Source organism: Triturus cristatus, chromosome 9 (genome assembly GCF_964204655.1).
Source record: "Triturus cristatus chromosome 9, aTriCri1.1, whole genome shotgun sequence".
NCBI classification, from domain to species: domain Eukaryota; kingdom Metazoa; phylum Chordata; class Amphibia; order Caudata; family Salamandridae; genus Triturus; species Triturus cristatus.
Window position 1 is genome coordinate 1044013313 of NC_140592.1, and position 576716 is coordinate 1044590028.

Sequence of the window (576716 nt, forward strand, 5' to 3'; positions counted from 1 at the left end):
CTCCTGGTAACTGAGGTGACAAAGAGGGAGTAAAAGCACTGTATTGAGAGCTCAATGGCTGAACTCTCATGCCAGGGAGTGAAGATGGGCAACAAAGAGATTTGCTGAAGGTGGTATCCTAAATGTACCTTGATGAGACTTATTTTGAAGTCCAACCCGTAGACCTGGTATACACATAGGATTGTGAGGAGGTTTACAGTTCCCAGCAGCCAAAAACTGGTCTTTCAATGGGTCTATGACTCTCGTGTGAGCTCTCCAAGGCTGTAGATAAAAGTGCAGTGACTGCAGAATCCTGAATGGAACCTAGTCAGACATGGAGCCCGTGTCTGGCCAGGTTTAACGTTGCCAGTAGCAGAAACCTTTTTTTGCAAGCAGTAGACTCATCACTTCTGCATTTGAGTGCTGAATAACACTATGCATGATAGATTGGTGAATCCCTGGATTGTCTTTATTATGGTCCATTGTAGGTTTGGATATTCCTGGAACAGTACGTATGTGCCGCCCTGCTCATGATCTCATACTTCTAACTGATTAAGTACAACTTGCTAGTCAGGTAACCTTGTATCACAAGTCTCCTGTGAGAAGCTCCACATGTTTTTTATGTTGTTGCTACCCAGCACAGTGCTATGCTTTTCTGGAGACGGTATTACAGACCCAGTGATGGTTTGGAAAAAATATTGATTTAAAAATATCCAGAGACAGAAATATCGGTATTTAAATATTGTGACACACAAATTTCTTGATGTGCAAATATCAGAGACAAGAATATTGTTTTTGAGGTAAGTAATATTGTTGTAAATATTAACAAAGTTTTTAATATCATTTTCACTAATATATTGATTAAAAATATAGGCGTATATTCACAAGAACGTGTGATAACTACCGAAAGAGTAGCTTAACGCAACTCTCAACATCGCAGCCCATCATGGGAAAAGTATGCCGTGCCAACCAAGTATTCACAACGCAGCAATAGCATACGATAGTTACCAGATAGCGTGTCAAATGTAAGCATGAAAATCAACGCCACGCAGCAAAAATGCGAAACGCGAATGCAAAAAATGATGCGATGAGGCCATTTGCGGTACAAAAATCAGCAAAAACCAGCCACAGGCCTGCAAAAAGGAGCTGGATGAGCTGGAGGAAATGGTGGCCACAGGCAGCAGAGGGGAGACGGTGGCAGGATTTGGGGGCCTGGACACAGCTCGATACGACCTGAACCAACAGAAACAGGGTGAGTAATGACCAGGGACGGGGGGACCGAGGGGACGGGGGGAGATGGGCACAATGGCACACATGCACAATTATGTGTAGCACACTGCAGACCCACAATGATCATGGAACATGTCCCTGATAGCCTTGGCACACTGCAGCAGACATAGAAACACCAAGTAGGCCCCCGTCCACAATGTGCACAAAGGGGCCCCCTCCATATCACCAATATCACAACCGACCCATGCACATGTGGTGAATCCAGCAAAGCAGCGGCTCTGTGACCCACACTGACTATGCAAGTAACACTGCATGCACAATAGCATGTCAGCAGTCAAAAAACATGACATGGCCCACGAATCGACATGGAGGTAGCCCAGTGCGGATCACATCTGTAAAGGAGCCGGTCACACTCTGACATGTCCACGTGCACCCACAACCCATGCCGTACAATACATGCAGCAGACGAACAATGCACCAGGCCACAAAATCTGTCCAAGAGCACATGTGACCCAAGTCAAAAACAATTCATCCCCCGAAAAGCACACAATTGAAAGGCACCCCGCCTCAAAGGGAGAAGGCTACACGAAATCAGAGCTGCAGGTGCAACTCCCCCACAATGCAGCACACACACATAGCAATCACAGAACATCAGCAATGACGACAATGTGGTACAAAGTGCAACACCAACACCAAAGGACAGGGCTCACAACAGGTTCTGCACGTGCATAGTAACTGTCCACTCACATCTGGCATGTAGATGAAAAACACACTGACTGCCATCAAATAGCCAGCTCTACCAAAAGAGTCACATGTACATTGGCATGCAGTCTGAATGTAAACATCTGCAGAGGGACAAGCAACACCTCCTGCAGAGCACACCACACTTCCCATCATTGATGATGAAGAGGACAACCTGCACATATGTCAAGACACCCTCCAACGGATAATGGACAGCCTCCGCACCCCATCCCCAGGAGCAGGACAGGCCAGCTGCCCCGAGGTGAGCCCACCACCTGCACCGACCACATAGCAGGAAACACACACCACCACAACTGTCTCCCCGGACCCCCCGATCAATACATGGAGTTCCAACATTGTGTGTGGGGTTGCCAGGTGGAGTTGGCTGAACAGCTGCGGGTGGGTTTCGAGCTCGTGGCAGCCAAACTCGATGCCATACGTGGGTGTCTGAGTCCCATCAGGGATCACTTACTGTCCCTATTGGACACCCCCTGTACGCACCATGCTCCACCACAGACCTTGGCTGACCTCCCTGGGGACATTAATCAAATACAAGAACTGTCTGGTCAGACAGGCACCAGCGATGACAGCACAGAGTTGGCACAGATGCGGAGGTCAATGGAGACCATGGAGCAGATGCAGGCTGGAAGTATGGCTGCCACGGCTGGACACCAGTGAGTAGTAGCTGGGAACTTCAATGCACTGCAGTTCATCATCTTGCCATTGCTGCCACTGAGCCTGTCCCAGATGACTGCAGCTGGAACATCGACACACACAGCTCCGACCCCTGATGTGTCAGTGGCACACAGTGATGCTGGCCCATTACCTTCGCAGTCTGAGGTGTCAGTGGCACACAGTGATGCAGCCATCACCCCGCCACACACACTGGACACACCGGACACAGAACCTGTATCAGGGGAGTAAGATGGGGATGGTAATTACTGTGTGAGGAAGGAGGCAGTAGCACCCATCACCGCCATATGGCCTGTCCCTGCCTGGTTCTGACCTATGCATCATGCCTTGGGACAATACCTCCCACTAACACCCGGAACACTCTGCAACATTCACCCGGACCCCGACACGGACTGCCATTTCTTCACTGCTGGACAATTACACAGCAATCCTGCTGCAGACTGTCCTCCCCCTCTTCCTAATCACTTTTCAATCCCCAAAGGACTCTGGTTGGCCCACCACTGGGCTTCCATGTGATGTGGGCTTGGATGGCCATGTACAGCTCCAACTTCGTCAATCACCTGAATGTGAATAAAACATTCTAGATCACACAGATGTGTCATGACTATGTTCACTCACGTATGGAAGTATGGCTGGATGTAGGGACAATGATTGCACATGAAGGTACAGCCTGGTAACTGACATCTATGCACATGTGTATCCCTGAGCACATGGCCAATTGGATGACTGTGAAGGTGAGTACTAGCTGTGACCCCATGGCACATCAACAACAATCTCACAACCCCCCAACGTAAGCACATGTCCATGTGTTGAATAGGGCTGTGTGTAGGAATGACCAAATCAGTAGCAGGCCAGGAGTGGTGTCCTACATCACATGTGACAAAAGAACCTCACGTCGCATACCTACTTACACACATCTGTGTGGACACATGATATATGACATTGCTCCACATGGTCAGAGGTTGGACACCATACTCACATTGCTGAAGTCACGTAAGTGCACATGTCGGCCAGCACCTATCCCAAAACATTGTCTGGCTCAAAGAGGTGGAGCTTGCAAAAGGGACCCAGTCCCCATTGCACATGCGTCAGTCAGTTCCTCCCTGTGTAGGGACGATGCTCATTGTGGCACAAGAGTGGACAATCTAATCAACACACCTCACAGTTAGACACCAGTGGAGTGGCATAGACGTTATTGGCATGTGCGTGTCAGTACGGACGAGGCAACGGCCAGAATAGGCAGTAACATGCTTAAGACATCTACACGCAGCATGGGTACATGTCAAGGTTCAGAAAATGGTGAGGCAAAAATGGACAACAATCATCACGGATGGCAACGGTCTCAGCCCACCTTGCCTTGCAGGATGAGTCATGTGTTGTTTGGCGTCTGCCCAATGCCCCATGTGAGGGGGCATGACTCATTGTCCGTGGGGTCTGCATAGTGCTCTGCCACCGGAGTGCGCCGATTGTCTGCTCTGCTGACAGTGATCAGGTGAAAGGGTCCGACAGGTTCACATGTCGTGCTACATTGCCATGTGTGTGCTGTCCCCCCAGCAGTGTGTCCGAATTGGCAATGTTGCCAAACGACGCTGTGTTGCTCCGACCATGGACCTGCATCACCTTGCACAGGTGTGTGCACACACGCGTAGTTCCACGCACATTCATCCAGAGTCCTGATGAAGCCAGACGTGTCCTCTGTTGTGGTGGGATATGTGAGCAATCCCCAAGTTGTTGGGACCTGTGCTGTGGGTAACAATTGGTTGTGGCTGCAGGAACGTAGTTACTCGTCCATGAATGCCCGTGCAGCTTCATGTGCAATGTGTTCCAATAGTACGTCGTTGTCGTGTTCAAGGAACACCAGGGTGAGCCAATCCATTAACTGGTCTGGGCAGGTGTGCTCAGCCCACGCTGTTTCACCAATCCGCAACACAGGCCCAGTAGGGGAGTGCCTCAATGTGGTCACTGCACACGAGGAATTGTGCAATCTCCTATGCACAACTGCCAATACATACGCAGTATGTCAAGGCATCCCATGCATGGCTGTCTCGGTTACACTCCTGTTCGTGATCCAACAGGGGGCGCAGACACAAGTCATAGTCCAATTCATCTACGGTTGTGTTGGATAGGCAGACATCCATGGGACACTTGAATGTGCATGTTCAGCAGTGGAACCAGGGCTGGATGCAGGTGACGTAGGCAATGCGGAAGCTCAGCTGGTAACTGATTCGCAGCACTGCCAGTGGCAGAGCGCCCAGTAAATGCAGCATACGTGCACGCTACTGTTCCACGTGACTGGGGTTGTGCATGTACCCGGTATGGCCTGCCATTGCGTTGGTGCGTCTAGAGGAACCGGCACTCTTCTGAACTGCGGCAGTTGTGTGGAGGATATGCCACAGCTCTGAGCAATGATTCGAATGTGTGTGCAACGTTGGGGAGAATGGGTTGCTGTTTCCGTGAGTGTCAAGGGCATCCCATGCAGGGGTACCTCAGGCAGGGGCTTCTGTGTGTGGGGTGTGGACAAGTCGGATAGTTCATTTGCACAATGCATGGTGTGGGAGTCGTCCCCATCTGTTGTTTACCACAAAGAGCTGCTCCTAGTGTGATGACCCAAATGCGGTTAGAAAAGCATTGTGAGTATAGGCATCTCACAAAAAGTGACGGACTGGTCTCACACATCACCTGGTGTCATGCTTTATCATCGGCCAGTCCTCGCCCTCTAAAACCTTCGTTTGATAGAGGGCGGGCATACACCTGACGACAGGGATGCACTTCTAAATTACTAAGTGGGGGCCCGTGATAATGTGAGTGACATTAAAAATCATTATAGTTATCAGGAGTTCTGTTTTAATGTGACTAATAACTGTATGATATTAAAAGCATTGGACGGTGAATGGGGTAGTTAGTGTCCCCTAGCCGTCTCGTGAGTGGTCGTCCCCATCTGCCATGGCATCTCTCGCAGGGTGTTTCAGCCGCGTTCTGGACCAAGGTCGGAGGCGCAGGTGTCCTCCCGCCTTCCGCATTGGAACAATGGAGCTTTCATCCCTGATGTTTGTCTGACTACTACTTGCTTTTTCGGAATGTGGTGTGGCTTTGGCGCTGAGATTAGGACAAGGCCTTGGGCTCATGGTGCATGGATGGCGATACACACACACATGTTGGCATGTGGAGCCAGGTGCCTGAGAGGCCTTGCGCTGCTTGTGCAATCTCATTCCTTCTCTCTTCCTCTCTCTCTCCCTCTCTTTCATTTGTTGGGCGCATGTCACACCTTCTTATCTTGGATTTTGTCTTCCAGGCTGTGTCCTACGGATTGTCCAGTGAGGACCCGCTAGGACTCATCCAAATGGTTGTTTTGTTTTTTGCTTGAATGGTGTTTTGTGTTGGTGTTTGCATTGCTGTATGACTGATTCTCCATTTTCTGGCCACGCATGCATGTTGATTTTCCTGCTTGTGCGACATCAGGCAAAATATTTGTTTTGGGATTCGTGGTGTTGGTGTGGGTGGGCCCGGAGGGTGGGTGTTGTGGGCCTGGGTGTGGTGTCGGTGGGTGTTGTGGCCCTTTTGGGTGTCCGCGCTGCATGTTCAGTTGCTTTGGAGCCTCTGTTGTTCTTCATGTGTGGCTATGGGATGTGCTCCCTTGTCCGGTGCAGGTTGTGGCCCAAGTTTGCACCAGGTCTGAGCAGGTGTTAATTTCCTGCTGCTAACGCACCTTATCGCCTGTTTTGTGTTCTTATCGCAGATCTGGCTGGTCGTTGAGAATGTTGCAGAGTGATGTTGTTGCTGCTTTTTGCTCGGGAACGCCTACTCTGCATCTCATTAGCGATAGTTGCCGGGGTCATCCGTGGTGATGTTTGTTGTGGATGCTAATGCAGGAAAAGGGGTGCTGTGGGCTGTTTGCACCGGCTTGTGAATGGTAAGGTACATTTATCACGACTTTGGCTGCGCTAAAGTGCCGTTAAATCGGAGATAGCTCCTTGAGAATATGGCCATATAGTTTCTTAAGTATTTTAATGTGTTTTTGTTGATATGTTAATTTTATTTGCTACTGTTGGTTATATAAAAGTTATTAATTGTTTTTAAAACATAGCTTGTAATTTTATGTGATTTAGAATTTTTTATACATTTTGAATAGTAATTTATAGGGTCATAGTGGGTTTAGGTTTGTAGGGGGATAGGGTAGGAAGTTAATTAGGAAAAATTATTTAATGAATGTTATTTCATTATGTAATTTGTGTTATAATGATTATTTTGTTATATGTTATTAGTGGGCTGTTTGATTTTTTATTAAGTAATAATTCATTAACAATTCTTAATGGATAACTACGTAATTGCTTTTTAATTATTTAATGGATAGAATGCTTCTTTATTTTACTTATCTCTTAATAGCAGGCTACTAGATTTGTAGGGGTGAAGAGTGGGAAGTTAATTAAGTGATAATTAATTAACAATTTATTATTAATTTTGCATTAATTATTTAATCAATTATTTTCTTTTATGTAAATATGGATTACTGATTTATTTTACTTATATTTTAGTTGTGAGGTGTAAGGTTTGTAGAGGTATATGGTTGGATATTCGGTAATAATTAATTAATTATTAAATATTATAAGTAACTTTGTTATTTAATCGCAGTTTCAAAATTTACATTGGGAAATATTTATTTTAATTTTATTTTAATTGCAGGAGGCAAGGTTTGTAGGGTATAGGGTGGGAAGTTATTTAATTAATAATTAATTGTTAAATAATTATTTTGTTTATTTTAAATATGTAAGTTATGGGATAGTTATTTCTTTAGTTATATTTTCGGTGCAGGCTTCTAGGTTTGTAGGGACAAGCGGTGTGAAGTTAATTTATACTTGAATATTTATTATTTATGAATTGATAATTCATTTTTTAATGATTGTGAATATTTAAAGTTATCAATAGTTTTAGTTTTTAATTCCCATATATATTTTTCAAGTAAATTTCTTTTTTTTTTTTAGTTTAATATTTTTTCTAAATTCATGGAGTTACTCATATATGTAATGTGATTGAAGTGAAGTATTTTCCCTACTTGCTTAGACTGCAGTAGGAATAGTAAAATTAACCACTTAGTAGTTCAACACTTTCCCTACTGTTGCACTGTTTTGAGTGGGAATAGTAAATTTAAACCATCCAAAGGTTATTGCTTTCCCTACTGTTGCAGAGACTGGAGTCAAAATAGTCAATTTCATGCCATCGAAGTCCACTCTTTCCAAACTATTGATTAGACTGGAGAGGGAATAGTACATTTTACTCCTCCAAAGTCCAATGCTTTTGCTACTGTTGCACTGACTGGAGTAGTAATAGTAAATCTAACTCTTCCAAAATCCCCCGAAGTCCAACACTTTCCCTATTATTGCTGTGACTGAAGTCCAACACTTTCCCTACTGTTGCATGAACTACAGTGGGTATAGTATACTTAATATTATTAGACTCCAATAGTTATCATAATATTGGTTAAATAGACTTTATAGCAATAATTGTTTTTTAAAATATGTTTATTTTTGAATGTATATTAATGGTCATAGTATTTTTTGTAAATGTGTTTTGGGGTATTTTTTAATTATTAATAATGCATTTATCAATATATATTTTCTTATTTAATTGTTTATAATTTTAAGGGTTTTTATTGTGTTTGTATGTGATGTATATATATATTATATAGCCAAAACATGCAGTGGTATGATGGAAATGTTGATAAGGTATGCCAAGATTGATTTGGAAGAAAAAAGAAAAGAATTAACCAAGGTGTGTGAAGCAATTGAACCACATAAGGAAGAAATATTTGTGGTGAAATTTTTAAAAACTCTAGAAGAAAAACTGAATAAATATGAAGACGAGATAAAAGCAAAGAAACAGTTTACATTTCTAAGGGACCAAAAAAAATGACACCGAGAGCAGGATCCTTACATTCGCGAGAGGTTTTGATTCCCTACAAAGAGACCTCAGAGTGATGCAGCAACAGAGTCAACAGGAACTGCTATTGACAGGCTCAAGTTCCGATGTCAGCACTGATGTGGAGGACCCATTACGTAGTACCCATTTAGGAGTCCAGCCCCTAACTTTTTCCAGGAGTTTCAACTGTTAAAACAAAAAACAGGACATCCCTCTGCCGTACAAATAGAGGGGAAGGGGTGAAGGTCACGTGGAAAAAGAGGAAGAGGCCAACACAGAGGGGCCGCAGGAGCAAGCAAGCAAAACTAAGTAATTCCTCATTCATCAATCCTGCTGGAGCCTCTCGTAGTGATGAAAGATCAGTGGTGAATCACTCCAAGAGACCTTTCTTCTCAGGAACTAAATGTACTGAGATTTAGACTTTCTGATTGACTGATTTCTGTTTGTTAGGAAACCAAAGTTACACATATTGTTAAATATGAATGTAGACACCAGATCCTTGAGACCTCACACCACACAAGGTTCTGTGATATTGAACTTTGAAATACAGGATGTTGAATCTATTCTAGCCATACACAGCCTAGACTATAGTAAAGATGCTTTATCCATGACTGTGTGGAGGGAAACCCTTGTGAGGTTGGGTTTTGAATCAGACACTGCTTGTAGCAGTGGCTTGTACTGAAGTCCAGATACCACCCGAATGTGGCATATGATAATTTAGATCCCTTCCACAATGTCATGACCTATGAATAATTGAAACCTCAAATTGGTAATGAGAACATGTATACCAATGAAACATAATGAAATAGCAGAAACAGGAATTACAGAATTTGAAGGATGATTCATCAATCATTGTCAACCCCTCTGATAAAGATGGTAACATAGTGGTTATGGATGTTACCAACTATACAGCTGAAGCCCAATGTCATCTTAGGGATAGACACTGTTATATACCTATATCTTGGGACACATATAGAACATCTATTCATACGTACCACAATATGTTACTTAAATGGCACAAGAACAAACTTTTGGATTTTGATGAAAATAAATTTCTAAAGGAAGAACTTTCCAAAATTAGGTCTGGGCGGTGAACTTCGCTCCGTTCACGGAGTTTGCGGAGTTTTCTGCACTCGCGGAGTACAGAAAACTCCGCTTCGCGATCTGCAGCAGAGTGTTTTCCCGCTCGTGATCATGAATGGTAAGTTCGCGATCGTGAACAGTAAGTTCTGGGGTGCGAGCTGCCGCTCAGGTAGAATTTCTACCTGAGCGGCATGAATACCAGCACAAACTGCAGTTTGCACTGCACTCCGCCACTCGTGGAACTTCGCTGAGTTTTTTTGTAACTTCGCAGCGTTCGCACCTTGCAAATATTTTTAACCCAGAATCTATAAAAACTCAATTAATCCTCCTGGGAGGCCAATAGTATCCTCTATTGGGAGCCTATTGGAAAATACAGTAATTTTCTTGGATCACTTCCTCTCTCTATGCCCAGGGACTATGTTCATATTGTAGGGACAGTACAGACTTCCTACTTAGGATACAATACATCTCAAGGGAGAATAGTTACACCATGATTACTTTATATGTATGTTCCTTATACACCTGTATAGAACAAACAGTGGGGGTAGAAGCCTGTATTACTTTTTTCACAGCCACCCCATTTCTCTTCTAAAACATACTGCCATTATAAAACAGATGATGTTGTACTGCATTGAAAATAATATTTTCCTATTTGAGAATGCAGTATGCAGACAGTGTTCAGGGACCGCGATGGGCACCTGCTTCACCCCCAGCTTTGCAAATGTATTCCTTGGCTGGTGGGAGGAGCAGGTGATCTGGGTAGAAGATCACGAAAGGTACACCTATCACATTCCAATTTGGATCAGGTACATTGATGATCTCTTCCTCATAAGGGATGGTGATGCCCTTTAGCTTTAGAATTTATTGAATTACTAGGGCAAATAATCTCAATCTGAAATTCACATACAAAATAAGCAAAACCTACTTTGAATACTTGGATATTGCCATAAAAGTAGAGAATCAGACAATGATCACATCATTACCCAGAAAAGCAAAGGCAGGGAACACTGTCCTACATGCGAAGAGCTGTAATCCTGACTCCCTAAAATGAAGCATCCCTTATGGGGAGCTCCTAAAGCATCTCAATAAGTGTAGCAGCAACAATGACTTTGCCAAAGAAAAAGATAACATCATAGGGAAATTCTAATCAAGAGGATATCTCCAATGAATTCTGACTCAAGCACTAGCTAAAATTAGCAATGTGAAACAATAACAAGTGCTTTTAGACACCACTAAAACTAAGAACAATACCTAACAGAGAAAGGAATCCATTCATATCACCTCGATTCATAACCACTTATACCAGCAGATCACACAAAAGGTGAGGAAATTCATGAAGCGACATTGAAACCTCTTAACTGCTGATCCAATAATAGGCAAGGAAGTTGAACAATATCCAGCCATTACATATAGAAAACCTAGATCTATTAGGGACAGTGTCGTACACAGCCACTTGAGGCCTGCCACTATGTCATCAACTTGGTTAGATTTGTTAGTAGGATTCCACAAATCTGGTTTCTGCAAGGCCTGTAACTCCAGTGCTAATTGTGATCAATATGCTTTACCCACTGGCAAAACTAGGAAGATCTCTAAATTTATTACATCTCTGATCATGTGATATACATTATGGGATGTCCGTGCAATCTTAATTACATAGGCAGTACAAAATTACCTGTGAAGAAGAGAATTTTGGAGAACTTGCGTGCCATTAAGAATAATGACCCAATGAATTCAGTTGCCAGGTATTTCCATCTTAAACACAATGGCAAAAACAACTTACTGAAATACTATGGCAATGACAGAGTGGTAAAAAATATCAGGGGGGGTGATCGTGAAAAACAACTGCGCCTCTTGGAGTCCTGTTACATTATTCAACTCAATTCCAAATGTCCTTATAGAATTGACATTGAATTAACCATTCATATCGGTGTATGACATTCACCATAACCCGTGTAGTCTAGTCTGTCTATAACTAGAGTATCTTGTACCATGTTATGTCTCAGACTATAGGTACTTACATATATGTGTGTCCTTTTGATTGCCTATTTCTCAGTTGCTCTGTGTTACTTTTTAATAATACTATCACTAATTTTCACGTAAGCTCATTACATTATATTTGGGATTAATAGGTCACCCTCCCTTTGGGATGCCTCCCGTCTGGTAGCATTTTTTCTTACATATTTAATTATCTATTACTTTTTTAACCTGTTTTTGAACTGAAAGCCTTTATTTTGATGCATTTTGGACTTGCTAATTAATTTGACAAAGGCTACATGATCGCTGAAATGCGTTGTGGTTTTTGAGTAAATGAACCGGAGCACAAAGAAGCTATATATATATATATATATATATATATATATATATATTCACTGAAAGACCAAAGGTTACAGGGACTTTATAGTTAGGCTCAGATTTCACTCGTACCTAACCATTGAAATTCAGCCGTTATAGCTACCTGAGCTAATTATAAGTTACGCCCCTGCAATGTACTGCTTATGACTTCACATATTACATCACTCATGACATGGTCAGTGAATTCACTGATGACATCTCAAATGAAATCACACATGACATAATCTGGTGAGTGTAAGTGTTTTTAAGAGTTTCTGTGTGCTAAACATATTTACTAACCGACTAGTTTAAAAGTTAGATTAGTATACTAATTGTACTACTTATGAATGGAACTATCTCTAACATGTGTGATCTGAGTGGGTGTGTGATGGCCTGTATCGGTGTGTGAGTGGCTCTATGGGCATGTGAGTGCATGCAGGATTGACTCTATGGGCGAGTGAGTGGATTTCTGCCTAGGTCTGTAGGCGTGTGAGTAGTTGTGTAAATGGTTGTATGGGTGTGTGAGTGGGTATCTGAGTGATTGTTTCTGTGTGTGAGGGAGTGTGTCAGTGGTTTTTGTGGGTGTGCGAGTGACTGAGTGTCTGAGTGGCTGTATGGGTGTATAAGTAGGTAAAAACTGAGATGTGGGGGTGAGTGAGTGGGTGTGTAAGTGCCTATGTTGGTGAGTGAGCATGTGTTAGTGGCTGTATGGGTGAGTGAGTGGCTGTATGAGTGAGTGAGTGGGGACCTGAATGACTGTATGAGTGAGTGACTGGGCATGTAAGTGCCTGTATGTGTGAGTGAGTGTTTGAGCGAGTGTTTGGTTAAGTGAGCTGGTGTGTGAAGGATTTTATTGGAAAGTGAGCATCTGTGTGAATGACAATGCGTAAGTGAGCAAATATGGGAGTGCTTGTATGGATGTGTGAATGGGTATGTAAGTGGTTGTGCGGTGTGTGAATGATTGTGTGGGTGTTTGTATGGCTGAGGGAGTGGCTGGGGGAACAACCTTTACAACGCAACTTTTACAACGCACTACCATTACAACGCATTTTTTACAACGCATAATCCATTACAACGCATGACATTACAACGCATGACACTACAACGCATTTTTAAAAACTACCTTTACAACGCATTCCATTACAACGCATACTACCATTACAACGCATACCATTACAACGCATAATATTACACTATACTATCCAACACTTACCCTACTGATGCACCCCCTGGAGTTAGAATAGTAATTTTTACCCCTATACTATCCAACACTTACCCTACTGATGCACCCCCTGGAGTTAGAATAGTAATTTTTACCCCTATACTATCCAACACTTACCCTACTGATGCACCCCCTGGAGTTAGAATAGTAATTTTTACCCCTATACTATCCAACACTTACCCTACTGATGCACCCCCTGGAGTTAGAATAGTAATTTTTACCCCTATACTATCCAACACTTACCCTACTGATGCACCCCCTGGAGTTAGAATAGTAATTTTTACCCCTATACTATCCAACACTTACCCTACTGATGCACCCCCTGGAGTTAGAATAGTAATTTGTACCCCTATACTATCCAACACTTACCCTACTGATGCACCCCCTGGAGTTAGAATAGTAATTTTTACCCCTATACTATCCAACACTTACCCTACTGATGCACCCCCTGGAGTTAGAATAGTAATTTTTACCCCTATAATATCCAACACTTACCCTACTGATGCACCCCCTGGAGTTAGAATAGTAATTTTTACCCCTATACTATCCAACACTTACCCTACTGTTGCACCCCCTGGAGTTAGAATAGTAATTTTTACCCCTACACTATCCAACACTTACCCTACTGTTGCACCCCCTGGAGTTAGAATAGTAATTTTTACCCCTACACTATCCAACACTTACCCTACTGTTGCACCCCCTGGAGTTAGAATAGTAATTTTTACCCCTATACTATCTAATACTTACCTTAAATGTAATTTAATATTATGCGTTGTAATGGTATGCGTTGTAAAGGTAGTATGCGTTGTAATGGTAATGCGTTGTAAAGGTATTTTTTTAAAATGCGTTGTAGTGTCATGCGTTGTAATGTCATGCGTTGTAATGGATTATGCGTTGTAAAAAATGCGTTGTAAGTGCATGCGTTGTAAAAGTGTGCGTTGTAACGTCATACATCCGAGTGGCTGTGTTGAGAGGCTGTATGGGTGGGTGAGTGGCTGAATAGGTGAAAAGGTTTGTGTGTGAGTAGCTGTATGGGCGAGTATATGGCTGTGTGAGTGGCTGTGTGGATGAGTGACTTGTTGTATGAGAGGCTGTTTGGGTGAGTGTATGGTTTTGTGAGTGGCTGTATGAGTGACTGAGTGGGTGTGTGTGGCTCTATGGAGGAGTGAGTAGGTGTGTGAGTACCAGTATGAGTCTGTGAATGGGTATGTGGGTATGTGAGTGGTTCTGTGGGTACATGAGTAGGCATACAAGAGGTTGTATGGGGAGGGAGTGGGTGTGTGAGTATTCCTGTAGATGATGCAATTAATGATGTCATCAGTGATGTCATTTGAGATTTCGTCAGTGATGTTATCAGTGATGTTACCTACCATGTCATGAGTAATGTAATATGTGAGGTCATAAGCAGTGCATTGAACGGGTGTACATTATAGTTAGCTCAGGTCATTATAACTGCTGGATTTCAATGGTTCTGTATAAGTGAAATCTGAGCCTAACTATAACGTCCCTGTAGCTTTTGGTATTTTTAGGTGAATTTCTAAATTTTTTAATATTGTATTTCCTAGCTATACCGTCCTAACTATGAGGCGCATCTGCAGAGTGATGGAGAAAGGGGACAGGGCTTATTTTATTTTATTTTTTAACATTTTTTTTAAGGCTTCCAACCAGCTCTCAGAAATCCCACTGCGTGGGACTTACTGCTGGTAATAGGAGGGCACCTTGGCCCCCAAGGACCCTCAGCATCCAAAGGGACTTCATACCTCAACAGTAGTACACCAGGAGGTACTTTTGCAGAATGGTGGAGAAAGGAGGCAGAGCCTCAGACGATTTCTCAGCAATCTTACTGTGTGGGACCTACTGGAGGTAACAGGAGGGCTCGTTGGCCCACAAGAACCCTCAACAGCCAATGAGACTTCATCCCCAACAAGTAGTGCACCAGGAGGTGCATTTTCAGAGTGATGAAGCAAGGGGGCATGGCCTCCCATGAGCTCTCAGCAATCCTGCTGTGTGGGACTTACTGGAGGTAATAGGAGGGTTTGTTGGCCCTAAAGGCAGGATGCTGTTTTGCTGATTTCAGTACTCTGTTCCTCCTAGTGTAAAACACAATTCATCTGATTGAGGTGCTGTTCCTCTATTTATAGGTCGCTTGCTTGCAGTTGTGTGACACTGTTCATCTGACTGTGAGACACTATTCTTTTGATTATGTGTTGTGTGACACCATTCATCTGATTGTGAGAAACTGCTCCTCTAATTTTGAGACAATCTTCCTCTGATTGTGAGACACTGTTCCTCTGAAAGTGAGGCACTCTTTCTCTGATCGTATGACACTGTTTCTCTGACTGTGAGATACTGAGCCTCTTACTGTGAAACACTGTTCCCCTAATTGTGAGACACTGTTCCCCTGACTGTGATATCCTGTGCCTCTAATTGTGAGACACTGCACCTCTAATTGTGAGACACTGTGTCTTTAATCATGTGACTGTGCACCTCTAATTATGAGACACTGTGTCACTCTAGTTGTAATACACCACACATCTAAGTGCTGCACACTATTCCTGTAATTGCTGTACACTGTTGCTCTGTCTGTTGGACAACACTTCTCCAATTTGATTAGCTGTGGATCTGTGAATTAGGGCCTCTTGGTGCTTTGAATGGATATCTTGATTATGTCTTTGGGACTAGATTGTGGCTGTTTTACATCCCTCTGAATGCAGGCACACATGGGGGTGTGCCACCCGGAACATGTGTGAGAAGGTCACGTTGATGCCCAGTTTTGAATGTTAGTCCTCTTACCCTGCAAGTGTTTGTCCCTTTCCCCTCAAATCTCACAGAAGAGGGTTTATAGGCGCCTGCAATGGGATTGTGCTGACACTTGCTGGGGATCACACAGTGACTGCTAGCCTGGAGTGGTTCGTCAGCACAAAATCAACCAGTGCTACTTGGGTTGTGAAGAGGTGTCAATAGTTGTACGCAAGGTTCGACAGAGTTCAAAGCATTTTATGCTCTCATTTTATTCCACTAAGGGTGTCTGCTTGTGCGTGTGTATAAACATACAACAGGCACACACAGACATAAACACACTCAGCACACACACACATACAGAAACAAATGCACACACACACACACACACACAAAGATACAGATGCAAATACCTCATAGACGCACACATGCATACATGACTATAGAACTCTGGTGGGCACACGTAGAGCTCAGGACGTTAAGGTTTCTTTCACTCCACTGCTTGCTTCAAGTTGCAACAGTATAACTAACAGTGCAGCTCTGTGAATGACAAAGAAGCAATTCCACTCCAGTCTTTTATATATATATACATATATATATATATATATATATATATATATATATATATATATGTATATATATATATATGAATTATGTGATGTCCTGGGTTTGGGGGACGGCGCTCTTAGGTCTGGGGGGTGCGTGATGCAGCCGGTAGGACAACCGGTATAGATAAGAAGCAGGAGACCTCTGAGCCCAGAGGTCAGGAGTACACGCACTCAGACGAAATCCAATAGTATAATTTGCAGTTCGTTTTTAATCCAAAAGAAAGATCATCAGCACAGCCAGCCAACAACAACACTGGCCCAACGCGTTTCTGTTCTCACTCGAACCTTGATCACGGGTTACCTAACACAATGGCCAGACATTATTTATGTCAATTATTGCTGTTACTTCCTGTTTAAGCATTTGCAAAGCATGCTGGTCATTGTAGTCCGTGTATTTACGGATTGTGCTGGTGAATTTACAAAAGCAAAGTTTACCAAAATTAAACTCAGGTAACTAGGGGAGAGAAGGCGAATGAAATGAGTTGGTCATAATTACAATCCTTTAGTGGACCGCTTTAAACAACGCGGTAGCAAGTAAAGTAATGCATTAAGTAATCAGGTTAGCACAAACATAGTGTTAAACGTACTTGATGTGTGAAGACTGATATATGTTATTTACCCTCTAGTGGGTTTAATGGTAAATTAGACAGTGTATGAAGGAATCAATTGCCATGTAAGACTGAAAGCACACATCAAGAGGTCCCATCCCTCTGGTGGGGAAACACATGTTAACACAAGATTGAAAATCAAATTGAAATAAAGAGATGGCCAAATCTCCTCCCTCTAGTGGGTGTTTGGCTAATATTCATTCAAATATGTCAAATTCGGCAGATAAGACTCTTGTATAGGAGATTACTAAAAAATGTATTTGACCAACACTATTGTCTGTACGATAACACAGGGGTATGATACCCAGTCATCACAAAAGGGTTCACAGATGTACAAAGAGTTCCTCATCCTGATTGAGGCCATGAGGAGTCAAAGTTCTAAATGAAACAATATGCTTGGATTCTTTTTGGCGGAGGAGTTTTTCTCGGTTTCCTCCTCGTTCCAAAAATGGCACTTGTTCAATAGCGTAGTAGCGAAGCAGTTCCCATTTGCTGTCATGTGAATTTTCCATGTGCTTGGCAATGGCATTGGAGCGATCTGTGTTGACAGTGGCTCTGATGTGCTCAAGAATACGTTTCTTAATTTCACAAATTGTACTGCCTATATACTTTAGATTACAGGGGCATTCGACAACATACACCACATATTTGCTTTTGCAAGAAATGTGTTGCTGAATTTTCCAGTTTCCGCCACTTCTACCCTCCACCTCTTTTTTGGGGATGCCAATTTTGCAGGCTTTGCAGTTCCTACATGGCCAGAAACCCTCAATGTTAGTCCACGGTTTCTGTGGCTTGATTTTGAAGTGGCTGCGTGTAAGTTTGTCACCCAAATTCGGTGCTCTTCTATAGGTGACATCTGGATGATCTCCAATGAGGTCCGCAATGGTGGTGTCAAGTTTCAGGATGCCCCAATGTTTTTTCAAGATGTGGATTAGATCACTAGTTTCAGTTGAATAAGTTGTAATGAGGCGTATTTTTGTGAAATCATTCTGGGTCGCCTTTGGTTTGTTTTTCAAAATCTCCGTACGATTTCTTTCCTTTGCTTTTTTGAGGCTTGTTTGAATTATCCTGTCAGGATATTTTCTTCTTTGGAATCTTACTGCCATTGCTTTGCTGTGGTTTTCAAAATTATTATCTGCGGAGCAGTTTCTACGCAGACGTAAGAATTCCCCATAAGGTATGTTCCATTTTTGATTAGTGGGGTGGAAGCTGTCCGCGTGAAGAACTGAGTTGGTAGCTGTTTGTTTTTTGAAGAGGGTGGTTTGTATAGTGTTGTTCTGCACATATATTTCGATGTTAAGAAAGAGATTTTGTTTGGACTGATTTCATAGGTGAATTGTAGATTGGTCTCATTTTTGTTCAAGATTTGGTAATATGTTGCAAATTCTTCATTGGTACCATCCCATATTATGAATAAGTCATCGATGAAGCGCCACCATGCAATGATTTTTTGTACATGGTGGTCATTTTCGCTGTTCCACGCAATTTTCTGTTCGAACCACCCCATGACAAGATTTGCAAAATTCGGAGAAAAGGAAAAGCCCATGGCTGTACCCTTCATTTGCTGGTAATGTTTTTTGTTGAAAGTAAAGATGTTATTTTGCAAGCATAGAGTAATCATTTGTAACAACATGGAGTTGTGTTGTTTGTATTGAATGTTGCGTTTGCCTAAAAAGAAGCTGCAAGCTTTTAGGCCTATTTCATGTTCTATGTTTGTGTACAAAGAAAACTACGTCCATTGACACTAGTTTATATCGATGGTTCCAGGGTATGCCCTCAAGTTTCTGTAGCAGGTCTGTTGTATCTCTAAGATAGCTGGTTAAATCTTTTACAATGGGAGCTAAAAAATGGTCAATGTAGTTGGAAATGGGTTCCATGATTGAACCGTTGGCGGAAATAATGGGTCTGCCAGGTGGTTTGTTTAATCGTTTGTGTACTTTGAGCAGAAAATACATAGTAGCTTCAATAGGTTTTGTCACTGTAAGATATTTTTTCTCTTCTTCGTCAATTAGACCCTCATTGTGCCAGACATTGAGGTATTGATTGATGACTGCTTCAATTTCCTTAGTTGGATTGGTGCTGAGTTCTTTGTAGCACGATGTATCCTGCAACTGATGGTTAGCTTCCCATATATAATCTGCTTTATTGAGAATTACAATGTTTCCGCCTTTATCAGCAGGTTTGATCTCAATTGTTGAATCCTGCTGTAAATCTTTAAGCGCTTGTCTTTCCGAGGGTGAAAGATTATCCTTTACTTTGCGTTGGTTCAGATGGTATAACTCATGTATGATGGCTTCATGAAACAAGTCAATCTTGTTGCCAGGTAGTAAGGTGGGATAGAAATAAGATTTGGTTTTTTTTCCCCTTGTTCCAGCTCCCAGAGGTGGAAGTATTTCACCCAGATTGTCACAGGGATCTGTTTGTTCTACATCACCCATTGTTATAAGGGTGATCAGAGCTTGTTCGTCTTCAACTAGTAATTCACTGGTGTGAGTCGTGGCGATTTTCTCCTTTGTGGGTTTAGTTTTTTCCGCAAAGATTTTAACCAGTTTGAGTTTGCGGATGTATTTGTAGAGGTCAATCTGTGTTTGGGTGATGACTGGGTATCATACCCCTGTGTTATCGTACAGACAATAGTGTTGGTCAAATACATTTTTTAGTAATCTCCTATACAAGAGTCTTATCTGCCGAATTTGACATATTTGAATGAATATTAGCCAAACACCCACTAGAGGGAGGAGATTTGGCCATCTCTTTATTTCAATTTGATTTTCAATCTTGTGTTAACATGTGTTTCCCCACCAGAGGGATGGGACCTCTTGATGTGTGCTTTCAGTCTTACATGGCAATTGATTCCTTCATACACTGTCTAATTTACCATTAAACCCACTAGAGGGTAAATAACATATATCAGTCTTCACACATCAAGTACGTTTAACACTATATTTGTGCTAACCTGATTACTTAATGCATTACTTTACTTGCTACCGCGTTGTTTAAAGCGGTCCACTAAAGGATTGTAATTATGACCAACTCATTTCATTCGCCTTCTCTCCCCTAGTTACCTGAGTTTAATTTTGGTAAACTTTGCTTTTGTAAATTCACCAGCACAATCCGTAAATACACGGACTACAATGACCAGCATGCTTTGCAAATGCTTAAACAGGAAGTAACAGCAATAATTGACATAAATAATGTCTGGCCATTGTGTTAGGTAACCCGTGATCAAGGTTCGAGTGAGAACCGAAACGCGTTGGGCCAGTGTTGTTGTTGGCTGGCTGTGCTGATGAACTTTCTTTTGGATTAAAAACGAACTGCAAATTATACTATTGGATTTCGTCTGAGTGCGTGTACTCCTGACCTCTGGGCTCAGAGGTCTCCTGCTTCTTATATATATATATATATATATATATATATATATATATATATATATATATATATATATATAAAAAATCGTTACCACGTTTTCACAAGAACGATGCCATGGCCTCATACTTCATCTCAGCGTGATTTTATTTCAATGGTCTTGTCACTCTACGCATTTCGGAGGAACACTCCTCCTTGTTCACGAGTAAGAGCGTTGTATAAGACAACTTCATTTAACATAATCATGTGACACCCAAATAATAAACAGTGAAGACAGATTTTCCGTGTGCAAAGGTTCTCAGAGCTAGGAAAACAGACTTTACAAAACATTCTTTCGCAACATTTTTTTGTGTGTAAATATATGGGGGGGACTTGTCCAAGTGCTCAATTTGCTCGTATAATTTTTTAAACATAAACTTAGATATGTCTCTATTATTCTCCGTGTACTCTTAATATAAGCTTATAAATAAAATGCTTGGCAGAGCACATCAAATTGAGATAATGTCTCTCACGTTAGCGATTGGAAGACTCAGTATAAATATGTATTAACATGAGCAGTCAAACTCTTAACACTCGTATTGCCCTAATAGGCAAATGGAAATCTTAAACTGATTTGGACATAAATTTATCGATCAGAAGCACACCAAGGTTCTACACTTTAAACCAAATCTCATATAACATATCACGCCCCAGTGGGCCTTGAAATCAATATTGTCTTATGTAAGGTGCATACAAGCTTCAAAAAGTACGTGCTAAAATAGTCCAAAACTGTGACTTCCTCACTCGGTAAATTTCTTTACTTCCACATTCGTATCCCCACTCTATGCACTTAGCCAAAATCAATCAAGTCGTATCCCACTCTCTGTTTGAACCACATCGGAAACCTGTGAAACATAATCAAAATAAGGTGCAATTATTCATCAAATAAAAAAAAATTTACTTTTTTTTCAAGTTGTTCACATTCGCTATGCTTCAGATATAAAGGAATGAGGATTAAAAACAATTAAAAACAATTATTCATCTATTCTATTGACAGTGGGATTTGCAGTACAAAAACATAAAAGCTAGCCCAAATGGACTGATAACCCTTCATCTCCATTATGGCCTGTTGGTTGCATCGTATGATATTTAATAATCATTCTGGACTCAAGTCGTCTCAGTTCCTGAATTCTATCGCCCCCTCTTTCTCTTACGGGAATATTATCAAGTACACAGAAGGCCAGTTTGGAATTGTTCTGATTATGGCAGGCCGCAAAGTGTCTAGCAATGGGATATTGCTTGTCGTTGTTTTTTATAGCCCTCAGATGTTCCAAAAAACGTTTCTTTGCCTTGTGTATAGTGCTACCTATATAGTATTTGTCACAGGGACATCTGAGGGCATAAACAACATACTCAGTATTGCACGTGTAGTGTCTCAGGATTTTGAAGGGTTTCATTTGGTGCGACAGTCTGACTTCTTTGCAATTGGTATTATATTTACAGGCTTTACATTTCCCACAAGTGTAAAACCCTTGTATTGTACTAGTTTTTGCATTAGTAGTCGTCAGGGTTCTACAAACACTATCATTAAGGGACTTTGATTTACGATAAGTGATTTGAGGATACTCTTCGATACATTTAACTAGATCTTTGTCAAGTTTCAAGATTTCCCAGTATTTTTTAAGTGCAATTTTGACTTCATTTGATCTAGTATGGAACGTCGTGATGAATCGCACATTAGTTGTTGATTCATTGACTTGTATTTTCTGTTCTGGTTTGTTTTTGAGTAGCTCAATTCTGTCTCGTTTGTCAACTTCTTTACATGCCTCCTTAATGCATGTCGTGCTATAGCCTCGTATTTTGAATCGTTCACACATAATCAGTTTTTCTTTCTCATACTCATTCACTGTACTGCAGTTGCGCTTTGCTCTAAGGCTCTCCAAAAGGAATACTTTTAATCAAGCTTCCCGGATGGCAACTGTCCGCATGTAGCAGACTATTTCCTGCAGTCACTTTTCTAAAAAGTGCAGTCGTGAGTCTGTTGTTATTGACTTTAACAGTCAGATCCAAAAATTCATATATATAGATATATATATATATATATACATATATAAGATGAAATAAACGTTATTGACTGACCTTGCTGTGCTGTGGACTTCCTTGGTGCCGTGGATATCTTGGTGGGGGATGCTACCGAGTTTCTTTCTTAAATACATATATATATATGTATATATATTACCTACTGGCGGTCGCCAGTAGGTAGTTATAGTTAGGACCTATTATCTATAGGAAATCTGCAACATTCTATTAGGAATAACTTTGGCGCCGGTTGACGAATCTTCGCGAAATTTTTAAAATTGGTGGGGCGCTCCGGTCCGCTCCTACCCTGAAAGTCTCGGGGTGATTCGTCAAGCGGAGGCTATGAAAAAAGGGGGGGTCCCAAAACATGTTTTCCCTATGCAATTTCCCATAGGAACCTTTAATCGCAGCTACAGCCCGAACTGCTGAACGGAATTACACCAAATTTGGCAAAGAGGTAGCCCTTGGTTCACACTTGTGCCTTTTTGTTAAATGGTGAAAATCCGTTCAGTAGTTCCTGAGAAAACCAAAATCAAAATCACATATATATCTATGGCAGCGGTGGATCCGCGCACCCTGCCGAGCACGAGCTGTATGCTATTTGGCTGTTAACACTCCAAACCAGGAAGTGTTGGCAGCCAGCTTGTGAATAGGTAGAACCGAGGCACAAGAAAGCAGAAAAAAAGCCTCGCAAAATGCAAAACGAGGGCAGGGTAGAAACACCCTGACCCACTAGGCCTGCCCAGGGGGTCCCACAAGGACCCCCAGGGCCAAAAAATGCATTTTTGTTTTTCAAATCATTGAGATTCATGCACCCAGCGCTTCGTTGTTAATTAGCCCTGTGGGGGGGCCATACTTATTATGTAAAGGGGGCCCAAAGGGGCCCCCCAGCCCCGGGGACCGCCACCCCCCTGGAATTCTTTACATTAGGTGGGGTTCTCTCAGGCCTCCCCAGCCCCGGGGACCACCACCCCCGGGGCTTCTTTACATTGGGTGGGGGGCTCTCAGGCCCCCCCAGCCCGGGGACCGCCACCCCCCAGGAATTCTTTACATTAGGTGGGGTTCTCTCAGGCCTCTCCAGCCCCGGGGACCACCACCCCCGGGGCTTCTTTACATTAGGTGGGGGAGCTCTCAGGCCCCCCCAGCCCCGGGGACCGCCACCCCCGGGGCTTCTTTAAATTAGTTGCGGGAGGGCTCTCAGGTCCCCCCAGCCCCGGGGACCGCCACCCCCCGGGGCTTTCAGAAAAGAATGGCGGGGGGTTCATGGCCCCCCCGCAGCCCTAGGGACCGCCACCCCCAGGGCTCGATTTAATTTTGATTGCGAGGGGGCACACTGCCCCGCCGCAGCCCCGGAGACCGCCAACCCCGGGGCTTTTTAAAAATGAAATACCCTGTGTGGGGGGCTCAAGCCCCCCACACACCCCAGGTACCGCCACCTCCCCGGGGCTCTAAATATTTAGATTGTCGGTCCGTGACGGACCCCCCAGCCCCAGGGACCACCACCCCCCGGGGCTTTGAAAATGTGAGGAGGGGGCGCCATTGATGGCCCTGGGGACCGCCACCCCCCAGGGCCGGCTCCTGCAGTGTCCCAGGGTGCCCACCCCGGGACACTGTAGTTTGCTATGGCAGGTAGGAAGCCTCGGGGCTCCCGCCCTGCCATAGCAAACTTGGTTTGAATTTTCAAAGAGAAAGCAGGAAAGCTGCTCTCTCTTTCAAAATTCAAACCTAATTGCTTTTCCACACGGGGAGCTGCATCTTAGCAGCTCCCCATGTGGAAAAGCAATGCCGGCTCCCGAAGGACGCGGGGAGCCGGCTGGGACCATGGGGGGATTGGGGACCCTCCCACGGTCCCCAACAGAGCGGGCCAGCCCCGGGGGATGGAGTCCCCGGGGCTACAAGTGGCCCGGGAGGGGGGCCACGTGGCCCCCCCTCCCCAAAATTTAAATACAAAAAATGAAAAATAAAAAAAACAAAGGCCGGCCCCGGGGGATGGGGTCCCAAGGGCCTTAAGTGGCCTAAGGAGGGGGGCAACGCAGCCCCCCTCCAAAAGAATTTTATTTTTTTAAAAAGCCATGCCCCGGGGGATGGGGTCCCCAGGGCCGATTAAGGCCTCGGGAGGGGGGCCACGCGGCCCCCTTCCCAATTTTTTATTTAAAAAAAAAAAAAAATTGGGGGCAGGCCCTGGGGGATGGGGTCCCCAGGGCCAAAATGTTAAGAAAAGAATGGGGGACACACAGCCCAACTTCTTAAAACAAAAAAAAGAAAAAGACCGACATTGCGCCGGTGGCCATGCCCCCTTCTTGCAGCACTCTGCAAACGCGCCCCCTGGCGCGTTTGTAGAGGGAGAACAAATTCCCCTTGAATACTGGGGGTTCCTGGGGGCCAACTAGCCCACCAGGAACCTCCAGTATGCGCCATGGGGCTGCATTGCTGAGAGGTGTTCTGAGGCCACGCCCCTTTTTACACCTCTCTGCAACGCAGCTCTGTGGCGCTTACTGGAGGGAGCTGGTGGGCTAGTTGCACCCCAGGGACCCTCAGTATTCAAGGGGGGTTAATCCCCAACTTAAAATGCGCCACGGGGTGCGATTGTACAATGGTGAAGGGAGGGGTCGTGGCCTGAGTTCACATGTGTGCAAACACACCCTGTGGTGCGGTTTAAGTTGGGGACAACTAGCCCACCAGGTACCTCCAGTAAGTGCCACAGAGCTGCGTTGCAGAGTGTTGTAAAAAGGGGCGTGGCCTCTGAACACCTCTCTGCAACGCAGCCCCCTGGCGCATACTGGAGGTACCTGGTGAGCTAGTTGGCCCCCAGGGACCCACAGGAATGAGGAGGAATTATTCTCTAACTTAACATGCGCCACAGGGCGTGTTTGCACACATGTCACATCAGGCCATGCCCCCTTCCTTCACCACTGTGCAAACGCGCCCCGTGGCGCGTTTTAAGTTGGGGAATTAATTCCCTTTCAATACTGAGGGTCCCTGAGGGCCAAATAGCCCAACAGGTATCTCCCGTATGTGCCAGGGAGCTGCGTTGCAGACAGGTGTTCAGAGGCCACGCCCCTTTTTACACCTCTCTGCAACGCAGCTCTGTGGCGCTTATTGGAGGTACTTAGTGGGCTAGTTTGACCCTAGGGACCCTCAGGATTCAAGGTGACTTAATCTCCCAACTTAGAATGGCTACAGGGCGCGTTTACACAGTGGTGAAGGGAGGGGACGGGGCCGGAGGTGACATGTGCAAACAGGCCCTGTGTCACGTTTTAAGTTGGGGAAAAAATTCCCCTTCAATCCTGAGGGACCCTGGGGGCCAACTAGTCCACTAGGTGCTTCTAGTAAGCGCCACTGCGCTGCGTTGCAGAGAGGTGGTGCAGGCCGTGCTCCTTTTTACACCTCTCTGCAATGGCGCTTACTGGAGATACCTAGCGAGCTAATTTGTCCCTCAGGACCCTCAGGATTCAAGGGGACTTAATCTCCCAACTTAAAACGGCCACAGGGCGTGTTTACACAGTGGGGAAGGGAGGGGACGGGGCCTGAGGTGACATGTGCAAACACACCCAATGGCGCGTTTTAAGTTGGGGAAATCATTCCCCTTCAATCCTGAGGGCCCCTGGGGGCTAACTAGCCCACCAGGTGCTTCCAGTAAGCGCCACTGTGCTGCGTTGCATAGAGGTGGTCCAGGCCGTGCCACTTTTTACACCTCTCTGCAACGCAGCTCTGTGGCGCTTACTGGAGGTACCTAGTGGGCTAGCTGGACCCCAGGGACCCTCAGGATTCAAATGAACTTAATCTCCCAAATTAAAACGGCCACAGGGCGTGTTTACACAGTGGTGAAGGGAGGGGACGGGGCTGAGGTGACGTGTGCAAACACGCCCTGTGGCACGTTTTAAGTTGGGGAAAAAATTCCCCTTCAATCATGAGGGCTCTGGGGGGCCAACTAGCCCACCAGGTGCTTCCAGTAAGCACCACTGCGCTGCGTTGCAGAGAGGTGGTCTAGGCCGTGCCCCTTTTTACACATCTCTGCAACGCAGCTATGTGGCGCTTACTGGAGGTACCTAGTGGGCTAGTTGGACCCTAGGGACCCCCAGGATTGAAGGGGAATTATTTCCCCAACTTAAAACACGCCACAGGGCGTGGTTGCACAGTGGTGAAGGGAGGGTATGGTGTAGGAAAGTGGCTCTATATATACTGGACCAAAGTACAATCAGCCGAACTACGAATTCCGATTTATTCACCTGCTATCAGGAGAGACCTCAGTGCTTCATCTTTGAGCCCAGTACTGATCCTGAAAAGTAATTCTAACCGTACTTACCAGTAACTTGAATTTCCTTTCATAGGATATCATTGTCTGCTTTGTGCTGAAAAAGTTTCTGTCGATTTTTGGAACTTTAAAATATTCCTCTAAAATCAGCCGAACTACGAATTCCGAGTTACTCACCTCTTATCAGGAGAGACCTCAGTGCTGCATCTTTGAGCCCAGTACTGATCCTGAAAAGTAATTCTAACCGTACTTACCAGTAACTTGAATTTCCTTCCATAGGCTAACATTAACTGGTTTCACTTGGAAATTCTTTTAAGTGTGGAGTTTTGGAACTTTAAAATATTCCTCTAAAATCAGCCGAACTACGAATTCCGATTTACTCACCTATTATCAGGAGAGACCTCAGTGCTGCATCTTTGAGCCCAGTACTGATCCTGAAAAGTAATTCTATCCGTACTTACCAGCAACTTGAATTTCCTTCCATAGGATATAATTGCCTGCTTTTTGCTGAAAAAGTTTCTAAGTGTCGATTTTTGAAACTTACAAATATTCTCTAAAAATCGTGCCAACGATAAAAACATAATTACTTGCCAGTTTTAGATAGAGGTCCCAGTGCTGAACCTAGGAGTCCAGCACTGGATTAAAAAAAGTAACATGAACATACTTTACCTGCAAATTGAATTTCCTTCCATAGGATAACATTGGTAATCCCAACTGAAAAAGTTTCTAAGTGTCATCTTTTAAAATACAATAATATTTCTTAAAAATCACTACTGTAACCAAAACGCTTTTACTTAACTGTTTACAGCTAATGTCCCGGGACTGAATCTAGGATTCAGTCCTGTGGTTAGAAAAGTAAGCTACAAAGTAACTAATTGCATTTAACCAGAAATTCCCATTGAGCTCAATGTTGCATTGTGTTTGAAATTGTGTTGCCTATTGCAACAAACTGTAACTATTGCATTCAAAAAGTCTATTGCCTATTTGAAAAGTATTTAACTAAAGTAACTCATCCTGAGAAAGGATATTTTGATACCTTGTTGGTTCTAAAATAAAACAACTATATCTTTTGATACAAAACAATTGGCCTAGAGTTCAGTTCTTGAGTGTACAACAAATGCTTTACACACTGTCCTCTGATACTGCCTTACTGCTCGACCAAGCTACCACTTTAGAGAGTAAGGTTATATCTAACTTTAATCTCTGCCAAACCTCCGGGGACTGGGGACTCTATACACACTTTACCTTACTTTGGTCCAGTATATATAGAGCCACTTTCCTACACCATCCCCTCCCTTCACCACTGTGTAAACGCGCCCTGTGTCCATTTTAATTTAGGAGATTAAGTCCCCTTGAATCCTGAGTGTCCCTAGGGTCCAAGTAGCCCACTAGGTACTTCCAGTAAGCGCCACAGAGCTGCGTTGCAGAGAGGTGTAAAAAGGGGCACGGCCTGGGCCACCGGTCTGAAACACAGTGCAGTGGCGCTTACTGGAAGCACCTGGTGGGCTAGTTAGCCCCCTGGGGCTCTTATTTCCCCAACTTAAAACGCGCCACAGGACATGTTTTCACACGTCACCTCAGACCCCATCCCCTCCCTTCACCACTGTGTAAGTATTCATGCAGTGAGCCAGGCCTTAGCACATGGACTGCTTCAAACGCCTATCCACTATGCATGCAGTCCTCTAAGCACCTACACACTTGTCTTTCACACCTTCAATTCCCCAGTCAGTATCCATACACTTCCAGGAAACACCAAGTCACTCCCCTTGCACTCCTCTAGTGACCCATTCAGCACCATGTAGTAATCTATTCACTGCGCCAAAACCGAACCACTTATAAATTCACCCAGACACTCTTCTTGCAGTACTCTAATCATTCAGTCAGTACCCAAGTACTCATGCACTGAGCCAGGCCTTAGCACATGGACTGCTTCAAACCCCTACCCACTATGCATGCAGTCCCCTAACTAACCAACACACTTATAGTGTTTCACTTATACATTCAACAACAAAAACAATATTTCAGTTTCAATATTTTAAAAAACATTTTTATTTCCATTCATATTAAAAATATATAATATCATTTAAAAAATAAAATATGTAAAAATAAACAGTTAAAAAACTGTAGAAAATCAGTATTAAAATAAATACATATAACTATTATTACATTTAAAAATTATCATTTAAAAAACCTTCGAAATTCACTGAAAAAATCATAAGTTTCAGACATGTTATAGTTAGGAATTGCAAAAACAACAATTGATGGACAGAATGCAGAACAATGTCATACATTCACCCCAGTGTCATACATTCAACCGGTCCTAGGAAGCTTGTTTCCGGTCCAGGGAAGGCATGGGTTGGCAGTTCGGGCTGGACTGTTCCCATGAGGCACAGGGTCAGACTGATTTGCATATGGCCATGTCTGAACTGGGGTGGCAGAGTGGCTAAAGAACGGTGATGGATAAAACCCAGATCTGTTGACTGGGTGTGAGTGTTTGATTGGTTCTGATGCTCCGTCCATCACCACCCCCTTTTGTACCGCTTTGTTCGCCATAAGTTGGCAGGGTATGCTCAGACGTGAGTCCCTTGCTCACTTTGCCACTGGATTCAAGCAAGCCTGGCTGAAGACGGCTGAAATGCCAGAAACCGGTCCTAGGAAGCTTGTTTCCGGTCCTGGGAAGGCATGGCTTGGCAGTTCGGGCTGGACTGTTCCCATGAGGCACAGGGTCAGACTGATTTGCATATGGCCATGTCTGAACTGGGGTGGCAGAGTGGGCTAAAGAACGGTGATGGATCAAACCCAGATCTGTTTACTGGGTGTGAGTGTTTGATTGGTTCTGATGCTCCGTCCATCACCACCCCCTTTTGTACCGCATAGTTAGGAATTAGCATTTAAAAAACCTTAGAAATTCACTGAAAAAACCATAGGTTTCAGGGCTGTTATAGTTAGCTGGACATTTCACTCGTACAAAACCATTGAAATTCCTCTGTTATATTTAGTTCTGCTAACTATAACTCATGCGCCCGCAATCCACTGCTGATGATGTCACCTATTACATCATTCATGACATGGTCAGTGACATCACTGATGACATCTCAAATGACATCACTGATGACATCAGCCACATGACAATCAGATACACCTCATCATACATTAGTATAACCTTTCATCACTCACTGTAAAATACAGAGTACCATATTTGAATCCATTGACACACCAATACAAGTTTCTACACACACATCTAATCACTTACCTATAGATTTACTCATACATGCTGTCAGTGATCAATAGAACACTATCAAATATACTTTTACACCTATATCGACATTACACACCAGCACACATCCAATTCACTTATGCAGTCATCTTACTCACTTATGCAAACAATGGATCATCCTTACATTTATTCAGCTACACACTTATACAAACACCACTTCATTTATTCATATAGATAGTAACTCATACTTAGTGTGTTATAAAATCACTATTACAAGTATACAGTTATCCATACAGTCACTCATACAATCACTGAGTCTTATGTATACTTATTTATGTACAACAACTGTCACATACACTGCCTTTTATTTTTCTAGTTTGTTGGACATGTACCATTGAGAGATATATTTGCTCATCACCACACCCATAAAGATATTCACTCACCCAAACAACTGTTATAACATGTAGTCTTAACCTCATATACCTACTGAATCAACAATTCACACATCTTTGGGCAGTCACACACATCCCACCGAACCACACACACATTCAGTCTCCCATACAAATACTCAGTTAACTAATCAATAACTAATATAGACTTTCACATAGCTAGTAACCAACTGGTGCAGCAGTTTACACAACAACTGACAAAATGATACAGATATTCACACAGTGTAGTCACTATCCAATATATTTAGTGAGACACTATAAATTAGTCAAGTAAACAGTCAATCACACTGCTACTAAATCCTCCATCCTGATATTTATATTTATATACCCACTCATTTTTCAATGCAGATTGCTATATATATAATACATATTTCAATAACGAACCAAACCACATTCACTGGATGATGTCATCAGTGATGTCATTTGAGATGTCATCAGTGATGTCACTGGCCATGTCATGAATGATGTAATATGTGACATCATCAGCAGTGGATTGCGGGCGCGCGAGTTATAGTTAGCAGAACTAACTATAACGGAGGAATTTCAATGGTTTTGTACGAGTGAAATGTCCAGCTAACTATAACAGCCCTGAAACCTTTGGTTTTTTCAGTGAATATATATATATATATGTATATATAAAAACAACAATCCGAGTGCAAGTTGTGCAAAAAGCAAATACGGACTCTGATTTTGCTGGTGCTGATAAGTAAAGTTTATTGCAAGCTTGTGCTGCCCATGACGCATTTCGGCCGCTCTGTGGCCTTGATCACATGACCACGCTACGTTAATACAAAATATTTAAAGGAAACTTACACCTCATGTGACTAGTGACAGCATCAATAGTCATAAAAGAAACACTGTGGCACCTACGGAAGAGTAACATATCGTACCTCCCCATAGTCGATATTTCATGAAGTGCAGAAAATATACATGAAAATGCTGGATGTCGATACCAATATCATTAAAATGGTAACATGAGTAAAATATACATTGTACGATCTATTGATATATCCATACTCATATTGATGTGCAAAGTTATAATTAACATGGGTAGAGATGACTACGAGGCTGTATATATCTAAATAGAATAAATACAGATCATTAATAAAATGTACAAATACATATTATAATTAGCAAATGCCATTATGTGGATATTTCATGTGCATATTCGCAATAACCTACAAACGTTATAGTGCCCTTAATCTCAACTACAGTACAATGATAATGTTCCACATTAAAGTGCTATTGGTCCTAATGTGCATATTCGCATTAGCCAGCATACATGTTATATTGCACTCGATCTCGTATGCAGGATAATGGCAACGTTCCACGTTAAAGTGCTATTGGTGCTGAAGTGCAAATGTGCATAATACAGTGCAAAAAAGTGCTTATAGGGTGTAATGATAGGATATCACGAATGTGAGATCCATTAAATTAAAAACAACTAATACGATAAAACTAGGAGACTTAAGCAGCTAGGGAGCCTAATATATAGACATATATTTAACCAATGTGGGGGGTTCCTTTTATTATCATGTAGCAAAACCATATGATGTAAGTATGAATAGATAGAAAGTGATCTGGTTAAAAATATATAAATGTACTTATACTTTTTTGGATATATATATATATAAAGATGCATATATATATATATATATATATATATATATATATATATATATATATATATATATATATATATATATATATTCACTGAAAAAACCATAGGTTTCACACATGTTATAGTTAGCTGTACATTTTACTGATAAAAAACCAATGAAATTCCCCCGTTATAGTTACTGTAGGCAACTATAACTCATGCGACCGTAATCCTCTGCTGATGCTAATACTGTATTTAGACACTTATTTGCCCATGTCTTCTTCCATTAAATTTTAGCTATACATATATTACAAATATTTTTTTTTCATAAAGACAAATATGTCATCAGCAGAGGATTACGGTCGCGTGAGTTATAGTTGCCTACAGTAACTATAACGGGGGAATTTCATTGGTTTTTTATCAGTAAAATGTACAGCTAACTATAACATGTGTGAAACCTATGGTTTTTTCAGTGAATTTGCAAGGTTTTTTAAATGCTAATTCCTAACTATAACGTGTGTGAAACCTATGGTTTTTTCAGTGAATTTGTACGGTTTTTTAAATGCTAACTTACTTTACGCCATTCGTGGCGTGCGCGCCCAGTTAACGCAGTTCGTTCCGTGCGCGCACGGTGCGCTTCACGCACCGTGCGCGCACAGTGAGCACGCGGTGAGCTTCGCGCACCGCGCGCCCACTTTACGCAGTTAGTGCCATGCACGCACGGTGGTCACGCGGTGCGCTGCGCGCACCGCGTGCCCACATTATGCGAGATGGGCCACGTACGCACGATGGGCTTCGCGCACCGTGCGCACATGGGGGACATATTATGCGCATCGTTGTGAAATGTTTTGTTTATTGTTTTCTTTTGATTTATAAGCCATGCACAAATGGTGCCCTTCGGGCACCATTTGCAGATGGGGTGGGGAGAGTGTGGATAGTTTTTTGTTTTTTTTATTTTTTTTACCGTACGCGTACGGTAAGCGTAATCGGCGATTTTTAAAAAAAAAAAAAAAATTTTTTTTTGGGCCTTGTGGGTTGTTTGGGGGCCCGTATATCATTGCTGGGTGATTATTATCTCAATATACTGCCCCTTTACACATTTTTGGGCTTCATTTATGCTGCCCCACTCAGAGTGCGAGAGAGAAAATGGCGGCCGCCGCTTCCTGGTTTCGGCCGATTCGAATGTTTACTAAGATCTAAGAGCCAATCAGAATCGCGCTCGCGCACGTCACCGTACGCGTACGGTAAGCGCACCGTAAGCGCACCGTAAGCTGGCTCAGATATATATATTGATTTAAAGGCTATTTTCTCAGAATCTACTGAACAGATTTACACCAAACCTACAAAAGGCACTTCCTTGACCTGAGGACTACCTCTCTGCCAAATTTCAAGTAATTCTGTTCAGCCGTTCGGGCTGTAGCTGTGTCTAAAGGTCCTATGGAAAAATGCATGGGAAAAACGCGTTTTGGGACCCCCCTTTTATCTCAGCCCCCGCTTGACAAATCCCCCCGAGACTTTCAGGGTAGGAGCGGAGCGTAGCGCCCCACCTATTTTGAAAAATTCGCGAGGATTCGTCGACCGGCGCAAAAGTTATTCAAAATAGAATGTTGCGGATTTCCTATGGAAACGTGGTCCTAACTATAACTACCTACTGGCGACCGCCAGTAGGTAATATATATATATATATATATATATATATTATCTACTGGCGGTCGCCAGTAGATAGTTATAGTTAGGACCGTGTTTCCATATGAAATCCGCAACATTCTATTTGGAATAACTTTGGCGCCGGTTGACGAATCCTCGCGAAATTTTCAAAACTAATCGGGCGCTATGCTCTGCTCCTACCCTGAAAGTCTCGGGGGGATTCGTCAAGCGGGGGCTGAGAAATAAGGGGGGTCCCAAAACGCGTTTTCCCCATGCATTTTTCCATAGGACCTTTAGACACAGCTACAGGCCGAACGGCTGAACAGAATTACTTGAAATTTGGCAGAGAGGTAGTCCTCAGGTCAAGGATGTGCCTTTTGTAGGTCTGGTGTAAATCTGTTCAGTAGGTCCTGAGAAAATAGCATTTAAATCAATATATATATCTGTAAGCGCGCTCAGTGCGCTTACCGTAAGCTTACCGTACACGTACGGTGCCGTGCGCGAGCTCAATTCTGATTGGTGGTTACATGACTGTAAACATTCGAATCGGTCGAAATCAGGAAGTGTCGGCCGCCATTTTCTGTCTCTCGCACCGAGAAACAAAGGTGGGGAACGTGAAACGGGGGCAACGAAGAGAGTTGCAGACCCCCTAGTGTTTGTCAGGGGGTCCAAGAAGGACCCAAAAGTACGAAAAATAAATTTAATAATTTAAAAAAAAAATTGCGGAGTACGCGTACGGTAAGCTTACCGTACGCGCATGGCAAAAACAATAAAAAAAAAATAAAGAAGTAACAATCACATTTATTAAATAAATTAAAGGACCCACAAGGGAGAAAAAAAAAAATGTTACTGCGTAAAAAAAGGCGAGGAGCGCACGGCATGGACTGCGCAACATGGGCGCTCGGTGCACGAAGCGCATCGTGCGTGCAGGGTGTGCGCATAGTGAACAACCAGAAAAAATAAATAAAATAAATACATAACTTAGCATTTAAAAAACCGTACAAATTCACTGAAAAAACCATAGGTTTCACACACGTTATAGTTAGGAATTATCATTTACAAAACCTTGCAAATTCACTTAAAAAACCATAGGTTTCACACATGTTATAGTTAGCTGTACAATTCACTCATAAAAAACCAATGAAATTCCACGTTATAGTTAGATCAGGTAACTATAACTTGCGCGACCGCAATCCACAATGTGTAATTTCAGATGTCATCATTGATGTCATGAGTGATGTCACTGACCATGTCATGAGTGATGTACTATGTGACGTCATCAGCAGTTTATTGTGGGCGCGCAAGTTATAGTTACCTGATCTAACTATAACGTGGAATTTCATTGGTTTTTTACGAGTGAAATGTACAGCTAACTATAACATGTGTGAAACCTATGGTTTTTTAAGTGAATTTGCAAGGTTTTGTAAATGATAATTCCTAACTATAGCGTGTGTGAAACCTATGGTTTTTTCAGTGAATATATATATATATATATATGTAGATAATTATCTACTGGCGTTCGCCAGTAGATAGTTATAGTTAGGACCGTGTTTCCATAGGAAATCTCAAAATTCGATTTTGAATAACTTTGGCGCCGGTTGACGAATCCTCGCGAAATGTTCAAAACTAATGGGGCGCTCCGCTCAGCTCCTACCCTGAAAGTCTAGGGGGGATTCGTCAAGCGGGGGCCGAGAAAAAAGGGGGGCCCCAAAACGCGTTTTCCCCATGCCTTTTCCCATACTACCTTTATTTGAAGGTACAGCCCGAACGGCTGAACAGAATTACTTGAAATTTGGCAAAGAGGTAGTCCTCAGGTCCGGGAAGTGCGTTTTGCATATATGGAGTCAATCTGTTCAGTAGTTCCTGAGAAAATTGCAGTTAAAGTACATAAATATCTATAGCCGCGCACCGTGCGCACAACCTAACGTGCGCGAGCGTAATTCTGATTGGTGGTTACATGTCAGTCAATGTTCGAATCGGTCGAAATCAGGAAGTGTCGGCCGCCATTTTGTTTGTTTTGAGTGCGAGAGTGAAAAAGGAAGGTGGCGAACGTGAAAAGGGGGCAGGGTAGAGAGTTCCAGACCCCCTAGCCTTTGTCAGGGGGTCCCTGAAGGACCCCGAAGGCAGAAAAAAACATTTTAATTTTTTTTTTAAATCGCGGGGTGCACGCACGGTGAAAAACCATAAAAAAAATATATTTTTAATACGTAGTTTATTGTAAAATAAATATATAAAAAATATAATAATAAATACATAACTTAGCATTAAAAAATGCGTACAAATTCACTGAAAAAACCATAGGTTTCACAGACGTTATAGTTAGGAATTAGCATTTAAAAAACCTTGCAAATTCACTTAAAAAACCATAGGTTTGACACATGTTATAGTTAGGTGGACATTTCACTCGTAAAAAACCAATGAAATTCCCCCATTATAGTTAGATCAGATAACTATAACTTGCGCGACCGCTACTCTATCAAAAGGATGATGTCATCAGTGATGTCATGAGTGTTGCCACTGACCATGTCATGAGTGATGTAATATGTGACGTCATGAGCAGTGGATTGCGGGCGCGCGAGTTATAGTTATCTGAACTAACTATAACGGGGGAATTTCATTGTTTTTTTACGAGTGAAATGTCCACCTAACTATTACATGTGTGAAACCTATGGTTTTTTAAGTGAATTTGCAAGGTTTTTTAAATGCTAATTCCTAACTATAACATGTGTGAAACCTATGGTTTTTTCAGTGAATATATATATATGTAGTACATATATTTATCACCTACTGGCGGTCATCAGTAAGTAGTTATAGTTAGAACCATGTTTCCATTAGAAAAAGGTTTTTTGACTTTTGACCCTCACACGGGCCCTCACAGAACCACTCACAGACACACACAAGTACTCACACACACACTCAGACATTCACAAAGGTACTCATACACCCACTCATAGACCCACACAGGCACTCACAGACCTGCTCACAGGCCCACACAGGAACTCATGCACCCACTCAGACACTCACAGCTGTTGTGCAACAGTTATCACCCAACAACTCTGAAAAACAACCTTCCTTTCAGCCAATTTTTAAGTATCAGAAGGAATTGTAGTTCAATAGATGACTACAAGTCTGAAGCAGAGATACTGTCAAACAATCTGCTGAAAAGGCAATATCCTAAAAAACAGATCCATGCCTGTATGAAACGAGCAAGAAACAATCACGTGAAAGCCTTCTGGAGGTACATGATAAGGAACCCTCGAAAACTTTGTCATGTGTAACTACATACACACCAAGATCCAACTTGATAAAAAAAAGCAGTGAACAAACATTGGGAGATCTTGAACACAGGTACACTGACAATACCTAAACCCAGGTTTGCATTCTAGCGTACTAACAATTTGAAAGAAATGTTAATACATACAAGACCCAAGAACAAGAATAATTCTAACCAGAGACAACTGTGGGACCTCCCCCCAGTCATGGGACACTACCCCTGCGGCTCATGTACTGTGTGTCCTCAGACTAAACACACTAAACAACTGGTTCTTTCAGACACATTTACATGGACGCTGACCAAACACACCAATTGTAACACATCACGTCGTGTGTACATGCTGACATGCCCCTGTGAGAAGAGATACGTTGGCATGACCATGAGGCCCATTAAGACCAGAATCACTGAACATAAGAGCAGTATTCGCTGTCAGAAAACAAACACCAAACTATATACCCATTTTTCAGAACTAACACATGCCCCAGAGATTTTGCGCTGGGTTATCCTTGAGTCTCACCAACAAATAACACACACAGCACTGTTCAGTATTGAACAGAGGTGGGTGTTTCGACTTGACTTAGCCAATAACGGATTGAACAATGACATCACATGGAGCACCATCAACTAACAGTTTATTTACATGCATATAGCTATTGTGCCCAACACAAACCACTATACATCAGCACTACCTGTATAGGAATCTCCTCTCTGTCAATTTTGTATTGACATACAACCTCTTTCCCATATCTATCACTACAGAGAAATAGTAGCGTAATAAGAATACAGATACACACTGACAACATAGCATTAAACTACATTCCAAGATGGCCGCCGCAATAGCTCCTTTAGTGACATCAATCACAAACACCTGAAGTTGCCGTTATCAAAGGCTACCGATTATACTCAAATGGCAGACACACACTGAGATAACCAAGCGCCAATAATTTACAGGCCGACATGGCAGACACGTTATCATCCTTTATGACTTGGGGTTTTTAGAAGTCCGAACAACAGTATTTTTTAATAATGAAACAAGACATTTTTTGAAGGTTTTCAATTTTAGCACTTCATAACAGTAGGCATTAGCTTTACTTATAAAAAACTAATAAGGGGTGCGCCTACAGAATACTGACATAGCTTTGATTAATTTAAACCACACTCTAAGATGGCCACCATGATTCCGTCAAAAATGACGTCATTCGATACCACCAGGCTAATTCCTTTCAGCTGCTGCCAATTTACCCTGCTCGGCGGCTTCAGAGGCAGGTATTTAAAACAGGTCCCGTCTGTTACACAGCACCTTCCTGATGCAGCGGAGCGGGTAGGTGAGCCACAAAGCTCCGAACGGGAGCAGGTGAGTAAGCACTACCATTTGGATTTTGGAGGCCAACTCTGACACCGGCAACTAACGAAGGTAAGAGGTATTGGGGAGTGGTGTTAGCAGCCTTAAGTCTTAAATGGCATACTGACACCTTTGTTTGCTTATTATTGAATACCTGCCCTAGTCGCGGCCGGGTTACTGGAGGCGCAAAACACTGTGCCTCATTATTATTTTAATTGAGGGGCATAGAAAGCGGTGAGACTACCAGACACCCGGCCTGACTTGAGCACCCTAATATTGAATAACCGTGTCATATGTTTAGATTTACAACTACGGGCCTAGTCCACCCTGATCCATACCTCCTGCACATCGTAATATGGTTAACCAGAGCCAAGAAGTGAGCGCTTATCTGAAGTGCTTGCAGCCTACTTCTAGCTGATACTCTTTGTCTCTTTATACAACAGAGATACTACACTGTGTGTCCAAATTACTCTGCTGTGATCTGATGAGGCAGCACATGAAAACCAAAGAGGTGAGCATATGTTCACTCACCCACCATGGTCTGAACCATGACCTTTCTGAATACGTTTACACAGGGGATATATGTATATATGAAGGCACACACAGAGCTCGATGGGTTTGCATTACAGCACTGTGTGTTTTTAAAGTTTTTACATGTTTAACTTTGAGAATGTATATAGTGAGACACATACAATGCATTTAACCAGGATCATTTGCCATTATCTTGACATGGTTTTTGACCTTTCTTGTACTCTAGGTTTGCTGCCCTTCTCCGGGGCATTAACCCTCAGATAGAAAGAGTGGTAGGTAGCGTTGCACCACACCACCCACTGTAGATAGTTTTTTAGTCACCTGGTACTGAGGAATCACCAACTGATCACTTCGTGACATTCTGAGGTGAGAAACATGTTGTCCATATGGGGGTAGAGCGAATTTTTGTCACATTAAAACAAAATAGTTGCCCCCCTCTCTTCCCTTTTTAGTCAGGTTGGGACCTTTCCAGAATAAAAATAATCACAAAGGATTCCCTTACCTGTTTTAATCCACACACCACTACACGCCTCTAGGCCCCTCACACCCATGGCACCTATACAGCAAGGAACTAAAGATCTCCGAAAAAGAGCCCCTTTATGGGTGCCCGTCGAGCATTGCAGCGCCGGCTCGACGAGGAGCAGACCCATATGATGAACCATGACACCTAGCTTGCTGGGTTTGTGAGGGTCCTAGTTCCAACAGGCGGTATCCCCCACCTCCTCACTACCTTGAGTACACACCAGGTGGCCAGCTTGCCACCGAGGAACTCTGTACCTTTCATTGTCTTCTAGCTTAACTCAGGGCATGTATGTTGGATCTCTATTAAGCCCTAGCTGTCCCTCTCTTTGTTGATTCACTCACAGACACACTCAGACCCACACAGTCACTCACAGACCCACTCACAAACACACTCAGGCACTCATGCACCCACTAACACACACAGACATTCACACACTCACTCACAGATCCACACAGATACTCACACACCCACTCACAGACACACAGGCACTCACAGACCCACACAGCCACTCACACACACACTCTCAAAGGTGACTGGTGACAGGATTAAAAAAAATTTAAAACGTGGACATTCACTGAAAAGCGGTTAGAGGGATGCTCTGGTTAGGAAATAGAATTTAAAAAACATAGAAATATACTGAAACAAATCAAAGGTTACAAGGATGTTATAGTTAGGAAATAGAATTTAAAAAGCCCTTCGAAATTCACAGAAAAAGACAAAGGTTACAGGGACGTTATAGTTAGGCTCAGATTTCACTCGTAAATAAACTGTGAAATTCAGCAGTTATAGTTACCTGAGCTAACTATAACTAACGCCCCTGCGATGCACTGCTTATGACCTCACATATGACATCACTCATGACATCGTTAGTGACATAACTGATGATATCACTTATGACATCTCAAATGACATCACCCAAAATTAATGGAAATGAAACAGACATGCCGAAGGCGAGAACAAGTTTGGAGATCTAATTATTGTGAAAGTGGGAAAAAAAAAAGCTGTATTCAGGAGTATAAGAAACTTAGCATTTGGGAAAAAAATACATTTTATACTGGAAAAATCACCCTAGCTGCTAACTTATCTAACAAACTTTTTAAAACAATTGCCCATAACCCTTCATTCCCTACGTGGGCCTCCTCCAAGACAGTTCCTCTGTGACTAACTGGCTAAATATTTTAGGTGGAACCTGTGTACAGTAATTTTCATATTACCAGACTCTCACAGGACAGTGAGGACTAGCTCATCACTTGGTTAATAATGTGGAGCTCTGTAATTTCCCCCTTTCAACAGTCAATCAGGTGATTGATTTAATCAATTCCACTAAATGAAGATCCCTGCCCGCTCAAAGTTATGCATGAAGCAGTCAATAAAATAGCTTCAGCTCTTGCAACCCTGTGTAACACCATTATTAAGGGGGGACTAGTTCTTGAGGAATGGAAAAAAAACCCTGTCCTTCCATTTGTTAAAAATGCCCTCTTTAGATCCCATGCTAGAGAATAACTATAAAACCATCTCCCGGTTACCTTTCACTGCAAAGGGTATTGAAAATAAATCTCAATAAAACGTTGGTAGATTATCTGTCAAATAATAAAATACTGAATGAAGCACAGTTTGGTGTCAGGCCAAATCATAGTACTGAGACTGTATGGGTAGCAGTCTCAGAAGAAATAAACTCTATCATTGATGAGGGGCGGAAGGCCGCGGTGATCCTTTTGGACCTCTCTGCGGTCCTTCAAAACAGTGAGCCATGAGGTCTTGATTAAACGGCTGGCAGACATCTGGATTACTGGGTCAGCCTTCAATCTTCTTGCTTCCTTTCTGGAAGGTTGCGTACAAAGGGTGGTCCTTGGGGAATTTAATACAAAATCATTTACCCTGCCTTGCGGAGGTCCCCAGGGGTCATCTCTCAGTGCAATACTGTTTAATATCTATGTAGCTCCTTTAGCCAAGCTCATCCATTCTTTTGGCTTCACCACAGTAGCATATGCTGATGATAGGCAAATTGTGGTATCAATCTCAGGCAATGCGATGGAGGTGGCTGATCAATTCAGTAGCTGCATGTGAGCAATAGATGGCTGGACGAGCAAAAACTGTCTAAAAATGAATTGACAAAAGAACTGAAGTTCTCATTTTTGAGAAGGAGGTCAATTTTTGGGGTCATGCATGGAGGGTTTGAGTGTGTTGGCTGCCTTCCAGTGCCAGTTACCAAAGTTAGGAATTTAGGCATAATTTTTGCTGCAGAGCTGTCATTTGAGATTTAGATAAATAAGTAATCCTCATCTTGCTTTTTTATCTTAAAAATGTTGAAGAAAGTGGTGCCTTTCATTTTTCCAGATTTGAAAAAAAATGGTGGCAATTTCTTTCGTTTTGTCCAGGCTTGAATATTGTAATGCCCTTTATATGGGCATTAAACAGAGATCACTAAATACGTTTCAGATGATACAAAATGCTGTTTGCCACCTTTTAAAAAACATTGCAAAGTTTAAGTCTGTAGCTGGCGCTTTGGTGGAGCTTCATTGGCTCTCAGTGAGGAAGAGGATTGCTTTAAAGGCCTTGTGTTTGGCACATAAAGTGATACACAGGTCAGGGCCAGTATATAGGTGCGGCTCTGAGCATCGCCCCACGGCTTTTAAGCAGTTTGTAGAAGAGAAACATAAAATGATACCTTTAAGTTATTATCATTTTATGCTTTGTGATGTGTCCTGCTGCTTTGCCGGCAGGTGGGTGGGCTGGGCTGTGGTTTGCCCACTCCTAAGTGCACAATGACTGTTTGGTCGCCCCTCTCGGGCCGCCAAAACCAGCTATGCACACGTTTCCACTTCTCCATGCAGGCTGCATTACAGCCTGCATGGAGAACATGTTCACCCCTCCAGCCCCTGGCTGAGTGCCGTGTCATGGCGCTCAGACCAACCACAATGCTGCATTGCAGCTTTGAGATTGGCTATGGGGAGGAAGCCTGGCTGCCTGCTTCCTGTTCCTGTAGTCGGAGCCAGGAGAGCAGGAGCAGCGACTTGGGACTGACCTCAAAGTAAGTTTCTGTTTTTATTTTTATTCCTCCCCTGTGCGACACCACCCACCACCACGCTCATGACCCCTACACCCGCCCGCCCTCCCACCCGCGAGGCATGCTGGCCGCTTCTGCCAGTAAATTTTAGAAGCAGGTTCAGTTGGTACTCTCCAAGAGACCCCTACAGTCTGCCAGGCCAGGTCAGTAATAGTTTCTAGGATTAATAAAATGTGGTCTGGGGCAGCCGTAGTTTTGTTTATACCACCACGTGTTCTTTGGAGCAGCTTGCCTCAGCACGTAAAAAGTCAGAATAGTATGCTTTGTTTCTACAAGCATGTAAAAAGTGACTATTCTCTTCTCCTTTACAGCACAGTTGGTCTCTGTGCATGCTTTCAGTGATTCTGTGACTGGATGTTAACTTTGCTAGTACTAAGATGCCCTTGGGCAATTGCGTGCTCTAAACGTTTGCAAATCAAATCAAATAATAAAAGCTCCATCGCCTAGGAGACAAACTCTGCCATCGTAGGGAACTAGTAGGGCTCATGATTTACTTCCCCAAGTAACTGTTGTATGTAAATGATGCTCTGCAGCAGCATACACCTATGGTCTATGACACTGATGACCTGCTTCTGTGACTTCTGATTTCTGCTCATTGTGTCTGGGAAAATGGATAGAACATGCCATGAGTGACCCCTGTCATGTCACTCATTGATTAATGTAAAAAAAAATCTGTTGTGTCTTTTATTCTTCTCCGCTCTTTTACACTTCTAGGCGCAGCAACCTTTGGTAAGATAAGAACACTACTAGGGCAACTCATAGGCCAGACGGCAGTCCAACACTCTTCGCACCAAGCACCCGCCCACAATACAGCATGTTATCCTTCTTCTTATGCATTCCAACACCTCGTCCGGGGGGTAGAATGTTGTATTAATGCTGCCTCAATTTGACAGGACATTTATAATGCACCCTGGGGAACCTAAATGTTTATTTCTTGCCTTTTGTGATTTATTTATCTATTTATTTGTGAACTTTATAGCGTGCATGATTACCATAGAAGTCGTCACAGTGAACAGCCAAGTCTTTAAAGCATTATGGGATTGGAGATGGCTGGCTGCTCAGTGGATGAATGTATATGGGAAGTGATTTCCAGGCCTTTCAAGTCTGATAGGAGAAAGATTTTCCAGCCTATTGGGCATTCCTGATTCTGAGAGTGAAACATTTCGGATTGAAACTACCAAGGGGCATATTCTCAAGAACATGTGATAACCATAGCAAAAGTAACTTAACGCAACCTTCAACATCGCAGTCCATCGCTGGAAATGTACGCCGTGTTAAGCAAGTATTCACAACACGGCGGTACCACGCGATAGTCTCCAGATAACGCATCAACTGACCGCGTTACAATCGACACAACGCTGCAAAAATGCAAAACCCGAACGCAAAAAAAGCTGCGATGAGGCCAATAGCGATACAAAATCAGCTAAACCCAGCTACAGGCCTGCAATTCACACGCGTCAGGTGGGAACAATCACCATAAAAGTAGAAAAAAACAGACAAACAAATGCCAAACAACAGCGAAGCACAATGGACGTTGCCGGAGCAAGTACGGAGGAGAACCAGAACCCCACAAGCCCCCCGTAGGACCAGCCTAGGACCTCGGGGTCAGGTCAGGGCAAGGAGAAGGAGAGTAGGAAGAAAAGGTTCAGTCCGTAGGAAAACAGGATCCTGATAATGGAGGTGGTAGAACACCATCAACAACTATTCGCCACCTCCACTGTGCCATTGGCAACTAAAATGGACTATGGCAGTCCATCGTGGACAAGGTGAATCCAGTCGGAGTGCTGAAGAGGACAATGGAAGAGGTCAAAAGGCGCTGAAATGATGTCAATCGCAAAACCAAGCTGAAACTCGCCAACAACCGGAAGGCAGCAATGCAGACTGGAGGTGGGAGCCCAGCGCCACAGGAGGAGCTGGACGAGATGGAGGAAATGGTGTCTACAGTCATCAGTGGGGAGACGGTGGCAGGAGTTGGGGGCCCGGACACTGCTCAACAGGACCGGACACAACAGCAACAGGGTGAGTAAGAACCAGGGCCTGGGGGGACGGGGGAGATGGGCACAATGGTACACATGCACAATTAAGTAGAGCACATCTGTGGACGAACTATGCCCCAGACCACCAACTCCCACCAAGGGACCAATGTACCCAAGTATGCAACATGTCAGCACTGTACAAGCACAGAAGTCAAAGGCACACCGCATGAAAGGGATAAGGGGAAGCACACCACACCCATCCAGCACACACGTCACAGGACATGTGACCCTGACAATAAAAAGGGCCAGGCGCACATGCTCGATGCCATTTCCACTCTCTATCTGGGTGCATCCGTGTGGTATTAATGTAGGCATGAGGGCCTCGGGCCCCGCAACATCACATTCCCCAGGACCGGAGGTGACATGATGGCGTCTACAACACGATACCCAATCATACAGCGGCACAGACTTGGTGGCACCGGATACATTGCGGCCGGCACAGGCACACCGCCACGGGACGGTGACTTTGGGTGCACTGAGGTAGGGGCACCTTAAGTGCTGAGCGGGTGTGCAGCCTGCTATGATGCCCCGTCCCGGCGGTCCGGACTGATCAGGATTTGTGTGCTGGACCGCAGTGTAGGCCAGAGTCAGTGGGCAGCGTGGGCCTATCGCCACGTGGTGTTGCATCCCAGATGACAGAGTTAGTGGCACCTCAAGGGCTGAGCGGGTGTACAGCCTGCGATGATGCCGGGTGCACTGGTATGTCCTCTGCCATGGTGAAATCAAGACCCAGAATCAAATGTGAGACCTGGTGGCCTGCGGAGCGGGGCTGCATGATGTGGAGGGTGCCATGTCCACGGGCCCCGGGCATGTGGCTTGCAGCGGCACATGGTGGGCCCTCATTAATACACGCCAAGGGCAGAAGGTGAGCAGTGAGGCCTGGATGCACAGGGTTGGGCATGCACCGCTGGGCGGTGGGAGAGGCTGGGGTGCATTTGCCTGGGTGCGCAGGGGCAAGCATGCACGCTGCGTGGCGGGAGGGGCTGGGGTGCATCTGCCTGGGTGCGCAGGAGCGGACAGGTGATGATTTCTTGTGCAATTGTATGTACTTTGCCATTCATGTATCTGGACTCTGTTTCAGATGACGGATCTGTTTCAGATGTGTGACCTGGTGAACTGCACTACATACTGGCACGTGGTTGGAGACACACCGGTGGCAGCAGGTGAGCTGTGTGGCCTGGGTGCGCATTGTCGGCACTCTCTCTCCCTGTCCATCTCTCCTGTTATCTGTGTCTCTCTCCCCCTCTCTGTCGTCTATCTCTCTCCCCCCTCTCTGTCTGTCTTTCTCTAGCTCCCCCTCTCTGTCCGTCTTTTTCTTACTCCCCCTCTCTGTCCGTCTTTCTCTCGCTCCCCCTCTCTGTCCGTCTTTCTCTCTCTCCCTATCTTTCTCTCTCTCTCTCCTTCACTCTCTCTCTGTCCTTTGATGTGTGCAAGACACACCTTCTCGTCATGAATTTAGTCTTGCAGGCTGTGAACTACGGATTGTCCTGAGGGGAGCCGCCATGTGTCTTCATTTCTGTTCTGTGTTTCTTTGAATACATTTTTATTGGTTACATCGAAGGTGAATGTGTGATGCTCATTTTTGTGATGACACAAGCATATCACCTAATGTGATTGTGCGACATCAGGCGGATTATTTGGTACATGATTCCGTGTAGTTGATGTGGCTCCATGGCATCTGTTGCCCTTCAGGTGTGGCTCTGGGCTGGGCTCCATTTCGTGGTGCAGGCTGTGGTCCGACTTTGCACCAGGTTAGAGCAGGTGTTAATTTCCTGCAGCTAACGCGCCTTATCGCCTGTTTTGTGATCTTATCGCTGATCTGGCTGGTCGTTGAGAATGTTACGGAGTGGTGTTTTCGTAGCTTTTTGCACAGGAACGCCTACTCTGCATCTCATTAGCAATAGTTGCGGCGGTCATCTGTGGCGATGGTTTTTGCAACTGCTATCGTGGGTAAACTGGTGTTATGGGCTGTTAACACCAGCTTGTGAATGGGGTGATAAATTTATTGCAACTTTGGCTGCGATAAAGTGCCGTTAACTCGACGATAGCTCCTTGAGAATATGCCCCCAAGAAGGTTGATTGAACTGAAAAAGGTCAGCTAGGCATCCTAGGCCAGAACCATGTCGTGTTTTATGGACAACGCATAAATATTTGAGTACCACTTCTTTCAATAGACATGCAATGTAGAGTATTTAAGTGAAGCGATAAATGAGACTGATGTGGTACATGATATTGTAAGGTAACAGTAGTTCATGTAAGGCCAAAAGATCCTAAAAAAGCAAGACCTATTGACATAAGAAAAGTGTTAATCACTTAGCCTATGGCATAGGGCATATTATTGAATAAATGCCAGAAGAAGCAAAAGTAGACAATTTCAATTGTAGGAAGGGACAAAGGTGGGCATTGACATAATAAATCATTTATTCATAAAATTTATATTAAAACAGTTGGAATATAGTTCCGGTGCTTACAAAAAAGTGAAAATGAACGACGAGTGAAGGTGACATGTAAAAACATACATCGCATTGACAACATAAGCAAAAACTCCTGACGATAACTTTTAAACAGTAAACGAGTTTTTTGTTGTACAAAGGGTCGACAGCGTTTCGATCTCAATGACTTGAGATCTTCATCAGGACAAGGTTTGTGAGCATGAGGAATTGGGGATTCAAATGTACAAGTACAGGGGCCTCCAGGAACCAGGTTACTGGCGAAATTAGGAAAGTGAGGAAGCTCAAGGATCTGAGCTTACCCAACCGCGACAGCGGTCTCAGTGATCACCGCGTAGTAGGCAAAATCCAAACCGCGTAATCGGTGTTGCCGTATTAAATTGAGTATGACCGCTTGCATCGGTCAGTACGAGGAGACGGGCAGCCGCTCCATCTCATGCCGGTTAAGTATGATCTCTACTGTGAGTTGGTGGAGACTGGAAGTCTCGCTGCACTGTTTTTGAGGAGCTGCAGTCGATGGTTGAGGCAATTTCATAAACCAAGATATAGACAATTACAATAAACAAGCCTGGACCTGACTGTGGCTTGAATAGCACTGAAATGTGTGATATTTGGCAGAAAATGCAACATTTCCTGAGTGTTTTTTGAAGTAAAAAGCATCAGCAGGCAGTTTTCCAGGTATGAGCTGCAAAAGAAAGTGAATCGCCGAGGATGACACAGGTAGCAGAGTAGATCTGGGCGGGTCAATTTCCCAACTCACGAGGCCACCAGTTATGTGACCAGCCTGACAGAGTCAGTCTCAGAAACAGAATCTCTGTCTTTACCAGAGTTGCAGTTAAGATGTAACCATATTAATAGTTCTTCCATTTATTGACAGCAAACATGCAGTTGTGAGAGTCAGACTTGAGATGTACCAGATTCTCATCAACTCGTGGCACAATCTGCATGTCACACACATGGCATCGAAAGGAAAATCCGAAGGAATGAATAAGCCTTGTCATAGGTGCTAGGCAGGGCTGGCTTTAGCGCAGTGCGACTGGTGCGGCCGCACTGGGCGCTGACCTGTGGAGGGGATGCCAAACTCAGAGGTGCTCTGTGTTTAGCAATTACTTAGGATAGGAGAGATGAGGGGCACTTATGCCCGGTGCTAGTGAGAGAATCCGAGGAGGTGGTCATGGGGTTTGTGGGCGCCAAAAAATGATTCTCGCACCAGGCGCCACCAGTGCTAAAGCCGGCCCTGGTGCTACGTGTATGCTAAATAGGGTGGGACCCTAGCAGGAGCCCTGAGGTGCCCCGCAGATAACAGCTCGGTATGGAGAACTGACGTGAGGAAGTCTAACAGCCTGAATACGTCCTGAAAAATATCTATGTTCTAATCTTTCCCTCGGCTTTCGCAGGTTTTTGCACCTACTTCCTGCATTGCAGGATATTAACCCTGCCCCTCCATTTCCTTCAAAAGACTGGGGAACCGCATCTCAAGGGACCAGAGGAGGGAGAAGTTAAACCCTTTTCTGAAGGCCGTTGGTAGCAGAAAGGAAAGCTGTCTTGATCCATTGTCAGGGGTTTGAAGGGCACAATATTTGTAAAGATCTCACTCAGTTTTGGATGAGGCAGCGGAAGTGTGACCTGCTATGATGATGAAGTTGCAAAAAGCCCTGTGAGACATTTTTAAAAAAAAACAAATCTGCCTTGCGCATTTCGCATTTTATGTGTGCTACCTGTGCAAAGGGAAACCAGCACATGAATATATGCTTTCCCTACACCCATTGGCAGCGACTTGTCAATGTGCACGATTTTTCCTTTAATTAGTTGCCAAAATGACCAAAAGTAACATGGAAGTGGTTTTGCGATCTTGCAGTATTTGCACTGTTCCACAGTCTGTCACCATTGCACTTGCTAGAGAACACCTCGTGAGTCTGCGCAGTTGTTTATTGGCAGAAACAAGAGTGTGAGGCTGGTGTGCCTGCTATGCATGGAAATGCAAGCACATCTGGAGTGAATTGCAAAGGGCTAGAGTTTACACAGTGGTGGCCAAACACGTGAAACCCCAAGAGGCTAAAATGGAATGGGGTGGTAGCACAGGTCACCTTCCATGGTGCAGTGCCTTGCCAGAAGAGGAGCTCCAAATGTTTGGCAGAAAAAGACAACACGGGCCTAATTCACAAAGTTAACTTGCACTTTTGTAGTAACCATACGTTTGCAGTTGGAAAGGCGATAATAACCCAGGTGGTCCTGTGAACGGGTTGATGTTGTTTGTCCTCTCTATTGATATTGACAAGGCCACCGGATGTGATTGCTTTCAGTTCAGGGAAAAGTCTAAGCATATTTTGGTGATTGAGGATATCGTGTGGCACTTGAGAGTGGTAGGGTGGGTAAAAATGAATACCCGTAGACTTTAAAGTAGTTGAACCAGAGTTTATGGAGGCGCCTGGGGCCGGGGGAGAATTGCCCCTCAGTAGATGAGGGCAGATTTGAGAGATGTGCCCGCACAGGGTGCTGATAGTTGAGGCTGGGTTGCAACAGGGGCCGGAAGGTTGAGCATTATAACCTCGGAGGATAATGGTTGGCGCGCTTGATGAACAATTCTGATTGTTATTCCTGATGGAAGGATAAGGCTGATCTGACTGAATTGTGCCCTCAAGTTGGCATGTGCTAGCTGGAAAGACAGCCTGAAGATTATTGCAGGAATTTGATTCAGATTTGAAGAGCAGCATCAGACCATCAGCAATGGTTTTGTCTGGATCTATTATCGAGCTGGTTGGCGTCTGGTTGTTGGTGTCAGTGTCAAGCCACACGATTGAAGCATTGGAGATAATGTACTTGCCATGGCTAGGGCCACGGCATGCAGGAGAAGGCTCGGTTGGATGGTGTAGGTTGTTAGTCTGATCAGTGTTGTTTGGTGGTACAGTGAGGCAGCTGGAAACAATTTGGATACAGCTTAAATTGGCAGTGACTGAGCATGACCTAGGGGGCAAATTTTCTTCTGGTACAATTTTGGCATGCTCAAGGTTGAACAAGATCCACCCCGAGATACATATTGGAAATGTCTCTACCCTGCTGCCTCATGCACAGTCGAGGGGAGGCTTTCACTGGTGTTCTAGGTATGTTTTGTTTTCAATTTTCGTAACTTTTTAGGATGGCGCTTACTCATGTATGGTTGGAAAGAATCAAATTCTTGCCCTTCATCACTGTTCTCACTAGGGTCCTCCATGATCACTGCCAGTGGTGTAGCTGTAACTTTGTGATTCCCATATTTGTAAAGATAGGGGTACCCCTAATTGATATTCCTAAATCAGGGCGAGTAATCAGTTGTACAGAAAAACAGATTTACCATCATGATGGTTTTTTAATGTGATGTATATAAAGAGTCACAATCCTCTTCTTTCTTTAGTCTAAACGGTCAGGTGTTATTATATCTTGTGACTAGTGATTTAAATAGTTACGTGTATCTACTTTTTCAAGTATTGTAGATGACCCCTTTCTATTTATAGGGGCACAATTATGTAAATAGGACCGGTGTACAACATTGATTTATGTGTTGGTTATTTGTACCCTATTTAGGTTTTGGTGAATCATACACATGGCTTCCTGATGAAGGCATATAGCCGAAACGCGCGTAGGATCTCAAAAAAGTCTCAAGCCGTGTTACTATTGAATATTTTGTTATCTTTTAGATTTTTAATAATTATGTTTAACTAATGAATCATGAACATTAATGTTATAGAAATGAAGCAATGTTAATGATTTACATTTTTGTATATGTATAGACAATTTGTGGTCTATTTGAATAAACTAAACTAAAAACAAATAAAGATCAATCATACAAATAATAATTTTGACCACACTACACTTTATTAGTCATATTTACTTTGTTCATGCATGTTGTCTAGGTCCAAAAATGACAATTTATCTTCCTAAATCTATTTTTCTTTACAACTTTGTTATTCCCAACCTGCCCTCATTACCATCCGAGGTGGAGCTTTCCAGTAAGTGCCTGTTGCTGGTGAATAAATCTTACTTGTTGTTATTGTGAAAAAACTGTGACAGAGTCAGGGCTTATAGTACTTGTGATAGTTTGCTGCCCGCCCTTAGCAGAGAACAACTGTTGCTTCCCAAGTGAAGTATATGAGTTGGTCCTAATGCAGCAGAAATGTGTAGGAAGCAGTTGTATTAAGTCAAAGACGTTGTCCAAACAAGCAAGGTTGGAGAAACAAGGGTCATAGGACTGTATTGTTCTATCTGTGCTCTCCACTGCTTTATTCATTTGTTGTAGTAGAGTTAAGTCTGAGCTAATGTTTTTTAGGTGGTGAAACTGCTTCTCTAGTGATGCTGACTGATTCACTAATACAGTCTCTATTTTCACTAGGGTTGAAGTGAGGTCCCCATGGTGCTCAAAACTAGGTAAGTAAGAGGAGTCAAATCTTTCTTGTCACTTTTATAAGGAGGGAGTTGATGCTTAAAAGGAGATAGTGTTGCTGTATCGTGAGTGTGAGCTGATTTTGATGAAGGTTGCATTGTCATGACCCAGCTTGGTTAAAAGCTCCGAACTGTGAAATGAACTAGCCATTAAATCAGAACCACAAGGTTGTTTGTTATTTGGTGTTTGGCTTTGACGTGCAAAACGGTCTGCCTCTGTATTTTTGTGACCATACATGGAATCAGAGTTGGAATTTGTGTTTGAGAAGGAACGCTGATCCTCCAGCCTGGAGCTCAGAGGGTTAATTAATTTCAGTTCTGATTATGGTTTTTGTTAAGATTGAAGTGGGTGCAATTGTTGAAGTGATAGCATATGAGGGGTGATGGAAATGGCCCTTTTTAGGGTGCTTTACCTCAACTTTTTGTCTTTCTCCGTCCCGGTTTTCCGCTGATCTAAATGCTAGCCTTAGGACTTTGAGCGCGTTTGACACTGCCATTCAGTGCCAAAGCACTGTACTTGTCATATAAATACTGGTGATTAGTGTATACATGAATGGCTGATTCGAGTTAGCTGTAGTCCCTTGTCTAGGGATAAGATATACCCAGGGCAAGTACCTCGAATGCTCCTCCGTGGGCCGGTAGCACTAGTTGTGCCATCCATGGAGGTAGCTCATCGATCGTGCCACAGGTTTACCCTGGTTGGGCCTGTGTGTGCGGGTCACTGTTACTCGGCTTGGCATTTAAAAAGCTCTGAGCCAAGTTTCAGCATGGCTCTTGCTGTATTTGAGCTCTCCCTCGGGACAGGGTGCAGTGTTGGGAAGAGTTAGGGCATGTGCGGTATTATGGGGCCTGCTTCTCGCATTGGATTGGCATGGGGAAAGGTAGGGGAAGGCTATTGAGTAGCATAGTGTTTGATATCAATGAGTTTGTAATGGCAAATCATCTCTGTTAGTGCAAGTGAACTTAACATTACATGTGTGGAAATGTCACTTGAGGAAAGGGGGCATTTTGATGCTCGTGGCTCTGTGTGCTTATGGCCTTTCTCCAATTAATATCTGGGTGCTGAGGGAACAGCTACATCTGTGCATTCCAGATGGAAGGCCTGCTGGCGGACCAGCTACATCTGTGCATTCCAGATAGAAGGCCTTAAACTAAGGGCTCAAGGGAAATTGCAGACCTCTGACTCTGCAGGCCTTTCTGGGATGGTTACATAGGAGTGGAATTGGGACCTGCATTCCAAGGGGCAGAGTCTTGGCCCAAATAAAAATAGTGATCAAACCTTCTGGGGTAGGATGGCAGACAGGACAAAATTTAGAGAGAGGCTGTGCATTTCAAAGGTGCCCTTTTGAACTGCGTGCATCTTCAAAGGCCATTGAGGGTATAACTACTAGGGCTCTGGTCTCAGAAGTTAGAGAATCTTTTGGATTTGGAACCATACTACACTGGTGCGATTCTGGGACATTGACAAGAGGAATCATTAGGGCAGGAGGGACTGCAACTGGATTATCCGCAGGCTTGGGTGACCAGAAGGGGACTATCACTTGGTGGATTTTTCCTAGACGTTCCTGGCCTACTGTTGAGTGGCAACTGTCGTGGCCCGGGTCCCTAAGCACTCTCCAGTTGGCTGGCCTCCTGTCTACGAGATCCCAGGGACACAAAGGATCTCTCCATTTCCACAAGATCATAAGGACTGCACAGGGTGCAGCAGAAATGGGTGGAAGTGATCGTTGGTTGGGACAAGGACCGTCCTGAGGTACACAGTCATCACGCTGTGCAGAGGAGCATGCTCGTAAAGATCAGCTGCCCAACTGAGATGGCGGGGTGTGAGGAGTTCGAGGAGTGCGGGGGAAGCTTGCAGAGTCCCAGGGACACATGCTTGCAAGTAAGGGACATGTGCTAGCTTGCACTCCGGAGTGTGTGGTTTTGAAAGGGTGTTGGGGGACCAGAGCTGAGGCTGTCTTTGACCTCCAGATTGGGAGGATGACAGTGCCTGAGATTGCGGCCTCCGTTCGAGGTAGCTGGCTCCCTCTGCCTGGACCCTCATCACAAGGTATTTTGTTGTGGAGAAGATCTTGCCGGGCAGAGGGGTTTCGTTGTGCTTTCTGGGCACCTACAGTTGGCTGTCAGGATCTACAGCAGCTCACAACTCCACTTGAGGGGAAACATTTCTCCAGTTTTGGAAGTGCACCATCTTCCGGGGTAGCAACATTTTGTCTACAAGGGGGATAGCGATCCAGCACTCATGCAGGTACCGCTGGGTGTCTGGAGGTCTAATCCGGATGAATGAAACAAAGTATCATTTTGTTTCCGTTTTAGGTGGTTCCGACAATCTAATCAACAGGGTACCAGCAGGGGCAACGTTGATCGTTGGCTGGTGTAGTGGAGTGACTGAGGGGCTGGGTCTTGTGGCGTAGTCAAAGAACTCTGACTGCTTGACTGCTGCAACTGTTGGGGTATGTGATATTGGGGAATGTTGTGTTAAATGAATACCTCTGATTAGAGCATATATGTTCATGCTGATTTGTTGCTAATGGGAAAGTTCGGCAATTGCATATATATGTAAAGTGTATATACAATGTGAATTTTGTTTTGATTTAAATGTGTGCGCAATACAAAGACCAATGTTTATACATATGGTGTGGAGTCTTTTTGTGGCGTATGCAGTGTGTTTCAAGCAGCTGCGGCCCGTGCAGGTAAGAGCGGTGGGGTGGTGGGGCTGGGTGGGGGGGATTTTGACGGACGATGACGAGGGCAAATTTATTTATTTAATTTTCGCTCGTCATTGTCTGTCGAAATCCCCCCCCCCCACCCGGCCCCACCACCCCACCGCTATTACCTGCATGGGCCGCGGCTGGTTTCAAGGGTGGTGTTGTGCCAATAGTTTACACTTGGGTTCTGAGAATAAACCTGACTGCTCCGTGCCAAGTTGCCCATGGGTGAGCATAGGTTATCCGACACGTGTATTGTACTCATCCTATCTAGAACGGTGGATTGTGACTTGCTTTGATCCGTCCCAGCCAATTGGAATACGCTGGGTCAAACAAAGGGCATGCCTGTTCTCCTGCCTTCTGGTTGGGAGCGGTCAGTGTCATTGGTGGGTTTGAACTCACTGTGTGGACGTTCAGTCCAGATATTAGGCAGTCCGTTAACAACTGCTATTTAAGTGTCTTGCAAGTGATTTGTTGGTGCATGTTGGGCCTGGTACGCCTCCGAGACGCCTAGGAGCTGACAGTGGGTGAGGGGACCTTATTGAGCTTGTTGGTCACACAGATGTCTGAGACTGTTGATTCTGTTCTTAGTGTAGGGGATATGAGAGAAATGGAGGATGTGAAGGAGCACTGTAGAAAACAATCTCCCAAAGTTGCAAGAATTGCTCCCACCAGACCCACAGGGCTTGCTGATTGCACTATGCTAGTTTGCGGCTTCAGGGTGCTGGCAGTGTTGGATATCGACAAATTACTTGAAGCTCGTTGTTTAAGATTAAGTTTGATCTGGCACTGTTGATGGTGCGTTTTCATGGTGGACACTGGAAGCTGGCACAGCTAGGGGTTTTGTGCTTAATTTCCCTCTGCACATGTTTGATGTCACTCCAGCAGAATACAGACTAATTTTCTAGCTTGGTTTTAGGCCAAGTTTAGCTTAATTTGAGACTCGCTGTTGGTTCTGGTACAGAAGAGGGAAGATGGAAGCTCTGCCAGGGGTGTGCTGCTGGACCCTTTATTCCTTAGTCTGTGAGTCAAATTGAGCCACCAGTCCCGGTGGCACCATCGGCCTTAAGTGTCCTTACAATGAAGAGCTTTGAACCCTCAGTGGATAGCCGCAAGTTGCCTAAGGTCACATTCAAGGAAATGGTGATGCAGTGTGCACTCAGAGAGGCTCAATTGGAGGTATATGCGTTCAGTCAACTCAATCAACTCAATGACTCGCTCTTCGCTCTTGGGCTGAGTGGTCGCTCCCCAGTGTCCCTGGTGACATTTGGTATCGTTGTGCTTCGCTTGTATTCTAAACTGCCTCATTATTTTGCCTGCAGTCTGCCTAGGTTGCCGCTTTGCTTTGTATGCACTTTTAAATTGCCATTGTAACTTTCCCTCTGATTGCGCGTTTTCCTCAAGCGCTCTGCTGTGCTCACCCCTCCGCTGCCATTTTGTTTGTTGTTGTCGTCCCCTGTTGCCCGCCCCGCCTCCCAGCTGAGCCGCCCTCCCACAAACTACAAACAGCGCTCCCTTACCTAGAAGCGCTGTGACTCGCTCTTCGCTCTTAGGCTGAGTGGTCGCTCCCCAGTGTCCCTGGCGACATTTGGTATCGTTGTGCTTCGCTTGTATTCTAAACTGCCTCATTATTTTGCCTGCAGTCTGCCTAGGTTGACGCTTTGCTTTGTATGCACTTTTAAATTGCCATTGTAACTTTCCCTCTGATTGCGCGTTTTCCTCAAGCGCTCTGCTGTGCTCACCCCTCCGCTGCCATTTTGTTTGTTGTTGTCGTCCCCTGTTGCCCGCCCCGCCTCCTAGCTGAGCCGCCCTCGCCCCTCCCCCTCCACTATCCATATATGACAGTTGCTTCCGCGTGCAGCGTTCACGCGCAGCGACCGCGCCCAATCCGCGCCGAAGGTGCGCCAAAGGTAAGCCCGTCTACGCCCGTCCGCGCCTGGACCGCGCCCAGCGCCAGACCCCCTGGTCCCCGTATTGCCCACCCCTCCCGCATTACTTACGATGCCACCACCCTCCTAGCCCTTAACCCCGGCCGCTCCCCCAACTGTGTCCAAGCCGCTCCTGGACACACCCATGGACCCTTTTCCTGCTACTCCTGCAAGTTCGACGGCACCAAGAACAACTCCGCATCCACGAACACACAACAGATATCCGATCCCAACCACCTACAATGCTTCCTGCTCAACACCCGCTCGGTCCACAGACACGCCACTGACCTCTGGAATCTACTCGACACCATCTCTCCGGACGTCGCCTTCCTAACAGAAACATGGATGAATGCCTCTTCAGCCCCAGACATCACCATCGCCATCCCGGAAGGCTATAAGATCATTCGCAAGGACCGTACCGGCCACACAGGAGGAGGCATCGCTATCGTCCATAAGAATTCCATCCGTATCTCAACCAACTCAGACGTCAACCTCGCCAACTCTGAACACCTTCACTTCCAGATCCACATCGACCCCAAGACCACACTCAGAGGCACCCTCCTTTACAGGCCACCAGGTCCCCGCGCACAATTCAGTGAGGACATCACGGACTTCATCACTCCACACGCGCTCCCCTCCGAGGACTACATCCTTTTGGGAGACCTCAACTTTCACCTTGAAAAGAACAACGACCGCAACACCACCACCCTTTTGGACAACCTCGCAAACCTTGGACTTAAACAACTTGTCACTACCCCCACCCACATCGCAGGTCACACACTCGACCCTATCTTCACCTCCAGCAAGCATGTTTCCTTCAGCCACACCACTGCTCTCCTTTGGACTGACCACAGCTGCGTTCACTTCACCTACAACAAGCCCAAATCCAACAACCACCCCCAACCCACTCTGCAAAGAAACTGGAACAAAATCACCATCAACCAGATCTCCTCATCGCTTCTTCAAAAGCCCCCCGCCCACTCCTCAAACCCAGACCAAGCAGCCACCAACCTCACCCAATGGTTATCCAACAGCGCCGACATCCTAGCACCACTGAAAAAACGACAAATCAAACTAGGCAGCAAGAAGGCCTCCTGGTTCAACGATGATCTTAAGAAATCCAAGAAACTCTGTCGCTCCCTCGAGAAGGCCTGGAAAAAAGACCCAACCACCAGCACCAAGGACGCCTTCAAAAACGCCACCCGCATTCACCACCAACTAATCCGAATTGCCAAGAAAGCAGCCTTCAAGGACCGTCTAGATAACAACGCCCACAACAGGAAGGAACTATTCAACATCGTCAAGGAATTTACCAACCCCTCGGCCAACTCCAACGACATCACCCCCTCTCAAGCCCTCTGCAACTCCCTAGCCTCATTCTTCCACAACAAAATTGCAGACATCCACAACAGCTTCGACAACCAACCAGAAGTCCAAGCCTCCCAATCCCCTGCAGGTCCCCCACCCCCCCCGAACATCCTCAACGACTGGAAGCCAATTTCCACTGAGGACACCATCCATCTGATGAACTCTATCCACTCAGGATCCCCCACAGACCCCTGCCCTCACCACATCTTTAACAAAGCAGACTCCATTATTGCACCGCACCTCCGAGACGTCATCAACTGCTCCCTCAACTCCGCAACCTTCCCGGAAAGCTGGAAACATGCCGAACTCAGCGCCCTCCTGAAGAAACCCACAGCTGACCCCACCGAACTCAAAAACTATCGCCCTATCTCACTCCTTCCATTCCCGGCCAAAGTCATCGAGAAAGCTGTCAACAACCAGCTCGCCGCATTCCTCGAAACCAACAAATCCCTCGACTCCTCACAGTCCGGCTTCCGAGCCAAGCACAGCACCGAAACCGCCCTCATCGCAGCAACAGACGACATTCGAACTCTACTGGACAATGGAGACACAGTCGCCCTCATCCTCCTCGACCTCTCCGCAGCCTTCGACACAGTCTGCCATAGCACCCTTCTACAGCGCCTCAAAAACATCGGAATCCAAGGAAAAGCACTGGAATGGATCACCTCGTTCCTCTCCGGAAGAACCCAGAGAGTCCGCCTCCCACCATTCAAGTCAGAGGCCACTGAAGTCATCTGCGGCGTACCTCAAGGGTCCTCACTCAGTCCCACCCTCTTCAACGTTTACATGAGCCCCCTCGCGGCCATTGTACGTCAACACAACCTCAACATCATCTCCTACGCCGACGACACTCAACTGATCCTATCACTCACCAGCGACCCTAACACGGCCAAAACCAACCTACACGAAGGAATGAAAGAAGTAGCCGAATGGATGAAGCACAGCCGTCTGAAACTGAACTCAGACAAAACAGAAGTCCTCATCTTAGGTACCTCCCCCTCCACCTGGGACGACTCTTGGTGGCCAGAGGCCCTTGGAATAGCACCCATCCCGACGGACCACGCACGGAATCTGGGCGTCATCCTGGATTCCTCACTCTCGATGAACAGACAAGTCAACGCCGTTTCTTCATCTTGCTTCAACATTCTTCGCATGCTCAAAAAAACATTTCGCTGGATCCCTACCGAAACTAGAAAAACAGTCATCCACGCTCTGGTCACGAGCCGACTGGACTACGGAAACACCCTCTACGCCGGCACCACCGCAAAACTCCAGAAAAAACTACAACGCATCCAGAACGCCTCAGCCAGGCTCATACTAGACATCCAGCGTAAAGAACACATCTCTGATCACCTGAAAAACCTCCACTGGCTCCCCGTCAATAAGAGGATCACTTTCCGGCTCCTAACCCACGCACACAAAGCACTCTACGAAATCGGACCCGAATGCCTCAACACACGACTATCCTTCTACACCCCCTCCCGCCAGCTACGATCCTCCAACCAAGCCCTTGCTAATGTACCTCGCATCAACAAGACCACCATGGGAGGCAGATCCTTCTCCTACCTAGCAGCTAAAACTTGGAACTCACTTCCCACTCACCTTCGCCTTACTCAGAACCACCTAGCATTCAGAAAGCAACTCAAAACGTGGATATTCGACAAGTAACTCCCCACCCTTCTACAAGCGCCTTGAGACCCTCTGTGTATGTAGCGCGCTATACAAATCTTTTGACTTGACTTGACTTGACTTGAATCAAGAAGAGCGGCTGGTGGCATCTAACCTAATAAACAATAATCTCAGGGTCTCTTGCTCACAAATTGGTCCCTCATTTGACTATTTGTTAACAATCTTAGTGGAGGCTCTTGATAAAAAAAGACTGATAAATTTCAATTCATATATCCACAGAGCAAGCTCAGGGGCCGGAAAAATATCCTTGCAGTTTTCCATAACATTGAAGTCATTACAGAGTCCTATTGCAATGCTATCATCATACAGATGGGATTTCAATAAGTACCTGTTAGAATCAGGGCTGCCCGTCATTCCGAGTGAGGAATCACCTGACGCTGCCTGTAGCACACCACTCGTAAGGTGCCTCACTACTAAGCAGAAAAGTTCCGAAAATGTGAGGTAAATTCTTAAACTAATAGATGAGCTGGGCTTCAGGGGACTAAATGGTTGCTTTAGCCGTGGCCAATCGGGAAAATTTACTTTTAAGATCAAGGCTACCAAATCAACACCCAATCACTTTTTCCTCCACCACTCAAAATGTTCTTTTTGCAGGAAATTCAAAATAATTGCTAGAAAGGAGAGGGACCATAACCCACAGCAATTTTGGCTAGATTTCCAGCTCACAAAGTGTGGTCAGCTGCTACAACATCTTCCAGGAAAAACCATCTCTAACCAGACTAAAAAGCTGAGTTAGGGCAGGGGTCTACATCTGAAATTATAGGAACTAGAACTACAGCCATTCATCACGTCCAGCTTACATAAAATGATCTTACCTGACTGGAAGAAGCACAACTGGCTACTCAACAGGAGACTGCTAATTGAAGCAATTCATCTTTATTCATCCAGCAAGCATCCTTCTCTGTCTCATTTCAAAAGTCAGCCCTTGGAAATGACAAAAACTCAATGCCTCTGTAGTAACGCAAAACGACACCACAGGAAAATCTAAGTAAAGCATTACTTGCACCATGCTCAACTGAACAAGACAAGTGTATCAAACAGCTAAGCTACCAGTACAAAGCCACCATCGAAAGGCTTAAAGCCACTCATTGTGACCAATAACAACAGGGGAACCCTACTCACAAGGAACCAGGGTATTGCGTAATGTAAAAAGACAACGGTTCCAGTGGATAATAAGGAATCAAATAAATGATAATATTGCACAATCGCAATAGCACTGTATGGACTATGGTGTCAGAGGGCAAAATAAGTTCTCACAGTATATTCAATTAGTTATTTATGAAAAACAGTAATCAGTATATACACTTCATTATATACACTTCATTAAATCAAAAACTTGTGCATAGTGTCCCCCAGTGAAACATGGAACCAAAAAAAGGGTGACTATACATTGTGAAACGAATTTATAATACAAGGTTTCCATAAAATTATGTAGCACTGCCAATTTGATACAGTTTGTGGACAATCCACATATCCAATGATGCAGACTGAACAATGGTCCGTCCTGTACAATAGTCGACGGCGTTTCGACCCTTCTGCAATTGTAGGGTCTCTTCAGGACTGTCAATACAGGGACATCTAGAATGAATTGAGTAAGAATTAGCAAAAGGCCCATATACCGGCACTGATGCGAGAATCTCTGAAAAGGGTTTGAATGTGCACTGATTACCTGAGTTACGAATTTATTCTTAGTGACGTTGTGTTGCCTTGTGTACACGTGAAAAGGAGAAAGAAAATGAACTCACGCGAGTACCAAGCCGGGTTCTTGGTTCATATAATAAGGAAAAGAAAAGATAATCATACTTCATGAACATAATGACACTGATTACATTGTAGGGCACAGGGGACATAGTGCTACGTATGGGTAACAAACATACCTCACGAGAAGGACCTTGAATTTCCTTCGATGTCTAGGGTCTAAGTGACGCTGCGATGTGCAGACTTCCTTCAGTGTTGCCTCATGGGCACCGTATGTGAAATCATGATAAAGTCGCTATTGAATGGAGAAATAACGTGGCGTGAGAGACTGCTTGTAACAAGCGCAAAAGGGTAGGAGAGTTAGAGTCTAAAGTATGAAGCCCGTTGCCACTTACTTCAGTATATGATATCCGAGGCTGGCGGACGAATCTCCGCGGATAACACTGCTTCCTCCCTGGGTATGGGTCCGTTACTGGTGCAGTAGCTCTGAACGGCTGCGCTGTTACGTAAATACGTAAGACGTGACCCCTCGTGTGCTAAGGGTAAAGCAACAGATCCCCGTGGTTACGAGCACTCTATTGCTCTTTGTGTCATGTGAATGAAAATGAAGAAAGGACTAGTGCGTCGATGTCAATGATGTTGCCAATGTTATGCCTGCAGTTGCTACGCTAAGGAAAGAGCAACAGAGCCCTGTAGTTACGAGCACTCTGTTGCTCTGTGTGTCATGGAGATGGAAGTGAAGAACGGACTAGTGCGTCGATGTCGATGTACCTGCAGTTGCTAGGAGACAGTGCAATACTTGTGTGGCTCTTGACACCCGTTTTAGGGAAGGAGAGGAACAGTGTAAGACGTGTAGTAGATCTGTATTTTCTGACAATTCATTCCGGTAAGACAAAAATTGCAGCGCCGACCTGACGAGGGGCAGGCTCAAATGATGAAGCATGACACCTAGCTTGCTGGGTGTGTGAGGGCCCTAGTTCCAACTAAAGGGTCTCCCCCTTTCCATGACATACGACACTTTTTTGCTGAAATCACAACTTCTTCTTCAATGACCTGAGGAACTTTGTACCCTTTTTGTCTTACCGGTCGCTTGGGTATGTACACTGGACCTCGTTAAACTTACCCACCTATCCCTCCTTTTGTTGACAGGTTATTGAGGTTGCCAACTTACCAGTCAGAGGAGGAGACATTGCAAACGTACTACAGGGCATTGAATGTAGATGGATAGATAGGATTAACTCAATTGAGTTCGGCCTCAATTCTGCAGAGGAATGGAGAGGCTATGTGACCACCCTAAACTGAGAATTTGAAGGGAATGAAAGGAACAACATTGGTCCCTCAATTTATATCAATTGATATTGGTTGTCATCAGTTATGCGTCACCATCGTGTGCCAAGTTTGAACACAAGTGTCTAGAAGTCATTTTACATGACTGTGTTAATTTACTATTCTGTGCACTGTAGTAACAATGTTCTTACTATATGTATATCTTGATTGGAATGGCCAATTAGCAATGTCACATCCGTGAGGGTGAAAATATGATGTAGCCAATACAATTGTACTGTTTAATGAATTGTCAGAAAATACAGATCTACTACACGTCTTACACTGTTCCTCTCCTTCCCTAAAACGGGTGTCAAGAGCCACACAAGTATTGCACTGTCTCCTAGCAACTGCAGGTACATCGACATCGACACACTAGTCCGTTCTTCACTTCCATCTCCATGACACACAGAGCAACAGAGTGCTCGTAACTACAGGGCTCTGTTGCTCTTTCCTTAGCGTAGCAACTGCAGGCATAACATTGGCAACATCATTGACATCGACGCACTAGTCCTTTCTTCATTTTCATTCACATGACACAAAGAGCAATAGAGTGCTCGTAACCACGGGGATCTGTTGCTTTACCCTTAGCACACGAGGGGTCACGTCTTACGTATTTACGTAACAGCGCAGCCGTTCAGAGCTACTGCACCAGTAACGGACCCATACCCAGGGAGGAAGCAGTGTTATCCGCGGAGATTCGTCCGCCAGCCTCGGATATCATATACTGAAGTAAGTGGCAACGGGCTCCATACTTTAGACTCTAACTCTCCTACCCTTTTGCGCTTGTTACAAGCAGTCTCTCACGCCACGTTATTTCTCCATTCAATAGCGACTTTATCATGATTTCACATACGGTGCCCATGAGGCAACACTGAAGGAAGTCTGCACATCGCAGCGTCACTTAGACCCTAGACATCGAAGGAAATTCAAGGTCCTTCTCGTGAGGTATGTTTGTTACCCATACGTAGCACTATGTCCCCTGTGCCCTACAATGTAATCAGTGTCATTATGTTCATGAAGTATGATTATCTTTTCTTTTCCTTATTATATGAACCAAGAACCCGGCTAGGTACTCGCGTGAGTTCATTTTCTTTCTCCTTTTCACCTGTACACAAGGCACCACAACGTCACTAAGAATAAATTCGTAACTCAGGTAATCAGTGCACATTCAAACCCTTTTCAGAGTTTCTCGCATCAGTGCCGGTATATGGGCCTTTTGCTAATTCTTACTCAATTCATTCTAGATGTCCCTGTATTGACAGTCCTGAAGAGACCCTACAATTGCAGAAGGGTCGAAACGCTGTCTACTATTGTATAGGACGGACCATTGTTCAGTCTGCATCATTGGATATGTGGATTGTCCACAAACTGTATCAAATTGGCCGTTCTACATAATTTTATGGAAACCTTGTATTATAAATTCGTTTCACAATGTACAGTCACCCTTTTTTTGGTTCCATGTTTCACTGGGGGACACTATGCACAAGTTTTTGATTTAATGAAGTGTATATAATGAAGTGTATATACTGATTACTGTTTTTCATAAATAACTAATTGAATATACTGTGTAGAGAACTTATTTTGCCCTCTGACACCATAGTCCATTCAGTGCTATTGCGATTGTGCAATATTATCATTTATTTGATTCCTTATTATCCACTGGAACCGTTGTCTTTTTACATTACTCATTGTGACCAGGCCTGGATAAAACTTAGAGAATCTATAAGACCACAGGATTCAAAAGATTTTTGGTCACTGGTAATATCACTCAAAACTGCTAATGATTATTTTATCCTGTAGAACTCTTGGGAGTCACACTTCAGCAAGCTGTATAGCTGCAAAATCCTCATGTACTCCAGGCCTCAATGGCCTCCCAATTGCACCTATCAAACTAAATCCACAGCTGTGAGCTGCACTACTTTTCGGCTTAGTAAATCAAATTCTACTAACAGGCCAGATATGTGCATCATGGAAGGGGTCGCCAATGCACCCTATTCATACAAAGGGTTCAGTGTGCAACTCAACATTGTTTTAGGCCATTGCTCTGCCGATGCCAAAGTCAAATTGGCTAAAGTATGTAAGAAAAGGCCTCCCTAGTCTGGGAAGGGTGGATCTATTTGATAACCTAGAAGGCACATGTAAGAGGGTTTTTTTTTAGAAGGCGTTGTTGTGATAGAGAGGAAGCAGAGCTGAGTAAGCCCAGTGTGCATTAAAAAAAACGTACCAACTATTAAATCATCGCTTCTAGGGATCAAAAGCAACCATGATCATTTCCTACTGACTGGATTTAGGCTTGACCTTCTTCACTACCTCCTGGCCCAACCATGTGGTGTTTATAGAGGGTAGTGCCTCATACCCTGTGGCTGCGATGGCTGGTCTCCTCAGGACATGATGCACTTTTTAATGTTTTGTAGTTTTTATGAGGTTCTTAGAAAGTCTTTTATCATCCCCATTCTTAAAAAGGCTTGTTTTAGGAGGGTGAGACCTGCCTTTATTTTTCTACAATTTCTCTCAAATGATACTGCACTGTATATGCTCAGCTTTTTAATGGCCGCTATCAGGGTTAGGTCAAGCTGTGATTAACTTTGATAGTGGGACTCATTTTTATCCTGTAATTACATTACAATGGCTGTACTGTATTGCTATTTTGTACATATGTGGACTTTTATTGATGTTTGTATGACTTTTATGGTTTTGTTTGAAAAAAAAGAATAACGTTTGATGATTGACTGCATGTGTTTGTGCATATTGCACAATTGTATCTTGTCTAGGCCATAGTTCTTTAGTGAGAAAGTTCTTGTTCCTCTGAAATAGGAAACTGATAGTACAGGACTTCTTTGACCATGTGTCTATCATTTGTGCATGGAAGTGTATCTTAAAAACTAATTTGCCAAGTGAATTAAGATGTGAATATGCATTCTGCAAATGTATATCTGATCTAAAAACTTCACTCTTTAAGCCTTTGGTCTGATGTAGTTGCAAGCATCTAATATAAATGTACGCTACATAAATGCTACCCATTGTCATTTTCATCATTGCTTGTCATGACTCAAGAAGAAGCTTTGCTTTGCAGCATCAACTGATGAGAGGTGTTATATCAGGATTTAATGTTGCTGTTCTTCCCAGGGATGGGATGAACCCTATCTATTGCTTGTTGGAAGAAAAAGAGCTGTACAACCCATAGGAGAGAGGAGCATTCACTACCATTACTGACTAGACAATGTCTCAGCTATCTGAGACCTGAAGGGAAGACAATTGTTTATGAAAGGCTGTCCAGGAGCAAGAATGATCTATTACCGTGGAACAAGACCAAACCTAAACCATCTCTAAAACCTCTGTTTCATGAAAACTTTCAATATGTGCCAGAGATATTGAATGATTGCACCTGCTCTTGAGCCTACACTACCACCTCGATCTGCTGTTGGGACACTTGACTGATTGGCTGTTAGTGAGCACATGTACAATTGACCTAATGGTGAACATGAGTGTGACCTGAAGGTGGTCTCTCAAAACCCTCTTGAGTTTCTCAGAGCAAGTATCACCCATTTCTTTATTCAAAAGAAGCTCTAGGAATGTTGTCCTTTCATCTTAGATACATAGGGGTTTACTGTTGGTGCACCAGCCTACTGGGTAGAAATATTTTAGCATTGAAGTTAGATTGTATCTGTTTATCGACTATATTGTGTGAATGATTTTTATAAGTGTTGGGGTTACCTGAGGACTAAGGACTGAACTACTATCTGGAAACAATGGAAATAGCATTACAGTTTCACCATATATATGTTTGGCCTCTCTCACTATACTTTTCCGAACCCAAAATTAATATCTGGGCCCATAAAGTACCCAAAGGTGCTAGAACATTTGTTCTCTATTGTGCCATATTTTATTTACTATTCTATTCCAATATTAATTTCAGAGCTCTCCTTTGTTAGAATTGATAGGACTGGACATTGATTGATTAAATGTATGCCAGTAATTACTGTGTCATATTATGTGTGAAATCCAAATATACTACCACCTATTTGAGTAACTCTTGACAACTCCCTTAATTAAATGTGCATAATTGAAATACCGCTGTGTTGAGCAACTCTTGACAACTCCCTTAATTAAATGTGCATAGTTAAAATACTACTGTGTTGAGGGGAGGGAGTGTGCTTGGTACCCCAGCACCTGCATGAAGCTCCCCTGGTCTAAATTGCTACATCTGCTACAGTGTGATGTAGTTCCTGGTTTAAACTCATGTCCTGTAGTACCATGATTCTTCCAGAGCTCTATTCAGATACAAATCTATCATGGTTTGTGGCATCCTTGAGAAACTCTTCTGCTATCCAGATCCACCTGCTACTAACCAGTTCAGCTGAGGCTACTTTAAAGGCATTTCAGCTTGTGCTGGCCTTTCCACATGATGCCTCACAGAGCAAAGGAGATAGAGTCTGGAATGAATCTCTTCTTGAAAAGATGATGGCACAGGTATTTACTAGCATATTTGATAACAGTAAGACTTTTAATCCCTTCCTCTTGGGAATTATGAGTGTTCCTCATCAAATCCCAGGTTTCTAGACAGTGTAGGCAATGATGCTAAGAGGTCTCAAATCTCAATAGGTGGGAAGTCTTCCAGTGACAAGTGTGCACACATAAACCATACATATCAATATTTTCAAACTTGGAAGTGGGAGATTTTGGAAAAAAAGTGGGAGAATATATTTTATATAATAGGTTACTATTGAAACAAAAGACAAATACACCTAAAATAAAGCCATTTTTGGCTTAAAAAATCGGAAGTCTCCCACCTACATCAGGTCTTTTTGCACGGATGTCTAAATATTCTTCTAAACTGTCTCAGATGCACAACAGTACCAAAACAAAGACGGGCAGCTAATGACTGATTGCAGATTTGATCTTTCTGACCAAAATGAGATTCTAATTCAGAATACATTTATTGTAACCCTTATAACCCTTATAAAGTTCTGTAGCACAACTGTCAGGGGTCAACAAAGCTCTCTAGAAACATGATGTGCATTATAAATTGTGGAAAAAATAACCCGCTCCAAAATTTTTAAGTGTCCCAAATGGAAGAGGCAGGATGGCATGTGTATGTACTGTTGCCCACAATAATCTATTGTTATCTTACTATTTTCCAGGGGAAATATTAGGCCGTGAGGAGCAGCTAAAACAATATTACAATTGCCACAGCTGCAATCCAAGAATAAGGCATTCAGGGCCTGATCAATAGTTCAAAGTATGGTAATTACTCCATCAGGGCAAAGGAGTAAAACATTCCATCGCCCTTGCAGAACAATCGTGCCCCAAATTTAAAGATATCTGCTGGCCCCGTGGACATCTTTTAACGTTGGCAGGAACTGCCCTTATAATGTATTAAAGGTTTGATGGCGGCTTCGTCAATATGACAGTCCAAACTTTTAACACGTTTTTGTATTTTTAAAATCAAAATCCCAATGTGGGAATTTGTTTTTGAAAATACAGACACTAATGACCCACACACCATGGGAACATTCTGCCAAAGTGTGGGGGTAATTTTTCAGTTTTCACCGTCTCATACCACCAGCTCTTTCCCAACTTTGACAATCAGTGAAAACTGGGCATTCGATCGCTCACTGTAAATCGGGCGGGTGGTCTAATGGCCACTGCGACAGAGTACCCTCTCTGCTAAACTCTAAATCAGCCCCTCAGTTTTAGCACAGAATATATGTTTGGGAATTGTTTATCAGTAGAATTCAATAATCCAGGTGTCAAAAACAAATAAATATAGCGAGACATGCAGTAGGCAAATGGATGTCTTACACCTCTCTCTCTTCTTTCCTGTCTCTTCAACTTCCCCCCTTTTTTGACCTTTTCTTGTTATTTCAGCACCTTTCCTTACATCTACCAATTGCATACAGCTACTTTCTTCCTGTCTCATTGCCAATCTTCTCTATATTACATCACACAATGGAAGCTTGGATGTAGAAATTAATGCAGTTACCTAAGGACACCCAAGCCTGCGTGACCTTTGCATTTGAGAGTATACCTAAATTCTATGATGGGACAGAGGAAGTGGCACAATTACATTCCTCTCAAATTCAGATCACTGCCTTCCCAACAGCTCAGACTCAACCACAGTGTAGATTGAAATCACCAGTGTAGGTATGGTTTAGATGAGGCATAGTTCACTAGACTATTAAAAAGGAGTTAAGCACATTTCTCTAATGTTAAAGAAGAGTGGTTTGCCAACTTATTAAAAACTTCGTTTTGCATTGAATGCACTGGACAAGTGTGAATTGATTTATGCATTTATTTTAAAGTATACACTGAAACTGCATCCATTCTAACAACGTCAAACCTTAATATCAAGATAGAACTTGTGCAGTTTTAAGGCTGTTTAACTGAAGATAAATATGTTGAATACAGATGTGGTAAAACATGCATAAATAGATGTAGGCTTTTTGACGGATTCCTTGTCATTTCGCCTTCCTAGAAACTTGAGTTACTTTCCCTCCTTTTGTCCCTTGTCTTTAGCGTGGCACTTTCCTTCATGCCCCTGTCCTTGGCTGTCTTCATGACCTTTCTTTTCCTTTCCATGTTCTTGGCTCTTTCCCTTGTCCTCTGCTTGGCCCTTTCCTAGTTTTTCTGCATAGCCTTGCCCCTGGTCTTGTCCCTTGCCGCCTGCAAGGTGTTTTTCTTCAGCTTTTCCCTTACCATGTTCTTGGCCATGCCCCTGGTCCTTTCCTTGTTCTTTTCCCTGGTCTTTTTCTTTTCCCTGGCCACATCCACAGCCTTTTCCCTGGTCCTTTCCCTGGTCTTTTGCCTGGTCTTTTGCCTGGTCTTTTACCTGGTCTTTTGCCTGGTCTTTTGCTTGGTCTTTTACCTGGTCTTTTGCCTGGTCTTTTGCCTGGTCTTTTACATGGTCTTTTCCTTGGCCTTTTCCCTGGTCTTTTACATGGCCTTTTCCATCATCATGTCCCTGGTCTTTCCCCTGGTCTTTTGCCTGATCTTTTCCCTGTACTTTTCCCTGGTCTTTTGCCTGGTCTTTTGCCTGGTCTTTTACGTGGTCTTTTCCCTGGTCTTTTCCATGGCCTTTTCCATCATCATGTCCCTGGTCTTTTGCCTGATCTTTTGCCTGATCTTTTGCCTGATCTTTTCCCTGTACCTTTCCATGGTCTTTTCCATAGTCTTTTCCATGGTCTTTTTTCTTGTCATGCTCTTCACCTTTTCCCTGTGCTGCTGCGAAGCATGTCCCTTGAGCTCCTTGTTTCCCATGCTCCTGGCCATGACCTTGGCCTGCTCCATAATCTTTTTCCTTGCCAGGGCTGATTCCTTGTCCTGACTGCTTTCCATCGCCCTTGTCCTGTGCTTTGTCTTGAGCTTGGTCTTGCTTTTTTCCAGGGAGGTCTTTTTGAACTCCGCACGTTCCTTCACTTTCTTTTCCCTGGTGAGAAAAGAACGAAAAATATATGAAGAGATGATTAGCTTATGGTTCACTAAAACAAATCAAAAATCAGTTTAGTGCAAGCAGTTCTTTAACACATAGAAGCATCCACAAAGATAAAGAATGCTCATTTACAATGCACACTTATCACGTGATCAGTGAAGCAATGACGTGCACAATACAGAACCTATAAAGAAGAAGCATATGTGCTGTTCAATTAGGCAAATCCAGAGCAAGGATTCGCAGAGCCGAAGGCAAATTCATATTTTTCCACTTTTGGGCTTTCTCTCCTGTAGAAAAAAAGGCCTTTTTGTGGCACCTGGAATCTGCCACTGAGGACCTCATGTGGCACCTCCCTGAGTTGGGCAGGAAAGGCAGAATCTGTCTATTTGGTGCAGTATTAAATGTGAGAATTTGATGAGAAAAATAAGCTGATTATTTAGACCAAGTTAGTGAATTTGAATAAAATGTAGGACTGGTATGTGGTGACAATGAGGATATTGTGAGATATCATCAAGCCTTTGTTTGGGTGAAAGAATGGTTATTGGGTTGAACTATACGAGAAGTTTCTAACTGATGGCAAGACCAGTGTATGTTCAGAAAATAGTGGATGTTTGATGAAAAATGTGTTTAATTACTAAAAATGGCAAGTTGATATATGAACGTCAAATGCCTTATTTTCAGAAAATTGTAAACTGATGGACTAGATTGTATGTATTTACCAAAGAAATAAAAACCTGGTATTTGAGGGTAATATCTGTTTGAAAAAATCTTGTCTGTATATTAAGAAAATGACATACTGATGTTTGAGGAAAACTTGGTATATTTCCCAAAAACTGAATAACTGATATTTGACTGCAAAATGAGTCTATGTCAAAAAACGTACAAATGGATGTTAGGGAATTAAATAAGTGAATTTACAAAATACATTTTTGTCAGATATTTCAGAGATTATTCATTCTAAATTGGTGACACCACCTAATCAACTTAATTTGACTTTTCATGACATTATGGATAGCTCTGTGGAGTTATCCTGCGAACTGGATACTCGGAAGGGAAATGCTTTATACGCCGGCTGGCCCACAACACATTTCCAAGTGCAAGAGAGGGGGGCTCCACTGGTGCTTTATTAGTTTGCAGCCACGCTAAATTGAATATATGAATTTTGCATTTGTTTTATGGGCTTTGGCTAGATATGACCAATATAATTGATAATTGACAAAATAAATGAAAATGTGTTGATGTTTGTTTCTTAAGATATAAAATAAAGATTTGATGGATTTGGTTCTTATATCCTTGGCAGTATCGAATATCGCATCTATTCTGCTTCATTATCTTTAACAGCAACCATTGTGACAAACACTTTTTCAACATTTTACTGAATATTTTTGAAGACTTCACTTCTGATAGATGCTACAAGACTAATGAACATTTCTGCTGATATAAGTGTAAAGGATGATTTGATAAGTCTGCCAAGTAAGCTTCAGCAGGAAGTTAATTAGGGGTAGCATCTTATTTGACTAATTAACTGTTTCGCAGTAAAGATTGCACCAACTGAAGTTATCATGATTAGAGCTCTATGAGGTCTGAACCTTTAAGAATATTGTAACCTAAAGGGGATGTTCTCTCCGAACCAAAAAAACAAAGGAAAAGAAAAGCCAAGTAGATGGAAGAATCCCAGAAGTCCCTCACAAATCTGTGGTACTATCCTTTAATATGAAGGAATAAGATTTCAGAGGGAAACTGTAAGATCTTCGTTAGTCACTGAAAAGTGCTGAAAGGTTGAGTCTCTCCTCTTGGTGTGAGGATCTTTCAGTGTCTCATATATGGTGGCCACTTCCCTCCAGGTCATTGCAGACACAAGGGTCTATTCACAATCTTCATTTTGTAGCACATAAGATAGTACTACAGTGGTACTATTCATGTACTACAAAATGCTATTCACTTACCTACTGTCCAAGACCATCGCCTCTGCCTCTCCCTCTACTATCTTTTTGATGTGCAGATCCTTGCCAATGTGGTGGAGAGCTCTGAAAACATATGTGTATGGCATAGGGGAAAATGTGGTAGGGACAAGGGGAGTGGTTGTAAAATGGGGAATATTTGCTCATCAATGGGAGTGGTTTAGGGAAACCTAACGGGACATTTAGGATGAGACATACTAATACAAAAAGTCACCTACAAGAGTAATTGCTATTCACAAATTTCATTTCTAAATTTACTTAACCAGCACCACAAATGTTAAATCACTGGTATTGCAACACAATCACTTGTGAAACTAATGGAGGCAGTCAGCTAAAATTGCAATCCATGAGAAATAATGTTAAAATCATTCAATTATTTCAACTTTTAAATTACACATATATATATATATCATTATTTAGAGTTTAAATGTATACAAAATGTATAATTAAATATTGTATTATTTACAATTTAATAGTTTACCTTTTTAAGAAAAAACTCCAATATTATTTTTAAACTTTTATTGAAAGCAAAAATATTCATTTTTATTTATTAAACATATATATTTAAAATTAAATGTTCTAAATATTAAATACAAATAAATCTGCTAATGGGTGCAATTCATTATTTTGTTAAATAACAAATATTACTTGTAAAATAAATAAAGTTATTTACGTTAATAATCATTCAATGAATACTTATTTTGATGCGTTAATACGTGGTACCATTTTATTTTATTTAGTCACAAATAATTGTTCTTAAATATTGTACGTAGTTTGCATTAAAATATTTTACTCTTTTTTAAATCATTAAACTTTATTACTTTTTTCTATCCTTTCCATAGAGAGATCCCTGCCCAGGTGGCAGAGTACCCCACTTAAGTGTTGAAAGTTACTAGTAGGAACTTAATATTTGTACATTCAGTATTAAAGTTCTCTCTCCTTTCCATAGGGAGATCTCTGCCCTGGTGGCGGAGTTCCTCAACTAGTAATGGCCTGATTTAGATCTTTGTGGATGGGATACTCCATCACAAATGCGACGGATATCCCATCTGCCGTATTGCAAGTGTCATAGGATATAATGCACTTGTAATATGGCGGACGTGATATCCGTCACATTGCGACAGAGTATCCCATCCGCCAAGATCTAAATCAGTCCCTAAGTATAGAAAGTTACTTGTGGGAACTTCACACTTCTACATACATTATATATTTGATGCCTCCACCCCCTGCTTGCAAGGGGTAAAGGTTTGCAAGTCTACATGTAGGTGTAAATCTGTAGTTGGAAATGGTGACTAGCACAAAAGTGTAGATTTACACCTTATGCAGGAATAGATGTACACATGAGTAAATTATACATATACATTTACCTTTGTGAATAGCCCCCACCCTTTCCTGTCCTAGACTTTTGAGTGATCACATAATGAATTCTGGTTGTTGTACTCTTGTTTTGCTTCCATTGAACTGCTTAGACTAACACACCTCAAATCAATGATTTATAGGTGAAATGTTCAGGAATTGATGCAGTGTTTATATTGACCTGGAGTGAGATGGTGACCCTAGTTTTATTGAAGAAGCAGTGGAATATTGCAGGTTCAATAAGACTAGTATAAATCAAACACTTGAGAAAAGGAGAACCCGTAAAAGTACAAATAAAAGGAATAATTAATATGATAAATACTCTGAAATTTATAACAGATGATAACTAGTCATGAGATGATCTTGCAAGTGTTTGATAACTTTATCTAGTGGTGGACCTTACTCTGTAGTATTTGTACACCTTATCAATCAGCACTTATATAGAGCAGCACTGTCACCCCTACTAGTATCTGGGTGCTGCGGGTGCAACATCAGAATAAAGGTCAGAAATGAGCAGAAAGAGGCAAAATAAAGGTCAGAAATGAGCAGAAAGAGGAAAAATAAAGGTCAGAGTGGAGCAGAAATAGGCAAAGTACATGTCCTAAAAATGAGCAGAAAGAGGCAAAATTAAGCTCAGAAACAAGCAGAAAGAGGCAAAATAAAGGTCAGAAATGAGCAGTAAGAAGCAGAACAATGAGCAGAGGAGGAAAAAAAAAAACAAAGGCAGCAAGGGTAGCGGACTGCGCACAAGCTGCCCAGCTTGCATCGCAGGGGGAGCTGGACCAAGGACCTGCTCAAATGGGGTCACGCTGTGGTCTCCATTATGCAGGTCCTGGGTTTAGGGGGAGCGCTGGGTGGTGGGAGAATGGAAACGGCGTGAGGAGGGAAACGGTGGTAAGAGGGGGAATCTGGGCAGAAAGAGGCAAACTTAAGGTCTGAAATGAGCAGAACGAGGAAGAATAACGGGAAGAATGAGCAGAAAGAGGTGAATAGAGAGCAGGAGTAAGCAGAGAAGAGGCAGACAAACTAGCAGAAAACAAGCAGAGGAGGCACAAAACCGAAGGTAGCAGAGGGTAGCGGACTCAGGGAAGGCTGGACAGGAGGACCGTAGCAGGGAAGCAGGCACGAGGACCTGCTCCTCATGCCAGCACCCTATACACCTAATAACGTGACTATACAGTAAATGATGTCCCAATAAGTCTCAAAATCCAAGCAGACTTCTTCAAAGAAAGCAAGATTCTTGTGTGATGTAGATACTGTTGGTGATTGTCAGTGATGCAGGACTGGATAAAGAGAGCAGTTTTTCTTCTCTAATTGGTGGTCTATTTAATTTATACTACATTATCATGGTAGATTTTATTCACAATCGCTTATACCAAATCACCCGTGGTGTCAAAATCTACTGTCATTTTAGATTATTTTACACACTATATCAGTAAAGAAAATGACACTCTTCTGTTTGAATTTTCATATTGGATAATTGATTTCTGCCACCAAATATGCACCCTATTAGGAAGCATGCAGTACAATGCCTTACCTGCTTCTGCTTTTGTGCTGTAAATTAAAAAGACAATGTTGGATTGAATTAATATTTGAAATTATGTAAGGTTTTAACAATAATCGAAATTTTGCAACATGTGTTCATAATGCAGGTTTTCTTCAGTTATAGGACAGTGGTACAGCTGCTGGGTGATACTGGATCGTTTCTATTAATCTATTTATTTTTTATCGAAGGAAGGAAATATATCTTGGGAGTGGGGATTTGCCACACCATGTAAAATCAACGGGCCCGATTCACAAAGGTAAACTGAGAGGAAAGTCTGACTTTATGACTTTCAGTATTCACACAGGGCATTTACGAGTAGTAAAGTTAGACTTTTGTCTCAGTTTTGGTCTCAGTTAAACTTAAAACCAAAACTTAAGTTTAACTGAGACAAAAGTGTAACTTTACAACTCATAAATGCCCTGTGTGAATACCGAAAGTGGTAAAGTTAGACTTTCGTCTCAGTTTACCTTTGTGAATTGGGCACAATATGCATAGAGTTTACCAAGTAGTTTTTTATACACCTGTGTAATGCTTTGCCACACGAATACATCCTTTCCCTCACACCACCCTGAAACATGGCTTGGTGGAGTTCTCTGTACATTGCACACTTGCATATGAAGCTGGTCCATGTAATTGGACATATGGATAGCTGGGTATGTAAAAACCCTGAAAGTTATGACTTTCTGAATGTTGGCCTTACTTGCATGGCCATCTCCCCTTACACTCCCCTGGGGATACACACACAACACCCACCCCTAGTCATCAACATCTGCAGAAACATTTTCTGAAGTGGCAGAACAGGGTCATTATAAGTGACATCTCCACATGCAAAGCTGCCAGAGTGCATTTTCCCTACAGTTTCCATTTCCATATAAATGTGACTTACAAGTGAATTCGTTTTTTTAAATCAGTGCATTTGAATTAATTTCTCTTTTCTGCTGTTAGAACAACTTTTTTTTACTTTTTGTTTCCTTCTGCAATACTAAGAAATAAATACAGACACCAGGAACACCTAGGGAGTAGGTGGGATGGGTGGGCAGGCACAGAAAAATACTTTGATGGTATGGAACATCTCCCCACCACATAATAAAACCCCGGGAGCTAGAGATTTCACCTGTCTCCTTTCTTTATCAGTACAAGTATTTCAATAGGTAAACTGAAGCTATACGAATTTTTCAACAATTTGCATTACATCTTAATACATATTTAATTGTACAAGTTTGGTATTGGATGAAGTGATTCTGTGAAAAACATTTGTTTAGACCAGGGACTTCCAACATAAAGCCTGTTCCATGATAGGCGTTTGGCTTTCCTCCGACTATGTCAACGAGCAAATGTATGTTAATATTATTTTATGTAAATGTATCATATTGGTTAACGCTGTACATCATACACGGATGCTCCACACTGCTGGCTTACACTTCGGTCAATTAACCACGTTTTCACAAGCTGTCTTGCTGCGGTCTCTTTTATGAAGACTTGATGAGTTTATTCTTGGTCAACAAAAACAACTATCTCTAGTCTTCCCTCCACTGTGGATTGTAAACACCTGGTGAAGCCTTTTTCTAAATGAAGAAGTTTCTGTGTGCTCTGTTCATGTCACGATATTAACTGTCTGTCACATGTAAAGGGGAAACACCCTTCATTCTATCAAAATTATCAACAAGTGTTTGCTAAATGCAAATCTATTTTTCACAGGAATTCCTAGTATTTACACTTTCTGAATACGTGAAGTTCTCATAGATGTTTTTCATAGAGCAGAAGCTGGGTGAAAGGGGCCCCTTATGAACATATAGTTCCTTTCTCTGATATATTTGTTTCTTGTGATACATTTGCTTCAGCTGACAGATTGCCTTCGCTTATAGGAAATGTATGAAGATGTCACTGGATTGGGACAATATTCACCCATCTGCTTGTTACTGGGTGTATAACTAACCTGAGACTTCTGTGACATCACAATGAACTTCCCCTCCCTCCCTTGTCACTGAACCCATCAGCTAGTATGCTACAATCACACATCCTATAGGTCACAGGTAGGTTATTAGGAGGGCAGTAGAGTGATACCTGGAAATATTGTATGGGGTGCCTGGTGAACCGCCAGTCAGAATCATTTCTCGTGATGCTCCATAAGCAGTTAGAGGGATGGTCATTGGAGGCTGATGCTTTGTCATTGGATAGGCATTCATAGGATATGCCTATAATGAAGGGTGCAGCAGCTCTGACCGCTGCGTAATTTGCAAAAAATAAGTGCCCAGGCTCTGGTCAGGAGGCCACTGCACCTTGTGCCACACATTGCCCCTGTCAGCGCCGCCAATGATAGTAACAACACTAGTACTAACAATCACACTCCTACAAGTGTGACAGTTCGGACTATTTCAGGCCCCCAAAGCTATTGCTTGAGTGGCAGGTAATATTCATTTTTTATGTATATTGAATTAGTAATTAACTGTTGTTGTGATCATCCCTAAATTAGCCAGACAGCGCCACCTTGTGGCAGATTGTCACGGCCCCAGTTCTAACAATTCATGCTGGAGCCGAGCACCGGAAACCACCGGCTCAAATTAAGCACAGGCTACACCTACTTGATAGAAAAAGTGTCGCCGTTAGAGCCACTCCACTTTCCTGTGCATTTGTGGATATTTCACAGACATTGTCAATCGTGGTTTCAAAATTGGGAAGACTGGTGATACTGAGTGAATTACATCCTAGTATATGAGTCCAGAAACACATAATACATGATGTACTGAGTTCAGGAGTGCGACAAAGGCATTAGGCACGAATGCATTTTTGTACCCGTTTTCCATTTACGCATCTGCAACTTGATTACTAAATTGTCTAAAGAACCACCAAACTTTATGTCTGTATTGCTTATGGAGGTGACATACTACTTTTGTACTGAATGCGCATTAATCTGTAGCGAACCTTTGCTAGGGTCTCACTACGTGCACATCACACCTCACTAGTCTTTAATCTATCTCAGATTCAGATCACATGCTTGGAAAGTCAGCTAATAGCTCCTCCAGGGCACACACCTGTAGAGATTTTCAGATTACAGATATCTTGGTTTTGCAGTCAAATGTAAACTCGTGCTGCCGCCCAGATTTTGAGATAAGAAGGACAAATGCTATGAATGTAGCTAATGCTTTCTGTAGGCTTTAAACGAGGTACAGAGGTTATTAATGGGACGAATCCTGACGCCTTGCTTATATGACGAAACAAGTCCCAACCATATCTATGAAGTTGTGGCATGGCTATCTAAAAAGATACATTGAAAGCTGGCATTCCATTCTCCTAATACTGCCTGATTGAAAAAAAAGAATAGAACTCAATCTTTATCCAAAATCGTACCTTGCTCTTTCTTGCCCAAGTGCTAACCTTTATGCGTCTAGTAGGGTCTCTGTTAAAACACTAACAGACCTGATTTTTACCAAATCAATTGCACAGTTTGGCACAAAAAATAAACGATTAATTGTACTTAGGTCTGCAAACCTGATGTTAAAGTCTTTGATGGTTCAGAAACTTTTTTATGGACTGAGTATAAAAATGCAACTATTGAAGAGTAAAATTAAAGTTCAGTTAACTCACTTCACGAGAGCAGCAGGGCATCGGGCTATTGCAGTGAAGTGCACATAGGTCAAAGGCATTTCAGCCTAAAGGAACGTTGATGTCGACCTGAAAGTGTCCTTACATTCACTTGCAAGTTTGTTTGGATCCTATAAACACCTCTGACTGTGCATGGGCTGATCTTTTATGCCAGGAACAATGTGTGCAGTATTGCCGCCACACTAGGGTGTAAACACACTTGCACCTCACACTGCGCTACTCACACTTGCAGCCCTGTCTCGATACGTTTGGTATGCTTCTATTGCAGATGAATTAAGTAAGAGTAGTTAAATTCCTACTGGATTCTGATTCTATAAATATTATGAAATCAGATAGTGATTATTTTGAACACTGTTATATTTTTTTAACTTTATCTGTTCTGAATTGTTTTCTTCGGAATTGTATCTGATCACACTTGACAATAAACTTTTAATAACTTCAAAGAACACAAAGGTTGAGATTGTCATAACAAGCAGAAATTAGGAGCTGGAATCACTTACAGTGGTCCATGGCTTGGGAGGGTGTGGTCTGATGTCCCCAAAGAAGAAACAAAGGTCTGTGAAGGAGAAAAAGTCCATCAGAGAAAATAAACAAAGGAACAGGAAACTCGATCTTTGCACTAAGACGATCTAGTAATCAATAATGACGTAACGTGCATTACCTGAGTGTACTTATTGACATTTGTATGAGGGTGCAGAGGAAATACAGTTTCGTGGTCATATTATCGACTCAGAAATCAGAAAACCTGAATTCTCATTCCAGAAAGTCATCTTATCTGGTCGTGTGAACCTGGACAGTCACTGTACAAGTACAAGAGTCTAACTACTTCTACTAAGCGCTATACAACAGACCAGCCTGTAGCGCATCAAGATAAAAAGAGGGCCTGGAACTAGGTCCCAGAGCGCATGGAGAAGATCAGAGGGTCAGAGGCTTCTAGAAGGTGATGCTACTAGGATCCCACTCTTAAACCATCTGCCCGCTACATGGGGCCAAAGGTAAGAAGATAATGTCCTTCATGGTACAAAGGGTATGAGCTCTCCTGAGTATGGAGAAGTTAGCTAATGAGATGGAGGAAAGAAAAACATTTTCGGAAATTGTGGGGACCAGTACCTGGGTTTTTGTCAAAGGGCTGCAGTGGTAGAGCATGTCAGAGGAGGTGACAAGCCCTTTGGTTGATAGAGGACAAGATGCAACAACAGTGGACCGAGCACTCCAGACTCTAGTGTTAAGGTGTAAATATTAAGTTAATGGAATTACAATATTTTTATAATTAATTACTGTGGCAGCAACGTGACTGCATCTGTTTTCAAATCTATCTAATTATAAAAATGCCAATAAAATGAATTGAAACTTAAAGTGGGCCTTGAAAGGGTTAATCTTGCAGTGTTGAGCTGGAAGTTACATTAGCCGTTTTTCAAATTCAGTTTACACAGATAAACATATCCAAAACATGCTAACATGTACTATTGACGCTTAAATTATGCATCTACCTATATACATGGAAAAGCATCCAGAAATTGAAACGCGCAGCATGCTTCAGGCATTTACCCACATCACAGAGTTTCCACCGACACAAACCACATTCCCAAAGCTCATCTCTTACCTGAATGGATAGTCAGTCAAGAATCTAAAAACGTTGCAGAGAGTTTGGTATTTATATGCAGTGCTGGCAGCGCGCTGTGCGCCCATTGGGCAAGGCCCTACCCTATCAAAGGCGTGTTAGGTGACGATCAGTTTGAATCACATAGTAATTTATTGCAGTTAGGTGGTGGCTCAGCACATCAGTATGAGCTAGATATTAATGTTTAAATTAGTCAAACGGAGTATACTTGTAATTAATTTTAATTATAATAATTATGTTCATTTTTCTGGATCTGGGCCTTGGCCATGCATAGAGAGGCCAAGTGGAAGAGTAATGAACACGAAACAGGAATAACCAGCTGCAGACATTCAAGGTTGTGACCCTATGGGTCTGTGCAAGTGCTCCTTTCATGAAAGATGATGTGTGAATTGTCAATGCACTCCACAGTATTATTAAATGAGCAAATTAATGCCTCTCCCTCAATGGTATTTTTTGAAAAGGAACTGTGCAATTATTAAAAGAGCAGAATGTGCCGCCTAATCGCCTCCTCTTGCCAAATTTCTGCATTTAGTCATCTACATATTCCTATTCAGTGACTCAAAATACCCATTAAAGACAATAGCATATAAATATATATACACACACATATATATGTAGACACACGCACATTATATATCATATATATTATTATAATATATATGTATTTCTTTTTCATAAATGATAATGGATATATAATTATAGATAGGCAAATGTTAGACCTGTCAGCCTTAGGGTGGTCTTGCCCCCAAAATGTTGCCTACCCACCTTGATTTGTGAGTTGGAATTAGTTTTTGCTGGCCTTAGGTCTCTGTGCACTTTACTACTGCTAACCAGTGCTAAGGTGCTTGTGCTCACTCCCCTAAACATGGGTTGACTGGCTTACACCTGATTGGCATATTTCATTTATTTATAAGTCCCATGTAGAGTGGTATACCATATACCCTGGGCCTGTAAATTAAATGCTACCAGTGGGCCTGCAGTACTTATTGTGACACACACTTAAGTAGCCCTTTAAAACATGATCCAGGCCTGCCATTGAAGCCTCAATGCAGTTATAAACTGCCAATTCAACTTGGCAATATAATCGACTTGCCAAGCCTTAGACTCCCCTTTTATGGCATAATTATCACCCCTAAGGCAGGCCCTAGGTTGTCCACAGGGCAGGGTGTTGTGTAATTACAAATGTGGACATATAGATTTAAGCTTTGCATGTCCTGGTAGTGAAACACTTATAAATGTGTTTTTCTCTACTGTGGGGCCTAACCTCCCTCAGGATATTATTGGGGATTCCTTATTATATTTAATAAGCTGTAATTTCCAATTGGGAGCAAGTCACTATATCATGTTTGGTTTTGTTGAAATTGTATGAAAAAACCCTATTTAATAGGTAAAATTGGGTTTTGGATTACATTTTTGAAAATGCCACTTTTACTAAGTTGGTATATGCCATAGCCGTTTTGTTTCTGCAGCCTGACCTGGGTACCACGAGTGGACTAAGCTGACGGAGTTTGTGAAATCCTCCCAGACAGTCACACTATAGAGGGTAGTTGTGCCTCAATGGGTCATTTGCAGACAGGATGGGGGAGCAGAGCTGAGCATAGCCCCACTTGTAACTGATTAGATCGTGCTCTGCCTTCACACTGTCACTTCAGCCAGATTGGAGCCAGGGCAGATGAGGCAGGAATGTCCATGCACTTCAAAGAACCTTTCTAGAAGCTTCTCCCACCTTCCAGAAGAGGCGCACCATGGTATAAAAATAGGAATTTAAGTCACAATCTTCAGTTCACTCTTTGACCTGCAGAAGGACTCTCAGAGGATTGTCTGCTGCTGTGACCTGCTGTGAACTCTGCAAGACTGCTTTGTTTTACCTGGAAGGACTGTTTTGCTGCCTGAAGCCTGCCTTGAGCCGTCAGAGGCCAGCCCTGCTGTTGAACTCTGCATCTTAACCTGCACCCAGGTCTACCAGAGTGACTCCAAGAGCCAGTTTTATGGCTCCTGTTCACAGCCACAGGGAAACAAAAGGTTCTCACCATCTTGAACCCGCACTTGGACCCAATCTGAGTGAGTCCTGAACCCCCCAAGAGGTGTCCAACCAGTCATAGACCCTTGGTTGTGGTGGTAAAGATGCCCAGATGGCCAAATCCCCCAAACTGAGGACTCAGAGAACATTTTTGGCCAAAAACTGCTCTGAGAACCAGGAGGAATTCGGAACCAACCTGCTAACCTATCCACACGAGGTGCATCACCGGTCGGATTGACTTGGTGGCCTCTCCCGCTATGTTCTTCTCTGCAGCAGCAAATCATTTTCATATGTCCTTCACAACAGGGGTATCCGGCCTTGTGGAACTGTCTTTGGCTACAGCCCTCTGCCTCGTCCCACTGGCGAATTACAACTTCCATTTCAGAGACGGAGTCTAAACGTAGAAACCTTCACCACACCTTCCACCCAAGGCTAGCCGATGATGCCGCTCCCTCCTCTCACACCTCCTACAGCCTTGCCCCTCAGAACTTTACCTTCTCAGAATTTTTTCAGAAATTGTTCTAAGTCCATAGGTAAGCACTGACCGGGCCCAACCCACTTCTTGTATTTGAACCGTGCTCCAGCACAGTCAGCCTTATTATTCTACTTTGACCTGGTGTTGCTCAACTAGATGTCTGCGGTTGGCACTTTGATCTTTTAAGCGCTAGTTTATACAATAAAAAAATCATAACTCCGGTTCTACTTATTGGATTTTTCTTGTTTTGTTGTCAAATAATGTATTAAAATGTACTCTGATTTTTTTAAGTCAATGTGTCTTTTTTGTGCTGTGTTTCACTTTATTACTGTTTGTGTGCTGCATAAATTCTTGACATATTGCCTCTAAGTTAAGACTGACTGCTTTATGTGCCAAGATACCCAGGGTTAAGCATAGGTTAATTTAGTGACTTTTAGTGGTTCACCCTGCAAGGAAGTGTGGTTGTTGCTTGACCAGGGTTCACACCCCAGTCAACAAAGCATCCAATGTCTCACAGTAACAATGAATTATGGGGATGTTTTTCATTGAGGGGTTTTCTCAGTGAAATCAAATAGACAATGCGAGTGAAGGTTGAGTTCTCTATGATGACACTCAGAACCCTAAGGTGAAAATGTTATGTATGGTCCCCCAAAATAATGTGTCCCTGCTTTCCACTGCAAAGTGGTGGAGCCAAACATAACATGACCTTTCCTTTCTGTCCCAAATGAAATAATACATGGCCATCTGACATCCCCCTCCCCACTGCTCTCTGTTCCTTTCTTTCCTTACCCTCCAGGCAGTGTGCTCCCTACTTACCAGCGCTGCTCTGATGGGTTCTTTGAGAGCCCAGCCTGAGCAGCGTGGAATTCCTTTACGATGTAGGAACAGTGGGTAACAAGTTCCATTGCCCGCCATTGCTGCGTCACAGCAGTGAATTACTGGATTTAGAATCCAGTCATTCATGCTAATCGATCTCCATGAGAAGCATGCCTAACATATAGAATTATAGATGGGTAACAGTGAATTATTGGGATGTTTTTCACTGAGGGCTTCAGTGACATCAAATAGTCAATGAGAGCAAAGCTTGAGTCGTCTATGATGTCTCCTGGAACCCCGAGGTGAAAAACATCCCTGTAATCCTCTTTTTACCCATCTATAATTTGTTGTTATGTACGGCCCCTATAAACAATTGTCCCTGCTTTCAGCTGCTACTCAGGGGTAGAGGTGTAATGGGGAAGCCATAGATAACATGGTCTCCTTTGCCTGTCTCAAATGTAAGACAAACACCTGGCCTCCTGCCATCCACACCCACCACTCTGTGTGTCTTCCTTTCCTTCTAGCACAGAAGCTGAGCTGTGCTCCCTGCTTTCCAGCGCTGCTCTAACTGGCTCTGCCAGAGCCCTGCCAGAGCAGCCTGAAATTCTTGTATGACAGATCGACAGTGCGTGATAGCTTTTGATTAACAGTGTGTATATGTCATAGCAGTAAATTACCAGAATTAGGGCTTGATTGAGAGTTTGTAGTATGGGTGTGTATTTAATCCGCACTCCAGGTTGATGGTAATACGGCCTGTAGCATTTAGAGTGTGGACTTATTGCCTGCCAACTGTCATGAAGAAGTTGCTTATGTCATTTGAACTTAGTGACTCTGTCTTGGCTACGACTCCGTGGATGCTGCTATCACAGATATACGTCCACTATTTTCAGAGCTGCACGCCATAACAGCTCAATGGATGGACCATCATGAAAGAGTAATTCCAGCTCTAGCCAGTGCACATTTGGCGCATGCTTTCATCAAAATGGCGGACACATCCATAAAACATCCGTATCTGGACGTCAATATGACCGGTGCCTTCTTCAGACAGCACCCACTCCTGAATCTCAGCACCTTATACAGATCACCTGCTCCTAACAATATAAATGACAAGACTCTGCCCGGACTGCTCTTTACTTTCTATACTTTCACACAACGATTTTGTGTAGCAAAATCGTTTGTGCCTATGCTGGATTTTTATTTAGCACTCTATATATATATATATGTCACTTAAAAAACCATAGGTTTCACACATGTTATAGTTAGCTGGACATTTCACTCGTAAAAAAACATTGAAATTCCCCCGTTATAGTTAGTTCAGATAACTATAACTCGCGCGCCCGCAATCCACTGCTCATGACGTCACATATTACATCACTCATGACATGGTCAGTGGCATCACTCATGACATCACTGATGACATCATCCTTGTGATAGAGTGGCGGTCGCGCGAGTTATAGTTATCTGAACTAACTATAACGGGGGAATTTCAATGGTTTTTTACGAGTGAAATGTCCAGCTAACTATAATGTGTGAAACCTATGGTTTTTTAAGTGAATTTGTAAGGTTTTTTAAATGCTAAGTTATGTATGTTTTATCATATTTTTTATATATTTATTTTACAATAAGCTACCTATGTATATATTTATAGATTGACTGTATCCTGTAATATTGAATGGGTCGTTTAAAATGTATTATTATTTTTTTAAGGTTTTTCACCGTGCGCGCACCTCGCGATTTTTTGAAAAAAAAAATATGTTTTTTTCACCCTTCGGGGTCCTTCAGGGACCCCCTGACAAAGGCTAGGGGGTCAGGAACTCTCTACCCTGCCCCCTTTTCACGTTCTCCACCTTTCTTTTTCACTGTCACACACAAAACACACAAAATGGCGGCCGACACTTCCTGATTTCGACCGATTCAAATGTTGACTGACATGTAACCACCAATCAGAATTACGCTCGCGCACATTATGGTGCGCGCACGGTGCGCGCACCGTGCGCGCTTATAGATGTTTATGTACTTCTAACTGCAATTTTCTCAGGAACTACTGAACAGATTGACACCATATATGCAAAAGGCACATGCCTGACCTGAGGACTACCTCTTTGCCAAATTTCAAGTAATTCTGTTCAGCTGTTCGGGCTGTACCTTCGACTAAAGGTCCTATGGGAAAATGCATGGGGAAAACGTGTTTTGGGACCCCCCTTTTTTCTCAGCCCCCGCTTGACGAATCACCCGAGACTTTCTGGGTAGGAGCTGAGCGGAGCGCCCCATTAGTTTTGAAAATTTTGCGAGGATTCGTCAACCGGCGCCAAAGTTATTCAAAATAGAATTTTCAGATTTCCTATGGAAACTCGGTCCTAACTATAACTATCTACTGGCGACCGCCAGTAGATAATATATATATCCAACACAAGTCCCCCGTAACAAAGAGCAAAAGCAGGCACTCCTGGTGAGTAGTTAATTTTATTTTCAAGTCGTTACACGGTGACCATCTTGTCCTGACGCCTTTCGACAGTAAACTGCCTTTGTCAAAATATATATATATATATTTTAAAATTAGAAATGGCTGGGAGAAAAGCCCCTACTAGAGTTTCAGAAAATGAATTGACTTGTGATCAATTACACAGTGAGGCGCGAGCCGCAATTATGAGGAGCCGTGCAATTAAGCAATAACTCTGAGTCAGAGAAGGCAAATGTGGGACAGAATAGCGGATAAGGTCGCGGCAGTGGCTAGCTGCTGGTGCCCACAGGAGGCATTGGCCGGCGCTGGACTGACTTATGAGGGAGTGAACATTCCCTTGTTTCCAGGGACCATGGCGAAGCCCTGGCAACTAGTGGCGGTTTTCCCATTTTTTTTCCAGTTTCCCATTTCATGTCCTGGAAAGAAAAGATGTTGTCCATACTCTGTACTGAAGCATTCCACGGATTCCAGGCAGAGTGCAGACAAAACAGTTTTGCTAAAGTTCAAGTCAAATTGTGTAACTAAATGGAGCTATTTTACACGTGTGTTCTCTTCATACCATTTTCTATATTTTTTGCTTTACACATTTCTTAAATATATTCTGCGAACAATCAAACGTTGAAGCATATGATTAAGTATGTGTAATGTACAGCTCATGCTTTAACTATGTGTGGATATAAACTCTCTCTCATGATGCTTCTTGGCATTTACATTTACATTTATTATTAGGTATATTAAGACTACAATTATTTTAGCTCTTTAATCTGCCATCATAAGGAATTAATTCTACCTTTGTCTGAGTAAATTGTACACGTACTCAATTACAGTTACCTCTATGACCTGTAAGGTCTGACACATATAACTCAGGCATAACGTACAATAATGTGATTTTTATTTTATCGGTTCAAAATTGGGGTGGGAAAGCTGCACATAAAAAGATAGGACAGGCCTATCTTTTTATGTGCAGAGTCTCCGCCACAAGTGCTGCGTATCAGCAGTGGTGAAATTACATTTAGCAACATTTAACTCGCAGTTTGTGAACAACAAAATATAGTAAACTTACATAAAAGTATAAGTTTACCTTTGTGAATCAGGCCCATAAAGGTGATCACTATTTCAGTAGAAGACATTACAAACTCATGGGGTGTCAGCCATAAGACAACACCAAGCTCCAATACATGTGAAGTTGGCAATAGTCATCTTTTCCTTTCATATAAATTACTCTTGTATGATGTTTATTTCATGTATTTGGTACATATCTTTTAGTTTAGGACCCTTGTACTGCACTTGTTTGTCCTATGTACAAAAGTGGCAATGTTATAACATTCATGGCTTCTCTCTCATCATAGACAGCCCAGTAAGCCCTCTTCTGAACTTATACATGTCCATAAATTCTTTAGATGAGTATATTGTGAGTGCCACATATATGCATGGCATCAGCTTGTGGGTGGGGTAACCTTCTGGTCACTCCGTAGCCATGTAGTACTGCAACAAGCAGGGTGGGGTGGGGTCATGGACCCTTTGTCGAGAGGCCCTGCCTCTCTGGACATAGCTAGAACAGCAGGGCATAACCCTGGTGCTTCAACACCTGGCAGGTTCTCTGAACGCCAGGGTGGATGAACTCAGCCGTTGATGCCTAGCGGATCATAAATGGTATCTTCAGTCAGAGGTGGCGCAAGGTCTCTATCAGCATTGATGAGAACCTTGGTAGATTTGTTCGCCTCTGAAGAGAATGTGCAGTGTCAGCAATACTGCGCGCTGGAGTTTCCAAGGCGGCTATCGCTCGGCGACACTTTACGTCGCAAGTGGAGCTCAGGCCTGCTGTACGCCTTTCTGCTTATACCACTCCAGCCGAGGGTTCTGAAGAAGATCAGGAGTAACTGGGCCCAAGTCATCCTTGTGGCTCTGGACTGGGCGAGGAGAGTGTGGTATCCAGAGTTTCTGAAGATGACACCGATCCTTCGATCAGGTTGCCCCTTCAGGAGGATCTTCTGACCCAGCAGCAGGGGAGGGTCCTCCAACCAAACCTGTCAACTCTGCGCCTCCATGTGTGGAGATTGAGCGGCGCTAGTTGATGGCTTTTGACCTTTCTCCTGAAATATGTAATGTTGTTTTGGCGGCCAGGCGGCCCTCCACTAAGATAGTATACGCCTGCCGTTGGCAGAAACATGTATTATACTGTACAGAAAGGTCTATTGACTCTCTTTCTACTTCTCTCCCCACTGTTCTTTTATTAAATCTAACCCTTGCTCAAAAGGTCTCTGCTTTGGGAACTCTCAAGAGTTATCTTTCTGCTCTGTCTGTTTTTTTGCGACTGCCAGACCAGCCCTTTCTCTTTAGGTCTCCAATTTACATAGGTTTCTAATGGGGCTGGCTCACTTGTTTCCACCCACGCCCTTTGTTATGCCTCAGTGGGACCTTAATTTGGCCCTCACTTATCTAATGTGTGCTCCCTTCGAGCCATTGCACAACTGTCCCTTTTAGATGCTTACCACCAAGCCAGTTTTTGTAGTTGCAATTACATCTGCCTGGAGGATGAGTGAGTTGCAGGCATTATCTTGAACTCTTCCCTACATGATGTCTTTTCCGGACAGAGTGGTGCATCGCACACATGTTTAATTCTTGCCAAACTTTGTGACCTCATTCCATCCGGGTTAATCCATCATGTTGCACACCTTCTTTGCTTCCTTGCATCCCTCTAAGTAAGAGGAGCGTCTCCACCATCTGGACCTGAAAAGAGCATTGTCGTTCTACCTTAACCGCACAAAAGAGTTTCGGGTGGACAACCAACTCTTTGAGGGGTAAGTGGGAGCTAAAAAGAGTAGGACAGTGCAGAAAAGGACAATCTCTCGCTGGGTTATTCTCTGCATTAAGATCTGCTATGCCCTGGCTAAGAAACAGCCATCTGAGGGATGAAGGGCCCATTCCACCAGGGGAAAGGCTGTGACTACGGCCTTGGCTTCGGGTGTCCCAGTACTGGATATCTGTCAACGTGGACATCTTTGCACACGTTTACCAATCACTACTGCCTGGACAGTCAGGTCCACAGGGACGGACTTTTGCCCGTTCGGTCCTCAGGACTTCCTAGTTTGAGGTATTGGTCCGCACCCACCGCCAGGGTGGTATGACTTTTGTATCTAATTCAAAGGTAAGGAATCTGCAGCTAGAAGTCTTTAGCAGATAAAAGAGTTACTTACATTTGGTAACGCATTATCTGGTAGAGACTCTATCTAGCTGCAAATTCCCTACTGCCCCACCCATGCCTCCCCCCTGTGCAGACTAATTTTGTAGGGGTAGGGCTACAACACTTTTCAGGGCCCTAGTTTTGCACACAACTATGTCAGTTATTTCATGGCTCTGCACTTCTGGCGTGAAAAAAACAAAAAATACTGGTGTCCACGCGCCTGGGTGGCGCCTATATAGGTACCAGGGTGTCATAACTGACGCTACCGATGCCGACATCACGTGGAGCCAAATAGAGCATCCTGACGGCACGTGCAGGGGTATTGTTCAGCAAACATTTCCAGATCCAGTCTGATGACTGGGAAATTCAAAGGTGAAGAATCTGCAGCTAGATAGAATCTTTACCAGATACTGTGTTACCGAAGGTAAGTAACTTGTCCCTTAGGTCCACTACCAAGACATCAAACAGTAACTCATCAAGTGCCCACTATGCTGTAGCTGCCAACTTTGAATGCTTTCAGTGCAAGTTATTCTCCCTGCCATGGTAAAGACCTGGATGAACAGCAGGGCCTATTGAGTTTATCAAGACCTACTGCTTTGTCAACCCGCCCCCAACCTTCTTACAACTGTGGAACCAGCAACCCAAGTCCAGTCTCTATCAGACACTTCTGTGACACACATCCTGTCCTGTGTCCCCACTACAACATCAACTGTGGCTACCCCTGTACTGGCACTAGTCTGTACAATGCTGTTTTTTATTGTTGTTCAGGCAGAGCAGACAACATCTGTAGCCACACATGGAAGGGCATAGGGGCCCTGAGAGCCTATGGAGGCAGGACTTGCTTCTGGGAAAAAGACTGATGAAATCCCAACCTCAGCTCATGTAATGAGACAAAATTTGATGAGTGCCGCTATCCAAAGGAGGAGCAATCGAGCCAGATAATTTAACTATTGAGAGCCAAAATTAACAGTTGGGAGACCACAATGACATCAGTAGGGCCCAAAATGACTTACTTCAGCAACATCTATGCTTATAGACATTACATATTGGGGTGGTGCAGGATGTTTTTTTAGTTTCTAGACAAAGTAGTGTCAAATGTCTTAGATTGTGTCCATAGGGTGAAAGAACTGATACTTCAAAGCCACCTACTTCTCCAGCAGGCACCTTAATGGAAAAAGGAACACTGCTATGGAATCACCTTCCACCATCTTCCATTCAGCAAGCTAGGTTGCTCCAGTGGCTCTTAGATGGGGTAGCTCATATAGCCCAGTTGTGGACACCAAACCAACCAATACCAAGAGAGACAAAAAATATGGGACTCCTGTGAATGGCATCGAAAGTCCTTTAGCCATGTTTTGTGTCACATTTGCTAATAGACTCATGGTTATAAGTTTGATACATGGGCATCTTATTAATATTGGCTAAACCTTCATTATTCTTTGAAAATATTGTTCACTTATTGTTCTGAAAATCAATTTTCAGTTTTAGTTTATGAATTATACAATGTAAATAAAATACTTTAACTTTTATTGTATGTGTGACTGTCAAGGTGACCTATTTTTTAACATGGTATATATTTAAAAATATAAATAAAGTTTTAGGCATATCTGTTTAAAGGAATAATTAACATCCAAGCACGCAGTTAAGACTTCAGAAAAGAAAAGAAAATAACTGGACATCAAAACAGCTATATTATGTTTATCTTAATTACATTGCATTTGGTAAAATATATATATATATATATATATATATATATATATATATATATATATATATATATATATATATATATCCTTGTAAGAATTTATTTAGTAGCACATCCTCCTTTGCACAAACACAAAAAAGAAGGGAAACAAGACATTCAAAGAAACATCTAAAGACTTGCCAAACTGGATACCATGCTCAGAAGCAACACATAAACAAACAACATTAAATCATTAAGCCACAGTGAACAAGATGTCATCCTATTGTGAAAATTACATGACAGGCCAACATTCTTGACAAACGTTTATTCCAAACACTATAATAAACTCTAATCATCAATCATACTTCTACACTTTGGTTGTATTTGTTTTTGAGATGCATGCAGAACAATTTGAACATCTACATACCTTAAAACAAACAATGATCAATATCTGAATTTATTAATTTAGAATAGCAAACATATGTGCCAGAATTCATACTTCATTCCGTTAACATCAATACATGACCTAAAGCAAATGCATGGATGACCTTAGTTCACAGAATCCATCAATGTTTTAGTAGTTTACTTACTACATGTCTGCATGCTCAAGTTTTGTCAGTCTTCCTATTATTCACCTATGACTTGCTAGTGCTTCAGCAGATGACACGATGACATGAACTATCAAATCTAAATTTTTATGCAAAACAATTATCAACATTCTTAAATTAATATGTATTTATGTTTAGGAGCACAAGTTTTTCAAAACATAGTGACATGAAATGTGTAACAGTAGAAGACTACTTTCAAATGTAACATGTAGCCTTGCTACAGAGTTAATACCTTTTGAGTTATTAAACATGTAAGAACATGTGTGCCATTAGAGTGTTACATGTCAGACACATTAATTGCCTTAACTTTGCCTAACCTTATAGAGAATAAAGGGTAATTATGTATACATTTGGTAAAATTGTACGTAAACTACTAACCAGCAATACCTTTGAATTTTCACAATTAAATTGGCCGTTTTATCATAAATATATGCTAGCAAGAAATGTGTGAATTTTACTGTTTCATTCAATATGAAATTATTGCATGGCAGGGTGGGTGATAAAGTGCAAAAGGTTCACTTTTTGGACAAGGTGTACTCTTCTAAAGTTAGTATAGTATGCAATCATATTGTTAAGAAATATGTTCTACAAGTGTATAAAATATCATTATAGAGAAAGCTGATCTATATTTTTGAACAAAAAGCTTACAATTTGAAAACTGAAAAAATATACAGAACGATGACATATCTTTTTAATGTATTAAGAAGCCAATATTCACATGCAAGCACTTTAATCATGAACCAGAAAAAATGATTACAATGTTTTCTTTATCTCAGAAAAAGAATTGCATGTTTCGCATGTTTCTGTCATAAAAAAGCAAAAATGTATTTAAAAAACAAACTTAAATATATATGTTGTCCTTCAGCAACTTCAGGAGCTAGCAAGTGAGATAGAAGCCATCCAGCTTGGTACAAACAGGAAAACAGCTGGGAATCTAATCAGAATATCACAGACACAAAAGGGCCCAGTGGAACAAGAAGGCCAGTACATCATCTGAATCTGAGGCCTCCAACAAAGAACATCCCCTTGTGATGGTAGAGCAAGGCAATAGTGAACAAATATCTATTCCAGTCTCTGCCACCACCACCAGTACCATTTCCACCCACAGTTCGATATCCCCTGTACCTGCCACACCATGTACGTAGATGGTCTAGGGTTTTCTTTGTCCCAGGCTCCTCTGCCTCTGCCCTTATGCCAGCAGCACTGGTCTAACAAGAGGCACTTGTGATATTAAGAAGCCTCCTCCGTTGGACACAGTGCATTGCTGAATGTCATACAGAGGGTTGGACAACACCTTACTCAAGTAACCAACATTCTGGGTGACATTCATTCAGCCATGTCTACCCCACAGAGAGAATTATGTCCCCAAAGTGTCTGTTCTGACACCAGTACCTCACCCGTACCTCCACCCATTTCTACTTTCATCTTCTGACCTCACCTGCATCCATTCCCAGTCCTTGTGCTGACCAACACCCTGACCTCATTTCTCACACCTCGCACCCACAACAACCAACAGACATAACACAAAGAACAACACATACACATTCAGCACCAAAATCCAAAACAAAAATGCATGCAGCCAAAAAAAAATACATACAAGACCCAAATTCACAAACATCCACCCAAACAACATCTACGACATCACAGGAACCAACCATTGATGGAATTACACCTTCCCTATCCCCAAACCCTCCCCTGTTCCTATAACTACCCTTACCCCAACAACCACTACCCACTCTACTTCCTCCTATACCACTAAAGCCTCCATTTTTAAAAAAACAATACCCTTATCGTAAAAGCCACTACCAAGCCTGCTTCCTCCTATACCTTTAAACCATTCCATGTTCCTAAACCTACCCTTACCCCAAAGCCCACTACCATACCTGCTTCTTCCAAGTCCCCTAAACCCTCCAATGCCTTAAAAATTACCCTTACCCTAAACCAATATCCATCCTTCTTCCTCCTATACCCATAACCCCTCCCCTGTTCCTAAAGCTATACTAAACTCCTAAACCCACCCCTGACACAACCATATTGTATAACCCTACGGTAAGAAATTGATTTCCTAATTTTGAAGGATGTGAGGCCTTTGCAAGCAGTAGGTCCACAATTGTCTCCTTACTGGGAACTAACTACCCCATTGTAGCAACAACAAAACTCAATACATTATTGTATAATCAGTGTTTGTTCTTTGAAAAAGGAAAGGTACATTTATCACACACAAACTACTAAATACTATGCACCAATTTACAAATCTACTTCAGGTCGATAAAAATATATTTGGTGACTTTATCAAAACACATGTGACTCTAGTAGGTCATGAACCCCGTAATCACAGTATTCCCCACCTAAACCAGATAAAACACAGTATGAGGGGGTGTCATTTTAGATCAGGCAGCTCTATTGACTTTGTCAAGGGGGTCATCACATCACATCACATAAGGCAATCGTATTGGCTTTGTCACTGGGCCATCACCTTGTTATATATAGAAAGCCCATTGGTTTTGTTGGGGGTCGCCACATTTAAATATAAGTAAGCCGTATTGGGTTTACCAAGGATTTACCACATAATTAAAACAATAAGCAAATATTCTGATTAATAGTTAAAACCAATGCAGTGAGAAACCATGTTTGAATACATTCATTAATAGTCATGGCGATGTTCATCAATAAAATTATTAATAAACCATTTTAAATAAATCATTTTTTAAAACAATCACAACCATGTGTCAGAGTCTTCCTTTGACAGACTTAGGCCATATAATGCAGCCCTGGGGCCAACCGGCAGGCGTCCCTGCACTCCAGAGCCTCAGAACAAAAGTGCAACTCTGGGAGTGCTTTTGAAAGAAATGTAACCTGGCCTGGGGCCCCCACAGCACATAGCAAAATAACAGTGATGCCCTGCCTACCTTGGGGCAAACATAAGCACCAAGACATATATAAAACATGTTACCCGGCCCGTAAAATTAATTTGTAATCAGGGCTTTGCCGCAGTTTTTTTCCAGGTGGCCTCACATTATTCGTTTTTAGGTCGAGCGTGAGCCAGCGTGTAAGCGCTGCTCTGCGAAGAGTTGTGGTAGTTCAGTACGGAGAGAAGCTTCGCCCACTCCCCCGCCCTTATTTTTCATTGGCTTGTGTGTTTGTCCTTTGTAAATGCTGTCTTCTGATTCATTATGAGTCTTGTTAGTCACAGACATGTCATCATTTGTATCCTCCCATGGCTACTGGCCCCTTTACTTGGTTATTACACGGGTGTGTACTATTTCCTTTTGGAGCCACAACCCGTCAAGTAGACGGGCCTGGTAAATGTGTGTTTTGGTGCCATCTACCCCTCTCCCATTGTCATGCCTTCTCCCCCCCTCCACCGTCCCTCCCATTATCTGTGCTTTCTTTTCCCCTCCCCACCCTCCCTCCCGCTGTCCGTGCCTTCTCCTCTCTTCCCCCTGCCCGCGCTCCAGTTGTCTGTGCCTTCTTTCCCCTGCCCTTCCTCCCTCCCTACCAATGTCCGTGCCTTCTCCCCCCTCCACTCCCCTCCCGTTGTCCGTGATGCCAAGTTGCCAAGCAATTGACATGGAAAGGGTCCGTGTAAATTGGAGACCTATTGCATTGCAAATGCTTGTTATAGATATACAATGAATTGTATTTTTGGATTCTACCCACAAAATTGGCACTTTGTACAGTAACTTCGTCTGTTATACTTAACCATAAGATTAAAACATGACTACAGCGTAGGCCGTTGAGGACGGCGGCCGCGGCGGTTGGTGGCTACGAAAGACGTTTTTGAAAAGAAGCATTCAACGTCTTCTGCTCGCGTTACGCAGCAGGAAGGAGCCATTCGCCCTCACCAGCGGGTTTTGAAGGTTACAAAATGAGGTGTGCAGACAAAGACACGACATCTGAAACAACGAATAATCAAAATACCATTATTCAGGATGAAAAACAGCCCCACGTGAAGCATAATATGCCCCGGCATCCTTCTCTTCATTTTTGTAACCAGTTTGGTGGGAGGTAGCATTGTAAAAACATGTTCTTACTGGCTCAATGAGAAATGATCTAATTATTTTGAATACTGGAATTCATTCTCTAATCAACTCACCTGCTGAGCCTCCGGCTAGTGTGTAGATTGGTAAAATCAACAGTGGGAGTAAAGGTATGGTTGCCGCTTTTACCAGATAAAAACACCTGCCATCTGTTCACTTTTAACTTTCTTCAAAGGCCAGGACGTGATTCTTTGGTAGTATTCATTTTTTGTTTAACACAGCCTTTCTCTCTCTATTTTCCTTTTCAGTCAGCGGTAATAAGGGAAGCATAGAACACATTTAAAAATATTTTCTGTTTACATTTACTTTTTAAAGTATGTACTGATATAGGGAAAAATACCAGCTTTAGGGGATTTTTCTAATTTTTGCTCCGACCATTCTGTTATAAAAGCGGCATGGGGGCAGCCCTAGTAAGGTTGTAGTTGCCATCATTCTGTAGCGAAAAGGATTTTTCCGGTTTGAAAACAGTGATGGTTATTTAGCTTGCAGTTGGTTAAATAGTACACTTTCTCCATCATTTATCCGACTGCTGGGTAGGTAGCAGTAGTTATGTACTGTTTGCCAGTTTTTATTTTCACGGAGTTTTATATATAATGTGAACTTGACCCGAATCGGGTATCAGAGCGCTTTACATGGCACCAGTTGCATTACAAGAGGACACATTCATTTTTTGTTAGGCACAGGGAGATTAAGTGATTTGCCCAAAATCACAGTATGTTCATCGTCATTGCCGAGACTCGAACCCAATTCCCCAGATTGGAGGTCGACCACCCTACCCGTTAGACCAACTCCACTCCCATTTGGCCATGCATCGACACTACTATTTACACTACAGCTTGCTAAAAGGTCGGTATTTTTTACTATATGGTCAGTTGCCTTGCTAATAGCAAAGCAACTTCACAATTTGTCTGGCTGCTGCCTTACCAGCAGAGCTTGTTAAATATTTGGTTGTGGGACTTGAAGACAGGAAAATAACTTTACTATTTACTTGGCTATTGGCTAAGTAGTAGAAATTATGTACTATTTGCCTGGAAGCCATGCAATCTGCAAAGAAACTTCAGTTTAGCTGATGGCTGGCTAAATAGAAAAGTACTGTGGGGCCTGTGGCTGTGCAAATAACAAAGACACTTCCCTGCTTACTGGACCACTTGATAAACAGCAGAGATAATGCAATAGTTCATCATTGGTCATGCAAATTGTACAAATACTTGGCTATTTACAGATCAGCTGGCTAAATGGTAGAGACTGTGTACCATTTAGCCAGTGGCAGTCCAAACAGCAATAGAATGTTCCTATTTACCCAAGGTCTGGCTATTTTTGGTTTGCATCCACAGTGCACACAAAGGTCATGCATGTAGGTTGGAGGCCTAATGTGATACGAAATGCTGTGCTCTGTAATTTGGTGGTGCACACCAATTTGCACCCCCTCTTTACTGAGAACTGATAGTGGTAAAAGCAACTGATTGTACTTTCAGCAGAGTCCTGCACGAGCACAGAGAGTGGCCTACTGCATCATCTTTTCTAAATTGTCTGTTAGTCCTCTACAGTCTGCTCCTTTGCTCCAACATTGCACAACATTGACATTGTATGTATGTTTACATTGTGCATGTGTAGTATTTTGACCATGAAACCTATACGCTGCACTTGATTGTTGCAGTTTGAATCTCCTGTGTAACAGCGGTACTTAAGATTAAGCCTAGGTGACATTTAAAATACTCCAGCGTAAATTGTTCAGTATCATGAATTTCACGTTACACGGTGTGCAAAATTCCAGAAATTCCACCACTTCACATAATTATGTGCCATTCGTGGGTAAAATGCAGGCAAACAACAGAATACAAGTGGCTATTGTTAGTGGTGTTATGTTTAAATGCACCCTTGTGCCACAAATTGAAACAAGAATGTATTTTGCGGGGCGTGGCTTGGACGCCGAGTAAGATGGCTGCCTGAGCTTGGAGCTCCGCTGCGCCGAGGCGGACTTTTCTTCTTATCTCGGTATTTTGCTGCCGTTTCACCAGACTTCCTTCGGTTCCAGCGAGCGGAACATGCCGTGCTGCTGATGTGACCACCAGGCTCTTCGCCCATGCAGTTCTGCCCTGTTTTCGTCGCACCATGTAAGTGCCTCAGCGCGACCGCCATTTTAAGATCGGCGCGTCGTTCGCGTGAGGCTGAAATGGGCGCATTTCTCCTCAGAATGCGGAATATTGATAACGCTTGATGGCTTCTTCCTCATATCTCCAATGCTCCTGGTTTACCACACCTTCAGCTTTTCTTCATTTCAACACCAATACGACCTTGTCTCCTTGTCCATATAGTGGAGTAGCAGTTACCTCATGTTGGCTATATTAGTGGAATACTTCCCTTCTGCCCATTACTGCTGCCCCATGAGAAATCACTATTTTCATGTATCCCACAAAAGACATTGCTCCTAATGTGTTCTTTTTGAGGAATTCTTCAGTTTTTTATTTTCTTTTTCCTTCCTAAGGACTTTGCACTTTTTGGCTTGTCCTGCAGAGCGTAGTTCATTCCATGCCTACTACGACTATTATGATTATGCTTCCTCTGTGGTCGTGTCAAAGGGATATATCTTTATACAGCAGTCATTGAATTACCCTTTACAAGCTTTTTTGAACAATAGTGTCTGGATTTCGTTAGCAATATATAACTAAGATTTGGCGCATAAGAGCTCCGCGCTGACCTATGGTCTCCCTGCCACTATTAGAGGAAGATTTTAATGATTGGTTGGAACTACCTTTGATACCTGGATTCCCACTGTTCTACAGTTGTCTTTTACTGTTCCTGCTGGCCTCTTCGTTTCCTTATTAAGCATCTTGGAATCTTTGTATTCTGAACACGACGTACACCGGTGATTTAGTTATTGTTCATTCTATCATTTGCACGTTCAGGTCTCTATGGGCAAGTTACGTAACCCAAAGTTCGTCTTTGTGCCCTCGAAGAGCTCTCCTACGACCACCTCTTCCTCAGCGGCAGACTGCTCTTCTCCCACAGATCAAATGGCGGCAGCGGCTTCCAGCCGTTCCTCTCCATCACAGTCAGCCTTAAACAAAACTTCTCCCTCTACTTCCTCGTCTAAGCGCTTGAAACAGGACTCCCTCCACCTCCACCTGAGAAGCCACCATCCCCTATATCTATGGAAATGTTGCTGGAGGAGATACGCGCTTTACGTCCGTTCGTGGAAGAGACCAATACGAAGATGCAGCTTCTTGAGGCAAAATGGTCGACTATGGAAACTCGTGTATCCTCCGTGGAACAGCAGGTTACAGAAATTCACACTAACTCTCAACATATTTCCTCACTGGAAAAGTCTCTTCTCACCCTCCAACAGCATACTGAGGACTTGGAAAATAGAAATAGGAGGAATAACTTGCGTATTTATGGCCTGCCGGAATCTTTGGAGGGAGATGACCCTGTTGCGTTCTTCTCCTCTTTTCTTCTGAAACTTTTGGACATCCCTGCTACTACTTCTCTAAGTATCCAAAGAGCTCATAGACTTGGCCCTCGTTCCTCATCTTCAACTAAACCACGAGGTGTCATCATCCTCTTTCTGAAATTTACTGATCTCCTTCTGGTCCTTTCCGCAGCTCGATCCAAACGCCATGTTTCCTGGATGGGCCAGAGGGTATTTCTCTCTCAGGATGTCTCTAATGCTACTGCTGCCAGAAGGAAGGAGTTGTTGTCTCTTCGGGTTCCTCTACGCTCTCTTGTTGCTAGATATGGTTTATTTCACCCTTGTACCTTCAAAGTGACTCACCAAAATAACACCTGGACTTTTCAAGACCCTGCCGAACTCAAAAACTTTATTCATATCCAAACTAATGCTGGCATGGACACTTCCAACTCTGCTAATGGTTGATTATTTAATTTCCCCTTTTTCTTACAGGTTTTACTGATAATGTTCTCGTATTGGCATCTGTTTCCTTGTTGTGGTTCTTCTTAATTAGTTGCTGGATTTTATTCCCTTTTTCACGTATCTTTTGCCTTTGTGTTGATACGTTTAACATAATTTTTTGTATCATCTTTTTTTTTTTCCTCACCTAGATTGATTGGTGTATTCCTCTCCATCCCATACGGTTCGTCTTATTCATCTTCCGTCCTGGTGCAGTTTGTTCTCCTGGCTTGGGAGGTCATTCTTGTCGAATCCTTCCATAACCCCACTATCTTCTTTTCCCCCCCCTCAGGTATGTTTCTTTCAGTCATCCATTTTGTATATGTACTGTCTCTTCTTGTACTTCTTTTCTCTCGCCCTTTCCCCTCTTTCCTTTCTCTTTCTTTTAATGTACCTTTTGACTCTCTTTTTTCTTGTTCTTTCTTCTCATGTATCAATTGGCATTCTTTTCTTATTTCTTGCTTTCATGGCTTTTCTTTTTTACTTACAATTTTACTGTTTTTACCTTCAAAGTTATTTCATGGAATGTGAAAGGTTTTGTTAACCCGATTAAGTGACAGAGAATCCTTTCCCACCTAGCTTCCTATAATCCTGATTTAGTCCTTTTACAAGAAACGCATCTTTCTGATGCTGAATCGCTTGAGCTGAAAAGAGGCTGGGTGGGAACGGTCTTATTCTCCCCTTCATCTAATAAAAAGAATGGTGTTGCTATTTTATGTCACAAGAAACTAAAATGTAAAGTTCTTTCCCAAGATACCGATACTGAAGGCAGATGGGCACTAGTTAAGTTATTAATCAACTCTGTATCTCTAACTGTATTCAATGTCTATGGCCCTACCCACCCTGATTGCAATTTTTGGCCTTTAATTACCTCGAAATGTTTTCAGCACAGTGATACCATGTTTATCTTAGGAGGTGATTGTAATCAGATTGTTGATCCGTTTCTTGACCGCAAATCTGCTCGCTTTACACCTCACAAATCACATACACAATTTCTCGACACTATTTTTAAGTCACACCTCATTGACTCATGGAGACTTTCCCATCCTGACACTCTAGACTACTCCTTCTTTTCACCCCCTCATGCCTCTCTTTCTCGGATTGATTACATCTTCCTTTCTCAATCTCTTTCTCAAAATCTCCTATCTTCTTCTATTGAGCCCATAGTTATCTCAGACCATGCTCCTATTGTCACAACCCTTGATCTTCTTCCTCCACAGCCCACATCTTCTCGCTGGCGATTTAATAACTCCCTTCTCATGGATCCTCTTTTCTCTTCTTCTTTTCTCTCCTTTCCTAAAGAATTCTTTTTACTCAATTCTGACCCCTCTTTAGCTCCTCATGTTATCTGGGATTCTTTTAAGGCAACCGCACGTGGTTTTGTAATGGACTTTGTTTCCAAAAAAAAGAAGCACTTCTTTAATAAACAGAAAGACTTGTTGGCTCATATTAAATCCTTAGAGCACAAATTCTATACTTCCTCTAACAATTCGGTTTTGCCAGACCTTATACGTGCCAAACTTGATTTCAATAAAACTACTACCGATAAGGCCTCTTCAATCTTACTTCGGAGCAGCGCTCGTTACTATGGGGGTCGCAATAAATCGGGTAAACTTTTAGCTAGTTACCTCAAATCTCGTAAGGAGCGTAACTTTATAGATTCTATTTACTCTACAGATAATCTTCTCTTACACAAAGAACAGGATATACTTACCCAATTCCAGCTTTTCTATCAGTCTCTTTATACTCCTGAATCTCCTCCCTCCGTCTCTCTTATCCACTCCTATTTCGATAGACTCCCTACCCCCTCCACCTCTCATCTCAATTTTCTTGGTCTTGAGCACGATCTCTCCATTACTGAACTTGACAGCGCTTTAAAGACTCTTACTAAAGGTAAATCCCCGGGTCCTGATGGCTTCTCTGTGGAATTTTATATGCATTTTTCTGATCTCCTACTTCCTAAATTTCTCACACTCTTCCAATCCTTCTTTATCTCCGGCACTGCGGCTGGTACTTTCCACGAGGCTACGATCTGTCTTATACCCAAGGAAGGTCGTGACCCTCAATTCTGTAAGAATTACCGACCAATATCTTTAGTTAATGTGGACTATAAATTATTTGCTAAACTACTCGCTTTACGTTTAGATCCTCTTCTGCCCCATCTCATTGGCAAGGAACAGTGTGGTTTTGTTAAGGGCAGACTTACTTCGGATAACTCTCGCCTTTTCCTTAATGTCCTAAATAAGGTCCCATCTCTCTCCATCCCTCTAGCTGCTATCTCTGTCGATGCTGAGAAAGCGTTTGACAGAGTGGACTGGTCCTTTTTGTTCGCCGCTTTGCGGTGGCATGGCTTTGGCCCTAATTTAATCTCTCTCATTTCTTTACTGTACTCAGCCCCCAAAGCGTCTGTTTTAGTCAATGGTCATCTATCCCCTTATTTCCCCCTCCAACGTGGGGTTCGCCAAGGATGTCCTTTGTCTCCACTACTTTTTGTTCTCGCCATTGAGCCATTTCTTACGTCTATTCGGAATATTGTATCTATTTCTGGTTTTCCTTATGGCAAGACTCATTTGAAACTCTCTGCATATGCAGATGATATTCTCTTATTTATTTCCGATCCTGAAAAATCCATTCCCGCCCTGTTACTTGAATTTAATTCCTTTTCGCAAGTCTCTGGTTATAAGATCAATTCTGATAAAACGGAGATTCTCCCTCTTACCAAATTTTGTCTCCCTCATCAGTTCTCTTCTACTGGTTTCGCATGGAATTCCTCCAAAATCAAATATCTCGGAATATGGTTCTCTAACTCTATTTCCTCATCCATTCAGTTGAATATGTCTATTGTTTTATCCCGTATTGATAAATTATTATCCTCTTGGAATCCTCTTTTTCTTTCGTGGTGGGGTCGGCTTGATTCGATTAAAATGATGATATCCCCCATTCTTATATATATTTTTTCCATGCTCCCCATAAATATTCCTGATATTTACTTTAAACGCATTGATTCCTGTCTTTCTAAGTTTCTATGGAATCATAAAAAATCCAGGGTTGCCTTAGTTGCCTCTAATTGGCTTATTCCAGAACCTTCTCCTCTTGCCCCTCTTTGGCTCTCTATTGAACGTTCATTGCTCTCTCCGTTTTCTCTCCTTGAGGTCATACATTTCTCTGCTAAGAACTTATCCACCTCTCTCCCCTTATTCAGATACACTTCTTCTCTTCTACACTCTTTGGTCCGTCCTGTTCCAATTACTTGTGAATCCTTTTTAGCCTCCCCTATTTGGTACAACTCGCTTATTCTCCTAAACAATCGACCTATCTGTTGGACTTCTTGGAGATCAAAAGGTCTTGTATGGGTTAAGCCCCTTTTTGATGGCCTTCTCCCGTGCTCATTTCCCCGATTCCGACTCTTGTTTCATTGTCCTCAATCCTTTTTATACAAATTCACTGTTCTCATGGCCCTTATCCTTGATGTTTATTATTCCCTTCCTTCGTCACCATCTCCGATATCCCAATCTCCTCTACTTCAGATTTTGTTTACTCTTCCCAAGGCTTCTCTTATTTATACGTTTTTCTCTTCCCCTAATCCGAACCGTCCGAAATCTAAATTGGATTGTGCTTGGGAGTCAGATCTGGTCTGTGATTGGTCTGTTGCACTTTGGGATAAAATTTGGTCCAGATCTTTAAAAATTTCTCGCTCTGCTTCCCTGACCCAGTCTATGTTCTTTCTATATCACAGATTGTATCTTTCTCCAGTTTCTATTTCTCGCTTTTCTCTTGTTAAAGATTCTAATTGTTGGACTTGTAGCTCCCCTAATGCTGATCTTCTTCACCTTCTCTTTCTTTGTCCTCCTGTTGTTACACTGTGGGGCCAGGTTTGGTCCTATGTCTCTCGCCTATTTTCTATATATATTCCCTACTCTATCCCTCTTCTCTTTTTAGGTAGTCTTTCTGATACTTTGGATATTCCTCCACACTCCTCTGGCCTATTAGATCTTATGCTTGCTCTGGCTTTCCAACACATATCTTTTAACTGGAAAGATCTTAACAAACTTTCTATACAATGCTGGTGGAACTCTCTCTGTCATTACCATAGGCTTGATGTGCACTTTGCCGCTGCCTCCACTCCTACTCTTAACAGAGATTTATTTTGGTTGCCCCTCACAACATATCTCGACCGCATGGCTCTGAAACGTACCTCTCATTTATCCTCTGAGAACTTGAAGCCTCCATGAGCGACTTTTGCTCTGTCCTCCTTCTCATATTTTTCCATTTACATCTATTTTCTCCTACATTCAAATGTTATCTATTCCAGACTTTCTACTCTACCTATTCTATTTGCCTTAGTTTCTCCCTATTCTCTCTATAATGCCTTCTGTCTATCCTTTTTGCTTTTCCTCCCCTTCTCTCATCTTTTCTTTCTCTCTTTTTTCCCTTTTCTGTCTATACAAAATTTTTATAAAATGCTTTTTATTAGGCCTGGGCCAAAATTCCGTTCCGTTCGCGGAAATTGCGATATTTTGGCATTTTCGCGTTCCGCGGAAAGCGCGAAAATGTCAAAATTTCCACATTCCGCAGCTTAGCGATAATTTGTTTCTTGCTTGCGCTGTAAAAAAATACATTCTCGCGTGCGCGCGATCGCCTTACCTGAATCCCCTCATTCGCCGACAAGTTTTCCCGACCCGGTCGCGTTCTCCACGAGATGTTGGATGTTGGTAGCCATTTTGCGCTGTCTCGCGACAGTTCGCGGCCGCATTAACGTCATTTGTCGCGCGATCACGTCATTTGTCGCGCGATCACGTCTTTCTTCTCGCGATCATGCACCGCGCGAGTATGAGAAGATTGAGATCTTGAACACGTCATTCTACATCGCAAGCGAGAGGGTGAGGACGCGGGCACGTCTAATCGAACGCGAACAGGAGAAAGAGACCCCGAAAACGTCATATCCAACGCGACAGGGACAAAGAGAACGCGATCATGTCATTTTCGACACGCCGGCGGAAGTAATGTGAAGCTCGATAACTCGAACATGTAAAATTTTCAATTTGGAGAGGAATATCATCTCTAACAGCATGAAACCTTCTGCAAATGCTGATTTTGGATGAAAACAACTCCTTACATTGACATTTGGCTGTCCTTTTTTGTGCAAGGAGTCCTTTTTTTAAAAGGTGGAGAGAGGGAGGAAGTGACACAGAATCTCCAACTTTCTGTTCCTGTCCAGCAGGCTCCTCCCAGTGCTTTGTCCATCTCCTGCTCATTCTGCCTTTGGATTTGGAGCTGGAAAGATCACTCTTTTTGTCTGCTGCATCATTGCAATTGGATTTGAGGATTTTTGGAATAGGATATTTTACAAGTAAGTGGTTGTTGTGTCTGTTTGATTGTGGGCATTGCAGTTGTTGTAAGTAACTACAATTTATTTTTGATAATTAATTATCATCATTCCTTTTTTTATTTTTTTATTTTGTGGGTAATAGTAGTAGGCCCGAGCTAGCCATGGGCATGGCCTCATAGGTGTGTGAATGATGAAGCAACTGTTCCTTTTGTTGTTTTTTGAATGTATTTCATTTTCAAGCACATTTAGGGCATGGATGGCATTGGATTGAGTTGGGGAAGTGTGCTTTTTGGGGGTGGCCTTTGTGATGTTGTTCGGCCTGGCCATGTGGCTGGTGGCCATTTTGAAGCCTAGGCCTGCAAGCTTGCCTGGCCGTGTCTGCCAACAGGCCTGCTTTTTCATCCACTAGGATCAGAGCAGGTAGCCACAGCTTTATTGATCAGGTGTTTTCTATGTGATCTGTTGAATTTAGACATCATTTAGGGCATGGATGGCATTGGATTGAGTTGGGGAAGTGTGTTTTTTGGGGGTGGCCTTTGTGATGTTGTTCGGCCTGGCCATGTGGCTGGTGGCCATTTTGAAGCCTAGGCCTGCAAGCTTGCCTGGCCTTGTCTGCCAACAGGCCTGCTTTTTCATCCACTAGGATCAGAGCAGGTAGCCACAGCTTTATTGATCAAGTGTTTTCTATGTGATCTGTTGAATTTAGACATCATTTAGGGCATGGATAGCATTGGATTGAGTTGGGGAAGTGTGTTTTTTGGGGGTGGCCTTTGTGATGTTGTTGGGCCTGGCCATGTGGCTGGTGGCCATTTTGAAGCCTAGGCCTGCAAGCTTGCCTGGCCTTGTCTGCCAACAGGCCTGCTTTTTCATCCACTAGGATCAGAGCAGGTAGCCACAGCTTTATTGATCAAGTGTTTTCTTTGTGATCTGTTGAATTTAGACATCATTTAGGGCATGGATGGCATTGGATTGAGTTGGGGAAGTGTGTTTTTTTTGGGGTGGCCTTTCTGATGTTGTTGGGCCTGGCCATGTGGCTGGTGGCCATTTTGAAGCCTAGGCCTGCAAGCTTGCCTGGCCTTGTCTGCCAACAGACCTGCTTTTTCACCCACTAGGATCAGAGCAGGTAGCCACAGCTTTATTGATCAAGTGTTTTCTATGTGATCTGTTGAATTTAGACATCATTTATGGCATGGATGGCATTAGATTGAGTTGGGGAAGTGTGTTTTTTGGGGGTGGCCTTTGTGATGTTGTTGGGCCTGGCCATGTGGCTGGTGGCCATTTTGAAGCCTAGGCCTGCAAGCTTGCCTGGCCTTGTCTGCCAACAGGCCTGCTTTTTCATCCACTAGGATCAGAGCAGGTAGCCACAGCTTTATTGATCAAGTGTTTTCTATGTGATCTGTTGAATTTAGACATCATTTAGGGCATGGATGGCATTGGATTGAGTTGGGGAAGTGTGTTTTTTTTGGGGTGGCCTTTCTGATGTTGTTGGGCCTGGCCATGTGGCTGGTGGCCATTTTGAAGCCTAGGCCTGCAAGCTTGCCTTGCCTTGTCTGCCAACAGGCCTGCTTTTTTATCCACTAGGATCAGAGCAGGTAGCCACAGCTTTATTAATCAAGTGTTTTCTGTGTGGTCTGTTTAATTTTTAGACATCATTTAGGGCATGGATGGCATTGGATTGAGTTGGGGAAGTGTGTTTTTTGGGGTGGCCTTTCTGATGTTGGTTGTCTTAAAGACATGCTTTTGTTGTATGTGTCTGGTGTGTTGGTGTGCAATGCATGCACCCTGCAGACCTTTTTGGGGCCTGTGAATGTTCGTATTTCCATTTTGTTGCATTAAAAAGGCAGAGCAGTGTGCTTTAGCATGCATCCTTTACCTGGCTTTTATAGGCCTTTTGTCAGCTCCTGGTGTTTCCCAGGCCCCCGGCTTGTTTGTGATTTGTGAGTGTCCATGTGGGTGGTGGCCTTTTTTGGTGTTTGGAGTGTGAGTTATTAGTGTCCTGCTTTAGCCATAGGCCTGCATGGTTTTCCTATCGGCTATTTGGCTTACTGCTTCCATCCATCCACCCCCTTTGCCAGCAGCAGCTCCATGGATGCTGAGATGCTCAAATAATTTAATGGTCCACCCCACTTTCATTACATTTTTATTTTGGGGGTTATTATTAACTTTCCTATCCTTCCTGAGAGTGTAGTGTGTGGCTGTACACAGTAGTATAACATAGCTCTAGTTAAAAAAAAAAAGTCATAAATGGCTAGACTATCTTTTGTTTGCACTAGTTCAGTACTAAGTAACTGAACCACAACAACAAATGCAACATTTCACTGATGTTCTTCTCCTGTCTTATTTGCTTTTAGGTGCACAAAAGACAGAGTAGGAGGTGTCATCAGCATCACCCGGCTACCCGTTGTACTGCCAGCCAGACAGAAGTCCAGCTGCGCATCACGTCCACGTGTGACCAGAACTTGTTGTGCATCTGCATCCTGCCTGACATCTGAAGAAGATGGCCCCAAAGAAAGGTACCAGGTCCAGTACCAAGAAAGTTGCCGGTGAGAAGAAGGAACAGAAAAAGGAAGTGCCATTAACCACGACTGGTGGTGTGCCGGCCAATGTTTTTTTTGGCACCAAAAAAGTTATGCCTGCAGCAGCGTTGTCCGGGAACCAAGCTGGGAGCAGCACAGCGGTCCAACCACACCAACCTAGGCCTAAGGGCTTTAGTGTCGCAGAGGTAGCCAGGCTACTAACGAGCAGCGATGTTGAAGAAATGTCATTACCGCAAAGTAGTACACAATCAAGTTCAACGCAGGCGCAAACTCAGCAGATCAGTGTGCAGCCGCCGCAACAAGACAGCAGCAGCTGCCGCAACAAGAACAGCAGCAGCCGCCGCAACAAGAACAGCAGCAGCCGCCGTAACAAGAACAGCAGCAGCCGCCGCAACAAGAACAGAAGCAGCCGCCGCAACAAGAACAGCAGCAGCCGCCGCAACAAGAACAGCAGCAGCTGCCGCAACAGCCCACCATAGTAGTTGTTGCTCCTGACGTACGGGCATTTCAGGAAATCGAGCTTCCTGCAGACAAAGTGGAGCAAAGTCAAACTACTGTTTCAGAAGATCTATTGTCTTCCAGACCACCATCTAGGAAAAGGAGTCTTAGTCCATCATCTTCTTCTTCAAGCCCCGCTTCTGATGATCGTGATGACACTTGGGTCCCACCAGCTCGGTCTGAGAGTGATATACGCCACAAGACAATGCTTCTGAAAAGGAAGGTCCCAGAAAAACTTAGAGTTATGGAGGTAGATGTAGAAGAGGGGGGTGATGATGTTGATGAAGACGAGCCAGTCATCACGCACATTACTCCCGCCCCAAAGGGATTGGAGACCAACATTCTCACCCTATCCAGAAAGGCTGCTACTGAGCGGGATGTAGCACGGATCTCACCAACACAAGTTACACCACCACTACCTCCAGCTGCCATATTTTCCAAGGCCCGGCAGGGACCTACATCCAGCTCAACCATCTCAGTAGGTAGTGGTAGTAAAAGTCACAGTGTAGGTGCACAGGGTCACACATTTTCAAACTCCCCCTCAAGTTCATTTGGTGTTGAAAGTGGCACATCCAGCAGTGCCAGAAAGTTCTCCTCCCCAGTTTGGGACTTCTTTTCTGTTAGCGCCAAGGAGGAGAACGTTGCTATATACTCAATTTGTCGGCAAGGTGTTCGGCATGGTAAGCTTGGTACAAATTATGGTACCGGAGGACAGCAAGTCATCTCAGAATACACCACACTATCGTGTGGGAGGATCACCTACTTAAGTTAAAAGAAAGTAGAAAAAGTCAACCCATTGAAGTTGGTCAGGATGAATCAGAGAGCGATATTATTGCGGTGGCAGGTGAAGAAGAGGGAGGCATTTCTAGCCCTGTCCCCAGTAGTGCAGTGGTGGTAACGCCCACATCCTCCTCAGTAACATCAGAGTGGCACCGCAGTAAGAGCCATACTCAGAGTCTGTGTGAGACACCAAGGCGACCGGCGAGTACCTCAATGAGACAATCTGTGTCGTTGAGCCATAGTGGGTTAATGAAAACAGCACCACTAAGGAAAGTAAGCCAGCCTACCATTGAGAGCATGTTTAGGTTGGAGGGGCAGTTCCAACGCAACCACCCAACGGCACGATTGTACAATGCGAAGCTGGCTAAAATGTTAGCGCTGGACCTTCTTCCTTTTTCATTTGTGGAAGGGGTGGGTTTCCTTGAATTTGTGTCTGCCATCTGCCCGAAATGGAAAGTTCCCAGCCGGTCCTATTTCGCAAGAATTGCTGTTCCGGCACTACATCATGATGTGCTGGAATTGGTTGGACAAGCTTTGCAGAAGAGTGCTGTGCACAATATCCACCTGACAACAGACATGTGGAGCAGTTGCCAAGCCACAGATTACATGTGCATCACTGCACACTGGATCTCTTTTGTGGGGGTTAAAGATAAACTATCTGCACGAGGTGTTGTTGACACAGCTGCGATTTTTGAAGGTACTCGGAAACATGCAACTGTAGCCATGTTCGCCACGGAGAAATCTCATACGGCTGAAAACATTTTACACGAGTTTCGCACCAAGGTTTTGGAATGGCTGCGGCCCAGAGGGCTTCGTATTGGTTTTTTTGCCACAGACAATGGCAGTAATGTACTTAAGGCCATGGAACTTGGTACCTATTTCAGGGTTCCGTGTTTGGCGCACTGCATAAACATTATAGTTCAAGACTTTATGAAAAAAGAACCCATAGTCAGCAATTTACTGTCCATCTGCCGAAGAATATGCACTCATTTCACCCATTCTTTTAAAGCTCGGAAGCAGCTGAGGATCATCCAACGTGAATTTAGGATGCCAGTCAAGGCACTCATCCAGGAGGTGGCAACACGTTGGAACTCAACGTATTACATGCTTGATCGTCTGTACGAACAGCACATGTCACTCCATGAATATGTCTGGAAAAGAAGAGGGGATGCTAGTGCTACTGTTAAAGGCATGACCCTTGACATGGAGCAATGGAGCCTAATTAAATGCCTGACTGAGATGCTTTCTCCTTTTGAGGTCTTCACACGTGAAGTCAGCAAGGAGGACTGTACAATGGGCCAAGCTATCCCATTATTGCTAGAGTATGAGCTGAATAATGTGTCTGAATCATACAAAGGTGTAGAGGACAGAAGGCAAGCCCATGACTTGGTGGAGAGCTTATCCCGGCGCTTAACTGAAAATGTAAGGTTACAAAATAAAATTTTGTCACAAGAACATTACATTTGTGCCACAATTCTGGATCCACGTGCAAAATTGGGACTACTGATGACATTCCTTGCTTTTTCCGACAATGATGTTGCCCGCTACAAAAGTTGTACAGCTGAAGCAGCCAGTAAGTTGGAAAACGAATGGCTGCTAATTAAAAGCCCGCAAGATCAACCCACAACAAGTACGGATACTGAAGCAGGCCATGCAGAATCAAGTGCAACTTCGTCGGCTGAGGGCAGTGCGGTTGGCTCACAATCACAACACTCACCATCACTATCGACTACAGAAACAATAACTGGATCATTAGGCCGAGTACAATCATTATCATTACAGGATTGGTATGTAAAGATGGGCTATTGTAAGCACAGTGCTGATGCACAGAAAAAACAGCACAAAAGCTTACCAGCAGCAACCCTGAACATTGAGCGGATGGTCCAGGCCTATCTGGACGACCCAACAGAGGTGTACGTTGATCAAAACCCATTGCAGTATTGGTATAGGAAAAGGTCTGAATGGCCACAGCTCAGCAGGCTGGCGATAAGCTATCTGGCTTGCCCTGTCGCAAGTGTCTCTTCCGAACGTGTTTTCAGTGCTGCTGGTTCCATTGTAACATTGAGAAGGACCAGTCTATCTCCAAAAAACGTGGCGAGGTTAACAATGATCAAAATGAATCAGCACTTCATACCACCGAATTACACAATACATGAATAAACGGAGGAAGATGAGGACAGCGGCTCAGGTGACGGAAGTATTGTGTCAGATGATTACCTACTACTGGCTGAAACCCCAGAGTTTGAGGACGAGCTATACTTCCCTGACAATTAGGCTCGCACTTACTGTCTTCCTCCCTTTTTTCCCCCTTTGTTTATGTGTCTGTCGTTGCGGTTATAAACTTGTGAATCACAACAAATCCATTACCACCGTCTTCTAATTTAATATACAAGTTTCAGGTGTCTGCTATTTGACAGTACAGTCCTCCGAATCCAGCTCCTCCGCTCCATCATACTGAATCTCCTGCTCAATTCCATTTCCCTCATGAATGATGATTGGATGATGGTAACAACAAATTCAAACTTTCCTAGTCCTTCCAAAAGAAGTGGACCATGAATCAGATGACTACTATAGCTATCCTCCTTTCAGAGCCGAGAGAGACTGGACATTAACTGAAAATAAGATGGAACAGGTAATGATTGATGCCATGCATTGGACGCAGAGTCGCAGACTGAATGATTTAGATTTTGTTGTGTTTGTTGTTCCTGAATTTATGTAATTGTGCACTGTCACTAATCAACTTTATACAGCGCACGCTAATTTCCCCCTTCTTGCAAATAAGAAATTGGTACTTCTTCAGCAGCTTGGTGACCCATTGCTTTTAATTCAATACAGGAAGGGGACTCACTCAATATGCGCAATGAGTATGATTGACACAACAGCACCGTCCATCATGATGATGGTGAAATAGACGGCCCGTTAACTTAAGATGAGAAGGAACAGGTAATGATGACAATTAATGGCATGCATTGGACACCTGACTCTAAGCTATTGGTGTTTGTGTTTGCGTTGTTTGTTTGTTGTGCACAAAGTGATATCAAAGTGTACTAGTAATCTATATTTCTGTACACAATAAAGAATGACTCAAGTCAGTAATATTTATATTTCTACTCTTGTTGTGTCATAAAAATTTTACTTATACTGCAGGCCGATCTTCACAGTCAGTCAGTAAAAGTATCAGAGATGATGATGATTAAGTCAGGACTCAGGAGGACGTTTCATCATGAGTGTCATAAAATCGAAAAGCCAAAAGGTAAACACTTCAACAACAACAACCACAGCAGACCCAAATGTCTGTGTAGAAGTTGAATAGAGTCTAGCGGTGGGATGACTGCAGTGCATTGATTTTACTAACTTAAACTGTAAAATGCTATGTTTGGAATGGATAATGTGCTTTGCGTTTGTCCAACTCTTTGAGAGAAAAAAAAAGAATTTTAAGTGTTAACATAGGATGTGCTAATGCTAAGCACTGTGGGCCTGCTCTCTCCTGTTACTGTTGAAGGTCAATGCTGGAAACAGACTAAAGTAGAGATGATGCATAGATGCCACCTCGGAAAGTGTTCTTGTTGCACTACACCATCACTTGTGCATTTGTTTTAACTTTCTTTCTCAATATCCCCTTTGGTTTTCAATCTACAATTACAGGCCGGGCCTTGCCCGAAACTTTGTAAAACATTACAATGCATATTAATTACCTTACCAATCAGTCCACATTTTTGACCAGGATAAGACAGTAACAGTATCCACTTTTATCTTCTTTTAAATAATTTGATTAATATCTTGTATACAATCTTTACAACAGTGTGTTCTTGGAGTTGTTATTATCAATCATCATTAGGTTTGCTCTGTGTTTACGATTCTTCCCTACAAATATTTAAAATTTCTATTTGCTATCTGTTAAAGTATTAAGGCCGGAACAACAGAACAAGAACTAGAAGTTTATGTAATACGGGTCTCTCATCATCATGCATGCATTGCCTTTTTCTCCCTTAACATATGGATATGGTAGTCTTCAATGATTGTTGTTTGTTTGTCTATGTATGCATACTGTTTTTCTATGTCAAACCTTTCCCAAAAACCCCCTTCCCATCCATTCAACAAACCCTAACCCTCCTTCCCCGGGCTGTGTGACTTATTGTCGAGGTGTAACTAAATTAAATGTTCACCAATACTTAATCACACACTTGCTGGGGCGGATGTGGTGAAAGCAACACTACTTCAATTTCAAGGCAGAGCGATGATCTTCTTCTGCTTGGCCACCCATGAGTAGGATATTTCAGAGGTTATTTTTTTTAACAAAGGAACATATACCTCAGCATTAATTGCCGGCATTGATTGGATTTGTTTCTTGTCATTCCTCATATACAGCACTAACTGTTAGGCTGTAGGCCTAGTCAAGTGACTCGACACAACTGTAGTTTGTAACTCTGTCTAGTAGGCTATCCTCCTAACCACCATTCTGTTTTTTTGTCAAATATTTGAGCATATTATTGTTGCTCGGTAAGTTCTGTACTGTACTTCATTCAACTACTCCTAACAGTCTCTCAAAGGCGATTGACTGTCTCCTTCTCTTTTTTTGCTAATGCTGCCGCCCTGCCAGTGTCTACTACTACTACTATGCTGCTACCACCACCACCACCCCAATCATGGCATGTATGAAAAAGGAAACCATCTTCACCATGCAGCCAGTGCTGTGCCACAGTTGGACATAAACATCAAGCACCGGTAAGAGACAAGTTTGGGGGAGGCAGAATTAATAATGGACATGTTGTCAATGATTTCATTTTCACACACCAGTACAAAGAATGCATAGACTAGAGGACAGACTGAAAGTACTAGAAGGACCAGTCAATGAGTGAGGTGTGTCGCATCTATCTGTGTCTTATACAGTCAGCCAATTATTGAAATCAAACACAGGCTATGGGCGGCCATGAACCAGCAAGGAAACAGTGTGATGTAAAACAGTTACCCCACCTACAAAACATTAACAACATTGCATGTAACATAGAAAAATATATTTAATTTACCCTAACAAATAAACTAAACCCACAAAAGCTGACCCACCCCCCTCCCTAACCCCAACCAATGTCCATAGAAGTCCGTAACGCCCAAACAAGTTGCCACCCACCCACCCAAACAAGAATTAAAAAAGGGGCAGAACAGGATGACAGGGACTAAGTGGTGGGGCGGGACTCCAGGAGGACACGCATCTGGCGCATCTCGCCCTCTAAACGGGCAACGCGGCATCTAAGGGTGCGGCAGTTGCAGCCACAGTGGGGGGGGGGGCACCGGAGATAGAACGGTGGTGGCGGGCAGCCACCAGACGGTGGCGCCGTACCGCTGGAGGGCGGTGGCTGGGGCCCGGGCCACGGGAGGAGGCTTCAACAATTGCAGCCGCAGTCTCCTCCTCCTCCTCGGCTAAGACCACCAGCCGCCGGTATTCTCGCTGGATTGCCTCCAGCTTCCGGCACCGTGCCTTGGCGGCCAACTCCTTGCGGTTTAAGTTAGGAGTAGCTGTGTATCAAAAAGAAAAAAACAAGACAATTGTAAAATATACTCTTAGAAAAACAGTAAGACAAGTTAATTATTTATACACAGAGTGGCATGGTAGAGTAGCACTATAAAGCACAGTAGTACATAACATTTTAAATCTCGCCCGTCCTTCTTCCTTCCACCCGTCTTTCACTTTTTAGTTGAACAGTGCACCAGGTGCTCTTCTCCATAAAACTTTCAAAGCGGAGTTGAAATCAGATAGATGAGGCCATTGGTTACTCAATACTCCCGCTCCTATGCAAATTAAAGGGATTCTAGTCTTCTAGTTCACTCTTCAAACATCCCCAACAACTCATACTTACTTACGACATCGGATGGCGGGCGGACTTTATCTGCCCGCCATCCTCACGCTAAAAAGGGTGGGGGTCCCATGGGGACAATTAATTAGGATGATGTGCCCGTCACAGTGGCGGACGCATCCTGTTTTTTTTACATTCTGGTTGGCGGTGCCGAAAGCAATGCTAAAAATACATGTTGTGCTGCTTTTCCAAGCACAACATGATGGGCCCCGCACGGAGCCTGTCACGTTTTGCTTTGAAAGGCAGGGGGGTACCATAGCATAGGTAGGTACCCTCCATGGGGGCCCCCAAGCATACTCTGCAATGTCTGCATGCCTTTCCGTGGCGGACGGCAATGCCGCCACACAAAGGCATTCCAAAATGCAGATTATATGGCTGGCGGTGTGTTCAGAGAGACACCCCCACCATATTGAACCCATTTCCGCCTGGTCGACATATGGGGGGTCTGACTCTTTTCTACAGGGATGGCGGGAGGTTTGCCCCTGTGGTGTCGGCGGTGAATACCGCTGGCCCAGCGGGGGCAATACGCCCGCCATCCTAATGGGGCCCTAAGTCTCAACAGTACAGTATACATATACATACAGTACACCCTTGCAGTGAGTGTACTGTCAAGTTCAACAATAGTTAAGGATTATGAATCTAACTTACCACCGCCTGCCACTGGTGCTGCCACTCCCCCTACCGCTCCGTTGCTATCTGCAGCAACTGCCGCATCCTCGCCCTCCACGTCGCCTTCGCTGGCCCCGGCAATGGTGGTCGGTAGTGCGCCTAGAAAACATTACACATTTATTAGGCGTCATATACACCTCCCCCCTATTGATCAGTAGCAAGGTTGAAAAATGTGTTAATACTAACATACATCACTAGTACAAATCAGGTAGTAGTAGAGTAGACACTAATAGTTATATATGATTATTGTAGCCTTTGCTTAATTAGCCCTAGCCATGCTACCATTTTACCTTTGTGTCTTTTATTTTTGCACATGTGACGTTACCTTTACCTTGCAGCTTAAGACACCTTTGAGCCCACATGACCTGCCTCACACTGCTACTGTCTAGTCTACGCGCTGCGTACAAGCGGTCAACAAACATTAACAAGCCACTTTTTTAGGAAGTACTGGTGTACTACTGTTACTGTTAGTCCATATTGCTTATCCATAAATGCTACACTTTTTGGCACGGCTGAGAAATGCTTGCAAGTTGCAATATACTAATGCACACCATTTCATTTTTCGCATTACAGACGCGAGATTCCCTTCTACGAACCAGAGCTTCTGAAGGATGCAACAACTACCAGTACTAGGTTCTTCTAAGGTGAGGGGTCCCTTCACTCACATCTTCATTTATGAATTTATATAAACTAAATTGCTATGGGATGGTGGTGCTGCCTTCCACCACTGTTCAGTTATCATGATTTAATTCCCAACTGTATAAGTGTAACAATGTATATTGTTTTAATGTTATTGATTTTCCGGTTGGTGCTGCATTTATAAGAAAACAGTGTACAGACCGTCTCAAATTGAAATAAACATTTTGAACTTACATAGACTTGGTGGTATTTGGTGTGGACTAACTTACACGAGAGAGCAAATTAAAGTAAGGGTGTGCATGTGAATTGCTTCCACGACTGAGAGGTTGGGTGTGTTATGTTCTGGGTTGTCTACTTGTTGGGTATCTTAGGGGGAGAGTTCCGAGACCTAATAGTTATGACAAGACAGTACTATAGTCAAGCAGTGGAATTGTGGTGGGTGCGGAATTTCTGATTGAGGTGTGCAAGGAAGGTCCAACATACCATCACCAACATCCTATTTTCTGGTGCAAATGTCTGTGTATGTGCAAGATCCCTACAACAGTAGTATGTCCTATAGGGTATCATATCAAAATAGTAATAAATCTGGTAGGGCTGTTGCTGTGAATTTTCAAAGCCTCAAGATCTATAAGAGTAAAAGTAGTACAAGACAACGACCCAACGGATTGGACTCAATGGCTCGAGCTACTGGTGAATATGAGTTTGATATTACAACCTTTCACAAAGAGTGGCACTGGCCAACTGGGCAAGACTAGCTACTACAGTACAGGCAGACTGATAGTATGTAGTAGTAGTAGTACTCAGAGTCATCATAGCGGAGGCAGGGATAAGATTTTTGAAACCGTACAGATCGAAGGATAATTGGTGGTAAAAAAATAGCATTTGGAAACAAACAATAGTTCGGGAAAAATATGGGGCAGTACAAGTTATGGAATAAGAAATATTATTAAAAACAAGAAGACTTACTGGGGCCAGCAGAGGAGCCCTCAGCGGTGTCTTCCTGGTGGTGTTCTGTGTGTCCCGCCGACTGCCCAGTCCCTGTCGGTCTGCCCCTGGGTGCTGATGAACAGGAAAGATATAATAAAGAGACAAACATTGATGGATGGTGTCAAACAAATACAATATTTTTCAACAACAAAAATCACTTATGTAAACAACAATTGCAATAACTAAATTGACCAATCTCATCTGGTCAACAAGTAATATCGGGGGATTCGCAGTTCGACTACATAAGTTACTATTTATCAACAGTAATCCAGTCTTCCATTCTGATTCCAGAATACCAAGTTACAACTAAGCCTAAGTACAGCGTACCACCCAACCTAGCCCACCTATTCCAGGCATGCCAATTGTACATTAAGTATGCATTTCCACTGTATTCCTCAACAATGCATATGGTCAAATCATGGAGGACACATGAACATGACTACATGTTTTGTATACACCAAATTTGGGTTTGATTGATTGATGCTGATCTGCTAGTGCTAAGTAACTGCTAAGCCTACCACCACTCATTGAACAAACTAGAAAAGGTTCTAATAAAGACAGCCGTACTACCAGCACGTCACGTAACTGAGTGAGGGGGCATCACGCATACCACTAACAAATTAGAAGCTCATACAAAGTACCTAAACCGAAGTATCAATCCGCCCCTATCTATTAGTGACAGGACAAAGTCAGGAGTGGACTAGAGTCACTGTAGCAATACGTAACTTAATTTCTCTAAAATAAACTCGTAAAGAATCACGCTAAGCAAGCGCAAACGCAAAGCTGCAAACAAGTAAGATTAGTAGTAGCGCAGAAGAGCACCTGTGTCAAAAAAATCACAGACTTTTAAACGTAATTAACCTGGAATGTAAGCAGCAACATTCTAGCTGGTTGGAAGAAAAAAAGATATTCGCAATATATAACACAGAGCAGAAGAACAGACACAAAGTAGTAATAATTAAATAGGTACTCACCAAGCCCCGGGACCTCCACTCTCAGCAGGTCAAGCAGGTCCTGCTCACGGTTCAAGATGTCGGACCACCGGTGCGTCAGCTGCGCCTGGGTGCGCCGAACACCAGAGAAGCGTGACACTGCCCGGCGCACCTTCCCCCACCGCTGCCGACGCTCCCGGAGGCCGTACCCGGACCCAGGCCAGCCACCTGCTGCCAGGGTTGAGGGGAGGTGGCGCTGCACAAAGAAAATTAGTGCAGCCAACTCCACCTCCCCAAATAAGGCCCGTGCCTGCACCCCTTGTGGGCGCCGCCTTCCGCAAGGTAGGCGGTCACAGCTCTGGCTGCGCCGGCGAACAGCCCTACCCTTGGACATGGTTCCGGGGATGGGGCGGGAAAGAAAAGGTAAAATAAATAAAGGAGTAAAGGAAATAAATAGCAGGCAATAGAAAGAGAAAAAGTAGCTAAAAAACAAAAAAAAAGTAGACAAAAATCAAAAATATAGAGGCAGGAAAATAGTTAGAGAAATAATAAGTAATAAAGATCCAAAAAAAGGATTGAAAAGATGTTGGGAGGATTCAAAATCAGGCCCCAGAACCATGCAATAGAGTGAAAAACAAGATGGCCGCGCCCATTGCGACCACGTGCGCAAGTTCGCGCGATATTTTCTCCCGAGCAAGCAAAAAGCAACGCGATCAAGTAAAAGCGGTCGCAAACAGGAAATATCGACCGCGAATGGGCGCGAACATGCATTGCGCGACCCGGAACAGGAAGTAAGCATCGCGAGAGGGCGGGACAAGTGAAAACAAGATGGCCGCGTCCGTGAGCAACCGCATGGGTAAGTTGCCGACCAGCGATCACGCAAAAAAATACGGCGAACAAGCGGGAATAAAACTTCCGCGTCTTCGCGATATTTCCGGCGTGTTTGCGGAGATTTTTAGCATTTTCGCGATCGTTTGCGAAAGTTAATTTCGCAAATTCCGGCCACCCCTACTTTTTATGCTTCTTTTGTTAGCGGGTATTGACCTACTGTTCTTTAATTCAATATGGACAATGTTATTTGTATTGATCGGTATCTCTTTGCTTTTTCCTAATTTTCTCAAATAAAGCATTTCAAACTAAAAAAAAAGAATGTATTTTGCACTAAAATATAGCGCAGAATGACAGATTTGAATTTCATGTATTTTTTCAGAATTTTCTCTTAAGAATGCAAAAGCAAATTCTGCTAACCCCTATTTAAGATTGAGTTTGGAGTGAACCTGCCAAACAGCAATTTAAGTTCCAGTGCTCTTCCTGAGCATCACTGAGATCCTTTGATTCTGGCTTCAATTAAGCATGTGGAGAGAGACAGGAGGACCCTTTTAAGGTCAAGCCTAAGCCAGCGCTGCTCTGGGGATGATCTGTGGTAGTTCAGTACAGGCGAGAAGCCCTGTCCACTCCCCCGCCCATATTTTTCATAGGCTTGTGTCTTTTTCCTTCCTAAATACTGTCTTCTGATTTATAAATAGGCTTGTTAGTTCCTCCTTAGTACGGCCGTGTAGTCATTTGATTCCTCCCATGGCTACTGGCCCCTTTACTTGGTTGTTACACAGGACCTGTTCTATTTTCTTTATTGAGTTTCACCTATTTCAAGCATGACGACGTGCTTTATTTACATTCAGCGGGCCATGTGCCAAAAATGATGGTGTCAAATTTATGTTTTTTTTCTTCTGAAAGACCCCAAATGTATATTGCTTCTTTCCTGTGCACGCCCTCCACAAATACACCTCTTCATTTATTTTTAAGCAGTTACATAGAAAAAAACATATTTCTCCACATTTTGACAAGCTGTGCCCTGTATTTCGGCACGCACACTAATGCACACAAAGCCACAGCTGTCTTAGCTTCAAAACATTACACGGTGGCTGTGCAGGCTCTAAGCCGCACCTGGGGTAATGCCAACAGCAGGCTGGTCCTCCACAATGCCCCCTCCCTGGGCATGGCGGCTCCTGCCAGGCTAGGGATCTTCCACAAGATACGTGTTGATTCCGAGAGCGAGAACTCCAGATTGCGTTCTCTCTTTTTAGGCCCGCAGGTGATAACCACCCTCCTCCTCCTCTCCTTGCAAAAAAGGAAGGCACTGCTGCTGCCAGTAAATACAACCCCCAGCCGGGGCTGCATTCTTAGGCTATTTGGCCAATGAACCACTCATTACAAGCCTTCATATTCTCTTCCCTCAAATTTTCCAGGTGCCATTTTGTTACCCTATTTAGAATCACCCGGGTAGGTCAGACTGCGGGGTAATGCACACATAATTACCCTCCCGTGGCAGGTACTATGGAGCGGGGCTACGGCTTTCTGAGCTGTGCTTCACATCAGTGAGTTTTATGCTTCTGGCTTACTTTTGCCCACTGATTGTTTTTACAATGCTTGCCAAAGTTATTTTTCTTTAAGCTTAGAGTGAACCTGCCACATTCTCGCTTACTGTATTTGCGGTTTTGTTACCCAAGGCTATGCTGCTGGTTTTTTTAAAGTTATTTTTTTTAAAGCACCATTCTCTTTGTTGTTGGTGGTTTTAAGACAGTCCCAGACAAAAGGTGGAACCAAAGTTTCACTTCAAACATCCGGTGTGATAGCTCTGTTGAGTTTTTTTGGCTGAGGAAATCTGTTTGGAGACTGCAGACAACCAGTTCTGCCCTGAATGAAAAGGGAACAATAGAGTATGTTAATTATAGCTCAATGAAGGTGCAAGAGCATGGCACCAGACGCTACATGACACAGGCTGATAGCACCTCTGGAAGGCCATGCTGATAGCAGGAACATGCATGCGCTTGAGCTACGCAGAGCATTAATGTTATGTTAGTGTGTTCTTGGATAGTGCATCGGCCACCATCAGTCGTTAGTCGTGTAAGTGTTGAGTGTAGTGGGCTCTCTGCTTTGTGGTGGTTCACAGTAAGGGGTTGTGGTTTGAGGCCCTCCGCCCATCTCTTGGTATCCATCATTCACTGGATGCAGATGTGGTTCATGTGGACGGCCTTAGGGGATGGGGTGTGGGCAGTTCCCTTTTATCATCCTTATGTGGCGAGAGCAATCAACTATATTGTGGGGGCCTACTAGTTTTTCTAGTATGGCAAGCTATTTTTTGAGATCCTGAGTGCCCGGTGGTTACCCTCCCTGCCCAAACCAGGTATTTTCACTTGTCCCGATTGCAGTGTTTACCCTACTCTAGCCAGGCGCTGTCCTATGCCCCGGTGTCAGTGTTTACCCTACTCTGGTCAGGTGTTACCCATGCCCCGATTTCAGTGTATACCCCTCTCTAGCCAGGTGTGGGCCCTTTTCCCCTCCATGTTTGCCCTACTCTAGCCAGGTGCTATCCCATGCCCCTGTTCCAGTGTTTACCCTACTCTGACCAGGTGCTGTCCCTTGCCCCCTCCATTGTTTACCCTACTCTGGTCTGTTTTAAAAATCTAAACAGGCATTGTCATTTACAATGCCAATAACTCAAACCCACGTAAATGCGAGACCTATTGCATTGCAAATGCTTGTGCTTGTGCTTGGTTTTTATTCTCTTCTTTATGGTGGGACCAGGGCACTTACAAGTGTGCTCATTGTTGAGTGCCACAGGGGGGAACCCCAAAACCCATGCGATCCCAAGTTGAATTCCCAGATGCCTTCTGTTTAAGGCACGGGAGCTGGCAGCCTTGTCTTGGGCGTCCACTGCGCATCTCTGTTTCCCCCTGCCCGCATTCCTCCTGGACAGGGCAGCTTTGGGCCGGGGCAGCCCATGGCAGTTTTTGGCTTCTCTGTCAAAAGAGGTTATTTGAACAGAAAACATGCAGTATTTAAACTGCCAGTCAGACAAACATGGTAGGGCTGAAGTCCTGTTTTACTCTGGAGCTGTACTAGATGCCCTATTATTTGCTGCTTTACAAACACAACAGCTCTTTGTGTACACTGGATACCATTTCCTATCTGTTCATAGTAAAATGATTTTATTTATTCAGGGTTATAAAAATTGCACTATATTGAAAGGTTGAGCACTAGGACTTTCATACAGATTAGCAGAAGTGAAGTCGACAGAGATGTACATAAAAGTAAATTATGGATAATGCAAAATTAAACATAACCTTAATAGCCATGCAGAAAGTCATAATTTTCTAGTTAATACAATACAAATCGAAAATATTTCTGTATTTCCATAATAGAAATCACTTGCAATATATATGTGTTAAACATATATATGAATGTGACTTACATTAAAGAATTTAACTGAATGGAAAAATGTGATAATAATTATAATGAACAATAACATGATCTGTCATTCCAGAAGTAAATCTTAAGTAAAATCTTTATGAGAAAAGAAACAAAATTATTAAAAAATATATTTAATTTAGTTTCTTATAAATGATGATTTTGATGTTCATGAATAATGATCAATAATAGCTTTTGGCTTACAACAATTAAAAATAAAACAAATAAAAAACAAAATACTAAACTTGGGCATATTGAATAATCTCCGGACGACCCCTAATAACCCGGCTGGTCTATCATACCTGCACTACATTGAGGATGGAATCTTTAGTACCTAAAAGAAAACAAAGATAATATACCTTTAATTTTGTGGCTGAGTCGCTTGCTCCTCCTCCACCATACTGAGGTATACTCTGACAGCTTGTAGAAACAGAGACATGCTTCCAGAATCATAATGAGGTTCATTTTCTTATTTATTTGTCTTTTTATACTTCATTTCTGCCAACTCAGAAGTGAAAGTGGGTCCGACATAGTTCTATCGATGGAAAGGAAAATCTAAATACTTTATGGCTGATGTAACTCCGTCCAACAAACTTGCTTGATTACTCTGTCGACAGAGTAATGCTAAACCGATGGTGTCAGCTAAATGAACCTCTATGCTGAGGGATGGTTTTACAGACAATATCTTACTGAACTACCACGTCCGGCAAACTCTAAATTAGCCCTTTAGAATCTGGCATTCACACTTGTGGCTTTAGAGTGAACCATACAGAGCAATGAGATGTATGCAGTAGTTGCAGTTGTGGATTTGAAAGCAATTTTTGATCAAGAAATCCTTATTAAAAGTAACCTTTGAAGATATCTTTGATGCAGAAAAAGTATCCTACCCTCTGTGAGGTGGAACCCCAGGACTAGGCAATGAACAGCTTTTGACCTTGACTTCCCACAATAACAAATCACCCACACAGGTTAGTCAGTTCTATGTGAATTTGATGGTAATCAAACTTGATGAAACCAGTTTTGTCAATGAACTGGTTTTGTACATTTTCCAACTTGAATAGCATCCATCAGTTTGATTGAAACGCCTTATATGTTCCCCTTAACTAACACCAATCCAATACTCAATTCTCAGCCCGTCTTACCCTCTGCAATTTGTTGTTATTTTTAGAGGAAGGTTAACTCCCGCTAACCCTTTAACCTCCCTTCACTTTGTTGGTATAATATGCTTTCCCCCATCCCTAGATCGTAACTCACCCTACAACACTCGCAATGCCAGTGTGGGTATTACCCTTCCTCTCCCCCTGCTTTTGTTAGCGCCTGACAGATCATAACTACAATATTTTCCCAGCCTTTTGTTTGGGGCTTACCATGTCTTCAGAAGCCTCCACTGTTCCCCCCACCCTGCATGGCTCCCTCCCTGGTGGACTTCAGGAAGATACTCAAGACCTGGCTTTTCGATGAAGACACTGCACCCTCAGCACCATGATACCCTTAGGGGTGACAGTGCTGTGCTTTACAAATGACTGATTAACTGATTGGTTGAAAACCTGAATAATATAGTTTTGTAGTATATTGACATGTAGCATTTCTAAAGGGCTTTGATGCTTCTTGATGAGAAATGTTTTGCCCCCACATCATTTTTCTCCTAGATTTTGAGAAGACAGGTGACTCAATTGAATGGATTTTCCTGTTCCGTTGACCTACGGCACATGAAGTCGGCCCAAGATTCTTGTCCAATGCAGAGACTCTGTGCTCGAGGCCATGGACAAGGTTTGGGGTTACCAGGTTCTTCTCTGATAGATTCCCAACTAAACAGGGAACCAGACGGGTGCCCCCTTTCCTCCTCCTATATGACTGCCATTGAACCATTGCTGGAATGGATACATAGAGATTCATTGGTATGGGCCTTGGAGTGCAACAACCTGAGAAAGGACCGAGTTTCTCTTAATTCAGATGATATGCTTCTCTTAATCCACCCCCTTACCAGTAGGCCCCAGAGTGGTGCAGATACTGACACTGTATGAGTATGCATCCAGCTTGAAAGTAAACTGAAATAAATCAGCCCTAGTGCCCACTAGTACTATAAACAAATTAACATAGCAACCTCAGCTCTGAATGCAGGCAACTAGATTCATATACTTAGGAATCCCCATGGCACTCCATCTGCAGTTATCCTGGGCTCTTAATATTCCCCCACTTATGATCCATATTACAGACTACCTCTGTAAATGGAAGAATCTCCCACTCTCAATCATGGGGAAAACTACACTGTGCTGCCGAAATTCATATACATATTATAAAATTTCCCTCTGACCATTGTGAAATCCTTCTTAGACACCTTACAAGCCCATTTCCAAGGGTTTCTATGTGCTGGAAAACAATCAAAGGTATTGTTGATCAAATGCAGGCAATCATCATATGACAGTGGACACGGTATTCCCAACACAAAGCTCTACTGCTGGGCAGCACATCTAGCCGTCATCAATGACTGGATATTCGGGAGAGGAAACCCGATCTAAGGTTCCCACACATTTTTTTGAAGTCATTGCTTTTAAATTTACTACATGGCTCAGAGCCTAGAAGGAGATTGGCTAGCATTGGAGGTTTATGCAATAGACCCCCTTCTGGCTTGGGGACTAGCTCCAATCAGACGACAGAGCACCCTACTTTAAGGACTATCCAAACTAAGAGACATATGGAAGGTGAAATCTTTTACAGAGTTACAAAAAGAATACCAAATGCATAAATCCTAGTTCTTTCACTTCCTCCAGCTTAGATACACACTAGATTCCCTCTGAGATCAGTTAATATTCCTCCCCGAGTTACGCCCACTGTAGGCCAGGTTGACAATAGACCCACTGGGCAAAGGATATATATCGTAGATTTAAGACACACTCATTTCCAATGTACTCAACCCTCTGCTCCCCCTGTGGGAGGGGTGGGAGACATACTTGGACCCACTCCATACTGATGAGTGGAGGGAGGAAAAACTGGCAGCCAGAATGCTTACTATATCAGCCCGACTCAGAATCATTCAGTTCCATTACATACATAGGGTCTACTATACCCCAGACCAACTGCTCAATATTAATGCCTCCTTCTACTGATCTGCACTAGATGCCAGTCCTTGAGGGGCAGCTTGCTGTACATGGTCTGGGACTGTCCTGACATTACTTTATTAGAAGCAGATCCAGCATGAGCTGACTGCTGTAATAGGACATCCTGATGACTTAACATCTAAGTTAGACATACTAGTAAACATGGAAGAAATGGGAGATACAATGGCACATCACTCATTCATTAGACTTGTATATTTGATTTCCAAGTGAGGGATCCAAAACATTTAGGGTAAGGAGCCCTCCACGTTCGATGTATGGTGACTTGGTATGGATTACTGTTGTAATTTTGAAAGAGTTGTGTACAAAACCTGGGGATGCCCTTAAAGCATGATAGAGTTTGGGAACCCTGGATAGATGCATTTGTCATGGCTTAGACGTTTCAATGTAATGCTAATAGAGCTGTGTTAGGTCATTATTAGAACTGTGCCTAGGTTAGGTCATCATTAGACTTGTGACTATGTCATGTTTGACAACACAATGCTAACAGTTGTAATCTAGTCAGTTTGACCTGGTTGCTTGAACGGACTGGTGGTCTATTTTTTTTTTTAATTATTTTTATTGGCATTTCTTGTAAAAAGACAAACAATAACACAACAGCACAGCAGTACATGGCTTGCAGACCGTACGGTGAGCTAGTCAAGGATATCAGCATATATAACATAGTATTAGTATTCCTACACAACACTTTAAGCATGACACAGTCAGACAGTTTACTCCACAATCTGTGTACTTATATAAACACTGTGATAGGAAGCCCCCTCTCATACCCAGTACAGTCCAGGATGCTCAATATAACGATACCCTTCTCAGGAATTGTCAGGACGCGCAGAACCCAGCCAGCTCACAAACGGACCCCACATATCTCGGGGTGAGATTTTGTTGGCATTAGCTCCTAGAAACCTGCCAATTGGGTCTTGCAATGGGTAACACTCCAGACCCTTTCCTTTGTTGTCAGTGAGGATATAGAACCCCAATGAAGGGCCACCTGTCGCGTGGCCATCAGCAATAGCATAGTCGGTAGTTTCTTCAATTTCGGTGGTATGTAAGGAATAACACCCAACAGCGCCACCAACGGCGTGCAAGGTAGCTCCTGTCCTGTAATGTTTTTAATGTGGTGCAGTCTTCTGAGCCAGAAGTTGGCAATAGGTCTACATTGCCGTGCCAGGTGTATGAATGATGCTTGGGGAGCCCCACATCACCAGCAGTTGTCGTCAGAACCAAGTCCCATTCGATGGAGTTGGACCACGGTGCGGTAAAGTCGATGGACATATTTGAAATGAAGAAGTCTGAGGCGATAATTAGGGGATAGCTGCCTTATCTGACTGCAACTAAAATCCCTCTGCTTGTCTTTAATAGTCACCCCTAGATCTGCCTCCAACGTCGGTTCAGTGATCGGATAGTCCCTCTGTGTGATGGTGTAAATCCGAATGATCAATTTGCGGCCCGACTCCACAGTTAGTGCATTTTCAAGTGCATGTAATGTCGGGGCGGGTCTGGCGGGTCTGGAAATGTGCCAAATTTGCTTCTACAGGATGTCTGCAGTTGGTAATATAGCTGCGTGTCTAGCGCCGAGGGAGGCTCAGGGCCGCACATCTGTTGTAGTGTTAGGAAAGTATCCCCTGGGTATAGGTCCTTCCCCACCTGTATATGATGTAAGTGAGCACGCTCCTGCCTCTTGCTGTCCCTGAGTGGAGGAATCAATGGGTTGTTAGCCAACTGCATAGACGGGGCATAAAGTACGTCAGCGTTTGTGCGTTTACATAGTCCCCCCATACCCAACGCAGTGCCTCTACAGTGTCCACTTCATTGCGTGGCCGTTTGTGCAATTGATAAATGGTGGTGGTTAGGGGAAGGGGTGCTATCCTATCTAATTCAATGGCTACATGGGTCTGGAACGGTGTGGGGTGTATCCAGTAATGTAAAAAAGTGTGCCTGGGCACTATAAGTGTAGAGAGCAAAATCCGGAGCCGCTAGCCTACCCTGAGCCTGTGGCACCGTGAGCACTTCCCAGGAGGTCCTAGGCTGCCCCCCGCCCATACCAATTCAATCATTAGGGTTCGCAGTCGTTTGAAAAATTGCATCTTTAGAGGGACAGGATCGTTTACAAATAAGTACAGTAGTTTGGGCAGGATCATCATTTTGGCCACCGCTATGCGACCAATAAGGGAAAGAAGAAGTGTTTTCCATCTTCGCACTCTATCCTCAATCCAGTCTACCACCCTGCCATAATTGGTCGTCCAGATTTCCTGCAGGTCATTGCTTATCCAGATGCCCAGATATCGCATCAGCCCTGTGGCCCAGACAATGGGGTAATCAATGTAAAAGGCCTGGGTTCCAGATGTCAGGGGAATAATGATTTACTCCAATTGACCACCACTCCAGATAGCCCACCATATCGCACTAACTCTTGTGTCATAGGTGCAAAGTTATCTTTGGGGTTCGTCATGTTTAGGGTGATATCATCTGCGTACATGGACACAGTGAGGCCCTTGTGGTGCCTCGATTTGTATGTTTTTGCCTAATTCTGGCCGCCAGAGGTTCTGTCGCTATTGCGAATAATAAGGGCGACAAGGGGCAAACCTGTCTGGTGCCCCTTGTAAGGGATATCAGGTCTGAAATCAGGCCGTTGACCCTCAGGTGCGCTGTGGGAAGAGTATAAAGCAACTTTATCTGTTGACTAAAAAGGGGACTCAGGTCTATCCGGTATAGAAGCGGAAACAGGAACCCCCATTACAAGGAGTCTAACGCCCTGGTGGCGTCCAAGAGTGCTGCGATCGCAAGGACATGAGGGGCAAGGTAGTGTATGAGTGCAAACAACGTCCTGAGGTTATGAGAAGTGGACCTCCCCAGTATAAAACCAGACTGGTCCGGTTGGACAATCAGGGGGAGCAGCGGTTGAAGTCAGGCAGCCAGAAGCTTGGCAAAAATGTTGGCGTCCAGATTCATCAATGAAAGTGGACGGTACGAGTCACACTTCGAGGGGTCCTTGTCAGGTTTGAGAATGGTAATAATGATGGCCTTGCGCATAGAGCTGGGCAAGATGCCAGATTGTGCAGCCTCCTGGTAGACGGCCAGGAGCTAGCTGTGGCACCAGTAGTTCTGAGTATTCTTTATAAAATGTAGCTGTAAGGCCATCCGCTCCAGGGGCTTTATCCGCAGACAGACTGCCAATGACACGTCACACGTCTTCCACCGTTAATGGAACTTCTAAGTAGTCCTGGTGGGCCCTACTGAGCCATAATAGCTCCACTGGGTCGAAATATTCCTGCAATACAGTGTCAGGTGGGCTGGACCGAGAGGTGTAGAGCTGTGCGTAAAAGTCTTTCATGGTAGAATGGTGGGTGGAGAGCGTGCCATGGCGCGATCAGTGGTGGCAAATGTGGACCATCGAGGTGCACGCAGAAGGTTTGCAAGCGTCCTGTCTGGCCTATCTCTCTCCCTGTAACGGCGCACCATTTCATATTTATGTACAAAGTTAGTCTCATGCTCCGCCTCCTCCTGAAATTCTGTCAGTTTATTACGCATGTTCCCTAAAGTCGCAGGAGATGGCAAACAGAAGTATTGTGTCTCTAAGGCGTGTATTTCTTTTTCCAGTCTGCCCCAATTGCCTTGGATGTCACGAAGCACCCCCGACTGCCCGGCTACACAGTACCCCCATATCACCACCTTAAACATCTCCCACAACGTTCCCGCTGTATCCACGACCCCGTGTTTTACTCAAAGTAGTCTGTGATTTGTGTCCTGATACTTTTATGAAAGGCCGCATCTCGGAGTGCGTTAGGGGAAAGGTGCCACATGAATGGTTGTTGATAGGGTTTTGGCACCGAAAGGACTAAAGCAACTGGAGCGTGATCCGAAAGTGAACGGAGATGGCGTGTTGTCTCTATAATCCAGATATGCAAATCCTTAGTCATTAACCAAAAATCAATTCTGGACCATGCGTTGTGTTGCTGTGTGATACACGTGCCCTCACGGGCAGTAGGATGGAGCATACGCCATGAGTCGGTCAGGCAATGGTCTAGCATTATACTATTCAGGACCGCAGCAGGCTGCGGGTGGTGTGTGTGCGACATGCCTGCTCTGTCCATCGAGAGCGACTGTACAATGTTAAAGTCTCTGCCCCAGAGTATTGCAGCGTCCACATTTGGGCCATATGTGTTGACAATGATATCCTGCTGATTAAACAGTAGCCCCCTTAAGATTATGTTGCAGCCGTCTGGGTCACTCAGCGTCGTTTGTGTCTGCCAGGGTGCTCCCCTCCTAATCAGTGTTGCTACCCCGCGGTAGTAATTGGAATAACTGGAAGTGTGTACCTCACTCCACCTGTTGCTGGTTAATCTAGAACGGGCTGCTTCTCTTAGGTGGGTCTCCTGCAGGAGACAGAAGTCTACCGTATGCCTAGTCAAGTATGACTGTACCAGGCATGCTTTCCGATGGTCATTGAGACCACGGACGTTCCAGGTAAGGCAAGTTATCTTTGACATTTAGATGCGAGTCATGCCAGTGCAGTGGACAGGGGGCGATCCCCATTCCCGGAATCTCCCATAATTTAATCCAGGTCTCAGTGTAACTCATAGGGAGCTAACACAGTGTGTGGCTTTTGTACATCTAAGGTGTGTTATGCTTTCCATCAACAGCACTGGGTCTGGTACGTACTGCATTAAACAGCAGAGAACAATACCAACCCCTTCCCACCCTCCACCCACACCAACCCCCCAATCAGGTTGTGCATCCCAAAATGAACATCCCGCTACAAACGTAGGCTCTCGGAACATAGGGCTAAAGGGAATCATCCCAGAGGGGCGTCAATTCGCCTGCATACTGCCCAGTCACGTAGCAATAGGGTGGCCGAGCATTTTGTTTTATTAACTACCAAGTTGCATTATTTGAGGAAAAAACCCAATACACAAGCAAAAGAGAAAATATATACTACTAGGCATACGGCTGCAGGCTATGTACCGCACATACAAGGAACAACTAAACATGCACTAAACATTAATCATTGACACTTAGCTGACTACTCGTGGAAGCCTCATATGCCGCATCTTGGCAGTGTTGCTGTCTTGCAGTCTGTTTGCAACATTTCAGAGCAGCACTGGCTTCAGTAAAGATCATAGGCTTGCCTCCCGTTTTCACTCTGAGCTTTGCGGTGGATAGCATTGCATAGTTCTTGCCAGTTTTCTTAAATTATTTTTTGGTTGGGATAAACTCTCGTCGTGCAGCTTGAACAGCTTGAGTGAAGTCCGGGTAAAATGCAATGTTATTGCCCTGATGTTGTATGTCCCCTTTCCCCCGGGCCATCCTTAAAACAGTGTCTCTGTCCCTGTAGTTTAGTAAATGGGCCAGGATCGGGAGCGGTTCAGCACCAGTGGGGGTCTGGGCCCCAGAGTGCGGTATGCACATTCCACCAAAAACATCGCAGACAGATCAGAGCCAAACAAACCCCTCAAAAGTCCTTCCACATAATGTTCCATATTGGTGATGCTCGTGGACTATAGAATGCCAGTTATGCAGACATTGTTTCTTCTCGACCTCGCTTCGAGGTCCTCATTGCACGCCTTAATCACTTCCAGCACTTTGTCCATGCGAAGTAGACGTTCTTGTGTCTCCACTTGGCAGTCGTCCGAATGCTAGACTCTGGTCTCTAAGGTGTCAATCCGCATTTCATGCTTGTACACTTTTTGCGAGACGTGGTCCATCCTCAGTGCTAGGGAGTCTAGTTTAGAATGTATTGCCCGCAAGCTAACTTTGAACTCACGCAGCATGGTTTTAATATTGTCTTCTTGCTCTGGTTCCAGCTGCGTTTCGGGCACCACTGTTAGGGGCGTCGCATTGATGTCTTGCAATCTTGTGGTATGTTTCTCGAAGGTGATTTTGACTTGTTTATTGTCCGTTTTCCCCATGGTGGCTCTCCACCTGTGGTGCTTCACCACAGTATTTGAAGGTGCTAATCCAGGCCCCACAAAGCCGCCCTGGTACGACGAAGGGGAAGGCGCAAATGCGGTGTGTTAAACAGGAGCCAGCGCTACTCCTGCCTTTTGCACTACCAAGTAACCGGACAGCAGTACCTATCACAGCCAAAGAGGAGGTCCATACCCTATTGCACCTGTGCACTTCAAGTTTGTTGATCTGCTGCCAGCAGGCTAATACCCAAATTACGGTAGTCCCCCAGTTGCTCCGGCTGGTGGCAGCGCTGCAAGGAGACGTGCAGGTACCCCGTGAATTGTAAGTCCCAAAGTATTGTCTTGGTCTCCCAAGTTGCCCAGTGCATGAAGCGCACAGCCCAGTACTGATGTATATATAGCTCCTGCAAGGTGAAACTGCGCTTATTGGTGTGTCACAGTCTAGTCGCACTCCGTTCCCACTGTTTCTTGTGCCACTGGCCGCCCAATCATGTCTACGCCGATGGGGATTGCAAGCTGTCTGGCACACTGGTATTTGCTGCCTTTACACAGCAGCGGATGCGATGTACACTGCCAGATCTGTAGCCCTTTATTGATTGTGACAATTGAGATTCATTACACTCTGCCCGTACTTGGTTGAAATAATGGAGGCACGCTGGTTCTTTCATGGCATCTTTGCGTAGCCCGCTGACCAACCCACAAAGACATGGTGCGCAATATGTGGCCTTCGCGCTCCCGCCGCTCAGCCACACACACGCAGATATAACTTTACTGCTCCAGAGAGCGGGGAGAGTATGTGCATTTGTTGCAGTTCACCCGCTTTTGCCCGATTACAAAATGCGTCATATGGCCTTGCGAGACCCACGGCTAGCGGTCTACTGTACTAACAGAGGCCCGGCTCCCACCACATGGGGCCTCCACGCATGCGGGGGCTCCGTACTTGGATCCAATGGGCCGCTGGCCCTCCGCAGTACTGTTTCCCTTACTGTACCTCTGCGAAGACCCCTTTGCCGATGTTGGGCTGCCACAGCCAATCTCAAGGTGTTTTTCAGGCCTAGTGCACCTCTGGCGCCAGGCCCGCCCAAGCAGTTTCTGTTCCACGGATCTCAGGGAAAGCCACTGGGGTCTCCCAATCAGCCTGCTACATCGGCCGCTGTTGTATGCTGCAGCGGTAACCTCCGATGACTCCGTAAAGCGGGGCCCGCCGCTGCCGCAGACTCGCCACTCTCCCCTCGGCTACCCGGCAGGCCTCTCAGTCAATTCCGGCCCTCCCCGCTCAGTGCCTCCAGGTCCCTCGCTGATATCTGCTGCCTCACTGCCGCTCGTCTGCAGCCTCAGTAAGCGACCAGCCAGCGTCAGAGTCGGTGTTGCTCACACATGGTGAGTCCGCACAGCCAGTGCTCCACCACTCTGGTTCTGCGGTGCGTGACCAGTCCAGGCCGCAAATTCGCGATGGTTATTTTTGCGCCAATGGGCTGCGCACCATGGGTCAAAATGCAGCAATATCTACCGTGTTGCCTTCTGTACGCAATCCTTGGTGTTAAATGCAAGGATTGGTAGTCTAGTGCCGGATAACTGCCGGGTAATGAGCTCGGCCGGCAGAGCCACTTCACCAAGCGGCCATCTTGCTGCTCGGCTCGGCCACGCCCCCGAGTAGTGGTCTATTCCTTGTATTCACTTGAGAAGTTGTGGACTCAGCTTATTGTGAGATACGTTCCCGGGCCCTTATCAGGAGGCAGCTTGCACCAGCCCATTTCTTCTGTTAGTGCTGTCTAAAACTGAACCACTACCATCCATGAAAGGGGGGGGATGTGGCGTAATGGTCAGAGCTGCTGACTTCCGAGCTGGGAAACCTGGTTTATTAACTAGTGTAGCAGCTCCCTGGGATTAGTGGTGACGCCACTATAATGTACTGACATTTATCCTTTGTGAGGAATGTTGTGAGGAGCATTCGCTTGTGCGTCATGAGTGGAGTTCTCAAGTGGATACTGATGACGGTGAGACCATCATCATCCTACATGTTGGGAGGCCATATTAGATCAGGCAATCAATTGTGCATCGGGACACAATGCACGCAGTGGCCATTTTGAATGCTGCCAAGGAGCGATTAATCCTACAGATGTCTAACTGGAGAAATCGGATGTGCTGTTACACCTCATCAGAAGCATTGGATGCGCTGTGAGGGACATGTGTTTGAAGTTCTGCGCTAACTCCACACGATATGCTGCACAAGTGCAGGTGATGCACACTGAGCCCACACAAAACGCTGACAAGAGCAGTAGGTGGAATTGGATCAATATTAAATTGAACAAGTTGTAATGCTACTGTGGTGAACTGGGGTACTGTGCAGTGTTAATAGAAAAATTAATGAAGTCTGCTGGTAATTTGAAAACGTAACAGATGCTTACAGCAATTAAGAGCAGTTGGGACAAAGTGAAATGGTTTACCTCATTTTACCTTTGCATTTTTACAACACTGCATTGATCATTTATGACAGCATGATATGATTGTTTTGTTTTTGCACTTTCCTAATTGCAGGTTAGGAGATAATAACTATTATAATAACCTGTATTTCTCTTGCAAGAAGTTTATTGAATTATTATGGCTGTGGCAAATATGTCTCAGCCACCACAGTTTTCTATCTGATAAGGAGAATCCTATACTGCCTTGGAAAAGATGGAAGCAACTATTTGATTCCTATATAATCGCTATTGGGGGTGAGAAGTTTACACCTATGAGGAAGCAAACTATATAGTTGCACAATTTGGGCATTGACGGCAGGAATGTCTATGAGAGTTTGGATGAAATTGGTGTGGGGGCATGGGGAAGGTGAACGCAATAATGTTGATATGTTAGTACTAATGTTAGGGAATCATTTTGGGTCTCAAATCAACATTGTTCTTGGGAGGCAAAAGTTCTTCACACATGTACAAGGGAAGCAGGAGAAAATTGGGAGTTATGTGGCATTGCTGAAAACATTGGCACGTATCTGTGATTTTGGAGACCTGACTGATTCCTTGGTTAGGGATCAAATTGTAAGGTGTACCAACAGCATAAAAGTACAGGAGAAGCTTTTAACGAAGAATCAAGATTTGAAGATGCTGCCGCCATTGTAGAAGGGATGAAAAACACTAGTGTGTGGGTATGTTAGATGAGAGATGACAAGAGTAAAGATAAACATGTGGAAGAGTGCTCAGTCCATGAGGTGAGGAAAGAGGTGGAGAAGAGTGTTACTATAAACAAAGTGGTTGATTGAGATAATCAAAATAAAGTGGCACAGCAATGAAATTGGCAACCCCCAAAAAGCTGGTGGTGCTGTGAAATGTTTTAGGTGTGGGAGTGAAGGACATCTCCCTAATAGTCCTGGGTGTTTTGCAAGGCTTGCCACATGCAAGAAATGAGGGAAGAAGGGGCATTATGCTTATGTGGGCAGGGGAACTAAAACACAAGAGCACACTGTAAAGAAGAGGAACAGAGGTATGCGATGAGTGTGAGTTTTGATGGTGTTGTGGATGGAGACCCTTTGGAGATGCTCGAATATTATCGTAGAAGGGAAAAATGTGTCAATATTAGCTGATTCAGGGTCTCTATGTACCCAGCTTGGTGACAAAAACTGGGATGTGGTGTTTGGTATGGATAATGGATGATGCAGAGATGTTTAAAAAAAGAGAGAGATGACCCAAACTAGTTCCAGGGAACCGGGTTCTTTAAACAAATAAGCAAGGAGGTAGATCCCTGGAAAACGCACTCATACCATACTATATCACGTCCCACTGACTCAAGCAATCATCTTTCAAGCCACAAGTTTGCAATACAAATTGAAATGAAATGCATACACTTATAATCAAATAAAAATCAATTTTACTATCCTTAAAATTTCGAAAAAAGTTCGAAAGAGTACATACTTTTTAATACATAAAAACTTCCACATTTAATACATGGCAATGTCCTTAAATGAAAATTCCTAGACAATCATAGATGCAAAACCTATTGTGACCCTACTAACTACAGGTAGTCTGTATATCCTGTTTTAAACTATATTCGATCCTACAGCTAAATAAAAACTATCTGGCACTTTTTAGTGAGGAAACTTTTCCTTATTATTTATAAGTCCTTTGCTTTTTAGGGATTCAAGAAATACGGGGGCGTCGATGCGTTTCGGTGGTCTATAAGCTAAAAGCTTTACCACCTTCCTCAGGACAGATTGCGATACCAGGTCACAAATCTTCTTATGGTACAGGTTGTATCGTGAATAACATCCGTCAAGTATCAGTTTTGAGGTTAAAAAATTGTCCTATCCTGGATCTTCATACAGCTTTTGTTTCTGTTCTTATAGAATTTTCTTTGATTTATGGATCCAAGCTTATTCCTTTCTTCTTTATATTATGGCGTGTTGACTTTTTACCCGTTCGTTAATCTAATCAGTGTCTTTGCTTCGGCCAGGCATTTCTATCAGTTATATATACGGCCAAATATGCTCAACACGATTTATTTTCTTATCATGGATGAGGATGAAGTAACCCGCACTGCTTTCCTTCCCTTGCAGATATTTGATGAGTCTGTCTGGGTTTTAATTAGCAGTCTATTTGTTTAAAAAGCGAAGTTTTTCCTCGCCGCAATTTCGATGAAAAGTAAACGGATAGTAAAATTGATTTTTAATTGATTATAAGTGTATGCATTGCATTTCAATTTGTATTGCAAACTTGTGGCTTGAAAGATGATTGCTTGAGTCAGTGGGAAGTGATATAGTATGGTATGAGTGCGTTTTCCAGGGATCTACCTCCTTGCTTATTCGTTTAATGATGCAGAGATGTTGCCATAAGACATTAATCCTCTATCTAGTCTATGGTAATGATTTGAAGAATTTTGAGCATAAGATTGTCCTGAAGGAAGGTACAGTCCCATTTTTGAGCACAGTGAGGAAGGTTCTACATCTGATGATGGATTCACTGGAAAGGGAATTGAAAAGACTGTTAGACTAGGCGTGATTGAAGAGATAGAGTGCTCAGAACAGCTAGCACCAGTGGTTTGGCTCCAAAAGAGGGTGGGAGCAATATCAGGAAGTGTGGCTTTGCGAGGTTTGAACATACATTTATGGGTGGACAGCTGCCTTTGACTAACATCTCAGAAACACTGGGACTGAGAAAAGATGCAAAGTATTATAGGCTAGTCCTCTGCTTATCACCAGGTTTTGCTTCATCAAGAGTCCAGGCATTTAACTTAATTTGAATCCCCTTTGGGTGCATATTGGTTTGCCCGCATGCCTTTTGGTTTGGCATTTGCAGCAATGTGTTTTCAGAGAGTGATGAGAAAAGTGATGAGAAAAGTGATGTAGGGATTGCAAAAATTATTGTTTTTCCAGGATGGTATTCTTATCTATGGAAATTATCAGCAGGCACATTATGTTCAGTTATGGTAAGTGTTAGAGCGATTGCAGGAGGCTGGACTTGTAATAAAAAAGGAGAAGTGCAAGTTTCATGTGACCTCTGTAAACTATTTAGGCCATATGATTTTGGAGGAAGATATGAGTCCTAAACTTGATTTGGCTAATAGTATTGTGACGGCACCAATTCCTGAAAACAAAGACCAGGTGTGATCATTTATTGGGTTGGCAGGGTCTTTTCTAAATCTATTCCCAATTTCTCAGTTTATCTCAGCTGTTGAGATTGCTATAGATAAAGAATTCCAAATTTTAGTGGACTGTTGAATGTGGATTGGCGTTCACTGAACTTAAGAAAACAATTGGGTGGTGGCCTACACTTGGACATTTTGATGCTTGCATGGAAACTATTGTATTCACTGATACTAGCATCAAAGATTGGATGTGGTGCTGACACAGAAGGTGAATTGTGAGTTGAAAGTGGTGGCATTTGGTTCTCGGAAATTGAAATGTACTGAGGACTGATACTCAGCGATGGAACAGGAAGTGTTGGCTGTATACTGTGCCATTCTCCATTTTAAGTTTTACTCGTGGGGAATACCCTTTGTGATTAGGTCTGATCATCACCCACTTTTTCAGATTTTCACATGCAAGGATGTGGAGAATCTGTCTCTTAGAATAAAATGATGGCTGGGTGGATTATCACAGTTCAATTATTGTGTGGATTATGTTCAAGTATCTAAAAATAGTCTGGCAGAATGTTTATCCAGGTTGCTGATTAGTCAGGGTGAACCTAGAAGTGACAATTCATTAGTTGGTTGGGTGTGTGAATCTGCAGTTGATGATAAGGAGTGGTCTGATGCTGATTCTAAAGACAAGGACTTTTTTTTAGCTCTAATAGACTACATAGTCAAGGGGTGGCCTGACAGGAAAGATATACTAGGTGCCTTAAAACGTTCAGCAAATGTTAATGAGGAGTTGTGCATGGTGGATTGGAAGATTCTGAGAGGTAGTTGTGTGGTTCCACCAAGTGAGTTGAAAAACAAGCTAATTCATTTGGCACATGAAGGAAATTCGGGGAGGAATTTAAACAAATCCAGACTACAGGATTGGTATTCGTGGCCTGGTAAAGATCACCAGGTGGAGGGGGTTGTTCAGAAATTGTTAGCAGTTTGCCAACAATTATAAGAGCAGAAAGACTAGGACACCTCCATTGTCTCCAGTGGAGAATCCTGAAGAACCTTGGACCAATCTTGGGTTACATATATTTGGGCCATTTGAACTTCTGACTGGTAATGAACGATATGTTCTGTTTCTGGTGGACTACACGTCAAAATGGTAGTTACATTTATCAAGACATTCATTGATTTATCTGATAAATATCAGTGTAACAGAATTGATACAAGAAGTTGCAAGGAAATAGACACTTCAGTCTAGATAACACAGTCAAAATCTATACAAAGATGGAGATAGTGATCCAGTCCTTGTTGCAAAGAACATGAAACAGCCAACACGCGTTTCGTCACCACCGTGACTGTCTCAAGGTTGTGGGAACAATAATAAAAACGCGTATATACATTTAGTATATCCTTACTATGTATAATACATCCTATCCACATTAAACTGGACAATGTATAGGCAGGATATAGTAAAATAGGAAGATCTGAAACCATGCAGAAAGGTGCAAAAATGAAACAACTGGTGTAATGAATGAAAATATATGTGACACGAAGCAAAAAAATGGACCCAATTCCAAGATTGTGTAAGATGAAAAAGCATATTAGGATGCAGTACGAACCATTTAGTACATAAAACAAGAAGACATGTGAACGTGAAGAAAGATTGACCTTGGAACCACTGATATAATGCAAGACAATCATGTATCCAAAGAATATAGTTAAGAATCTGACCTTAGGGATATACGAATATTTAGAAGAAGTTTGACTGCTCATTGGTAGTAGTAGACAGACATAATGGGAGTGATCTGTACAAATCAATATTTAAGGCTGAAACATCAGAGTTGCAAAAGATCAGAGAAACAAGTCTAAGGGCCATATGTAGGTAAATTACATTTACCGATTCTTAAATACCGAATTTTACCGAATCGGTATTTATGAATCGGTAAATGTAATGTAGGTAAATTATTACCGATTCGGTAAATGTCGGTATTTTGGAATCGGTATTTACCAAATCGGTAATGGCAACTGGCTTCGCATTCATTCCTATGGGCCTGGAGGCCCATAGGAATGAATGGGAAGCCAGTTGCCATTACCGATTCGGTAAATACCGAATCGGTAATGGGGGAGGCATCATCATGGGTGGCAGGGTGTCACATTGACACCCTGTTGCACCCCTGATTCGTCCATGTGTGCACATGTGGCGCACATACATGCCCTAAGGGCATGTATGTCTGCCACATTGCACACTTCAAATTGCACAAAAATGCTTTTTTACAGGTATTCGTCATTTACTATCAACTTTTAGTTGGTGGTAAATAACGAATCCCCACACCAACGAGACACTCCCCCTACATATCATTTCAGGATTCGGTATTTACCGAATCGGTAAAATTACCGATTCGGTAAATTACCGAATCCTGAAATATGCCCCCTACATAGCAAAAGCCAAAATACCGGTCGGTAACGGGATATTTACCGAAAATCGGCCGTTACCGACCGGTATTTGGCTTCCTACATATGGCCCTAAGGGCCTCATGTAGGTAAATTACATTTACCACTTCATAAATACCGAATCATACCGATTCGGTATTTATGAAGTGGTAAATGCAATGTAGGTAAAAAGTCGGTAAATATTACCGATTCGGAAAAATTCGGTAATTACCGAATCGGTATTTACCGATTCGGTAATGAGGCATACCTTCCCATTGATGGGAAGGTATGCCTCATTACCGAATCGGTAAATACCGATTCGGTAATGGGGGAGCACATGCAAGGGTGGCAGGGTGTCACATTGACACCCTGTTACACCCCTGATTCGGCCATGTGTGCACATGTGGCGCACATACATGCCCTAAGGGCATGTATGTCAGCCACATTGCACACTTCTAAGCGCTATAAAATGCTTTTACACATCCATTCTTTATTTACCACTAACTATTAGTTGGTGGTAAATACTGACTCCAGACAACACCCACACACTCCCCCTACATCTCATTTCTGTATTCGGAATTTACCGAATCGGTAAAATTACCGATTCGGTAATTTTACCGATTCGGTAAATTACCGAATACAGAAATGAGCCCCCTACATGTCAAAAGCCTAAATACCGGTCGGTAACGGTATAATTACCGAAAATCGGCCGTTACCGACCGGTATTCGGCTACGTACATGAGGCCCTTAGTGTTTAAATTGACATTGTAATGTATAGTCTGTCTGTATGCTTACTCTGAACTTGTATCTAAGCCATTTTTCATCTCAGTTGCCATAGCTAAATATTTTGAGTGCATCTTGACAGACTCGTATTTGAAATTTAGCTGTAACAGTAAAATGGTTTATTATATAATTTAAAATTAAAATTTGTCGGGTATGTTGACTATTGACCAACATTATATATATGATATTCAGAATATTACGTCCGAGTTTGAAACTATGTAAATACTTGATGCACGCGGTGACTTACATGTCAATACATTTTGTGGAAAGTATAGACGAAGACGATTTAACACCGCATCTAAGGGGCTATGATAGGTCCCTGTGAACAAAACAAATTGTTATTCAGAGAACAAAAAACTGACGTATATGATTTTTCAAGTAACTTTCCCAATAGTTCACACGAATGCACTCTTTACACAGAGTGCTGACTACTAGTAAACACGCAGCACTCTCAGAAACAAACCAAAAGTTATTCAGAGCAAAGAAACCAACGTATAGAATATCTCTCAAGTAGCTTTCCCAATAGTTAATACAAATGTGCTCATAAAATAGAGTGCAGAATGTTAGTAAACACGCAGCATGTTCAGAAACAAAGGCAACTGTGCTCTTAATGTGGATTATTGTCTATTTGTAAATACACAGCATGTTGAGAAAAAGGGACACAGCGTGTTATTCTTGCTCCTAAATTTCTTTAAGAATAATTGACACAAATGTGCTCATATCATAAAGTGCTAGATGCTAGTAAACACACAGCATGCTCAGAAACACGGGCAACCATGTTCTTAATACAATTAGTTGCCTGTTTGGAAATGAACACATTTTTATAGAACAAGGGAACCCAAAAAGGTAATTGAGGACCTTGGGTAATCGTATAATACAAGCAACAATGATCCTCAAATGGATAGAATGATGTACAGATAAATATAGTTCACAATCGATACTATATTCTGGAAGTCCAGCCGGACAACCGATTTAATTATTCAAATTGAAAATACATATACAATTTACAATACGTGTGGGACACAGTCCTGTGTCCAGAGTAAACATTGACATTAACAAAACAAACAAGGCATTTCAGGCAAGACAGAAAATGGAGCTTTTTTAGATTATTCAGTGCGAAAAGCTTTTTCAAAACAGCGAATGCACTTTCTTAACACAATGGGATAACGTGCATACTATTTAAAGGGGGTCGACGACGTTTCGATCCTTTTAAAGGAATAACAGGATCATCATCAGGACTTAGATGTGTACATGCCTGATTGTGAACGAAATTGCCTGTACTCTTTGGAGAACGAGAACCGTACAATGACAGGGGCAGCTGCGGAGGCTCGAGAGTCTGAGCCGGGCAGAATTAAATCAGGTTGAAGTCACGCGAAGTGAATCCTTTCGGTGAGCGACCACTGGATGATGCCAGTACGAATGACCTTCCAAGTGAAAACTGTCGATAATCGAGGTGGCGTGACAATGCACGTGATCCAGCCTACTCCTTCGGGTTACAGTGAACCGAGTGATGTTTGGAAATGAACAGCATTTAAAAAGAGGGGCACAGCACGTTATCCTTACTCACAAAATTCCTTTAAGAATTAACCTTGTTGCTTAGCCGACCTCTCGTAAAAGCAGTCTCCTCCCGTCTGTACCGTAGCAAGAATTATAGCTCCACTGTGGCATTTTTAAATGCATGAACATACCCGGAACCAGAAATGATGCGAGGTGTCACGTAGAACAAAAGTTTTTAAGAGCAATAAAGAACTGACTTAACTTAACACTCGGTAATAATACCAACTAAGTTATACAACAGAAGTAATGTTGTGGCCATCTTGGAAGAGCTCCCAAAGTAAATAATAGAGCAGCAAACAAAAGACCCATACGGTGTGATAGTGTGGGCAGGTTAAAGATAAAAGCACTAAACGTAAATGCAATTCGACTGAGAAGGATTGCAGTAGAATATGGTATTTACAGTTTATACAAAAGCATGCTGTTAATGCATTAGCATACATTCAGAGTTCAAAGGCACCATACATCGATGGACATTGACTAGAAAATGTATACACTGAAGTGAAATAGTTTGAAATAAAGACATGTTGTTCTTATATTACATGTAATTTAACTTATGTTAAAAATTCTTATAAATCTCTAATTAACAATGAAACTTGTGCCGTGCACTGACTCTATGATAGTCATAGAGTTCTACTTATGACAATGACATATGTTGAATATGTTCCCTGAGGAGTATGTGTTGTTAAAATGTACGGCAAAAGGGTAGTCAAGGTTGTTATTTCGAATAGCCCTCATGTGTTCTTGGATTCTTTCTTTTAAAGGGCGTAGGGTACTTCCTATGTAGATTAGTCCACAGTGACATATAATGCAGTAAACTACAAACCTGGTGTTGCAGTTAATGAAGTGTCGTATGCAGTATTTGATAGGAGTATTATCCTGGAACTCCATTAGTTTGTTAAGTGCATACAGACAAACATTATATTGTGCACATTTGTAGATGTCATGTGGTCGGTGGGTAACCAGGTGATATTTTCTCTAATTGGGGACGGGTAACTCGGGCAAAGAATCTCCCGCAGTGTGGTTCCACTTCTATGTGCCACCAGGGGTTTCTTGGGAATGTATTTCTCCAATGATTTATCTAGTTGGAGTAAATACCAATGTTTAAGTAGAATCTTGTAAACTGAGTGGCTGTGTGTATTATACCCAGTAACAAAAGCCAATTTGTTTCCCTACCTTTCCTGGAAGTCTTTTTCGTATTATATAAAAGAGACAGCCTTGGTGTATTGAGGATTTTCTTTTTAGAGATGTCAAGAACTTCTTGTGAGTAGCCCATGTGGATGAAACGTTCCTCTAATTTGCTCAGTTCTGTAAGGAAGACCGTGTCTTTGCTACAGTTCCTCCTAATCCGTGTCATTTCTCCCAATGGGATAGCATTTATTTGTGAACTAGGGTGCGCACTAGAGGCATGTAGCACTGAGTTGCATGCTGTTCATTTTCTAAAAAGTCTAGACATGATTCTATTTTATCTGACATATAACACGAAGTCTAAAAAGTCAATCTCTAGTTTATTTGTTTTAAAAGTAAAACGCAGGTTGTAGGAGTTATTGTTAAGATTTTCTATTAACTCTGACAGACATGTCTCACTACCCGACCAGACAAGAAAAATATCATCGATATACCATCTTCTTCTGAGATACAGTCGCTACTCCGCACTAATTTCCCACACCATTTTGAGGAGCTTGTGAACACCACATTTCTAAAATGTCTAATACTACGAGAGTAGCAAACTTTTTAAGTCAATTTGCTGCAGGTTGGTTAGCACCTTCCAGACAGTCTTCGGAGTTATTCCATCATTCATACACTCCGTGCTTGGAAGCGTTTTTGGAAGCTTACCACTTCTTGGGGCTATGCTTTTATTTTTCCTGCTCCACAATGGATGTACCATCACAAGGTCAAATGGGGATAGCACTATCATGAATCCATGATATAGTCCTTTGGCACACCACTACTTCAGGAATTAAATAAACATTGGTTCTTGTCCTACCGACCTGTCTGGCTACACTGCATGAAGCCCATATTTCACCGTTTGCTGTGCACCTTTGAGTGTCCCCTTGACGTTTGCTTGGGAATGCAGCTGGTTCAAGCTCTGGACATTGACCTGCTGGCCGGCCCATGAATTACTCACTTATATTGTTGTCCTTCACGCTTGCTGTTGCTTCTGAATGTGTACTATGAGCCTTCTCAGGATGCTTCGGCTCCTGGTGAATTGGATCTTGGCTCGTCTTCTGTGGACTCAGCAATGGCTGTTGCACCCTTGGCGGATGCTGAGGGGGATGAACTGAAACATATTTACTCTATAGTCCTGCTGCATTGGGTGCCACTGGGAACATCGTCTGCGGCTCCTGGGAACAGCAATGTTTATCTATTACTGAGAATACATGAACAGTCTGGCAGCTTCGGGTTGTGGGAACTTTTTAATTGGACCATGTGTTTAACATCCTAAATTCTTTTTAAATTGTTCTACCTTTTAAGTCACTTTTATTCTTCTTTTTTAAATTTACCATTTTATTATTGGCTTTATGTATGGTTTTGTTTTCAACATAGCACAATGTGTTTTCTGATTTTAGGGGTTCTATGCCTTTTACCTATATTGTTAGCATTGTTTCAGGAAGCCTGTTCAGTTATCTCATGTCTAAGTAGTGGGTTTCACGTGGGTAGAAGAGGCCCGGTTAGAAACACCACCATTTTACATGCTCACATTTCTAAGTTGCCTTTTTGTCCTAAACATGATGACATTTGACATACATTTGCTTGCGTGTCTGTGCAGGATAATATTCTCAGAAACTGCATTGCTTACATTTTAACTTCCTGAGAAAAGCATAGAATTCTCTCAATGTGCCTACCACTACGGATGGTTCACACAGTAGACGAATGTGCCACCTGAGGAACAGTTTGTGCTGAAATATATAACATACCACATGGTACACCATCCATAGCTGTTTTGCCTGAAGTGCTAACACAGATTAAAAAATAATATGGGATTCCTCTGCCTTGGATTTGGGGATGAAACCTATTGGCAATTATGTTACAGTAGCCTCATTAATTTTAAATAACTTTAAAGGGGAAGCAGCAGCCTTGACAGCACACCAACGCTCACACAGGTTTTGATAGCAGATCAGGACTGTGAAATACCAAAAATTATTGCTGAAACCTATACATCTACAAGTCAAGATAATTTGGGAGTCAGAACTAATAGACCACAACCAAAGAGTAACTCTAAAAAGGATAACTTGAGACAGGCCCCACATTCTTCTAAACAAATGGTGGAATAAACAAAAAAGTCAAGAAATAGCAAATTCACTGTCACATGGGTAGAGGAGGCTCGGTTAGAAACATCACCATTTTACATGCTCGCGTTACTAAGGTGCTTTCTTATCCCAAACATGATGACAATTGACAAACATTGGCTTGCATGTCTGTGCATAATAATATTCTCTGAAACTGCATTGATTAGATTTCCACTTCATAGGCACACCATCACAATACATTGAACATTTAGTACAAGGGATAAAGTTCACTGCGCAAATTTTGTTGTCCTGTTATTGTCCATTAGGTGAGAGAGCTATCACAATAGAATAAACAGTAGCGGCCCAAATGGGGCTTGGACATGGCAACATGGGGGTTGTTTATTATATAAACAATATCACCGACTTGTTTAGTTAGAGGATCATTTTTCTGACACAGTGAGGTCACTGCATGCCAAAATTCCCGCCTAGCTGATTCTTGATTGCCTCTGCGGGGATGCCCAGCTTTCCACCACGACATGCAGCCTGTTGACACTTACCCACAGGTAATGGGAGGTAGATCACCCTACAGAGATTTGACAGCTTGACCCATCCTAGACAAAATAGTAACTAACAGTGCTAGGTAGGAGCACAATATAACACATTACTTATATACCAGCAGATATTCACTGCTATAGCACTATAGTTGAATTGTTTGAATTGTGTATCTTTTTCACCATTCTCATAATGCTAATTATGCTATTCTGTTTCCTTTTATTGATTATTGCAGCACATGTCTTTTATGCAAGAATAACAATGGCTCAATAATTATCAAATGCCTTGCTGAGTATTTCTAGTGTATGCCGCAGAGTAGGCCCTTGCACAAGTCCGGGCAATATACCACAACCATGTTGGCTGGGACCAAGATTCACCTTATCATGCCATACCAATTAGATCCAGCCCACATGTGCTACCACAATACTCTATTAAACATTAAGCTAAACATCCAGTTAGCGAAATTCTAACATAACTAGACTATCAAGGCATAATAGTGCCTTGTATCAAACCAATGAACAGTCCTTGTTTCCAGTTTTGAAACCAGATCATTCACATCACTTAGTCTTAGACTATGGACATTTAAACAGTCAGTCAGTACAAACAGCACACAGCGCAGCACTAATGAACAACATTTTGCACCAAATAAAAAAAAACACCAGACATTTAAAATATCTTTCTCTGCCAAAACATAGCACCTGAAAGCAGAGATGTAACCACATTCACCAGGCTGGGGTCACACAAAAGATTTTGTCGACTGCTGCTTTTTCTTTGCTCATCAAACATTAATTCTACAAGAAATTGACACAAAAGCATTGTCCTGTTTCGATGACATATATCTTAAGGAGGATGACTTATACACACATCTAGCCAAAGTAGAATGCATTGTCGTGGAATTGCTGAAAATGGCTACTTCAACTTCTAAAAATCAAAATTTCCTATCTCAGTGTCTTGTTCCTGGGATACAAGTTATAAAATTAAGGCAATAGCTTAGCACTACATTTCTTTGAGAAATGTGCACTCGTACAACCACCAAACACAATATAAAAGCTAAAATCAATTTGGGGCTTTCTAATTTTTCTGTAGAACATACATACGAGACTATGTACAACTGGTGGAACCGTTTTATGAATTATAGGTCCAGACTTCTCAAGCGCACATTGGACAACAGAACATACACAGATTCTGAGAACATTGCAAACTGACATGCCTGCTTAAAAACATTTACGTGTTAACATCACGGATTTGGGAACCACTTGCTTCACTTTCAATGAAGGTGATACAGTACCAATTGTATAGAAAACCCATTTATATTCCAATGGAGAAATGCATTATACAGCGACTGAAAAAAGTACTGACTGCAGTTCAGACGGCTGTTACAAAGGAAGGATCATTGCCTCAGGGAAAAACCATAATTGTGGTTACTTGCATTCCAGCCTTAGAGTCTGTCACAGAGGCCGGCATTCCTAACCCAACAGCCTTACATCAAGATGGATATAGTCGGCCACCTACTTCACAGCTACTGACATAGACTATGTCTTTGACGCTACATTACAAACACCAGAATTCCTACAATATAAATAAGAATACCCTGTGCCCAATGGCAAATTGCCTCTTTCGTCTTTTTTTTACCTCCTCCTCTGATTTACCTTTTTTAACAAAGCTGACTACTACAGCTTGCATAAAAGAGACCGGGACCATTTCGCCTTTCAAGATTTCATTAAATAATAATTTTTAAAAAGAGCTAAGCTGTGGTAGGAAAAGCTTGTAAAACTCTATGGGGATCCCAACACCCACATGCTTTAGTGGAGGGTGAAGACATCACGCATTGAATAATTTCTTCTGCTGTGATCTCTCCTGATTAAGATCTTTTTTTCTCCTGTTGTAATGAGGGACAATAAATTCCATCAAGCCAGGCAGCCGCTTCCTCTGTTGAGGTGTGATGAGGATCAGAATAAAGCTCCCTATAATGTTCCAGACAGACGGCAGAAATTTCCTGGGGGTGAGATATAGATCTTCCATTAGCTGGGTCTTTTATATTTTTGATAGTACTTTTATTAGCCCTACGTTTTACAGATCATGCAAGATATTTGCCTATGTGTTCATTCTCTTCATACATTTTCTGCAAGACCGCTTCATGCACTAGGATATCCTTGGAGACAAAGAAATCTTGTAAATTATATTTTATTTGATGTAGATTAATTTTATTTTCCCTAGAGGGTACTGCTAGATATTTAGCCATGAGAATCGAAAATAGTTTTTCTAGTTGAAACCTTTCTTCATTCTCTTTTCTCCTTTTTTATGCTTTATAATTAATTACTTCCCCTCGAAAAAATGCCTTGAGCACCCCAGACTGCAAAACTCGAAGCTTTATCCTTATTGTGCTTAAACAAATCCTCTAATAGCAAGTGTATGCTGGCCACCCATTGCTTATCCACTAGGAGAGACATGTCCAATGACCATCTAAACTCAATTCAAGCTTGAGCTTGGATTTGAAATTGGAACGAAATTAATGCATAGTCAGAAAAAGGATTTTCATTAATCTCAGATTTTGTACTTAAAAAACCATGTGAGATGAGAAAAAAGTCAATTTGTGAAGATTAATAACATCTCTTCGAATGGCAAGTGAAATTCTTCTCTCGGGGGAATTTAACATACCAACAACAACCAACCTAAAGTCCAGTATCAACTCCTGGCAAATCCTGATGGATTTTGGTTTTGTCTGGGTTTTCTGGAGTCTTGAAGAATTAATAGTTGGATCAATTAACAGGTTTAAGTCCCCTCAGTAAACAAATACCCTGCTTGAGCAGTGGCAAAATCATATAGACTGAAGCATCTCTGACGAGTCTTCTATTGGGATATATAAGCTAATAAAATTGAATAGTTGGTTACAGATCTTCATCTGTAGCCAAAGCCATCTAGCGCTATCATCCCTTTGGGCTATTATAATATCCCCCTGTACCTTTTTACTAACTAATATGGCTAATCCCCTAATGGCCGCACTTGCAGAGGCATAAAATTCATGTTGAACAAAGGCTGGGGTTCTATCCCTTGGTGTGCCCTTCTTGTAATGAGTCTCCTGTATGAAAATTATATCGGCTTGGAAGGCCTTAAACCAAGCCAACATTGAGCAGCGATTCAATCTAATATTAAAGCCATTTACATTAAAGGAAATAATCCTTAATGGTCTAGAAGTCATTTAAGTATAAGAAAAAAGATTATCTTGATCCCTTGCATTTCTATCAAAAATCCGCTACATTTTATTTTTTCACCCCGTGAGCCCAACCCCCTCACTTTCCCTACCCTTCGCAAATCCTTCCTCCCCACACCCATGGATCCCCTCAATATCGGAGCCTCCCCTCTCTGGGGCTGCCCGAGGTGTCTCTCTCCCCCAAGTGACCCTGACACCCTCCCATCTACCCAATGTGGCCTCACCCTCCTCCTTGCATTCGGGTGCTGTGACATGGCACTCAAGGTGGTGAGCCAGTAGCTGGCAGTCCGCAGGAGCCTTCACTTGTTGGAAACAGTTTATCATGTCTCTAAATTTCTTTCTCCTCCTAGCAGACATATATGAGAAAATCTTAAACAAAAAATTGTCATTTGTCTTTTACCCTTTATTAACGATTGCACAGGCTAGAATGTTTTCCTTTATTCTAAAGTCCCCGAAGTTCACAATAATCGTTCTCAGATATTTAGCATCTGGGTACTGAACTGCCGGAATTCGGTGTGCACAAATGATCTGTTGTCTGAGCAGTGGCTTCAGGGCAAACATACTTGGTGACCAGGTCCGTGATAACTTTGTCCAGTGCTTGCCCCTTCTCGTAGCCTTCCGAAATCCCTGTAATGCGTAAGTTACATCTTCGAGCATGGTTTTCCGCATCATCTACCTGAAGATGAAGACTTGCTTGCTCAGTTCATAGTTCATAGTTTAATTACCTTATTGGGTTGTTGGGGGTTATATCTTCAAGATCAGATATACGTTTTTCAGCTTCCGAGACTCGAAATCAATCAATCAATCATAGCATTTGTATAGCGCGCTACTCACCCGGAAGGGTCTCAAGGCGCTTGGGGGAAGGGGTCCGCTACTGCTCGAACAGCCAGGTCTTGAGTTGTCTCCTGAAGGCGAGGTGGTCCTGGGTCAGCCGGAGGTGGATGGGGAGGAAGTTCCATGTCTTGGCCGCCAGGTAGGAGAAGGATCTGCCTCCCGCGGTGGCTCTTCGGATGCGTGGTACGGTTGCGAAGGCGAGGCTGGTAGACCGTAGCTGGCGGGTGGGCGTGTAGAAGGTGAGTCGGTCATTGAGGTACTTGGGGCCCAGGTCGTGGAGAGACTTGTGTGCGTGGGTGAGGAGCCTGAACGTGATCCTCTTGTCAACGGGGAGCCAGTGCAGGTCCCTCAGGTGGCCGGAGATGTGGCTGCGTCGGGGGATGTCCAGAATGAGTCGGGCGGAGGCGTTCTGGATGCGTTGGAGTCTTTTCTGTAGCTTGGCTGGGGTTCCGGCATAGAGGGTGTTTCCGTAGTCCAGTCGGCTGGTGACGAGGGCCTGGGTGACCGTCTTTCTGGTTTCGGTCGGGATCCATCGGAAGATCTTGCGAAGCATGCGAAGGGTGTGAAAGCATGATGAGGATACGGCATTGACTAGTCTGGTCATCGAGAGGGAGGAGTCCAGGATGAAGCCCAGGTTGCGTGCGTGGTCTGTTGGCTTGGGGGCGGTGCCCAGAGCTGGGGGCCACCAGGAGTCGTTCCAGGCGGAGGGTGATGGTCCCAGGATGAGGACTTCCGTCTTGTCTGAGTTCAGTTTCAGGCGGCTGTTCTTCATCCACTCGGCGACGTCTTTCATCCCTTCGTGTAGGCTGGTTCTGGCGGTGTCAGGGTCTCTGGTGAGGGAGAGGATCAGCTGGGTGTCGTCGGCGTAGGAGATGATGTTGAGGTTGTGTTGGCGTGCGATGGCGGCTAGAGGTCTCATGTAGACGTTGAAGAGGGTGCGGCTGAGTGATGATCCTTGCGGGACTCCACAGATGACTTCGGTTGCCTCAGATCGAAACGGGGGGAGGTGGACTCTCTGTGTTCTTCCGGCGAGGAATGAGATGATCCACTTCAGTGCCTTCTCTTGGATGCCGGTGTTGTCGAGGCGTTGGACTAGGGTGCGGTGGAAGGCAGTGTCGAATGCTGCGGAGAGGTCCAGGAGGATGAGTGCCGCTGTTTCCCCGTTGTCGAAATGTAAGCTTCTGAACATGAGATTGTATTGAGTTCAGTTGTGATTCTGTCCTTTTCTGAGCTTCTTCTTGGGAGAGTTTCATATTTCATAAAATCTGGAGAAGAAGGGTTTTTGTAGAATCTTCTGTAGAAGACACATTTCTTGAGTCTAATGGCGTTGCGACTGATAGCTGGGTAATTGGGTCCTGGGTTAACGTCTTGTCTGATGTTGCAGTTGCGGCTGCCGTTGCTGTAGTAAATAGGGAAGCGTCCAAGAGCCTGGGACTCCCCACATCCTGAATCGCGGGGCTTGCATTGGGTTTAGATAAAATTAAACTTTTTAAATTAGTCTGTGTCTGAGCCTTCAAATTTGGTCCCAGAGAGAGTAGGCAAGGAACATACTGTTTATCTGCTGGGAGACCCTCGGTTGTTGATACCACAGGTGTTGCTAGTGAAGGTTTATCATTGCATTGGAGAGAGGCTGAGTTAGCTGGGCAAAGGGAAGGCTTATCGATATTATTCGGGTCTCCTGATCACTTCGTTGTTAATGAGGGCCACATTGCTAATTGATCTTCATATCCCTGGAGGGCATTCATACAGGTTTCTGGGGAGATCTTTAAAATCGTATTTTTTAGACTAACATTGCGGAAACTGAATTGAAAATTGTATTGTTCTCATTTATTGTACTGTATGTTTGTTTCAACTGACTATTGCGACTTTGCACACTTATTTAACAAGCCTTGTGCCTTCTTCTGGGGGTTCATTGAACGGCAGCCATCTTGAAGGTGCCACGTGCTTGCCCTTGTCAGCGCTCTGGTTTTTGCACGCCGGACTGACTGCCTCATTCATTATTTAATGAACAGCAAGCGGTCGCGCACAGAGGGCGCGCCGAAGGCGCATCAAAGGCAAGCCCGTCTGCGCCCGTCCGCACCCTTTCGGGACCAGGGGCCATGCCCTCTGGTCAATTTCCTTCTAAGAAGTCTGGTCTTTTGGGGTATTCATCTGAACAACTATTGAAATACCGCCCTCTCTCAGACCTGAACTGCAATGTTTGTCTTGATTTTAATATGGCCTTTCGTTGCCCTGGCTGTAGCTTCTCATTCGACAAGCCACTCTTGGTTGACATGCGTGATGAAAATCCATCCAGTTCTTCCTCTTTAGGGTCAAAAAGGTCTATTTTGCCATCGGGTAATGACACTGGCATAAAGGTTTTTACTTTTTGGAATGTGAATTGCCAGTCATTGCCTAAACATTAACTGGACATTTTTGACTTTCTTGAAAATGAGCGACCTGACGCGATCTTCCTTACTGAAACCTGGCAGCATTCCAGTTCAGGCCCTGACGTAGCGGTGGCGCTACCAGCCAACTATGCTATAGCCAGAAGAGACAGGGTTAACGGAAGGGGAGGTGGAATCGCTATAATTTATGATAAGTCTTACCAATGTAAATTGGAGGACTTAGCTATTTTAAATTCGGAAGCAGCATTATTTAAAATTATGCTGTCTCACCAAATCACCTTTTCAGGTATTCTTGTTTATCACCCACCAGGTCCCCCCAACTCCTGGGCTCGGCTTCTCCCTGAACTAACTGCACCTTATCTTAGCAAAGCATCGAATTTTACTATACTTGATGATTTTAATTTACACCTTGAAAACCTGAACTGCACGACTAGTGGTACTTTAATTACGGATTTAGCTGCCTTAAATCTTTTACTTAGCAATAGTGGCCCCACGCATGTAGCAGGACACCTGCTGGACCCTATTTTTTCAAATCTACCTAATATTCATTGTGACCCTGCCCTCCCCCTGTGTTGGTCCGATGATTTTGCTCTTAAATTTCAGTGCACTTTTTCAAAGTCCTCTTTTGTAGCCCCTATGAGTGAGCCTTACAGAACTCGGAACTGGAGTAAACTGGACCTTGAACTTTTTAATAGGACTATTAATGAGAATGCTCCTGCCATCTCACATGTTTCAACTCAGTCTCCTAATATGATACATGAATGTATTTCAGATACAGTTGAACATTGTCTTCCGCTAACCATAAAAAAGATATTTAATCACCGTTCACCTGCCCCCTGATTCACAGAGCGATTGAGAATAGGGAAAACAAAATGTAAGGCTTTGGAAAGGAAATGGAGGAGGAATTATTCGCAGGATTCCAAGTTAAACTATAAATTAGCCTTAAAACAATATCATGCCCATTGTAACTTGGCTAGGAAGGACTATGTATCTCAGACCATTTCTCATACTGAAAACTGCTCACGCACATTGTTTAGCACAGTAAAAAAACTTGCGGGCTCTGAAACGCAGTCACTTCCACCTACCCTTAACGAACAACAGTGTGATAATCTTGCCAGCTATTTTGTGGACAAAGTCGAACAAATCTACTCTGCTATACAAAATACGCAGACAGTAGCACCTAGTTCAACTCCTCACCGGTTTGGACCTGATCATAAAGTATGCAGTCCTATGAATTTGGAAGCCTGGTCACTTCTTGATATTACCTCTTTTAAAAAAATTCTAAATGGTATCAAATCGGGTTCTCCCCGTGATTTGATGCCGGCCTCTGTGTTACAGCAGCTGGATTTCTCTTCTCTGTTTCTTATCATGCAACTGCTGAACGCTTCAATTCAGGAGGCTGTTGTGCCTTCTGATTGGAAGCATGCGATGGTGCTTCCTCTTTTAAAAAAGGGCAATGCTGATCCTTCTCAGTTGTCTAATTTTAGGCCTATCTCCCTGCTTCCCATTTATTCCAAAGTTCTGGAAATACACATTAATCAACAACTCACGCACTTTGTAGACTCATTTAATCTTCTATACCCTTCTCAATCGGGCTTTCGAACAGGTTTCTCTACAGAATCTACTCTGCTCGGAGTCTCAGAGCTGTTGCGGCAGCATTTGGATGTTGGGGACACCGTAGCTCTCATCTTGCTCGATCTGAGCGCTGCGTTTGATACGGTGTCCCACACTGTGCTCCTAAAAATCTTACAGGCCTCTGGTATCTCCGGCACAGCCCTTGATTGGCTCGCATCTTTTCTTACCAAGCGGACCTTTCAAGTTTTTTCTTCTAAAGCTACTTCTAAAATTTACCCCTCTCCTTATGGAGTGCCTCAGGGCTCTATTTTGAGTCCCATTCTCTTCAATCTGTATATTAAACCTCTGGCAACTATAGCAGAGGAAGCAGGACTTAGCCTGTTTTCCTACGCCGATGATACTCCGATCAACTTCTGCCTGTCTTCAGGACAGCGTTGCAGACCATCTGTGCTCCAGACAGGCTTAAGGAATATTGCATCGTGGATGCAGAGTAATCTCCTTAAGCTCAATGGCGATAAGACCGAGCTCCTCATTTTAGGGAAGAACAAAGATCTTTGGGGCACTCAACATTGGCCATGTGAGATGGGAGCCCCTCCTCAGCCCTCTGACTGTGTCCGTAACTTGGGAGTTTTGATCGATGTTGATTTATCCATGAAACAACAGGTTGTAAAAGTAGCCGCAACTTGTTTTTTCATCCTAAAATGGTTAAAAAAAATAATTTGGATGCTCCCTATGCCCACCCAAAAAACCGTAGTCCAAACTCTTGTGACTTAGAGACTGGACTATTGTAATATTCTGTATCTGGGTGTTAACAAGGAGATCACACGGAAATTACAAGTGGTGCAAAACTCGGCTGCCAGGCTGCTTTGCCTGCTTTCTAAACACTCCCCTACTTCAAGCACTTTGTATAATCTGCACTGGCTTAAGATTAGAAATTGAGTGAAGTTTAAAGCCATGTGCTATATGCACAAAATTAAATCGGGTTCTTCTCCTAAGTAGCTGCAAACTTTGGTGCACCCCTATTTACCCTCTCGTATGCTTCACTCAGCTACCCAAGGTAAATATATGGTGCCTATCATCAAACTTAAAAGAATGGGCGGCCGCTCTTTTGCCTATCTCGGACCAGTGCTTTGGAATTCCCTCCCAATAGCACTCCGCATTGAGTCGTCTTTTCTGGTCTTCAGAAAACTCCTAAAGACTTGGTTATTTGACCAATAGTCAGTTTCCGTAACTCCATTCATTGTCTGACTGCTCTAGTTTTCTGTCAGTCTTAGCGCTGGGAAACCCTTGTTGGGTAGCTGTGCGCTCTACAAAATTACTATAACATAACATGACATACCTTGCTGAATATCAAGCTTCTGTTGGATACTCGCACCTCCCAGACCTGGTAGGCTTGCGGACTTATTGGATGAATCTTTTTGTAAACTTCCACTGAACAGCCTGAACTCAATGTCTTTAAGAGGTAGGAGGTGGTCTCTTGCTCTTATGACTTGTTCTCGTGCCCCTTGCAGAGTTTGCCATCAAAGAAGGTTTCACAGTAGGATCTCAAGAGGATCTTTTCATATTAATTATCCCGTCAATCTTATTGTGTTTCCTTATGAGCCGTTTAAGAGGAAGGCGCAAGTTGCACCCAATCCAATTAGACCCCTTCCACACCCTATACCCTGTGCGGCTATCTCTAATGCCTCTTCTTGCTTAGTCCATATAACCCCCACATAGGCCTTAATGAGTGATGTTGAAGTTCTAATATGAAAATGACACAGTCTTTTAATACAAAAACCACAACCTTGAATAAGGTATAGTCCCAGCTCCTATTCTATATTTCTTTAATTCTTTGCACCCTACAAATCAATCTCACTCAAGTTCCTTACAACCAACTGCAAATTGTTCCTTGCCTGACCTCTTAAAGGGCTGCAGCATCAATTAGAAAAGGGCCCAGGAGCTGCATCATGTTCTTCCTCTGAAGTCATTCAAGTGGAAAGCATTCCCGGTCGCCAAAGTCCTGCTGTCAATGTTGTAAATGTGGCCACTCAGAGTGTCTTCTCCCAGGGCATCCGAGCTGCTGCCTCTGCCTCAGCCTCCCATACACAGCGCTGACTTCCCACTGCAAGGGAGAAGTCCCATCAAGGGAGGTGATGCAGGAAAGGCGAGGGTCGCGTCCTCACGGATATCGCACTGCGGGCATCCTGGTCTCCAAAAAGGCCAGAAAAATACATGGGGGTTTGCGAGCCGCAGTCGCCGCCTCCTCTCCCAACCAAACTAGCCCGCCAGCTGCTTAGCCATGCCCACCTTCAGTCACGGAGCTTGATGGGAGCTCCCGTGACCCCTGTCCCAACGATTGAAAAGGCATATTGACCAGTATAACTTCATTGCCTATACCGATGGTCTAGCCCAGCCTGTGGTTGGAACTAACCAATGATACTCCGCTGCTTGCGCAGCAGTACAGGGAAAAATGAGGGATGGAGTCTTCCCGCCTCAAAAAACCTTACAAAATCACCAGGTGATTAGTACTGCACAGCTGGCTGAACTCAAAGCTCTAATTTTGGTGCTAGAAAATACAGATCCTGAATTCCCCACACTCATAGTGTATGATTCATATTAGTTTGTCCAGTCTTTCAATGAGCCCTTACACTATTGGCTCCTGAATGTATTCAGAGACTCAAAAGGGAAAACTATCAAGCACAAGTTGCTCTGGGGAAAAGTGACGCATTGAAATGAAAGTCAGCCACGGACTACTATAATTCATACATTGAGTCACCAACGTGTTGGAATACACGTTGCTAGGAGTTCACTGGCTGATGAAGCAGCAAAGGCAATATGTTTCTAAATGCCAGTGCACCCCTTCCTTATTGTGGATAATCCAATGAACTCAAAATTAAGTTTGAAGTGGAATATCACCTTCTGACCATAGGTGTAACCATAAAAAATAATCTGGACTGTTCCTTATCTGGGGCAGTGTCTCCCCCCTGCACTACAATCTTTCCCAGTGAGACTCCTCTTTATATAAATTCTCTGTCTGCAGAATTATAATTCAAATTCTTGAAAACTTTAACATTCACCCTTATTAGGGAATATGTGTACCCTAGATACATTTTTCCAATGATTTCTTGATTATTATTCAGTTATTTTGACTTATCATAAATGAAGAACAGAAATATCTCAGGTCACATATTTTCCCTTGGCCCTAATGCATTTCATACCCTGTTAGGTCCTTCCTCAGGGGAGTTATTTCTGAAAAGAGATTGAATGAATATATTCAACCATCCGTAATACAAACAAGTAGACTGGTAGAAAGAATACATTGTACACAATTCAAATTAATACAATTAAACAATAATTTCCGAAGCAAATAAACTTCTATTATAATGTCATGATTGGAGAGTCTTAATTAGAGAAAACGCAAAGTCAATAATGTGAAATGATATCTCATATAGTTCACCTTATTCCAATGGGATACATATGCATATATACATACTCCTAGAAGCATTACGATGATGGATTAATCATGAGGATGTTGAAACTGTATGGGATATTCCACACCAATAAGCTATTTCAAATCCTAGCTTAAAAATGTCTGTTGTTCTAGTAATACACCTTTACCTACAAAAATATGCATAAAGAGAATATCCTTAAAAACCATAAGTGACTGGGATCGGTAAAACTACAGTCAAAAGATTTGAAGAATGTATCTCAGATGCAATACCATATAGGTGACCTTGCCCAGCCCCTCAAGATTAGTGAGTGACTTTGCTTGACTTCCCTGTACAAAATCAATGTATATTTAAGCCACGGCTAACAAGGCGTTTGAAAGAGAGTACCTACTTCTCCATTATATTTTCCAACATGAAATGTCTTGAACTGTTATTTAAGACGACATGGACCAAACTTGTCTTACTCTGGAGTTAAAAACAGCGTATACAAGGCACTGATGTCAAGCTTCCCCCGAGATCGATCTGCACTGCCGCTGGAAGATGTTTGGTGTTCATGATTATTCCTCTATATGTACCTCTTGGGTAGTAAACATCAAAAGATGAATGCGGGTATATGCACAAAAAGATTGCACCGCTAATGAAGTGTAGCGGCAAGTATTCTATACTTGTGAGATAAGTGTCATATTATTGTTTAGAAAAACATATCAAGTCTGAATATGATTTGAAACCATCATAACCATCGTAATACATGGCACTCTTAAACAGACAATGTGTGATGTCTGAATGCTCAAAACGGTCGCCATCTTTAGATGGACTTACGAAGTGAAAGGAGTGCAAGAGTTCTAGTCACAGGTAAAGGAATCAAAAAATACATGTGCTTATGAGGCAAGAGAATGCCTTTGGGTTTGACCCATTCTGTGATGCTTTTCACCTTTCCTAAACTTATTTGAACAAGGCTTATGTGATATTGATTAAAAATGTGATATGAACTGTGTGAGGAAAAAAATATAAACCTTGTGAGGAGCATGGACTCTGGGTATTTAAACGATCTCCATCTTTAGGTGCTCATGCAGGATTGGTACATGACAAGTGCATCGGACAATATTAGAGGAATCTGATGATAGGTAGATTCCAGGATATCCACCTCAGTTTATAATGTGGTACAGCTTTATTAAACATTTAAAAAAAATGTTATACAACATCACCGACAGATTTGAAAACAAAAAATCTACATATAAATAAAAGGAAGCCCTGGGATACTCAAGATATTCAGGACATTGATATCTTGCCACACCGCGTATTGCCCTGCCCTCCGCCAGCCTATTTTGGTTTATTTACAAACAAAACCTCCACGTAATACTTACCTGGAATGGAGAACTCTGGGACTTGAAGTTCTTATGAGCAGCAAGTAGTGTACGGTCACATGATCTTGGAGGGGGCTGTTTCCCACGAATGGGAAGGCTGCAGGACACTCTTAAATGTGGGTGGGACAGCATTTCAGCATATTGAGGCATCTGATGAAGGCCGTGAAGGCCGAAATGCATTATGCAGATTTCATCAATAAAACAGCTTCCACTGGATTTCCTGTGTGGTCTCTGCTCCTTCGTTGCGGAGGAGTTTGTTGTAGATAAATAAAAGTTATGCAATATCTCTCAGAACTGTAAAAACAATGTGTGAAGAAAAGTTCCAATACTAGTCATTATGCTAATCGGAATATGATTGACAATGTTATATTGATTATCACAAAGATGGAAAGAAATATGCTTCTGGGGTAATCTGTAGAAAACAACGGTACTCCATTTGATCATTCATCCCTTTAGGTGTTAGTGTGTTGAGCTTTTTGATCCAATCAATTTTCTTGTGCAACAATATCATCTTGAGTCCTTACTATTTCTATTATCGTGAAAAAAGCTTGCTGATATTATGTGCATACATATTTAAATGGACCACCAATATGTACAAATGTTGCTCTTATGTTCTGGGATTCTGATTTTTCATTGAGTTTTGCTCACGTATACCAATCGGTATGGACATTTTAAAAGATAAATTACATTCTTAGGCTCACAGGTTGTGGTAGTTCTTAGTTTGATTTTGGTGCCAGTGGAAGGACAAGTTATTTCAGTGCCCTAAATAATGTTATTGCAATTGCTGCAATTCATACAGGGATAAGTGCCTTTATATTTGGCTTTGGTGACTTTTTTAAGTTCTGCTGTAACTTTAGAATCTAAACTGATTTCACATTTTCTGACATTTCATAAGCAATCAATGGCGGTTGTTCAAATAGTCCTCTAAAATCTGGTTCTATTTGTAGCATTGACTAGTGGTTTGAGATTTATTTTTTTATCATAACCCTTCTGGTAGATTATTTGGATACGAAAACGGCTCTCAATGAATTTTCTTTCTTTGTTTTCTGTTAATTGGTGTAAGCGTTTTTTCATATTAACCCTTATAACTGCTCCTCCAATAATATTTTCAGGATATTTTCCTGCTCTAAATGTGTCACACATCATTTTATTACCCTGTTCATAATTCTCTGCATTTGAAGTAATTATTTTTATTCACAACAACTGTGAGCAAGGCAGATGTCTTTTCAAAGCATTTTGGTGGAAGCTGTCGAAGTGTAACAAGTTATTGCAATCAGTGAGTTTCACATAAATGTTAGTGCTGGGTCTGCTTCAAGGTGATTTCTACATCCAGGAATGCTATTCAACTCTGACTAGTCTCATGAGTGAAACCTATTTGACCATTCATGGAGTTAAAAGTGATGATTGCTGCTGTTAACTCTTACTCAGTACCTTTCCATAGTACAAATATATTATCAATATACCTCCAGTAACACGCCAGGTTGTTTTGCCAATGTTCAATGGATAGGATGTGGTCTTGCTCAAATTTGGTCTTGAGCAGGTTGGCGTAGCCTAGAGCTGCACAATTGCTCATTTAGGTTCCAGTGAGTTGGAGGTAATATTCATTATCCAATTGGAAATAGCTGTGAAATAAAGTAAATTGCATGAGTTCTAGTAGACATAATTTGAGCTCTTCTTCTATGTCAGTTGTAAGTAACGTATACTCAAGTGCACTGATTCCCAGGTCATGAGGGATAGACGTATGTAATGATTTGACATCAATACTGCAAACGATGATCTTTTTGTGTGAATTAATTTTGTCTTTTGATAATTTGATACGGAAATCAGTTGTATCTTTAAGATAGGAGCACATTTATACTCTCTAAATTATATGCACAATCCATAACTACCAATGTACCACCTTTGTCTGAGATACATAGAGTGGTATTAGGATTCTTTGCCATGTGCTCTATTATACCTTTCTCTTTTATGCTTAAGTTGGAGTGACGTTGATTTCTGAATTTGAATAGGGTTTTCACCTCTTTTTTGATGACCATTTCAAAGCGATACAATACTTTATGACCGATAGGAGCCATACATGTGCTTGAGTCTTAGATTTTTTAAAGCCCTCTTTTCTTTTCGGTATTCAACTATGTTATAAAAAAAAGTCTTCGTCTCAGAGTGTGTGTAAATTTAAACAAGCTAATCTCTGTTTCCAACTTGTTAGAATGGTAGGTGGGTACAAATGACGTTCCTTTTTGTAGTATATTTATTTTCTAAAATATGTTGTGAAATGTTGCTCAGTAAGGTCTCCATATTTAGTTCTTCCTCTGACTTCTGGTTTATACTGCCAAATATTTTGGAGCCATATCCTCTTCTGGTCATTCGTTTGTGGCTGGGCTGACCTGTAAAAAAGACAGACACCCAGGGTTTATCTGTTGGTGTTGTCCAGGAAGTTGAGGCTTTATGTCTATTGTTAGTGCCTGTGGGTCTGTCACTACCCTGTTTTGTTCTGTTGTCTTTGTCCTCAACTGAGGTTGATGTTTCTCCAGCCAAGAATGGTGGTGAAGGTCTGCTTTGCTTTTTCTTGCATATACTTTGGCCCAGTTGTAGACTTCTCCTAAGTTATAGTCTATGGTATCCCATTTAAACTTCCTGATCTTTCAGCCATTGTTGTCATATGTGTATCTGTCTAATTATATATTGACGTCTTTTAGGATTTTCTCCCAATCCTCCTTCTGGGCTTTGTTGGTGATCTCATATTTCAACTGAAGCATTTCCCCAGATAATTCTTCTAACATTTTAGACAATTCTTCCACTATCAACAATATCAGATCCAATGGATATTTGTTTAAAATGGCGCACCTTCCCTCCATGAATCATTTGATTGTTCCTTCATAATGTTCAGCACCCCGAGACCCTCACGGGTGAAGCAGTTGCACTTTACAAATCCTGATCGATTGATTTAATGATTGATTGAAGGTTGGTTTTAAAGAAATCCTTAAACGTATGAGAATTCTTTTTACCTTTTGATATTTGAGAGTTGATGCATGTAATCGTTGATTTATTTTGCTTTTCCTGAGATACAACAATTGTTTAGTGTTGCTTTCTATTGTCCATGAGCTTGAAGGGATGGTTTCTGATTCTCCAATTAATGAGCAAATACATTGCACTTCATCTGTAGTAAAACTAAAAGTGTTGGCTCTGTTGTTTGTGATATTCAATACCTCTTCATCTTGTCATGGATGCCACTGGTATTGATCAGTTGGAATAAATGAAAAATGTTTCTAAATGCCACTTCTTTCTTATGGTGCATAATCAAATTAACTCAAAATTAAGTGTGCAACGGGATATCACCTACTGACAAAAGTCAAAATTAATTCACATGAAACGACCATCCTTTGCACTATTGATGTCAAATCATTATATACGCCATGACCTGGGAATCAGCGTTATTGAAGGTACGTTACTGACAACTAACATGGAATAAGATCTGAAAGTATTTCTACTCATGCAAATTACATTATATAGCAGTTATTTCCAATGGGATAATGAATATTACCTCACTGGAACCTCTGTGGGCGATTGTGCAGCTCCGTTCAACACCTACTAATTCATGAAGAAATTCGATTAAGACAGCATTCTATCCATTGAACATTAGCAAAAGAATCTCAGAGATTACTGGGGGTATTTTGATGATATTGTAGTATTGTAGAAATCTACTGAGGAAGAGTTGACAGATGCAATCATCACTCTTAACTCTGTGACTGATCACATAGGTTTCACTCATGAGAATAGTGAGATTCGAATAGGATTGCTAGATGTGAAAATTACTTAGAAGGAAAACAACATCAGCACTAACATTTATGTGAAACCCACTGATAGTAATACTTTGTTATAGTTCAACAGCTTCCACCAAAATGATTTGAAAAGACATCTGCCTTGCTCACAGTTGTGGGCACTTTTAAAGAATGATTTCAAATGCAGAGAATTATGAACAGGGTAAGAATATGAGACATTACATATTCAGAGCAAGGACATATCCTGAGAATATTTTTGAATGAGCAGTCAGTTATAAGGGTGAATAAGAAAAACAGAATACACCTATTAACAGAGAACAAAGGAAGAAAAGATTCATTGAGAGCAGTTTTTGTATCCAAATACTCAGACTGTTAAGATCACAAAAATCATCTTAAACCGCTGATTGATGCAACTAACAGAACCAGATTTTAGAGGAGTATTCGAACAACCTCTATTGTTTGCTTTTGAAAAGTCTAATAATTTGAAAAAGCTGTTGGAATCTAAAGTTACAACAGAAATTAAACAAGTCACTTGAGTCAAATATAAAAGCACTTATCCCTGTCTGAGTTGCAGAAATTGAAATAACCTTATTAATAGTACTGAAATAACTCATCCTTCCAAAGGCATCAAAATCAAACGAAGAACTACGAGGACCTGCAAGACTATGAATACTATTAGTCTGCTAAAATGTCCATGCAGACTAACAAATGTTGGCAAAACTGAATGAAAAATCAAGATCAGAAACATGGATTATAAGAGCAACATTCGTACGGAGAATGCTAAATCCATAGTTGTGGTCTATTTCAATATGTATGGACATAATATCAGCCGTCTACGTTTCCTGATACTAGAAATAGTAAAGACTCAAGACAATATTGATTGGAAGAAAGAACTGTTGCACAAGAAACCTATTGGATAATAAAACTAGACACACTAGCACCTAAAGGGATGAACGATCAAATGGAGTATAGTTGTTTTCTACAAATTACCAAAAAAGCATATTTATTATCATCCTTGCAAAAATCAGTATAACATAGTCGAGCATATTCTGATTAACGTAATCATTCGTATTGTAGTTTTTTCTTCACACATTGTTTATTCAGCTCCAAGGGATACTGCATATCGTTTTATTTATATGTTCTTTATTTCTTATTTTCACATCTCTAAGTGATGTTGTATAAACTTTACAAAAAAAATATTTAAGAAAGTTGAAACACATTATAAAAGGAGGTGGATATCCTGGAATCTACCCATCACCAGATTCCTCTAATATTGGCCAGTGCACTTTTCATGTACCAATACTGCATGATCATCCAAAGATAGAGATCGTTTAAATACCCAGAATAATCCATGATCCTCACATGGTTTATATTTCTTTTCCTCACACAGTTCATATTTGATTTCACATTTTTAAGCGATCTCGCATAAGCCTTGTTCAAATAAATGTAGGAAAGTTGAACTGCATCACAGAATAGGCAGAACACAATGGTATTCTCTTACCACATTACCACATATATATTTTAGATTCCTTTACCTGTGAATAGAACTCTTATATTCTATTCACTTCGTATGACCATCTAAAAATTATAGTATCAAAATGAGGAACCGTCGCACTCCTGGGTAATTCGTAGGCTAATTTGTCTGCCAGAAGGTTAAAGTTTTAGGTGCTAAAGATGCTCGCCTCCTGTTCAACAGGTGAGGAACTGAAAATGAATAGAGACGCCCTTCCTCAGGAAGGGTTGAATCTGAAGCACTCTGAAGCGATGAAAATCGTTTTCGTAAGTTCAATGTGAAAAGGTGGAGCTTTCAAAAATGTTATTCCTCGATAATATTATCATATTATGTCATATGCTATAGTCATGTTGATTGTTTAATCTCAATTGAAACAGTCCACTAATAATAGAGATCATTTGAAAAACGTGAAAGAGATATGATGGATCGATCTTTAGTAAAAGAATCCCCGATGCATTTCGAGCAGAGCTCTTCGTCAGGGGGGATTAGTCTATGAGAAAAAAGAAAAAAGAAATGCATGTTGGAATCCAAGAACCTCAGTAGAATACATGAGAGACAATTAGAGGAGCAAGACTGGTGCGCAAAGAAAGAAAACTGTGGAAGTTAGCAGCAAATGTGAAGTCTTGCTAGACAGAATTCATAGAGAAACACAGGTAGATTATAACCGTAGTAGTAATAAAAGTGAAAAATGGGGAATACATGCAAAAATGACCGCAGGAAGTAGGGGGACACTGTGGGTGGCAGATCAATACATATACAAAGTCTTGAACATTGTAAAACAGTGAGGACGCCTGGTCAACCGCATGCTGAAGAGTACATGCGATGATGTGAAAGCCCGGCTAGAACGTAAAAAAAACAATACGGATAAGTGAATCAGGAGAGTGAGGTGGGGTGACTTATAAAGATAGCATACCTTAATGGGGAAAATTCGAATTAATCATAAGTGCATGATGGTGTAGAAAAACGCCGTCAGGAACAGGGTAACCAAGTGTGTGGGCTGTAAAGAAGATTAATGGTGAACGTGGACCCGGAAGTACTGCAGGGGTGTGTCAGGTGATCAGTAAACAGGAAAAACAGACTTAAGCTCGGAAGATTTCGAGTTATTGAGTAGTGGCTGGAAAAAATGGGCGAAAACCCATGTGAAAAAATGTTGAATAACGAGAAGAAATAAAATAATGAGGAAATGAAAAACAAGAGTTGAAAGAATAATAGAGATACAAAAACGGAGAATGCTAACGGTGAAGGTAATCAGAGGTTGCACGAAAGACGTGCACCGGATTGTGAAGAAACTGGAGTAAGTGATAAAGTTACGGATGGGACATATAAGTTGAAAGTGACATGACGTGAGAAAAGAGTGAAAAAATAAGGAAAATAAGAAATATATGTGTGAGTATAGTGTACAAGGACAGAAAAGGCTATGGTTTGAAAAAATGAGAGTGGAAAATAGATGAGGATAAAGTGAGAAAAAGTTAAATAGAAGCTGAATGAAAAAATGGGTTGGACGAAAAAATGAGTGAGGCGTGTACAAGTAAAACGAGAATAAAAGTCTGGCTGCTTGACAATAAAACTAGTTACAATCAAAGAGAGAAGGAACAAAACAGTTCATTACAGCATATGGATACAGTTATAAGTGGCAGCTAAATGCCAGTCTTTCATTGAGCCCTTTAGGATGCAGGGTATTCAGTCTGTGTATTCAATAAAATTCTCGTTATAATAAGAATTTCTTATTATCTCTGCCTTCAATGTTTGTGACGGTTTCGAGTACCATGAAGCGAATTTGGCTGACATTGTGATTCATTTTGAGTCAGCAGCTCCAAAAGATTTCATGTATTTGGTATGTATGTTACTTCGGTGTTCAGTTAATCTGGTTTGAATCCTTCTTTCCGTTTTACCCACATATGGTAGTCCGCATGGGCATTTCAATAAGTGGACAACGTTGGTTGAATCACACGTGGCATTTACTTTCAGTCTAATGGAGGTGCCTTGAGTAGGATGAGTTACAGTGTTACATTTGATGATACTGTTACAATTTCCACAATTGTGACACGGAAGTGTGCCCTTGTAGATGTGTGAGAAGCTTGCGTTTTTTTGTTAAGTAATTGTTTGAGATTCTTAGTGCGTTGATATGCAAATGTAGGATAATCTTGAAAAATATTATTGAAATCATGTTCTGTTTGAAGAAGTTGCCAGTGTTTACAAATAGTGTGTTTAATTTTAGTAATTTGGGTAGAGTATTTGGACATGAACACCGTACGTTTGTCTTTGGTATTCGATGAAGGTTTAGCAATTAGTAGTTGAGATCTGTCCTTGGTTTTCACACGATTGTCTGCAGATTGTATGATATGATGCGGATAACCTCTTTCTTTGAATTTGGTTTTAATTTTCTCACTGTCTTCTTCATATCCCGTGTTGGTAGATGCAATGCGTTTAGCTCTTAGTAGCTGAGAATAAGGCAGGTGTTTTTTTAAACTCATTTGATGAAAGCTGTGAAAGTGCAAGTCATTGTTGTGATCTGTCGGTTTGGTGTAAACCAAGGTCACTAAGACATTGTTTGCAATTCTTATATTGACATCCAAAAATGCTATTTGGGTCTTACTTATGTTGTGAGTAAATTGGATTATTTCATTAACCTGATTCAAGGCCGTTATCGCCGAGATTAATTGAGTTTCCATTCCTTTCCAAATTAAAAAGATGTCATCTATATATCTGTAATATACAATCAGGTTGTCTTGCCATTGTGGATTGGATAAGATGTGATCCCGTTCTAATTTGTGCACGAACAAGTTCGCATAAGCTGGGGCAGCACAGTTGCCCATGGCTACTCCAGACAGTTTAATGTAAAATTTCTCTTGGCAAGTGAAATAATTGTGATGTAGGGTGAATTGCATGAGTTCCATCAAGAATACTTCCAAACTTTTCCCGCTGTCAACCAAGAACGACTCCATGGCTAGTAACCCAAGGTTATGGGGAATTGAAGTATAGAGCGAGTTTACGTCGATGGTACAGCGGAGACATTGTTGGTCTTTATCAAAATTGATATTAATGATTTTTCTCAAGAAGTCGGTGGTATCTTGAATGTAGGTAGTAATTTTTTGAACACTTGGTTGAAGATGTTTGTCTATATATTTCCCGATGGGTTCGTGTAAGGATTTCTGTGTACTCACAATAGGTCTGAACGGGGGCCTAGTTGAATGTTTATGAATTTTAGGTACCATATGCAAATATGGAGGATCATTAATCAAGAATTTTTTGTCTCGTTCAGTAATGACTCCCATTTGGAAAGCTTTATCTAGGATGGTATGTAACACTTTATTAAATTCCATAGTAGGATTAAAGGGTATTTCCATGTATAGTAAATCATCACTGATATGCGTTGTCTCCGGAACTGAGCCTGGCTATTGTAGGGGGGAGTAGCCCGCAACCAATGACACGGCAGTTTAAAAGAGCGAATCATCCTTATACCTTGTATTATGGCACACTGACATGGGGGGGGGGAGGGTGTTTATGCATATAAGAGCGCTGATCGGTACAGATTATCTGGATGACAGCGAATAGGATTGTATACCGCATTGATTTCTGGCAATTGGATATGTTCATCAGCACAAGAGTAATTACTGCAAGGTGTTTGTATTTGAAAATATGCAATAAAAATGTTTTTGCAAAAAAAATAAAAAAATAAAAAATTACTGATATGCGTTGTCAAGCTTTCATTGTAGAAAATTGTGTCTAAAATTACTAGAGCTCCTCCTTTGTCTGCCTTACAAAGTGTAATTTCTTCTTTAGCAGCAAGTTGTGCAATAGCATATCTTTCTTGTGTGGTCAAGTTGGATTTTCTGTGAGTATGATTCTGAAATATAGTGTGCAGGTCTTTTTGTACCATGGTCTCAAAGGTGTCAAGTGTTTTATGACTCACAGGTGCTAGAAAAGTACTTTTAGGTTTTAATCCTAGGAGGGTATCTGATTCTTCTCTGGATTGTGGTTCCAAGATATTTCAAAAAAAATGTTTAAGTCTCAGCGTTCTCATGAATTTAAAGAAACAGATTTGAGCTTTGAGTTCATTAGATTTGTATGTGGGAACAAATGACAAACCTTTTTGTAGTATCTTGGTTTGTATGGGTGTTATTTCTGTTGTCGAGATGTTTATGACTAAATTCTCTGACTCCTGGTCGATTTCGCTACTGGTATATGTTTTTCTTTTGTGCTTTGACCTCCTCGTTCGGTTGGTGGATCGGGGCCTGTTCCTAAAAACGGGCCCGGTGTAATGTGTTCTGCTGTAGAGGTGGAAGGTTGACTCTCTTTTTCCACAGTAGTATTGCGTGGAGGACCACGTTGGTAACCTTTTCTTATGGAGTCTTCTGATGAAGACGTGTCACCTTCAGTTGATCTATTATTAAAGGCGCGTTGTTGTCTTCTTGTCGTGAAAATTTCTGCCCAATTATAGACCTCTCCTAGTTTGTAATCGACCGTGTCGCGTTTGAACTTTCTAAGTTTCCGTTCATTAATATCCTTAGTGTATCGATCTAGTTGTGCATTAATGTCTTCTAATGTTTTGGTCCATTCTTCGCTAGATAATTTACCACTGAGTTCAACTTTCAGTTGTGTAACCTCATTTTCCAGTTCTTCCAGCAATGTAGAAAGTTCTTCAACTATTAGGAGTATCAAATCCAATGAACATTTATTAAGGATGCCGTACCATCGCTCCGTAAACCGAGCGTTGTTTTTGCATAAAGTTGATTTGTGGGGTATGCGTAAACCCCTGGGTATTCTCTGGACTTTATAATATCTGATAAGGGTGCTAGCGTGCAATCGTTGATTTATTTCTCTCTGTGCCGTAAAAAGTAATTGTCGGATGTTTGATTGAACAGATCCAGTGCTAGATGTAACGTATTCAGTTCTTGGATGAGCGTGTAGATCCTATTGGTATCATCAGTGGAAAAGCCAAAAGTATGTGCTTTGTTGCCTGTAAGGTTCGTTATATCTTCGTAAGACATTTTCAATAAGTGGGTGCGTGACGGGGTGAACAGAGGGCAAAATATAGTATCAAAATGAGGAACCGTCGCACTCCTGGGTAATTCAAAGGCTAATTTTTCTACCAGAAAGTTAACGTTTTAGGTGCTGAAGATGCTCTCCTCCTGTTCATAGAGGTGAGGAACTGAAAATGAATAGAGACGCCCTTCCTCGGGAAGGGTTGATTCTGAAGCACTCTGAAGCAACGAGAATGATTTTCGTAAGTTCAAGGTAAAAAGGTGGAGCTTTTTTTTTTTAACAGTTTGAAACATAATTTGACACTTATTACACAAGTATAGAATATGCACTGTTACACTTCAATGGCAGGAAGATTTTTTGTGCAAACACCCACATTCATCTAGAAAGGAAAGTCCTCTTTTGATGTTTACTAACCAAGAGGTATATATAGGAGCATAATCGTGCACACTAATCAATCTGTCACCGACAGTGGAGATTCTTTTTGAGGATAAACTTAACATCGGCACCTTGTTTATGCTGCTATGAATGCCAGACTAAGGAATGTTTTGTCTATGCCGTCTTAAATGATAGTTCAAGACATTTCACCAGTGCGAAATATAATTGGGGAGTACGTTCACAGTTTCCACACAGCTTGTTAGTCATGGCTTAAATCTACATCAATAGTGTACCGGGAGGTTGAGACAAGTTACTCACTATCTTCAGGGGCTGGGCAGGGTCACCAATATGGTTTTGCATCTGAGATACGTTGTTCAAAACTTATGATTGCAGTTTTACAGATCCCAGGCACTTACAGTTTTTAAGGATATTCTTTCTAAGCAGATTTTTATAGGTATAATGGTATTACCAAAACAACAGACATTGTTAAGCTAGGATTCGAATTAGCTTCTAGGTGTGGAAAGTACCATACAATTTCAATATGCTCATGATGACTTGATTATCTTAATGCTTCAAGGAGTGTATATGTAGATATCTATCCCATTTGAATAAGTTGAACTAGATGGCAATATAATTTCACATTATTGACCTTGCCTTTTTGCTAATTAAGACTCTCCAATTCAAAACATTCTGAAAGATGTTTATTTGCTCCACAAATTACTGTTAAATTGTATTAATTTTAATTTCGCACAATGTATGCTTTCTACCAGTCTCTTTGTTTGTATTACAGATGGTTAAATATATATATATATATATATATATATATATATATTCACCAAACTTGTTCAAGAAAAGCAATCGACGCCGTGTCTGTGCAAATTCGTCTAATGCCAGCTGAAAATGCTAGACGCGTTTCGCCTGACCTGCAGGCTTGTTCACTAGCAGTTTGGTAAAGTTTTCATGGCTTTTTTAAAACTGTGAATGTGATCAAGTCACATGGTGAACTACAATGATAAAACTGGACAACAGACTCGTAGTTTAACATAATGTGCCATACAGAATTAAATAATTAAGGATAAATGCCAAGTTAAAAAAACACAATTAATCGGAGTTGTTGCAAAATACAGCAGCATTAATTCCCTTTGTTATTCTTCAATTCAACATTTAAATATTAGCAAACAGTATGTTGCTCTCGAGGACTAACGAAGGTTTTTAACCATAGTGGTGTCGTCATCAACTTTTGCCAGTTGCTTTCAACCAGAATGATATTAGGTTGACCTAAATAACACAGGTATTGTGTTGAATTGATCCAGTGATCAAGCACACAGTATAATTTTAGCCAAAATAGACTAAAATGAACTTCTTCCATCATTTATTTTAGATACGAGTGACTTCTTACGCAAAGTATATGATGTTCCTTGGGAAACGGACTTTCTGTTGATGACTATAGATGCAACAACCTTGTACACCAGCATCCGTCACAAGGATGGCATTAATGCATGCAAATATGTTTTGGGTACCCGTCCGGCTAAATTTTGGCACCATACACAAATGTTACTCAAAATGATTACCATCTGTCTTGAGAATAATTTCTTTTTGTTTAATGGGGAGCTATACCATCAAATATGCGGGACGGCGATGGGCACCTGCTTCGCCCCCAGCTATGCTAATTTGCATATGGGCTGGTGGGAGGAGCAGGTGGTCCAAACGCTTTGGCATGTAGAGTGGCAAAATAATGTAATGCACAGGAGTCGTTACATTGACAACCTTTTCATTATTTGGAAAGGTACTATGAAAAGTGCTCAGGATTTTGTTAAAGAATTGCAAACAAATGATTTGAACTTGAAATTAACTAGTACAATCAGTGCTTCTGAAATCAACTTTCTAGATCTTACAGTATATGTAAGTGATGGTAAATCGCAGACCAAACTGTATCGCAAGCCTACGGATGGGAACACGTTACTACATGCCACGAGTTTCCATCCGGCCAAACTAGTCTAGAGCATCCCCTATGGGGAGTGTCTCAGGGCTATGCATAACTGCAGCAGCGAGCAGGATTTTGACAAAGAATTACTATGCCTTAAATCCCGCTTTCGAGCTAGAGGTTATTCTGAAATATGCCTAAACCAAGAGAACAAATACTCTTTAATAAAGAAAAAAATTAGCTAAAGTCTCACAAGCAGGCACCAATCAATGCAGGTTTATCACCACCTACAATAAACAACAGAATGAATTAAGAACCATTATTTACAAACATTGGCACATCATTCGCAATGATCCTGTGCTAGGCAAACTTGGACAAAGGAGACCTCAATTTACCTTTAGAAAAGCAAGATCTTTGCAACAAGCGTCCGGCTCGTGGCTGAGCAGAAGGGATGAGTTTATTAAATGTCTTTAATGTAAGGCGTGTGTATTTGGAAAAAATACCACCTGTTTTCCTGCAAGCTTCTCTCATAAGTCTACACAACAAATCAAGGGCCATTACACGTGTAAGACAGACTACGCAGTCTATGTGCTACAGTGCCCATGTGGCCTAAAGTACGTAGGTTCCACCATCCTCCCTGTACACAAGAGAGTGCTGCAGCACTTAGGTGACATTAAAAATTGAGACAAATCCTACCCCGTGGCGCGACATTTTGATAAACACCATAATAAAATTGCTGAGGGTCTTGTTTATTTTGTTATCGATGCTATCCCAATTAATAGCCGAGGTGGCAATCGGGAAAAGAAACTGCGTAAATTGGAATCCTGCTATATTATCAGATTAAACACTAAAATCCTGCATGGTCTAAATATGGAAGAAGACTTACATAACCATTTGTAGGTTCCTCCTGCTCTTCTTTTACTTAATTTTCTTTTAGGTTTTGTCTTAAGTTTTATTTTATATAATTTTGTTTTGATTTTGTCACTTATTTGGACAATGAGTATTTACAGACGGAACATCGTGCATACAGGTTTTAGTTCAATTCATGTTATGCATTTTGCCCACTGGGGCAGCATGTGTTTGTGTGTTTGCCGTTCATTTTAGTCTATTTTGGCTAAAATTATACTGTGTGCTTGATCACTGGATCAATTCAACACAATGCCTGTGTTATTTAGGTCAACCTAATATCATTCTGGTTGAAAGCAACTGGCAAAATTTGATGACGACACCACTATGGTTAAAAACCTTTGTTAGTCCTCGAGAGCAACATACTGTTTGCTAATATTTAAATGTTGAATTGAAGAATAACAAAGGGAATTAATGCTGCTGTATTTTGCAACAACTCCGATTAATTGTGTTTGTTTAACTTGGCATTTATCCTTAATTATTTAATTCTGTATGGCACATTATGTTAAACTACGAGTCTGTTGTCCAGTTTTATCATTGTAGTTCACCATGTGACTTGATCACATTCACAGTTTTAAAAAAGCCATGAAAACTTTACCAAACTGCTAGTGAACAAGCCTGCCGGTCAGGCGAAACGCGTCTAGCATTTTCAGCTGGCATTAAACGAATTTACACAGACACGGCGTCGATTGCTTTTCTTGAAGAAGTTTGGTGAATTATTGTGACCGCGTTTGGGAGGTCTCTTACTTCGACGCGCCCTTTGTTCTGGAGGCAACGAGGTGTTCCCATCCACCTGTGGAGTGTATATATATATATATATATTAGATTTCTCTTCAGAAATAATTCCCCTGAAGAAGCACCTAAAAGATTCTGAAATGCATTGGGCCCTAAGGGAACAGATGTGACCCAAGATATTTATGTTCTTCATATATGATGAGTCAAAATAACTGAACAATAATGAAGAAATCATTGGAAGATTTTAATTGGAGTACACATATTCACTCATTAGTGTGAACGTTAAAGTTTTCAAGAAATTGAATTATTATTCTGCAGACTGAGGATTTATTCACGGTGGAGTCCAACAGAGAACAATTATAGTACAGGAGACACTGTCCAGCTAAGGAACACAGTATGAAGCCGCAAAGGAAGCAATTCAGACTGCTGTTTTAGATGCAATTTCTCATTCTCATACTAGAGTGGGTGGAGACATCATGGTGTCTGTCACCACTTCGCGCTGTGGTTTGCCATTACCTAAGTCCAGCAAAATACTCCTACCTACTGAGTTCACAAAACATACCTTTTGCTTGTATTCCCAGAGTGAGAGATCGAGTGATACCAAATTCAGACTGCAGGCTAGAGTTATTCATGGCTGCTTATGAGGGGATAGCTTCTGCCCATCCAGGTGTGGCGGCTACGCTACTACAGCAATACTATTGGTGGCATGGTATTTACAAACAGACTAAACAATACATCCTTAGCTACAACATTTGTCAACAAATAAAAGCTTCCATGGCAGCACGCCCACTGCAGTGTGACCTTGGGTGACCTCTCGTAGTCTCGAACAATCCCTTGCCTTGTGTGAACCTCAACCATTATGGACCATTAAACTGAGATGGTTCCTTTCAATGCATAGTATTAGCAGTGGGTTTGTGTTCTACATTCCTATTGGTAAGCCACAGAGATCGAATGAAGTTCAAACTGTTATAAAAGATCTGCAAGTCTTCACTCAGACCAGGGACCAGCGTTTGCCTCTAGGACTTACCGGAATACCACGGGCCCCTTGTGTGTGGCTGCACATTATTTCTCCCCATATCATCCTGAGGGAAATTCGATAGTGGAGAGAAAAATAACACGATTTACAACAGCCTTTAACAGTTAGAGTATTACGTTCAGGTTGCAGGTCTGTATGGCGTCCAGAGAGCTTTAATTAATCGGCCTAGAAGATTTTTGGGTGGCTGGATTCCCTATGAGATCCTATTCAGAGTCAACATCTGTGTTCCAGACCTTAATATTCCTGGTGCATTGGCAGTGGATACGCCTTTTGACATCAATGACCATTGGTAGTCTTACAGGTCTGAAAGACTTCCAAAGACTTGCGAGATGACCATTTGAATGAACACCTGAAATGTTCTGCCACTGATGAAGTGAAGGGTCAACCAGCGGCTCCTGGCTGGATTCAAAAGATAGGGGATCTAGTTCAAGAAAAGATTGTCGATGAGAAAGAGATTGGACAATCTTATAAAGCCCCCCTCCCAGTCCTGCCAGTTCAAGGTACCAGAACAGTACTATGCTGCCCCTTCCAGGTTGTCAAAACTAAATACTTGTCTCAATTTAACTTATAAAACTGTTCCATGTGGCCAGTCTTACACAGTAGGCCACGAAGACCCTGAGTAGTTGCCTGTCATCCTCTCACTACAATGCAGGAAATCACCTTACACGCATTAAATAATACAGACATTTCTACTCTCTGGCATGAGATATCAGAAACTGAAGTTTTACTACTTCCTATTACTACTCCTAACACAGCACACTCACCATATGTGAGCTCACAGTCTTTGACTACCATTCCGAACAACAAAATCGTTTCTTTAATGATCCACCTTTGGAGGTATCTATTGGTTCTGTACTGCCCCATGACGCCCCTGTTTTTGCACAGACTGCCTCTTGATATTTTGCCAACATTTATGGCTTTTCCTCAGTTTCCTCAGGTACACTATTGCATGGGATTCTGCTTTTATTTTTTGCCTAAAACAGCCTACCCTAATTCTACCTTGAATTTATATCTGGATTGCCATTTCATTCTTTTTCCTTTTCCTTTGGATTGGATTTGTGACAGTTTTCTTTTTGCTTCTAAATGGACATTGCCTCCCAGAACGCTCTGCTGTTGAACTGGTAATTGAGGTATTGAATCCTCATTCTTCAACACAGAAAGTTCGAATAGACCTGTCCCTTGTGAACATTTTTGCATTTCCCGTCCCGGATTTGGAACAAGGTTCCATTTGATATTTTTGGTCCCACAGAGAATTTACAAATTTCTTATGTTTTCAAAATTTCAGTGAGTGATGTAATTTCTCCCGGAAGCTTGTCTGATGATTGGGGTGTAAGTGTTGTAATTTCTATGCTTTATAAACTAGAATATTATACTCCTTATTGGAACGTAAAGATATGGTATAGTGGAACAACTAATTTTGGTGAAATGTTCTGTTATCCTCATCATGCACATCATTTTTTACACAGAGCAAATACTTGACGTGCAGTTTTTAATGATACACAATAGGAACAGAAAGTCAGGCAGATCAAGCAAATTAAACTGAAGATGCAAGCTTGATCCAAGCTGAATGGCTTGGAAGTGTGAGATAAAGAAGTAAAGCTTTGCAAAAACAAAGAGTGCCTGAAAGAATGTGATGGACATTCAGCTGAAGCAGTAATCAGATCCTCTAGGAAAAGGGTGGCAAACAAGAAATACACATCTTCTCAATAGGTACATTTGACAAAAAGTTTGCCATAAGAAAGAACCATTGACCTAAAATGTTTTAACTTTTGCTTTAAGAACCTCAATGAAGTGACACATGAACTGAGAAATAAAACACCTGATACTAAATAATTCCCTTGTGAAACTGTGAACTCTGAATCTTGACGTTTTAATTTTTTTCATTTTGAAACAACTGAAATGATTTTGAGAATAATGATTATGCCAGCATTGCTTTTCAGAGTTTGGATTTCAATTTCTCTCTCTTTTTAATTGCTCACTGTTATTGTCTAATATCTTCCCGCATTCAACATTTTTAGAAGTCTATTTTTGAAGTTTTCTCTATATGCCCCACAAAATGTCTCTTAGATGCCTGAAGAATTTAAAATTTTGTACCTGGCTTTTGATATTGGAGATTTACTGAGAGACTATTTATTTAAAGGCACAGATGGCTTCAACTAAAGAAAAAGTTTTCTTGGCTGTCCCAATTATTTTTATGGTTTTTATTTCAGTACCTCTAGTTGATGTTTTGGTGTATTTGTATTTTCCTGCTGGATAAATTTCAATCTATAATATTGCTAAATAGTTCAAGGTCATGTAATGGATTGGATGATATAGTCATAATAAAACTTGTATAGAAAAGTATTCTATAGACATACTGAAATCGTATAACAATGAATTCATCTGACTGTCAAATATGTATTCAGCTGACCAATCTGATTCTGAAGGTGTGAGTAATGTTCAATTACTTTTTACATATGGTTTGTTTTCTTCTGGTTTATATTCTGTCATTAATCACCTAGATTATTTAGAAGAAATCAATATATATTCTGATTGCAATATTGTAAAAATTTTAAGCAACGGATCCTTTTTACCGGCATCATATCAATTTATAGTCCTAGTATTTATGCTACTAATGCAAAAAATGTATGTAAATTGTGTGAAGTTCAGCTTGTATTTATTAGACAATATAAAAAAAGAGATCAAAGGAAAGATTGGAAAGAGCTGAGGAAAAGAAATCTAATTTGAAAGAAGAAATAGTTATTAAAAATTCACAGATACATCCTAGTTATAAAATTTGGAAAGAGATAGAATGAAAAGTGTGTAATATGAATAAACCAAAATGAGTATGAACATGGAAAGTATTAGTAAATATATTGACAACATAGCTAACATTACGACTGGGATTCATCCTAAGGCAGAACCTAGTGTGTGAGAAAAGATTAATGCATGGTTTGGTGATGTGGTAAAATGATTAAGAATGAAAATACTAATAGTGTTAATAATAATAATAATCACATAGGAGTGGCATACTCGTTTTTAAGGTTTTAAAAGCCTTTTGCATTTGAAACTTAGGTCATAATTGCAGAAAGAAGAATAAGCCAACTATACAAATGAGGAAGGAGGAAATTGTGCTTGATGAGATGAAAGCCAGAGCCTATGACGATCTAAAGGCCGCACAGAAGAAGCTGACAAAATCAAGAGTGATGGAGAAAATGTTATAGTAGTGTAGTGTGATACATATTTTGATAAAACTATCACAGGGGGTATTGTAGGAAAGTTTTAATCAAAGAGAAAATATTGCTTCATCTAAATGTGTTTTAGTAACATGATAAGGCTATAGTCAGCTGAATTTACAGTTCTTCATATTAACAGAATAACAGTGGACCTTTGTTTTATATGAGCAAGTCTTTTTCTTTCAATGTATGTTTGTGTGTTTTTCCATTTCAGGAAAATCATTTAAAATTAAGTGTCAACAGTGATGTCTCTAATGTAACAATTGTGTTCTTTCGAAAAAGAAATGTGCAAGATCTTCCTCTTTTTTTTTAACATTTAAATGTTGCCTGCTGATGTTCTGTGTATGTCATTCATCAGCTGAACAAGCCTTTGTATTGCTGTCTGTTATATCAAATTTCTATTTGTTTCCCTAATTAGTTATGATAGACCTAACCAATGCATTAGGACGTAGTTCTCTCTATAAGTGTCTTGCATACCACAATATTGATTGATTTACATGTTTGCGACATTGGAAGTCCAACGACCTATGTCTTATCATACCATGGAATGTGAGTGGCTGTTGTACCATGAAATCTTATAAAAGCTTCTTTATTTTAGGGAAGAGCAAGTTTTTTGTTTTTGTTTTCTTGAAGGCAGATTTTGTCCTAGTGTGTTTATTGATTTCCTGACAAGTGAAAACAAGATGGCCGCGCCCGCGAGCAACCGCATGGGTAAGGTGGCGAGCCGAGACCACGCAGAAAATACCGCGAACGGGCGGGAAAAAAACTTCTGCATCTTCGCGATATTTCCGCGTGTTTGCGGAGATTTTTAACATTTTCGCGATAATTTGCAAAAGTGAATTTCGCAAATTCCGCCCACCCCTAGTCTTCACACAACACATAGACACAACTTAATACACATCCCACTAACTGCCACACACCCTCAAGCTATAGAGCACACCTTTCAACTTTTGCTCCTTAATGCTTGCTCTGGAGTGTTATATTCCATATAGGTATCATAACATAGACCGAGGTAATCTCATTACCCGCCCCCTATATTCTCTCCCTACATTACACTTATCACGGTTTACAAGGACTGACCTTTTACCTAGATATTACACTGCATTCAGAACACGGGTTTTCCCTAGTTCGAAATCTCATACATTATGCATGAGGGTTCCTGGAAGCACAGCAGGACTGCCATCTCCTGTATAAAATCTATGTACAATGTTCATGCCCAATGTCATCCTTAGCCCGACATAGTAATAGAGCAAGGTAGGACCCCTGGGGAGACCTATGGGTATGTATACATCACATCTTGCCAAGATAGACAGAGGAGACCAAGACTTCCCAGCCGACACACTGACCAGAGACGCTGAGGATCCTGCATGCAGACACTCCAGCTCACAGTGGTCTAACACATCCCTTGCGGGGTGTGCAACTCGAGACCAAGCCGGGGTCCCACAGTCTCTCACTTCAGGTAATGGGGTTGACTAAACCTAGAGGGATTCTTGGCTTAACACGTACGTACATGCTAGGTACACTTAGATACATATAGTTAGGGAGGCATTGTAGAAGTATGAATCTTTTATCGTTTGTTTTATATACTCATATGTATTCATGACTGTAGCAAGATGGCAGCGCTATACCATCCATTTTCCTTTATCGTACAACTAATCATTTATATCTTATACGGTTGTTGCAGCTCATCTATTCTACACCAGAATAACAACTGTTCAATAAATTCTTTTTTTTTTAAACTGTTTTTATTAAAGAAAAAAAGGTTTGGTCATCGCTTACAGTTAATCATTGGTCGCAGCAGTATCACACATTTTGAAGTCGAGCAGTTACATAGCATATGAAGGTACATAAGGCAGGACAAGAGGCTCACTGATCATACATATCAAGGTGATAACGGTGCATCTAAGGTGGGGACAAGAGGGGGTTCACAAATATTGCCACGATAAACATTCCAATTAGTCCAGACTGCTATCCATTTTTGGGGGCAGCCACGTGCTACATATAAAGTCTTCTCCCTTACCATACACCAGTCCATATCTGCCTTCCAGGCACTCAGCGTTGGTGGTGCCGCCGCTCACCACAGACGGGTAATGTTCCATTTGGCCACCATCTGGCCAAGAGTTTCCCAGAGTTTGCCCTTGGTGTTAAGGTCCGTGGGCTCCTAGACATTTAGGAGGCATATCTTGGCTTCAGGCCAAATTACCTCTCCCCAGACTGCACTCATACATTCATGTACTTTTCCCCAGTAGTCTTGAATTAGTGCACACTCCCAAATAATATTCATAAAGGTGCCTTCTAAGCCACATTGTCTCTTACACAACCCTTCTTCCACCCTACCTATCAACCGCAGCCTAGGGCCGGACATATAGATTTGGTGTAACATTTTTAACTAGACAAGCCTCCGTTTCGATGAGATAGCGACAACCCTGGGAGAGAACAGTGCTTTCTGCCATTCTTTGTCATCCATCTTGAGGCCGTCCCACCCCCATTTCTCCCTCAGTGATATTAACCCCTTGTGTGCCACGCCCTTTCCCCGCCCTGTGCCGGGCGTTGCATTAGCGGGCGGGGTTCATGACGAGCTGGACTCGTCATGGGCACAGCGCAACCGCGGCCCATGACGAGTCCAGCTCGTCATGGGCACACTAGGGGTTAAGGGATCCGGAGTGTTATGAATGAGCTTTTTGTATGTGAGGGAGATGGCTTTGTCCGGCAAGTACCCATCCAGCAATCTATCCTCAAGAGGCGAGGACTCTGGGGGGGAGGACCCGGAGGGGATGTTAGCCTGGAGGGAGTGTTTGATTTGTATATATCTAACTTGTGTGTCTGTTGGAGTGAGGCGAATGAGACCACCCCGTTCGCTCCCCATAGATCCCCGATGTGGGAGAGCCCAATAAGGTCCCATATATCAAAGCCCTTCATCTGCCCAAGTGTACCCAGGCACTCGGAATCCCACAGTGGAGTGACGAGCATGAGCCTTTTGGCCCAGCCTAAGCTACGGTTGACCATGTGCCAGAGCTGGACTGAGTGGTGTTAGCAAGTATTTGTTGGGCCTGGAGTAGAGCGCCCTGGTGAAGCCGCAACCTGGGAGTACCCATTTGTCCCTTCTATAACCGGGGTCGTCCCCACCGCGGTAAGTGCAATGGGTTACGGCTGCAAGATGTGCCGCCCAGTAATACTTTTTAATGTCAGGGAGGCCTATGCCACCGTCATACCAACCGAGCGTGAGTTTGTGAAGCGCTATGGGCGGTTTACCATCCCACAGTATATCTCTTTCGGTGCTTTCGATATCTTTGAAGAACCTGGGTGGAACTAGGTCTGGGAAGTTCTGGAGCGCATAGAGGAAACGCGGCAATGTCATAATTTTAAAAAGCGCTGGTCGTCCCAATAGAGACAGTGGTTGCGTCTTCCAGGTCATGGTGTCTCGTTTGAACCTCTGTAGAAAGGGGAGGAGATTACGCTCATAGCAGAGTTTAACGTCGGTAGTGATGAAAATACCCAGGTATTTAAATCTGTCTGTGGCTGTCAGGATGGGGCAGTCCCTTGACAGGGTAGGGGGGATCTCCGTGCAGAACATATAACAGCGACTTGCTCCAATTGATCCTATAGCAAGAGTGGATATCCCTGTTGCGTTCCTCTGCCAAGGGTAAACACCTCCGAGACTATTATTTACTACAACTTGGGCAAATGGTTCTGCGTAGAGGAGCCCTACCCACCCAATAAAATTGGGGTCAAAGCCCAACTTCTTGAGGACCGCCATTAGATACGCCCATTCGAGTGTATCGAACGCCATAGTGGCGTCTAGCGAGACCACTATTGCGTCTTCCTGAACGGTGGCCTGACGCCCCAGTACTCCGTGTGATCTTCGCAAATTGAGCGCGGTATTACGGTGTGGCATGAAGCCCGACTGGTCAGGGTGGACCAGTTTGTCTATTACCTGTCTTAGCCGGTTCGCCAATAGTTTGGCCAGAATTTTGGGCTCTGCGTTTAGCAGGGAGATAGGTCTATAGGAGGAGCATTCATCCTTTGGCTTCCCTTCCTTGTGTATGGTAACCAACGTGGCGATACGTTGGTCACGTGGGAGTAGGCCAAGTTCCTACTCAAACATTTTCCTGAGGTACGGGGCTAGCTTGTCGGGGGTTAAGTTTGTAAAGTTCAATAGGCAGTCCGTTGGGGCCCAGGGCTTTCCCAGGCCGAAGACCTCTTATTGCTGTAGCAAGTTCATCATTTGTCAACGCACTATCTAATGGTTCCCTATCAGAGTCAGTGGGCATGAGCAGTTGGAGGTCTACAAGGATTGTGGAGGAGTCCTCCTCCGGTAGTTCCGAACTGCTTTGATACACTTGTCTGAAATGATTAGCAAACTCAAGCACTATGTTGTGGGGTTCCGTCAAAACAGTACCAGCGCTAATCTTGAGTTCTGGCACCAGCCTTTTTGCCCTCTCTTTCTTGTCCAGCCAAGCGATTAGCTTGCCTGCTTTGTCTCCTTGGTCGTATAAGTGTCCATCTCTGTCCCTCGCAAGGGTTTTGGCAGCATCAGTCGCAACTGCTTTGTATTCTGCCGCCTTAAGTTGCAAGTTATGAAGGGCGGCCAGATCCTCCCCGTCTTTCGCCGCCTCCTCGAGGCGCAGGAGGTCATGCTCAATACAAGTCATCTCTTTATCTTTTTCCTTACGTAACCCGGCTATGGCTGAGAGGGTATGTCCCCTAATGACTGTTTTAAATGCCTCCCAGAGGGTGGTGGGGCAATCGACTGTGCCTTCGTTGTTCTGGAAGTAATGGTCAAGAGTTCAGATGAGCGTAGTTTTGACTTTGGTGTTGTGGAGTTACCACGGGTTAATGGGCGCTACACAACCGACCCTTTTGTCTCCAACTGTTAGATGGATCCACAAAGGGGAGTGATCAGAAATTACCCTTGCCAGATGTCTAATTTATTGTATAGTCGTGTTTTGTTGCACAGGCATAAGGATATAGTCAATTCTGGAGATGGTGCGATGCGACCCCGAAAAGAAAGTGTATTGTTGGAGACCAGGATGGTGCATCCGCCAGAGGTCCGTGAGACCAAAGGCCTAAAAGAAATTTGGGAGTCAGTTGCTTCCTGCACTGATATCTCGTGGTGGACATCAGTCAAGTAGGCCTGATACAACTGTGTTGAAGTCCCCACCCAGTACAAGTTGCCCTTCTGGAAGGGAGAGCATGAAGGCCCCTAGATCCTTGTAGGACTGGGTCTGGAGACCCAGTGGAATATAGACTGCTAGTATTGTGAGAGTACACCCCTCCCATTGCCCCGAGACCGCCGCATAATGCCCCAGTGGGTCGGTCCAGGTATGCTTTATGCTGAGCGGAAAGGTGTGCTTAAGTAGGATGCCCACCCCTCGTGAGCCAGAGGTGAAGCCGGCATGTGCCACTATTCTGTATTCCCATCTATTTAAGCCTTACAGGTGCTACCCAATTAGGTGTGTCTCTTGGAGTAAAGCAACATCTGGAGTTTGATGTTTTATGTATTGGAGTACAATACTTCGTTTCACCTTGTCCCCCAACCCGTTAACGTTCCAACTTAGGAGCTTTAGACTCTTATCCCACTGCACACTAATTTTTACAAACGGGATTCGTGCCGTACTTTCTGAACATGCAATACAACCAAAATAGAGAAGTTTTGTTCGTGCGTGACCAGGTATGTCCCCTCTCCCCCTGCATCTGTGCAGTATCATGTGTCTCCCCACCTAAGCTAGCATAAATTTCGGTAATGAGGTGAAACAAATAATCCTTGGAGGCTAAGTGATGATTCTGAAGCTTGCCTAATCTAGCAACCAAGAAAAGAGAAACAAACAATCCCAACCACAACATCCCCCACCCTGCAACCCTGCATTGTAGGTTTAGAACTACCCACATCCCCAATAGCAGAGCGCCTGTCGCCCTAATAGCTAACTTTCTAATGCAGGGCTGCCTGGCACTACCACCGAAGTGCGCTCACCCCACGGGCCCGCAACTCCACCCTGGCACCTGCGAGGACTCCAGAGGCCCATGAGGGCGTTGTCCATTCGTGTGTATTCCAAACTTTTGCATCAGCATTCCAAGGGTGCCAATCCCCATCAACAAAGGAAGATCTATACCTTAGAGTCGCCAACAGACCCGTAGCAGGTCTTTTGTCAAAGTCACTCCCTCACTCCCTAGACTGTCTTGTGTCCCGTACGGGACTTGCCGACCGGGAACTTCTGGACCTGGATGCAGATTTCGTCCTGTCTCCGCGGCGGTCAGAGGGCACAGGAGAATGGTGTCTGTGTTCCCGCCAGTTGGGCTCCTCTCGCTGCCTGTGTGTGTGGGGAGGACCCCCGTCCAGCCACTGTTGTACCTCCGCCGGGGTAGTGAAGAACCAGGATTTGTCGCCGTCCACGATCTTGAGTTTGGCCAGGAAGAACATCATGTGTTTGAGTCCTCGATCTCTGAGGGTCTGTTTCACTCCTTCGAATGAGCGTTGGTCTCGTTGGACCTTCAGAGTGAAGTCTGGGTAAAACCTTATCGTTGCATTCTCGTAGTGGAGGTCACCGTGGGTTCTGGCCACCTGCAGGATTGCGTCGCGGTCCCGAAAGTTCAGGATCCGGGAAATAATGGTTCGGGGAGAGGCCCCCAGTTTTGGCTTAGGGATCGGAGCTCTGTGCGCCCTCTCCACAGAGAATAGCGGGGACAGTCTCTTGGGCTTGAGGTGGTTCAGCACGAGGTCTTCAATGAAGAGGTCCATGCTCAGGCCTTCTGCCCCTTCCTGCGCCCCCACCACCGGTAGGTTGTTTCGACAGGCCCTCCCTCCTTGGTCATCCAGCTGTAGGGCCAGTAGCTTATGTTGGTGCATCAACCTTTGCACACGTTCTTCCATCTTACGTGCTGCTGTCTGTAACTCTCCGATATGTTCTTCGGTCACCGTGACCATGAGGTTCATCTCAATTGTTATTTTATCAATTTTTGTCTCCAGATTGGTCCTAACTGCTTGAATCGCTGCCATGATTGCGCTCGGGAAAGGCTCTTCTCCAGCCGCCTGTTCACCCTGCTCCCCTTCTTCAGCATGCAGCAGTCGCGGGACAGCATACTTGTCCATTTTGTTGGCCTGGATGGCGGCATCGCTCCCCTTTGGTTTTGTCATAGCGAGGGGTGCCCTAATGTGTACGGTTCCCAGCCGTACAGCTCAGCTCCAGGCACCTGGGTCCCGGCACTAGATTCGTTCTGCGGTGAACAATGGCAGTCCGTCGCTCTACGCTCCCAGGCAGACAAGATGAGGAACCCCAAGGAAATACACTCTCCTGTCTTTGTTTTTGCTGTTAACACAGCGTGGGTTCTTATATTGCAAGTATCCACCCAGTGAAGATGGAAAAGTATTGGAGGCAGTCAGCCCCAGAAAGCCCAGGTTCCCTGAAGCCCCTTCCGTTCGCCACAGCTGTCCGAGCGTGCAAAATGCCACCTACTAGGGCCAGGATTCACTGCCTCTCCGTCGGTTCCAGTATAGCATGCAGATCGCGCGCTGGCTTGCCTTGTCATCTATTAAGCGAGCACTCCAAGGTCTAGGTATCAGCCTGACTCCCGGCACCTGACACGTTCCCCCACGGGCAAAGGCAACCCAGCGCTCACCACTCACAGACAGGCAAGTCGGGGCTTCAGCTGAGTGCTCATCCAATGCTGAAATCCTGCAACCAGCGCTGTGCGGATTTCTACTCCAAGCGCATCCCCGCAGTGGAGCGACAGCGTGGTCGAGGCATCCAGCCCCAGACAGTTTAAAGTCCCAGGAGGGCAGCCTTTGTTTGAGGGGAGCGCCAGGAAACTCTGCTACCCGCGTGCCCAGGCCTGCCATGCCCCCAGCAGCTCCAATGCGGTTCACTGGCTGTGCGCTGGATCGTCCTGTTATCTAGGCAGCGACTTCCCCAGGCTCCAGGCAGCACGTCGTTGACAGTCCCTGGCCGATTTTGCTTACTTGGTGTGGAAGCGCAGGATCACCATCGAAGGAACTATGTATGTGTCTTAGTGTTCCGAAACGCACATCGGCGTTTTGTCTTTATGGGTTTCCCCTTTTTTTTAAATTGATATTATTGTTTCACTGTATTGTACATTGTTAATGTGTTTGATTTAGTGTTGTCATGTGAGAATTTGGTTGTTTTCACTGTTTTTAATTGTTGCTTATTTAGTTGTATTATCCTCATGGGCCTATGTATGTTGTTTGTACAATGAATTTAACTGCTCATTAATGGTTGTGTACAAAAAAAGGAAAAAATAAGTCGACAAATTTATTATATCTCTCGTTATATGTATGTTGGATGAATCACCAATAGTTGCTTAAAACTAGGGTGAAGATTTTGTAATTTCCCTGAGGCTCGACTCCGCCCCATGGCACTCCCGCTCACGGCTCCGATCAGAGAGCAGGCCCCTCTCCGTAACTCCGGCTTGTGATGCACCAGCAGAATATTGTCCATATGAGGACATTGAAGTTCTGCTCACGTACCAGGAACATTTATACTGGTTTAAAGGCGCCATACCCTATACAAGAAGAAGAGTGAGACTCAGCCCGCTCGGAAGAGAAGGGGCAACATGGCCAATATTAGCAGCCGGATATACAGTAAAGGGGGGGATTCAATAAGGTTTTCAGAGGCCAAAATCTGTAATGTGACTTTTAGAAATGCAAGTACCTCTGACACCATAAATCACAGTTTCAACTGTTCTCAGCAAGCCTATTTATTGACTGCGAGTTATATTTGATTTATAACAATTTGTATTATTTTGAAACAGGGAGAACACTTCCTTAGTATGACAAACACATGTCTTATACATTTAACATATATTTCTGTTTTTACAATAACTTGGTGACAACTCAACAAACATGGAAAAAATCTTCAAATTGACAATCCTTAAACAAACAATAATAATATTACGCTACAGTACTAAGATATCCTATTTTTGGGGGGATGGGGGCATTCTGACCCATTGTTGCCTCCACATTGAATGATTATTATGGTCCTGTGCAGAGTCAGAGAAAAGAATATTTTTTGAAATTGTCGTGGAGAGCGTTTACTGGGTGTATTGTTTTGGCCCTTCTAGGGACGTTATTGTATAATTTTTATCCCAAGTATTTCTCGTTCTCGATAAGCCGACGCGTTTTGACCTTTGCTGGAGTGGACCTATATTATATTCATATGGTCTTCATCAGGGCTCGTGTATTGTGCCAAAGGGACATCTTTTTCCTGAAAAAATAATGATGTATCTGATCATAAAGATTGTGATTGTTTTTTAAATAATGGATGTTTTTTCTAAAAACCTGAACACATGAGGCACTTACGTGCTGGCGGATGGGGGATGCTGGCGTCTTCTTTTACCTATGATATACAAAGGGGTACACATCTATGAGATAAATGGTACTCTCATGGTTTCTTGTCTCTTGTTTGCACATGTCAGAAAAAAAAGAGGAGGGGTTTAATTTAGGAGGACTTGACATACCTTTCTGATTCGCCCGTGAGGAAATGGGACTGGTATGTCGTTCGTTCGCTAATTTTCGGTAGAAAAAATCTGTAAATACAAGGAGAGCATACCGCTGTAATAAGGAAAATGAATGCCCACTAAGTGTCTTCATGTGTGGCTAGTGCTCCCAAGTGAGTTTAAATGAGCTTGGTATGGACCAACTCCGGCTCATGCATGTATTGCATTTATTGCGTGGCGGACTATCATGTTGCAATGCCCGAAGGGTCTAGGTGAATGGGCTGGGGCTTCCTCTAGTGTTCCGTGTGATCATACGGAGGGTAAACATGCAAGCAAGGTGATTTTAAAGAACCTATGGCGTTACTCGAATACTCGTTTCGCGTGGCGGCGGTTCTCAATACCAAGTGCTCATGCCATCTCGTTGTCGCGTGGAGGTGGTTTGCATACCTTAATCGTTAGTAGGAAGTCGGAACTGCCTCTTCTCTTGTGCCGCGTTGTCTTCGTCTTCGTCCTCAGCTATGTGAAAACACCCCGTTTCAGAGGAGTATGTTGATTGGCCGGATTTATATTTCCGGCGTCACTACGTTCAATGTTGTTGCATTGTTATGGCAACGTGTTTGCTACTGGTGACTGCCTTTGTTGCTTTGAGGTGGGTTCTCGTGTATCGAGTGTGTTTACTACTCATTACTTCCGTTATCACTTCAGGTAAGATTCTCGTGTAGCGAGTATGTCCTTCAGCTGGTGTGCTTGTTAGTTGATTTTCCATGCTATTCACTTTTTTCTCTATTGCATTGCCGCAAAATTGTGGAACCTCGGTTTCCTCCGGAGAACTCATTACATTTGTTTTGCAAACCTGTTGTGTGTAGTTGTGGTTATCAATAAAGTTTCTAAATGTTCAAATAGTCACTTTATGCCGTGTTGCCAAGCAAGTTGATCTTCATGTTGGAAACGGTGAGTGTGACCTCTTATGAACCTCCAACTTAGTGTATCATGAGGAGAGGATAGTTGGAACCCTTCTTTTATGCAATGTGTGTCAATTCCGTCATTTCATTCAGCCCATTTGCGATAGTTCCAAGTAGCATTATGATTTTCGCTTCACTTTTTGATAGTAGCGCATCAATATTTTTGCCTCGAATGTGGCGTAGAACAGTCCATTTGAGGTCGTTTGGGCCGTGGTTTTTTTCAATACAGTGGGAAACCATTGGGGCATTCAGTGTTTTGCATTTAATCCTCGAGCGGTGTTGGGAAATGCGTTTTTTTATGGGCTGAGTAGTTTTCCCAATATAAGCCAATAGGCAGGGGCAGAGGACGCAGTATATTACGTTGTGGGTATTACAATTTGTGAAGTCTTCATGGTTTATGTATTTTTGACCGTACGTGAATCTGGTTCCTTCGATAGTGCTGTCGCATGATACGCAGGTGCCACATTTTCTGTGACCTTTGATAGGTGGTAATGACAGCAGCGACCTCAAAGTTGTTTTTGGTTGTATGATAGTCATATTCGCCCATACAAGTTTCTCTCTGATGCTTGTGTTTTTTTTCAAAGCGAATATTGGAGTTTGTGTGAAAGATGGTATGCTTCTTATTGTGTTCCAGTTTTTGCGGATGATTTTTTGCATCTCTGTTGCCCGTCCTGAAAAGGTAGTAACGCATACCAATGGAGTACTTTTTTTCTCTGTCTTGGGGGTGAGAAGAGAGTCACGTGGGGTATACCACGCTCGTTTCAGAGCTTTCTTGAGTAGTTTTTTTGGGTAGTTTCTCATTACCAGTTTCTCTAGCAGTATTGTCGCGTTCTCGAAGCAATCTTCTTTCTTTGTGCAGTTCCGCCTTATCCTTAGGAATTGGCTGAGTGGTAGATTCTCACGTAGATTTCTTTGGTGGAAACTTGAGAAATGCAGGAATGTATTCCTGTCAGTATTTTTGGTATATAGTGTTGTGTAAATGTGGCCTTCTTCGTGTTTGATTAGAAGGTCTAAGAAGTTCATTTCTGAATTACTGTAGTTGACTGTAAATTGAATATTCGGGTTCCTGTTGTTGAGCCAAATTACGAAAGTTTCAAGCTGTTGTGCATTGCCTCTCCACAGGAGGAACACATCGTCGATGTATCGACGCCAGATTTTAATGTGTCCATCATATGGGTTGTTGTTGTATATCCATTTTTCCTCATAGAGGGCCATAAACATTATGGCCATCTCTGGGGCAAATGGACAACCCATCGCTGTACCCATGATTTGCAGGAATTGCGTGTCATTAAAAGTAAAGAAGTTGTACTTCAGGCATATTTCTGCTAGCTGTATTAAGTGGATTGTTGGTACATTATGTGGCCTGATGCGTTTGTCCAGGAAAACTTGAAGGGCTTCCAGTCCTTCTTCCTGGGGGATGTTGGAGTACAGACTGACGATGTCAAGAGTTACTAAAAATTCGTTTTCTTCATCAAAGGGGTGATTTTCCTATATGGTGATTGCTTGCATCGTATCTTTAATGAAACTTGGTGTATTGCAGACTAATGGTTTCAAAAACGTGTCCACGTATTTTGCTGGTCTTTCTAAAATCGAGTTGACTCCCGAAATTATAGGTCTGCCTGGTGGGTTGTTTGGGTCCTTGTGCGCCTTGGGGAGAACGTACATTATTGGTGTCCGTGGGTTGTCATTGATCAAGTATTCTGCCTCTTTTTTGGTTAACCATCCTTTTTCCTTTCCTATATGTATAATGGGTAGTAGTTTATCCTTGATTTTTTTATTCCAGTCTTCGTTGTTTTTCCTGTAGTATTTGTGGTCTGCTAGTTGTCGTTGTACCTCCAGCTCGTATTTCTCTCTGGGCCAGATTACAATTCCGCCCCCTTTGTCGGCTGGCTTTATGATAAGGCTTCTGTTAAATGTTAGTTGTTCCAGAGCCTTTTTCTCATTTTTTGTGAGGTTCCATTTGGTAAATATCTTCTTTTTTTCAAGGTCATCCAGATCTCTTAATACATTTTTTTCGAATGTTAGGAGTTCTATGGGCATGTTATTAGTGCTTGGAAAGAATGTTGATGGATTTTTCAAGCCTGAAAAATTTCTGGGTGTCATTACTTCGCTTTCATGGAAGAATATTTTTAATCGCATTTTGCGGAATAATTGTATTATTTCCATTTTGGTTTGGTTAAGGTCTGGTTTCACATCCATTATTCCTTTAAAAAAAACTCCAACTGCACAAAGGCAGTATCCAATAAAGCAGAAAAGCTCAAAAACAGGTCAGGGAGATCTTAGATCAACTTGAATACCAAAGAGTGATTGAAACATACCCCTCTCAAATGAATAACCCTTTGTTTCCTGTATCAAAACTAACTCTGGGTGCGACACTACGCCTCGCCCACGTAGTGTCCGTAGCGCTGCCTGCTTCGCAGTTTTCAAAGTAGGCGAAGCAGGCAGTGCCTACGCACACGTGAGGGCGAAGCGTAGCTGCCTGCCGCCCACCACCCGCCTCTTGCCCGCACTACTTTTAAAAGATAACATAAATTTATAATAAAGCAAATTAAAAGGCACTTACCTGAAGCGCGGCAAGAAATGTGCATGCGCGGGCGTCCGCGCATGCGCATTTGTCAGAAAAGTTGAAAACCAGGAAGAGGGAGCCCCGGAGACGCCGGGCTTCAGGTAAGTGCCTTTTAATTTGCTTTATTTTAAATTTATGTTATCTTTTAAAGGAGGGTGGGCGGGAGGCGGGTGGCGCGTAGTGGGGCTACGCGAAGCGCGTAGTGTGCGTAGATTCGAGCACACTACGTGCTGCTTCACGTAGCCCCACTACGCCCACTACGCCCACCCTTAATCAAAACTGGGCCACACATATCGTCTAGTGTTGGATTACAGACATTTAAACACTTGCACTAAAACATTTTCAGTACAGAATGCACACAGTGCCACATTAATGAATAACATTGTGCTGAAGAAATTCAAAACAACGCTAGATATGTCAAATGGATTTTTTTGCAATAATATAGTGCCTGAGAGCAGATATTTGACAGTATTCTCAGCGCCAGCGTCCTAGCAGCACTTTTGTCAACTCCCGCATGGGTATAAGAACAGCCCGGGCAGTAATTGAATTACTTCAAAATCTCGATGAGGAGGCATTTTCCTATGTGGATGATATTTATCTAACGGACAATGACCTGGAGGAACACTTGAACAGAGGGAATATCATAATTTTGGGATTTGCCTCTGAAGGTTACAAATGTAACTTTAAAAAATCGAAGATAGACCATCTTAACGTCCTTTTTTTGGATATGAGCTTTCAAGTGAAGAGAAAAGCCTGGCACCTAACTTTTTTTGAAAAGTATGCGCTGCTCCAAAATCATTAAAAAATGTACAATCAATCTTAGGATTCTTGAATTTTGGCAGAACATACATTTTGGATTACGCAGAAACAGTGAAACCTTTCTACGATTTGATAAAACCTGACTTTTCAGATAGACAGAGGACACAGGAACACACAGTTACTCTTCATTCCTTACAAGCTGACATGATAGCTTCAAAACACTTACAGACATGCGTAAATGTACGCAACCTGGTGATCCGTATAGTTACAGGTCAATATGGGTACACCTATCTAACATATAATGAAGGTGAGACAGTACCAATAGCGTATAAATCTAATTTGTACACAAATGGTGAGATGCGCTTCACATCTACTGAAAACATTCTTACAGCAGTACAGACTGCTGTAGTCAGAGAAAGAGCCCTGGCTCAAGGGAAACGTATAATAGTCGTTCTAGCCTTAGAGGCTGCAACAAAGGCAAGCGTCCCCAATGCTAAAGCATTACATCCAAGATGGATACAATGGGCTAATTCTCTCACTGCAACAGATGTAGAATGCAGGTACGACCCAATTTTGAAAACACAAGCATTTCTGCAATACGAAGACCAAACAAAATAATGCCTCTAGATCAGTATGAATATATTATTTATACTGACGGTTCGGCGCAACTGGCCATAGGGAGCAAACAGCAATACAGTGCCGCATGTGCTATCGTTAAAGGATGCATGCAAGATGGAAAGTTTAATCCGAAATGCACAAAAACACAGTCTCTAGGAGACTGCACGGCACAGCTGGCAGAACTAAAAGCACTAATTCTGGCACTGGTAAATACAGATCGAGAATTCCCCACACTAATCGTGTGCGATTCCTTTTACTGTGTTCAGTCACACAATGAATATTTACATCGCTCGGGACAGAATGGGTTTAAAGATGCAAAAGGTGGCACAATTAAGCATCAAATGCTATGGGAACAGGTAGTGGAGTTGAAAAACGAACTACCAAGGGCTCAAGTGATACACACATTGAGTCATCAACGTGATGGCATTCACGTTGAACGGAATTTATTGGCTGACAAAGCCGCAAAGGTGGCTGTATGAACGGCTTCCGTAGCTACAATCACTCGTTCAAAAACGAGGATAGACGGTGAGATAATGGTTACAATTATTGCCACACGCAATAACACAGCAGTACTGAAAAGATTCCCACTCAAGTACTTCTACAATTTAGATGCAAACAATGTTCCATTTGCTCAAATTCCTGGAGTGTGGGATAGAGTAATACCAAATATGGATCCCCGGTTAGGATTAATTCTAGCAGCACACAAGGTTATAGGTTCTGCACATGCAGGAGTTTCTGCTACGGTTTCTCTATTGAAACAACACTACTGATGGCCAGGACTAAGAAGGCAGACTAAGGACTATGTTTAAATGCGATATCTGTCAGCAGATGAAAGGCTCCACTGAAACACATCCAGTGCAGACACCATTATTAATATCAGACAAACCACTTGCGTGTGTTTAATTGGACCACTGCAGCCCCTTACAATCGGCTGGGGCTTACAAGTATATAATGGCTGCAGTCGATCGCTGCTCTGGGTTCCTATAGGTGTGGCCCCAGCGCTTGGCTGATGCTCGAACTGTTATAAAAGCTTTTCAAATCTTTATAAGGACATATTCAATTGGCACATTACATTCTGACCGTGGCCCCACGTTTAGCAATAGGGCGTATAAGGAAGCTATGGGAAGTTTGGGTGTAGCACTGCGGTACTCCTCTCCATACCATCCCGAGGGAAATTTGGTTGGGGAGAGAAAAAACTGGGGCTTAAAGCAATCTTTAACAACTAGAGTATTAGGCTCGGGTGGAAATTGGGTAAAACATCTGTATGGAGTCCAGAGGGCATTAAACAATCAGCCAAGAAGCTGTCTAGATGGTCACTCCTTATGAGGTCCTATTTGGGACAAGAATGTGGGTACCTGATCTTGATTGTGAAGGCGCAGAGGCGGATGAAAAACCTTTTGACATCTATACACTTTTGGCTGTTTTACATGGACCTGAATGAAAGCAGGGCACTACAGAGTAATGTCCAGACACCACGGACCGCCACTGGGGAAGTAAAAAGTGTCACTGCAAGACCTGTCTGGATCCCTAAAGTCAGGGATCTGGTCAGAGAAAAAATAGCAGACAAAAAAGAATTTGGGCCATCATACAGAAAGCCTGTAACTGTCCTGGCAGTTGAAGGAACAAGAACAGTACTTCTGCCACCTCTTGCCGGAAAAAAGGAGAAAATATTTGTCTCAATTGACCTAATCAAACCACATTATGTGGCTGATACTGAATAGTAGGCCGCGTGGACTCCGAAGTAACAGGCACCCTCCTCTCGCAACTAACCAAGAAGTTCAAACAGAAAGACTCATCACGTTTGAAGGGTCACCTGCACGGAATAAAGGACTAAGCAACAATGCAATGGAACTTGTTCCTCTTGAAACTGAAGTTCAAAATGAGAACTCCACTGAAAGACAAATTTCAATTCGACCAAACACGAATATCTACGTCAACATGCCCCAACAAGAGCAGGCTACAGTTTCCACAAAACTGCGGAACTACCAAAAATTGATCGAACTGCATCTGCCTCTTTTATTGACTTTGACACCTTTTCATTAGATCCAAGTGAACCAGAAACGACACCAGCCCAAAAGACTCGTCTCCAGGGATTTAAAGATTTTCTGAACTTTCTTCAAAAGACTTACCTGGTGTCACCTTGGGTGGAACTCTGGGTATCTACAGGAATACTTTTCTTTCTCTTCTGGATAGGCCTAGTAATTATTTTAGTATGCTTATTAATGGAACTTATCTTCAATAAAGCTCTGCGGCACAAAAAGTGAATGTGATCCTGAAACCGTACCTATCATCATATTGTGAAAGAAGAGACCTGTTATCAGTGAACATTACAGCAGTTCTTATACCTGATGGTATAGTATGGGGCAAGGTTGATTATGATATATTAGGCCTGACTGAACTTTTAAAAATACCACATTTATTCAAGATTTCATTAAGTGGTATCATTACCTCCAGTACATTTTATGATGATTGGGTTTATGAAACTGTAAATAACATGTTGTCTGAGTTAGTTAAATCTGCTGATTTATTTTATAATGAAATGTTAGAGGACACATCAGACTTTGAGAAACGTATTGCTATCAACACTATGGTCATCACTTTCTGCATAAATCTGCTGACCCTAGAAATGTTTTCACATATCACCAATGGGAACATTGTCCGACACCGCCAAAAAGCTGTTCAAAAACATTTGCACAAAACTTTCCGTATTTTTCAGGGTTTAACACATCAGACCCAGCTCCATATTACTATAAGATTGAGCCTACACAGGCACAGACAAATATGTTGACAAACACTAAACAGATTTATTCTGCTTCCTTTATTGCCCAGTTGTCTGAACAAGGGTTCAACCTATGGGAAGACACCATAGACTTAAAATCAGTCTGGGGTTCTAGAGACTGGCAGGTCCATGCAACAGATGCACTTTTTAGAGCCTGTCTTATTCCTCAACAAATAATGTTCTTGAATGAAACAGTGCAGCAAACAACCTGTCTTGGATTAGCCAGGAATAAAGATTTGAATACACCTCGGGTGTCAGCACCATCACACACCGAGGATAACATAACATCACAGAAACAGGTTACAATAGATGACATTTTGCAAAGCAATAGATCAGAACCCGGCTGGAGGGAATGGTTGGTTTGACACCAATTACTGTCAAGAGAGATTATTGGGTTAAACTAAAGGATTTAGTATTAATAGGCCAGATCCACGTTATGTGCAAAGACAACACCCAGGAGTAGTGACATCATACAGTGTTGGGAAGTTATGGCTTGATTGGCTAAAAACCTCAACACTCACACAGGTGAAACAACACATATCCTTACTTTCACAGGATATGGACCTACGGGATTTTTTATTAGGTCCTAGGAAGCCACGTCACAAACGTTTCTATTATGCTGTCTACAATGAGATTTGGAAAATATCACAATAAGAGGCTGCGGAAAGAATACGAGAAATAGATCGTATTCATCTAGAGAAAGCTCTAGCAGTGGCCGATTATTGGTTAACAACATTAATATCCAGGATATATTCATTAGGCAACATTGTATCTTCTGCTATCGATGTACTAGAACAAGTTTTGTCTATATTACAATACATCTCAAGTAACAACAAAAGAGGAAGGGTAATAACACGACTGATCCCCTCAAGGGAAAATGTATAAACCAACGAAGTCAGTGTAATCTCAAGAATGCACTCACCATCCAAGGAAGCACCGGTCTCCAAGGTCAGAACCTGCCCGAACAATTACAGGGAGGAAAACAGACCTACGGAGGTAATACAAATTATGTATGAAAAGCCCTCACTCACCAACCTGGTTGGTGACATGCTTCATCATCGGGCTCCACCGGGCATGGCCGAATGCCATCCCAGTGTGCTGCAACGCCAGGTTACTGCGGAGCGGGGTTGTGTGTGGTGACAGTGAATTTAAAATTCCCAATTAAGTCAAAAAAGTATTTTATTCGTTTTGCTAATTGGAAAATTAAAACATAATAAAAAGGAGTGATGGTCAAAAAATAACAGACCGGGTTCACTCCATGGCGGTCAACATGTTTCTGCCTTTATGTGTGATCTACAGGCTTTCATCAGGACCAGAGTGGAAGTGTGGGTGCCCCGGTGGTGTGTGCTGTACCCTATTACGCGATCAGCATTTACCGACTACCAGGGGCACATGACATGCAGTGTCCCCTTAACACACCGCTTCCCAGTTTACCACTGGCACTCTCCTCTGAATGAGCCTGTGGACGTGCGTTCCACAAACCGTCCCCCCAATCTGCATCTAGTGCTCAACACAGACACACGTTTCTGATGTGTCCAGCGTGCTCATGCTTATTCGCTTTGCACCGCATAAAGTTTCCATTGTCGAGTTGTCATTTAATACAGCGGACGAGCCTCCCCTCATTCACGCGTCCTATTGGCTGTGTCTCAACCTATCACTGCACAGCACGGGATGTCTCGTCCCTTCACTGACTAGCTGTCAATGGTAATAATCGGACGAGCCTTTTGCCTCCACGCGTCCTATTGGCTGGGGCTCATCCAATCACAACACAGCATGTGATGTGCTGCCCTATCACCGACGGGCTTCCTTTCTGCACTCTTGCTTTTAGGTACCTCGCCCCAGGTCGACCCGGTGGCTCGAGGCGGTGTAGCTTCCTAACGGGTGCCGAGCAGCGAGGGCGTAAGTGTACCTTCTGGCTCCTGTATCCTTTTGGTAAGGCTTGCAGTACTGTTCGGCTTGTGTTTTCACTATTCAGCCGCTCGTGGCCGCTCTTTCTTTCTTTTTCTTTCCAGGGTGTGCCATATTTGCTCGCACCTCCACCCCGGGATCCCTGAGGCGACGAACGGTCTAGCCTCACAGTAAGAACCCCTCTACTCCCCTCGGCATTTCTACCCACCAGGAATGCTTCACGGGCCGCGTTCATTTGTCCCCTGGCCCTTGTTAGTTTTAGTCTCTCACGTAGCATTGAGACTCCACGTCGATTCCGTGATACATCGCTAGTCACGCTATTCAGGTGAAGTCTTGTTTTACTTCCCTGACACCAGTATCTGGCTAATTCTAGGTGCACTGACAGCACATCTTTTATGCACCTGAGGTACTGATTATTGGCACAGTCCCCATCCATGCACTATGTTTGAGCCTTTAAATGTGGCGCTTTATAATGTCATGACGACGCACATTTACGATTCTTTTGTGTTTTGTCTTGTGTATGTGCGTCCCTTTTTTCATTATAGAGTAAACTCGTTTCTCTCCACCATCATATTTTTTTGGCGGATTTTTCCTGTGTTTATATATTATTTTTCACACAGCAGCCCACGGGAGGGTGAACCTTAGCGCGTTCACACCACCGAGGCACCCACACTTCCACTCTGGTCCTGATGAAAGCCTGTAGATCACACATAAAGGCAGAAACATGTTGACCGCCATGGAGTGAACCCGGTCTGTTATTTTTTGACCATCACTCCTTTTTATTATGTTTTAATTTTCCAATTAGCAAAACGAATAAAATACTTTTTTGACTTAATTGGGAATTTTAAATTCACTGTCACCACACACAACCCCGCTCCGCAGTAACCTGGCGTTGCAGCACACTGGGATGGCATTCGGCTATGCCCGGTGGAGCCCGATGATGAAGCATGTCACCAACCAGGTTGGTGAGTGAGGGCTTTTCATACATAATTTGTATTACCTCCGTAGGTCTGTTTTCCTCCCTGTAATTGTTCGGGCAGGTTCTGACCTTGGAGACCGGTGCTTCCTTGGATGGTGAGTGCATTCTTGAGATTACACTGACTTCGTTGGTTTATATATTACAATACAGCCAATCGCAATTACGTTCTATTATGTTACTGAGCTGGACGCTGCAATCTTTGTGCGCAGGCTATGTGCCTTGGTGTTTCATAAACAGCACCTCTCTGTTTTCCTCTTACAATCTGACGGAAAAACAGATAGAAATGGCACAAAGGGGAGCGAAGTATACAATGCTGGGCATTGAAAACTGGACAGATTAGCCTTCACAGTGGCAGGATCACTGTCCACAGAATGGTTAATCCATGGCCAAATAACTCTTTCGGTCACTACTTTTCAATTTCAATATTGCCTTAAACAAATGCAGGCAGGCAGATATGAAGAAATGGGTAGGGAATTCATCAAGGAATCTTGGAAATTACAGTACAGGTTCCGATGCCGGAATGGGGAAAAGAAGTGTTTTTAAGCGGTACAAACTGCGAGAATACTTTAAATTGACCACTTACATGCCAGGATATAATGCTTCATAGGGCCTGTAATGGTTCAGTAGCAAACTTGTCCTGTCACTTAAAGGGTACCCCAGCTGCCGTGATCACTCCAGTGTTCGGGCTACTTTCAAATGGGAGTTACTTGATGCTGAACAATCAAAGGTTGCTGTGATATGCTTCCGGGCATCACATATCTAGTAACTGTGAGTTCCAGGATTACCTGCTGCATGCAAGTATTGATTCCACAGACACATACAGTCAAGGAGGCGCCGTTATGGCCTTCGCTAAATGTTTCATTAATACGGTTTGACACTTTGAGCAGAATAAAAGCCATTCTCATACAAAAACCTGTGCCCTTAACCTCCGCTTGAGTGACATATGATCTTCAAGTAGCAAGGTCTTCGGCAGAGATACAGGCACTTATACATGCAAATTGCCCTTTCCATTCTGCATAAATTGTAAACCGTATCTTTAACATGTCTGATACGACAGGCATTGTCCTCCTATTTAAGACCATAGGTTAGGGACTACTAAGCACCTTTCAGACTGTCCTCGTAGTTGTACCAAACTTTACACACTCTGTATTTGGAGGCATCTGTGGAGGGCTGCCACTGATTCTGGTTCTAATAGCAGGTATCCTGATAGTCGTTTTTCTGCTACGCAATGGACGTCCCAGTCACCAAGGAGATGGAAACAGTACTCCTTGAGAGAAAGTACCATGATCACATGGTACAACTTCTAGGCACACCTCGCCCAAGAGAACTTAGCGCTTCTTGGTTCTTGTCATTTAGACCAGTATGGATGGACTGCATCTTACCTGTGTTCCGATGCCTGTTTTGGGGAGAAGAATGCGTGTTGGATCTCTGTCTGACACTCCCATCCTGTGCGCACCCGGGCGTTGATGCTTTACTGGACCCGATAACGGCCCATGTTCTGCAGTGTCCCCAGTGTATTCCCATGTTGATGGCGGCATTTCTAGAGCCACCACAGGTAGCATCTGCTCCTGTTGGTATGGACACTGGCTCCTCCTCTGACACCCAGGCCTTGAATGGCACACAGGCTGCCCCAGCACCGGCTGTGGACAGCACGGAAGGTCATCTGTGCACAATTGACATAATATGCGAGGTGTTACAGGGACCGCCAGCTGTGGAAGCGAGCAACAAGAATGTTGCTTCTACCATCCAGGAAACATAAACTTTTGACTGATTCGGCCCGTCGTGTGCTGGGAAAAAATTCAACCTTTTGGACAGCAAACAGTAAATTGGAACTAAATATCGAAATTTACATTCTTTTTAGCATGCGTGGCTTTCAGATGCTTGTAGTCATTCAAACTATACCTACAGACATATTAGAGCTATAGCTTAAGTGTCAATTTCCACTTCTTTACCTCTTTTTAGAATTTCTTTTTTTTAGAACCATTTTTTTACGTTTTAAACATTGTTTTTAAGCATTAAAAAAAACTAATGTTTTTATCGTTTGCGTACCAGTATCTAGTCAGCATAGTAGTACGTTTAGAATGTAACTATGTTGTCCATTCGGAAGAAGAGTGGGTGCTATATTCTATATAGGCCCAGGTAATCTTATTACCCACCACCTATATTCTCTCCCTACATTACACTTATCACAGTGTTAAAATGAAGATTGTCTCATAGACAGGTCACGTAGAAACAAGTTGTAGGTTTATTCATTAAGTAACAGTTTCAGATAAAGGTAACTGTAAGGTGGTAAAGTCCATGTAATGCCCCACCAGGTGCAGCCTCCTTGTTGCTCAGCCCATCTCTTCCAACTGACGTCTCCTGAAGTCCCACACACTCAACATTCCAAATGACATCATTATAGACTGAGCAGCAAGGGACAGAACGAGAATAAGGAAGATGCACCAACCCATTACAATTAGGTTATAGCACATCTCCCTTCCTTAGGTAAACTAAAAACAAATAATGCCAGAAAATATCAAAAAGATATAAATGCATTAAGGCACAAAAGAACAAAATAAATTGCTTACATAAACAAGAATAAACATCTTGAAAGAATAAGTAAGGAAGTACATTAACTATTGAATGCACGTAAGACAATAAGAAAATACTAAAATCCAGAAAATACATTGAATAAATGAATGCATGAAAATACCATAAGCAAATGCATGAAAATAGAGTAAGCAAATGAATGAATGAATGTCCCATCCCCCTCCCTTAGGGAAACTCATTAGCTGGGTACTTACCACCCATGAACTCACTCCCAATGACACACTGAGCATTGTAATGGGGGAAACACACCTCCCTATAGGGGAATATACCTCCCAATGCAACTGAGCATTGTAATAGGGAAACACACCTCCCTATGAAAATCTGAAACTCAAAACACTGTAATAGGGGAAAACACCTCCCTATAGAGGAATACACCTCCCTTAGAAACAGAACATCAACATCCATCCACACAGTAATAGGGGAAAACACCTCCCTATAGGGGAATACACCTCCCAATGGCACACAGAATATTGTAATAGGGGAACATACTTTCCTATGAAACTCAAAACACTGTAATAGGGGAAAAACACCTTCCTATAGGGGAATACACCTCCCAATGACACACTGAATATTGTAATAGGGGAACACACCTCCCTATAGGGGAATGCAACTCCCTGCGGAACAGCACTGGGACACTCACCGCCCCACAAACTCACTGTAAAACACCACCCTGTGGAACAGACTGGGGCACCACCGCCCCTCAACTGCGACGTATTAAGGTACTAACCACTCTAGAAACCAGAACTGGGGCATTCACTGACCAACCACTTCAACACAAACTTGTACTCACTACCCTTGAAAATAGAACAGCATTACACAAATGCATGTCCACAAGCACACACACCAATGCATGAGACGTAAAACATAAACAATAGAGAAAGTCATTAAACACCGGTGAGCGATCTCTCACCCGACGGCTTGACATGAAGAGAAAACCATTTCAAGAGCTGCATGTAACTGTTGCCTTCTGATTTGCTGTTGCGCAGTAACTTCATCCTAGTTAGTGTCTTTGCATCGCGTCCAAAAAATACATCTCCATGGATGGCTTCCCAACAACTGTGCCGAAAGTAGAGTCAAAAGCATTTGGTCTATAAAGTTCTCCCTAACTAACGATTTTTACAGAGGACTTCCACATACTGCAACCCACACTTCTCAGCGTAACTCAGTGCTGCTGATGTTGCAGACCATGCAGACAGTGCAGACTATGTCTGCTTCCACTGGTGTCTCAATTGCCAACTGCCGCCTACATCTCCGTCTGCCAACTGCTGCCCACATCTCCGTTTTACCAAATACCAAAAAGAGTACCTGAATTTGCTGTTTCCACACGACGAAATGTCCACAGCTTTATTGGCGCAGGAAAACGATGCGTGGTTTGTGAAACAGGAAACCAAGTAGGTCTGCAACGCCAATCCCAAAATGGCACGGAGCGTACGCTGCACCGGGTGACTCTCGGCACGTTAGTGCTGTGATCGCCATAGAGTGAGTAATCACAATAGGGCAACCCACTATTCCCCAAGGAATTGGGTAGATCAATTAAATACAATAGGTACCTTGAGGATTTATTTAGTAACAATTAATTAGTTGATTGGGAAGTCACAAAGTGATCTTAATTTCCTTAAACTCAAGCAAAAAAAGAAGGGGAAAACTCATACAGTGCAATAATACAAAAAATGACCCAAGTTCATTCAAAGTTTTTTTACCAAAAATAAATTTGTATTTTCAATTTCTGAAGTAGTGAAACAATACACTTTACATTTCATGTACGGCAACATAAAACTACTGTCTTCTTTACAATCTTACTAGCAGTAGTTCATGACATTTCTTACATACAAAACAGAGCCCACCACATGTTTGGCCAGGCAATGAACTTAATTCATACAAACTTAAAGAATTCTTAGGCCACCAATGCCTCTTAGTTATGTAAGAAAATGTCGCAGCGTCGACGTTTCGGTCTCACTCTTGAAGAACAATCACAGAGACCATCCTCAGGACCGAAGTTGCACCATGAATCTATTAAAATATATACATACATTCTATTAATATACTTGAGTTCACAAGTTTGTAGTGAATATACACAAAATGAAAACAGGTGTGATCTGTTCCAACCACCTATAGTGTGGTTATTATTGTAAATTGGAAGTGGTAACAGGACAGAGCCCAACACCTATGCACCACAACAAACTAGTCTCAAATGAAAGGTGCAAACCATAACCACCAAAAGTCCGATAGTGACAAACTCAAAAACTCAAAAACTCACTGCAATGTGAAATTCAGCCTGTTCTAGAACTTTTGAACAGCGTGTGTACAGCGTTCCTTGAGAAACAATCCTGATATCAAACAGTCAAGAGAGAACATCGTTACAAATCATGTCCTCAAAACAAGGTGAAAATCAACCTGTTCTAGAAGTTAATATACAGCATTACTTGCACAAACTCCTAATATCAAACAGTCAAGAAAGAACATAGTTACAAAACACACCCTCACAACACGGTGTCTGTAACATGCAGTGGAGAGAGAACATGCTATTGAAACATACCGGCACTTAATAGCCGACAAGACGGCAATACTCGTCTCCTCCGTAAATTTCTATGGAAGCAACAATTAAAACCAGTCAGTAACAGATTACAGTTTCCCCATCACAAAATATAGATGAATTAGAGTCCCAAACTAAGGCAGAATTCACTTACAATTCACCTTCTGATTCGGGCAGCTCCGCGTTCTGCCTCTCACTCCCCAGGTCAGTCGAGCACCGGATGCACGCTGGTTACGAGATTTAAGCTCCAGCGGCATCCTGGTCTCAACGTAGGAAAACACACATAGGTCGGCCATCTTTGAGTGGTAATACTTATAATAGATCGAAATCCTCTCAGACAGGATCCAATCAGAAATAAAGTTAAATCGACAATACAAAAACATGGGAAGTACCCAATTTAAATGGCAGCACGTGTCGTACTGATCCAATCGTTCCGTAATATATTAGCGGCAAGTGGATATAAATACACAAACTGAATCGACCTTCTTGGAATAATGTTATAGGTCGACAGAAGCTCTCTCAATCACAATCGAGTCACAACCAAGGCTGGACTCTTGAGAAAGACTACTCAACTTACAATATAAAGTATATGAGGTCCCAAAAAACTGATCATCATACACAAATGTGTCGGCCATATTGGAACAGGATACAATGCCCACACAGGATGAAGGGCTCATAAATGAAAGGCAAGAACAAAAGTCAAATTAAAGGGTTGCCAAAGATTGCCATTCCACAAGGGAATTAAGTCCCCTTTCTACAGTTTTGGCTGACCAAATCCACCTGTTTTCCTTTAGTGTGAGCAAACGATCTACATTTTGCCTACGTTTGTTCATTTTTACAGTTTCCAGTACAAACCATTTCATTTCAGAGGGTAAATGTTCCTTTGTTAAATAATGTTGGACCATTGGTGCTGTTTCTATCCTACATCTAAGTCTGGATTGATGTTGGGTGATTCGTTTTTTTACCTCTTGTGTAGTTTTGCCAATATAGAATAGCCCACAGGGGCACTCTATACAGTAGATGACATTTCTAGTAAGGCAATTTGAATGTTGTCGTATTGTCCATTCTTTTCCATTCAATACACATGATTTGACTACTGATGTGGTAGGGCAGGCAGAACAATGACCACAAGGATAGTGGCCAATGATCGGTGGTAGACCCCAAAGATTTGTCAAAGTACTCGGGGTTGATTCTTTATATGTTTTTACGAGATAATCTCTTAGATTTCTCGCCCTTTTGTAAGCAAAACGAGGTAGTGACATTTGTGGTTCTGCTTTCTGAATCAGGTGCCAATTTTTTGTCACAATCTTTTTAATAGAGTTCGATTCACTTCCAAATGTCATGACACAGGTGATCAACTCTCGTTCTTGTGTTTGCTTATCTTTAGTCTGTAATAATGCCTCACGGTCGTAGTACCAGGCTCTTTTCAAGGAGCGTTTGACCAACCTGTATGGGTAGCCCCTCATTACTAATTTAGTCTGTAAGATCTTGGCTTCTTTGAAATAATCCTCCCGTCTGGTACAGTTACGTTTGATGCGTAAAAACTGACCAAACGGGAGATTATCACGCAAGTTACGTGGATGATGGCTCGTGTACTTGAGTAACGTATTCCTTGCGGTTGGTTTAGTAAAGAGACTTAATGAAAGCTTGCCCCCATCGTTCCAGATCCGAAGGTCTAGAAAATTAATTGATTGGACATCATGCTCCATGGTGAATTGTAAATGACTATTTCTTTGGTTTAACCAAAAATGGAATTCTTGTAAGCTTGCGATAGATCCCTCCCAGACAAGAAATACATCGTCTATATACCTCAGATACTTCTTTATCTGATCTTGGAAGGGATTGTTGTTATATATCACCTCTTCCACGAATGCTGCTACATAAAGGTTCGCTATATCCGGGGCAAAAATTGCCCCCATTGCGACTCCTTTCGTTTGTCCATAGAAATCATCATTAAAAAGAAAATAGTTCTGTTCAAGTGCAATTCTCGCGCACTTTGTGATAAAATCAGATGGTACCTGATGGGGGCGTGACCTTTGCTCTAGTGTATCGTTGATCACAGTTAAAGCCTCCCCTTGGGGTATGCTTGTATACAAGCTCTCTATATCCATTGTAACAAGGATATTATGTTCTTTGTTAAATGGCTGTCCCTCCAATTCAGTTATCACATGGGTACTATCTCTGGTATACGATTTAGTCAAAGGCACAAAAGGTTTTATAAAAAAGTCCACATATTCTGCTAATGGCTGTAGAATGGATTGGCACCCTGCCACAATTGGTCTACCTGGTGGTTTTTTATCATCCTTATGAATTTTTGGTAGCGTATAAAACGCTGGTATCGAATAGTTGCTTTTGTTCAGGTATTCAAATTCTTTTTTATTTAGCCACAAACCTTCGTATCCACAACTAGTGAGATCTAAGATCTCTTTTCTGATCCTATCAGTGGGATCTCTTATTAGTTTCACATAGTGAGTGGTATTATTCAGCTGTCTTAGGGCTTCAGTATCATAATCAGTCTTGTTTTGTATAATGATACTTCCGCCCTTGTCCGCAGGTTTGATAACAATATCATCCCTGTTGGCAAGGGTTTTGAGAGTGGAATGCTCCTCTTTTGAAAAATTATATCTTACATAACGTTTATTGTTAAACATCTGTTCAATTTCCATAAGTACCACATTTTCAAACGTGACCAGTTCCTTTGGGATCTGGTTGGTTGTCGGGTAGAACGTAGATGGACAACGTAAACCTGTAGCACTATGGTTTGTGGAGAAGGGAGTTTTGCTGAACAAATATTTCAAGCGGATAGTTCTAAAAAACCTGTGTAGTTCAATCTGTGTCTCAAAAATGTCATTTCTGTTGGTAGGGACAAAAGATAAGCCATGGCTTAGTAGTTCAATCTCCTTCGTGCTCAATTCATGGTCCGAGAGGTTGAAAATCGGAACTATCTCCAAATTTTGGTTGGTGTGATTCATTATTATTGGAGGGTTCAAAGTGGGGGTAGACTCTACCACTCGTAATAAGTGTTGCGGGTTTGACGGAATCCCGGAGTGTACTGGTTCCTGAACCAGCCTCTCCTGGTATTCCGAGTACTTCCTCTTTGTGGTTGTTGATCGCCATAGAAGCAGGTAAGCTGGGAAAGATGTCAGAATGGCCACGGAATTGCTTCTCGCGACCATTGAAACAAGCAGGTAAGCATTAATCGCATTACCCGGCTCGTGCACTGTTTTAAAAAAAAAAAAAACATGACAGTTGAACTGTCCACTGTAGCAAGGCTTAAAAAAGAAAATGTGGAAAACGCCAAAATTCAAGATTGAATACACAGTACCTGCGCAATGGTGACACACGAAATCCACTTGAAATCACCCAATACCTGAATCTTAAGACACTTTCAACTTCACACGGGCCGCAGGTTCAGAGACATCACCTGCCTAATGGCTCCATAAGGGTGACAGTTATCCTCAGAGCACAATTCGCTGTCGCCCATTCCCAGCACGCATCGCTGCTCCCTCTGGAGAGTTGAGGAACAAACAATTCATCAACTTCAGCATTCTGTTCAAATCGGCTCACTAGGGGTGTCTGTCGCTCTTCCCAGAACAGTTAGCTGCTGCCAATGCTTGCGCACCAGTGACTACTTCCAAGCCAAATCAACAACATGTCCCAGAACTGTAGCAAAGGCAGCTGGACCAATGCAACACCTCCAAAGTAGTTAGATGGCAGTAATCTCCACAGTAATTGTTAGCTGACTAGTAGTAGAAGGTGAAACTCCCAGGCTGCAGGCTGTCCTTTTGATGAAGGACACTGGTGGGCTGAGGGCATTTTCGTTGCGTTTCCTTTACTTTGAAGTTTCAATTCATATGTTCCAGTCTCTTTAGTAGATTTCCTTAGTTCCAATATCTTCTTAGCTTCTTTAAACACAGTTTTTTCCCTCAATGCGTAGGTTCTCACTTCAAATCATCACCAGTGTTAAAATGAAGATTGTCTCGTAGACAGGTCACGTAGAAACAAGTTGTAGGTTTATTCATTAAGTAACAGTTTCAGATAAAGGTAACTGGAAGGTGGTAAAGTCCATGTAATGCCCCACCAGGAGCAGCCTCCTTGCTGCTCAGCCCATCTCTTGCAACTGACGTCTCCTGAAGTCCCTCAAACTCAGCATTCCAAATGACATTATTACAGACTGAGCAGCAAGGGACAGAACAAGAATAAGGAAGATGCACCAACCCATTGCAATTAGGTTATAGCACACGGTTTACAGGGACTGACCTTTTACCTAGATATTACACTGCAGTCAGAACAAGGTTTTTTCCTAGTTTCATACATTATGCATGAGGGTTCTTGGAAGCACAGCAGGACTGCCATCTCCTGTATAAAATCTATGTACAAAGTTCATGCCCGGTGTCTTCCTTAGGCCGACACAGTAATACAGCAAGGTAGGACCCCTGGGGAGACCTATGGGTATATGTACTTCACATCTTGCTAAGATAGACAGAGAAGACCGATACTTCCCGGCCGACACATTGACCAGAGATGCTGAGGTTCCTGCATGCAGACCCCCAGCTCAAGGTGGTCTAACACATCTCTTGCGGGGTGTCCAACTCGAGATCAGGACGGGGTCCCACAGTCTCTCACTTCAAGTAATGAGGTTGACTAAATCCTAGAGGGATTCTTGGCTTAACACCTACTGTTAGACCTGGCACCTTCACGTGGGTATCCCTTCCACTTTTTGATTTTGCCTCATGTATTTTTGCTGGTGTTAGATGCTTTGGGCACTGTGCCACTGCTGTCCAGTGCCACAGTGCAAGTGCTCCCTATTTTAAATTGATGTATGAATTAGTGATTCCATGATTGGTTGGTTTGGTTTACCTGTCAGACCCTAGTACAGTGCACCAGGAGTGACCAGGGCTGGTAATCCAGATGCTACTGGTGGGCATGCAGCACTGGTTGTGCCACCCACAGAAGCATCCTGTAAAAGTGTGTCTAAGGCCTGCCATTGCAGGGCCTGCGTGCAGTCTGGTACTGTCATGCTGACTGGGCAAGTGCACCCACTTGCCTGTCCTTAAACCTTCCCTTTTCTTCATATCATTCACCCCTATGGTAGGCCCAAGGGCAGGGTGCATTGTAAGTATAAGGTAGGACATGCCCTGGTGTGTGTGCCATGTTTTAATAGGGAATTACAGCCATTTTCGTTTTTCACTATTGCAAGGCTACCTGTTCTCCATAGGCCAGAATGGGCAGTTTGATTATTACATCTCATATTCCTAACTGACTCAGGGGACATGGTAGAAATTCGAATTTTGTATGCCTGAACTCAGAATGATAAAATACATCTTTTAGTGGAGATGGTTTTAAGATTCTGTGTTTGAAAATACCACTTTTAGAAAGTAGGTATTTTCTTGTCTAACCATTCAAACCTGCCTCTGCTAGGCTGTGTATTCCTTGTCTGGAGTTTGAGTGACAGGGCTGGGGAATTCCGGGAGACAGGGTGAGGCAGCCCAGTCGTGAATAGAGAGATCTGCATCTAGATGGGAGGGAGGAGTGGCACCTGGGACTTGAATAGGGCTGTGCCTTCCCTCCGCAATGCTGGCTCCACCTCCTGTGGAGCGTCTGATTTCTCTGCCCTGCACTCTGAAAGGAAAGAAGGAGTCATGTACACAAAGTGCTCCAGGACTGACCAGATGGTTTGGACTAGGCAAAGGCCTCTCTGCCTTCAGAGAACAAAGGACAACTTAAGTATAAATATTGGGACCCCAACCCAAGAACTTTAGATTGTTATTGTTATTGTTATTGTTATAGTGGGTTTGTATAGCGCCTGGGTCACCTGCAGGTCTCAGGGCGCTTTGACCACAGAACATAACATCCGGGATATCGAAAAGGGGGAGTACTTAGGCTGAGCTGAGTGCTGTTCTGAACAAATTTGTCTTCAAGGCTTTCCTGAAACGGAGTAGATTTCCCTCCTTTCGGAGTGTCTCAGGCAGGGCGTTCCAGAGGTTCGGTAGTAAAACCGAAAAGGATCTCCCTCCCATTGTGGACAGTTTAAAACGAGGACATACAAGGAGATTGGCATCAGCGGACCTGAGATTTCTTTCCGGCCTATATATCTCGATCCGCTCCTTGATATAGGTCGGGGCCTTCCCATAGATGGCTTTGTGGGCTATACAAAGGCTTTTAAAAACGGACCTCTGTCCAATTGGCAGCCAATGTAGACTTTTTAGTAGTGGAGAGGCGTGCGTTCTCCGCGGAAGGTTAAAAATAAGTCTTGCGGCGTCATTTAGGACTACCTGAAGTCTGTTTGTCAGCATTTTTGGCAGGCCTAAGTAGAGCGCATTGCCATAGTCAAGTCTAGATACTATGGTAGCTGAGACCACAGTGCGTAGCATCGACTGGGAGAGGAGAGGGACTAATTTGCGCAACTGTCTTAGAAGACCTGTACAGGTGCCAACCACGGTAGAAACCTGGTTGGTCATTGAGAGGGCACTGTCCAATTTAATACCCAGACTTTTTACCGTGGCTGCTGGCTGTGGAGTTGGGCCCAGCTCCTGGGGCCAGTACACATCACTCCAGGAGGAGCACTTGGATGGTACTACCAGCACCTCTGTCTTTTCGGGGTTAATTTTAAGCTGGTTGGTGGACATCCAGTTGACCGTGTATCTAAGAATGTCCTGAGCGTGGGACTGGGCTTGTGCTGTGTCACCTATGCCCAGCAGCAACTGTGTGTCGTCGGCATAGTTGAACACCCGGCAGCCCATCCCCGCTAGTGTATGAATCAGGGGCTGTAGATATATGTTGAACAGGAGTGGGGATAGAGCTGAACCCTGGGGGACGCCGCAAGTCAGACTTCCCACTCCTGATACATTATCTCCCATCTGGATTCTCTGGGTTCTCCCAGATAGAAATGATTCCAGCCACCGGAGGGCTAAGTCCTGAATTCCAAACCCAGCTAGCCTATTCAACAGAATGGAATGGCTGACAGTATCGAACGCCGCTGATAGGTCTAACAAAATCAGGGCGCTCGGTCTTTTACTGTCAGCCATCCTTCTGAGATCGTCCAGCACCGAGAGCATGACCAACTCGGTGCTGTGATGTGCACGGAAGCCTGCCTGCCTCTCATGGAGTAGATGGTTAGACTCCAGATAGCTTGACATATATTTTAGTACATGTTGCTCAAGTACTTTAGACAGGAAGGGCAGCTGGGATATGGGTCGATAGTTTTTTAAGACATTGGGGTCTGCCCCCACCTTTTTCAGCAACGGTCTTACACGAGCTTCCTTGAAGCTAGTGGGGAGCCTGCCAGTGCTCAGCGATTTATTCAATGTAGTTAGGATATGGTCCTCTAGGATTGGACCTGCCAGGCAGAAAATACTTGGAGGGCATGGATCTGCTGGGGAGCCGGATTTTGTCTTTCTCATCAATGATTCGAGGGTTAGTGAATCTATGGGGGGAAATGATGATAGGCAGCTGGCAGTTGGATTTAGAGCGATATGCTGCTCAATTGGGCTGCACCCCATGCTTTTTATTTCGCACATGATAGTATCGACCTTATCCAGAAAATATTTCTGGAAAGTATCGCAGTCTATGCTACTTTCTGCATCCTGGGCTCTTTTTGTTAGTTCCTTCAGGATTTTAAATGTTTCCTTTTGAACATTGTTCGCCCTATTTATACGGACCTCATAGAATGCAGCTTTAGTTGTCCGAATAGATTTTTTGTAGCTACGAAACGCCGTCTTGTATTGTTCACAAGTAACTGTATCCTTATTCCTCCTCCAGTTTCTCTCTATATTACGCAGGGCCTTCCTTTGGTCCCTCAAGGCAGATGTGAACCAAGGGGCTCCCTTTTTCCCACTATTTTTTGTTTGAAGTTTCTCAGGGGCTATCTGATCAATGGCCTTTACCAGATAGTCCATCATGTTTTTACAATCCTGATCTACATCTTTATTAAGTATTATTGGCTGGACAGTACCTCTAAGTGATGTAGTCAGTGTATGTTGGTCTACATTTTTCCACTGCCGGGTCATTCTGGTTTTCGGTTCTGGGCGTGGGAGTATGGTACCTAGAGGGATATCACAGTAGATCAGGTGGTGATCTGACCACATACACGGGAGGATTCCAGCAAGTACCACCCTAGGATCTGTTGTCCATATTAGATCTAGGGTGTGGCCTTTTATATGGGTGGGAGCGTTTACAAGCTGCTTGAAACCTAGAGAGGACATGGTTGTCTCTAGGGTACTGGCCGCTGGCTGTTTCCTATCTTTGTCCCAGTGAAAGTTGAAATCTCCTGTAGCTATGACGTTTCTATATCTGGAACACATGTCAGAGACATAGGTCATTAAGGAGTCATTGAACCCTGAGGTGGCGTTGGGAGGGCGATAGACTGTGAGAACTATAACACACATGTTATCAAACATGATTTTTATCGCCAGTAAGTCGGCCAAATCCGCCGACTCCGCCAGTATTTTAGTCACAGCTAGATGTTTTTTAAAAATTATAGCCACCCCTCCCCCTCGGGTGTTCCCTGTGCGATTCTGCCAGTGGATATCGTAATTTTCAGGGACAGCAGCAATAATGTCTGGTATGGAGTTATCCCCAATCCAGGTCTCGGACAAGGTCAGGATGTCAATGTCTTCACCCTGCAGTAGAGTGTAGATCTCGAGACTATGACAGCAAAGCGACCTGGTATTTAGGCTGACGAGCTTTGAAATATGCGGGGGGGCTCGGGACCTACCCATCTGCGGTGTCTGGATGGACAGTTCCTCGATGCGCGTGAGTGTAACCAGGTCTAGGGGTGTCGTGTCCCCGTTTAGATGACGGATTTCCTCACCAGAGTATACAATTCGTTTGGTGGGGGGCCCTGCCCCTGCGCCCCTCCATGCGCGGACGGGCGCAGACGGGCAGGACTCTGGCACGACTCCGGCACAGGTCCGGCGCGTCCGCTGACCGCGTCCGCTGCGCGGAGACATGGCCGACCGTTTTTGTACTGGCAACTACAGCCCAACCAAAGATGGCCGCCACGTAATCCGGGACCCGGGGCTTCACCAGCCCTACCGAGCACCTTGGAATCGTGGGACGAGGGAAGTAGCAGTCCTCGCGCTATAGCGCCAGTTCCCCAATTAAAATTATGCCTTCAGTAAAACGGATGGTCCAAAGTGCAAATGTGCAAAGCAGCGAGGGGATATTTTAAAAAGGGGTCGGACACAAGGGATAATACAATTTAAAAGATTGGCACTGGTAGAACAAGCGATCCGCCCGAATCGGTCTCGGGGGTGTAATGCAATGAAAGTCTCTCGCGTTTTAGCTCCCGCCTCCCCTTTTATACTGGCAACTACAGCCCAACCAAAGATGGCCGCCACGTAATCCGGGACCCGGGGCTTCACCAGCCCTACCGAGCACCTTGGGATCGTGGGACGAGGGAAGTAGCAGTCCTCGCGCTATAGCGCCAGTTCCCCAATTAAAATTATGCCTTCAGTAAAACGGATGGTCCAAAGTGCAAATGTGCAAAGCAGCGAGGGGATATTTTAAAAAGGGGTCGGACACAAGGGATAATACAATTTAAAAGATTGGCACTGGTAGAACAAGCGATCCGCCCGAATCGGTCTCGGGGGTGTAATGCAATGAAAGTCTCTCGCGTTTTAGCTCCCGCCTCCCCTTTTATACTGGCAACTACAGCCCAACCAAAGATGGCCGCCACGTAATCCGGGACCCGGGGCTTCACCAGCCCTACCGAGCACCTTGGGATCGTGGGACGAGGGAAGTAGCAGTCCTCGCGCTATAGCGCCAGTTCCCCAATTAAAATTATGCCTTCAGTAAAACGGATGGTCCAAAGTGCAAATGTGCAAAGCAGCGAGGGGATATTTTAAAAAGGGGTCGGACACAAGGGATAATACAATTTAAAAGATTGGCACTGGTAGAACAAGCGATCCGCCCGAATCGGTCTCGGGGGTGTAATGCAATGAAAGTCTTCCCAAAGATCACTTTGGGAAACAAGAAGAAACCTTTGCTCAGGAGTGGAACCAGAAGTAACTGAGGCGAGACTATCCCTGAGCTGAAGTGCTGCTTGGGGGATTGGCCTGACTGCCAAAGAAAGGAGAAAGGACTTTGTGTGCATCTTCATTCAACTTGTGTAAGGATCTCCAAGGGCTTGGAAAAGAGCTTGCCTCCTGCTGAAGTCTCAGGGACAAGAGACTTCAACCCCCAACTCCCCAGAGTTCTTTGGAAGTGCCTGCTGCTGTTTTGGGCATTCTGAGGGACTTCGTGTCGCAAGGAGCTGGAAGCGCGACTCACGGAGAAGAAGCGTGTCACCGTCGCAGCCGCTGCCATCGCATCCCTGAACAAGGGTGTCGCCGCTGTAGCTGATGCATTGCACCGCATCATGAGAAGCGTCCCGCAACACCGAAGAAGCGTGTCGCCGTCGCAGCCGCTGCCGTCGCATCTCTGAACAAGGGTGTCGCCGCTGGAGCTGACACATTGCACCGCAATATGAGAAGAGTCTCACAACGAAGAAGAAGCATGTCGCCGTCGTAGCCGCTGCATCTCTGAACAAGGATGTCACCGCTGTAGCTGTCGCATTGCACCGCATCAAGAAAAGCACCTTGCATCCACGGAGAAGCGTGCTGTCATCGGAGCAGCTGTCGTCGCATCACTGAACAAGGGTGTCGCCGCTGCAACTGTCGCATCGAGCGGAAGCGTCTCGCATCGTTGGAGAAGAGTGTCACCGCCAAATCCACTGTTGTCGCATCACTGGACAAGGGTGTCGCCGCTGCAGCTGATGCATCGAGCCGAGACATCTCGCAACATTGGAGAAGCGTGCCACATCAGGAAGATCTTCACGTCTTTATTTCTTTACACCAAAATCTTCAACGCATCACCGTCCTTGCAACACTTTCGTTGCCCTGCGTGTCGCATCTAAAGGTACATTGAACTAAGAGTGTCACATTTTAAGAACTAAGCTAAAACTACCATTTTTAAAGTAACAGTATTGTGGATTTTTTCTTTACTTTCTGCAACAAAAAGTATAGACACCAGTCTAGAATAGATTATTTTTTGGTGGACTGTAAAGTCAAAGATGAGGTACAACTGGTGAGCATATAGGAGCCCATTTGTCAGACCACTCAGCGGTAATGCTTACATTAGAGGTCAGGGGAGCCATGGTTCAGTCCAGATGGACTCTAGACCGCACAATTCTATTGGAGGAGGAGGTGGTACAAGCCCTTAAAAAAGATACAGAAGAGTTTTTTTTAGATCAATTGGGGATCAGTGGCCCCTGGGGTTGCTTGGGATGCCTATAAGGCATTTCCGAGGGGCAGGCTTGGGGCTCTAGCGGCTGAGAAAAGGAGGAACTACTATAAAGAAGTAACAATACAGGAGGAAAAGATCCGTTCCAATTAATGGATCCTAGCATAGATGAGCAGGTGAGGATAAGAATGCTTCAAGAACTGCTACAAGAGAAGGTTATTTTGGCCATGGTAATGCAAGAGAGGGTGAGAAAGAGATGGGAAGCCAGTCAAATGGCACATTTTGAATACAGTGAAGGGTGTGGCAAACTTCTAGCGTGGAAGGCAAAGAAAGAACTACTGAGAAATAGGGTTGAGGAAATTATTTGTGAACAAACAGGCAGCCTAGTTGAGGATAGCGAAGGGATTGAGAAAGCTTTCCAAATTCACTTTAGCAGAGTATACTAGAAAGATCTTATGCCATCTAAAGATACTCTTAGTAAATGGGTAAGACCAGGTATGGGAAACTCTTTGTCAAGGGAAAAAGCAGATCTTCTCAATGGAAAAATAAAGGTTCTGGAAGTGGGTAATATAATGGCGCATTTAAAAAAGGGGAAGACCCCAGGGCCAGATGGCATTCCACAAGAGGTTTATAAAATCTTGGCTGACACGTTAGCTCCCATCTTAGCTAAAATGTTTAATGAGCTATACATTGAGCATAAGGTCATGCCAGCCTCCTGGAAGGAAGCAACAATAGCATTGATATTGAAACTAGGGAAATACTCAAAAAAATGTGACTCATATCGTCCCATTTCCTTGCTGAACAGTGACTATAAGATCTAGACGGATATTCTGGCGGATAGGTTAAATGGGCTGATGGTTGATTTAACTCACGATGACCAAAAAGGCTTTACTCAGGGAAGGTTTTTGAAAGATCTGACCCACTGATTGCCACGATCGACCTAGCGTCCACTTACCATCTTCCTTTTGCCTTGGTAGCCCTGGATGCTACCAAGGTCTTTGACCGAGTAAATTGGGTATACCTGAAGGAAGTCACTATGGGCCATATGTAGGTACCTAAATACCGGTCGGTAACGGACAAAAATCGGTAAATATCCCGTTACCGGCCGGTATTTAGGCAATTGAGATGCAGGTGGCTGGATTTCAGGATTCGGTAATTTACCGAATCGGAATTTTAAGAAATCGGTAAAATACCGATTCGGTAAATTACCGAATCCTGAAATCCTATGTAGGGACCACTCAAGTGAGTGCATTTTTGGTTTCTGGCTTCGTTATTTACCACCAACTACAAGTTGATGGTAAATAACGAATACCTTTTAAAAAGCAATTTTGTGCTTTTTGAAAAGTGCCATGTGGCAGACATACATGCCCTTAGGGCATTTATGTGCGTCACATGTGCACACATGCACGATTCAGGGGTGCAACAGGGTGTCAATGTGACACCCTGCCACCCATGAATATGCTTCCCCTATTACCGATTCGGTATTTACCGAATCGGTAATAGTGAATGGCTTCCCATTCATTCCTATGGGCCTCCAAGCCCATAGGAATGAATTGGAAGGGATGCATTATTACCGATTCGGTAAATACCGAATCAGTAATACCGAATATTACCGATTCGGTAATAATTACCGAATGTTTACCTACATTCTATTTACCGATTCATAAATACCGAATCGGTAAAATTTGGTATTTATGAATCGGTAAATAGAAATTACCTACATATGGCCCTATGTCCCTGAACCTAGGTACAAATTTTTGTAATGCTTTGGCCGGTCACTATCAAGCTCCCCAGGCTAGAATTTTAATGAATGGCTCCTTGTCTCAACCAGTAGCAATATCAAGGGGAACGAGGCAGGGGTGCCCTCTATCGCCTCTGCTCTTCAATTTATATATAGAGCCACTGGCAAGGAAGATCAGAGAAGATCCAAAAATTCAGCCTTCTAAGTTTGCTGGCTGGTAGAAAAAAATGGAGCTCTACGCCGACGATATTGTGATCTTCTCCACAAATACAATGATAACTTGGCCTCATCTAATGGCCTTAACGACTGACTTTGGGATGGCCTCAGGTTATGAGGTTAATGAAGATAAGTCCGAAGTTATGACTTGGAATATCGAGGGGGCATCTGGAAAGGACGAGATTAGGTATCTGGGAGTTATGATATCTCATGACACCGGCAAAATAGCTAAACTTAATTTCGACAAAGTTCGGAAGGAGATTACTAAACTTTTGAAATCCTGGTCTCACCTCCAGTTATCAATTTTTGGAAGAAGTAACTTGATCAAAATGGTAATTCTTCCAAAGTTGACTTTTCTTTTTGATGCAATACCCCTACCTTTTAAAACGATTGGGCTTAAGAAACTACAAGGGGAGTTGGGTTCGTTTATAAGGGCAAGTAAAGGGCCAAGAATAGCTTGGAAGAAGCTACGGAGAAGGGTTGAGAAAGGAGGAATTGCCTTACCAATCTTCTCTTTTATTCATAGGCTTTTCTTTTAAAGAATGGAAAGTATCTTTTTAACTCGCCAAATCCCTCAACTGCAGAAGGCTTGTGGTCCACAATAGCGAATTTAGAGCCAGGAGGCAAGGAGGGGTTCATCTTTAAGTATTCCGACCCCAAATTCTTTAAAAAGGTTAGGTTGAAGATCCTGAGGGGGTTTGCAGAGACTTGCTACAATATGAGAAGAACTTTGAAAATTCCTTACCACAGTCTTTTAGCCCACATCTGGGATAGCCCCGGCTCTCCAGAGTGGACAAAAGACAGCTTGGCTAAACCCCTACTAGAGGGAGGCCTCAGACAATGGGACCAGCTAATACACGATAGCAGACTTATTTCCTGGGAGAGCTGTAGCCAGCTTACAAACTTCCGACTCTCCAGTTTTAAATATATGCAAATTCAGAGCTGGTTTGCTGATCCACTAACAAAAATAGGAGAACAAAATGAGGTAGAATTTAGAATGAAGCAGCAACTGCGTCAAAGAAAGGAGGTGGAAATGATCTATTGGTTATTGGTGGAAACCGAGGACGGAGATTTTACACTTCCAGCGGAGTTGTGGGGAAAATACTTGCCAGAATCATCACTGGAAAAGTATTGGCAAGTATCTATGGCTATGCTATTAAAATCAGTTAAGCCTGCACATCTGAGAAGAAACCATCTCTTTTTCATCCATAGAGCATATTGGTCACCTTGGAAGCTGTCACGGTTTGGGAGGAGAGGTGAAGTCCCTTGCCCGAAATGTGGTAAATTGAAGGCGGATGATGTCCACATGTTTTTAGAATGTGTAGAATTGCAAACATATTGGTATGAAGTGACTGGGGCGTTTTCCCAAATGCTTATGCTGCAAGTTAAGGTAAGCGTTCTATTCGTCATCTTTGGGCAGATGGAGCCTGAAGTAAAATCTACTAAAGATCAGGCGAGACTTATCTTTTACATTGCATTGCTTGCACGGAGAGAAATCTGTAAATTATGGGTGTCTCTTCTCTCCCCAAATTTAGATGATCTGTTAAACTCAGTCAATTATATAGTCACCTTAAATTGGAAGAGTACTAGAGATGTAAATGTTTGGCTCCCTTTCATTGAATGGTGTAATAATCTAAATGATAATAGGTAGTTTCTTATTGGTCCTATGATTATGCCTTACTAGCCTCGCTCGGCATCCGGGTTTTGGTATTTGTGATTTGGTTCTGCCTGGTGGAAAGTGTGAGAAAAGAAGCAGACAAATTCACATGATCCCTCTTTCCCTGTTTTCTATTCCTATCCATACCTACCCGTATTGCCAAAAGCATAAGAGGGCAGAGGCGTCAGGTGCCCATCAGGATGTGCAAAGGAGAAGAACGGTCTGTTTTTTCTTCCTAATAAAGAGGCTTATGAGGACTAAAAAAAAAAATGTAAAAAAAGCTTGACACCCTCTTCATCACAGACACATGGCCACATATCTTTTAAACAATTTTTTAGGGGAAATTATTTGAATATCCACACCCCATTTAACACACAAGTGCAAGCCATAGCCTTTAGCACCGTATTGTTCTAAATAACTTGCTCACAATAAATGATCCATCTGTTGACAGGTAGAAAATAGAAGAAAAACTTAACTCCAGAGAACCTCCTGATAGCAAAGGCCCTTGGTGCAACACTCAGGCAGTTCATCATAGCAGCCAAAGCACAGTGCTATGCCATCACCATCAATTAAGCCACCAACTGAAGCAGAACACTGTTAAAAAAAAATCAAGCTCTGCATATAACTACTGCTGGACCCACCTTTTCTCAATGCCATCAATCTCTTCTTCAGTGAAAAAATACAGGAGATTTGATGGCGAACCGACAATATCAAGACTTTTTAATCTCTTACACCCACTCCCTACCATTTAATCCTGCAATGGTCAGCCTTCAAAGCCCTACCTGACCCAGAGCAACAGACATACTCAACTTCTTATTGAGAAAAAGCCTTACCATTGTCCTTCATTAAAGCTCTCTCTGGGAATGCTCTCCTACCCCTACTTCACATTCTCAATGCCTCTCTCATTCAAGGCATCTTCTCAGAAGATCTTAAGACTGGTCAGAACCTCCCACTCCTGAAGAAACCTACACTAGACCCTGATGACCTCATCATCTACCCTCCATCACTAACCTACCATTCATTAGCAGCATTACTGAGAAAGCAGTCTGTGTTCAGCTCCAAGATCCCATCACTGCTAAGCATCTCCTGCACGACTACCAGTCTGGCTTCAGATCATGCTGCAGCACAGAGACCTTCAGCTTTTTCATCATAGACAATTTTTTCTTGACCACAGATGAAGATGACTGCTGACTCCTGACATTTCTGGACCTCTCAGTTGCTTCTGATACAGTTGACCATCTCACCCTCAATTCACTTACACCCTTAAGTAGTAAATGGAATTATTTGGGAATATCCTTCGCTGGTTCTCCTTCCAACTTTCCAATTGACACAATTTCTTTCACATTGGCACCCCCAGTTCAAAAAAGATACCTATCACATGTGGAGAAACCAAGGAATCCATACCGTCTCCAATAAACTTCAATGCTTACATGGAGCCATTTGGTGATCTATTCACAGATAAGAGCATCAGGATTCACCAAAATGCTGATGATGCACAACTCTACTTGAAAGTCTCTGCTGCTTCAGACATCCAACTCCACAAACACTGCTTCCACCTCATCCAGATATGGATGCCCAATGCCTACATGAAGCTCAAGCCAACCACGACAGAATTCCTATTATTTGTAGCACCCTCAATCTCCACCCTAGTTCTTGTTCACCCCCATAGTTAGCTGTTACATTTCACGTCAGCAATTACAATCCAGATGACAGTTAGATGGGAACGCAGTTTTGATAAGATTGGACACAATGACACTGGCACAGAAACCATAAAAATGAAGCCTTAAGTCATACCCATCGGAAACAAACCCAATCAGAACATCAGCAACCCTCACGGAATAGCACAAACCAGTGCGAGATTTCTTATCAGATACAAGTTTTTCAATGTATAGAATTTATAATGACCATGAGGCATTAAAAGTATGTATGTCATTATTTCCAAGCATCCAGCTTACAAGTACAGTAATGAGCTCGTCAGCCCAGTGGCTCAAGGGAGCCTTTTTGAAACAGAAGGGGGATGGAAGCACACTGCTACCTCCCAGCACAGTTCGCCCCTTTGCATCCTGGTACATGCAGTTCAATTTAAATGCTTACTTGAAATTTTGCAGAGTGTATCACCAAAGTTGGTGCAGGTTAGTGCTGTTAATCTCTAGACACATGTGTTTCTGGATTTTATCCTTCTTCAGTAGAGATAAAACGAAATTCTTCTGGGGTTTGCTGAGAAAGCTGCCACAATCCTCTCAGGTCTCTATACCTCTCCCTGGTGCACAGGTGCCTCCCATGAAACACATGAAGGGGGATGGGAGCAGTGTGCAGTGTGCTCCCATCCCCCTTCTGTTTCAAAAAGGCTCCGTTGAGCCACTGGGCTGACGAGCTCATGGGAGGCACCTGTGCGCCACGGAGAGGTACAGAGACCTGAGAGGATTGTGGCAGCTTTCTCAGCAAACCCCAGCAGACTTTCGTTTTATCTCTACTGAAGAAGGATGAAATCCAGAAACACATGTGTCTAGAGATTAACAGCACTAACCTGCACCAACTTTGGTGAGACACTCTGCAAAATTTCAAGTAAGCATTTAAATTGAACTGCATGTACCAGGATGCAAAGGGGCGAACTGTGCTGGGAGGTAGCAGTGTGCTCCCATCCCCCTTATATTTTTGATCCTATCCATCTGCAATGTTGTGTCTGCATATGTCTCTGATTAATTGAGTCTTTAGAATTGTAATGTCTCGTTTGATTTAAACTGAATATAAAGACTCACACTACTAGGCCATGGATATAAAGTGAAAATGATGTGATATTCTATGGACCATGATATCATGATACATCAATTTCAGATACATGAATTTAGAAGTGTGAGTGATTATTTAGGTGTATTTACACAATAATTGATCAATGGAGACATATTTGTTGTTTCATGAATGTTGGTTCATGTATTTCATCAAATACACTGTAAACTGTTTTTCTACATGAATTTATATTTCTGATACCACTAAATAATTTTTGTCATAGACTCTGATCCGGGTTTTCTATTTATTAAGTTAATTGTTTGCCCGTAATTATAACAGTTTCCTAAGTATTTGTACATACATTCCTTGATGGCTTTGAATCACAACTCTAACTGAATGCCAAATCCCTTGGAGTCATCCTGGACACCATCCTCTCCTTCAAGAAACACAAAGATGGCCTGGTACCATCACTCTCTTCTAAACAAAATCAAACTATTTCTTTCAGAAAACTACTTCAAAACTGCAGATCAAGGCCTTGTACCCTTGCATCTGGATTATGGTAATGCCATATTCCATGGCCTTCCACACTCCACACTGGCACCCATTAGGAGAATCCTTTGCACTGCAGCATGTCTCATCCAGGGCCTGAAGAAATATGATCACATCATCCCCATCATGATGGATTTCTATGGCTCCCCTTGGCAGCCCCCATCATTTCACAGCCAGCAGTATCCTTTACAAAGCCATTACAAAGTCAATACAACCATTAAGCCATTATAACCAACACCCCCATTTATCTTGCAGACACGCTCACCATATCTGGTGGTTCTTGGTGCACCTGCAGGCAGGACACCATCAGACTAAGAAGTGTAAAAAATGAAAAACTAGACAACAAGCCTTTTCCATCGATGCACTCATGAGCTGGAACAACAAAACAGTGCCCATCAGGCCCACCTCAACACTGCTCCAATTTGGGAAAGAGTTGAAGACCCACCTCTGTAAAGAACACTAAATAACAATGCATTAACTGTCCACAACTCAGCATCTTCTCTCACTACTAGCTGACTTGAAGCTTGCGTTTGACAATGTACAGCGCTCCACTGTTTTTTGGCTTGGTTAGCACTATATAAATACTATATACACACATACATTCTGTTGCAGAGAAGGAGCAATAGTGACAAGCTGTTCTTGGTTCCTGCATACTGCTGACATTTTGTAGAGATTTTGCTTTTTTCACTGATGCCAATAAAGGGTCACCAGGGGTATCACCCAAGATCCCAGGACCCAGGCATGTTTGAGCTAGTTTCCTGTCTCCGTGGTCAGGAAGTGTGCAGGAGGAGTTAATGTTAAGTAGATCCTGTAGAGCCTGGCTTACATTTGTTTCCACACCATGTTGTTCCAAATGCCTCAGAACCAAATTGTAGGTTGTTGATGACTATTTTATCCTCTTTTAATATTCAGTCCTATTTATTGATTGTACCTGGTGGCTATGACAGATTTTTCTTTACCCTCTTTAGATGTAACATTTTCCACAGGCTAGTAAGATTCCCAGGAATGAACAATTGGTCGCGAACTTTAGGACTGTGTCCGTGTGACAACCGTTCGGACCAATCGACAATCCATGTCCTGTTATTTTGTAGGTTGTATAGTAACCTGAGGAAACTGTGGATTGTCCCGATTCTGAAGGAGCTGGGCCTGAGACAATGTCACCCTGCACTGCTGGTGCTGCAGCTCCTGGACGACGTACATAGAGTTTGGCGGATTGGCACATTCTTAAAAAAGTCCTTAGCCACAGGAAATGTATTACTTTGTAACTTCGGAGACCATTAAGATTGTCTATGTGTTGATTTTATCAATGTAAATCACGTATAGTTTTTTCTATCTCACAATTTTAATGAATGAATTATTTATATGTACTTTTATGGTTGTCTCAAAAAGCAATCGAATACAGTCTCTTTTGATTTGATTTGATTTGATTTGAGTGACTGAGGTAGTGCAAGGTATCAACCCTGTCATATCAAAGGGTGTGTGATGTCAAGTCTGCTACCCCTTTCATTTTAGTGAATTGATGTCCATGGCTTTACCATCTTCTGTGTCTTTGCAAGATCACAAATGCATGCTAGGTCTGTTTCTATGCTCTTTTACATTTCTTACCTCCTTCCTGTACCTGATTAAGGGAAGTGGTATTAGCCAGAGCTCATTCAATCTCAGGGTCTGTTGATGAGCTATGCGGTAGCTGTGTGGCATTGGTGGAAGAGTACAGTCAATGTGATCCTGTTGCTACCAAGATTAAATGCATGTATATGGGGAGGCAACATCACTGTGCTGCACTGTTGCCTGTTGGGTGTATGGGCAGTCTGTTAAGAAAAGAACCAATAGCACATATTCAAGATCACCACACAGAATCATTGACATATTTAATATTAAAGGACTGTGCACAAATGCATACTCAAGCACAGTGCCTGACGAAAGAACTGCTGAGCATGCCAACGAAGAAGACGCACTTCGGAGCATCAGCAAGCACAGCATGAGAAGATGACATGTGTACATGTGCAAAGTATGTAGGATGCCAATGTAGACCTCAAACCTCCCTCTGTAAATTATGATTTCTGGGAGTTGTTCCTGGTGAACTGGGTCGAGTACGAAACAAGTGAACCTGTTATGGGGACTCATTGATAAATGTAAAATAATGTGTTGTATCTTTTATTCCTGCCCGCTCTTTTACATGTGTAGGTGAAGCAACCTAAGGTAAACCACGTTGCAAACCGACACTGAACCAACCAAGCACTCACCCACAGTGCAGCGCTACCCTTCTGCTCAGGCAATTCAGCACCTTATCCGGTGGACAAAATGCTATATGAATGCAACCACAACATGATGGTACACCATATTTATTCTGAAACTCAAGGAACTTTCCTGTTTATTTCCTGTCTGTGTCTGATCTCTTTATTTATTTATGTATTTGTTTATGTATTTATTTATGAACTTTATAGAGTGCATGATTAACTAATGAGGCGTCACAGTAAAGGGCTAAGTCTTTAAGGCCTTCATGATCTTATAAATTGTAGAAGTGAAATAATTGGTAGAACGAAGCAATTAAGAAGATTGATCGAATTGAAAAAGGCCGGCTGGGGATTCTGGGCAAGAACTATGAGAAGGCTTATGACCAATGCATAAACATTTAGATACTTACTTTTTTCAATAGACAGCCAATGCAGAGTATTTAAGAGAAGATCTGTTAGAGAGCCAGGTGGTACATTAAGCAGAAGTCTTGCGACCTAGTTTTTGATGAGCTGCAGTCTGTGGCTGAGGCATTTTCAGAAACCAAGATATAAACAGTTACAATAAACAAGTCTGCATCTGACTGCTGCTTGAATAGCACTATAATGTGCGTCATTTAGTAGCAATGGCAAATCCTTGCTCAATGTTTTTAATAGTGTGAATAGTGTTTTTAATAGCGAAAAGCATCAGGGCAGAGTTTTTGAGCTATAAGCTGCAGAAGAAAGTGAATCATTGAAAATGACACCCAGAGCACGAGCAGATCGAGCTGGTGAGGGGTCAGTTGTCCAGTTCACGAGGCATCCAGTTATTTGACCACCATGACAGAGCCAGTCTAAAAAACAGAACCTCTGTCTTATTGGAATTGCTCTCAAGATGGAATGCGTTATACTTAGCGAGAACAAGTATGCACTTCTGAAATTAGGCTTCACACGATTCTGATTTACATAATTTCATAGCACAATCTGCATGCCATATGCATGGCATCAGAAGAAAAATTTGAAGGAATGACCATGTTTTGTTATAGGTGCTACCCATGTTTTCAATAGGGTGGGACTCTACGAGGAGCCCTGAGGAGCCCAGCAGGTAACAGCCACGTATGGTGAAGTGAAGAAAGTCAAACAGCCTGCATACAATCTGACACACATCTAGGATCTAATCTCTCCCTCAGGGTTGCAACTACCCCTGCATTGCAGGTCATGAATCCTTGCCCACTATTCCTTTCAAAAGACAGAGGAACTACTTGCCAAGGAAACAGTGGTTGGAGAAGTAAAGCCTTATCTAAAGCCCTTGGCAGCCGAATGACAAGCTGTATTGATGCATTGCCAGGGATCTGAAGGGCATACTATTAGTAGGCATAGCACTCGGTTGTGAATAAGGAAGGAGAACTTGTGATTATCTATGATGCTGAAGCTGCAAAAAGCCCAGTATCCCAATTTTAAACATCCTCACTGTGTCACTGGAACCTAATTGTGCCCAAAGTGGTGCGCCCATAACTAGGGCGAAACCGGTCCTGGGTTGATTATGTCCTGGTTCAGGGAGGACCTGGCTTGGCAGTTCGGGCTGAACTGTTTCCACGAGGAACAGGGTCAAGGCTGATTTGCATAAAGCTGTGTCCAAACTGAGGTGGCATGGTGAGCAAAAGAACGATGGGTTGCAGGGCTACCCCAAACTATTGCCAATGGTTAGACTTTATTGCAAGAGGCTTCTCATCACCTTTTGTGTATTACATGTTTAAGCAAAAGCAGCCTTGTGCATGTTTATTACACGTTTTATGTTTGCTACCAGTGCAAGGGGAAAATAACCTATACATATATTCTTGCCCTAAGCCCATTGGCAATGACTTGTCAACAAGGGAAACTTCTTCTTCTTCAATTAAAGGTCAAGTTGGCCAACAAAAACATGCAAGGGCTTTTGTGATTTACCAGCATTCCCACTTAACTATAGGCATGCTTTATTACACCCTTGCATATGCTAGAGAGCACTTCTTGGATATATAAAGATTATTATGGGCAAAAACAACAGAGTGCAGACTGGCGAATCCCTTACACATACAATTGTAAGCAAATTTGGGGTGAGTTGAGAAGATTTAGAGTCTACTCAGCAGTGATGGTGGACCTGGGCCTCTCTGTAAGGTCATCCCAAACTTTTTGCCTTCACTTCCTTCCTTTGCGGAACCTATTTTTGATGGCTTTTAAGACTCTGTGCACTTTACCATTGCTAACCTGTGCTAAAGTACTTATGCTCTCTCCCTAAAACCTGATGAGATTGGCTTACACGTGATTGTTTATTATGGTATATTAATTTTACTTGTAGGTCCCTAGTAAATGGTACTTCCTATTCCCAGTGCCTGTAAATTAAAAGTTACTAGTGGTTAGGAGCACTCATTGTGCCACCAACTAAAGTAACCTTTTAAAACATATCTCAGGCCTGACTTTGCAGCATGTGGTGCAATTTTCAACTCCATGTCGACCTGACAAAATACACCTTTTGCCTGGCCTAAACCTTTCTTTGTAATACCTATAAGTCACCCTTAAGATAGGCCCTAAAGGGTCATGGAGCAGAGTGCATGGTATTTAAAAAGTAGGACATGTGTACTTAAGTTGCACATGTCCTGGTAGCGAAAAACTCCAATAGTCGTTTTAAACTACAGTAAGGCCTATATCTCCCATTGGCTATCACTGGGTTACCCTATTACATTTAATAAGTGCTACCTTTGGATCGGGAGATGTTAGAGATATGCTGCTTAGACTCAAATAAATTGTCATTTTAAATCTTCTTTAAAGGTAAAGATGTATTTTAAGTCAAAATTCTGAAAATGCTACTTTTATAAAACTGGCATTTTCTTGTCCTAACCATTTGCGCCTTCTACTAGTAACCTGGGTCACATGACTGTAAATGACTCTGCTTTTGGGGTTTCTGTATTCCTGCCAGAGAGTGACACAAAGAAGGCTTAGGTATGGATAGAATGGGCTGTCCTGCAACAATGGCTGGGTGTGGAGCGGCACACTGTCCCATTTGCACTTCAAATGGCTTGCCTCTATGTTACAGAAAGGAACCTGATACAAGCTTTTTGTCACCCTAGACGTCTTGGAGCATTGACTGGGGAAGGGAAGAACATTCCAGAACTAGATGTGGGATAGGACAAGACATCCCTCCTCTAACATACGCTGCCACTAGGTATAAATATTGGGGCCATAAGCAATTCTTGAGTACACTCCTGAACATGTGAACATTACAGAAAAAGGACTGCCCTAACACCTGAGGACTGCCCTGCTGCCACCAGAGCCCTGCCCCGCTGCCTGATGACTGCCTTGCTCTCTGAGAAGGAAGACTGGACCTGTTCCTTTCATCCTAGGACTTTCTGAGTGACTCCAGGGGTCAGGTGGTTCATCTCCCCTATGATATATTGGGACACATCAAGCTCCAGAGCACCCCCATGCAATTGCCCTGTTGACCTGGTGCACTGGACCTGCCTTGACCTGCAAGTGGACCTGTCTGAACCTGCTAGTCGCAGATGGGTTGAGTTCCTGCTCTCTTAGAGCTGCCTCCCAAAGTCCGGGACCCTTAGATGACTTCAGTCAAACTCCTGAAAAGAAATTAAATCCTGAAGTTTTGGGCACTTCACGATGGGGAACGGGCCTGTTACTCTGCCATCTGCAACAACCGCCAACGCATGAACAGATGACCATGAGTGGCACTTTTTGCTTTTAGGTGCTATACTTACCTAAAACTTTGAAATTGCAAATCTCCGGTACTACTGATTAGATTTTGGTCTCATTTTATTGATTCAAATGTACTCTATTTGTCTAAATTGGTTTGGGATTTTTATTTTGCTGTGTTTTCACTTTATTACTCTTTGTATGCTGCATAAATACTTCACACATTGCCTTTAACTTAAGCCTGACTGCTTTGTGCCAAGCTACCAGCGGGCTAAGCACAGGTTAGTTTGGTAAGTTATGTGGTTCACTATGACAAGGATTGTGGTTGCTGCTTGAGTGGGCCTTCCATTCCCCTCAACCAATATCCCTAATAAGGCTAAAAGGCAATGGTTTAGCTGTACAGGTTACCTTCCATGGGAATCATATGTCCAAACACTAACAAAGAGTGTGAAATGTGTGTTAGAATGGGATTCTTCATTTGTGTTCAATTTAATAGCCTGGATTTTAATAGCCTGGGAAGAAGGAGAGAAGGCACAATAGAATCATCATGGAAGATGATGTATTTCTTGTTGCAAAGGTATCATAGGCATGTTTCTGATGGAAGGCAAAGTCACAGTGACTTGGACTAAATTTCTATAAAGTGAGTTCAATTGGGCTTTCTCCATCACATCCAGTTGGAAGTGAGTATGGACCTCATCAAGCACAGTTAGACAGGTCACAATATTGCTTAACACATTATATGATAGTTGAAATCAAGAAAAAGGTTATCATTGGCATAATGAAGTTCGAGGATAGGAATTTTGAGTTTTCCAGTATGTGAATAAACCTCCCAAGTGTCATGTCAGTATAAAAGAGGGTGGTCCCTTTTGCCAAACATGCAGAATCAATAAGTACCTTGACAGGGCCACCATCTTTACCATATTCGGCCTGAGATTTACCTACAATCAAGTTTTGCTAAATCTACTCTCAAGGTCACTTGCTCCTAAAGAGGAGACAGATGGGCTTAGCTTCATGTCTTTCAGCTTATTTTTTTTAGCATTATTTTTAAAGAGTTATGAACTATTTATTCTGCAATGAGCAGTGTTGTTTTCAGAATTACATGCTTGTATTAGCATAGGACCAGTATTGATAAATGTAGAATGGTATTGACTGTGCTGTAGTTCGCAGGTTTGGTCTATAAAGCAGGAATAGTGTTTTTGCCAGAGTGAGGTAGAATACAGAAGAAACACTATTTATAGAGACGGATTGCAGCAAAATAAAAAGAGAATAATACTTAATCTACTCCCCGTTATTCACTTAAGACCTGATTTATATCTTGGCGGGACTTGTTCCGCTGTCGCTTTTTCAATGGTCTCCCACCCGCCACCTTGGCAATCTGCCCACTCAATTTAGATGTTGGCGGGTGACTGGAGCGAAGACCGTTGCAGTTCCGCCGCCTCCGCCAAAATCTTTCTCCCATGTCAATGGCATCAGAGGCACAAGTGGCTGTCGGAGAGAGTGCCCCCAAGATTCCCGCCATCTCCATTCGATTTGCCTTTCCATCAAGGCATCTGTTGCGGGGAAACCTCCAAGCTCGTGTTGGTGAAATCGGAGAAAAAAGAGGTGAAAATTCATCTTTTTTTGGGGTCTAACCACCGATTACGTCTTGACCGCCACTGTCGAGATCTTCCTGCGCTGCTGCTACTTGACCATGGGGCTCAGCCACCCCGTTGTCGCCACAATTTAAGGTAGCTTTTGTGGTGGGTGTGGGTGAACATTCAATAGTGTGTGTATGTTGGTGTGCCATGCTATAGGTAAGAAATGGGCATTACACATTGCCTACATATACATTATGACACATTCCCAACTATATATGTGTAGTGAGAGAAGGATAAGTAGTACTTACCTTTCTCCTCACTAGCAGAGCCTCACTTTGTCAGGACTCCGCAGCCAGGAAACCACAAGCACAACAGGAACATCTAAATTGGCTCAGCGCAAGTCCACCGGCCTTACGCTGATGGAGGACTGTTGCCCAGCACAAAAGACCACCACAGGAATCTGTCTATTACCGCAACATCTAAATATGGCAGGTCAACCGCTGTCAGCTCGATGAGACGGTCATACTGCCAAGATCTAAATCAGGCCTTAGGTCTGCAAGCTATTGAGTTAGGGAGCCATAGTCAACTTCAGGAAGATTTTGGGAAGGTTAGGAATCATCTTCATAAGCTCCTGGATGTACAGAACAACACGAGACAGTGGTTAGAGGGAGGCGAAAAGGAACCAGGCCTGTCATGTCTGGAGATGAAGCAAAGTACTTACTGCATGAGTTTCTACATAACGCATAAATATATCTCACATCATGGTTATAGTTCTTAAACTAGAAAATTATCTTTCCTCCGAAACAGGAGAATGATAGGTCCTCTAATACAGGACTTCGTTGACCATTTATCTGTCATTGGTGAATGGGAGTTCATCTTACATACCCATTTGCCAGACAAAAAGATGTGAATATTTATTCTCAAAATGTATGACTAATCTCAGAAAACTTCACTGTCTACTTAGCCTTTGGTCTAATCTAGTTACAAGCATTTTACTTAAATGTACATCATTTGAATGCCACCCTTTATCATTATCATAATTGTCTGTCATGACCGAAGAAGCTTTGCATTACCAACTGATAAGCAGAGTTATGTCATAAATTTAAATTTGCTCTTCTACCAAGGATGGGAAGAAGGCTAAATCCTCGGCAATGTCCTGCTTGGAAAAAAGGAGCTTTATGCCCTACATTAGAGAGGACCATTTACTGATCTTGCAGACCAGACATAGGCCCAGCTGACTTTGACCTGAATGGATAGCAATTCCATGTGAAAGGCTGTCCAGGAACCACAAGGACCTGCAGCCCAGTGGACAACAACCAAATCTGAGGAGTCATGAAAACATGTGCATCATAAGAACTTTTAGTGTGTGCCCAAGATACTGAATGATTGCACCTACTGGTGAGCCTACACCACCAACTAAATCTGTTGTTTGGACACCTGACCCACTGGGTATTAGTGTGCACTTGTACAAGTGACCTAATGGTGCACAGGAATGTAGCCAGAGGAAGGTCAATCAACCCGATCTTGATTTTGTAAAAGCCAGTATCACCCATTCCTGTTTCCAAAAGGAGATCCAAGAGTTTCCCCCTTTCACCTTAGATACCTGGGTGTTTACTGTTGGCTGAAGCTTGTCAGGCTGAGCTCGGTAACACTGGAATCATACCCCTGTGGTTTATGATATCCTAACTATTGCTGTTGGAAGCATCATTTGTACCCTAATCCTAAAGGTGTTACCTTCACTTCACCCTGTGTTGGTAATGAGCCCAATAGGATTGGCTGGCCCAATGGCTTCAACGTCGACAGCAAACTCATCGTTGTAACCAGTTCATACCAAAAGACAGATGAGCCTCATAGGGTGCAAGCTATGAGGGATCACTCTGTCTTCTGGTACTCAGAACCTTCATGGGAAAAGTCTGGACAGGGTACTGATTTCCTGAGCTTTGTCCATGATCCCATGCACTTTTACAGAACTTGGATCATCAGTTTTGGTGTGATTTTGCAAACTTTATTTTTTCAAACCATTAGCAGCCTCATTTTGTGGTTTGGATTACCATTTCACTTTTTGGGTAGCATTCCGCTGATTTAAGGGTAAACATATTTTAGCATTGAAGGTAAACAGTAGCAGTTCATGACTGGATTAGGATTGATACGTATGAGAATAGCACCCGAGGTACTTGAGAATATAAGAAATGAACTGTTATGTGCAAACAATGCAAATAGTGTTACAGCGTCACCATGTACATTTGGCTTCCGTTACTTTCATTTTTCAGAGTCATTAAAATAACATTTGGTTCCATAATGTCCTCAAAACACGTTTAAACGTTTTATTTTACTCTATTGTGCATTTTTTATTTACTCTACTTTTCCAATAATAACCACAGACCCCTTCAATTGATTTCATTTTGTGAATAACTTTGTTGTATTTTGTGTGAATTCCAAATCTACCATCACCTATATGAGTCACTCATGACAACTCCCTCAATGAACTGTACATAAGTGAAATACTACTGTGCTGAAGGGAGGAAGCATGGATTGGTCACCGATGTGCACAAGCACAATTTGACGTAGCTTGTGTCCGCCCCTGGCCCCCAATATAGCAGTGCATATCCTAGTGAACGTAAAAGTCAACACATAGTTTAATTAACAATAGAAAATGTCTTACATTACTTACCTACATTTCCGTGGAGGTCCAAATCCTGTTTCAACAAGTTGAAAGAGGCTCGCCAAAACTGAGGCACAATTTTCTATGTGGTCTCTAGGTAAATGTGATTATCTGAACTGGCAGATGCCTCTTCTGATTTTGGAGTTCCTGGACTTGGGACACTCGAAGGCCAAGCACTTCCTGCAAAAAAACAGGTTTGGTCCTTTTTTCTCTGTGGACGACGTTAAGACTCTGATTCTCTCTATTTTGGAATCACATTTCTGAATATGAGTAATTCAGACAGAGGTTGGGCTAGGTCCTTACAGTGTTCGTCTGACAGGCAGGGTTGCTTCCAGCTGACAGATGTCAAAGCCTTCATCCCTCTTCTTACTGACTGGTTATGAAGTTCTGTTTGGCCTGACAGCATGAATTTGTTAAAGGAAGGACTTACATATTGTTCTTAGGTTATCTGAGTTAACTCACTAAACAGTTCCTTTGGTCTAAATTCCTCCACTTATCTACAGCGTGCTGTAGTTCTTGTTTTAATAGCAGCTCCAGTGCTACTTAGATTATCCCAGAACTCTTTTCAAATAAAAATCCTGCATGGCTTCAGGCATCCTTTGGAAACTCTTCTGCCATCCAATTCCACCTACCGCTAAACAGTTCAGCTGAGCCTACTTTAAAGGCATTTCAGCTTCTTCTGGCATTTCCACATGATGTTCCACAGAGCAGAGGAGGTAGAGTCTGAAATAAATCCATTCTTGAAAAGATGATGGCACAGATATTCACTAGCACATTTGAGGACAGCAAGTGTTTTCACCTCTGCCCTTCCTCCTGGGCATTGTGAGTGTTCCCCATCAAATGTCAGGATTTTAACAGTGTAGGTAGTGTTGCTAAGAGTCCTAAACAGATGGAAAGTCATTAGGTCAAACGTGTGAATGCCCATATCTCTAAAACGGTTCTCGAACACAAGCAGTTGATTGGGATCTTCGGTAGAGAACATCGCTTATCCCACACTAAGCCGATAGGGCTGGACTTGCAAGTATATGGCGCCAAAGTGGATCCTGCTAGTTATCCTGGGAAGTGGGCAGTTCCGACCCAAATAGCGCTGGTCGGGCGCAGGACGACGGCGGGGACAACTCCTGAAGTCTGGGAGCTGCGAGGCGATCGCCCCTGACCGCAATCCGCGAGGCAGCCTACGAGGCGAAGCTGCTCGCTAGCGGCGGTCGCCGGCTTGAGGGCGTGCCCGGCGAGCGGAGGACGGAGAGCTCAGGGAGGCCCGGAGTGAATGCGGCGGAGGCCTCCCGTCGGAGCCTGCGGGGTGCCTGGTGCGCCGAGGCGCGGAGGAGTGGAGGCGCGACCCGCGAAGACACCGAGGACGACAGCAGGCGGAGTTGTGCCCCGGGGGAGCTAGCCTGGGCGGCCCGTGAGCGGTGCGGCCTGCGGAGGGCACGAAACAAGGTGCCATGGGTCGCTGCGGGCCCTGAGGAGGCGGCGATTGCTGAAACGCCCGACGAACAGTGAGTGGCTGGGGGCTGCGGGGCCCGCGAGACGGTCTGCGCCCTTGCTGTGGGGAGAGCGGCGGCCTGTGCTCGCGCCTGGGCAGGTGCACCCTGAGAGAGGTGGAGCGGAGTGACAGGCTCACGGCTGCGGGGGCAGAGTGCTACGGCGATCGGACGGCCTGGCGGACCCGGCGGTTGGAGGACGCCTACTGCCGGGGGCCAGTGGATGGATGCGGGCAGCTGCGGGCGCCACGTTGCGAGGGCCGCCATCTTAGGTGGGCCGGCAGCGCACCCCTGGGAGAAGGTTCTCGCTGAGGAGGACAGTAGTGCGGCCCTGGCGCCAGGGTGGTAGGGGCGCCCCTGAGCGGCTGAGCGAGGCGTGCTGGAAGCGGGAGGACCCCCGGCCGCCCCTGGTGGCTGAAACGTCGGACCGGAGCCACTCTACGCACATAGCGGACTGCCGGCGGGCACTGATCGGGTGTACCCGGCGACGTCAGACGGAGCGCCTGCCTCCGCGCAGCCGGAGCCGCAGCGGGGGGCTGAGGGCGCCGGTCGGGCGCGCCTGGAGCGGTTGGAGGGTGTAGGTCGGAGGCCTGGCTGGCCGTGGACGGCACCGGTGAGGGGAGCCACGGAGTGCCCTGTCGGCTGGCACACCCCGGTAAGGAGGGCAGTGGAGCGCTGACCAGGGGAGAGGGGCACGACACACTGGCCCAGGAGCCCTGAGGACTTCGGAGTCTGCCGCTTGCCCGTACCGGCGCCCGCACGGAGGGACGCGCAGTGCAGGAGTGGAGCAGCAGCCACCGAGCTGCGCCTGTGACACCGAGATCCGGCCTGCGGATGCCGACGGCCCAACAATACGCGATGGGCCGGCTCCGGGACAAATCACAGCAGGGACAGTCCCGCGCAGGGAGCGTGGACACGCAATCCCGTCCAGGGGGAGACGCGGAGCCACAATCTGCAGCCCTGTCGGCCAAGATGGACGCTATGCTCGCGGCGGTGGAGAAACTCGGCGCCAGTCTGGAGCAGACGAGGGAGTCCTTAGAAGTCAGGATCGACAAGGTCACCTCCGACTTCACGCTGCTTCATGCAGATCACCGCAAGCTGGCGGAGAAGGTCACGGTCCAGGGCCAGACGCTTCGGGAGCTCCAGCCAATCACCCACAGCCATGGGGCTGCGCTGCAGGATGTGTTGGACAGGGTTAATGCATTGGAAGACCGGGTTGACGAAGCAGAAGGGCGCTCCCGTCGCAATAATGTACGTGTCGTGGGCCTTCCAGAGGGCGTCGAAGGCAGGAACCCGGAGCAGTATATCGAGCGCTGGCTGACGGACCTCTTGCCGCAGGGGGCACTATCCCAGCACTTTGTGGTGGAGCGCGCACACAGGGTGCCAGCACAGCAACCCAAGCCGGGAGCCCGGCCCCGCCCGTTCCTCTTCAAGCTCCTGAACTATCGCGACCGCGATGCGGTCCTGAGGGAGACGCGCAAGTCTGGTGACCCGACGGTTGGCAGTAGCCGTGTCATGTTCTTTCCCGACTACACGGCGGCGGTGCAACGGCGCAGGAGCAACTACCTGGCAGTAAAGAGGCAGCTTCGGGAGCTGGCGCTGCCCTACTCCCTGCTGTTCCCGGCCCGCCTGCGTGTGGTGGCACAGGAGGGGACCCGCTTCTTCGACTCCCCGGAGGATGTCTGGAACTGGCTGGAGGAGACGGGGCAATGGAAGGGGGAGAGACCCGTGGGCACGGCGCCTGATGGCCGCCCGGAGAGAGGGCCCCGGAAGCGCAGGAGGCGGGGGGCTCGACAGCAGTTGAGGATGGGGCTGACAGCGCCTAGTCCGGAGAGGATCAGAGTGGAGCGGCAGGAGGTCCTTGACGCGGTGGCGACTCTGGGGACGCCGCCTGGTGGAGACTGCATGGAGATTGGCGCGAGCAGCGTCCCGGGGACTAGTGGTGCCTCGTCCCCATCCACGATGATATCGGAGGACCTGGCCTTACCGGTGGTGACCCCACAGACTGCTGACTTGAATACGTGATGGAACACTGCTGCACCGCGCTGAGGTGGGCGCCATGCGGGGGAGGGTATGCCCACGCGATTGGCCTGCAACTGGGCACCTGGAGGGAGGACGGGGCCTTGAGGGTGGGGGGGTCCTCCCGTGGGGGGCGCGGGCTTAGCGTGGGGGGCGCCTGGTAGTACAGGAAGGCCCGACCGTGGCGCGCACCGCTGAACGGTCTAGTGGGGGGTCCCTACTACCGCGTACTAGAGCCCGGACAGCGCGACAGTTTCCTGATACGATATGCTGCTGCTTTTCCCTTCCCTTAGCGGTGATAGGGGAGGGGGGACATTGCGCCAGCTAGTCGACACTCTTGCGCGTACCCCATCAGGCACTGTACTGACACATTGCATAGTTAATTGGTTCCTTTGACGTTTGGACGGATGCCCCGTTGGGAATACGCCCCTCTTTGTTCCTTTGTTCTATTGTTCACGGCAGTTACACTGTTCATATGGCAGCGCAACTATATGCTCCCCTGGGTTGGGTGGCTGGCCCCTCGTCCCCCTCCCCAGGTACGGATGTCCTACCTCCAGCCCGGCTGGTTTTCCTACCTTCACGATGGCGCACACTAATGTGATGACTTGGAACATACGGGGCATGCACACACCGTCCAAGCGCTACTCCATCTTCGCCTACTTACAGCGTCACTCTGTCGGGATCGCTCTCCTGCAGGAGACGCATATGTCAGGGCCAGAACTGGACAGGCTTGCCAAGCGGTGGAGGGGGCACACATTTGGGACCGTTTATTCGGCGCACGCGCGCGGCACATTGATATGGGTGCGAGCGGGGGTCCCCTTCCGATGCGAGGAGGCGGTGGTAGACGGCGAGGGCAGGTACACGCTGGTGCGGGGCAAATTGAACGGGCAGGAGATCTTGCTGGGGTCGATATACGCGCCCAACGTAGATCAGCCGTCCTTCCTGGAACGCCTGACACAAGCCCTGCACCCCTACGTGGGGCTCCCCTGGCTACTGGGAGGGGACTTCAACATGGTGCTAGATGTTCAACTGGACAGATCCTTCCCTCCTCTGCGCGCTGCGGTGGTGGAGTCTAACGCTAGGGCGCTGGGGGACTGGCTTGCGCATTGGGCGCTGCAGGACTTATGGCGCACCCTCCATCCGAGAGACAAGATATACTCTTATTATTCGGCGGTGCACGATCTCCACGTCCGGCTGGACAGGTTGGTGGGCTCGCAGTCGCTACTCCCACTCATAGCCCGCTCTGAATATCTGGGCCGCACGCACTCCGACCATAATCCCCTGTGGCTCCAGCTTAGCTGGGTGGTGGAGCGGCAGCCGGTGCCCACCTGGCGGCTCCAGCCGAACGCGCTCGAGGACCCGGAATTTAGATCTTCCCTGGGCACGGCCATTCTGGCATACTTTGAAGCGAATGAAGGAACTGCGAGCGATGCGCTGGTGGAGTGGGAAGCCCATAAGGCGACCATCCACGGCCACTGTCTGGGGGCTACCTGGAACATACGAAGGGGCCTCGCGGACTCTCTGACGCGCTTGGAGAATGACCTCCTGCGGCATGAGAGGGAGGGAGAGGGAGGGGGTCGTCACTCACACACCCTGGCAGACCTTCGGGAAAGGCACGCGGACCTTCTGGAGCGGCTCCGGTGCCACAACTACGCTGCGCACACGGCCAGGACGCATGCTGGAGCGGATAGGGCGGGCCGCCTTCTGGCCTGGCTCATACGACAGGAGGACCGGCGTGCCCCCATCGGATCGATCCGCAGAGCGGATGGCACACTAGTCCACACACAGCATGAAATACACCGGGCCTTCACTGACCACTACAGGCAGTTGTACGCAGCGAGGGGGACTGGCCCCCCGCAGCTTCTTGGGGACTTTCTGGCCTCTATCCAGCTCCCTGCGGTCACGGCGGCACACAATGAGGATCTTGCCGGACCCCCCTCTTTGGAGGAAATAGGGGAGGCGATCCGATCGATAGCCTCTGGGAAGACGCCGGGGCCGGATGGCCTGCCCGCGGAATATTATAAAGCGTACCGCGAGTCCCTAGCGCCAGTGCTGAGAGAGCTCTATAACACGGCGCTGGAGGTAGGGTCGCTCCCGCCTTCTATGCGGGAGGCGTTCCTGGTCTCCCTGCCCAAACCTGACAGGGACCACACGGAGCTAGGCTCCTACCGACCCTTAGCGATGCTGAATGTGGATTATAAAATCCTCGCCAAAGTACTGGCGGAGCGGCTGGCGCCGGTGGTCCCCCACCTGGTGCACACCGACCAAAATGGCTTTGTCCCGGCACGGTCAACGTCCCTGAACCTCCGGCGATACTTCAGGGTGGCGACTGAGGCAGTGCACAGGTGGCCCAGGGCAGGGTGCCTTATCCTGGACTTAGAGAAGGCATTCGACAGCCTAGAGTGGGGTTACTTAGCCGAGGTGCTGCTACGATACGGGTTGGACCGGGAATTTCTGCAGATGGTCGACCTGTTGTACAGGCGACCCACGGTCCGCGTCCGTCTGGGCCCTCACGTCTCGGAGGCGATACCGGTGGGCCGGGGCACACGACAGGGGTGCCCGCTCTCCCCGCTCTTGTTCGCCCTGGCGATTGAGCCCTTGGCTGTGGCTCTGAGGGCGACACTGGGAGATGGCTTACAGTTGGGGGACGCAGTCCACCACGTGTCGCTCTATGCCGATGACCTGCTGGTCTATGTACAAGATGTGGGGCGCGTCCCGGAGGAGCTGCCGCGGCTGCTGCGGACGTTCGCCGCCATTTCGGGGTTACGTGTGAACGCCGCCAAGTCATGCCTGTATGCCTTTAACGCCGGCATTGGCGACCCGCGATACTGCCTGGATGGCACACTGGTCCAATGGAAGGCAGACACCTTCCGCTACCTGGGGATCCAAATCTACCGCTGCCCAGCCGACCTCTTTGATGGGAACCTGGGGAGGGCGGTCACGGCGCTCAGGTCGCGGATACGATTCTGGAGCGCGCTCCCATTGACGATAACGGGCAGAGTGGCGCTGGCCAAAATGGTCATGCTCCCCCGCCTCCTGTATTACTTCGCCAACCTCCCGATGTACATCTCCCCCGCATTTTTTGGCAAGCTTAGTCAGGTGCTGCGGGACTTTGTCTGGGGTAGTGCCCGGCACAGGCTGGCGCTCGCAAAATTGTACTTACCAACAGACAGAGGTGGTCTAGCCGCCCCTTGCTTCGAGCACTACTATCTGGCCGCTCAACTACAATGGGTGGCCCGCTGGCTCGCTGATAAAGGCAGGGATGACACGGCCTCGGGGTTGGCACCCTGCACACTGGAACACTTAACGAGGACCTTCCATCCCCTTCACAGGGTCGCGCGCCCGCTGCCGCTCCTCCTGGAGGTGGCGCACAGGTGTTTTCGGAGGGCCTTGTTCCTCACGCGTGCTGTTATCCCGTATGCGCCGGCGATACCACTTGAGGGCTCCCCTGGTGGAGGAGGGGTGCTCACGGCTCACATGCTGGCGGACTGGTGGGGGGCCGATGTGCGCACGTTGGGAGACCTCTACCGGGAGGGTGAGCTGGTACCATACGAGACCCTGGTATCGGAGGACGGGCTCCCGCCCGGGGGGTTCCTGCAACACCGCTCGCTGATGGCGGGCATGACTGCCCAGTGGGGAGATATGACCTCGGAACCCGCCCTGCATCTGACCATGCAATACCTGCATGTCATGGGGAGAGGAGGGCACTTGATACGCTGGTTCGCAGCCTCACTGAGGGAGCTGACGTCCGTCAGCCTGGACCGCCTCCGCGCTAAGTGGGATCTGGACCTGGGTAGACCGCTAGAGAACAAGGAGTGGGAAAGGATACTCAAGGGCCCAGTGCGTATACCCCGAAACTTGCGATTCCGCCAAATCCAGTTATTTATCGTGCACAGAGCTTACCTCACGCCGGAGTTAATCAATCGGTACTTTCACCGCACAGATGCGGTGTGCCCTAGGTGTGGAGAGCCGGGGGCGGGTTTCCTGCACATGCTGTGGAGCTGCACACGGTTGGGTGTCTACTGGAGATCGGTCAATGGGCTGCTACTAGAGAGTGTGGGTCGTAGCATTCCATTTGACTGGCCCGAACACATATTGCACCACTTTAAGCGACCGCGCAAAGATAAGGTGGCGTCGCGGTTCATTGACCTGGGGCTGGTGGTGGCGGCGCGACTCATCACGAAACGGTGGAAAGCGCATGACCCGCCGCGCGTGCAGGCTTGGATCGCCTCGTTTCAGGCATGGGCCGGGGCTGAGGGGACCGCCATCCAGAGGGAGGAAACATTAGGCCTGCGGAGGGAACCCATGGCGGACCGCTGGAAGCAGCTGCTGGGGAAGCTCAGGCATCTGGGTGCGGAGGGCGATGCGGAGTCGCAGGGGGCGGCGGACGGCGCTGGCGCGGGTGGGGGTGGAACCGGGGATACCCCCCTGCAGTGCTGACATGCCCCGGCTACTTCCTGCCTCTCTTGGCGCCACGACACCCACATTTGCATAACGCCGATCGCAACCGGGGCGCACACACACACACACACGGGGGTTCCCAGGGGGGGGTGTGGAGGGGCGGGGGGACTAGACGACAACCGGGAGGGTACTGGGCCTGTCTGTACAGTTTATGCTGCCATTGTTGAGGTTTTGTTTTGTATAATCTTTGGGCCTGGCGGGTATTTTGCCTGTTCTTCACTGTCTGAATGAGGCGGGTAGCGCCCACGCATAGTCACGGAACACAGTTGAGGTACGGTTAATGCTGTTACTCCTATTGTGACCAATACGAGACTGTCAACGAGACTGTGGTTGGCTCCGCTGAGGGCGGCGCTTGCACGCAAGACTGATTGCAAGTCCTGGCGCAGGGGTTGGGGGTTCTATTGCGGGGCGCTCCCTTGCCTATGCTATCAACTCTCTGCTTGCCTATTGTGTCACATACCAAAGAATGTTTTTTGTTTACTTTAAAACAATAAAAACAGATTTCAAAAAAAAAAAAAAAAAAATATGGCGCCAAAGTGGGGAGTTTTGTGATGTATGGGGCAGAACTATGGGGCCTGGACAGTGTACATGACCTTAGCAGATCAGACTCTAAATTCCTTAGAAGCTTAAGAATGTTACCCCAGCGTACTCCTCTGCATCTCCTTATGTTAGACATGGGCAAACATTCCTTCGGATCCAAAGCAAGATTGCACCCCTTGCTGTTCTGGTTAAGGATTAAGTTGACCCCCGAATTATTGCTGTATGCCCGTGCTTTTGTGGATGTAAAATACAGGAATACTGCTAATAAAATCAGCTGTCTAAGAGACATTAAGAACTTGCATATAGCCATTGGGTTGGGAGATATCTGGGAAGTTAATGACCCCTCTTGGCTCCCCCAGAATTGTGAAGTAAAGAACACCTACTGGGAGTGGGTAATTCAGAGGGAACTGAGCAGTAAGGTATGGGGGAAGATGACCCTAGATTTTATGGCCCATAAACTGGATCGTTCCCTGGAAGGTTACCTAGACTTCATAGAACACCCATGGGACAGGAAATTATGTATCCAGTTTAGGTTTGGTACCCTGCCGCTGTATGACTTTACTAGAAAACGGAACAGTGGTACTGAGCCCACACGTAGCTGCCCTGGCTGCATAAACCAACAAGAAACTTTAGCCCATGTGATGTTTACATGTCCATTGTATGTTCCAACGAGGAAAAACTGGCTTACCTCAATTTACAAACAGTTGGGAACAGCCAACTACAGAACTGCACTGAGGATTTTGAAATCAGACGCTAGGCAACTGTTTGCGTGAGCAGTGGCAAAATTCCTGGGCTAAATGTGGGGCATCAGAAGTAGGGTTCAGAGGGTGAATGGCAACTGATTTTATATAATGGTTTTAACGGGTCATAGGACCCTCAGCATCTAAGGGAGGTGGCACACATGGCCATATTGGATTCATTTTGCCGTAGCATTTTCATTGCTATACTGTACACAATAATTCTGACCACCATCATGCAACACTGCTGAGCGGTATTGGAGAGTTGAAGTTAATAAGGGTAAAACCCGATATATTTATTGTAAATATTTTACTGTATGAATGTATATTTTATGTATGCCCACCACCTCAAATAATATTGATGCTTACCTTTTATCGATTTTACCAGGTTTTTGACTAACGTATGTAATTTATAGAATTATTTAATGTCGTAATGCGCACATTGTAACACAACTTTTATGACAACATGTTGAAATAAAGTATTGTAGAATGCCCACATCTTCTTCAAATCTGGATCAGTTACACAACATTCCATATCTCATAAGTACCAAACCAACAACTGTTATCTAAAGACTTACTGCATTTCTTTATCTTTAAATCTTTTTAGGCCAATATGAGATTATAATTTATTTATTTTTATCTTTAAGAAACAGGAGTACTGCAACACAACTGTTAGCGGTCGAGAAAGCGCTCTAAGATGCATGACATATATTATGAAGTGTGGAAAATATATCATGCTCTACAATTTCAAACTTACCCACATGGACACGTAGGGCGGCCTGTTTGTATAATGTTGCCTTACAATAAGCTATTGATATCTTACCATATTCTAGTGGAAGTGTGATAGAGTGAGAAGCAGCCCAATCAATGTTACAATAGCAGGGGCTGAATTTCAAGAAAAAGGCACTCAGTTTTAGTACAGAATATGTGTTTGGGCGTGTTTTAACATGCCTCTTTCCACAGGAGATGTCAAGAACCCAGAAGTTCGAAACAAAGTAAAGTAGTGAAAAATTCACTGACCAGGACAATTTCTTACACCTCTCTCTCTTCTGTCTGTTCATCTTTCTCCCTTTTCTTATTATTTTTTGCATTTCTTTCTTCATATCTGCTGTTTGAAACCTGCTACATTCTTGCCATTTCATTCTATGCTGCATCCCACAATGCAGGGTTGGATGTAGAATTTAAGGGAGTTCCTAAGACTACAGAAGCCCACCAAGGCCTATGGATTTAAGAGTTTACCTAAATCCTGTGATGGAAGGCAGGAAACTGTGCAACTACATTTCTCTCATCTTCTAAGCATTGCCGTCCCAACCACTTGAACTCAACCACGGTGTGAATAGAAATCACCAATGTAGTTTTGATGAGTGTTAGTTCTCAGGACTACTGAAAGGGTACGTAATATGTTCCAGGAGCTGACAGGGCAAATACATTTTCAGGTGTTCTGCATGACTATAGAAAGAGTGGTTTTGCAAATCTACAAAAATGTATTTCTTTGCACAAAATGCACTGAACAGATCATAATTGATTCGTGACTTTATTTTTAAAGTATGCACTGCAACTCAATCCATTTTAACAATGTAAAATCTTAATATCGAGATAGAACTTGATTGCACAATTTCAAGGCTGTTTAATTGAAGAGAAGCATGTTGAATGCCTACATGGTACAACATGCTTTAATAGATAAAAGCTTTTATTTTCTGATTCCTTGTCTCGTTCCCTTCCTAGAAACTGCCTGAGTTACTTTCCCTGCTTTTGTCCCATGTCTTTCCCTGGGCACCTTCCTTCATGTCCCTGTCCATGGCTCTCTTCAAGACCCTTTCCATGTTCTTGACCCTTTCCCTTGTCCTCTGCTTGGCCCTTTCCTACTTTGTCTCCATAGCCTTGCCACTGGTCTTGTCCCAGGCCACCTCCAAGATGTTTTTCTTCAGCTTTTGCCCTACCATATCCTTGGTCTTTCCTATCGTCTTCTCCTTGGTTTTCCCCTGGTCTTTGCCATGATCATATCCCTGGTCTTTCCCATGACCGTATCCCTGGTCTTTTCCATGACCACATCCCTGATCTTTCCCCTGATCTTTTCCATGACCATATCCCTGGTCTTTCCCTTGGTCTTTTCCATGTCCATAGCCCTCATCTTTTCCCTGGTCATATCTTTCACCTTTTCCCTGACCATGTCCCTGTGCTACTCCGTGGCATGTTCCTTGAACTCCTTGTCGCCCACTTTCCTGGTCATGACCTTGGCCTGCTCCATGGTCTTTTTCCTTGCCAGGACTGATTCCTTGTCCTTGTTGATGACCATGACCCTTGTCTTGTCCTTTGTCCTGCCCTTGGTCTTGCTTTTGTCCATAGAGATCTTTTTGAACTCCACACGTTCCTTCACTTTCTTTTCCCTAGTGAGAAAAGAAATAAAACACGATGGAAAGATTGTCAGTTAATGGTTCCCTAAAACGAATCAAATTTGTTTAGTGTAGAGTTATTTAACAAATAGAAACATTGGCAATACACATGCACAATACACACAATCAACATATTTATCAGGTGATCAGTGAAGTAATGACGTGCACAATACAGAAACTACAAAGAAGAAGCATATGTGTCTCATTTGAACCACCCCGGTTTCTTTACATTTTGGCAGTTTCAGTGCAAGGATTCTCAGATCCTTAGTCAAAATGACATTTTCCCACTTTGGCTCTCCCTTTCTTGCAGCAAAGGAAATTTTGAGGCCTTTTGTTATACTCCAGCACCCTCATATGTCACCTTGTGATGGCACAGTAATGCATCTGCCTCTACTTGTCTTAATGTAGTACTGGCCCTGGATTTGGGAGGGCTACAGCATGTAGCAAAATACCATTTGCGCACATCAACAAGCAGCGTATGAACACTCAAATGAAATGAACGTTTTTGCTTCTTTGTTTTTCCTTTTTTTTTATTTCATATTCCCATAAACAGGCTACACCGTTTTTAGTACTGCAACTATTTTCCAAGTTTTGTAACACCAAAAATGTTACCATTGATGATGCAAGTGACGTTATTGTCAATGAGATCAGAAGTCACATTGGTAACATAAACTTCAGCAGGTCATCTATGAATGCTGTGTCCTCAAATCTGCTCCTGTTCTGCTCACAAGGGTGAAGAAGGTAGAAGCCATATGTATTGCCATTCGCTCTAAAAACACTTATTAAAAAATAGAAAAGAGCTGTAACTGGTTGAATCTACTCTCTCTTATTTCCAGATTTATGTAGAGTGTACTGTTTATGTATTTCCATTGGAAGAATAATATAAAAAAAACTCTGTTGAGAATCTTATTAATAACATTGGAGTAAATGTGTAATCTTTGGTAATTCACTAAGGTTTCCAGGAGTACGCATGTCAGTGTTGACAGCCCAAGGTTCACAGAAGTACCAGTAGAAGATATCTGTGATTTCTTGTTTAAGAACATGAGACACTAGTTCCACATCCATACATATACATTGTATTTTGCTGCACACAGGCAAATGTCTTGTGTGAAAGCATCTGCACTTTCAAAGTTTTTTGTGCCTATTGTGTAAATATTTCTCCTTTGTGAGAAGCCCCTTCACCTACCTTCCCAGCCGTGGGTAGAAGTATTCCTCTCTTCCTATTCCCATCCTGGAATTGATATACTACTGCTCTTGTAAATCTCTGACCTTTTTCTAGGGCATATTGCCAATACTTGTGGATGGTAGTCATGTAATACTGGCTGATGGAGATGAGCAACAATGGCTTTAGCATTGGCAATAGTTGTGGATGGTGAATAAGCAATACTGGCGGATGGGATGAGCAATGCTGGCTGAAGCACTGGACATGCTGGTGGATGGAGGCTGAGCAATACTGGCTGATGGGGGGGCTAAGTAATGTTAGTTGGAATATTGCAATTCTGGCAGATGTAGTATTGGCAACACTTCCTGATGGTAGATGCACAAGACTAGCCTTAACTAGTGGATGAACAATAAAGACTTGATGATGTCTGCACAGCACTGGCTTTCGAGGGACAAGAATGATTGGGTATGATGGAAAAGCAATACAGGTTGATGTTGGCTGAGCAAAACTGGATGATGAGCATGAGCAATACTGGCAGTTGAAGTAGCAGAACTATTGACTAATGGAGTAATGGGAACACTGTTTAATCGGGATGAGCAATAAAGGCTGATGGCTATGGAGTATTGAAAACTAGGGGCTGCACTGTATGGGCTTATGTGGCGTTTTGCTAGAAATATTCTTGTTGGCAAATCAAATACATAATGGTGTTCAGAAATTCCTCTCACGTTAAAAAAAAGGGCAGGGACCTTATTTTCCAGTCTCTGGTACACTGGGCGATTAGCTGCAAAGGCTGCGAGATGTTGGAAAATATGTGAACAATACTAAGGGGGCTCTTTAGTCAAAACACCAATTTCTGATTGATTCATGATAGAGATGCTTCTTTGCCAGCAGGTCTTTTGCTCGGTGGGATCATCCAGAGCTCTTAGTGTGAGTAGTTTTTTGTAGGCAAGATGGGTCACTATGATTTAAATTTGTCGTACACTATCTTCATCCTCACGTATACACAGTTAAAGACAGAGGTGAGGGAAACAGTGAATGAGGACAACTCCTTTGTAGTTAACATTTTTCTGCCCTCCAATGCTGTGCAAGTTTGTCACAGGGCTTTTGTCAGGACCTAATGGACTCTCCCATCTGGCTATACCCAGCCTATTGACCCCTTTGTTATGTGCTGTGGGTGGTAGTGAAAATGAAACTGTCAGACAGAATAATCATATTCTCGGGATACAGTGCTAAACTACATATGTATTAAGCTAAAGAGGCTTGAGGCAGAAGCCACCAAACACCCCTCATTATTCAGTGAATGGGGTCTTTTGCAGACTCTCAGTGGACACCCTACTTGCCCACCCAACAGTTTAACCATTTTCATTCATGGTCACAGGGAGGTAGATCTGTGGGTGCTCTATAAAACCCTTGCTCCCCAATATTGTATTTCTGGTACTTTAGGCTCCCATAAAATATTTGTACTGGGAGGAGGGTGGAGTTGACAGATTCTTCAACAGAGGGCTAAGAAATGTGGGTATTGGAGGGACATATTTAGAAAAATCTCATCACTGATAATTATTTGGGCCTTGACCATCCCATAACAAACTGAACTAATTTTGTACAAACAGGTTTTTATTGAAATTAATGACAGTGGTCATGCAATAGTTTTTAACATTACTCTATATAACCAGAGCTTGTATGTGGTACAGAAATACACCATACTATCAACAGCAAGAGGATATTTAACAGCTCACCCGGTGTCATGGCCCAATCATAAAATTTAAGGGCACTTGTGACATGATAAATCATGTCTCCATAGATTGAGTGCTTTGAAAATGTACCCAGGTTCCTGAGATGTAGAGCTGTATTGTTTTTCAAACTACACCCACCCAATAGAGAGAAATACTAATTGCAGCATCACATATTAGTCCGATTTCTCCTATTCTAGTGGTAGTATTAGTTTAAGTCTAAGGGGTATAATGCCTCCTACCTGGTGGGTTGCTTGTGGTCTTTATGTCTATGATGATTTGGCTTTAGTTGAAGTGTAAGAAAAATGCTGTCACCTGAAATATAAATTGTAAGCTGGGGCATCTCCTCTATTGGAGCATTTAAGGTAGAATCCACCAGAAAATAAAGAAAGAAGGAGGTGGTTGCTGGATTGCTCCACTATATTCTCACTGCTGAGTTTCTGAGACAGAAGGGCTCTCGTCCACCCCTCATGCACACTGGGATAAAATAATTTAACCCTAAATTCACAAGTGTATTTGCATTTTTGAAGGCATGGGTAAGGCAAAGCAGTTTTGAAATACTCAAGGACTGTCTGAAGCGTTTCAGCAAGCCTTGCCAACAGCTCAGCAGAGCCCATGGGTCTCTGTTGAATTCTCCTGGGACAGTAAAGACATCTCACCAACCTCCTGTTAAGAAGACAGAAAAACAGCCTGCAGCCCTGCAGCACTTTGCCATCATGTTGGGTGGGTCTGTGATTCTAGGGAAATCTCTCATCCCCTCTGGGGACAAGTTTCTAACTGAGCATCACAAGATGCAGGTGACAACTAGTAAAGGAAAATGCGGGAGGCAATTTTGGATAGTTATATTGATCTGTTTAATCAAACGGACATATGGCAGGCATCCTTTGCTTCTTGAGGGGCATCCCTGGCATGTAGTGATCTACCCCGTCATGGGATGGTAATCCACTGGCAGCAGAGAGAGGATCTGTCTATTTGAAGCAGTGTTAAATGTGAATATTTGATGAAGAAAATAAGCAGATATGTTGATTTTTCAGGCCAAACTAATGAATGGACATACAATGAAGAGCTGGTGTTTAATAATAATGGGAATCTTGTAAGATAATATCAAGCTTTTTATTGAGTGGAGGAAGTGATGGACGGAGTGATATATATGAGAAATTGTAATTGTAGGTAAGACCAGTGTATCTTAAAAAAATAGTAGATATTTGATGAAAAAATGAGCCTATTGACTAAAAATTACAAGTTGATATATGATTATGAAATGTATTATTTTCAGAAAACTGTAAACTGTATAATGAAATTGTGTTTATTTACAGAACAAACAAAAACCTGGTATTTGAAGGCAAAATGTCTGTAAATAAACTGAACAGCTAATAGTTGACAGCAAAATTGATCTATTACAATACCTGACAAACTTATATTAAGGGATGAAATGAGTGCATTTGTGCATTTCTAAAATAAAATTAATACATTTAAGAGATTATTCACGCTGAGTAGAGTGAGCAAACTGAACAACACAACTAAATTTGACTTTGCATGACATTGTGGATAGTTCTGTTGGAGTTATCAAGAGGACTGAATTCTTATACTTCAACTGCCTTATACGCCGGTTGCCCATGCCAAGTCTCACTAGTCTTTAAAGAATACGTAAGGTAGATATTTTGGAAACAAATTCTCAATTGTAAAAGAGAGGGAACTCCACTTATGTTTAAGTTACTTTGCAGCAATGATAAACGGAATATTTGAATGTTGTATTTGTTTGATGGATTTTTAGTCGAAGCCTTGGTATTTGGCAAATGTAATAAAAATGAGTTGAAATGTATATATTAAGACACAGCAAACAAACTATTTAGAGAGGCTTTACGGATTTGGTTCTGATATCTTTTACATTATTGAACATCGCATGCATTTTACTTAATTATATTTACCATCAACCACTGTGGAAAACGCTTTTGCTAACCTTTTACAGAATATTTTTCTAAAGACTCGATTGAATCCACTACTAAAAGATGCTAAGAGAATAATGTATATTTCTTCTGATACAAATGTAAAGGATGATTTGATAATTCTTCCAAGACTGTTTCCCAAGAAAATTATTTAGGTGTGGCATATTATGTAATGAATTAACTATTTAACAGTGAAGAAATCACTAACTGGATTACCATCACTACATATATATGATGCGTGATCCTATAAGAATAGTGTGATCCATGGAACCTATCTTCACTGTGAACCAAATAAAAAACAAAAGCCTGGTAGGTGAAAGATTCCCAAATGCTACTCCCAAATCTGTGGTAATATTCTTTAAACTAAATTAATAAGATTTCAGGGGGGAAGTGTAAAACCTTTTGTGGTCACTGATCAATGGATAAAAGGTTGAGTCTCTCTTCTGGGTGTGGTGATCTTCCTATCTCCCATCTATAGTCACCACCTAGTTTCGAATCATTACAGCCACTGCAGTTTGTAGAATGTGTTGTAGCATTACAGTGGTACTACTCATGTGCTCTAAAATGCTATACTTACCTACACTCACTACGCTGCAAGACTTGTCCCTCTTCATCTCTGATTTTTTTCAACATGCCAGAGATCTCTGAACACATAGGTGTATGATTATGGGATGAATGTGGGATGGACAGGGAGGAGTGGTTGGTAAATGGGGAATATCTGCTCCTCAATGGAAGGAGTTTAGGAAAATGCAAAGAGCAATTTAGGCCGATACATGCTAACACAAACACACATCCACAAAAGAGTAAGGCCATTACCATTTATAAAATTCACTTCTAAACTTACTAAAACACAAAAGGCCACAAAACAGGATTAAAGGTATTCCAGAACAGCCTTGGAGTCTGGTACTACAAATGGCCAATCACTGGTACTGCAACACACACCCATAGAAATTAATGGTGGGTGTGGCTTAAAATAACGACCCATGGGAAATTATGTCAAAATAATTAAATTACTTCGACTTTCCAATTAAATAAATCATTTTTTAATGAATTTTTTAAATATGAAATAAAAATAAAAATGCAACTTAAGTACGTTTTTATATTTTATTAAATTATATGATAAAATAAATTATATGTCTGAATTAATTAATATCGAGCAAAATTACAATGTTCACATGGAAGAGGTGTGGCGCAGCGGCCACGGCGTCTGACTCCGGAACCCGGGGGCTCACGGTTTGATCCCCGGCACCGGAGGCAGATCAGCCCAGCCCCATGTGACTCTGGGCAATAGCTTGCTTAATCTTCCCGAGGGCCCCCAGCGCCTTGACACCTTCAGGTAATTGTTCGCGCTTTACAAATACTGGACATTTACATGGAACTCGTTTCTCAAGACTATAATAACAATATGCAAGCTGAAATAACTTGTTCAAATTAATGAGTAAACATTTCTTTTGATGAGTTAATGTGCTGTAACATTGTATTTTATTTGGTTCTAAATCATTGTTTTAATTATTTTATGTTTTTATTTTGCAATAAAAAAACTTTAATAATTGTCACCATCCTTTGCTTAGGGAGTTCTCTGCCCTGGTGACAGAGAGCTCCACCTAGTATGGAAAAGTACTAGTAGAAACTGTACGCTTGTAAATTCAGTACTAGATGTCTCCACTCCCTGGTTTCAGGGGATGCAGACACTCAAGTCTACACTTAAGTTGAGTTAAAATCTACTCTCTTTTTGGATCATTTTACACACAGTAGGATGAAAGTAAGTGTCACCCTTTGAATCTGTTTGAGTTTTCATATTAGACAGTTAACTTTTGCCACCAAATTCGCACCATCTTAGAAAGTAAACTGTACAATGTCTTACCTGCTTCTGCTTTTGTGCTGCAAATTAAAAAGACAATGTTGAATTGAATTAATATTTGATTTGATGTTGTATTTGAACAAAAATGCCAGTTGTGCAACATGTTTACATAATGCTAGTTTTCTTCTGCTATTGGACAGTGCAACCTCTGCTGTCTAGTAAATTTTTTTATTGAAGAAAGGGTCTTTTTTAATCAAAGAAAAATATACTTTGGTAGTAGGGATTCAACAGCACGTGAAAAATGAAATATATATGGTGTGCTGAATATCTTTCTTTTTACACCAGGCATAAAGCTATGACTTTGTGAATGTTGGCCTCCTTTACATGTCCTATCCCATGACACTGCCCAAGGGACACACACATACACCCCCCCCCCCCTAGTTATAAACAACTGCAGAAGCATTTTCAGAAGTAGCAGAACATCCTAATTTGCAGTATTCCACTATTCCATGAATAAATATACATTTCTAGTGAAATAGTTTTTGTAATCAGGTCATTTACATTACTCTTTTCCCAGTAAGAACATTGTTGCTACTTTTTGTTTCTTTCTAAAATATGTAGAAATAAATCCAAACAACAGAAACACCGTGGGAGTTGGTAGGAAAGGGTGAGTAAGTTGTAGGCATAAAAAAGTGGATAATAAATATGGAACATCACCCTACCACATAATGAAACCTGTAGAGTTTGTCTCTTATAATAGAGATTTCACCTGTCTCCATTCTTTAACTGAACCCTCAGACAAAAAATATGAGCAGCTGAGGTCTTGGTTTAAAGTATTTCAATAAGTAAACTCAAGCGGTACGAAATTTACAAAAAAATGTACATCAATGTTTAGCACAAATTAAATTGTAGACCATTGCTGATTGAGCACGTGAATCTGGGAGAAACATTTGTTTAGATCAAGGAAATCAAACATAAAGCCTGATCCAAGTCAGATTTGTGAGCTGCTATCCACCGACTGTCTCAGCGAGCCTATTTATGTTAATTTTATTTTATGCAAATGATCCCTATATGTTTTGCCTGCAATTCTGACACGGATGCTAAACACGGCTGGTTTACAGCTTTACATAACTGGGAAACTTTTGGAAATTCAAAAAATCGACTACAAGAGACTCTAGCAGAGTGATAGCTGTACTTTGTAAACACACTTAAGTAAATACATGAGACACAGCTGCATTAGGCAAGGATGTGAAATGGCAATCTATAAATATTTTATTTCACTGTATGTGCTAGAAAGATATGACAAAATATCCAATGAACCAATTTTTGAGATGCTGACTTGCTACTGTCTGTTTTAAGATGTTCGTGAGTTCATTTTTGAGCGACAAACATCTTTTACCCATCACCATTGATGTTACAGACATTGTTAAGCTTTTTCTAAATCAAGACGAACTGTCAACGTCAAGTATGGGGTAAAGCACTCTTCATTCTATTAAAGTTATCAACAAGTAGATGATAAAAGCAAATGTATCTTTCAAGTGAGTTGCTAGTTTTTGCAAGTAAAATGCTAGTAGATATTTTTCTTAGAGCACGTACTAGGTGAAAGGTGGCATCTAATCAACATATATTTCCTTCCTGTTATGCATTTGTTACTTGTGACATATATGCTTCAAGTGGTAGAGTGCCTTTGTGTATGGGAAGTTGATTAAGATGGCAGTGGATTGAGGGCATATTTCAATGTCTGCTTGTTGCTGAGAGTGTTGTGAGATCACAAAGGAACTGCCCTCTGTGTGCTGTCTCTGGTCCTTTCAGGTAGTGTGCTACAATCAGACATTATGCAGGGATGAGGAGTTTATTAGGTAATACCTGCAAATACTGTGTTTTAGCCCTATTGAGTCCCTGAGGAGGATACTCCACAGGCATGTAGAGGAATGGGGTTTGGGGGCTGATGCTAGTCTTTGAATCAGATACACTTTCTGCGGGGGAGTTCATAATTCACGGTGCAGCAGCACTAACCCTACTGGCTAGAAAAAGCCTCACCAGTGGGGCCAATCCACTCTCCTTTCAATTTGTGGACTACTTCAGCAACTTTGGCACTGACATTTGTGGTATTAAAATGGGCAAAATGTATTGTAGTGAACACCAATTGGCCTTTTGCACAGTCTGGCTCGAAGATCAATGATCGAGTCTTTGATTGTGCTGCCATTTTGTATGATCTGTCCATAAAACTGCAATGACTCAATAGTAAAATTAAAGTCCAGGCAACTCGCTTCACATAAACAGTAGAAAATCAGGCTATTGTACTCAAGCGCTCCAATGATAATGGCTCATCAGCATACATTTCCATGCATGCTGATAGTGCCTGAACACACTTCCACCTAAATCTGCACTACTACCCTGTTTCTATGATTGTATTGCAGAATCATCAAATATAGTTAAATTATTGCTGGATTATCATAATATAATGCTTAATGAATTAGTCTGAAATTCTTTTAGACACTTTGTTATATATTTAATGTATCTATTTTGCATTGGTTTATTATGGCGTGTCACTAATTTGTGCTGATACGAGTTATTTAAATTGCCAATTAACTTTTAATAACTTTAAAGAACATAAAGTTGAGATTGTAATGACAAGCAGAAATTAAGAGCAACAATCACTTACAATGGTCCATGGTTACGAAGGTTGTGGTCTGGTGTCTCCAAAGAAGAAGCAAAGGTCTGTGAAGGAAAAAAAGTCCATCAGAGAAAATAAAATAAGGACCTGGAAACATAATCTTTGAACTGTGGCGATCTCTTAATCAGTAATAACATAATCCTAGATGCATCATAGGGACTGTGTGCTTATTTGCCTTAATAACTAGCAGGAGCTGTGAACACACACTCACACAGCAGCAAAGAAGTAGACATATGATAAGATTTAAATGATGTCAACCTATTTGAATATTTTTATAGCAGAAAACACGATAGTGGAATGTCTCTCTCCTGTTTAATGCGTAGGTAGCATATATTATTGATACTTGTATAAATGTACTGAGAAAACTCAGTTTAGTGGCTAAATTATAGGCTTAGAAATCAGAAAACCTGAATTTACATTCAAGATAATTATCTTAATCAGATTATGTGAACCCGGACAGTCACTGTATCACACATCTTGTCTTCCTTTATCTCGGTACAAGTGCCTAACTACTTTTACTAGGTGCCATACAATGGATGTGCACCAATGATGTTACTAGGATCCCACTCAGAAACCATCTGCCCGCTACATCGGGCCAAAACTAAGAAGATAATGACATTCATGCTACAAAGGACAGCAGGTCTCCTGAGTATGGAGAAGTTAGCTGATCAGATAGAGAACAAGGAAAGACAATTTTGGAAACTGTGGGGACCAGTACTTGGGTTTTTGGCAAAGGGCTGCAGTGGTGGAGCATGTCAGAGGAAATGACAAGCCCTTAGATTAATAGAAGACAAGATGCAACAAGAGTGGACCGAGCACTCCAGACTCTAGTGACGAGATGAAAATATTAGATTAAAGGCATTACAATATTTTTATAAATAATTACTGTGGCATCAATCTGACTGCATCTGTTTTCAAATGTATATAATTACAAAATGGCAATTAAAATAATTGAAACTTAAAGAGGGCCTGAGAGGGTTAATCTCACAGCAGAGTGTTCTACCAGCAGCTACATATAATTACTGTGGCATCAATCTGACTGCATCTGTTTTCAAATGTATATAATTACAAAATGGCAATTAAAATAATTGAAACTTAAAGAGGGCCTGAGAGGGTTAATCTCACAGCAGAGTGTTCTACCAGCAGCTACATTCGCCTTTTCTTTCTGTTCCTACGAGATTTATTTTAATGAAACACATGGCGTTGTTTAGTTACTCCAGCGACTTGCTTTTCCTTTAACATCCACACAAAGTTCAAGCTTAAAAGATCAACTTAAAAAATTCAGTTTGCACAGATAAATATATCGAAAACATGCCAACGAGTACTACTAACGCTTACATTATGCATGCACCTACGTAAGTGCAATTGCATCAAGACATTGAAACATGCACCCACACCGCAGAGTTTCCACCGACACAAACCACATTCCCAGAGCTCATCTCTTACCTAAATGGATGGTCAGTCAAGAATCTGAAAGTGTTGCCGAGAGTTTAGTATTTATATACAGTGCTGGCTGTGCGCCCCTTGGGTAAGACCCAGGCCTAGCAACGGCAGTCTGATTCATGTAATGCAGTCATGTGGTGACACAGCACATCAGGATGAGCCAGATATAAATGGCTAGTGCAAGGAAGACTAATTGTGATTATTCTTAATTACAATAATTATGTTCATTTTTCTGGATCTGGAGTTGGACCATGCACAGAGAGCAGATCCTAGTGCAGGAGCTCCCTGCCGCCCATGCAATAAACCAGAAGCAGGCATCACCATCTGCAGACTTTCAAGGTCGTGACCCTCTTCCTCTGTGTCAGTGCTCCTTCCATGAAAAATGCTGTGTTAATCATCAGTGCTCTCCACAGTAGTATTAAGGCAGAAAATTAATTCCACTCCCTCAGTGGTATTTTTTAAAAAGATCTGTGGAATTGTTAAAAGAGCAGAATGATCCATCTAATCGCTGCCTCATTCCAACTTTCTGTATTTAGTCATCTGCCAATTCCTATTCATTGGCTCAAAACATTGATTGTGTATGAATGCAACACCCATTAGAGACAATAGCACATATATATATATATATATATATATTTCCTATGGAAACACGGTCCTAACTATAACTATCTACTGGCGACCGCCATATATATATATATATATTCACTGAAAAAACCATAGGTTTCAGGGGTGTTATAGTTAGCTGGACTTTTCACTTGTACAAAACCATTGAAATTCCCCCGTTATAGTTAGTTCAGCTAACTATAACTCGCGCGCCCGCAATGCACTGCTGATGACGTCACATGTTACATCACTCATGACATGGTCAGTGACATCACTCATGACATCACTGATGACATCTCAAATGACATCACTGATGACATCATCCAGTGAATGTGTGTTTTTCTGAAAATTAAATATGTTTTATATATGTATATCTCAAGGTCGATGGAAGAATAAATGGGTATATAAGTGTCTAAATGGATGATTTGTTTTTGAAAATTGATTGTGTAACTGACTGATTAAGTGTATCATAGTGAATACATGGCTTAGTGAGTAATGTTTAAATATGTAAATATCTGTATCAGTCTCTCACTTTGTGTATAAGTGGCTGCATGGGTTGGTGAGTAGCTACATGGGTGTCTATATAGGTTATTAGTTGTTTTTTTGAGTATCAGTCTGAGTGTCTGCATGGTTCGGTGGGGGGTATTACGTAGTGCATAGGTGCATGAATGAGTGACTCACTGTTTGTATGTGTTGAAGACAGCATGTGTGCAGGACTGTATGGGTGGATGAGTTTGTGTATGGGTGTGTTAGTGAGTGAATGACTGTCTCAATAGTGTCTTTATGAGTAACTACATATGTTTTAAACTAGTATATGTGACTATTGGTGTATATAAGTGAGTATATGTGAGAGTGAGAGATTGAAAGAGTTCCTGTATGAATAAGTATGTGTTTGTATAAGTGATTGTTTAAAAGACTAAGTATGTGTAAGTTTCCGTAGAAGTAAGTGTGGTGGTGTGTGTATAACTGTATATGAAAGTAAATGTATGTTTGATTCTTTATTAGCATGAGTGACTATGTGTGTGAGTAACTCTATGGATGAGTGACATTGTGTAACAGGATGTATAGGTGTATGAGTACATATGATGAGTGAGTACATGTATGAGTGACTGTATAGGACTGTTGGTGAATGAGTGGATGTGTATGTGGATCTTAGAATTACTGAAGAGGTTGTTGTAACTGGTATTGGTATGTCCATTGTTTTGAAAATTTGAGTCTCTATTTTTGAATGTGTGTATCAAAGGTTATATTAGGGTGAGAGGAGGTCTGCCACTCTATCACAAGGATGATGTCATCAGTGATGTCATCAGTGATGTCATTTGAGATGTCATCAGTGATGTCACTGACCATGTCATGAGTGATGTAATATGTGACGTCATCAGCAGTGCATTGCGGGCGCGCGAGTTATAGTTAGCTGAACTAACTATAACGGGGGAATTTCAATGGTTTTGTACAAGTGAAAAGTCCAGCTAACTATAAACCCCTGAAACCTATGGTTTTTACAGTGAATTTCAGAGGTTTTTTAAATGCTAATTCCTAACTATAACGTGCCTGAAACCTATGGTTTTTTCTGTGAATTTCAAAGGTTTTTTAAATGCTAATTTCTAACTATGCCTACAGAGATAGGACATCTGAAAAAAGAAGAAAAAATGCACAGAAAGAAAAAAAAGAAGTGCAGAAAGAAGCAACAGAAGTCCTCAAAGACGAAGAAAAGTGCAGGAAGAAGGCTAACGTGCAGAAAGAACAAAAAGAAGAGCAGAAAGAAGCCTTGTTGCAAAATCATTCTGTACCCTCAACTTTTTCAGACGGATACTGGTGGTAACTGAGTCTGACTTACCAGTCCTAGAGCCAGTGCTATGTTAAAAGACACTTAGAATACAGTGAAAACACCTACATACACTAGGGAACATTATGCGTTGGGGTCCCCCTGTGATTAGCATGACCTCCTCTGTAAGCCCCTAGTATATAATAGGGCAGGGGGATTAAAACTACCTCTTAAAACAGGCCACAGGGCGTTTTTGCACACGTTAACTCAGGCCCCGGCCCCTCCCTTCACCACTGTGTAAACACGCCCTGTGTCCGTTTTTAGTTGGGAGATTAAGTTCATTTGAATCCTGAGGGTCCCTAGGGTGCAACTAGCCCACTAGGTACCTCCAGTAAGCACCACAGAGCTGCGTTGCAGAGAGGTGTAAAAAGTGGCACGGCCTGGACCACCTCTCTGCAATGCAGCTCAGTGGCGCTTACTGGAAGCACTTGGTGGGCTAGTTAGCCCCCAGGGGCCCTCAGTATTGAAGGGAAATTATATCCCCAATTTAAAACGTGCCATAGTGCGTGTTTGCACACGTCACCTCAGGCCCCGTCCCCTCCCTTCACCACTGTGTAAACGCGCCCTGTGGCTGTTATAAGTTGAGAGATTAAGTCCCCTTGAATCCTAAGGGTCCCTAGGGTCAAACTAGACCACTAGGTACCTCCAGTAAGCACCACAGAGCTGCGTTGCAGAGAGGTGTAAAAAGGGGCTTGGCCTCAGAACACCTGTCTGCAGCGCAGCTCCCTGGCGCATACTGGAGATGCCTGTTGGGCTAGTTGGCCTTCAGGGACCCTCAGTATTGAAGAGGAATTAATTCCCCAACTTACAACTCACCAGGGGGCGCGTTTGCAGAGTGCTGCAAGGAGGGGGCATGGCCTCCGGCACGATGCCAGTCTTTTATTTATTTTAATTTTTTAAGAAGGGGTGCTGTGTGGTTCCCCTTCTTCTTCTAATTTATTGGCCCTGATGACCCCATCCCCCAGGGCCTGTCTCCTAATTATATTTTTTTTACCCCAATCCCCAGGGCCGGCCACTGTTTTTTATTATTTTTAAAAAATATATATTTATAGACACACCTAGGACATGCTGGACAAACCGTACGTACCTATCACCATGACGATTTGCGTGATATTCATTAAAAGGCGACTATGCATACAATGAATCCACGTGGAATGTATTTACACCACTAGTGAAGCTCTGACATGTCTGATGCCCTACCGTGCCTAATCCCGGTAGACACCCTTGTCGTTTATTTATACAAACATGGGTAGCTATTGACGGGCACATTTAATACACATGCACACCAAGCCATTCAAAGGGGATTCGACAAAAATTCGACCAAAACTATGCAAGAAACCCCCCTCACGGTTAATAAAACACACATCCACTGCCGGATGTGTAATACTTTTTATTTTACTCTCTGGAAAGGGGACGAACATCACTTGAGAGTCACAGCGCGCTCCTGGCAGAGCCCAATGCTGTGTTACACCCACCATTGCCTGCTGAGTGCCACACACCTCTGTGTTGTATTCCACTAGCTAGTGCATATGCTATGACACTCTCTAGCCCATGTGCACTGTAACACCACCCCGTGAATATGTCATGCCACACTTGTCTTCGCACGGGTTATATTGCCCCATCTAACGTGCCTTCCTCGATGCCTATGTTATAACGCACAGTGCTATGCCATACATATTACAATCTGGGATCCATATCTTTGTCACAGTGCATATGCAACGTTACAATCCCCAGCACATATTTTATATTACAACTTTAGAGACTAGTTAGGTTACACAACACTGCCCTGTGCATATTACACTCCAAGGCGCATATCGCATAGCACGCGCTAGTTCCTGTGCTATCTCGTGCTCTCCAGTGATTCTGTCATTGCGCACAATGTATTGCATATTATATTTCACGCCCGGTTCATCTTATATCACACTTTTTGGTGCATAGTTTATACCATACACTATATCTAGTTTTCATTTTCAATCGTGCTCTCAGGACTATGTTCTATATAACACTGTGTTCACCTACCCTTTTCACGGACATTACATTTTGCGATAGGGGGTGGAGGGTCAGGGGGTGTTTCTGCCAAGTGAGCCCGGAGTCACAGTCACAAACGTCCTCTTCTTCCTGAATAAAAGTGAGATTATGCTGCATACTTGTTCATATTTTAAGTAGTTCGCACAGACACACATTTTAAAAACAATAAAGTTCCTAATACCCGCCTTCTCTGAACAGTTAGCTTGCTGCCCCATCCCCCTCCTCCCTATCCTCTGTTGTGTGAATCCATGGACTAGCCTCCTCCCTCCTGCCATGCATGGTCTGATGTGCTGCCACTGCCCTCAATTTAGTATGATTTACCAGTCCACTCCTCCGGCCCTCCATTGCCCAATTCTATGCCCCATCATTGACCTCCTGCTTAAACTCTGTGCTTAGCTTGCTGCCCCTATTCTACTTCCCCCTGCCCTCCGATGTCTTTGTGCATGCTCCTGCTCCATCCTTTTTGCCCACCATGTTCCATGGAGCTGCCACTGCTATCTACTCTGAGTGTTCTGTTGAGCTGCCACTCCCCTCCCATCTGCCTAGCATTGTCAGATGACTGTAACCTGTCCCTGCCACCTCCACCCTGCCTGTCCCCATGCCATGCCCCTATCCTCTTCCTCCTGTCCTACATGGTCCATTGTACTGCTACACCCTTCTGACCTCCCTGGTCTGTTGTGCTGCAACTGCTCCTCCTGCCTGCCCCGTGCAGTCTGTTGTGAGGCCCCTTCCCCTGAACTTTCTTGTCTGTGCACAGGTCCTAACCCTCCCTTCTATCCTCCATCGTCCTTTGTGCATGCCCCTGCACCCTCCTTCTTGCCCATCATAGCCATTGTGCTGCCACTAACCCTCCCACTTGCCATGCATGGGCTTATGTGCTGCCATGGCCCCTCCCACCTTCCCTGTGTGGTCAGTTAGCTGCCCCCGACCCCCTCCCACCTTCCCTCCATGGTCTGTGTGTATGCCATCACAGTCTCACTGTTGCTCTTCATGGTGTGTCTTGCTTCTAGTGCCCATCCTGCCTGACCTCCATGGCTATATTGCTGCTCCTGCCCTGCCCCCTTGCCCCCAGCCCTCTATTTTCATGTGCAGACCCCTACTCCCTCCCTCCTGGCTTGTCTGTTCCATTGTAATGCCCCTGATCCGTCCCTCCTGCCCTTTATGGTGTGTTATGCTGCAGCTTTCTCTACTGTCTGTCCATTATGGTCAGCTAGCTACCATTGCCTCTTGCCCCTCTCTTGTTCTCTGTTGTCCATGTGCATGGTCCTGTCCCCTCCCTCTTGCTTTCTATGGATTGTTGTGCTGCACTTCCATCCCGCATGCCCTGTGTGGTGTATTGTGCTGCTGCAAACCCTGATGCCTGCCCTGCAGGGTCAGTTTGGTGCACCTCTCCATGTCCCTCCTGTCCTCTGTTATCCAAGTCCATGTCCCTACCCCATTTCCTTCCATGATCCAATGTACCATACTTGCGAACATTTTGAACTTGGTAAGAGGGAGATTTTGAAAACAAACTGGGGTATTGATTTTCCCCTTTGAGTTACATTGAAAAAGAGGAGATTGTAGACAGGAGACAGATCAAATAAAGCCCATTTGAGCTTAAAAACATTGGACGTTTCCTGGCTGAATAGGGTCTGTTGGCATGTATGGTTGTACTACCATTGCCTCTTCCTTCTGCCCATAATGGTCTATTACATTGCCACAGCCTCTCTTGCAAGTCCTGTATTGTTGGTTTGTTGCCCCTGCCCCCCTTTCCACTGCCCTCCATAGTCTGTTGTGCTGCCACGGCCCTTCCTGCCTGCTCAGTGTGGTTAAATTGTTGCCTTTGCACCCTCCTACCTGCCTTCAATTTTCAGAGTCCGTGCCCCTGGCCTCTGCCTCTCAACAGTATCCTAATGAACAACTAGATTGCTAACATTCTATATTTATTACAAAAGTGTGGAACGCCTGACGTCATCTTGATGTAATCAAAACTGTAATACCTAGAGCATTTCTTTTAGAAATTACATATATGAGAGGGTCTTATTGGCATCAAAATTATGGTTAGTGCTCTAAAAGACTAAAATAAGGACATATTTTCTGAGTTTTCAAATAGCGACAAAGCACTTTTAAATTATTTGTTATCTTTATGTTTTTTTATCCAGTTGACCACTTGATTAAATGTTGCATTTAGGGGAGAGGATGTGGTGTTACTTCCAGAACTGCAGACTTTGCAACTGGGGAACCAGGTTGGAGTTTCTGCTTCAGCTCGACATTCTGTGATTCTGGTCAAATCACTTAGTCTCCCCATGTCTACAACCAAAATGAATTTGTTCTTGTGTGATGTAACCAATGCTCATGTAAAGCACTCCAATACCTGACAAGTCTGCACTATATAACACTGCAAAAACACAAAATAATAAGTGTTTTGCACACTTCTGTCATTGGGCTATATTTGGGCTACATCTGGGTGATTTTGGGATACATTTGGGCTCTTTTGTCTCCGGTGGCCATCTTGGGAGATTTATTTGTTATGAAGTTTCCTAATTTCCTCATGTACTGCAGTCTCCTCAGTAGGAAATGCTTTCAGTTTTTTACTTTGATTCCATCATGAAGGTATTCAGATATGTCACACATTTGCCATAAATTCTGAATGTTAGCACTCTAGTTGCTCATTAGATCACTGTAGTAAAACTACTGTTCACCATGGAAGTCTGCTCCTGGTATTAAAAGTGCATGTTTCAGTCTGCATGTCAGAATGTTTTAATGAAATAGAAGAGGATTTGAGAAGTCACTCAAATTGTGCCCTCATTTTCTTTCTTCAGCATTAATCATAATTTCTATGGCAAAATGAACCCCCTCATTGTGTTCCTTTTTAAATTAAATGTTTTAAGTGTTACCAGTTTATTCCAATCAAGATGGCTTCAGGTGTGCCATACTTTTGTCATAATGAAGACAGTAAGCGCTCTAGTTGTTTTTAAGAACACTCTGGGACATTCTGTCATTGGGCTATACTTGGGCTACATCTGGGTGATATTTGGGCTACATTTGGGCTCTTTTGTCTCTGGTGGCCATCTTGGGAGACTCATTTGTTATGAAGTTTCCTAATTTCCTCATTTACTGCAGTCTCCTCAGTAGGAAATACTTTCAGTTTTTTACTTTGATTCCATCAAGAAGGCATTCAGATGTGTCACACATTTGCCATAAATTCAGAATGTTAGCACTCTTTTTGCTCATTAGATCACTGTAGTAAAGCTACTGCTCACCAGGGGAAACTGCTGCTGGTATTGAAAGTGCATGTTTCAGTCTGTATGTCAGAATTTTTTAATGAAATAGAAGAGGATTTGAGAAGTCACTCAAAATGTGCCCTAATTTTTCTTTCTGCAGAACTAATCATACTTTTTATGGAAAAATGAACCCCCTCATTTTGTTCCTTTTTAAATTAAATGTTTTAAGAGTTACCACTTTAATCCAAGCAAGATGGCTTCAGGTGTGCCATACGTTTATCATAAGTAGGACTGTTAGCGCTCTAGTTGTTCTTTGGAACACTCTGGGAAGCTGCAGTAGAACACAAAGGAATCAACTGACAGTCTCTGCCCTTGTTGGATGTACATGTTTTACTGAGAATGTCAGACTTCATTCTCACATGACTGAGAAAGATAATGTGAATTTACAGAAAATAAGCTCTCAGTTTAGCTTATAGATCACCTTCCAAACCTCTGTGGGAAAAGCATGAGAAAATATTTTTCTCTCAATCATGAGATCCCAGCAGAAGGCTTTTTCACATGGTGAAATCACCTTAGAACATACCACAATTCCTAATATGAGTATGGTACCATCAACAAATGATTTATAATGTAACTAAAGACTTAAAACCTTCTATTAACTGCAATGCTTTTTAAGGAGGTGCTATCATGTATATTGGTCCCAAGATGGCTGCCAACACTTCTTGGATGAAGTGCTGACAGCCAATCAGATCTCAGGATGAGATATGTGGTTAGGCTCCGCCCATATATTATATGATTTTACTTTTGATTTTCTCAGGAACTACTGAACAGATTGACACCAGACCTGCAAAAGGCACATCCCTGACCTGAGGACTACCTCTCTGCCAAATTTCAAGTAATTCTGTTCAGCCGTTCGGGCTGTACCTTGGACTAAAGGTCCTTATGGAAAATTGCATGGGAAAAATGCGTTTTGGGACCCCCCTTTTTTCTCGGCCCCCGCTTGACAAATCACCCCGAGACTTTCAGGGTAGGAGCGGAGCGGAGCGCCCCACCTATTTTGAAAATTTTGCGAGGATTCGTCAACCGGCGCCAAAGTTATTTCAACTAGAATGTTGCGGATTTCCTATGGAAACACGGTCCTAACTATAACTATCTACTGGCGACCGCCAGTAGATAATATATATATATATATTCACTGAAAAAACCATAGGTTTAAGGGGAGTTATAGTTAGGAATTGGCATTTCAAAAACCTTAGAAATTCACTGAAAAAACATAGGTTTCAGGGGCGTTATAGTTAGCCGGACATTTCCCTCATACAAAACCCTAGAAATTCCCCTGTTATAGTTAATTCATCTAACTATAACTCGCGTCCCTGCAATGCACTGCTGATGACGTCACATATTACATCACTCATGACATGGTCAGTGACATCACTGATGACATCTGAAATGACATCACTGATGACATTACTGATGACGTCATCCAGTGAGTGTGTGTTTCTGTAAATTTTAAATATGTTTAATATATATATAAGGAAAAACCTATGGAAGAATGAGTGGGTGTATAAGTGTGTGAATGGATGATTTAGTAGGTGTGTTACTGACTGTATAAGTGAGTCATTAAACGTATCTTACTGCAGACTAGTGACTAAACTGTGTGAATGTTTGTATCTGTCTGTCTGTTGGTGTATACGCGGCTGCATGGTTTTGTGAATAGATATATGAGTGTCTCTATGGGTTATTGATTGGTTGTCTGAGTATCTGTTTGGGTGCCTGAGTGTTTGTGTGGGTGGAGTGTGTGTGACTCTGTGCATACATGTGTGAGTGGGTGATTCTATGGGTGCATGGTTTTAAGAGTGCATCTGTGATGGACTGTATGGTTGGGTGAGTGTATGTATGGGTGTGTTAGTGATTGAATGTATATCTCAGTGGTACATATGTGAGTAACTACATATGTGAAAGGCAGTATATATGTGTGTAAAAGTATATAGGTAGGTATATGTGAGAGTGTGTGATTGTGAGAGTGGCTCTATGGATGAGTGTGTGCTTGTATCAGTGATTTTATAAGAGCGTAAGAATGTGGTACTATTTTTATGAGTAAGTGAACTTGTGTGTGTATAACTGCATAGGTGAGTAAATGGGAGTGATTCATTATTTGCATGACTGACTAGGTGTGAGAGTACCTCTATGGATTATTGGTGGTGTATGAGTGTCTATGTAGGTGTATAAATTCATATGATAGTCCTGTACTGAGTGACTGTAAGTATGAGTGACTGTACAGGTGAGTGAGTGGATGTGTGTGTAGATCTAAGAGTCAATGAGTGGGTATGTAGTTATTGGTATTGGAGTATCTATGGTTTTGAGAATGGACATCTGAAATTTTGATTGAGTATATCAAAGGGTGTGAGAAGATGCACTAATTTTTCACATGGATGACGTCATCAGTGATGTCATTTCAGATGTCATCAGTGATGTCATCAGTGATGTCACTGACCATGTCATGAGTGATGTAATATGTGACGTCATCAGCAGTGCATTGCGGGGGCGCGAGTTATAGTTAGCTGAACTAACTATAACAGGGGAATTTCTAGGGTTTTGTATGAGGGAAATGTCCAGCTAACTATAACGCCCCTGAAACCTATGGTTTTTTCAGTGAATTTCAAAGGTTTTTTAAATGCTAATTTCTTACTATATCAGGCCTGAAACCTATGTTTTTTTCAGTGAATTTCAAAGGTTTTCTAAATGACAATTTTGAATGTATTAATTGTTATACTGATTTTTTTGATACTGATTTAGTACATTTTTTAAACTATTTATTTTTAGATATATTTTTTTTAATTAATTATAATTACATTATACATTACAATACAAAATATACTTTCTCAGAATGAATTACTTTAGTTTAAATGCTTGGCAAATAGGCAACAGACTTTTAAGTACAGTAGTTACAGTTGTTGCAATGGGCAACACAATTTCAAACACAAAGCAACATTGAGCTCAATGTGAATTTCTAGTTAAATGCAATTAGTTACTTTATGGATTACTTTTCTAACCACAAGACTGGATCCTAGATTCAGTCCTTGGACATCTCCTGTAAACAGTTGAGTAAAAGCGCTTTGGTTACAGTAGTGATTTTTAAGGAATATTATTGTATTTTAAAAGTTGACACTTAGAAACTTTTTCCCATAGAATCACCAATGTTATCCTATGGCAGAAAATTCACTTAGCAGGTAAGTAGTGTTATCGTTACTTTTTCTTACTCAGTGGTGGATACTGGATCCAGCATTGGCCAACCTCCTGTAAACAGTTGAAAGAATGTGTTTAAGTCATACAGACGATTTTTTAGGAATATTTTTAGTTTGTGAAAATAGACACTTAGAAACTTTTCTGGTGAAAACCACACAATGGTTTCCTATGGAAGGAAATACAAGTTACTGGTAAGTACGCTTAGAATTACTTTTCAGGGTCAGTGCTGAGCTAAATGATACAGCCCTGGGTTCTCTCCTGATAACAGGTGAGTAAATCGGAATTCGTAGTTTGGCTGTTTTTAGAGGAATATTTGTACATTTCAAAAATGGACACTTTGAAAATTTTCTGGTGAAAACCACACAATGGATTCCTATGGAAGGAAATACAAGTTACTGGTAAGTACGCTTAGAATTACTTTTCAGGGTCAGTGCTGGGCTAAAAGATGCAGCCCTGGGTTCTCTCCTGATAACAGGTGAGTAAATCGTAATTCGTAGTTCGGCTGATTTTAGAGGAATATTTCTACGTTTCAAAAACGGACACTTAGAACATTTTCTGGTGAAAACCACACAATGGATTCCTATGGAAGGAAATACAAGTTACTGGTAAGTACACTTAGAATTACTTTTCAGGGTCAGTGTTGGGCTAAAAGATGCAGCACTGGGTTCTCTCCTGATTACAGGTGAGTAAATCGGAATTCGTAGTTCGGCTGATTTTAGAGGAATATTTGTACAATGGTGAAGGAAGGTGGAGGGGCCTGAGGTGACATGTGCAAACACGCCCTGTGGCGCGTTTTAAGTTGGGGAATTAATTCCTCTTCAATCCTGAGGTCCCCTGGGGACCAACTAGCCCACCCGGTACCTCCAGTATGCGCCAGGGAGCTGCATTGCAGAGAGGTATTCAGAGGCCACGCCTCTTTTTACAACACTCTGCAACACAGCTCCATGGCGCTTACTGGAGGTACCTGGTGGGCTAGTTGGTCCCCAGGGACCCTCAGGATTGAAGAGGAATTAATTCCCCAACTTAAATAGCGCCACAGTGCGTGTTTGCACAGATCTCACCTCAGGCCCCGCCCCCTACCTTCACCACTGTGCAAATGCGCCCCGTGGGGTGTTTTAAGTTGGGGGATTAAGTCCCCTTGAATCCTGAGGTCCCCTGGCGGACAACTAGCCCATCAGGTACCTCCAGTATGCACCAGGGAGCTGCCTTGCAGAGAGGTCTTCAGAGGCCACACCCCTTTTTACAATACTCTGCAACGCAGCTCCGTGGAGCTTACTGGAGGTACCTGGTGGGCTATTTGTCCCCTAGGGGACCTCTGGATTGAAGAGGAATGAATTCCCCACCTTAAAACGTGCCACACGGCGTGTTTGCACAGTATCACCTCAGGCCCCGCCCCCTACCTTCACCACTGAAGTTGGGAGATTAAGTCCCCTTGAATCCTGAGGTCCCCTGGCGGCCAACTAGCCCACCAGGTACCTCCAGTAAGCGCCAGGGAGCTGCGTTGCAGAGATGTGTAAAAAGGGGCGTGGCCTCATTACACCTCTCTGCAACGCAGCCCCCTGGCGCATACTGGAGGTTCCTGGTGGGCTAGTTGGCCCCCAGGGACCCCCAGTATTGAAGGGGAATTCGTTCCCCTTCTGCAAACGCGCCAGGGGGTGTGTTTGCAGAGTGGTGTAGGGAGGGGGCGTGGCCTCCGGGCCGATCCTTTTTTTTTCCCCCTCTGTCTTATTTTTTGGCCCTGGGGACGCCATCCCCCAGGGCCTGCCCCCAATTTTGATTTTTTTTTTTTTTTTTTTAAACGGGAAGGGGTCCGCGTGGCCCTCCTCCCCAGGCCATAATTTGCCCCGGGGACCCCATCCCCCGGGGCATGGCCCTTTTTTAAAAAGTTATTTTTTTTATGGAGGGGGGCTGCATAGCCCCCTCCTGTGCCAACTATGGCCCCGGGGACCCCAACCCCCGGGGCCATTTGTAAAAAAATAAATAAAAAAAATTGGGGGAGGGGGGTCACGTGGCCCCCCTCCCGGGCCACTTATGGCCCCAGGGACCCAATCCCCGGGGCCTGACCTCCGTTGGGGGCTGTGGGGGGGTCCCCAATCCCCCCCACGGCCCCGCCGGCTCCCCGCGTCCTGCAGGAGCCGGCATTGCTTTTCCACATGGGGAGCAGCTAACATGCTGCTCCCCGTGTGGAAAAGCAATCGTCTTTGGTATTTGGAAGAGAGAGCAGGTTTCCTGCTCTCTCTTCCAAATACCAAAGCAGTTTGCTATGGCAGGGCGGGAGCCGCGAGGCTCCCACCCTGCCATAGCAAACAGCAGTGTCCCGGGGGTGGGCACCCCGGGACACTGCAGGAGCTGGCCCTAGGGGGTGGCGGTCCCCAGGGCCATCATTGGCTCCAGGGGGGGGCCGCGTGGCCCCCCCACTTAAGTTAAAGCCCCGGGGGTGGTGGTCCCCGGGGCTTGGGGGTCCGTAACGGACCCCCTATTCTACATAATGTCCCCGGGGCGTGTGGGGGGGCTCGAGCCCCCCCCCCCCCCCACACACACACAGGTTTTTTTTTTTTTTTTTAAAGCCCCGGGGGGTGGCGGTCCCCGGGGCTGCGGGGGGGCCATGAGCCCCCCCGCATACATTAACATAAGCCCCGGGGGTGGTGGTCCCCGGGGCTGGGGGGCCCCTCCGGGCCCCCATTATAAAACCATATTGCCCCGGGGGCTAAATCTAAACGAAGCTTCGGTTTTTTTTTGTTAGCGGGATGCGTGGACCCTACGCGCATTCCGCAATATTAAAAAAAATAATAATTTTGGGGGGGGCCTTGGGGGTCCTTGTGTGACCCCCCGAGCAGGCCTAGGGGGTCAGGGTGTTTCTACCCTGCCCCCTTGTTGCTTTTTGCGTCTTTGTTTTTGTACTTTCTTGTGCCTCGGTTCTACCGAGGCACAAGATGGCTGCCAACACTTCCTGATTCAGAGTGTTGGCAGCCAATTAGCATTCAGCTCGTGCTCGGGAGGGTTCGGGGATGGTGCGTGGAGGATCCGCGGATCCTCCGCGGCCATAGATATCACTAACTTTTTTACCTTAATTTTCTCAGGAACTACTGAACAGATTCACACCATTTATGCAAAAGGACTACCTCTTTCCCAAATTTGGTGTCATTCCGTTCAGCGGTTCGGGCTGTAGCTGCGACAACAGATCCTATGGGATATTGCATGGGAAAAACGCGTTTTGGGACCCCCCCTTTTTTCTCGGCCCCGCTTGACGAATCAACGCGAAACTTTCAGGGTAGGAGCGGAGCTGGTCAAGAGTTTGGAAAGTTTTGCGAAGATTCGTCAATCGGCGCCAAAGATATTCCCAATAGAATGTTGCGGATTTCCTATGGAAAATAGGTCCTAACTATAACTATCAACTGGCGACCGCCAGTAGATAATATATATCACGTTTTTCCGTTGCTAGCAAAATTTTCTTCCAAGGACGGACACAGACCCAACGTTTGGTGCTTACGATGAAATTTTAATGCTTCTCACCAGTCGCCATGACGCGTTTCGGCTTCCTTGAGCCTTGATCACATGACAGTGGTAAGTTCAAACAACGCAATATTTAAAGTGCCAGTGCTACAGCATATACCCTCTCACGTGTGTCGCACATTACTAGATAGGAAAAACAGACTAAAATCATTACATATCTTACTTTCATTTCCGATTAATTCTCAGAGTGCTCTAACACATGAAAGTATATTCAGTCTCAGACAGTGAATATTGTACAATTCTGAAGGAGTATATATACGAATGGACCAGTGAAAAAAATCTTCAATGTTAAGATTATATAATCGCAATTGCATTATTAGCATTTTGGGTCCATTCATTGTCATGAGTAATGTTATTACCTCGATTGTATTGCCTAGCTTGACAATCCAAGCTTTGAGCTGTCATTCATTCATATATATATATATATATATATATATATATATATATATATATATATATATATATATATATATATATATATATATATATATATATATATATATATATATATAATTATATAGACGAGTAGCAGTGAATTACAGGGATTTCTTCCATCGAGGGATTATCTCAGTGACATGAAATAGATGAGAAAAAAGGTTGAATTGTCTATGATGTCACTCAGAATCCCGAGGTGAAAAACATTCATGTAATTTACCATTTACCCTTCTATAATTTTAGGTTATTTATTGCCTCCAAAATCATCAGCCCCGGATTTCAACTGTTATGTAGGTAGCAGAGGATTAGTAGGGCAGCTGTACATAACATAACATGGCTCCTCCCTGTTTCAGATAAACAAAAAGACCTGGTCTTCAGCCACCCAACTCCACTGCTCTCTGTCCTTTTCCTTCCCTCTTCTCCAAAAGGGATGCTCCCTGCTTTCTACCACTGCTCTGACAGGTTCTTGAAGAGCTCAGCCAGAGCAGCCTGGAATACCTTTATAACATAGGAACAGTGGTTAACAAGTTCTGTTACCCACCGTTGCTATGTTATAGCAGTGAATTACTGGGTTTAGAATCCATTAATTCATGCTAATTAATGCATCACAATAAATGTATGCATTTTTTGTGGATTTGACGGCAATTACTTGATCAAGAAATCCTCATCACATGTAACCTATGAAGATATCTTTGATGCAGCAAAACATGAGGTGGTACCCTAGGTTAAGCAATGAACAGTTGTAATGCCTTCACACAATAACAAAGCACCCATTCACGTTGGTCGGTTTTATTTAGGTTGAAATCAAACTTGATGAAACCACTTCTGACAACAAACTGGTTTCCGCAAATTTGTCACCTTCAATAGCATCCACAGGTGCCTCCACTCCTTACATGCTCCCATTAATCCTTCAACGTCACAGCAGTCCCCTACCAGGGCCGGACTGGCTGTATCGGACATCAGGCATTTCCCTGGGAGGATGGTGGAGGCCGGTTTTGTTACAAGGACTGGCCCCCACTAACAAAAGCAGGAGTGCTTCATACTTGCACTTCCCCAACTCCCACTCCGGAGGTGGTTTGACAAAATTGCCACGCCTGCTTTGGGTTCCCAGTCCCGCCCTGTCCTCTATCCAACTTCCAACCACTCTCTCTGTCTATGATATTTTTTCTTTTCACAGGAGGTTCCCCATGCACCTCAGTAAACTCCTTTTACTTTTCATTATATAATATTCTCTCCATCAGCCCCTAGCCATCTACCCACATAGTTGTTAACTAACCCTCCTATATCTGCAATGCTAGTGAAGCCCTTGCCCCATCCAACTGCTTTTATTTGTACCTGCCAGATTCCCACTACTATTTTCCCTCCCTATTTAGGTCTCGCCTAGGCAGCGCGCATGCGCTGTCTCTCCGAGACATTTAGTAATCTATATTGGCGGTGAAACTCCGCCTATTGCAGAGTAATTTCTCGCCGCTTGCCATTTGTGGACTTTGGCATTTTTTTTGTTAGCGGGCTTCTTATTGGATCTCGATCCGATACGTAACTTCCGTTTCTACCGAAAGCAACACTGCCTCACTACAGTCTCATTACGCTTACACAGCGTAATTGTTATTTTATAAAATAGTGGGCATTAACATGCGCGCGCTACTTACGCAGACCGCAACCCACAATCAGTGTCGCACACCGCCACCTGCCCCTCCACCTTGTGTTTTTTTAAATTGATGCTTCCTGCCTTGAAATGGGCGTCACGCTATATGTTTTAGTGCACTCAGCATGGTGCCCTTTCCTGACCCGCCATGAGCTTCTCCTGGCTTCAGCTCACCCTTGCTCCAGCCCCCCTCACAACCCTTTCCCCAACCTTGGAGCGCCCACCATCCGTGTCGCACACCGCCACCAGCCCCATCTCCTTATTTTTTTTAAATTGATGCTTCCTGACTTGACACGGGCATCGCGCTATATGTTTTAGCGCGCTCGGCATGGTGCTATTTCCTGACCTGCCAAGAGCTTCTCCTAGCTTCAGTCCACCCTTGCTCCAGCCCCCCTCACCACCCCTTCCCCAGCTTTGGAGCGCGCATGTATGGCGGCAGGACCACAACGAATGCATTTTCAATGCTTGTTTCAATGTGTCTTTTTGCTGCTATTCTTTGGACTTGCAGTAGGGTTGCCCCTACACTCTCCCATCCTTCTGCCTCTCGCGCACACCCCGTCATCCATAATTGATACCTGCTTTGGGGAGATTGATTGGCCCAGGGACTGGAGAATCTACTAAATGTATTAAGTAGACCGGCAGTAGTATGGTGCAGCAGGCATTTCTTTGTATTTCTTTCCGCTTTGCACTGGCCTTGGTTACAGGGAAGACACAGGGGCTGTTAATCTCTCTCGTGCCTCCAGAGCCACTTCCAAGTCCGTTCGCTGCTTAAGTCCTTCAGCACACACTGTGAACTTCTGCAGCTGCCCCCGCAATGCTTGGCATCTGGAGCTGGGAAACCCTGTGAGCAGCAGGATAAAAGCAGCTAATATGTGCTACTCTTCTGCCGCCTCGTTTTTCTGTCCTAAGAAAAAAAAAATCGTTTCTTTATCTAATTGCAGGAGGAAAGGCTTAATTTTGCATACATTACTTTAGAGGTAAAAACATACCGCTCTTCCGCTTTAATTACCCATGAAAAATCGTCGCAAGATTCACTGCACTCTAAAGTTTACCAATGTACTCCATGTTGCTTGGGGGAGTTCAATGCGCTATGGAAGGTAGATGGCAGTGTAGGAGTGGAATATTGACTAATGGCCTTAATTGTGCTTGTGGAAAGACAGAGGACAAAGGTTTTGTGAAAGAGGCCCTAGCTGGAGATATCCCTCTTCCTACCTCAGGATTCAATCCCTTTGGAGAATATGACCCCCCTCACCAGCTCTACCAATGACACCCGCCTATTCCCAGTGCATGTTACCGGCCACTTTTCTACAGTAGCGCTCTGGATGTAAGTCTCATCCACTCCCTATGTTTCCCAGACTTATGAATGTGTGTGTGAAAGCGGCCTCTTGCCCTGTGATGGCAGAACCGCATATGACATTTTCACTGTGTGGGTAACTACCTGCTTCCCCATTTAGTCACAGTAACCACAACTGTCTAATGTTAACCTCGCTGGTCTGAAATCTTGGCCAAAAGGCTGTAAGGCTGTATTTACATCTGTAACAAGCATTTGCAAAGCAATAGGTCTCGCATTTATGCAAGTTTAAGCTATTGGCATTGTAAATGACAATGCCTTTTATTTATATTTTAAAAACGAAAACAAAAATAAAAGGCATTGTTATTTGCAATGTCAATAGCTCAAACTCGCGTAAATGTGAGACCTATTGTTTCTTTTAGTACTTTTCCCTTCCAACGTATACTTTTTTTTTAAAGAATGTATTTTTAAAATTCCTAATTCTTTAGGAATTGCACAACGTTTTTTCTATACACTTGACCTCCGATGTTATCTTTGGTTCAGTATAAAGTTTCCATAAAAATCATTAGGCTATTGTGGAGGAGCGATTTTTTTCTTTATGATGATTTGCCAAAATTGAGTTTTCAGTAGACTGGTTTGGTCAGATTGCTGCTTTCCTTTTTGGTAATTCATCATAATGAGGTAGAGCCATCAATCGTGGAGGGCAAAGAATTCATAATAGTTGAAGCCTACATCTTGAAAAACTAAATGCAAAAATGACTTCAAATGTGTGCATACTTTTGATTAATATTATCTGAATGAACACTGAGCAAGCACACAACCAGAGAAATGCTTTGCATTGGAATCAATGGGACTTGTTTTGCAGAGTTTGTAAAGAAATGTGAACTAACATAATTAAAAGCAAGGAAACGGAATTCAAATGCTTCATAGCTGTATCAGCAAGTGGATCTGCAGGTTGGGAAGGTGGATACAGGCATGTGCTATCACAATTCTGACATGCCCCAATAGCGTGCAATAGCCGCATCAGTCCAAAGTGGGTTATTACACAAATTAGTGATGACCATTTGAACTATGCAAAACAGACAAAAATTGCTTGTGTTCAGTGCTACCGAGGCGCAGTAAGTTAGTGTGTCTGTAGTCAGTCCAAATAGATTAAAGGACAAAGACCCTCACCCACCCTGAGGTGGCATGCTTTATTATAGGTATAATGATCAGTGTAACCCTACTCTCAGGATACCAAACATTGACAATGTTTCATATGGATTAACAGGACATACATGTGAAAGGTCCCCATCCAAGGGTGTGTAGTGATGTACCCAGGAGATATAAGGATTATGGCTCATTTTACGCAATAGCCAAGCAAACAGTCCGAAGGGTTAAGGAAGGGAAGGTGATTCCTCCACCCCACTTAAAAAAGTCATACCTTTGTTGTGAGGCGTGGGCTAGCAAGTTTGTGGTGGCTGTCAAACAAATTGAGTGAATTGAAAGGGGGATAGCATGCGCCCCTAGAGTAAGAGTTCTACCTCTGTTTGGGTTGCCGTATGTTTCAGAAGCTGCACCAAGCCGAGGAGATGCCTTGTGTCTGGTGAGGCTCAAAGGGATCTGGAGGGTGCAGTCCTGATGGCATCAGGGCCGTATCGGAAGACAAAGAGTCTGACTCAATATTGTGTGGGGGTGGAAGACAGCAGGTGTTGTTGCCCCTTGGAAGTACAGTATGTCCATGGGAAACAGGGTTCCATATCGCTGGGAACATTTGCATAGGTAGCAAGTGAAAAAGTTGAATTCAGAGTGTAAGAGTGGTTTTTGGCTGGTAATGCATCCAGGGTACAGAATCAATAATATTGTAACTGGGACAAGAGGTTAAAGAGTATATTGTCTGAGTGTAGAATAGAGGGTGCTAAACCAAAGAAATACGGCCTAGGTGATGTGAATACACAGACGTCGCCTTCCTGACTGAGACCTGGCTGAACCCCTCCTCGGCACCCGACATCGCCATAGCCATCCCGGAAGGCTACAAGATCACGCGCAAGGACCGCACCAACGGAGTAGGAGGAGGAATTGCCATTGTTCACAGAAACACTCTCAAAATCTTGACAGACACCGACGACACCCTCAGCACCGCCGAACTCCCGCACTTTCAGATCCACACCGACCCTAACACAACCCTCGGAGGTACCCTCATCTACAGACCCCCCGGACCCTGACCGCAGTTCAGCGACTCCATCGCCGACTTCATTAGCACACACGCCCTCGCCTCCATGGACTACATCCTCCTCGGGGACCTAAATTTCCACCTCGAGAACAACAGCGACTCCAAATCTTCCACCCTGATCGCCAACCTCGCCAACCTCTGACTCAGACAACTCGTCACAACACCCACCTACTCTGACGGACACATGCTGCATCCACTTCACCAGCTAACCACTGCCCTCGCCTAGAGCCCACCCGCAGACCCGACCAACCCCGATGCCGCAGCCCGCAGCCTCAGACGACTGCACCAACACCCTCGCCCCGCTCAAGAAGCCCTCCAACACCAACCCCAGCAAGAGAGCCAGCTGGTTCACCGAAGACCTCCAGGCCTCCAAGCAAACCGGCCGAAAACTCCAAAAAAAACTGGATCCGTGAACGAACACCGTGAAGGAACTCTCCAACCCCAGCTCCAACACCAACGACATCCCACCGTCACAAGACCTGCACGACTCGCTGGCCTCCTTCTTCCATTGCAAGATCGCAGACATCCACGACAGCTTCAATGCTGTCACCACCCCGGCAACCGCTGTGACCCCCGCTCCCACGACCACCACCCGCACCAACCGCCTGCTCGCCTGGACCAACATCAATGACAATGAGACCATCAAGATCATGAACACCATCCACTCCGGATCCCCAGGATACCCCTGCCCACACCACATCTTCAACAAAGCCAGCAGCACCATCACACCCCATCTCCGGAAAACCATCAACATCTCCTTCGAGACAGCGACTTTCTTGGAGAGCTGGAAGCACGCAGAGATCAACGCCTTACTCAAGAAACCCAAGGTGGACCCCCAGGACCTGAAGAACTTCAGACCCATCTCCCTGCTCCCGTTCCTGGCAAAGGTCATCGATAAGGTCGTCAACAAACAACCGACCAGCTTCCTCGAGGAGAACAGCATCCTGGACCCGTCCCAGTCCGGGTTCCGCAGCAACCACAGCACCGAAACTGCCCTCATTGCTTCCACCGACGACATCAGGACCCTGCTTGACAACGGAGAAACCGCGGCCCTCATCCTCCTGGACCTGTCAGCCGCCTTCGACACGGTCTGCCACCGCACACTACGAACATGCCTCCACGACGCCGGAATCCAAGAGAAGGCCCTGGACTGGACCACCTCCTTCCTCTCCGGCAGAACACAGAGCGTCTGCCTCCTCCCCTTCTGCTCCGAAGCTCATCTGCAGCGTACCCCTAGGCTCATCCCTCAGCCCAACGTTGTTCAACATCTACATGGCACCGCTCACCCACGTCGCACGACGGCACAACCTCAACATCATCTCCTACGCCGACGACACCCAGCTGATCCTCTATCTCACCAAAGACCCCCACGCTGCCAAAACCAACCTCCACGAAGTAATGAAGGCCGTCACCAACTGGATGAGAATCAGCCGACTGAAGTTGAACTCAGACAAGACGGAGGTCCTCATCCTTGGATCCACCCCCTCGGCCTGAGATGACTCTTGGTGGCGGACTGCACTAGGAGCACCCCCTACACCCACCGACCACGTACGCTACCTAGGGGTCATCCTCGACTCCACCCTCTCCATGACAAAGCAGGTCAACGCCGTCTCCTCCTCCTGCTTCAACACCCTCCGCATGCTTTGCAGGATCTTCAAGTGGATCCCCACCGAAACAAGAAGGACGGTCACCCAGGCCCTCGTCAGCAGTAGACTGGACTACGCCAACACACTCTATGCAGGCGCCCCGGCCAAAACCTGAAACTGCTCCAACGCATCCAGAACGCCTCCGCACGCCTGATCCTCAACATCCCTCGCCGCAGCCACATCACACCCCACATGAGAGACCTGCACTGGCTCTCCATCAACAAGAGGAGAACCTTCAAACTCCTCACCCACGCACACAAGGCACTCCGCAACACCGGACCAGCATACCTCAATAGCCGACTCAGACTCCACACCCCACCCGCCAGCTCCGCTCCGCAGACCACGCCCTCGCCATTATCCCCCGCATCCGAAGAGTGACCGGCGGCGGCAGATCATTCTCCTACCTCGCCGCCAAGAAATGGAACATCCTCCCCATCCACCTCTGGCAGACCGGAGACCTCCTAACCTTCAGGAGACTCCTCAAGACCTGGCTCTTCGAACAGTAGCAGCGTCCCCCCCAGCGCCTTGAGACCCTCACGGGTATGTAGTGCGCTTTATAAATGCTATGATTGATTGATTGATTGAAAGGTTGTTGATTACTCAGATACATTCTAAGCGATATGGGAGCATGATCTTAAATTCAAAAATAGAAAATAAAGATTGGAGAAATACATGTAAAATGTGCCCCATGGCTCACAGTGCAATGAATGCATGCCCTGTATGCAGTTATAGGCTCACCCAATTGAAAGCATGGGAAATGAGGTGCAAAGTAAATAGTCTTGATGTAACAATAACACTGGCATTTGGTTAGATCTGATCCTATCATGGGGAACATCTTTGTATTTTTTGCATCTGTAGTGCATGAAATGACCAATTACGATGAAGTCAATACACATGTACATCTATATTGCTCCGAATAGGGCATGAGGCATAACCCGCATCATGGGATTTTCGGTTTGGTAAAAAATTAAGATTACTGGTAGTCACAATATATATTTTGTTAAAATACTTTTTCTAAAATAATTTTGTGAAAAGATTTAATTAAATATGAGGATCATATGATAGACTAATAATGTGTGCCAGCTAATTCTGAACCTTGGAGTGTGACCCTCCCTAGGTCTGTCTCTTCGACTCTGGTCTTTCAATGAGATAGCAACGGGGCCCGCACTCATCAGGTCCAGGGACATCTTAAGGATTTTGGGGGCCCTGGGCCGAACATATTTTGGGGGCCCCTGTTCAGAACTGCTTTGAATTTATGATCCAATTTGAGCCCCTGTTTCCCACGCCGTTTCCGCTTCCTCGGCTGCGTTAGCGATCCAGTTTGCATCATAGACATTAGCCAATATATTTCTGATGTATAAGGATGCGCGCAGCTGACAGTGGTAGGATTTCGTGTTTCCTGCCCTGCTACTAGGTTTTTAATACTTTTTAAATTGTATGTGTGGCTAAATTACTCTGTGCTTTTTAACAATTTCTCCTACCTACGCGCACTTGCACTTTACTTGATTCTGCTTGCCTACATCTCCTTAGCTGCTCCGATTCGCATCTCGCTTTTCCTCCAGTCCTGGTCCACTGCGGCTGATATGCCGAATGTGTGGAGGGCTGGCGCTACTATCGGGCTCCTCACTTCCGCCCACGCAGTTTCCACTTCCTCAGCTGCGTTAGCGATCCAGTTTGCATCATAGGCATTAGCCTATATATTTCTCGATGAAAACGGGGGCGCGCAGCGGGCGCGCCGCTGGCACGCCAAAGGCAAGCCCATCTGTGCCTGTCAGCGTCCCAGAGGCGTCCGGTGCTGCCCAGTTCCTCTCCGGTGAGTTTCTTCAACTATATTACAATAGCGAAAAACTGCTTAGCCTTAGGCGGCTACCATTATGTCAGTGTACAGCGGCTGATCCGAACTTGGAGGTAGACTTTCGATGCAATAAGTGCAACTTGTCTCTCCTCCAGCCCAGGAAACTCGCATCCATGATCCTCCCACGCAACAATAAGTTTAAAAACAATAAGAAAACTTAAAGGCCACCCTTTTAAATTGTCACTCTATGCAAAAGCATGAAACCCATATTTGTGATCTACTTTTACACGAACAGCCTGATCATTTATTTTCACTGAGACCCGTCTGTCTGAAGCCTCCAACCCTACTATCACCTGGGCCATACCTACGGGTTATAAAATCCTTAGGAGGGACCGACCGAGTGGAAAGGGGGGCAATGTCGCCATAATTTACAATAAAAAAGTAGACTGCTCTCCCATCCTGATGGAAAACATCGAGGGCGCAGAGTCCTTAGGCTTCCACTGAACCTTATCCCCCCATCATAGCATAGCTGTTTTTCGGATTTACAGACCTCCCGGTGCAATTGGAAATTTTATTACTACACTTAATACAGCCACCACTTCCCTGGACTTAAAATACAATAACTGCCTTATTCTGGGAGATTTAAATATACATATGGACAATGGAAAAGGCCTTCAAACAATTTCCTTGTTGGAGATGCTGCAGGCCTGCAACATGTTTCCATCTATTTATTCTGCCACCCATGAGTAGGACCAAATCTTTCACAACTTTGACATATCAGTAAGCCTACCTCTTCCCATTACCTGGTCTGACCACCTTCTATTAAAATTAGTCATTCCCAACTCTGCCACAGCCCCTTGGGCTAACGCAGGGCAGAGGGTCCCTAATTACTGGATGTTCCATAAAATATCCATCCCGATGTTAGCAGACGCCCTCGGTCATTCATCTCTGGAGCTGTCTGGCAGCCCCAACTCGGACACCTTCTCAATAGATTCATGGCTCCGAACCAACATTAGTGCAGCGTTACCAGTTGTTTCCCGCTTCCAAGAGGTCGGTCCCACCATCTCCATGGTTTAACAATTCCCTCAGATCTAGAAAAATAAATGGTAGAAAAATGAAACCGAAATGGTGTAAATCCTATCTACCTGAGGACAGGAAGGTGTAGAAAGACACCTTAAATGCTCATTACATTCTCGTGAAGGCAGCCAAGAAAAACTTTTCAATCCAAGATAGAAAATGCCTTAAATAAGAGTAACGAAATCATTAGCATAGTTAAATCCTTCACCGCCACAAAAGCCGGCACAAGGGAAGGGCCATGCACAGAAGAATTGTCTAAGCAAATAGCTCAATTCTTCCACACAAAGAGCTCCGTGATCCAACAAGCCTTAACTCGCATCTCGGAGGAAGAACTGACCTACCTTAGTTCTAATAGCAAATTTCACCTCTAGGATCCTCCATCTTTACTAGCTTTCCCTGAGTTTCAGCTTGAAGAGTCACTGACCCTTCTCCAAAGCATTAGGTCTGGCTCTCCCACCGACCCATGTCCAGCAAATATCCTGAACCTATTAGCTCCCACCATAAACCCCACAGTAAACCAGCACTTTAATGCTTCCCTCTCCTAAGGAAACATGCTGAAATTATGGAAGAATGCTAAGATTCTTCCACCGATTAAAAAAGGCTGACGCCAAACTGACGGACCCTGCCAAATACAAGAGAATCTCCCTTCTTCCGGCCCTCTCCAAAGTATTAAAGAAGCATGTAAAAAAGGCCCTCCAAAAACACATTGAAGATGGGAAGCTTCTTCATGAGTCCCAATCCTGTTTTAGGGCTAACTACAGTACGGAGTCCGCTCTTCTGGAAGTGACTGAATTTCTCAAGGGTAAGCTGGACCAGGGAGGCAAGGCTGTTCTGATACTGCTCGATCTTTCGGCGGCCTTCGATACGGTGCTACATGAGAGGCTCCTGTAGAGACTTGCTAACATCGGCCTGGGGGGGACCGCCTTAACTTGGATGTCATCCTTCTTGGCAAATAGATCTCAGGCTATCTGCCCCCCCCCCCCCTTTCTCATCCCCGATTCAGGGCATGAATGTAGGTGTCCCTCAGGGCTCCATTCTCAGTCCTGCCTTTTTTAATATAGATCTATCCCCCCTTGCATTTCTGGTAGAGGAAGAGGGCGCCAAAATTGTTTCCTATGCTGATCACTCAGCTGATTTTTTTCATGTGAAAAAGGAACCGATTTTGACAGGGCAATGATTAGGTCTTTCCTCACTAAGGTTTTTAACTGGCATAAGATCATTCAGCTGAAGTGCAACCCTGACAAAACTGAAGTTGTTTTCTTTGGTAATCCAGAAACGCCTGACTGCAGCTCTCGGTGGCAAAAAGATCTGCAGCCCCCGCCCGTGGAAAAGGCGAAAGTCAAAAACTTAGGAATTGTCATGGACAAGACACTCTCCATGTGCTTTCAAATCCAAAATCTAACTGGTGCTTCCTTTGGCATACTCCGGATGCAAAACAAATTCCTGCCACTGTTACCGCTTGAGAGTAGAAAGATCGTGGTGCAGGCTCTGGTGACATCAAAGCTTGCCTATGTCAACAGCTTGCACCTCGGTCTTCCCAAATCGCTTATCCAGCGCCTAAAAGTGGTACAGAACATGGCGGCCAGAGCCATCCTGAGACCTAAATCCAGATCTAGTATGACCCCTATTCTTAAGTCTCTACACTGGCTCCGCATAAAAGAACAGATCGACTTTAAAGCGATGACCATCTTCTTTAAACCTTTCCACAGCTTAGGAGCCGGCTACCTAAATAAGCGCTTTAATCGATACACAACATCTAGACCCCTAAGATCTTCCAATGCCAACCTGGCAATCGTGCTTAAAATATGCCGTGCGCGCACTGGAGGCAGATTCCTCGGCTTTCTAGGCGCAAAATTGTGGAATAGACTCCCTGAGACTAACCACAGACCTACTCTCTTTCAGGAAGAACTTAAAAACCTTGCTTTTTATTAACTTATGGGTCTTTTACTCACGTTTTCCTCCCGCTGTCACGTGCTTGGACACTCTAGTCTGAGTAGCTGCGCGCTTTATTGAATACACTATTTCATTTCATTAGGTCCCTGACAGCACAAAGGAACACTCGTCCACATTCTAAGGGCCTTATTTATGAGGCCTTGCTTCACTTTTATGCCGCCGGTGCGTCACTTTGTGATGCACCGGCAGATGCGTCACTTTGTAACCCCTGCACCACATTATACCTGCACCAGTTATAATGTAATGTCCCCCCACCCCCAAAAAAAGCCTCATAGAAGTGGCGCATTGAAATCTATGAGAACTCAGTGCGCCACTTCTAGGACGCCATTGCGTCAATATCTTACACCTTCCTCACAGCAGGCGTAAGACTGATGCAGGCCCTTTCACATGGGGCTTGCCCCATGTGAAAGGACACATTGCTGGAGTTGCGTCTATTTTCAGACACACCCCAGTCATGCATTACTTTTGCGCCTACAGATATGTCAGAAATAATGTATCTGTAACTCCTTGCGACATGATTCGTCATACAGTAAATATGACGCATCGATGTCGCATGGAGGGAGCACTAAGAAGTGAAGCATCCCTGTTTTCACACAGCGATGCATCACTTCTCATTAATAAGGCCCTAAATATGTTTACATCTAATATTCAGGGATAGATATGTGTTTTCAATATTCAAACACAGCAGCAGCTCACCAATATTACTGCAAATAATCCGTGACGCCCTCCCATTTCTTATGTTAGGCCTTGTTTTGATCTAAAATAAACTTTTATTATGTATATTGCATGAAACGTAAACGCAACATTTCTCTGCAAAATGGCTGTACTAGACTCTCGCACATCAGGTACATAAGAAATAAATTAAAGGAAAACAGTATTTGAAACAATCTGTTTAATAAATATTCAAGATCATTAGGGCAAAACTCTGGAGAAGGTAGCCGACTGTCAGGGGGCCCCCTGAAATGCTGGGGCCCTGGGCCAGAGCCCACTTTGCCCATGCATTAAAACGTCTCTGATCAGGTCGCGCCTTTCCCGCTTCGGCGGAAGTGACCAGGCTTGAGCAGGATTTCCTTGCTGCAGTTGATGAACTGGGTCCCGCCCCCATTTGCAGATCTTCACATCCATAGCAGCTGTGGGACTTTCTCGGCAGAATGAGGAATATGTAGTAGGTAGGGGGTTTGTATTTTGTGCCACGCTTGTGCCAGAGGGCACGGGAGGTTCGATTTACTTCCCCACTTCTTTGCCAGGCATCCAGCCTCCCCAAAAGCAGCAATAGTGTTCTGAAGGCGAGGGGCACCGAGCCATCACCTTTATGACTAAGGCATAGGTTTGACATTTCCCTTGAAAAAGAATGTTGCCTACTGGGGACGTACTTATGTGTTTCTGGACAATTACACCTCTGGTGTTATTTGTAGAAAGAAAAAAATGAGCGAAGCACGTAAGAAATGAATTGAGGCAGCGCGGAGCCTCTTTGATGAACAGGTAACAGAGGAATGGGAACTCATGAGACTGGGGCCCGTGGAGGCCCAATGGCAGAAAAAACGATTGAATAACAGCAGTTTCTGTGTGAAAGATCACTCAGAAAGGAGATTAATAGATGCTGAATGGTGATGTCAATAGAAAACTATTTAGAGGCTAAAAGGGTACCAGAACCCTAACCCGAAGCTGTTGGAAGTGTGGTCCAAACTCATGGCCACTGCCTGTAAAACCATGATGGTTCTTCTTTCTAATAATGGAACTGCGAATAGGTGGCAGAAGAGATTGCAAAATTGAAGGAATTACTGAAAAAAAAAACAAGAACAGGAAAAGGTTCACAATTTCCTTCCTCAAACGGAGGACAGGCTGGAAAAATATGAAGAGGAGATGAAACTCAAAAAAAGACACGAATTCCTGCAAGACAAGCACGATTACGCCAATGGGCACATTTCGACTTTTGGTACAAAGTTTGATGGTGCAATCAGGCAGCTCAAGCAGGTGGGGGCTCTGTGAAAACAGGAGCTAATCTCCTCAGATTCAGAATCGGAAACAAATTGATTGGATTTTGAGGAGCAATCATCCAACACTTCTAGAGATGTTCTCCCGTTTACAGCAATGGATGAAGATCGTTTTTTACAGATGAATCAAATGACGACAGGAAGACCACCAAAAGGAAGAGGAGGAAACAGCGTACAAGGGAAAAAAATAGAAGAAGTGGGGGAAGCAACCAAAGACAACGTGCCGCATGGGAAGTCAACAAGGCAGATTTTGAAGCGCTAATGGGTGTGAACCAATTGACTATCATTAATCTCACATCACACAATTTCACTAAAGAAGAACTTGGTCTCTCGTTCTGCCCGACAGCAAACTGGGACTATCGAAAAGCACAAATAGACTTATTTGTTATGGTATGTAAATTGAAAATGAAAAAGCAATTTTATGCAGCAGAGCAAACCAGCAATACTAGAGCAGTGTCTGCAATTGCCCTGATCTGCGATACTACCTACGATGACTTATGTCTGGGAGATATTGAAGGTCAATCGGCCCTGGTGGATTTGGAGGAAGGGCACGTGGGTTGGGCCTCAGAAAGAGACTTTCTTTGTTTCCTGAATCCAGAAGTAGATAGAACTAGCTCTAACCACTTTAAACCCAAATCTACATGCAATCCCACCACACCACGCAATTTCATAGATACCTTCCACAAAGTGGTCACCCATGACCTAATGAGAATCTGGCAACACTCAAGGAATAGCCATGCTTCCAACCTGACCAAATGACAAAGAACAGCATTAGAAACCCTCTCGAGAGATCGAAATATTATCATCAAGCCCTCTGATAGAAGGGGGATGGGCAATGTGGTCCTATGATGTATTATGGAGTACCTGAGGGGAGAGACACAGACAGCTAGACACCACTGACAGTTACAAAAGAACCAGCTCCAGTGCCTATGGTTTGGCCATCAGTACATATGATACCTATCTTGGCGACTGGCGGGAGATGGTCCTACTTAGTACAGAGGAATTTCAGTTCCTTTTTGTGGGGAAACCTGTGGCAGCATGCTTTTACATGCTGCCTAAAGATCATAAAAGTATGGAAGAACCATCAGGGAGCCCTATCATTTCAGCTAACAATAGCCTCTCAGAAAAGGCCTCAATTTACCTTGATTTTCTTCTATTACTATACGTCCTTGCGCTTCCCCCCTACTACAGAGATAGCACGGATTTTATTACAAAGATTTGGGATATACCATGGCATCCTGATTACACACCACTTGTAACTATAGACCTTATGTTCTTATATACATGTATTGACCATACCATGGGGATTCAGGCTTTCCGACATTTCTCCAGTGACAAAACAATACACAAACATGACCATTCAATGATGTTGCTTAAGATGTTGCACTCCTAGTTATGCCTATATTTTCATGGTAAGTTAAGGGATTTTCAGAATGAGGTGCCAGAGGAAGAAAAGAAAAACGGGGAACCATTGGTATGTAAACAAGATGAAAATGAATTGTGGAATCAACAGAAGAGAGGTTTGTTTTGTCAGACTCACTTACACTGCTGTTGGCAAGATACATGCACAGGCATACGTATGTGGGACATGATAAAATGGGGGACACATTTTGAAAGTGGCATTGTTTCAAAAATCCACATTTTCGAAATAATGCAGAAAATGGGCCAGAGATGTATCACAGGCCAGAAGATTAATGTTGGGAAACAAAGGAGATTTGCCATGATGCACTTTGGAAAATCAGAATGGCCTTCCCAAAGCTGCTGATGAATTTTATAGGCATGCCTCCCTGCAATATTTTCATATATTTTTTCTTGATTGTTTGCTTGATTTTGAAATTGATTGAGGTATATCCAACTATGAGTTTCAATGCACTGACACTTGCTAAATTGTTGCTGAGGGAGTTGAATTCAAGATTTGGCTTGCCAACATCTATACCGAAAGATAAGGGGGCGCATTTTAAGAATTAAACCATGTGGGTTTTGTCTACAGCTCTGTACAACGAGCTAAAATTCCATTGTAGTTATCACCCAGAAGCATCAGGAGTTGTGCAGAGGGTCAATGGTATAATGAAAGCAAAATTAGCCAGGGTGTAATTCTCAATTTCATCGAAATAGCCAGATGGTCTTCCTTTAGTCTTACTTAGCATGAGAAGTACCCTGAGAAAGAGGATGGATTTGAGGGCAATGAAAAACCCCTGGTATTGCATCATCTGCTGCTCTTGTGAATTTTACTGATTACTTAGTCTTTGATTATCTACAATGGTTTGCCTGATTTAGTATGATTTGCCTGATTTAGTATGTACGCTGCCTGGGTGCCATGCCAACCAGCACTGTCTGGAGGTAAAGGTGAATCACCTCTTTAAGCAGGCCTTACAAACCTAAGGCAGGGTTCACTATACCACAGGTGAGGGCATATCTGCATGAGTAGATATGCCCCTACCATACTTAAGTAAATTCTTAACTATTGTACGAGCCAGGGAAGCTACGAAGAGTACATGGACTGGAAACTGGACAACTCAAGTTTAGCAGCACCATGATGGCATCACTGAACCCAAACAACTCCTTGTAATCTGCACTGATTCCAGTGTGAGATGTATTAAACCATGTGCTCAGTGGGCACTTCAGAGGTGCCCCCTGAAAAACGACCTACCCTGGTGTGGTCACTGACTGGCTTTAGACAGCCTGCCACACAAAGACATGTTTCTGGATCCCTGGGTGGAGAGCCTATGCTCTCTAGGACCGGAAATAATGCACATCTTGGGTGGAGGTGTCACACCTCCCCCCCCCAGGATAAGCACAGTTCTCGAAGGGGAAGCTTCAAAGGCCTAGTGCCTTTTTAATGCAACCCCCTGCTTTTGCTGCTAGCAACAGATGGCAGCCCCTGGTTTACAGCCCCACTTTGGGCAAGAAAACTGTCAGGAAAACTTAGAAGAATAGGAGGGGTGCCCACCTTTGCCAACTCCACCCTTAAGGTGGGGGAGGTGAGGTGAAGCACATCTTTCAGTCCCCACCATCTTGAAGATGGGGGAACACAATCATGGCTAGGTCTATGCCCACTGCCACAGGAGGGTGGGAAAAGTGAGGGTGTAGTCACCCCAGGTAAGGTGCCCATTGGCCCTACCTGTTACACTCCTAAAACGTCCCTACATTTAGTATTTAGGTGGCTCCCCCAGACAGAAAAATAGTTACATGTGACCTAGGAAGAAGGAAGTAGAAGACGAGGTGCAGCAAAGCCTGGCGGCTACTGCCTTGGCCCCAACCCTACCGATCGGTCTCCAACTTTAAAGACCATGCGAGGACACGATGCCTGTCCTGCTGCCAGCGACTTCCAGAAACTTGAGGAAGACTGCCTGAACTTTGACAAAGAACCGAACTCCTGAGGAATCTAACCCCATTGCCAGCTGGGACAGGCAGTCCTGACCACTCTGCATCCCAATGCCTATGGCCCGTTTGCACTGACCCTGAACAGGTTCCCCAGTGATCCTGACTTTATGTCTAGTGTTGGCTGACCCCTCCTGGACTCTATGGCGATGCCTGCAGCCTGAATCCAGCGGCTTCCCCTGACCGCGACCTGCACTGGTAAGAAGAATCCGACGTCTAAAGGCAATCTTGCACCTGGGCCTTGGTGAGCTGAATTGACAGTGCCCCTACGACTCCCTACATCTCTACTTACCTCTGCTGTTGTTGGTCTCCCTCCTGGTTTACTGATAGAATATTTATGGTAAAAACATCGACTCCCTATACCTAATCAGGTAAGTACCAAAATATCGAAATAAAAAATATAGATGTAAAAAATATCGATTTAGAAATATAAATAAAATAATATATATTAAAAATATAAAATAATAATATTATCTTTAACAAAATAAATTAAATTTAACATTGATTTTAACTAAATATGAAAATTTTACTTGATTAAAAAAATATAAACACACACACATAATAATTTATACATATAAATATATTTACTTTAAAATAATTTAACTGTTATCTTTATTTAATTTTTAAACTTCTAAATTATATAAAAATAAAATATGTACATATATCAATATTTAAAAATTTAAAAAACATTATATAATTAGTTATGTTATGTTATGTTAGGTTAGTTTTGTAAAGCGCACAGCCTACCCACCTAGGGTTTCCCAGCGCTAAAACCAGACAGGGAACCCAAAGCAGTGGAGAAAAGTAATTATTGATTGAATAGCCATGTTTTTACAGATCTACGAAAATTCAAGAAAGAAGTTTCACTGCGAATGGCGATTGGAAGGGAATTCCAAAGCACCGGACCTAAATAGGCAAAGGAACGGCCACCCATTCTTGCGAATTTAACTCTAGGCACCATAAATTTGCCCTGGTTGGCCGAGCGCAGTGCCCGAGAGGGTAGGTAGGGATGAACCAAGGATTGTAAGTATTTAGGCGACGGGCCACTTTTAATTTTATGCATAAAACTCAAGGCTTTAAACTTCACACGGATAGCAATCTTAAGCCTGTGAAGTTTATGTAGAGCACTGGAGGTGGAAGAGTTTTTGGGGTGGTGGCATAGAAGCCTAGCCGCAGAATTTTGAATCACTTGAAGCTTTCGTATGACATCTTTATTGGAGGCCAGAATATTTCCATAGTCCATTCTCGAAGTCACGAGTGCCTGGACTACGGTTTTCTGGACGGAAACCGGAAGCATCCAAATGATTTTCTTCAACCATTTTAAGATGGTGAAGCAAGTGGCAGCCACCTTCACGGCCTGATGCTTCATAGAAAGATTATCGTCAATCAAGACTCCCAAATTGCGGACATAGGCAGAGGGCTGGGGAAGAGCACCCATCTCACATGGCCAGTGCTGAGGACCCCAGAGATTTTTATTTTTCTCAAAAATAAGGACCTCGGTCTTTTCGCCGTTCAGCTTAAGGAGATTATCTTGCATCCACGATGCAATGTTTCTTAGACCGGTCTGGAGCACTGAGGGGCCACATAGCTGACCCGTAGAAAGGGGAAATATTATCTGGGTGTTGTCCGCATAAGAGAACAGGGACAACCCAGATTCCTCAGCTATCGTTGCCAAGGGTTTGACATACAAGTTAAACAAAAGGGGACTCAAGATGGAACCCTGAGGCACCCCATGGGCAACGGGATTGATTTTGGAGGAGGCACTGGATGAAAAAATTTGAAACGTCCGATTAGTAAGAAAAGACGTAAGCCAGCCAAGCGCTGTGTCCGTAATGCCAAAAGATTGCAGGGAATTTAATAATACAGTGTGGGATACCGTATCAAATGCCGCGCTCAAATCGAGCAATATCAGGGCTACGGTGTCACCAGTATCCAACCGCTGACGTAGCACCTCTGATACTCCAAGCAGAGTTGTCTCCGTAGAGAAGCCTGCCCTAAATCCAGACTGAGAAGGATGTAAAAGGTTAGTAGAATCCACAAAAACATTGAGTTGCTGATTAATGTGTTTCTCCAAGATTTTGGAGTAGGTGGGAAGCAGGGAAATAGGTTTGAAATTAGACCGCTGGGCGGGGTCAGCATTGGCCTTTTTCAACAAAGGGAGGACCATCGCGTGCTTCCAATCTGATGGGACAGTGGCTTCTAGAATAGAGGCATTTAATAGCTTCATAATGAGCATCAAAGAGGGTGAATCCAACTGCTGTAATACGGAGGCTGGGAAGGAGTCAGAAGGAGAGCCAGATTTAATACTGTTAAGGATTTTTTTGAAAGATTTAAGATCAAGTAATGTCCAGGTTAAAAGTGTAGTGGGATAGCTAGCTCTGTGCTCGGACTCAGATATGAAAGAGGATGTATCGGATACCACTGTCTGAGCAGTTTGCATTGCAGAGTATATTTGTTCAACTTTGTTCATGAAATAAATAGCGAGGTTGTCGCACTGTTGTTCATTAAGGATGGGAGGGTTTGAGTGTGTGTCTGAACCAGCAAGTTTTTTTACCATGCTAAATAACGTACGTGGGCAATTCTGGGCATTAGAGATAGTGGAGGATACATATTCCTTTCTGGCTAATTTACAAAGAGCTTGATACTGTTTTAAAGCTAGCTTATAGATGGATTTAGATTCTTGTGAGTAAGTCCTTCTCCAACTCCTTTCCAGAGTTTTACATTTTGTTTTCCCAATCATTAATTGTTCCGTAAACCAGGGAGCCGGGGTTATATTTCTCTTTTGTAACTAAAGGAAGACAGCATACAACAGTAGTCGAAATCCATTCATGAATCACACCAGATGAATCAGTTGATATATGTTCAACAGTAGGAGTATTATTAGTAAGAGTCCTATTGAAAGATTCAAGGTCCAATTTGCTCCAATTTCGAATTTCTTGAGGATTACTCACAGGAGCTGTAGTAGGAATCCATAAGAAAGAGCACTGAAATTTGGTAGCAAAATGATCAGACCAGCATAAAGGAAGAGCAGGATCACTCTGAATGCAAGCCAAATTAGAGAAAATGGGATCCAGCAAATGACCAGCCACATACGTGGGCCACTGTTACTAAGTAGAATATTTAAAGCTGCAAGATCCGCAATCAGTGTGCTACTAGTCGTACAATTCAAGTTTTCAAGGTGTAAGTTAAAATCACCCAATATGGTAAAGTTTGATGTATTAAGAAGATATGGCGCCACTAGCTCAGGTAAGGACACATCCCAATCATTGGCAGGGTCCAGGGGGGCGATAAACAAGGATGCCTGACAAGGTAATTTGGGTGTCAGTGTAATTTTAAATAAAGCTGCCTCAGAATTTAAAATGGCTAAGTCTTCCAATTTACATTGATATGACTTGTTATAGTTTATTGCAATTCCTCCACCCTTTCCACTGATCCTGTCCCTTCTGGCTATGGCATAATTAGATGGTAAAGCCACGGCCACATCAGGGCCCGAGCTGGAATGTAGCCAGGTTTCAGTAAGAAAGAGTATTAAAAAGTACATTTCGCAACACAAGAAATACAACAGTAGGGAAAATGTTGGATAGCGAAACAATTAAATTTACTATTCGAACTGCAAGTACAACAGCAGGAAAAGTAGTGGATAGCGGAGGGGTAAAAATTACTGTTCCCACTCCAGTTAGTGCAGCAGTAGGGAAAGTACTGGATAGCGAAGGGGTACAAATTACTATTCCCACTCCAGTTAGTGCACCAGTAGGTAAAGTACTGGATAGCGGCGGGGTAAAAATTACTATTCCCACTCCAGTGAGTGCAACTGTAGGGAAAGTGCTGGATAGCAAAGGGTTAAAAATTACTATTCCCAGTCCAGTGAGTGCAACAGTAGGGAAAGTATTGGATAGCGAAAGGGGAAAAATTACAATTTGCACTCCAGTTAGTGCAAAAGTAGGGAAAGTGCTGGATAGTGGAGGGGTAAATATTACTATTCCCACTACAGTGAATGCAACAGTAGGTAAAGTGCTGGCTAACGAAGGGGTAAACATTACTATTCCCACTCCAGTGAGTGCAATAGTAGGGAAAGTATTGGATAGAGGAGAGGTAAAAATTACTATTCCTACTCCAGTGAGTGCAACAGTAAGGAAAGTGTTGGATAGCGAAGGGGTACAAATTACTATTCCCACTCCAGTGAGTGCAACAGTACGGAAAGTATTGGATAGCAGATAACAAAAATTACTAATAACTTTAAACAATTAACAAAAAAATCTTCAAAATAAATGAACAATATATAAAAAATATATAATTAAATATCTTAAACATAAAAAGAACACATATTATAATGTTAATTACATATAACTAAGCCCTACAAATACTATATAAAATACATTTATAAACAATATTTATTTAAAAGGAACAAATATTCACAAACAAATTATTTAAAACATAAATGTATTTATTTGATTTCCTACCCTATAACACCACTCCAATATAAAAAGACATCAGCATTTTTATTGAAACGTATTTCCATAATTAACATAATTAATATGAATTTAAAATATATTATTAATAAAAAAGCTAATAACCTCCTTTCATTAAGTACACATTCTTTAACACTATAATATTCACAACACACACCTAAAATTCATTACACAATAACTTTTATTAATTACCAATTAATTAATTTAAATTAATTAACAAATAATTATTTATCCATCAATAAAAAACAAATTGCTGCTCACCCTTCCCACCATTTCACCTATAAACACCACAACACACACCTAAAATTAATTAAAATTTACCATAATTAATGACTAATTAACTAATTTAAATTAATTAATAACTAATAAATAATTCATCAAAAAAATAAATTACCTCCCACCCTTCACACCATTTACACCTATAGTCTACAAATCACACCTAAAAATAATTACACAATTACCATAATTAATTACTAATTCATTAATTTAAATTAATTAACAACTAATTACTAAGCAATTATTAATAAATTAATTTTCGCATTTAACACTATAACATCACAATTAAAAAAATATTAATAAATGAAGAAAATTCAATATATTTTATATAATTAAATTATTTCCCAACCGATTCCCCTATAAACCCACAACCTGCCATGGAACTAAAACACAAATTTCAAATAAAAAAATTAATAACTTCTATAAAAAATCAATCAAATTTATATAATTAAATTACTTCCCACCCTATTCCCCTATAAACCCACAAACCGCAAAATTCAATAATTTTTTTTATTAACCTCTAAAATATTAACACATATAATAAAAATACAAACAATTCTTATACAAAAAAACAAACATCACACACATAAAATATATACTAAAATGCATAAAGAAAATCGATATTTTTAAAAACTATAGATTTTTAAAACGATATTAAACAACGATATTTTTTAAATCGATATACTTTCTTAAAATCAATATTCTTGACCACGAGGATTTTACTGTCGATAATCCTGACCCACAATATTTTTCCCACGATATTTGTGCAATTCAATATTTTTACCTCAATATTCTTTCTTTGCACCCTCCCTCCTGCAACCTCGGGTGCAACGCCTGCAGCCTGCTTGTCCGAAGCAAATTTTCTATTCAGAAGAATTGGGTGCCTGATGCTGAATTTGGACCCTGCACCAAGTGCCACTAGTGGTGGATGTTTGGTGCTGCTTTGTGGTCCCCCCGTGCTTGCTCTAACCCTCAAAGCTGGGCCCCTGCAACTGATTTACCTACCTGCAAGCAGTGTGATTCTGAGCACCCCGGACTCCATTGAAGCACATTGGGACAAACTCCAATTTTGACCTCTGCACCCACCTGCCCCTGCCCTTGTGCTGCTCGTGGTGCAGTTTTGGTACTCATCTGACCCTTGCTAAAACAAATTTTATAAAATTGGTGATGATCTCCTTCTTGAGTCGAGAGTCAGTTATTGGTCATGAATGCGCAATACATTTCTTACACTCCCCTGTGCTAGGCTTAAGGCTGGTCGACCAGAGTACCACTTTTGGAGCATCTTGGGTTTGCATTGAGCCCTATACACTTCTGGGAGAATCCCATGACTCTGTGCAAGGTATAACCACCTCGTGGTATACCATATACCACTAGCTTTGTTGGCCCCCTCGACCCTCAAACAGCTTCAGGGAACAGATATATTCTGGTGGTAGTGGATCATGCCACCAGGTATTCTGTAGCTATTCCCCTAAGGACCGCTACTGCTCCAGTAGTGGCAAAGGCACTCCTTGATATCTTTACCAGGGTTGGTTTTCCTAAGGAGGTAGTATCAGACAGAGGTACAAACTTCATGACGGCATACTTAAAACACATGTGGGAGGAGTGTGGGGTGATGTTTAGGGTAATTAACACCATGCCACCAACAAACCAATGGCCTGATGGAGAGATTCCACCAGACATTGAAAGGCATGATTGAAGGACTCCCTGAAAAACTCAGCAGGAGATAAAATGTCCTACTTCCATGCCTGTGTTTTGCCCACAGGGAATTGTTACAGAAGGGAGTGGGGTTCTCACCCTTTGAACTTCTGTTTGGGCACCCTATTAGAGGTCCTCTGAGTCTTGTCGAGAAAAGATGGGAGAAGCCTCTCAAAGAGCCAAAACAAGACATAGTGGACTCAGTGCTTGGTCTTCATTCAAGGATGGCTGAGTGCTTGGAGAAAGCAAGCCAAAACCTTTGGGCCAGCCAAGAGCTTCAAAAACAGTGGTATGACCAAAAGGAGGCCTCGGTAGAATTAAAACCCTGGCAGATGGTATGGATATTGGAGCCTGTGCCTTTTAGGGGCCTCCAAGATAAGTGGAGTGGGTCCTACCCTGTCCTTTGAAAGAAAAGAAGGGGAGGTCACCTATCTGGTGGACCTTGGTAGTTGCAAACACTCCAAAAGGGTAAAACATGTCAACCACCTTAAGCCCTGTTATGACAGAGCTGATGTGACCATTTTTATGGTTACTGATGAGGGACCGGAAGCTGAGAATGAACCTCTCCCTGATCTCCTCTCCAGCAATTCCAAAGAAGTTATCAGCCACCCTCACTGACCAACAGCAAGCTGACTGCAGGCAAATGCTAAGTCAGTATGCTGAGCTCTTCTCTCTGAACCCCGATCAGACTAGATGATGTACCCATGATGTGGACACTGGTGACAGCCTACCTGTCCCTGTCAAGAACGAAATCTACAGGCAGTCTGATCAGGTCAGAGAGAACATCCAAGTTTAATTAGGCAAGAATCTGGAATTGGGTGTCGTACCCTCAGAAAATCCCTGGGCCAGCCTGGTCACCTTAGTCCCCAAAACCTCTCTCCAAGGGTGAAAAAACCGAAAACAGGTTTGTGTGAACTCTACGGGCCTCAACGTTGAGACAAAGACTGATGCACATGCAATTTCTACAGCAGATGATCTGATTGACAGGTTAGGGGCAGCCAAATATATGAGCAAAAGAAAAATCTGCCTTCTCCAGCACAAACATGCACTTCCAGTTTACTGTGCTCCCCTATGGATTAAAGAATGCCCCTGCCACCTTCCAGAGGTTGGTGAACAAAGTCCTTCCTGGGCTGGAATCCTATAGTGCAGCTTATCTAGATGATATTGCTGTCTATAGCTAACCTAGCGGGATCACCTGATTTACCCTGGAAAGGTCCTTAAGGTTCTGAGCAGTGCCAGCCTCACTATCAAGGCAAGCAAATGCCAGATAGGGCAGGGAAAGGTTGTATACATGGGGCACCTGGTAGTTGGAGGCTACTCCCCAGAGAGCAGCGTCGGAGCGCTATAGAGAGGGAAGTCTTTGCTGTGGTCGGGGCCCTAAATATGTTCAGGCCATACCTGTTTGGCACTCACTTCCTAGTTCAGACAGACCACAGGCCTCTCAGGTGGTTACAGCAGATGAAAGGTAAAAATCCCAAACTATTAAAGTGGTCCATATCCCTACAGGGAATGGACTTTACAATGAAACACCTACCTGGTACTGCCAATGCCAATGCACATGGCCTTTACAGGTTCTTCAACTTAGATGTCATGTGAGTAAGTGCATTTTGTGAGCTAGTTAGACCTCACATTTTGCCTGGTATTGATGTGGTTTCGATTGTAGTGCACAGGGCCCCTGCCAACCAGGTCTCCAGCGTCAGTGCTTCTTCTCTAAACATCTATCCACAATTGGTACTTCTGCCCCTGTAAGTCCCTAGTAAGTGGTACTTGGGCCTGAGAGCTGATGAGGGTCCCTTGGAACCCCCTCACTAGGACCATGTCACTGCCCTTACAGCTTGCATTCCCATGTGAGGTAAAAAGCTACAAAGGCAACATGGCATCCTGCCTGGGTGCCCTGCCAGGCAGCAATGCCTGGAGGTATTTTTTCTTTTTACAGAGTTTTATATTGCGCAAACTTGACCCGAAGGTATCAGGTATAAGAGCACTTTACATAGCACCAGTTGCGTAACATGAGGACACATTCATTTTTGTTGGGCACGGATAAGGGAATCATCCCTCTAGCAGGCCTTACAACCCTAAAGCAGGATGCACTATACCACAGGTGAGGGTGTATCTGCATAGGAAGACATGCCCCTACCATTCTTAAGTCAATTCTTAAATATTGTAAGTGCCAGGGAAGCCATGAAGAGTACTAGGAGTGGGCAGTTAAATCCACTCCACAGGCAGAGTGCACAGTTTTTGTCACTCCGTACCCTGCTGGGAATGCGGAGTTTGTAAAAAACTCTGATACCACGGCGTTGCGGAATTTGCCCCCGTTGTCCACCCCTACAATAGCACATGCATATCACTGGTACTGCTTTTCACTGTGTCTTGCTTTATAGGAAATGGTTTATTCAGTACAAGTTACACACAACAATGGTGTAAAAGCGCACACAAGCTGGCTGGTTAGCACAGTGGCTTAATGCACATGATGCATGCACCTGTATTTAATTTGCAGACTGCAGTGCACATATCGTGGTCCTTTGGTACCAACTCTGATCCCCATCCTTGAAGAGCGAGGAAATCAATACTGTGTAGTTAGAAAACGATGACGCATGTTGGTTATTCAAAGAGTCTGTATTATTATAGCGGTGACGGGAAAAGTGCTGTATGCAATGCTCCAGAATACAACCCCAGTGCTGTTCCTTAACTGCTGTTCCTTTACCTCCCTAGGTTATCTGCCACAGCAATGTTGCTGACCAGCAAATGCCTCTTTAAAAAAAAAAACTATTTTGTCCCACCAACACCTCCTACCCTCTGCCCCCTCCACTCTCAGGCTGGTCCTTACTCCCCATCTCCCACTGTGCAGGCAAAAATCCTTCATCTGTCAAGGCTTCCACACGTGTCCATTAAATCAGATCTTAAATTCTTGTGCGATGTTGTGCATTTTGCTGTAATAGATGCAACATCCTGTTCTAGGGTGGCTGTTGCTACGTGTTCCTCCTTGTTACTGCCTGCCTTTCACAGGATTTGTGTTTAATTACCTTTCTACTCCATCTGCTGACATATCAAATATACCATTATAACTAATGGGGTAACCCAACGTGGTCACTGGAGCTGGGTATCGTTTGGTACAAAAAACAATTGTTCCAAGACCTCAGTATCTGTAGAAGCACAATTGCAAGAAAACTAAGGGACCGATTAAGATGGCAGTCGGAAAACCACCCGACCGCCATGGAAGCGGAAAACAACCGCCCGCCGGTACCGTAGAAAAAATGGTAGCCAAATTAGAATCATCCGCCCAAAAACACCGACCGTGGCAGAACAGGGCCAAGAAAAACCGCCCGTAGGGGGCAGAGATGGACAAAATCCATCCGCGGCGGTCGGATCCGCAGAGGAAAAACACCAACCTGCCGCAAGTATAGGGGAGACACTGCACGGGAAATTAGGATATCCCCGATGGTCCTGCGGTATGTTCCGCTGTTTCCGACCGCCGCGGTCGCACACTGGGATGAATGGGAGAGCCAGTGAAAGAGCTGCAGCATAGCAACCGCTGCGGACGATCCGTGAAAATTATGGCGGAAGAAGCAAAAAACCCACAATAAGGCCAAAAAGTGCACACAGCAAACTCGCCATGTTCCCCAAAAACATAAAACACACCCCAATTACACAACCACATGGCAAATACAAAAATACAATCCCCAGGACAACACACACAACACACCTGACAGCAATACCCCATTTGGACACACACACATAGGTGAGTATAAAACCAGCCCCTTCCCTGACCACAATCCTTTGCAACACTCCAGAAGAGAAGAGCATTCCCCAGATCAGAGAGGAGAGGCAAAAGAATACAACACACACACATCACCACCACCATCACCATCACTATCACACCTGCACCACCAACACCCCTGCACATCACACACCATACACATCACAACCACACCCACTCACACCCCTGAACCCACAACCACTTTGCACAGCACACGCCATGGCAACACATAAAGAGAGTGAGTTGACTGTCATGGTAAATGAGATAGTCAGAGTGGAACCACAACTGTTTGGTAGCCTGGTCCAACAGACACCATTAGCCACAAGGACACAAATGTGGGCAAGGATAGTCAAAATGGTCAATGCAGTAGGGATCACCCCGCGATCCAAAAAGGAGATCATGAAGCGGTTGCATGATCTGAAGAGGGTTGTCAAAGAGAGGAGAAGCAAGAACCGTGAGCTGGCTGAGAGGACTGGCGGTGGCCCTCCCATTCCACCAAAACCATTCACACCATGGGAGGAGAAGGTGCTTGCCATACTGCATCCAGAGAGTTTCACAGGAGTACCCGGGGGAGTGGAGGCTGGTAAGTACAAACAAATGACTACCACCACACTGCCATGTACTGTCTTGCACAACTACAAAGTTACACCACCTAGGACAAATTCCATTCATCTGCACCACACACACACAAAAACATGTCTCACAGATTCAACTTTCACTCACTCCCATTCACCCCAAATGTAGCTAGCAACGTTACCATGGGGGCATGTGCACATGCAGCCAGCACTACAACTCCCACCTGTCATACACATACCAGATGTCAGCAGCAATGGAGGACAATAAATGGGCTAGCCAAAAGTGAATTGGACAGTGCAGGAAAGCTACATCACATGCAAGAGAAGGAACATATCACACCACCCTTAGGTCATCAAATCAGACATGGGTGGCACAGTGAGTGGAATTTAGCCAAAGTGACCTCTGTTCAACAATTCAGGGAGTCATCAAGGCAAGCCATGCATGGGCACAGGAATGATAGGAAGTGTCTGAAGTCAAACAGTGATCAGCCACACATCTGTCTCAACTCACTTGACATGTGTATGATATCAGTACAAAACACATGGCTCATTGTCAAACTCCCTGACTGTCAAACACAAGTTGGAGCCTTCACACATACCCCTCTTCTACCCACCTCACACCTGCAGCACTCAACACCAGTGTTAAACACACAAAATGGTGTTTTCACTAGTTTTTTTACTGATTTCAATCTCCCCCTTTCACTCCCCCTCTGTGTCTTTCCTCCATTTTTTCTCGTTTTTTACTGATTTAATCTTCCCCTCTTGCTCTCCTTCTGTGTCTTTCCCCCACTTGTCTTGCACCTTTCTCTGCCTCATTTTCACTCTTTCCTATCTTTTTGCCTTTTCTGCCCGTTTTTCCATGCCGCTGATGCCCCCGCGACCCCTCTCCCCCAGCTACGACCATCGCGACTGGCCCAATTCAGCTCCCCTTCCCGCTCCCGTCTCCCAGCTGTCCAGCCCTCCCCAACCCCTACTTAATGGCAGCCGCTGCAGGGACAGGCGAGCCAGACCACTGACTCGTTGTCAGTGAAATTGCTCTCCCCCTCACAGCTCCACCATCAAGTGAGGCCTTCCCACGAGCCCCTGCACTTTCAAGAGGTCCTCCTCCACTCACAGGTTTTACCTGCGCCTCATCCCTGGTGGTCCAGTGGACCTCTGTTTCCTTTCTCTCGCTCTGCTCTTTCACTCCGTTTTCACTTGTTTTTCACTGATTTCAATCTCCCCCTTTTACTCTCCTTCTGTGTCTTTCCTCCGTTTTGTCTCGTTTTTTACTGATTTCAATCTCCCCCTTTCACTCCCCCTCTGTGTCTCTCCTCCATTTTCACTTGTTTTTTACTGATTTCAATCTCCCCTTTTCACTTCCCCTCTGTGTCTTTCCTCCGTTTTCACTCGTTTTTTATTGATTTCAATCTCCCCCTTTCACTCCCCGTCTGTGTCTTACCTCTGTTTTCACTCGTTTTTCACTGATTTAATCTTCCCCTCTCACTCTCCTTCTGTGTCTTTCCCCCACTTTTCTTGCACCTTCCACTGCCTCATTTTCACTCTTTGCTCTCTTTTTGCCTTTTCTGACCGTTTTTCCCTGCCGCTGCTGCCCCCGCGGCCCCTTCCCCCCCAGCACGACCAACGCGACCGGCCCAATCCAGCTCAACTCCCCGCTCCCGCATCCCAGCTGCCCAGCCCTCCCTGACCCCTACTTAATGGCGGCCACTGCACGCACCAAAGGCAAGCCCGTCTGCGCCCGTCTGTGACCCGACTGCGTCCAGCGTCAGGAAAACCTCCTCAATGCCAACGCTATGACCCAGAGGCACTCCACGCTCTCAACCCAGGACACAACAACAACTGCAAGCTAGCATCACCAGCCGACACCCACGGACCCTTCAGCTGTCACTGCTGCTGGCACACCTGCAGCGCCGCCAAGACCACGGACCCAGTGAAACCCGCCTGCAAGACCCCAACCCAACCGAAGACCCTGCAATGCATCCTCCTCAATGTCCGATCCCTCCACAAACACACCACTGAAATCTGGGACCTCCTCGACAGCACCACCCCAGACGTAGCGTTCTTCACCGAAACATGGACCAACACCACCTCGGGACCGGACATCGCCATCGCCATTCCCCAAGGATACAAGATCTCCAGGAAGGACTGCCCCACCCGCCCGGGAGGAGGAATCGTCATCATCCACAAATCCAACCTCCGCCTGAGCACACTCCCTGACGAGCCCACAGACCTGATTGAACACCTTCACTTCAAGATACTGGCCAGCCCTACCACCACCCTCCGAGGAACTCTCATCTTCCGAGCCCCTGGACCCCGCGGACTTTTCGCCAACTCCATCACGGACATCATCTCCCTGCATGCCTTCGCGTCCACAAACTACACCCTACTGGGAGACCTCAACTTCCACCTCGACTACCAACTGGACCCCAGCACCACATCCCTCTTGGACAACCTCCACAACATTGGACTCCGCCAGATCATGACCGAACCCACGCACTCAGCAGGACACATCCTCGACCCCCTCTTCACAACAGGTAACTACATCACCTTCAGCCACACCACCGAACTCCCATGGACTGACCATCGATGCGTCCACTTCACCCTCATAACACCCACCATCCACAGACACCTGCACCTGCTCCCACGAAGAGACTGGACCAGTATCACCGACGACCAGCTAAGCTCATCACTCAGCAACTCTACCCCAACCATCACTGGAAACGACGACCCCAACACTGCAGCCCGAACCCTGTACAGATGGATCTCCGACAGCACCAACACCATAGTCTCCCTCCTGAAAAACAACAACAACCACGCCAAGAAAGCCAGATGGTTTACCACCGAAATTCGAGAGTCCAGACGCACTTGCCGCCGCCTCGAAAAGGCCTGGAGGAACACCAAATCCACAGAAGCCTACAACAACTTCAGAGCTGCCACCAACGCCCACCACCGACTCATCAGAAAAACGAGGAAAAAAGCGATTGAAGACAAAATCTCCACTCACGCACACAACAGCTAAGAACTCTTCAACATCATCAAGGAATTTGCCCAACCCACCAGCGAGTTCACCGACATCCCTCCCTCATAAGACCTCTGCGACAAACTCAGCACCTGTTTCCACCACAAAATCAAGAGCATCTACGACAACTTCGACGAAGACAACCAACTTATTAGCTTCTCCTGGGACATTAGTCGGCCAGTTCAGTCTTTGTGCTCTCTCCGTCCCCCGGTGTTTACTAAAATTGATCCATTGCAATTCAATCTGGCCTTGGCTGCTTCTAGGCCCCCCTGTCAAGAAGATCTTACTGGGAGTGTGGTCGAGTTCACAAGGTGGATTGCTGATGCAGTGTCCTCTCTTTCGGCGCCCCGCCCACCTAAGCTTTCTAGGGAATCGCCCTCTAAACCGTGGTACCTGCCGGAGCTGACAATTCTGAAACATGACTGTAAAGTGTTGGAGAGGGCCTGGCGCTTGAGTGGCTACTGCCCCTTGGCAAAGCTCACGCTGAGATCTAAACAAAAGAGCTACTATGCAGCGGTTGAGGTGGCTAAAAGTCAATACTTCACCAGGCGGATTGACCAGGCGAAGAACAACTCTAAAGAAATCTTCTCAATAGTAAACAGCTTTATGTCTCCGATAGCTCTGGTACGCCCTGTTCTTGCTACAGAGGACTGGTGTAATATATTGGCCAAGTTCTTTCAGGACAAAATTCTGGATATTCAATCCACCTTTTCTGCTAACTCTCACACATCCGTTCGAGACTTCTCTGTCTCTCGACCACTTGTATCCTCCCATAATTTCTCCTCTTTTTCAGTGGTTGATCTCCCTACTTCTTTCAAAATCTTGACGGCCCTAAAATCAGGCTCGCCCACAGATCCCTGTGCGGCCAGGCTCTTGGCTGCAGCTGCGGACTGTGTTAATCCTGAGGTCAATCGGATTATAAATATGTCATTGCGGGAGGCCTGCGTTCCATCTTCTTGGAAGCAAGCCAAAATTCTGCCTCTTATCAAGAAACCATCTTTGGACCCTCTCTCCCCTGGTAACTACCGCCCTATCTCTTTGCTTCCTAGCCTCGCCAAGGTTTGCGAAAAGGTGGTCACCAATCAGCTCACGGATTATGTGGAGGCCTCTGGCCTGCTCCATCCGGCTCAGTCAGGGTTTTGGTCGTCTTTCAGCATGGAGTCTGCCCTATTGGAGGTATCAGAGGCAATTAGAGAGTGCCTTGATGCCTGGGGGAGGGCTGCGCTGGTTATGCTCGACCTCTCGGCAGCCTTCGATACGGTGCCCCATGCCTTACTTCTCAATCGCCTCCTCGAGAGTGGAATCTCAGGGTCGGTTTGGGGCTGGGTCAGGTCCTTTTTGGAGGACCGGTTTCAGCAGGTATGGCTTCCACCGTGCGCCTCAGCACCACAGCTTGTGGCTACTGGCGTCCCTCAGGGGTCATCCCTTAGTCTCCTTCTCTTTAACATTTATGTTACTCCGCTTATCTATCTGGCCGAATCCTTGGGGGCTAAGGTGATGGCCTATGCAGATGACACCCAACTGCTGTTTTCCTGGGGTCATGATGAGATCTCTGTCCTCCCTGCGCAACAGTGCCTCTCCTCGGTTTTTCACTGGCTCGCCCAAGCTCAGCTTAAATGTAATGAGGAGAAATCGGAGATCCTCTTGTACGGCTCCTTCCCGGATGACTTTAGAGGGAAATTATGGCCTCCTGGGTTTCCTCTCCCTTGTTCTAAGGGTGACTCTGCTAAGAACCTTGGGATTTGGTTTAGCGAGAACCTGATTTTTTCCTCACAGGTAAAAAAGTTAACAGGCTCCTGCTTTAGTATCTTCAGGTCTCTTAGGAAGTTTTTGCCTTTTCTGCCCAGAGCGGCCAAGGAAACAGTGGTTCGTGCGCTAATCCTCTCACGCCTCGATTATGCCAATGCATTGTATACTGGCATTCCAGGTTACTTGCTGGATAAACTACAGATGAAACAAAACGCGGCCGCCCGGCTTCTGCTGGGCCTTTCAAGCAGATGTAGTGTGCGTGCCCACTTGCGACAGTTGCATTGGCTTCCTGTAAAGGATCGTATAAAATTCAAAATTTTATCCATCGCCCACAAAGCCTTGTATGGTTTGGGCCCTACCTATCTTCAGAATAGGCTGGCCTTTTATGTCCCGGGACGACATCTTCGCTCGTCCTCCCAACTCTTGGCAGGGATTCCTCGCTTCAAGCGTGTAAGACTGGGCGGCTGCTCTTTCTCTCGGCTGGCGGCTCAAGCTTGGAACGCGCTGCCATTGACTTTGAGGGGCATTAAAGATCCTGTTATTTTTAAAAAGCATCTGAAGACCCTCCTGTTTTAGTCCCCTTCTTAGGCTGTGTTATCCTTGTTGGGTTTCGCGCTGGGACACTCCTTGGAGTATCTGTGCGTGCTACAAGTGCATATAACATAACAACATAACATAACACACTGAACCCTCACCAACCACCCCGACACCCTGAAGCCAGTGATCGACAACTGGAGAGCCCTCACCACCTAAGACACACTGAAGACGATGAAGTCAATCCACTCCAGGGCCCCCACAAACCCCTGCCCCCACCACACTTTCAACAGAGCCGCCAACACCATCGCACCCATTCTCTGCAACACCATCAACTGCTCCCTGGCAACTGCCACATTCCCCGACAACTGGAAACATGCTGAGGTCAACCCCCTCCTGAAGAAACCCTCAATGTCAAGGAAATTAATTTGCTCTCTATCTTGACTTTGATAGAGAGCAAATTAATTTCCTTGACATTGTGATCAAAGCAGAGTCAAGTAAACTACACACCAACCTATACAGAAAGAGTAGCGAACGTAACACGCTCCTGAGATACATGAGCCATCATCCTCGTAACCTCAGGGACAATTCGCCCTTTGGACAATTCCTGAGGCTACGCAGGAATTGCTCAAAAAAGGAGGACTACTTTGATGAGTCAGCTAGCCTCTTAGCCAGATTAACTGAACATGGCTACCCGATTAGACTCCTAAAAAAAGTACGTAAACGTGCGTGGCATAACCACAGGGAGTTCCTATTGGTCCCTAAACCTAAGACAAACACTAGCGAGGAACGGTTGGTGCGTGTGACCATCTTCGACACCAAAAGCAACACAACAAAAAAGACCATTAACCAACACTGGCATCTAGTGGTGGATGAACTGGGTAATATGCCTCCCCTTTACATGCCTTTAGAAAAGGTAAAAACGTAAGGGATCATATGGTTAATTCCCTGTTACCCACACCACGCATTTCTGGCCAAACAACTCTGTGGGGGATCCCGCCAGTTAGAGGGCACCATAAATGTGGCTCATGCAAAGCGTGCCCTATGACGGAAGAAATCACTGAGTTTACACACAATGATCAGACGCATACACTACAGGAGCACAGTAACTGTAATACCACCGGAGTAATTTATGTGATCACATGTTCCTGTGGCCTCATGTATGTAGGACAGACCATCCAGAGAGTAAAATGCCGTATTATACAGCACTGCAGCCGCATAAGATGTAAGGTACATGGCGCACCTTTAGTGGAGCATTTCAGCACATTTGAACACACAGCTGAAAGTCTGAAATGGTGGGTCATTGAGAAGGTCCAACCCAATCCCAGGGGTGGTGATTTTGCCAACATTCTCAATATACGTGAGTGCAGATGGATACATTCTTTAGACACGATTAAACGAGGCCTGAACGAATTTGAGGAAATTAATAGACAGGTCTCTGTACTTAGTAATGGATGAAATTGTTGTTGTACACACAATGGAGTTAATGTGCCTTACAACCTGGTTGGATAGTAAAATCCTTATCACTAGGAAGCTTGTACCTCCACAATGTACATAAGGCGTTTTGTAATATGAACAGGTCCCCCTCATGGGATACATATGTAATTGTCCTATTGCATCGCTAATTCTACCTACACCATTACTGCCTTTTATAAATAGGTATACCGCTTTGTTTTTAACATTTTATCTGCCCAATCACTATTGTGTAACTGTGTTGATATGCTTTTCACACTCGTCTCCCTCGAACACTTGTTAGCAAGGGTACCCGCAATTTTATTTCAATACTATTGTGGTTTCCAACATGACGCACATAATGATAGGTTCATCATCCGTCACGCATCCCAATTAATCCAATACCTTTGCGCGATTAGTTCCTTCTGTATAACGCATCTGGAATGCATGACACGGGACAAGTTAGTCTTTCATCCCTCTCTGAACGTACCGGCGGCGTCACCCGATGCTCGCACTGTACTTTTCGTTAAATACGTCCTCAAGGCAGCCGCTCCTTCAGAACCCAGCAAACTGAGGCCGAGACGGGAGACGGATTAATGCGCTCAAGGTAAACTACACCCCTCGGGGCTGCCGACATCGCGCTCGACATTAGAGCTCCTCCTTATCCATCACTAAAATGCCCTTTTCATTTCTTTCTAGTTCTACATTTGACCGAGCATTCATTGCTGCAACTATTTAACGATTGTTTAAACTGCACGGACCGCTTCCCCTTAAAGTTTTGGAATTACACTGGCGCAGCTACATTAAGGTAAAATGACCGTCTAGAGCGGTCCTTGGCTCTATACATTAGATACCTCTATTTTGAGTAGAGATGCTTACTCACCCTTTCTTTTTTCAGCTTCTGTCGCTCTCAATCATTATCACGAGCGGACCTAATATACTTGGCCACAGTAATCACGTGGCCCACCACCACTGACATCCCGCAAGTGATGGCGGGTAAGCCTTATTTTAGTGATTGAAGCATAGAGTTAAGTTGTCACCCTCCAGCACAACATCCTGAACCCTACCTTTCGATTTACCCGTAGGGATGTGACTTAGCCTCATACCTACCCAGGTTGCCCCACCCTGTCTTGAAGGAGACCCGCACGGCCGAGGTCCGAACTTGCCTCATGGCTATAAGACGGGTCGAAACGTCGACACCCCCATGATCAGCCTGGACCCCACACTCATTACCTAACGTGCACTCAACAAATTGAATTCTATGTAAATTACAATTGTAACCAATTTCAGACTTTCTACTGCGAATATGGACAGGCTAGATAGGACGGTGATTTACAACCAGTCCTATTGTTTTTAAAAACTATTAAGTTCCCTTTTTTATGTCACTACTTGAAAGCCTTTCTTCTTCACTCCCTTACACTTGAGCACCCTCCTCCTACGCACGTTCCCTCTGGAGCAACCTCCTATTTTCAATAATTAAAGTACAGTCAATTAAGCTTCTCAATTGTACACCAATTGCAAAAGAATAAAATGCATGGTGAATTGGATTATATTTGTTGCACTTCTTTGGTTTAATCTTTGAATAATGTATTCAATACTATGAGCAGTTTACACTGTGCTTAGGAATGCTCACGAAATTTGTTACTGAATGTACCAAACAGGAAATTGATTTATGTCTCTTCAAATGAAGACGGGAGTTGTAGTGCAGGCTTCCCGCACCACAAACACCCCTCTATGTGAAAATGGGTACCTCCCTGTGTAGTTGACAGAGTGAGGGAATAAGTTACACATGGCTCTTGGGTGGGTGGACTGTTCCATCCTGCTCAGGGGTGGGAAAAGAGAGCGTAAGATGGCTACCTACCTCTAGGTGAAAGTGAGCAATGCAATGGCTGCCACATGGTTCTGGCTTAGGGTGTGCTCCATCCTGCTCAGCTGTGGGACAAGGGGGCATAGGGGGAGTAGTGGTGCTTCCCTCTAACCAAAAACAACCCTCCCTATGAAGATGGCTATCTACCTGTAAGTTTGGTTGGTGAGATACAATGTCTACCACATGCTTCTGGCTGGGGCGGAAGTGCTACATCTTGCTGGGCTGTGGGACAAGAGGGCCTGTTGGGAGTTGTAGTGTAGGCTTCCCATCAACATACACCCCTCCCTGTGAAGATGGCTACCTACCTGTAAGTTTGATGAGTGAGATTCAATGGCTGCCACATGCTTCTGGCTGAGGTGGAAGTGCTACATCTTCCTTGGCTGGGGAACAAGGGGGCCTGTTGGGAGTTGTAGTTTGGGCTTCCAACCCACATACACCCCTCCCTGTGAAAATGGCTACCTACCTGTAAGTTTGATGTGAGCAAACCCCCTCCCTGTGAAGATGGCTACCTACCGGTAAGTTTGGTTGTTGAAATGCCATGTCTGCCACATGCTTTCGGGTGGAGTGGTAGGAGTGCTCCATCTTGCTGAGCTGTGGGACAGGGGCCCCGGTGGGAGTTGTAGTGCTGGCTGCCTGTACACATGCAACCCAGGGAATGTTGCTAGCTACCTTTGGGGTAAATGAGAGGGAGAGAATGTTGGATCTGTGAGACATGTGTTAGGGAGTGTGTGGTGCAGACAAATGGATTTTAGCCTAGGAGGTGTAGCTTTGTAGTTGTGCAAGACAGTACATAGCAGTGTGATGGTAGACATTTGTTTGTACTTACCAGCCTCAACTCCCCTGCTAGTTCTGTGAGACTCTCTGGATGCAGTATGGCAAGCACCTTCTCCTCACATGCAGTGAATGTCCTTGGTGGAATGGGAGGGCCGCCGCCAGTCATCTGAGCCAGCTGACTGTTCTTGTAGTTCTGTTTCACCTGCCTCTTCAGGTCATGCCACCACTTCATGATCTCATTCTTGGTGCGCGGGGTGGTTCCTACTGCATTGACCTTGTTGACTATCCTTCCCCACATTTGTGCTCTGGTGGCTAATGGTGTCTGTTGGACCAGGTTACCAAACAATTGTGGTTCTACTCTGACTATCTCATCTGTCATGACTGACAACTCATTGTCAGTGAATTTGGGCATTTTCTTTTGTGCCATGGTGTGTGGTGTGCAAATGGTTTGAGGTGCAGGTGTGAGGGTGGTGGGAGTGGTGTAGGTGGTATGTGTGTGTTGTTGTGCTGGTGAGATGTGTGGTGTTTTGCCTATCCAATGTGCTGCAGCATTTAGTTCCTTCAGGGCTGGAGTGGTGCTAAGGATTCTGGTCAGGGAAGGGACAGGTTTTATACTCAGCTATGTGGGTGTGTCAAAATGGAGTATTGCTGTCAGGTGTGTTGTATTGGTTGTCCTGGGATTAGTCTTTTGTTAGTTGCCATGAGGGTGCGTCCTTGGGGTGTGTTTAGTGTTTTTGGTGGCTGAGCTAGTTTGATGTGTGCACTTTCTGACCGCCATAATAGTTCCAGTGCAACCGCGGCGGTGGGTATGCAATAGCCCTTCCGCCGGCTCTCCCATTCATCACTGTTTGCGATCGCGGAGGTTGGAAACAGCAGATCGTTCCGCTCTCACCTCGAAGGTATCCTAATTGTGCGTGCGGTCACTCCGCTGGCCTTGCGGCGGGTTTGGGTTTTTCTGCCGCGAATCCGACCGCTGCAGATGGAGTTTCACCTGCTCTTCCCACTACAGGCGGTCTTTTGTGGCATCGTTCCGCTGCGGTCAGATTTTTCTGGCTGTGGATCCTAATTTGACCGCCGGTTTTGCCGCGGTACCTGCGGACGGTTCATTTCCACTACCATGGCGGCCGGGATGGTTTTCCGACCGCCATCCTTATAGACCTCTTAGTCTCCATTGAAACGCTTTTGGCCGAACTCTGATTTTGTCTATGCACCCAGCCGCACTAGTGCCGCTGGTGGTGCAGTTTTTGTACTCACCTGACCAGTGCCTCTTGATGATAATTGGTTCCAAAGATTGGAACTGTAAGTAGCGTTTTTACCTGTATAACCTCATTATTGTTTTCCTCCACAGGATAACATTGAACTATTCAAAAATTGCACTGTGTAGACTGTTGTAAGTGAAAATCATTTTTATTTAATAAAACACAAACAAAGCTTATTTTTATAAAATTGGTGTGGATCTCCTTCTTGAGTCGTGTGTCAGTTATTGGTCATGTGTGCGCAACAAATGTCTTACACTCCTCTGTGCTAGGCCTAATGCTGCTCAACCACACTACCACTAATAGAGCATTTTAGGTTTGCTTTGCACCCTGCAAACCACTGGGGTAATCTCTGGATTCTGTGAAAGGTATAACCACCTAGTGGTATACCATATACAGAGCCAGCTTCCTACAACTAGTTAACCCTTGCTGGGTTTTAGTTCTATCATTGTTTGGGTGGAAGCACCTCTGCCATACTGGTATTGACGTTATTTTGTTTATGGTTTGTAATTGTTAAGTTACTATGGCTCAGTCCCCCACTTCCAACTATTCTCATATCTACTCTGCCCCACTCTACTCTTGCTGACACTTGCGCAATTGACAATTGTTTGTGCAAAATGTCCCACACAACATGACCCATTTTAACATACTTACTTGGAATGTGAGGGGCATGCACACTCCTTTGCGCCGCTACTCAGTCTACTCCTACTGAAAACGGTGCTCCTTGCACATAGCGTTGTTACAGGACACACAACTTATCCATTCCGAAGCCCTGCGGGTGTGGGCAGGTATTTGCCACCAACTATTCTACTTATGTCCAGGAGGTACAACTGTGGGTATAGCCGGGGACCCAGTTCACAGTGGAGGACACAATATTGGACCCAGAGGGTCACCCCACCTCCCATTCCTACCTGGTGCCTGCAACCAATACTGTTGGAAGCTCATCCATTCAGATCTTCCCTTGGACCGATGATTTCGGAATATTTTCACAATAATATTAGCACGGCTTCCACAAGACAGGTAGAATGGGATGCTTTCAAGGTGACCCTGCGGGGACACTGTCTGGGAGTACAGGGTATCATGAGATAGCTGGTTAACAGGGACCTTTCCTGATTGCAAAGTACATTCCTGAACCTGGAAACCCCGGTGGTTGAGGATCCCAGTGCCACTTGTGAACTGATGGAAGCACATTGCAAACATGCTACTCTTTTAGACCAATTACGTTGCCTTAATTATACTGCACACTCGGCCCGTACACATGCCACGGCTGACAGAATTGGATGGCTCCTGGCATGGCTTATCCGACAGGACCAATCACAACACCCTATAACGGCACTAGGCTCTGGTGCAGACAGCACTCTTTACACGCAACATGGTATCCATGATGAACTCAGGCGTCACTATATAGGGGTGTACCAGGCAGTCGCAGCCACTAACCCTGAGGTTTATGACTCATTTTTTTTGCTAACCTGACACTGCCTCACATTACCATGGAACAGTGAACAGATCTAGATGGACCCACCACACTGTTCAAAATTAAAGAGGCAATCACAGCTTTAGCCACTGGCAGGTCCCCGGGACCCAATGTCTTGTCTGCAGAGCTCTACCAAATGTATGCCCCTCAATTGGCCCCACACCTGTTGACAATGTATGAGGAGGACCTATTCATCGGCAGTCTTTCTGGCTCCCAAAAAGAGACAACAGTCCCCTCTATGCCAAACTGAATAAAGACCCATTGCTTGTAGGCTCCTACAGACCATTGGCTCTACTGAATACTGAATAGAAGATCCAGGCAAAAGTCTTCTTGGAATCGGCTTATCTCTTCACAGCACTGTCATGATATGGCTTTGGTCATCGCTTCTTGCACTTAGTAAAGTTATTGTATACTGACCCTCTAATCAAGGTCAAGACAGGACCCCTCCTATCAAACGCATACAGGGGTATGAGACAGGGATGCCTGCTATTGTCTCTGTTGTTTTCCCTGGTGATTGAACCACTAGCATTGGCCATGCATACCCTTGGGATGTATTGGGACATCCCACTAGGTGACGGAGGCATATAATATCTTTATATGCAGACGACATGCTACTTTACATCAGGGACACGCACAACATCCGTGACATGATTGCTTTGACTTTGGCCTGTTTTGCGGCCATTTCCAGGCTGAGGGTGAATTGAGAAAAAATCGTGCCTGTTCCCCTTGTCTCCGACACCAACTTTACACTAGAGGGGGCACCCTTAGCCTGGCAGCACCACAAATTTGGGTATTTGGGGGTGCGGGTGTACCACTCTTTATCTGACCTCTTTGATGGCAATATCACTCGCACAGTAACATCACTACGGGCCCAGATGGCTTTCTGGTGCACGCTGTCATTGGAGGAAGCAGGGGGGTGGCATTGCTCAAAATGGTGATCTTGCCCCACCTTCTGTATTTCTTTTCCAGCCTTCCTATTCACATCCCTGTTGCATTCTTTTGGTCAGTTGATCAACAGATTTGTGAGTTTATTTGGAACATGTCGTGTTGCAAGGTGGCCTTAGCTAAACTTTATTTGCCCATGGATGGGGGGGACTAGCTGCTCCGCATTTCAACACTGCTACTTTGCTGCCCAAGTTCAGTGGAGTGGCAGGTGGCTGGTGGCTGGCGAGCTTGTCACTGTCAGACACAGCCACATCTTCTCCTCGTTGGAGCCTGTCAGCCATTCTCCATCTATTGCACTATTGCATGTGAGTGCAAGCGCCTGACTCCCTGTTGTTGGCGTATCGCATCACTGCTATCGTAGGTGCCTTTGAATCACTCAGCACGTACTCCACTATGCACTGGGGTTGGCTCTGTTGGGAGTGCCGAGGATTGGCGGGCCTATGTCGACAGCCAAATAGCCAGCATGTCACGCTGCAGGTCTGCACACATTGGGAGATTTGTATAGGGATGGTACCTTGGTAACGTTTGAGATGCTGATGCAAGAAGACCGCCTACCCCCAGGTCATTTTTACTTCACAATTCCTTGCTTGCCACACTAAGGAACCACTGGGGGATCTGACTACTGAAATGCCCATTCATCTCACAATTCAATATTTACATGTAATAGATAGGGGTATACACCACATACATTAGTTTTCTGACTCCCTCCACTCCCATACTATTCCAGAGCTCCTCCCATTATGGCAACGCTGGGAAAGGAGCTTGACACGCCTCAACACCAATAAGGAATGGGCCTCTTTACTTGAGGGCCCAAAACATGTGCCGCACACTGCCCGGTTTAAGCTTATACAGTTCTACAAATTACACAGAACTTACCTTACTCCTGCTAATGTGAACTGGTTTTATCACAGAGTGGATGCAGTTTGTCCGCGTTGTGCTCTTGTGCTGACTTACTGCATGTGCTCTGGGCCTGCCCCAGGCTGCATACCTACTGGACAAGCATCACCTCCAATTTATCTGCGTGTACAGAGCGCTCAAACTGCCACAAGTGAAAAATATGTCTCCTTGGGTTGTACCATAGACAAAAGAAACACAGGGTGACCTCCTGTTTTTTAGACTTGGGATTCATAGTGGTTGAGCTTCCTATTACACAAAGATGGAAATCTAGGGAACCCCCACTGTTCACAGTCTGGGAACACTTGATGCTTAACTGGACACAAGCTGAATGCGTAGCCTTGCACAAAGAATACACACTAGGGCTGAGGAAATATCCCATCACCACCTACTGGGATACCATTCTATCTGGCTATGTGTCTAATCAAACACACAACTCTGATACTAACCTTCAGAGATGCCAACTGTCAGGTGGGGTGATGGGTAGCCAAGCCGGTTGGTCCATTAAGTTGTTTTGTTAAAAAGATATTTGTTTCATTACTTCAAATTGTATTCATCTGTTCGCACTGCAAATAGGCGATTTGCCCCGTGGTCTGCATTTTTCTTCCTGCTTCAACATGTTTACCAGAAGGCCATGTTTAGACTTTGTCATTGCATGTTATGAGATATTTTACAGTGATCTTCAAAGGCAATGTTGTTATACTGTAAAATGTAAAACTTAAAAACTTCAATAAACATGCAAACAAAAAAAATTAAGGGCAAGAGTGTCAAATAACAAATACACAGCTTCTGAATGGGTATATTTGACAAAGATTGTGTGAAAAGAAAGAAATCCTGACTTGAAAGATTCAACATTTTTGCTTGAATAACCTCAATTAAATGGCACATGAAATGAGAAATGAAACACCTTGTGAAACTGTGAACTCTGAATTTTTGATTTTGACTTTTGAAAAAACTGAATTGATTTTGATAATAATGTTTATGCCAGCACTACATTTCTGAATTTGGAATACAATTTCAGTTGAAATCTCTCTTTTTAATTGCTCACAATTATTGTCTAACATCTGCCCGCATTCAACACTTTCAGAAGACTATTTTTGAAGTTTTCTCTATATCCCTTCTTAAACTGTCTGTTAGATGCCTGAAGAATTCTACATTTTGTACCTGGCTTTTGATATTGAAGATTTACTGAGAGACTGTATATGGAACAGGAAAGATGGCTTCAACTAGAGAAAAGTTTAGTTGGCTTTCCCAATAGTTTTATGGTTTTTATTTCAGTTACTCTGGTTGTTGTTTTGGGGCATTCATATATTTCTGCTGGATGCATTACAATCTATAATAATGCTAATAGTTAAATGTAACATAATACTACTATTATTAATTTACATACGTTGGATAATATGGAGAGTCACAGTGATTCTTCAATAAAATTACTGGAAGTGTACAGTAATAAATGTATCTGACTGTCATATATGTACTCTGCTACCCACTTCTGTGTGAGTTATGTTTAGTTACTTTGTACATATGGTTTGTCTTGTTCTGTCATATATTCTGTCATTAATCATCACGATTATTTAGAAGAAAACAACATATAGTTTATGACTGTAATACTAAAATGATTACCTGTGCCTGGAAATTCTGAAGCAGCTGATCCTTTTACAGGCAGTATGTCATTTTATAGTACTAGTACTAATGTTATGAATGGAAAGAATGAATGTAAATTGTGTGACGTTCATCGTGTATATATTAGAGAATACAATGGAAAGAGATCAGAGGAAAGATTGGAAAGAGCTGACGAAATGAAATCGATTTTGAAAGAAGAAATAGTGATCAAGAATTCACCGATACATCCTATTTTTTAAATTTTGATACAGAAAGAATAAAATGAGTGTGTGACATGAATAAAACAAAATTAGTATAAGCCTAGAAAGTATTAATTAATATATTGATTTATTATGAATGAAATTCCTCCTATGGAAGATCGGGAAAAGATTATTGCATGGTTTGGTGATTTTGGAAAAGGATTAACAATGAAAATAGTAATAATTCTAACAATAATAATAATACTAATCACAAAGGAGTGTCATACTAATTTTTAAGGTTTTAAAGTCAGCTTTACGAATGAAGAAAGAGGAAACTGTGCCTAATGAGATAAAAGCGAGAGCCTATAATGACCTAAAGGCCTTACAGAAGAAGTTGACAAAATCAAGAATTATGGAGGAAATTTTATAGTAGTGTAGTGTAATAATCGTTTTGTAAAAGTATCAAAGGGAGTATTGTAGGAGAGTTCTTATTAATTGGAAACTAATGCTTAATTTATATGTGTCACTAATAGCATAACTTGGCCACTGTCAGCTGCACTGACAGCTATTCATTTTAGCAGAATAATAGTGGACCACTGGTTTATGTGAGCAAGCTTTTTTCTTTCTCTGTATGCTTGTGTGTTTTTCCATTTCAGGAAAATCATTTCAAATGAAGCCTCCTGGGTGGTGTCTCAAATCTAATATTTGTGTTCTTTCGAAAACACAATGTGCAGGATGTTCCTATCTTTTGTAACCTTCAAGGTTGCCTGCCGATGTTCTGTTTATGTCATTCATTAACTGAATAAGCCATTGTATTGGTGTATTATATATAATTTCTATTTGTTTCCTTAATAAGGTATGATTGACTTGGCCAATGAAATTCATTAGGAAATATCTTGCTTTTCAGAATATTGATTGGTTCATGTGTTTGCAACATTGATAGTCCAACAGCCTATGCCTTATCATTCCATGAAATGTGAGTGGCTTCTGTACCCTGACACCATATGAAAGTTGCTCTATTTTGAAGATGAGCAAGTTCTTTCTGAGTTTTCTTAGAAGGCAGACTCTGTGTTAGTGCCTTTATGAATTTCCTGTTTTCCCCAACTTCAATGAACCCTTCTGGGCATTCCAGCACCCAGGCGCCCACAGCAAACTACAGACATTGACTAGGGCATTGACGTTTTTCTCCCATCAGGGCCTGGAAGGGCCTTAGACCAGAACCCCTGTTCTATTGAAATCTATAAGATAAGATTATAATTATATGCTTCACCTAGCACCCCATTTCGCCATTCCCCATGATCCCACCTAGATGTAGACAAACCTACACATCCCACTAACTACGACATTCTCTTAAACTATAGAACACACCTTTCCACTTATACTCATTAATGCTTGCTCTAGAGCACTCCGTAAACCAGACATCGAAGACTTTATCACCTATCATAAGCTTGACACCCTCTTCAACACATACACATGGTCACCCTTGCATCTTTGAAATATGTTTTTGGGGGGGAGCTTTGTGAATATCCTTGCTCCATTTACAACACACAAGTGCAAGCAATAGGCTTTGCACCATGGTATTCTAAAGACCTTGCTAACATCAAATAATCTCTCTGCAGACAGGAATGAAAATGGAAGAAAAAAAGAGAAGCTTTTTATAGCGAATGCCCCACTTTGCAACATGCAGACAGCTCATCACATCAGTCCAAGCACAGTACTATGCCATCACCACCAATGAAGTCACGAACTGAAGCAGAATACTATTCAAAACAAATCAACTCTGCATGAACCTACTGCTTGATGCATCTATTCCTCATCCCACAAAAAAGTGGAATGCCAACAAAGTCTTCTTCAGTGAAAAAATACAGAAGATCCAACAGCGAACTGACAATACCAAGCATACTTCATTTCTTACACCCACCCCCTTCCACAGCATCCTGTAGTAGTCAGCCTTCAAAGCGCTATCTCTCCCAGATCTGACTGACATCCTCAACTTCTTAAAAGCCACTTCTTAAAAAGAAGATGCCTTAGTATTGTCCTTTATCAAAGCTCTATCTGGAAATTCTCTCTTTCACCTACTTAGCTTTGTCAATGCCTCCATCACTCAAGGGATCTTCCCAGAAGATCTCAAAACTGGTCAGAACTCCCACTTCTGAAAATACCTACACGAGACCGTGATGAGCTCAACTACCCCCATCACTCACCTAACATTCATCTGCAGCATTACTGAAAGAGCAGTCTGAATTCAAATCCAAGATCACATCAATGCTATCCATGTTCTGCATGGCTAGAAGTCTGGCTTCCGATCATACTGCAGCATGGAAGCAATTACCTTGCACATCGAAGACAATGCCCTGTGATCCTCTTGATCACAGATGAAGATGACCCCTGCCTCCTGACATTATTGGGCCTCTTAGCTGCTTCTGACACAGTTGAAAATCCCACCCTGATATGTCGCAAATGGAATTCATTGGGAATATCCTTCAGTGGTTCTCCTCCCACCTTTCCAACTGACACCATTTTGTTCACAGGGGTACCTCCGGGTCACAAAAGATCGATATCCCATGTGGAGAACCCAAGGGTTCCATGCTGTCTCCTATAAACTTCAACACTTACATGGAACTGCTTGGTGATCTACTTACAGATAAGGGCATGATGATTCACCAAATTCTGATGATACACACCTCTGTTCAAAAGTCCACTCTGCTTAAGACATCCAACACCACAAACACTGCTTGTACCTCATCCAGACATGGACACCCAGTGCCTTCCTGAAGCTCAACCCAATCAAGACAGAATTTTCTAATGTCTTTATCGAACAGCAAACAAAATTCAGTACAACCTTAGCTCAATGAAATTCTTGCTTGAACATGAAATACATTGAAAACACAAGAGACATTTGGCAACACAGGAACAGTTCATTTAATTAAACAATTTGGCCGGGAGCACTGTCACAGGCATATGGTATGAGGACTGTCTCAATTTACAATCGGTCTAACATAGACTTTTAAACAGTTCTTTGAATGGAATACAATATTTCCAGCAATCCTCTTTTGGGAAGGAATCCTCTGTCTTTGGAGACATAAATTAAGATATTGGATGAAGAATCCTGGTTGGTCTCAACCTTACGTGATCACAATAGGGCCAGTGGGTAATGTGTCCAGATGTCCGGCATGGGGGTACTGTGTGTGCTGTGTCTGGATTGGCTAAGTGTTCCTAACTTCATGTGGCATCTGACTTAATGCTGTTTTGCAAACGTGCTCACCCCTCCGTCCATGCGCGCTTTTTTGGGGCCAATCTCCCTGGATCATTGTGGTGTTGCTGCGCTATAGAAAATACTTTATACATACATGCATTTTGTTGTAGAGTAGGAGCAATAGTGACACGCTGTTCTCAGTTGCTGCATACTGCTGACAATTTGTAGACATTTTGCTTTATTCACGGATGCCCATAAACGGTCACCAGGGGTAGCAACCAAGATCCCTGGCATGTTATTAGCTATCTTCCTGTCTCAGGGGTCAGGAATGGTGCGGAAGTTAGGCAGATCCTGTAGAGCTTAGATTTGTTTCCAAGCCATGCTGTTCCTAATCCCTCAGAAGCAAATAGAAGGTTGTTGGGCGGCTAAGGTAGAGCAAAGTGTCAACTCCTTCATGTCAAAGGGTGTGTGATTTCCCTTCCACTACACCTTCCATTTTAGTGAATTAATGTCCACAGCTTTACCATCCTGTAGGTGTTTACAAGGTCAGATATGCATGCAAGGTCTGTTTCATTCGATCCTCTTTTACATTTCTTACCTCCTTCCTGCACCTTCTTAAGGGCAGTGATATGAACCTGAGCTCATTCAATCTCAGGGCCTGTTGTTGATGTACCAGGAAACTGAGTGGCACTGGTGGAAGAGTACAGTCAATGTGATCCTGTTGCTACCAAGATAAAGTGCATGGATATGAGGAGGCAACATCGCTGCACTGGCACTGCTGCCTGTGGTCTGCATGGGCAGTCTGTTAAGAATGAATAAATAGCACATAATCAAGACCACCGCACAGAACCATTAACATATGCATCGTTAAAGGTGTGTGCACACACACATACTCAAGCGCAGTGCCTGACTAAAGAACTGATGTGCATGCCAGTGAAGAAGGGGCAGTTCGGAGCTTCCACAAGGATAGCATGAGGTGATGGCTTGTGTACATGTGCAATGCATGTGGGATGCCAATTAGACCTCTAACCTCACTCTGTACATTTTTATTTCTGTGAGATGTGCCTGGTGAAATGGTTAATCATTTTATCGATTCTACACATCATGATCTTGATTTAAATGGACCGTTCTATCAGTCATCAAACCATCACCAACAGGTGGTGACACTGAAGCACTGTTGTTAAGGAAAGAGGCCTCCATGACAGCCCGATTCAACAGTATCACTAAAGGACTGAACGGAATGGCGGAATTCGGTAGATGTTGATGCATCAATAACAGCCCACATCTGAACTCCCTTTCCCAGAATGCACTTCGGCGGCAAACCGGTATGCCCATGACCACCTCAGCAGAAGCCAATCCATAAATATCTGAATCTGGCATCCGCTGGTCGTCGCACTAATTTGCCGATTCAATAAATCAACGTTCGTGCATTTCAGAAAACTCAGTCATCCATAATGCCCCAGGCTAGGGTCAGCTTCTTAATATCCAGAGACTCGGCAGTGCACGCCAAATAGCAACTGAGAACGAGATACAGTCAGACGCTCTGCACTCTTCCGATCAAAGTAAGAATGCCTAATTCCCTCGGATGATTCTTGATTTATTTTCTACAAAGATGTGCTAAACGCTGACGCTCCATATTGTTTACACAGCGCGATGATTATATCTGCCCAACTTTGAGCCAACTCTGAGCCAAACAAAGTAAGCCTACATCTCAGTTTTCTTAATTTTTTTCCATTGTGGCCCTCACTGAGCTCCGTTACAATGTTCTAATTTATTACTCACAGCATACTATTTCTCATGAAATGGGAGTCCACAAGTCAGCAGGCAACTTAAATGCAATAACAAAAGCACCGCCCGTCCGGCGAAAGTAAGTGTTTATTGTGTTTCTCTGGCTACAATGTAACTGCCATACCATTCCGAGCACAATATTGACCGCAGCCTCATTTCATTCAAGATTGTGCCATTCACATACCATTTTGGCCCATCGACCCTGCAAGGTTTGAAAACACTTCACTGTTTGATCAGGTACTTCTTAGGAGAATTAATCTCAAATCCTCAATATGTGGGAGGTTTAGAGTTCTTTTTTTATTAATAATTCACACCCCTTCTATCCTCAGATAAACCAGTCCACGCCCTGAAGAGAATCCCGCAAACTACTCCAGGAATCGAAACGTGTCGGCATTACACAACGCGGGGACTTTTGCATCTAATTAAGTTCCTTGTAGTAGAAATGTTCTTTAAATTCCTAACTACTAGGACCAATAGCTTTTCCTCGTGGGTAGCAGTACTGAAAATGTGATAGACAATTTGTATGTTAAAGATTGTCCAGTTGCTGCTCCTGTTGTCAATCCAGACTGGTGTTGTATCGCACATAATTGTTTTTGCTTATTATTCTTTATTCATTGTATGTTCTGTCACATTATCACATCACAAAGTTGATTACAGTGCCTTTTTATATTTTTGTCACATTTTTTGTTATAACACGTACTAATTGAAACCTATACGTACTTATCTGACCCATGAAATAATGTGGATCACAGGTTCTTTAACTAAAATAATGATTCAGCAAATAAATGCTTTAAGTTCATATCAATTGAATTTAAGGTCTGTAGTCTGTTAAATTGCTTAAACAGCCTATGAATATGACAGTTAAAACAATTTATTTTGCTGGTGAAATGGGTAGAGCACAAAATGAGCAAGCCTGTCATGGGACTCACTGATTAAAGTACAAAAGCATGTGTTGTATCTTTTATTCCTCTCCGCTCTTTTACATGTCTAGGCACAGCAACCTAATGCAAGATTACAACACCACTCTGGTAACACACCAAAATGCTCCCCACATACGCCACACTGCAATCCAACACTCAACCAACCAAGCACTCACCCACAGTGTTGCATGCTACTCTTCTACTTAGGCAATTCAGCACCATGTCCTGTGGATCAAAAATGCTATATAAATGCAACCATAACATGAAGGGACACTATAGTTAAATTGAAACCCAAGGAGCCTTTCTGTTAATTTCCAGTCTGTGCCTGATATAATTATTTATTTAGGTTTTTAACTTTATAGAGGGCATTATTACCAAATGAGGCATCACAGTCAAGAGCCAAGTCTTTAAGGCCAGTAGGAATTGGAGATGGCTGGGTTACTCAATGAGGGAATGGATATGGGAAAATAACTCCTGGTCTTGGAAGTCTGATAGGAAAAAGAATGACCACACTTTCTGGCCTTCGTGATACTGTGAACTGTAAGAGTGAAATAATTGGTAGATTGAAGCAATTAAGAAGTTTGATAGAATTGGGCCAGAACTATGAGGTGTTTTAATCAATGCATAAGCATTTGAATATTGATTTTTTTCACTAGACAGCCAATGCAGAGTTTGTAAGTGGAGAGATGTTAGATACTGACGTGGAACATTAAGCAGAAGTCTTGCGGCACCGTTTTTGATGAGCTGCAGTCTGTGGCTGAGGCATTTTCATAAACCAAGATGCAAACAATTACAATAAACAAGTCTGGATCTGACTGTGGCTCGATTAGCACTCAAATGTGTGTCATATAGTAGCAATGGCAAACCCTTGCTCTATGTTTTTAATCGTGCAAATAGTGGACATAGTTTTGAGCTATAAGCTGCAAAAGAAAGTAAATCATTGAAAATGACATCCAGAGTGCGAGTAGATTTAGTTGTTGGGTGGGGGGGGGGGTCAGTTGTCCAACTCACGAGGCCACCAGAGATGTGACCACCATGACAGAGCCAGTCTAAAACCCGTACCTCTGTCTTATTGGAATTGCTCTTGAGATGGTCATTGCTCTTCTACTTAGCCAGAACAAGTATGCACTTCTGAAAATTAGAACTTAGACGATTCTGATTCGCATCAACGCATAGCACAATCTGCATGACATATGCATGGCATCAGAAGAAAACCCTGAAGGAATCAATAGGTTTTGTTATAGGTGCTACCCATATGTTCAATAGGGTGGGACTCTACGAGGAGCCTTGAGTAACCCAGCAGGTAACAGCTCTGTATGGTAAAGTGAAGAAAGTTAAACAGCCTGCATACAATCTGACACACATCTAGGATCTAATCTCTCCCTCAAGGTGTGCACCTACCTCCTGCATTGCAGGGTATGAACCAGGCGGGCAACTAGAGCCAAATTTCGGGGGGGGCTGAAAAAGATTTCGGGGGGGGGGGCTAAGTCTTTCAGCCATAGGCAGAGTGGCTGTAAGAAGGGGCGAAAACGCAACAAAAGCTTCATTAACGTGTAAATGGTATTTTAAAGACTCAGGTGCGGCTGCAATTAGACGGACGCCAGCCCGCGAGGCTGTCTCAGCCGGGCTGACACACATGACGGGGGGGGCTGAAGCCCGGTGAGCCCAATGGGTGTTGCGCGCCTGGTATGAACCCTTGTCCACCACTTCATTCAAAAGACAGGGGAACCACTTTCCTTTGGAAACCGTAGTTGGAGAAGTAAAGCCTAATCTAAAGGCCTTGGCAGCAGAAAGAAAAACTGCATTGATGCATTTTCAGGGATCTGAAGGGCATAATATTAGTAGTCATCTCACTCGGTTTTGAATAAGGAGGGAGATAGTGTGATTAGCTATGATGATGAAGCTGTAAAAAGGCCTGCGCTGCATTTTTAAACATGCTCACTGTGTAACTGGAATCAAGTTATGCCCCGCTGGTGAGCCCATAAGTAGTGTGAAATCAGTCCTGGGTTGATTGTGGTTCAGGGAGGAGATAGCTTGGCAGTTCGGGCTGAACTGTTCCCATGAGGAACAGGGTCAAGACTGATTTTCATATGGCCATGTCTGAACTGAGGTGGCATGCTGAGCAAAAGAACGATGGGTTGGAGGGCTAACCTGAACTATTGCAAGTGATTAGACTTATTGCAAGCAGCCTCTCATCCCTTTTTTGTGATACATTTTTAAGCAAAAGCAGCCTTGTGCATTATACATTTTATGTTTGCTACCAGTTCAAGAGGAAAACAACATATAATTATATGCTTGCCCTAAGCCCATTGGCGATCACTGGTCAACACGGGAAACTTCTTCTTTTTCAATTAAAGGTCAAGATGGCCAACACTAACATGCAAGGGCTTTTGTAATTTACCAGCATTCCCACTTAACTATAGGCATGCTTTATTACACCCTTGCATATGCTAGAGAGCATTTCTTTGATATATAAGGTTTATTATGTGCAAAAACAACAGAGTGCAGACTGTTGAATCCCTTCTGCATAAAATTGTTAACAAATTTGGAGTGAGTTGGAAAGGTTTAGAGTCTACTCAGCGATGATGTTGGACCTGGCCCTTTCTGTAAGGTCATCCCAAACTTTTTGCCTTCACTTCCTTCCTTTGCAGAACCTGTGTTTGTTGGCTTTAAGGAGTCTGTGCACTTTACCACTGCTAACCTGTTCTCTCCCTAAAACTTGGTAAGTTTGGTTTACACCTGAATATGTATTATTGTATATTTATTTTGCTTGTAGGTCCCTAGAAAATGGTACTACCTGTACCCCGTGTCTGTAAACTAAATGCTACTAGTGGGTAGGAGCAATCATTGTGCCATCAACTAAAGTATCCTTTAAAAACATATCTCAGGTCTGCTTTTGCCATCTGTAGAGCAATTTCAAACTCCAGTTCGACATAGTCAAATAAACCTTTTGCCTGGCCTAAACCTTTCTTTTTAATACTTATAAGTCACCCTTAAGGTAGGCCGTAAAGGCTCATAGAGCAGTTTTACATGACCTGGTAGTGAAAAACTCCAAAAGTCGTTTTTAACAACTGTAAGGCCTATATCTCCCATTGGCTATCACTGGGTTACCATTTTACATTTAATAAGTGCTAACTTTGGATTGGGAGAAGAAGGTGATATGCTGCCTCGACTCCAAAAAATTGTAATTTAAAACCCTCTTTAATGGTAAAGTTGGATTTTAAGCCACAATTCCGAAAATGCCAGTTTTAGAACACTGGCATTTTCTTGTCCTAACCATTTGAGCCTTCTGCCAGTATCCTGGGTCACATGATTTTAAATGACTCTGCTGTTGGGGTTTGTGTATTCCTGCCAGAGAGTGACACTAAAAGTGTTTAGATGTGGGCAGGATTGCCCGTCCTGCCAGAATGGGTAGGGGTGGAGCTGCACACTGTCCCATTTGCACTTCAAATGACTTGCCTCAATGTTTCACAAAGGAACCTGATACCAGCCTTTTGTCAACCCAGACTTCTAGGAGCATTGGGAGGGGAAGGGAAGAACTTTACAGAACTAAATGTGGAGTAAGACAGGATATCTTTCCTCAACCATATGCTGGTACCAGGTATAAATATAGGGCCTCATGAACCACCCTCCAGTACACTGCTGGACATGTGTACATTACAGAAAAACAGACTGCCCTGCCACCTGAGGATTGCCTTGCTGCTAACAAAGCACTGCCCTGCTGCTTGAGGACTGCCTTGCTCTCTGAGAAGGAAGACCGGACCTGCTTCTTTCATCCCAGGCTAACCTGATTGACTCCAGGCGTCAGATGGTTCACCTCCCATCTGATATAGGGGAACACATCAAGCTCCAGACCCCCCCACCCGGCAGTTGCCCAGTGTATCTGCTACACTAGACCCACCTTGACCTGCAACTGGACCTGTCTCGACCTGCTAGCCTCTGATGGGTTGAGTTAATGATCTCCTAGAGCTGCCTCCCAAAGTCTGAGACCCTTAGACGACATCAGTTGAGTTCCTCCTGAGATGAAAGTATAAATCCTGAAGTTTTGGGATCTTCACAACAGCGTATGGGCCTGTTCGTGCTGATACTCTTCCATCTGTGATGACCGCCAGCGCATGACCAGATGACCATGAGTGGCACTGTGTGCTTTTAGGTGCTACTTGTTTTTTTGTTTTGTGGAGTTTTATATAGCTCGAACTAGACCCAAAGGTATCAGAACGCTTTACATGAGCACCAGTTCTGTTACACAAAGACACATTCATTTTTGTTAGGCACAGGAAGATTAAGTGATTTGCCCAGAATCACAGAATGTTGAGCGTCCCTGCCGAGACTCGAATCCGGGTTTTCCAGCTCCGAGGTCAACCACCCTAGCCGTTTGGCCACATTCTCTGTACCTACCTAAAACATTGAAATTGAAAATCTCGTGTTCTTCTGATTGGATTTTGGTCTCATTTTATTTATTCAAATGTACTCTATTTGTCTAAATTGGTTTGGGATTTTTATTTTGCTGTATTTTCACTTTATTACTATTTGTGTGCTGCATAAACACTTTACACATTACCTCTAAGATAAGCCTGACTACTTTATGCCAATCTACCAGAGTGTTAAGTACAGATTCATTTGGTGAGTTTCTGGGTTCACTATGACAAGGATTGTGGTCTCTGCCTGAGTGGGCCTTCCACCCCCCTCAACTAATATCCCTAATAAGGCTTAAAGGGAATGGTTTAGCAGTACAGGTCATCTACCCTTGGCATCATCTGTCAAAACACTAACAAAGAGTGTGTTAGAATAGGACTCTTCATTTGTGTTCAGTTTTAATAGCCTGGGAAGAAGGAGAGAAGGAACAATGTAGTCATCATGGAAGATGATGTATTACTTGTTGCAGAGGTGCCATAGACATGATTCTGATGCAAGGCAAAGTCACAGTGACTTGGAATAAATTGCTATAAAATGAGGTCAGTTGGCCTTTCCCCATCACATCCAGTTGTGAGTCAGTATGGACCTTGTAAAGCACAGTTCGGCCGGTCACAGTATTGTGTAAGAAATTATGTGATAATTGAAATCAGGAAAAATGTTTTCATTGGTATAATGAAGTTCCAAGACAGGAAGTTTTCCTTTGTTGTAACATGCAAGGAGTCTGAGTTTACATGGACGTGTTTAGACCCCACAAGTTTCATGACAGTATAAAAGGGAGTGGTCCCGTTTGCCAAACAGAGTGGAACCAATAAGTACCTTGTTAGGGCCACCATCTTTACCTTATTCGGCCTCAGATTTAGCTACAATTAAGTTTTGCTAAACCTACTCTTAAGGGCACCTGCTCCTGAAGAGGTGACAATGGGCTTAGCTTCATGTCTTTCAGCTTATTATTTGCAGCATTGTTTTTAAAGAGTTATGGACCATTTTTTTCTGCAATGAGCATTGTTGTTTTCAGAATGACATTCTTGTATTTACCTAGGACCAGTATTGATAAATGCCAAATGATATTGACTGTGTTGTAGCAGGTTTTTTTCTAGAAACCAGAAATAGTGCATTTGCCACAGTGTGGCAGAATACAGAAGGAAAATTATTAATAGACATGGATTGCAACATATTAAAAAGGGAATAATACTTAATCTGTTCCCTTTTATTCACTTAAGGCCTGATTTAGAATTTGGCGGGACTGGTCCTACCGTTACTTTTTCAGTGGTCTTCATGTGCACCACCTTGGCGGTCCGCCCACTCGATTTAGATGTTGGCGGGTGACTGGAGTGAAGATCGTCGCAGTCCGCCGCCTCAACGAAAATCTTTCTCCTGCATCGAGGGCGTCAGAGGCAGAGTCGGCTGTCGGAGGGAGTCCCCCCAAGATTCCCACCGTCCCCATTATGATGTGCCTCTCCGTTAAGGCAACTGTGGCGGGGAAACCTCCAAGTTCAAGTTTACGAAATCAAAGAAAAAGAGGTGAAAACTCACCTTTTCTCAAGGTCCCACCACTGATTCCATCTTGAACGCCATTGTCCAGGTCCTTCCTGTGCTTCTGCTACTTGACCACGACAGTCAGCGACATAGTTGTCGCAGGAATCTAAAGTAGGCTTTTTTGGTGGGTGTGGTTGTACATTCAATAGTGTGTCATGCTATATGGAAGAAATTTGCATTACACAAGGCCTACATATACACATTCACAACATATAGATGTGTAGTGAGATAAGAATAAGTAGCACTTACCTTTTTCCACACCAGCAGAGCCTCACTCTGCCAGGACTCTTCCACCAGGACACCTCTATCACAACAGGAACATCCAAATCGGCTAGGCACAGGTCCACCGGCCTGGCGGTGACGAAGTACTGTTAGCCAGCATAGAAGACCGCCTCTGCCACGTGAACCTGTCTATTGTCACAACATCAAAATACAACGGGCCGACCACCGTTAGCTCGACAGAGACAGTAATTCTGCCAAGATCTAAATCAGGCCTTTCATCTGCAAGCTTTTGAGTTGGGAGCCATGGGCAACTTCAGGTTGAATATGGCAACTCAGGCAAGGAATCATCTTCATAAGCTCCAGGAGGTGCAGAACACCCAACAGTGGTTAAAGGGAGGCGAAATGGGACCAGTCCTGGCATGTCTCAAAGATGAAGCAAGGTACTTACTGCACGTGTTTGTGCATAATGCATAAATATATCTTAACGAGAAAATGTTCTTTCCTGCAAAACAGGAAACTGATAGGTCCTCTAGTGCAGGAATTCATTGACTATTTATCTGTCATTGGTGAATGGGAGTTCATCTTATATACCCATTTGGCAGAGAAATAAAGATATGAATACTAATTCTCAAAATGGTTAACTAATCTTAGAAAACTTCACTGTTTGCTTAGCCTGTGGTCTGATCTGGTTACAATCATCTTACTTAGATGTACATCATGTGAATGCCACCCTTTTCCATTATCATCATTGTCTGTCATGACAGAAGGAGCTTTGTAGCACCAACTGATAAGAGGTGCTATATCATGATCTAAAGTTGTTCTTCCTCCACGGATGGGTAAAAGCCTAGATCCATGGCTACGTCCTGCTTGGAAAAAAGGAGCTAGACGGCCTATATTGGAGAGGACTATTCACTGATCTTACACACCAGAGGTAGGGCCACCTGACTGAGACCTGAATGGAAGACACTTCCATGTGAAAGGCTGTCCAGGAACCACAAGGACCTGCAGCACAGTGACTAAAACCAAATCTGAGGAGTCCTGAAAACATCTGCATCATAAGAACTTTCAGTGTGTGCCCAAGATACTGAATGATTGCAGCTACTGGTGAGCCTACACCATTAACTAAATCTGTTGTTAGGACACCTGACCTACTGGCTATTAGTGAGCACTTGCATAATTGACCTAATGGTGCATAGGAGCGTAGCCAGAGGAAGGTCAATCAACCCAATCTTGATTTTGTAGAAGCCAGTATCACCCAATCCTCTTTCCAAAAGGAGCTTCAAGAGTTCCCCCTTTCACCTTAGATACCTGGGTGTTTACTGTTGGCTGAAGCCGGTCAGGTTGAGCTCGGTAACATTAGAATCATAGCCCTGTGGTTTATGATATCCTAACTATTACTGTTGGAAGCACCATCTGTTCCCTAAAGTTAAACATGAGACCTTCATTTCACTCTGTGTTGGTAATGAGCCTAATGGGATTGTCTGGCCTGATGGCTTCCACGTCGAAAGCAAACTCATCGTTATAACCAGTTGTCTGCTGGTATTCAGAGCCTTGATGGGAATAGTCTGGACCAGTGCCTGATGGTATTCCGGGTGATTTGTTTCTTTCTTGACCAAAGGTCTGTATTCCTTACCTTAATATACATATAAATGTTGTTGCCAGGGAACAAGAACTGCCCGACACGTGGCATAGGGCAATAATTGTCCCTACCCACAAGAAAGGTGCATGAGACAAACTGGAAAACTTTAGGCCAATTAGCCTACTCCAAGCCTGGATGGAAGAGTATCAGATCCTTTCTAACTTTCAGGCTGGATTTCGAGAGAAGATTAGTAATCTGGACCAAGTATTCCATTGGTCAGTCATCTGTTGGAAGTATATTACTTTGAGGAATGATCACCTTTATGTGGCCTTCATGAATTTGAAGGCCGCTTTTGATCTAGTCCCTAGAAAAGCCTATTGGGTTGTTCTTAAGCAATATAACATCCCTGAAGAACCTTTTATTAATCCTAACTAAACTACACACTGGTACTTTGGCCCAGGTAAGGCAGAATAACCGAGGAGACCTCCCTGATAGATTCCCCGTAGGCCGTGGGGTCAGACAAGCATACGTGTTAGCCCACACCCTATTTAGCATACATATATCTATATATATCTATATTACCTACTGGCGGTCGCCAGTAGGTAGTTATAGTTATAGTTATAGTTAGGACCTATTTTCCATAGGAAATCCGCAACATGCTATTCCCAATAAGTCTGGCGCCAGTTGACGAATCTTTGCGAAATTTTCCAAACTTGTGGCCAGCTCCGGTCCGCTCCTATCCTGAAAGTTCCATGGTGATTCGTCAAGCGGGGGCTGAGAAAAAAGGGGGTCCCAAAACGCATTTTCCCCATACAATTTCCCATAGGACCTGTTGACGCAGCTACAGCCCGAACTGCTGAACGGAATTACACCAAATTTGGCAAAGAGGTAGTCCTCAGTTCAGAATCGTGCCTTTTGCATAAATGGTGTGAATCTGTTCACTAGTTCCTGAGAAAATTAGACTAAAAAAGATAGATATATCTATGGCTTCGGAGGATCCGCGCACCCTATGCGCACCCTAAGCGCACCCTCCCCGAACCGAGCGCGCACCCTCCCGATAACGCGCTGAATGCTAATTGGCTGTCAAGTGTCTGTCTACATTCGAAACCAGGAACTGTTGGCAGCCATTTTGTGCCTCGGTAGAAGCGAGGCTGAAGAAGTAAGGGGAATAAGTGTTTAAAACATATAAAGGGGCAGGGTAGAAATACTCTGACCCTCTAGTGTTGCTTAGGGGGTCTCAGAAGGACCCCCTGGAGCCCCCTTTAAAAAAAAAAAAAAATCGGCGAAATGCGTGCAGGGAGCGCGGATCCGGCCGGAAAAAAAAAACCCTGAAACACGGGCTTCGTTAATAATTAGCCCCCGGGTGGGCCAAATCCCAGGGGCAACATGTTGGTAAATTAATAGCTTGGAGGGGGCTGCGTGGCCCCCCTCCTGGAGCCCTCGAGGGCCCTGGGGACCGCCACCCCCCAGGGCCAGCTCCTACAGTGTCCTGGGGTGCCCACCCCAGGACACTGTTGTTTGCTATGAGAGGGCGGGAGTCTCCCGCCCTCCCATGGCAAACTTCGTTAGGGTTTTGAAAGAGAGAGCAGGAAAACCTGCTCTCTCTTTCAAAATCCAAACGATATTGCTTTTCCACACGGGGAGCTGCATGTCAGCAGCTCCCCATGTGGAAAAGCAATGCCGTTTCCCGAAGGACGCAGGGAGCCGGCTGGGACCGTGGGTGCGTTGGGGCTCCCTCCACGGTCTCCAATGTATTTTTATAAGCCCCAGGGGATGGGGTTCCCGGGGATAATAAAAATTAGTGATTGGGGTTATTTTTTTTTTTACGGTAAAATTAGGAGTCGCGCATCCTAATGTGTTGGGTGCACGGTTTCTCTCGCATTGGGTGCGTGGTTTCTATCGCGTTGGGTGCGCGGATCCAAGGAAAAAAACCTGACATTTTTGGGAGATAAACATCAAGCTTAAGTGTTTTGTTCTTGAGTGGCTCTAAAAAGAGCCGTTGTGTTCATTGAGAGTTTTTGGAACTTATAAGTAAGTACCTATACAGAGTCTAAAGTTGTTGAGGAAGACTCTGTTTCCTTCATCAGTAAAGTGTACTCCATCTCTCCTATACATCTCTTGCATGTGAAAGCGCAGATTGTTATTGTAAATGGACCCCATTCTATAGTCGAGTAGAAAAGCAGAAACAGATTTTTCACATGTTTCCTATCTTTCTCAATTTGTGGACAAAAATAATTGGACCAGTTCCATTTCTGCCTTTGGCATATGTTAGAATACACAAAGGCAGTTTTGGGAAAAAATGAAATCAATTCTGCAAAGGTGTCCTTCATAAGCATTTCCAAACCTACCCCAGTCAAAGTGCCTAGGTCATTGCCACCACAGTTCACTATTATGAGGTCAGGGTGTTGGATATGCATAAAGGATTTTACCAATGGCATCAATTGGTGCCACTTTAACCCTCTTTGTCTACATTTGGCAAACCTAGGTCTTTGTGAATGCCTTTATTTTCTGCATACCTTTGGCTCCAGAAAATATAGCTGTGTCCCACAATCCACACTCTAAGCATCTTGAAGTGAGGTCTGGATGCACGCATTTAAAAGGAATATAGGATTAGAAGTAAAAATATATTAATTTTATGAGTTGTTTAGATTATGTGTTCAATTAATATTCACATGAAATACATATATATATGTTATTTGACATTTAAAATATTTTGTGGGATTCGCGCACCCATCGCGTCAAACAAGCATATGAAGTTTCACGGAAGCGCGCGAGCGTCGCGTAACGTGCTTTGTACGTGCCGCGTATGGGATTGGAGTCGCGTACCAGTCGCATATCAATCGCGTACAAAAATACGTACCCATCGCATACCATACGCAGATCCTACACTACAATCGTAAAATGGCGACTATGTTCCACGCAGGGATCGAGAAAGGTGCGCATAGGGTGCGCGAATCCCCCAAAAATTGTAAAAAAAAAAAAGTATTACAAATATAGCTTAAAAAATTTAAAAAATATATAAAAAATAGTTTACAAAATTAACAATTAAAAAAAAATCATTTAAAATTTTTTATATTTTTTTAATTTTTAAAAGAATGAATTGCAAAAAAAACTATAAAAAATAGTGAAAAACAATTTTTTAAAAACATCATTAAAGGAATTGACACACTGAAATATAAAGATTTAGAAATCCTATGAAAATCATTAAACATCATAGCTTTAGAGATAAGTTATAGATAGGAATTAGCATTTAAAAAACCTTTGAAATTCACGTAAAAAAACCATAGGTTTCAGGTATGTTATAGTTAGGAATTAGCATTTAAAAAACCTTTGAAATTCCCTGAAAAAACCATAGGTTTCATACACGTTATAGTTAGGAATTAGCATTTAAAAAACCTTAGAAATTCACTGAAAAAACCATAGGTTTCAGGGCTGTTATAGTTAGCTGGAAATTTCTCTCGTACAAAACCCTAGAAATTCCCCTGTTATAGTTAGTTCAGCTAACTATAACTCGCGCCCCGGCAATGCACTGCTGATGACGTCACATATTACATCACTCATGACATGGTCAGTGACATCACTGATGACATCTCAAATGACATCACTGATGACATCACTGATGACGTCATCCATGTGATAAATTAGTGCATATTCTCACACCCTAATATAACCTTTGATACACCGACTCAAAATTTCAGACGGCCATTTTGAAAACCATAGATACTCCAATACCAATAACTACATACCCACTCATTGACTCTTAGGTCTACATACACCTCCACTCAATCACCTGTACAGTCACTCATACTTACAGTCACTCAGTACAGGACTATCATATGCCTTTATACACCTATATAGAAGCTCACACACCACCAATCATCCATTGAGGTACTGACACACCTAGTCAGTCATGCAAATAATTAATCACAGTCCAATTTACTCACCTATACAGTTATACACACACAACTTCACTTACTCATAAAAATACTACCACATTCTTACGCTTTTATACAATTAATGATACAAGCACACACTCATACATACACTCACTCTCACAATCACACACTCTCGCATATAGCCAGTTATATACTCTTACACACATATATACTGCCTTTCACATATGTAGTTACTGTCATATGTACCACTGAGATATGCATTCAATCACTAACACAACCATACACACACTCACCCACCCATACAGTCCATCACATATGCACTCTTAAAACCATGCACCATAGAATCACCCACTCACACATCTATGCACAGAGTCATACACACCCTACCCACACAAACACTCAGGCACCCATACAGCTACTCAGACAACCAAACATTAACCCATATAGACACTCATATAGCTATTCACAAAACCATGCAGCTACTTTTACACCAACAGATAGACAGATACAGACATTCACACAGTTTAGTCACTAGTCTGCAGTAAGATATGTTTAATGACTCATTTATATAGTCAGTCACGCACCTACTAAATCATCCATTCACATACTTATACAACCACTCATTCTTCCATAGGCCTTTCCCTATATATATTAAACATATTAAAATTTTACAGAAACACAGACTCACTGGATGACGTCATCAGTGATGTCATCAGTGATGTCATCAGTTTTGTCATTTGAGATGTCATCAGTGATGTCATCAGTGATGTCACTGACCATGTCATGAGTGATGTAATATGTGACTCATCAGCAGAGCATTGCGGGGGCGCGAGTTATAGTTAGCTGAACTAACTATAACGGGGGAATTTCTAGGGTTTTGTACGAGAGAAATGTCCAGCTAACTATAACACCCCTGAAACCTATGGTTTTTTCAGTGAATTTCTAAGGTTTTTTAAATGCTAATTCCTAACTATAACGTGTATGAAACCTATGGTTTTTTCAGTGAATATATATATAATGGAGGACTGGTTCAATGGATGTCAACATGATGTTCCTAAATTATTAAACATCAGCACTCTTTGCTGATGTTTGCTGACAACACCCTTCTAATCTCACGTACCACTATGGGTCTCAAGTACTGTCTGGTGAATTTCACAAATTTTCAAAGATCTTTACTTAGCTTACCAAGTACCACACCAATGACACCACTGAGGTGGGATCTGAACTACAGAGGGTTGACCACATTAGCTACTTAAGGATCATAAAATATTTGATTAGAGTTTCTTCCACCCCTAACTTGGACTCATACCTGATGATGCTGAAAGGATTGATTGTATTAGATAAAAACTGTTCAACACCCTGTTTAAAGGTGATTAGGAACCTTTGTAGTGGGTTTCATATGTCTGAAATGTGGGAAACCCAGAAAACCTGGGTAGTAATATGGGTGTGCAGATTAAGAAAATTATTGGGAACACGTTATAACTGAAACCTGGTGGAGTGCTCGACCTGCAGGCATGATAGATAAGTTCTTGTATCAAAAACCCGTTCCAGAATATGAGTCTTATATGAACAAGATTACCCACCATAAAGCCAAAACATAATATTTTCGTTTCAGAATTGGAGTTCTTCCTTTTAATTCACAGACTGCTAAATGGAAAGAGGTGAATGGTCCTGTGGAAGAGTGTCCCTTTTGTCCTTCAGTCAAGCAAACTAAGGCCCATTTTTATTCTTATGCTCTAAATATCTTTTACCCTGCTCTAAGTGGATTATTCCAATTTGTCGCGTTCTGGGACTTTGTCAGTGTGCTGTGGCACAACGTGTCCCTAGAACTGACACAAGCAAGCAAATGGTGTTCGCTTTATCGAGATACTTAACTTGTGCCTGGTACCTAAGGGAAAGTTGTCCCACTAGTACCTAGTAGACGACTCATACTACTTCATGGAAAATGCCACATACTACAATGTTAAAACTCAGTTTTTTAGATCCAGGATTGCTACTTTGCCACTCCTCTACTTAAATCACTTACCACAAATCAGAAAGAGGAAATGGTTTTGTGGATGAGTGTCCCCACTGTTTTTCAGTTAAGGAAACTGAGGCCCATTGATGTGAAGCCTGAGCCTCATACATGTGCAATCATGTTTTAACTGTCAATCTTAACTTGATATAGTAATTAAGTAGGATCTTTTTTAAACTCTTATTTTAAAAGCCTTTTACGGGCATCTTTCTTTATGTTTTATCTATCTATCCAATATTATACTGGTAATTTATTTAGGTATGCCTTTCTTACAATAATGTTTTATACTTATTTTAGGACATTTTAACTTCTTCTAAAAGTTGTTCTTTTATTGTTTATTGTTGGGCTGTACGGCATTATATAGTATGAAATGGCCAAGGCATATGATACGCTGGCTAGACTTTCACATGGGCATGCCCTTTATGGTCGTTAACGAGAATTAGAAATTCCTACTTATGCTTTTTTTCTTTAATAATAAAATGTCTATTGATTATATATATATATATTATACTACTAGTCTGGACAGGGTACTGATTTCCTGAGCTCTGTCTATGATCCCATGTCACTATTACAGGCACTTGGTTCACCAGTTTTGATGTGACTTTGCAAAATTCATTTTTTCAAACCATTAGCAGCCTCATTTTGGTTTGGGTTCTCACATCCCTTTTTGGGTAGCGGTCTGCTGAGTTAAGGGTAAACATATTTTAGCATTGAAGATAAACTGTAGCAGTTCATGACTTGATTATGATTGCTATATGAGAGTAGTTCTGAGGGGTTACTCGATGACATAAGAAATTAACTGTTATGTGCAAACAATGCAAACAGTGTTACAGCTTCACCATGTACATTTGGCTTTTTATTCTATGATTTTTTCAAGTACTAAAATAGCATTTGCAATGCATGTTTGAACTTTTTGGTTTTCTCTATTATGCATTTATTTATTTGCTTTACTTTTCCAATATTACCCGCAGAAACCTTCAGTTGATTTCATCTTGTGAAGAACTGTGTCGAATTTTGTGTGAATTTCATTTCGACTCTCATTTATTTGAGCCACTCATGACAAATCTCTCAATGAAATGTGTATAATTGAAATACTACTGTGTTCAAGGGAGGAAGCATGTACTGACCACCACTGTGCACCAGCACAATGTGACATAGCTTGTGTCCGTCCCTGGTCCCCATTCTGACCGTGTATATCCTAGTGAACTTAAAAGACAACACATAGTTTAAGTAACAAAATAAAGTGTCTTACATTACTAACCTACATATGGTGGAGGTCCAAATTCTGCTTCTATACGTTGAAAGAGGCTCCCCAAAACTGATGCACAATTTTCTATGTACATTCTAGGTAACTGTGGTTATCTGAACAGGCAGGTGCCTATTCTGATCTTGGACTTCCTGGACTTAGGGCAATCTAAGGCTGAGTACTTCCTGCAGTCAACAGGGTTGGTCTCAAACTCTCTGTGGACGACATTAAGACTCTGCTCTCTATTTTCAAATCAAATTCCAGGATAAGAGTAATTCGAACAGAGGTAGGACTAGGTCTTTCCAGTGCTCCTCTGACAGGCAGGGTTGCCTCTAGCTGCCTGATGTCAAAACCCCAATTCCTCTTCTTACTGACTGGTTCTGAAGTGCCATTAGGTCTGATGGCATGATTTCTTTAAAAGAAGGACTTGCATATTCTCAGGTTATCTCAGTAAAATTTACAAAATTTACAGTGTGTTGTAGTTCTTGTTTAAGAGCATATCCAGTGCTACTTAGATTATCTCAGAACTCTTTTCAAATAAAAATCCTGGCATCCTTTGGAAACTCTTCTGCCACCCAGATCCACCTACCGCTAAACGGTTCAGCCATTTCAGCTTCTGTTTGGCTTTCCACATGATGTTCCACAGAGCAGAGGAGGTAGAGTCTGGAATAAATCCCTTCTTGAAAAGATGATGACACCGGTATTCACTAGCACATTTGAGGATAGCAAGCATTTTCACCCCAGCCCTTCTTGGGCACTGTGAGTATTACCCATGAATTATCAGGATTCTAACAGTGTGGACAGTGTTTCTAAGAGGTCTAAATAGATGGTAAGTAGTTCGGTCAAACGTGTGAATGCCCAAATATTCTATAAATCTGGCTCAGTTACATAACATTCCATATCTCAAAAGTACCAAAACAACAACAGGTATCTAATGATTTACTGCATTTTTTATCTTTTGATCTTTTTAGGCAAATCTGAGATTATAATGCATTTATTTTTATCTTTAAGAAACAGGAGTACTGCAACACAACTGTCAAGAAAGCTCTCTAAGATACATAACATATGTTAGGAAGTGTAGAAAAAAAATGCTCTACAATTTCTAACTTACCCAAATAGAACATCTAGAATGGCCTGTTTGTTTAATGTTGTCTTACAATACACTATTAACATCTTTCTATTTTCTAGGGGAAGTATGAGACTATGAGAAGCAGTCAAATCAATTGTTCAATAGCAGGGGCTGCATTTAAAAAAAAAAGGCATTCAGTTTTAGCACAGAATATGTGATTGGGAGTGATTTAACAGGCATCTTTCCACAGGATACGTTAAGAACCAAGAAGTTAAAAACAAAGAAATATAGTAAAGAATACACTAGGCAGATCGATTTCGAACACCTCTCTCTATCGCTCTTTCTCTCTCTCTCTCTCTCTCTCTCTCTCACTCTCTCTCTCCATATTTTTTTCTATACCGCATCCCACAATAGAGGGTTAGATGCAGAAATTAAGGGAGTTACTGATGCTACAGAAGCCCACTAAAGCCTATGGATTTAGGAGTTTACCTGAATCCTGTGATAGAAGGCAGGAAGCCGTGCAATTACATTTCTCTCATCTTGTAAGCATTGCCTTCCCAACCACATGAACTCAACCATGGTGTGGATACAAATCACCAATGTTGTTTTGATGAGTCTTAGTTCTCAGGATGATTGAAAGGGAGTTAAGTCTATCTTAAAAAGTACATGTTCCAGGAGCTGACAATGCACTTCTTTTCTCTGATGTTCTACATGACTTTCGAAAGAGTGGTTTTACAAATGTACGAAAAGGAATGTTTTGCACAAAATGCACTGAACAGGTAATAATTGCTTCATGAATTTATTTTAAAGTATGCACTGCAAATCTATTTTAACAATGTCAAATCTTAATATCGAGATAGAACTTGGTTGCTCAGTTTATAGCTGTGCAATTGAAGAGATGTGTTGAATGCAGATGCTGTACAACATGCCTTAATAAATGACGGCTTTTGTTTACTGGATTGCCATTTCGTGTTCCCTTTCTAGAAATTGCCTGAGTTACTTTCCCTGCTTTTGTCCCTTATCTTTACACGGGCACTTTCCCTCATGTCCTAGGCCTTGGCCCCATTCAAGACCCTTTCATTCTTTTCCATGTTCTTGGCCCTTTCCCTTGTCCCCTGCTTGGCTCTTTCCTAGTTTGTCTCCATAGCCTTCCCATTGGTCTTGTCCCAGGCCACTTCCTAGGTGCTTTTCTTCAGATTTTCTCCCGCCATATCCTTGGTCTTTCCCATGGTCTTTTCTCTGGTCTTTTCCATGACCATGTCCCTGGTCCTTCCCCTGGTCTGTTCCAAGACCATATACATGGTCTTTCCCCATGTCTCTTCCAAGACCATATCCCTGATCTTTCCCCTGGTCTTTTCCATGGCCATATCCATGGTCTTTTCCCTGGTCGTATCCTTCACCTTTTCCCTGACCATGTCCCTGTGCTACTCCGTGGAATGTTCCTTGAACTCCTTGTTTCCCATGTTCCTGGCCATGACCTTGGCTTGCTCCATGGTCTTTTTCCTTGCCAGGACTGATTCCTTGTCCTTGTTGATGACCATGACTCTTGTCTTGTCCTTTGTCCTCTCCTTGGTCTTTGTTTTGTCCGTAGTGTTCTTTTTCCACTCCCCACGTTCCTTCACCACTTTCTTTTCCCTAGTGAGAAAAGAAAGAAAACAAGATGGAGAGATTGCCAGTTTGTGGTTCACTAAAACAAATCAAATCTGTTTAGTGTAAAGTAAAGTTATTTAACAAATAGAACCATCCACAATAGACATGCACAATACACACAATCAACATATTTATCAGGCAATCATTGAAGCAATGACGTGCACAATACCAAATCTACAAAGAAGAAGCATATGTGCCTCATATGAACCACCCCGGTTTCTGTATATTTGCACAGTTCCAGTGCAAGGGTTCTCAGATCCTTTGTCAAAATTATATTTTCTCACCTTGGAGCTCCCTTTCTTGTAGCAAAAGGACAATTTTTTAGGCCTTTTGTTATACTCCGGTACCCTCTTATGGCATCTTGTGATGGCACAGTAATGCATCTGCCTCTATTTGTCTTAATGTATTACTGGCCCTGGAGTTTGGTAGGGCTACAGCATGTAAGAAAATATAATTTTCATACATCTACAAGCAGTGTATGAACGCTTAAATTACATGAACGTTTTTGCTTTTTTGTTTTTCATGAGTTTTGATTTCATATTCCCATAAACAGGCTTCACTGTTTTTAGTACAGCAACTATTTTCCAAGTTTTGTAACACCAAAAATGTTGCCATTGATGACACAATTGATTCCATTGTCAATGAGATCAGAAGTCACATATGGGAATATAGATCTCAGCAGAGCATCTATGAATGCTGTGTCCTCAACTCTGCTCCTGTTCTGCTCACAAGGGTGAAGAAGGGAGAAATAATAGAAAAGAGCTGTATCTAGATGGATCGCTATCCTCCTCCATCCCTGCATCTGTAGCAAGTAGCATTGTGATTTCTGACCTCTCAAAATGGGGTTTGAGGCGGTTCACGTGTAGGACCCTCATGGGATTCCTGGGAGATCGCAAGTTGACCAGGTAGGTCACCTCACTCTTGCGCTCCACCACCTCATATGGCCCAGTCCACTTGTCTTGGAGCGCGCAAGGCTCCACTGGCGCCATCACCCACACCCTCTGCCCAGGTTGAAATTCCATCAGAGTGGTATGCTGGTCATACCACCTCTTCATCTCATCCTGGCTGGCTTCCAGGTTCGCCTGAGCGAGGGCCCGGAAGCACTGTGTCTGATTGCGGATGGCCAGCACAAAGCTGAACACATCCTGGGGGGTTTTCCCAGGGGATTTCTCCCAACCCTCCTTCACCAGACTGAGAGGTCCTCTAACAGGGTGCCCGTACAAAAGCTCAAAGGGACTGAACCCTAGAGACTTTTGTGGTACCTCCCTGTAGGCAAATAATAGGCATGGCAAAAAGACGTCCCACTTCCGTCTCATGGGCTCTGTCAGCCCCATGATCATGCCCTTCAGGGTCCGGTTGAACCTTTCAACCAACCCATTTCCTTGAGGGTGGTAAGGAGTGGTGAACTTATAAGTTACCCCACACTCCTCCCACAGAGACTTCATATACCTGGAGATGAAGTTGGTACCCCGGTCAGATACCACCTCTTTGGGGAAACCCACACGGGAAAAGATCCCCATCAACGCACGGCCCACCACCGGGGCTGTGGTTGTCCTGAGAGGGATAGCCTCCGGGTACCGGGTGGCATGATCCACCAGGACCAGGATGAACCTGTTGCCTAAGGCGGTCCTGGGGTCCAGTGGCCCCACAATATCTATTCCCACCCGCTCGAAAGGGGTGCTCACTACCGGAAAAGGCTGGAGAGGGCCTTTGCATTTTCCTCCAGCCTTGCCACTTGCCTGGCAAGTCTGGCATGATTTACAAAAGGAAGCGACGTCCGTCATCATCCAGGGCCAGTAAAAGTGGATGGCAAGCCTTTGTCGGGTCTTGTCCTGCCCGAGATGTCCTGCAAGCGGCACGTCGTGAGCCAGACCCAGTAGGAAGTCTCTGAACCCTGCGGGTACCACCAGGGTACGTGATCCACTGGGCTCAGCAAACCTAGGCTCACTGTACAACAAGTCATTCTCCCAGTAGAGAAAGAAGTTCTTCGGATCAGCACCTGCTGCCTGGTCTGCAGCCTGGTGCTGCAGACCTTCAAGAGTAGGGCATGCCTTCTGCGCTCGGCAGAACTCCTCTCTGGAGGGACCACCCTCTTGCTGCCAATGGGTCAGCTCAGGTATGTCTCCCAGCTCAGCTACCTGTTCCCCTGTAGGCTCCAGGGCATCCCCCGTAGGTTCTGCTCCTTCCTGGACCGTGGGAACAGCGGGGGTGGACGCACCACGCCCCTTGCCCTTCCTCTTTCTGGCAGGGACCTGGGCCACTGTTTCAGGCTCCAGGTCTGCTTCACAACCCTGTCTGGCTGCCATGGACCGGGTGGTCACACAGACCCACTCAGGCAAACCCAACATCTCCAAATGAGCCTGGCGTTCCACCTCCTTCCACGGGGAACTCTCCAGGTCATTACCTAGCAGACAGTCTACTGGCATGGATGGACTCACAACAACTCTGAGAGGACCTGAGACCCCCCCCCCACTCAAAGGGAACATGTGCCACCTTGCAAAGGCGCAAAGAGTTGTCAGCTGACACTACTGGGTGAAGTACGTCTGGAATGATCAGCTCCTCAGGGACCCACTGACACCTGACCGTAGTCACACTGGCTCCAGTGTCCCTGAGAGCCTCCACCCTCCTCCCATTGATGGTCACCCACTGCCTGTACTTCTTAGTGTTATCAGGGACAGGGGTTTCCTGGACCATCTCTGTGTCTCCTAAAGAGACAAGGGACATAACTGCTAATCCCTCCAAATCGCTAGAAATTAAATCCCCACCAAAAGCTACACTAGCTATACCCGGGGTTGGAACACCAGAGGGTGCCTGGGATTTCTTGGGACACACAGGAGCTTTGTGACCCAATTCCTGACAGTGATAACACCTAATGGGACCCTTGTTATCCGACCTGCCCTTAGGGGGCCAGGTTGGTTTGGGTTTTGACTTGGGGGGGCTGGGGCTGGTTACCCTGGGAACTGTTTTGGGGCCCTTGTGAGAACTACTTTTGGTTACCCTTGTCCCCCCCACTCTTCTGCTGGGGACCCTGCCCACCTTTGGCAATGGTACCCACAATTCCTCTGTGGACCCTGGTACTGGTCCAGCGGTCCGCCTCCTTAGCAAGCTCAATGGGGTCCGTCAGCTTGCTATCTAACAGATGCTGGTGCAGCTCTGGAACACATAGACTACTCAAGTGCTCCCAACTAATTAAATGTAACAACCCCTTATAATCAGTTACCTTGCTGCCCTTCATCCAACCTTCCAGTGCCCGCGAGTACAGATTCACACACTCCATCCAAGTCTCAGACTCTTTCTTCTTGGAGTTCCTAAACTGCAGTCTATACTGCTCTGGAGTAAGTCCATACCTGAGACATAAGGCCTCATTCATATTGGGATAGGTCATGGTACCTGCTAATTCTAAGGGCTCTAGAGCACTCCTCCCAGAAGCCTCAAAATGTTTCCACAGGCCCGCCCCCCAATGCTGTTCAGGCACACCATTCATTCTCAATGCAATTTCATATGATGTAAACCATGCATAGATATCCTCACTCCTATTGTAATTCTGTACTAAATCCTTGGGGATATATACTTTACCCCCCTGCACTGGCTGTGCGCTGCCACCATTTGAACCGGACTCCACCTGCGTGACCTTGATGTCCAGTTCTCTCATGCTCACTTCATGAGCCAGAAGCAATTTCCTCTCCTCCACCGCCTTTTCTACTTCCAATTGCTTCATTTTCATCTTCATTATTTCCAACTCATGGTTTCTCACCCTTTGATTCTCCTCCAGCTCCTCTGGAGTGAGCCCCCTACTGGAATGGGAGCTGCCAGCCCTTGAGACTGTTCTGCCCATGGGCAGATCTTGGGGAACAAAACCATCCTCTTCATCTGCATCATACTCCTCTTGGGCCTCCCACCAGGCCTTCAAGACTTTTTGGAGCTCATCCTTTCTAGCTCCACTTTTAAAAGGGCAACCACGGCCTTTGCAGAATCGCTTGAGCTCTACAACTCCGTACGAATACAAATCCGCAATGGAAAACTCCAATTCTGCCTTCTCACTTGTTGCCACCTGAGACATGATGCTCTTGAAGAGTTACCCAAAAATAGAATAATGAAAAAATAATACAGTATGTGGTTGTCTATTGGTCTGCACTCCTAGTGATGTACACCAATTACTGTGGGTCAAGTACAAATACAAGTTCAATCCTCACCGCTGACCACCAATGTTAGATCTGGGGTCTCTAGTTGGCAGGGTAGGTACCACTGTCCAAGTAGGGACCCTTGCTTCTAGTCAGGGAAAGGGGGATACACTGTTAAGATAACCCCTGCTCACCCTCTAGGTAGCTTGGCCTGAGCAGTCTAGGCTATCAAAGGCAATGTGTAAAGTATTTGTACCAACACTCACAGTAACACAGTGAAAACACCACAGATTTACTCCACACCAGTTTTAGAAAAATAAGGTATCTTTACTAAAAATTTCACAAGACCAAATACTACAGACAAACCAACATATAATTCAAAAAGATTACTTCAAAGATAGTTCAAGAGCTTGCAGAAAGTACTCCAGGATGTAAAAGTCAGTGTCTTGCACAATGCGACTCTCAATGCACAAAATGCGACACTTTCGTGCCCAACAGTACCTGTAGTTGCGATAAGGTTCCCAAAAGCTATAACAAGGAAGCTGGCAAAGGCAATGCGATACTCCTGAGATCCTGGGGAGGCTTTGCAGCAGCCCTGCTTCACGCAGCAGAGGTGGATGCGCCGGCTCCGATCTGTAAGGGGAGGATGCGATGACTTTGGCCTTCGTTGCGTAGGTTTCTTAGGGGGAAGCTTCACCCACAGGTTCGATGCGACACGCTTCGATGTGGCACGATGCGCGGCGCAGCGTTGTCTTCCGGCGCCGCAACTCTCGATGCGCCACGGAACGGGACTCTGCGTCGACGCACCCGATGACTGGAGACTTTCACGCACCGCCAGTGGAGCGGCTCCCAAACTGGTTCTGCGACGACCCTCGCAATGTCAGGAATCTTCATGCTTCGGGACGATGCTCGGCGCACTCGGCGATGCGGGGACCCTGCGTGTTGCGATGGTGCCGCGATGAAATTTTCCACGCACTCTCGTTCTTGCGACACGCAATCGAATGATGCGTTGGGTACCAGTTGCTCTTTTTCACGCTTCTGCTTCCCAGCTCCCAAAACACAGCAAAACGACCTCCTGAGGCCCCAAGACTGGGCAAGCACTCCAAGGCAGGTCAGAACTCTCTCAGCAGAGTTCCAGGGGAGCTGGTGGTGAAGTCCTTTTGTTCCTGGGACTTCTTAACAGGGAGCCAGCTCTTCTCAGGCCCTTGGAGATCAGAATCAAAAGAAGGGGACACAGCAAAGTCCTTCCCCTCTCCTTGGCAGCAAAGCAAAACAGCAAGCAGGCAGTCTTCTCCTCTTCAGTCCTTTTCAGCTTTCTCCTTGGCAGAGGTTTCTTCTTAGTTCCAAAGTGATCTAAAGTTTAGGTGTCTGGGGTCCTCTTCTTATACCCCTCCAAGTCTTTGTCTCTCTGTGTTTCAGTGGGGGGATTCCCCTGCTCAAACCTGGGTGTGCTCTGCTCTGGAGCACCTGGTTCCTTTCAGAGTGAGGGGCAGGGTCATTAGACGCTCAGCAGGAGGTGGAGCCTTCTTTGTGTCAGCAGAGGCAGAGTCCTCAGCCTGGCCAGCAGGGGGTGGAGCCAGCTTTGTGCTGGCAGGGACAGCCCTATTCAAACCCAGGGACTACTCCTCCCACCCATCTAAAGCAGATCTCCCTATTCACCCTGCTGCTGACTCATCCAGGCTCCTGGAGCCACCTAGCCCATCACATGACACCAGTCAGCCAACCAGCACACAGGCACACAGGAAGGTTAAACAGGAGAATAGCTACTTTCTAAAAAGTGCCATTCTCACACAGTGAATTTAAAAACCATCTTGCTAAAAAGATGTATAATTAAATTCTGAACACAAAGATACCAAACTTGGATTTTCTATCTTGCCTTTATGGGAAGATAGGCATGTAAACAGCCTTCCCCATTCTATCCTATGGGCAAGATAGCCTCTCAGCAGTGAAAAACGAAAATGGCTGTAATTCACTATCAGGGCATGTTACACACCTCAGTACATGCCCTACCTTTCAGATACACTGCACCCAGCCCAGGGGGGTACCTAGGGCCACCATAGGGATGCCTGACATGTACAGAAAGGGAAGGATAAGGCCTGGTCAGTGGGTGCACTGGCCAGGTCGACATGGCAGTCCTGGACTGCACATAGGCACTGCAAGCAGGCCTAAGACATCATTTTAGCGCTACTCCTGTGGGTGGCACAATCAGTGCTGCAGCCCACTAGTAGCATTTGAATCACCAGCCCTGGCACACGCAGTGCACATTACTAGGGGCTAACAGGTGAAACAAATATACCAATCATGGATAACCAATCAATATAACAATTTACCAAGGGAGCACTTGCACTTTGACACTGATCAGCAGTGGCAAAGTGCCCAAAGCATCTAAACCAGCAAAAACGAAATCCAGCATAGCATCAAAAAACACAGGAGGTAGAGGCAAAAAAGTCAGGGGTAACCACGCCAAAGATGCCAGGTCTAACAACGGCACTGCAGTGTACGCCATTAAGCAGTATGCCCCTCCTCTCCACTGTATACTGCTCCACTCTATACTATTTCACTCTACACCACTCCACTCTATGCCACTCCACTCTACGTCACTACACCTTATGACACTCCCCTCTATGCTAACTCATTGTACGCCACTCCACTCTATGCTAGTCCACTGAACGGCACTCTACTCTACCACACTCCATTCTACGCCACTACACTATAAACCACCTCACTGTACGCTATTACACTCTACACACACTCAATTATGCAATATTGCAGTGTACAACACTACACAATACTCCCCTCCACAATATGCTACTCCATTCCACAACACTACACTCTACACTTTTTCACTCTAAGTCACTCCTCTCTATGACACTCCAGTGAATGCCACTCCACTCTGCACCACTCCACTATATGCCATGTCAGTATACGCCGCTCAACTCTACACCACTCCACTATATGGTACTAGGCTCTACGCCACTTGACTCTACAGCACTCCACTCTACGCCACTCCAATGTACTCCACTCAACTCTACAGTAATGCAGTATACATTAGTCTACTGTACAACACTCCACTGTGCGCCACTGCACTCTACAGTATTCCACAGTATCGCACTCCACTCTATGTCACTCCACTGTACACCACAACACTCAAAGTTACTCCACACCACTACACTGTATGCTGCTCCACTGTATGCCATTCCACTCCATGTTGCTCCACTTTACAAGGTCCTGATCAGAGATGCATTACGCAGCATCGGTTCTGAGGGGCTCTGATGCGAAGTCCTGTGTCGAGGATGCATCAGGCACTGGCTGGTTCCGAAAGAGCTGCGGGGCTTCTGATGCCGAAACCTGCATTGTTGTCAAGGATGCTGTCGACAAGGGGCTTCGATGCATTAACGATGCATCGTGCAGAGTTGGTTCTGATGAGGCTGCAGGCTGGGATGCAAAGTCCTGCTCTGGGGACGATGCAGCGTCTGGTGAGGTGATGCGTCGCGCATCAGCTCCAATGTGGAGTTTTTGGTCGGCAATGTATCACGCTGCTGCTTCGATGCGTTGGTTCTGCTGGGACCATAGTTGGGCTGGCAGAGCACCTTCAGACCAACTTACAACGTCTGGGGTGCACCACTTAGTAGGACTCACAGCAGGCAGAATCAAGGTGCTGTGTTCAAGGTGTTTGGAGCCTTCTGTCCCTGAGGCTCTGGTCAGAAGGCCAGCCAACTAGCCCTTGGAGTTCAATCAATCAATCAATCAATCAGGGTATTATAAAGCGTGCTACTCACCCGTGAGGGTCTCAAGGCGCTGATGGGGGGGCAGCTCTGGACCAGTTGAAAAGCCAGGTCTTGAGGCTCTTTCTGAAGGTGCCAAGGGTAGGGGAGCGTCTGATGCCCGCCAGGTCTTTGCTGCGAAGTAGGAGAAGGCGCCTCTGCCTGCTCTGGTTCTGCGTATGCGTGGGGTCTCTGCCAGGGTGAGGTCAGTGGAGCGGAGGTTCCTTTTAGGTACGTGGAAGGAGACTCTCTCGTTGAGGTATTTGGATCCGATGTTGTGGAGGAATTTGTAGGTGTGGGTGAGTAGCTTGAAGGTTACTCTCTTCTCGATGGGGAGCCAGTGGAGGTCTCGTAGGTGCTGGGTCATGTGCTCGTGTCATGGGGTTCCTAGGACGAGTTTGGCTGCGGTGTTTTGGATGGTCTGGAGCTTGTGTAGCAGGGTCTTGTTGATTCCGGCGCAGAGGGCATTGCCGTAGTCCAATCTGCTGGTTATGAGGGCGTGGGTGACGGTCTTTCTGCATTCGGGGGGATCCATTTGAAGGTCTTGCGGCGTATGTGGAGGGAATTGAAGCTGGAGGAGGTGACGGCATTGATTTGGTGGGTCAGAGTGAGAGAGGAGTCTAGAATTATGCCTAGGTTCCGGGCGGGTCCGTCGGGGTGGGTGGGTTTCTGAGGGCAGGGGGGCACCAGGAGCTGTCCCATGAAGTGGGGGAGGGTCCAAGGACAAGGACCTCTGTCTTCTCCAAGTTCAGTTTTAGGCAGCTGTCCCTCATCCAAACTGCAACATCTTTAATTTCTTCTTGGAAGCTGAGTCTGGTGTCTCTGGGCTTCTTCATGAGAGAGAGGATGAGCTCAGTGTCATCAATGTAAGATACTATGCTGAGCCTATGCCGTCTGACGATGGCGGCGAGGGGGCCATGTAGATGTTGAAGAGTGTGGGGCTGAGCGAGGATCCTTGGGGTACTCCTCAGTTGATCTCAGTGGGTTCAGAGAGGAAGGGAGGGAGTCTGGTCCTTTGGGTTCTGCCGGAGAGAAAGGAGTGGATCCAGTTGAGGGCGGTTCCCCGTATACCGGTGGCGTGGAGTCTGGCTGCAAGAGTGCGATGGGAGATGGTGTCGAAGGCTGCAGAGAGATCTAGTAGGATGAGGGCCGCAGTGTGGCCCTGGTCGAGTAGCTTGCGGATGTCGTCGGTGGTGGCAAGGAGGGCAGTCTCGGTGCTGTGGTTGCTCTGAAATCCGGACTGGGAGGGGTCGAGGATGGCGTTCTCTTGGATGAAGGTGGTCAGTTGGGCGTTGCTGAATCTCTTGGTGACTTTGGCTGCGAAGGGAAGGAGAGAGATGGGCCTGTTGTTTTTCATGTCCGTTGGGTCGGCCAATGATTTCTTGAGGAGGGGCTTGACCTTTGCCTGCTTCCAGTCATCAGGAAAGATGCCAGATTTGAGGGAGGCGTTGATGGTCCGGCTGAGTTCAGGTGCTATGGCGGCTCTATGGTAGATATGCGGTGGGCAGGGGTTCATGGGGGTTCCAGAGTGGGTGTTATTCATTGTCGTGGTGGTATCTTCAGTGGTGGCCGGTTTCCAGGTATTGATGCTTGGCTGGTTGTCGGTGGTGGAGAGGGGCGTGGTGTCCGGTGTCTGTTCGCTGAAGTTGTCGTAGAGGGCCTTGATTTTCAGGTGAAAATAGGAGCTGAGCTTGTTGCAGAGGTCCTGAGAGGGTGTGACGTCCGTGGCGTTGCTGGGGGGTTTGGTGAACTGCCGTATGACGTTGAAGAGTTCTTTTCTGTTGCTTGTGTTGGTGTGGATTTTGTTCTTGATAAAGGTCCGGTTGGTGGCACTTATGCGCTGGTGGTATTCATTCATGGCGTTCCTGTAGTTGTTCTGGTCCTCACTGGTTTTTCTGTTCCGCCAGAGTTTCTCGAGGCTCCTGCAGGACCGCCTGGCTTCTTGGTGCTCAGTGGTAAACCAGGCGGCCTTCGGCGGATGTTGTTTTGCGGGGTGGCAGAGGGGTGCGAGCTTGTCGGTGCAGCCGGTGTTCCAGCGGTGTAGTTCCTTGGCTGCAGAGTGCAGAGTTGGCATCGTTCATAGTGTAGGGGGGTCGTGGAGGTGGGTGGTGTTGAGGAGTTCCACTGTAATCATGCTCCAGTTCCTTCGTGGCGGGCGTGGGCAGGTTTAGGCGCAGAGGCGTTGTAGTGTACGCAGTGGTGGTCTGTCCAGAGGGGCTGCGTGGTTTGGCTGAATTGGATGTTTGTCCCTCCTGCGAAGATGGGGTCTAGGGTGTGTCTGGCTTTGTGGGTGGGGGTGGTGACCAGCTGTTTCAGTCCGAGGTTAGCAATGTTGTCAAGGAGGGTGGTGGAGTCGAGGTCGCTGCAGTTGTCGAGGTAGAAATTCAGGTCTCCGATGAGAATGTAGTCCGTGGAGGCGATGGCGTAGGGTACGGCGAGGTCGGCAATGATGGGGGCGGAAGAGGCACGAGGTCCGGAGGGTCTGTAGACGAGGGTCCCGTGCTGCATGGTTCTGGGGTTTGTCTGGATCTGGAAGTGGAGGTGCTCTGTGTTGGAGAGGGGGTCGCTCGTGCTGGAGCTAGAGAGCCGGAGGGAGCTCTTGTGTGCGATGACGAGTCCTCCTCCTGGGCGGTGGGGGTGGTCCTTTGTTTGGATCTTGCATCCATCGGGGATGGCGGTGGCAATGTCGGAGGCGGAGATTAATGTTAATGTTATTGACATTTATAGAGTTCACTGCTACCCGGAGGTGTCCTGGCGCTATATTTGATGTCCTGCTTAGGCCCGAGCATGGAGGGTATACAACTATTCATTTGGCATTGAGCAACCATGTTTTCAAAACCTTCCTAAAGTCCAGTACTTTTGTCATGCATCTGAGAGGCAGAGGAAGGTCATTCCAAGCTTTGGCTGCACCAACCAAAAAGCTTCTGTCACCCCAATTAGCTTTTTTCACGAAGGGTACAGAAACTAATTTTGCTTCTGAAGAACGCAATGATCTTCTGGGTACATACCAGCAGAAGCACTGAATCAAGTGACAAGGCCTGTTTCCATGAAGTGACTTATGGACCACGCACAGAGCTTTAAACAAAACTCGCTTTCTGACAGGTAGCCAATGGAGCCAATGGAGCCTTTTAATATCCGCCGAGATTGAGGCATATTTTGAGATGCCAGAAAGCAGTCTGGCAGCTGCATTCTGCAAGAGTTGGAGTTTTTTCATAAGCCCCTCCTGGATATTTAGATATAATCTGTTACAATAATCCAGTCTGGACATGGCTAAGGCAGTAATGACTGTTTTTTGGCTGTCTTTAGGAAGGAAAGGCAAACATTTTTTTCATGATTTCAGGGTGTATGATGTGGCCGAGACCACTGCATTCACTTGATCCTTAAAAGAAAGTTTGTTATCTATTATAACTCCTAGGTTTTTTACCTTCCTAGTGGGAGTTGGAAGGGGACCGAGTGAGTCCGGCCACCATGCTGGGGTCCAAAAATAAGGATCATTGCCGAAAAGTACCACCTCCGTTTTAGAGTTAGAGTTAAGTTTGAGGCAGATTTGGGGCATCCAGTTGCCCACCGCTGTCATGCAGTTATGAAAGTAGGGCGCTATCTCCTGAATTCCATCTGGAAGCAGTGATACTACAATCTGAGTATCATCTGTGTAAGAAGTCAGATTGAACCCAAAGGATTCAATAAGGGGGGCTAGCTGCAACACATACATATTAAAACGAGTTGGACTCAAGGACGACCCCTGAGGGACTCAGCAAGGAAGTGAGAAAGATTTGGCAGTAAAATCTCCAAGTGTGACTGTCTGTACTCTGTTGGCTAGGAATGATTTGATCAGTTTCCAGGCCACACCCCTTACTCCAATCTCATGCAGCCGGTCCATCAGTGAGACGTGATGGATCGTATCAAAGGCCGCAGAGAGGTCCATCATAATCATGGCAGCCTTTTCTCCCTGATCCAAAGTAGTCCTGATTTCTTCAGTGGATTTAAGGAGATCTGACTCCATGCTGTGTCCCCCCCGAAATCCATACTGGGTAGGTTCCAGCACCTGTCCCTCTTCCAAAAACCCGACTGAGTTGGGTCTTCATTATTGTTTCTGAGATTGTAGCAGAAGGTGGTGTTGGTTCATGTTTCCGTGAAAAAGGTGACGTCTGGTGAGAGGGTGTCGAGCAGGTCCCAGATTCTCAGTGGCGTGTGGAGGGAGCACACGTTGAGGAGGATGCATGTCAGGGCTTTGGGGGTGCGGGCGTCCGTCGTGGGTTCAGCGGTCATTGGGGGCTGTTGGTGGTGAAGGATAATCAGCAGTGTAGGCAGGAGAACTGGCCGTGGGTGGTGTTTGGTGTCGATCTCTGGCTGTGGTTGTTCTTACCGGGGTTGAATGCGAGGAGGGCGGCAGCGGTGTAGCGGTGGGCAGTCGTAGATCCAGCATTCCTGGCGTCGGGTCGCGGACGGGCGTAGACGGGCTTGCTTTAGGCGGGCCGACGGTGCAGCGGCAGCCCTTAAGTAGGGGAGGGGGCAGGATTAGAGGTAGGGAGGCAGGAGCGGGGGCTGTGTTGGGGGAGGGGCCGCAGGGGCAGCAGCGTTGAGATACCATCAGGGAGCCGAATGACTAAATAAAATATATCAATCCGGAGGGTTTACTAAATAAAGTAAATAAATCTGGAGGAATACGGCAACAAGGAATAAGCAGAAGTAGGATGCAGAGGGTGAGACAGACACCAGGCAGGCTAGGACGGGAGCACCTCTGAGGCGGGAATTGGGCTTCCAGTGCAAACCCTTCTCAGGGGAGGGCTCTGCACTGTGGCGATGCAGCGGTGATGCGGAGCTGCTGGCCTAGACCGGAGTTACTCTGGATGCCCCTGGGTTCAAGAGCCAGGCCCAATCCTTCACTCTGGGCAGCAGGCAGCAGGGAGTGTCAGTCCTTCTTGCAAATCAGCACAGCTATCCTTCCTCTGAGTTTCCGACAGGTATAGATGTGCACCAAAGAGCTGGTTTCTAAGGGTCCATAATTTATACCTGGTGCCCAGAGGAAGCTTCTAGAGGTTTTTTCAGGGCATCCCCTTCCTCCCTGCCCTGGCCCCCGCTTGTCTGGGTGACAAAATATCAGTGTCAAACCCTTTGTGAGAGTGCTCAGGCACAGCATTTGTGATGTGCAAATATGGTAGGTGACAGCTCCCCCGTCATCAACTCAAAGTGGCCCATCCAGTCAACACCTATCTTCCCTTTGTCTCACTATCTGGGAGCAATACATAAAGACCAACGGCCAGCTACATGCAGCCATGTGACCCAAGAACAGGCTGAAGGTACCAGATGGTTAGAAAAAGAAAATGCCAACTTTCTAAAAGTGCAAAAAGAACATTTGATGGATAGAATGTAGAACAATGTCTTACATTCACCCCAGTACAGAGATCTGGGCCTAAATCCATCGTTTTGTTTACTCCCCATGCCATTCCAGTTTGAACCCAGCCATATGCAAATCAGTCTTGACCGTGTGCCCAATAGGAACAGTCCAGCCCGAACTGCAAGACCAGGTCCTCCCTGGACTGGAAACAAGCATCCTAGGACGGTTTCGTGGTTTCAACCCTCATCATCCAGGATCGCTTGACTCCAGTGGCATGGAGAGCACCGGACCCACGTCCAGGCATACGAATTCCACTCGGGGTGACAAATGCAAAATGAACATTTGATGGACAGAATGCAGAACAATGTCTTACACTCACCCCAGTACAGAGATCTGGGTCTCAATCCATCGTATTTTTGCTCCCCATGCCATTCCAGTTTTAACCCAGCCATATGCAAATCCGTCGGTGACCCTGTGCCCAATGGGAACAGTCCAGCCCGAACTGCCAAGCCAGGTCCTCCCTGGACTAGAAGCAAGCATCCTAGGACTGGTTCGGGGTTCCACCGCTCATCAGCCAGGTTAGCTTGACTCCAAGTGGCATTGAGAGCACAGGACCCACGTCTGGGCATACCAGTCCCACTCGGGGTGACAAATGCAAAAAGAACATTTGATGGACAGAATGCAGAACAATGTCTTACATTCACCCCAGTACAGAGATCTGGGCCTAAATCCACAGTGTTTTTGCTCCCCATGCCATTCCAGTTTGAACCCAGCCATATACAAATCAGTCTTGACACTGTGCCAAATGGGAACAGTCCAGCCCGAACTGCCAGGCATGGTCCTCCCTGGACTGGAAACAAGAATCCTAGGACCAGTTTCAGGATTTCACCCCTCATCAGCCAGGATAGCTTGACTCCAGTGGCATGGAGAGCACTGCACCCACGTCTGGGCATACCCGTCCCACTCGGGGTGACAAATGCAAAAAGAACATTTGATGGACAAAATGCAGAACATTGTCTTACATTCATCCCAGTACAGAGATCTGGGCCTAGATCCATAGATTTTTTGCTCCCTATGCCATTTCTAAAAGTGCCAGTTTCAGAATTGTGACAAAAAATCTGACTATACCAATAAAGAGGGATTTTAATTACAATTCTTTGAATACCAAACTTGATCTGTGTGTATCTGCTCCAAATTGAAAAGTATTGCTTATTAAAAGTAATAAAGTAACCCAATGTTAAGCTGTGGGAGAGGCGATGACTGTACAGGAAGGGCTGAGTCCAACAATGTCACTCTGTTGTCTGCTATTCCACTGTACTCAACTACACTCTATGCCACTCCGCTATACACTATTCCATTGTAAGCAGCTACTCTTTGTGCTATTCCAATGTACGCCACTCCACTTTACCCAACTTCACTCTAAGCCACTCTACTATATGATATTCCACTTTACGCTACTGCACTGTACACCACTACACTGAATGCTACTTCACTCTAGGCTATTCTAGTCTACTACACTTCCCTCCACTTTATACTGTTACACTCTATGCCACTCTACACTACACCAAGACAAAATACACCAGTCCACTGTATGCTACTGCAGTGTATGCCACTCCACTGTACTCTAATCCACCCTACACTATTTCACTATATGACACTCTAGTGCACACTACTACACTCTACTCCTCTCCAGTCTATGCCTCTCCATTCCACGCTATTCCACTCTGCTACACTACACTTTATGCCACTCCAATCTACGCTATTTCACTGTATACCACTCTGCTCTATGCCACTACACTGTATGCCACTCTACTCTAAACTATTTCAATGAATGCCACTCCACTCTATGCCAATCCACTGTGGCACTCCACTGTATTCTACTACACTTTACGCCACTCCAGTTTAGAACACACCACTCTGCCCAACACCGCTATTGTACTGTATGCCGCTCCCATCTCTACCACTAGACTCAACGTTTTTCCACTGTATGCCACTCCATTTTACACCACTCCAGTGTATGCCACTCCACTATATGCTATTCCAGTGTATGCCACTCCACTCCACTCCCAGGCACTCCACTGTACGCCACTCTACAATACGCTATTTTGCTGTGTGCCACTACACTCTATGCCACTCCTCTTTACTGTATTCCTCTGTATGCCACTCAACTCTACGCAACAATTAACGCTATTACAATCTACACGACTCCCCTCTATGCTACTGCACTTTGTGTTTTGTTCAGTTTCATAGACATCGTTGATGTGGGGTGAGCAATACTGACTTATTTGGGAACATCTTTACTTGTGCTTTGGGAATAAGCAGGAGAGGATAATGGGAGATGAGCAACACTGGCTGAAGTACTGGCAATATGCTGATATGGTGGGTGACCAATACTTGCTGATAGGGATGAAAAATACTGGGTTGCAAATTGACAAGACTGGATGGTATGGAGATGAGCAATACTGGCTGGAGTACTGGGAATATGTATGGATAGTGACATAGTAATACTGTCTGATGAGGAAGAACAATACTGGGTGGCATATTGCCAATACTAGACGATGGTAGTCATGTACTACTGACTGATGGGGGAGGAGCAATAATGGCTTAAGCATTGGCAATACTTGTGGATGGTGAATGAGCAATACTGGCGGATGGGATGAACAATGCTGACTGAAGCACTAGGAATGTTGGTGGACGGAAGATGAGCAATACTGGGTGATGGGGGATGAACACTCCTAACTGGGATATTGCAATTCTGGCAGCTGTAGTATTGGCAACACTGCCTGATGGTGGATGCAGAAGACTAGCCTTGACTGGTGGATGAACAATAACGACTGATAGGGACTGGCAACACTAGCTGATGGAATGTAGCAAAAATAGATGTTTGAGCATTGACAATACTAACTGATGACCAATGTTAAATGATGATGGCTGCACAGCACTGGCTATTAAGGAACGAGAATGATTGGGTATGGTGGAACAGCAATGCAGGTTGAGGTTGGCTGAGCAAAACTGGTGGATGGGCATGAGCAATACTGGCTGTTGAAGTAGCAGTACTATTGAATAATGGAGTAATGGGAACACTGTTTAATCAGGGACGAGAAATAAAGGCTGATGGATATGGAGGATTGGCAACTAGGTGCTGCAAAGTATGGGCTGGTGTGGCGTTTTGCTCTAAATATGCTTCTTGGCAAATCAGCTAGATAATTCTGTCTGGAAAGTCCTCTCACATTAAACAATGTGCTGGGACGTTATTTTCATGTCTCTGGTACACTGGGTGTTTAGCTGCAAAGGCTACAATGTAGGAAAATATTTTAACAATACTAAGTGGGTTCTTTAGTAAAAATAACAATTTCTGATTGCTTCATGATAAAGATGCTTCCTTGCCAGCACGTCTTTTACTCGGTGGGCTCATCCAGAGCTCTCAGTGTGAGTAGTTTTTTGTAGGCAAGATCAGTCACTATGATTTAAATTTGTCTTATTCTATCTCCGTCCCCACGTATACACAGGTAACGACAGAGATGGAGGAAACAGTGAATGAGGACAACTCTTTTATCTCATGTTAGTAATCAATATTTTTCTGCCCTCCATGCTGTGCAAGTTTGTCACAGGGCTTTTGTCAGGACCTAATGGACCTTCCCATCTGGCTATATCCAGCCTATTGACCCTTTTGTTATGTGTTGTGGGTGGTAGTGAAAATGAAACTGTCAGACAGAATAATCAGATTCTCAGGATACTGTACTACACTACATATGTATTGAGATAAAGAGGCTGGAGGCAGGAGCCACCAAACGCCTCACATTATTCAATGAACAGGGTCTTTTGTAGTGTCTCAGTGGTCAACCACTTGTCCATCCAACAGTTTAACCATGTTTATTCATGGTAACAGGGAGGTAGATCTGTGGGTGCTCTATACAACCCTTGATCTCCAATATTGTATTTATGGAACATTGGGCTTTCATAAAATATTTGTACTGGGAGGAGGGTGGAGTTGACAGATTCTTCAGCAGAGGTCTAAGGAATGTTGGTATTGGAGGGACATTAATTCCCACTAGAAAAATCTCACCACTGATAATTCTTTGAGCCTTGACCATCCCATATCAAATTGAACTAATTTTGTACAAACAGGCTTTCATTGAAATTAATGACAGTGGTCATGCAATAGTTTTTAACATTACTGTATACAACCAGAGCTTTTATGTGGTACAGCAATACACCATACTATCATCAGCAAGAGGATATTTAACAGCTCACCCGGTGTGATGGCCCTATCATACCATTTAAGGGCACTTGTAACATGGTAAATCATGTCTACATAGACTGAGTGCTTTGAAAATGTACCCAGGTTACTGGGATGTAGAGTTCTGTTGGTTTTTTAAACTCCACCCACAACAGTAGAGACAAATACTAATTCCAGCATAACGTCTTAGTCCTGTTTCTCCTGTTTTAGTGGTAGTATTAGTCTAAGTCTAAGGAGTATTATGCCTTATACCTGGTGGGTTGTTTGTAGTCTTTATGTCCAGGATGATCACGCTTTAGCTGAAGTGTAAGAAAAATGCTGTTACCTGAAATATAAATTGTAAGCTGGGACATCTCCTCCCTTGGAATTCACCAGAAAATAAAGAAGGAAGGAGGTGGTCGCTCATTGCTCTACAGTATTCCCACTGCTGAGTTTCAGAGGCAGAAGGGCTCTCCACAACCCCTCCCCCTCATGCACACTGGGATAAAATCAATATAACCTTAAATTCTCAAGTGTATTTACATGTTTGAAGGCATGGGCATACAATTAAGAGCTGCCGTTTATTGATAATGGGGATATTGTAAGATAATATCAAGCTTTTTATTGGGTGGAGGAAGTGATGGATGGAGGGATATATATGAGAGATTGTAATTGCGGGTAGGACCAGTGTATGTTCAGAAAATAGTAGATATTTGATGAAAAATGAGCTTATTGGCTAAAAATTACAAGTTGATATATGATTATGAAATACATTATTTTCAGAAAATTGTAGACTGATGAAGGAAATTGTATTTATTTACAGAACAAACAAAAACCTGGTATTTGAAGGCAAAATGTCTGTATTGTAAGAAAATGGCATGCTATTGTTTAAGCAAAAAACATTTTAGTTATTTACCAAAAACTGAACATCTAATAGCTGACAGCAAAATTGATCTATTTGCAAAACCTGACAAACTGATATTAAGGGATGAAATTAGTGCATTTGTGCATTTCCAAAATTATATTAATGCTTAAATTTGAGAGATTATTCGCACTGAGTTGAGTGATCAAACTGAGAAATACAACTTAATTTGACTTTGCATGACATTGTGGATAGTTCTGTTGGAGTTATCAAGAGCCAAGTCTTACCAGTCTTTAATGGATGCGTAAGGTAGATATTTTATGTCAGGGACACATAGAGTCAACAGAATTAACAAATTCCCAGTTGTAAAAGAGAGGGAACTCCACTTATATTGCGGTTAGTTTGCAGCAATGCTAAACTGAATATTTGAATGTTGTACTTCTTTTATGGACTTTTGCTCGATATGGCTAAAAATAACTAACAAATTTAATTACAATGAGTTGAAATATATATATTAAGACACAGGAAACAAAATATTTAGAAAGACGATGACTTTGGTTCTGATAGCTTTTACAGTATTGAACATCACATGCATTTATTTAATTATATTTACCAGCAACCACTGTGGCAAATAATTTTGCAAACATTTTACTAAATATTTTTCTGGGTGTGGTGATCTTCCAGTGTCCCATTTATGGTGAACACCCAGTTTCAGATCATTACAGCCACTGCATTTTGTAGTATGTGTGGTAGCATTACAGTGCTACTACTCATGTGCTAAAAAATGCTATTAACTTACCTACACTTCCTATGCCAAGAGACCTGTGCTTCTGCCTCTCTGATTTTTTCCAACATGCCAGAGATTTCTGAACACATAAGTGTATGGTTCAAGGTTCAAAGACACTTTATTCGGATAACGTTGTATCCATAAACGCACAGCAGAACAGCAGGTTAAAAATGTACAAGTAAGAGAATCATAATAAAATCAGTTAGCAACATACAGTATACAATAATCTTTCAGATTTGTGCAAAAATACATGAATAAATAATGTAAAAGCTCAAAGATTGGACATCATCTGACGTGCTCGAACAGCAATTCTCAAAAAAGTGCCTGTGCGAAAAACTAGCTCTTCATCATCCATGGTAAGTAAACTCAGGTAAGCATTTTCCAGACTAATGGGCATAAACATTTTAAAATATGGTGTTAGAAGCCACTTAACATACTTTAAATAGTATTTAGAGAAGAACAAAAAATGTAAAATATATTGGCCACTCTGGCCGTCTGACGGGCAAGGTGAATGATCAAGGCCCGAGTGATGACCAAGGGGAAAACATAAGACAAATTTAATAATGCCTGCCCTTAGACAAAATAAAAGGCTCCTCTCCCAATGGCTCATAGACAGGGTAAGGCAATTAGCCAGCGGGTGCCCAGGATGTTCAGTGGCCATGTAACTATGGACAAGGGATTTTTGGGATTCCTTTTCAATCCTTTCCACTCTATATAATGAATAGAGGGCACTCCTAAGCTCATTTCTATTCGTAGTCACTGCTGTGCTAGGATTTAGGAAGACACTTCCCTTGTAGGCTCTGATTCACCCCTGCTAGCCAAGGGATGTCCTTCCCTTTCTCACATCCAATACAATCACTAATGATCTCTCTCGTTCGGGATGCGGCTGGGTTTTTCCAAACGGATAACCAAAAGAGGGCGGGGCGGGCCTTAATAAATTCTTCTATAAAATTGAGGTTGAGTTCCCTATGGCAAATGTATTGGGGTGTGGAGATTGGATGCCTAGTAGCTTCCTGCTGAATCTATTCTCTTCCTGTTGGATACAGGAACTCTTGGCTATGCCCCAAATGGAGCGGAGATGGAGTTGATGTGGGATGGACAATGAGGAGTGGTTGGTAAATGGGGACTATCTGTGCCTCAATGGGAAGGGTTTAAGAAAATCCAAAGAGCAATTTAGGCAGATATATGCTAACACAAACACACACCCACAAAAGAGTAAAGCCATTACTATTCATAGAAGCTAGTGGAGGGTGTAACTTAAAATAACGACAGATGGGAAATGATGTCAAAATAATTAAATTACTTCGTATTTTCAATTAAATAAATAATTTTGCGTTAAAATATAGCCAAACCATATAATTGAATATTATTTTACAATTTACTGTATTTAGAAAATGTCAATGTTATTTTTAGACTAGTATTAAAATTAAAAAATAAATTACATTAGTTAAACATATTTCATTAATTAATTTCTCAAATATGAATCACAAATAAAAATGCAACTTAAGTTTTTATATTTTGTTAAAAGATATTATAAAATAAATGTTATACTTAGATTATTTAATAAACATTTCTTTTGATACATTAATGTGGTATAAAATTGTATTTTATTTGGTTCTAATTATTTTACGTCTGTATTTTATTAAAAAAATTCTTTAATAATTTTCGCTATCCTTTACTTGGGGAGGTCTCTGCCCTGGTGGCAGAGAGCTCCACCTAGTATGGAAAAGTGCTAGTAGGAACTGTACGCTTGTGAATTCAGTATTAGTTGTATCCACTCCATGATTTCAGGGGATGCAGACACCTAAGTCTACACTTAAGCGAAATTCTGCAGTCGGAAGTTGTGTTAAAATTTATTCTCTTTTTGGATCATTTTACACACTGTAGAATGAAGGTAAATATCACCCTTTGAATCTGTTTGAGTTTTCATATTAGAAAGTTAACTTCTGCCACCAAATTTGCACCATCTTAGAAAGTAAACTGTACAATGTCTTACCTGCTTCTGCTTTTGTGCTGCAAATTAAAAAGACAATGTTGGATTGAATTAATATTTGAATTGATGTTGTATTTGAACAAAAATGCCAGTTGTGCAACATGTTAACATAATGCAGGTTTTCTTCTGCTATTGTACAGTGCAACCTCTGTTTGGTGATGATACTGAAGTTTTTCTAGTGAACTAGTAATTTTTTTATTGAAGAAAGGATTTTTTTAATCAAATAAATATGAGCAGCTGGGGTCTTGGTTTAAAGTATTTCAATAAGTAAACTCAAGCTGTACGCAATTGTCAAGAAAATGTACATTGTTGTTTAGCGCAAATTAAATTGTAAACAATTGCTGATAGAGCGCTTGAGTCTGGGAGAAACATTTGTTTAAACCAAGGACATCTAACATAAAGCCTGATCCATGTCAGATTTGTGAGCTGACACGGATGCTAAACACTGCTGGTTTACAGCTTTACATGATTGGGCAACCTTTGGAAATTCAAAAAGGCGACTACAAGAGACTCTAGCAGAGTGATAGCTGTACTTTGTAAACACACTTAAATAAATTAATCTACGAGACACATCTGCATTAGGCAAGGATGTGAAATGGCAATCTATGAATATTTTATTTCACTGTATGTCCTAGAAGAATATGGCAGTATAGCCAATTAACCATTTTTTGAGATGCTGACTAGTTACTATCTGTTTTATGAAGTTCGAGAAAATGTTTTGAGCAACAAACATCTTATTTCACCCTTCACTATGGATGTTAATGACATTGTGAAGTGTATTTTTCTAAATCAAGACGAACTGTCCATGTCACGAATAGGGTAAAGCACACTTTATTCTATTAAACATATTAAAAGTTTGATAAAAGCAAATGTATCTTTTATGTGAGTTGCTAGTTTTTGCACTTTAAAAACAAGTTAAATGCTTTGTTTACTTCCTGTGATGCATTTGTTACTTGTGACATATATGGTTCATGTGACAGACTGCCCTTGTGTATGGGAAGCTGATGAAGATGGCACCCACTTTGGGCCATATTCCCCTGTCTGTTTGTTGCTGAAAGTGTTGTGACATCAAAAAGTAGCTGCACACCGTGTGCTGTCTCTGGTCCTTTCAGATAGTGTGCTATCATCGGACATTATACAGGCATGAGCAGTTTATTAGTGAGGTGCCTGCAAATACTGTATCTTAGCCCTAATGAGTCCCGGGGAAGGACACTCCATGCGCATTTAGAGGAATGGCGCTTCGGGCTGACGCTTTGTCATTGAATCAGATACGCTTTCTGCGGGGGAGTTCATAATTCATGGTGCACCAGAACTAACCCTACTGGCTACAACGAGTCTCACCAGTGGGGCCAATCCACTCTCCTGTTAATTTGTGGACTACTTCAGCAACTTTGGCACTGACATTTGTGATATCTAATGGGTAAAATTGATTGTATTGAACTGTCATTGGTGTTTTGCACAGTTTGGCTAGAAGATCAATGATCGAGTCTTTGATTGTGCTGCTATTGTGTATAATCTGTCTTTAAACCTGCAACAAGATAAAAGTAAACCTAACGTCCAGGCCAAACGCTTCACAAGAACAGCAAAAAATCTGAAAGCTCATCAGCATAAATGACCATTCATGCTGATACTGCGTGCACACACTTCCAACTGACCCTGCACTACTACCCTGTTTCTACGATTGCATTGCAGAATAATCAAATATAGTTACATTATTGCTGGATTATCATTATACAATGTTTATTAAATTAGTCTGAGATTATTTTGAACACTTTGTTATTTTTTAATGTATCTATTTGCATTAGTTCATTATGGTGTGTCACTGATTTGTGCTGATATGATTTATTTAAATTGCCAATAAACCTTTAATAACTTCAAAGAACATAGAGATTGAGATTGTCAATACAGGAAGAAATTAAGAGCAAAAATCACTTACAGTGGTCCATGGCTTGGAAGGTTGTGGTCTGATGTCACCAAAGAAAAACAAAGGTCTGTAAAGAAAAAAAAGCCTATCAGAGAAAATAAAATAGGGACCAGGAAATGTAATATTTGAACTGTCGCGATCTATTAATCAGTACTAACATAACCCTAGATGCAGCATAGAGGCTGTGTTCTTATTTGTATCCCTAATGCCTGACAGCAGCTCTGAACACACACTCACACAGCAGCAAAGAAGTATACATCTGGTAAGATTTAAATGATGTCAACCTATTTACATTTGATTATTTTTACCGCCAAAAACACAATAGTAGAATGTCTCTCTCCTGATTAATGCTTTGTTAGCATGTATTAGCTCAGAGTAATTATTGATATTTGCATAAATGCGCAGAGGAAATTCAGTTTAGTGGCTAAATTACAGGCTCAGAAATCAGAAAACCTTAATTTATATTCCAGAAAATGATCTTAATCAGATTATGTGAACCTGGACAGTCACTGTATCTCACATCTTGTCTCCCTTTATCTCGGTACAAGCCCCTAACTACTTTTACATTTACTAGGCTCCATACAACCATTGGGCTTCGGTGATGTCACTAGGATCCCACTCAGAAACCATCTGCCCACTACATAGGACCAAGGATAAGAAGATAATGTCCTTCATGCTACAAAGGACAGGAGCTCTCCTGAGTATGGAGAAGTTAGCTAGTGAGATGGAGAACAAAGAAAGACAATCTCAGACATTGTAGGGCTCAGTTCTTCGATTATTTTTGGCAAAGGGCTGCAGTGTTGGAGCATGTCAGAGGAGATGACAATTCCATAGATTGATAGATGACAAGATGCAAAAAAGAGTGAATCGGGCATTTCAGACTCTAGTGACGAGGTGAAAATATTAGATTAAGGGAATGGCAGTATTTGTATAATTAATTACTGTGGCAGAAATCTGACTGCATCTATTTATGAATTTATAGAACTACAAAAATGCCAATAAAAATAATTGAAACCTAAAGAGGGCCTGAGAGGGTAATCTCACAGCAGTGTTGTGTCAGCAGTTACATTCGTTCTTTTCCTTCTGTCCCCACAAATTTATTTTTATGAAACCTATGTAGTTGTCTACTTACTCCAGCGATGAGCATTTTCTTTTAGTATACACACAAAGTTCTAGAGTAAAAAATCAACTTAAAAAATTCAGATTGCACAGATAAATATATCGAAAACATTCTAAAACGAGTACTACTAACGCTTAAATTATGCGTGTATCTATACATTTGCAATTAAATCAAGACATTGAAATATGCACCCACAACACAGAGTTTCCACCGACACAAACCACATTCCCACAACTCATCTCTTACCTGAATGGATGGTCAGTCAAGAATCTGAAAGCGTTGCTGAGAGTTTGGTATTTATATATACCGCTGGCTGTCGCTGTGCACCCCTTGGGCAGGACCCCGCCCTATCAAGGCAGTCTGAATCGTTTAATGCAGTCAGGTGGTGGCACAGCACATCAATTTGTCAGATTTTAATGGTTAGATTGGTGCAACAAGGCAAATTGTGATTATTTTTAATTATAATAATTATGTACATTTTTCTGGATCTGGGCCTGGACCATGCACAGAGCAGAGAGCAGATCCTATTGTAGGAGCTTCCTGCCGCCCATGCAGTAAACCAGAGGAAGGCATCACCAGCTGCAGACTTTTAAGGTCATGACCCTCCATCCTCTGTGTCAGTGCTCGTTTATTGAAAAATGCTGTGTGAATCGTCAGTGCTCTCCACAGTATTAATAAGTCAGAAATGTAATGCCACTCCCGCAGTGGTATTTTTTGTAAAAGATCTGAGCAATTGTTAAAAGAGCAGAATGAACCATCTAATCACTGCCTCATTCCAACTTTCTGTATTTAGTCCTCTACAAATTCCTGTTCTTTGACTTAAAATATTGATTGTGTACGAATCCAACACCCATTAGAGACAATAGCACATGAATTATCTATGATGTCACTCAGAATCCGAGGCGAAAAATACACCCGTAATTTACTATTTACCCTTCTATGTTATGTTAAGCAATTTATAAAGCGCACAGCTGCCCCGGCGAAGGGGCGTCCCGGCGCTGACAGCAGTTTCCAAGTGAAGTCCGGTTAGGCCATGGGAAAGAGAAAAGTTTTGATAGCCTTTCGCAAGGATATCAGAGAATCTATGCTGCGGATCTTCAAGGGGAGGGAGTTCCATAGCTTAGCAGCAAGAAGACGGAAAGACCTACCCCCAGCTCGGGTTCGCTTAACTCGGGGGACAGAAGCCAAGATCAATTCTGATGATCACAGTATGCGGGCAGGTACGTAAGGAGTAATCAGGCCCGACAGTATCTCAGGTGTAGAAAACTTTAGAATTTTAAAGGTGAGGCATAGGGTTTTGAATTCGACCCTTTTTGAGATAGGGAGCCAATGGAGGCGGCGAACAGCATCCGTTCCAGAGCACGTTCTTGAGAGTCCAAGTAAGACTCGTGCAGCTGTATTCTGGACGCGCTGCAGACGGTTCAATTCCGCTTTATTGACGCCTAGCAGCAAAGAATTCGCATAATCGAGTCTAGATAGAATGGTAGCCTGGACTATAAGTTGACGTATAGTCGAGTTAAAGAACCCTAGAATAGGCCTTAGACCACGTAAAAGACCAAAACAGGTGCCTGCGATTTTTTTGGTGTGATCTTGGAAACCCAGGGTAGAATTGAGCCAAAGCCCAAGGTTCTTTACCACCTGCTTAGGGGTAGGGGCAGGGCCCAAAGAAGGAGGCCACCACTGAGTGTTCCAAAGCCCCTTATCCTTTCCCACCAGTAGCACCTCGGATTTACTGGCGTTGAGCTGAAGACAGTTCTCCGTCAGCCAGCCTGCAACCGCCTCGAGGCCCTTCCGAAACTGGGTGGCACCGTTGGCATGATCATCCGAAAGAGCCACCACCATCTGGGTGTCATCCGCGTACGAGACCAAGGTGAGGCCATGGTCGCGTGCGACTACTGCCAGGGGCTGAACATAAAGGTTAAACAGAGCCGGACTTAAGGCCGAGCCCTGCGGGACCCCCTGCTCAATGGGCTGGATGGAAGAAGCGAAAGGGGGGGCATAAATCTGAAATGATCTGTCTGACAGGAAAGAGCGGAACCATTCCAGAGCAAGATCTTTTACTCCAGCTTCCTCTAGTGGGCGCAGTAGGATCTGATGGAAGACCGTGTCAAACGCGGCGCTCAAATCAAGCAATATGAGTGCAGCTGTTTGACCTTCATCTAGGATGGAACGCAGATGCTCACTTACCACTAAGAGTGCTGTTTCGGTACTGTGGCCGGCGCGGAAACCAATCTGAGACCGGTCTAAGATCTTCTTATTATTTAAAAAGTCAGAGAGAACTTTATTGACACGGGCCTCCGCCACTTTAGCAACCCAGGGCAAGAGAGAGATCGGTCGAAAGTTTTCAGGCTTAGTGGGGTCCAGTAGCGGTTTCTTTAGCAATGGAAGCACCTTGGCTTGCTTCCAGGACATGGGGACCAATGCCTTGCTGAAGGAGGAGTTAATGGTCAGTAGTAGAAGTGTGAGAAGTACGGATAAGCAGTCCCTGAATTGAGCCGGTCTCATGGGGTCAAGAGGAGAGCCTGATTTAACTTTGGTACTCAAAGCAAGAAACCCCTCCTGAGAAATGAAAGGAATAGCCTCTAGTATAGCGTTAGATATAGGTATTAAAGGGCTCTCTAAAACCTTAGGGCAGTTAGGGAAGGTTTTATCGATGGTTTCTACTTTTTGAACAAAATGGGTGGCCAGATCCTCACAGTGTTTTTCAGAAGTGATGGAAGAGGTAGGCAGATCCTTCCTCTTTTTAAGATCACTGAGAATCTTAAAAATGCATTTCGTAGGATTGTTGCTAGATGCTATCTTGTTGGTGATAAAGGCGGCTCGCATTGACTGTATGGCTTTGTGGTAACATTTGGTAGCATCCAGGTACTGTTTTTTATCTGTGGGGCAGTAATTCACCCGTAATTTACTATTTACCCTTCTATAATGTTCAGTTATGCGTGGCCTCCAAAACCATTAGCTCCGGATTTCAACTGCTACGTAGGGAGCAGAGGATTAATAGAGGAGCTGTACATAACATAACATGGCTCCTCCCTGTCCCATATTTAAAAAAGAAATACATGGCCTCCTGCAAATCACCTCCACTGCTCTCTGTCCCTTTCCTTCCCTCTTCTCCAGAAGGGGTGCTCCCTGCTTTCTACCACTGCCCTGACAGGTTCTTGAAGAGTCCAGCCAGAGCAGCCTGGAATTCCTTTATAACATAGCAACAATGGTTAACAAGTTCTGTTACTCGCTGTTGCAATGTTATAACACTGAATTACTGGGTTTAGAATCCATTCATTAATGCCAATGAATGCATAACAACAAATGTATGCGTTGTTTGTGGATTTGACAGCAATTACTTGATCAATAAATCTTCATCACAAGTAACCTATGAAGATATCTTTGAAGCAGCAAAACGTAAGGTGGTACCCCAGGTCTAGGCAATGAATAGCTGTAATGTCTTCACACAATAGCAAAGCACCCATTTGTGTTGGTCGGTTTTATTTAGATTGAAATCAAGCTTGATGAAGCCACTTCTGGCAACAAACTGGTTTCCACAAATTTGTCACCTTCAATAGCATCCACCAGGTTAAAAAATTCAAACTTGTCAAATCCTTTCCTTTTTTCACTATATTGGAGCAAGTTCCCACTTGACCTCTATTTCTTATCGTATATCTCACAAATGCTATTGGTTCTAATCCTCAGATACATTTATGCTACATATTCAGTATCTTTTTACAGACCATGTTTATTCATTTTTCTTACATTCTATCATATTCATTGGTCTTAGTAAACATATCTCATAAAAAAGTCTATATGTATATTTTAACATTTCCTTCCAGGTACTGTAAAAGACATCCGTTTTTCACAATAAAGAAAATAATATTATAGTTTATATAAAATCAGATTACCCCCCCACATAACACTCCACTCACTCATACCCACATCCAAAGTCGCTACCTGTCATACAATGCATTCATACTATGACCCAGCATTCTACAGATACACTGGACAAACAGCAATGGAAAAGCTAATTAATTCACACAAGCGCACAAAGGTGGCAATGCCTAATTGCGAATGCACATCTATTGACTAGGTCAACCGGGTGGTCGTATGGACATTTGTACAGTGTGGTGTGGTGCTCTCCCGGCAATAAGTCTCTTTCTACCCAAGACGAGACTCACTCTAGAGAGAAATGTCTCTATAGAGATACAAATATATACACATATGCAGAGGCACACAAAAATCAGTCCATCATGTTCCAAAGGCATTAACCAAATCAGTAATCACAGGAAGTCCATTTCCCGTTTTCTTTTCTCTTTATTTTCTCATTCTTTTCTTCTCAATGTAGTATAAAAAACACTGGCATCCAACACGTTTTTCCTTCTATGGACTTTTTCAAGGCCGAAAAGATATGGAAGAAACACCAGCAGGTCTGGACATAATGAGCCTGAAAATATAGCGAAAAAATGACTCCATATGGGAGAAGCTTACAATGAATCTGTGCATGCTCATACAAGGCCGAAGAGGTCCTTCTGAATGTCAAAATCGTTCTCACCAATATGAGTATGGGGATCAGGTTAGGAGGATCTTGGCATACCAGGTTGCTGATAAAAAATCTAAAACATAATAAACTCGATAAAGGGTAGAGATGGTCGACTGTACACTTCCTCTGACTCAATTCTAGAGCCATTTACCCAATTTTACAAGGAGCTCTACACCTTGCCCTGCAACATAGACAAAACTGCACTGGATGAATACCTACAACTTTGCGACCCTCTACCTCTGAGCCTGGAGCAGCTGATCTTCTACAATAAGATATTGCCAATGAAGAAATTGCATCTGCTATAGCAGCGCTGCCCTCTGGCAAGGCTGCTGGGGATGATACTTTTCCAAACAAATTTTATAAAACTTTTACAAATTCTATTCTCCCGTTACTTCATGATGTTATACATCAGATAGGGGAGCGTATGGAAGCTCCCAAATCTTGGGATATGACTAACATTGTTTTTTTCTTAAAAAGGGCAAATCTGTGGACGATTGCTGGTCCTATTGCCTAATATCCCTCATTAACTCTGACGCTAAAATCTTCGCCAAAGTACTGGCAGACCGGCTGGTGCCTTCTATGCCAGGTCTCGTATCTGATCAACAGCATGGGTTTATAATAGGTAGAGATACTACTGCTCATGTTAATACAACTATAGCAGTGTTCGATATCGATAACAGGACATCTCGTAATTTGGAAATGGTCCTTCTAGATGCTGAAAAGGCATTCAACCACGTCGTGTGGGATGCATTATGGGTAACATTAACTATTAACGGTTTACCAGGCCATTTTTTAAATGGATTTGTGCGTTATATATCAACCCACAGGCTAAACTTTTATATACCAACCTGCATTCTTCTCCCTTTTCGATACGTCGTGGTACCCGGCAGGGGTGCCCACTCTTCTCTATGCTGTTTGCTTTATATATTGAGACATTCATTAAAGCACTAAATCAGAATATTTGTATTACTCCATTTAGCAATGGGACATTTCAACTGAAGACTATTGCTTATGCCGACGATATTGTATTTTTTTTCATCTGACTCAGCAGCAGCATTGACTGTAATTCATGAAGAAGCAAAAACATTTTGCCTTTTTTCAGCGTATAAACTTAACTCCCATAAAACTCAAATCCTTCACAACTTAGATTTGCCTACACCTATAACTGGTGGCTGCGCTGTTGTAACTTATTTGGGGGTTTGGATTTCTGCAACTATCGAACAAATATGGAGACTTAATTACGGGACATTACTGCACTCGGTTATACCAAAGTTGAAGAATTTGAATAAACTTCCAATAACCATTTTTGGCAGGTGCAATATAATTAAGATGACAATTCTGCCTAAGTTTCTATATTTATTCCGAGCTATCCCTATACATGTCCCCAACTATTATTTCCAAAAATTGGAAGGTGCTATCAACAGTTTCATGTGGGGCTACAAGCAAACACGTCGTACGATATGTCTACTTAAACTCCCCTATAAGCTGGGTGGATTACAACTCCCTGATTTTAAACTTTACTTTCGGGTAGCATTTACCAGGCGTTTGCAAAGTTTATTAACTGATAAACAACCATACTTTGGCCTTTCTCTTGCATTGGGCACAGACAGCAAAATGTTTCTATTTAGGATCAATTAACTTACTATTATAAAAGGGTCCATTTCAAGGCCATTAGGGACATGGTCCGTATATGGCAAGAGATATTCGTTTAATGCTTAAACTATTTCGAAGATCTCGCTCAGCATGACTATTTCAAATTATGGAATAATCCAATTTTCCCAAGTATATTTCATGATCTCACTGTTCGCAGGTGGGCAAGGTGTGGAATTGAACGGCTGGGCCAGCTTCATGATATCAACAGCTTCTGTATCTTTGTATCTTTACAATCTGCCTTTAAACTTCCACAACAATCTTTTTTTAAATATTTACAAATCCCAGACTACTTCTTAAAATGAAAACGGCTGCAACTTCCACATTCTCATGAACTACTGACATATTTTTTAAATCATTCGCTTAAAGCCAGAATAAGTTCAATATATATATATATATACAACTCTGCTGTTTCAGGAGTGATGATACTAATCGTTTAGCTTCCAAATGGAGTCAGACATTAGGTATCACTACGGATACTTCTTAGATAACTCTCTCTATTCTATAAGTCTAAACCTGCAACAGTTCTGAACTATTTGTTTGCTTTATTACTCTCCTGAAAGGATTAGTAAATGGCAACAAAAGGCACAGGGGTATGTGGTAGATGGCGTAGATAGATCATGTTGCCCTAAGGGTGCTTACTGCAGCCAACACCCTCCACATGTTACGCACTTGTCATATGTTGGGTGTTTTTGGGGGGAAAGTTACACAGCATATTGGTCATTGTTTGGGTTCTAATTTTTTTCTCACTAACAAAGAGATTATGTTAGGACTTAAGGAGAGTGATAATCGTGTCATGAGAAGTATTCTTTCTAGTGCATTAGTTGCTGCCCGCCTCTGCATTGCAAGGACATGGATATCGCCTAACCCTCCTATTTTCTGTGAATGGCTAGCTCTCATGAAAGACATTTATGAGATGGAACAGGCACTGGCCAAAACTAGAGGTATATGCTCACCGCAAAAATGTGGCCACCTATGGGAATTGTTTGTATGATTCTCTAGACATATATCGTTCTTTTTCTTCCTTTCTTTTCCTCTTCTTTCTTTTTCGCTTTCTTGCCTGCTTGATATGATTATCTGCTATATGTATGCAATTAATAGTTATTCTTCTTTGTTTATTTACTTCTTTTTATGTACCCTCTGTATCAAAAAAAAAAGGAGAGCGAGCCTTCCTGGGTCTGTCTCTTTGACTCTGTTCTTTATCTGAGATAGCAACGGGGCCTGCACCCATCACCTGGCACCTGCTCCCCTTCGGTGGACGCGGCTGGGCTTGGAGGAATATATATATATATATATATATATATATATATATATATATATATATATAAATATAAATATATATATATATATATATTTTTTTTTTCATTGAAAAAAAACACAGGTTTCAGGGCCGTTATAGTTAGTTGGACAAAACCAGAGAAGTTCGGCTTTATAGTTAGTTGAGCTAACTATAACTCGCGCCCCGCAATGCACTGCTGATGACGTCACATATTACATCACTCATAACATGGTCGGTGACATCACTGATGACATCTCAAATGACATCACTGATGACATCAGTGATGTACATGAATTTGGTTTTAAAAAACTGCTTTTTTTGGCCCTGGGGCGCCCTATAGGACCCCCTAACCAGGCCTAGGGTGTCAGGGTGTTTCTACCCTGTCCCCTTTTCTTTAAAAAAAATATTTTTTTTCTCTTTTTGCTTGTGACTCGGTTTCAAACCAAGAAGTGTTGGCAGCCAATCAGAATGAAGCTCGTGATTGTGAGGGTTTGCGGATCCACCACGGTCATCAGATATTGAAATGATTTATTTTAAAATTTCTCAGGAACTACTGAACGGATTTACATCATTTAAAGCAAAGAGTGCACTCTGGACCAAAAGCTGCCTCTCTGCGAAATGTGGTGTAATTTCGTTCAGCAGTTCGGGCTGTACCCACAACAAAAGTTCCTATGGAAATTAAAATGGAGAAAACGTGTTTTAGGACCCCCTTTTTTCTTGGCTCCCACTTTATGAATCACCCCGAAACTTTCAAGATAGGAGTTGACCGGAGAGGGCCATTAGTTTTAAATATTTCGCAAAGATTCATCAAACGGTGCCAAAGATATTGTGAAATCAAAAAAACGCTTTTCCTATGGAAACTAGGTCCTAACTATAACTACCGACTGGCGACCGCCAGTAAGGTAATATATATAGCTTACGGAGCTGGTAAAAAAATTTGAAAATTCCGCGAAGATTCGTCAATCGGCGCAAAAGTTATTGGGAATAGAATGTTGGGGATTTCCGATGGATAATAGGTCCTAACTATAACTACCGACTGGCGACCGCCAGTAAGGTTATATATATATATATATATATATAGTAAGGGAATTTTCAAAAGGGGGGTCCCAAAAGGTGTTTTCCCCATGCAATTTCCCATAGGACCTTTAGCCGCAGCTACAGCCCGAACTGCTGAACGGAATTAGACAAAATTTGGCAAAGAGGTAGTCCTCAGTTCAGACTCGTGCCTTTTGGTTAAATGGTTTAAATCCGTTCAGTAGTTCCTGAGAGAATCAAAAGTAAAATCACATATATATCTGGGCGGAGCCTAACCACACATCTCATCGTGAGATCTGATTGGCTGTCAGCACTTCATCCAAGAAGTGTTGGCAGCCATCTTGGGACCAATATACATGATAGCACCTCATTAAAAAGCATTGCAGTTAATAGAAGGTTTTAAGACTTTAGTTACATTATAAATCATTTGTTGATGGTACCATACTCATTTTAGGAATTGTGGTGTGCTCTAAGGTGATTTTACCATGTGAAAAAGCCTTCTGCTGGGATATCATGAATCATGTTTGAGAGAAAACTATTTTCTCATGCTCTTCCCACAGAGGTTTGGAAGGTGATCTATAAGCTAAACTGAGAGCATATTTTCTGTAAATTCACATTATCTTTCTCAGTCATGTGAGAATGAAGTCTGACATTCTGAGTAAAACATGTACATCCAACAAGGGCAGAGACTGTCAGTTGATTCCTTTCTGTTCTACTGCAGCTTCCCAGAGTGTTCTAAAGAACAACTAGAGCGCTAACAGTCCTACTTATGACAAACGTATGGCACACCTGAAGCCATCTTGATTGGAATAAAGTGGTAACTCTTAAAACATTTAATTTAAAAAGTAACAAAATGAGGGGGTTCATTTTGCCATAGAAAGTATGATTAGTGCTGCAGAAAGAAAAACTAGGGCACATTTTGAGTGACTTCTCAAATCCTCTTCTATTTCATTAAACAATTCTGACATGCAGACTGAAACATGTCCTTTCAATACCAGCAGCAGACTTCCCTGGTGAGCAGTAGCTTTACTACAGTGATCTAATGAGCAACTAGAGTGCTAACATTGTGAATTTATGGCAAATGTGTGACACATCTGAATGCCTTCTTGGTGGAATCAAAGTAAAAAACTGAAAGTATTTCCTACTGAGGAGACTGTAGTAAATGAGGAAATTAGGAAACTTCATATAACAAATAAGTCTCCCAAGATGGCCACCAGAGACAAAAGAGCCCAAATGTAGCACAAATATCACCCAGATATAGCCCAAGTATAGCCCAATGACAGAATGTCCCAGAGTGTTCTAAAGAACAACTAGAGCGCTAACAGTCCTACTTATGACAAAAGTATGGCACACCTGTAGCCATCTTGATTGGAATAAAGTGGTAACACTTAAAACATTTAATTTGCAAAGGAACAACATGAGGGGGTTCATTTTGCCATGGAAATTATGATTAGTGCTGCAGAAAGAAAAATTAGGGCACATTTTGACTTCTCAAATCCTCTTCTATTTCATTAAAAAATTCTGACATGCAGACTGAAACATGCACTTTGAATACCAGCAGCAGACTTCCCAGGTGAGCAGTAGCTTTACTACACTGATCTAATGAGCAACTAGAGCGCTAACATTCAGAATTTATGGGAAATGTGTGACACATCTGAATGCCTTCTTGATAGAACCAAAGTAAACAAGCATTGAAAATGCAATAGGTCTCACCCTCATTTAAGTTAAAGCAATACTGTTTGTAATTAGGTGGCTCTTTAGCTTTGCTTGTATTAGTGTTTTTCAAACCTTCATGTGCATAACATGCATATGTATGCATATATGTATATGTATGCATGCATTTATATTTGTATTTATATAGATATGCAGATTATATATATGTTTATATATGTATGTATATATTTTCCAAAAAGATACGGGCCATTCCGGGATCAGTCCCGTTGCCAGGTGGTGCGTCTGCCGGCAGAAACCCAACGCCGGTGCATAAACAATCCCAAATTTGTCGAAGTAAAGATGCACACTCAGGAGTCAGTAAGCCACCACAGGGGTTTATTTCCGTAAACCGCTACGTGTTTCAACACTCGAAGGGTCTTGATCACACGATTTTCACAGTGTTCAATGACGTGCATATAATAACAAAAGACATAGAAAAGGCACTTCATTTGAAAGACCCACATCCACCCTGGTTTTGGCATCCATCTTGTAGTGGTTGACAGTACAAGTGTAAAATGCAATGACATGCTAGATATCGTCTCAGTGTATTGAGATTTACATATAACTCAAGCCAACTAACCAAATGAATAAATGAATGTTGGCAGCATGTCGTAAAACATAACCCAGCTTACTTGTCTATAAATTGTAGTTATGTTAAAACAGTGGTGAAAAGCTGATAGCTTAAATTTAAGTTGCGTGTAACCATTATCAAAAAAAGCTTTTCGGCTAAATGTCCATTTGTCATGCATAGCACCTCCCAATAGGAGGAATGATTGCCAGGTACTCCATTCAATGTGAACTAGTGTCAAAGATTATAGAAGTCGACAAGGTATACTAAGCTAGTTCTCTTTTGATGCTCGACTTGTATGAAGTTATATTGGAAGTGGAACTATGTCTATAACAATGCCACAGTGGCTCTAATCAGAGGCCTTTTGTAATTCATATATACTTATAGAAACTCAACAAAGGTGTTACCACAACAAAACCATCATTACAAAAAAGAGTTTGCAAAAAACTATTGTGAAGAAATACTTATTATCATCTCTTGTCTTGATGAAAAGTGCCAAGGTAATTCTGGTGAAGAAAAGGGTAGGGTACCCGTGAAGTTATAACCACAAGTGCAAGCAAAGGGTCCCTTCCTTTCCTCCTGTGAAATACAACAAGACAAAGGACACAATTAAAATCACATTACATCAAATACAATTATTAAATTTTCTACAGAAATACTGTACACTCAGTCTTAATTCAACACAGTTAAAAACTAAGAAAACTTCTAAACTTCATGCAGATGGCTGGCTAGTTCCTCATCGAGGTTATGTCCTCCCGGGAATCTAGTTTCCAGTTCTATAATCCATTTGGATTCTTTTTTCCTAAGGGCTAGTTCTCTATTGCCGCCCCTTTTGCCTATGCTAACCTGTTCAATGGCAAAAAATCTGAGAAAAGAGTTATTGGATTGATGTTTTTCTTGGAAATGGTGGGCAATGGGGTAATGTAGATCTTTGTTGGTAATGGCCCGTAAGTGTTCTTGAACCCGTTTCTTGGCCATGCATGTGGTACTACCAACATACCTCAATTTACAAGGGCATTCCAAGACATATATTGTGAAACTGGTACTACATGTCAGGAATTGTCTTATCATTCTGTTATGTCTAGTGCCTGGGACCTCAAAGTCCTTAACCATGTGGCTTGATCTGCATGCCCTGCAATGACCGCATGGATAAAAGCCTTTGAGATTATGGATGCTGTTGTTCGGGATTTCTGAAATATCACCTTTAACCAAAACATCTCTCAGACTCCTGCCCCTCCGATAAATGACTCGGGGTCTGTCACCTATGTTGGATCCTATCACATTGTCAGACTTAAGGATTTTCCAGTTGTCGGCAAGTATTTTTTTAATTTGTTCAGAGTCATGGTTGAATGTAGTGATCACTCTGGTTTCAGGTTCACCCTCCATTATTTCTTGTTTAGTTTCCAGGGTGCTTGATCTAGTGGTTACCTTAATCCTATTCAGAGCTCTAGTAAGAGCCCATTCCGGATAGCCACGTTCCCTGAATCTCATGAGCATTTTCTCTTGTTCACACATATACATTTCATCAGTACTACAGTTTCTTCTTGCCCTCAATAACTCACCAAAAGGGATGCTCCACTTGAGAGCTTCTGGATGAGCACTGAGGGCATGAAGGAGACTATTACCTGCAGTTTCCTTTCTATGGAGACTGGTGACTAGCTTTCCTTCCTGTACTATGACTAGAGTGTCAAGAAATTCCAATTTTTCTTTACTCATGTTGGAGGTAAGTACAATATTATATGGATTGGAATTGAGCTTCCGAATAAAATTCTGTGCTACAAACTCCGTACCGCTCCAAACAATAAAAAGATCATCAATATACCTGATCCAGACCTCCACTAAGTTAAAGTCTAGTTCAAGATTTACATCCTTTCGAATTTCCTCCTCCCATTTGCCCAGGAACAGATTTGCAAAACTTGGTGCAAAGCATGAACCCATTGCAGTACCACGCACCTGCCTGTAGAGATCACCATCAAACATGAAGATATTGTTAGTAAGACACATCCTCAGCATCTCTACAAGCATGTGCGTGTGCTCAAGGTAGCCTATGTCACGTTCCTTCAAAAAATGAAAACAAGCTTCAATACCCTGGTCATAAGCAATAATGGTGTATAATGAACTTACGTCCAGGGTAATCAGTAAGTAATCCTTAACCCACTTCCCCTTCCCAATTTTGTTAAGGAAATCCTTGGTATCTTTTGTGTAGGAAGGGAGAAGTGTCACATATTCTCTCAAAAAGTGATCTGTATACTTAGATATGTTTTCATTTACACTCCCTATTGATGAAACAATTGGTCTACCTGGTGGTTTAGTGGCATCTTTGTGAATTTTGGGCAGCAAATATATTATAGGTAATTTGGGGTAATCTTTTTTGAGGAAACAATATTCTGGCCATGTGAGCAGACCTGTCTCTTGCCAAAGAGCAAGTTTCTCCCATGTGTCTGTTATACTCAAATTGTACTCTGTAGTGTTACTGTTATCATAGAAGTTCTCATCATTAAGTTGTTTGCGTACTTCTTCAATGTAAAGTTGTCTCCCCCAGAGTACAATATAACCTCCTTTGTCCGATGGCCTAATGACAACATTTTTATCTTTAGCAAGAGAGGTAATAAAATCCCTTTGTTGCTTAGACAAATTAAAACTCACTTTGTTGTATCTTACTGTTTTATACTTGTGTTTGTTGAGTTCTTTAGTGACCACTTCATGAAAAGTATCTAGCGAATCATGAGGAAGAACCGGACAAAAAATAGATTTGGGTTTGAAAGGAGTGTATGCTGCTTTATCAGTGCTTGTATATTGTGAGTATATACCCTCTCATCATTCGTTAACACATTGCTCAAGCTATACACAGTTTGCAATACAGTAGCATCCCCCACAGTAAGTTCAGGACAACTACTTTCTTCGTCGGATATTGTTAACACATTCTCTGTGGGTCTGTTGTTAAATAAAGAGTGCCATTTCCTGAGTTTTAACTTCCGAATGAATTTAAAAATATCTACCCTTGTATTGGTGTAGTTAAACAATTCGGTTGGACAAAAGGTCAATCCTAAACATAGAGTGTTTTTTTTCCATTTCAGTTAATGTTCTTGACGATAGATTAATGATAGTTCGATTTACCATTGTCCTATCCATGTTTACTTGGCTCTTCTGTAGCCTCCACGTCTGGTTCCCACTGGCTCTCTGTTTAAGTCTCCTCTGTTTCCATTTGAGGCGTCTTTTCTTTGACCGGCCCTGCCTCTTGCTCTTCCTCTCCCTCGACTTTGGCCTCTTGCTCTTTGTGATGATTGGGGTGTTGATTGAGCCTGTTCTCTCTGTCGTCGTGTTCTCAACACCCGAAATTCGTCTAAAAAAGTCGCCGGTTTGGATGTAATTTCCACATCAGAGGCAGTGCTAGCTGTTAATACTGACCCATCGGTATCCGAATCACTTATTGGTGTATTCTCTTGTGTGTCTGCTGGGACAACAGAGTCAATAGTACCTTTTGCACGGGCATCTCCTTGACTGTATAGATGGTCATATTTAGGGCTATAGGTTAAAATCCGGCCACTCTCATAGTCCCCACAGTCTCTGTGTAATTTTCTTTGTTTACGGAATTTTATGTCATCCTCATATTTTTTCAATCTTCCTTTAAGTTCATCGTTAAATTTCCTGATATTTTCTTGTTCTGTATTTTTATTAAAATCCTCCTCCATTTCTTTGAGTTCCTTAATAATTGCATCACGGTCTTCCCATGCATATTTCACCAATATACCCAACATGTTCTTTGAGCTGGCTGCTGAATTTGCTGCCCAGTCATCAAGCATCTGTGGATTAGGGGATTCATGTGATGGAGTGATGTAAATTCTTAAACCACGTGGTACCATATCCTTCTCCATATAGTCTTGGAGGGAGATCGCCTCCCACCATTTTGAAGTTTCTTGCTTTTTCAGTTTCTCATATCTTTTGAGTTTCGTATTTAACAAACTTGCTGCGGGTTGCTCTGCCACTGTCTTTGCGCTTATGCCCTTTCCTGGTGCTCGGGCGAATAATGTCTGTGCCTCTCTCCGCCTCCCATCTTCATCATCCATGTTAGTTGTGACTGTGTTGAGAAAAATGTTTTGTGTAGTACACTCCAAGAGTTTTACACGTCACGATAAAAAGAAAATGTGCGCTAATGAATCACCGCTTCTTTTTAATCCCTGTATTGCCAAAAACGACTCCCCTGCCACTCGTAGGCAGTTCCTGGTGCTGAATAGAAGTGAGAGTTCTGTGGGTAAATAAACAATTGGCAGATGTTACCATAAATAAGTATTGAGTCTCTAAGTTCGTTTCCCACCTGCTAGCTCATATATGTAAGAAGGCACGGTCCGGTGCCTCGGCGCACCCGCTAACCAGGAAGTCAGCCCGGACACAAGTGTGCGAACGTCTCCCTCCCCAGTCAGCGTAGCCGCGAACCCAGGCTCACCTTCAAATCTTGTAGTTGCAGTGATCCCCACACTCTCCTTGCAATGATAAGTTCTCTTCCTTGTAAATCCAGCCGGCATGCGATCCCTCCAATATGTATTTTCCAAAAAGATACGGGTCCTTCCGGGATCAGTCCCGTTGCCAGGTGGTGCGTCTGCCGGCAGAAACCCAACGCCGGTGCATAAACAATCCCAAATTTGTCGAAGTAAAGATGCACACTCAGGAGTCAGTAAGCCACCACAGGGGTTTATTTCCGTAAACCGCTACGCGTTTCGACACTCGAAGTGTCTTGATCACACGATTTTCACAGTGTTCAATGACGTGCATATAATAACAAAAGACATAGAAAAGGCACTTCATTTGAAAGACCCACATCCACCCTGGTTTTGGCATCCATCTTGTAGTGGTTGACAGTACAAGTGTAAAATGCAATGACATGCTAGATATCGTCCTGAGGAAAGGAAGGGACCCTTCGCTTGCACTTGTGGTTATAACTTCACGGGTACCCTACCCTTTTCTTCACCAGAATCACCTTGGCACTTTTCATCAAGACAAGAGATGATAATAAGTATTTCTTCACAATAGTTTTTTGCAAACTCTTTTTTGTAATGATGGTTTTGTTGTGGTAACACCTTTGTTGAGTTTCTATAAGTATATATGAATTACAAAAGGCCTCTGATTAGAGCCACTGTGGCATTGGTATAGACATAGTCCCACTTCCAATATAACTTCATACAAGTCGAGTATCAAAAGAGCACTAGCTTAGTATACCTTGTCGACTTCTATAATCTTTGACACTAGATCGCATTGAATGGAGTATCTGGCAATCATTCCTCCTATTGGGAGGTGCTATGCATGACAAATGGACATTTAGCCGAAATGCTTTTTTTGATAATGGTTGCACGCAACTTAAATTTAAGCTATCAGCTTTTCACCACTGTTTTAACATAACTACAATTTATAGACAAGTAAGCTGGGTTATGTTTTACGACATGCTGCCAACATTCATTTATTCATTTGGTTAGTTGGCTTGAGTTATATGTAAATCTCAATACACTGAGACGATATCTAGCATGTCATTGCATTTTACACTTGTACTGTCAACCACTACAAGATGGATGCAAAACCAGGGTGGATGTGGGTCTTTCAAATGAAGTGCCTTTTCTATGTCTTTTGTTATTATTATATGCACGTCATTGAACACTGTGAAAATCGTGTGATCAAGACACTTCGAGTGTCGAAACGCGTAGCGGTTTACGGAAATAAACCCCTGTGGTGGCTTACTGACTCCTGAGTGTGCATCTTTACTTCGACAAATTTGGGAATGTATGTATATATAGATATACACATACATATATATAAATGCATATTCATATATATGCATATATGTATGTGCATATGTGTGCGTGTAGACAGAGGTAGAGAGGTAGAGGTGTAAAGGTAGAGAGGTAGAGGTAGAGAGAGGTAGAGAGTAGTAGAGAGAGAGGTAGAGAGGGGTAGAGAGGTAGAGAGTAGAGAGTGAGTAGTAGAGAGTAGTAGAGAGTAGAAGAGAGAGTAGCAGAGAGTGAGTAGTAGAGAGTGAGTAGTAGAGAAAGAGTAGTAGAGAGTAGTAGAGAGTGAGTAGTAAAAAGTGAGTAGTATAGAGTGAGTACTAGAGAGTAGTAGAGAGTGAGTAGTAGAGCGAGTAGTGGAGAGTAGTAGAGAGTGAGTAGTAGAGAGTGAGTAGCAGAGAGTGAGTAGCAGAGAGAGAGAGTAGTAGAGAGTAGTAGAGAGTGAGTAGTAGAGAGTAGTAGAGAGTAGTAGAGAGTGGGTAGTAGAGAGTGAGCAGTAGAGAGTAGTAGATAGTGAGTAGTAGAGAGTTGTAGAGTGAGTTGTAGAGAGTGAATAGTAGAGAGTGAGTAGTAGAGAGTGAGTAGTAGAGAGTAGTAGAGAGTGAGTAGTATAGAGTAGTAGAGAGTGAGTAGTAGAGAGAGAGTAGTAGAGAGTAGTAAAGTAGTAGAGAGTGAGTAGTAGAGAGTAGTGGAGTAGTAGACAGTAGTGGAGTAGTAGAGTGAGTAGCAGAGAGTAGTAGAGAGTGAGTAGTAGAGAGTAGTAGAGAGCAGTAGAGAGAGTAGTAGAGAGTGAGAAGTAGAGAGAGTAGTAGAGAGTAGTAGAGTAGTAGAGAGCGAGTAGTAGAGTGAGTAGCAGAGAGTAGTTGAGAGCAGGTAGTAGAGAGTGAGAAGTGGAGAGTGAGTAGTAGAGAGTAGTAGAGAGTGAGTAGTAGAGAGTAGTAGAGAGCGAGTAGTAGAGAGTGAGTAGTAGAGTGTGAGTAGTAGAGAGTAGCAGAGAGAGAGTAGTAGAGAGTGAGTAGTAGAGAGTAGTAGAGAGTGAGTAGTAGAGAGTGAGTAGTAGAGAGTGAGTAGTAGACAGAGAGTAGTAGAGAGTGAGTACTAGAGTAGTAGAGAGTGAGTGGTAGAGAGAAGTAGAGAGCAGTAGAGTGAGTAGTAGAGAGTAGTAGAGAGTGAGTAGTAGAGAGAGTAGTAGAGTAGTAGAGAGTGAGTAGTAGAGAGAGAGAAGAAGAGAGTAGTACAGTAGTAGAGAGTGAGTAGTAGAGAGTGAGTAGTGGAGAGTGAGTAGTGGAGAGTAGTAGAGAGCGAGTAGTAGGGAGTGAGTAGTCGAGAGTGAGTAGTAGAGAGTGAATGGTAGAGAGTGAGTAGTAGAGAGTGAGTAGTAGAGAGAGAATAGTAGAGAGAGAGTAGTAGAGAGTGAGTAGTAGAGAGTAGTAGAGTGAGTAGTAGAGAGAGTAGTAGAGAGTAGTAGAGAGTGAGTAGTAGAGAGTAAGTGGTAGAGAGTAGTAAAGAGTAGTAGAGTGAGTAGTAGAGAGTTAGTAGTAGAGAATAGTAGAGAGTAGTAGAGTGTAAGTAGTAGAGAGTAGTAGCGAGTGAGTAGTAAAGAGAGAGTAGTAGAGAGTGAGTAGTAGAGAGTGAATAGTAGAGAGTGGATAGTAGAGAGTAGTAGAGAGTGAGTAGTAGAGAGTGAGTAGTAGAGAGTAGTAGAGAGTGAGTAGTAGAGAGTGAGTTGTAGAGAGTAGTAGAGTAGTAGAGAGTGAGTAGTAGAGAGTGAGTAGTAGAGAGTAGTAGTAGAGAGTGAGTAGTATAGTAGTAGAGAGTAGTCAGTCAGTGTCAGTCTGTGTCAGTCAGTGTCAGTCAGTCAGTCAGTGTCAGCCAGTCAGTCAGTGTCAGTCAGTCAGTGTCAGTCAGTCAGTGTCAGTCAGTCAGTCAGTGTCAGTCAATCAGTGTCAGTCAGTGTCAGTCAGTCAGTGTCAGTCAGTCAGTGTCAGTCAATCAGTGTCAGTCAGTGTCAGTCAGTCAGTCAGTGTCAGTCAGTCAGTGTCAGTCAGTCAGTCAGTGTCAGTCAGTCAATCAGTGTCAGTCAGTGTCAGTCAGTGTCAATCAGTCAGTGTCAGTCAGTGTCAGCTAGAGCAGCTCTGCTGACCTGGTTCTCTGGCTCTAAAGCAGCTCTGCTGACCTGGTTCTCTCCCTCTAAAGCAGCTCTGCTGACCTGGTTTCTCTGGCTCTACGGCAGGTCTGCTGACCTCGTTCTCTGGCTCTAGAGCTGCTCTGCTGACCTAGTCCTTAGGCTACAGAGCAGCTCTGCTGATCTGGTTCTCCGGCTCTACAACAGCTCTGCTGACCTGGTTCTCTGGCTCTAAAGCAGCTCTGCTGACCCGGTTCTATGGCTCTAAAGCAGTTCTGCTGACATGGTTCTCTGGCTCTAGAGCAGCTCTGCTGATCTGGTTCTCTCCCTCTAGAGCAGTTCTGCTGACCTGGTTCTCTCCCTCTAAAGCAGCTCTACTGACCTGGTTACTCTGGCTCTAAAGCAGCTCTGCTGACCTGGTTCTCTGGCTCTAGAGCAGCTCTGCTGACCTGGTTCTCTGGCTCTAGAGCAGCTCTGCTGACCTGGTTCTCTGGCTCTAAAGCAGCTCTGCTGACCTGGTTCTATGGCTCTAAAGCAGCTCTGCTGACTTGGTTCTGTGACTCTAAAGCAGCTCTGCTGACCTGGTTTTCTGGCTCTAAAGCAGCTCTGCTGGCCTGGTTCTCTGGCTCTAAAGCAGCTCTGCTGACCTGGTTCTCTCTCTCTAAAGCAACTCTGCTGACCTGGTTCTCTGGCTCTATAGCAGCTCTGCTGGCCTAGTTCTTAGGCTCTAGAGCGGCTCTGCTGACCGGGTTCTCTGGCTCTACAACAGCTCTGCTGACCTGGTTTTCTGGCTCTAAACCAGCTCTGCTGACCCGGTTCTATGGCTCTAAAGCAGTTCTGCTGACCTGATTCTCTGGCTCTAGAGCAGCTCTGCTGACCTTGTTCTCTGGCTCTAAAGCAGCTTTGCTGACCTGGTTCTCTCCCTCTAAATCAGCTCTGCTGACCTGGTTCTCTGCCTCTAGAGCAGCTCTACTGACCTGGGTCTATGGCTCTAAAGCAGCTCTGTTGACCTGGTTGTCTGACTCTAGAGCAGCTCTGCTGACCTGGTTCTCTGGCTCTAAAGCAGCTCTGCTGCCCTGGGTCTCTACCTCTAAAGCAGCTCTGCTGACCTGGTTTGTGTGGCTCTAGAGCAGCTCTGCTGACCTGGTTTCTCTGGCCTAGAGCAGCTCTGCTGACCTGGTTCTCTGGCTCTAAAGCAGCTCTGCTGACCTGGTTCTCTCCCTCTAAAGCAGCTCTGCTGACCTGGTTCTCTGCCTCTAGAGCAGCTCTGCTGACCTGATTCTCAGGCTCTAAAGCAGCTCTGCTGACCTGGTTCAATGGCTCTAAAGCAGCTCTGCTGACCTGGTTCTATGGCCCTAAAGCAGCTCTGCTGACCTGGTTCTCTGGCTCTAAAGTAGCTCTGCTGACCTGGTGCTCTGGTTTTAAAGCAGCTCTGCTGACCTTGTTCTCTCCCTCTAAAGAGCTCTGCTGACCTGGTTCTCTGGCTCTAAAGCAGTTCTGCTGACCTGGTTCTCTGCCTCTAGAGAAGCTTTGCTGACCTGGTTCTATGGCTCTAAAGCAGCTCTGCTGACCTGGTTCTCTGGCTCTAGAGCAGCTCTGCTGACCTGGTGGTCTGGCTCTAAAGCAGTTCTGCGGACCTGGTTCTCTCCCTCTAAAGCAGCTCTGCTGACCTGGTTTCTCTGGCTCTACAGCAGCTCTGCTGACCTGGTTCTTGGCCTCTAGAGCAGCTCTGCTGACCTGGGTCTCTGGCTCTAGAGCAGCTCTGCTGACCTGGGTCTCTGGTTCTAGAGCAGCTCTGCTGACCTGCTTATTAAGCTCTAGAGCAGCTCTGCTGACCTGGTTCTCTGGCTCTACAACGGCTCTGCCGACCTGGTTTCTGAAACCTATGTTTTTTTCAGTGAATATATATATATATACATATATATATTCACTGAAAAAACCATAGGTTTCACACACGTTATAGTTAGGAATTAGCATTTAAAAAACCTTGCAAATTCACTGAAAAAACCATAGGTTTCACACATGTTATAGTTAGCTGGACATTTCACTCGTAAAAAACCAATGAAATTCCCCCGTTATAGTTAGTTCAGCTAACTATAACTCGCGCGCCCGCAATCCACTGCTGATGACGTCACATATTACATCACTCATGACATGGTCAGTGACATCACTCATGACATCACTGATGACATCTCAAATGACATCACTGATGTACGCATGCGTACGTACTCCGTGTGCGCATGCGTACATGCTCCACATGCGCATGCGTACATTGTGCGTGCTCCGTACGCGCGTGCTCCGTATGCGCATGCGCGCATGCTCCGTGCGCGTACGCCCATGCGCGCGTGCTCCGTATGCGCATGCGCATGCGTGCGTGCTCCGTGCGTGTACGCGCATGCGCTGTGCGTGCACGGTGCGTGCACGGCAAGTTATGTGATTTAGAAACAACACTTTTCATTGGTTTATAGTAGTTTTAGGTCATGTGATTAAGAAACAACACTTTTCATTGGTTTATAGTAGTTTCAGTTCCAGAAACTTCCAACACCACACCCACTCCCCTCATTATTACTTCTGATTCCCTGGGAGAAGGAGCTGAGCAGCTTTTCCAGTACTCCAGTACTTGAGAATGGCAGAGCAGCAGTCATCTTCTGGGAGTGAGCAGGAGACCCTTGTGAGACAGAGACAGAGGAAACAGAAAGACTCTTTCATATGGCAATTTTTAACATTTCCAGACGGGCAGAAGAAGGTGAATGCTCCAAAAGTCACCTGCACTCTTTGTGATCGTGTCTTATCAAGAGGAGATCCTAAAAAGAAATACTCTTTTAGTATCTTCACTATGATCAGGCACGTTAGAGATGTACATCCTGTGGCTTATGCTCGAGCTGCTAGAGAAAACCCTCCAGCAGCTCAGCCGAGCACATCCGCAGCAGCTCAGCCGAGCACATCATTGGCAGCTCAGCCGAGCACTTCATCTGCGGCGGCCGCTTCACCTGCTTCGGTTCCTCTGGATATACACCCTCTGTTTAAGAGGGTGCATATACGGTGCAATGCGTGCAATGCTCTTCTCTCTTATGGGGAGACCAGCATTCCCCTAATAGAGAGCAAGATACAGCAGCACACGTGTGGCACCCTATAATTTTTGCCATGTTTTTTTCCCTCTGTCCCTCAATTAACACAACGGCTCTTTTTAGAGCCACCTAACATCTAAACACTTAAATTTGATTTTTAATTCTATTTTTTCTATGATTCCGCCGTGCGCGCACCATGCGCGCACCCCGCGATTTTTAAGAAAACAAAAATGTTTTTTTCACCCTTCATGGTCCTTCAGGGACCCCCTGACAAAAGCTAGGGGGTCAGGAACTCTCTACCCTGCCCCCTTTTCACGTTCTCCACCTTTCTTTTTCACTGTCACACACAAAATGGCGGTCGACACTTCCTGATTTTGACCGATTCGAATGTTGACTGACATGAATCCACCAATCAGAATTACGCTTGTGCACGGCACGGTGCGCGGCTATAGATATTTATGTGCTTTTAACTGCAACTTTCTCAGGAACTACTGAACAGATTGACACCATATATGCAAAAGGCACATGCCTGACCTGAGGACTACCTCTTAGCCAAATTTCAAGTAATTCTGTTGAGCCGTTCGGGCTGTACCTTCGACTAAAGGTCCTATGGGAAAATGCATGGGGAAAACGCATTTTGGGACCCCCCTTTTTTCCCAGCCCCTGCTTGACGAATCACCCCGAGACTTTCAGGGTAGGAGCTGAGCGGAGCGCCCCATTAGTTTTGAAAATTTCGCGAGGATTCGTCAACTGGCGCCAAAGTTATTCAAAATAGAATTTTGAGATTTCCTACGGAAGCTCGGTCCTAACTATAACTATCTACTGGCGACCGCCAGTAGATAATATACATATATATATATATATATATATATATATATATATATATATATATATATATATATATATATATGTATATATATATATATATATATATATACTGCTAGCTTCGCCACAAAGACCACTCAGTCCCAAAGAAGACGAATGCAGACCCGTTGATGGTGCGTATACGTTTATTTAAAGATGCCCTGCACCACTGCCACGACGCGTTTCGGGCAACTAAATGCCCTTGATCACATGACGCGCATGTGGAGTGCTTTCACCATTTTAAAGTGCTAGTGCAAAACATGTGACTTGAATTCAAAATGAGCTAATGCATAGACATAAAAGAAAGTTTGGTCGGCATGAATAGTTTATTGCATTCAGTCTTAAATATATATACATTTTAATAAATTAATACATGTGTAAAATATCAACCTGGTATATATAAAGAGCACACGAAGGTAAAATATTTCTATTATAATAAGTATTTTAAAACCTACATTCATAAATAGGATGCTAATAGTTGTACTACCAAGTTAAAATCATGATTTTAAGACAAGAAAAAAGGTAAAACCATCTATGTTCTATCCTTAAAATCAAGTCATCAATCAAATAATGGTAGTGCATATATGGACAGTCTTTTTAAATGAATACAAAGTCAAATCATATACCATCAAAGAGTGCTAAAGAATCTTGTTGCAATGACAACTAAAGACAATCCTGCCCAAGTGGGCCTTAACATGTAGTCTATCATTAAAGTGCAAAGTGCTAATAGTGCAAAAAAAGTCACCTTTAGAAATCACATCCGTGACTTGCTAAAGTGCTAATGTGTAAAAATTAGTTAAAGTGAAAGCTAAAAGTTTTTTTGATCATTTGAGGTAGCGGTGATGAAACATTTGATACATCTCTTTTAAAGGGAATAAAGAATACTCATAACCATGTGTGGAAATCCTCACTCGAGTTGAGACCTTGAGGCATCTTGCTGTCTAATTCAAGGATATGTTTGGTCTCAAGCCTCCTTAGCATCGATTCACGGTTATATGTATATATATTCACTGAAAAAAACACAGGTTTCAGGGACGTTATAGTTAGTTGGATATTTCACTCGTACAAAACCAGAGAAATTCGGCCGTTATAGTTAGTTCAGCTAAATATAACTCGCGCCCCCGCAATGTACTGCTGATGATGTCACATATTACATCATTCATGACATGGTCAGTGACATCACTGATGACATCTCAAATGACATCACTGATGACATCATCCAGTGACTGTGTGTTTCTGTAAAGTTTACATAAGTTTTATATATACATAGGCCAAGGTGTATTGAAGAATGAGTGGGTGTATAATTGTATGAATGGATGATTTAGTAGGTGTGTGACTGACTGTATAAGTAAGTGATTAAATGGGTCTTACTGAATGCATGGGTTAGTGACTGATATAGACATTCACACAGTTTAGTTTGTCAGTTGATGTGTAAGCGGTTGCATGGGTTGGTAAGTAGCTAATTGAGGTTCTATATGGGTTATTGGTTGGTTGTCTGAGTATCTGTATGGGTGCCTGAGCGTCTGTGTGGGTGGGTGAGAGGTGTGACTCTGTGCATAGACATGTGAGTGAGTGATTCACTGGGTGTATTGGTTCTATAGTGCATCAGTGAAGGGCTATATGGGTGGGTGAGTGTGTACACGGGTGTGTTGGTGAGTGAATGGATGCCTCAGTGGTACATGTGTGAGTTACTGCATATGTGAAAGGCAGTATATGTGAGTGTTGGAGTATATAAATGACTCTGTGTGAGAGTGAGTGATTGTGAGAGCGGCTGTATGGATGAGTGTGTGCTTGTATTAGTTATTGTATAAGAGTGTAAGTATGTGTTAGTATATGTTTGAATAAGTGAGGTGGAGTGTGTATAACTGTATAGGTGAGTAAATGGGAGTGTGATTGATTCTTTGCATGACTGACTAGGTGTGTGAGTAACTCTATGGATGAGTAGAAGTGTTTGAGTGTCTATATAGATATGTAAGTGCATATGATAGTGCCGTATTGATGGTTGACTGCATGTCTGAGTGACTGTGTGGGTGAATGAGTAGATGTGTGTGTAGACCTAGGAATTAGTGAGTGGGTATGTACTATCTGGCATTGGTGTGTCTATGGTTTTGAAAATGGTAGTCTGTATTTTAGAGTGGGTGTATCAAAGGTTATATTAGGGTATGAGGAGGTGCATCAGATTATCACGTGGATGATGTTATCCGAGATGTCATTATTGATGTCATATGAGATGTCATCAGTGATGTCATCAGTGATGTCACTGACTATGACATGAATGATGTAATATGTGATATCATCAGCAGTGCATTGCGGGGCCGCGAGTTATAGTTAGCTGAACTAACCATAACGGCCGAATTTCTTTGGTTTTGTATGAGTGAAATGTCCAACTAACTATAACGTCCCTGAAACCTTCCACCACGCTGTAACACTTGTGGCTGCATGTTTGGTAACGTTTGACCCATTTCAGCTAGAAGTGAGGGTTTTTTTGTTCTAATATGCAGATTAGGGTGCAGATTATGCATTATGTGGCTAATGCAGAAAGTGTATAATTGTGCGAAAGTCGGTGCAGCCAAACAGTCAGAAAATTCCAGAGGCCCTGCTCATACCTCTGACTAGGTCCACAAGTGCTCCTCAGTGATTCCATCTGTTTTTGTCTCACTGAGTTCATAGTTTAGCTTCTATGGAAACGAGGAAGACTAAACCTGAGGTTACCACTCCACAACACAGACTACCATACCACATAATTACTCTCCATAACACTAATCCCAACCTACATAATTCCTACACATTAAATACCACATATTTTCGATCCACATAATGTCACTGCACAACATGTCACATAATTCCACTACACACAATGTACATCCACTCCACTCCAAAAAACATTAGTAAAAAACGTTTGCATTTACAACGCCAATAGCTCTAATTCTCACAAATGTGAAACCTATTAGATTGCAAACACTTTTTTAACTAGTAGTCGCATTTGCAGAGTGGTGGAGAAAGGGTACTGGTCCTCTGACCAGCGCTCAGGAATTCCAGTTCGTAGGGCTTACAGGAGGTACCAGTAGGGCTTCTTGGTCCCCAAAGTCCCTCAGGAGTAAATTGGACTTCATCCTCCATCCTGTAGTCTGCCAGGAGGTGCGTCTGCAGAATGGTGGAGAAAGGGGGCATGGCCTCCGAAGACGGTTTAGCAATCCCACTGTGCAGGACTTACTGAAGGTAACAAGAGGGGTAGTTGGCCCCCAAGGACATCCTTGGGGGCCAACTACCCCTCCTATTACATCCAATAAGTCCCACACAGCAGCATTGCTAAGTTACAAGAGCAGGCCACGCCTCTCTTCCCACCACTCTACAAATGCGCTCCCTGGCATGCTCTTGGATGGGGATTTAAGTCCCCTTCGATGCTGGGGGTCCTTTAGGGGCCAACTAGCCTACCTCTTACCTCCAGTAAGCCCCACACAGTGGGATTGCTGAGAGGTCTACAAAGGCCAAGCCCCCTTTCTCCACCACTCTGCAAACGTGTCCCCTGGCACGTTCTAAGTGGGGGATTAAGTCCCCATGAATACGAAGGGTCTCTGGGGGCCCCCCTTCCCGAGGCAAATTTTGGCCCCGGGGACCTCATACCCCAGGGCATGGCCACATATTTTTTTTTTATATATTTTTTTAGGAGGGGGGCTGCGTGGCCCCCCTCCTGAGGCCTCTATTAGGCCTGGGGACCCCATACCCGGGGCTGTGCCTCTTTTTTTCATTTAAATTTTTTTTATTGAGGGAGGGAGGACACTTCTGGCCACGGGGACCCCATCCCCACAGTCTGGCTGCTCCATTGGGGACCGTGGGGGGAGCCCCAATGCCCCCATGGTCCCACTGGCTTCCCGCCTCCTGCAGGAGCTGGCATTGCTTTTCCACAAGGGCAGCTGCTGATATGCAGTTCCCCTTGTGGAAAAGCAATCCTGCTTTGCTTCGTTGCTTCATTGAGGCAAGAGAAGGTTTCCCTGCTCTCGCTTCAATGAAGCAAAGCAGGGTTTGCTATTGCAGGGGCGTGAGACGTGCCATAGCAAACAGCAGTGTCCCGGGGGTGGGCACCCCATGACATTGCAGGAGCCGGCCCTGGGGGGTGGCGATCCCCAGGGCAATCAAGGGCTTCAGGAGGGGGGCCGCACAGCCCCCCTCCCAACATTTAAAGCCCCGGGGAGGTGGTGGTCCCCTGGGCCCGGGGGTCCATAATGGACCCCCCGCATTTCATTACGAAGTGCCCTGGGGCGGTGGTGGTCCCCGGGGCAGTGTGGGTGGACTGAAGCCCCCCACACTAATTATTGATTTCAGCTCTGGGGTGGTCCCCGGGGCTTGGGGGGTCCGGGAGGCCCCCCCGCCCTTATTTAATACAGCCCCGGGGAGGTGGCAGTCCCAGGGGTAGCGTGGGACTGTTGGGACCCCCCACGCCTTTATTTTGAAAGCCCCGGGGAGGTGGCGGTCCCCGGGGCTGTGGGGGGGCCACGTGCTCCCCGCATTTAATTACTATAGCCCCGGGGAGGTGGCGGTCCCCGGGGCTGCAGGGGCCCCCACAAGCCCCTGCAAATTTTAACCACATTGCCCCGGGACCTGGCCCACCCATTAAAATGAGCGAATTCCGCCAAAATTATTTTAAAAAAAATGCTTTTTGTGGCCCTGGGGGTCCTTCTGGGTCCCCCTGAGCAGGCCTAGGGGGTCAGGGTGTTTCTACCCTGCCCCCTTTTCTTGTTTTTTATCTTTGTTTTACTGTTTTCTTGTGACTCGGTTCTCACAAGATGACTGCTAACACTTCCTGGTTTGGAGTGTTGGCAGCCAATCAGAGTGAAGCTCATGCCTGGGAGGGTTCGCGAACCCACCGCGCCCACAGATATCGAAACTTTTTCTTTTTCTAATTTCTCATGAACTACTGAACGGATTCACACCATTTGAAAAAAAGGTCTCTTTCTGAACCAAGGGCTACCTTTTTGCCAAATTTGGTGTAATTTTGTTCAGCAGTTCGGGCTGTAGCTTTGTCTAAAGTTTCCTATCGAAATTACCATGGGGAAAATGCATTTTGGGACCCCCCTTTTTTCTTGGCCCCTCCTTGAGGAATCACCCTGAAACTTTTAAGACAGGAGCTGCCCGGAGCACCTCACTAGTTTTGAAAATTTCGCAAAGTCTCGTCAAAGTTATTGGGAAAAGAAAACACGTTTTTTGAATGGAAACGAGGTCCTAACTATAACTACCTAGGTAATATATATAGTCACCAGTAGGTAGTTATAGTTAGGTAGTTAGGACCTAGTTTCCATAGGAAAAGCATTTTTTTGACTTGCTTATAACTTTGCCACCGTTTAATAAATCCTCATGAAACTTTTCAACAAAAAGTGACCTCCTATTTCTAGTTGTGCATGGAATGTTTCAGGGTGATCCATCAAGGGGGGCAGAGAAAAGGAGGGGGTGAAAAATATTTGCATAGCGATTTTAGACACGACTGCAGCCCGAACTGCCAAACAGAATTACACCAAATTTGGCAGAAAGCTAGATTTTAATCCAGAAAGAGTGCTTTTTGTGATTTGGTGTAAATCGTTCAGCATTTTTTGAGGTATGAAAGGAAAAACAAATTTGTATATCTAGAGGCGTGGAAGTGTTGGCAGCCTAATTTGGGACTCGGACTCAGCTGAGTCCCAAAGAAAAAGGTAAACAAAAGGAGAAGGGGGCAGGGTATGAATACCCTGACCCCCTAGGCCTGGTGGTGTGTTTTTTTTCCAATTCTGCTGCAGTTTTGGGGTGAATATCTTGAATTTTGGCAAAATTGAAAAAAAACATGCGCGGTCTCCCGCTCTTGTTTTTAGTTGATCCCCCAGTTGGGCCAGGTCCCTGGGGTATTTGTTAATATGTATTTTAGGGAGGAGGGCTTACACGACCTGCCTCTACATGGCCAATATGGGCCCTGAAGACGTCCCATCCCCGGGGCCAAGCCAACACTAAATACAGAGGATGGGGCCCGCCTCCTCCCCAGGGTATGGCCCAAAAAATCCCCTTGAAGGGAATTTCATGAGTGAACTCATTTAAAACGTCATCAGTGATGCTATCAGTGATGTCACTGATCATGCCATGAGTGATGTAATATGTGAGGTCATAAGCAGTGCATTGTGGGGGCGTAAGTTATAGTTAACTCAGATAACTATAAGTGCTGAATTGCTATGGTTTTGTGTGTGTGAAATATGAGCCTAACTGTAACCTTTTTTTTCCCAGTGAATTTTAATTTTTATTATTTATTTCCTAACTATGACATCCCTGTAACCTGTGTTTTTTCAGTGAATTTCTAAGGTGTTTTAATGTTCTTTCCTAACTATAACTTCCATGTAACCTTTGTTTTTTCGTGAATTTCTAAGGTTTCTTATTTTATTTTTGTAATTGTAACCTGTAACTTTTGAGAGCGGGTGTGTGAGTGACTGTATAGGCCAGTGAGTGGGTGTGTGAGTGACTGTATAGGTCTGTTAGTGGGTGTGTGAGTGGCTGTATGAGTCTATGAGTAGGTGTTTGAGTGGTGTTGTGGATGCGTGAGTGGCTGTATGGGTCAGTGAGTGGGTGTGTGAGTGGCTGTATGTATCTGCGAGTGGGTGTGTGAGTGGCTGTATGTATCTGCGAGTGGGTGTGTGAGTGTTTGTGTAGGCCTGTGAGTGGGTGTGAGACCGTCTGAGTGGGTTTGTGAGTGGGTTTGTGAGTGGATGCATGAGTGCCTGAGTGCGTGAATGGATCTGTGAGTGGGTGTGTTAGTGTCTGAGTAGGACTGTGAGTGGATGTGTAAATATCTGAGTGGGTTGGTGAGTGGGTGTGAGAGTGTCTTAGTGGGTCTGTGAGTAGGTATAAAACAGTCTCAGCGGGTGTGAGAGTAGCTGTTTGAGTATCAGAGTGGCTCTGTGAGTTAATCTGATGACAGTGTCTGAGTGGGTATGTGAGTTTCTGAGTGGATTTGTGAGGGGGTGCATGAGTATCTGAGTGGGTTTGTGAGTGGCTGTGAGTGGGTGCAGTAGTGTCTGAGTAGGACTGTGATTGGGTGTGTAAGTATCTGAGTAGGTCTGTGAGTGGCTTTGTGAGTGTCTGAGTGGGTCAGTGAGTGGGTAGGAGAGTGTCTGAGTGGGTTTGTGAGTGGGTGTAAGAATGTCTCAGTGGGTGCATTAGTAGGTGTTTGAGTGTCTCACTGGGTGTGTGAGTTGGTGTGACAGTATCTGAGTGGGTGTGTGAGTGGGTACATGAGTGTATGAGTGAATCTGTAAGTGGGTATGGGTGTGTGAGTGGCTGCATGGATCTGTGAGTAGGTGTGTGAGCCTTTGAATGGGTCAGTGAGTGGGTGTGAAAGTGTCTGACAGGGTCAGTGATGGGGTTGACATTGTTTGAGTGGGTCAGTGACTGGCTGTAAGAGTGTCTGAGTGGGTCTGTGAGTGGGGGTATGAGTGTCTGAGTGGGTCTGTGATGGGGTGTGACAGTGTCTGAGTGTGTCGGTGACTGTATAAGAATATCTGACTGGGCCTGTGAGTGGGTGTGAAAGTGTCTGACAGGGTCAGTGATGGGGTTGACATTGTTTGAGTGGGTCAGTGACTGGCTGTAAGAGTGTCTGAGTGGGTCTGTGAGTGGGGGTATGAGTGTCTGAGTGGGTCTGTGATGGGGTGTGACAGTGTCTGAGTGTGTCGGTGACTGTATAAGAATATCTGACTGGGCCTGTGAGTGGGTGTGACAGTGTCTGGCTGGGTGTGTGAATGCCTGAGTGGGTCAGTGACTGGGTGTAGGAGTGACTGAGTGGGCCTGTGAGTGGGTTTGACAGTGTCTGAGTGGGTGTGCAAGTGTCTGAGTGGATCTCTGAGTGGGTGTGTAAGTGTCTGAGTATGTCAGTAAGTTGATGTTGGGATGTCTGAGTGGGTCTGTGAGTGGGTGTATACGTGTATAAGTGGGTTCATGAGTAGGTATTTTAGTGTCCAAGTGGGTCTGTGAGTGGGTGTGAGAGGGTCTAATTGAGTCTACTGCTGGATGTGTGGGTGTCTGAGTAGGTTGGTGATTGGGTTTGAGAGTGTCTCAGTGGGTCTGTGATTAGGTGTGTGAGTTAGTGTGTCAGTGAGTGGGTGTGAGAGTATCTCATTGGGTCTGTGAGTGGGTGTATGAGTCTGTAAGAGAGAGAGTGTGTGTCAGCAGAATTTGAGAATCTGCCACAGTTTTAGTCGGGGTTCTGCACTGAGCATTGCAGTGGATTCACAAACCCTCAAGCGTGGTAAAAACACAGTTTGGGGGATTTTCTATCCCATCAGAGGTTTCTCACAGATGCCTATATTGCACCCATGAGGTGAGGTTACCTCTACGCTAACCCATGGTATTTTATTACATCTGAATTTCTCTGACGGAGACCATTCCCCGATATCTAAAATGGAGGTTGCAACTATCTACTTTACTGCCAGCGCGTGGCTTTGTGGAGCCCCTTTGGGGAATCAGCAGAGGGTCCGCTTCCCTAGATATCTATATTTCTTTTTTCTTTAGTTTTCTTTAGTATCTCAAAAGCTACTGAATGGTTTTATACCAAATCAAAAAAGCACTCTTTTTGGACAAAGATCTAGCTTTTACCAAATGTGGTGTAATTCCGTTCTGCAGTTTAGTCTGTAGTTGTGTCTAAAATTTCAAAGAGAATTAACCTGGGAAACACATTTTTTTATCCCCCACTTTTTCTCGGCCTCCACTTGTTGATCACTCTAAAACTTTCCATGCACTACTAGAGAAAGTGGGGCATGTTTTTGGGCAAATTATAAGCAAGTCAAAAAATGTTTTTCTATAGAAACAAGGTACTAAAGGTACTAACTCTAACTATAACTGGCGACTGTCAGTATGATAGATATATACATATATATATATATATATATATATATATATATATATATATATATATATATATATATATATATATATATATATATATATATATATACATAAATGAAGTCAGCTCCTCCTGGGAATCTCGCCCGTGTGAATAAACAACTCGTTACTGCCTCTGAGAGTGCGTTGCTTATTTGCGGATACGACTTTGGATATATATATATATATATATATTCACTGAAAAAACCATAGGTTTCACACATGTTATAGTTAACATTTTACTGATAAAAAACCAATGAAATTCCCCCGTTATAGTTACTGTAGGCAACTATAACTCACGCGACCGTAATCCTCTGCTGATGCTAATACTGTATTTAGACACTTATTTGCCCATGTCTTCTTCCATTAAATTTTAGCTATACATATATTACAAATATATTTTTTTCATAAAGACACATATGTCATCAGCAGAGGATTACGGTCGCGTGAGTTATAGTTGCCTACAGTAACTATAACGGGGGAATTTCATTGGTTTTTTATCAGTAAAATGTCCAGCTAACTATAACATGTGTGAAACCTATGGTTTTTTCAGTGAATTTGCAAGGTTTTGTAAATGCTAATTCCTAACTATAACGTGTGTGAAACCTATGGTTTTTTCAGTGAATTTGTACGTTTTTTTAAATGCTAAGTTACTTTACGCCATTTGTGGCGTGCGCGCCCACTTAACGCAGTTCGTTCCGTGCGCGCACGGTGCGCTTCGCGCACCGTGCGCGCCAAGTGAGCACGCGGTGCGCTTCGCGCACCGCGTGTCCACGTTACGCTAGATGGGCCATGAACGCACGATGCGGTTCGCGCACCGTGCGCACATGGAGGAAACATATGCTGAGCATCGTTGTGACAGGTAAAATATATGCTTTGTTTTCAACTAATAATCCATGCACAAATGGAGCCCTGCGGGCACTATTTGCACACGGGGTGTGGAGAATGTGGATTTTTTTTTTTTTTTATATTTTCTACCGTACGCGTACGGTAAGCGTAATCGGCGAAATTTGCGAAAAAATTAAAATCGCCTTTTTTCACTTAGGGGATCATTGGGGACTCCCTCGATATGGCTAGGTGCTTGGGAGCTGTCTAAACGGCCCCTTTACATGTTTTTGCACTTTGTTTTACAAGCCCCTGTCTGAGTGCGAGGGAGAAAATGGCGGCCGCCGCTTCCTGGTTTCGACCGATTCGAATGTTTACTAAGATCTAAGGGCCAATCAGAATCGCGCTCGCGCACGTCACCGTACGCGTACGGTAAGCGCACCGTAAGCGCACGGTAAGCGCACCGTAAGCTGCCACAGATATATATATTGATTTAAAGGCTATTTTCTTAGAATCTACTGAACAGATTTACACCAAACCAACAAACGGCACTTCCTTGAACAGGGGACTACCTCTCTGCCAAATTTCATTAAATTATGTTCAGCCGTTCGGGCTGTAGCTGTGTCTAAAGGTCCAATGGAAAAATGCATGGGAAAAACGCGTTTTGGGACCCCCCTTTTATCTCAGCCCCCGCTTGACGAATCCCCCCGAGACTTTCAGGGTAGGAGCGGAGCGTAGCGCCCCACCTATTTTGAAAAATTCGCGAGGATTCGTCGACCGGCGCCAAAGTTATTCAAAATAGAATGTTGCGGATTTCCTATGGAAACGTGGTCCTAACTATAACTACCAACTGGCGACCGCCAGTAGGTAATATATATATATATATATATATATATATATTTTTTTTTTTTTATTGTTTTATTAATTTTTGTACAAACCAAAAAAAAGACATCACAAAAACATGTACAACAATAAAAAATATGCATATAACCTATTGACAATATGTGTGAATAAGTATAGACAAACATTCCCACAAATTAAATCAAATACATAAAAACACCAAATTATAAAACCAAGACAAATAAATCCCCACATCATTCCTGTGCGATAATCACAAAGTCGTGGTGGAATAATATAGCACATCCCCTCCATTCCCTCATACCACACATCCAGGCCACACTCTACTTCACACCATCCTTATTAGTCCGCGTCACTCTGCTCAGCTTCAGCTGCCCTTTTCAGAAGAAAAAGTCTCAGGGGCTCCCAAATGTCTTTTGGTCTGGAAATTGTAGGTAGTTCTTCCGCATATGTCTCCGTGTTATCTTTGCAGTAGACCAGGTCCTTTATCCAATGATCTACTTTCGGTATACACCTCCCGCCCCATGTAATTGCTACTCTCCATGTAGCCATAAGCAGTGCCAGTTGTACAAATCTACCACTCACTCCCTTGACGTGGGGCACACAGCACAACAAACAGACAAGCGGAGTGCACTGAGGTTCCACACCCGACATGATCTTCAAGTCTCTCACCACAGGTGTCCAGAATTCAGCTACCTTCCTACATCCCCAAGTGAGGTGCTGAAAGTCAGCGTCTGACTGTCCGCAACACACACAGCAGCTGCACTAACGCAACCCAAATTGATACAACCGTGCCGGCGTATAATACACCTGGTGTATATATTTAAAATGTATAATACGTAAGTTCCCGTTCATGATAAGGGTGCCCGTTAATGCACATACATATTTCCAATCTTTCGCCGATATTGGAGCAAGTAAACAATCATTCCATCTCTCCCAACTTCTGTCCTGCTGGCTCATGCATTCTTCCTTTATTAGCCTATATAGCCTGGAGATCATTTTTTATTAGTGGGAGTGGTAAGCACGAATTGTAAAGACTTCAATATTGGAGGTTCTAGAGGATAGGTATCATAGTGAGCCCTGACTGCGTGTCTAAGTCTGTGCACCGCAAATCGAAACAACAACGTAGGGTTACTAATATATTGCAGAGTGTTTGGCGTGAGAAACGACCCCTCTGGATAGATATCCTGCATTATCTGAAAGCCTGCCTCTTTAAACAGCCGCACCGACGGCCCCCCGTGAGTCACCGGCAGTGCCGCATGATGTTCTATGTGAATGGCTGGCGCTTACAACGGCAGTTTACTTGCCAGATGCCCTATCTCCTGCCAGGCAGCTATTGTCATGTCTACTACATTTATCTCCATCCTCTGGACACCACGTGCCCGGTATGTGATCATGCTGTGTAACGGAACTAGATATACGTCGCCCTCCTTCACCGCACGTGTGGAGTGAACGCATGTGGGCCCATCCAGTAATACGCGTATTGGGCCTGCGCACTGAGATAATAGACGTAGAAGTCCGGTGCCCCAAACCCTCCTTTATCATAATCGCTAGTCAGTGCCGACCATTTTACTCGGGCTTGTTTGCCTCCCCAGACCAGCCCTAGTAGGGTCCCGCGGAGAGTACTAAAAAACCCTTTCGACAACACAATCGGGATGTTAGTAAATAAATACAGAAACCTCGGTAGGACCACCATCTTAATTAGTGCAATGCGATCCACCAAAGAGAGCGGTAGAGTTACCCATGTATCCACCTGCTGGTCCAATTTAGTGTATGCCCTGCCATAATTCTCACGGATCACCTTATCCGGGCCGCGATGTATCCAGACTCCGAGGTACTTTATTGGGTCCACAGACCATTCCAATGGGAAATCCATATCTGGTCGTACCGTGGACTCCGTCAGAGGAATAACAACGGATTTGTCCCAGTTTACCACTAATCCCCACAAACGACCAAACCGTACATACTCCCACAGTAGCTGTGCTAGGTACCTGAAAGGCTCACAGACGAAAAGCACCATATCGTCCGCATGTAGCGAGATGGCTACTAGACGGTAGTTAAAGTTTAGCGCTGTCTCCCTGTGTCTCTGCCTGATAACGCACGCTAGCGGTTCTAGTACAAGCGCAAAAAGCAGCGGAGACAGAGGGCATCCTTGGCGAGTGCTCCTCTGGATGTCAAATGGGTCTGATGTTAAACCGCCGACATGCACCCTAGCCGATGGATCCGCATATAGCACCCTGATCCACTGTATAAATATAAACGGAAATCCCATACGCTGAAGGAAAAAAATACATATATTTCCATTAAACCAAATCGAATGCCGTAGCCACGTCTAGCAATACTGCCGCGGCTGACAAGCTTGGCTCCAAGACATGAAACATGGAAAAAATAGCTCGCAAGTTGTGGGACGTGGAACGGTCCGGTATAAATCTCGACTGGTCTGGCAGCACCAGGTGCGGCATCAGGGGTTGTATTTTAATCGCTAACATTTTGGCAAGGATCTTGGCATCTATATTAATCAGTGAAAGGGGTCGATATGAGTCACATTTGTCTGGGGGCTTGTCTTTTTTAAGTAGCGTTATAATCAGGGCCTGCCGCAGCGAAGGTGGCAATACCACTGAATCATGCGCCTCTGCATACACTTCCAGCAAATACGGAGCAATCAAGTCCGCATAAGTTTTATAAAATTCGACCGAAAGGCCATCCGACCCCGGTGCCTTCCCATTTGGTAGAGCTAAATTAGCAGCCCTAATATCCTCCACGTCAACCGGCAGGCTTAGATATTCCCTATGGGCATCCGACAACCAGGCGCCTGCCATGTCCTCCAGGTACCCCATCATGTCAGCCTCTGTCGCCCCCCCCGGATGTATACAGATCTTCGTAAAAGTCCCGGAATTGCTCGGTAATAGCGAGCGGGTGATAATATTCCTTCCCGTGGGAGTCCGTTATCTTATCTATATGAGGTTGCTCCATATGGTCTCTAATCTTACGTGCTAGTGTATGGCCTGGTCTTCCCCCTCTCCGTATCTGCGAGCCGTGTGCCTACGCGAAAGATATGGTATTTCAGTGTCCGCTAAGGTGTCATACTCCAGAACCAGCTCGTGTATGCGGGCCAGAGTGTCAGCCGACGGAGCAACTGTGTACCCGCGTTCCAGTGTCTGAAGCGCAGCCTCAACTTTGGAAAGCTGCTCTCTAATATCTTTCAATATGCCCGCCGCTGTACCAATGAACAGCCCCCTAATCATAGCTTTAAAAGCCTCCCATAAAGTGGAGGCACTGTCCACTACGCCCTGATTGAGTAGAAAGTATTGTTTTATGGCATCCCTCACCGTAGTCTCGAACACCGGCTCGAGCAGCGCCTCAGAGTGCAGACACCATGTGAAGGGGCGATGCACAGCCGTCGGAATCATTATGTCTAATTGCACCGGATTGTGATCTGATAGAGTGGGCGGTAATGTGGCAACCTTCAGTACCCACTCGGGCGCACCGCCACCTAGTAACCGGTAGTCCAGTTGCGACCAGCTGTTGTGTAGCGGCGTCGCATGCGTTCCCTCTTTCACCAGGGCATTTCGCACTCTCCATACGTCGCTCAATCCAAATTCTAGCATAGCACTTCGTACACACTGGGCCACTCTGGGAGTTTGGTGCGACATTGGATTAGACTTATCAAGATCAGGGTTCAAGTAAGTATTTAATTCCCCTCCCCACAGAATATCTGCTTCCGGCCATTCCCTCAATTTGGCACACATGCGTAAAAAACTCTCCGGGTCATCAACAATGGGCCCATACATACTGACTATAGAAACCAAGGAGCCCCCCAGCTTCCCCTGAACCATCGCATATCGTCCTTCCTCCTCTACATATGTCCGGGCAGCCGTGAATGCGATGCCCCGTCTCATCAGGATCATCGAGCCTCTGGCATACGATGAATAAGAAGATGCCAGCTTATATCCCGCCGATCGTCCAGCAATAACTCGCTCTGTACGTTTAGTCAAATGTGTTTCCTGTAACAGAGAGATATGTATATCATGACGAGTCAGATAGGCCAATACCTAGCGTACTTTCTTTGGGGAGTTAAGACCCCTCACATTCCAAGTCAACAATCTGTATCGCTCACCCATAGTGAAGTGTGGTGATCCCTGACAGCCTAGAAATCAATGCCATCCAGAATAGAAGGGTAAGTCCAGTGCCACACGCGACCATCGTGCCATATGGATCAGCTCTCACTCCCACCAACAACAATGCAACAATCATACAAATAAAACACAACACATACCCCTCCCACCCCACAATACCACCCCACCACCCACACCATCCTCCCAATTAGGTCGGGACCATTCCCATCCCTCCTCCCTCACATTTACCCCAACTTTCATACAATACATCAACAGGGGAACACCCACTGTGGGGGAGAGAACGGCAGCGAATACTCACTCTGAGGTGAGATTTGCCAGACTTTGAACTGTGCAACACACCTGCGTGCTTGAACCATGAATGAATTCAACGCCCAAGACGCCAAACTAGTACAATATAACATAACTACATGCAAACATTTTTAATAAATATGGGGGAGCCATCCCCCGACTGCAGCAGATCAAACAAAGGACATCAGATCGACAACAACTCGCACCCTCATCATAAATTCACTTTCGACCATCCAAGTAGGAAGAGACACCATTACTAATCTGTGTCATCTAGATTCGATGAAGCTGATGGACTTCCCAGCCCGCCCTGTCGGGGCCTAGCTTTGCAGATATGTTTTGAAAATTTCAGGGCTGACTTCGAGTCCGTGAAAAAGTGTGCCTGGCCCTCATGAGAAATTTTCAACTTGGCAGGGTACAACATTGCATATGGTACAGAGGCAGTCTGCAGCAACTTCTTCACCGGCACAAACTCCCTGCGTGCCGCTTGCACCGCGGGGGTGTAATCTGGAAAAAAGGACAGGTTGTCGTCCTTAAAATTAATGCGACTCCTGGCCCTAGCCTCCCACAAAATTGCATCTCTGTCAGCATAGTTCAGTAGGCGCGCAATTATTGTGCACGGCGGCACACCCGGCTTAGGCCAAGGGCCCAAAGAGCGTTGTGCTCTCTCCACAAACATTACTGTCGATAACACAGAGCCAAACAGTTCGCGCAGGAGGCCATCGATGAAGGTCTCCATCTTGGAAATGGCTGTGGACTCTGGCAGGCCAATTATGCGAAAATTGTTACGCCTAGACCGCGCTTCCAAATCTTCATTCTTCGCTTTTATGACCTCTAAGACCTTTTCCATCTGTAAAAGTTGGGTCCTGGTTTCCGCTTGCGAGTCCTGCGTGTCCGACAGTCTATTCTCCAAAATCTGGAAAAAGGTTATCAATGGCGTAATGAAGTTCCAGGATAGGAAATCTTCCTTTGTTGTAGCATGTAAGGAGTCTGATTTTACTGTAATGTGTGTGGATCCCACAAGTTTCATGTCAGTATAAAAGAGGGTGGATCCTTTTGCGAAACAGAGTGGGACAGATGAGTACCTTGGTATGATCGCCATCTTTACCATATTCAGCCTACAAGCAAGTTTTCCTAAACTTATTCTCATGGGCACTTGGGCTTAGCTTCATGTCTTTCAGCTTACTTTTTGCAGCATTCTTTTTAAAGATTTATGAACCATTTATTCTGCAATGAGCAGAGTTGTTTTCAGAATGTCACTCTTGTATTCACATTGGAAAAGTATTGATAAATGCAGAATGGTGTTGGCTGTGCTGCAGTTTGCAGGTTTAGTCTAGAAAGCAGAAATAGTGCATCTGCCACAGTGTGGCAGAATATAGAGGGAAGATTATTTATAGAGATGGATTGCAACAGATTAAACAGAATAACACTTCATCTGCTCCCCTTTATTCACTTAGTCTGCAAGCTATTGAGATTTGGGCCATGGTCAACTTCAGGCTGAATATGGCAACTCCTACATTTTGAGAAGGTTAGGAATCGTCTTCGCAAGCTCCAGGCGGTACAAAACACCAGACAGCAGTCCTTAATGTGAAGCGAAATGGGACCACACTTGTCATCTTTAGCAGATGAAGCTTAGTATTGACTGCAAGTTTTTGTGTGCATAATGCATAAATATATCTCACATCAAGGCTATAGTTCTTAATTGCGAACATTATCTTTCCTCTGAAACAGGAAGCTGATGGGCCCTGTAGTATAGCACTTCATTGACCATTTATCTGTCACTGGTGAATGGGACTTCGTCTTAGATACCCATTTGCCAGACAAATAAAGATGTGAACATTCATTCTTGAAAAGTATAACTAATATCAGAAAACTTCACTGTTTACTTAGGCTTTGATCTGATCTAGTTACAAGCATCTTACTTAAATGTATATCCTACGAATGCCACCCTTTTTTATCATCATTGTCTGTCATGACAGAAGAAGCTTTGCAGTACCTACTGATCAGAGGTGTTATATCATAATTTAATTATGCTCTTCTCCCAAGAATGGGAAGAAGCCTAGATACCCGGCTATGTCCTGCTTGGAAAAAAGGAGCTGTACGGCCCATATTGTAAATGTAAATGTCAAGGTACTTAAAGAGCGCACTGTCACCAGACGGCCACCTTAACGGTTTCCTGGCACTGATACTCATACCACTGTGGAACCCCTCCTGGCTTTCCCTGTGAAGTGTCGACTCCTGGGCACCCCCAGGGTGAAGCCAGGCATCCTTAGCGCTGTTGGGGCCGGTGTGGAGGCTAAGCAGGCGATTGCCCAGAGTTGCAGCGTGGGGCCTGTGATTAGAATAGGCACCAAGGCGAGAATAGACAGGTCCAAGGAAATTGAGCCCGAGCCCCTCTGAGGCGGGAATCGAACCCTGGTCCCTGGCCAGAACTCTGCATCAGGGTCTGCCACTCTAACCATTGAGCCACACTCCTCCACATATTGGAGAGGACTGTTCACTGGTCTTGCAGACCAGATGCTGGCCTACCTGGCTGAGACCTGAATGGAAGACACTTCCAAGTGAAAGTCTGTCCAGGAACCACAAGGACCTGCATCTCAGTGGGCTAAGACCAAATCAGAGGAATCTCAAAAACAACTGTATCATGAGAACTTTCAGTATGTGCCCGAGATACTGAACAATTGCAGCTGATAGTGAACCTGTACCACCAACTCAACCTGTTGTTTGAACATCTGTACAACTGGCTATTAGTGAGCACCTATACAATTGACCTAATGGTGCACAGGAGCGTAGCCGGAGGAAGGTCAATCAACCCAATCTTAATGTTATAGAAGCCAGTATCACCCATTCCTGTTTCCAAAAGGAGCTCCAAGAGTTTTTCCATTTCACCTTATATACCTGGGTGTTTACTGTTGGCTGAAGCTGGCCAGGGTGAGCTCGGTAACATTGGAATAATAGCCCTGTGGTTTAGGATATCATAACTATTGCTGCAGGAATCACCATTTGTGTACCCTCATCCTAAAAATGAGAGTTTAATTTCTCCCTATGTCCACCATTGAACCCATTGGGATTGCCTAGCCCCATGGCTTCCGCGTCGACAGCAAACTCATTGTTGTAACCAGTTGTTACCAAAAGACAAGTGAAACTCATCGGGTGCAAGCAATCACGCTGTCTTCTGGTACTCAGAACCTTCATGGGAATAGTTTAAACAGGGTACTGATTTCCCGAGCTTTGTCCATGATCCCATGTCACTATTACAGGAACTTGGATCACCAGTTTTGATGTTACTTTGCAAAATTCATTTTTTCAAACCATTAGCAGCCTTATTTTGTGGTTTGGGTTCCCATATCACTTTTTGGGTAGCAGTCGCTGAGTTAAGGGTAAACATATTTTAGCATTGAAGATAAACTGTAGTAGTCCATGTCTGGATTATGATTCATACATATGAGAAGTTCTCGCGGGTTACTCGACAACATAAGAAATTAACTGTTATATACAAAAAAAGCAAATAGTGTTACAGCATCACCATGAACATTTGGCTTGTGTTAATGTCATTTTTCCAAGCACTGAAATAACATTTGGGTCCATAATGTCCCCAACACGTGTTAAACTTTTTTTATGTTTCTCTATTGTGCATTTCTTTTATTTACTATACTTTTCCAATATTAACCCCTTCAATTGATTTCATTTTGTGCATAACTGTGTTGCATTTTGTGTGAATTTCTGAATCTACCGTCACCGATTTGAGTCACTCATGACAAAGAAGGACTTGCATATTATTGATAGGCTATCTCCGTAAAATCACTGAAAAGTCCCCTTGGTATAAGTTCCTCTAGAGTGTGATGTAGTTCTTGTTTTAAGAGCCGCTCCAGTGCTACTTTGATTATCCCAGAACTCTTTTCAAATAGAAATCCTGCATGGCTTCAGGTATCCTTTGGAAACTCTTTTGGCATCCAGTTCCACCTACTGCTAAACAGTTCAGCTGAGCCTGCTTTAAAGGCACTTCAGCTTCTTCTGGCATTTCTACATGATGTTCCACAGAGCAGAGGAGGTAGAGTCTGAAATAAATCCCTTCTTTAAAAGATGATGGTACGGGTATTCACTAGCACATTAGAGGACAGCAAGCGTTTTCACCTCGCCCTTCCTCCTGGGCATTGTGAGTGTTCCCTATCAAATGCCAGAATTCTAACATTGTAGGCAGTGTTCCTAAGTGGCAGTGCACAGATGGGAAGTCATTCGGTCAAATGTGTGAATGCCCAAATATTCTTTAAATATGGCCCAGTTACAGAACATTCCATATCTCATAAGTACCAACACAACAACAGTTATCTAATGACTTACTGCATGTGTTCTCTTTTGATCTTTTTAGGCCAATATTAGATTATAATTAATTTATTTTTATCTTTAAGAAACAGGAGTACTGTACACAACTGTTAGAAGTCGATAAAGCGCTCTATGATGCATGACATATATTATGCCGCTTGGAAAAAATACCATGCTCTACAATTTCTAACTGACTCAAATGGAACATGCAGGGTGACCTGTTTATTTAATGTTGGCTTACAATTTGCATTTGATATCTTACTATTTTCTAGTGGAAGTGTGAGACTCTGAGAAGCAGTCCAATCAATGTTTCAATATCATTGGCTGCATTTCAAGAAAAAGGCTTTCAGTTGTAGCGCAGAATATGTGTTTTGGAGTGTTTTAACATGCCTCTTTCCACAGGATATGTTAAGAACACAGAAGTTCGAAACAAAGACAAGTAGTGAAAAATACACTGACCAGATCAATTTCTTACACCTCTCTCACTTACTCTCTTCTGTCTGTTCAACCTTCCCCCTTTTCAAGCTTTTCTTGTTATTTTTTTTTTGTATTTCTTTCCGTGTATCTGCTGTTTGAATACTGCCACATTCTTCCCATTTCATTCTATACCGCATCCCACAATTGAGGGTTGGATGTAGAAATTAAGGGAGTTTCTAAGGCTACAGAAGCCCACCAAGGCTTATGGATAGAAGGGTTTACCTAAATCCTGCGATGGGAGTGAGGAAGCCGTGCACCCACATTTCTCTCATCTTCTAAGCATTGCCTTCCCAACCACTTGAAATCAGCCACAGTGTGGATAAAAATCACCAATGTAGTTTTGATAATTCTTAGTTCTCAGGACTAATGAAAGGGAGTTAAGTCCATCTTAAAAAGTATGCGTTATGTTCAAGGAGCTGACAATGCAATTATTTTCTCTGGTGATGTACATGACTGTAGAAAGAGTGGTTTTACAATTCTACAAACATTTATTTTTTGCACAAAATGCACTGAACAGGTGATAATTGAATCATGAGTTTATTTTTTAAAGTATGCACTGCAACTCTTTCCATTTTAACAATGTAAAATCTTAATATAGAGATAGAACATTATTGCACAGTTTTAAGGTTGTTTAATTGAAGAGAAGCATGTTGAATGCCTACGTAGTACAACATGCATTAATAGATGAAGGCTTTTATTTTCTGGATAACTTGCCGGGACCCTTCCTATAAATTGCCTGAGTTACTTTCCCTGCTTTTGTCCCATGTCTTTACCATGGCACCTTCCTTCATGTCCCTGTCCTTGTCCCTGTTCAAGACTCTTTCCTTCTTTTCCATGTTCTTGACCCTTTCCCTTGTCCTCTGCTTGGCCCTTTCCTACTTTGTCTCCAAAGCCTTGCCACTGGTCTTGTCCCTGGCCACCTCCAAGATGTTTGTCTTCAGCTTTTCCCCCACCATATCCTTGGTCTTTCCCATGGTCCTTTCCCTGGCTTTTTCCCTGGTCTTTTCCTTGGTCTTTCCCCTGATCTTTTCCATGACCCCATCCCTGGTCTTTCCCCTGGTCTTTTTCATGACCATATCCATGGTCTTTCCCCTGGTCTTTTCCATGTCCATATCCCTCATCTTTTCCCTGGTTGTACCCTTCACCTTTTCCCTGACCATGTCCCTGTGCTACTCCGTGGCATGTTCCTTGAACTCCTTGTTGCCCATGTTCCTGGCCATGACCTTGGCCTGCTCCATAGTCTTTTTCTTTGCCGGGACTGGTTCCTTGTCCTTGTTGCTGACCATGACCCTTGTCCTGTGGTTTGTCTTGTGCTTGGTCTTGCTTTTGTCCATATTGGTCTTTTTGAACTCCACACGTTCCTTCACTTTCTTGTCCCTGGTGAGAAAAGAAAGAAACAAAGATGGAGAGAAATGGTCAGTTTATGGTTCACTAAAACTAATCAAATCTGTTTAGTGTAAAGTACAGTTATTTAACATAAAGAAGCATCCACAATAGACATGCACAATACACGCAATCAACATATTTATCAGGTTATCAGTAAAGCAATGACATGCACTCTCCTGAATCTACAAAGAAGAAGCATATTTGTCTCATTTGAACCAACCTGGTTTATGTGCACTTTGGGTCTCTCTTTCTTGTAGCAAAACGGCAAATTGTTTTCCTTTTGTTATTCTCGGGCACCTTCATATGGCACCTTGTAATGGCACAGTAATGCAACTGCCTCTTCTAGTCTTAATGCAGTACTGGCCCTGGATTCGGTAAGGGCTATAGCACGTAAGAAAAGGCCATTTCATACATCTACACGAGCGTATGAACACTTAAATGACATGAAAGATTTTGTTTTTTGTTTTTCATGTTTTTAAATTTCACATTCCCATAAACAGGTTACACTGTTTTTAGAAGAGCCAACTTTCCAAATTTTGTAACACCAAGAATGTTGCCATTGATGACAAAATAGATGCCATTGTCAATGAGCACCTTCAGACCTACTTACAAGGGTCCAGGAATGGGGTTGCACCAATTGGAAGGGTGTGACTCACGGCAGGCGCTGGTTTCAAGGTGCTTGGGGCCTTCTGTCCCTGAGAGCCCATAAAGTCACTCTGGTGGCCCTTGGTTCAAAGCCTGGTCCGGTCCTACACTCAGGTAGCAGGCCAGCAGGCAGCAGGGAGTGTAAACCCTTCTTGCAAACCAGCACAGCTGTTCTTCCTATGAGTTTCCCACAGGTCCAGATGTGCACCGAAGAGCTGGTTTCTAAGAGTCCATAATTTATACCTGGCACCCACTTTGAAGTAATGGAAGCTTATAGAGGTTTCTTCAGCCATCCCTTTCCTCCCTGCCCTGGCCCCAGCTTGTCTGGGGTGACAAAAGACCAGTGTCAAACACTTTGTGAGAGTGCTCAGGCAGAGCCTTTGTGATGTGCAAATATGGTGGATGACAGTTATTTCCCCTCGTTAGCTCAGAGTGGCTCATCCTGTCAACACCTATCTTCCCTTTTTCTCACTGTCTGGGAGAAATACACAAAGGCTAGCTGCCAGCTACACCCAGTCATGTGACCCAGGAAAAGGCTGAAGGCTCCAAATGGTTAGGACAAGAAAATGCAAACTTTCTTAAAATGGTATATTATGAATTGGGACCAAAAATCAGATTTTACCATTAAAGGGGGATTTTAATTACAATTCTTTGAACACCAAACTCAACCTGTCTATCTGCTCCAAATTGAAAAGTATTGCTAATTAAAAGTAATAAAGTAACCCATAATACGGATATCAAAATCTACGCGGCGGTCCTGGCACAGAGGCTTCGGCCCTTCTTGTCACACCTGGTCCAGTCAGACCAATGTGGCTTCATGCCGGATCGGGGTACTCGCCACTGCCTGCGTCGCCTTCATGTGGCTCTGGCTCACCGCCACCGCATATCCCCATATCTCACGCCCCTACTCGCCGACTTCGAGAAGGCTTTTGATTCGGTTGGGTGGCCCTATCTATTCGAAGTCCTGGCTCAGATGGGTTTCGGCCCCAAGTTTGTCGGAATGGTGCGGGTCCTTTACGCACGCCCTCGTGCTAGAGTGCTAGTTAATGGGGCGCTGTCGCGGCTGTTTCGGATCGGCCGGGGGACACGGCAGGGGTGCCCACTGTCGCCCCTCCTCTTTGCCCTTGCTATGGAACCCCTTGCCGCCCTGGTCCGCGCGGTTCCTCTTCTTCGGGGCTGGGAGTGGCCGGACCTTGTGCCCGACAAAATAGCCCTTTATGCGGACGACGTATTGCTGTACCTTAGCGACCCGGCACAATCTGGTCCCTGTGCGCTCCATCTCTTGGGCCTTTTCGGCCGTGCGTCTGGCCTCTATTTGAACCCACACAAATCGGTCCTAGTACCTCTGCACCCCTCCCGGGAATGCTTTGACTGGCAGGACAGGATTCCCCTCCGCCGGCTGTCTTTCAAATACCTGGGTATTTGGATCTCCCTTCTCCCAGAGCTGAGCTGGGCCCTTAATGTGGCCCCCCTGGTCAAGAGGGCCAAGGCTGATCTGGCGCGCTGGCACTCGCTCCCGCTTAACCCGCTGGGGAGGGTGGCACTCTACAAAATGATGGTCCTCCCCCGGTTCCTTTACGTACTACAAAACACCCCCGTGTCCTTTCCGCGGCCTTGATACCGCGAGATGGACGGGCTGGCGACTCGATTTCTCTGGGGTGGTGGGAGACCGCGGCTGGCCCTCTCTACGTGTCGCCTGCCCACCTTCGATGGAGGGCTCGGTATGACCAATCTCTACCTCTACTATTTGGCCACTCGCCTCCTCGTCATTAATGATTGGTTCGGAGGGGGATGGTCCGACCCGGCCTACAGGGTGGAACTAACTGCCTTGAGTTTCCCCTGCATTTTGGATCGTCTGTATGGTGCTCCCATTCCCGCTTCCTGCCCCGGCATCACTAGAGCGATCTTTTTGGCCTGGCGAGCGGCGCTCCGTCACACCCGGTGGACCGGGCGGCTGACTCGCGCCACTCCCCTTTGGCACGGGACGTGGTTGCGGGACGTTGCTGCCCTGGAGGGTTTTCGATCATGGGACCTGCTCGGCATCTCCCTGATGGGGGACTTCTGGTGGGAGGGCCCATGTGCTCCTACGCGGAGCTGCAGGCGCGCTTCTCCCTACACTCATCACAATTTTACAAGTACCTCCAGCTGCGCCACGCCATACGCACCTACACTCCTCTGGATGTTCGGTTGCCGGACCATAGTCCCCCGGAAGCTCAGGTCTTGCTGGGTAACCTAGGGAGGGGGGGTATTTCCGGTATACACCGTTCTCTTATTAACAACACCCCCGCGGTCCAGGACGGCTTGAGGGGCAGATGGGAGGGGTGGGTGGGACCCCTGGACGAGGTGGACTGGCGGGACGCCCTTATGGCCCCCCGGCTGGTGACGGCCTCAGCCAAGCTACGGCTGATTCAAACATATTATCTCCACACGGCATATCTTACACCGGCGCGTCTACGCCGTGCGGGCCTCTCAGCTGACGCCTCTTGCCCCCGCTGTGGTTTTGACCCGGCCGACTTCATTCATATGGTGTGGTCCTGTCCGGATCTTGGGGATTACTGGAGGGGCATAGAGACTGATCTCACTGAGGTGCTGGGCTGGGAAGTGCCACACAATCCTAGACACGCCCTGCTGGGCATCACTGATGGTCTACAGGGTACCCGCGCAGAGAAGTTGTTCCTTATGACTGCGTTCATGGTGGCCAAACGGGATATTGCAGCGGCATGGAAGCACTCACACCCGCCTACCTTGGCCAAATGGAGTGCTGGTTTAGACTGGTGCGCGGCCCAGGAACGGACTCTCTACCAGGCGAGGGGCTGCCCCAAGAAATATCGTAGAGTATGGGGGAAATGGTTGGGCAATGTATTCTGATTGGGTGTGTTGGGGGTGGGGGGTGGGGCTTTGGGTGGGGACGGGTGGAGAATGATCTCACTTCGTGCACTTGTGCAGTGGTGGTTTGTCAGGATCAATGTTTCTTATTGTGTTTTTACAAAACCTAATAAAACTTGTTTATCAAAAATAAAGTAACCCAATGTTAAGCTATGGGAGAGGCGTTGACCCTTTAGGAAGGGCCAGGTCCAAAAACCAAACTCTGCTATCTGCTATTCCACTGTACGCAACTACACTCCATGCCACTCCACTATACACTATTCCACTGTACGCAACTACTCTTTGTTCTATTCCAAGGCATGCCACTTCACTCTACCCAACTCTACACTATGCCACTCTACTATATTCCACTTTATGCCACTGCACTGTACACCAGTACACTGAATGCTACTCCACTCTATGCTATTCTACTCTACTCCACTCCACTCTACACCACTACACTCTTGACTGTTACACTCCATACCACTCCTCTCTACAGCATGACCAAGAATACCTCTCCACTGTATTGTTCTGCAGTATATGCCACTCTACTGTACGCCAATCCACTCTACACTGTTTCACTATATGGCACTCTTGTGTACACTACTACACTCTACACCACTCCAGTTTATGCCACTCTATTCCACGCTATTCCACTCTACTACACTACACTGTGCGCCACTCCACTCTACGCTATTCTACTGTATGCCACTCCACTCTATGCCACTACTCTGTACGCCAGTCCACTCAACACTATTTTAATGAATACAACTCCACTCTACTCCAATCCACTGTGGCAGCCCACTGTATGCTACTGCACTGTACACCAGTCCAGTTTAGAACACCCCACTCTGCTTCACACCGCTATTGTATTGTACGATGCTACAGTCTATGCCATTAGACTCTGCGTTATTCCACTGTATGCCACTCCATTTTACACCACTCCAGTCTATGCTACTCCACATTACTCTATTCCAGTGTATGCCACTCCACTTTCTGGAACTCCGCTCTATGCCACTCTACAATATGCTATTCCACTGTATGCCACTCCACTTTACGCCACTCCACTTTACAGAATTCCACTGTATGCCAAACCACTCTACGCCACTCCAGTGTATGCTACTACAATGAATGCTATTACAGCGCTATTACAGTCTGCACCATTCCACTCTACGCTACTGTACTTTGTGTTTTGTTAGGTAATTTCAGTTTCATAGACATTAATGATGTGGGGTGAGCAATATGGGCTGATTTGGGAAGATCATTACTTGTGCTTGGGGAATAAGCAATACAGGTTAATGGGTGATGCGCAACACTGAGCAACACTGGCTGGAGTACTGGTAAAACGCTCAGATGTTGGGTGAGCAATACTTGCTGATAGGGGATGAACAATACTGGGTGGCATATTAGCAATACTGGGTGGTATGGGAGATGAGCAATACTGGCTGGAGTACTGGAAATATGTTTGAATAGTGACTGAGCAATACTGGCGGATGGGGGAAGAACAATATTGGGTGGCATATTGCCAATACTGGTGGATGGTAGCCATGTAATACTGGCTGATGGGGTTGAGCAACAACGGCTTAAGCATTGGCAATACTTGCAGATGGTGAATGAGCAATACTGGTGGATGGGATGAACAATGCTGGCTGAAGTACTGGGAATGTTGGTGGATAGTTGATGCACAATACTGTCAGATGGGGGGATGAGCAATACTAGCTGGAATATTGCAATTCTGGCAGATGCAGTATTGGCCACACTGCCTGATGGTGAATGAGCAATAATGACTGATTGGGACTGGCAACACTAGCTGATGGACTATAGCAAAAATAGATGTTTGCGCATTGACAGCACTGACTGATGACCTCTGGTCGCAGTTTGTACACGGCGTGGAGTTTCGACGGTGCCCCTTCCCTGAGCTATTGCCAGGTAGAGGTGAGGCTTCTTATCCATACAATATGGGTAGGACCAGTAAATCAGCTACACTTCAAGCAGGATTACTGGTTTTGTATTTCACTTTTATTTTCCAGCACTTTGGCATTTTGCAGTCGCACAACTTTAAGTTCCTGACGAAAGCCGTGACACCACCTAGGGTCTTTTATGGCTGAAACATGTAGACCTGTTTTCGTCACACACATGCAGACACATATTTATACTGCAGGTGCACTGCTTTTAATCCTGGCATCAGGAATGAGTTGATAAAGTCTTCCCCTTTGCTCTTCGTAGCTAGTTTTAGCATCACTATCTTCACTTTTACAAAAAGAAAACATGTTTTTGTTGCACTGCGCTATTCACCCAACCAAGTTTCTCATCTGCTGGATTTATTACATCCATTACAGTGTAGAAAACAATATCCCTGAGCTCCTACCTCTCAGAGAGGGGGTTGTAGCCCTTGACGGGGCGAGGTGTTCCCAACAGGAGGAGAAACCCGGATGATGAAGCATGCCACCATTGGTGGGTGATGGGATTTCATCCTAAAGGAGGGATTCCCCCGTAAGCATCTAGAAACAATCTCTTGTGTCTCTTCTTAGTTTTCCCTTCTAGACCCAAGGATTTATTGTATTTCTATGTGTATTGGCAACACTGCCTGATGGTGGATGAACAATAATGACTGATAGAGACTTGCAACACTAGCTGATGGAATATAGCAAAAATAGATGTTTGAGCATTGACAGCACTGACTGATGGCCAATGCTATCTGATGATGGCTACACAGCACTGGCTATTGAGGGACGAGAATTAGTAGGTATGGTGGAAAAGCAATGCAGGTTGATGTTGGCTGAGTAAAACTGGCTGACGAATTAACAGCACTATTGACTAACGAAGTAATGGGAACATTGTTTAATCGGGGATGAGCAATAAAGACTGATGGACATGCAGGATTGGCAACTAGGGGCTGCATAGTATGGGCTGATGTGGTGTTTTGCTAGAAATATGCTTTTTGGCAAATCAACTACATAATGCTGTCAGGAAATCCCTCTCACATTAAGCAAAGGGCAGGGGCCTTATTTTTCACTCTCTGGTACACTGGGCATTTAGCTGCAAAGGCTGTGATATAAGAAAATGTGTTAACAATACTAAGTGGGCTCTTTAGTCAAAATAAAAATTTCTCATTGCTTCATCATAGAGGTGCTTCTTTGCAAGCAAGTTTTTGCTGGGCAGGCTCATCCAGAGATCTTAGCGTGAGTCGTTCTTTTGTAGGCAAGAAGGGTGACTATGATTTTAATTTGTCTTATTCTCTCTTCTACCCCACGTATATACAGTTAAAGATGCAGATGGGGGAAAGAGTGAATTAGGACAACTCCTTTATCTCATGTTAGTAGTCAAAAATGTTTTGCCCTCAAATGCTGTGCAAGTTTGTCACAGGGATTTTGCCAGGGCCTAATGGACTCTCACATCTGGCTATATTCAGCCTATTGACGCATTTGTTATGTGTTGTGGGTGGTAGTGAACATGAAACTGTCAGACAGAATAACCAGATTCTCAGGATACAGTGCTAAACTACATTTGTTTTAAGCTAAAGAGGCTGGAGGCAGAACCTACCAATCGGCCCACATTATTCAATGAATGGGGTTTTTTGTAGACTCTCAGTAGTCCACCTACTTGTCCACCCAACAGTTTAACCATGTTCATTCATGGTCACATATAAGCTCCTCAATATTATATTTATGGTACATTGGGATCAAATAAAATATTTGTGCTGGGAGGAGGGTGGAGTTGACAGATTCTTCAGCAGAGGGCTGAGAAATGTGGGTATTAGAGGATCATTATTTCCCATTAGAAAAATCTCATCACTGATAATTCTTTGGGCCTTGACCATCCCACATCAGATGTAACTACTTTTGTATGAACAGGCTTTTATTGAAATTAATGACAGTGGTCATGCAATAGTTTGTAACACTACTGTATATAACCAGAGATTATATTTGGTACAGCAATACACTATACTATCATCATCAAGAGGATATTTAACAGCTCACCCAGTGTGATGGCCCTATCATACCATTTATGGGTGCTTGTGAGTCGTGTCTCCATAGACTGAGTGCTTTGAAAATGTACCCAGGTTCCTGTGGTGTAGAGCTGTATTGTTTTTCAACCTCTCCCCACCCAGTAGAGACAAATAATAATTGCTGCATCACATCTTAGTCCTGTTTATCCTCTTCTAGTGGTTGTAATAGTCTACGTCTGTGGTGTATAAAGCCTTATACCTGGTGGGTTGTTTGTGGTCTTTATGTCCATGATTATCAGGCTTTACTTGAAGTGTAAGAAAACATGTTGGTACGTGAAATATAAATTGAAGCTGGGGCATCTCCTTTGTTGGGGTATTTAAGGTAGAACCCACCAGAAAATAAAGAAGGAAGGAGGTGGTTGATGGATTGCTCTACTGTATTCCCACTGCTGAGCTTCAGAGACAGACAACAGTGCTCTCCTCCAACACTCCCCCTTATGCACACTGGGATGACATCAGTTCAACCCTAAATTCACAAGTGGATTTGCATGTTTGAAGGCATCGGTAAGGAAGGGCAAAGCAGGTTTGAAATACTCAAGAACTCTCTGGAACTCTGCAGTAAGCCTTGGCAACAGCTCAGGAGAGCCCATGGGTCCCTGTCGAATTCTCCTCGGACAGTAAAGACACCTCACCAATCTCCCGTTCAGAAGACAGAAAAGCAGCTTGCAGCCCTGTTGCTTTCTAGGCTAAGGCAGTCTCTGCAGCACGTTGACATTTGGTTGGGTGTGTCTCTGATTCTAGGGAAATCTCTCATCCCCTCTAGGGGCAAGTTATATCATGCTTCTAAGCATCAGCATCAGAGTGAGCATCTCAAAGATGCAGGTGACAACTAGTGAAGGAAAATATAGGAGGCAATTTTGGATATTTATATTGATCTGTTTCATCAAATGGACATACAGCGGGCATCCCTTGCTTCTTGAGGGGCCTCCCTGGCATGTAGTAATCCCTGGCATGGGATGGTAATCCAAGGGCAGGAAAGGCAAGATCTAATTATTGGAAGCAGTGTTAAATGTGAGTATTTGATGAGGAAAATAAGGTGATATGTCGATTTTTCAGACCAAACTAATGAATGGACATACAATGAAGAGCTGGTGTTTATTGTTAATGGCAATAGTGTAAGATAATTTCAAGCTTTTTATTGGGTGGTGGAAGTGATAAATGGAGTGATATATATGAGAAATTGTAATTGGAGGAAAGAACAGTGCATGTTCACAAAATAGTGGATATTTGGTGAAAAATGAGCTTATTGACTAAAAATTACAACTTGATATATGATTGTGAAATGCATTATTTTAAGAAAATAGCAAACAGATGAATGAGATTGTATTTAATTTACAAAACAAACAAAAACCTGGTATTTGAAGGCAACATGTACGTATTGTAAGATGATGGCACGCTATTGTTTGAACAACAAACATTTTAGTTATTTACCAAAAACTGAACAGCTAATAGTTGACAGCAACATTGGTCTAGTTCTAAAACCTGACAAACTGTTATTAAGGGATGAAATGAGTACATTTGTTAATTTCTAAAATAAAATTAATGCTTATATTTGAGAGATTATTCACACTGAGTTGAGTGAGCAAACTGAACGTCAACTGCCTTATACACTGTTTGCCCAGGCGAAGTCTCACCAGTCTTTAATGGATGCATAAGATAGACATTTTGTGGCAGGGACACATAGAGTCAACAGAATTAACAAATTCCCAATTGTAAAAGAGAGGGAACTCCACTTATGTTTAGGTTAGTTTGCAGCAATTCTAAACTGAATATGTGAATGTTGTATTTCTTTTATGGACTTTTGCTCGATATGACCAAACATAATTGGTAATAGGCAAATTTAATAAAAATGAGTTGAAATGTATATATTAAGACCCAGCAAAAAAAATATTTAGAAAGACTTGATAGATTGGGTTCTGATAGTTTCGACAGTATTGAACATTGAATGCATTTTACTTAATTATCTTTACCAGAAACCACTGTGGCAAACGCTTTTGCAAACATTTGACAGAATATTTTTCTGAAGACTCGATTGACTCCACTACTAACAGATGCTAAGAGATTAATTGATAGGTCTACTGATATAAATGTAAAGGATGATTTGATAATTCTTTCATTACTGTTTCCCAATGAAATGATTTAGGCATGGCATATAATCTAATGAATTAACAATTTAACAGTAAAGAGAGCACTAACTGGGATTACCTTTACGACATATATATGAGGCGTGATCCTGTAAGAATAGTGGGACGTATGGGACCTATCTGCATTCTGAACCAAAGAAAAAACAAAAGCTTTGTAGATGAAAGATTCCCAGATGCTCCTCCCAAATCTGTGGTAAAATTCTTTAACTCGTTAACCACGGCGGAAATTCTGCCGCAGTGCGGCCTTTTAGCGGAGTGGGCGGGGCCATGTCGGGCAACGGAGTTGCGCAGCCCTCCGGAGGTAGTGTTCACGACGGCCGTTGGCCGACGAACGCACGCAAAGTGTTAAATTAAATGAATAAGATTTCAGGGGGGAATTGTAAAATCTTCTGTGGTCACTGATCAAAGAAAAGGTTGAGTCTTTCTTCCGGGTGTGGTGATCTTCCAGTGTCCCATTTATGGTGACCACCCACATTCAGATAATTAGAGACACTGCATTTTGTAATATGTGTGGTGGTTCTACTGTGGTTCTACTCATGTGCTACAAAATGCTATTAAACTACCTACGATAAGAGACCTGTGCTTCTGCCGCTCTGATTTTTTTCTACACGAAGATCTCTGCCAACATGGCAGAGATCTCTTAACACATAAGTGTATGATTTACAGGTAAATGTGTGATGGACATGACGGTGTCCTGCTCTATGCGGATTGCACCAGACAAACGTTTCATGGGCTTATACATATTCTTAGAACCTCGGGAATTATTCCAGCTATCACGTCAATTGGGACAAGTCCCTGGTATTTGTACTTGTGGGGAAGGCACCGGTGCTGACATCGGCTTGTGCAGACCTGACATTCAGGGACTCGTTCAAATACCTTGGCATAGGGATTATGAAATCCGGCCCGGATTTAAGGCACCTGAACGTCCATGCTCAACTGGACAGATTGAGAGTGGAGGTTGCCCACTGGCGGGGCCTACTAGTGTCACTCATGGGTTGAGCAGTTTTATTTAAGATGATGGCCCTGCCGCGCTTGCTGTATGTGCTCCGGAATACTCCCATCGTGGTTCCGGAGAGCTTCTTCCACGCAGTGGAAGCGGAGCAGCGCACATTGCTGTGGGGGGAGGGAGCCTCAGAATCGCCCTACGCAGATTGCAACTAGGGGTTTACGAGAGAGGGTTGGCAGTACCGGACCTCGGGAAATATTGCTGGGCGACACAACTGGTGAACATCAATGGGTGGGTCTTCTCCCCCACCGAAGAACCTGCATATCGGGTAGATCATATGGCTATGGGGAAGGGCACTTATCTCGGTGCCCTGTACATAAAGAGGAGAGGCAAATCGGGTCTTCCAACTCACACAGAGACGGTACTGGCGGCGTGGCGGAAGGCAACAAAGATGATGGGGTGGGAAGCTAGGCTCACGGAACAAACCCCACTATGGGAAGGGGACTTTTTGTCGGAGACTGCGTGTCTGAAGGGCCTTTGTGGGTGGAGTTCCATTGGGATAGATCTGCTGGGGGATGTTTGGAAACAGGGGAAGATGCTCGACTTTTCGGTCATGCAGACGGAAAATCAGATGGGCGAGGGAGAATTTTAAAAATATTTCCAGGTCAGGTATGCCTTGCACTGCCATCTCAAAGAGGGGGAGCAGTTGACGGAGTATTCTCCGCTAGAAGATAGGCTCCTACTCGATCCTATGGTGGACAAGGCCATCACACTTACATATAAAAAATTATTCAATAACACGCCCGATCCGTTGGGACCGTTACGAGCAGCCTGGGAATCGGATTTTGGGCTCCTTGAAGATGATGACAGGGCGGGGGCCCTACAGAGCCCCAGAGAGATAGCGGACAGGGCATGGTTTCCCTTGTTCAGCTCCGAATTCTCCATCGTTCCTATGCCCCTTGAACCGTGCAGCATCGAATCGGGTTTAGTGGGTCAGACAAGTGCATGAGGGGTTGCAATGAGACTGGGACATTCTTTCATATCCTGTGGGCATTCCCATTGATACAGAGGTATAGGGATGCCATTTCACGGGTTATGTCTGAGGTGGTGGGCTCCGAGGTCCTGTTAGACACCAGATGGTATATCCTGGGAGTGACAGGGGAGATAGTGTGGCCCAAATGGGCTACTATTTGGTTGGCACTGGCCGGGATGGTGGCCAAACGAAATATGTGGGGGGGCCGCAGAGGTTCCGTCGATAGAAGGATGGAAAAGGGACCTTGATTGGTGTCGGCGAGCAGAACATATGGTGTACCAGAGCAGGGGGTGCCCCTATAAATGGGAAAAGGTCTGGGAGGCATGGATGGCTTTCAGGGGGATTTATTAATTGATTGAGCGGTACCGGGGGGGTTGGGAGTCTACTGGCAGTGCCTCGGACTATTACTGTCCTAGGGGTATGACATTTGCCGTATACTGCACTATCACCACTCGGCTGACCCACTGCTATGTGTATTGTCTTATTACATGGAAAGCTATATTTTGTTAATAAAAAGATGTTTAAAAAAAATGTGGAATGGACAATGAGCAGTGGTGGGTAAATGGGGAATATCTACTCCTCAATGGGTGGAGTTTAGAAAAACGCAGAGAGCAATTTAGGCAGATGCATGCTAATACAAACACACACTAACAAATGAGTAAGGCCATTACCATTCATAAAATTCACTTCTAAAATGACTAAAACACAAAATGCCACAAAACCGGGCTCAATGTATTCCAGTCCAGCCTTGGAGTCCGGTACCACAAATGGCCAATCACAGGTACTGCAACACACCCCCATAAAAAGTAATGGAGGGTGTGACTTAAAATAACAACCATGGGAAATGATGTCAAAATAATTTAATTACTTCGACTTTTCAATCAAATAAATAATGTAGTCCTAACAAATATACAAAATAGATAACTGAAAATTATTTTACAACTTACTGTATTTAAAAAACATTTAATGTTATTTTTAGACTTGTGTTAAAAATTAGAAAATAATTTACATCAAACATATTTTTGGAATTCATTTCTTAAATATGAATGTAAAATAAAAATGTTACTTAACTAAGTTATTTTACTTTGTTAAAAAATATTATAAAATATATACTTAGATTATTTAATAAACATTTCTTTTAATTAGTTAATATGCTCCAACATTGTATTTTATTTAGTTCAAAATAATTGTTCCAACTATTTTACGTTTTTATTTTACGTGATTTTTCTAAAAATAATTTTCGTCATCCTTTGCTTAGGTAGATCTCTACCCTGGTGGCAGAGAGCTCCACCTAGTATGGAAAAGTACTTGTGGCAACTGTCCGCTTGTAAATTCAGTATTAGATGTCTCCACTCCCTGATTTCAGGGGATGCAGACACTCAAGTGAAATTCTGCAGTTGGAAGTTGTGTTAAAATCTACTCTCCTTTTGCATCATTTTACACACTGTAGGATGAAGGTAACACCCTTTGAATCTGTTGGAGTTTTCATATTAGAAAGGTAACTTCTGCCACCAAATTTGCACCATCTTAGAAAGTAAACTGTACAATGTCTTACCTGCTTCTGCTTTTGTGCTGCAAATTAAAAAGACAATGTTGGATTGAATTAATATTTGAATTGATGTTGTATTTGAACAAAAATGCCAGTTGTGCAACATGTTTACATTATGCAAGTTTGGGTTTACTTTTTCAGCGACCATCATCTTATTTCGCTATGGATGCTAAAGACAGTGTAAAGTTTTTTTTTACTAAATCATGCTGAACTGTCAATGTCACGTACAGGGTAAAGCACTCTTCATTCTATCAAACTTATCAGCAATTTTTTTAATAAAAGCAAATGTATATTTTAAGTAAATTGCTAGTTTTTGCACTTTTTGAAAAAGCAAAATGCCTATAGATGTTTTTATTGGAGCACCAGCTGGGTGAAAGCAGGTGTCTTAATAACATACATGTCTTTTCTGTGATGAATTTGTTACTTGTGACATATATGGTTCAAGTGGTAAACTGCCTTTGTGTATGGGAAGCTGATGAAGATGGAACTGGATTGGGGCCATATTCCCCCGTCTGGTTTATGCTGAGAGTGTTGTGACATCACAAAGGAGCTGCCCTCTGAGTGCTGTCTCTGGGCCCGTCAGGTACTGTGCTACCATCAGACATTATACAGGGATGAGCAGTTTATTAGTGAGGTACGTGCAATTAATGTATCTTAGCCCTATTGAGTCCCCGGGGAGGATACTCCATGCACATATAGGGGAATGGGGCTCCGGGCTGACTCTTTGTCATTGAATCAGATACGCTTTCTGTGGGAGAGTTAATAATTTATGGTGCACCAGAACTAACCCTACTGGCGAGAAAGAGCCTCACCAGTGGGGCCAATCCACTTTCCTGTCAAATGTGGACTATTTCAGAAACTTTGACACTGACATTTGTGGTTTAAAATTGGTAAAATTGATTGTAATGAAGACCCATTGGCCTTTTGTACAGTCTGACTCGAAGATCAATGATCGAGTCTTTGATTGTGCTGCCATTTTTGTAAATTCTGCCATTAAACCTGCAACAATTCAAGAGTAAAATTAAAGTACAGGCAACTCGCTTCACAAGAACAGCAGAAAATCAGGATATTGCACTAAAGCGCTCATAGACTGAAGGCTCACCAGTATAAATGAACATTCATGTTGATGCTGCGTGAACACACTGCAACCTAACCCTGCATTACTACCCTGTTTCTGTTTCTAGGATTGTATTGTAGAATAATCAAATATAGTTAAATTATTGCCAGAGTATCATAATTCAATGCTTAATAAATTAGTCTGAGGTTATTTTAAGCACGTTGTATTTTTAAGGTATCTATTTTGCATTTGTTTATTATGGTGTGTCACTCACTGATTTGTGCTGATAGGAGTTATTTAAATTGCCAATTAACTTTTAATAACTGTTCAGGTTGTCATGACAAGCAGAAAGTAAGAGCAACAATCACTTACAATGGTCCATGGCTTGGGAGGTTGTGGTCTGGTGTCTCCAAAGAAAAAACAAAGGTCTGTGAGGAAATAAAAGTCTATCAGAGAAAATAAAATAAGCAACAGGACACGTAATCTTTGAACTATGGTGATCTATTAATCAGTAATAACATAACCCTAGATGCAGCACAGGGGCTGTGTGCTTATTTGTAGCCCTAATAACTGACACGAGCTGTGAACACACACTCACACAGCAGCAAAGAAGTAGACATCTGATAAGATTTAAATGATGTCAACCTAGTTACATTTGATTAATTTTACAGCAGAAAACACGATAGTGGAATGTCTCTTTGCTGCTTAATGCTTGGGTACCATGTATTATTGATACTTGTATAAATGTACTGAGGAAACTCAGTTTAGTGTCTAAATTATAGGCTTAGAAATCAGAAAACCTGAATTTATATTCCTGCTCTTATCTTAATCGGATTGTGTGAAACTCGAAAGTCACTGTATCACACATCTTGTCTTCCTTTATCTCGGTACAAGCGCCTAACTACTTTTACATTTACTGGGCTCCATACAACTGATGTGCATTGGTAAGGTTACTAGGATCCCACTCAGAAACCATCTACCCACTACATGGGGCCAAAGGTAAGAAGATAATGTCCTTCATGCTGCAAAGGACAATAGCGCTCCTGAGTATGGAGAAGTTACCTAATGAGATGGAGAACAAGGAAACACAATTTCCGAAATTGTGGGGTACAGTACTTCTGTTTTTGGCAAAGGGCTGCAGTGGTAAAACATGTCAGAGGAAATGAAGCCCTTAGATTGATAGAGGACAAGATGCAACAAGATTGGACCGAGCACTCCAGACTCTAGTGACGAGGTGACAATAGTAGATTAAAGGCATTACAATTTATAATTAATTACTGTGGCAGCAATCTGACTGCATCTGTTTTCAAATTTATTTTACTACAAAACTGCCAATAACAATAATTGAAACCTAAAGAGGGCCTGAAAGGATTAATCTCACACCAGTGTTGTGTCAGCAGTTACATTCACCTTTTAGGTTTTCCTTCTGTCCCCACAAATTTCTTTTCATGAAACATATGGAGTTGTCTACCTACTCCAGCGGCATACATTTTCTTTTAGTATACACACAACGTTCTAGATTAAAAAATCAACTTAAAAAATTCAGATTGCAAAGATAAATATATAGAGAACATGCTAACGAGTAATACTGATGCTTACATTATGCATGTATCTATATATGTGCAATTAAATCAAGACATTGAAACATACACCCACAACACAGAGTTTCCACCGACACAAACCACATTCCCAGAGCTCATCTCTTACCTGAATGGATGGTCAGTCAAGGATCTGAAAGCGTTGCAGAGAGTTTGGTATTTATATACAGCGCTGGCTGGGCACGACCCCGCCCTATCCAAGGCAGTCTGAATCATTTAATGCAGACAAGTGGTGGCACAGCACATCAGGATGAGCCAGAAATAAATGGTTAGGTTAGTGCAACAAGACAAATTGTGATTATTTTTAATTACAATAATTATGTTCATGTTTCTGGATCTGGGCCTGGACCATGCACAGAGAGCAGATCCTAGAGCAGGAGCTCACTGCCGCCCATGCAATAAACCAGAAGCAGGCATCACCAGCTGCAGACTTTCAAGGTCGTGAATCGTCAGTGCTCTCCACAGTATTATTAAGTCAGAAAATTAATGCCACTCCCTCACTGGTATTTCTTTTAAAAGATCTGAGCAATTGTTAAAAGAGCAGAATGAACCATCAAATTACTGCCTCATTCCAACTTTCTGTATTTAGTCATCTACAAATTCCCATTCAGTGTCTCAAAATATTGTTAGTGTATGAATCCAACACCCATTAGAGAAAATAGCACATATATATATATATATATAATTATATAGATTGGTAGCAGTGAATTGCAGCGATTGTTTTCATTGAGGGATTATCTCAATGACATGAAATAAATGAGAGCAAAGGTTGAATTGTCTATGATGTCACTCAGAACCCCGGGTGAAAAACACCCCAGCAATTTACTATTTACCCTTCTATAATGTTAAGTGATGTATGGCCACCAAAATAATCAGCTCTGGATTTCAACTGCTATGTAGGGAGCAGAGGATTAGTAGAGGAGCTGTACATAACATAACATGGCTCCTCCCTGTCCCATATAAAAAGAAAATCATGGTCTCGAGCCACCCACCTACAACTCTATCTGTCCCCTTCCTTCCCTCTTCTCCAGTAGGGGTGCTCCCTGCTTTCTACCACTGCTCTGATAGGTTCTTGAAGGGCCCAGCCAGAGCAGCCTGGATTTCCTTTATAATGTAGCTAACAACAGTGGTTAAAAAGTTCTGTTACCCAATCCTTTTAACCAAATCACATTATATGACACATAATTCTTGTCTTTCTCTTGTTCTTTATCTTGTCTTTCTTTTTTGCCCAGCCAGCCAACACGTGTTTCGCCGTTTAGGATGTTCCCCACGACTTCATCAGGGCACTGTTCCGGGAAAATTCTTTCCTTTCTATCTCCACGCCACTTCTACTTCCGTCCAGGCAGACAAATGCATGAATATTTCGTCAAAATATTCCTTAAACACCATATGGATTTAACTTCTGGTGTGAAAGCCGTACTCGGTGTGAGAGACGGAGAACACAGGACGAGTAGTGGTGTCCACGTTGGAGGTGGCAATTATGGCCACGTGGAAGTAGTTATTTAAAGAAAATACGATATGAGACTTTGAGTTTGGCTCACAGGAGGTTGACTTAGTGGCATTAGGAATTGAAGGGTCATATGGTGTTTAAGGACTATTTTTACGAAATATTCATGCATTAGTCTGCCGGGACGGAAGTAGAACCGGCATGGAGATAGAAACGAGAGAACTTTCCAGGAACCTATGAAGATATCTTTGAAGCAGCAAAACGTAAGGTGGTACCCCAGGACTAGGCAATGAATAGTTGTAATGCTTAAACACAATAACAAAGCACTCATTTATGTACTGCAACAGACAACCGTTTTTCACAATAAAGAAAATAATGTTACATTTCACATAACATCAGATTAACCCCCGCCACGTAACACTCCACTCACTCATACACACATCTAAAGTCACTCCCTATCATACACTGCATTCATACTATGTGTCAAGTACCAAACACCTGAACTTCAATTTCCACACGAGCAGATGAATATTTCCTCAATCCCCCACTCCACTACAGCGAGCTTGCACAGCTCACATACAGCGGAGAGGGGGAAAGGGGATTGGGAAGAAAAGAGAGACTGCCACTGCTTCACCTCTTCGTAACTGGACTCATGCTACGCTCCGTGTAGGCACCTGTAACAAAGAATACCATGTAACCACTATACACTGTAAACCTCAGTAGTTATCTTTCCCTTTGTTACCTGTCTTTCCACAGTGGTTTGCTGTTCTCTTGTATGTCAATTAGATCTAAATGTTTTGATCTGTCACCTCTCTGTACTGGTAAGGTGTAAATATTCTTGTAGACACATGCAACAAAGGACACATGTAACTACTATAACCAAACACTGAGTATTATTGCCTTTTTATCTCAACCTCTGTTACCTGTTTTTCCACTAGAGTACTGCTCTCTAGTAAATGTTATATTATTATGTTTTAAACATCTCTCTGTATTAAACAGTTCAGTTCTTTAATTCTTCTTCTCTTGTCTTTCAGAGGCAAACACTGTTGCTCCAGCAGTTGGTAAGTATCCAGGAGACTCTCTCTCAATTGACAGGATTCTTTGAGGTCTAAGGGAAGTAGAACAGTTAGCGCTGCCTCTCCTCACGAAACTTCAGTTGAAGTGCGAAGCGCTCATCGAGAGCGAGCTCGAACACAGCTGCGATTGCCAAACAGCAGAAACACTAGAATTACAGCCTAGCCTACAGTCCTGGGCGGCCATTTTGGAATTCCGCAGCTGCGAGGAAAGCATGAATTGCAGCCATAACGAGACCAGCTTAAGGGAAAGGATCTGCGGAGTCCAGAATATAGGTACTTGTGCCTCTTACAATCAGCATGGTAATATTTAGGGACTTTTGGGGTACTCACCTGGCGCATCCTGACACTATGACCCAGCATTCTACACATACACTGGACAAACAACAACGGAAAAACAGTTTTGATCTTTATCCGTTGCAGCGTTGTGGGCTGGGGCCACTTCCAAAAATGGTATGGGTATTGATTACGTCAAACCACCTTTTTCAGGACCACACAACAATACAGATACTTCAAAAGGCGACCATTGGGGGCAATTGATCTTTACAGCGCACTGCTTATAGTCGACAGCCGGTCACACCTATGTCTGGTAGTATGACAACTCCACACTACTCCTTAGGAGATTAACTTTTCTCCTCCTTTTCCAAGACCTAGAAGTATTTGTGTAGAAGATTACCTTTGTATATGATGCCTTTATTCTTTCCAGCCCATCTTCAAACATCCTCTATCTTGTTTTGTTCCACCTGTGCCTCCACTCCTTACATGCTCTCATGAATCCTTCAACCACACACCAGTTCCCTACCATGGCCGGACTTGCCGTATCGGGCATCAGGCATTTCCACAGGAGGCTGAAAAGATTTGGGACGGTTTTGCAGTGATGGAGGCCGGTTTTGTTACTGGGATCGGCCCTCGTATATGCCCCCAGTAACAAAATCAGGAGTGCTTCAAACTTGCACATCCCCCCTCACCTCCAGGGGCTGGTTTGACAACATTGCCAGGCCTGCTTTGGGTTCCCAGTCAGCCCTCTACCCTACCCAACTTCCAACCAGTCTCTCTGCCTGTGACTTTTTTTTCTTTTCACAGGGGGTTCCTACTTGCACCTCAGTAAACTCCTTTTAATTTTATGAAATAATATTATTTCCCTCAGCCCCTAGCTGTCTACCCACATTGCTGTTAACTCACCCTCCCACATCTGCAATGCCAGTGTGGCCCTTGCCCCCATCCACCTAGTTTAATGTGTACCTGCCATATTCCTACCACTGTTTTCCCTCCCTTTTTTCTTTTAGTACTTACCATGTTTTCCCTTTCAAATTATGCTTTCGAAAAAAAAAAAAAAAGAACTTATTCTTACAATTCCTATCTCTTTAGGAATTGCAAAACTTTTTTTTAATACACTGGACCTTTGATTTCATCTTGGGTTCAGTATAAAGTTTGCACAAAAATTATTAAGCTATTGTGGAGAATCGATTTTTGTCTTTATAGTAATTCACCACAATGAAGTTTTCAGTAGACTAGTTTAATCAGATTGCTGTTTTCCATTTTGGGAATTCATCATAATGAGGTAGCGCTGTCAGTCGCAGAGGATAAAGCATTCATGAGAGTTGAAGCCTCCATCTTGAAAAACTAAATGCAAACATTACTTCAAATGTGTGCATAATTTTGATTAATATTATCTGAATGAACTCCGAGCAAGCACACAACCAAAGAAATGCTTTGTATAGAAATCACTGGGACTTTTTGAAGGGTTTGTAAAGAAATGTTAACATTCATAATAAAAAGCAAGGAATCAGAACTCAAATGCTTCAAAGCTGTATCAGCAAGTAGATCTGCAGGTAGGGAATGGAAGGTGGATACAGGTGTATACTATCACAATTCTGACATACTCCAATAGAGCGCATTAGCAGCATCAGTCCAAATAGGATGATTACACTAATTAATGATGACCATATGAACTATGCAAAACAGACAAAAGTTGCTTGTGGTCAGTGTTTCTAAAAAGGTGCGACCAGGGCGGAGTAAGTTAGTGTGTCTGTAGTCAGACCAAATAGATTAAAGGACAAAAGCCCTCACCCACCCTGAGGTGTCATGCTTCATTAGAGGTATAATGATCCGCATATGCCCACTCGCGGGATACCAAACATTGACTATGTTTCATATTGATTAATGGGACATATGTGTGAAAGGAGTGAATTGAAAGGGGGATAGCATGCCCCTTAGTGTAAGAGTTCTACATCTGTTTGGGTTGCAGCAATGCTTCAGCCACTGTTTCAAGCCAAGGAGATGTCTTGTGTCTGGCGAGGCTCAAAAAATTCTGGCGAGCGCAGTCCTGATAGCATCAGTGCATTATCGGAAGACAAAGAGTCTGACTCAATATTGGGTGTGGGGTGGAAGACAACAAGTGTTGTTGCCGCTTGGAAGTACAGTATAAACATGGGAAACATAGTCCAAAAGCTTTGTGAACACCTGTATAGGTAGCAAGTGAAAAGTAAAATTCAGAGTGTAATAGTTGTCCTTAAGATTGTAACTGGGACAAGAGGTTAAAGAGTATATTGTTTGAGTGTAGAATAGGGGGTGCTAAACCTAAGAAATATGGCTTTAGTGATGTGAATGCACAGAGGTCATTGATTATTCTGAGCGATATGGGAGCAGGATTTCATATATTTGAGACACCCACAGAATATTACAGTTTGAAGCCACTGATCTGGGTCACTAATCTGAAGACCCATTGTTGGTATTTGTGCCAGAGAAAGCGAATAAGTTCATGAGTAGTGGACAGAGATTTTGGTTTTCCAATGGCGATCAACATAATGACATGATCGTGATGGTCTGTGTGCTAAACAGAAGGTGATGTTTTGGGTGAGGTGGCAGGTGCTGCCAGTTACTGTCAGGCTAGAATTCATTGCATATGCTCTACGGGGAAAATATAAAGGAAACTTACCTTTGGTTCCTTGTTTCAGTTGGTGATCAGGAGGTTGTGAATTGACATGTTGCGCATCATCGCTGCATTGCACAACTTTGTCGTTTGGTTTGAATTTTCTTACATTGTCTATCAACACAGGAAGTGACAGTACTGCATTTCCCATCATCCATCTGCACAAGAAGTGACATCACTGTATTTTCCATCATCCTTATGCATAGGAAATGACATCACTGGTTTCCCACCAAAAGCTTTTATAAGGGAAACAGTCTTTACAATGGCATCTGAACCACGCATGCTTCACCACGCAGGCTTTACAATGCATGAGTCTTTACCACTCAGACTTTTACAATCAATATTCCTTTACCGTGCAATTCAAAGGTGTAATACTGTGCCTGGAGCAGTAATTGGCGTTTGTCAATCTACAGCTCAGCATGGACAGCACTCTGCTAGTCCTATGCTTAAAGACTTTTGCTGTAGAAATGGCGAAAGATTTTGTCCCTTTCTATCTTGGCGTGGATGGCAGTGTGCTAATCCTATGCTAAAAGACCTAGATAGAAAAGCAGACATTTGAGGTGAGCAGATCTAGAGTGTCGCTGGTGTTGAGAGTGCTCTATACAGGAGATGCTTTCCACCTAAGCTTGGGAACAACCCAGAGTTCTCTACTTCTTTATTGCATAATTTATGCATAACTTTTGCATCATTCTTTTGATTTATACTGGGTGTGCCCTTGTGTCTGGACAAAGCCTTACCTCTCTGAAGAGCTCTAAGTAGAGCGAAACACTGTGTCAGGGGTTGCTTTTACTCATTTCAGGTTGGCTTGGTTGGTATTTCACTAATTCAAAGCGGAAATACTGTGCCAGGAGTGGTAGTTGGCTTTTGTCATTTTACAGCTCAGCATGGACAGCACTGTGCTAGTCCTATGCTTAAAGACTTTGTCCCTTTCTATCTTGGCGTGGATGGCACTGTGCTAATCCTATGCTTAAAAACTTTGATAGACAAGCAGACATTTGAGGTGAGCAGATATAGAGAGTCAATGGTGTTGAGATTGCTCTATACAGGAGCTTCTTTCCACCTAAACTTGAGAACTACCCAGAGTTCTCTACTTTTTTGCATAATTTACTAATCATTGTATGCTTGAAAGGGAATTGTATATATATAAAGAAAGAACTTTTCAAAGCCCAACTCGATGAAATGCTGGTGTTTATTTGTATCCAAACTGGCAGCATTGCTTTCCCTGACGCGTTTCGGCATTCACCTTGTTCACAGGTGACAGTAGTGCTTTAAATCACCAAGGTCATGTGACTTGTAAAATGCCTTCTAATACCATAATGCACTTGCAGTGTAAATGCAAAATCTGGGACTGTAAAAGCCGTCCTGCATCTAGTTTGAACCCAGCCATATGCAAATCAGTCTTGACCCTGTGCCTCACTGGAACAGTCCAGCCTGAACTGCCAAGCCAGGTCCTCCCTGGACTGGAAACAAGCATCCTAGGACCGGTTTCGCGGTTTCACCCCTCTTCAGCCAGGATAGCTTGATTCCAGTGGCATGGAGAGCATGGAACCCACGTCTGGGCATACCCTTCCCCTCGGGGTGACAAATGCAAAAACAACAGTTGATGGACAGAATGCAGAACAATGTCATACATTCACCCCAGTACAAAGATCTGGGCCTAAATCCATCGGTTTTTTGCTCACCATGCCGTTCCAGTTTGAACCCAGCCATATGCAAATCAGTCTTGTCCATGTGCCACATGGGAAAAGTCCAGCCCGAACTGCCAAGCCAGGTCCTCTCTGGACTGGAAACAAGCATCCTAGTACCGGTTTCGGGGTTTCACCCCTCTTCAGCCAGGATAGCTTGATTCCAGTGGCATGGAGAGCACGGAACCCACGTCTGGGCATACCCTTCCCCTCGGGGTGACAAATGCAAAAACAACAGTTGATGGAACGAATGCAGAACAATGTCATACATTCACCCCAGTACAGAGATCTGGGCCTAAATACATAGTTTTTTTGCTCACCATGCCGTTCCAGTTTGAACCCAGCCATATCCAAATCAGTCTTGACCCATGTGCCTCATGGGAACAGTCCAGCCCGAACTGCCAAGCCAGGTCCTCCCTGGACTGGAAACAAGCATCCTAGGACCGGTTTCGGGGTTTCACCCCTCTTCAGCCAGGATAGCTTGACTCCAGTGGCATGGATAGCACGGGACCCACGTCTGGACATACCCTTCCCACTCGGGGTGACAAATGCAAAAAAAACAGTTGTTGGACAGAATGCAGAGCAATGTCATACATTCACCCCAGTACAGAGATCTGGGCCTAACTCCATCGATTTTTTGGTCACCATGCCGTTCCAGTTTGAACCCAGCCATATGCAAATCAGTCTTGACCCTGTGCCTCATGGGAACAGTCCAGCCTAAACTGCCAAGCCAGGTCCTCCCTGGACTGGAAACAGGCATCCTAGGACCGGTTTCAGGGTTTCACCCCTCTTCAGCCAGGATAGCTTGATTCCAGTGGCATGGAGAGCACGGGACCCAGGTCTGGGCATACCCTTCCCATTCGGGGTGACAAATGCAAAAACAACAGTTGATGGACAGAATGCAGAACAATGTCATACATTCACCCCAGTACAGAGATATGGGGCTAAATCCATTGTTTTTTTACTCATCATGCCGTTCCAGTTTGAACCCAGCCATATGCAAATCAGTCTTGACCCTGTGCCTCATGGGAACAGTCCAGCCCGAACTGCCAAGCCAGGTCCTCCCTGGACTGGAAACAAACATCCTAGGGCCGGTTTTGGGGTTTCACCCCTCTTCAGCCAGGATAGCTTGATTCCAGTGGCATGGAGAGCACGGGACCCACGTCTGGGCATACCCTTCCCACTCGGGGTGACAAATGCAAAAACAACAGTTGATGGACAGAATGCAGAACAATGTCATACATTCACCCCAGTACAGAGATCTGGGCCTAAATCAATCGTTTTTTTGCTCACCATGCCGTTCCAGTTTGAACCCTGCCACATGCAAATCAGTCTTGACACTGTGCCTCATGGGAACAGTCCAGCCCGAACTGCCAAGCCTGGTCCTCCCTGGACTGGAAACAAGCATCCTAGGACCGGTTTCGGGGTTTCACCCCTCTTCAGCCAGGATAGCTTGATTCCAGTGGCATGGAGAGCACGGGACCCATGTCTGGGCATACCCTTCCCACTCGGGGTGACAAATGCAAAAACAACAGTTGATGAACAGAATTCAGAACAATGTCATACATTCACCCCAGTAGAGAGATCTGGGCCTAACTCCATCGTTTTTTGCTCACCATGCCGTTCCAGTTTGAACCCAGCCATATGCAAATCAGTCTTGACCCTGTGCCTCATGGGAACAGTCCAGCCCAAACTGCCAAGCCAGGTCCTCCCTGGACTGGAAACAAACATCCTAGAACCGGTTTCAGGGTTTCACCCCTCTTCAGCCAGGATAGCTTGATTCCAGTGGCATGGAGAGCACAGGACCCACGTCCGGGCATACCCTTCCCATTCGGGGTGACAAATGCAAAAACAACAGTTGATGGACAGAATGCAGAACAATGTTATACATTCACCCCAGTACAGAGATCTGGGGCTAAATCCATTGTTTTTTTACTCACCATGCCGTCCCAGTTTGAACCCAGCCATATGCAAATCAGTCTTGACCCTGTGCCTCATGGGAACAGTCCAGCCCGAACTGCCAAGCCAGGTCCTCCCTGGACTGGAAACAAACATCCTAGGACCGGTTTCGGGGTTTCACCCCTCTTCAGCCAGGATAGCTTGATTCCAGTGGCATGGAGAGCACGGGACCCACGCCTGGGCATACCCTTCCCACTCGGGGTGACAAATGCAAAAACAACAGTTGATGGTCAGAATGCAGAACAATGTCATACATTCACCCCAGTACAGAGATCTGGGCCTAAATCAATTGTTTTTTTTGCTCACCATGCCGTTCCAGTTTGAACCCTGCCACATGCAAATCAGTCTTGACCCTGTGCCTCATGGGAACAGTCCAGCCCGAACTGCCAAGCCAGGTCCTCCCTGGACTGGAAACAAGCATCCTTGGACCGGTTTCGCGGTTTCACCCCTCTTCAGCCAGGATAGCTTGATTCCAGTGGCATGGAGAGCACGAGACCCACGTCTGGGCATACCCTTCCCACTCGGGGTGACAAATGCAAAAACAACAGTTGAAGGACAGAATGCACAACAATGTCATACATTCAAAAAGTAGAGTTTGCAAAAATTAAGACTGCCTGAAAGAAAGTGACGGTCATCCAGTTGAAGCAGCAATCATATAATCAAGGGTAAGAGTGCTGTGGCGCGGCTTGAGCAGCCAGCATGGCGGATGTGCTCTAACCGAGCTCCGCTGCTCGCCCTGCTTATCTGGCACCTATCTTCCCAGGAACCAATCATCACTGCCTATAACTTGCCTCCCCGCTCCCCTACACTACATTGCAGACCTACTGGTACAATACTGCAGCTGTAGGGAGCATTGGTGAGACACTAAGTTCAACCGGTGCTGGGACCTGAGAGCATCCTGGCAGCCTTTCACCAAACATGTGAGGAAAAAGGCCCCGGACACTGGGGCCCGAGCCAAAGCCTAGTGCTGCAGACCGTTTTCTCACCCTAAGTGCGCCATGTATGCCCAGACGTGGGTCCCTGGCTCACTGTGCCACTGGATTCAAGCTAGCCTGGCTGATGAGGGGTGATGCCCTGAAAGCGGTCCTAGGATGCTTGTTTCTTATCCAGGGAGGACCTGCTTTGGCAGTTTGGGCTGGACTATTCTCATGAGGCACAGACTGGTTTGCGTATGGCCAAGTCTAAAATGGGGTGGCATGGTGAGCAAAAGAATGATGGATTTAGCCCAGATCTCTTGACTGGGGGTGAATGTTTGATTCACCCTGCATTCTGTCTATCATCTGAGTGTCTTCTGCTAGGGCCAGCGGGAGCAATCCTGGGACCTCATGCTGCACAAATGGTCCCTGATGGCGCTGGATGCCTTGATATGATAGGACGCAGACCACCCAGAGGTCATTACATTACTAGGGGGGGGCCTTTGTCGCTTTGGTCCAGCACTCACTGTGCCCAGTGCAACCCCCCTGTCCTTCATTGTCTGGCCTGCTATTTTCAGGACTTCCCGAGGCCTGGCTGCTCCAGCTGCGAAGTGCCGCCATTACTCGTGAGCTCAGCAGTCTAGTGTGCAATGCGGTAGGATGCAGCCATAACAGCTTTCATGCGCCTGTGGGTGCCTGGGGTCCCAGTGTAGTCTGTTGCTACAGGGACTCACCTGGGGTCCCACTGTGGCACTGAGTGATGGACACACTCGACCAGGATTACTGATTAATGTGCATTGGGTGTTACTTTGTTCTGTGCCTGCTGCCTCCCCTGTGTATCATCTGATCTTTTGCATAATAATTGCATAATCATTTCTTTCTAGCTGCCAGACTTTCTCCTGACATGAACTGTCATGCAGGCTCCATATGAAGACTGCCGAGATCTTCTCATCCCCACCTTGGCGGTGGACGATGTGCATTTTTTGTTGTTGTCCATGTTGCTATGCTTGCTTGCTCTCATCTATGCAGCTGATTTAGAGGGTCCATTTCCTCCTGGTCACCGGGGCTGCTCATGCTGCCGCTCCTAGGGGACTTATTTGGCACAGGTAAGCAGGTCCTCATTCATGACTGTGCTGCCCACTGTTTAACTAGACACCTAGCACACGTTTGGGGATACCCCAGTGATGGCCTCACCGCACACATTTCACCAGGTCCCCCAGTGCCCTTGACCTATTTGGCATGCGCTGTGACAGCAATTGCACTCCTGGAGCCCTGGGGATGCTCGTGCTGCCATCCCTCCAGTGTCTTTGGGATCTAGCAAGCGGGCCCTTGAGCGGAGCCAAGGTATTCAAGGTATTCCCCCGGAGTGGATGGTTAATGTGGAGCACAATGGGATGGCCACGTGCAATCATTCAGGTAGTGCCTTCAAAGTAGGGATGGGTGGAATTTGCGAAATTCACTTTCGCAAACTATCGCGAAAATGTTAAAAATCTCCGCAAACACTCGGAAATATCGCGAAGACGCGGAAGTTTTTTTCCCGCCCGTTCGCGGTATTTTCTGCGTGATCGTGGCTCACCAACTTACCCATGCGGTTGCACACGGGCGCGAGATCTCAATCATCTCATACTCTCGTGGTGCATGATCACGAGAAGAAAGACGTGATAGCGCGACGAATGACGTGATCGTGCGACAAATGACGTTAATGCGGGCGCGAACTGTCGTGAGACAGAGCAAATGGCTACCAACAATCCAACATCTCGTGGAGAACGCGACCGGATCGGGAAAACTTGTTGGCGAACGCGGGGATTCAGGTAAAGCGATAGCGCGCACGCGAGAATGTATTTTTTTACAGCGCGAGCAAGAAAAAAAATTACGGTAAGATGCGGATTGCGGAAATTTTGACATTTTTGAGCTCTCCGCGGAACGCGAAAATGTCAAATTATCGCAATTTCCGCGAGCGGAACGGAATTTTAGCCCAGTCCTACTTCAAGGCCCCCAGAAGACCATGGCTGACTGGTAGGCAGTGCTGGATTTTCAGATGTAACCACTCCCCCTGTATCTAGTAACAAGCTCGATTCTGTGGTGCAGCGGTAGAGAAGATTGGCACCATTCTAGAGACCAAACGTTCCTCCTTGGAAAGCAAAATTGACATGTTGACTTTAGATCTGACTCTGCTTCCTGCTGATCACCCCAAGCTTGTGGACAAGGTACACACCGTGGAGCTTACATGTGAGAAGCTTCAGCTGTGGACTTAATCCACCTAATGGTAGAGCAAGTGGAGGTCCTGGAGCGCCACATGGAGGATGTAGATTGTGCCACAACTATGTATGTGTGGTGGGGTGGAGGGATCGGGTGCTGTTGCTTATGTGGAGCATTGGTTGAGGCAGCTGTACCCTGGGATATAGTCGCTCAGGTCTTCTCCATGAACGCGCCCACTGTATGCCGGGGAGCAGACCACCGCTGGGCTTCAGCCCTAGGCCATTCCTGTTTTGCCTACTACACTACAGAGACAGAGCCACTGACCTGTGTGAGGTGTAACAGTGCAAAAACAACAGCACTCCTTTCTTGAAGTTAAACTCCGGCTCCATAAATTGGACATCTGGTATGCAATCCCTGGGGGAAAGGCACATTTCTTTAGTTACCCAGAAGACATGTGGGACTGGTTTGATACAGCAGGGCACTCCACAGTGGACTGCCCTCACCGGTCTGGTGTCGCAACTCGGGTGGGACAGGTTTGCGGCATCGGAGTAGACATCCCTGAACAAGACACTCTTCTGAGCTGAAGACCGCACCTGACTTGGAGTAAGTGATACAAGAGAGACGTCAGACATTACAGGAAGCCACATCAATATGTGAGCAGGGTAGGGGCTCTAAACTGGATGAGGACTCCAACAAGTCCATTAGGGATGATGGCTCTTCTACTTCTTGGCCCTCCAGGATGGACTATGCGGCTCTCCCTCAGATCACACCGCAAATGTCTGATGACATTATCTGATATCTGAAATGCATGTTTGCTAATTCCTGCTCTTTCCTTTGTTACTAGGGGGCATACACAGGTGCGCCCTCCCCTCAAGATGCTATGTAACCCACTTGGTTTTCCCTTGATAGGTAGGAGGAGTGACATTGTGGGGCTATTGAGGTGCCTGTTATGTAGTTAGTCTTCATTACATATATGCATGCCTCGACAAACAAAATGGCTATGTTCTGGAGTATACATGCATTGCTGGCTGCTTAGTTCGCCCCATCAGTTCCTTGAGTGGTGTGAGAAAGGGCCTCTTTTGACATGGTTAGCCCCCACTTTTTGCCTGGTCTTAATGTGGTTTCTATTGTAGTGCACAGTGCCCCTGCTAACCAGGTCCCCTGTGCCAGTGCTTCTTCCCGAATCACCTATCCACAATTGGTATTTCTGCCCCTGTGAGTCCCTAGTAAGTGGTACCCAGGGTATCAAGGGTCTGGGAGTTGAAGAGGGTACCTTGGGCCCCCTCACTAGGAACACACAACTGTCCTTGTGGCTTGCATGCCCGACAAAGCTAACATGGCACCCTGTCTGAGTGCCATCCCAGCCAGCACTGCCTGGAGGTATAGGTGAAATACTGCTTCTAGCAGGCCGTACAACCCTACAACTGGGTGCACTATACCACTGATAATGCCCCTACCATACTGAAGTCAATTCTTAAATATTGTAAGTGCCAGGGAATCCATGAAGAGTACATTGGCTCGAGTTCCCCAGCACGATGATGGCTCCAGTGAACCCAGGAGTGTTTGGTACTAAACAACTCCTTGTAATAAATCTCCACTGATGCTAGTGTGAGATTTATTAGACCATGTACTCTGAGGACACGTCAGAGGTGCCCCTTGAAAATCCACTGACCCTGGTGTCGTCACTGGCTGGCTTTAGGCAGCCTACCACACATAGACATGTTTCTGACCTCTGGGTAGAGAGCCCCTGTTCTCTGGGCCAAGAAACAGTGCAGATCCTGGGCGCAGTGTTCGAAGGGAAACCTTCAAAGGCCTGACGCCTTTGTAATGGAAGAGATGTGGCACAGCAGCCAGGGCAGCTGACTCCGGCACACATTGGCCCATGGTTTGATCCCCAGCACTGGCGGCAGGTTAGCTCAGCACCATGTAACTCTGGGCAATATCTCGCTTAATCTTTCCGACGGCCCTCGGCGCCTTGACACCCTCAGGTAATTGTTTGCGCTTTACAAAAACTGGTATTATTATTAATGTGATCCCCCCAGCCTCTGCTGCTAGCAGCAGATGGCATCCCCTGGATTACACCCCCACTTTGGGCATGACAGCCATTGGATAAACTAGGAAGAATTGAAGCTGTGCTCACCACTGCCATCTCTACCCCTAAGGTGGGGGAGGCGAGGTGAAGCACATCTTTCAGTCCCCGCCACCTTGAAGATGGGGGGAGCTAGGTCTATGCCCCTTTCCCACGGGGTGGGGTGGCATTATTGAAGGTATAGTCACCCCAGGTAAGTTGCCCTTTGGCCCTATCTATTACACCCCTAAAATGCCCCTCCATTTAGTATTTAGGTGGCTCTCCCAGATCTGAAATTGATTTACCTGTGGTTTAAGAAGAAGGATAAAGAAGACGCCGTACAGTGAAGCTTGAAGATGACTACTGACTTGGCCCCAGCCCTACTGGCCTGTCTCCAGCTTCTAAGCCTTGCGAGAAGATTACGCCTGTCCTGCAGCCAGTGACTTCCATAAACCTGAGGAAGACTGTCTGAACTTTGACAAAGTCCTGAACTCCCAAGGACAGAGGTTCTGTCCCCAAGAATCCAACACAAAGGCCCAGTGTTAGCTGGAACAACAAATCCTGACCACACTGCACATGACTCCTATGCCCCATGTCCAGGTTGCCTACCAACTCAGAACAGGTTCCCCAAAAATACTGACCTCAAGTTCAACATTGGCTGACCCCTCCTGGACTCCATGATGATGCCTGCAGCCTGAATCCAGAGGCTCCCTCTGACCGCAAATGACTCTGGTAAGAAGAATCCAACGCTAAAGGCCCCTTTGCACTTAAAGCACCGGGGCCTTGGTGAGCTGAATCGACGGTGCACCTATGTCCCCTTACATCTCTGCTGTCATTGGCCTCCCTCCTGCAACCTCCAGTGCAACACATGCATCCTGTTATACCGAAGCAAGTTCTCATGCAACTGATTTACCTACGTGCAAGCAGTGTGGCTTCCATCCTCCTTAGTTTCTATTGAAACGCATTGAGACAAACTCTGATTTTCCCTCTGGACCCAGCCACCCCAGTGCCGCTGTTGGTGCAGTTTTGGTACTCACGTTACCCTTGTCCCTTGCTGACCTTTGGTCCTGAAGATTGGAACTATAAGTTGTGTACTTATCTGTATAACTCGATTATTGTTTTCCTCTATAGGATAACATTGAACTGTTCAGAAATTGCACTGTGTAGACTTTTGAATATTAAAAATTATTTTTATTTTAAAACGTCCTAACTTATTGCGAAGATCTTGGTCTTAAAATAAAACACAAACAGAACTTATTTTTATAAATTTGGTGTGGATCTCCTTCTTGAGTTTGTCAGTTATTGGTTACACGTGCGCAATAAATGTCTTTAAGGGGTAATCTCTGGACTCTGTGAAAGGTGTAACCACCTAGCAGTATACCATATACAGAGCGAGCTTCCTACAACTAGTTAACCTTTGCTGGGCTTTAGTTCTATCATTGTTTGGATGGAAGCACCTCTGCTCCACTTGTATTTCTGTTTTTCTGTTTATCGTTTGTAACTGTTTAGTTACTATGGCTCAGTCCCCCACTTCTAACTATTCTCATATCTACTGAGCGCCAATATCCTCTTGCTGACACTTGCGCAATGCCCAGTGTTTGTACAACACGTCACACACAACATGACTCATTTTAACATGCTTACTTGGAATGTGAGGGGCATGCACACTGCTTCGCCCCACTACTCAGTGTACTCCTACCAGAAACGGCGCTCCTTGCACATTGCGTTGTTAAAGGAGACACACCTTATCCATTCCGAAGCCCTCAAGATGCAAAGATGCCGGTGTGGGCAGGTATTTGTCACCAACTATTCTACATATGCCCAGGGGGTACTACTGTTGGTAAAGCCGGGGACCACGCTCATAATGGAGGACACAATGTTGAACCCAGAGAGCAGCTATGTCCGTGTTAAAGGCCAACTTGATGGCCTCTCCTTTCTCCTTGGTTCCATCTATGCCCCCAACTCTGATCAGACCACCTTTTTCCATGCTCTCTCGATGCTCTCTCGAACACACTCTCTCAATGGAGTGATACACCTTGACTTCTTGGTGGGGAATTTAATAGTGTGCTGCACACTGCCCTTGATCTCTCCTTTCCCCCTCACCCTGCACGACTGTGACTTCTAATGCTCAGATGTGGACTGATTGGCTGCACCAGAGGTGGCTGGTCGACTTCTGGTGTCACTGGAACCCAGCCACAAAGGTTTACTTCATTTAACCTGTGTCACACAAACTACATATCCGTATTGACAGATTTGTTGGAGCATCTTTGTTGCTCTCTTCTATTGCACGAGTGGAGTACCTGGGACGCACACTCTCTGACCACAACCCCCATATTCTGCAAATACATTGGGCAGTCACCCCACCTCCCATTCCTACCTGGCGCCTGCAACCTACACTGTTGGAAGATCCTCCATTCAGAGCTTTCATTGGGTCGATGATTTGGGAATATTTTGACAATGATCTTATCGCGGCTTCCACAAGACGGGTAGAATGGGATGCCTTCAAGGTGACCCTGCGGGGACACTGGGAGTAAAGGGTAACATGAGACAGCTAGTTAACAGGGACCTTTCCTGATTGGAACACACATTCCTGAACCTGGAAACCCCGGCAGCTGAGAATACCAGTGCCACACACGAGCTGACGGAAGCACATCTCAAACATGTCACTCTTTTAGACAAATTATGTTGCTTAATTATGCTGCACACTTGGCCTGTACAAAAGGCACGGCTGATAGAATTGGACGGCTCCTTGCATGGCTTATCCAGCAGGATCAATCACAACTTCCTATAACAGCACTACGCTCTGTTGCCGACAGCATCCTTTACATGCAACATGCTATCAATTACGAACTCAGGCGTCACTATATGCGGGTGTACCCGACGGTCACAGCCACTGACCCAGACGTTTATGACTTCTTTCTTGCTAACCTGACACTGCCCCACATTACCATGGAACAGCAAACAGATCTAGATGGACCCACCACATTGTTCAAAATTAAAGAGGCAATCACAGCGTTAGCCACTGGTAGGTCCCCGGGACCCGATGGCATGTCCGCAGATCTCTACAAAACGTATACCCCTCAATTAGCCCCACACCTGTTGAGATTGTATGAGGAGGACCTATCCATTGACAGTCTTTCTGCCTCCCAAAGAGAGAAACAGTCATCTCCTTGGCCAAACCGAATATAAGACCCATTGCTTGTAGGCTCCTACAGACCATTGGCTCTGCTGAATACTGACTATAAGATCCTGGCGAAAGTACTTGCAGGTTGGTTGGCACCCCTGGTACCATGTTTGGATTTGTCCCTGCCCACAATACCTCACTGAATCTATGCCATTTCTTTAGAATCATGACTTATGACCGCCATGCCAGGCCTTTTGCTGGCTGTCTGGTCACATACCTTGAAAAGGCCTTTGACTCCATGGAATTGGCTTATCTCTTCACTGCACTGTCCCGATATGGCATTGGTCATCGCTTCTTGCACTTAGTAAAGTTATTGTATACTGACCCCCTTATCAAAGTCAAGATGGGACCCCTCCTATCAAACGCATATAGGGGTATGAGACAGGGATGCCTGCTATTGCCTCTGTTGTTTTCCCTGGTGATTAAACCACTAGCTTTGGCAATGCAAACCTGTGGGATGTATTGGGGCATCCCACTAGGCAATGGGAGGTATGTAATATCTTTATAAGCAGATGACATGATACTTTGCATCAGAGACACTAGCAACATATGTGACATGATTGCTTAACTTGGCCTGTTTTGAGGCCATTTCTGGCTGAGGGTGAATTGGGCAAAATCATGCCTATTCCCCTTTCTCCCTGATTCCCCCAACACCAACTTTACACTTGAGGGGGTGCCCTTAGCCTGGCAGCACCACACATTTAGGTTTTTGGGGGCGTGGGTGTACCACTCTTTCTTTGCCTCTTTGATGGCAATGTCACTCGCACAGTAAAGTCACTACGGGCTCAGATGGCTTTCTGGTGCATGTTGCCATTGGCAGAAGCAGGGAGGGTGACATTGCTCAAAATGGTGATCTTGCCCCGCCCTCTGCATTTCTTTTCCATCCTTCCTATTCACATCCTTCATTCGGTCGTTTGATCAACAATTTTGGGAGTTTATTTGGAACAAGTTGTGATGCAATGTGGCATTAGCAAAACTGTTTGCCCATGGTTGGGGGGACTAGCTGCTCCGCATTTCAAACACTATTACCTTGCTGCCCAAGTTCAGTGGAGTACCGGGTGGCTGGTGGGCTTGCAACTGTCAGATACAGCCACAACTTCTCGTTGGAGCCTGTCAGCCATTCTGCATCTATTCCATCATTTTACGTGAGCGCAAGCACCTGACTCCCCGTTGGAGGGGGCATTGCATTGCTGCTATCATAGATGCCTTCGCATCACTAAGCACGTGCTCCACTATGCGCTGGGGTTGACTCTGTTGGGAACGGCCATGTTTGGTGGGCCTATGTCGACAGCCGAATTGACAGCATGGCACACTGCAGGTCTGCACAAATTGGGAGATAGGCATGGTACCTTGGTAACATTTGAGATCCTGATGGAGGAAGACGTCCTACCCCCAGGTCAATTTTTACTTCAGAATTCCTTGCTTGCTACACTAAAGAACCACTAGGGGGATCTGACTACTCAACTGCCCATTCACCTCACAATTCAATATTTACATGCAATAGATAGGGGTAGACACCTCATACATTGGCTTTCTGACTCACTCCACTCCCATGCTATTCCACAGCTGACTTGACCCGCCTCTGCACCGATAAGCAATGGATTTCTTTACTTGAGGGCCCAAAACATGTGCCGTGCAACGCCCGGTTTAGGCTTATACAGCTCTACATATTACACAGGGCTTACCTTACTCCTGCTAATGTGAACCCGTTTTATCACAGAGTGGATGCAGCCTGTCCGCGTTGTGCTCTCGCAGAGGCTGACTTACTGCATATGCTGTTGGCCTGCCCCAGGCTGCATACCTACTGGACAAGCATCACCTCCAATGTATCTGCTTGTGCAGAGCGCTCAAATCGCCACAAGAGGGAAATGTGTCTCCTGGGGTTGTGACGTAGACATAAGAAACACAGGATGACCCCTATTTTTTTTTAGTTTTTGGTTTCATAGTGGTCAAGCATTTTTTCACACGAAGATGGAAGTCTTCTGAACCCCCACTGTTCACAGTCTGGGAACACACAATGCCTAAATGGGCACAAGCTGATTACGTAGCCTTGCACCTACTAGAATACGATTCTGACATGCCGCCTAATCAAACACCCAGCTCCGATACTATCCTTGCCGATGTGGGAGGGGCCCTGGACATGTAACTTAGACTGATGGTTGCTCCTAACTGCCTTATTGGTTGTGATGCTCCTCACACACACACACCTTCCGAAGTCCTCAACTTTGGGTACATCACGTACTAACCTTCAGCGATGACAACAGTCAGGAGGGGTGGTGGGTAGCTAAGCAGGGTGGTCCATTAAGTTGTTTTTTAAAAAAAATATTTGTTTCATTACTTCAAAATGTACTAATCTGTCCGCACTGCAAATAGGTTATTTGACCGGCGCTCTGCTTTTGTCTGCCTGCTTCCACATGTTTACCATGAGTCCTTGTTTAGACTTTGTCATTGCATGTTACGAGATATTTTACACTGATCTTCCAAGGCCTTGTTATTATACTGTAAAATGTAAAACTTAAAAGCTTCAATAAATAGATGCAAAAAAAAATGAGGGGTAAGAGTGTCAAACAAGAAATACACAGCTTCTGAATGGGTATATTTGGCTAGGATTGTGCCAAAAGAAAGAAACCTTGACCTGAATAATTACATTTTTTTGGCCTGAAGAACCTCAATGAAATGGCACATGAACTGAGAAATGAAACACTTTGTGAAAATGTTAACTCTGAATTTTCGATTTTAAGTTTTGAAAAAACTGAATTGATTTTGATGATAATGCTTGTGCCAGCATTGCGTTTCAGAATTTGGGTTTCAATTTCAGTATAAGTCTCTCTTTTTAATTGCACACATTTATTTTCTAATATCTGGCCGCATTTAAAATTTTCTGAAGTCTATTTCTGAAGATTTCTCTATATGCCCGCTTAAATTGTCTGTTTGATGCCTGGAGAATTCAAAATGTTGTACCTGGCTTTTGATATTGAAGATTTACTGAGAGACTGTACATTGAAGTGCTAAACTAGAGAACAGTTTGCTTGGCTTTCCCAATACTTTTTATGGTTTTTACATCAGTAACTCTAGTTGTTATTTTGGGTAAACCTGGGCGGAGTTCACGGAGTTCCGCTATTCAGTACTCCACAAGGTGCAAAAAAAACTCTGCTGCGCTACACTGAGCAGCGAAGTGTGTTATATAAATGCTGTTAGTGGTGATTTTCAGTGCCAGGTGCTTGTCCGCACTGTGCAATCATCGTGAACTGCACCATGCACAGCACAAGCAGGCGTTGCTTTCTTTCTGCAGCTTGAGTAGATTTTTACCCGAGCGGCAGCTTTCTCAATGCGGACGGACAGTTTCTCAGCGGCAGCGGTCGCAAACATACATGACCACTCACAATGAGAAATCTGACCGCCCAAGATGATAAATCTCACCGGGAGGTTGATTTTTCTCGCTCGCACTCGACAATTTGATGTTGGCGAATCGCGAATGAAGAAAAATCTCGTCGGGTGGTGGATTTTCCTCGCTCGTGCTCGCCAACTTGACGTTGACAAAGGCGGGCGCGGAAACAAACTCTGCGAGCTCCGTATAACACGGAGTGTGGAAAACAACGCAAACTCCGCAACTGGAGCGGAGTTTACCACCCAGATTTAGTTTTGGGGCATTTATATTTTCCTGCTGGATACATTTGAATCTATAATAATACTAATAGTTCAATGTAACAAAATACTACTATTATTAATTTGCATACATTGGATAATATAGATAGTCACAGCGAGAATTTTAGAGAAAAGTTCTTCTGTAAAATTAATTGAGGTGTATAATAATGAATTTATCTGACTGTTCTATATGTACTCAGCTAACCACATCTGTTTCCGGAGGTGTGGGTTATGTTCAGTCACTTTTTACATATGGTTTGTTTTGTTCTGTCATATGTTCTGTTATTAATCATCAATATTATTTAGAAGAAACCAATATACATTATGACTAACCTTATGAATGCAAAGAATATATGTAAATTGTGAGAAGTTCAGCGTGTATATATTAGAGTATACAATGGAACGAAATCAAAGGAAAGACTGGAAAGAGCTGACAAAATGAAATCTAATTTGAAAGAAGAAATATTGATCAAAAATTCACCAATACATCCTTGTTTTAAAATTTGAATAGAAAAAGAATAAAATGTGTGTGTAACATGAATAAAACAAAATGAACATAAACATGAAAGTATTAATCAATATATAGATAACATAACTAATATTATGAATGAGACTCGTGGTTGGGAAAAGATTAATGCATGGTTTGGTGATTTTGGAAAAAGGATTAATAATGAAAATACTAATAATTCTAACAATATTACTAATATTAATAAAAGGAGTGTCATACTAATAGTTAAACCATTTGCATTCTAATCTTAGGTTATAATTACAGTAAGAAGAAGAAGTCAACTGTATGAATGAAGAAGGAGGAAATTGTACTTGATGAGATGAAAACAAGAGCCTATGATGACCTAAAGACCTTACAGAATAAGCTGACAAAATCAAGAATGATGGTGCAAATGTTATAGTAGTGTAGTGGGATAATCATTTTGTTAAAGTATCAAAGAAGAGTATTGCAGGAGAGTTCTTATTATTTGGAAACTAATGGTTAATTTAAATGTGTCTAATAGCACAACTTGGCCATTGTCAGCTGAACTGACAGTTATTCATATTAGCAGAATAACAGCAGACCTCTGTTTTCCGTGAGCAAGCCTTTTTCTTTCTCTGTATGATTGTGTGTTTTTCCATTTCAGGAAAATCAAGCTTCATGGGTGGTGTCTCTAATGTAATATTTGTGAAAAAAGCAATGTGCAGGATATTCCTCTCCTTTGTAACTTTTCAAGGGCGCCTGCCAATGTTCTGTGTATGTCATTCATTAACTGAATAAGCTATTGGTGTCTTATATACAACTTCTATTTGTTTCCTTAATAAGGTATAATTGATCTGAGCAATGATATACATCAGGAAGTATATTGCTTTCCAGATTGATTGGTTTACATGTTTGCAACATTGGCAGTCCAACAGCCTATGTCTTATCATACAATGAAATGAGAGTGGCCTTTGTACCCAGTCACCTTATAAAAGTTGCTATATTGGGAAGGTAAGTGAGTTATTTCTGGGTTTCCTTAGAAGGCAGACTCTGTGCTAGTGTTATTGATTTCCTGCCTTCCTCACCTTCAATGAACCCTTCAGGGCATCCCAGCACCCAGGCGTCTGCGGCAAACTGCAGACATTGACAAGGGCATTTTTGGTTTTCTCCCATCAGGGGCCTGGAAGGGGCTTAAACCAGAACCCAGTTAAATCTAGAAGATAAGGTTATAATTATATACTTTATGTAGCCCTCCAGATTGCCATTCCCCATTATTACACCTAGATGTAGACAAACCAAACACTCACACAACACATAGACCCAATCTAATACACATCCCACTTACTACGACACACTCTTAAACTACAAAATACACCTTGCAACGTATACTCATTAATGCTCGCACTAGAGTACTCCGTAAACCAGACATTGAAGACTTTATCACCTATCATAAACTTGACATCCTCTTCATCACACACACGGTCACCCTCGCATCTTTTTTTTTATCATTTAAAAAAAAAACTATGTGAATATCCTTGCCCTTTTACAACACACAAATGCAAACCATATCCTTCAGCCACGTGGTATTCTAAAAACCTTGCTTACAATAAATGATTCATCAACAGACAGGAAAGAAAATGGAAGAAAAACAGAACTCCCAAGAAACTCTTGATAGCGAATGCCCCCTGTGAAACATGCAGACAGGTCATCACATCAGCCAAAGCACAGTACTATGCCTTCACCATGAATAAAGACACCAACTGAAGCAGAACACTTTTCAAAACAATCAAACTCTGCATAGACCTACTGCTAAACCCATCTATTCCTCATTCCACAGAAAAGTGCACTGCCATCAAACTCTTCTTCAGTGGAAAAATACAGACGATCCAACAGCGCACTGACAATAGCAAGCATGCTTCATTTCTTAAACCACCCCCATCCATAGAATTCTGCTGTGGGCAGCCTTCAAAGTGCTATCTCTCCCAGATCTGACTGACATATTCAACGTCTCTAAAGCCATTTCTTATGAAGAAGAGGCCTTACCATTATCCTTTATCAAATCTCTTTCTAGGCATTCTCTTTTACCCCAACTTAGCATATTCAATAACTCTCTCACTCAAGGCATCTTCGAAGAAGATCTCAAAACTGGTCAGATCCTCCTATTCCAGAAAAAACCAGCACAAGACCTTGACAACTTCATCAACTTCCCCCATCACTCACCTACCATTCATCTACAGCATTACTGAAAAAGCAGTCTGTGTACAAATCCAAGATCACATCAATGCTATCCATGTCCTGCCTAGCTAGCAGTCTGTCTTCGGTTCCTGCTGCAGCATGGAGCCCATTACCTTGCATATCGTAGTCAATGTTCTGTGATCCTCTTGATCACAGATGAGGATGACCCCTGCCTCCTGAATGCTGGACCTCTCAGCTGTTTTTGATACAGTCGACCACCCCACCCTCAATTCCAAAAAAGTAGCAAATGCAATTAATTGGGAATATCCTTCACTGTCTGGTTCTCCTTCCACCTTTCCGACTGACACCATTTTATTCACATGGTCACCTCCAGGTCACAAAAGATCTCTATCACATGTGGATAACCCAAGGGTTCCATTCTGTATCCTATTAACTTCAACACTTACCTGGAGTTGCCTGGTGATCTACTCACAGATAACGGCATCAGGATTCAACAAAATGCTGATGATACACACCTCTGATTGAAAGTCTCCTCTGTTTCAGACATCCAACTCTACAAACACTGCTTGCACCTCATCCAGGTATGGACACCCAGTGCCTACCTGAGGCTCAACCCAACCAAGACAAAATTCCTAATGTTTGTATTGAGCAGCAAACAAGATTCAGTACAACCCTAGCTCAATGAAGATGTTGCTTGAACATGAAATACCTTGAAAACACAAGAGGCATTTGGCAAAACAGGAAGAGTTTGTTAAATTAAACAATTCAGCCAGGAGAACAGTCACAGGCATAGGGTCTGAGGACTGTCTCAACTTACAATTGGTCTAACATAGACTTTTATACAGTTCGTTGAATGTTTCCTTCAATCCACTTTTGGTAAGGAATGTGTACCTCTGTCTTAGGAGCCATAATTGAGTATACTGGATGAGGAATCCAGGTGTGTCTCGTCCTTGCATGAACACAAAAGGTTTCAGATGGACGGCATGGGGAGCGCGTGATCACTGCATGTACTGTGTGAGCTCTGTCTGGATTAGCTAAGTGTTCCTTTTGTCATGTGGCATCTGACTTAATGGTGTTTTGGGAACGCACGCACCCCTCCACCTTGCGTGCTTTATTAGGACCAATCCCCCTGAACTATTGTGGTGTCGCTGCGTCTATCTGTTGGATCGAACTGGGATTTCCTGTTCGCATGTGTGTCTGCTGGCTACATGCTACCCCACCTGTGATCTGTCAATCAGTGACCTTGGACCTGGGTCTCAGGGCCTGCCTAGTTACGTATTTCTGAGTTTGGGGTTAACATGAAGTTCACAACAGGCTAACTAGTAAATAAAGATGCAAAACAAATTGAACTTTGACAGCTTTGAACTGCAATGCTCACTGAATGCCAAATCACTTGGAGTCACTCTGGACACCAAACTCTCCCTCAAGAAACACACTGCCAAAAAACAAAGAGGGCCTGGTATCATCATTCTCTTCAAAAGAAAATCAAGCTGTTTCTTTCGGACTTCAGAACTACTGTTCAATCCCTTGTACTCTTGTCCTCTTGCATTTGGCTGGTGGTAATGCTGTATTCCATGGCCTTCCAGACTCCACACTTGTACCAATTAGTAAAATCATACACTCTGCAGCATGTATCATCCAAGGTGTGAAGAAATATAAACACATCACCCCCATCATGATGGAACCCTATGGCTCTCCTTGGTTGCCCACCATCTTCAAAACCAGCTGCATCATTTACAAAGCCATTACTACCAGCACCCCTGTTTATCTTGCAGACAAGCTCACCATCTCAGGTGGTTCTCGGTACATACGAAACCAGGGTACCATCAGACTAAAAAGTTAAAAAAAAAAAACAAGACAACTAGCCTTTTTCATTTATGTACTTATGATCTGGAACAACAGCACAATACCCACCAGATCTGCCTAAACACTTCCAATTTAGGAAAGACTAAATAACAATGCATTAACTGTCCACAACTCAACTTCGTCTCCTATTACTTGCTGACTTTTAGCTTGCCTCTGATAATGTACAGTGCTCCACTGCTTTTTGGCTAAGTTAGCACTATGGAAATACTATATACATGCATTCTGTTGAAGAGCAGGAGCAATAGGGACACACTGTTCTCGGTACCAACATACTGATGACATTTTGTAGACATTTTGCTTTATTCACAGATGCCATAAAGTGTCACCAGGGGTAGCAACTAAGATTCCTGGTATGTTATTAGTCATCTTCCTGTCGTAGGGGTCAGGAATGCTGTGGGAGGAAGAAGTCTGGCAGATCCTGTAGAGTCCGGCTTACATTTGTTTCCACTGCATGCTGTTCCTAATCCCTCAGGAGCAAATAGAAGGTTGCTGAGTGGCTAAGGTAGTGCAAGGTGTCAACCGTGTCATGTCAAAGGGTGTGTGATTTCCCTTTGGCTACCCCTTCCACTTTAGTGAATTACTGTCCAGAGCTTTACCATCCTGTATGTGTTCACTAGGTCACATATGCATGCAAGATCTTTTTCTTTCGATCCTTTTTTAAATGTCTTACTTCCCTTCTGCACCTTCTTAAGGGCAGTAATATGAACCTGAGCTCATTCAATCTCAGAGTCTGTTGTTGATCTACCAGGAAACTGTGTGGCATTGGTCGGAGAGTACAGTCAACGTGATCCTGTTTCTACCAAGATTAAGTGCATGGGTATAGGGAGGCAACATCACTGTAGTGGCACTGCTGCCAGTGGTGTGCATTGGCAGTCTGTTAAGAATAAATACATAGCACATATTCAAGACCACCAAACAGAAGCATTCACATACGGGATGTTAAAGGAGTGGGCACAAACATACTCAAGCACAGTTCCTGACATAAAACAGCTGTGCATGCCAATGAAGAAGGGGCACTTCGGAGCTTCAACAGGGACAGCATGAGATGATGGCTTTATGTACATGTACACAGCATGTGGGATGCCAATGTTGACCTCTAACTTCACTCTGTAAATTCTGGTTCCTGGGTGTCATGCCTGGTGAAATGGGTAGAGCACAAAATGAACGAGTCTGTCATGGGACCCACTGATTAATGTAAGGAGCATATTTTGTATCTTGTATTCCTCTTTGCTCTTTTACATGCCTAGGCACAGCTACCTAAGGCAAGATAAAAACACCAAAATGGTCCCCACTTGCATCCTAACACTCAGCCAACGAAGCACTCACCCACAGTGAAATGTGTTACCCTTCTGCTTAGGCAATTCAACACCTTGTCCATTGGATCAAAAATGCTATATAAATGCAACCACAACATGAAGGGACACCATGTTTGAATTTACACCCAAAATACCTTTCTGTTAATTCCCAGTCTGTGCCTGATCTATTTGTTTATTTTTTAACTTCAGAGAGGGCATTATTACCAAATGAATGAAGATCCAAGTCTTTAAGGCCACTCGGAATTGGAGATGGCTGGGTTTCTCAATGAGCTAATGTATATGCAAAAATAATTCTTGCTCTTGGAAGTCTGATAGGAGAAAGAATGATCACACTTTCTGGCCTTCATGATCCTATGAACTGTAAGAGGGAAATAATTGGTAGAACGAAGCAATTAAGAAGGTTAATAGAATTAAAACAAACATTGGCATAGCCAATAGGACTCGCTTTTGGGACCTTCTAAGTATTTAGTTATGCAGCACAATATCCTTGGTGCAACCACATCAACTATTGCGTGGCTAAACACTTATAAGGTCCCAAAGGCGAGACCTATTGGCTATGCCAATGCTTGGTGTGGTTGTGTGTGTGGTTGTGTGTGGTTGTGTGTGTGTGGTTGTGTGGTTGTGTGTGTGTGTGGATGTGTGTGTGTGTGGTTGTGTGTGTGTGGTTGTGTGTGTGGGTGTGGGTGCGGTTGTGGGTGTGATTGTGGGTGCGGGTGTGGTTGTGGGTCTGTGTGGATGTGTGGTTGTATGTGTGGTTGTGTGTGTGTGGTTGTGTGTGTTGTATGTGTGGTTGGGTGTGTGGCTGGGTGTGTGCAGTTGTGTGTGGTTGTGTGTGTGTGGTTGTGTGTATGGTTGTGGTTGTGTGTGGTTGTATGTGTGTGTGGTTGTAGTTGTATGTGTGGTTGTGTGTGTGGTTGTGGTTGTGTGTGGGTGCAGTTGTGGGTACGGGTGTGGTTGTGGGTGTGTGTGTGGATGGGTGGTTGGGTGTGGTTGGGTGTGGTTATGTATGTGGTTGTGGTTGTGTGTGTGGTTGTGTGTGGTTGTATGTGTGTGTGGTTGTGTGTGTGGTTGTATGTGCGGTTGTGTGTGTGGTTGTGTGAGTGTGTGGTTGTGTGTGTGGTTGTGTGTATGGTTGTGGTTGTCTGTGTGGATGTGTGTGTGTGGTTGTGTGTGTGGTTGTGTGTGGTTGTGGTTGTGTGTGGGTGCAGTTGTGGGTGGGGTATGTGTGTGGATGTGTGGTTGGGTGTGGTTGGGCGTGGGTGTGTGTGGTTGTGTGTGTGGTTGGTTGTGTGTGTGTGTGTGTGGTTGTGTGGATGTGGTTGCATGTGTGTTTGTGTGTGTATGGTTGTGTGTGGTTGTGTGTGTGTGTGGTTGTGTGGTTGTGGTTGTGTTTGGGCTTGTGTGTGTGTGGTTGCGTGTGTGTGGTTGTGTGTGTGGTTGTATGTGTGGTTGTGTGTGTGGTTTTGTGTGTGGTTGTGTGTGTGTGGTTGTGTATGGTTGTGTATGTGTGGTTGTGTGTGTGGTCGCGGTTGTTTGTGTGGTTGTGTGTGTGGTTGTGTGTGCGGTTGTGGTTGTGTGTGTGTGGTTGTGTGTGTGGCTGTATGTGTGGTGTGTGGTTGTGTGTTTGGTTGTGTGTGTGGTTGTGTGTGGTTGTGTGTGTGTGTGTGGTTGTGTGTATGGTTGTGGTTGTGTGTGGTTGTGGTTGTGTGTGGTTGTGTGTGTGGTTGTGTGTGTGGTTGTGTATGTGTGTGGTTGTGGTTGTGCGTGTGTGGTTGTGTGTGTGGTTGTGTGTATTGTGTGTGTGGTTGTTTGTGTGTGGTTGGGTGTGGTTGTGTGTATGGTTGTGGTTGTATGTGGTTGTGTGTGTGGTTGTGTGTGTGGTTCTGTGTGGTTGTGTGTGTGGTTGTGTGTGTGGTTGTGTGTGTGGTTGTGTGTGTGTGGTTGTGGGTGTGTGGTTGGGTGTGGCTGTGGTTGTGTATGTGTGTGGTTGTGGGTGTGGTTGTGTGGGTGTCGTTGTGTCTGTGGTGTGTGTGGTTGTGTGTGGTTGTGTGTGTGTGGTTGTGTGGGTATCGTTGTGTCTGTGGTGTGTGTGGTTGTGTGTGGTTGTGTGTGTGTGGTTGTGTGTGTGGTTGTGTGTGTGGTTGTGTATGTGTGGTTGTGTGTGTGGTTGTGTGTGTGGTTGTGTGTGTGTGGTTGTGGGTGTGTGGTTGGGTGTGGCTGTGGTTGTGTATGTGTGTGGTTGTGTGTGGGGTTGTGGGTGTGGTTGTGTGTGTGGTTGTGTGTATTGTGTGTGGTTGTGGTTGTGTGTGTGTGGTTGTGTGTGTGGTTGTGGTTGGATGTGTGTGGTTGTGTGTGTGTGGTTGTGTGTGGGTGTGGTTGTGTGGGTTTTGTTGTGGGTGTAGTTGTGTGTGTGGTTGTTTGTGTGTGTGGTTGTGTGTGGTTGTGTGTGTGTGTGTGTGGTTGTGTGTGTGGTTGTGTGTGTGGTTGTGTGTATGGTTGTGAGGTTGTGTGTGGTTGTGTGGTTGTGTGTGTGTGGTTGTGGGTGTGGTGTGGTTGTGTGGGGTTGTGTGTGTGGTTGTGTGTGTGTGGTTGTGTGTGGGGTTGTGTGTATGGTTGTGTGTGGTTGTGTGTGTGTGTGTGTGTGTGTGTGGTGTGTTTGTGTGTGGTTGTGTGTGTGGTTGTGTGTATGTGGTTGTGTGTGTGTGTGTGGTTGTGTGTATGTGTGTGGTTGTGTGTGTGTGTGTGGTTGTGTGTGTGTGTGGTTGTATGTGTGGTTGTGTGTGGTTTTGTGTGTGTGGTTGTGGTTGTGTGTATGTGTGGTTGTGTGGTTGTGGTTGTGTGTGGTTGTGTGTGTTGTGTGTGGTTGTGGTTGTGTGTGTGTAGTTGTGTGTGTGGTTGTGTGTGGGGTTGTGGTTGGATGTGTGTGGTTGTGTGTGTGTGGTTGTGTGTGGTTGTGGTTGTGTGTGGTTGTGTGTGTTTGGTTGTGGGTGTGGTTGTGTGTGGTTGTTTGTGTGTGTGGTTGTGTGTGTGGTCGTGTGTGTGTGTGCGGTTGTGTGTGTTTGTGTGTGGTTGTGTGTGTGTGGTTGTGTGTGTGGTTGTGAGGTTGTGTGTGGTTGTGTGGTTGTGTGTGGTTGTGTGTGTGTGGTTGTGGGTGTGGTGTGGTTGTGTGTGGTTGTGTGTGTGGTTGTGGTTGTGTGTGTGTGGTTGTGTGTGGGGTTGTGTGTGTGGTTGTGTGTGGTTGTGTGTGTGGTGTGTTTGTGTGTGGTTGTGTGTGTGGTTGTGTGTGTGTGGTTGTGTGTGTGTGTGTGGTTGTATGTATGTGTGTGGTTGTGTGTGTGTGTGGGTTTGGGTGTGTGTGTGGTTGTATGTGTGGTTGTGTGTGGTTGTGTGTGTGTGGTTGTGGTTGTGTGTGTGTGTGGTTGTGTGGTTGTGGTTGTGTGTGTGGTTGTGTGTGTGGTTGTGGTTGTGTGTGTGACAGTAAAACTAAAAGCATCTCAAAATAAAGGAACACAAACATCGAGTTTGTGGAAAGAGAAAGCACGTTGTAATTCAAACGGGCGCAGCAAAGCATTAACACAACAACAAAACAAACAAGATCGAAGACTGATTGTTGATAATGGATACACACAGCCCATCATCTTAAGAGTTCGATGGCAGCCAATGTGGACTCAAACCTGCCCCCTCCACTACCCACTCTTTTCCTTTTGCGTTTCTTTAGTTGGTCTTATAATGACTGGCCACCCCATCAGGCTGCATGTTCGGGCAAGGTGACCATGTGTGTCTGATCCCATAGCCCTACGTCTTCCGGGAATGGTCACAGAAGCCTGCTCAGGACATCCTGCAATTTGATTCTATCCTGCTCAAAGAGGCTTGTCTTTACCTGATTCTTTTCCCCTGTTTTTACAGACATATTATATTGCTCCGTTAGAATATCTTTGAATGAAGCACACTCAACAGCTTTACCTAGTGGCAAAACATTGTAACTTGTCTGTTCAGTGGATGCTGGTAAGTGTGTGCAGACATAACAATCTGATATATTCATTGCTTCTGCATAGAATTTTACAATTTCTACATATTTGTTCTCCCCATAGTCTTCACAGTTAACCTTTTTATTGTTCTCTTGCCCACCATCCGTCCTCCTTCCCCAACCACTTTGAGATCTAATGGCGCTTCTTGGTACAATAGCTCAGTTTCATTTATCATTGTCTCGAGGTCAGGGCAATTAGGGAATGATACGGCAATATGGTCCGAGTACACTATCAGGAGTGTAGTAATTATGATGGCAGGAATGGGGTGCATATTACAATCAATGCCCATGGCCATTTCCTTTCATTGTTCTGTAGTGTTTGAGGCATTGCTCCAGGCCTTGGTACGTGTGGCTAGTAGGAAGAAATGCCTATTTTCTTTAGCGCTGCCTTAACTCCAGAGGTCTACTGAGGAGGGGCATGAACACACAGTGATGGTACCTGCAAACAAAAGGTTTTGTCCGTTGGCACCTGTCTTCAAGTAATTCCAGAGGGGCCCAGCACTTCAATTACTTAGGTGCTTCATAGGAAGAAAACAAGGTAATAAGGAACAAAATGATGTCTCGTTGTCATAGCTTATAGAATGATGGGTTGGGGCTTGATGTTCCAGGTGTCTTTGCCAATGCTTTGGTGGGGCTCGCTTGCACACTCTTCTTTCCTTTGCTGTGTGCAGCATGTGCAACCCTTCAGAAATAATTGATGATACCCCTGTCACTTTGTACTTTAGTGGAACACAGATTGTAACGTGGTGGCCTTTGCTGTGGTGCAGGGCAAGGCACTGGAGGCTCCTGTGGTGTCTGTGTCTCACTGCTTTCTTGGTATGAGAGCCGTGGATCTGGGATGTCAGGCCCTCTCACTTGAGCGCTATTGCCGTTGCCAGAAGGACCTGATATGGCCTGTTCCACAAAGGTTGGAAACAGTGCCCTCTGGTGTGGGCCTTGACCTAAACCCAATTCCTAGGCTGGAGGCCATGCGCTTTGCTTTTGGTGTCTCTGCTTCAGGAAGGGCCTGTCGCAGCTTGCGATTAGGATAACGCAAAGTATCTGTTAGTCTTTTGCAGTACTAAATAAGCAGTTCATCTGACACGTGCAGAGGGACAATAGACATGTGGCCTGGAATGTTCATTGGTCGCTCAAACACTATTTCATGCAAGCTGACCCGTGTCATTCTGTCTGGGGTGCTTAACACAACAAAGCAAGTGGCAGTGCATCAATCCAGGACAGTTCAGTGGATGCACAAATCTTCCCTATTTTATTTTTCAATACTTCGTTTTTTCTCTCAACAGCACCTGCTGCCGGTGAGTGATAATTGCAAGAACTGATGCATATCCTCCATACTGTGTCTTTAAACGGCTCCCAGAGAGTTTCTGCCCCGCTGAACAAATTCTTATATAGATCTAAATATTCTATAATGACCAAAATATTTTGTAATGGCATGTTGAATGGTTTTCTAGTACACCGAGTCCAGCAGTGCCATGGCATTGAATTTCCAAGTAAATTTTGTTAGTACATACGATGGCACCACAACATCCAGTGCATCTGGTTTGTGATCCAACAGGGTTCGTGCAAGATACCTCACATCTGTCATCCAGGTGCACACCCCACCGGTCGCTAGTCAGTAATTCACCCGAGACCAGGAGGCAAGTGCAGATTAAATGAAGGTGCCCTCATGACCATCCCGTTTTCTCACCCTCCATAGGTCCACTATGCCAAATTCTTCCATACCCTCCATTAGAACTCAGGCAGATTGCCAGTTGTGAAAAGAATAATTAATGGACAGAATGCTGCACAATGTCAGACATTCACCCCAGTACAGAGATCTGGGCCTAAATCCATCGTTTTTTTGCTCACAATGCCATTCCAGTTTGGACCCAGTCATATGCAAATCAGTCTTGACCCTGCGCTCAATGGGAACAGTCCACCCTGAACTGCCAGGCCTGGTCCTCCGTGGACTGTAAACAAGCATCCTAGGAGGGACCCACGTCTGGGCATACCCATCCCACTCGGGGTGACAAATGCAAAAACAACATTGTCGCAGAATACATATTTTTGCCGTGGCCAGTGCTGCGTGGAGAAGACGTTGCTGTGGTCCCGAAAGCTCTGGAGAGTGCTGCTGTTCGTGCAGGCGGATGACGGCTGGGGCTAGTGGTAATTGCAGGGGCATAGTAGCGCTCAGGGCTGATTACCTCCAGGTCCCTTATGTCCCCGTCCCATTCATAACTAATGGAGATTACCATCTCCCGACAGAAAAAAAGATCAGAAGAATGCTGGGACACTAACCCCGCCCCTCCCACTGGGAGTACATATGGGGCACTTACCCAGCATTCCTCCTGTTCTTTTTTCTGTCTGCCAACAGTTTTGATGTGGATGCTGGTGCTGCTCCTGCTGGGCTTGAGTGGCGTCTGTTCCTGTTTTACCCCGTCCGGCTGCCTGGCTGTGCAGTTGTGGTGTCTGGTTCCTTGCCTCCCGGCCTGCTGGGCTTGCTGGGAGGCTTGGTTTCTCGGCCAGCTCTTTGATTCCCCTGTGTGGGGTTTCTGACGGCCCTTTGCGGCTGGTGAGCCGGCCTCCCGGGTCCTTCCGGGTTACTAGAGGCTCGTCTTCCTGGGGCTTGGCCGGGTGGATTTCGAGCTGGTTTCCTGGTTCCTGCTGACGCTCTGCTGCCTTTGAGGTCTGGCGGCGGCTTCCTGGTTCCCGGACGGTGTAGGGGGGGGCCTTGTGGGGGTTTGCGGCCCCCCCGGGTGAGTCCCGCTTTGCGGTGTTGCTTTTCAGTTTTTTGGTGGCAGGCTTACCTTCTGGTAATGTTCGTGTGACGCAGCGGAGACTCCTGGAGCTGCTGGGGATTGACCCAGGGCCTCTTACATGCGAAGCATGTGCTCTGCCACTGGAATATCTCCTGATGGGCGATTGGAGTGGGGGCCTTGTTTCTGGGGTTGGCCCCCACTCTGGGTGAGTGCTGCTTGCAGGTTTCTAGTTTCCCTGCCTGTTTCACTTCTGTTCCAACGCCTCCTGTGCGATGCAGTGCTTCTGCTCTGTGGGTGTGTTTGCCTGCGGCTGCCGGTGGGGGCCTTGTTGTCTGGTGGCCCCCGCTTCTCCTTGGTGTTGTAGGCAGCGTGGGGTGTTGCTCGTGGCTTGCGGTTGGGCTTCGGCCTGCCTGCGCTGCGCGTTTTCCTTTTTTCCTGGCTCTTGCGGGGCCTCTTTGTGTTCGTAGGGGCGGGTTGCCGGTGTCCTGGCTGGTGGCGGATGGCTCTGTGGGTTGCTCGGCTCCTGTGCTCTGCTTTCCCGAGTCTGTGCCCTGGCGGGGTCTACTCCCTAGCGTGTCTGGGTTTCTGTTCCTTTGGTGCTGCCTCCTGCTGTGGTGGGTCCTGTCGGCCAGCATTGTTTCGTGCAGCGTGCTGTTTCGCCTTTTCCCTCCCCTCCCAGACCCAACCCCCCTCGACCTCTGGCGGGCTTGCTGCCTTTCTCTGGGTTGTGTGTGTCTTCGGCTTTGTTCCTGGTTGGCGGTGTGCTGCTGCCGGCTTCTTCACGGTCTGCGTTGCTGTTTGTGGCCGTTGCTGTTTGCGGCTGCTGCTGCTGCATTCCTGACTGGGTCCTTGGGCACTGCTTTGCCCGGCTTGGCATTGGTTGCTGTTGTCGTTCTGGCATGGTTTCTGTGTGCTGTTCTTTCGTGCTGGTGTTGCTGCATGTCTGGGCAGTCATTGGGGTTGGTCTGGGTGCCCCGCTGCTGCCGGGCGGGTTGCGCTGTGCTGTTGCGCTCCCCCAGCGGCTCCGCTGTTGTGCTGCCTGCCACTAACTCTGTTCCCCTGTTGTTGGTGGGTGTTCGTGGCCCTCCTTCCCCCACAGGCTCCTGCCGGCGCCTGTTCCCTGGTGGTCCGGAGGGGGAGCCTTGTTCTTCTGCTGACTGTTTTCCCGCCTCTTTGGTTGCCCGTGGTGCTGGGTTTCCTTTTGGTGCGTTCCGTTGGGTCTTTGTGTCCCTGCGCTCCTTCTCGGCTGTCGTTCCTGGGTACGGGGTGCTTTGGGATGTGTTGTGCTCTGTCCGGGCCTGGTTGCTCCGGGGGAGCCCTTGCCGGGGCTTGGTTCCTTGCCCTGTTTTCATCTTCTGCCGGTCTGTGGGGCTCCCTCAGTTCGGCGTCGGGTCTGGTTCTGTTGCTGTGGTGTGTTTCCTTTGTGGAGACCTCGCCTGTCCCACGCATACTTTGTTCTTCTTCTGTGTGGAGGCTGGGGTTTCGCTCCTGCTGGCTTTTTTTCGGGCGCGCTGGGGTGTGCCTCCTGTTCTCCTGCTCTTGGGCAGGTTGGGGCGATCGCATTCCGTGTTCTGGGCCCTGGGTTGGGGTTGTTTGTCTCCCTGGCCGGCTGCTTGTTGGTTGGTGTGTTGAGCCTTTTTCCTTGCTCACACTGCGGGTTCGTCTCTCACATGGCTGCTTTGTATGGTTGTTCCGGTGGGTGTTTTCCGTTGCAGGGGTGGGGTGTTTGTTTTTGGGTGCCTCCCCTCCTGTTTCCCGCGGTTCTCCTCCCCTGTGGCCCTGTTCTTTTTGGCGGCTGTCTGTTTGTCGGAGGGCAGTTTTCGTGCTGTGGCCGGGTTGTCTTTCTTGGCCAGTGTCCGATGTTTTTTCCTCTGGCCCCCCGGTGTTGCCGGTCTGTGGGAGGCTGGTCTCTTCTGCTCTCGGACCTGGCCTGGCCTTGGCGTTCCCTGTGTCTCTGTGGTGGTACTCTGGGCCCCGGTTCCTCTGGTTGGCTTCGGTGGGTCTCTGCCCGTTGCTTCTCCTGGAGGTTGTGTCTGTGTGGCTGTGGTGCTGGTTGTTGTCTCGGTCTTCCTGCTACTGTCCTGGCTCTCGCGGTTCTATTCCGTGTCTCGTTGCCTGCGCTTCGGACTGGCTCTTCTTGGCGCACTTGTTTGTGTTGCGTTTTTGCCCTGGTGGTCTGCTGGCCCTTGCGTTCCGGTGGGTTGCTGGGGTTTCTTGGCTGTGTCCCATGCCTCAGGGTTGCTGGTCCTGGCCTCTTGTGTTTTTCCTGTGGCCTTTGCTCCCTGGGGGCGGCTTCTCTCGTGTTTGGGGTTGTCCGCCTGGGTTTCCGGTTGGGGTTTTCTCCTCTTTCTGCTTCCCGGGATGCTGGTGGGCGCTGTGGTGCTGGTCTGGCCCCCTTTTTGTGTCTGTCCCCCTGGTTGGTGTGCTTTGGGGGCCCTGGTCGGCACTCTCTGGTCCCTGTGGCTGAGTGGGGTTCTGGACACTTCACCTGCTCTGTTGCCTGGGTTGGTTCTTGCTTCCTCTGGGGTGTCTTGTGTTTGACCTCTTGGCTGGTGGCTGTGCCTCTCCCTTCGGCCTTTCCTCCCTGCTTCCTCTGGTCTCGTATGGTGTCAGTGGTGCTTCTGGGTGGGCTTTGTTTGTTGCCTGGTTGGCTTCCCGGGTTCTGTTGGCCTTCGCTGGGTCTCTTCTGGCCTGCAGTGTTTTCCACTGGCTTGGTTCACTGTGGAGGGGGGTGCTTGTCCCTGCCTTTTCTGGTGCTTCTTTTTGGCCAGGGTTGTGCCTCCGCTTTTCCCTTTGCTGGTGTTGTTCCAGGGGCGGTGTTTCGGTCTCTCCTGGTCTGCTGGCTTGCAGCTGCTTTTGCTTGGCCTTCGGCGGTGGCTCCTTGTGGTTGCCTGCTCCCTTGGGCCTTCCTCCCTGTTGGATCCGGATCTTGGCTGGTTTGCGGGTTTCCGTTTCTTTGGTCCTGCTCGGCGTTGCCTGGGTGCGCTCTTGCTGCTGTCCTGAGCTGCTTGCTGGGGCTGTGTTGGGGGTTCTTTGTTTGGCCTGCCACTTCTTTGCTGGTGTCTTTTCTGCCTGTGGGGTGGCTGGTCCCTCTGCTGTTGGGTTCGGGTCCTGGTGGGTGTTGTGTGCTGCTGCCCCGTGTGGCCTCTTGGCTCTGGTTGGGCCTGTTTGGGTCTGTCCTCAGCTTCTGTTTTCCCCTGCTCTGGGGATTTCGTTTGGGGCGGCGCCGGGGCTGTTTGCTCTCTGGTCTGTGCTCTGCTGGGGCCTTCCCTTCTTTGTGCCTTCCCCCGGTTCTGGGTTGGGCCTTTGGGTCCTTTTGGTCGGTTGGGTTGCTCGGTTTTGGCTTCCCGGCTGCAGTGTGCTTGGTGGCCGTTTTCTGCCCTGGGTGTTTTCCCCTGCTCGGGCCCTGCTTTTGACCGTGCTGTGTTGTTTGGGCCTGTCCCGCTCCTTTGGGGCCTTTTTGTGTTGTTGGCCCTCGGCTTGGGCTGTTTGGGGTCGTCTCTGCCTGGCCTGTCTCTGGTTGGGCTTGTCTGCTGCTGGTGTTGGCTCCCTTGGGGTTCCCTTGCTGTGGTCTTGGGTTCTCTGGGTCGTTTGCCCGTTCTGTTGCTCTCCTTCTCTATGGTTTGGGGTGTGCCTTCTTCAGGCTGTGGCTTCCTGCTCCGGTTTCACCGGTTTCCCGGTTGGGGTTTCTGCTGGGGCTGTGTTCTTGGGTTCATGTGTTCCTCTTGTTCCCTTTTCTTCTTTGTCTTCCCGGGTTCCTTGTTGCCTGGTCGGTTTTCGTCCTCTGGGGTTCTGGTCCCTGCTGGGTCTGCTCCCTTCTCGCTCTTGAGGCCTGGTGGGTTGGCTTCTGGGGGTTTGTTCCTCTTTGGGTGGCCGCCTCGCTGTTTTGTTCTGTCTTGCCTTGGTTGGCTTGTGGGTCCGTGCTCTCCCCTTCTGTGGTTGGCGGTGGGGTGTTCCTGCTGTGGGCTGGTTGGCCTCTGTGGGTTGCCGGCCTGGTCTTCCGGCTGTTCTTCCATTGTTTTGTAGGGTGCGTCCCAGCTTAGGGGGGGGGGCTCCCTCTTGTCCGGGTGCTCTGCCTGGGGTTTTCCGCCGATTCTGCCTTTGCTTCCTGCGTTGGCTGCCTTGGTTTGGTTTCCTGGGTTGGCTTCTGTTTTGTTTGGGAAGGCCGGCTTTTCTGCTTTGGTATTCTCCATTAGTTATGAAGGGGACGAGGACGTCAGGGACCTGGAGGTAATGATCTATTACTTACAGGTAATCTTCATTACTCCTGATCCCGTTGTCCTCGTCCCATTCATACGCCCCGCCCTCCCTCCCGGACGGCCGGCCTTCCTTGTGGGCTTGGTTGTTCAGGAGGAATGCTGGGTAAGTGCCCCTTATGTACTCCCAGTGGGAGGGGCGGGGTTAGTGTCCCAGCATTCTTCTGATCTTTTTTTCTGTCGGGAGATGGTAATCTCCATTAGTTATGAATGGGACGAGGACAACGGGACCAGGAGTAATGAAGATTACAGGTGAGTAATAGAGCAATAGTCACTATTGACTATTCTTTCACTATTCTTTTGTTCCATAGAACATAAAAATGCCTGAAATTATTTAATGAAAATGAAAATAGTTGAATGTGTAATTCAGACTGGATAGTGTGGGTGGAGTATAGAATTATTGGTTCAAGTAGGAGACAGCCTTGTGGGAATATGAACTTTTGAGAAGGGAACACAAGGGTTTAGATGGCTACAGAGCAAAGAGAGGTTTTGCTGATGGTGGAAAAAGCGGAAAGTGATTGTGACCATGTTTTTGAAGTGAGAGGGAAGAATTCTGGTTTCTTTGAAGGTGCATTTATTGCATGTTTTGATACAGATACGTGTGTGTGCATATTGATATTTCCGTCTTTAGAGACATCTGGATTGCTGAACTTACTTTTCCATAGGCTTAGATTGTAATGGGGGGTGTGCTAAAATGCATTCGCCAGGGATTTGAAAGAATGAACCATGTGTTGTAGTGCTATCCTTATGAATGTCATCAGTTGTCGTTTCAGTTTAATGAAGTGTAATAACATATAAGAGCACAGTATAAATGAATAATTATCCTTTTAATTGATATATTTACATGATTATATATGTGTTGCAAAATTAAAATGCTTTTAAGGTCCAAATTGCCAAGTGAGCGTGACTTTTGGCCCTAAGCTTACAGTTGAGACATTTAACATTGAATGTGAAAGTTCTTTTCGACATGATGCTAACAACTTTCTTGCGTCTCTGATTTAAAAGGGTTTTCCCTATTCTTAGTCTAATGTAGCGTTTGTTATAGGTTGTGAATGGGAAGAAGGATTGAAACAATGCATCCACTATGTAAATTCTTTTTCTTATATTCTGTGTTGCTGTGACAGAAATTCTTATGTGTTCCTTGCTGTTGAGGACCAATATTGTAAATTGTTTTGGTCTTCCTTTAATTATGAGGTTGCAGAATTAAGGAACAGTGGCACAATAATGGTTTTTAGATCAACTTTGCACTAATATGTGCTTTTGGTCTTGCACATTGATGGCAAATTTTGTTTTAAAGGATATCTTTTCATCTCCTTATTCAGTTTAATTAGAAACGTTAATGATACAACTGTGGCATCATGCATCTATTACACAAGTGTTTATTATCTTACCCAAATTAATGCTATGTTTCAATAGTTTCTGTCCTTTCAAAGTAATCCATTTATGAATAAGAGAAGGGAGCATGCTCCAATCACAACAATAGTGGTTTACTTGATTAAGAAATAATTTACATGAATATGCTCCGGGCTCCTCTTCCACTCTCTCACGCAGAGGTTTGGGTCCCCATATCGAGCAAATGTGATTTGCCTTGCTAACAATTATGCTCGTAATGCATGATAATGAATGACTATTGTTCTGATCCTGGCCACATGTATTAGAAAGGAAGTGTTCAATGAAGAGTGATGATCAATGTTCAGTGCATCAATGATTACACTGTTTTTGCTATGAGTTATACCACACATGTAGTAGAATGGGCTGCAGATGAGGTGTGCACAATGGGGAGGAGTTATATAACTGATTTCTCTCATAGATAATGAGTTGTTTTTATTAAGGTTTGGCATTTTCTGCCCTCATGAGCTAAGATACTTAATAACCCTTTGGATTAAGATTTGCTTCTATCTTTCTGATGTCATTACAGTGAACTAGAGACATCTTTTGCACGTGCCAGTGGTAACTCCCACAGCCATACACAATGGATAGCAATGATGACAAAGGATGGTAGAACAAACCCCAAAGTCTCCTTGCAGCGTGCTTGGCCTGGACAGCACCGCTCCCTGGTCACAAAAAATGCCGGGAAGAGTACAAAAATCTGCTCCCTGGTATAACACCGCCTTGAGAACAGCTAAAGCAGACTGTAAATGCCTAGAAAGGCGGTGGAGGAAAGGCATCTTGGACCAGGTTAGGAGGGAGTATAAAGTCACTCTGAAGAGCTATCATGGGCTCATTAGAAGGGCTAAAGCAGCCTACTACCAGGAGAGAATTGGGGCGTTGGAAAACTCGGTAAGGGAATTGTTCAGGGTCTACAAAGAAATATCCTCCCTAGCAACAACGGCAGTACCAGCAACTGGTTCAGAGGAGTCGTGCAACTGTGTGGCGGATTTCTTTGCAGATAAGGTGGAGAAAATTTACTCCACCTTCCCGGACTCTGCTCGAGTAGGCCATGAGATTGCGGGGGAAGCAGGGAACGTTCTAGAGATAGAATGCATTGATAGATTTACCGTTCCCCCTCCAGAGCTGTTAACTAAAATCTGTATTAGTGTCAAATCGGGCTCTCCAAGAGACCCTGCTTTCCCTAAAGTGCTGGGAGGGAGCATCACAACTCTTGAGCCATGTATTAGACACCTCTTGAAGTTATCTTTTAGGACAGGAATAGTGCCAGCTAGATGGAAGGAAGCAGTGGTCCTCCCGCTACCCAAGAAACTGCACATCAGCCCAGATCAACTGGAGAATCTGCGTCCAATCTCCTTACTCCCTTACTTGGCAAAGGTTGCGAAGAAAGTGGTAAACACGCAACTTACTGGGCATATTGGGAAATACAATCTCTTGCATCCCACTCAGTCGGGTTTTTGGGCCCTCTACTCGACGGAATCAGCCCTGCTACTCACCTCTGAAAATATTAGGAAATATGTGGACGAGGGACAGGTGGCTACCTTAATCCTGCTGGATATAAGTGCCGCCTTTGACACTGTTGCCCATCTTACCTTGTTGCAGTGTCTGAGGAAAGGAGGGGTGTCTGGCAGTGCATTGAGCTGGATGAAATCCTTCTTGTCAGAGCACAGTTTTCAGGTGAGGCAGGGTTCTCATTATTCCAAAGTCATCAAATTGAAACAAGGGGTGCCGCAGGGATCGACCCTGAGCCCGACCCTGTTCAATCTCTATGTCACGCCGTTAGCGGAGATTGCAGACGGGTTTGGGATCAGGGTTGTGTCCTATGCCGATGACACTCAACTGGTGGTTTCCCTGACACAAGCACAGGATACGGCAGCCTCCAACTTCGTGGCATGCATACAAGATCTTGCATCATGGATGGCTAATAACTGCCTGAAGTTGAATGGCAATAAGACCGAGGTGCTTGTGGTGGGCAAGGCCCCGACGGTGTGGTCAGCGGCATGGTGGCCCCAGAGTCTGGGACCTACCCCCACGCCATGCGCTCAGGCTAAGAACCTGGGGGTTTGGTTGGATACTAAGCTCTCCTTTGAGTACCATACCAGGTAGCAGGGGCCTGTTTCAGGGTCTTGAGGGGCCTTCGGAAAACTTGGACATGCTGCCTGGTTGCATCGTGCCTTGATTATAGTAATATACTGTATCTGGGTGCCACGGCTAAATGCATGCATAGACTCCAAGTCATACAGAACGCAGCAGCTCGGCTGGTTCTTATGCTTCCGAGGAGGGCCCCCTCGAGGATGGCGGTGGTTTCCCTCCACTGGCTGCCGATTAGGGAGAGAGTCCTGTTCAAGGCACTGTGCGTATGCCACCGTATCATTCAGGGGACGGGCCCATCCTACCTGTTTGATTTACTTACTCTCTACTCCCCAACACGCCAACTAAGATCATGGGGGACGGGCCAGGTGTGTGTCCCTGCCATTAAGAGAGCTAGGATGGGCGGCCGCTCCTTCCGCTTTCTGGCGGCACAGCAATGGAACAAGCTCCCCATGAGCCTCCGGTTGGAGGGCTCGGAGGGTACCTTCCATAAAAATCTGAAAACATATCTTCCCCCCCCTGGATAGACACACCTGGGTAGGATAGGGTGTAGTTCCGAGGCAGTTTTTGAACCGCAGCGCAGGGACACACTGGCCGAGTGTAACCAGGCGCTTTAGAAATGTGCTTATTATTATTATTATTGTGCCCCTCCACAGTCACAGAATTTCCAGGAGGTGTGGCTGCGCAGTTAAGGCAACGAAGACAGTACACCTACAGGTCAGAGACAGGAAAGAAATGAAGAAGTTTTGTGGACACCAGCCCAAGTACAACATCCTTAGGAACAGTGACATGGAAACAGCTAATGTGCAAAGAGGGCTTGGGGCCACACAGAAATTTCATAGCGCATATCATCCACTAGCAGCAGAGGCCGTTGAAAGAAGAAATGGTAGGTTGAAGAACTAAATAGGGAGCATTTGTGTATCCACTGAACTATCCTCATCTGATGCACTGCCATTAGCTTTGTTGTCCATGAGAAGCCCTCCAGATGAAGTTACACAAGTGAGCCCCCATCATCTAGTGCTGCAGGATCTTCCTGTCTGAGCAACACCAGTTGGATATGGTCTCCAACCAGCAGTCTGGGCCCTTGCCAGCACTCACATCAAACACCGTCACTGCCTTCCCAGTTGTTCTTCTGGACAACTGCCACAGCCATCAAGTATGAAGGGCTGACCGTCTGGACACCCTGCCCTCACTCCTAGTAGGTGCCCCATCACTGAAGCACCGACAAGGACCAGGGTACATCGACTTCATCGCCTTCATCGTCTGCAGCTCTTGCAGAAAGGTGTTGCTGGATCATGCGTCCTAGATCACTTCACCTTTGCTCTGGAGTGCTAGTAACCTCTGGTGCAATAAATGAGGTACAGAAAATGGTTCATTTTAAGGGTTTCTTTGCAATTTATTGAGGCCACTACAACTGACACCTCTACAGGGCCCGCCAAGGAATGGCTATAGGTACCAAAAGTTATCTGTCCTATTGTACTGCATGTGGTGCCTATGGAGTTCATAGAAATGATACCTACTACAAAATACGTACATTTACTGACACTGAGACTTTGAACTTTTTCCCAGATTGACAATACAACTAAAATGCCAAACGTGCTTGGAGGGAAAGGACTATGTTAAATGGAAAGTGAAAGATTATGAAAATGTACATGTATTATGTCATCTAGTATTTGCGCACACCTGCTCCTACAGTGCCTAGTAGATAATAACTTATAGAGTAATAGGGAACATCACATCTTACCATCTATAGCTGTGAAGAAGGTACACAAATATGAAAGTTCCATTACCTGTCTAATGAGAAGTTCTAAAAAAAACTGAGAATTACAGAGCTCTGTGTTTGGGATAGTACTAGGAGGTGTCCTTCATGGGTTTAGAAATAGTCAAGCAAGCAGTGGCACAACTATGTGTCCCAGATTCCCCAGTGACCAACACACCCTACCTCAGATAGCAACACATAATGTAGCTACTGAAGTTTGACCAAGGGGCACTCATGATGATGCCACAGAGTACAAGCAATGACTGCCCAAGGGAGCAACAGTATGCATGCCAGATACAATGTCTAGACCTAAACACTGACAGTACTAGGAGGATTAGGAACAGTATGTCATCAGTGATGATCAGAGGACGGGCTGTGGAACCGTGTTTTATTTTATGTGGAATCAATCCTGTCTTGGTCACATTTTGTGAAGTTCAATGATGACAAGCCTGAATAATATGTGCAGAAATAGAATGGACTTGCAGAAAGTAATATACCTGGATAAACTAGACAGCTTGTGATGCAAGGTGTGCTCAAGGACACTACTTGCAACATGCGTTAGCTAGCTAGCCAGCAACAGACACTGTTACCATACCATATATAGATGAGACAAAGTGTCTACCTCTGATTGGTTACCTCATTTCTTATGCTTGGAAAATCCCCACTGTTCCAACTCTGAACACATGAGTACCTCACCCTGTACCATGCAGGTGGTATGCCATATTAGCTTCTGTATCTAATAATTAATAATAATTGTGCAAACCTGTACTGTATGATGTTGAATCACGTAATGTATTAGTTCATAATTCAGAAGAAATTCTGTTGAAATTGTAATTTTATTGAACATGTACCAAAAAGCCTTTTTGTTTTTTGCAGACCTAAAAGGCCGTGCTTGACTTACCAAGCCAGCTGTCCCCGTGTACAGGAATAGTAAATCTTCTACATGTGAGCCTGATGGAGTCTGTGCTTTGTATTATTATTTAAGCTTCTACACCTTGCTTGTTTCTGGTCCTGGCAGTTCAGGCTGGACTGTTCCCATGGGGAACAGGATCAGGACTGATTTGCATATCGATCAGTCCAAACTGGGGTGGCGTGGTGAGCAAAACACAATGGATTAAACCCAGATCTGTGACTGGAGTGAATGTTTGATTTGTTCAGCACTCCATCCACCATTTCTTCTTTTTGCTTTTAGAACACTGTTTTTTGCTTGTACTAACCATTTGTGCCTTCTGCTAGTATTCTGGGTCACACGACTGTGAAATGACTGTGCTGTTGGAATTTGTGTTTTCCTGTCAGAGTGACACACAAAGGGCTTAGGCATGAACAGGATGGGCCATCCTGCCAGAAGTGCAAGGGGTGAAGCTGTAAACTGTCCCACTTGCATTTCAAATGGCTTGCCTTTATGTTACAAAAAAGGAACCTGACACTAGCTTTTTGTCATCCCAGACTTCTTTGAGCATTGACAGGGGAAGGGAAGATGTGTGGTAGGACAGGATATTCCTCCTCAAACATACGCTGGCACCTGGTATAAATATTGGGCTTTCTGTTCACTCTTCAGCATACTCCTGGACCAATGAACATTATGGAAAAAGGAGTGCCCTGCTACCGGAAGACTGCCCTACTGGTACCAGAGCGCTGCCCTGCTGTCTGAGGACTGCCTTAGTTTGGTGAGTTTTGTGGTTCACCATTACAAGGACCGCGGTTGCTGCCTAAGTTGGCCTTATGTTATGAATCATTTATTTTGCAATGAGCAAAGTTGTTTTCAGAATTACATCCTTTTATTCTCATACATAGTATCAGTAGGGATAAATGCAGAATGGTGTTAGCTGTGCTGTAGTACGCAGGTTTAGCCGAGAAAGCAGAAATAGTTCATCTGCCACAGTATGGCAGAATACAGAGGGAAAATTATTTATAGAGACAGATTGCAAGAGATTAAAGAGAATAATTCTTAATCTTCTCCACTTTATTCACTTACTAGCACATACATCAAAAATGCCATTTGCGATTCCTTATTAGCGAAAAATAAGGATTCGCTAATAAGGAATCGCAAAAGCCTATGCATGTAAAAATCGCTTACAAAATAGCGATTTCTAAATATTTCTTAATTGCGAGTCGCAATTAAGGAATACCTCCCCATTCATTCCTATGGGCCTAGAGGCCCATAGGAATGAATGGAAGGACGTTCTCAATTTGCGATTCTCAATTAGAGAATCGCAAATTGAGAATGCAATTTCAAGGGTGCAAGGGTGTCAAAACGACACCCTGTTGCACCCCTGTAATCGATCTGTGTACAAATGTTGCGCACACACATGTCCAAAGGACATGTGTGTGTGTAACCTACCACTTTGAAAAATTTACTTTCGTGCATTTTTCAAAGTTTTTGCAAATTACCATGAAGTTCATCTTCATGGTAATTTGCGCCCATCAATCAGAAAAATCGCTAATTATTTTACTTTAATGCATTGCATTTAAGGAATCTCAGTTTGCGATTCCTTAAATGCAATCGCAATTTGAGAACTCGCAATTAATTGCGAATTCTCAAATTGCGAGTGCCTTAACCCTTCATGCATCGCAAATGCCCTTTTTGCGGGCCGATTTTTGCGAATCGCACCGTTTGCGCTCGCAAAAATGGTTGATGCATGTGCCCCTTAGTCTGTAAGCTATTGAGTTGGGGGCTATGATCAACTTTGAAGTGAATATGGCAACTCCTACATTTTGGGAAGGTTAGAAATCATCTCCACAAGCTCCATGAGGTACAGAACACCAGAAAACGGTTTTTAATGTGAGGCAAAATGAGACCAGACCTGTCATATCTTGAGGTGAAGCTTAATATTGACTGCTGAGAGTATGTGTATAATGCACAAATATATTTCGCACCTAGGCTATCGGGCCTCATGCATCAAGCAAAATAACGGTCGCAAACGGGCTGATTCGCAGATTTGGCCCATTTGAGAATGGTATTTTGCCATTTGGGATGCATCAAGCCTAAAGCAAATCGCAAAATAGGGAATCCCAATTTTTGCGATTACCTATTTTGAGAATGCATTTAGGGGATCACAATTTTTTATTCCCTAGATGAAATTCAGGAAGCATGAAGAAATTGCAACCCTGCATTAAGGAATCGCAATTTACCACCAACTTCAAGTTGGTGGTCAGTTGCAAATCCTTAGAAAAATTCACTTTTTTGCATTTTTTGAAGTAACATGTGGCGCACACACATGCCCTTAGGTCATGTGTGTTCGCCACATGTGCACACTTACCTGTTTTGGGGGTGCATCAGGGTGGCCTTTTGGCCCCTTATCACCCTTGAAATTGCATTCGCAATTTGCGAGTACTTATTTGGTACTCGCAAATTGTGAATGCCTTCCCATTCATTCCTATGGGCCTTTTGGAAAGAAGCTTTGCAGTACTAACTGATATGAGGTGTTGTATCAAGATTTAAAGTTGCTCTTCCCTCAAGGATGGGAAGAAGCCTAAATCCTCGGCTGTGTCCTGCTTGGAAAAAAGAGCTGGACGGCCCATGTTTTAGAGGACTATTCACTGATCTTGCAGACCAGACGCAGGCCTAGCTGCCTGAGACCTGAATGGAAGACAATTTCATGTGAAAGGCTGCCCAGGAACCACAAGGTCCTGCAGACCAGTGGGCTATGACCAAATCTGAGGAGTCTCAAAAACATCTGCATCATGAGAAATTTCAGTGTGTGCCCAAGATACTGAACAATTGCACCTTATGGCGAGCCCACATCACCAACTCAACCTGTTGTTTAGACACCTGACCCACTGGCTATTAGTGAGCACCTGTACAATTGACCTAATGATGCACAGGAGCGTAGCCGGAGGAAGATCAATCAACCCTATCTTGATTTTGTAGAAGCCAGTATTACCCATTCCTGTTTGCAAAAGGAGCTCTAAGAGTTTCCCCCTTCCACCTGGGTGTTTATTGTTGGATGAGGCTGGTCAGGTTGAGTCCTGTAACATCGAAATCATAGCCCTGGGATTTATGATATCCTAACTATTGCTGTTGGAATCACCATTTGTACCCTAATCCTATAAATTGGAGTTTGACTTTGTCCTGCGTCTGCCATTGAGCCCAGTGGGATTGACTGGCCCCATGGCTTCCCCTTTGACAATGAACTCATTGTTGTAACCCGTTGTTACCAAAAGACAGGTGAAACCCATTGGGTGCAAGCTATAAGGTATCAGTCTGTCTCCTCGTACTCAGAACCTTCATGGGAATAATCTGAACAGGGTACTGATTGCCTGAGCTTTGGCCGTGATCCCATGTCACTATTACAGGAATTTGGATCACAAGTTGTGATGTGACTTTGCTCAACTCAATTTTTCAAACTGTTAGCAGCCTCATTTTGTGGTTTGGATTCTCATATCACTTTTTGTGTAGCTGTCTGATGAGATAAGGGTAAACATATTTTAGCATTGAAGATAAACTGTAGACGTTCATGACTGGAGTATGATTGATACATATGAAAGTAGTTCTCAGGGGTTACTTGAGTTCATAAGAAATGAACTGTTATGTGCAAATAATGCAAAAAGTGTTTTCCATCTACGTTTGGCTTTTGTTACTATCATTTTTCCAAACACTAATATAACATTTGGGACCATAATGTCCACAAAATGTGCATTTTTTTATTTAGTCAACTTTTCCAATATTTAACACAGACCTATCAGTTGATTTCATTTTGTGAATAACTGCATGGTATTTTTTGTGCATTCCAAATCTACTGTCACCTATTTGAGTCTCTCATGAGACTCCCCTGTAATGTACAATACTTGAATTACTAGTGTGTTTAAGGGAGGGAGTATGGACTGGATCGCTCAGTCCACTAGCACAATGTGACACTGGTTGTGTCCCCCCCCCCTTCCCCCTATAATGGCAGTGCATATCCTTGTGAACTCAAAAGTCAACACATAGTTTAAGTAACAATGGCAAATGTCTTACAATACGTATCTACACTACAGTGGAGATCCAAATCCTGTTTCAATAAGTTGAAAAGCTCCCCAAAACTGATGCAAAATTTTCTGTGTGCACTCTAGGTAACCATGATTATCTGAACTGGCAGGCACCTCCTCTGATCTTGGACTTTCTGGACTTTGGGCACTCTAAGGCCAAGTACGTCTGGCAATGAGGCATCTGCCCTAAACAGGGTTGGTCCCCATTATTCTGTGGACGACCTTAGAACACCTATTCTCTACATTTTGTAAATAATTTCTGGGTAAGAGCAATTCAGGCCGAGGTACGACTAGTTCCTCCAGTGATCCTGGGACAAGCAGGGTTGCTCTAGCTGTTGGGAGTCAACGTCTTCCTCTCGCTTCTTACTGGCTAGTTCTGAAGTGCCATTAGCCTTCATGGCAATATTTTGTAAAAGAAGGGCATTATATATATGTTAGGTTATCAAAGAACAATCTATAAAAAGTTCCCTTGGTCTAAATCCCCACGTTTTTTTCTACAGGCTGACGTAGTTCCTGTTTTAAGAGCATGTCCAGTGCTACTTTGATTATACGAGAACTTTTTTCAAATAAAAGTCCTGCATGACTTGAGGCATCCATGAGAAACTCTTCTGCTATCCAGTTTCACCTACCACAAACCAGTTCAGCTGAACCTACTTTAAAAACATTTTTTAAACGTCTGCTGGCCCTTCCACATGATGCTACACAGAGTAGAGGAGGTAGAGTCTGGAATTAATCCCTTCTTGAAACAATGATGGCAAAGGTATTTACTAGTACATTAGAAGACAGCAAGTGTTTTCACCCCTGCCTTTCTTAGTGGGCATTTTGAGTTTTCCCCATCAAATACAAGGATTCTACCAGTGTAGGTGGTGTTTTGCTAAGAGGCCTGAACAGATGGTGAAACATGTGAATGCCTAAATATTATTTTAAACTGGCCCAGTTATACAACATTCAATATCTCATAAGCACTACATTAACAACAGTTGACTAATGACTTACAGAAAATATTTGATCTTTTGATATTTTCAGGCCAATATGAAATTCTATTTCATTGTATTTTATCCTTATGAAACAGGAGTACAGCAGCACAACAGTTAGGGATTGAGAAAGGGCCCTAAGATGCATGACATATATTATGAATTGTGGAAAAAATATTATGCTCTACAATTGCTAACTGACCGAAATGGAACAGGCTGGGTGGTGTTGCCTTATAATAAGCTATTGATATCTTACTATGTTTCAGTGGATGTGTGAGGCTCTGAAAAGTCAAATCAATGTTACAATAGCAGAGGCTGCATTTAAAAGAAAATGTGTCCGGTTTTACCAACGAATATATGTTTGGGAGGGTTTCAACAGGTCTCTTTCCACAGGAGATGTCAAGAACCCAGAAGTTCGAAACAAAGAATTATTGTGAAAAATACACTAAGCAGATCAATTTCTTACACCTCTCACTCTTTTTCACTTCTGTCTGTTCAACTTTCCCCCATTTTGAGCATCTCTTTCCTTATGTCTTCCATTTGAATACTGCTACATTCTTACCATCTCATCCTATACTGCATCACACAAGGGAGAGTTGAGTGTAGAATGTAAGGGAGTTACTAAGGCCACAGAAGCTCACCATGGTATGTTATATTGATCTATGTAGTGCTCTAATCACCCGAAGGGGTATACGAGCGTTTGGGCCGGTATGTAGGTTTGTGGTCCCCAAGGTGTTTATATGAAGAACCAGGTCTTCAGCATCTTGGGGAATTCAGGAAGTCAGGAGGAGGCTCTGATGTGTTGAGGAAGGTCGTTCCATGTCTTGGGTGCTATGTGGGAGGATAAGGGACCTCCAGTTTTGCTTTTGCTGATGCAGAAATGTGGATTAGTGAGAGTGAGGCAGAGCATAGTTGTCTGGTGGGTTGCTGAAAGTGTAAGCGGCTGTTCAGGTATTCTGGTCCTGTGTTTTGTAGTGCTTTTTATGTGTTCATGAAAAGTTTGAATGGGCTGGACTAGTGCCATAACCTCGACCTATGGATTTAAAAGAATACCTATATCCTGTGATGGGAGAGATAAAGTTATGCAACTACATTTCTCTCAAATTCAAAGCATTGCCTTCACAGCCGCTTGAACAAAACTACTGTATGGATAAAAATGAACAATGTAGATGTGGTTTTGATGAGTTTTAGCTCTTGGGCTATTGAAAGGGAGTTAAGCCCAACTTAAAAAATACGCAGTATGCTCCAGGAGCTGACAATGCAAATCTTTTTCTCTAATGTTCTACTTAATTGAAGATAGAATGGTTTTACAAATCAATGACAATGTATGTTCGGCACAAAATGCACTGAAGAGATGATAATTGAGTCATGTATTTATTTTAAAGAATGCACTGCAACTCTATCCATTTTAACAATGTAAAATCTTAATATTGAGATAGAACTTGATTGTACAGTTTTAAGACTGTTTAATTGAAGAGATGCATGTTGAATGCCTACATGGTACAGCATGCAGTAATGGATGACAGCTTTTATTATATGGATTCCTTTTCACGTTCTCTTCCTAGAAACTGCCTGAGTTACTTTCCCTGCTTTTGTGCCATGTCTTTACCATGGCACCTTCCTTCACGTCCCTGTCCTTGGCCCTCTTCAAGCCCCTTCCCTTCATTTCCATGTTCTTGCCACTGGTCCTGTCCAGGGCCACCTGCAAGGTGTTTATCTTCAGCTTTTCCCTGACCATATCCTTGGTCTTTTCCACGCCCATATCCCTGATCTTTCCCCTGGTCTTTTCCATAGTCATTTCCACGACCATATCCCTGATCTTTTCCCTGGTCATATCTTTCACCTTTTCCCTGACCGGGTCCCTGTGCTACTTCATGGCATGTTCCTTGAACTCCTTGTTTCCCATGTTCCTGGCCATGACCTTGGCTTGCTCCATAATCTTTTTCTTTTCCAGGATTGATTCCTTGCCCTTGTTGTTGACCATAACCCTTGTCTTGTCCTTTGTCCTGTCCTTGGTCTTGCTTTCGTCCGTAGAGGTCTGTTTGAACTCCGCACGTGCCTTCACTTTCTTTTCCCTAGTGAGAAGAGATAGAAAACAATATGGAGAGACGATCAGTTTATGGTTAACTAAAATTAATACAAATCTGTTAAGTGTAAAGCACAGTCATTTACCAAATAGAAGCATCCACAATACACATGCACAACACACAGTCAGCATGTTTATCAGGTGATCAGTGAAGCAATTACATGCATAATACAAAACCTTTACAGAACAAGCATATGTGCCTCATTTGAACCACCCCGGTTTCTGTATATTTCAGCATTTCCAGTGCAAGGATTCTTAAAGCCTTATTCAAAATGGTATTTTCCCACTTTGAGGCTCTATCTCCTGTAGCAAAAATGCCATTTGTAAAGTCTTGGTATAATCCGGCATCCTCACGTGGCATCTTGTGATGGCACAGTAATACAACCACATCTACTTATTTTAATGTAGTATTGACTCTTCATTTGGGAACGGTAACAGCATGTAAAAGAATACAATTTTCAAACAACTACATGCAGCGTAGGAGCACGTATACGGCATTAAAGGTTTTCCATTTTTTTAATTTTGTTTATTTTGTATTATTATAAACAGTTTAGACCATTTTTAGTACAGCAATTATTTTCAAAGATTTGTAACACCAAAAATGTTGCAACTGATGATGCAATTTATGACATCATCAATGAGATGAGAAGTCACATATGGTAACATAGATCTCAGCAGATCATCAACGAATGCTGCATCCTCAACTCTGCTCCTGTTTTACTCACAAGGGTGCTGAAGGGAGAAGCCATATCTTGTCATTTGTTCTAACAACATACTAAATAATAAAAATGAACTGTAAATGGTTACATCTACTTTATGTTATTTTCTAATTTTAATTTATTTAGAAGCTAAGCATAATAGAGTTTCATGTTTATGTATTTTCATTGGAAGAATATGATGAATGTTACTTAAAAGTACTAAAAGTGCAAAGTGTGTCAGATATTAAAAACCCCTCCAAAACCTTTGTTGAGGACCTTATTGTTAACATTGGAGTAAGCATTTAATTTTTGGTAATTTACTAAGGTTTCTAGGAGTACATATGTGAGGCTTGGCAGGCCGAGGTTCACAGAAGTACTGGTAGAAGATATCTGTGATTTCTCGTTTACGAACATGGGAAAGTAGTTCTGCATCCATAAATATACATAGTATACAGTTGCACACTGGCAAATGTCTTACATGAAAACATCTGCACTTTCAAAGTTTTTTGTGCCCATTGGGAAAATATTTATCTTTTGTGAGAAGCCCCTTCACCTTCACCCCCAACCATTTGTAGAAGTATTCCTCTTTTCCTATTCACATCCTGGAATGGATTTACTATGGCTCTTTTAAATCTCTGGCCTTTTTCTAGGCTGAGGAAATGTTTGTGAATAGCCACAAGAACATAAATGTTGGAATGCACCCACTATTTGAGGGTTTTTCTACTCTAAATCCTCACATCACATTATTAGTAGAAGAGTTACTTTCTTGGACAAGTAAAAAATGTTATGCTTGTAAAACCACAGTTTGTGAAACACAAACATGGCATTACACATAAAATTGCTGCTTTCATATTTAATATGCACTGAAAATATGCAAATAGCCATGGACGTCATTAAGAGGTTGCTGCAAAAAAAACCGTTGGTTAAAGATCAGATATCATTAGGGAATATTTCTTTATGTTTGGTATAAAAACAACTCAAACTACACAAACTTTAGAAATTATGCAGCTATAGTTATATCTTTAATTTATCAGTTAAGCACCACTTTCAAAGTAATATAAGTCATACTTATAATTCACATTTATCCTTACGTACCACATTAACATTCAGATAACTTGTTCACCTCAGTCCAAAGTCTTCTCACCTAACTCACCACACTACGTTAACTATAACTCACCACTGTACTATGCAGAATATTCAGGCAAATCATGTAATTTGAGATGTCATAAGTGTTGTTATTAACTCAGTGATTTCACATGCTCTAACTTCTGTAATATACAAAGGTATAGGTAGTGCATGAATAAGGGGCAAGTTATAGTTAATGTAATGTGGAGATTGAGGTGAGAAGACTGTGCACAGAGGTGAACGAGTTATCTGAATTCTAAGATATTGCCTAAGTATAAAGACTACTTTAAGGTCTACCATTCACATAGGATAACATTGGGTTACCTTATTACATTTAATAAGTGATAACATTCAATTTGGAGCAGGTAGACAGTTTGCGGTTGGTGTCTAAATAATTGCAATTAAAATCCCTCTTAAATGGTAAGGTCAGATTTTTAGCAATAATTCTATAAATGGCACTTTCAGAAAGTTGTTGTTTTCTTGTCTTAACCATTTGGTGCTTGGAGCCTGTTCCTGGGTCACATGACTGGGTGTAGCTGGCATATGTTCTTTTTGTATTGCTCCCAGACAGGGAGACAAAGGAAAAATAAGTGTTGGGAGGATGGGCCACTCTGATGAGGGGGAAGAGAGGCAACTACCACACCTGCACAACTCAAAGGCTCTGCCTGAACACACTCACAAAGAGTTTGACATTGGTCTTTTGGCATCCCAGACAAGCTGGGGCCAGGGCAGGGGGAAGGGGATGCCTGACACCTCAGGAGGTGGGAACCTCTAGAAACTTCCTCTACTTCAAGTGGGCACCATAAATATGGGACCCTTAGACCTAGCTCTTCAGTACACATCTGGACCTGTGGGGAAACTCAAAGGAAGGACAGTCGTGCTGATCTGCAAAAAGGACTGGCACTCTGCTGCCCTACTGCCTGCTACTCTGCAGCCTGAGTGAAGGACGGAACATGTCTCTTGAACCCAGAACCACCAGAGTGACTACAAGGGCTAGTTGGCTGGTCTCTTGATAAGAGCGTTGGTTGTCCCAGGTGCAGGACTTCCATCGCAGCCAACAGCCTCATCAGAAGCACCACTGCATGACACTTCCTCAAGGCAGTCCTACAAATTGCAAGCTCTTTGTCAACGGCATCCTCGATGACCGCACAGGGCCGCATTGGAATCCCTGCAGCTCCTTTAGAACCAGCCAGTGTGTAATGCATCCTCAATGCAGGACTTCACATCACAGGCCCGAGGACCTCCCAACACACCATAATGTGTAAATGTGCCACATTTTATGGAAAACGTGACTGGACGTTTGGCTGCTATGCATGAGTTCAAAGTCTATGGAAAAATGCATTGGTGCCCAAACTTTTTGGGGGACCCCCTTTTGTCTTTGCTTTTCCATGACCAATCACCGCAAAACCTTCCATCCTCCTCCAATGTAGAAAAAGCAACAGTTTTGTGGAGATTAGTCAATTGGGCACAAAGTTATGAATAGTGAAAAATCTGAGGAAATCCCCTTTCTGGTAACCTTAACTATGAATACAGAGTGGCTATTGTTACTCTGTCCGCGAAACTTTGCCGACCTGGTGCCCCCACTACATTCTTGGAGTCCTGAAGGTTTTGTGGCTTTTTGCCAAGTGTGTGCAAAGAAAAAACGCGGATCAGCCTAAAAATCCAATGCATTTTACATAGACTTTTGTATTTTGCATAACGCCAAAACTGTCAGTCAGATGTGGATGAAATTTGTAAGGATTATATATTATGTTGCGCAGATGGTTCTATGGTGTACTGTGGGTAAGTAGGCTAAGTATTTCATACGTTTTAAGTGTTTTTAATAATATAGGAATATCTGCGGCCACAATAGTTCTCCCGAGGTATATAGTGATGACAAATCACGATGCCATTCAAAGTAGGTACGTTTTAGGTTTGGTATTTTTCCCATATCTATTACCACATTAGTAAAGTGTTTATAGGTAGGAAAAATATTTATATGTTTTGATATATATATAGATATTTTTTTAATTCAAGAATCACTCGGTACCAAAAGAAATTAAAATGCACTAAAGACACTGTATTTTATTAACATATTGAGCTACAGTGTTTTTAATTTTTTTTAACATATTTAAATATGTGCACAAAATTACCTCTCTACTTTAAAGAAAAACACAGTTCACAGTACACTCGCATGAAAAAAAAGAGAAATTCCTAACCAAAAATGTTAACCTTCGGAAAACATTTTCAGGTACTGCAGTACTCCCGTACTACTCCTTAGTTTTTAAAACAAATATCTTGCAATGGTCTACCTATTACCACTTTAATTATATGGTACTTTTTAGGGCAAAATTACCAAACTTACATCGGAAGGCATAACACACTACATGGGGTAAGTGTACCACAAAACAACATGTCTGCCTTTAACTTTTATAAAGTCAATGATTACCTAATCAGCTAATGACTTGTGATAACTATGTACCATGGTACTACCACGAAATAGCCCCACATTTCACAAACATATCACAAAATCAAATATCACTAACTTTAAATGATGTAAAAATTTGAAAATAATTACATTACTTACCTGCACTATGCAAAATTCACATGTGGGCCCCCTAATATGTAATGTTGCTAAATTTAAACAAAATACGATAACCCAGTTTTTGCGCAATGCAGAATTTTGATGTGTATGTTAAATATATTCAATTTAAGCACTTTTTGGGAGCCCCCTGCTTTCTTTACACCTGTTTCAGCCAACACCGCAAAACGTTTACTCCTTCCATAATTAAACCCTTGGAAGAAGTGTGCTAAAATATGCGTACTTTCCTCAAACCGGTTCAAAGTTATTAAGGTATTGAGTTTACAAAAATACTCAGGTTGATAACATATACAAATTCAAAACAAAAATATTAACCTATTATTACTTCTTGAAAGTGAGAATAGGTTGTTGAGAATAATAACACTTAATAATTCACTATATGTAACATTCTAGTTTGCACCTCCCTACTCCACACTATTCCTGTCTATTACACTACACACAATGCAACTACTCTCTATGCTATTCCACTGCATACCACTCCACTTTAGGCCACTACACTATACAATACTCCATTCTACGCTATTTCAATGAATGCCACTCCACTCTACATCAATACACTGTTCACTGTTCACTATTCACAGATCACTCATCTAGGTTCTTTTAACCAAATCCAGCTTTTGCAGAATACTGCTGCCCGGCTCCTAAAGAAGATATCCAAATACCACTCAGTGTCTCATGTGTTAGAGGAGCTTCATTGGCTCCTGTTGAAGACATGTGTGGCCTTCAAGGTACTCTGTATGGCCCACAAATTTCTTCATTGGATAGGCCCACAAATTTTACAGACAAGAGTCCCTGCTCTCTGCCTCATCCAGAACATTGGAAGTTCCCATATGCAGGAAGTTCCCATATGCAATAAAGTTTCTAGGGGAGGCAGGAGTTTTGTTCATTCCATTTGCAAATTGTTGAATAAGCTTCCTCTGGAACGCAAACTTCAGCAATATTTTTTTTGTTTTAGGAAACAACTTTAAACTTGGATTTTTTCACCCTCTCTTTAAGGATGGTTCTTATCTGGTGCTTCTACTTGTTCAGTTGTCAGGGTCAAAATGCCATTGGGCATTCATTACGATCGAAAAATTGTATCAATATTTCACTGTATGGCTCTCCACTTTACGCTTCTACACTGTATGCCACTCCAGTTTACCCCACACCACTATTTTATTGTGCGCCACTCCAGTCTAAATCACTAGACTCTACTCTATTCTACTGTATGCCATTATGTTTTCCACCACTCCAGTGTATGACACTCCGCTATACTCTATTCCAGTGTACCCCACTACACTCTCCGGCACTCAACTATACGCCACTCCACTTTACCCTATTCCACTTATTCCACTCCACTCTACTCCTCTCCACTCTATAGCACTACAGTCAATGCTATTTCACTCTACACCATTCCAATCTACGCTATTCCACTGTGTGTTTTGTTCGATAATTTCAATTTCATGGACATCATTTCATCATTAATGTGGGGTGAGCAATATGGGCTGATTTGGGAAGACCAATACTAGTGAATGAGGAATAAGCAATACAAGCTAACGGGAGCTGAGCAATACTGGCAATATGCACAGATGGTGGGTGAGCTACACTGGCTGATGGGGGGGTGAACAATAATGGGTGGTGTATTGGTAATTCTGGTGGCTGGAAGTTATGTGATAGTGGCTGATGGGGATGAGCAATACTAGCTTAGGCATTAGCAATACTTGTAGATAGTGAATGATCAATGCTGGAAGATCGAATGAACCATGCTAGCTGGAGTACTGGGAATGCTGCTAGATGGTAGGTGAGGAATACAGATTGAGGGAGGGGGTGAGCAGTACTAGCGGCAATATTGCAATTCTGGCAGATGTAGTATTGGCAACAATGCTTGATGGTAGATACGCAAGTCTAGGCTTGACTAGTGGATGAACAATGACAGCTGATGGTGACTGGCAATACTAGCTTATGGATTATAGCAAAACTAGATGTTTGAGTATTGACAATACGGACTGATGACCGATGTTATCTGATGATGGCTGCACAGCACTGGCTATTGAGGGCTGATGTGGCGTTTTGTTCAAAATATGCCTATTGGGGAATCAACTACATAATCCTGACAGGAAATTCCTCTCAAAATAGGCAAAGAGTGAGGACCTTAGTTTTCACTCTCTGGTACACTGGGCATTGAGCTGCAAAGGCTGCTTTGTAGGGAAACATGCTAACAATACTAAGAGGGCATTTTAGTCAAAATAACAATTTCTGATTGCTTCATCATAGAGGTGCTTCTTTGCCAGAAAGTGTTTTGCTTGGGGGACTCATCCAGAGCTCCTAGTGTGATTCGTTTTTTGAAGGCAAGAAGGGTTACTATAATTAAAATTTGTCTTAAGTGAAGAGCATTTGATTCACTTTACTCTATCTGCATCCCCATGTATACACAGTTAAAAATTCAGATATGTTTTAAAGTGAATGAGGACAACTCCTTTATCTCATGTTAGTAGTCAACATTTTTTCTGCTCTACAAATCTTGCTGTGCAGGTTTCTCACAGGATACCTTATGGATTCTCCCATCTGGCTATATCCAGCATATTGACCCCTTTGTTGTGTGGTGTGGACGGTAGTGAAAATGAAACCTGTCAAACAGAATAATCGGATTTCAGGATACTGTGTTAAACTACATATGCATTAGGCTAAAGAGAATAAAGGCGGAAGCCACCAAACTCCCCACATTATTCAATGCATGGGGCCTTTTGTAGACTACCAGTGGTAAACCTTCCTGTCCACCCAACAGTTTGACCATTCCTGTGACCATTCATGGTCACAGGGAGGTAGAACTGTGGGTGCTCCTAATAAACTCTTGCTCCCCATGATCTGGTAACCCATGGGCAGGAGAGGCAGGATCTGTCTATTTGAAGCAGTGTTAAATGTGAGTATTTGATGAGAAAAATAAGCTGATATGTTGACATTGCAGACCAAACTAATTAATGTACATACAATGAAGAGCTGGTATTTGTTGTCAATGGGGATATTATAAGATAATGTTAAGCTTTTTATTGGGTGGAAAAAGTGATGGATTGGGTGATATATATGAGAAATTGTACTTGAGGGCAAGGCCAGAATATATTCAGAAAATAGTGGCTATTTGATGAAAAATAAGCTTCTTTACTAAAAAAGTCGATTTAGTAATATGAAATGCATTATTTTCGGAAAATTGTAATCTAATGATTGTATTTATTTATTAAACAAATAAAACCTGGTATTTAAGGGCAAAATGTCTGTATTGTAAGAAAATAAACTGAATTAGGGCATTTGTACAATTCTACAATACATTTAATGCTTATATTTGAGAGATTATTCGAGCTGAGCTGAGTGCACAGGCTCAGCAACACAACTGAATTTTACTTTGCATGACATTGTGGGTAGCTCTGGAACACAGAGAATCAACAGAATTAACAAATTCCCAATTGAAAAGAGAGGGGACTCCACTTGTGTTTAGGTTAGTTTGAAGCCATCTCATCTGAATATATAAATGTTGTATTTGTTTTATGGACTTTTGATCAATATGACCAATATAATTGGTAATTGGCAGATTTAATAAAAATGAGTTGATATTTACATATGAAGAACTAGCAAACAAATTATTAAGAAAGACTTGATGGATTTGGTTTGGGTAGCTTTTACAGTATTGAACATCACAAGTATTTTAAATAATTATATTTACCAGCAACCACTGTGGCAAATACTTTAGCAAACATTTTATATAATCTTTTCTGAAACCTACATACGTTGACTACTAACAGATTGCTAAGAGAATAATTGGATATTTTACTGATACAAATTCAAGGGATGATTTTATAATTCAGCCCCCCCCGCAAGGATATTATTTAGGCAAGGCATATTATGTAATGAATCTACTTTTTAACAGTAAATAGAGCTCCAACTGAGATTATTTTATTTAATTTATTTATTTTAGGAGTTTTATATAGCACCGGCACGACCCATGGGGTATCAGGGCGCTTTACAGCAAAAACATATGCAACAGAGTCTCGAGCAGATTAGAAGCAGATTAGAAGTACAATAGTAATAAGAGATACTAGAAAGAGTCCACTTTAGTATCATGAGATTAGGGCTTTCGTCAGGTCAGCGTGCAGGAGTTCGGTTGAGGAGAAGAGGTAACATATCATCACTAGGGACATATGAGCTGTGAACCTGCTGCAATGGTGTGACCAAGGAGACATTTCCGCATTCGGAACCAAATTAAAAAAACAAAAGCCTAGTAGATTAAAGATTCGCAGATGCTTCTCCAAAATCTGTGTTAATATTCTGTACACTAAACAAATAAGATTTCAGGAGGGAATTGTAAAATCCATGGTCACTGATCAGTGGAGACAAAATTGAGTCTTTCTTCTGGGTGTGGTGATCTTCCAGTGTTACATCAGGGTGACCACCACATTTCAGGTTATTAAAGACACTGAGGTCTATTCACAAACTGCATTTTGTAGTATGTGTGGTAGCACTACAGTGGTACTACTCACGTGCTACAAAATGCTATTACCTTACATATGCTTCCTACACTACTAGACTTGCGCTTGACCTCTCGGATCTTTTCTATGAGAAGATCTCCGCCAAAGTGGCAGAGATCTCGGAACATATAAGTGTATGATTTAGAAATAAATGTGGAAGGGAAAAGAAGGAGTGGTTGTAACATGGGGAATATCTGCTCCTCAATGGGAGGGACTTAGGAAAAGCGATTTAGACAGATATATGCTAATACAAACACCCAAAAAGTGTGAGACAATTACCATTCACAAACTTCACTTCTAAATTTACTAAACCACAAAAGGCCACAAAACAGATTAAATGTATTCCAGCCCACCCTTTGAGTAAGTCTGGTACCACAAATGACCAATCACTGGTACTGCAACACACCCCTTTAGAAACTAATGGGGGCTGTGACTTAAAATAACAACCAATGGTAAATGATGGAAAAATACATTATTTTGACTTTTCAATTAAAAATAATTTAGTGTTAAAATATACAAGATAGATAATCGAATATTTTAATATTTTACAATATAGCTTTTCTGAAAAACCTTAAATTTTATTTGTAAGCTTACCTTAAAATTAAAAAATAATTTCTTAAATATTAATTAAAAATATTAAAGCTACTTAAGGTTGTATTTGTTATTTTGGTAAAAAATTTCTTTAAAAGTAAATAATGTACTTACATTATTTAATAAACATTTCTTTTGATGAGTAATGTCTTGTAACTTTGTATTTTATTTCGTTATAAATAGTTGTTTTAATTATTTTACATTTGTAGTTTGCATTAACATTTTATTTGATCTTTTTTTAATTAATAAACTTTAAATATTTTCGCTCTCCTTTCCTTAGGGAAATCTTCGCACAGGTGGCTGAGAGCTCCATTTATGTAGGAAAAATTACTAGTAGGCACTTTACGCTTGTAAATTAAGCGTTAGATGGCTCCACTCCCTGATTTCAGGAGCTGAAGACAATCAAGTATACACTTAGGTGAAAGTCTGCAGTCTGACGTTTTGTCAAAATCTACTCTCCTTTTGATTTATTTTGCACACTGTATGAGGACGGTAAATAGCCCTTTGAATCTGTAGGAGTTTTCATGATAAAAAAATTAACTTCTGCCACTAAATTTGCATCAGCTTAGAAAGTATAGTGTACAATGTCTTACCTGCTTCTGCTTTTGTGCTGCAAATCAAAAAGACAATGATGGATTGAATTAATAATTGAAATGATGTATTTGAACAAAATTTCTTTTGTGCAACATGTTTGCATAATCAGGTTTTCTTCTGCTAATGGACAGTGGGACCTCTGCTTGGACATGATAGTAAAGTATTTCTAGTGAAATATTTATTTTTGTTATGGAAGAAAGGAATTTTGTTTTATCAAAGAAAACAAATATACTTTGGGAGTAGGGATTCATCAAAGTGTGGAATATAAAAAAGCATAGAGCGTGCTAAATAGATTTATTTTTACACCTAGCATAAATATATGACTTTGTGAAAGTTGGCTTATTTACATGTCCTTATCCACTGACGCTGCCTGTGGCACACACACACCTCCTACCCTAGTTAAGAACAACTGCAGAATCATTTTCAGAAGTGGTAGAACATACTATTTTATAAGTGGCATCTCAACATGCAAAACTGCTGCAACCTGGCCTTTGTTAATCGGGATTGCATTTTCCCTACAATTTTACACTATTAGATGAATACAAGTGACTTTCTAGTGAAATTGTTCTTGTTCTCAGGTCATTTACATTGCTCACTATTGCTAATGGATCGCATGAGTCTGGGAGAAACATTTGTTTTGACCAAGCACATTCAACATAGAGCTTGAGCCATGTCAGATCTGTGAGCTGCTATCCACCGACTGTCTCAGCGAGCCTATTTATGTAAATTATATTTTATGCAAATCTTTTTTTATATGTTTAGCCTGTAGTTCTGACACTGGATGCTAAACACTGCTGGTTTATACCTTCACATGATTGGGCAACCTTTGGAAATTCAAAAAGATTGCAAGAGACTCTAGCAGAATGGTGGGTGTGCTTTGTAAACACCCTTATTGTGCTTTGTAAACACCCTTAAGTAAATACATCTATGAGACACTGCTGCATGATGTGCAAAGGGAATGTATAATGTATAATTATTTTATTTCACCGTATGCACCAGAAGAATATGGCATTAGAGCCAATTACCTATTTCTTTAGATGCTGACTTACTACTGTCTCATATATGCAGTTTTGTTTTAACAATTTTTATTTTGCAGAAAAAATTACGATTGAGTTTATGTTTTGAGCGACAAAGACAAATATCTTTCCCTCCCTCCACTATGGATGGTAAAACACATTGTGGAGTTATTTCTAAATCAAGTCATTTCGAAATGCTTAACTCATGACAATATATTAACTCTTCACCGCCACCTATATGGTAAAGCACTCTTCATTCTATGAAACTTATCAACAAGTGATTAATATTAGCAAATTTATATTTCAAGTAAATTTCTAGTTTTTGAGCTTTTTGAAAACAAGAAAATGCCAATTGATTTTTTTATTAGCACTAACCCTACTGGCTAGAAAGAGTCTCACCAGTGGGGCCAACCCGCTTTCCTGTCAATTTGTGGACTATTTCAACAACTTTGACACTTGTGGCATCAAAATGGGTCAAATTGATGGCATTGAACACCTATTGGCCTTTTGCACAGTCTGGCTCGAAGATCAATGATCGAGTCTTTGATTGTGCTGTCATTTTGTATAATCTGCCTGTAAACCTGAAACAATTCAAGAGTAAAATTAAAGTCCAGGCAACTCGCTTCACATAAACAGCAGAAAATCAGGCTATTGCACTCAAGCGCTCATATGATGAAGGCTCACCAGTATAGATGAACATTCATGTTGTTAATGCGTGAGCACAGTTCCACCTAACCCTGCATTACTACCCTGTTTCTATGATTGTTTTGCAGAATAATCAAATTTAATTACATTATTGCTGGATTATTTTAGTACAATGGATATTAATTTAGTTTGAGATTATTTTGAACACTTTGTTATATTTTTAAGTGTCTATTTTGCATCGGTTTATTATGGTGTGTCAATGATTTGTGCTGATATGATTTTTTTAAATTGTCAAGAAACCTTTAACAACTTCAAAGAAAATAAAGGTTGAGATTGTCATGACAAGCGGAGATTAAGAGCAACAAGCACTTACAGTGGTCCATGGCTTGGGAGGTTGTGGTCTGATCTCACCAAAGAAAATGCAAGGATCTGTAAAGGAAAAAAAGTCCATCAGAGAAAACAAAATAAGGAACAGGGAATATAATCTTTGAACTGTATCGATCTATTAATCAGTAATAACCCTAGATGCAGCATAGGGGCTGTGTGCTTATTTGTATCCATAATAACTGGCAGGAGCTGTGAACACACAACCATACTGCTGCAAAGAATTATGCATTTGGTAAGATTTAAATGATGTCAACCTAGTTGCATTTGATTATTGATACAGCCGAAAACACGATAGTGGAATGTCTCTTTCCTGTTTAATGCTTAGGTAGCGTAGGGCAGATTTACAAGCCCCCTGTGAAACCAGTACGCCACTTTTTGTGATGTACTTGTGGCGCAGGGGGCTCCTCCATACTTACAAGGACAGGAAAATCCACCCTGCGTGACTTTTCCTCTCCTTCTAAATACGGCCCCTTCACACGCAACACTTTGTGTTGAAGGGGCGTTCCATGGGTGTTGCTGTGGGTGTTCCCACGCAACACCCATGGAACAAGACATCTCCAGATTTACGAGAAATTGTGCGAGCAGTTCCAAGCGCCTTTTTTCTTCTGTCCCAACGAAATTGCTTTTAATGAAACACATGGAATTGTCTAGTTTCTCCAGCAACGTGCATTTTCTTTTAGTATACACACAAAGTTCTAACTTAAAAAATCAACTTAAAAAATTCAGCTTGCACAGATAAATTTATCGAAAACATGCCAAAGAGTACGACTAACGCTTACATTATGCATGTACCTACATATGTGCAATTGCATCAAGACATTGAAACATGCACCCACAGCACAGAGTTTCCACCGATACAAACCACATTCCCAAAGCTCATCTCTTACCTGAATGGATGGTCAGTCAAGAATCTGAAAGCGTTGCAGAGAGTTCGGTATTTATATACAGCCCTGGCCGCGGCTGTGGCCCCTTGGGCAAGACCCCGCCCTATCAAAGGCAGTTTGAGTCATTTAATGCAGTCAGGGGGTGACACAGCACATCAGGATGAGCCAGATATAAACGGTGAAATTACTGCAATGGAGAATAATTGTGATTATTTTTAATTACAATAATTATGTTAATTTTTCTGGATCTGGGGTTGGACCATGCACAGAGAGCAGATCCTAGTGGAGGAGCTCTCTGCCACCCAAGCAATAAACCAGAGAAAGGCATCACCAGCTGCAGACTTTCAAGGTCGTGACCCTCCCTCGTCTGTGTCAGTGCTCCTTTCATGAAAAATGCTGTGTTAATCGTCAGGGCTCTCCACAGTATTATTAAGTCAGAAAAGGAATGCCACTCCCTCAGTGGTATTTAAAAAAAAGATCTGAGCAATTGTTAAAAGAGCAGAATGAACCATCTAATCGCTGCTTCATTCTCTTTCTGTATTTAGTCCTCTACAGATTCCTGTTCATTGACTCAAAATTTTGATTGTGTATGAATCCAACACCCATTAGAGACAATAGCACATATATAGAATTATATAGACGGGTAGCAGTGAATTATAGAAATCTTTTTCATTGAGGTATTTTTTCAGTGACATGAAATTGACAAGATCAAAGGTCAAATTGTCTATGATGTCATTCAGAACCCCAAGGTGAAAAATATCCCCTTAATTTACTATTTACCCATCTATAATTTTAGGCTATGTATGGCCTCCAAAATCATCAGCCCCTGATTTCAACTGCTACGTTGGGAGCAGAGGATTAGTAGGGGAGTAGGGGAGCATGCCCGCTCCTCCCTGCCCATTAAAAAAATACACGATTTCCAGCCATAAACCAATACCCCACCGCTCTCTGCCCCTTTCTTTCCCTCTTCTCCAGTAGGGGTGCTCCGTGCTTTCTGCCACTGCTCTGGCAGGTTCTCGAAGAGCTCAGCCAGAGCAGCCTGGACTGAACTTCCTTTATGAAGCAACAACAGTGGTTAACACGTTCTGTTACCCACCGTTGCTACGCTATTGAAGTGAATTGCTGGGTTTAGAATCCATTCATTCATGCGAATGAATGCATTACATCAAATATGTGCATTTTTGGTGGATTTAACAGCAATTGCTTGATCAAGAAATACTCCTTACAAGTAACATATAAAGATATCTTTGATGCAGCAGAACATGAGGTGGTACCCCAGGCTAGGCAATGAACAGTTGTAATGCTTTCACACAATAACAAATGCAAAAACAACAATTGATGGACAGAATGCAGAACAATGTCATACATTCACCCCAGTACAGAGATCTGGGCCTAAATCCATCGTTTTGTTTTGCTCACCATGCCTTTCCAGTTTGAACCCAGCCATATGCAAATCAGTCTTGACCCTGTGCCTCATGGGAACAGTCCAGCCCGAACTGCCAAGCCAGGTCCTCCCTAGACTGGAAACAAGCATCCTAGGACCGGTTTCGGGGTTTCACCCCACTTCAGCCAGGATAGCTTGATTCCAGTGGCATGGAGAGCACGGACCCACGTCTGGGCATACCCTTCCCACTCGGGGTGACAAATGCAAAAACAACAATTGACGGACAGAATGCAGAACAATGTCATACATTCACCCCAGTACAGAGATCTGGGCCTAAATCCATCGTTCTTTTGCTCACCATGCCTTTCCAGTTTGAACCCAGCCATATGCAAATCAGTCTTGACCCTGTGCCTCAAGGGAACAGTCCAGCCCGAACTGCCAAGCCAGGTCCGCCCTGGACTGGAAACAAGCATCCTAGGACCGGTTTCGGGGTTTCACCCCTCTTCAGCCAGAATAGCTTGATTCCAATGGCATGGAGAGCACGGGACCCACGTCTGGGCATACCCTTACGAATCGGGGTGACAAATGCAAAAACAACAATTGATGGACAGAATGCAGAACAATGTCATACATTCACCCCAGTACAGAGATCTGGGCCTAAATCCATCGTTTTTTTGCTCACCATGCCCTTCCAGTTTGAACCCAGCCATATGCAAATCAGTCTTGACCCTGTGCCTCATGGGAACAGTGCAGCCCGAACTGCCAAGCCAGGTCCTCCCTGGACTGGAAACAAGCATCCTAGGACCGGTTTCGGGGTTTCACCCCTCTTCAGCCAGGATAGCTTGATTCCAGTGGCATGGGGAGCACGGGACCCACGTCTGGGCATACCCTTCCCACTTGGGGTGACAAATGCAAAAACAACAATTGATGGACAGAATGCAGAACAATGTCATACATTCACCCCAGTACAGAGATCTGGGCCTAAATCCATCGTTTTTTTGCTCACCATGCCTTTCCAGTTTGAACCCAGCCATATGCAAATCAGTCTTGACCCTGTGCCTCATGGGAACAGTCCAGCCCCGAACTGCCAAGTCAGGTCCTCCCTGGACTGGAAACAAGCATCCTAGGACCGGTTTCAGGGTATCACCCCTCTTCAGACAGGATAGCTTGATTCCAGTGGCATGGAGAGCACGGGACCCACGTCTGGGCATACCCTTCCCACTCGGGGTGACAAATGCAAAAACAACAATTGATGGACAGAATGCAGAACAATGTCATACATTCACCCCAGTACAGAGATCTGGGCCTAAATCCATCGTTTTTTTGCTCACCATGCCTTTCCAGTTTGAACCCGGCCATATGCAAATCAGTCTTGACCCTGTGCCTCATGGGAACAGTCCAGCCCGAACTGCCAAGCCAGGTCCACCCTGGACTGGAAACAAGCATCCTAGGACCGGTTTCGGGGTTTCACCCCTCTTCAGCCAGGATAGCTTGATTCCAGTGGCATGGAGAGCACGGGACCCACGTCTGGGCATACCCATCCCACTCGGGGTGACAAATGCAAAAACAACAATTGATGGACAGAATGCAGAACAATGTCATACATTCACCCCCGTACAGAGATCTGGGCCTAAATCCATCGTTTTTTTGCTCATCATTCCTTTCCAGTTTAAACCCAGCCATATGCAAATCAGTCTTGACCCTGTGCCTCATGGGAATAGTCCAGCCCGAACTGCCAAGCCAGGTCCTCCCTGGACTGGAAACAAGCATCCTAGGACCGGTTTCAGGGTTTCACCCCTCTTCAGCCAGGATAGCTTGATTCCAGTGGCTTGGAGAGCACGGGACCCACGTCTGGGCATACCCTTCCCACTCGGGGTGACTAATGCAAAAACAACAATTGATGGACAGAATGCAGAACAATGTCATACATTCACCCCAGTACAGAGATCTGGGCCTAAATCCATCGTTTTTTTGCTCACCATGCCCTTCCAGTTTGAACCCAGCCATATGCAAATCAGTCTTGACCCTGTGCCTCATGGGAACAGTGCAGCCCGAACTGCCAAGCCAGGTCCTCCCTGGACTGGAAACAAGCATCCTAGGACCGGTTTCGGGGTTTCACCCCTCTTCAGCCAGGATAGCTTGATTCCAGTGGCATGGGGAGCACGGGACCCACATCTGGGCATACCCTTCCCACTCGGGGTGACAGATGCAAAAACAACAATTTATAGACAGAATGCAGAACAATGTCATACATTCACCCCAGTACCGAGATCTGGGCCTAAATCCATCGTTTTTTTGCTCACCATGCCTTTCCAGTTTGAACCCAGCCATATGCAAATCAGTCTTGACCCTGTGCCTCATGGGAACAGTCCAGCCCCGAACTGCCAAGTCAGGTCCTCCCTGGACTGGAAACAAGCATCCTAGGACCGGTTTCAGGGTATCACCCCTCTTCAGACAGGATAGCTTGATTCCAGTGGCATGGAGAGCACGGGACCCACGTCTGGGCATACCCTTCCCACTCGGGGTGACAAATGCAAAAACAACAATTGATGGACAGAATGCAGAACAATGTCATACATTCACCCCAGTACAGAGATCTGGGCCTAAATCCATCGTTTTTTTGCTCACCATGCCTTTCCAGTTTGAACCCAGCCATATGCAAATCAGTCTTGACCCTGTGCCTCATGGGAACAGTCCAGCCCGAACTGCCAAGCCAGGTCAACCCTGGACTGGAAACAAGCATCCTAGGACCGGTTTCGGGGTTTCACCCCTCTTCAGCCAGGATAGCTTGATTCCAGTGGCATGGAGAGCACGGGACCCACGTCTGGGCATACCCATCCCACTCGGGGTGACAAATGCAAAAACAACAATTGATGGACAGAATGCAGAACAATGTCATACATTCACCCCCGTACAGAGATCTGGGCCTAAATCCATCGTTTTTTTGCTCACCATGCCTTTCCAGTTTAAACCCAGCCATATGCAAATCAGTCTTGACCCTGTGCCTCATGGGAACAGTCCAGCCCGAACTGCCAAGCCAGGTCCTCCCTGGACTGGAAACAAGCATCCTAGGACCGGTTTCAGGGTTTCACCCCTCTTCAGCCAGGATAGCTTGATTCCAGTGGCTTGGAGAGCATGGGACCCACGTCTGGGCATACCCTTCCCACTCGGGGTGACTAATGCAAAAACAACAATTGATGGACAGAATGCAGAACAATGTCATACATTCACCCCAGTACAGAGATCTGGGCCTAAATCCATCATTTTTTTGCTCACCATGCCTTTCCAGTTTGAACCCAGCCATATGCAAATCAGTCTTGACCCTGTGCCTCATGGGAACAGTCCAGCCCGAACTGCCAAGCCAGGTCTTCCCTGGACTGGAAACAAGCATCCTAGGACCGGTTTCGGGGTTTCACCCCTCTTCAGCCAGGATAGCTTGATTCCAGTGGCATGGAGAGCACGGGACCCACGTCTGGGCATACCCTTCCAACTCGGGTGACAAATGCAAAAACAATTGATGGACAGAATGCAGAACAATGTCATACATTCACCCCAGTACAGAGATCTGGGCCTAAATCCATCGTTTTTTGCTCACCATGCCTTTCCAGTTTGAACCCAGCCATATGCAAATCAGTCTTGACCCTGTGCCTCATGGGAACAGTCCAGCCCGAACTGCCAAGCCAGGTCCTCCCTGGACTGGAAACAAGCATCCAAGGACCGGTTTCGGGGTTTCACCCCTCTTCAGCCAGGATAGCTTGATTCCAGTGGCATGGAGAGCACAGGACCCACGTCTGGGCATACCCTTCCCACTCGGGGTGACAAATGCAAAAACAACAATTGATGGACAGAATGCAGAAAAATGTCATACATTCACCCCAGTACAGAGATCTGGGCCTAAATCCATCATTTTTTTGCTCACCATGACTTTTCAGTTTGAAGCCAGCCATATGCAAATCAGGCTTGACCCTGTGCCTCATGGGAACAGTCCAGCCCGAACTGCCAAGCCTGGTCCTCCCTGGACTGGAAACAATCATCCTAGGACCGGTTTCGGGGTTTCACCCCTCTTCAGCCAGGATAGCTTGATTCCAGTGGCATGGAGAGCACGGGACCCATGTCTGGGCATACCCTTCCCACTCGGGGTGACAAATGCAAAAACAACAATTGATGGACAGAATGCAGAGCAATGTCATACATTCACCTCAGTACAGAGATCTGGGTCTAAATCTATCGTTTTTTTGCTCACCATGCCTTTCCAGTTTGAACCCAGCCACATGCAAATCAGTCTTGACCCTGTGCCTCATGGGAACAGTCCAGCCCGAACTGCCAAGCCAGGTCCTCCCTGGACTGGAAACAAGCATCCTAGGACCGGTTTCGGGGTTTCACCCCTCTTCAGCCAGGATAGCTTGATTCCAGTGGCATGGAGAGCACATGACCCACGTCTGGGCATACCGTCCCCACTCCGGGTGACAAATGCAAAAACAACAATTGATGAACAGAATGCAGAACAATGTCATACATTCACCCCAGTACAGAGATCTGGGCCTAAATCCATTGTTTTTGTGCTCACCATGCCTTTCCAGTTTGAACCCAGCCATATGCAAATCAGTCTTGACCCTGTGCCTCATGGGAACAGTCCAGCCCGAACTGCCAAGCCAGGTCCTCCCTGGACTGGAAACAAGCATCCTAGGACCAGTTTCGGGGTTTCACCCCTCTTCAGCCAAGATAGCTTGATTCCAGTGGCATGGAGAGCACAGGACCCACGTCTGGGCATACCCTTCCCACTCGGGGTGACAAATGCAAAAACAACAATTGATGGACAGAATGCAGAACAGTGTCATACATTCACCCCAGTACAGAGATCTGGGCCTAAATACATTGTTTTGTTTTTTGTTTTCTCACCATGCCTTTCCAGTTTGAACCCAGCCATATGCAAATCAGTCTTGACCCTGTGCCTCATGGGAACAGTCCAGCCCGAACTGCCAAGCCAGGTCCTCCCTGGACTGGAAACAAGCATCCTAGGACCGGTTTCGGGGTTTCACCCCTCTTCAGCCAGGATAGCTTGATTCCAGTGGCATGGAGAGCACGGGACCCACGTCTGGGCATACCCATCCCACTCGGGGTGACAAATGCAAAAACAACAATTGATGGACAGAATGCAGAACAATGTCATACATTCACCCCAGTACAGAGATCTGGGCCTAAATACATTGTTTTGTTTTTTGTTTTCTCACCATGCCTTTCCAGTTTGAACCCAGCCATATGCAAATCAGTCTTGACCCTGTGCCTCATGGGAACAGTCCAGCCCCGAACTGCCAAGTCAGGTCCTCCCTGGACTGGAAACAAGCATCCTAGGACCAGTTTCAGGGTATCACCCCTCTTCAGACAGGATAGCTTGATTCCAGTGGCATGGAGAGCACGGGACCCACGTCTGGGCATACCCTTCCCACTCGGGGTGACAAATGCAAAAACAACAATTGATGGACAGAATGCAGAACAAGGTCATACATTCACCCCAGTACAGAGATCTGGGCCTAAATCCATCGTTTTTTTGCTCACCATGCCTTTCCAGTTTGAACCCAGCCATATGCAAATCAGTCTTGACCCTGTGCCTCATGGGAACAGTCCAGCCCAAACTGCCAAGCCAGGTCCAACCTGGACTGGAAACAAGCATCCTAGGACCGGTTTCGGGGTTTCACCCCTCTTCAGCCAGGATAGCTTGATTCCAGTGGCATGGAGAGCACGGGACCCACGTCTGGGCATACCCATCCCACTAGGGGTGACAAATGCAAAAACAACAATTGATGGACGGAATGCAGAACAATGTCATACATTCACCCCCGTACAGAGATCTGGGCCTAAATCCATCGTTTTTTTGCTCACCATGCCTTTCCAGTTTAAACCCAGCCTTATGCAAATCAGTCTTGACCCTGTGCCTCATGGGAATAGTCTAGCCCGAACTGCCAAGCCAGGTCCTCCCTGGACTGGAAACAAGCATCCTAGGACCGGTTTCAGGGTTTCACCCCGTTTCAGCCAGGATAGCTTGATTCCAGTGGCTTGGAGAGCACGGGACCCACGTCTGGGCATACCCTTCCCACTCGGGGTGACTAATGCAAAAACAACAATTGATGGACAGAATGCAGAACAATGTCATACATTCACCCCAGTACAGAGATCTGGGCCTAAATCCATCGTTTTTTTGCTCACCATGCCTTTCCAGTTTGAACCCAGCCATATGCAAATCAGTCTTGACCCTGTGCCTCATGGGAACAGTCCAGCCTGAACTGCCAAGTCAGGTCCTCCCTGGACTGGAAACAAGCATCCTAGGACCGGTTTCGGGGTATCACCCCTCTTCAGCCAGGATAGCTTGATTCCAGTGGCATGGAAAGCACGGGACCCACGTCTGGGCATACCCTTCCCACTCGGGGTGACAAATGCAAAAGCAACAATTGATGGACAGAATGTATAACAATGTCATACATTCACCCCAGTACAGAGATCTGGGCCTAAATCCATCGTTTTTTGCTCACCATGCCTTTCCAGTTTGAACCCAGCCATATGCAAATCAGTCTTGACCCTGTGCCTCATGGGAACAGTCCAGCCCGAACTGCCAAGCCAGGTCTTCCCTGGACTGGAAACAAGCATCCTAGGACCGGTTTCGGGGTTTGACCCCTCTTCAGCCAGGATAGCTTGATTCCAGTGGCATGGAGAGCACGGGACCCACGTCTGGGCATACCCTTCCAACTCGGGGTGACAAATGCAAAAACAACAATTGATGGACAGAATGCATAACAATGTCATACATTCACCCCAGTACAGAGATCTGGGCCTAAATCCATCGTTTTTTGCTCACCATGCCTTTCCAGTTTGAACCCAGCTATATGCAAATCAGTCTTGACCCTGTGCCTCATGGGAACAGTCCAGCCCGAACTGCCAAGCCAGGTCCTCCCTGGACTGGAAACAAGCATCCTAGGACCGGTTTCGGGGTTTCACCCCTCTTCAGCCAGGATAGCTTGATTCCAGTGGCATGGAGAGCACGGGACCCACGTCTGGGCATACCCTTCCCACTCGGGGTGACAAATGCAAAAACAACAATTGATGGACAGAATGCAGAACAATGTCATACATTCACCTCAGTACAGAGATCTGGGCCTAAATCCATCGTTTTTTTGCTCACCATGCCTTTCCAGTTTGAACCCAGCCATATGCAAATCAGTCTTGACCCTGTGCCTCATGGGAACAGTCCAGTCCGAACTGCCAAGCCAGGTCCACCCTGGACTGGAAACAAGCATCCTAGGACCGGTTTCGGGGTTTCACCCCTCTTCAGCCAGGATAGCTTGATTCCAGTGGCATGGAGAGCACAGGACCCACGTCTGGGCATACCATCCACACTCCGGGTGACAAATGCAAAAACAACAATTGATGGACAGAATGCAGAACAATGTCATACATTCACCCCAGTACAGAGATCTGGGCCTAAATCCATTGTTTTTGTGCTCACCATGCCTTTCCAGTTTGAACCCAGCCATATGCAAATCAGTCTTGACCCTGTGCCTCATGGGAACAGTCCAGCCCGAACTGCCAAGCCAGGTCCTCCCTGGACTGGAAACAAGCATCCTAGGACCGGTTTCGGGGTTTCACCCCTCTTCAGCCAAGATAGCTTGATTCCAGTGGCATGGAGAGCACAGGACCCACGTCTGGGCATACCCTTCCCACTCGGGGTGACAAATGCAAAAACAACAATTGATGGACAGAATGCAGAACAGTGTCATACATTCACCCCAGTACAGAGATCTGGGCCTAAATACATTGTTTTGTTTTTTGTTTTCTCACCATGCCTTTCCAGTTTGAACCCAGCCATATGCAAATCAGTCTTGACCCTGTGCCTCATGGGAACAGTCCAGCCCGAACTGCCAAGCCAGGTCCTCCCTGGACTGGAAACAAGCATCCTAGGACCGGTTTCGGGGTTTCACCCCTCTTCAGCCAGGATAGCTTGATTCCAGTGGCATGGAGAGCACGGGAACCACGTCTGGGCATACCCATCCCACTCGGGGTGACAAATGCAAAAACAACAATTGATGGACAGAATGCAGAACAATGTCATACATTCACCCCAGTACAGAGATCTGGGCCTAAATCCATCGTTTTTTTGCTCACCATGCCTTTCCAGTTTGAACCCAGCCATATGCAAATCAGTCTTGACCCTGTGCCTCATGGGAACAGTCCAGCCCGAACTGCCAAGTCAGGTCCTCCCTGGACTAGAAACAAGCATCCTAGGACCGGTTTCGGGGTATCACCCCTCTTCAGCCAGGATAGCTTGATTCCAGTGGCATGGAGAGCACAGGACCCACGTCTGGGCATACCCTTCCCACTCGGGGTGACAAATGCAAAAACAACAATTGATGGACAGAATGCAGAACAATTTCATACATTCACCCCAGTACAGAGATCTGGGCCTAAATCCATTGTTTTTTTGCTCACCATGCCTTTCCAGTTTGAACCCAGCCATATGCAAATCAATCTTGACCCTGTGCCTCATGGGCACAGTCCAGCCCGAACTGCCAAGCCAGGTCCTCCCTGGACTGGAAACAAGCATCCTAGGACCGGTTTCGGGGTTTCACCCCTCTTCAGCCAGGATAGCTTGATTCCAGTGGCATGGAGAGCACGGGACCCACGTCTGGGCATACCCATCCCACTCGGGGTGACAAATGCAAAAACAACAATTGTGGACAGAATGCAGAACAATGTCATACATTCACCCCAGTACAGAGATCTGGGCCTAAATCCATTGTTTTTTTGCTCACCATGCCTTTCCAGTTTGAACCCAGCCATATGCAAATCAGTCTTGACCCTGTGCCTCATGGGAACAGTCCAGCTCGAACTGCCAATCCAGGTCCTCCCTGGACTGGAAACAAGCATCCTAGGACCGGTTTCGGGGTTTCACCCCTCTTCAGCCAGGATAGCTTGATTCCAGTGGCATGGAGAGCACGGGACCCACGTCTGGGCATACCCTTCCCACTCGGGGTGACAAATGCAAAAACAACAATTGATGGACAGAATGCAGAACAATGTCATACATTCACCCCAGTACAGAGATCTGGGCCTAAATCCATCGTTCTTTTGCTCACCATGCCTTTCCAGTTTGAACCCAGCCATATGCAAATCAGTCTTGACCCTGTGCCTCAAGGGAACAGTCCAGCTCGAACTGCCAAGCCAGGTCCTCCCTGGACTGGAAACAAGCATCCTAGGACCGGTTTCGGGGTTTCACCCCACTTCAGCCAGGATAGCTTGATTCCAATGGCATGGAGAGCACGGGACCCACGTCTGGGCATACCCTTACGACTCGGGGTGACAAATGCAAAAACAACAATTGATGGACAGAATGCAGAACAATGTCATACATTCACCCCAGTACAGAGATCTGGGCCTAAATCCATCGTTTTTTTGCTCACCATGCCCTTCCAGTTTGAACCCAGCCATATGCAAATCAGTCTTGACCCTGTGCCTCATGGGAACAGTGCAGCCCGAACTGCCAAGCCAGGTCCTCCCTGGACTGGAAACAAGCATCCTAGGACCGGTTTCGGGGTTTCACCCCTCTTCAGCCAGGATAGCTTGATTCCAGTGGCATGGGGAGCACGGGACCCACGTCTGGGCATACCCATCCCACTCGGGGTGACAAATGCAAAAACAACAATTGATGGACAGAATGCAGAACAATGTCATACATTCACCCCAGTACAGAGATCTGGGCCTAAATCCATCGTTTTTTTGCTCACCATGCCTTTCCAGTTTGAACCCAGCCATATGCAAATCAGTCTTGACCCTGTGCCTCATGGGAACAGTCCAGCCCCGAACTGCCAAGTCAGGTCCTCCCTGGACTGGAAACAAGCATCCTAGGACCGGTTTCAGGGTATCACCCCTCTTCAGACAGGATAGCTTGATTCCAGTGGCATGGAGAGCACGGGACCCACGTCTGGGAATACCCTTCCCACTCGGGGTGACAAATGCAAAAACAACAATTGATGGACAGAATGCAGAACAATGTCATACATTCACCCCAGTACAGAGATCTGGGCCTAAATCCATCGTTTTTTTGCTCACCATGCCTTTCCAGTTTGAACCCAGCCATATGCAAATCAGTCTTGACCCTGTGCCTCATGGGAACAGTCCAGCCCCGAACTGCCAAGTCAGGTCCTCCCTGGACTGGAAACAAGCATCCTAGGACCGGTTTCAGGGTATCACCCCTCTTCAGACAGGATAGCTTGATTCCAGTGGCATGGAGAGCACGGGACCCACGTCTGGGCATACCCATCCCACTCGGGGTGACAAATGCAAAAACAACAATTGATGGACAGAATGCAGAACAATGTCATACATTCACCCCCGTACAGAGATCTGGGCCTAAATCCATCGTTTTTTTGCTCACCATGCCTTTCCAGTTTAAACCCAGCCATATGCAAATCAGTCTTGACCCTGTGCCTCATGGGAATAGTCCAGCCCGAACTGCCAAGCCAGGTCCTCCCTGGACTGGAAACAAGCATCCTAGGACCGGTTTCAGGGTTTCACCCCTCTTCAGCCAGGATAGCTGGATTCCAGTGGCTTGGAGAGCACGGGACCCACGTCTGGGCATACCCTTCCCACTCGGGGTGACTAATGCAAAAACAACAATTGATGGACAGAATGCAGAACAATGTCATACATTCACCCCAGTACAGAGATCTGGGCCTAAATCCATCATTTTTTTGCTCACCATGCCTTTCCAGTTTGAACCCAGCCATATGCAAATCAGTCTTGACCCTGTGCCTCATGGGAACAGTCCAGCCCGAACTGCCAAGCCAGGTCTTCCCTGGACTGGAAACAAGCATCCTAGGACCGGTTTCGGGGTTTCACCCCTCTTCAGCCAGGATAGCTTGATTCCAGTGGCATGGAGAGCACGGGACCCACGTCTGGGCATACCCTTCCAACTCGGGGTGACAAATGCAAAAACAATTGATGGACAGAATGCAGAACAATGTCATACATTCACCCCAGTACAGAGATCTGGGCCTAAATCCATCGTTTTTTGCTCACCATGCCTTTCCAGTTTGAACCCAGCCATATGCAAATCAGTCTTGACCCTGTGCCTCATGGGAACAGTCCAGCCCGAACTGCCAAGCCAGGTCCTCCCTGGACTGGAAACAAGCATCCAAGGACCGGTTTCGGGGTTTCACCCCTCTTCAGCCAGGATAGCTTGATACCAGTGGCATGGAGAGCACAGGACCCACGTCTGGGCATACCCTTCCCACTCGGGGTGACAAATGCAAAAACAACAATTGATGGACAGAAAGCAGAAAAATGTCATACATTCACCCCAGTACAGAGATCTGGGCCTAAATCCATCGTTTTTTTGCTCACCATGGCTTTTCAGTTTGAAGCCAGCCATATGCAAATCAGTCTTGACCCTGTGCCTCATGGGAACAGTCCAGCCCGAACTGCCAAGCCTAGTCCTCCCTGGACTGGAAACAATCATCCTAGGACCGGTTTCGGGGTTTCACCCCTCTTCAGCCAGGATAGCTTGATTCCAGTGGCATGGAGAGCACGGGACCCACGTCTGGGCATACCCTTCCCACTCGGGGTGACAAATGCAAAAACAACAATTGATGGACAGAATGCAGAACAATGTCATACATTAACCTCAGTACAGAGATCTGGGCCTAAATCCATCGTTTTTTTGCTCACCATGCCTTTCCAGTTTGAACCCAGCCACATGCAAATCAGTCTTGACCCTGTGCCTCATGGGAACAGTCCAGCCCGAACTGCCAAGCCAGGTCCTCCCTGGACTGGAAACAAGCATCCTAGGACCGGTTTCGGGGTTTCACCCCTCTTCAGCCAGGATAGCTTGATTCCAGTGGCATGGGGAGCACAGGACCCACGTCTGGGCATACCGTCCCCACTCCGGGTGACAAATGCAAAAACAACAATTGATGGACAGAATGCAGAACAATGTCATACATTCACCCCAGTACAGAGATCTGGGCCTAAATCCATTGTTTTTGTGCTCACCATGCCTTTCCAGTTTGAACCCAGCCATATGCAAATCAGTCTTGACCCTGTGCCTCATGGGAACAGTCCAGCCCGAACTGCCAAGCCAGGTCCTCCCTGGACTGGAAACAAGCATCCTAGGACCGGTTTCGGGGTTTCACCCCTCTTCAGCCAAGATAGCTTGATTCCAGTGGCATGGAGAGCACAGGACCCACGTCTGGGCATACCCTTCCCACTCGGGGTGACAAATGCAAAAACAACAATTGATGGACAGAATGCAGAACAGTGTCATACATTCACCCCAGTACAGAGATCTGGGCCTAAATACATTGTTTTGTTTTTTGTTTTCTCACCATGCCTTTCCAGTTTGAACCCAGCCATATGCAAATCAGTCTTGACCCTGTGCCTCATGGGAACAGTCCAGCCCGAACTGCCAAGCCAGGTCCTCCCTGGACTGGAAACAAGCATCCTAGGACCGGTTTCGGGGTTTCACCCCTCTTCAGCCAGGATAGCTTGATTCCAGTGGCATGGAGAGCACGGGAACCACGTCTGGGCATACCCATCCCACTCGGGGTGACAAATGCAAAAACAACAATTGATGGACAGAATGCAGAACACTGTCATACATTCACCCCAGTACAGAGATCTGGGCCTAAATCCATCGTTTTTTTGCTCACCATGCCTTTCCAGTTTGAACCCAGCCATATGCAAATCAGTCTTGACCCTGTGCCTCATGGGAACAGTCCAGCCCGAACTGCCAAGTCAGGTCCTCCCTGGACTAGAAACAAGCATCCTAGGACCGGTTTCGGGGTATCACCCCTCTTCAGCCAGGATAGCTTGATTCCAGTGGCATGGAGAGCACAGGACCCACGTCTGGGCATACCCTTCCCACTCGGGGTGACAAATGCAAAAACAACAATTGATGGACAGAATGCAGAACAATTTCATACATTCACCCCAGTACAGAGATCTGGGCCTAAATCCATTGTGTTTTTGCTCACCATGCCTTTCCAGTTTGAACCCAGCCATATGCAAATCAGTCTTGACCCTGTGCCTCATGGGCACAGTCCAGCCCGAACTGCCAAGCCAGGTCCTCCCTGGACTGGAAACAAGCATCCTAGGACCGGTTTCGGGGTTTCACCCCTCTTCAGCCAGGATAGCTTGATTCCAGTGGCATGGAGAGCACGGGACCCACGTCTGGGCATACCCATCCCACTCGGGGTGACAAATGCAAAAACAACAATTGATGGACAGAAAGCAGAAAAATGTCATACATTCACCCCAGTACAGAGATCTGGGCCTAAATCCATCGTTTTTTTGCTCACCATGGCTTTTCAGTTTGAAGCCAGCCATATGCAAATCAGTCTTGACCCTGTGCCTCATGGGAACAGTCCAGCCCGAACTGCCAAGCCTAGTCCTCCCTGGACTGGAAACAATCATCCTAGGACCGGTTTCGGGGTTTCACCCCTCTTCAGCCAGGATAGTTTGATTCCAGTGGCATGGAGAGCACGGGACCCACGTCTGGGCATACCCTTCCCACTCGGGGTGACAAATGCAAAAACAACAATTGATGGACAGAATGCAGAACAATGTCATACATTAACCTCAGTACAGAGATCTGGGCCTAAATCCATCGTTTTTTTGCTCACCATGCCTTTCCAGTTTGAACCCAGCCACATGCAAATCAGTCTTGACCCTGTGCCTCATGGGAACAGTCCAGCCCGAACTGCCAAGCCAGGTCCTCCCTGGACTGGAAACAAGCATCCTAGGACCGGTTTCGGGGTTTCACCCCTCTTCAGCCAGGATAGCTTGATTCCAGTGGCATGGGGAGCACAGGACCCACGTCTGGGCATACCGTCCCCACTCCGGGTGACAAATGCAAAAACAACAATTGATGGACAGAATGCAGAACAATGTCATACATTCACCCCAGTACAGAGATCTGGGCCTAAATCCATTGTTTTTGTGCTCACCATGCCTTTCCAGTTTGAACCCAGCCATATGCAAATCAGTCTTGACCCTGTGCCTCATGGGAACAGTCCAGCCCGAACTGCCAAGCCAGGTCCTCCCTGGACTGGAAACAAGCATCCTAGGACCGGTTTCGGGGTTTCACCCCTCTTCAGCCAAGATAGCTTGATTCCAGTGGCATGGAGAGCACAGGACCCACGTCTGGGCATACCCTTCCCACTCGGGGTGACAAATGCAAAAACAACAATTGATGGACAGAATGCAGAACAGTGTCATACATTCACCCCAGTACAGAGATCTGGGCCTAAATACATTGTTTTGTTTTTTGTTTTCTCACCATGCCTTTCCAGTTTGAACCCAGCCATATGCAAATCAGTCTTGACCCTGTGCCTCATGGGAACAGTCCAGCCCGAACTGCCAAGCCAGGTCCTCCCTGGACTGGAAACAAGCCTCCTAGGACCGGTTTCGGGGTTTCACCCCTCTTCAGCCAGGATAGCTTGATTCCAGTGGCATGGAGAGCACGGGAACCACGTCTGGGCATACCCATCCCACTCGGGGTGACAAATGCAAAAACAACAATTGATGGACAGAATGCAGAACACTTTCATACATTCACCCCAGTACAGAGATCTGGGCCTAAATCCATCGTTTTTTTGCTCACCATGCCTTTCCAGTTTGAACCCAGCCATATGCAAATCAGTCTTGACCCTGTGCCTCATGGGAACAGTCCAGCCCGAACTGCCAAGTCAGGTCCTCCCTGGACTAGAAACAAGCATCCTAGGACCGGTTTCGGGGTATCACCCCTCTTCAGCCAGGATAGCTTGATTCCAGTGGCATGGAGAGCACAGGACCCACGTCTGGGCATACCCTTCCCACTCGGGGTGACAAATGCAAAAACAACAATTGATGGACAGAATGCAGAACAATTTCATACATTCACCCCAGTACAGAGATCTGGGCCTAAATCCATTGTGTTTTTGCTCACCATGCCTTTCCAGTTTGAACCCAGCCATATGCAAATCAGTCTTGACCCTGTGCCTCATGGGCACAGTCCAGCCCGAACTGCCAAGCCAGGTCCTCCCTGGACTGGAAACAAGCATCCTAGGACCGGTTTCGGGGTTTCACCCCTCTTCAGCCAGGATAGCTTGATTCCAGTGGCATGGAGAGCACGGGACCCACGTCTGGGCATACCCATCCCACTCGGGGTGACAAATGCAAAAACAACAATTGTGGACAGAATGCAGAACAATGTCATACATTCACCCCAGTACAGAGATCTGGGCCTAAATCCATTGTTTTTTTGCTCACCATGCCTTTCCAGTTTGAACCCAGCCATATGCAAATCAGTCTTGACCCTGTGCCTCATGGGAACAGTCCAGCCCGAACTGCCAAGTCAGGTCCTCCCTGGACTAGAAACAAGCATCCTAGGACCGGTTTCGGGGTATCACCCCTCTTCAGCCAGGATAGCTTGATTCCAGTGGCATGGAGAGCACAGGACCCACGTCTGGGCATACCCTTCCCACTCGGGGTGACAAATGCAAAAACAACAATTGATGGACAGAATGCAGAACAATTTCATACATTCACCCCAGTACAGAGATCTGGGCCTAAATCCATTGTGTTTTTGCTCACCATGCCTTTCCAGTTTGAACCCAGCCATATGCAAATCAGTCTTGACCCTGTGCCTCATGGGCACAGTCCAGCCCGAACTGCCAAGCCAGGTCCTCCCTGGACTGGAAACAAGCATCCTAGGACCGGTTTCGGGGTTTCACCCCTCTTCAGCCAGGATAGCTTGATTCCAGTGGCATGGAGAGCACGGGACCCACGTCTGGGCATACCCATCCCACTCGGGGTGACAAATGCAAAAACAACAATTGTGGACAGAATGCAGAACAATGTCATACATTCACCCCAGTACAGAGATCTGGGCCTAAATCCATTGTTTTTTTGCTCACCATGCCTTTCCAGTTTGAACCCAGCCATATGCAAATCAGTCTTGACCCTGTGCCTCATGGGAACAGTCCAGCTCGAACTGCCAATCCAGGTCTTCCCTGGACTGGAAACAAGCATCCTAGGACCGGTTTCGGGGTTTCACCCCTCTTCAGCCAGGATAGCTTGATTCCAGTGGCATGGAGAGCACGGGACCCACGTCTGGGCATACCCTTCCCACTCGGGGTGACAAATGCAAAAACAACAATTGATGGACAGAATGCAGAACAATGTCATACATTCACCCCAGTACAGAGATCTGGGCCTAAATCCATCGTTCTTTTGCTCACCATGCCTTTCCAGTTTGAACCCAGCCATATGCAAATCAGTCTTGACCCTGTGCCTCAAGGGAACAGTCCAGCCCGAACTGCCAAGCCAGGTCCTCCCTGGACTGGAAACAAGCATCCTAGGACCGGTTTCGGGGTTTCACCCCACTTCAGCCAGGATAGCTTGATTCCAATGGCATGGAGAGCACGGGACCCACATCTGGGCATACCCTTACGACTCGGGGTGACAAATGCAAAAACAACAATTGATGGACAGAATGCAGAACAATGTCGTACATTCACCCCAGTACAGAGATCTGGGCCTAAATCCATCGTTTTTTTGCTCACCATGCCCTTCCAGTTTGAACCCAGCCATATGCAAATCAGTCTTGACCCTGTGCCTCATGGGAACAGTGCAGCCCGAACTGCCAAGCCAGGTCCTCCCTGGACTGGAAACAAGCATCCTAGGACCGGTTTCGGGGTTTCACCCCTCTTCAGCCAGGATAGCTTGATTTTAGTGGCATGGGGAGCACGGGACCCACGTCTGGGCATACCCATCCCACTCGGGGTGACAAATGCAAAAACAACAATTGATGGACAGAATGCAGAACAATGTCATACATTCACCCCAGTACAGAGATCTGGGCCTAAATCCATCATTTTTTTGCTCACCATGCCTTTCCAGTTTGAACCCAGCCATATGCAAATCAGTCTTGACCCTGTGCCTCATGGGAACAGTCCAGCCCCGAACTGCCAAGTCAGGTCCTCCCTGGACTGGAAACAAGCATCCTAGGACCGGTTTCAGGGTATCACCCCTCTTCAGACAGGATAGCTTGATTCCAGTGGCATGGAGAGCACGGGACCCACGTCTGGGCATACCCTTCCCACTCGGGGTGACAAATGCAAAAACAACAATTGATGGACAGAATGCAGAACAATGTCATACATTCACCCCAGTACAGAGATCTGGGCCTAAATCCATCGTTTTTTTGCTCACCATGCCTTTCCAGTTTGAACCCAGCCATATGCAAATCAGTCTTGACCCTGTGCCTCATGGGAACAGTCCAGCCCCGAACTGCCAAGTCAGGTCCTCCCTGGACTGGAAACAAGCATCCTAGGACCGGTTTCAGGGTATCACCCCTCTTCAGACAGGATAGCTTGATTCCAGTGGCATGGAGAGCACGGGACCCACGTCTGGGCATACCCTTCCCACTCGGGGTGACAAATGCAAAAACAACAATTGATGGACAGAATGCAGAACAATGTCATACATTCACCCCAGTACAGAGATCTGGGCCTAAATCCATCGTTTTTTTGCTCACCATGCCTTTCCAGTTTGAACCCAGCCATATGCAAATCAGTCTTGACCCTGTGCCTCATGGGAACAGTCCAGCCCGAACTGCCAAGCCAGGTCCACCCTGGACTGGAAACAAGCATCCTAGGACCGGTTTCGGGGTTTCACCCCTCTTCAGCCAGGATAGCTTGATTCCAGTGGCATGGAGAGCACGGGACCCACGTCTGGGCATACCCTTCCCACTCGGGGTGACTAATGCAAAAACAACAATTGATGGACAGAATGCAGAACAATGTCATACATTCACCCCAGTACAGAGATCTGGGCCTAAATCCATCATTTTTTTGCTCACCATGCCTTTCCAGTTTGAACCCAGCCATATGCAAATCAGTCTTGACCCTGTGCCTCATGGGAACAGTCCAGCCCGAACTGCCAAGCCAGGTCTTCCCTGGACTGGAAACAAGCATCCTAGGACCGGTTTCGGGGTTTCACCCCTCTTCAGCCAGGATAGCTTGATTCCAGTGGCATGGAGAGCACGGGACCCACGTCTGGGCATACCCTTCCAACTCGGGGTGACAAATGCAAAAACAATTGATGGACAGAATGCAGAACAATGTCATACATTCACCCCAGTACAGAGATCTGGGCCTAAATCCATCGTTTTTTGCTCACCATGCCTTTCCAGTTTGAACCCAGCCATATGCAAATCAGTCTTGACCCTGTGCCTCATGGGAACAGTCCAGCCCGAACTGCCAAGCCAGGTCCTCCCTGGACTGGAAACAAGCATCCAAGGACCGGTTTCGGGGTTTCACCCCTCTTCAGCCAGGATAGCTTGATACCAGTGGCATGGAGAGCACAGGACCCACGTCTGGGCATACCCTTCCCACTCGGGGTGACAAATGCAAAAACAACAATTGATGGACAGAAAGCAGAAAAATGTCATACATTCACCCCAGTACAGAGATCTGGGCCTAAATCCATCGTTTTTTTGCTCACCATGGCTTTTCAGTTTGAAGCCAGCCATATGCAAATCAGTCTTGACCCTGTGCCTCATGGGAACAGTCCAGCCCGAACTGCCAAGCCTAGTCCTCCCTGGACTGGAAACAATCATCCTAGGACCGGTTTCGGGGTTTCACCCCTCTTCAGCCAGGATAGCTTGATTCCAGTGGCATGGAGAGCACGGGACCCACGTCTGGGCATACCCTTCCCACTCGGGGTGACAAATGCAAAAACAACAATTGATGGACAGAATGCAGAACAATGTCATACATTAACCTCAGTACAGAGATCTGGGCCTAAATCCATCGTTTTTTTGCTCACCATGCCTTTCCAGTTTGAACCCAGCCACATGCAAATCAGTCTTGACCCTGTGCCTCATGGGAACAGTCCAGCCCGAACTGCCAAGCCAGTTCCTCCCTGGACTGGAAACAAGCATCCTAGGACCGGTTTCGGGGTTTCACCCCTCTTCAGCCAGGATAGCTTGATTCCAGTGGCATGGGGAGCACAGGACCCACGTCTGGGCATACCGTCCCCACTCCGGGTGACAAATGCAAAAACAACAATTGATGGACAGAATGCAGAACAATGTCATACATTCACCCCAGTACAGAGATCTGGGCCTAAATCCATTGTTTTTGTGCTCACCATGCCTTTCCAGTTTGAACCCAGCCATATGCAAATCAGTCTTGACCCTGTGCCTCATGGGAACAGTCCAGCCCGAACTGCCAAGCCAGGTCCTCCCTGGACTGGAAACAAGCATCCTAGGACCGGTTTCGGGGTTTCACCCCTCTTCAGCCAAGATAGCTTGATTCCAGTGGCATGGAGAGCACAGGACCCACGTCTGGGCATACCCTTCCCACTCGGGGTGACAAATGCAAAAACAACAATTGATGGACAGAATGCAGAACAGTGTCATACATTCACCCCAGTACAGAGATCTGGGCCTAAATACATTGTTTTGTTTTTTGTTTTCTCACCATGCCTTTCCAGTTTGAACCCAGCCATATGCAAATCAGTCTTGACCCTGTGCCTCATGGGAACAGTCCAGCCTGAACTGCCAAGCCAGGTCCTCCCTGGACTGGAAACAAGCATCCTAGGACCGGTTTCGGGGTTTCACCCCTCTTCAGCCAGGATAGCTTGATTCCAGTGGCATGGAGAGCACGGGACCCACGTCTGGGCATACCCATCCCACTCGGGGTGACAAATGCAAAAACAACAATTGATGGACAGAATGCAGAACAATGTCATACATTCACCCCAGTACAGAGATCTGGGCCTAAATCCATCGTTTTTTTGCTCACCATGCCTTTCCAGTTTGAACCCAGCCATATGCAAATCAGTCTTGACCCTGTGCCTCATGGGAACAGTCCAGCCCGAACTGCCAAGCCAGGTCCACCCTGGACTGGAAACAAGCATCCTAGGACCGGTTTCGGGGTTTCACCCCTCTTCAGCCAGGATAGCTTGATTCCAGTGGCATGGAGAGCACGGGACCCACGTCTGGGCATACCCATCCCACTAGGGGTGACAAATGCAAAAACAACAATTGATGGACAGAATGCAGAACAATGTCATACATTCATCCCCGTACAGAGATCTGGGCCTAAATCCATCGTTTTTTTGCTCACCATGCCTTTCCAGTTTAAACCCAGCCATATGCAAATCAGTCTTGACCCTGTGCCTCATGGGAATAGTCCAGCCCGAACTGCCAAGCCAGGTCCTCCCTGGACTGGAAACAAGCATCCTAGGACCGGTTTCAGGGTTTCACCCCTTTTCAGCCAGGATAGCTTGATTCCAGTGGCTTGGAGAGCACGGGACCCACGTCTGGGCATACCCTTCCCACTCGGGGTGACTAATGCAAAAACAACAATTGATGGACAGAATGCAGAACAATGTCATACATTCACCCCAGTACAGAGATCTGGGCCTAAATCCATCGTTTTTTTGCTCACCATGCCTTTCCAGTTTGAACCCAGCCATATGCAAATCAGTCTTGACCCTGTGCCTCATGGGAACAGTCCAGCCTGAACTGCCAAGTCAGGTCCTCCCTGGACTGGAAACAAGCATTCTAGGACCGGTTTCGGGGTATCACCCCTCTTCAGCCAGGATAGCTTGATTCCAGTGGCATGGAAAGCACGGGACCCACGTCTGGGCATACCCTTCCCACTCGGGGTGACAAATGTGTTATACCCCACATTGTACTTCATCTAGTGTTAGATTACATTTGCATGGTGTAGTTCTTTAAGAACAGAATGTTAGTGCAGTTGCCTGGGAACGTTGTGTGGGCATTCTTAGTAACTGTTGGAATACCTAAAAAAAGCGGTTTGTTGTAAGCGGTGTTTCTCCAGTCTGCTGCCTCCTCTGTTTATCTTCAACAATAAACCACGATTTCCGATACCATTGACTCCTCAGTTACTACAAAATTATTGGCGACGATTTACTCAAGATACAGTTATCGGACTCATCAACGGACTTTTTAAGATCGCGTGTACTTAAAGCGTGTACTTCACAAGCTACCTCTACAACTTCGATCTCCGATTTTGCCTCCGTTTTCAACACACGCCTTGCATCTGTACATCTACAACATGGGTAAGAAATTTTGCCGTTAACTACTTTTAACCACGCTTAAAATTAAAATTTAATTTCTCTACCTGTCTCGGATGTCAAGCAAACAACTGTACTTTACGGATTGATTGTTCCCAAAGATTGGTTTGCCAACGACGAGATCCGATTTATTGATCTTCTTTCTGTGTCACCGGCCATCTTCTGCGCATGCGTGAGGGAAACCATCGCAGTGTCGAAGTTCTACACATGCGCAGAGTCGTACCATCTTTTGCGCATGCGTGAAGGAAATCATCGCAGCGTCTAGTTCTGCACATGCGCTGAGTCGTGCCTGACCCTCGCAATTGTGACGTGACGACAAGAGAAACAATCTACATTCGTGGTTGCCCTGCTGAATTTCTTTATACCGCTCAAGCACCAAGCACGCTCTATTTTCACTGCAAGTATCTTTCGTACTCAGCAAGGGAGTGAGTCTCTACTGTGATTCACTCACACACCATTCCAATCTGTGAATTTCAACAGTCAAGCTAGTCTACTGTGATTCACACACAAAATCGACTTTGTAACCGGTCTATGGTTATCCAAAAGAGGGACTACACATTTTTTTTTTTTTTTTGATAACTTTATTAGCGGAAAATTCCCTAATGACATTCCAATTATAAAAAAATATATATATTTTTTTTCTTTTCTCGCAATTTCATTTTACAGGTCTTGTACTAACTGTATTTGGAATCTTCATATATTGTGAATTCATTTCAATTTTCCTTATTCGTTTACAGTATGCAGTCTGTTAATCCTCCTCCTTCTTTCCTTGAGTCAGCTGGTGATCCACCTGTTAGGTGGGAGGTTTGGTTTGATGCTTTTCAAACATATCTCGGTGCCATTGGGGCATCTAGATTTAATAACGAACGCAAAAGATATTTATTGCTTCATTCTCTTGGTTTCGAGGGAAGATCCATATTCAAGCATCTGCCCGAGATTACACATGTTCCTGGGGATGAAATTGATGTGTTCGAAGATGCTGTAACCAAACTTAGAATTAGATTTCATAAACAACCCAGTTTGATGGTATTACGACACAAATTTTTCAAGAGGCAGCAAAGGGATGGTGAAGATGTCGATACCTATATTACTGCACTAAGGAAACTAGCTTCAGACTGTCAGTTCGAGACATTTTTAGAGCAATTGATTAGAGATCAGTTTGTCTGTCACTGCAGCGATAAACAAATACGCCAAAAATTACTCTCTCTGTCGAATCCTGATTTAGATGAGACTATAAAGATTGCCAAAAGTATTGAAACTTCACAAATTTCCTTAAAGGAACTAGAGGACAAACTACCTGATTCGATCAACATTGTTTCATCTAACTCTAAGCTTAAGCCTAGTGAAGTCTCGAAACCAGATGTTGTTAATTATCAGAGCAAAAAAGTTGGGCAAAAGAAAAACATCGTTCCATCTTTTGGTGGAAAGCAAATATGCAATAGATGTGGTAATCCACAACATCAAAAGGGCGCAAGGTGTCCTGGTTCAAATGTTGTATGCAGTTACTGCAAAAAAGTAGGACATTTTGCAAAAGTATGTTTTAAAAAAAATTTAACGATCAAAGGAGATCTGTTGCCTGCGTTCAAGAGTCAGATGTTGACTCAGATTCTGAATTTGTTTCAATTGTCACTGAGAAGTTGGATTCCGTCTCACATGTTTCTGATGATGTTGAATGTGTTGATCCTGTTGAAGAGATATGGGTTGGGAACAAACCTTTAAATCTGCTAGTAGATTCGGGATCGAGAATAACCATGATCACGAGGGAGTTGTTTTTAGAGACATGGAGAGAGAGAGTTTTGTCACCTCCGGACAGGTCACCTGTATCCTACGAGGGTCGCAAAATAGAACTAATGGGGTATTTTGAAGATAGTTTAACGTTCAAAGGAAGAGTGATTCATGGGAAGGTCTATGTGGCTGTCAAGGGGCTCAATATTTTGAGATGGTACCACCAGGGATTGTTCGGTATGATCCTTAAACCGGGATGCCATGAACAAGTACTTGTAGTTTCAGACCCAAAGAGTAGTATTAATTGGGAAGAGCTTTTTCCTACTGTATTTTCTGGCCAACTTGGGACCATTCGAGGGTTTAGACATCGAATCATAGTGAAGGAAGGATCTTTACCTGTAAAGCATAAATTGAGGGGGGTACCTTTCAGTGTTAGAGAAGACCTTGAGATTGAAATAAAACGCCTTTGTCAAGAAGGAATTATTGAACCGACGGAGTCGTCTTTATGGCTTTCTCCTCTGGTTGTAGCACATAAGAAATGCGGGAAGTTACGTGTCTGTGTGGACCTTAGGTCCCTCAATAAGGAAATTTGGGTGGACTCGCATCCTCTTCCTAAGATTAATGATTTGTTTTCATGTGTTAGAGGATCGAGATATTTTTCAAAATTAGACCTAGCTAATGCTTATCACCAGATCGAATTGGAGGAGGAATCCCGTCATCTCACTGCATTCATTTCACCATTAGGAACATTTCGATACAAACGGATGCCGTTTGGGCTAGCCTCGGCGGCATCGGTTTTCCAACGAGTCATGCAGAGTTTGTTGGGTGAAATTAAAGGAGTTCTTGTATTTCAAGATGACGTTTTAATTCATACTAGAGACATAAATTCGCACAACATTTTGTTGAAGAGGGTTTTTGAAATTTTTAAAGATCGTGGTGTGGTCATAAAACCTGAAAAGTGCCAGTTTATGTGTGATGAAGTTGAGTATTTGGGCCATCACATCTCTGGAGAGGGGATTAGACCTAGAAAGGGTTTGCTGAATGCCATTACGGATGCTCCCATTCCAGTAGACAAGACGGGTGTCAAATCATTATTAGGGCTACTTGAGTATTACTCCAAGTTTGTTCCAAATTATGCCTCTATTGTTAGACCAATCAGTTCGTTATTAAGAAAGGGTGTTCTGTTTGATTGGTCTGATGAGTGTGATGCAGCTTTGAGCACGGTAAAAATGACTCTTGCTAACAGTGAAGCACTCAAACCCTATGATCCTTCCCTATCTACCTGCATTACGGTGGATGCAAGTCAAGTGGGTTTGGGGTGTGTTATTACTCAAGATACTCAAGTAGGTGAAAACACCATTGCGTTTGCATCTAGAGTATTAAGAGACGGAGAATTACACTACTCTGTTATTGAAAAGGAGTTATTGTCTTGTTTGTGGGCTGTTGAAAAATTTCGTTCGTATGTCTGGGGTAAGCGTTTTCTATTGAGGACTGATCATAAACCCCTAGTCAACATTCTCGGTGCAGGAACTAGTAAATGTTGTTCACCAAGGATCGTAAGGATGGTTTCACGGCTTATGCAATACCAATTCGATGTGGTACACGTTTCTGGTGGAAGAAATATAAGGGCAGATTTTTTTTCTAGGTTTCCTATTGGTGAGGAAAAAGGGGAATTCTTGAAGGAGAACGAGGATGATGACAATGATTCGGATGATTGTTTTATTGCTGCAGTAGATCTTTCCGAACATAGTGTTGGGAGTGAAGAAAATTGGTTGGAAGCCATGTCTCAAGATGAAGTACTGCAACAGGTGTGTGAGTGTGTAAGGAATGGTTGGCCGAGGGAAGGCACGTTGCCACATTATTTGCAACCTTTTTGGAAGGTGAAATCAGAAATTTCGATTGAGGGTGGTATTTTGGTTCGAGCAGATAAACTTGTCCCTCCCAATAGTTTGAGAAGGAACATAATTTTCAAGGCCCATGAGGGTCATCTTGGTTTATCTCTCACTAAACGAAGAGTCCGCGATTGTTTTTGGTGGCCATCCATGGATAATGACATTGGGGATGTTGTTGATGTGTGCAATATTTGTAGTAGCGCGGATAAGGGATTGAAAGTTAAGACACCTCCTCTTCTTCCTATTGAGTGTCCGTCTTCTCCTTGGTGTAAACTGGGGTTGGATATCATGGGTCCGATTGAGGGTATGGTTAATGGATGTCGTTTCATTCTAGTTTTGATTGACTATGCTTCGAAATGGCCTGAAGTGAAAATAGTTAAGGATACTTCATCTTCCAGTGTGATTGCGTTTTTAAAAGAAGTGTTCATCCGAGAAGGATTTCCTGAAACACTAGTTACAGATAATGGTACCCAGTTTGTGAGTTCAGAGTTTGATGTGTTCTTAAGGTCGTGCAACATCAAACATGTGCGGAGTTCGCTATATCACCCACAGTCTAATGGTCAGGTGGAGCGCATGAATAGAGTGGTAGGAGAATGTATTAGATGGGCAAAGTATAACAATGTGAACATTCAGGGTTCGATTGACAGCATGCTTTGGTTCTATAGAACGACTCCTCACTCTACAACTAAGGTATCGCCTTTTGAGCTATTGAGAGGACGTAAAGCCAATACCAGTTTTAAACCAGGGTGGATGAATAAGTGGATCAAATCGATTCATGATGTGAATAATCTCATGAACATTGTTAAAAGAAATGTTGATGTGTCACAGGCAAAGCAAAAAAAATGGTTTGATGGGAAGAAGTGTACTGGGTTGGTTGAAGTACATGTGGGAGATTTTGTTCGTATTAAATCCTCTTTTCATGTAAAGAAGGGGATGAGTAAATTCGGACCACCTGTCCGGGTTATTCGTATCGGTAAAAATGCGGTACAGGTCGAGGATGGAAATTGGTGGAATGTAGGGAAAATCGTTAAAGTTCGAGTTAAAGAGACCTCTTGCAATAGGGGAACTGGTGCTAATGGTGCTGATGTTTCTCTATCTCATCAAACTATTGATGCTCAAGCTTCTCTGAGAAGGAGTACCAGGATGAGAACGATTCCTAAACGTTATAGCGTTTAGGAAGATTTCTGATTGAAGATTTCCTGGACGTTATTGCGTTTGGGAGTATTACCGGAGTATTACCGGAGTGAAAATTATTTTGACGTAATTGCAAGTGATTTTATGTTGTGGTTTGTATAGTTTATATTGTACAATTTGGTGTTTTTGATGACTGTTTGATGTTTTGTTTTTATTTTTTTTTATTTTTTTTAATTGAAGAAAAGGGGATATGTTATACCCCACATTGTACTTCATCTAGTGTTAGATTACATTTGCATGGTGTAGTTCTTTAAGAACAGAATGTTAGTGCAGTTGCCTGGGAACGTTGTGTGGGCATTCTTAGTAACTGTTGGAATACCTAAAAAAAGCGGTTTGTTGTAAGCGGTGTTTCTCCAGTCTGCTGCCTCCTCTGTTTATCTTCAACAATAAACCACGATTTCCGATACCATTGACTCCTCAGTTACTACAAAATGCAAAAGCAACAATTGATGGACAGAATGCAGAACAATGTCATACATTCACCCCAGTACAGAGATCTGGGCCTAAATCCATCGTTTTTTGCTCACCATGCCTTTCCAGTTTGAACCCAGCCATATGCAAATCAGTCTTGACCCTGTGCCTCATGGGAACAGTCCAGCCCGAACTGCCAAGCCAGGTCTTCCCTGGACTGGAAACAAGCATCCTAGGACCGGTTTCGGGGTTTCACCCCTCTTCAGCCAGGATAGCTTGATTCCAGTGGCATGGAGAGCACGGGACCCACGTCTGGGCATACCCTTCCAACTCGGGGTGACAAATGCAAAAACAACAATTGATGGACAGAATGCAGAACAATGTCATACATTCACCCCAGTACAGAGATCTGGGCCTAAATCCATCGTTTTTTGCTCACCATGCCTTTCCAGTTTGAACCCAGCCATATGCAAATCAGTCTTGACCCTGTGCCTCATGGGAACAGTCCAGCCCGAACTGCCAAGCCAGGTCCTCCCTGGACTGGAAACAAGCATCCTAGGACCGGTTTCGGGGTTTCACCCCTCTTCAGCCAGGATAGCTTGATTCCAGTGGCATGGAGAGCACGGGACCCACGTCTGGGCATACCCTTCCCACTCGGGGTGACAAATGCAAAAACAACAATTGATGGACAGAATGCAGAAAAAAGTCATACATTCACCCCAGTACAGAGATCTGGGCCTAAATCCATCGTTTTTTTGCTCACCATGCCTTTTCAGTTTGAAGCCAGCCATATGCAAATCAGTCTTGACCCTGTGCCTCATGGGAACAGTCCAGCCCGAACTGCCAAGCCTGGTCCTCCCCGGACTGGAAACAAGCATCCTAGGACCGGTTTCGGGGTTTCACCCCTCTTCAGCCAGGATAGCTTGATTCCAGTGGCATGGAGAGCACGGGACCCACGTCTGGGCATACCCTTCCCACTCGGGGTGACAAATGCAAAAACAACAATTGATGGACAGAATTCAGAACAATGTCATACATTCACCTCAGTACAGAGATCTGGGCCTAAATCCATAGTTTTTTTGCTCACCATGCCTTTCCAGTTTGAACCCAGCCATATGCAAATCAGTCTTGACCCTGTGCCTCATGGGAACAGTCCAGCCCGAACTGCCAAGCCAGGTCCTCCCTGGACTGGAAACAAGCATCCTAGGACCGGTTTCGGGGTTTCACCCCTCTTCAGCCAGGATAGCTTGATTCCAGTGGCATGGAGAGCACAGGACCCACGTCTGGGCATACCCTTCCCACTCGGGGTGACAAATGCAAAAACAACAATTGATGGACAGAATGCAGAACAGTGTCATACATTCACCCCAGTACAGAGATCTGGGCCTAAATACATTGTTTTGTTTTTTGTTTTCTCACCATGCCTTTCCAGTTTGAACCCAGCCATATGCAAATCAGTCTTGACCCTGTGCCTCATGGGAACAGTCCAGCCCGAACTGCCAAGCCAGGTCCTCCCTGGACTGGAAACAAGCATCCTAGGGCCGGTTTCGGGGTTTCACCCCTCTTCAGCCAGGATAGCTTGATTCCAGTGGCATGGAGAGCACGGGACCCACGTCTGGGCATACCCATCCCACTCGGGGTGACAAATGCAAAAACAACAATTGATGGACAGAATGCGGAACAATGTCATACATTCACCCCAGTACAGAGATCTGGGCCTAAATCCATCGTTTTTTTGCTCACCATGCCTTTCCAGTTTGAACCCAGCCATATGCAAATCAGTCTTGACCCTGTGCCTCATGGGAACAGTCCAGCCCGAACTGCCAAGTCAGGTCCTCCCTGGACTAGAAACAAGCATCCTAGGACCGGTTTCGGGGTATCACCCCTCTTCTGCCAGGATAGGTTGATTCCAGTGGCATGGAGAGCACAGGACCCACGTCTGGGCATACCCTTCCCACTCGGGGTGACAAATGCAAAAACAACAATTGATGGACAGAATGCAGAACAATGTCATACATTCACCCCAGTACAGAGATCTGGGCCTAAATCCATTGTTTTTTTGCTCACCATGCCTTTCCAGTTTGAACCCAGCCATATGCAAATCAGTCTTGACCCTGTGCCTCATGGGAACAGTCCAGCCCGAACTGCCAAGCCAGGTCCTCCCTGGACTGGAAACAAGCATCCTAGGACCGGTTTCGGGGTTTCACCCCTCTTCAGCCAGGATAGCTTGATTCCAGTGGCATGGAGAGCACGGGACCCACGTCTGGGCATACCCATCCCACTCGGGGTGACAAATGCAAAAACAACAATTGTGGACAGAATGCAGAACAATGTCATACATTCACCCCAGTACAGAGATCTGGGCCTAAATCCATCGTTTTTTTGCTCACCATGCCTTTCCAGTTTGAACCAAGCCATATGCAAATCAGTCTTGACCCTGTGCCTCATGGGAACAGTCCAGCCCAAACTGCCAAGCCTGGTCCTCCCTGGACTGAAAACAATCATCCTAGGACCGGTTTCGGGGTTTCACCCCTCTTCAGCCAGGATAGCTTGATTCCAGTGGCATGGAGAGCACAGGACCCTACGTCTGGGCATACCCTTCCCACTCGCGGTGACAAATGCAAAAACAACAATTGATGGACAGAATGCAGAACAGTGTCATACATTCACCCCAGTACAGAGATCTGGGCCTAAATACATTGTTTTGTTTTTTGTTTTCTCACCATGCCTTTCCAGTTTGAACCCAGCCAAATGCAAATCAGTCTTGACCCTGTGCCTCATGGGAACAGTCCAGCCCGAACTGCCAAGCCAGGTCCTCCCTGGACTGGAAACAAGCATCCTAGGACCAGTTTCGGGGTTTCACCCCTCTTCAGCCAAGATAGCTTGATTCCAGTGGCATGGAGAGCACAGGACCCACGTCTGGGCATACCCTTCCCACTCGGGGTGACAAATGCAAAAACAACAATTGATGGACAGAATGCAGAACAGTGTCATACATTCACCCCAGTACAGAGATCTGGGCCTAAATACATTGTTTTGTTTTTTGTTTTCTCACCATGCCTTTCCAGTTTGAACCCAGCCAAATGCAAATCAGTCTTGACCCTGTGCCTCATGGGAACAGTCCAGCCCGAACTGCCAAGCCAGGTCCTCCCTGGACTGGAAACAAGCATCCTAGGACCGGTTTCGGGGTTTCACCCCTCTTCAGCCAGGATAGCTTGATTCCAGTGGCATGGAGAGCATGGGACCCACGTCTGGGCATACCCTTCCCACACGGGGTGACAAATGCAAAAACAACAATTGATTGACAGAATGCAGAACAATGTCATACATTCACCCCAGTACAGAGATCTGGGCCTAAATCCATCGTTTTTTTGCTCACCATGCCTTTCCAGTTTGAACCCAGCCATATGCAAATCAGTCTTGACCCTGTGCCTCATGGGAACAGTCCAGCCGGAACTGCCAAGCCAGGTCCTCCCTGGACTGGAAACAAGCATCCCAGGACCGGTTTCGTGGTTTCACCCCTCTTCAGCCAGGATAGCTTGATTCCAGTGGCATGGAGAGCACGGGACCCACGTCTGGGCATACCCTTCCCACTCGGGGTGACAAATGCAAAAACAACAATTGATGGACAGAATGCAGAACAATGTCATACATTCACCCCAGTAAGGACTGGGCCTAAATCCATCGTTTTTGTGCTCACCATGCCTTTCCAGTTTGAACCCAGCCATAAGCAAATCAGTCTTGACCCTGTGCCTCATGGGAACAGTCCAGCCCGAACTGCCAAGCCGGGTCCTCCCTGGACTGGAAACAAGCATCCTAGGACCGGTTTCGGGGTTTCACCACTCTTCAGCCAGGATAGCTTGATTCCAGTGGCATGGAGAGCACGGGACCCACGTCTGGGCATACCCTTCCCACTCGGGGTGACAAATGCAAAAACAACAATTGATGGACAGAATGCAGAACAATGTCATACATTCACCCCAGTACAGAGATCTGGGCCTAAATCCATCGTTTTTTTGCTCACCATGCCTTTCCAGTTTGAACCCAGCCATATTCAAATCAGTCTTGACCCTGTGCCTCATGGGAACAGTCCAGCCCGAACTACCAAGCCAGGTCCTCCCTGGACTGGAAACAAGCGTCCTAGGACCGGTTTCGGGGTTTCACCCCTCTTCAGCCAGGATAGCTTGATTCCAGTGGCTTGGAGAGCACGGGACCCACGTCTGGGCATACCCTTCCCACTCGGGGTGACAAATGCAAAAACAACAATTGATGGACAGAATGCAGAACAATGTCATACATTCACCCCAGTACAGAGATCTGGGCCTAAATCCATCGTTTTTTTTGCTCACCATGCCTTTCCAGTTTGAACCCAGCCATATGCAAATCAGTCTTGACCCTGTGCCTCATGGGAACAGTCCAGCCTGAACTGCCAAGTCAGGTCCTCCCTGGACTGGAAACAAGCATCCTAGGACCGGTTTCGGGGTATCACCTCTCTTCAGCCAGGATAGCTTGATTCCAGTGGCATGGAGAGCACGGGACCCACGTCTGGGCATACCCTTCCCACTCGGGGTGACAAATGCAAAAACAACAATTGATGGACAGAATGCAGAACAATGTCATACATTCACCCCAGTACAGAGATCTGGGCCTAAATCCATCGTTTCTGGTCCAGGGAAGGCATGGCTTGGCAGTTCGGGCTGGACTGTTACCATGAGGCACAGGGTCAGACTGATTTGCATATAGCCATGTCTGAACTGGGGTGGCAGAGTGGGCTAAAGAACGGCGATGGATCAAACCCAGATCTGTTGACTGGGTGTGGGCGTTTGATTGGTTCTGATGCCCCGTCCATCACCAACCCCCTTTTGTACCGCTTTGTTCGCCATAAGTTGGCAGGGTATGCTCAGACGTGAGTCCCTTGCTCACTTTGCCACTGGATTCAAGCAAGCCTGGCTGAAGACGGCTGAAATGCCAGAAACCGGTCCTAGGAAGCTTGTTTCCGGTCCAGGGAAGGCATGGCTTGGCAGTTCGGGCTGGACTGTTCCCATGAGGCAGAGGGTCAGACTGATTTGCATATGGCCATGTCTGAACTGGGGTGGCAGAGTGGGCTAAAGAACGGTGATGGATCAAACCCAGATCTGTTGACTGGGTGTGAGCGTTTGATTGGTTCTGATGCTCCGTCCATCACCACCCCCTTTTGTACCGCTTTGTTCGCCATAAGTTGGCAGGGTATGCTCAGACGTGAGTCCCTTGCTCACTTTGCCACTGGATTCAAGCAAGCCTGGATGAAGACGGCTGAAATGCCAGAAACCGGTCCTAGGAAGCTTGATTCCGGTCCAGGGAAGACATGGCTTGGCAGTTCGGGCTGGACTGTTCCCATGAGGCACAGGGTCAGACTGATTTGCATATGGCCATGTCTGAACTGGGGTGGCAGAGTGGGCTAAAGAACGGTGATGGATCAAACCCAGATCTGTTGACTGGGTGTGAGCGTTTGATTGGTTCTGATGCTCCGTCCATCACCACCCCCTTTTGTACCGCTTTGTTCGCCATAAGTTGGCAGGGTATGCTCAGACGTGAGTCCCTTGCTCACTTTGCCACTGGATTCAAGCAAGCCTGGCTGAAGACGGCTGAAATGCCAGAAACCGGTCCTAGGAAGCTTGATTCCGGTCCAGGGAAGGCAAGGCTTGGCAGTTCGGGCTGGACTGTTCCCATGAGGCAGAGGGTCAGACTGATTTGCATATGGCCATGTCTGAACTGGGGTGGCAGAGTGGGCTAAAGAACGGTGATGGATCAAACCCAGGTCTGTTGACTGGGTGTGAGCGTTTGATTGGTTCTGATGCTCCGTCCATCACCACCCCCTTTTGTACCGCTTTGTTCTCCATAAGTTGGCAGGGTATGCTCAGACGTGAGTTCCTTGCTCACTTTGCCACTGGATTCAAGCAAGCCTGGCTGAAGACGGCTGAAATGCCAGAAACCGGTCCTAGGAAGCTTGTTTCCGGTCCAGGGAAGGCATGGCTTGGCAGTTCGGGCTGGACTGTTCCCATGAGGCACAGGGTCAGACTGATTTGCATATGGCCATGTCTGAACTGGGGTGGCAGAGTGGGCTAAAGAACGGTGATGGATCAAACCCAGATCTGTTGACTGGATGTTAGCGTTTGATTGGCTCTGATGCTCTGTCCATCACCACCCCCTTTTGTACCGCTTCACACAATAACAAAGCACACATTCATGGTGGTCGGTTTTATTTAGTTTGTAATCAAACTTGATAAAACCTCTTCTGACAACAAACTGGTTCCGCAAATTTGTCACTTTCAATAGCATCCACCAGGTTTACAAAATCAATCTGGTGTTTTTTTCCTCAGATCCTTTCTTTTTTCCACTTTATTGGAGAAAGTTCCCACTTGACCTGTATTTCTTCTCGTATACCTTACAAATGCTGTTGGTTCTGATCCCCAGATACATTTATGCTACATATGCAGTATCTTTTTACAGACCATGTTATTCATCTTTCTTATATTTTATCGTATTCATTGGTCTCGGTAAACACATCTCATAAAAAAGTCTATATGTACATTTTAACATTTTCTTCCATGTACTGTGACAGACATCTGTTTTTTACAATAAAGAAAATAATGTTAAATTTTACATAAAATCAGAATAACCTCCCACATAACACTCCACTTTCTCATACATACATCCAAAGTCACTCCCTATCATACACTCATTCATACTATGACCTAGCATTCTACACATACACTGGACAAACAACAACAGACAAGCATTTTTGATTTTTATCCGTTGCAGCGTTGTGGGCTGGGGTCACTTTTCCAAAAACGGTCAACGTACTTTTCGGTGTGGGCATTCATTACGTCCAACCACCTTCTTCAGGAACACACAGCAATACAGATACTTCAAGAGGTAGTCATTGGGGAGATTTTATCTTTATGGTATAAGCGGCAGCCGGTCACACACCTATGTCTGGTAGTATGATACCTCCACACTACTCCTTAGGAGATGATCTAATCATTACCAACTCCTGATAATTGTCTTCAGCAACAACACAGGAGTTCACACGTGACAAGAGCGCATCTAGGAAATTAATTTTAAGGAAGTCTCGCATTAAAATAAGGAGTCCCAAGAAGTGAACCTTGTCACTGTAATTGGCAGAGTCATAATTTGTGTTTCAGTCTAGATGTACAATACTCAATGATCTTGGCCTGAGTAATTCATTCAGGAGTTGGTAATGATGGGATCATCTCCTAAGGAGTAATGTGGAGGTGTCATACTTCATAGATGTATCAGCAGGTGGATCTACAGGTAGGGAATGGAAGCTGGATACAGTTGTATACTATCACAATTCTGACGTACCCCGATATAGTGCATTTGCTGCATCAGTTCAAAGCGGATGATTACACTAATCAGTGATGACTATATGAACTATGCAAAACAGACAAAATGTGCTTGTGGTCAGTGTTCCAAAAAAGGAGCAACCGGGGCGGAGTAAGTCAGTGTATCTGTAGTCAGCCCAAATAGATTAAAGGACAAAAGCCCTTACCCACCCTGAGTTGGTATGCTTCACTATAGGTATAAATAATTGAGTGGCATCAGAGAAAAGAGATTGGTAAAAAAATAGTTCCTGGTAGACCTATATAATTTTATTTTTGTCCCCAAACGGTAGTGGTTAAAAAGTGGGGAATAATTCAATCTAATATAAGCCCTCAAGATGTTCCTGCCTGTGGAAAACTCTTAGCACACATGTAGAGACATTAATTAGGGCCAGAGATTCCTTCCTGCAAGATAGCAAATAAAGTAAAATAGAATAAAATGAATACATACAACCAATGGTTCCTAATTTACTAACAGCTGGATCTGTAGCAATCAGAAAGTAAAGGGCACACATAAAATGACATAAAATAACACATGCACACACAAAAGTAGTGACTCTCTGGTGAGGGTAGTTTGTATACACACAGTGCCATGCAGTAAAGGTGAACAGTGGACCTGCATTCAAACATGACACAATCCTTGTAACTGGTAGCAAAAAGAGAAAATGGAGGATGCTAACCTACTTCACGTTGGGTCTGAGCCTCAACTCAGCTCTTAATAGACAGGGCATCAACACAACTGATAGCCAACAATAATTTTAAGTGAAAAAAGCTTTACAGTTTAGTGGAATAAAAACGGTTGCGCTTTCTGGTAATAGGGCCCAGGTCTACAAGGATTGGATTCCTAAACCACAGGTACAGGAATTTAGTTTTTGGGTTACTAAGAGTCCCTCAAGTAGTTCAGGATTACAGTGGTAATTCAGACCAAATGTCATTCTTAGAATAGCACATTCAAGCATTGCACTAAGAAAACAACTTTATATTTAAAACCGTTTATTTCAACAGTTTCTTCCTGTTCATTAGTACATAATTAACAACCCCACAAAGTATAATTAGAACCGCACTTATGCATGTTGCTAGCAGCAGGAATGAAACAAACAGTTCTAACATGCTTAGAATGCTCCTAGCAGCCTACCACCATAAAGTTATTTCTATGCAGTACTCTACAAGAGTATGGAATAGCTAGGTTGCCTCTAGTATTTCTGGGGCCCCAGTGAACTGCATTCCTATTCACAACGGATCAGCTGTGGCATTCAGTCTTGAGCCGGGAAACAGTGTTCTCTCGCAAGTAAATGGCGCTGGGAAACCCTTGTTGGGTAGCTGTGTGCCGTACAAAACTAATTTAACATAACATAACATAAATCACATGATGGATCAACTCCTGGCATAAAATGGATTCTTCGGCAGTCTGGCAGGATTTCTTATGACAACCTAGTATGCAGGCCTCTCAATTTTAGTGGTTAATTTAATGAGTTTATACATGATTGACCAATGACTTTTAGCCTACATTGAAAAGTCTAGTGGGACTTTCCAAAGTCCGAGATAAACTGGTTTTATACCAGCAATATGAAAATACTTCAACTCGAACTTCATGTTTAACTTACATGTCTACTGTCAAACCTTGAAACGCAGATATTGGGTAGTTTGTCGCAGACTTGTGTCACCTGATATTGTGACAAATTATTGTTTAGATATAATGACACTTTCACAAATTCTACAAAAGAAAATTACATGCTGAATGTGGACCAAAGGCAGACAGGCTAACATAATGTTTGAAAAAGTGGTGTCTGACTTTGTGAGATCACGACAAAACCAAGTAAAAAGGCAAACAGATGACCAGTGTAAACCTGCTGTCTAGATACCAAACATTGATATGTTTCAGATGGATTAACTGGACATACATGTGAAAGGTCCCCATCCATGGGTGTGTTGATGTACCCAGGAGATATAAGGATTATGGCTCATTTTACGCTATACCCAAGATAATAGTCCAAATGGTTAAGGAAGGGAAGGTTATTCCTCCACCCCACTTAAAAAAGTCATACCTTTGTTGTGAGGCAGAAGGCTAGCAAGTTTGTAGTGGCTGTAAACAAAAAGGATTGCATTGAAAGGGGGATAGCATGCCCCCTTAGTGTAAGCGTTCTACCTCTGTTTCGGTTGCCGTATGTTTCAGATGCTGTACCAAGCCGAGGAGATGCTTTGTATCTGACAAGGCTAAAAAAAACTCTGGTGGGCTCAGTCCTGATGGCATCAGTGCAGTATCAGAAGACAAAGAGTCTGACACAATGTTTTGAAGGGGGTTGAAGACAGCAAGTGTTGTTGCTTCTTAGAAAAACATTATGACCATGGGAAACGTAGTTCCTTAGCACAGTGAACCCTTGTATGGGTAGCAAGTTTAAAGTAGAATTCAGAGTGTAAGAGTGTTCTTTGCCTGGCAATGCATCCAGGCTACAGAATTATTAATAGTGTAACTGTGACAAGAGGTTAAAGAGTATATTATCTGAGTCTAGAATAGGGGGTGCTACACCGTACAAATAAGGCTTAAGTGATTTGAATGCACTGAGGTAGTTGATCAGTCTGATACATTCCGAGAGATATGGGAGCATGATCTCATATATTTGATAGAGACACCACAGAATGTTATTGTTGAAGCAACTATTGTGGGTCACTAATCTGAAGACCCGTTGTTGGTATTTTTGCCAGAGAAAGCGACTGAGTTCATGAGTAGTGAATAGATTCTTTGGCTTTCCAATGACCGTCCACGATATGTCATGCTTTTGATGGCCTGATTGTTTAAAATGTGTTGTCATCCTTATTGTGGAGCGTAATACCTTATATAACACGTATGTTTCATGATACAGATTTTAATTTGTTGTCTGATCATCTCAATTTACCATTGTGCGCAATGGCATGTGATAAGATAGATCACCCCCTTTCTATTGCAATTTGTGTGTTGGTGTAGTTCTCATGGTTCAAACCTAGGTTAAGATGAGTGTCATGTTTTTTGAATCCACAGATGACATAAGGACCGCATAGAGCATGTCCAGCGACTCTGGGGAGGGACCAGAGAATTGATTGTGAGTGAGTAGTGGTCAATGTTTGTGCAGTGTGGATGCATAAATCCCAGGGGATGTGCCATGATACATTAGAAATAGTAGGAGTAAGAAATGTAACATAACATGCCTGCTAAGCAATACACAAGGGAGTATGCAAAAGCTGTGGGAGGAGCTTGACTTTCCTTCTGACTAGCCAATGGCATCTGTTTATGAATATACGCAATCCCATTCTTTCATTTTAGATGGTGTTGCACCAGTGACATCTACTTCAAGAGTTACATATGCTTCGGTTATGAATCAAAAGCTGAACAGAAGGTGATTTTTTGAGTAATATGGCAGCTGCTGGCAGTTACTGTCAGGATAGAATTCATGGTGTATGCTCTACATGGAAAAAATAAAGGAAACTAACCTTTGGCTCCTTGTTTCAGTTGGTGATCAGCAGGTTGTGAAACAACATGTGGCCCATCATCGCTACAGAACACTGCTTTGTCTTTTGGATTGGATTTTATTTTCCATTGTCCATCTACACAGGAAGTGACATCACTGCATTTCCCACCATCCAGCTGCACAGGAAGTGGCATCATTGTATTTTCCATCATCCTTATGCACAGGCAATGACATCACTGGTTTCCTGCAAACGCGTTTTTAAAGGGAAACAACCTTTACAACGACATCTGAACCATGCATGCTCTAACACGCAGGCTTTACAACGCATGAGTTTTTACCACGCAGACTTTTGCAACAAATCTGCCTTTACCACGCATGCCTTTACAACGAAAATTTAACAATTTTGTAGGCAAAGTTTCGGGGTGATCCGGCAAGCCGGGGCCGAGACAAGGGGGGGCATAAGAAATGTGTTTCCTATGTTAAGTCCCATTGAGATTTTAGACACAATTACAGACCGAACTGCTGGACGGAATTACACCAGATTTGGCAGAAATCTAGATTTGGGTCCCGAAAGAGACCTTTTTGTGGGTTATTGTAAATCCGTTCATAGTTTTCAAAATATGAAAGGCAAAACAATTGTATATCTAGAGCTTCGGAGCCTTCATTAATCCAACAGATCTCCTGCTAACACTTCAACCAGGAAATGTTGGCAGCCTTTTTGGGACTCAGACTCAGGCAAAAAATACAAACATAAAAAATAAAGATAAAAGAAATACATGTAAAATGTGCTTGTGACTCACAGTACAATAAATACATGCCCCATATGAAGTTATATGCGCACCTAATTAAAAGCATGGGAAATGTAGTGCATACAAAATTGTCTCGATGTAATAATGATATCATCCATTCTGAGTGCATTTCCAGAATAAAAAAATAAATAAATATATATATATATATATGTACAAACAAATCAATTTATCACATTCATGATATGGCAGTAAAGAAATCTATTTTGTCAATCTTCATTGAAGGAAAATAAAAGGAGAGGAGGGGAAAACTGTCAACCAAATGGTAGGACCGGAAATCACAGTCCCAGATCTCTCATTCCCTCATCAATGAAAAAAACAATGTTTCAAACGCTCTTCTAGACTGCATATTACTCTCACCCAACGTGAAAAAACTGAAAAAACTCACACACATAGAAAACATGATATATAACCTCCATTAAAGTTTCCTGCTGCTGGAAATGTGTTAGAAGTTTCCTAATGTTAAATAAACTCAATTAACAAAGAGTGTTACTTTGACCTAGGAAAACGGGCAGAGGGAGAGGAAGCCAAAAGGTGTCATAATCCATAGGAGAAGGCCACACAGTTCTAGCACAATTCTCACCGAGAGCCAAAATCCAAAATTTTAAATTAAGGAAAAATGTAGGATTGTAAGCCGAGTGAGACTACACAGTCACACCAAGACTTAAATCAGATCTAGACCAAGAAAGGCCGTTTTACCACATCAGCCGATGTGAACATGCATTTCCTCATCCTGATTGAGGCCTCCTGGGGACTTGCTCCCAAGCAGAATAATATAATCCCATTCCAAAAGTCTGAGCCTCTTCTCCCTGTCTCCTCCTCGAGCACTTTTCTTGATCCTGTCAATTCCAAAAAATGACAACAAATCAACAGTCAGATTATGCTCTCTGGGCAGGGCTTGGCCACTGGCTAGCGCACGTCAAGATTTTTTATAGCTCTGTAATGCTCCAAAATTCTCTTTTTCGCCAGGCAGATTTTACTGCCAACATACATGTGAACAAACAGACGTTGTACATCATAAACACAATGATCACTTCCACACGTGATGAACTTGTTAATGGGGCTTGTCTTGCCTGTGGGCAGTGTGTATGCCTTATGGTTGCGGCTCTCTTTAAGGGCCTTGCACCTACCACAATTGTAAAAACCTTGCTGTTTGTGTAACCACCCTCCCCTGCTTTCATGTGTTTCATTGAAGCTGTGTGCTAGACTGTCCCGCAGAGATTTAGATTTGCGATATGTGACCAAAGGGTGGAGGGGCATTTTGTTCCCTATGATAGAATCAGCTCTGACCAATGCCAGTGCCTATTGAGCATCTTTTTGACTACAGTGGATTCACTATTATAGGTAGTGATAAGTCTGACTGCATGAGGATTCTGCTCCTCTCTCTTTCTCTTGATAAGCAAGCTGAATCTCATCACTAGTGCAGACTTGTCCATCATTGTTCTATGAACTTGCTGGTGGTAAGCTCTGACTCTTAGGCCGAAATGTACAAAGTTACCCGTTTACATTTCCTAAATAGCGATTCCAGAGGAATCGCTATTTAAGAAATACGAAGAGGAAATGCCAATGCCTTCCCACCGATGGGCAAAATAAGAAATTCTTTCCATTTCCTAATTTGTGATTTCCTTATAGGAAATCTCCTTTTAAGAAATGCAAAGCCAAGGGTTTTGGACGCACCCCGAATATCCTAGTGCACATGTAAGTGCACATATGCCCTCGGGGCATATGTACACTTCATATCACATTAAGAAATGCATTTTTAAATGCATTTTTTTTTATTTTGTACGTGGTTACCATTGACTTCAAATTGATGGTAATAGCATTGCCTAAATGCCTTATTCACATTTAACCCCTTCGATGCTCATGACGGAATGGTTCCGTCATGAGCATCGGTGTCCCTGTGCTCATGACGGAACCATTCCGTCATGAGGCCAGGGGCACGAAATCCCTCTGCTGCAGACATCCCTGTGATCCCTGTGACCTTGGGAGCTGGAAAGAGCTTCCCAAGCACCCGATGCCCCCTCCCTGGTTTCTGTGCCATGAAGATCAGCGCGCACGTCGCTCTGTCTTCATTGCACAGAAACCGAAACTGAAATAAGCCTTTAGGCTCATTTCAGTTTCACTTTCTATGTGCTCAGGGGGCTATCTCAGCCCCCCAGGCACGTAGAAAGACAGGAGAGGTATCATTGGAAAGGGGAGAATCAGGAGGGCGATCCCCAAGCAGGGATCCACCCACTAGACACCGGGGGAGCGTCCCCTTGGGCAAGGGCCTTCGCTCCCCCATACAAAAATGGCCTAAATTCAGTCTTTCTGCCCCCCCTGGGGTGGCAGATGGGGCAGTAGCTCCCAATCTGTCCCCCCAGGGGGGCAGAAAGCCCACTAAACACCAGGGATTTTTTTGGGTGTGTTTTTTTTAGGGTGGGAGCTGCCCAAAATGGGCACGCTAATGCCCCCACCCCCGCCACCATTAAAGCCTTTCTGCCCCCCCGGGGGCGGTTGAGGGTAGTAGCCCCCAATCTGCCCCCCAGGGGGGCAGAAAGCCCACTAAACACCAGGGATTTTTTTGGGTGCGTTTTTTTTAGGGTGGGGGCTGCCCGAAATGGGCACGCCAATACCCCCACCCCCCACCACCAATACAGCCTATCTGCCCCCCTGGGGGGGCAGATGGAGGCAGTAGCCCCCAATCTGCCCCCCTGGGGCGGCAGAAAGCCCACTTGACACCAGGGATTTCTTTTTGTACATTTTCTTTTTAGGGTAGGGCTGCCTGAAACGGGCACGCCAATGCCCCCACCACCCCGCCACCATTACAGTCTTTCTGCCCCAGGCAGTAGCCCCCATCTGCCCCCCCGGGGGGCAAAAAGCCCACTAGACACCAGGGATATTTTGGGGCAAATCTGAATTAGGGTGGGGGCTGCCCAAAATGGGCATGCCAATGCCCTCACCCCTCCCCCACAAAAATTACAGCCTTTCTGCACTCCCTGGGGGGCAGATGGGGGCATTAGCCCCCAATCTGCCCCCCGGGTGGGCAAAAAGCCCAGTAGACGCCAGGGATTTTTTGGCCAAATTTTAATTAGGGTGGGGGCATTGGCATGCCCGTTTTGGGCAGCCCCCACCCTAATTCAAATTTGCACAAACACCTCCCTGGCGTCTAGTGGACTTTCAGCCCACGCTGAGCCCTCTAGATGACAGGGTTTTTTTGGGGGCAAATTTGAATTAGAGTGGGGCAGCCCAAAACAGGCATGCCCATGCCCCCACCCCCTCCCCCGCAAAAATTACAGCCTGCCTGCCCCCGGGGGGCAAATCGGGCAGTATCCCCCAATCTGCCCCCCTGGGGGGGCAAAAAGCCCACTAGACGCCAGGGATATTTGGGGGCAAATTTTTATTAGGGTGGGGGCATCGGCATGCCCATTTTTGGCAACCCCCACCCTAATTAAAATTTGCTTAAAAAATCCCTGGTGTCTGGTAGGCTTTCTGCCCCCCCGGGGGGCAGATGGGGGCATGAGCCCCAATCTGCACCCCGGGGGCAAAAAACCCACTAATCGCCAGGGTTTTTTTGGGGGGCAAATTTGAATTAGGGTGGGGGATGCCCAAAACAGGCATGCCCATGCCCCCACACCCTCCCCCACAAAAACTTTCAGCCTTCCTCCCCCCCCTGGGGAGCAGATAGGGCAGTAGCCCCCAATCTGCCCCTTCCAGGGGGGCAAAAAGCCCACTAGATGCCAGGGTTTTCTTTGGGAAGTTTTTTATTAATTGAAATTTGCTCAAAAAAATCCCTGGTGTCTAGTAGGCTTTCAACCCCCCCTGGGGGGCAGATGGGGGCATTATCCCCCAATCTGCACCCCCGGGGGGCAAAATCCCAGTAGTCGCCAGGGATTTTTTTTAGGCAAATTTGAATTAGGGTGGGGGCTGCCCAAAACAGGCATGCCCATGCCCCCACACCCTCCCCTGAAAAAATTACAACCTTCCTGTCCCCCCTGGAGGCAGATGGGGACATCAGCCCCCAATCTGCCCCCCGGTGGGGCAAAAAGCCCAGTAGACGCCAGGGATTTTTTGGGCAAATTTTAATTAGGGTGGGGGCATCGGCATGCCCGTTTTTGGCAACCCCCACCCTAATTCAAATTTGCTCAAAAAAATCCCTGGCATCTAGTAGGGGGCCTTAGCCCCCAATCTGCCCCCGGGGGGCAAAAAACCCAGTAGATGCCAGGGATTATATGGGCAAATTTGAATTAGGGCGGGGCATTGGCATGCCCGTTTTGGGCAGCCCCCACCCTAATTAAAATTTGCACAAAAAAATCCCTGGTGTCTAGTAGGCTTTCTGCCTACCCTGGGAGGCAGATGGGGACATTAGCCCCAATCTGCACCCCCGAGGGGGCAAAAAGCCCACTAGTCGCCAGGGTTTTTTTGGGGGCAAATTTGAATTAGGGTGGGGGCTGCCCAACACAGGCAAGCCCATGCCCCCACCCCTCCTCTGCAAAAATTACAGCCTTCCTGCCCCCCTGGGCAGCAGATGGGGGCATTGGCCCCCAAACTGCTCCCCGGCGGGGCAAAAAGCCCAGTAGATGCCAGGGATTTTTTTAACAAATTTTAATTAAGGTGGGGGCATTGGCATGCCAGTTTTTGGCAACCCCCACCCTAATTCAAATTTTATCAAAAAAATCCCTGGCATCTAGTAGGGGGCATTAGCCCCCAATCTACAATCCCGGGGGGCAAAAAGCCCACTAGTCGCCAGGGATTTTTTTGGGGCAAATTTGAATTAGGGTGGGGGCTGCCCAAAACAGGCATGCATATGCCCCTACCCCCTCCCCTGCAAAAATTACAGCCTTCCTGCCCCCCTGGGGGACAGATGGGGCATTAGCTCCCAATCTGTCCCCCGGGGGGCAAAAGCCCAGTAGACGCCATGGATTTTTTGGGCAAATTTGAATTAGGGTGGGGGCATTGGCATGCCCATTTTGGGAAGCCCCTCCCTAATTAAAATTTGCCCAAAAAACTTCCTGGCGTCTAGTAGTCTTTTAGCCCACCCTTGGGGGCAGATGGGGGCATTAGCCCCCAATCTGCCCCCCCCCGGGGGGGCTAAAAGCCCACTAGACACCAGGGTTTTTTCTTGGGGCAAATTTGAATTAGGGTGGGGGCTGCCCAAAACAGGCAAGCCCATGCCCCATACCCTTCCCTGAAAAAATTTCGGTCTTCCTGCCCCCCCCCCCGGGAGCAGATGGGGCAGTAGTCCCCAATCTGCCCCTTCGGGGGGGCAAAAAGCCCACTAGATTCCAGGGTTTTTTGGGGGAAATTTTTTATTAGGGTGGGGGCATTGGCATGCCCGTTTTTGGCAACCCCCACCCTAATTGAAATTTGCTCAAAAAAATCCCTGTCGTCTAGTATGCTTTCAGCCCCCCCCCCCCGGGGGGTAGATGGGGGCATCAGCCCCCAATCTGCACCCCCGGTAGGGGGCAAAAAGCCCAGTAGTCGCCAGGGATTATTTTTAGGCAAATTTGAATTAGGGTGGGGCTGCCCAGAACAGGCATGCCCATGACCCACCCCCTCCCCTGCAAAAATTACAGCCCTTCTGCCCCCCCCACCCGCAAAATATTTTGTGATAGGCAATTTTGATGTTGCCTCAATACGTTTTGGGCCCTTGCCTGTCGTGGGTACTTGGGCCTCACATGAGTGAGACACCGTTTTTATCGGGAGACCCAGGGGAAAGCTGAAATGTGAGCAAAATGTCATTTTTTGACAATGTTTTAGGTTTGCAAGGGATTCTGGGTAACAGAACCTGGTGGGAGGCAGTCAAGTCACCCCATCCTGGATTCCCCTGGGTGTGTAGTTTTCAAAAATGTATAGGTTTGCTAGGTTTCCCTATGGTTTAAAAACTACAGCTAGGCACTTTGCCAAAAAAGGGTAATTTTTTACTGCAAAATTGAGGTGTGTCCACGTTGCGTTTTGCACCGTTTCCTGTCGTGGGCACTAGGCCGACCCACACAAGTGAAGTACCATTTTTCTCGGAAGACTTTGGGGAATGCGGGGTGTGTGGAAATTTGCTAACCCACGTGGATTCGAGAACATTCCACCACAGAAATGTGGGGAAAATGTGGTTTTTTTGACATTTTTATAGGTTTGCAATGGATCCTGGGTAACAGAACCTGGTGGGAGGCAGTCAAGTCACCCCATCCGGGATTCCCCTGGGTGTGTAGTTTTCAAAAATGTATAGGTTTGCTAGGTTTCCCTAGGTGCTGGCAGAGCTATGGTTCAAAAACTACAACTAGGCACTTTCCCAAAAAAGGGTCATTTTTCACTGCAAAATTGAGGTGTGTCCACGTTGCCTTTTGCGCCATTTCCTGTCGCGGGCACTAGGCCGATCCACACAAGTGAGGTACCATTTTTCTTGGAAGACTTTGGGGAACGCGGGTGGGTGGAAATTTGTGAATCCACATAGATTCCAGAACTTTCCACCACAGAAATGTGGGGAACATGTGTTTTGTTTTACATTTTTATAGGTTTGCAAGGGATTCTGGGTAACAGAACCCGGTGGGAGGCAGTCAAGTCACCCCATCCGGGATTCCCCTGGGCGCCTACTTTTGAAAAATGTATAGGTTTGCTAGGTTTCCCTAGGTGCCGGCAGATCTATGGTTCAAAAACAACAGCTAGGCACTTTGCCAAAAAAGGGTCATTTTTCACTGTGAAATTGAGGTGTGTCCACATTGCCTTTTGCACCGTTTCCTGTCGTGGGCACTAGGCCGACCCACACAAGTGAGGTACCATTTTTCTTGGAAGACTTTGGGGAACGCGAGGTGGGTGGAAATTTGTGGATCCACGCATATTCCAGAACTTTCCACCATAGAAATGTGGGGGAAATGTGTTTTTTTTGACAATTTTTTAGGTTTGCAAGGGATTCTGGGTAACAGCACCTGGTGGGTGGCAGTCTCGTCACCCCATCCTGGATTCTCCTGGGTGTCTAGTTTTCAAAAATGTATAGGTTTGCTAGGCTTCCCTAGGTGCCGGCAGAGCTATGGTTCAAAAACTATAGCTAGGCCCTTTGCCCAAAAAGGGTCATTTTTCACTGCGAAACCGAGGTGTGTCCGCATTGCATTTTGCGCCGTTTCTGTCGCGGGCACTAGGCCAACCCACACAAGTAAGGTATCATTTTTCTCAGAAGACTTTGAGTAACGCGGGGTATATGGAAATTTGTGGATCCACACAGATTCCAGAACTTTCCACCACAGAAATGTGCGGAAAATGTGTTTTTTTAAACAATTTTTTAGGTTTGCAAGGGATTCTGGGTAACAGAACCTGGTGGAAGGCAGTCAAGTCACCCCATCCTTGATTCCCCTGGGTGTCTCATTTTAAAAGATGTATAGGTTTGCTAGGTTTCCTGTAAAATCAAGAATAATCTCCAGAAAGATGAATAAAGATAAGTTTATTCAGGAGAAGGAAATGTCCCATCCATCAGCTATATGCTTGATCTAGTCAGGTGCAACTGTCTTGCTGGCCACACATATACATTCCAGTGCCATGGTGCTGCTTAAACCATAATCAAACCCTTAAAGGAACAACTAGATACACTTAAGTAAAAGGCACATTGTTACACACCTTCCTTCCATACAAAAAAAATCAAGAGATTAAAGAAATACAACATACTGTGTAACATATCTTAAAAATTCATATCAAAGTCTTTAAATCTGGAGGGTACATTTCTTTTCCTACATTCCCTTTGAATCGGAGTAGGAACATCAGATGTGGTGTTAGGATCACATGTGTCAACCTTGTGTTTTTTAATTGAACAGTGCTTTATTTTCCAATACAACCACCCTATTTAAATTCCATATGCGGGAGTCTTTATCGCATTTCTTAAAATCTTGACAACTTTGTGGGGTTTTGAAAATAAACCCGAAGTTTTCTTACCCAAAGGTGCCCTTATCATGACCAAATCTCCTACTTTGACAACCGTAGATTTCACACCCTTTCTGAAATCAAAATTCTCCTTCCTAGCAATTGCCTTTCTCACCTCATTTGCTTCCCACATATGTTGAGAGTTAACACCTTTGTTTCTTTTGGATTCAGCAACGTTTACCCAAAATGGAGCTACTAAGGTGTTGGGTTGCCTGTTTTTCAATAAGATGAATGGAGTATACCCTGTGGTGGCATGGGGAGTGAACCTATAAGCTTCAACCTTTTTATTCAATTCACTTTTCAAATCGAGACCATTTTGTTTGGGCATATTTTTGGTCTCTTTAAGTACACGTACAAAACGTTCCACCATACCATTGCACTCTGGGTGGTACAGAGAACACAGCTTGTGATCAATTGAACAGCGTTGCAGGAAATCCTCCATTTCACGAGACACAAACTGCACACCATTGTCTGTCCCGGCAGACCTTCCCGTGTAAAAACTTCTTTAAGAAAGATTATGACTTGTTTAGAGTCAATGTTTTTTGTAAACTTGATTTCTGGCCATCTTGAGAGCATATCAATGAGGACAAACACGAACATTTCAGAACCATTGGAAATAACAGGGCCCAATATGTCAAGGGCAAGTTCCTGCCATGGACCTTTTGGCCGTTCTCTTATTACCATAGGTTGAACCCTAGGTTTTAAGGATTTCTCAATTAAAGTGCACGCCAAACAGTTTCTAACAATTCTCTCAACACAAATGTCCATTCCTGGCCACCAGTAATTAAGCCTAAGTCTTTCTTTAGTCTTGGATATTCCCTGATGACCCTCATGGGCTAAATTTATCAACTCCTCACGCAACATCTTAGGTGGAATTAATCTTGAACCTCTAAATAACGAAGCTCCACTTAAAGATAATTCATCCCTCACATTCCAATAATCATCCACACTCCCACCAGTTTTGCATGACCCACCTTTTTTAACCAAAGAGCGTATCTCCCTAAACTCAACATCAGATTCCCATGCATCACGCCATTTGTCCTCCTTCATCCCATCATGTTGAACATTACATACCCATTCATTCATGTCTTCCTCCTTTGAGTCCAATTCACCTTCCTCTAGATTGACCAATCTGGAGAGCGTATCAGCGATGCAGTTTTGCACCCCTGGTAGATATTCAACTTTGAAATCATAAGCCTGCAGACCCACAATTCACTTGGAAATCCTGCTAGATATAGCATCAAAGCCTTTCTTATTAAACACTTCACACAAGGGTTTGTGATCGCTTCTCACCAGAAATTTGGTACCACACAGTAAGTTGTTTAGCTTCTTGATGGCCCAATGAACGGCCAAAGCCTCCCTCTCTATCACAGAGTACCTGAGCTCAGTACCTTTCAAACTGCGAGAGAGAAACAAAATAACCTTCACTTCCTCACCGTCTTCTTGCTGTAAGACAACCCCAAGGCCCTTCATGCTTGCATCTGTGATAAGCACAGATTTCAATGACGGATCAAAACTCCTAAGTTTCGGTGACTTTTCCAGGCTACCTTTCAAGTTAATAAATTCATTCTCACTCAAGTCAGACCAATGGAAATCAACACCTTTGCACAACAATTTCCTTATGTTAACTGTTTTTTCAGCAAACCCCTCCACAAATTTGCTGTAGTACTCTGTCATGCCCAGAACTTTCATAACTTCCTCCTTATTTGTGGGAGATGCTAAATTCTGAATAGTCTCAATTAATTCACGTTTAGGTTCTACACCCTTACCAGATATGGTGTGACCTAAATAATCAATAGACGAATCCTAAACTTAAATTTTTCTAAATTAACCGTGAGATTATTTTTACCAAATCTTCCTAAACCTTCTTTCAATATTTTTTCATGTTCATCATCGTCACGAGCAAAAATTAAAACATCGTTCTGATATATCTTAACACCACTTAGATTCTGTAACATTCTCTCTAAAGCCCTCTGAAAAACTGATGCTGCCGAGACTAGACAGAAAGGCAGTCTAAGGAACCTGAACATGCCAAAGGGGGTGATGAATGCGGTGAGATCCCTGGAACTCTCATCTAGCTCTATCTGATGGTAGGCTGACTTTAGGTCTACTGTGGAGAAAATCTTGGCATCCTTTAGTAACATGAGCATATCAGAGATTTTCGGTATGGGATATTTGTCCACAATGACCTGTTTGTTGAGGGAGCGCAAGTCAATGCATAAGCGCAGACTACCATCAGATTTCCTGGCTGCGACCACTGGGGCCAACCACTGCGTACCTTCAACCTCTTCGATAATGCCTTCATTCTTCAATTTATCTAATTGACTTTTCATTTCTTCCCGCACTGAGAAAGGTACACTTCGAACTTTACAAGCGACTGGTTCAGCATCAGGTAGTAGTTTAATTTTATGCGTGTAATCCCGTAGACAACCTAACTTGTCTTTAAAGACACTGGGAAATAAGCTTTTAAGATGTTCTGTATACGACATATCATTTTCACTCCCACTTATCTCATTCACATTCAGTCTCTCTTGGTGGAACCAGCTTAAGATGCTGTCCCCTCTGTGAGAAACATAAACTTTCCCAGAAACTAATCTTCCTTTATATTCAATCAAACCTTGGAAATACCCAATGAGTTTGATAGGTTCTCCACCATATGCATAAGGCTTGATATCAGCTTTCAAAATCTTGACTTTACCCTCTAAATGATGAGTGTAAAAAATGTCTGGATACAATAGTTATTTTTTTGCCCCAGAGTCAAATAACACACAAGTAGGCATTCCTTCCACAAGAATTTTGTCAAAAGGTCCTTTCTTATCACTATCAGACACTTGTGAAACAATTTGTCCACAATCAACATCTGAGTTCGAATCACTATCTGACATTGTTTGTCGAGACACTAAACTCACTTTTACCTTTTTCTTTTTTGCATGACAAACAGAGGTGAAATGCCCAACTTTCTTACAATTACTACATGTGGCTTTTAATGCAGGACATTTCTTGTCATTGGCTAAGTGGCCAAAATTCCCACAATGGAAGCATTTAACTTGAAAGCTAGACTTTTTACTCAAAAGTTAATCACTACTAGTGGTTTGACATATTTCTAAAGCCTTTTCCATTTGAAGAGGTCTTAACTTCATATATAACATCACTTTTATTTTCATGTTTTGTGATTATTTCAACGCACTTTAATGAGTGTTCAATTTGCTTAGCTATGTTAATTACTTCTTCTAGAGTGGGATCATCTTTTTGCCAGATATCATCCCTCCCTTTCTGTATATTGCAACCAAGCATAAATTGGTCCCTAATTCTCTCTTCGAGCAAAGCATCAAATTTGCAAGAAGAGCCCAATTTCCTTAAAGCCGTGATATAGTTCTCTACGGTTTCACCTTCCTTTTGGGTTCTATGCCCAAAATGGTATCTCTCAAGGATGGTGCTTACTTTAGGTAAGTAATATTTGTCCAACTTTTGGTGCATGTTTCATACTCATTCAATGTTTGGTCATTTACATCTGGGAGGTGATCAAACACTTCCTGCCCTTCGGACCCTAAACAATGTAGCAAGAGTGCAGTTCTTCATTCTGCACTTAAGTTGGTACCACACACCTTAGCATACCTTTCAAACACCTTTTTCCACTTCTGCCACTTTATGGGTGGATCTCCTGGTGTTGAAAGGAAAAACGGCGGTGTGGCGACATTCTGCATTCTTACAAGTTAAAAGGTGAGTAAAATGAGCTTATAAGACTAACCGTAAGTATGAACCAAAGAGATAGTAATAACTGACTGACTGACTGACTGACTGACTGATAGTAATAACATCAACTAAGAGCATGCAAGTTGAATTCAGCAATCACTATTGCCTAAATGTATGTACAACCTGAAGAAAGCTGTGAAGCTGCTGTGTGTAATTATCATATCCACATGTACCAGAAGTGTACATTTAATATAATTGTCCAAGAATTTTAAATGTGATTGCCAAACTGCCCACCTGAAAAGGAATAAAGTTGTTATTCATAAGTACACGAAGACCAGAGATGTTATATCACACTCTAAAATATGAAAATAGTGTTAACAAACTCTATAGTCTTCAACTCATATTGCCAGCTGAAAAGGAAGAATATTAAGAAAAGCGCTTCAAAGAATGACTGAAACTGTTAACACCAAAAGACACTAGATGGTGCTGTGGGATAGCTATAGATGAAGCGTTCCTATGAGCGATTCCAAGGCAAAATGAAATCCTTAAGTCTTTAAAGATGTTCCTTCCTTTCCTTTTTTTAAAAGAAAATTCCTTACTTGGCGGTGTTATTTCGACATCCCTTAAAAGGCAAACGATTCCTTGATAGGACGAATAGCTTGCCCTCTTTGAATGTGTTCGAGGACATTTTTTTTTTAAAATGGCGCCCACGTGACATTACACACGTACACGCAGCGCTGCGGAGTGACGTGTTCCAAGAATTCTCTCAAAGAGAATGGAGATGAAGAAGCGCTTCCTGATACTGCAAAAGGAATCTTGGGGTTACATGGCAACAGGTGAGACTACATTTAAATGCGGCAGTTGAAGAAGTTGGTGATTTACGATGTGGTCTCTCGATTAAGCTGAGATCGTTCTCGAGGGATGTGACAGTTGATCATGTGCAGTTTTATAAAACAACTATATGCCCAATGGTGCCTTGTTAGAAGTATAATTCAGAGCACCAATCAGTTCCAAAAATAATAGTTATCATTCAACTTAGACGATACTGCCCTCGAGGAAGGCTAAAGTAAACTATGCGCAAATGATTTTCAAAGCATGACAAAGTGCTCAAAGTATTCAGCATCAAACGTTGATCTCCAACCACTGGACAAAGTTTACACACACGGGGAGCTGACTTCGAGAAGTCTATCAAAACGTTAATTGCACCAAAGCAGAAGTAAACTGTCCATCTTCACATTAGTAAACTGTTGTCTTCAGTAGATCATGCACACACAAGCTTTAAATGTGCTTCTGAAATGCTTTTCAAGAAAGCCACAGTGAACTGTTACTACAATAGAGTAGAAATTGCCACAAAAGTTTTTTTTTAAAGGCAAATGATCATCGGTGAGGCGGGCTCAGCTTACTTAAGACAGTTACTAAGAATATTTCACACACTTTAAAAGAGCCCACATCGAAGCCTCCCAACCCTGAATCCTTAAAATGATAGCTTGTCAGAGTGAGGCATGTGGCGATGCTCAAAGAGTTGTTGAAAATTGCTACCACATGAAAGTCTTTGTAGAACAGAGCTCTTCTTTTTTTCTCTTTTTAAAAAAAAAAATAAATAATTGTTTGATGGTGACACAAATCAATCAATTTGAAGCGCTGGATATGCAGGGTAGGTTTCAGACCATCGTCACCAGTGTATCAAGAATAATCTCCAGAAAGATGAATAAAGATAAGTTTATTCAGGAGAAGGAACTGTCCCATCCATCAGCTATATGCGTGATCTAGTCAGGTGCAACTGACTTGCTGGCCACACATAGACATTCCATTGCCATGGTGCTGCTTATACAATAATCAAACCCTTAAAGGAACAACTAGATACAGTTAAGTAAAAGGCACATTGTTACATTTCCCTAGGTGTCAGCAGAGCTAGGGTTCAAAAACTACAGCGAGGCACTTTGCCAAAAAATGGTCATTTTCACTGCGAAATTGAGGTGTGACCATGTTGCGTTTTGTGCCGTTTCCTGTCGCGGGCACCAGGCCGACCCACACAAGTGAGGTACCATTTTTCTTGGAAGACTTTGGGGTACGCAGGGTGGGTGGAAATTTGTGGATCCACACAGATTCCAGAACTTTCCACCAAAGAAATGTGGGGAAAATGTGTTTTTTTGGACAATTTTTTAGGTTTGCAAGGGATTCTGGGTAACAGAACCTAGTGGGAGGCAGTCAAGTCACCCCATCCTGGATTCCCCTGGGTGTCTAGTCTTCAAAAATGTATAGGTTTGGTAGGTTTCACTAGGTGCCGGCAAAGCTATGGTTCAAAAACTACAACTAGGCAATTTGCCAAAAAAGGGTCATTTTTCACTGCGAAATTGAGGTGTGTCCACGTTGCCTTTTGCGCCGTTTCCTGTCGCGAGCACTAGGCCGACCCACACAAGTGAGGTACCATGTTTCTTGGAAGAATTTGGGGAACGAGGGGTGGGTGGAAATTTGTGGATCCACGCAGATTCCAGAACTTTCCACTACAGAAATATGGGGAAATGGGTTTTTTGGACAATTTTTTTGGTTTGCGAGGGATTCTGGGTAACAGAACCTGGAGGGAGGCAGTCAAGTCACCCCATCCTGGATTCCCCTGGGTGTCTAGTTTTCAAAAATGTATAGGTTTGCTAGGTTTCCCTAGGTGCCAGCAGAGCTAGGGTTAAAAAACTACAGCTAGGCACTTTGCAAAAAAAGGGTAATTTTTCACTGTGAAAATGTGGTGTGCTCACGTTGGGTTTTGAGCCATGTCCTGTTGTGCGCACTATGCCTACACACACAAGTGAGGTTCCATTTTTATCGGGAGACTTAGGGTAATTCAGATTTGTAAAGCAACTGTTATTACCTATTGACTTTTGATGCATTTCTGCCTTCCAAATGAAAGACATTGTGTAAAAAAGAAGTCATTTTGAAAAATGACCGATAATTCTCAAGCTAGTATGAGTATTCCCAATTTCGAAAATGTGCAAATATCTACTGTTTCTAAACTCTAAAGTTTGTTCCCATTTCAGAAATAGATAGGTGCCTTTCATACCGATTTTTCCATGCATACATTTTCCCACAATAATTGCTAAATACCCGGTACATAATAAAAAGCCATTGCAAATTGCTGCTCAGTTTTTGACTCTGGGTTCGTCGGGTTCTTGGTGAACCTACAAGTCCTATATATCCCCACAACCAGAAAGGTCCAGCGGATGTAACAGTATATTGCTTTCAAAGAGCTGTCATAATTAGAAGAAGTTACAGGTGAAAACGTTGACACAGAAGGCTGTTTTTTTCAACTAATTTTCAATTTTTCCTATATTTAACTGTTAAGTTTCTATAAAGAAACCTTGAAGGATCTACACAAATGACCCCTTGCTGAATTCAGAATTGTGTCTAGTTTTCTAAAATGTATAGCTTTTCAGGATCCATTATAGCTTTCATACCCATTTCTACCATTAACTGGAAGGAGGTTGAAAGCCCAAAAAATATCAGAAATAGGCTATGTCCCAGAAAAATGCCAAAACTGAGTAAAAGAATTTGGCTTTCTGACAAACGTCTGTCATTCCCTAAAAGCTGGGAAAATCGTGATTTTAGCCCCACAAACCCTGTTTTGATACCATTTGCTGGGAAAAACCCAGACGCTTTAATTTGCAGCCCTTTTTTCCCATTTATCCCCCAAAAAACAAAATGTTGCTGTATTTTGGCTAATTTCTGGGACCCCTCCAGGGGAATCCACAAACCCTGGGTACCTTTAGAATCCCCATGATGTTGGAAGAAAATGACGCCAATTTGGCGTGGATACCTTGTGTGGTCAAAAAGTTACAGGGGCCTAAGCGCGCACTACCCCAAATAGCCAAAAAAAGGCTTAGAACAGGGGGGGGAAAGGCCTAGCAGCGAAGGGGTTAAGAAATGGAATGTACATGTGCTTTAGGAATTGCACATAGGTATTACCTATTTGTGATTCGTATTACCTATTTGTGATTCCTAAAGCACATGTACGTAGCATTCTACCAATTAAAAATCACAAATTGTGACCGTTTTTGACTCTTTGTACGTCTGAAAAGGCCATTTAGCATTTCTTTAACAGGCCAAAATAGTGACTCGGCCTCTTAAGAAATGCTGAATGGCTTTGTACATCTGGGCCTAAATCTAATGATCATGCGTACCTCTTCCTCCTTAAAAGACTATCCAGCACTGCAATTCGGTTTAGCTCTGAGCAATTCCCCATAGGGGATGCTCCTCTTCATCTTCTGTGGTTGGTGACTATTAGCGTACAGAATACTTTTCCTGCAATGCTCTTATGACATAGGCTGGTTTGTATCCTCCCATAGACTATCTTGACAGAAACATCAATAAATGGCATCTCAGTGATAGTGGGGGGTCAAAAAAAAGAGTGTTTCCCATGTTAATTCCAATAGAGATTTTAGATATGACTGCAGCCCAAACTGCTGAACGGAATAACACCAAATTTGGCAGGAAGCTAGATTGTGATCCAAAGAGACTGCTTTTTGTGATTTGGTGTGAATCCATTAAGTAGTTTTTGAGATATGAAAGCAAAAATAAATTTGTATATCTAGATCATACTGAAATCTGATTGGCTGCCAACACTTTAACTAGGAAGAGTTGGCAGCCATTTTGGGACTCAGACTCAGCTGAGCTCCCACTCACTGTAGAACAGTGGGTGCTGTGTTTCCCTTTGCTCACATCATTTACAGGCGACCTGTTTACAAATGGTGTACTGAAACCCAGTTCCACTATGCCTAAGGTAGGTCTGTTGATTATGGAGAAATTCATGTTCCATCATTTACTTAGTACACTGTGCGGGGTGAAATCCGCTTATCCAACTGAACCTAAAGATTTCCCACCACTCACATTGGTGATTGCTGCCCCAGACAACAGCCTTGTTTCCAAATTGTGTCACACTTCCTTATAACTGATGTCCACTGGTGTGGGAAGGCCAGAGCTTCATAGGAACGGGAACACAGTATCTCTAGCCCGGATAAGACTTGGTACTACTGTTGTACGCAGATTAAACTTTTTTCTGGTAACCACACTCATAAACTGCTGCATTACAAGTATCTCCACAGGGCTTATACTACCCCTGAGACTCTGGAAAATCTGATCTCTCTACAAGGTCCAAGCTACCATCTCCCTTGTTCGGTCCAAACTCGATTAGGCCAATAGCTTCTACCAAGGATTACCTTTAACCACCATGAAAAGACTACAGCGTATTCAGAACTCGGCTGCCAGACTACTCTTACATATCAAACCACGTGACCACATCTCTCCTGCCTTGAAACCCCTGCCTTGGTTACTGGTTGCCAGAAAATCCACGTTTAAGCTGCTTTGCATGACCCACAAAGCAATACATGGAATGGGACCACTCTTCATCAGGAATAAAATCACCAAACACATTCCACAAAGGAACCTCTGCTCTAGAGTGGCACCTCGCTTCAAAATCCCAAGATACAAGAAAAAACCATGGGTGGCACATCCTTCTCTGTTCAAGCAGCTAAACTATGAAACTCTTTACCCCTCAACATAAGATCCACTGATAACCACCTTATCTTCAGAAAACAAGACATGAATTGGCTCTTTTCCACATAAGCACCACACGCAAACAGAAATATACAGAATATCCCTCTGTATATAAGCATTTATTTGTACTATAGATATGTATCTATATATATGTATTGCTTTGTATAAAAATGTAGAATAATTATGCTTAAAAACATGTTTTAAGAACAACACTTGAAAACCAGAGTTAATCTAATGCATCTTTAAGCTAAAGAAACTTACTTCCTTTATGCATCTATATACCTTCCATGTACTTATGGAACTACATATTTCTTACTTTCTTCTAATTCAGCATATCCAATGCACTACCCTATTTCTCACCCTTTACCCCTCTTAATAAACCTTCTACCTCAACTCCCTGTCTCATCTCAAACCTCTGTTACTACTCTTTCCAATGCACTACCCTATTTCCCACCCTATACCTCAATCAATATATCCTCTACTTCCATTCTCTCATTTATCCAAACCTCATACCACTACTATAATCCACAAAATAATCCTTTCTAGACTTTCCCCTACTCTAGCCCTCCTTGCATCATCTGACACCTCTTTTAGTATACTGATCCCCAAAACAAGTCTTTCTAAACTCTTTCCACTGACTCATCCCCTCCACATCCCTTCTTACTCATCCCAAGCCTCCTCCTACTGCTATGACCTGCAGAAACAAAAAAATCCTTCACTCTTCTATCCCTCCACTATCCTTTTCAATCAAAATAACAGACTAACATGTCCACTTCTCAAATTTCATATTTCTCTATACTAATTCACCGCTAATCCTTTATGGGTTCCAGAGTAGCGTGCCTCTTGCCGAAAAAGTGCTTTAACACCTCATGTGGGGTAGCAATCACTATATAAATGCAAACCTTTTTCCTTCTTCTATCCCTCCGCTACCCTTCTCTATCCAAATAACTGAATAACATATCTACCACTCAAATAACTTTCATATCTCACTATACTAATTTTCATCACTAATCTTTATGGGTTCTAGAGTAGTGTGCTACTTGCCAAAAAAAGTGCATCAACACCCCATCAGGGGTAACAAGCGTTATATAACTGCAAACCTTTTTCCCTCTTCTAGCCCTCCGCTACCCTTCCGATTCCAAATAACTGACTAACCTATCAACCACTCAAATTACTTTCATATTTCACTATGCTAATTCAACACTAATCCTTTATGGGTTCCAGAGTAGTGTGCTACTCGCCATAAAAGTGCTTTGACGCCTCGTCAGGGGTAGTAAGCGCTATATAAATGCAATTACTTTACAATGCAATCCCACTGCTGCCCAAATGCCAGTCGGACCATGCAGATTTTCTCCACTTTTTATGGACCTGTGGGGTGATAGCATCCTTTTTGGAGGGCATCTATTCCACCTTGTCTCTCATGGTTGAATGACCTCAGGCACTGGACCCTATAGTGGCTTATTTTGGGTATGTTAGGCCATTACCACTAGGATTATGTCATTTTACTGCTATTGCTTTACTTCTAGCCAAATGCAAACCTCACGTCACTGGGGTGCTCGCACTCCCCTAAGGTGGCAGCCTGCCTAAAAGATCTGTCCTATTGTGATATTAAGTCTGAATTGTACGCTTCCTTGCAGCCAATTACTTCCAGGCCCAAGTTTATCTGGCAACTGCTGCAAGACTATTTGTTATCAATAGATTATTCTACAGGTGATGAAACGGCAGGTTAAATGCTTGTTATTTGTCAAATGCTGTATAAGGCACTCTCTTGATCTGTTCTGCAATTCTCAATGCTTTTGAAATGTAATTTGTCTCTATAATTTCTCCTTCTTGGTCTTTTATTTACTTATCATTTTCTTTCCTGGTAACTTTGCTGTGCCGCACATGTATTATTGTTATATATTTTAGTTTTTGGCTGCATTGTATGTATTTGTTGTATAGAACGATAAATACATTAAAAAAATTGTTCAGACATAACAATAAAAAAGCCGTAGCAATTCACTGAAAAAACTAAAGGTTACAGGGATGTTACAGTTAGGAAATCAAATTTTAAAAAACTTTGAAATTCACAGAAAAATCTAAGTTTAGAGGGACATTATAGATAGGCTCAGATTTTACACTGACAAAACCATAGAATGAATTTCCTGTTATGAAAGGTTACCTGAGATAAGTTTTAACTTATGCCCCCGCAATGCAGTGCTTATGATCTCACATATCATATCACTCATGACATGTTCAGTGATGTCACTGATGACATCTCAAATGACCTCCCTGATAATATCATCCAGTGAGCATAAGTCCTTCGTAAACTTTTCTGAGACTTAAAAGTATATACTAAGCTACTGCACAAGTTAAATTACTATTGTTTCTGTACCACTAATGAGTGACACTATTTCTAACATATGTCATCTGAGTGACTGTGTTACTGTATCAGTGTGTGAGAGGGTGACTGAGTGCCTGTATGGATGTGTGAGTGGCTGTATGGAGCTGTCATTAGGTATGTGAGTTGCTGTATAGGTTTGTCAGTGAGTGATTGTATAGGGCTGTTAGCAGGTATGTGAGTGGTTGTATGGTATGTAAATGGTTATAGGGGTGTGTGTGAGTGATTCTTTGGGTGTGTGAGTGGGTGCATAAGTACCTGTATGTTTGTGAGGGGGTGTATGAGCGGTTGTATGGGTGTGTGAGTGATCCTTTGGCTTTGAGAGTGGTTGTGTGAATGGTTGTGCTAGTGTGTGAGTGGTTGTATGGGTGTGTGAGTGGATGTGTGAGTGGTTTTGTGTCTGTGAGTGGGTTGTTTATGAGGGTGTGTGAGTGGGTGTGTGGGTGGTTGTGTGAGTGGTTCTGTGAGAGTGTGCTTGGCTGTGTGAGTAGTTGTATAGGTCTGTAAGTGGGTATGTGAGTAGTTTGGGTATATGACAGGGTATATGAGTGACTCTATGGGTTTTGAGTGGGTGTGTGAGTGGCTGTATGGGTGTGTAAGGGGTTTTGTGGGTGTGTAAGTGGCTGTATGGGTCAGATAGTGGGTGTGTGAGTAGCTGTGTTTGTCAGTGACTGAGTGCGCGAGTGGTTTTATGGGTCTGTGAGTGGGTGTGTGAGTGTCTGAATGGATATATGAATGGGTGTTTGAGTAGTGTTGTGGGTGTTTGAAAGAGTCTGTGAGTGGTCTTGTGAGTTGGTGAGTAGGTGTGAGAGTGAGTGGGTTTGTGAGTATCTGAATGGGTCTGTGAATGGGTATCAGAGTGGGTCTCTGAGTGGGTGCCTTAGTATTTGATTGGCTCTGTGAGTGGGTTTGAGGGTGTTGGATCGGGTCTGTGAGTGGCTGTATGAGTATCTGAGTAGGTCTGCCAATGGTTGTATGAGTGGGTCTGTGAGTTTGTATGAGATTGTCTGAGTATGTCTGCCAGTGAGCATATCATTGCCTGAGTGGGTCTGTGAGTGAGCTTGTAAGTGGGTATGTGAGTGTCTAAATAGGTCTGTGAATGGTTGTAAGGCTGTCAGACTGAGTCTCTGAGTGGGTGTGTGAGTGACTGATTGGTTCTGTGAGAGTGTCTGAGTGGGTTTGTGAGTGGGTGTTAGAGAAGGTCTGCCAATGGGTGTGTGAGTGTCTGAATGGGTCTGTGAGTAGGTGTGAGAGTTTCTGAGTGAATCTTTGAGCAGATGTCACAGTGTCTGAGTGGGTGTGTGAATGAGTGGGTTTATGAGTGGCTGTGAGAGTGTCTGAGTTGGTCTGTGAGTAGTACATGAGTGTCTGAGTGAGTCTGCCAATGGGTGCATGAGTATCTGAGTTTGTCTGTGAGTGGGTGTGTCAGTGTCTGATTAGTACTGTGACTGGGTATGTGAGTCTGTGAGTGGGTGCATGAGTGGGTATGTAGTGGATGTGAGAGTGTTTGCATGAGTTGCTGAGTAGGTATATGAGTGTCTGAGTGTAAGTGGTTGTAAGAGTGTATGAGTGGGTCTGCCAGCAAGTGTGTGAGTGTGTGAGTTTCTGGGTAGATCTGCAAGCAGATGTGAGACTGTCTGAGTGTGTCTGTGAGCAGGTACATGAGTGTCTGAGTGGGCCTGGGAGTGGGTATGTTAGTGTCTGAGTAGGATTGTGAATGGGTGTGAGAGTATCTGAGTAGGTCTGTGAGTGGGTGTGTGAGTGTCTGAGTAGATCTAAAAGTGGGTATGAGAGTCTCTGCACGAGTCTCTGAGTGGATGCATGAGTTTCTGAGTGGATCTTTAAGACAGGGTGCGAGGGTCTGAGTGGGTCTGGCAATGGGTGTGGAGTGTCTGTCAAGACAACTCACCTGAAGCTCCAGGTCTTCCTTTCAGGAGATGATAGGACCTGATACCTCCTGGAATCCTTCTCAGCTACAATGTTTTTTAGGTGTACACTGAGATGTGAGTGTCACCAAGGGGAAGGGGTTGGGATGAGACACTGGAGCGCTGGAAAACCTCTTCGACATGTGACATGCGCTCAGACTAGGTTAACGTGGATCATATGATATGAGGTGTTCTAGAAAGAAAACAGAGTAATCCCCTTATTGTTATCATTCACTAATGTGGAATCATTCTAACATGTTTTAATGAGGGTTAGCACATGCCTAGCAGAGTTCGTGTTTTACTTCTTTAATGTGAGGGAACAAGGCGTTGGACCACATTCATTCTTAAGTATTATATGGCCATTCATTCATAATACTGTTGCAAAATAACAATAAACATTACTGCACAAGAAAGTACACTCAAAGTACTAGGAAAGAATATTTGTGCCTGACACAAGTAATGGGTGTTTCCCTGATAGTCAATTCGTGCAGGCATTTAAGGTTTCCAATCATTGTTGACATGTGCCCTGATCATCTGCTCTGATCACCTGCTCTCAGTACACAGTATTACCTGCTCTGCACTCATGCGCTTTCAGAACACAGTACAATATGCCAATACAATATGACATGCAGAGGAATATAAAATAAAATAATTAACTTAATGTGTCCTGTCACCCACATATGTCTCACGCTATGTACTACATACACCTTAATACACTTACTAGTGTTCTGAGTCCTGATTACTCTGGGTTGTGAGTGCTGGAATCATTATAGTCACCCCTCTCAAAGAACACCCAACTGGGCGTGGTTTATCTGGGTGACGTACATGGAACTACCTTAGTAACTGAGGTGCATGTATATGTGAAGCTGGTTCCCAAGAATTTCAATAGCATCATATCCTTTCAATGCAATTAAATAATGTAGGTGTCCTTGGATGCATTTTGAATCGAGTATGCATTGTACTAGGCCTGGGCGAAGCACTACGCTACGCTCGCGTAGTTTGCGAAGTTCGCGCTACTTCGCACTACGCGAACTGCACGTAGCACAGTGCGAACACGCGTAGCGTAGTGTTGCGTAGTGCTGCGGTCATTTTTTGCTTGCTCGCGGTCCTCAACGTCAAGTTGGCGACCGCGAGCAAGCAAAATGACATCCCGGCGAGACTTTTTCCTTGTTCGCGATCAGCAACTGCAAGTTGGCGATCGCGAGCATGTAAAATAAACCTCCCGGCGAGATTCCCAATGCGAGGAGGTCAGGTTTCTCATTGCGAGTGGTCGCGTATGCTCGCGACCGCTCGCGATGAGAAACTACCAGTTCGCGTTGAGAAAGCTGAAGCTCGAGTAAAAATCTACTCGAGCAGCAGAAAACTACAGCTCGCACTGTGCAAGATGCCATTTTCAATGATTGCACAGTGCCGGTTGCTTGTCCGCACTGTGCAATCATTGAAAACAACATCTTGCACAGTGCGAACATGTTACTACGCAGTTCGCGAAGTGCTACGCGTAGCTCGCGTAGTGCGAACTTCACTTTGCGTAGCTTCGCGAAGTGCTACTTCGCGAACTACACCCACCCTTACATTGTACCCCATATTCTAAAGGCCCATTGACCAATAGAGGAGGTGGTGGTGTATCTGAGAGTGTATCTGGGTGATATGGTTTTAAGAGGGATACATGAAATACCAGATGAATCGCGTATTCCTCGGGCAAGTTTGATTTCATAGCCACTGGATTCACTATCTGTGTGATGCTAAAGGGGCCAATGAATCTGAGTATGAGTTTACGTGGTCCTTCAATTTGGAGGTTTTTTGTGGCTAACCATACTTGGTCTCCTATGTTATATTTTGGTGCGGGTTCTGTTTTTTTATCTGCTTTTCTTTTCATGGTAGTTTTGTATTTTTGTAGGGCTAATTTAACTTGTTTCTGAACTTCCAATAACTGATGTAAACACTCAGTGACCGCAGGTACTGATGGAGGTTGTATTGTAATTTGGAGGTGTCTGGGATGGTAACCTGTAAGAAAGCAGAATAGACTGCAATGGATTTCTGTATGTTCACTGTTATTATACACAGACTCTGCTATGGGCAATGCTATGTTCCATTCACTTGTAACTGTGGACAAAAGACTTCTGAGTATTTGCTCCAGGGTTTGATTGACACTTTCCGTTTGACAATCGGATTCTGGGTGATAAGCTGATGACAATTCTACTTTTGCTCGTAAGGATTTGCATAAGGCCTTCCAGAAACGCGCAGTGAATTGACTTTCTCTATCTGAAATAATTTTGGAAGGTAAGCCATGTAATCGTACGACGTTCTGAAGAAAAATTTAACCTAATTCTGCAGCTGACGGCACTTTAGGCAAGGAAATAAAGTAAGCCATTTTTGAAAATAGATCCACTATGACGCAAACAGTAGTGTAACGGTAATAAAATCTATACTAATTAGATGGTATTGGAAGAGGACATAATAATCCAGTTGGAGCATGGTGCAGGCTTTTTTGATGGGCACAGGTTCGACATTTTGGAACATGTACTTTGATGCCTTTATGAACGGAATACCACCAAAACTGTTTCTTACAGTTGACCAATATTTTTATTATACCTGGATGCCCAGCTAATGGGGAATCATGCACCCAGCCTAGTACTAGTTCTCCTAACGCCTTTCTTGGCAAGAAGAGACAGGAGTTATGATACAATAGTCCATCCTGTATGGTTTTGTTAGGATCAGAACGCCATACTTCAATGTTTGTCTCTTGACTTTGTGATAAAAGAGTGGCATAACAATCAGCTCCATTTTGTGTAATTGCTATCACTTTTTCAGGAGTGATAATTTTAGAAAGTATACCTTCTGTTTCATTGGAAGAATATCCTAATTGTGATAACACATCTGATTGGATTTGTTTTGTTACAGGACGGTATGTGATTATAAAGTCAAGGGCAAACTGAGTGCTGGAGTGTGAGGCAGTGTGCGCCCACTCCCCTGCTATTTGAAAAGGCTCCCTTGAGCTAACGAGCTGACGAGCTCTGGTTGATGCACCTGCACCCAGCGAGTGGTACTGAGACCTGAGAAGACTTTGGGCAGCTTCTCTAGCATCCCCCCAAAAAGTGTTGCTCTCTACTGAAGAAGGACAATTATCCTGAAACACGTGTCTAGAGATAAACAGCACTGGCTGCACCAACAAGGGTGAAAAACTAAAGCCTGACACCAAAAAAAGTGTTATCATGCACTGCATTTATTAAGATGCATCGGGGCAAACTGAGTGCTGGAGTGTGAGGCAGTGTGCGCCCCCCCCCCTCCTGATTATAAAGTCATATTCACTAAAGAAATTAAGCCATCTCGTTTGACGTGGTAGTTACCCATCAGTTGAGGCACATTATAGGTATTGGTCAAACATATGTTTAATGCTTCCCTCTCTTCTTTACTTATGTTGTGTTTCACATGTTTCAATTTTCTCTGGTATTCGTCCTCTAATTTATACAGTTCCTGTGTGACTCTATCTGAAAAAATATCAATTACATTGTCAGGAGACAAGTGTGGTGTGAAGCGTGATTTTGGTCTAAGTCCGCTATTTGTCTCAACTTGTGTATTAATCTCTAGATCATATAGTATCTGACCGATTGTGGGATCAGGTGTCTCCATTTGTTCTAAAGATAGAAATAATTGTATGTTCTTTGCATCTCCCACAGTTATTCCACATTGTGTTGTGACATCAAGTTGTTCTACCACATTCTCATTTTTGTTAGCAAAAAACTTTTTAAGTTTAAGATTTCTAACAAATCTAAACAAGCCGATGTGATATTCAGTAAAATCCGGTAGGGAAGCAGGACAAAAACCCAAACCTCTGCTCAAGATCTTTATTTCGTTATCATTTAACACATGATCGGAAAGATTTATTACATTTACATTTTCACTGCCACCCTTTTGTACAACATTTACTTCTGCACTGTTCTGGATGTGGATCTTGTCGTCATTTTTTCTTTTCCCTTGGTTCCCCCTTTGTCCTCTTTTTTGCCCTCTTCTTGTCTTTTTGGGTTTGGACCTACATTTTGTACTCTCTGTCTGTTCCCTTTTCTGAATCTCTCCATCTCTAAAAAAAAGGAATTGGATTGTCCCTTATTGGTACTAGTTGATGGCCCTTCCGAGGAGTTAGACTCTTCACTCGTGAGGCTGGTAATGCTGGAAAGGTCAGTTTCACTGGATGTACCCTTGTTCAAAGTTTCTGTTTCGGGTCTATTTGATCTCTCTTGTTGGATATTTACATTTAAATTGTCAAACTTGCTGGCATAGGTAAATACTCGGCCAGTCCGATAATCATTATCATCGCGTTTCAATTTTCGCATCTTTTTATCCTTAATATATAACTGGTGATTCTGTAGAACCCCTTTAAGGATTTTGTAGAAGAGTATTTACCTATGCCAGCAAGTTTGAGCACCTAGTGCCTTTCTTAAATTTTGCAACATGATTTTACTCCAATAGGATCAGGATGACTTTTCTGGTGGTGGCTCTCTGCACTTCAATGTTAAACCTTTTCACCGGAATTACATTTGTCTTTAATTACCTATTGACACTAGCCCCTCATGTTTATTGAGTGTCAAGACAAAATGAATTGATGTAATACAAATGTATGTAAATTAGTCTCTTTGGAAGAGAATGTTATTGTTAATATCGCCTTTTTAATCATTAAATTCTGCACATTATGTGGTTTTATGTGGTTTGTAATTTGTATATTTGTATCCATTTGTTTACAGCCTTGAAAAAGTCCGGATGGACGAAACACGTGTCGGCTGTTATGTGTTGTAATGATACTTGGACAATACAAGAAAGAAAAATAAAAAATGAGAATCAATGAACATCTTTGAGCTCTTTGTGGACTCTAAACATTTATCTTCTTTTTAAATATAAAACATATGTTTGATCAATACCTATAATGTGCCTCAACTGATGGGTAACTAGTGTGGTGACTTTAGTGGGATATCCTCCGGGTTTTTCGACGGGTCTATTGTTCCTCCTAAAAGCAGAGGGGGAGTCTTGGTTTGAGAGCACTATAGTATTATCAGGAGAAAAAGCGTTCATATAATAATGTGAAGGCATAATAAGAAACGTGTAATGTGGATGTGCATGTAAATCTCTGTCAGACTGCTGCTTAGGTTCATGTGTGTGAATATCGTTTGACGTGGTGTCAAGGTTTTCAGGGTACCAAATACCTGTATATTATTATGGTCTGTATAGATGGTTACTGGGTGTTCGGCTCCCATTAGATGATGTCGCCATTCTTCAAACACAAATTTGATAGCAAGAAGCTCTCTCACAGCTATTGTATAATTTTGTTCAGCTGGAAGCATTTTTTTTAGAATAGAAGGCAATGGGATGCAATTGTCCATCTTCTGAGTGTCAATTGGAATAAGACACCTCCAACAGCAACTAGTGAAGCATCTGCTTCAACAAAAAATGGCTGATCTGGGTCAGGATGTTTTAAATTTGGGGCTGAAGTGAACTTTTCTTTCAAGGTTCGAAATGCTTGTGAAGCGGCTTCTGACCAGGTTAAGGTCTGTCCCTTCCACAATAAACTTGTGATTGGAGCAACAATTTCAGAAACGTTTTGAACAAACCACCTATAGACGTTTGCGCATCCTAAAACTCGTATGCCTTTTACGATGGTGGGTTCTGGCCATTTGATAATGGCTTCCACTTTGGCAGTATCCATGGAAATACCAGTTGGAGAAAGACGATACCCTAGGAAGTGTACAGTGTGTGTATGAAATGTAAATTTTTCTAATTTAACAAACAAATGATTTTCTCGTAGTCATTGTAGGACAGCTCCTACCTGTTGAACATGACCTGTCTCATTTTTTGAATAAATAAGAATGTCGTCAATATAGACGACCAAGCAGATGTCCAAAAACTCTCTCAAAACATCATTAATGAAGTATTGGAAAGCCCACCCAGGTATTACACAAGCCAAAGGGCATGACGGTGTACTCAAAAAGACCACATTTTGTGCTGAAAGCCGTCTTCCACTCGTCACACTCTTTGACACGTATTAGGTGGTATGCTCCCCGGAGGTCCAACTTTCTGTAAACTTATGAATGCCCGAGCTGATCCAATAAAATTGGGATCAATGGTAATGGATATTTATTTTTATTTGTGGCTTTATTAAGACTACAATAGTTTATACCTGCTCTTAAAACTCCCACCTCCCCAGTTTTGGGACGAAGAAGAGAGCAGAAGACACTGGTGAAGTAGAGTGTCTTATAAAAGACACTGGTGAAGTAGAGTGTCTTATAAAACCACTTGCTAGTAGTTCTTCTAGATATTGTCGCAAGTATTGTGTTTCTGTTTCTGCAAGCACACAGATTCTGCTACATTGCAGTGGAGCTTCAGGAATAAGGTCTATATGACAATCATAGATTCTGTGCAGTGGTAAGGATTTGGCCTATTCTGGGTCAAAGACATCTTTAGAATTCAAATATTGTGAGGGAATGACTAGTACGGTGTCAGAAGTGGCTGTACAATGTAAAGGAGCAGCCCATTCTGTTTCAGAGTTGTGATAGCAAAGAGTTTGACAATAAACAGCAACTAGAGTAACTATTCTATACTCCCAATCTTTTTCAGGGTTATGTGTGGTTAACCAAGGTACTCCTAGTAATAAGCCAAAGGTTGTGATATCAATAAGATCCAAAGCTAGGTGTTCAGTATGTCCATTGGAACATGCTAAAGTGAGTGGAACTGTCTAATACTTGATGAGGCCTGAAGACAACGCAGAGCCATCCACAGTTCGTACTGGCTCTGGCTCATCTTTTAAGATTTTAGGGATCCCCAGAGAGCTAGCCAAACTGGTAGCACCAGATTTGATTAACATTGATAGTACATGTCTTTGTTCAGTTGTTAGTATAAGTGTAACCTGAATTGTGAAATTTCGGGGAATTCTTGAAACAGCATTTGCTAAATATTGGGAGATCTTGGGGATAACCTCTCTCGACTCGTTGACCTCCAATCCAGTCGAGAGTTCTAGTTTCCCAAAGAGGAATCAGGGATGTTGATACAAGCCACTGCCTTTTTAGATGTTTCGTTTAGTAGGACATTCTTTAGCAAAATGCCCTGATTTCCCACAATATAAGCATAACTAATTTTCTTCATCTCTCTTTTTCCTCAGTTGTTAAAGGCCCTTTAATTTAACCTATTTGCATGGGTTCTACTTCTAATACTTTGGAATCTGGTTCTTTACGATCTAGTCTTAGTGAAAATGGTTTATGATCTGTTCTTGCCCTTTCACCCTTTCTCTCTCCTAATCTATGGTCCAATTTTACCACTAAATCTACAAATTCAGAGTAATCTTCCAGCAAATCTACTATGTGAGATAGGGCATGTTTCAGACTGTCATTTAATCCATTATGAGAGAGGTTATTTTTTCATTGAGTTTCAGTGAGGAGTCTAATAAAGGTAGTAACATTTGTCAAAAAGTCCTTGTTACCTTGTTTAAGATTTAATAATTTATTATCGCTAGCCTGCATGAAGACATGCTTAGCGAATAGATGAGTCAAGTCTGATTTGAAGGCTAGCCAATTATAAAGGATCGGATCCTTCTTGGCAATGAGGGGTATAGACCAATTTGCCAGCACCCCACCAAGGTATGAAAAAACAAAGGCCACTTTTGCTGAATCCATGGGAAAGGATTGTGATTTACATAGGAAGTGCAAATGATACTGACTAAGGAATATCACAAACTTAGAACTATCCCCTGTAAAAAGTTCAGGCATGGCTAGGGATACTGAGGTGGGCATGGTTACAGTCACCTGTACTGGTCTAGAGGGATCACCACTACCAGGAAGAGGGAACATGTTTGTATGTGTGCTAAAATCAAAGGATTCTTTCCCTGTTTTATTAAGGGGAATATTCCATCGCTCTTCTCTGGGTTTAAAGCGTGCCAATTCTACGTAATTCTTAATTTTCTGCATGTCAGTTGCACATTTCTCTTTGTAAGGAATGTAACATATGAGTTACATCTTGATTCTCTGCTACATCAGTCGCCAAAGCTTGGGCCATGTGCTGAATATTAATGTGCTTGGAACTGGGATCCATTTCTCCGGAGTAGTTTGTGGCTTGGCCTTCCACCATTCCCCTGCAGCTTCAGGTCTTCCTTTTGGGAGATGATGGGACCCAATACCTCCTGGAACCCTTCTCAGCTACAATGTTTTTTTTTTACGTGTATACACTGAGCTGTCAGTGGCACCAAGGGGAAGGGGGTTGGGATGAGAGAAAAAAAGAAAATTGACACAGGAGCGCTGGAAAACTCTTCGTAACTAGTATCTTGGCTGGAAGTAAATGTGACATGCGCTCAAACTCAGTTACGAGTAGATCGTATGGTGTTAGGTGTTCTACAAGAAATACGGAGAAATCACCTCATTGTTGTCATTCACTAATGTGGAATAATTCTAACATGTTTTAATAAGGGTGAGCACATCCCTAGCAGAGTTTGTGCTTTATTTCTTTAATGTGCGGGAACAGGATGTTGGACCACATTTACTGTTGTAATGATGCACATTTGTTTTGTGTGAGCATGCCTTTTTCTTTCTTTGTGTTGGTGGAGCAGGTAAAGTAAAATTTTGTATACCTTCTCTGTTTGCATGATAAAATACTAATTACGTAACTATGCTAATTATTTACCTTTGTTAACTGTTTGGAGTGTTCATACTAACCAACCTTGCACCTTATTAAACACAAGATACACGCAGGACTAAAAGCTAATCGCATGGCAAATAATTCTAATGATTAACTGTGGTACGCATATTAACCGTAGTACGTGTTTTGATAGAAGTTGCATGATTTATGTTTCTTTTGTAATGGTTTGCGTTCCTGGTATGGCAGAATGGTGAGTATTATTGCTTTAAATGTTGCTATAAGCTAGGAAACTACTAATATATATTGGGATTAGTGTGGGTTTAAACAATAGAATCTTCATTTCCGTATATTAATTACTTTTTATGTTTGTTTTGCTTAAGTTGGCATTCGGGCCTACTAGGCCCCAATATTCAAAATGGAGTTCGGAAGTGGCCACCGTCATGTGAGCGCAATGTCTACTGCGCAGACTCGGATGTCTCTGAAGATTCCCAGGCGTCCTTCCATTTGGGCACCGTGTTCCTCGTCAAGGATAGGAACGTGGAAGGTTGTCAGAAATCAGCTAGTGTGAATGACAGAAAAGACAATGACAACCTATATTCAGAGGTCAACATGTTGATACTTCGGAACTTTTCGCATGAGAAATGTACAAACAAAAAGATGACATATTCGATTCCCTGAGAACCAAAAAAGCTTGGGAATGACGTCCAATATTTACATTTTCAGGGATTTAGCCAATCAGGGTACTTCAATTTTAGAGAATGTTGCCGAATGTCTTCGAATTTATTATAAAAGGAGAACTTAGACGAGGTTAGGTGTGTGCGTGCATTCCAGGAGTGAGTTTCCGAGACTCTGTTGGTGACTGCTAATCGATTTACTTGCACGATTGCTTGGTCCTGTGGATATATTTGGGACTGAGGCGTGCCGAGCGAAATAACTTTTCCAGGACTTACGTGGGTTTTAGCCTGCGTTTGATTGAGAAATTTACCAGAGGGAATTGATTTATGCAGGACTGACAGTTTTTGAAATGGTCACCAATATCAAAATTTAGGTACCTATATTTGTATGTCAATTTGTGTCAAATATTCAATGAAGTTTTGCAGATTTGATTAAATGCTGACAATGCCAATGAAAATGAATTAATTAGATAAGCTAAACATTGATTAACAGAAAATTGAGTTTGTGATTCTTTAAATAAGGAATTGATTAAAGTTTGATTGAAGCTTTAAATGTGTTTTAGCTGGTTCTAAATCGCCATCAACCAGTCCAACTAATTGGTCCGTCGACCAAGTGGTGGAGTGCCTTGATGTTAAAGTTAGGATTCTATAGGTACTAATGTAAATAATGTATATATTGTAACACATTTTTCTCCTATAGGTAATAAGGTACCCCCCCACATATCCAGCGCTTCTGTCCTCCTGTGTGCAGATTCGGAGTGAGACCTATGAGTGTTGGTGTTATGGGCTCCACCAATGAATGAATGTATGAATGAGTGAGCGTGATGACGGGTCTGTAACTCAGGGCGGATATGTAAATTTGCCCTTTCCCGCTGGAGCAGTGTACTTGTATGTTTTTCCATTTCAAGAATATCATTTAAAATGTATCCTCAACTATGGTGTCCATTATGTAATATTTGCATTCTTTCGAGGAATCAGTTTTCAGAATGTTCCTCAATTTTATAACTTTTCAAGGTTTCCAGTCTATGTGGTGTGTATGTCATTCAGTAGCTTAACAAGATGCTGTATTGCTGTAATATATAAAATATCAATTTGTCTCCTTAATATTAATCATGCGTAATGTAAACAATGAAATGCATTACAGAGTAGATGTCTTTAGAAATACGTTATTTACCAGAATATAGATTGCTTTACCTGTTTGCCTTCTCCCATATGTCATCTCGTACCATGAATTTTGTGTGGCTTATGTACCCTGAAACCTTACAAAAGCTTTCTTTTTCCTGGGTTCCTTAGGAGGAAGCTTCTGCGCTAGTCTAATAAATGATTCCTACTTAGATTATTTTTGTCTCTAACAGAGCATGCTCTATTTCGTTCTGTTTCCTGATTTGTATTAAGTCTTTCCTAGGGTTTTCTTCAACAACAGACCTTATGTTAGTCGTTTTGCAAAATTAATCTTTGATTATTTTGCTCATGCAAATTTCGACTGACTAAGTACTTTTTGCTTGTGTAATGATCATATTTTTGAATAAACCCATGATGTTTAGACCTGAAACCCTTGTCTCAACAAGGTTTGTTTATTAGCCCTGGACTATGTTATGAAGACCCACAAAGTCTTACAAAGAGTCAGACAGTCCAGTTCTTGCACACCATCCCTCTTAATTAGTTATTAAGAGGGTCAACAGATTTGTGGTGGAGAATGGAGGCAGAGGCTAATTAAGATAATTAACACTAATTAAGGTAAATTATGAAATTTTTGTGGAAAGTTGGAGAATCTTCTAGATGTTTTTGGTTTATTGTCAGAGTACCTGTGATTGTTGTCTATTGAGTGGATTTGCTGACTATTAATAGGTTTTTTTGTGCAATTTGATATGTAATATGGATTTGGTGATTGCATTTGTGTCATGCTATATGTCATGTTATGTTTGTATGCAATATGCAAAATTGTGACACATTGCAATATAATATACGTTGTTGCAATGAGTTGTGTATTCCTATTGTGTTGAAACTATTTTGATAAATGAATATGATTTATCTAAAAGTGGCGGATTTATGGAGAAATCAAATTAGATATAAAGTTCTGCTGAATAAGGTCAGGCACCAATTAATTATACGTTGAAGCTTATAAGATCCCCAATAGTCAAGCTGTAAATGAGTACTAATAAGCAAATGTGGTATTTTATTCTGTGCACACAAATAGAATGCATAGTTTCCAGGTTGGGTTTGAATCTCTGGTTGAGAAGCCTTGTTCAGAGGGTATGTAAGTCGTATCGCATGGTACTACATTCTTTTCAGTGGTGAATTTGATTCTCTTCCTGTATTCTGGTAGGCAGAACAAACTTTATATGTTTTGATTTGTCAGCATTGTGCATTGTCTTTAAGGTTTGTTTTGAATTTGATTTGGATTGTGATTCATTACATGCATTGTGAAAGTTTGGTTGAACTAACAATGAGTACGCTAATTACAAAATATAAGCAATCGTTCGAGGGTGGGAATGTTTCAGTGGCTGCTCCTCCGCAATGGGGGAGAAGCATCGCCCCGCTGTCTTTCTCAGAGCAAGCAAACGTTCTTGCATTGGTTTGTTTTGCATTTGCCAGCTCTTAGTCATCGGTGTTGGGAGGGGTGGAACCTAGGCATGGGACGGGGGAGTAGATTTGCTGGGAGTCTGTCCCAGGGGCTGCTGAGACTCAGGAAGAGGAGAGGCAGTGAACACGACACAATGCTGGAGGTGGACGGCGGCAAAAGGTAACTTTTTGAAAACAAAATAATCCAATTCTAAACCCCTGACAAACGTGACCCCTTGTGCATGACCCCACCCGCCCCACTACCCTTTCTTTATAGCAGCCACCACTGGAATGTTCCACCTTCAATTGGAAGTGCTACATATGAGTTTTGTGACTTACAAACTATCACCATTTTTTACAAAGAGCCTTATCATTCCAAATACTTGTTTTCAAAGATGCATATATTTTTATTACGAAAATTCAACATGCTGATATCTGATACATCAGTAAAAGGTTTCCATACAAACCTCTCCAAGCATTCTTCATACTCTACACATTGCTTGCAGTGAGAGATATCTTCTATGCGAGTCAATGTTTTCAATTTAAAGCCCTTCCACACTACAGATCTATCTGTAAGCTGTTCTCCGAATAGCCATTTCATTTCTCATTATTATTGACTAAGCATCCCTTGTTTCAGCCTGTCTCTTTTCAGCCTTTGTCAGGACCATCACCATTTTCTCCAGCTATATTATGTCATGATGAACATTTAATAATTTTTCCATGAAGTCTTGCTATATCCATGTGTTGTAAAGGGAGCCGCTTCCCATTATCCTCACCCAAACAACAAATCCAGGTTTCTATTGGTCCTCTTATCTACATCTTAGTCGATCCTGTGTTCATTAGTAACCTACATTAATACATTGACCTGCGTCCGATTAAGTGTACAATTCTTCTTCTTCTGGCTTTTGCATCTTAAATCTCTACTATTTCACTCAAGGAAGGACCTAGTGTGGTTGAGGTATCTCCTTCCAATCGCGCTTGCTCAACAAGGCCCTATGTGCATCTCTCCCCATCTGTAGGTCTACCTTCATGAGGATAGAATACATGGATTCCAGATTGGATTTGAATCACTGGCCCAGACACCTAGCTCAGAATGTATGTAAGTAGTATTGCAGGGTACTATATCCCTTTCAGTGGTGAGTTTGATTCCCTTCCCATGTTTCCATATGCAACAAAGGTATATTTGTTTTGATTTGTCGGCACTGTACAGTGTGTATAAGGTTTTGGTTTGCATTGTATTGTGATAAGCTACTTGCATTTAGAAAGTTTGATTAAACTAGCAATCAGTGCGCTAAAGGCTGATTCTAGAAATTATTCTATGTTGGGGAATCTCCGCCTCTATAAGGAAGTGCTGCATATTCATGGCGTACATACAAGTCTGTGGGCTAAAGATTGGCATAAAGCTACTAAAGGTATTAAGAAGTTGCAGTTTCATGGGAATGGTACGTATAATGTGAAGAAATTTATACTTGAGACATTCCATGTTTGATATGAGACTGCAACCAAGACCAGCACAGTTCGAGGCATTGAATGTGTGGGATTATGTGGGCAATGAGAAAACACACCAGGATAAAGGTTAAAGTCAGTAAGGTCATAAATATTTGGTTGGGAAGCAAGACTGTGTTTACTGTAAAAGGAGTGAAGTGAGGATGTGTTAGAAACTGTTGCATGTTGCTTGCGACTGGTACTTACTCAAACGAGAACGAAACAACAGAGAGTAAAATGAAAAAACAGAATTGAGTGAGAGTGAGAGAGTGAAAGAGTGAGAATAGGAGTGACTCTGATGAAGAGGATGACTTTATAGATGATTTGCTAATTATGACAAACCACCTCCATAGAATGAGGTTCATGTGGACAAGTAAGAAGGTTGAAATGTTGTGCTCCCCTGAATGCATCCCTATGCCCCCCTTTGTTTCCCCACCGCCAGCCTTTTCATGGCGGGCTCACCACCTTGAAAAATCTGGCGGTGGGGAAACTCGTAATATGCTCAGCGGACCGCGGGGTTCCCACCTTGCATATTGTGTACCCCTGTCTGCTGGGCCACCGTCAGGAAACGGCGGTTCCCTGGTGCAGCCAGCGCTTCAGTGGTGTTCCGAATGGCCGCCTAAGAATACGGCGGCTGCAGATACGCCACCACTGAACCATCACGAGTCTGGTGGTCAGAGACTCCCAGACCCATAATTTGGCCCTTAGTGATTTTGAATTTGGAAGCTCGTTACTTGGGGTTATGAAAATAGGTTGGCTGAGGAGTTTGATGTAAATTTAAAGAAAACCAAGTTGTGAAACATACAGAAAGAAAATGACACAATTTGAATTGCAACCAAAAGCATTGTACTGTTTTAGCATTGAGAACAAATCTTAGAGAATTAATGGACTTGGTCAGAGACTCGGAGAATATGAAAGAGTGTAGAGCTGATTAGGCTCTGACTTCTGAGAAACTGCAAAGGAGTAAGTAGAAAAGAGCCATGAGTGTGAGTGTTTCTGAATGTAAAGTGACAGTTGGAAGAGATTTCCCTTTGCAAGAAGTGCCTGGAGGGGCTTTTGTGCATTTTCTTTGGAGACATCTTCACTTGTGGACCATTACAAAGTCTTTTCCGGAACTTAGAGAGGAACCAGAAGAGTTTTACACTGAGGTAGAGAGAATTGTGACTATTTAGAAGGTTCCTTGGGAAGATATGGATGCACTGGTTTTAATTACTGTGCTAAATATTTCTGGATTTCGTTCAAGACTAGCAATGAAAGTACATTAGCATGGGTACCAATTGAACAATACTCTGCATGAGCAGGGAAACGTGTTACATTCATAAACTCAGGTTAAACTATAGTCTTTGGACGCACCGGAGTAGTCTTATTTCTCCGGGAAATTCTGGGAACTTGGGGTATCATATTACCATTAGTTTTGTCTAGTTCGGAACTGTCATTGTTCTTAGCTCTTACTTGATACGCTTTGGCGCTGGGCTCTACCCCCCTTGAGGGGAAAGATTCTGTCCATACTCCAGGTATGGCCATTCTCAAGTTGCACAACATTCTTGCTAACCTTAGTAATTTTGAAGGGTTCGGAAAATCTGGAGGCCTCCCTCCTGCGAGGTATAAGAAGGTTCACCCCAACTAAATTTCCTTCCTGAAACATGCAAATTTTGACATGCTTTGTATGGTCATATCTGCCCTTATATTTGGCCTGGTGTCCACCTAATTTCTTGGAAATTACGTCACAGTCCACCACACACTTCCTTTCCTTCTTGAAGTTGGGAGGAGATGACCTTGTTCTAGGTGCTCTGCCCTTTAAGGACATGAATGGGGATATTCCTGTGATAGTATTGAGAGTAGAGCGATACTCCCAAATGGTGTCTTGTAAAGCGGCTCAAGCAGTTGTGCCAAGGGACTATGACCTTTGTAAACACTCCTTAAACATCCGGTTCATCTGCTTTAACAGCCCATTAGCACGGGGCAATATAAGGCCTTTATGGTGAACAATGCCTAGGTCACTTAAAAATCCATTCACATTCCCAGACGTGAATTGCACTCCGTTGTCCGTGGCCAACACATCAGATACCTTCTTCAAAAAATGCCCCTCTCAGAAATGTTATGATGGCTTCAGTGTCTATTTGATGCACACAGTTGAACACCACCCATCGAGTGTGGTAATCTACCAACACGACAATGAAGCGCTCTCTCAGCATTTTGAGGTTAATTGGGTCAATAATGTCCATTGCCAATTTGGACAAATGTCTATTGGGGAACTCAACAGGGGAAAGTGGTGGTTTTCATGTCTGGTGAATTTTGTCACTCTTCCCACACCCAAAATATTTCTTCACAATGCTCTCTGTCATGGAATCCATGTCTGGCCACCAATAATCCAGGCGTATCTTGGTTTTGGTGAGACTGTGTCCTAGGTGGTCTACGTTTGCTAATTCCACAATTGTTTCCCTTAGCTTTTCAGCAGGGATGATCTTCTCACCTCTACAAACCATCCCTTCTTGAATGTTGAGCTCTAGTCTCGCTTCCCAATATTTGCATAGTGCCTCAAGGTACGGCGATAACATTATCGCCGCTTTAGCGGCAGGAAACTGCCGCTAAAGCAGCGATAATGGGCTTGACAATATGCCCTTGAGAATTCCAATAGAAGCCCAGGTTCAAACCAGAACACGGGCTTCTTTTGGAATTCTCAAGGGCATATTATCAAGCTCATTATCGCCACTTTAGCGGCAGTTTCCTGCGGCTAAAGCAGCGATAATTTTAACGCCGTTCTTGATAATATTCCCCTTCATTTTTAGGTCTTGCCTGACCCAGCGCATGCGCTGGTCTGGCGAGACTTATTGAGAGGGCTCCAAAAAGTGCTACCAGGCCAGCCTAGAGCTACAGTGCATGTGGGTGGGCGCGCGTGCCCCGCTTTACCGCGATTACTTTCACTTTCACGGCAGCACGGCCGCTTTGCATAGCTAATAGGTCTCGCTTTTGGGACCTTATAAGTATTTAGTTATGCAACTGTTGCATGGCTAAACACTTATAAGGTCCCAAAGGCGAGACCTATTGGCTATGCCAATGCTTGTTTCATCTGCTCCCACACAGGCTACCGAATCCTATCTGTTGAGACTTTTTAGATGTAAGACAACTTCCCCACACTCCCCATACTCAGAATCTTCCTCTCCTTAAATAGGTGAGCGGGATAAGGAATCTGCCACAATATTTTGCACACCAGGCACATAAATGACTTTGAAGTTATAACCTTCCAAACCCAAAACCCATCCAGCAATCCTGGGAGTAGTTCTGTCCGACCCTTTCGTGGTGAAAACAAACATATGGGGTTTGTGATCTGTTTTTACTGTAAACGGTATACCCCACAAGAAAAACTTGAAATGTCTGATGGCCCAATAACAGGCAAACGCCTCCTTTTCTGCCACTGGGTAATATTTCTCTGCACCTTTGAGTGCACGAGAGGCAAATGCCACCACTTGTTCCTTGCCCTCCACGCATTGAGTGAGGCTTGCTCCCAACCCTTTGTTGCTGGCATCAGTACATAAAATCGTGGACTTGATGGGGTCAAACCTGCCCAGAGATGGTGCAGCCAATATACCTTCTTTCACTGCCCTGAAGGCGTCATTACATTAATTGCTCCATACATATGGAACCTTGAACTTGAGCAAGCACTGTAATGGTTCCACAATGCTGGCATAGTTCTGAACAAATTTGGATTAAGACTCCGATAGGCCCAGAAAAGACTTAAGGCCCTCAGCACACGACGACGCTTCACTGTTTTGAATAGCTTCCACTAGATCTAACTTGGGTCTGATGCCATCGTGTGAGATAGTGTGGCACAGGTACTCCACCGATGCCACTCCTATCCGACACTTCTCCTTCTTTAGAATGAGTCCAACCTTTTCCACATTGGACAACACACTTCTCAGCCCGACATAATGCTCCTCCACATCCCTTCCATAGATGGGGACGTCGTCTCGGCAGCATGATGGTACGGGAAGATCTCTTGGCACATGCTGCATAATGCGTTGGAAAGCTGCCGCAGCCGAGGCCAATCCAAACGGCATGCACAGGAACTGGAACACACTACGGAGTAATAAAAGAAGTAAGGTGGTAGGAATCTGGATGGAGCTCTAGTTGGTGATAGGTAGCTGATAGATCCAGGACACTGAAGCAACTAGCTCCCTTAATCAATGTGAGGACTTCATGGAAGCGTGGCAAAGGGTGTCTATCTACCTAGATGGTTTAATTTAGGTCTGTGAGGTCTACACATAGTCTAATGTCTTTACCAGAAGCTTTGGTGGCGAGATCCATGGGGGCCAACCATTGGGAATTTTCAATGGGTTCAATCACACCTAAAGCCTGTAGGCAGTCCAGTTTGAGTCTTAGGGGGGTTTGCATCAGATGGGGAATGGGCCTGACCTTATGAACAACTGGCTTGGCCTTAGATTTGAGCTTAATAGAGTGTTTTCAACAGACCCAAATCTTCACTGAATAGTTTAGGGAAATCCTTACAGACCTCCATACCTCCCGCAGATGGGTCCACCAAAAGGACTTGGTCAGGTGTGTTAGGGTCCAATTTGATGCCCAATTCCTATTGATGCCTCCACCCAAGTAAACTGGAACCTTTCTGTGTAGCATAAATCTTGCCTACTGCTTTCCTGCCTTTGAATCCAATTTCCATCATAGTCATCCCCAGTAAAGGTATGGGATCACCATTAAAGCCCCCAGGTTGTATATCAGGAGATTGCAACATGTCTTGCCATGCAGGAAAAAGTTCATAAAAGTGTTTTACATCAATAAGGGGTAGAGGGAGCAAGAGTCGGCAAATACGGATACATGTTTCTTGTCAAGTATGATATTGCATGAGGGAAACGTGTGGTTTCAGCGCTATCTTGAAGTTGGAACACAGATTTGGTTGCCACAGGTGATTCGTGTTCAATGGCTATGGCCGGTGTATTGCGTTGTTCTCTAGAGACTCTTGCCATGTGGCCTATTCTCCCACACTTGTGACACACTGCTGCTCTTGCTGGGTATGCTACATTATTTGCCAAATGGGTTGGACTGTCGCACCTGTAGCACTTGAGTTTGACCGCTGCAGTGGAGGTGCTACAGATTTCATTTTCGTTGTCCTTCCCTAACTCTTGTTTGTTGAGGACATTTACATCACATAGCTTGGCTCAACCCTCCTTCATTGCCACAATGCAGTCGGCAGTGTGTTCAATTCCTACCACAATGTCAATTACTTCTCTAAGGTCAGGATTAGCAACCAGTAGTCTTTCTTGGATTTTAGGATTATTGGTATATCTGAGCAATTGATCTCTAATAAGTTACTCTTGGAGGGACTCAAAGTCACATGTATTCACTAAACCTTTTAAAGCAGCAATGAACAGTTTTACTTTTTTGTTTTTCCTTGTACTCTCGAAAATAATTTGTGCCTTTCTAGCACGTTAATTTTCTTACCAAAGTGCTTCTCTAGCCTGTTTACTGCAGCTAGATAGACCTTTACATCTCCGTCGCTGTCCTCTTCGTCCGGACAGGACACTGATATGTTATTGTACATTTTGCGGCCTTTAATCCCCAAGTTATGAAGTAACGTGTGTAGTTTCCCTAATGGGGAGAATTTTCCCCACCTATGGCAAGAAGATAGGATTCCAATAAACCAAACCTCTGTTTCCACGATAAAAGGGGTTCACCAACCTCCTTTAAAAAAGGAGGTGGTTGGGACATGTTTGTGAAATCCATGGCAACAGAGGGCAGAAACTTTGAGGTAAAACCACCAAGAAGCTGTGCCCCCAGTGAGTTGGAATATAGATAAGCACTAAGGAACCATTGGTTGAGCCCACCAATGATTTACCAAAGTATACACAGAGTTAGAAATAATACAAAAGCTGTGCCTATCAGCGACAAAGACCGGACAGGCAGTAGGTGTTTAAGGGGAGAATTGGCTGTGCCCATCAGCGAAATGCAGGTTGAACAAGCTGTGCCCATCAGCCAGCGACGGGACCGTCAGGCAGTTGCTATGCGTGAGGAGCAATGCTGTGCCCATCAGCACAGAAGAAAACACTAAAAAGGACTGGCTAACAGCTAGTTGAAGTAGGACGTAATGCTGTGCCAGTCAGCGTAGCAGAAATTACACCTTAAGCACTACTAAGCAACTGGCAATGAAGAAAACGAAGGGACTGACAGGCAGTTGCTATATGTTCAGAGCAATACTTTGCCTGTCAGCGTCGAAGAGAACTCCACATAAGGACTGATCGGCAGCTGGTTGCAGTAAGCAAAACTGTGCCAATCAGAGTAGCAGAAATACTCGAAAAGCATTTTAATCAACTGCCACTGAAGAAAGCTGTGTAAAAAGCCAGTACGCTTAATTGGCAGTAGCAGGACACCTCCTCACAGCACACCACAACAGGAGGGGGCGGCAACCTCTTGGACGCCCTCCCAGAAAGGACGAGTTGAGGGCAGCAACCCACAAGCAGAAAGGGACAGTCCCAAGATATAGGGGACTGGTCTCCTGAGAGGAATGTCGACGAAAGCGGCGGTCAGAGGAACGGACCCCGTGTCTGCCACTGAAGAGAAGACGTCCGATGACACACTCGGTGACTCTACAGGCTAAGGGGAATGGCATATGGGAAAACACATCAGCTCCATAATCTTCCCAAAATGCCTCACAGGCAGCTGCTCGCTGCAGAAACAGTGATCGGAGGGGTCAACCCCAGGCAAGAGGGAGAGAAGCAGGTCGTGAACTGCAATGCGCCGCGCAGGTTCCCAAACCAGAAAGAGGGAAGTACGTGCGCAAATCACAGTACCTTAGATCTTCACTAGAAAGAGGATCACACAGCTTTAAAATCCCACAGCAGATGCAAACGACACCGGTTGACAGCAGGACACCAGACGTATTACATTGGAGTAGCAGGTGTAGAAAGAAGCAGGCAGCACTGGAGAAGAAGTTGGGGGTGGTGGTGAACCGTCCCGACACAGTAAATTGTCGCCAGTGATATAATTGAAGACAACACTCAGGAAGTGTTGAGAAGACTGTATTCTGTTACACCACCACAGTCCAGTCAATAGGGTCTGCTCTGGAATCTTCAGGATAAGGTACGTCTGAACCAAAGTAAAATAGTGAGGGGGAAACAGAATGTACCAACTTCCAGATTACCAGATTGTCTTCAGGAAGACACTCAAAACTTAGCTCTTTGACTAAAGGGAGCTGCTTACCCCCCTCCCACACCTCCCCAGCACCTTGAGACCCTCTTGGGTGAGTAGCGCACTTTACAATTCCCTGATTGATTGAGGTTATTGAAATCTTGAAAGAAAAGGTTCCACAGAAATAGGTTAATTTCTTAAAATTCAGGAGAATGACACAAAATACAGATGAGTCAGTTCATGCATAGTATGAGAGATTGATGCCAATTAAGATGCGTAACAGTGGATTTGATGGTCCTTCAAAGGAAGGTGTATCAGGATTTGTTCCTGGTTATGTGATGGGTTTGCATCCAGACATCAGTGCACCTCCTCAACAGAGCATAATGTACTGGCAAGCAAACTCATTAGATGGAATCCTTGCCTTGTCTATGCGAAGTATTGTAGTGATTATTAGAATGCATAAAAGAAAAGAAAAGAAAAGTTGATGGTGGCACAGACTGAATTCTTTCAGAAAGGTGGTCAAGGTACTTTTGAAGGTAGTGTGCAGGGTGGAAATGGTAGTTCTTGAGTTAGAGGTACATGTTTTACTTACAATGTTAATAATGCTACCAATATTCAAATGAAATCAAGAGCATTTCACATTTGTGGTAGAGATGGACATTGGAAACCAAATTGTCTACTTAATGTGAATAGTTTTCAAAATTAGATGCAGAAGGTCCCTCAAATGAATCCCATGCAGCAGAACAGAATTGGAACCCTATTCCATTGGCACAGAACACTATGATGTTATCATCAATCGTAGCCCTGCCAGCAGAATATGCAGAATACAAGGAAGTTCTATGGGAATCTGCCCTCAGCTTCAGTCCCTCAACAACATATGCAGACTCATCATTATTTCAACCACCTTCTGGACCAAGTCAGGTGCAATGATGGTACCAGAGGGGAAAGAAGGATTTCATGCTAGGTGCAGTCTAGAAGGGGACAAGGCTAATGTGTGGATGGTGAGGTTTATGGCCATCGCGCATTAGTTTTGAATAATACAGGTGCTAACCAATCCATGGTCAGACCAGTGGAATCAAGCAAATGACTAGTATGTTGTCAGCAAATGTCCCTGTTAAAAGTCGATTACCTTAAAATAATCATGAGTTTATAATTATTGAGACAAGTCCATTAAATCTGTTAGTGGGGATATTTTGTGCAAGTTAAATTGCATCATTCATTGCACACAGGACAGGGTTTGCATTCTGATGCGATTTTAAATTACAATCTTCAGACACAGAAGTTGACATGTTGTTTCTGTGTCTCATAATTGAGGACTAACCTCCAAATTAGTCTAACATATATTTTAGTGATTGTTTACTTGATTTTGAAATGTAATAAGGTATATCCTACTATGAGGTGCAATACACTGACAGTTGTAAATTGTTGCTGAGGAAGATGATTACACGATTTGGCTTATCAATGTCTATAGTGAAAGATAAGGGTCCACATTTTAAGAATGAAATGATGTGGGTTTTGTTTCCAGCTCTGAACTTCGAGCAAATATTCCATTGTAGTTATCACACAGAAGCATAAGTCAATGATATGATGAAAGCAACATTAGCCAGCGTGTGCTCCTCAATGTTATCAAAATGGCCAGATGTTCCTACTTTAGTCTTACTTAGCATGAGAAGTACTCTGAGCAAGATGACTGATTTGAGTGCCTATGAAGTACTCATGATGAGAGCAATGAAAACCCCTGGTATTGTATCATCTGCTACTCTTGTGAATATTAGTGATGACATAGTCTTTGATTATGTTATGTTATGGTAATGAGTCTTGTAAACCCCAACAGCTACCCAAACAAGCATTGGCATAGCCAATAGGTCTCGCTTTTGGGACCTTATAAGTATTTAGTTATGCAGCACAACATCCTTGGTGCAACAACATCAACTGTTGTATGGCTAAAAACTTATAAGGTCCCAAAGGCGAGACCTATTGGCTATGCCAATGCTTTTTTGTTGTTGTTTTTTTAGGAAAGTCCACTTAACATCTGTAATCATACTTGTGTGGGAGCCACTGATGCTACCCCTATCGGGACACAGTACATTGACTGTGCCACACCACTGGTATGCCCTGATGAATGTAGGATGCCACCAACAACTGGGATATAAGAATATCAGTGGTTCACTGAGCAAGGTACATATAAATTAGTGATGAAATCATCTTTTTATATACATTGCCAGAAAACGATATTGGAGCTGCAATTAATGCAGGTAGCCTAATATACAACCAAACCCAAATTCCCCAGATTGTCCACTCAACACAATTAGGATACGAATTGTATGTCTAGACAAGACACTTGGATGGACTATAACTGAACCACTCCAGTTGTCCACGTTCCTGTGGTCTTATGTCAGTCAGCCCTTTTCATCCAATGGGCAGTTGTGTCATTCACATTTTAATTCCACCTAACACAGCATACAGCACAGGGCAGTAAGACAGACCACTTCAGCCACTGGCTAACTTCACTGTGAGTGACCCCATTCTGCTCTTTCACGAGAGCGCATCTAAACACTCAAAGTAGTTCCCTTCAGTGCAAAGGACTACTATGGCAATGTGTGTGTTTTTTAGACCAAAAACGATGTTTGTTTTTAGCCAATGTGTTGTTTTTAATATTTGTGAGGGCCCAACAGCTCTGCAAAAATATTATTTTTAAAAAACTATAACAAAAACTAAACAACAGTAACAAAGCCAAAAGGCTGGCAGCAAATGCCAGACCTATTGGCCTTGCCAATGCCTTTTTTCATTGCTAGTGATTTAGCATAGAGCTGATGTACAGAGAGTGACTGTTCCTTAGGTCCTATGCAAGGACAGAGAAGCATTTCTGTCAACTCATTTGCGTGTGGTTGACAAAAGCGCTTCCCTCTACCTTGCAAACGTGGAGTTGTAGTGTGACAGGACAGAGCCCGTGAGTTATTAGAGCTGACAACTATGCATAATTGTGATACAACTGCCAACACACACATGCACACAGGGCGATACATTAGACACGCTGCTACACACAGAATAACAAATCTAAACAAGAAATCACAGACACAGAAACCCACAGAGTGAGTCATGAAAACACTGCGGATACAGACAGGGGATCACAGACACACAAACAAATGCCATGGGGACATCACAGAAGCACAGCTACACACCTGAAATGGCAGCCACGCATAAGCAAGAACACGCTGGGAATCGCAGGTACACACGTGTGTGCTGAGCAGAGACACAAACGCACATGTGACACACAAGGCACAAAAGATACACAACTGCAGGCACACGATGTGTGTTACCGGACAGCACACACAGGTGCAGTGCAGAGTCACAGCCATAGAGAGGAGCAGTCACACAAATACGGAGGCGAACACGACCACTCAAGAGATGAACAGCCACAGAGTCACTGTGACAAAAAGAACACAGTGTTAACAGCTGAACCTCAGAAGCAAGCACAGGACCCAACATCGACACCGACCCCGAAATACACAGAACACACACAGCAGTTAACACTACGGTATTAACAAAAGGCACATATTTATAATTATAGACGCCTCACTTTGACTCATTTTAGATCTGAGACCACCTTCTTGTAGCTTGTCTGCGTGAACCTAGCTGGCAAGTAATGGAGAGCTGGCCAGCTCGGCGCCACTGGGGTGTAAAGCGGGGAGGAGAGTGCTGATTGTGGCTGACGAAGTGGCGCTAGTAAAAAGGAGGACAAGTCATCCTACCCGAGGTAGCGTTTCTCGAAGAGGCGAGTTTTCAGTTTCATACTAACGTGAAGCTACAAGCTGCACAATTTTTGTAACACAATAACACGATTAGAACCTCATTGTAATTGTTGGTGTGTTCCTTATTGCCGAAACGTCTCAAGTTATTATGTGCGCCAAGATGAGCAGGATGTGTTTCTGATGTTTGTAGACATTGGCTGATCGCCGTGGTATTTATTTAATAATAACAAAACGGAAATGTTTAAGCACGAAAGCATGTATAATGAGGAGATGAGGACGCCATGGCACTGCAATTATAAGGGTGCCGAAATGTTTGTGGTTTGGTCCTCCTAAATATTAGTCCCAGCGTTAGGAGAGGCAAATGTGCCGTCAATAAAGTTTCACATATGGGTAACATTTTAAACAAGAAGGGCTGGGCGAGAAGGGAGGGGGGAATGCCAGCAACAGAGGAGCCCGCGAAAGTGAAAGTGATCGTGATTACGATCGCTAAGGAGGAAAGACACATGGCGCTGCGCGCGTGCACGTTCACGTGCACTGTAGCTTTAGGCCACGGCAGCACTTTGAAAAGCCCAGATATAAAATGTCTCTTAGAGCCTTTGGCTCGCGAGACCTAAAAAGGGCCTCCCAGCGCTGATAGGAGGAACCAATGAAAAATAGATTCAACTAATAGGTAAGTCATTATATGAAGAGGTGTGTCTTAAGTTGCTTTCTAAAACTCAACAAATTGTTGTTCAGCCTGAGTCGAACAGGAAGGGAGTTCCACAATTTGGCCACCAGTTAAGCAAATGAGCGGCCTCCTCCTCTTGGTCTCTTGATTCTGAGAACATCAAGGAGGGCGAAGTTGTTTGATCTCAGTGCTGTGTGTGGAGTGATGAGGTGTTGGAGAATATTTGCACCTGGAGAGTGTTTTAATCTATGTGCAATACATAGGGCTTTAAACTCAATTCTTTTTTTGACCGGCAGTCAATGCAGTTCCGCAAGTGCTGGACGTGCAGAGTTCCTTTTCGCCACATTTAGTAGTGCTCGAGTTGCTGCATTTTGGATAACCTGCAATTTTTTAGGACTTATTCTGGGCTGCCCAAATATAAAGAGTTGCCATAATCCAAATGAGAGAAAATTAGGCCTTGCACCACCATCCTCTGGCACTCCAGAAGAAGCCATTCAAGTGTTTTTCTATGGGATCTTAATAATCCAAAGTACATGCTAGACATTTTCTTGGCTTGAGAGGCCATGGTCAGATCCTTGTCTAGCATGACACCTAAGCTCTTAACAGCAGCTGTATGGATGGGGGAATGGTCCAAGCATGAGGGCCCAAATAAATTGGTCCCATGGGGAGGAGTTACCGCCGATACACAGCACCTCCATTTTGTTGCCGGTTTACTTTAATCGACTTGCTGACAGTCGGCTAACCACCTGATCCATACATACACGGAGCTTCATAGAGGTGAGGTTGGTATGTGGTGACAATGTAATGACTAGCTGAGTGTTGTCTACGTATGATATAATTGGGAAGCTATGGGAACAGATGATGTCAGCAAGCGTAGGGTTTAATGACGAACCCTGTGGCACTCCATGCTGCAGCTTGTACGTTTCTCACAACAAATGGCCCTTCAATCACTTGAAAAGTTCTATTTGCCAGGAAGGACATTAACCATTTTAATGCAGACCCTGAGATTTCTAGTGCTTCCATCCTTTCTCTCATGACTGTGTGCGAGACGATGTCGAAGGTTGCGCTCAGATCAAGAGGAATGAGCACAGCTGAACCCCCATGGTCTAGAGTCATTTTTAAGTTCTCTGTGGCCAGTTGAAGAGCAGTCTCCGTACTACAGCTTTGTCGAAAACCTGTTTGTGTATGATGTAGCAGATTATTAGATTCCAAGAAGTTTGAGAGAAGGCCGTTTAAAAATTTCTCTAGGATAATGCTTATTCCTGGAAGCAAGATCAGTCTAGAATGTTCGGTTTTGACGGGATCCAAGGACACTTTTTTCAGTAAAGGTCGGATTATAGCATGATTCCTTGCCTCAGAAACACAGCCCGCCATTAGAGAGGAATTGTATAATGCCATTAAAGCTAAAGATATAGCTTTTACTCCTTTCAACAAAATTCAGTTACCCTGGAGAAGGATTAGAGTTCAGTTGCGGGCTTGCTGCCTATATTGCCGGCTTTTGATATATTTAGGGAGTCTGATGTCTCTCCCAAAGAATGATAGATCTGTCTGACTTTGCCCAGAAAATAATTTGCTTGCTGTTTGCAGCACTTCTTGGATGGAGGGACACCTATCCCTGTAAAGTATGCGTTCAAAAATGTATTGACAATCACTTATATTTCTTTGTCAGGGTATTTTGCCTGGCTCATCTTGTCAGCGAAGTCTCTTAATTTGGCCCTTTGAATTGCCTAATGATACTTTATTACTGATATCTTATAAAAAAAATTATTTTCATCTTCATAATGGCGCCTCCATTTCCGTTCTTGTTTTTTACATTCCTTCTTTTGATCCCTTATTTCGGGCGAGAGCTAACTGGCACTTGGTTTGTTGTAGGAAGATCTAATGGAATATATCGATACCATACTTTCCACTGTAGAGTCTAACCAATCCCTGAAGATAAGATAGGATGCACAAACTTCCCCATCAAGCCTAGGAGTGGACCTACTTAATGCTGCTTGTCAGCCTAAAATGTCCAATTTTGACCATTGTCTTGAAGGTCCTCCAAAAGCTTTATCAACATTAGGTGATGTGATTATCTGCAATGGTTTGTCTGATTTAGTATGCTGTATCTCTCACCAAGTAAACCTTCTACAGGCACTAATCCCTGCCATGAACTTGATCCAGGGGATTGGGTTTTAGTGAAGAAACACGTCAGAAAGTTGTGCCTGGAAGCCAGGTGAAGTGGATGATACCAAGTCAAACTGGTGATTAATATGTGTAAAATGTGTAGGCTTGCCATATTAGATCGACACATCTCACATACAAATAGTGAATACTGCTTATGAAGACATTGCGTTACAATTTCACAAACTGTTGATTCACTGTTTCAAGCTCAAGTATGCAACGTGAATCCAGAGAGGGGAGAACAAAGTGTTGAAGAACAACCACAAGAAACACAAGAAAATCTACCTTTTCAAAATCAACAAGAACAAAATAAAACTCTGAATACCCCAAGTGCAATTCAGAGAGTAAACAAGACTTCTTTAGTTACAAATGGTATGAAGAAGCAGAAAAAAATCAGGCAAATCAAGAAAATGAAGCTGAAGATGTAAGTTTGATCCATGCTGAATGCCCTGGGAGTGTGAGAGAAAGAAGCAGAGCTTTACAATAACAAAGATGCCTGAAAGGAAGTGATGGACATGAAGTTGAAGCAGAAATCAGATCATCAAGGATAAGAGTGCCAAACATAAATACACACCTCCTGAATGGATATATTTGACAAAGATTGCGTCAGAGGAAAGAGAATTTGACCTGAACAATTTTTAATTTTTTTTTTTTTTTTTTTTTTTTATAAATATTTTTATTGGCATTTTTGGTACATAACCACACACAGAATGAAACATCCGAACAGACAGGTCAGTATCGAGCAACATCCCCACCCCGTCCACCCTCCACCCCCACCCCTCTCTCAGCACACCAGAAGTCCATTTCGGGCCTATGCCGCGATTGACAGCAGCGTCTTTAATACAAGCAATTGTCCGTGCCCTAGGGCTTTGGATGTCCTCCACGTACCATGTTTGCCCCCTCCAGTGCATCACCCCCCTAGAGTCCCCCCTCCAGGCCATGATATCTCCGCCATTTGGACCACACCCTGGTGAATTTCTTGGTGCATCCTCTCGCCTTATACGTGACCCTTTCTGCCGCCATATAGATGTCAAGACCCCTCCTCCACTCCTCCAGGCGGGGAGGCGAGGGCGCCCCCCAGTATTTAGCTACGTCTCTCTTCGCCACCACCAGCGCCAGTACAAGGAAAATCAGCAGCGGGCGGGGGAGGTCCACATCATTTGTCATACCTAGTAACACTAATTTGGGGTCCTCCTGTAGTGGCACCCCCAGCACCTTACTCAGCTCCCCTAGGATCCCTCGCCAGTACCCCTGGATCTGCGGGCAGAGCCAAAGTATGTGAAAGAAGGTCCCTCCCTCCTGCCCGCATCGCAGACACGACGTGTCCCCCACCCGCCCCATCCAGAACAGTCGTCGTCTATCAAAATACGTTCTATGCAGAATATTGAATTGAATCAACCGTAGCCGGGACTTAATCGCCACCTCACGCGGGTGCATGAGGACTGTATCCCAGTCCACGTCGTCCATCTCACCCACGTCCGCCTCCCAGGTCGCCCTGAGCGCCCCCATACTATCAGGCATATTGTTCATAAGGGTCCGATATGTGAGGGACACCGCCCTTACCACCATGTGTTCCTGCAGCAGTCTTCCCTCCAGGGGTGCGTACTCGGGGAGAGAAGCCGTCTGTATCCCCCCCGCCTGCCAAGCATGCTTCAGTTGTGCGTATTTATAATACTGCGTGGGGAGCAGTCCAAATTCTCTACGGAGCACCGAGAAGGACTTCAATTCCCCTCTCACTAGCACGTCTCCCAGCGTCGACACCCCGATATTATCCCAGTGCTTAAACCCCCGCAATTTGTTTAGCTCTGGTAGCCACGCGCAGTGCCATAGGGGCGTCTGTCTACTCAACTTCCTATCCCAGCCAGTCTCCCGGGTCGCCCTTTTCCAGATCCCCAGGGTGATTTTAGTGGCCTGCAGCAGCCGTCCTGTACCCTTACCACCATATAGGTAATAATGACACGAGTGGGCGCCCATGACATATCGTTCCAAGGCAAACGTCGGGTGCATTGCCGGGGCGTGGAGCCAGTCATTAATATATACCAGGTGTTCCGCCCAATAGTAGGCCTCAATGTTAGGAAGCGAGATCCCTCCGCTATATTGGTGCCGCTGTAGGGTCTTCATCGCTACCCTGGGTTGTCTCCCAAGCCAGAGGAAGCTCCGGAGTTCCGAGTCAATTTCTCGGAAGACCCGCCGACAGACCGGGTAATATTCGTTCTGTACCGCGTATAGGAACCTGGGCAACGTTATCATCTTAAACATGGCGGCCCGCCCCAACAGCGTAAGCGGCAGCCGGCGCCATCTCTGCGCATCCTCCACGAAGTTGGACAGAACCCTTCCCACATTTCTGTCGTAGGAGACAGTCCGGTCCAGCGTTATATACACTCCCAGGTATTGGAACCCCTCCGTCGTCGCCTGGAGCCTGCCTGGGAGACTCGGCCAATCCCCCTGTCCCCCCGGGGCATATAGCACTGACTTATGCCAGTTCACCCTGTAACCCGAGCGGGCACCATAGCGCTCGAGCTCGGAGAAGATAACCGGGACTGTCGTATCAGGGTGCGTAACATATAAAAGGACATCGTCTGCATAGAGAGATATTTTTTCCTCCAGGTCATCCAGCGGGCCCTTCCGAAAACCCCGGATCTCTGGGTGTTGTCTGACCCACGCCGCCAGCACTTCTATCGTCAGCGTAAAGAGCAGGGGGGACAGCGGGCATCCCTGCCGCGTACCTCTGCAGATAGGGAATTCCCTTGACGTAGCCCCGTTGACCCTCACCCGCGCCCTCGGGCCCGTGTATAGCAGTCTCACCCATTGGCGGAAGACCGGACCAAATCCCAGACGCCCCAGAACGCCCTCCAAAAAGGGCCAGTGCACCGCATCGAACGCCTTTTCCGCATCCAAGGAGAGAAACCAATGAGGGTCCCGTCGGCCCCTCACCGCCTGTAGCCAGTTGTGCGAGTGCCTCAGGTTCAATCTCGTCGCCCTACTGGGGAGAAAACCCGTCTGATCCAGGTGGACTAGGTCTGGGATCACCCGCCGCAGCCGGAGGGCCAGCACCGTCGCCAGCAGCTTCGCCTCAGTGTTAAGCAGCGAAATCGGGCGGTACGACGTGCACTCCTCCGGCGGCTTTCCCTCCTTGAAAATCGGGACGATCGTGGCCAGTCTAAGATCCGGGGGTAGACACCCCTCCTCTCGCGCCCCCTCAAATAACGCTAGCATATGGCGGGCCAGAAGATCCGCCGTTTTTTTAAAAAATTCCGCGGGGAACCCGTTCGGGCCCGGCGCCTTCCCCATCCGCAACCTGGTCAACGCCTTAGTAACTTCGTCTAGCGTAAGGGGGGCCTCCAGCTCCTTGATGTCCCCATCTGTGAGCGCTGGTAGATCCAGATCTGCCATGTACTGTAGCGCGTCCTCTTGCGAACCCAGATCTTGGGCAGCATAAAATGCCCGGAAGTGCTCCGCAAAGGCCTCCGCGATCTGCGCGTCCGAGTTCACCAAATTCCCCTTAACATCTCTGATCCGTTCTACCCACCTGGCATCCCTCTCTCTTCTACTAAGCCACGCCAAGAGCTTGCCAGACTTGTCCCCGACGTCATATAAACGGTGGAGCGTGGCCAACGCCTGCTGCTTGGCTGCTCCCGTAGCCTGATCCCGGTACTGTCGCTGGGCGTCCAGCAACCGACGCAGCGTCTCCCGTGTCGGGTCTGCCAGATACTCCCTGTCCAGCTGGAGAACCTGTCTCTCTAGCGCCTGCAGCTCCCTAAGCCGTTCCCTGCTGTCCTCAGCTATCCTGTCTTGGACTCTGCCCCGCATGACCGCCTTCACGGTTTCCCAGAGGGTCACCGGCGAGGTCACCGAGCCCACGTTGTCCGCTAGGCAGACTCTAACATCCGCCCGGATACCTTTCAGCAGCTTTAAATTCTGGAGGTCCCATGCCGTGACACGCCATTGCCCCTTCCCCGCTACCCGGGGAGCCACTGTCACCAGAAGGGGAGAGTGGTCCGACAAACCCCGTGCTTGATATTCAGCTCGCACCCCCTCATGCAACGTGTGGCGCGCCATGAAAAGATAGTCCAACCGGGAATAAACCCTGTGGGCCCCTGAGAAGAAGGAGTACTCGCGCCGTGTAGGGTGTAACCAGCGCCATACGTCTGTCAGGCCTAGAGTCTCCATCGTGGTGGCGAGTGCCGTCTGATGCCGGTCCCTTGCCCTATCCCCCGTCCTGTCTACTGCCGTCGCCATTACATCGTTGAAGTCACCCCCGAGCACTTGCACTGTGTCGGACGTGGCAAGCAATATCTCCGCCACGCCTTTTAACGTGGACGCCTGCAGTTTAGGTGGAGCATAGACCGAAACTAGCGTGTATTCCCTGCGGCACCACATTCCCCGGACCCCAACGTAAGTTCCCAGCGGGTCTGTCCACGTCTGCGTCACTTGAAACGGGTTAGTTTTCCGGACCAGTATCGCCACCCCTCGTGAACCCTGAGTAAAGCCCGCATGTGCTAGAACTGTGTAGCGTCCCCGGGCGAGGAATCCGCATTTAGTCCCCAGAAGGTGTGTTTCCTGTAATAACGCTACGTCAGGGCCGGCCCTTCTAATGTAAGCGTTGATCAGTCCTCTCTTAATTTTGTTCCCAAGCCCATTGACATTCCACGTCAGGACTGAGAGCCCTCCCTCTGCTACGCCTGCTGGTATCGTCGCGGTAGGCATGGCAATTTAAACCGTGTGTGCTGTCTCGGGGGTACCGCGCTGCCGGGCAAGCCCTGTGTCGCTGCGTGTGTGCCTGAAGTGACCTGTCTCCCACCCTTCTGTACCCAACTGTCCCCAACTGTCCCATCCCCCCCCCCCTCCCCGCCCAATGCAAACCCCAACTGGAAATCCCCAACTCTCTCCCACTCCCGCCCCCTCCCCACCTCCCCCCCCATCAGTCCCACGTCCCACTGGCACAGGACTGCTGGCGGAGTAGGCCTGTCGCCCACCCTCTCTATCCCACCCGTCGCTAACCTATCCTGTGCCCACTATGGGAACAGCACCAAACCTTAGCGACTAAATGGGAAGACTATCAAAACGATATACCCAAACAAGAAAGAACAACCAGGAAAACAAAAAAGGGGGAAAAAGGGTGTGTGTGACCACTTGCGTGCTCCATCTGGCCAGAGCTGCAATCAGGGTTGTCCAGACCAGTCTCTCTCAGGAGTGGGAGTCTTGGGTGTCCGGCCCCCGCTCTTCCGCAGGGTCGGGTGCATCTTGCTCTAGATCTCGGATCGCTACTTCCAGCGGGTGCATGGAACCCTGCGCCGTTCCCTCTCGTCCCGGTCCGCGGGACGTGTCCTCATGGTCTTCCTCTGAGCTAACACTGTCTGCCAGGCAACTGAAGCGAGATCCCGGCACTCCAGCCCCTCCGGGGGACGGAGAGCCCCGCTGGTGACGACGTGGCGAGCCATCCGCTGAGTAGGGCGTTTTACGTGTCCGTTTCCCAGTTCTCCGCCCCAACTGTCCCCTGGGGGGCCGAAGCGTCAGCTCCTTGGGGGGCGCTCCACTGCTACTCGGCCGCACTCGGCCCTCCTCCCCGGCGGCGGGGAGGTCGCCCGTCGGCGGTCGCATCTCCAACCACTGCCAGGCCTCTTCCGGGTGGGTGAAGAAATGCGTGCCCCCTGCATAGATCACCTTCAGCTTAGCTGGGAAAAGCAGCATGTATTGGAGGCGGCGGTCTCTGAGCTTCGCCTTGACCGCGTCAAAGGCCCTCCTCTGTTTTTGCACCTCCTGGCTGTAGTCTGGGAAGATCATAATGTTAGTGTTTTCTATCCGGAGCGCCCCCTTCTTCCGGGCCTCTCGCAGGATCAGATCCCTGTCGGCAAAGTTGAGGAACCGGGCAATGACCGGACGCGGCCTCACCCCCACCGGCGGCCTTGCCAGGAGCGCCCTATGAGCCCTTTCAATTATAAAGCAGTTCGAGAATGGGGCCCGCGGGAACGTGTCCTTCAGCCAGGTGCGGAGGAACAACGCCATGTCCGACCCTTCAATGCCTTCCCTAAAGCCCACAAAGCGAAGGTTATTGCGTCTTGCCCTGTTTTCCGCGTCGTCCACCTTCCACAAGAGTTGTCGGTGCGAGGCCTGCAGTTCCGCCACGTCTCTGCGGAGATGGGTGATGGTGTCTTCAGCCTCACTGATCCGAGTTTCGGCCGTCTGCACCCTCTCGGACAGGTTGCGAAAATCCTGTCGCAGCAGCGTGACGTCGGAGCCCACCTCGCCGATCTTGACCTCCAGCGCCGCCCTGGATTCCTGAATGTCCGTCCTGGAGGCTTGAATGGCCTCCATCAGCAGTTCCGTGTCTGAACGCGCCGCCGGGGGGGGAGGCGGCGCCCCCGTTTGCGTCCGGGTGCGGGTAAAGTCGTCCATCGGCCCCTGCCGGGCAGGCTTCTCTGGCGGGGCCTTCTTCCCCATCTCTGACCTCGGGTTCCAGTGCCCACCGGGCCCCCTCCCGGCCAGTGATTCGCCTTGCAGTCCCTGTTGTTGGGGGGCCCGCGTCCGCCTCTCACACCCCCTCCGCGCCCCCGGGTCTCCGTTGCAAGGTCAGGCGCGGCCGCCGCTCGCGCCTCGAGCGGGGGGGGGGGGCCGAGGGGAGGGGGGGGAGCAGAAATCGGGGTCCAGTCGCGACGTCTAGGGCCGTTGAAGGACGGGCCCAGGGTCTACCCGTGTCCCGGGCCTTCGTTTCGCCGGGGCCTCAAGCGGTCGTCCAGCCTGGTGGCTGATCGGGTGTCCCTCGTCGCTGCCCCCAATGTCTCCGCACTCAGAGCAGTCGGCGCAATTCTCCGGCGCGCCAGGCGGATCAGGTGCCGCGCTCCTCACCCCAGAGGCCAGCCGAGCCCCTCCTCGGAAGCAGTCCGATGCGGGCGCTGTCCCCGGATCGTCGGTGCATCAAGGGGGGGGCGACACGTGTCCCAGCCCCCCCGCTCCCGTCCGCCTTGCCTCACCAGCGCAATCGGGTCCCCCACCTGTTTATTCGGGGCAGGCGGTCCGTACTGGTCTCCCAGCGCCTCCGTCCGTCTGGCCTCGGCCCCGTCTCTTATGCCGTAACGGCCGCCGCCATCTTGTCGCCTCCCGGCCTCGTACCCCCCTCGAGCAGTAGCACGCTGGATCCTGCAGCCAGGCGCTCCGGGAGTCGTTCCTTCGCCACCCCGAAGGTCTCCAGTCTCGGGGCATGGGATTCCCAGGTCCCGCGGACAGCCAGATGCAGGGAAATCGCCGGATTTAGAGCAGCTCTGCCGGAGCTCTCGCGGAGCACGTCTTACTCGGCCATTGTGCTGGCCACGCCCCTAACAATTTTTAATTTTTGCTCGAAGAACTTCAATGAACTGGCACATGAACGGAGAAATGAAACACCTGATGCTAAATATTCCCTTATAAAATTGTGATCTGAATTGGATTTAGAATTTTTGATTTTAACTTTTGAAAAAACTAAATTGATTTTGAGAATAATATTTATGCCAG

The 576716-nt window shown here is 44.1% G+C and overlaps 4 protein-coding genes across 5 annotated transcripts; all 4 read right to left on the minus strand.

Annotated features, from left to right (window-relative positions):
- Positions 1 to 68373: 68373 nt before the first annotated feature.
- LOC146799324 (uncharacterized) lies at positions 68374 to 480547 on the minus strand. 2 transcript variants are annotated; one of them, XM_085626883.1, is made up of 3 exons: positions 480489 to 480547; positions 478454 to 478470; positions 68374 to 69521 (listed from the first exon to the last, which is right to left on the minus strand). In XM_085626883.1, exons 1-3 carry the CDS (start codon positions 480496 to 480498, stop codon positions 68580 to 68582), a joined length of 969 nt encoding a protein of 322 aa, XP_085483009.1. In that variant the 5' UTR covers positions 480499 to 480547; the 3' UTR covers positions 68374 to 68579. The 2 variants fall into 2 exon arrangements, with proteins under 2 accessions (XP_085483009.1, XP_085483008.1); XM_085626882.1 differs by lacking the exons at positions 478454 to 478470; positions 480489 to 480547 and adding exons at positions 74379 to 74395; positions 78491 to 79619.
- Positions 239826 to 250054, minus strand: LOC146799325 (uncharacterized). The gene is made up of 3 exons (XM_085626891.1): positions 250003 to 250054; positions 247401 to 247417; positions 239826 to 240692 (listed from the first exon to the last, which is right to left on the minus strand). Exons 1-3 carry the CDS (start codon positions 250010 to 250012, stop codon positions 240168 to 240170), a joined length of 552 nt encoding a protein of 183 aa, XP_085483017.1. The 5' UTR covers positions 250013 to 250054; the 3' UTR covers positions 239826 to 240167.
- Positions 332508 to 356452, minus strand: LOC146799326 (uncharacterized). Its single transcript, XM_085626889.1, has 3 exons — positions 356395 to 356452; positions 354462 to 354478; positions 332508 to 333359 (listed from the first exon to the last, which is right to left on the minus strand). The coding sequence occupies exons 1-3, from the start codon at positions 356402 to 356404 to the stop codon at positions 332802 to 332804; spliced, it is 585 nt and encodes a 194-aa protein (XP_085483015.1). The 5' UTR covers positions 356405 to 356452; the 3' UTR covers positions 332508 to 332801.
- On the minus strand, positions 400418 to 417371 carry LOC146799327 (uncharacterized). The gene is made up of 4 exons (XM_085626884.1): positions 417238 to 417371; positions 415903 to 415958; positions 414480 to 414496; positions 400418 to 401273 (listed from the first exon to the last, which is right to left on the minus strand). The coding sequence occupies exons 1-4, from the start codon at positions 417342 to 417344 to the stop codon at positions 400638 to 400640; spliced, it is 816 nt and encodes a 271-aa protein (XP_085483010.1). The 5' UTR covers positions 417345 to 417371; the 3' UTR covers positions 400418 to 400637.
- Positions 480548 to 576716: the final 96169 nt, after the last annotated feature.

Coding starts and splice junctions, on each gene's coding strand:
- LOC146799327 (XM_085626884.1), bottom strand. CDS start 417,344: ATGATTCAGACTGCCTTGGATAGGGCGGGGTCGTGCCCAGCCAGCGCT. Junction 415,959..417,237: donor TTGACTGACCATCCATTCAG/GTAAGAGATGAG, acceptor ATTTCCTCACAG/ACCTTTGTTTTTTCTTTGGA.